The 563,640-nt window shown below is 40.1% G+C and overlaps 34 protein-coding genes and 1 long non-coding RNA gene across 75 annotated transcripts in view; 12 read left to right on the top strand and 23 right to left on the bottom strand.

Moving 5' to 3' along the window:
* LOC147320461 (uncharacterized) overlaps positions 1 to 27,103 on the bottom strand; it is a 39,114-nt gene extending 12,011 nt beyond the window's left edge. Inside the window, exons 1-3 of the long non-coding RNA XR_015131267.1 lie at positions 26,896 to 27,103; positions 17,277 to 17,424; positions 17,143 to 17,190 (exon numbers count right to left, since the gene is read on the bottom strand). This is a non-coding gene — a long non-coding RNA (uncharacterized LOC147320461). The remainder of the gene's footprint in view (positions 1 to 17,142; positions 17,191 to 17,276; positions 17,425 to 26,895) is intronic.
* Positions 27,104 to 37,922: 10,819 nt separating this feature from the next.
* Positions 37,923 to 93,482, top strand: LOC147320458 (carotenoid-cleaving dioxygenase, mitochondrial-like). Of its 2 annotated transcripts, none has more exons than XM_086308467.1 (14): positions 37,923 to 37,986; positions 51,776 to 51,998; positions 83,363 to 83,507; positions 84,947 to 85,130; positions 85,217 to 85,428; positions 85,774 to 85,889; positions 85,987 to 86,089; positions 86,607 to 86,735; positions 86,837 to 86,997; positions 88,722 to 88,889; positions 90,140 to 90,277; positions 90,919 to 91,101; positions 91,934 to 92,044; positions 92,808 to 93,482. In XM_086308467.1, exons 3-14 carry the CDS (start codon positions 83,480 to 83,482, stop codon positions 92,922 to 92,924), a joined length of 1,650 nt encoding a protein of 549 aa, XP_086164593.1. In that variant the 5' UTR covers positions 37,923 to 37,986; positions 51,776 to 51,998; positions 83,363 to 83,479; the 3' UTR covers positions 92,925 to 93,482. The 2 variants fall into 2 exon arrangements, with proteins under 2 accessions (XP_086164593.1, XP_086164592.1); XM_086308466.1 differs by lacking the exon at positions 37,923 to 37,986 and adding an exon at positions 46,216 to 46,345.
* On the bottom strand, positions 69,469 to 81,994 carry snx19a (sorting nexin 19a). 3 transcript variants are annotated; one of them, XM_086308463.1, is made up of 12 exons: positions 81,592 to 81,983; positions 78,397 to 79,890; positions 78,169 to 78,304; positions 77,981 to 78,081; positions 77,782 to 77,901; positions 77,360 to 77,478; positions 77,102 to 77,198; positions 76,854 to 76,995; positions 76,252 to 76,375; positions 72,209 to 72,393; positions 72,025 to 72,115; positions 69,469 to 71,816 (listed from the first exon to the last, which is right to left on the bottom strand). In XM_086308463.1, the coding sequence occupies exons 2-12, from the start codon at positions 79,864 to 79,866 to the stop codon at positions 71,705 to 71,707; spliced, it is 2,697 nt and encodes an 898-aa protein (XP_086164589.1). In that variant the 5' UTR covers positions 79,867 to 79,890; positions 81,592 to 81,983; the 3' UTR covers positions 69,469 to 71,704. The 3 variants fall into 3 exon arrangements, with proteins under 3 accessions (XP_086164589.1, XP_086164590.1, XP_086164591.1); XM_086308464.1 differs by having other exon boundaries at positions 69,471 to 71,816; positions 72,025 to 72,112; positions 81,592 to 81,982; XM_086308465.1 differs by lacking the exons at positions 69,469 to 71,816; positions 72,025 to 72,115 and having other exon boundaries at positions 72,255 to 72,393; positions 76,252 to 76,325; positions 81,592 to 81,994.
* Positions 74,706 to 76,142, bottom strand: LOC147320460 (homeodomain-interacting protein kinase 1-like; the record flags this gene model as incomplete). The annotated part of the gene is made up of 1 exon (XM_086307582.1): positions 74,706 to 76,142. A coding segment is annotated over one exon (1,128 nt), but the record flags the coding sequence as incomplete, so codon positions are not given.
* Positions 93,483 to 113,473: 19,991 nt separating the features above from the next.
* Positions 113,474 to 168,315, bottom strand: LOC147320457 (uncharacterized). 2 transcript variants are annotated; one of them, XM_086308461.1, is made up of 5 exons: positions 168,138 to 168,315; positions 164,892 to 165,053; positions 151,151 to 151,208; positions 121,773 to 121,832; positions 113,474 to 116,171 (listed from the first exon to the last, which is right to left on the bottom strand). In XM_086308461.1, the coding sequence occupies exons 2-5, from the start codon at positions 164,908 to 164,910 to the stop codon at positions 115,697 to 115,699; spliced, it is 612 nt and encodes a 203-aa protein (XP_086164587.1). In that variant the 5' UTR covers positions 164,911 to 165,053; positions 168,138 to 168,315; the 3' UTR covers positions 113,474 to 115,696. The 2 variants fall into 2 exon arrangements, 1 of the variants encoding a protein (XP_086164587.1); XR_015131265.1 differs by lacking the exons at positions 151,151 to 151,208; positions 164,892 to 165,053; positions 168,138 to 168,315 and adding an exon at positions 123,252 to 125,497.
* Positions 168,316 to 173,807: 5,492 nt separating this feature from the next.
* Positions 173,808 to 193,047, bottom strand: ubash3ba (ubiquitin associated and SH3 domain containing Ba). The gene is made up of 14 exons (XM_086308460.1): positions 192,197 to 193,047; positions 179,713 to 179,766; positions 179,278 to 179,464; positions 178,231 to 178,429; positions 177,359 to 177,528; positions 177,035 to 177,243; positions 176,801 to 176,945; positions 176,494 to 176,614; positions 176,274 to 176,396; positions 176,033 to 176,125; positions 175,585 to 175,729; positions 175,385 to 175,491; positions 175,005 to 175,114; positions 173,808 to 174,896 (listed from the first exon to the last, which is right to left on the bottom strand). The coding sequence occupies exons 1-14, from the start codon at positions 192,322 to 192,324 to the stop codon at positions 174,759 to 174,761; spliced, it is 1,929 nt and encodes a 642-aa protein (XP_086164586.1). The 5' UTR covers positions 192,325 to 193,047; the 3' UTR covers positions 173,808 to 174,758.
* A 3,279-nt stretch (positions 193,048 to 196,326) lies between these two features.
* f11r.1 (F11 receptor, tandem duplicate 1) lies at positions 196,327 to 202,873 on the bottom strand. Its single transcript, XM_086308458.1, has 10 exons — positions 202,575 to 202,873; positions 199,113 to 199,172; positions 198,652 to 198,768; positions 197,938 to 198,087; positions 197,642 to 197,844; positions 197,449 to 197,551; positions 197,223 to 197,330; positions 197,048 to 197,060; positions 196,862 to 196,916; positions 196,327 to 196,497 (listed from the first exon to the last, which is right to left on the bottom strand). Exons 1-10 carry the CDS (start codon positions 202,624 to 202,626, stop codon positions 196,462 to 196,464), a joined length of 897 nt encoding a protein of 298 aa, XP_086164584.1. The 5' UTR covers positions 202,627 to 202,873; the 3' UTR covers positions 196,327 to 196,461.
* A 747-nt stretch (positions 202,874 to 203,620) lies between these two features.
* On the bottom strand, positions 203,621 to 207,352 carry thy1 (Thy-1 cell surface antigen). Of its 2 annotated transcripts, none has more exons than XM_086307454.1 (4): positions 207,295 to 207,352; positions 206,765 to 206,808; positions 206,356 to 206,679; positions 203,621 to 206,219 (listed from the first exon to the last, which is right to left on the bottom strand). In XM_086307454.1, exons 1-4 carry the CDS (start codon positions 207,306 to 207,308, stop codon positions 206,113 to 206,115), a joined length of 489 nt encoding a protein of 162 aa, XP_086163580.1. In that variant the 5' UTR covers positions 207,309 to 207,352; the 3' UTR covers positions 203,621 to 206,112. The 2 variants fall into 2 exon arrangements, with proteins under 2 accessions (XP_086163580.1, XP_086163581.1); XM_086307455.1 differs by having other exon boundaries at positions 206,356 to 206,631; positions 207,295 to 207,303.
* Positions 207,353 to 210,216: 2,864 nt separating this feature from the next.
* Positions 210,217 to 214,723, top strand: LOC147320453 (uncharacterized). The gene is made up of 4 exons (XM_086308459.1): positions 210,217 to 210,399; positions 210,525 to 210,650; positions 212,196 to 212,543; positions 212,619 to 214,723. The coding sequence occupies exons 2-4, from the start codon at positions 210,578 to 210,580 to the stop codon at positions 212,723 to 212,725; spliced, it is 528 nt and encodes a 175-aa protein (XP_086164585.1). The 5' UTR covers positions 210,217 to 210,399; positions 210,525 to 210,577; the 3' UTR covers positions 212,726 to 214,723.
* Positions 214,724 to 222,683: 7,960 nt separating this feature from the next.
* On the bottom strand, positions 222,684 to 241,477 carry LOC147320452 (forkhead box protein O1-A-like). The gene is made up of 4 exons (XM_086308457.1): positions 240,668 to 241,477; positions 228,327 to 228,518; positions 227,043 to 228,212; positions 222,684 to 226,916 (listed from the first exon to the last, which is right to left on the bottom strand). Exons 1-3 carry the CDS (start codon positions 241,265 to 241,267, stop codon positions 227,055 to 227,057), a joined length of 1,950 nt encoding a protein of 649 aa, XP_086164583.1. The 5' UTR covers positions 241,268 to 241,477; the 3' UTR covers positions 222,684 to 226,916; positions 227,043 to 227,054.
* Positions 241,478 to 243,039: 1,562 nt separating this feature from the next.
* On the bottom strand, positions 243,040 to 246,557 carry mrps31 (mitochondrial ribosomal protein S31). Its single transcript, XM_086308456.1, has 7 exons — positions 246,203 to 246,557; positions 245,162 to 245,596; positions 244,369 to 244,521; positions 244,109 to 244,252; positions 243,937 to 244,013; positions 243,386 to 243,526; positions 243,040 to 243,293 (listed from the first exon to the last, which is right to left on the bottom strand). The coding sequence occupies exons 1-7, from the start codon at positions 246,304 to 246,306 to the stop codon at positions 243,058 to 243,060; spliced, it is 1,290 nt and encodes a 429-aa protein (XP_086164582.1). The 5' UTR covers positions 246,307 to 246,557; the 3' UTR covers positions 243,040 to 243,057.
* Positions 246,558 to 246,597: 40 nt separating this feature from the next.
* On the top strand, positions 246,598 to 256,431 carry taf6 (TAF6 RNA polymerase II, TATA box binding protein (TBP)-associated factor). The gene is made up of 15 exons (XM_086308455.1): positions 246,598 to 246,817; positions 248,770 to 248,927; positions 249,060 to 249,146; positions 249,259 to 249,412; positions 249,498 to 249,554; positions 249,650 to 249,769; positions 249,888 to 250,009; positions 252,347 to 252,424; positions 252,530 to 252,631; positions 252,744 to 252,926; positions 253,940 to 254,014; positions 254,100 to 254,225; positions 254,348 to 254,521; positions 255,428 to 255,619; positions 255,868 to 256,431. Exons 2-15 carry the CDS (start codon positions 248,772 to 248,774, stop codon positions 256,156 to 256,158), a joined length of 1,917 nt encoding a protein of 638 aa, XP_086164581.1. The 5' UTR covers positions 246,598 to 246,817; positions 248,770 to 248,771; the 3' UTR covers positions 256,159 to 256,431.
* A 1,903-nt stretch (positions 256,432 to 258,334) lies between these two features.
* LOC147320449 (thialysine N-epsilon-acetyltransferase-like) lies at positions 258,335 to 263,892 on the top strand. Its single transcript, XM_086308454.1, has 6 exons — positions 258,335 to 258,485; positions 258,644 to 258,695; positions 260,892 to 260,975; positions 261,453 to 261,554; positions 263,413 to 263,453; positions 263,621 to 263,892. Exons 1-6 carry the CDS (start codon positions 258,423 to 258,425, stop codon positions 263,798 to 263,800), a joined length of 522 nt encoding a protein of 173 aa, XP_086164580.1. The 5' UTR covers positions 258,335 to 258,422; the 3' UTR covers positions 263,801 to 263,892.
* Positions 259,214 to 269,183, bottom strand: LOC147320448 (claudin-15-like). 2 transcript variants are annotated; one of them, XM_086308453.1, is made up of 6 exons: positions 268,897 to 269,183; positions 266,460 to 266,624; positions 265,679 to 265,760; positions 265,454 to 265,564; positions 265,242 to 265,358; positions 259,214 to 259,856 (listed from the first exon to the last, which is right to left on the bottom strand). In XM_086308453.1, exons 1-5 carry the CDS (start codon positions 269,111 to 269,113, stop codon positions 265,265 to 265,267), a joined length of 669 nt encoding a protein of 222 aa, XP_086164579.1. In that variant the 5' UTR covers positions 269,114 to 269,183; the 3' UTR covers positions 259,214 to 259,856; positions 265,242 to 265,264. The 2 variants fall into 2 exon arrangements, with proteins under 2 accessions (XP_086164579.1, XP_086164578.1); XM_086308452.1 differs by lacking the exon at positions 259,214 to 259,856 and having other exon boundaries at positions 264,824 to 265,358.
* Positions 269,184 to 273,048: 3,865 nt separating this feature from the next.
* On the bottom strand, positions 273,049 to 279,963 carry grk1b (G protein-coupled receptor kinase 1 b). The gene is made up of 9 exons (XM_086308450.1): positions 279,749 to 279,963; positions 279,548 to 279,608; positions 275,886 to 276,598; positions 275,290 to 275,417; positions 274,957 to 275,114; positions 274,621 to 274,704; positions 274,196 to 274,320; positions 273,906 to 274,107; positions 273,049 to 273,795 (listed from the first exon to the last, which is right to left on the bottom strand). The coding sequence occupies exons 3-9, from the start codon at positions 276,582 to 276,584 to the stop codon at positions 273,512 to 273,514; spliced, it is 1,680 nt and encodes a 559-aa protein (XP_086164576.1). The 5' UTR covers positions 276,585 to 276,598; positions 279,548 to 279,608; positions 279,749 to 279,963; the 3' UTR covers positions 273,049 to 273,511.
* Positions 279,964 to 286,271: 6,308 nt separating this feature from the next.
* Positions 286,272 to 294,952, top strand: slc25a35 (solute carrier family 25 member 35). Of its 2 annotated transcripts, XM_086308449.1 has the most exons (6): positions 286,272 to 286,795; positions 286,911 to 286,976; positions 287,056 to 287,208; positions 288,949 to 289,083; positions 289,316 to 289,514; positions 290,874 to 294,952. In XM_086308449.1, the coding sequence occupies exons 1-5, from the start codon at positions 286,424 to 286,426 to the stop codon at positions 289,484 to 289,486; spliced, it is 897 nt and encodes a 298-aa protein (XP_086164575.1). In that variant the 5' UTR covers positions 286,272 to 286,423; the 3' UTR covers positions 289,487 to 289,514; positions 290,874 to 294,952. The 2 variants fall into 2 exon arrangements, with proteins under 2 accessions (XP_086164575.1, XP_086164574.1); XM_086308448.1 differs by having other exon boundaries at positions 289,316 to 294,952.
* Positions 294,953 to 296,002: 1,050 nt separating this feature from the next.
* LOC147320445 (mannose-P-dolichol utilization defect 1 protein-like) lies at positions 296,003 to 300,299 on the bottom strand. The gene is made up of 7 exons (XM_086308446.1): positions 299,879 to 300,299; positions 299,581 to 299,646; positions 297,811 to 297,943; positions 297,495 to 297,580; positions 296,739 to 296,854; positions 296,509 to 296,619; positions 296,003 to 296,418 (listed from the first exon to the last, which is right to left on the bottom strand). The coding sequence occupies exons 1-7, from the start codon at positions 299,967 to 299,969 to the stop codon at positions 296,296 to 296,298; spliced, it is 726 nt and encodes a 241-aa protein (XP_086164572.1). The 5' UTR covers positions 299,970 to 300,299; the 3' UTR covers positions 296,003 to 296,295.
* A 1,262-nt stretch (positions 300,300 to 301,561) lies between these two features.
* LOC147320444 (transmembrane 4 L6 family member 1-like) lies at positions 301,562 to 305,468 on the top strand. The gene is made up of 5 exons (XM_086308447.1): positions 301,562 to 303,249; positions 303,692 to 303,757; positions 304,711 to 304,847; positions 304,934 to 305,120; positions 305,214 to 305,468. Exons 1-5 carry the CDS (start codon positions 303,073 to 303,075, stop codon positions 305,220 to 305,222), a joined length of 576 nt encoding a protein of 191 aa, XP_086164573.1. The 5' UTR covers positions 301,562 to 303,072; the 3' UTR covers positions 305,223 to 305,468.
* A 2,747-nt stretch (positions 305,469 to 308,215) lies between these two features.
* On the top strand, positions 308,216 to 310,686 carry LOC147320443 (transmembrane 4 L6 family member 5-like). The gene is made up of 5 exons (XM_086307453.1): positions 308,216 to 308,499; positions 308,715 to 308,780; positions 309,634 to 309,773; positions 309,864 to 310,084; positions 310,189 to 310,686. Exons 1-4 carry the CDS (start codon positions 308,323 to 308,325, stop codon positions 310,054 to 310,056), a joined length of 576 nt encoding a protein of 191 aa, XP_086163579.1. The 5' UTR covers positions 308,216 to 308,322; the 3' UTR covers positions 310,057 to 310,084; positions 310,189 to 310,686.
* Positions 310,687 to 313,927: 3,241 nt separating this feature from the next.
* On the top strand, positions 313,928 to 320,846 carry LOC147320442 (transmembrane 4 L6 family member 4-like). Of its 2 annotated transcripts, XM_086308444.1 has the most exons (4): positions 313,928 to 314,222; positions 314,588 to 314,653; positions 319,652 to 319,791; positions 319,876 to 320,846. In XM_086308444.1, the coding sequence occupies exons 1-4, from the start codon at positions 314,046 to 314,048 to the stop codon at positions 320,072 to 320,074; spliced, it is 582 nt and encodes a 193-aa protein (XP_086164570.1). In that variant the 5' UTR covers positions 313,928 to 314,045; the 3' UTR covers positions 320,075 to 320,846. The 2 variants fall into 2 exon arrangements, with proteins under 2 accessions (XP_086164570.1, XP_086164571.1); XM_086308445.1 differs by lacking the exon at positions 314,588 to 314,653.
* slc25a15b (solute carrier family 25 member 15b) lies at positions 320,536 to 327,470 on the bottom strand. 3 transcript variants are annotated; one of them, XM_086308442.1, is made up of 7 exons: positions 327,145 to 327,470; positions 324,551 to 324,641; positions 323,953 to 324,211; positions 323,726 to 323,863; positions 323,409 to 323,584; positions 322,413 to 322,571; positions 320,536 to 322,285 (listed from the first exon to the last, which is right to left on the bottom strand). In XM_086308442.1, the coding sequence occupies exons 2-7, from the start codon at positions 324,603 to 324,605 to the stop codon at positions 322,164 to 322,166; spliced, it is 909 nt and encodes a 302-aa protein (XP_086164568.1). In that variant the 5' UTR covers positions 324,606 to 324,641; positions 327,145 to 327,470; the 3' UTR covers positions 320,536 to 322,163. The 3 variants fall into 3 exon arrangements, with proteins under 3 accessions (XP_086164568.1, XP_086164566.1, XP_086164567.1); XM_086308440.1 differs by lacking the exon at positions 327,145 to 327,470 and adding an exon at positions 325,965 to 326,298; XM_086308441.1 differs by lacking the exon at positions 327,145 to 327,470 and adding an exon at positions 325,546 to 325,746.
* A 4,296-nt stretch (positions 327,471 to 331,766) lies between these two features.
* LOC147320440 (insulin receptor substrate 1-B) lies at positions 331,767 to 345,125 on the bottom strand. The gene is made up of 3 exons (XM_086308439.1): positions 344,421 to 345,125; positions 339,748 to 342,888; positions 331,767 to 337,727 (listed from the first exon to the last, which is right to left on the bottom strand). Exons 1-3 carry the CDS (start codon positions 344,767 to 344,769, stop codon positions 337,720 to 337,722), a joined length of 3,498 nt encoding a protein of 1,165 aa, XP_086164565.1. The 5' UTR covers positions 344,770 to 345,125; the 3' UTR covers positions 331,767 to 337,719.
* Positions 345,126 to 347,644: 2,519 nt separating this feature from the next.
* gucy2d (guanylate cyclase 2D, retinal) lies at positions 347,645 to 360,529 on the bottom strand. Of its 4 annotated transcripts, none has more exons than XM_086308437.1 (20): positions 360,089 to 360,529; positions 357,498 to 358,498; positions 356,978 to 357,279; positions 356,480 to 356,852; positions 356,298 to 356,382; positions 356,113 to 356,236; positions 355,846 to 355,965; positions 355,656 to 355,736; positions 355,338 to 355,514; positions 355,101 to 355,254; positions 354,847 to 354,996; positions 354,563 to 354,711; positions 354,318 to 354,481; positions 353,617 to 353,809; positions 352,058 to 352,232; positions 351,132 to 351,230; positions 350,406 to 350,500; positions 350,228 to 350,310; positions 349,952 to 350,067; positions 347,645 to 348,509 (listed from the first exon to the last, which is right to left on the bottom strand). In XM_086308437.1, the coding sequence occupies exons 2-19, from the start codon at positions 358,360 to 358,362 to the stop codon at positions 349,983 to 349,985; spliced, it is 3,474 nt and encodes a 1,157-aa protein (XP_086164563.1). In that variant the 5' UTR covers positions 358,363 to 358,498; positions 360,089 to 360,529; the 3' UTR covers positions 347,645 to 348,509; positions 349,952 to 349,982. The 4 variants fall into 4 exon arrangements, with proteins under 4 accessions (XP_086164563.1, XP_086164562.1, XP_086164561.1 ...); XM_086308436.1 differs by adding an exon at positions 359,988 to 360,037 and having other exon boundaries at positions 347,645 to 350,067; positions 360,200 to 360,529; XM_086308435.1 differs by having other exon boundaries at positions 347,645 to 350,067.
* Positions 360,530 to 371,150: 10,621 nt separating this feature from the next.
* hsd20b2 (hydroxysteroid (20-beta) dehydrogenase 2) lies at positions 371,151 to 376,082 on the top strand. Of its 2 annotated transcripts, XM_086308433.1 has the most exons (11): positions 371,151 to 371,418; positions 372,815 to 372,861; positions 373,319 to 373,394; positions 373,471 to 373,581; positions 373,673 to 373,740; positions 373,844 to 373,888; positions 373,989 to 374,023; positions 374,115 to 374,196; positions 374,333 to 374,398; positions 374,493 to 374,642; positions 374,727 to 376,082. In XM_086308433.1, the coding sequence occupies exons 1-11, from the start codon at positions 371,151 to 371,153 to the stop codon at positions 374,838 to 374,840; spliced, it is 1,062 nt and encodes a 353-aa protein (XP_086164559.1). In that variant the 3' UTR covers positions 374,841 to 376,082. The 2 variants fall into 2 exon arrangements, with proteins under 2 accessions (XP_086164559.1, XP_086164558.1); XM_086308432.1 differs by having other exon boundaries at positions 374,493 to 376,082.
* A 3,129-nt stretch (positions 376,083 to 379,211) lies between these two features.
* slc12a9 (solute carrier family 12 member 9) lies at positions 379,212 to 390,155 on the bottom strand. 2 transcript variants are annotated; one of them, XM_086308430.1, is made up of 14 exons: positions 389,898 to 390,155; positions 387,915 to 388,152; positions 387,669 to 387,803; positions 387,430 to 387,567; positions 387,018 to 387,320; positions 386,809 to 386,916; positions 384,588 to 384,699; positions 384,354 to 384,511; positions 384,188 to 384,270; positions 383,984 to 384,108; positions 382,695 to 382,887; positions 382,421 to 382,595; positions 381,295 to 381,441; positions 379,212 to 381,199 (listed from the first exon to the last, which is right to left on the bottom strand). In XM_086308430.1, exons 2-14 carry the CDS (start codon positions 388,117 to 388,119, stop codon positions 380,373 to 380,375), a joined length of 2,709 nt encoding a protein of 902 aa, XP_086164556.1. In that variant the 5' UTR covers positions 388,120 to 388,152; positions 389,898 to 390,155; the 3' UTR covers positions 379,212 to 380,372. The 2 variants fall into 2 exon arrangements, with proteins under 2 accessions (XP_086164556.1, XP_086164557.1); XM_086308431.1 differs by lacking the exon at positions 389,898 to 390,155 and adding an exon at positions 389,297 to 389,463.
* A 7,495-nt stretch (positions 390,156 to 397,650) lies between these two features.
* Positions 397,651 to 410,673, top strand: gnb2 (guanine nucleotide binding protein (G protein), beta polypeptide 2). Of its 2 annotated transcripts, none has more exons than XM_086308429.1 (10): positions 397,651 to 398,529; positions 400,226 to 400,305; positions 400,422 to 400,460; positions 400,964 to 401,070; positions 402,090 to 402,153; positions 402,391 to 402,553; positions 406,348 to 406,414; positions 406,530 to 406,731; positions 407,662 to 407,878; positions 409,612 to 410,673. In XM_086308429.1, exons 2-10 carry the CDS (start codon positions 400,249 to 400,251, stop codon positions 409,716 to 409,718), a joined length of 1,023 nt encoding a protein of 340 aa, XP_086164555.1. In that variant the 5' UTR covers positions 397,651 to 398,529; positions 400,226 to 400,248; the 3' UTR covers positions 409,719 to 410,673. The 2 variants fall into 2 exon arrangements, with proteins under 2 accessions (XP_086164555.1, XP_086164554.1); XM_086308428.1 differs by having other exon boundaries at positions 400,223 to 400,305.
* Positions 410,674 to 411,732: 1,059 nt separating this feature from the next.
* On the bottom strand, positions 411,733 to 448,081 carry mink1 (misshapen-like kinase 1). Of its 6 annotated transcripts, none has more exons than XM_086308422.1 (32): positions 446,676 to 448,081; positions 441,833 to 441,898; positions 441,227 to 441,409; positions 441,028 to 441,138; positions 440,267 to 440,357; positions 440,043 to 440,173; positions 439,902 to 439,956; positions 436,332 to 436,410; positions 434,927 to 435,102; positions 434,764 to 434,833; positions 434,469 to 434,679; positions 429,990 to 430,097; positions 429,302 to 429,388; positions 426,582 to 426,758; positions 426,324 to 426,494; positions 425,785 to 426,051; positions 425,401 to 425,480; positions 425,180 to 425,283; positions 424,988 to 425,079; positions 424,674 to 424,697; positions 423,728 to 423,879; positions 423,502 to 423,619; positions 419,842 to 419,958; positions 419,466 to 419,577; positions 419,113 to 419,262; positions 418,849 to 418,992; positions 418,245 to 418,379; positions 418,009 to 418,109; positions 417,733 to 417,882; positions 417,497 to 417,656; positions 417,276 to 417,415; positions 411,733 to 416,954 (listed from the first exon to the last, which is right to left on the bottom strand). In XM_086308422.1, the coding sequence occupies exons 1-32, from the start codon at positions 446,730 to 446,732 to the stop codon at positions 416,871 to 416,873; spliced, it is 3,903 nt and encodes a 1,300-aa protein (XP_086164548.1). In that variant the 5' UTR covers positions 446,733 to 448,081; the 3' UTR covers positions 411,733 to 416,870. The 6 variants fall into 6 exon arrangements, with proteins under 6 accessions (XP_086164548.1, XP_086164551.1, XP_086164549.1 ...); XM_086308425.1 differs by having other exon boundaries at positions 425,785 to 425,943; XM_086308423.1 differs by having other exon boundaries at positions 429,990 to 430,091.
* A 704-nt stretch (positions 448,082 to 448,785) lies between these two features.
* pld2 (phospholipase D2) lies at positions 448,786 to 469,498 on the bottom strand. 5 transcript variants are annotated; one of them, XM_086308417.1, is made up of 25 exons: positions 469,430 to 469,498; positions 464,938 to 465,098; positions 464,723 to 464,850; positions 463,882 to 463,896; positions 463,026 to 463,168; positions 462,787 to 462,880; positions 462,616 to 462,681; positions 461,702 to 461,760; positions 461,361 to 461,606; positions 461,113 to 461,256; positions 460,944 to 461,027; positions 460,708 to 460,786; positions 460,472 to 460,582; positions 460,178 to 460,354; positions 459,935 to 460,091; positions 459,691 to 459,809; positions 459,152 to 459,265; positions 456,109 to 456,213; positions 455,671 to 455,759; positions 454,661 to 454,774; positions 454,099 to 454,145; positions 453,784 to 453,918; positions 451,906 to 452,059; positions 451,561 to 451,678; positions 448,786 to 451,446 (listed from the first exon to the last, which is right to left on the bottom strand). In XM_086308417.1, the coding sequence occupies exons 2-25, from the start codon at positions 465,068 to 465,070 to the stop codon at positions 451,222 to 451,224; spliced, it is 2,856 nt and encodes a 951-aa protein (XP_086164543.1). In that variant the 5' UTR covers positions 465,071 to 465,098; positions 469,430 to 469,498; the 3' UTR covers positions 448,786 to 451,221. The 5 variants fall into 5 exon arrangements, with proteins under 5 accessions (XP_086164543.1, XP_086164544.1, XP_086164542.1 ...); XM_086308418.1 differs by lacking the exon at positions 469,430 to 469,498 and adding an exon at positions 469,097 to 469,275; XM_086308416.1 differs by lacking the exon at positions 469,430 to 469,498 and adding an exon at positions 468,250 to 468,405.
* Positions 469,499 to 469,889: 391 nt separating this feature from the next.
* On the bottom strand, positions 469,890 to 481,313 carry chrne (cholinergic receptor, nicotinic, epsilon). 2 transcript variants are annotated; one of them, XM_086308407.1, is made up of 12 exons: positions 477,419 to 481,313; positions 473,726 to 473,859; positions 473,479 to 473,523; positions 473,243 to 473,352; positions 472,992 to 473,147; positions 472,789 to 472,889; positions 472,464 to 472,664; positions 471,929 to 472,043; positions 471,709 to 471,823; positions 471,411 to 471,618; positions 471,118 to 471,251; positions 469,890 to 470,957 (listed from the first exon to the last, which is right to left on the bottom strand). In XM_086308407.1, exons 1-12 carry the CDS (start codon positions 477,486 to 477,488, stop codon positions 470,790 to 470,792), a joined length of 1,557 nt encoding a protein of 518 aa, XP_086164533.1. In that variant the 5' UTR covers positions 477,489 to 481,313; the 3' UTR covers positions 469,890 to 470,789. The 2 variants fall into 2 exon arrangements, with proteins under 2 accessions (XP_086164533.1, XP_086164534.1); XM_086308408.1 differs by having other exon boundaries at positions 477,968 to 481,313.
* Positions 481,314 to 482,158: 845 nt separating this feature from the next.
* Positions 482,159 to 485,559, top strand: gltpd2b (glycolipid transfer protein domain containing 2b). The gene is made up of 4 exons (XM_086308411.1): positions 482,159 to 482,371; positions 483,851 to 483,909; positions 484,065 to 484,237; positions 484,353 to 485,559. Exons 1-4 carry the CDS (start codon positions 482,302 to 482,304, stop codon positions 484,966 to 484,968), a joined length of 918 nt encoding a protein of 305 aa, XP_086164537.1. The 5' UTR covers positions 482,159 to 482,301; the 3' UTR covers positions 484,969 to 485,559.
* A 968-nt stretch (positions 485,560 to 486,527) lies between these two features.
* On the bottom strand, positions 486,528 to 497,670 carry atp1b2b (ATPase Na+/K+ transporting subunit beta 2b). 4 transcript variants are annotated; one of them, XM_086308414.1, is made up of 9 exons: positions 497,154 to 497,670; positions 496,500 to 496,531; positions 492,160 to 492,288; positions 491,960 to 492,067; positions 491,602 to 491,807; positions 491,336 to 491,395; positions 491,086 to 491,112; positions 490,369 to 490,464; positions 486,528 to 490,209 (listed from the first exon to the last, which is right to left on the bottom strand). In XM_086308414.1, the coding sequence occupies exons 3-9, from the start codon at positions 492,239 to 492,241 to the stop codon at positions 490,042 to 490,044; spliced, it is 747 nt and encodes a 248-aa protein (XP_086164540.1). In that variant the 5' UTR covers positions 492,242 to 492,288; positions 496,500 to 496,531; positions 497,154 to 497,670; the 3' UTR covers positions 486,528 to 490,041. The 4 variants fall into 4 exon arrangements, with proteins under 4 accessions (XP_086164540.1, XP_086164538.1, XP_086164541.1 ...); XM_086308412.1 differs by lacking the exon at positions 496,500 to 496,531 and having other exon boundaries at positions 497,154 to 497,667; XM_086308415.1 differs by lacking the exons at positions 496,500 to 496,531; positions 497,154 to 497,670 and adding an exon at positions 495,334 to 495,736.
* A 3,818-nt stretch (positions 497,671 to 501,488) lies between these two features.
* On the bottom strand, positions 501,489 to 528,230 carry nyap1 (neuronal tyrosine phosphorylated phosphoinositide-3-kinase adaptor 1). 6 transcript variants are annotated; one of them, XM_086308402.1, is made up of 8 exons: positions 527,213 to 527,948; positions 515,937 to 516,062; positions 513,326 to 515,720; positions 506,382 to 506,752; positions 504,495 to 506,294; positions 504,159 to 504,401; positions 503,587 to 503,693; positions 501,489 to 502,975 (listed from the first exon to the last, which is right to left on the bottom strand). In XM_086308402.1, the coding sequence occupies exons 3-8, from the start codon at positions 513,511 to 513,513 to the stop codon at positions 502,532 to 502,534; spliced, it is 3,153 nt and encodes a 1,050-aa protein (XP_086164528.1). In that variant the 5' UTR covers positions 513,514 to 515,720; positions 515,937 to 516,062; positions 527,213 to 527,948; the 3' UTR covers positions 501,489 to 502,531. The 6 variants fall into 6 exon arrangements, 5 of the variants coding, with proteins under 5 accessions (XP_086164528.1, XP_086164532.1, XP_086164529.1 ...); XM_086308406.1 differs by lacking the exons at positions 515,937 to 516,062; positions 527,213 to 527,948 and adding an exon at positions 528,202 to 528,230 and having other exon boundaries at positions 513,326 to 513,563; XM_086308403.1 differs by lacking the exon at positions 515,937 to 516,062 and having other exon boundaries at positions 513,326 to 513,563.
* A 1,698-nt stretch (positions 528,231 to 529,928) lies between these two features.
* mogat3b (monoacylglycerol O-acyltransferase 3b) lies at positions 529,929 to 534,251 on the top strand. Its single transcript, XM_086308401.1, has 8 exons — positions 529,929 to 530,001; positions 530,441 to 530,531; positions 530,681 to 530,788; positions 531,120 to 531,190; positions 531,580 to 531,784; positions 532,085 to 532,259; positions 532,334 to 532,518; positions 532,602 to 534,251. Exons 2-8 carry the CDS (start codon positions 530,450 to 530,452, stop codon positions 532,754 to 532,756), a joined length of 981 nt encoding a protein of 326 aa, XP_086164527.1. The 5' UTR covers positions 529,929 to 530,001; positions 530,441 to 530,449; the 3' UTR covers positions 532,757 to 534,251.
* Positions 533,232 to 541,016, bottom strand: srrt (serrate RNA effector molecule homolog (Arabidopsis)). 2 transcript variants are annotated; one of them, XM_086308399.1, is made up of 20 exons: positions 540,870 to 541,016; positions 539,899 to 540,017; positions 539,552 to 539,680; positions 539,324 to 539,470; positions 538,988 to 539,176; positions 537,134 to 537,303; positions 536,782 to 536,963; positions 536,602 to 536,709; positions 536,355 to 536,511; positions 536,094 to 536,242; positions 535,928 to 535,989; positions 535,747 to 535,825; positions 535,433 to 535,624; positions 535,173 to 535,343; positions 534,890 to 535,043; positions 534,404 to 534,597; positions 534,061 to 534,217; positions 533,862 to 533,954; positions 533,648 to 533,761; positions 533,232 to 533,531 (listed from the first exon to the last, which is right to left on the bottom strand). In XM_086308399.1, exons 1-19 carry the CDS (start codon positions 540,972 to 540,974, stop codon positions 533,655 to 533,657), a joined length of 2,664 nt encoding a protein of 887 aa, XP_086164525.1. In that variant the 5' UTR covers positions 540,975 to 541,016; the 3' UTR covers positions 533,232 to 533,531; positions 533,648 to 533,654. The 2 variants fall into 2 exon arrangements, with proteins under 2 accessions (XP_086164525.1, XP_086164524.1); XM_086308398.1 differs by having other exon boundaries at positions 533,235 to 533,531; positions 533,659 to 533,761.
* Positions 541,017 to 546,280: 5,264 nt separating this feature from the next.
* Positions 546,281 to 554,234, bottom strand: rnf167 (ring finger protein 167). Of its 6 annotated transcripts, none has more exons than XM_086308393.1 (10): positions 554,159 to 554,234; positions 551,393 to 551,523; positions 551,197 to 551,274; positions 550,967 to 551,104; positions 550,807 to 550,894; positions 550,594 to 550,684; positions 550,006 to 550,111; positions 549,352 to 549,445; positions 549,095 to 549,175; positions 546,281 to 548,910 (listed from the first exon to the last, which is right to left on the bottom strand). In XM_086308393.1, the coding sequence occupies exons 2-10, from the start codon at positions 551,495 to 551,497 to the stop codon at positions 548,498 to 548,500; spliced, it is 1,194 nt and encodes a 397-aa protein (XP_086164519.1). In that variant the 5' UTR covers positions 551,498 to 551,523; positions 554,159 to 554,234; the 3' UTR covers positions 546,281 to 548,497. The 6 variants fall into 6 exon arrangements, with proteins under 6 accessions (XP_086164519.1, XP_086164522.1, XP_086164523.1 ...); XM_086308396.1 differs by having other exon boundaries at positions 554,138 to 554,198; XM_086308397.1 differs by having other exon boundaries at positions 554,164 to 554,198.
* Between the last annotated feature and the right edge of the window lie 9,406 nt (positions 554,235 to 563,640).

The raw sequence follows: 563,640 nt of genomic DNA, 5'->3' as shown, positions 1-563,640 counted from the left end.
AAATATAATATTTGTATACCAAGTAATAGCAACATCAGAGAAAAGGAACACAAAAAGCTTGAGAAATACTAAGGGCAGAGAGAGGAGCTCGACATGTGGAGGGTGAAGGCAACAGTGGTCCCGATACTTTTTGAGAACTTGAAACAGTGATCCCTAAACTGGGCACGTGACTCCAGCAGATTCCAGGAAGAAGATCTCTGTAGAGGACCTGAACTTGAAGGGTGAAGACGGCACACATGGGTGAGTGGGAATTTAGAGATGGATGGATGGATGGATGGATGGATAGATAGATAGTAGGGGTGCAACAATACTCGTATCGATATTGAACTGTTCGATACAGTGCTTTCGGTTCGGTACGCATATGTATCGAACAATACAAAATTTTTGATTTATTTTATCAACTTTCCTTCTGACGATGCTGTCTGTGTTGAGCGCTCAGTGGATCTGCGCTCGATAGTGCAGCCTAGGCAGAGTAGTCGAACGCAGACTCACTGAGCGCAGGGCAAGCTAGCAGACAGAAGTTAAGCTCTCCTTGCAACATGGCAAATTGAACCTCCCCCACCCTCATTCAGATCTGGCGTTTGGAACTATTTTGGTTTTCATGTGAGGTATGACCCTGAAGGTAAGCACGTCATGGACTAAAGTAAAACAGTATGTTGGATGTGCCACGCAATGGTCAATTACATGGGTGGGAACTAGTGTGTTAGCGCAGTTAGCTCGTTAATGTGTTGGCCGTCTAGCCCCACGCACGGGGGGATCAGGGGTAGCTCGTTAACGGAGATTTGCCGTGTTGTGGCGTTAACGTCATTTCAACGAGATTAACGCTGACAGCACTAGTGGGAACACAACGAATATGACTGCACATTTACGCCGACATCATCCTAGTGCAAAGACAAGTGGAAGCAGACAAAAATAACAAGAATGCATGCTACAAACTTTACCCGAGTCATTTAGACAGCCGTTAGCACATGATTCTCCTTATGGGGACCTGATATGTTTAATATTGTGGCGAGCTCAGACAAGGAGGAGACGGAGGTGTCGTTTGGTCTTGCTTCCCGCGAGCTAGCCAGGGAGTACAGCCGTTTATTGACATCTGCAGAAGAACACTGCCGCTAGCTAACTGCTCACAGCGCGGCAACCGCACAGCAACAACAACAACAACACACAGGGCACCCTCTGACCCTGGAAGGACACACCGTCGCAGCCAGAGGGCGTCACCCGTCACTATGGCAAACATAAACAAAACATAACCGTACAAACAGAACCCCGAACAGCCCTGACCCGCTACATAGCCCCCACCTAAGGGGTCAGTCGTCCCCGACGACCCCATTACCCCACACAAAGTCCTGCAAATGTCCAGGCGCCTTCTTTTGGCGCACCGGCCGGTCACGACCGGCGGGGGAAAAGTCACTCGGGTCAGAACATGGGGTGCCACCATCATCCCACTTCTGACACCAATGTGGCGAGCTCAGACAAGGAGGAGACGGAGGTGTCGTTTGGTCTTGCTTCCCGTGAGCTAGCCAGGGAGCACAGCCGTTTATTGACATCTGCAGAAGAACACTGCCGCTAGCTAACTGCTCACAGCGCGGCAACCGCACAGCAACAACAACAACACACAGGGCGCCCATGTGGAAATGTACATACAATCAATATCAGACTCCACCAACAAAAAGGCTCTCAAAACAATATATGTATGTGAATTTTTGCGTGTATTCCTATAATTGTTACCTTTTTCTTTTACCCTTGGCTTTTTGTGTTCATGTTCTGTTGTTTTGTATACTTCATCTGTATGTTGTATACTCATTGTTTGTTAAATAAAGTAAAAAAAAACAAAAAAACACAGGGCGCCCTCTGACCCCGGAAGGACACACCGTCGCAGCGAGAGGGCGTCACCCGTCACTATGGCAACATAAACAAAACATAACTGTACAAACAGAACCCCGAACAGCCCTGACCCGCTACAATATGCTGCTAAGAATATAGCCCAGAAGAAGTGTATAGTATTGCTTTTATTTTGGAAAGAGCCATTTCTCTGTAATAAACTCTCTTTTCCAAAGATGAGTGATTCCTCAATCAGATACAGGGCTTGCAAAATCGCTAGCCCGACGTCCCGGGGCTAGCGATTTTTCCAGTCGGGCTACCAAAATCTATCTCTTCCCTGCCCGTCGGGCTGTTGTAGGAAGGAAAAATATATGTCAATGCTTTTGCATTCTTTCGGAAATGTAGCTGGGTAATTATGTCATTGGCATCGGTGAGCCACTGTCAATATGTGACATATTGAAATCGCGTTTGAATTTGCGCTTGTTTTTTGCTTTCACTTTGCAATCGCGCGAACTGTGTATAGAGAGCGACAGCACTGATTGGTGAGTGATGATAATTTGCGCACCAATTCCTCTGACATCGTCTTATCAATCGTTAGCTTACTATGCAAACATGACAAGTGAAATCTCCCGCAGCAAGCTTAAACATGTGAGAGGTTGATCGCGCAGAGAATCGCTGACCGTTATGTGTGTGTGTGTGTGCGTGTGTGTGTGTATGTAAAAGCAGCAGGATATATATTTTAGTTCTGCTGAGCCAAATAAGACAGGTCAGGGTGAAGAAGTGACAGCCAAAGAAAAGCTTACCACAAAACGGAAAAGTTATGACAAATCAGACTATAAGGCAAAAAGAAAGTGCAGCTTTATGGTTTCATGGACAAAAGAATTTCTGTGGCTGCAATATGACGAGCTATATAACCAGGGGTGCACATAAGTGGTCCGCAGGTGCGCATTCGCTGTCAAAATTTAAAAAAAAAAAGCGCACAAGATATGAAGTTGCAACGCGTTTGCATACATACGATTTTCTGGAGGAGGACAGACATTTGTTTAGAACTCTTAAAGATGTCGAAGAAGCTCCTTAAGCAATTACTTTGGTGTTCCTCCACCTGCAAACAAATGTCAGAAGGAGTCCGAACCACAAAAGAAGCACGTATTCTCGGAAAAGTGGTTGCAGGAGGTGAGCTGGCTTCAAACAAATGATGAACGCACAGAGATGTGGTGCGGAATGTGCCGTGAAAATCCCACTCTAGCGGACAAAAACGCGCGTTGCAACTTCTTATCTGGTGCGTGTCTTTTATTTTGACAGCGAATGCGCACATGCAGACCACTTATGTGCACCGGTGTAAATAACATAATGTTCTGCCGGGTGTGTTGTTGGTTTTCCCTCGATTTCTGAGTCGACAAGCGCCTTTGTTACTGGGACCAGTCATTTTAAGAAAGGCCCCCATTAGAAATGCAAGAAATGCATTATTGCTCAGTCTGCAATATCTTTCCCAGAACAAACACCAATTGCAAATAACATACTAAAAATAAACCTGAAAAATCTGTTTAGAACAGCGTACTATGTTGCAAAGAGTGAACTACCACTGGCACAATTTAGCAGTCTTTGCAAACTTCAAAAAGCAAATGGCCTAGATCTTGGTTCCACTTGCCTCTTACCTGTGACTTCAGTGGAAATTTCAAATTCAGGATCTGACACAGACTGATTCATGTCCTACACAGTTCTTACAAGTTCATAGAAATTTCTGTTCAATTAGAACCAAGTATTTGAGTTGATGATTGTAATTTTTATACAATGTTGTAATTTGTTTTTCAACAACTTTTTGATTAATGTTTTGTTTCCTTTACAATATTATACTTTAATGTATAATATTGTAAAGGAAACAAAACATCAATCAAAAAATTGCTCTCTTTTTTATTCGGGCTACTTACATTTATTTTGGGCTACCAAAAACTGAAGAGTCCCTGCCCGAAGGGCTACCAGGGATTTTGAAATTTTGAGAGCCCTGAGATATATTAATTTTTTAAATTACTTTTGTTTCAGCAACATTAAATTTAAAAACTGTACTTTTGAGTTAAAATATATATTTATAAGTTTAATAAATGACAAATTAAAAAGGCATGAACATTTTTTTTGTATCGAAAAAATATCGAACCGTGACACCAAAGTATCGAACCGAACCGAACCGTGAATTTTGTGTATCGTTGCACCCCTAATAGATATATATATATATATATATATATATATATATATATATATACAAAAGGCTAGGCTAGGCTAGGCTGATAGCCTAATAGCAGGCTATCAGCCTAGCCTAGCCCTTAAAGCTTGCCCTGAATGTTACCTGAATGATAACTTTATTCCATAACAGAATCTAAATAAGTGACTTATAAAGCAACCTGAATACAGTTGTTAGCTAGAAAAGACTAAAACTATTATTTGTACCAAAGTGTAAATGTTTTTATATCTGTGGTAAATCTGAGCACAAAATGTGAGTCTATGAGCACTGACTCTCTTTTGGTTTCATTCCCTTTTTTTTTTATACCCTTGAGGTTTTCACTTGCTGTTCAAAGTATTTTTATAGATGACTTTTCTTAAACCTGCCATGATATTTACAATGCACACATTGTAAAAAATCTATCAATGCTTTAATCACTGGCACTTAGATTGTCAAATGAAAATTACTGGCTGTAATTAGTTCCTCACAGCAATGTCAGTGTGAATGAATGGAGACAAAACTTAGAGTGGTAAACATATTTTGAGGTCAGCATTCAAAGAGACTGAGGAGAAGAAGCAGCTGGAGTGTGGCCTAGAAAAAATGAACAATAGCCTACATTTATTCTCATCTTCCTTTTTGCTCAAATCTCTCATTAAAGCCATTCACTTATGTGTGCAGCTGCAGTAATTGTAAAGATGAGGTATTTGCGGCCATGTAGCATTTCAGTGTAGTCTATAAACCACTTTGTCATGCATTTGTTTTGCATTTACCATTTCAGACATGCAACTATGAATACTTTCCACTGATCGTGCACTGATGTGAACCTGTTCACATTCTCTGTGACTGGTTCAAGAATGCAGCTGTGTTGCGAGGTGGAAATTTTGAATTGTGTGATTTTGGCAAGATGACTTATGCATGGCTAGCTGTCTGACTAGTCTAGAAAAAGGTCTGTGGGCGGTGTTGATTCAGATGTTTTTTCCCCCCTCTTTCCTTTTTTTTGACTTACTGAGAAAGAAGTGATAAGTCAAAGAAAAAAAGTAGAGAAGTCTGACCTACATATGAACAGATAGAGGAATGGCTGCCGGAGAGCCAATGGAAATATTTATTTCTCTCCCCAGCTGCCTCTTGCCTGGGTTTATAGTAATATCTAGTTGGAGTTTTCATGACTTTAATTGATTCAGACTCCTTATCAAACGGCTGTTTGGTTGGAAAAGTTTCTACCAAATTAAGCTTTTTATTTGGAAAAATCTATCTTAGAATTTGTGAGGCCTGTGTTATATTACAATTTAACACCGTGGATTAATGGACTCAGTCTTTAAAGCAGTTTATATGGTACAAACTCCGTGATGTTCACTTTTATGGAAGAACAGAAACTTCCACAACAGGAATTCTGAGGTGATTAGATGAAGGGCATATTGTCACATGACTTACATTCACAAGTTGCGTCCAAACCACTGCTCCTTACACGACCACTTGCTTTTGTTTTGGCTCTCATCCCTAGTTAACATAGTGCAACTTAGTTGTGGGTTAGTTGCCGTTATATGTTATAGTATAAGGTCAGATCTAAAAGAGAAAACAAAAGTAACAGTGTATACATACAGTTTTCTTGTATTTGAGTAAGCTGATAGATAGACCTCTACAAGAGATAAATCAGGAAATTTGGAAAGAACAACATTTTTGGAAAGACGTGGAAAGACATGGGCTACACTTCAAAATAAGGCAGTTAAGTTACTTTACCTTTATTGTGTTAATTGCTTTACATTAAAGTAAATGTTACCATAGACTTTCAAAACTATAAATTTTTTTAAACACCTATTCGATTTGGGATTGTGGGAGGGCAAGGACCTCCCACTTCTTTGCAAGAAGCCGAGTACACCTGAACAGGTGCCAGACCATCACATTGAGACAACCATACACTGAGGCCAGTTTAGAATCAAGAGTTTAGAATAACAATTATGTCTTTGGATAGATGGAGTATAGATAAAAGCCACACAGGCACAGGGAAAACATACAAATTGGACATGCAGGGGCACCAGCAAACCTAGGGGATTAGACCAGGAACCATGTTGCTATCTATCTATCTATCTATCTATCTATTAGGGGTGCAACGATACACAAAATTCACGGTTCGGTTCGGTTCGATACTTTGGTGTCACGGTGTTTTTCGATACAAAAAAAATGTTCATGCCTTTTTAATTTGTCATTTATTAAAATTATAAATATCAGGGCTCGCAAAATTTCAAAATCCCTGGTAGCCCTTTGGGCAGGGACTCTTCAGTTTTTTGTAGCCCAAAATAAGTTTAAGTAGCCCGAATAAAAAAGAGAGCAATTTTTTGATTGATGTTTTGTTTCCCGTTTTGTTTCCTTTACAATATTATACATTAATGTATAATATTGTAACGGAAACAAAACATTAATCAAAAAATTGTTGAAACACAAATTACAACATTGTATAAAAATTACAATCATCAACTCAAATACTTGGTTCTAATTGAACAGAAATTTCTATGAACTTGTAAGAACTGTGTAGGACATGAATCAGTCTGTGTCAGATCCTGAATTTGAAATTTCCACTGAAGTCACGAGTAATTTGCATTTGCTTTTTGAAGTTTGCAAAGACTGCTAAATTTTGCCAGTGGTAGTTCACTCTTTGCAACATAGTACGCTGTTCTAAACAGATTTCTCAGGTTTATTTTTAGTATGTTATTTGCAATTGGTGTTTGTTCTGGGAAAGATATTGCAGACTGAGCAATAATGCATTTCTTGCATTTCTCATGGGTTCTAATGGTGGCGCCAGTGTTTGGCAGCCTCGCCTCTGTCAGTGCGCCCCAGGGTGGCTGTGGCTACAATGTAGCTTGCCATCACCAGTGTGTGAATGTGTGCGTGAATGGGTGGATGACTGGATATGTAAAGCGCTTTGGGGTCCTTAGGGACTAGTAAAGCGCTAATGGGGGCCTTTCTTAAAATGACTGGTCCCAGTAACAAAGGCGCTTGTCGACTCAGAAATCGAGGGAAAACCAACAACACACCCGGCAGAACATTATGTTATTTACACCGGTGCACATAAGTGGTCCGCATGTGCGCATTTGCTGTCAAAATAAAAGAGCGCACCAGATAAGAAGTTGCAATGCGCGTTTGCGTCCATATAAAAAGCACTGTTTTTGTCCGCTAGAGTGGGATTTTCACGGCACATTCCGCACCACATCTCTGTGCGTTCATCATTTGTTTGAAGCCAGCTCACCTCCTGCAACCACTTTTCTGAGAATACGCGCTTCTTTTGTGGTTCGGACTCCTGACATTTCTTTGGAGGTGGAGGAACATCACAGTATTGCTTAAAGGAGCTTCTTCGACATCTTTAAGAGTTCTAAACAAATGTCTGTCCTCCTCCAGAAAATCTTATGTATGCAAACACGCGTTGCAACTTCTTATCTTGTGCACGTTTTTTATTTTGACAGCAAATGCGCACCTGCGGACCACTTACGTGCAGTCCTGGTTATCTAGCTTGTCGTATTGCAGCCACAGAAATTCTTTTGTCCATAAAACCATAAAGCTGCACTTTCTTTTTGCTTTATAGTCTGATTTGTCATAACTTTTCCGTTTTGTGGTAAGCTTTTCTTTGGCTGTCACTTCTTCACCCTGACCTGTCTTATTTGGCTCAGCAGAACTAAAATATATATCCTGCTGCTTTTACACACGCACTCACATAACACTCAGCGATTCTCTGCTCGATCAACCTCTCACATGTTTAAGCTGCAGGAGATTTCACTTGTCATGTTTGCATAGTAAGCTAACGATTGATAAGATGATGTCAGATGAATTGGTGCGCAAATTATCATCACTCACCAATCAGTGCTGTCGCTCTCTATATACAGTTCACAGTTGCAAAGTGAAAGCAAAAAACAAGCACAAATTCAAACGCGATTTCAATATGTCACATATTGACAGGGGCTCACCGATGCCAATGACATAATTACCCAGCTACATTTCCGAAAGAATGCAAAAGCATTGACATATATTTTTCCTTCCTACAATAGCCCGACGGGCAGGGCAGAGATAGATTTTGGTAGCCCGACTGGAGCCCTGCGAGCCCTGTATCTGATTGAGGAATCACCCATCTTTGGAAAAGAGAGTTTATTACAGAGAAATGGCTCTTTCCAAACTAAAAGCTTCAGGGAGTGCAGAATTATTAGGCAAATGAGTATTTTGTCCACATTATCCTCTTCATGCATGTTGTCTTACTCCAAGCTGTATAGGCTCGAAAGCCTACTACCAATTAAGCATATTAGGTGATGTGCATCTCTGTAATGAGAAGGGGTGTGGTCTAATGACATCAACACCCTATATCAGGTGTGCATAATTATTAGGCAACGTCCTTTCCTTTGGCAAAATGGGTCAAAAGAAGGACTTGACGGGCTCAGAAAAGTCAAAAATAGTGAGATATCTTGCAGAGGGATGCAGCAGTCTCAAAATTGCAAAGCTTCTGAAGCGTGATCATCGAACAATCAAGCGTTTCATTCAAAATAGTCAACAAGGTCGCAAGAAGCGTGTGGAAAAACCAAGGTGCAAAATAACTGCCCATGAACTGAGAAAAGTCAAGCGTGCAGCTGCCAAGATGCCCCTTGCCACCAGTTCGGCCATATTTCAGAGCTGCAACATCACTGGAGTGCCCAAAAGCACAAGGTGTGCAATACTCAGAGATCTTCTTCCTGGAATCTGCTGGAGTCATGTGCCCAGTTTAGGGATCACTGTTTCAAGTTCTCAAAAAGTATCGGGACCACTGTTGCCTTCACCCTCCACATGTCGAGCTCCTCTCTCTGCCCTTAGTATTTCTCAAGCTTTTTGTGTTCCTTTTCTCTGATGTTGCTATTACTTGGTATACAAATATTATATTTGCCAAGTTTACCAGTTCCTGCTAATATACTTTGTTTTATTTCTGCAAACAATTATTTCTGCTTCAGTGGCCACTGCTGCAAGACCTTGATGCTGAGCCACTAACTTTACTAGCTGTTACTTTATGTTCCTTTGTTTTCTTTTTGTAATTCACCAAAGAAGGGTTAACCCACGATCTGTGAAAAAAATGTAAACTGGTAAAGGGCTCAGTGTCTCTGTAAGTAATTAGGGTGAAGAGCCCATTGGCTTTTTTTATGTGGCGTCTTTTGTCTGATCAGCAGCATATTTTTTTTGTTTTTGCGGCAAGTGCTGAGTCAGATGGATAGCACACCACAAGCATTTTTAAAGAAGCCTCAGAGAAGTGCTTTGTACACAATCTGAATGTACACATTGAATGTGAATGGGTACAAGGAAAGGCCCAACGAGCCTCATTAATGCTCATCTCTGAGGAGGTCTGCTGACTGCAGCAGAAAGCGGATCAGTGTGCAAACAATAGTGATGACAGAGCCACAGCTGACCTCTGCTCATGGAAAACTATTCGAATGATTCAGCTAAGTGTGGCTGAGGTAAACTGCATGCCACGTTTGTGACAGTCATGTTGATGATGTGGGTGCAGCATCATTAGCCAAAACTCACTGTCAAAGTAGTTATGTGAAAATATCATTCAATCTTTGCTGCCCCGCTGAACTAAATCTGAACTACACACCCACCAAAAAGTTAAAGCTAGCTTTCTGAAATGCAGTTATTGAACCACATTTTACTTCCTTGTCTGTGGTACAATGGACCACGCTAGCAAAACTGCCAGAAATATCCCCTCTGCATGTGCTTTGTAGAAAAGGGTTCTTGTCCATGCGTGATGGCAGACAGGATCAGTGGGCTCACAGGTGGATCGAGGACGTGTTTGCAGTGATTTGGATACCCTAAAACTCTGCCGTGGTGAAGATTTAGGTGAGTGTAGAGAACCCACACAGGTACAGGAAATGCAATGTTCACACAGGAAAAACCCCAACTGGGCTGCAGGTTCAAACCTTGTTGCTGTGAAGTGACAGCACTAACCAATGAGCCACCGTGCCTCATTTAAAAAGAATACCATCGGGTTACCTCTATAGGGTCCCAGTGGTTGGAAACCAGTACTTGCAGTGAAGATATGTCATATTCTTTGAGAGCCTTCAGGAAAGAGCTGGAGGAAGTGTCTGTGAATCAGCACACCTAGGCTACTTTGCATAAAAGTTCCAGATAATAGACAAAAGCTGTGTCCCAAAACGTAGGCTGCATCCTTCGAAGGACCCGGCCTTCACGGTCTACGTGGGCCGGGTCCTTCGAAGACTGGGAAGGCCAGAAGTGCGAGGATGTGAAATGGGACAGTCTAGCCTTCAGATTTGCGTCACCGCTGTCTCGGTGGAGTTTAATAAACTCAGCCGTCTGCTCCTTGCTATCTAAAATATAACAGGACAGTGGCGTAAATTCTCGACCGTCTCACACTTCTGTTTAATCAGTTTTCTGTTTGATGTTTATTCAGCTGTGTGAAAATCCCCGAGGAACCCACCCGATGGATTAATAAAGTTTTATTTAATCTAATATAATCTAATAACTTCAATCTCAGCCAAACCGATTTACTCCGGAACAAATAAAACAGACTTACTTAGACTTAGTTCCTCCTACGCCGGGCGGCGCATCAGGCAGCTAGTGATCTCCATCGATGTCGGTCAGCAGCGACTGCTTCAGCTTCGTCCCAGGCAATGTCGACAGTTCTCAGATCGTCCATAAATGTTCGACGCCATGTGGTCTTTGGTCGGCCTTGCTTTCGCTTGCCAGTGCGTGGACGCCATGTCATGGCAATCTTAGCTGGGCGATGAGGGGGTAGGCGTAAAATATGGCCCGCAAAGCGGAAGCGCCTTTCTGCAACAACATCGGCTAATGGGCGGGTGCCTGCTCTTCGTAGGACCTCCTCATTTGTTATTCGGTCCCGGTAGGAAATTCTCAGGATTCGCCGCAGGCCACGTTGTTGAAGCACGTTCAGGTGTTGAATAATTGCACTTGTTGAGCGCCAGGTTTCACTACCGTAAAGTGCAGTAGGGAAGACGATAGAGTTCAGTAGTCTGATCTTGACCCTTACATTCAGGGAGGTCGAGTTCCAAATAGGTTGGAGACGTCGCAGGACACCAACTGCCTTCCCTACTCTGGCGTCGACATCCCGATCAGAGACCCCGTCATTCGAGATGATGCTGCCAAGGTATGTAAAATTCTCCACCTCTTCAGCACGTTGTTGGTTGATCATGACAGGAATGCGGGCACGTGCATAGCCAACTCGGAGTACCTTGGTTTTTTTGGCGCTGATTCTTAATCCAACTTTCGTCGCCTCCCTCTGCAGGGCCGCGGTCAACTTTTGGAGGTCTTCCTGAGTCGAGCCCAGCAGGGCAATGTCATCTGCGAAGTCCAAGTCAGTGAGATTACGCGCTTCGTGCCAGGGCACACCGATGCCAGCTTGGTCAACTGATCGTCGCATGATGAAGTCAATTACCAACAGGAAGAGGAAAGGGGATAGCACACATCCTTGTCGGACGCCAGTATTGATCTTGAAGAAATCTGTGCAGCCGTCATCCGTCCGGATGCAGCAACGGGAGTTGGAGTAGAGACAACGAAAGGCATCTACAAACTGCTGAGGGACTCCATAGTGGCGTAGGATAGCCCATAGAGTCGGCCGGTGGACGCTGTCAAAAGCCTTCTCAAAGTCAATGAAATTAATAGAAATCTTCCTTTGGTATTCCAATGTTTGTTCAATGATCATGCGGAGGGTGAAGATTTGCTCGACGCATGACCGGCCACTCCGAAACCCAGCCTGCTCTTCTCGCAATCGTTCGTTCACAGCGTGTCGTAGCCGATTCAAAAGAGCGAGGCAAAACACTTTCCCGGGTACCGACAGCAACGTGATGCCCCGCCAGTTGTTACAGTCACCCAAATCACCTTTTTTTGGAAGTTTGATGATGGTGCCTTTTGTCCAATCATCGGGTACATGTGATGTTGACCAGCAGGCGTTTAGGAGTCTTGTAAGGGCGGCTTCAAGATGGGGTCCGCCATGCTTCAGCATTTCGGCGAGGATTTCGTCCAGGCCTGCGGCCTTTCCACTCTTGAGGAGTCGGATCGCTGTCTTGACTTCAGTGATGCTGATTTGTCCGATATCGACAGGAAGAAGATCCATGGAAGGTGCCGGGTCTTCGGCCTCGAACCGTTGGGGTGGCTCAGGTTGGTTCAGAGTATCGCGGAAGTGTTCGACCCATCGTTGGTCTTGTTCAGTTGCAGTAAGGAGGACACGTCCATTTTTGTCTCGGATTGGAACACCGCGGCCACCACGAGCCCCAGTTAGATCTCGTACAATGCAATATAACTCCCCGCGTCATGATTTGCTGATCGTGGGCGGAGATTTCAACGCGCAAATAAGCAGTAACCGGGACGGCCTGGAATCGACTATCGGCCCGTTTGGAATCGCAGCAATGACAAATAAAACAGAAAAAAGCCAAAAATTACATTTTAAGTTATTTGAGTGACTTATATATCATGTTTACCCTGAGTAGCGAAAGACAGTGGGTGTCTGAAAACGATGAAGCCGGGAGTCTGCTGCTCTCGCCGGTTCGAGTGACCATTGAACCCCCCCGAGCGGGTGGGTAACAGACATCTCCAAAAACGTCGGAGCACTTTGGCAAATATGCAATGTCTTGATAAACCAAGCAGATATTTGAAGTTTACACGGCTACTTTCTCGCCTGAAAATATGTTAAAAGTTTATTTTGTGACCCAGAAAGATTAATAAGAGTAATATTAAAACTTAGCAGCAGTCGCCATTGTTGGAAACTGGAATTGGCTGGGCCACGCTATGAATTCTGGGATATGGTGGGCCACGAAGACCACACCCGACCCATCCTTCAAATTCGGGGAAATGCATTTGGCGGCCGCATTTGAAGGAGTCGACAAATTGGGACAGCCTTCGTCGCCTGGCTGTGACGTAATCGGCCTTCAAATGCGGCCTCCGGAGGATGTAGCCTAGGTTTTGGGACACAGCTAAATAGTCAAATATTGACCCAGATGTGAAAGCATATTTTCCTTCCATGTTTTTTTCAATTCTTTAACCATACCATAGGATAAATGCTCTAGCTGGAGATCAGTTAGTTGGATGCCTTGTAGCTAACGGTATAATTTGTGTTCTCAAACTTGTAGAGACATTTCCGGAAGGTTTTGTGCACAACACGAGCTTACTCTGATAATCCACTGTTATTGCAACACTGCTGTTGAGCTCCTTGCCTTACAAGGATGTTTTGGTCACCTGCTGCTATATGTTTACCTTTGACCTTGCTTGAGGGGAAACACGCACGCTGATAAATAGGAAAGGTAAGAAGGTAACATACACGGGAGTATTCTGGAGATCTGTAAGGAGTAAAACCCGTGACCTCAGTGTGACCTTGTTAGCTCGGCACGCCTATGTGTGAACGGCTCTTTGAGGACATTTCTTTGGCCAGAACCTAATGTTTACTAAAATCTCAACACACTGAAGAAGAATAATGATCACTTTATGATCTCGACATTTAGGGTCAGTTTACACAATTCACACATTTTATACCAAATGTGATAAATGTTCACAGGATTTGTCCAGTAAAAATATAGAAATCATACACCAAAATATGTTTGAGATAAAAATAAATGGAAGCTTCTTCTTTAATATTATTAATAAGACAGTAAGCAGTTTTTTTGTTTGCCACAAGTTATGGAATCTACCAGGAAAATTTGTCTAAAGCACACAATAAAAAACAGGAAGAGTATAATTATTAGGAGTGTTATTATCATATTTTATTAGTATTTCACAATTAAAATCATTCCAGAGGGAACAATTTAGTCCATGCACGCAAAGACTTTTATTATGAAAGAGCTGAAAGCCTGTTTGGAGACCTGATAATGGTGGGATATAATGCCAAGGCAAAACTACCACACTTGTTTATACTGCATTAAAATTTAGCCAGCGGCTCTCAGAATGAGCTCCTTATTGGAACTTAAGCTATTCAAAAATATACTGTGAGCCAGTAACATTTTGCATTTTAGCTTCGCTGGGAAGCATTGCTCTGAATGGATTCAGTTTATTTTTATCTGATCAAGCAGTGGATGGAATCGAGTTATTTGTGTGATTAAAAATGTTGGATTTTCAATGAGCGAAAAATGTTTTGAAGCCAGTTCGAATACAACTGTGTGATAAATTATTTAACATTTCATTCGGATTGCTCTTCAAAAGGCACACCATCAAACATATTCCATTTACTCTAATCAAGAGGCTTTTAAGGTCCCAGAATGAAGAGAGAGATTAAGTAGAACCATGTGTGTGTTTATGAGAGGGGGTATGGTAAAGCACCCCAGAGTTGGAGGCTTGTTTTAGAGTTCTGGCATTTATCCCTCACACTGTAATTTTGATTACAAAGACAAACCCAGGTAAATTAAAAATGTGGCATCAATCAAGAGTCTCTACACAACAGCGAAGGCGCAGAACATAAACTGGCTGCTTTGGCCAACTATACTGTTACTCATGACTGTTTTGGGTGGTCTGGCTGTGTTGGGTCCTTTGTTTAACTCAAGCTCAAAGCAAGCTTGACTTTGTTATAAAGTGGCCAGGAATTGTCCAGTGGGTAGCTGGCCAGATAATGACAATAACTCACGTTTTTGCAAATTCGTTCAATATGGGGCTCAGTATACGTCAGGTGAATGTTTCACTTCCAGCAACGTGGAGAAAACCATTTCTGCTTCTCTACAGCACCCCTGTATGTTTCTAGTTGGTTCTGCCTTCTGGTTTCAATAGGGAATTCTAATCACGTTAGAAAGCCATTTTAGGGAAACAAAACGGCAACCTTCCCCTCTAATGTGACAAGTTCCTGGCAGAGACGAATAATCTGCTGAATTTGAAAACATCAAGTATGCCTTTAACCTTGGCTCGTAGGAGAATTAAAGTCTTGCCGCCTGTGGTTAGTATGCATTTGGATTTTGGCCACATCTGTCTGGCGCTGTAAGTCCCTAAAGACTGAGCTCAGTGCACATTGGTTGAGCCTCTTGAGTGGAGAAGCAAGGGCATGAAGTCATACGGTGATGCTGTAAACCTGTAAAACTGACTATTTAACGCGAGTAAGGCCACTTTAGTCCACTGGATCTTCAGTCAATTAAAATATTAGACAACAGTGTGAAAAAGCCTACGTGGCATTGTAAAAAATTATTTGCCCAACCTCAAGTTTCTAATTCCCCAAAAAGCAGTCGAGGGCTCTAATTAGAAAATCTGATTTATGAACAAGAGGAATTAGGGCCAAGAGTGCACTAATTGAGGCCTGCTGTTGGCAAACACCCTAAAATGTGCCTGGATAATGCATCGGCTCTGCTCAGGAGACACACAGTAAAGTCAAATGTAGAAAGAATAATACTCATGTAAGTGGATGCATACGCAAAGTCATGTTCTGGTTAGTGAGACCATATGCTGGAAGGGATTCATGTTTGCTTAAAACTGATACACCTCAAATATTTCATTTAGGCTAACGCCAAACTACAAAAACATGAGGTTCAGGTCAAGATGGCACGCAGATGCGTGAGTGGATGTTTTATCGTCAAACATATCTTAAAGCCTGTGAATACAGAAAAAAAAGACATGAAGAAGCACAGAGAAAAAAAAACTGGGAGACTTTCCAGAAGTTATCTTTTTCATGTCAGCATGGGGGTCACCTGGAATGCGTATCAGAAAAGCTGTGCAAATGACTCATTAATCATGGCAAAGGGAAATGTCACTGCCGGTCTATCGTTTTGCCAAGATGTGTGGCAAATTTTATGGTGTTTCTAATCGTATTCCTTCATTTCTGTCTTAAATTAGCTCCAGATATTCAGGAAAGAATTAAAGCTTTCAAGGACTCCTAGTGTGAGTTGAAGAAGGGGGGGTTATGAAGGAATGAAAAGTATATTTGAAAAGATTTTCCAGCTGAAATGTGCAAAGACTTTTCAAAGAGTGCAAAGCAGGTCCCGAGTTTGATGAATTATTCTCAGGTGCACCTTTTTTCATGCCTCAGTCTGTGCTTCTGCTTCAGATATAATGACCAGCCACACATCATCATCCTGCAGCTGTGAAACTCAGAGATCGACATGAGCAATGACGGAGATTATCATAATGAATGTCTTCTTTTCTTTCTAAGAATCCCCCTGAACTCATGAAGACCAGCAACTGTGCCGTGACTGTGTGCCAGAATGCTCAGAGGCAGGTTGAAAATGACCTGTAAATGTTCATTTCCAGTGGGACCGAGAGTAAATTAGGAGAAATTAAGACAATTATTTTCAGTGCCTGTAGGATACTTTTGAAGAAAATGGGGTTTTCCAGGGTCAGCAAAATGCAAATTCGTATAGGCTATTTGCCCGTGAATGAAAGTTTTTCAACATACGTCTTAGGAAAGCCTTGTAATATGACTTAAAAATAGCATAACAGTGCCAATTATCCCAGAGAAACACCGAGTAATGTGGTCAAGTGCCAAAATTATGTAGATCGCTGATCTTTTCTTTTTGAAATGGATAGGTTTGAACCAATCATTTTTATATAAACATTTCTACCATGATGCTAGATCGTGAAAGGCTTTACTTTGGGACGGGACTCTTCATCTAGTCATCTACTCAAACTTGAAATGATTTTAGATTTTGCATTGCTGTTTGATCTTGCGTTTGTATTTTTCAGTAAGTTCCATGTAATTCTCCCCAAGTATTTACATACCCTTATATACTTAGTTTGTATTTTGTCTCGTCTCCCCACGCTCTCGTGCTTTCCTCTTTCCCTTCCCACCCGAGCAGATGGCTGCCCCTCCCTGGGCCTGGTTCTGCTGGAGATTTCTTCCTATAAATTTTGATTAAGGGACTTTTTCCTCTCCGTGGGCTTGCTCATATGGGGCCGCTTGACTGTTGGGGTTTTCTCCTGAATCCTTAAGGGTCTTTAACTTACAGCAAGTGCATTGAGATGGCTGCTGTTGTGATTTTGAGCTATATAAATAAAACTGAATTGAATTCATTTGAAAATGTGCTCTGAGTAAGTTCCTGTTGTCACATTTGCTGGCACTGGACTCTGAACTGTGCAATCAAACAAGTGGGTTTATTTATAACGACCACTATGTACAGTCCAAATCCAGATTCCACACCATCCACTCCAACAATGTGCTCACTTTCACTCACGCTCAACTGGGAAGGGTCCAGGGAAGACAGGTCCGGGTCCAGGAAGGTCTATAAAAGGGAGATGGAGAAAGACGTCAGAGAAACACTCAGGAACACAGGGAGCTCAACAAGAGACTAAGCTGGGCTACACTAACCCTAGTGAGTACAACGCTCCAGCGAGGAACACCACTCCAACCAGGCCTTAAGTATGGTGATGAGGCACATGTGCGTGTGCGTGAAGATCAGTTGACCACTGCAAGGCAGGCACCGCACCCCAGGACAGCCACTTGTGGATCATGAAACCTGTGGTATGTATTGCACACTAATGCATACTTGGCAAATATGTATTTTCAGTACACACTGCTGAAAACTTTGTGTGTCTGGTTTATGTGTCGTTTTGGAAATGACAAAAAGACAAAAGCACAGGTTGACTGAACACACAACGCTCAATAGGAAAGAGATGACTTACACATCAGTCACTTGTAAATGAGTACAAAAACTGTAGATTATAAGATAATTGTTAAATTTCATGTGAATCCTGAAATTCTGAGGGAATCTGACAATTTGTGTCTTGGCAGATCACAACCAACTTTGCACTTATTTCCTTTAGATGTTGTTCTGATGTTTTGTTCAAATACTGATTAAGAAATTTCTTGGCAAGGAGAAAACAGACAGTTCCTTCCTTTGGAGATCGATGGACTCTGTGGTCTCTTTTAAAAGCCAGTTAAAACATATCTTTTTAAAGATATGTCATGTCTTTGGCACCTCTGTAGCCAAAAAGCTTTGGAGTTTAGACAAGAGACTGCTGATGAAAAAAGTAGGTGGACTTATGCACTAGATATAGATGTAGGATTGGTGTTACTGTGACATATCACAGATGACGCACTTCCATCTACATCAGGGGTCTCAAACTCGTGGCCCGGGGGCCACTTGCGGCCCACGTCACCCTTACTTGTAGCCCGTATATTGACATGAATGGCAATTTGGCCCTTGAAGCTATTTTTTTTGTTAGGGAGGATGTAACAATGGTCACATTTTGATAATCTTTCTATTATTTTGTTATTTTCTGGCCAAATGATCACAGACTGTTCGTTTGTCAGTCACAACCACATTGATTACACCATGCTGAATGTTGCCAACTGAACATGGGCCCAAATATTATATTGCACTTTATGAACCTATTGATCAAAGAGGGAATAATCGCTGGAGCACAGAAGAATCCGATTGCATTCCTCGTGCTTTACATCTGTTGCGTGCTCAGAATTAAAATTGAGAAACCTGAAGTGATTTTGTAGTTTGGGAAATAACAGTGAATCTTTAAGCTGATGTATGTTGCTCTGATTATTAGTACAGTATATAACAGGGTTGTTTTTTTGGTGAATGTTGTTTTATGGGGTCTTATGTTTTGAAGCAAGAAATTCCTATAAACTAGACAAAGTATGATATAGAAGTTTGAATCATTGCAGCAGGAGAGATTTGGTTTATTCACACTGAGCACAGACATGGAAAACAATACAGAATAATGCAAGCAAACAGAACTCAGCAGCCTAACTGCTAACGTTGATGCCATATATTGAACACAATGAAGCCAAGTGTCAGTTGGCAGGGCTGAGGTTGTGAGTCAGAGCTCCCTGGACCTCAGGGGGACCATCCAGAGGCTAAAGAGATGCTATTCATTTGTTATAAAGTCTTCAGAGGTCTTCTGGCATTATGGGTCTCCTAATGGCAGCCGTTCCTTTGAGGCTCTCGTCTGCTTTCTGTTACTAAACAAGGACCAGCTTGCACAGAGTCATGAACTGCATGTAAGGCAAGCAGCAGCTTTGTGCAAAAAGATGGCACTCATTAAATCAGCTATGGTAATGGCTGCGTGAGGCTGTACAGGCTAGTTACAATCAGTGGTTTCCAAATTTTTTTGTGCCCATTTCAAGGCACACCTCCATTTATATCTACATAAGAAAGCCTCAGTGTCATCTGACCAGAGTTTTGAACGCTGGACCTACTGTGATACCTGCAAATACATCTCTACTTCAGCAGCATAGAACGTCTCAACATCACTTCATGGAGTGATGGAAAAACGCCAAGTTTTCCTTAGACAATAATTTGCTTTCTGAGGGGTTTGCAGTATTAGCATTAGCCATAATATATTAAACGTTTTGGCTGCAGGCTGTTGACTTAAAATAGGGAGCATTTGTGACAGCAGCTTTTCTCTTTTCTTTATATAGTGTATTGTCTGCACTGGTGGCCAACTGTCTTGCTCCACCACAATAAACACATTAACTTCCTCACTGTCAGTTAGGGTCTCTCTTAAGGTCCTTTATACAGAAACATTTTAACAGATTCTTTTAGGGGAAGCGAGTGCAAACTACTGATAAAGAAATCATTAAAAAGGTTTTTGTTCATAAGTCACTGCACCTTGTGGAAACCACTGGGCATAGCTCAGTTAACAATGTCAACAAGCACAGATAACAGCACAGAGACTTCCAGTGTTGACAATGTTTGTGCCAAATTATGGGCAGAAATTCTGAACCTATTTAGTAGAGATTGAATACAGAAGTTCAGGAACTGCTCGTCCCATAAATATTATATTTTTCTTTCAGCTAGAAAATAGTAACTCTAACAGATCCAAAGACGTTCGTCTTAGTTTACACAGTGCTTTTGTGTGACCTTATTTTCTGTCTCCCTGGGGCTCCATAGTGAGGTCTTGACTGACGAATAATTTTTTCATGTTTGCCGGAAACTAAATCCCCCTGCTGACACAAATCATCTTTGGTGACTCAGCTGGGAAAGAACTAGTCTTTAAACATTTGTTTAAAAAAAATGCTGAACTGGTGAAATCAAAAAGTCAGTATTTGGGGCAAGGGGTATGTACTTTTCCATTTAGCCAGTACTAATTTATGACTATGATTTGAGGATCCCGACATTACTAAAATCTGCCTGACCGAGAAAAGCCCTTTTGTGATTCCTGCTCAGAAAGGTGAGGGTAGCTTGGTTTAGAAATTGTTTTGGTGGTTGAAAGTTACGCTTAAATAACTTCTGATTTGATTCAAGAGTGCCAGCCAGCTGTCATTTCCTAATATTTCAATATTTCCATCTCTTTAAGTTAACTAGAGTAATGTTTCATGTATTTTATTAATAAAACACAGTAAAGAAATTATTACAGTGCACTTAAACTGCATTCCTCAGACTATACGGTTTGCTCACTACTGATGCAGATGACACAGAGCAGAGCTCAGCTGTGTCTATTTTGGGTGGATACCGATAAAGATAAAGCTCTATGAGAAAGTGCAAAGACTATTGCACTGACAGTATTTTTTTAACCTCAATCCCAAAGCCAATTTTAAGGCAGTGTAGCCAAGCTATTACTGTTGGACATAAATATCAAACATATGCTCTGTTTAGTGTCGAGAAATCTCCTGACCTGTGCTTGTCTTAATGCGAGTCTTGCCTAAAGTAGAGGAGTAACAACATGGTCCAAACCTTGCCTTGTTTAATCTTACGAGTCAGAAAGATTTATGTTAATTATTGTGTGTCATTCCAATCGACGATTGAAAACATCACAGACAGATCTTCTCAGTCTTCTAATCTTATCTAAATTGCAAGTAATAAAACCTCTATTACCCCTGGATAATTAAATTTAAAGTCACATGATGCGTCTAAACATGAAATATAGATTAAGGTTTGATATTTATTACTAAAGCAATATTGTATGTGAGTGTTGGTGGGAACTTTTCAGCCACATGAAAAAATAATTAGGCTATATTGTGGTTTGGAGCTTTGCCCTGGTTGGCAAGTGTCCCATTTCTCTCTGATAAATGTCCCTGGAGAGGTAGGTGGTCCAGTGGTTGGAAAACCCACAACTTTAGCCAGAGTTCCTTCAACCCATGACGCGGTTTTTTTTCTTAAATAAATTATGATTGATGTGCTTTAGCTGGGAACCTGGGAATAGTCCCTGGAGTCAAGGTCATGACTTGGTGCACTGGGAAACAGTTTTGGGAAATTAATTTACGTGAAGACTTTGAATTCCAATAAACTGCATTCCAGCTACATGGTGTGGCTTGCCACAAAGACCAGCAGGCACACCAGTAAGTGAACAAAAGTTTAAAGACTCTATCAAAAAGAGAGTTTCTAAACCTTAAACTTTTAAACAAACTTCAAAATTGGGAATTGTGTTTACAGTCGTGGAAATTTTACTTCTAAATTTTTTCTAAAGAATTTCATTTCACTCATTTATTATAAAGCACTTTTTGGCTGACCGATTTTATAGCCAGTTGCCTTTCCAAAGAAATCACCTCCCGTCAGCATGATTTCTGTTTAGAATTTATTCATCACAGACAGGATTTGCTGCCAATGACAACAATGAGTTTTGTTTCCTTTCGAAACAACCCAGCCTCCTCATTGTGGAGACGACACATCTGTTTTAAAAGAATTTGAAAATGTCTAGGGGTGGGTGAACAGTTCACATTCAACCCTGATACCACAAAAAAGATCGAAAGCTGGAATTCACAGAATTATAACTTTTTAATTTATGTTGTTATGTCAGTGCACACTAGGGCTGCCACAAACGATTATTTTGATAGTCGACTAGTCACCGATTATTTTTGCGATTAGTCGACTAATCAGATCATCATCCATTGGATGTAAAAGTACAGCTTATTGCACCAGCAGCATCTGCTCTAATATAACTATCATTAGCTTACAGCTTTAAGTGTTTAAGGTCTGTGCTAACTAAAAATAAAGACAAGATGATAGTTTATTAAATTTTAATGAAATTTGCAGATTGTTTCGGTGAAGTTTAATAAACTCCTTGCTATCTAAATATAACAGGACACTGGAGTAAATTCTGGAGCATCTCACACTTCTGATAATAAGTTGTCTGCTTGATGTTTATTCAGCTGTGTAAAAACTATAACTTTAATCTCAGCCAAACCGATTTACTCAGGAACAAATAAAATACTAAAAAAAAGCCAAACAATAACATTGTTAAGTTATCTAAGTGACTTATATATCATGTTTAACCTGAGTAGCGAAAGACAGCGGTGGGTTTGAAAACGATTTGCCGGGAGTCCGGTGTTCTCACGGCTCTAGTGAGCCTAGCCCCCGGCTAGCTATCGAGCTAGTGGGTAACAGACGTCTCTGAAAACGTCGGAGCGCTTTTGAAAATATGTGGTGTCCTGATAAACTGAGCAGATATTTGAGGTTTACACAGCTACATTCTCGCCTGAAAATATGTTAAACGTTTATTTTGTGACCCAGAAAGAATAATAAGAGTAATATTAAAACTAACTAGCTGCCGCCATTGTTGGAAACTGAGCTGGGCTGCGCTATGAATTCTGGGACACAGCTTCTTCTTCTTCTGGGTTTAACGGCAGCTGGCATCCTTGTACATGCAGTGCTGCCATCTTCTGTTTCAGTCCGTTATTACACTCTTAAATCCTACTACTTATTCCTGCGTCTTTTGGGATCTTACAAAGCTTCAAACGACGCGTCGACTATTAAATTAGTCGTCGACGATTTTGATAGTCGACGTAATCGTGACTAGTCAACTAATCGTGGCAGCCCTAGTGCACACTAGTCATTTATTTGTTTCATGCAGCTTGCTGGGCTTTGATTTGTTTCAATTGCACGTGTTCTATTTGAGAGAGGTTGTGGCTTGAGAATATTGTTTAACTTTATGAGCTATGGGAGTTTTTCCATAGTACAATTACGGTTTTATTGACATGAGAGAACAAAATAAAACCATTCAATAATATTTTGATGTTAAAGACATTATGTACAGAAACAAAGCGCGAGGACTATATAGTATATACGTCAGCAAGACAAGAAGTAAAAACCGAAACAAAACACATTAGAAAAACCAACAGTCGATGTAACACTACTTTCAGCTGCTCCTTTACTCACAAGGGGCCACTAAAACAGGTACATAATATTTCTGAAGGTTTTACTCACCCATCCAAATCACTGAATTCATCAGTTCCAATAAATTCTATGACCACAAGTGTATAAAACCAAGCACCTAGGCATGGCGACTGCTTTAACTAGCTATTGTGTAGGAATGGGTCGCTCTCAGGAGCTCAGTGAAGTCCAGTGCAGGACCGTGATAGGATGCCACCTATACCACCGTGATGGGATGCTTCTTCGTGATCCAGCATGACCTCATACCAGTGCACAAGGTCCATAAAGATATGGATGAATGAGTTTGGTGTGGAAGAACTTGACTGGCCTGCACAGAGTCCTGACCTCAGCCCGACAGAAGATCTTTGGGAGGAATTAGAGTGGAGACTGCGAGTGAGGCCTTCTCGTCCAACATCAGTGTATGACCTCAGAAATGTACTTATGGAAGAATGGTCAAACATTCCCATAAACCCACTCCTAAACATTGGAAAGAAAAATGAAAGCTATTATAGCTGAAAAGGGTGGGCCGAGATCGTGTTAAACCCCATGGATTAAGAATGCGATGTCGCTCAAGTTCATGTGCGTGTGAAGGCAGACGAGCGAACATTTTTGGCAATACCGTGTAGCTCTGCATGTTTGATTTGGCTGACGTTTTTACACAGGATGTTCTTCCTGACACAACCCTAAAGGGATTTGTGTTTCCGCTTGTTCTAAAACCCAGAGCTTTTCACCTGTTAGGCAAATATGTAAATCACCACACTACTCAAAGCCAAATATTAGGAAAACAGGAAATAACCAACAACAAATACTAAACAGAGACATTAAACTAATAACAGAAAGAGGGGGAATGGACACTAAGAGATGATATAGACTGGGACATACTGGAAAGAATAATATAACAACAGAACTCATGACAAAGAGGTAAAAACGAGAAACCAGAACGGAAAGATATCTGAAGCTTAACATGACTGGAATAAAAACACAAAACTTAGAACAAAAAATCTAAATCAGGCAAAACAGTGGGACATATACTTTCTGTTGTTCAGGCTTTCTGTTGAGAATTTTAATGAATTGTTATTATGTATTTATTAGTAAATTACCTGTTTTCATCTATCTGTCTTTTTATTGTCTCTTATGGCATCTAATTTTCTTATTTACTTTACTTGTTTGTGTAATGAATACACTTTGCTTACTTACAAGATAATTTTAGTAACTGCTAAAATTTTGTAGCATCTGCCTGATAAAGCTTGAATAGACGTGTTTATTGAGCCTGGAAAAAAATTTATGATTTTTTTTAATGTAATACTGATTTTGTCAATTTTCCTAAATCTTCCCTGTGACATATGCCCTCCAGAGGCAGAGCCAAAGGGTGGTAAACTTAACAGCTTAACTTAACATATTTAGTCGCCTTTCTGGGGCGATCGTGGCTCAAGAGTTGGAAGTTCGCCTTGTAAATCGGAAGGTTGCCGGTTCAAGCCCCGGCTTGGACAGTCTCGGTCCTTGGGCACCTGTTGTTGCCTACCGGCAGCCTCGCCTCTGTCAGTGGGCCCCAGGGTGGCTGTGGCTACAATGTAGCTTGCCATCACCAGTGTGTTAATGGGTGGATGACAGTTTGTGTAAAGCGCTTTGGGGTCCTTAGGGACTAGAAATGCACTACACAAATACAGGCCATTTACCCGGTATCAGCAGTGGTCTTACACATGCTCATATAAGAAAATACAACAATTGTTGCCTGCAGTGATTTTCCACACGAGACTTTCTGTCCTACCCTAATGTAAGTAATGGTATCAGACAGGATATTAAATCAAATCAAATCAAATCACTTTTTATTGTCACATCACATGTGCAGGCACACTGGCACAGCACATGCGAGTGAAATTCTTGTGTGCAAGCCCCACAAGCAACAGAGATGTGCAAACACAACAACACAAACGAGCAAAATACAAGAATGGCCAACCTGAAACTAATAAATATATGTACAATATATAATAGTGTATGCATTTCTGGATGTGTATACTAAATATTTTCCTACGTGTGTGTGTGTGTGTGTGTGTGTGTGTGTGTGTGTGTGTGTGTGTATACACATTTTTACAAATTAAATAGTAAAAAAATAAAATAAAATAATAATAATAATAATAATAAAATATATAAAATATACAGAGTTGAATATGTGCAAAACAAGTGGCATTTATATACAGTGTGGAGTGCATAATGTTGAACTATTAATATGAAAGCAAACTGCTGTAAAAAAAAAAAATGTGGCTCCTCAACTGAACCCCACAGGAACATGTAACAGACAACAAAACGTTTCATTGTAGCTACCCTGTTAAACCTTTCTACACAAATACAGTGTGCTGAAAAGCCACTTCTGTCATATACCAGTGGGGAGAAAAAGGAGAACTAAGAAATGAAATGAAGCATTGTAAGGTAGGACTGAATCCGGGAGGGAGCTTTGGCTCTGTCTTTTATCAATGCCAGGACGCCCGATTCACAATGATTAATGTCTTTTTGCTCATGAAGCCATGCAAAAATAAAACTTGGATACTATGAGTTGCTGCTCAAATGGTCAAAAAAGCTTTATGTTCTTCATTAGTTTTTATGACATTAACCGACCATTTAAAGGAAAACAAGTGTTTAATTATTTTATTAAAAGTGTAGAAGCAGATGAATACTTGCATACTGAGTAAATTACAGACGAGGGCAAACGTATCTGCAGGATATTCCTCTCCATTGTGTCCTTCACTCAACACCACTGCAGTGCCTACACCCACAGGCTCTGTTTGGCTAGCTGCCAGAGGTGTCAGTCACAGAGACTCAAGTTCATCCAGAACGGATGTGGATGTCTTCATTATGGCTGTCACAGCAGCTCAGGGACCTTTCAGCACACAGACATTTTTGTCTTCATGCAGGTGTGATTTTCACTCTGGTGCTGTGTGCCAGATAAGGGGATGACATCAGTGCATGAGTTCATGTCAACACAGGAAACAGCAGCGAGTCTCCATCTATAGTGACGTCGTATGACTTATTTCCTCTGATGGGATTCCTCTGAGAGCCTGATATTCTTTGATCTAAGCTCTGTTTTCTTCTTTTAACGATATATGTAGACTAGGTATAGGTCAGGTTTTTAAAAGTAGAATAAATAAATACCACATATATATGTTTGAACATATTTTTCAGACCATAAGGCGCACCGGATTATAAGGCGCACTGTTGAAGAACGGGTCTGTTTTCAGATATGCGCACTAAGCGAAACAAAACAGTCAGATAAATCAAACTTAACTCAACTCATTCTTCTTGCTTCCTCCACTTCCGTACCATTGATTCTTTAATGTTGAATTCTCTCGCAGCTGCTCTATTGTGTTGTTGCAGTATATTAATGACCAACCTCCTATTGTGGTTAAATTATCTCAGTTCATCTACTGACTGAAGTCAGTAGCATCCTGCCATGCATTGCATTTGCCCCCTAACCATCTGCAACCCTCACCTTAAATTTTATTTTGTGGAAAAAAGTTAGCGTTGATCCTCCAGCTTCACTGTGTTTGTTATGCTAACATAGCTGTGTTGCTAGCGATCACATAGCACATCATTATATACCAGCTAACCCAACTTCAGTAACCCTACAAACGTCACTGCTGTTTAGTTTTCTGTCTTCATTTATGTTGGAAGTGATAACAGAGCTGTACGTTTAAATCTCTAAGAAAATCTCTAAGTCAGAACGTGCTATATCATGTTTAGGTGGAAACTAGCTTGCTAACTTCCTGCTAACTTCTAACTTCGTTAAATTTAAGAAATTCTGTTTTCATGGATGCCTGGATGTTAAACTTAATTGTTACACCTGTTAAACAGGCAACTTAAAGATGAAAGAATTTAGACAGTTTTTACCTTTCAGTGATGCTGCAGTGATCATTTGACTTTGGGACCTGAAGAAAGACGGAGTTTTGGACCCAGATTACTCCCGAGTCCGCGAGGCTCCTGTAGTGTAATGCTTCAACAATCCTTCAACAAGCGGTGCGGCTTCGTAGCTTACCGAAATCGTACAAAAAAACTTTTTTAAAAGAGTTTTGAGCGCTGCGTACCACATAAAATCGGTTCGAGGTCAGTCAGCACAACCAGAATTCATACATAAGGCGCACCGGATTATAAGGTACGGAGCCCCGCAGGGGACATGGGAGAAAAAAAATTAAGACGGACTTTTGCGAGATCTCGCAAAACTAACTCGGGATCTTGCAAAACAAACTCGGGATCTCGCAAAACTTTTGCGAGATCACGCAAAACAAACTCGGGATCTCGCAAAACTTTTGCGAGATCTCCCGTTAGCTCAAAGCTAGCTCAAAAAGTTAGCTTTGAGCTAACGGGAGGTCGAGACCTACTACAGCCGGGAGGAACACCACTTTCCCGGCACATCGTGCCTCGACCTCCCGGTCGGCTTCGAGCCGGCGTCCGAAGAATGCGGCTAAAACTTTTGCGAGATCCCGAGTTTGTTTTGCGAGATCTCGCAAAAGTCCGTCTTAATTTTTATTTCTCCCATGTCCACTGCGGGGCTCCATAATAAGGCACGCTGTTGATTTTTGAGAAAATTAAAGGATTTTAAGTGCTCCTTATAGTGTGGAAAATACAGTAATAAGTACATTTAATGTCTTCTAAATAATTTCAAATATATGAAGACTTACAAAACTGTGCAAAACTATCACCCATCTCTCTCTTTATATTTTGCCTCCAATGAGCCAAACTGTCTTTTAAATTTTTTTAAGTGGCCTTGAGCCTTCTTTTGAAACTGGCTGCTTTTCATTCTAGTCCATGTACCTGACCAATTTTAGAGGAATGTTTGCTTTTGGTTGGTTTTTAAGCCACAAACCAATGAGTCATTCAAACATATAAAAGACACCAAACTCAAGGACTGAACCCGTGTTGTGTCTACACATAATAGCCAACTTGGAATCATAATAGGATGAGATCCTGATCCGCTTCAGTCATGGAGAAGAGAAGAATTTTTCTGACTAGAAATATTTTCATGCATAGATTCATTCTGGACTCTGCCTCCTATTGTAATTGAACGGAAAGAAAAAGGCTACCATGATCTCCTGACCTTAGCAGCATGGGTAGCAGTGTAACATAAACATCAGTTCCAGTGATACTGGCAAAGTCAAATTAAATATGTAACCATATGGACCTGCAAGTACAGTGGGTAACAGAGTTATGGAAGACTTTCCTTTTAATGCAACACATGGAACATATTTGTACTTTTTGCTCATGTTTTCATATTGAATAATAATTTAGAGCAGCGTACAAATTACAAAAGCAACTTTTCACCTGATTAAGTAGTTAAGAACATGGATTTACAATAATTTGCATGAGTGTGGAGGTTGTCTGTCTCTCCGTGTTAGCCCGGCAATAGATTGGTGGCCTGTCTAAGGTGCACCCGGCCTCTTAACCCATGACCGCTGGGATATTCAGCTGAACAGCAACCATAAAATGGAAAAGAAAAAACAATTGAATATCAGTTATACATTAATTCATTTTAGCATAAATGTAAGTTATTTTTGTGTGAAACAAATCCACACGTGGTAGTGTTGAAGATGCTACATTTGTGCAAAGTGGAGTATGGTTAAGTAGAAAACCAGATACATTTTAACAGCAGGTCCTCGGATGCACATTTCGAAAAACTGTGCTGACAGTTGTTTGCTTTTCTCTGTTAAATATATATTTTAGTAAATTAGTTATAAGAGGGGTAAAAAGAAAAGTTTAAGCACTGAGATAAAGAAGAAAAAGGTCAATGCAGACTACTGCTGGAGTTACAGGAATTAGGAAAGAGAGTAGCAGTGGAATTTAAGAGCAACTGTGAGACAGAGATTACGGTGTCATCAGACTTCCTGTCAAAGTTGACACGAGGATTTGGGCAAAATGAGCAGAGGAAAGCGGTTAAAGTGGTTAGAGGCTGAAAACCAGTTTCTTGTGGGTAGAAACAAAATGTTCCTGGTTGTTTTACAAAGTTCACACCACACTCAAAAAAGAAGTGGGTCAGTTGAGAAGTGACTCATAGGCTGGAGTTGCTGTATAGGACTTCAAAATGAAATATCCATTCAAGCTCTCAATAGGATAAAAAAGTGGATATTGTAACTATTTTGTTTTGGCAGTGTCTCTATGCCTACAGCATGCAGTTATATCCTGGAGGATATCCTGCTTTTGCTGTCTTCCTTTTATTCACCAGTAGCTTGAAAAGTGGCACAGACAAATGAACAAAGCATTTAGTGCTACCAGTATGTGGTGCTTGGATGTGTTTGAAATTGCTCAGCGGTTTGCTTTTATGCCATCAGTCATTTCTGGATTAGCTGATTTCAACATAACTATAATAGCTGCAGAAAAAGAAAAGATTTCAACGTCACCGCATTACTCCACAAGAGGTTTATGAAATGCAGCTGTCTTAATGACCTGTTTCCACTGATTTGATTTCTCTACTGCTGAAATGTGGGGCAGCTAATGTTGCTGTAAAAGGTTGCTTCATATTTTCAGTGAAAGTGACAGGTGTGTATCAGCCAGGGCGACATCTGTAAAACTGGCTATGATTCTCCAGAAAATGACCAGGTAGTTTTATTTTTTAAATTGTCAACATCATCAGTATTTGTGTTTTAAAATAAAATCTGTGCAACTAAACAAGTAAAGTTTTGCAGTTACCTTACACTTACACACACCACACACACACGATGATTTATTCTGGAACTTCCTAACACATCAACCATCTGGTCGACCATTTCTTAGCCAGCTGACTTCAAGCAACAGCTGGATATGAATTTCATTCAAATAGAGGAAAAATTGTAGCAGAATAGAAAAATGCTTTCTTTGATCACTTCAAGGTGGAGTTAAAATGAGCTTTTGGAATGAATATGTTTTATATTGACAGAGAAAAAAGTATGGATGACAATAGTGTAGAGTTAACAGCTTGGCTTTGTGTGCTTCTTGTGATGATGTAGTTCCACAGAGTTTAACCTTTTTATATACAGCATGTCATGGTAACTGGGTCTGTACACGGGGTTTTGAGTGTTGGGAATGTTTAGTTTTCTAGTTTGTTATCCTTATATTTTAGTTTTTGTATTTATTGTTATTCAGGATTTTCTTTTTACGTGGTTAAGTGAGTGGTCGTCATCCTCTAGTGTCTGGTTTTCTGTGTTAGTTATTTGTCTGTCTGTGAGGTCAGTCGTGTCTCGTGTTAATTTGTCTGTTTCCCAACTCTTGTCTGGTTCTTCTGTTCTCTCTCGCCCTCCTTCTGTGTCTTCCTAGTCTTGTCTCCTCCCTCCATTCCCTGTGTTTACTCAGTCTGAGTCTCTGTGTGTGTTTCCCATGTTTTCCTGCAGCTGGCCTCTGTCTGTTTCCTGTTTTATTCTGATAGTCATTTGTCCTGTGTGCGTCATGTTCAGTTTTGCTTCCCCTGTCTCGTCAGTTAGATTATGTCCAGTCTTGTTCCACGGGTGTTACCTCTTTGCACTGATACATTGTGTATATAAATAGTCTGCATTTCCCTCTGTTCCTTGTCGCAATCTCCTGCATCCTCTGCTTTTGTGTTCTGTCTGCTTAGTCTATCTCGGTTTAAGTTCCTTGTGACATCATTGGTTAATGTATTCGGTAATTCAGCAATGAAGCTGCATTTAAGTTTAGTTTTGCATGTGAGTCCTGCACCTTTAGGTCTATTCCTGCTTGCCTTACACTGCACCATGTCACAACAAAATATCCAGTAATGAGTAACTGTATGAATAGTAATACTTGGGTGCAAGAGCTCAGGCTTAAGACTGTTTTAAGCACTTACCTTCAAAAAAAAAAAGTTTTCTTCTTATCTCTGCATGTCAAAGAGAGAGGGGAAGCAAGGCTAATGGTGCTTGCCCAGTAAACCTAAAAATGGGCATTGTCTCTCAGTTATATTTCTATTACCACATGCCACTAATCCGCAGTATGCTATTATCAAGCAGACAGTTCTAGCAGTGAGCTCAGAAGCCCCACCCACCTGTTGTTCAAACCTTTCGTTCATGAGGAGGAACCAATCAAAAGAAACATGTCTTAAAACAAAGGGTGTCTCAGTCTTGGTAACAGTAGATGAAAAGAGTGGCTACATAAAGGCTCATTATGAGATAAATAAGGATTACTGTAAAATATAAACTATGCAGCGCTAGTTAAGTAGCGTCCAAGACTAAATATATGGACCAGAAATAAGCACAAAAAGTCAGATACAGATTATATGAAAAGAAGGACATAAGTGAATTTGCTAAGCTTACCACTTTTATTGGACTTTTACTCACATTTTTACTCAACACGTGTCAGTTGCTTGATGCACCAAGATGAAAAACCAAACTCTTACATCCTCATTTGCAAAAGTCTGAGCTCACAGTGAGGCGTGACCCTGGACTGAGGACAACAGTCCACTCAGCAAACACAAGAAATAAGCAAAGGAAAGTTTATTTGAATTCTTTGAGAGTGTGTATTAAGTTGCCCCGCATGCACGTTTTATTGTGTATTTATGCTCAGAACAACAGCATAGGTCCAGAAGGCCCTACTGATCTTCGTGGTGTCCCGGTATCCCCACCCTCCACCCCCAACAAACAGACATACACACTCTCTCTCTTTTTCTCTTGCATGCTCTTGCTCTCTCTCAGCTATGAAGACTAGGCGGACATCACCCCACCCTTCACCCAGTGACTCACTCACAGAATATTCCATTTTCCTCTTCTTATTTCTTTTTTCTCTCCCCAAGGCTGAAGCTAGCCCTTATTTTATTTTTTGCAATTGGTTTCAAACAGCTGTGGTGTAACCCATTTCTATTCTGCAGAAAAATTACATCAGCAGTTCTGAAAATACAGCATGTAACACACTGTACATTATATTCCCACTGTATTCAGCTTTGTCTCCTTCACATTTCTAACAGAATTCAGTGAAAAGTAATCCAGTTTGGATTGAAATGAAAACATCACACCACACATTTAAGTTACGCTTCAATTGCTGCTTCAATTTAGAGATCACTCGATAATAAAAAAAACATAATCAAAGGTAAACATGTAACCTAATACATTTGTGCCCTCAGTAACAATGTAGGCAACAGTAACCTAGCCTTGTCAAACTGCAGTATCTGCTCTCTGTTTCCAACTACAGTGTAGCACGCAACAACTTCAGCCACCTGTGAAACTCATTAGCTAGCAGCAAATTGGTTCCACATGTAGAGATGCACTCCCACAAATGGTGTGTAACATAAAATGGAAATCTTGGCATGAAATCATGTAAAGGAAAAAAACATCTACAAACTTTGTGAGAAACACAGTTGGACAGCAGCTCATGAAAGAAGCGAGCTTGGATTTTGTTCCTTCTCTAAGAAGATTTCCTGAAAGTGATAGAAAACAGGGTAACATAATCTACACCAGTCCTCTGCACTAAATGTCATTCATATCATCAACATCAGTGGATAAACAACCTGCAGACAGTAAAAAACAGCTTAATGTTTCTCCTTTTTTTGCACACAGTGCAGGTGCACAAGCTACAGTGTGTTATACTTAAAGCAGCTGTCCTCTAATTTTTTTTTTTTTTAGAGAAACCCTCAATTAAGCCACCGAAGAAATCTATAGGCCTTTCTTAAACCTTTCATCTTTGCTCTATGGGGGAGGTTTATCTTATTCAAGATCAAAGCCTTCATTATAGTGACACACTTCCAAGCTGCTGACAGACACTGGATCTAGGGAAAGTTTCACCTCCACTATCTTTTTATCTGCAGGTGTGAAACTGCCATCAGGTCCTACAAGTCCTGCATTTAAAATAATGCCCCACATTTGAGTTATCAGCAAGCGTAGCCTCAAGCTGCAGCTGGAGCGAGCAGCAGAAGTCTGCTACAAACAATCAGACGTTGGTGAGTAAAATCACAGTTCCACACTAAACTATCCTAAGTTTGTGTTCTTCTTCTGCAGCGCAAGTATTGAGTCATGTTCCTCTCCTCCTCTTTGTTAGGACATATTGTATTATTTTCCACCCTGACACTTGTTCAGCCCACAGTAACTGTTGACATGCAGCAATATTTACTCTCCAGCTAATGAACGTTTGGCAGAACTCTGCCTCCACAGTTGACGTTAGTAAGATTACGGTACGGTCTACGGTAACTGCTCTTAGTCAGCACAGATAAATAACGAAATAATTTTGGGTCGGAAAGAAAACTTTATTCCAACAGCTGCAGTGGATTCCCCACTTTATGCAAGGATGAACAGTTCAAATGACTCAGATTAATAAAACAGATTAATAAAAATATGAGTAGATCATGGTGTGTTTTTGATGTGTTTATTTCATGTTCTTGTAAAATTTGAGGAAATTGCAGTTTTTTCACCTCCATTTGCATCAGATGTGCAAGCAAGCATTATGTATTTGAGATGTCCAAAATATCTCTTGAAGCGTCTTGAATGAGACCTTTAAACTTAAAAATTCAACTGTCAAGGTCATAGGTCATCAAATATGCCATAGTGGAAGGTTTTTATTCAGTGACTGGGGTCAGGTGTTCGAAATGCATTTTCAGTGATAACTCTCACACCTAACTCCACAGTTTCACACAACTGGCTGATTAGATGAAATGAAGAGGTCCGATTTTACATCCAGAAGGTCAAAGGTCAAGTTCACTATTACATCATGCTCTTGAAAAATGGTTTTCTGGTTGTTATTCAGCATCAAAACTCAGGAACAGAACCATTCATGCTTACATTCACACCTACGGCCAACATAGGATCACAAATCAACCTAACATGCTTGTCTTTGGACTGTGGGAGGATGCTGGGGTACCTGGACAGCACAGGGAGAACATGCAAGGCTTCACACAGACAGGGCCCAGCTAGCCACTGAAGTTTAACCCAGGAGCTTTTCGCTGAGGCTCTAGGGCTAACCATTGCACTGCTGTTCTCCCTGAATTATTCACATTTGCTTATGTCAATCGTGTTTAGTCGTGTCTACTGTTTTAATTGTACTTAATCTACATAATCTGCATTTTATGGCTACGACTTCAGTGGTAGCTGTGCAATTACTGTAAATAACCTGTGAAAATGTGGTTTATAAATAAAGTTTTGGTTGCTTTTGTGGATTTTTCGATTATCTTTTAGTGAGAAGATACTTTATGTCTCCTGACTCACACTGTATTATGTAAGTTTGTTTGGGGAGGGGGCAGTAAGTTTAAATTTTATGGAAATGACTGTTAGCAGCAGGGAAGACTCTACTAAATGTAACACAGTGGGGCTTTAAAAGATTTAAATTACAGTGAGTTTGGTGGAAAAAGCCCATTCAACACCTCTTGAAATCTGTTAATGTTGGGAGTTAACACTTTTATTTTGCTGCAAGGTTTCCATGCATAAACGGAAAGCATTTGATTTTTAAATATTACCATCCCTAATTTAATTCAGTTTTGGCTTTGTCCCACAATGCTGCACTCAGAACACGTAGGATCTACTTTTTTCCTGCCAGATACTGCAGTATAAAAAAGCTGTAGTAAACATACACATGGCTGAATTCGGACAGATAAAAAAACGCACCATCATCTCTAGAAGGATGACAGCAATATTGGATTCACTCTCATTTCCATTAATCCATTAATAACTACATTAAGAAAAAAAGAGTTGACAGTTAGCTGGCAGCCGGTGCTTCTCCCTTGAAGGAAACGTCTTCATTTCTCTTACTTTGTGGTTCCATACAGATCAGAGCTGAGATGATAATTGAACTCCTTCCCATTGCTCTCAACTTCCACATCTGAATGCGACTCGATGGTGGTGACACTGACCACAGCTGTAATGAGAACAGCTGTGCCGAACAGACCTCTTTCTCACAGAAATTCTTTCACCGAAGTAAAACCATATGGATGCTCTGGATATGAGAAACATGGTAATGTCAGATGCAAAGGAGGCCTGAAATCATTGCCGTCATCGGTAATCAGTCAGCGTTAAAGGGGAATGGTCTTCTGGTTGCTTTGCTGGAAAACAGCATACAGATGGCGATGACTTCTTCTGCCATAATGTATGATTAAAACCTTATGATGTGCAAATGTACACAAAATGTCCAGGGTTTCTATTCTGCTGCTCTGCAGTTCAGCAGATTTCTTTGAGCACTTTTTCTTGCTTTATCAGTCTATAATGCAGTCTTACACTCCCTGCAAGCAGCACAATCTGGAGGGCTGGCAGAAAATAATGGATGTGGAGCTCTTCCAAGAATTTCTGCTCTGATATATCCCAGAGTAATGGTTAAACCAGGGAGCGGGTTTTACAATATGAAGCATAGCTGCAAGGCACGATGAAGGAAGCAACAATATATACTAAATCCAAGACCATGAAGTGAGGCAGGAAACAGTCAATGTAAGATATACTGGTGCTGGGATAGACTTATGCTGCTTTCATACATTTATTACAAACAACATTTTGATGAGCTTAACGTAAATCCATCAACTTACTAATAAGCATGTACCCTGTTTGTGCTTATGTAGGGCTATATATAGCAAAAAACCCCTCTAAATGTAATATGTAAAATGTAGTAATTATAGTTGCACATCATGTTCTATCCACATTGTTCCCCTCCGGCTCATAACCTTCACATACTTTGTCATTTCCGAATTATGTGTAGGAAGCTAGTATATATATTCCCTTAGTTATAGGTGTAGGCTGCTGGGGGATTCCCATGATGCATTGAGTTCTTCTTCTTCAGTCACCTTTCTCACTCTCTATGTGTTAATACACCTCCCTGCATTGAATCATACTTGTTATTAATCTCTGGCTCTCTTCCACAGCATGTCTTTTGTCTTGTCTTCCTTCTCTCGCCCCAACTGGTCGCAGCAGATGGCCCCGCCCCTCCCTCAGCCTGGCTCTGCTGGAGGCTTCTTCCTGTAAATAGGGAGTTTTTCCTTCCCACTATCTCCAAAGTGCTTATTCATAGGGGGTCATATAAGTGTCGGGTTTTTCTCTGCATATATTATTGTAGGTTTTACCTTACAATATAAAGCGCTTTGAGGCAACTTTTGTTGTGATTTCGTGCTATATAAATAAAATAAAATTGAATTCAAATGTTTCAAAAGTTCCCCATTTGTCCCTTCAGTCTACAGAATATTTTCCCAGATGTCTGAGGGAATCATCAAGATGTTTTTTCGGCAAATATGAGACGAGTCTTTGTGATCTTTTTGGTCAGCAGTGGTTTTCTCTCATGGATGCCATTGTTGCCCAATCTCTGTGTTATTGTTGAATCACGAATTCTGACACATGTGAAGCCTGCGGTTCTTTAATGTTGTTCTGGGATCTTTTGTGACCTCCTGAATGGGTCGTCGATATGCTAATTTTGGTAGGCTGCTCACTCCTTGGAAGTTTCACCACTGTTCCAAGTTTTCTCCATCTGTGTATAATGGCTCTCACCGCGGTTCACAGGAGTCTCTTAGAAGCCTTAGAAATGGCTTTGTGAGCCTTTCCAGAAAGACGTCAATGACTTTGATGTAGCTTGGTGTTTCTTTAGATTGTGGTACGATGTTGCTTTTTGTGATCTTTTAGCCTGTTTCACCTTGACAAACAGGTTTTTGTCTAAGTGATTTCTTGATGTAACAGGTCTGACAGTAATCAGGCCTGAGTGTGTTTAGTGAAACTAAACTCAGCTTTCCAAAAACTGTGGTTAATCACAGTTTTATGATTTAACCCTTTAGAGCCGATCAGAGCGGGAACGCTCTGTTATGCGTAACTATTTTTAAATCCGGTAGCACTGCAACCACGTAAGCTAGCGCAAAAATTTTTTTTGCATATGAAACCGGAGGAGTTGTACTTACATCTGATGCCATCAGCTTGTCCTAGGTCACGGTTTCCTTCCACATAAAGCTTTGCAAAAACTGCATAAAAAGCGCTTGCAGGAACAAAAACATAATATTCCAGAAACACGCTTTGCCGGTCCGATCAGCTGTTCAAAACACTTCCTACGTTGGAATAGACGTCAGCGCGAACTTTTGCATTTCCGCCATTACCTGGCCGAAACCGGAAGTGACGTCATTTTCGCGGAAATGTAGTCTTTTTTGCGATCAGGGCCTCAGGGCCTATACTGCTCTTTTTAAAAGTTATCTTTGACTTTATGACTTTCTGTGTTGTTTCTGGGATGCTTAGGACTCATATTGCACTGCTGGAAATAGTTTATTTTGATGCATATGCTGCTTTTTTGCAAATTTGCAGTATAATATTTATTTTCGTTTTTCCTGCAGTGTATAAAAATTGGTGTATTTCAAAAATAAAACTATGAAGACACTCAAAATAAATTTCCTGTGGTGGGAAACTATTTTGTGCAACTTTTTTGTATTTACAGTTTTGAGGGATAAGCCTCTTAAATTTCTCTAACTACAAATATATGTTAAAAAATCAAAAACGATTTTCAATTTTTTTGTAGTTTATTGCACTTTTTTGCAATTTATGTAATTACTATGCACTTAATGAATACATATTATTAAAATCTGGGCTATAATGGTTGTATTGATGTACATCAACTTGAAATGCTCCCAAAAATGGCTCCACAGCATGTAAAAATATAATATAAGCTCTGGCGGACTTGGTTCTATGGTAGGTCTTAAAGGGTTAACAAGAAGTTAAAGAATTAATAATAAAATGAGAAAAAAAACTCTGTTAGTCTCTTATTGTTGTAACGAGTATGGTATAAAAGCAATATTTTCTGGCATTTTAATCTCTTAGTTAACCACATTTACTTCCTGCTTATTTACCACATCTGTGAATACAAAACACAAGAGAGTTTCGCTCTGCATCTAAACTATGTTGTGATTTTGTCTGGGGATACTTTTATGGTTATGTTTACAGAAAACTGGCTTTGTAATTAAATCACAATAACAATTATGGTAAATTTGTATATATATATTTCCTTGGCAGATGCGGTTTCCGTATGACCCCGTGGTACCAAAGAAGTGGGAGGATTTACAGATCGGAAGTCTTTGTGTCAAAAACAGCTGGTTTTAGGGTAAATATTCACACAGAGACAAACAACAGACTCCATGCCTCGAGGTCAGTGGCTCCACGATGCATGAAATAGCCAAGTTACAGTAGAGATAGTGAAGCTGAAACTTTTGTAGGCATACAAACAAAGATAAAACTGATGGACATGAGTGCTGCTTGGCTCAACAACATCTGTAAGGAGCAGCATTTGGTGCTTGAACTATTTGGGCTCACAGATAGAAACACTGCTGTAAAAGTTTCCTTATAAAAAGTTGTTTTTATTTATTAATTTTTTATATATATATATAAATAGCTGAAGATGTGGTCCAAAAGAGATGTACTGCCCCAATCAGGCTAATGAAACCTGACACAGAGAAGTCTGATTACTAGCATCATGGAAAGCACATCTGAGCCAATAGAGAGCACTAAAACTACCCCTGAGCTCTGGAACAATAAAACGTCCTTAAGCTGTGGAAATAAAAATATGCTTGGACAAAAAGCACAGAAATATCTGAGGTTACTTTTCAGAATAAGCCTGGAGTTAAGTCACGTCACATGGTCCCTGCCAAGACTTCCCAAAGACCTTCTCGAGGTCTTCGTCTCACTTCTGAGGGACTCGTTTTTTTTTTTTTTTCAGTTTTAATTTTCTCTGGAATATTAAGTCATGAGGCCATAAAGCTGACTTCATGTGCTCTAGGTGTCAATAAAACTGCACATATCACGATTAATGTTAGTCATTTAACTCATCTCATTCTACGCTTTAAAAAACTGATAAAAAGACAAGTCGTGTCTGCTTCTGTAGAGTTTTGGCAAGACATTTTTTGTTTTTGTTTTTATAGAACATTTGTACAGAAACACAAGATTCTTCATCTTGGCTCATAAACACAATGCAATGAATCACATATCCCTCATATTTATAGAGGATTAGATTTGGCAGCAGCACCCCTGACAGGACCATGAATCTTCGCTCTCCTCTGCATACTTCTGACACAAGGGATTAGGAATAATAATCAACAGCAATACATGTGTGACAGACAACAAAAAGTAGGGGATTAGAGACACAGGGCTACTTCCCGCTTTGCATCACAAGCTGAAGGTTAACGTGATGGACATGCTTAGCAGTATTTGATTATTTGTCCAGTTCATCATGGTTTGTGTCTGCTGAAAAACTCAGTACCGCAAAGACAGAAGAAGCAACCTTGTTGTTTGAAACATGCATTTTTTTATTAGATCCTTTAAAGGAGAATGTGTTCTTTTCCAATTCTGAGAAATACGATCTGGTATCAAGATGCTGTTTCAAAACAACGTGGAACACAGATAAGAACACTTTGTCTCGTGGAGCACTTTGGCGAAGCAGAGGAACAATTTAGGGCTCTTGTTTTTGGAAAATTGGGTAATAGGCCTTTAAGGGAGAGAGATTATTTTTATCTTAATTATGTGTTGATGTGTGGATAGGAAAGAGATAAAACTCTGCAACTCTAAGGAGTGAAATTCCATTCACCTCTGTGACAAACTGAGAAGCTTGCCAAGGAATAGCGACCACCGGCATGCTGTAAGTGGAAACACCTGATGTTATTTGCTCAGATTAAATTAAGAGGGATGGGGGATTGTTTAAAGAGGAAGCGATGTAGAGGTGTAAACAAACAGACACTATCACCTAAGTGTCTTAGGTCACCACATATTTGCGCAATAACCCTGTGTGATGCAGTGTGGCAACGCTTAGTCATATACCAGCCGTAGCCTGTAAATATGAAAAGACAGTGTGCAAACATGTATTGTTTTCCTGTCAATGCTTTTGATTTATTCCAGACCGATTATTCATGCTACTGTAAACCTATAACCTTTTCATTTAAAGCATATAAAGATATTAAGCCGTCAGTGATTTCAAAAGTCCAAAGAAGCTTTGACATAAATGTCCGTCCTGAGGGGAGAGTGTGGCTTTAATTAGAGCCAAAAGGCTTGAAAGCTGCCAGTGTTGTAAAGCTCTGGCTTGCCAAACCATGGCGCCTGTCAGCTCAGCACAGCCTGCAATTTGTATTTCATGTGCGCCATCAGAGCGAAATGAAAAACATTAGTTCAGGCATGTCACATGAATAAAATCTAGAAGTTGGCTAGCAAGAAAAGGCTGTACTTGAAAGCATCAAAATGTTGCTGTAATGATGAAACCGAGCTACAAAGTACATTAAGTAGAGTAAAAAGCATGCAATTAATCTAGCAAATGAAGCACAGATCTTTTTTCTGGACATAATGCAAATGCACGAGGACCGTGCCCTTAGCAGCAATAGCATGTTAAACACAAAATGATGAGGAAACTGATCAAAGAGCTGCATGCGCAAGAGCCATGGGACTTGTAAAGGTTTATAGCAGCGAGCGAGTAAAACAAATGCTATATATGGTTGCTGATGACTTATATTCCAAAACCTGACAAATGAATGTATTCATATTCACACTAACAAACAAGCTCCTCACGCTGATCTGGATAATAGTGTGTAAATCAAATAAAATCAACAGCAGAATGAAGGTTATGATACAATACAGACAGAACACAGGCATTAGCATGTCTTTATTGGCAAATAACCATGTTTTCACAGGGGACTTCTTCCTGAATAAATCATGAAACTAGCAGGTTATTTCAGAACTTTAGACAGATGCACGAGTGCTGCTCTGAACTTCACTTGTTGTTGTAAACCCTGACAGACATGCAAAATATTCTACATGATGATATAAGAGGTCGACCTGAGAAACGTGCATCTATGCAATCTTCAGCATGTTCTGCAGGCGCTGACCCACCAGCCTGTGTGCTGCTTCTTGCTCTGTAAAGGGCAGCCCCACACATGTCTGAGTCGGGTTTACTATTTACTTATTATTTGACAGGAAACCCTTCAGGTGATGCTCTGTGGGTGACCTGAAGAAGCCAGTGGAAATTTACAGCTCTGTGTTGATGTGCAGACTTGTTGCTGACTGTTAGCCCTGTTTGTTTGTTTTTTTAAATTAATGATGGATATGCTAAGCAGGATTCTTTACTCTTAAAAAGAGTCTTTTTTTGGTCACTGGAACATACAGAGAAATACAAAAACAGGCTATGCTTCTTGTGACTAATCTTCGAGTTAGTTAAAGACAAAAAAGACAAAAGAAAAGGACAAATTATACAGCGTGATTCTACGAATAAATTAAAGTTTTGGTTATAAATGTTTTTGTTACAGTAATCTTATATTCAAATGAACTGATATCTGTAACACAGATTGTGTGTTATATGCTGTTATGCTCTTATGCTTTATGACGTGTTATTTAACAAGGGGCTTAACTTAAAAGCTGAGAAATGTTAAACCTGAACTAACGTTATGTTCATGTTGTACACTATGTATTGCCCTGTTTTTACAGGGCATGATTATTATTCTATTAAAATAGTGTAAGGCTTTCTTTTAGGGTTAAAGAACAAAGACAAAGCAAAAATCAGCCCAAAAAGCACTTCACAGCAGTTCACAAGGTAGAAATGAAGGCTACAAGGCTGTAAGGATTTTTACATGTTTTTTGATTTTATCTAATCTACATAGGGTCAAAAGCATAAATGCAGGCTCAAATATATACATATACTCAGTTATATTTGTTTATATGTCCATTAGCAAATTGCACCTTGACCAGGACACTTTTGGTAGTCATCAAGAACTTTCTGGTATAATTGTGGGTGAATATTTGACTGCTTTTCTTTGCAATATTGGTAGGGTTCATTTAAATTCGTTGCTTTCCTGGCACAGACTCCACTTTTAAGTGTAGTACACAGTTGTTCAATAGGGTTGAGGACAGGGCTTCGGGAAGGCCATTCAGTCAGCTTAATGTTAGCTTCCATTATCCATGCCAAACCCAGTTTTGAAGTGTGTTGATTGTTCAGGTGTCTGTTAATTTGAAGGGAAGTTGAAGACCTTGCAGTTAGTCTTTATTTGTCATTATTCCATCCACTTTGTTGCAATAAAGTAGATGCAAGATGTTGCCGTCACCACGTTTGACAGCTGGTACAGTGCTCTGAGGTTTTAAAGCCTCACCTTTACTTCTCCAAACATACCTCCTGTCATTCTGTCCAAATAGCTAAATTTGCATGTCTTCTCACCATAAAACTTTTCTCCGGAAAACATTCAGCTTGTCCATGCGAGCAGCTGCAGATTATAGGCAAGCTTGACCGTTTCCTTTTTTTGAGCAGCAGTTTCTTTCTTGGTCGGTACGGTTTCAGTCCATGAATAAAATTCACTTCACTGTGGACGGTGACAATGCTGTTCCCGCAGTTTCCAGTTGTAGCCTTGGTGGTTCCTGGGTTGTTCCTGAACATCCTAAACATTTTCCTCACATCTGACAATGACCGTTTGGGTCTTCCTCTAGACCTTGGCAAAGTGGTGACACATCAGAAAAACGTCTTCTTCTGTACTCTTGTTTGAACTGATCACAGGTTTTAACAATCTGCAGCTGTTTAGAAATGGCTCCAACAGAGCTTCTTCTCAGTTCTTCTTCTTAGATCTTCAACGAGTTCAATGTACGCTCCTCTTGTTCCGAGTACTGGTCAATCCATTGGGTGCTGTCAAGAAGTCCTTTTCACGATGGCATAAAGAAACTACCAGCTGTAGTCAATTATTAACAAGAGGACCTAACAATGCCTTGGCCTTGTCAAGTTACAAGATATTGTAACCCAATATATTTGAGCATGCACTGTATATAATACTTCTTACATTGTGTGGATTAGAGAAAATCCAAAATAAATTCAAACCTATGCATCCAATTCTTGTTCTTTAAAGTCATAAAAGATGTAGACGTAGAATCATTCCACCCTGGAAAAAAGATCCAGTTAAAAATAAATCATACAAAGCCCCAAATTACCATGACATTCATGATGGGTGCATATAAATTTCTCACCACAACTGTATGTTTTATGTGAATCTTGCCACAGTGAGAAGTGATAAATGCTTAAATCCCAAGTATGTTTCCAAACAAACAACAAAGCTGCACTCTGACATCTAACAGTAATACGTAAGTGTAGAGCACCAGGAAAAAGCCCAAACCCTGCACAGTAGTACTGCTGCCAGTTTTAATCCCAAAGACAGCCACCACCCTGCAGGCCATTTCCTGAATTACCGTGGTAACTGTGTTGAGTGTGTAAAATCTATTGCCAAACTCAGGCACTTACTGATCTCTTACAGTCAGCAAGAAGCAAAACCCTGCAAGTCATCTGCAAGGCCCTACATGCTCAGAAACCAGCACTGCCACTACTTCACATCAACATCTAGGTCACTTCATGACACAGTTTAGAATTCCTCTTAACAGCCATCAAACTGGGAATGAATACAGCTCATGTCTTTTTGGCTGCAGTTCATTCATTTACAGGTATAACTTGAGCAATGGAAAACATACATGCCTGCATGACCCACATCCTTTTCCTCCTACACGTCCTGTGAGAAAAAGAGAGCGAGCAGCCGGACTCAGCTGCGGGAGGAAAGTGAATACTCTCACAGGTGTTGACAGAACTTTATGTGGGGATAATATGACACAGAAAAAACAAAGCGCTCCTTACTTCAAATCCTCTACATTGCAAAGTTAGCCGTGTTTTAGTTAATGAAAGAAGAGTAAACAGTGCTTGAGCTCTCATATTTATGTGATGCTAAGAGGATCTAAGTTTTAAGGTTTCGTATTTGTGACGAGATAGCCAAGGATGAGAGGAGAGTTATTTCATTATTGGCGTCAAGGGTGTTGTGGAGGTTACTGAGCCCAGAAATTACAAGAGCAGGAAATGGGAGGCCTAACAAAAGATGAGGGTAAAAAAGATAAAGAGGATGGAAGGTGTGAGCATAATACTAGAATCCTCAATGGACATCCTCCTTAGGATCAGGGTGTAGGCCAAAATAGTGGCTCCCAATCCTACTCTAACCCAGTTTTCAGTGTCTAAACAACATAAATGGCATTGGGAGAGAATTACAAAGGACAAAAGAACCCCCCCTCACCATTATTGTCTGTAAGGAAATGCCTATAAAAGTCCATCAATTTTAAATCAATGACTATCACACCCTTGTATACAGGATGTCCACATCCCAGATAATGGATATCCTGTTTAAGACTTCCTCTTACATCTCCCACTCATTGTTAGGAATGTAGATACATTTAAAAAAGCTAATGAAAACCTTTAAAATTGTTGTGGGCTGATAGCTTAGAGCTTGTAGTTTTCCACTGCAGTGTTTTGCCTGTACACAAACTAAAGCCTGCTCAGACATGATTGTTCATCAGACGCTGGAGTATAAACGGATTATAAATGGACCGTAAACCATAAATCCGTGTCCTTTTCCAGCGGATTTATCTATAATTATATGCAGATATCTGTTGATCCTTTTCATAGCGTTTAAATACTTCCCTGACTCCCTGGGTGTTTTTCAGTGTGCTTCTTTTTCTAGTTAGTTTTCTGTTTTATTTTAAAGGATTTCTTCCATTTTACTGCTTTCCTTAAGTAAAACAAGTGCTTTTTTCCTGCTGTGGAGAGAGGCAGTTGAAGTGTACATCTCTGGTCCACTGAAAAATTTTGGTTTGGACCTCTTCAGAATGACAAGTCAATTTATAACACACATTTTGCCATGCTTTCAAATGGCCCCCAGCCCCTGCTGCAGCACCCGCTGAAGCATATTGATTTCTTTCACAACACATGATTATATATGAATTCAAACAATCATTCAGTGTCACCACAATTGTCTGGTTACTGCCCTTTAGTCTCACACTACACTTCAAACATTTCCCCTTTTGTTTGTCAAACAACATCTGACCAGCATCAAGCACCTATAGTGACTCACGCAGTGTAACAAGTGGATGACTTTAGTCTGATGGTCACAATGCGATTGAAAAAAGTAACTTAAATTGAACAAATAGGCTTTGAGAACAAAGAAGAAATTCAATCTGAAAATAACATCCAGTGTTTCCCTGTAGTTCATGCACTCAAAAAAACTGTTGTTGGATGAACACAATTTAATCATGGCACCCTTTTTCCACGCAATTTAACCACGTACAATAAACCATTTTCGATCATGTCAAACCAACACATTTGGCATTTGGTGGTTTAATGTAATCAGATTACGTTGGATCAACATAGTATACTTACATTGATTTGAAGTGATTTATTTAAGTATGTAGAGTGAAATTTGTTTTAATTCATTCTACACAAGTTAAAAACTTTAGGACAACACAATTAAATCTTGTTGTTTGAACAACTACTTTGTTAATCAAGGCAATTACTGCAAGTCTTGCTTAATAAACCAATATGGGGGCTGATGATTTCACTCATTTCAATCGAATTATTTCAATTAGATTTGTTTTCATTTGTTACACATTTAGAAACCCACTACTTTACCTTGAGGCGCCTTGAGGCGACTTATGTTGTGATTTGGCGCTATATAAATAAAATTGAATTGAATTGAATTGAAATTGAATACTTTACAAAAAAAAGTCACAATCAGATTATGATAACATTAACTTTATTAACTGGATTTAGTGGACAATATAAAAGCTTACCATTTTTGTACACCTGCAAGCATTATGCCACTTCAAAAGGAAAAACGATAGAATACTTATTTACATAGGTAATATGTTGGAACCAAAGCTTCCACAACTAAAAACAGATGCAAAATTTGCTCAATATATCAAAAAAATGTTGCGTGACCCATGGGTCAACATTTTTCCTCCAAGTGGCGTGAAACAGTGTAATCGGCTTTGAGATGTGTTTTCTCACCTTTAGTGGTGTGTCAGAGGTATCACAGTGTCAGGGGTGATGCGTATATATAAAATTCAAATAAGAACACATGCAGTGTTGGGGAGTAACGGAATACATGTACCGCCGTTACGTATTTAAAATACAAAATATGAGTAACTGTATTCCGTTACAGTTACCGTTTAAACAGGTGGTATTCAGAATACAGTTACTTTGTTGAAATAAATGGATTACACTGCGGTACTTTCCTGTTTCATTTTGTCGCGGGTCAGGACTGTTTGGGTTTTGTTTGACAGCTACGTTCTGTTGTTCCAGGCGGCAGCGTTACGGTTGCCATGGTTACAGGGCAACGCTCTCTCTCTCTCTGCGACTGCGTGTTTCCTGGGTGAGAGAGCGCCTTTTCGTTGTTGTTGTTGTTGTGCTAAGCTAACAGGCAGAATGCTACAAGCATAGCTCTAAAGAATGTAGCATCATGGGCAGTGTAGTCCGTGTTGCAGGGAGAATGGACTGCCATACACGTTATGGGTCTGTGAGCGCGAGGAAGGAGAAAAAGGGGAGCGGAAAGGTACGAGTTGTCATCGAGGAAAAACGGGAGCTGGAAGCATGTAAATATAATAATAACCACTTCAGCCAAGAAGAGAGCCTGACGAGCCCAGTTGTAAGTAAGCTATTAAGACTCGACTGTACACCGTGTTCGTGTTTTCCTCTGAAAACAATAAGTTCTGTTGGAGCAGCCTTTCAACGCCTCTCTCTGTCTCTCGCAAGAAAAGTTGACCCACACAACAAAGTAAAGCTATTTTTCGGCTACGAGCTGACAGGGACCCCGCCGTATTAGTCAGAAGTCCCTTTACTACAGTTCGGAGTCGCGGACCTTCAGTAATAGTAATAAATCACACAGCAATAGTACATTCACGTTGTTGTAAAAAGAATGATAATATATTAAGTAATCCAAAGTATTCAGAATACGTTACTGTCATTGAGTAACGTAACGGAATACGTTACAGAATACATTTTGGGGCATGTATTCTGTATTCTGTAATGGAATACATTTTAAAAGTAACCTTCCCAACACTGAACACATGTCATTATTTATATAACCCAAATTAAACCAAAATGAAGAAGCATTGTGTGCAAAACTAATAACAGCCTGTGATCCAATAACTTGTAGAACCACCTTTAGCAGCAATAACTTGAAGCAATAGTTTTCTGTATGACTTTATTAGTGTTTCACATCATTGTGGAGGAATTTTGGCCCACTCTTCTTCACAGCATTGCTTCAGTCCACTCCTGAGGTCCCACCACAGCGTTTCAGCCAGTTGCGTTCTGGACTTTGAGTCATTGCAACACCTTCTGTTGCAGATTTTCTGCTTTGCTTGGGATAATTTTACTATTGCATGACCCAGTTTTAAATAAATAACGACGCTATAAAACATGCTGTAATATGTCACGTCTTGTTGTATTTCAGCTAAGGACAAGATGATCGTTTATTATGTTTTGATTAGAGATGGCACGATACCACTTTTTTATGTCCGATACCGATACCGATATCATAAATTTGGATATCTGCCGATACCGATATGAATCCGATATAGTGTTTTTTAATCAACAAAACTGTTTTTTAAATATCTTGCTGCATTTTGTATAAGTTCATACTCAAGTTTAAAACAACAACTACACTAAAGCTATTCTGTTATACCTGTATGCAAAAAAAATGTTTCATAGTTCAGCAATACTGATCAATCTAATAAACTTAAACCTACACCATCCTCCCTATTCTGGTATTTTAAAGAGTACTTAGCATAAATATTAAGCAACCTAACTAATAGGGTTCCAACTCCCAGCAACAACAAAAATAAATAAATAAAAAATAGGGAACCACCCCTCACGCTCCACCTCATGATGCTTAATCGACGTAATCAACCTTAATTTGATGCAGTGTGAAAAAAATGCACAGAAATCAATTATTTTTCAAGAAATATTAAATAGATTCAACATCTTTCTTCAACAAAATTGCAGACTGCACTGATGGTACCTTCCCAAAGGAAAAAGTACTATAGCTTACTAGGGTATATATATTAGACTTAATAGTTACTATATACAGTAATGGACTTCTATTCATTTTGCATCAAATTAAAACTTTGGGTGTCAGATAATTATTTATTAAAAGCTAGACATTTTAAATGAGAATAAGAAAGAAAAGTATGTCTTTGTGCCCCCTTTTCCCTGTTAATGCCCTATCGGCCCCCCTGGCTAAACTTTGCTAGATCCGCCCCTGCACAGTTACCAGCGTCAGCTACGTAGAAAAAGATCCTTGAGTAGAAAGTAATATTAAATACATTCTAACAACAGCTGATCAAGCTTAAACGTGCTTCTGTTGTTCAGCCGCTGGTTTCCTCTTTCTGGTGCAAAGTGGGCCAAAAGCAAACTAGAGACACGGACTCACGACAGAAAAGCCGATCAGCTGATCGTTAAGCAGTTTCATGATTGAAGTAGCAGCAAGAAGAGGCAGTCGCTCCATATATCGTTTGTTAAGCTTAACGCAGGAATGCTTTACAAACATTCAGAGATGGACTTACACACTTGCTTTACTTCTCTCGGGGATAACTTTGTCGGAGATGAAATGCCGGGTTGCTAGCGAAGCTCCAAATGCTATCCAGAGCACCAACAGGTCCCGCATGCCACAGCCGCTCTATCACGTGAGGCATACTGCTCCGACGTGCTAACGTTCTGAGGTGAGTTACGGTGTGTTGCAAGTTTTGTGAGGTGCTTTCGTGATATTTAATGGATCGGATTACATTTTTTATTTTTCTCCGATATCCGATCCAGTAATTTAGGTCAGTATCGGACCGATACCGATACGTAATATCAGATCGGTCCATCTCTAGTTTTGATATGGCAACCATTAATTAATTAAAAGAGGATCTACTTTCTTTTTTTACTTTTTACATGATTGTATAAGACTATTTCTGCACAACTGCACTTTACTCTGACCTAATCAGCCACCCTTGGGATTCCTTGTCTGGGTGCAGTATGTTCTGTTCTTGTACCTGGAAGCTTGACATGATTTTATTGGAGGATTTCATGTTTCATGTAATATATCTGAGTTGGTTTTCCCCTCAGTTTGCTCACTCTCACGCTTCACGTTAAGTCTTTCTCTCCATGTTTCTATCACAGAGAATCACAGTGGGTTGAAAGTCATTCTGAATGAAACTGCCCCACAAAAAGGGAACAGGTCACTTCACAGAGGAATTTTAGAAACATCACTTTGTAATGATTCATTTTGGGTACTGCTCATCTCCTCATGAAAGTACCACCACTGACACAAAAACTCCAATTTAAAAACATATTTGTGTGCGATTCATTTCCCTGCAGAGTTCTCACACGAGGCTAATGGAAACATCTGTTTGCCTCAGTGCTATTTGCCGATGATGTCGTCCTTTGGGCCACATCTGCAATCTCTGGTGTACACTTAAGAAGTTTACTGCTGTGTGTGAAGTCAGAATCACATTCACATAATCCGCTGTAACTATTATTGCCACAGTGAGGTAAAGAATAAACAAAGGCGGCAGCTGTGACCTGTTTGTTATTAGTTTGCGGCAGGAGTTCATCATCTTCAGTTTGACATGTGGCTTTCCTCTGGCTGTCTTGGCTAACAACAGATCTTTAAAGTATTTTATGTAAAATCATAAACTGTTGGAGCTTATTGGCTCTTACATTTTAGCACTGGTGTGTCAGGCCAAGTAAAGGGGTTCAGGGGCTCCGCTTAGCCCTGACATAAAGCTGAAGCAAAATGCCCCGTCATGTTTCTGAGGTGCAGCACGTTTGGCAGCTGATCCACAGTGTGCACTGGCTTTCTAATTCAGCACTTGTTTTGTAGACGTATCAGTGCAATCACGCAGTCGACTGAGAAAAAAGCCATTTGGAGTTTCACATTTTTTAGGACTCATTGTGATTGAAGCGTATGTATTTAGAGCGCTATGTGTACTCACATCAAACCGGTATATTTAAAAATAACCACAAAAACAAATCTCGATGTTGAGGTTTTTCAATCTGTGGAAAATTACAGAGATATTTATGTCCATGTAATGAGAATGTTTTGTTTAGCCATCGTTTGAGTCACTGAATCATTCCCTAATCTACTTTTTTTTTATTTCAAGCACTTACAGTTATTACAAGTGATTAAACTGTTTATTAGCTGTAATCTGCCACTTCGAAACCTGTTCGACAGATGGGCTTTTTAGGAGCAAGCATCTATAAATCTCCGTCACATAAACGTGATGGTTTTGTCTTAGAAAGGATTTGTTTTCATTTGTTTATGAGAGAAGTAAACCAAATTTCTAATGCCAATCTTATAAAGTCTGCGGTCGGGTAGTGTTTCATTATTTTTTCCTCTTTCAGCTCAGACTGTGAGGCAGGCACTGAGAAAAAATATTTATCTGAGTAGGCTCTAAGATAAAGTTTGATTTGCCAATTAAACAAATAAGCCAGGACCTATAAATTCTGAATACTGCTGATGAAAAATCCATTTTACTTTGCTATTCTGGCAGAAAATAATGAGTTTGATGGCAGCCTTTAAGCTCTGCAGAGAACCATGTAAGGATATTTCAGTCTGAGAGGAACTGATTGGAAGCACCTGGTGGTAAGTGTGTCAGACAGGCAGGTTGTCAGACTGTTCTGTTCTCATGGATGGACATGCCTTTTCTGAATAAATGCAACATGTGTATGTTATTCAATGAAAGTATAGGAGCTCCAGCTTGGGTCTCATTTCTAATGTCTCTGGACAAAGCCTCAGTCACACAGGCCCAGAGAAAGGAGGTCCCCAGTCATTAGAGAACAACATGTATTTCCCATCCGACTGGCGAGTGGTTGCTCGCTATCACTCGGTGAAATCAGCAATAATTAGGGTGCTACATCAACTGCAATTAAATTTATATAGCACATTTCATTACATGTAAACTCAATGTGCTTACCACAGATGATAAAAACATAACAACCTGCGTAGGTTACCTTACTGCTTTATGGCAGTGAACAGCACTGGTTAGCAGTTGTTGCTGTTTCAAAGAACAGGACCGCAATAACTGAAAGCACACTCACAACACTTAGATCTATTTCTGGGAACATTTAAAAGATCTGCGCCTGATGACCTGAGAGGTTTAACTGGTTGTAGATAATGAGTGAGAGATGTACTCGTGAACATTCAACACTCGCCATTTGCAGCGGAACTTGAAAAAGTGCAACACAAACTGGAAACAGAGAATGTTTGCCTTCAAAATAAAAGTTTTTCCCTTAACGATAACAACTTTTAACAGTCTGTGTTTTTGGTTTGTGCCCTACTTTTCACAATTTCACACAGTTTGCAGTCAAGTCGGTGTCTTCTATGCAAACTGCCAGGGATTACAACAATTTACGATTGAGCAACCGAAGCAGTTGCAAGGAGGTTTTCGGTGTAGCACTGTATACCTCTTTGCAACCAATTTCAAAATAATGATTCCAGCAACCATTCTCCAACTAGTTGCAGATTATGCAACGTTTCTTAGATGCCAGCGGTTGCCAGCAGGTCTCCAGGACATCCAGTCCTGGAGACCTGCTTTGGAGGCAATTTCTATCCTTTAAACTGGATAGAAATTGCCTGCCTACTGCTTTAAAAACACATGCATATATGATTATTGTTTACAACAATGGAAACTGCATTCAAGTTGTTTTACTGTCTAGAGAATCTAAGCATTTAGATCAAATTGTAATGAGCAATTAAACCATCCTAACGTAAGTTTACATGCTTAACATCATGGCAAACTGGCAATAATAACACCGATTGCTTGCTGCCACTGAGAGCTGAACGTTTAAAAACTTTTACAGTATAAAGTTTAGCATCAGTATTATTTCATAAGCAATTTGTCTAATGAATAAAACCTGAAACAAAAGCTGATACAACTGCATAAAAATGGTAGGACGTTGTAGAAAATGTGAATAAAATCAGGAAGCAATCATCTGCAAATCACTAAGACACTAAGTGTGTGTGTGTGTGTGTGTGTGTGTGTGTGTGTGTGTGTGTGTGTGTGTGTGTGTGTGTGTGTGTGCGTGCTTTAAGGTGCTGATTCCTGGAAGACACCACAGACAAGATGACCAGAGAGCCTTCACTTCAAAGCAGGGGATGAAGTGTTTTACATACGAACTAGCAGAGGACTCATAAAACCACAGCACCCTGCAGTGCGTTACTCAGACTGCTCTGCTCGTTTACTTCATAAAGCAGAGCTGCCTGACTGCATATGTTGATTAATGCCCCACGACGACTCTGCGAGCACATCAAAAAGGTCAGCTTTGTTTAAAATACTTTATGTGAACCCTTTCAGCGTAATCCATCATTGAAATGGTATGATGGTATATTGGGACCACTGTATATTCTGAGAGAAAAACTTCTTCATTTCCAAAGTAAGGCTGTAAATTATTTAAAAACAAAAAAGCCTCTGTGTATTTTCATCACCGAATGAATATAAAAGGTAGCAACAGTATCCTCACCTGTTGCCTTTTGAATTCCTGTTTTCAAGCCAGTCTTTCTGAATTTGTCCATTGCCATGTTGCTATTGCTCGGTTCCATAGACAGTATGGCAACAATACACAGAGATACATGCGAAATCGTGCTATATAACATATAAACAAAACACTACAATTTCACTCACTTCACTGTCACATCTACAGTCAAGAGACTCCAGTAGAGGTAAGGCCCAGCAGATAGCTGTATGTTGGGCCTACGAGTGACCACACCCTTGTCAATCAAATCTCAAAAAGTTGATTCAGTTCATCTGGATGTAGCATTTTCAGTGGGAGAAAAGTTTCATCACTCATAGAAGTGCTGAATAAGTCTCAGAGACTTAAAACATTATGTTCAGATGAAGAGAATCAACTTTTTGGGATTTCTTTATCTGGATGATTGCACATGCATCAAGACTTGTCAAAGTTGCTGCAACCTTTACTTTTAGGTTTGACACTGACTAGATGATCAGTGTACTGTATTTGTAGTCTAGGCATATATATATGTGTGCCCTCTCCTCAACGGGTAGGCTGATCTGAAGGAAACTGCAAGAACATTGTGACACATCATTAACCTATATGTTTAAAAAAAACATTTTTGTATATATCATCGTACCCCTGCCTATGTGTTTGTTTCACGTCTCACTTTCATCATGCACCGCTTGTACATAACTTACATTTTTTTTTATCCGCGATAGAATTTTGTTCGAATCACCACTAAATAGAAAATGAAAAACTTAAAAATTAAGGATTTAAGTATCACAGACATATTGCTTAAATGTACTAAATCAAATTCAAATTCAAATTCAAATTTTATTTGTCACGTACACAGTCATACACAGTACGATATGCAGTGAAATGCTTAGACAACTGCTTGTGACCTAAAGAAAAAAAACGAAAAGGCTATGAATAAGATAGGAAATAAATATGAAAATTAAAAAGGGTAAATTTAACTAGGAAGGAATAAAATAAAATATAAATATATATATACAATAACAGCAGCTGTACAAGTATTAACTGGAAATGAAGAATATAATGACCAGTGTTGTGCAATCCACATTATTTAGTGTCTTGTGCAGTGCAAATATGCTTAAAGTGATTAAGTGATGAAGTGAAAACAATGTCCAGAATGTCCAGTGTGTGTGTAAGAACTATATGTGTGGGTCAGTACTGTGTGGTGGTGTGATTGAGAGACCGTATCGCCTGCGGGAAGAAGCTCCTCCTCAGTCTCTCTGTGTTGGTCTTCAGGGAGCGGAATCGCTTTCCTGACCTCAACAGAGAGAACAGTCTGTTGTTGGGATGGCTATGTCCTTTTATTAGGCCTTTAAATGTGTCTTTTTAAATGACAGGTTATAGATTAGGTTTTTACCAGTGGTAATAAAAAGAAAACCATTGTTTCACACAGATCTTTTTTTTTTTATTGCTTGCTTTGGGAGACAGCCTGAAGTGCCCTTTGAAGGAACAGTTTTCAGCATGTCCATGTTAACTTAATCTTTCATTCCTTTCTCACAAATGTATGACTTCTCAGATAGCAAATGAGTGATAGGAGATTTTTTTTTCTTTGTAAATTTCTCATTTTAAGCTATGTGTTTTTCTCAGGTTTTTGCTCCATCCTTCAGGGCTCTACAGGAATTCTTTTAAACTACAATGACAAACTACAATGACCCTGATATGCAGCCCTATAAAAGTCTTCATTAGACCACAAACAGGCACTTACTAGTGTTTGTCAGTTGGATGACCTGGTTCCATAAACACCTGAAGAACATGTTTTAATTCATTTACAGTGAGCACACATCTTTATGTTGTAGTATGATTAGTACAGTTAGCTTTTCCCCCCATTTAATATGTAAGTCCTGATTCCTTTAACACCATCACATAGACTAAGAAAAAATAATATAAAAAAAACCAAGCTGACGTGTAGAGACAAAGGAAAGCAATGACGACATCCATGTTCCATATTGCTGTTAACTTATTCCAGTATGTGTAGACTCGCATCGCTCAACATTTCCACTGCTATCTCCCAGGAGAAAAGCTGTTGTGTTACTCAGCCATCAGCGTGCTGTTGTCATGGACTGACTGGCCCAACGCTTCAACAACAGCCTTTCTGGAGGTTTACTCAGATTGTAAAGGAGTCAGCAATCCAGCCCAGCCCCACCCTACTGGAGCCCACCATGTCTTTGATGGCAGAAAAACAGCCATCAAAGCAGAAAAACCACATTATCTTTCTCAGGCTTCCCTTCCAAGCTAGCGAGAGAGAGAGAGACTGTCTGAAAAGGGGGGAAAAGGGCTGGGTTGTTACTGAAAGCAGAAATTAAAGAAGATACTGGAGGTAAGGTATCAGTGCTAGGACAGCCATCTATTTTTTTTTTGTTGTATTTTTGGGTTTTTTAAAATTTGGTTTGTTGTGGAAACAGTAATCCAGATAGCTGTACCCCATGTAACATTTTAGCTTGTTAATGAAAAACAGCTTTTTTGTCCTGTTGGGAATGGAGAGTTGATGTCACCTGGGTTTATCTGCTTTCAGCGGACAGTCTGGGTCTTACCTTTAGTTTGATTCAGAAACTGTTGTTGTTGAAAAGTACCTTCGGTGAAGTTTTGCTGAGTAACTAGAGCACAGTTATGGACAATATGAGTATTTATTCATATTGTTGAGCAATTAGCAATAATGTCACTCTTACTATGTGTGGTTATTGACAGTTTACACCAATGAAAATGTCAGAAAATCACGCGAGCAGTTCCTCTGACTCTTATAATTCTTCTTTGTTAAACTCATGAAAGTGTAAAAGTGGCGCATTATTGTGCTAAGCTAAGCTACTTGGAAAGCACGCTTTTCTCATCGGGTTTCTCTGTCACTGATTCCAGCTTTGTGGGATATTTTCGTAGGTGATTATATCAAGTTGTGGTCGCAACTAATGAAACACTCATGATAAAAGTGAAGTAACTGCAAATGTTCTTGCCTCAACACTCACATGTCTTTGAAAAAGTGAAATGATTCATTGACGTGTCTATAGATCAAGGACCACATATTCAGATTCATGAAGTTATGTTTTCCAGACTTTCGGTGAGGAAAAAAAATCGTAACACAAATGCAAACCCCTGTTGAAGACTTTTTTTTAATTTTACAGTATTATGCAAAAGTTTTAAAGTGGTCTTGAGAGATAGTCTCCAGATCTTTCAGTGTTTGTTGGGTTTTTTTGGACATTGGTTGCTTTATCACATATCCCAAATTTTTAGCCCAGCTCATTACCTGATCATTTTCAGAAGAACATTGTTTGTTAAGTAACTTAAAACTGACCTATGAATGCTTCAAGCACTACAAAAAGGCATTTAACTCGAACAGTATTGCATTAACTTTTTTAGGTACTTTGTTAGCCTGTTCCATGAAGACATATTGCTAACATTTCTTTAACTGAATCTGCAAAAGTTTGACGAATATAAAATAGTATAGTGTGAACTTTTGACAGTGTACCATCTATTCTTATATAAATGGTAAGTTCAGAACGACAGTCTGATGGAAATCACATTAATACCAGTCTGAAATCTCCCTAATATTGCCTCTCAAATCCCTTTCACGCACTTTCAATCCAAAGATTTTCCAATTCAAATTTAGTTGGGGCTAAAACATAGAGTCTTTGCCCAGCTGCACAATATTTTGCAAAATGGTGCATGCACAAATTGAGAAAATGTGTTCTTTAAATTATCTGTGAAAATAAACTGAGTGCACTCAGGAGCAATTTGTGAGTTTGTAACATTGGTGGAGAAGTCCACCAATATTTGCGGTTCCTACTTTGGCTCCATTTAAGGAGAAATTTGAAAGAAGTAGCACAGAGTAAAACAAAATGCGTGACAAATGTGGCTCCGCACAAGAAAACACTTTACATATTTCTAATGAAAGACGATCTGCATTTGATCAGTGTTAAGACTTGATAGTCAGATATATCACAAACACATGCTACTCTAGAAGGCATATGTTCACTTCAATATATGCAAAGAGCTTCAGCTTGACATCCCTCACTGAGCGATCAGAGCAGTTTGTTAACTTTAATAAAAGCCTTGGAAAATACAGAGCAGAGAGACATCAGGGGTGTTGGCTCTACATAGTTCAGAGTTTTCTCATTTGAAGTTAAGCTGAACTTTGTTCTCTAACTTTATGACTAAACTGGAGTATTTATCTTCATTAACACCAACTACATTTTAATTAGGGACCTCATCTAATATTTATTCTGTAATAATCATTAATTAATATTTAGATCCATCAGTTAGATGTCTTAAAACTACTTGTCAGTCTGTTTTTTTCCACACTAGATGCAAATGGTGTATGGCGTGTATCTGTGTGCAAGAGAATCACAGGGCCTGATGCATTCATTTATCGGATACTATTCAGAGGAAAAGAGCAAGCTCACGGACACATGCACACTCTATTCCTGACAACGAAGCTAGTTAATAATACAATTTGGAACGTGTGCTGTTTCATTAAGATGCTTGCTGTTGTCACCAATAACCACAAGTAAATCAACCAACAAAGAAAGCAAAATAAAGCTGTAACTGTAAACAGTTACAGTGTTCATGTTAAACATGGTGAAAGTATGTGAAAGATCACTGTGAGGGAAAACCTCAGGCTTCATATTGCCCTAAAAGCTTGACTTCCATTGTTTTTTTCTACTCTCGAGCCAAGTTAACATCAGGCCGCCACAGATGAACTTATATGGTATTATCAAATTCCTTTTTGCAGGAACAAGCCATGGGCCAGCAAATCAGAATAAAACAGGCGTTTGGGGTGGGGTAAACACAAGCTAGAGGGAGAGAAGAAACCGAGGGGCTGCAAAAAGGGCTGTTAAAGATAAAGATACTCAAGTTGAGCCCAGGAATTAAAAAAATACAGAGTTGGAGCATACTAGGGTACTTTTAAACTTTACCTGCTAATGGTGTAGGATTCACTAGATCTGAACAGATCCTCTCAACTGTGAATATGTCATATGGTAACTGTGCTTTAACCCAAACACACATTTTTCTTACCTCCCAGCTCCCAAAAGTCTGAATCCACTATAGATCATTCAAACATAATCTTTCATTAAATACAAACCCACAGACACAGAAGACATTTCTGTATACCAGCACAACACTTGGCTTTGATAAAAAATTTAAGGCAAGAACCAGAAAGAGCACAATTGTCAAAAAAATGTTTGACCGTGTATATGAACATCTGTATGAGAAGGAAGGCTGACGTCCATTTTCATGTGTACACATGGGCACCTTGACCCCGACTGTCAGTGAACATGCTCCTAGTATTGTTTTATGACTGGAGCACCACAAGCTCAACACCTGTACAATAAATCACTAACTTAATTGCGTAGGTATCACATAACCCAGCAGGACTTTACTGACATCCACAGAATTACCCATGGTGGAGGGCCTGACATGGGTGGCAGGAGTTGACTCACATGCTTGTCATAGATGGTGCTTCTCAGGTAAGGAAAACATCCATCCATTGTCTGTCGTCTATATAGGCTCGAGACAAAGGGCCCTGAACCCTCTTCTTGGCAACTTCCTCAGACGACCAAGGAATTCGCCAAACTAGCTAAACAAGAGACATAATGTCTCCAACATGTCCTGCATCTGGCCCAGGGCTTCTTCCCAGTAGGTCATGCCTGAAGAAGCTCACCTATAACTCACCTTGGGGCGACTGTGGCTCAGGGGGTTGGGAAGCGTATCTGTAACCGGAAGGTCGCTGGTTCAATCCCCGGGCTCTCTGTCCTGGTCGTTGTGTCCTTGGGCAAGACACTTTACCCTACCGCCTACTGGTGTTGGCCAGAGGGGCTGATGGCGCGATATGGCAGCCTCGCTTCTGTCAGTCTGCCCCAGGGCAGCTGTGGCTACAACCGTAGCTTGCCTCCACCAGTGTGTGAATGTGAGAGTGAATGAATAGTGGCATTGTAAAGCGCTTTGGGTGCCTTGAAAAGCGCTATATAAATCCAATCCATTATTATTATTATAAGCAGTTAAAGAGGCATCTTAGGGAGATACCCGAACCGTCGCTACTTACTCTCATTTTAAGTAAGTAAAGTAAGTTTATTTATATAGCAGCAGTCTGTTTAATAAGAGGTTAAAGTATATATTTTCGAGCTTGCCAATTTAGCGCTCTGTATGTTAATATAAAAATTTTAAAACAAATTCTAATATCAAATGGGAGCCAATTTAAAATGGAGTGGTGTGAGCCTGCTTGCTACAGTGCATTACGCCACTTGCTCTAGCATTTGGTGTGAAAGGGGTGATTTATATTAGCTAGTCAATAGGGATGGGTACCGGTATCGGTTCTGACATAAACGGTAGTAACCAGACCGAAAAGCAGCGCACATTTCGGTGCTTTTTTTTCCTGAGCTGTGATACACTTTAGATTCTAGCCAATCATTTTACGTTTCCGAGGATAGTAGGCGGGTCCAGGTACGCACGTTCTTTTACGCAGAGCTACAGATTAAAAATGCCCAAGGCGAAGCGGTCAAAAGTCTGGCTGTACTTCACAGCAAAATATGCAAACTCAGCAGCCTGCAACAAGTGTTTTAAGCTGATACTGATACTGATACTGTTAAGGAGGTAACACCTCAAATCTGATGAAACACCTGGCGATGCATAGCGGTTTTTTTAAAAGCCGAGAAATGCGGCGTATTTGATAGCTTGCCTCGAGACCTCACACCATGCACATCTACTGCGGGTGTGGTGCCTGTTATCGGACCCGGAGTTAGCAACATCCCCCAAAAACCCGAAGAGTAGAGTCCTGGCCCCTAGCCCTGCCAATGTAGCAGAAATGATGAGGACGATGATGGCAGCAGCAGCCGTTCTTCTCTGCGTGAGTAGCTTAATGTTGTTCGTGTGTAATTTACGTTGAGTAGGCTAACCACGTTATTACATTAATGCATGTAAGGTGAACTAGCAAACATCATCATAGCTACATGCGGCTGTCTTCTTGTTTGATGGCAGATACTCCCTTCACCCTGGCCAAAAAGGCTAAAATGACCAAAGAAAAAGTGGAAAACAGCTAAACATGAGAGGTTTTTGGACAAAGTTTGTGTTTTTTCCATTGTTTAAGCACTGCTTCCAGCCAAGAGTGATACCATATATGCCCCATAGCTGCAGAAAAGGCTAACATTGTTATCTTTTTACAAAAAAACAGCTGAACATGAGAGGTTTTTGGACCAATTTTGTGTTCTCCATTCTTTAAGCACCGGTTTGAGCACTGTTTAAGCACCGGCACCGTTTCAAAAGTACCGGTTTGGCACCGGTATCGGATAAAACCTAAACGATACCCATCCCTACTAGTAAATAAGGTATTACATTTACGTATGTGATAAATGATATGCATGTGCAGTGCTTTTTTTTTTCCTTTTCTTTTTTTTTTAAAGGTAATTATTGGAGCGCTAGTCACTAATCCAGGATAAACAGTCAGCTATGGTGGAAAGGCTATCCAGCTGGTGAGACTTAAAAAACATATAGGAGAATATCATCGGCAAAGAAATTATAAGAAATGCCGGAAAATGATTGAATGACACAGGCTAAAGGAATGACGTAGAAGAGAAATAATTACGGATCAAAGACTAAACTTTGTGGAACTCCACATCAATAATATGTCTTTGTCAGGTTTATTGCTTCTGCTCAAATAAACCTATGGTATAATAACATTTCCCCCTTTCCAAAATAATGTTTTAAAGTAAGTTTAAAATCATGCTGATAATGTTTATTTAAAAAAAGGATAATTTTGCCTTTACGTTCATAAATGATTACCCCTGTCATAGTTAGTATTTACAATGGTTAACCACAGCAAATAGATCCACATATTTGATTTAGCACATATTTTTACACCAGACACCATTTGTGACACGACCTTCCCAGAACCTTTTTTGGCCCCAGTCTTAAAAGACTCCACTGAAGCCTGTTTCATTGTTACTAAACCTTCAAAACTTCATTCAACAGCTGTAAATAATTACCACCTGACCTCTTTACAAACATATTTGGTTTCTTCTATTTCACTAGCTGAGCTAATTTGCTTTGTTGTTATTTTAAACCAGCTTGTAGTGTCTCCGTAGTGTAGTGGTTTACACATTTGTCTAACACATGAAAGATTCCTGCTTCAAGATATGAAGCAGACAGAATTGCCTGGAAGGTTTGCAAACTATATCAACTCAGTTACAGACCAAAGATCTTTTTAAATTATAGCTCTGTAGCTTTGTATACTGTGGCCCTGAGAGGCCAAACGGACTGCAACTTAAGAAAACACCAGCAATAAGATAAACGCTGCAAAAGCACACAAAACACAACGGAAATAGGAAAAACGAAAACAGAAATAGGAATAGGAAAAAAAAAGATTTCCAAAACAACAAGGGAAGTGTTTCTGGGGAGACAATAACCCGACGGACCAGTTGCAGGAACCCAAAACATGTTAAAATGCCAAGTTTTACTGTAGAAATGACGACTTCATGATAACAGCATCGTATGGGAATGTTTTGATAATTCACCCATTATTAAGGATGTATTAAGGAAAAAGTATTGCATGACTAGGGGTGTGGTCACTTGAAATTAAAGGTCGGTGCTGTTTGTCATGACTTTGCTCTTAGGCTGTTTTTCACTTTGTGGACTGTCTCCACTGAGCAAAAGGTGGCGTCACAATGGCTTTATCCATTTAATTTGCTGATAAAGGTTAGTAAGAAAAACACCGTATTGTTGTAGTTACTTAATAAAAGATGCTGTTTCTGGCCAAATGGAAATGACAGAAAAAGAAACCTGTGAGTTTGATTCTGATTGCACAGAGTGGAGGTACACCAGTTCTTGTTTCCATACAGACAGTAGAAAGCATCCAGAAAAAAAATTATGTGAACACTTAAATAAATCAGACCAAAGTAGAGGGTGATATGAGATCATGAAGTTTTATCTCAGCAATCACAGTCCAATCAGTACCATGGGAGTGGGTCAAAGACACTTAAGGAGTGAAGACCAGCTAAAGCCTGCACGATAACATGAGGGGGAACACTGCATCCACTGCACTCATGTTTCTGGCTGTTTTTGCAGACCCCATCCCTTCAGCTCAGAGTGTTCTGAATCGTGGCATGGAGCAACCTTCCAAAAAACAGGAGAAACATTTCAGAAAGTCCCTCTGTTTGGAGCCAAGTGTTAATGCAAACCCTTTGACTCTACAGGAGGCAGTGAGGAGGAGGAGGTGAAACCAACCCAAGCTGAAGAGCAGCACAGGCGAATGATATCACTTCTCTCTTCATTAGTCCAGCTTGCATCTGATCTCACCCTATATTCACAGAGATTGAATATCCACTTTGCATTAAGTCCGAGCACAACACATAATGTCAAAAGTTACTCTTTTAGAAGAAGCTGTTTATATACTCAAGTCTAAAGTGTAAAGAAATTAGCAGAAAAGAGAATCGTTTTTCATCTAAAGTTTCACCCTAACCAAGAAAATTTTGATTTTAAATATATTTTCTATTGTAACAGAAGAGCTAAAGGTTATTCCAAACAATTTGGACAACTTTGGCGTTTCATCTGCTGCCAGAGTTTTCCAGTCAAAATACTGGTAGCACCCACAAAGAGCTTTCTTAGTTTGGTCATGTCAGTATAGACCATATCTGTGAATTGAAGACTTACAGAGAAAAGGGGGACTTCATCGCTGTAACAAGCCACCCACTCCCACTCCCCTCCACTAGTGTGGTTGTTCTTTTTCATGTCAGCTTAATGTTTTGCATTCAACAGCTCTTGGCTGCTGCATTTAAAGCTAGAAAGATCACATGCACTGTCATTTTCAGTAATAGATTTTGCCACTTTATTAAACACACACATCACTATGTTTATCATTACAAAAGAACAGATTTGAATCATTGAAGTGTCCCACAAAGACTTGTGATTAAAATGTAATTGCTTTTTGCAAAATTAGACAAAACTTTTAACTTTATTCAAACTGCAGTTGCCATTTTTTTTGTAGTTGATTATGTCATCTGCAGCTTTTTGGGGGTTTATTTCTTGTTCAGTGGGGAAAATCTACTCTGTTTTGTCTTAGAACAGGTCAATTAAAGTCAGGTTCAATATCTGAAGTGGAAATGCAACAGCAGACGTGATCATCACTGACCAGTAGAAGTTTGATTGTGTTAAACTTCATAATTGAAAAACTGTTTCTTCACAAAGTCCCTTTCATTGAGTGTATTGCTGCCAGCTCCTCTGTAATCAAAAACTCTAGATGAGTAACTGGGCTCTGGTGCATACATCACAACTCTGGTCCAGAGCCAAGGAGAAAAAGTCAAAATTGCCCACTTCATTTCTCGATTGAAGCTCCAGATTTCCTGCAATGTCCTCGATCCATTTTGTTACAGACTTACTGGAGTTTCTGGAGAAGGGCACATTTCCAAATGTTTCTTTTTTCAGTGTATATTAGCATAACAGAGTCCACCAAACACTTTATGATAAACTCCTCGCGAAAAAAGTGGCTTATGTTTTACAGTAATTTTGTGAGAAATGATGAAGTTGGTCTTGACTGCACCGCTACAGCTTGGTAAAAAGCGCTAGTTGCTTTTGCGGATTTCCTTTTTTTTTAAGTTTCAGATGTCAATCTCCATTGTACAACAGTCACGTTGTTGTGTTTCTCTGCATGTTTAGGTTCATAAAGGCAATTCAAGATGTAATCTCTAAACACAGCAATCTGCTCTCCACAAACTAAGGTCATGGCTTTAGCTCTGACTTCACCACATAAATATTGCGAAGTCCATGTTTCATTAAAAACTCTACATACTCATGCTTTTTATTATTTATTGCATGTGTGTGAATTGCAGCGTTAGCAAACTCGCATCTCTCATAAATGTGTTGGCACTGACATCACAAACATCAGACCCAAAACATTCATTGGTAAAACTGTGTTCACTTGCACACATCTACATCCATAAATTTAAAAAAGCAACAACAAAAAAACAGCAGTCATCTTAAAAATAAAAGAAACAAAGTAGTATTGTGATTTACGACAAATTGAGAAAAAAAAACAGGAAGTCATTCTCTTTTGGGGAGTTTATCAAAGAGTGTTCTGTGGTTGAAATGGGACAAACATGATCTATAATATTACTATCCATTTATGTTTATATCCTAATTATCCGGTCGTTAAGTCTGACGTCACTAGCCGTGTCTGGGCCTAAACTCCGCTGCAGGTCCATATATCAAACGATCACTATGGCATTACTGAGAGTTGAAAAACTGTCTAAAGTCTTTCATCTTTAATAAAATGATCAGCGTTCTGCTCTACCAGGTGTAACAATTGAGTTTAACATCCAGGCATCCATGAAAATGGAATTTATGACATTTAACGGAGTTAGAAGTTAGCAGGAAGTTAGCTCGCTAGCTTCTATCTAAATACAATATAGCATGTCCTGACTGCAGGGTTTTGGAAACAAATTAAAACGTACAGCTCTGTTATCACTTCCAACATAAATGAAGACAGAAAACTAAACAGCAGTGACGTTTGTAGGGTTACTGAAGTTTGGCTAGCTGGTATATAATGATGTGCTACGTGACCGCTAGCGACACAGCTATGTTAGCATAATATAAACAAGCTAACTTTTTTTCCACTCGATAAAAGTTAACGTGAGTGTTCTCGGTGGTCAGGAACAAATGTAATCGCATGGCAGGATGCTGTAAAAGAACCAAACTTCAGCCAGGAGAACAACTGAGATAATCCATCCACAATACGAGGTTAGTCATTCATATACTGCTGCATGGGCTGGGCTGTAGTTACATCCTAAGGTTTTAAAAACTGAGCTTAATGAATGATTAGCGGTAATAAAAGCCGAGGGAGGTCAACAGTGATCACTGACTGTTTTAGGAGCTTTTTGAGATTAAATAGAAGAAAATAGAAAACATTAAACATGTTAACAACACAAAAGCCATATTAAACGCAGACTATTTTAGGCCTGGAAGTAGGATTCGTCACGTCATCACTTAACAACCGGATACATTGACCTCAGGCAGGTCGGTCAGAGAGAAACAACTGACTGAATGTGACCCGACTGAATGTACAATGGCCACTTGAATACAATACAGTCAATACAGCTTAGCTTAATGGCTTCTCCATATATCCTAAGAAATGCTATACAGCCATAGCAAAAGTATACGTGAAAAACTAGTGATCAGATATACAAATAAGAGTGATAAATGCCATTCATTTCAAGACAGAAAACTTGGCCAAAAAATTAATAAATAAAATGAAATAAAATTCAATTAAATATACAGACTGTGTGAGTCAATCATATTTGCAGAAAAGTTAAGAAAAAGCAGGATCTGAACATAATTGTTTGCAGCCTTGTTCCAGGTATTTCTTAGTGTTTTCCTCACACCTCAGGAGAGCAGTCACAGCCTAAATCCAATTATAACCATTTTCCAGAAGTCTCAAAGCCCCCATTAAGCTATCAGACCTCATTTGACCCAGGTCACTTAACAAACAGAAGTGTCAGGAGCTGACTGCTTGACTTCCACTTAGGTATTGATAACGATATGATCTCGGCCATTTCTTGGGGTTACTGTAGATGGGTGAAGGGGTGGGCGTCAGGAATAGTCCTTTAATTAATGTTTAAACAGATTAAACAGGCGTCTACAGCCACTTTTCAGATCACAGTGAAATTTTTGAAATGTAAATGAGTTTTAATGACAGCCATACAGAATTTGTAAGGCTTTTGTCTTTTTTTTTCTTGATTGATATGAAACTGACTGTCACCATTTAACAAGATTACCTCATTTCTGCTGTGCAGTGTCGTGCTGAGCTGCCTGGGGGAAGGCTCAGGTAACAACTCCAAGGAAGTACCTGGGGAGCAATGCAGTCAAGCGCCAAATCCAAGCCCAAAAGGGGGGGTGTCTGTTTTGTAGCTGTCTTATCTGACTGATGACATTAAATGAAACTCCTAGATGTACTATTGCAGATATATTTTCACCGCATAAGAAGAAGAGTAATGCACAAAAGTTTTGGAGTTTCTGTGCTGCAGCTGAACAAGAGAATTATTTCATGATCAACTTATCTAAACCTCTTCTAGCCCCTTGTAACACTTTCTCAGGACATCTTACTCTGCACCACATTTTTGTTCTTCTAAACTAGCTGACTCCAATCTCCCATAATGTTAGCCCTAATCCCCCATACATTGATTTACACACTGTCCACACAGCTGCTCTCTGTCTGCACAGAGATCAGAATAATGACTTGTTGTGATTCCTGGATGCAGGTCAAATATTACTGCCTTTCCTGGGGCTGATATAGTGTCTGCCGTTTCAACACTCCTCATTGACCTCATACATGGCAGAAAAATAACAGGATTTCTTCTCTGTGCAGTACATGTGAATTCTGATAAAGTGCAGAGTATTTTCTGAAGTGGCAACTGCAAGCATGCATAAAATTATAGAGCATTTTAACATAGCTCACCTACTGAGAATTTTCAGTAATATTTGAAAATATTATCTTATTGAACTTCTATCTTTTCTTTTATATGGTCTAATGAGGCATGAAGAACTCAAACTCAGGCCTCAGTGACACCCTTCCCACTGTGTTATATCTGTTTAAACAGAGAAGACCACAACTATAAGCCTGGTTTTCGCCCAGGGCTTAAAAAAGCTACTTATTAAAATGACAGGTTTTATACTTCCTTTGAGCTACAGGCTGTATACTCTAAGGTAAAGAAAGTGTACTGTGGTATGGTAAAAAGAAAAAAACTTTACGAGCATGTTTCATAATGTTCCGTTTTCAGGGGGCACCTTTTTCCCCCGTCAACCATTTACAGATGAAAAAGAGAATTCACACTCACATGTTTCATTTCATCGCCATGAGACCGTTGCAGTCTTGAATCTGCAATGTAATCTCCACATGAAAGCTGCAGTTTTTCTCTTTAATCTCTTATCAGCAGTTAAGACCATAATGTACAGATGTATAATTTTATGGCTATAGATGTATAGCTATGAAAACTATACGTCTATCTCTGTGTCAAGCACAAAAGAGCAGATGCGACCTTATATGGGCGACTGATGTTATGCACCAAAATACTGGAATACCAAAAACAGCACATTCTTTCACTGAGATTCAGAGAAATGGCTCTAGTGATCATTACCTTTTCAACTTGAAAAATGATAAGCATTTCCATTTCGACTGGGGAGCGCAATGACCTCTTAAGAAGAGCTATTCAACTGATTAGCACAAACAAAGAATGGCATAAAGACCCTTGTTTGGCATGTGCTCCATACCCATAATTTCAAATCTCTTTCAAATAAAGATGATTGATCTTAGTAAGCTCTAAGTAAAAGAGCTTAGATTCAGGACTCAAAGAAAGAAAAAGTCAATATAGGAAGCAAAGGGAAGTAGCAGAAAAGCACGCAGCTCATTAGAAAATGTTAACTTTAACAGGGGGGCAGGCTGACACTGACTGAATATAAGGGGTAGCAATTATTTTAAAATGGGCTGAACCACTATTGCTATACAGGCTGGACAGAAGGAATCATGGATACAAAAGCACCTCTCAAAAGCTTTAACCTAGCCCTGGATGGATGGATGGATGGATGGACGGACGGACGGACGGACGGATGGATGGACGGATGGATGGGGTTGGTGTATAATCTTTTTGGCAAATATAAACCTGCTCCTGATGAACTTCCAGATTAAACTTTATACAGTTAAAGTCAACAGTTGTTACAGTTTCCAGAAGTCAGTGATAAATGCTTTGACTCACACAGTTGTTTTGAAGTTGGGGTCACTATGAGGTCAACATCACCCTTCACTTTTCCCTTATCCATCGTATCATATTTCTCCTTTTTAGCCTGTTTTAAGTTTATAGTCTCAGAAATGCATTCACAGCATTGTTGCCTACCACTATGCCCACTTCCATGCAACGTCTTTCCTTCTACTGGTCAAATAATCAAATAAACTAGAAAAGGGGTGGAGTACAGGCAGTAGAATTGCTACTGGATAAAGTCATATAGCAAATGCAATTCTTTTTGAGAACACAGGTTTTTTTTTTCTAAGTAGATGGAAGTAGGGCAGGGTGTGGGGTGTAAGAGTTCCTTAAAGGCTACACTGCACATCTGCACTGTGCAGCAGAGGACACACCACTAACAGGAACCAGATTGGCTTTATTGCAAGGTCACGTACTACAATCAGCAGTTAGGCTTGCTCACGCCAAAAGATTAAATTCTGTGTCATACAAGACGTATTCGTACGTCATTGGATGTACGGGAAAATGGCAAAAGGAGTGGTGTACAAAGATTTCACAAGAATGCTGATTTTAATTACAGATTGAGTTTGAAAACAAAGTATTAGCTTAAAGGTCAGGAAACACATTTGTTAGCTGGTCGTATTCACCTGCTGTGAATAATCACTACATGTGGAATGTTTGCACAAATGTCCATGAGACTGTACATTAATCATTACAACACTGACATTCCACTGTAAAACTGAGACAGTTCATGATGCTTCAGCAGCTGCTGGGCTTTTCTGACACTTTCTTAGCTGTGGTTGGTCATGCCTCATGTCACAACTATTGCAAACTCATAAAGAACATCTGCTGTTTGGGACCATGGTGAATTATAATGAAACTAGTTTAATACTATTGTCATTATCATCGTGTTACTGATATGAAACTCACGGCTTCTTTCTTAGGTACACCTTGCTGGTACCAGCTTCTACCTCCTTTTGCCTTCAGAACTGTTAATTTTTCGTGGCATAGATTCAACAAGGTCCTTGAAACATTCCTTTTGGTCCATATTGACAAGATACTATCACACTGCTGCACGTGCATGGTGTTAATCATCTGCTCCACCACTACCTAACGGTGCTCTATTGGATTGAGATCTGGTGACTGTGGACGCAACTCGAGTACAGTGAACTCAATGTCATGTTCAAGAAACTATTTTGAGATTATTTGAAATTTGTGACATTGACCACAGTGGTTTATAGGGATGGACATGGTCAGCAACAATACTCAGGTAGGCTGTGGTATTCAAGTTGTACTCAGTTGGTTCTAATGAGCCTAAATTGTGCCAAAACAGACGTCCTACACAACATTTACGATCAAACACTGATCATGACATTATGACCACGTGCCTAATATTGTGGCAGTCCCTCTTTTGCTATCAAAACAAGCCTAAAACATTGAAGCATGGACTTCACTAGACCCTGAACATGTGCTGTGGTATCTGGCACTAAGAAATTAGCAACAGATCCTGTAAGTCCTGTAAGTTGTGGGGCCTCCATGAATTGGACTTGATTGTTCACCACATTGCCCAGATATTTGATTGGATTGAGAGCTGTGGAATTTGGTCAACACTTCAGGTTGTTGTGCTTCTTTTGTCTTTGTGACAGGGCATATTCATCCTGCTGGAAGAGGCTACAGCTGTCAGGGAATTCAGCTTCCATGAAAGGATGCACATGGTCTCTAACAACGTTTAGGTAGATGGTATGTGTCAAAGTAACATCCAGGTGAATGGCAGGACCCAAGCTTTTCCAGTAGGACAACTTCCATTTCTCTGTGGTCCAGATCCAGAGGGGCAGTGATAGCTCAGTAGGTAGCGGTTGCCCCATGATCGGAAGGTCAGGGGTTCGAATCCCCTGAACAGCTACCCTGAGGTACCCCTGAGCAAGGTACCATCCCCACACGCTGCTCCCCGGGCGCTGCACTAGTGGCTGCCCACTGCTTCACTGAGTGAATGGGTTAAATGCAGAGAAGAATTTCCCCACGGGGATCAATAAAAGTGTACATTATTATCCCTATGCAACCTCATACCCAACAAAGTGCAGTGTGTATTCTGATAATGTCTACCACAACCAGAATGAACTTTTTCAGCAATTTGTGTAACAGTAGCTCATCTGTTGGATCAGAGCATACTGGCCTTCACTCGCCATGTTCCTCACAGTTTCATTAACCAAAGCATTGGACACATTGACCTGAGGAACATCTAATGAAGATTTTACCAGTCACCCCAAGGAAGCCTACAACTGTGCACAACAAATTTCACTGTTTTCACTAAAAATTAAAAAACTCTAAGGGTGGGGGGATGATTTTTATCAGATAAAATCACAATATTTTACAATATACTTTAAATGAATAATAATGCTTATTTGGAATGATTCAGCAATTCCTGTAATGGATCTAAGTTGTGAACTTCCGTGGGTATTTGTTGCACTAAGCAATTTGTGGTTAAAATACAGCTGTTCCCACTCATATGTGGCCACCAGCAGTGCAGTTTAAGCATTTAATCCCCCCTGGTTTCCAGTCACAAACAAGTCCCAAAGCATGAGACAGGAGGTGGGGCCCCACCAGTATCAGACCATGATCTCATAAGAAAGGAAGTGAGATGTGCTAAATGTTCCTAATATTAACTTTATGAAGTCCTGCTGACCAGCAAGTGGAAACAATAGGAGTGGATTTACACCCCGACGACTGACAGTTTATATGTGAGCATATGTGAACAACTCCCCTGTTGTTGGATCTGTGCGCATCCAATATACAACTTTTGCTCACACTGTGGTCTTAAAGCTTTATAAACCTTGTGTGTGTTACAGGATTATTCTGCTGGAAACACACTAAATTGATAGAAAAGTGTTTTACATTGGAAGAGATAATTGCAGAGCAGGGAAGAGTGCGCATTTTTGAGACTTTGTCAATCACCATGACAGAACTGCCAGATTTTTTTTTCTTTTTACAGACAAACACCCTCTTTGAACTGATTGTAATTATTTCAGTGTTTCAGAGATTCTTTGCAATAGGCTGCCATACTGAATATTTAAGGATGCTTGACAGTTGTCTGAGTACCAGCCACCAGTGACCCTGTTACCCTGTCGTGCTTAACACGGATAATAAATCTTTCAGTTCAAGTACAGAGTGCATGCAGATACCAAGTGATGCAGATTTTTTTTCCCCTCAATGAAATAAAGATACTCACAAACACACACTATATTAGCCATCCATATTTAATAAAATTATGTTGCCATATGGAAGCACTCTATAAAAAGAGTGCTTTTCCTTACTTTTTTTCAATTTACCATTCAAGCAAAACATAAAGCGGTTTTGTAAATCATGCAGTTAATTTATCCCTCATCACGGAATTTGGCTGTGAAGAAATTGGTATTTTTTTAACTGCTCTCCGGATCAAAAGATCATGGGAAGACTAAAACACAATACTTATACACACTTATTTATGAAATCAGTCGATTTTTAACTCCTTTCACACAAATAGTGTTTGTACAGTGAAAGAATGTGTGAGAAGAGCTGGATTATATGAATAAGTTACCTGACACAGAGGAGTAATCAAAGAAAACTAGCACAAAATCCTCTTTGTGACGGCTAAAGTTCACTCTTTGTGTTGAAGACAGGGGGATTCCCCAACAGTGCTCTCAACTTCAAACATTTATTGACTCAGTCAGTACACCTGTCTGAAGTTCAGCCCCAGCTTTCATCTGAGCAAATCCTTCACACTGCTGATTTCACTCACAGATGTCAGAGGGCTCAGCTGAAGGCACTAATTGCACTGAGAAGCACAGTGAGACCTCTAGCAGTCATTAGATAAAGGGCGACAAAAGACAGAATAAAACTTTATATAAAATCCTGGAAGAGCCTCCTTCATTTCCTTTCAAGCCCCGGCGATCTGTCGAGTTCTACATCTGAAGATCATACTTCAGGTAGATATCATGAACATATGCACTCATGCCAGCTGTGAACTTACCAGGCTCCAAAGTAGGAATGTGCACGATTTACAACCACATCAGAATAAATGAATGCATCAAGATAAAAGAGCCCAAGAGCCAAAAAAATGAGTTTAACTGGGTGACATGTTAACCAGACGTCAGTTTGCGTGATGATATAAATATGAAGCCAGGATCAGTCTTTTTTCTCATTAATCTGCGTGATTGATGCCGCTTTGTTGTGCCATTACCCTGTGGACTCCATTGACTACAGGCTTTTATGAATACGTCACATCCTGCACAAGTATAAGACAAGCTGCATCTCCATGAACTGCTTCCACCAACGATGCATCACCTAATCATCTTATCACTCCCCAAAAGACTAAAAATGGGGCAAAAGAGTAGGTATGTTTGGGATAATGTGGGACACTGTCTGAAACGTTAACAGATTTAACTTGAAAAGTAAAGAAATGGAGGAGGAGGACAAATACAGTACATGGTATTTTACTTGGATGCAAACTTTTTATAAGCTGAAATGGAAGCTCAAGCTTGTTTTATGATAATGGGATAAGTGATAAGTCTATCACACATATGGGAAGTTGAAATGATCATGAAATAATGATAGGAATTATATAAGTACACTGAGCTCGCCACAACTGAATGACAGATATTTGTTTACCTGTGTATTCCATTTATCTATCAGACAAGCTGCTGAGAGTCGTGACTGTTATTCAGACCCGAGTCTGTCTGGTGATCAGTTCTGGGCTTCAGCAGGCAGATTTTTGTAAACTAATGACGATCATTGTTGTCTCAATATGTGTCTTTGGTCAAGCTCTGTAGCAGAGAATGCTGGAAGTTCTCATCACACGACTCGGGGATCAGAAATTCCAGCAGCAGGTCACAGATGCAGTAAAGCAGATGCCTGCAGAAAAACACAGATGTAGGAAAAAGACATCAGGGAAATGACATTCTTAGATTGATGATATAATAGTATAAATATGAAAGGTAAGAGGAGTTTGCAGTTCTATCTGAAACATTAACATTGTGGTTGTACTGTTTAGTGATAATCAGAGACCAGCACTGATACAGTTTCTGTTTCTTGTTAGCTTGCTGTTTGGTTGCTGACTCACTTGTTTATCTGGTGGTCCTGCAAAGACTCCAGCATAGTCTCCAAACTCAGTCTGTACTTCTCATTACCCAGCATGTCAGTGATGAGCTCTGCTCAGACACAAACAGTGAAACATACTGTCAGAAGCTATGAAAATCAGGGCAGCATTTAACAGCAGTAATCTGATTTGAACAGCTGTTATTCACCTGGGAGCAGCTGCATCAGGCAGTCCAAACATTGCTCCTTTGTTTTCTCCTTTTGTGCAGCACTTCGCTCAGGCTGTGGTTGAGCAGGCAGAGTGCCACCGGGCCATACAGCTTCCTGCAGCACTTGTAGGTAAATCACCCAGCAAGGAGCACTGGTAAGGTGGGCGACACCTACATCCAACCATCTGATACAGAAATCAGTTCAATACTTTAGTGAGTGCGTCCATGTTCAGGACATGTGCCAGTGTGTCAAACAGACAGATGGGGAATTAAATGCAAGCTCATGAAAAAGCGGGCTTTAAGCAATTACAGGAGAATGCAAAACATGAACCTTAAGCCAGAAGTGAGGTCCCAGAGGCAGATATCAAGCCAAAAGTTGTGACCAGTATGACCATTTAATGATAGCATAACATTAGGGGTAGGAAAAGCCCATTTCCCACACACCATGTGGTAAAGTGGGTCCAGTAGTTATTTAGTTTAGCAAGTAAAGCACAAAAACCCATAACATTTATGTGTGTGTGCTAAAAAACTCCTGAAAGACAATCGGAGAGAAGATCGTGCACCATTAAAATCCAACTAACCACCACTAACCTGTCCTTGTGCCCTCTAGATCTGGCTGAATGAAGGAAAAATAAATGACTGTAAATATGTCACCTGCTCACAAGATAGACCCCATAGCCAACTGTTGAGGCCTTGCTGTGATTTATTGTAATGAATAAAAATTCAATATTTTTTCCTGGAATGTAAATAACAGAATGACAGTACAAAGACTGCGAACAACCAAAAGGACATCACACAAACTATGGCAGAGAGTAGACAAACACCAGAAAAGTCCTCTAGCAGAGTCACCTGAGGTATAAGTTTTATCAAGTTGAAGTTTCGTGTTCCAGGTAGAGAGAGTGTCAGTCTCCTGATCCCTAACTGGGAGCTGGTTCCACAGGAGAAGAGCCTGATAGTCGAAGGCTCAGCCTCCCATTCTACTTTAAGAAACTCTACCCATACAGTATGATGATCATTCAGGACTTTCTATTCAAAGAGAAGAATTTTGAATTAAGTTGTGGTTTTAACAGGCAGCAAATCAAGAGAAGCTGATATGTTAGCACTCTCACTGTGGCCTTTGAACTGAAGGTTTTTCAGGGAGATTTTACCTGTTTACAGTAACCCACTCTAGAAGTAACAATCTCAAAGTCATTTTTTTGTCTCACTCTCACAGGATGTTTCTAAATTTGACAATATTGCTCAGATGAAGTGAAACAGTCCTAGAGATTTGTTTAATGTGTGAGTTGAGTGACATATCCTGTTCAGAAATGGCTCCAAGATTCGTCACAGTGTTACTCGAGGCCAAGGTAATGCCATCAAGATTAAGTATTTGATTATACTGCTAACATTCTGTCCACATTTGATAACCTGCTTACGATGTGAAATCATCATCAATGTGTGTGGGCAAAACAGAAGCAACTTTGGATTTCTAACTACAAATCCATTCTCTCTTGTTTCTTTTTGTCTTTATCCCACTCTAAAAGTTGGATGTAACAGTGAGACCAAATTCACAACCCAATAGAAACAGATCCAGGTACATTTACTGCAATATTCAAACTGAATACAGGCTGCTGGCCATTGACATGTAGTATCCTTTTGACTTGAAGTCACCTGGAACTGTAGCTGTGCTGTAAACAAATAATGAAGCACAGTTTGACCAGAATAAGAACTAGAATCTTTAACACACTAAGACAATAAAATATTAATGACAAACCAGTGGTAGAAGCATCATAACATCAAGAAAACTGTACAGTTAAAGGATTTTTCTTTTTACATTAAAAAAGAAAAAAATGTTTGATGATCTGAAATGTTTAAGTGTGACAAACATACAAATAAATAGGAAAACGCTTTTTCACACCATTGTCATATAAAAGACTTACTTCCTTCATTCTGTTCATTGACCCCATTGTGGACCACTAAAATGTTGTATACTATGTAGTATATACCTTATTTACTTTATTTACTAAATTTTGGGTTTGTTTTGTTTTTTTGCACTACATTAGACAACATCAAAATAGCGTTGTCAAAAATGACAATAGCGTTGGCATTTTTGTTATTTGTGTTCTGTAATCTTTATAAAAACCTAGAAAAAAACCCCCTCTTAATCTTTGGTATATGGCGAGGCGCTGTGGACATCCAAGTTTGTGATTGTGTAGATTTTTCAAATCAATACCATGGTTGCATCTACTGAAAATCTCTGTGAAGCTTAAATCTCAGTGACCTTGACTTCAAGGTCAGAGGTAAACTTTTCTGAAAATCGGAGGAGTTTCACATTTATAACACAGGTATGTCTACTAGGAGGCTGAAGGGTAGCACTATATATTTATAAACAATCAAAAACAACAATTTATTTCCAATTTGTATGGAACTTATTTCTGTAAACATGGTGTTTTAGGTCGGATTAAAGGACTGATGTGATGGTAAGGTGTCCGCTGCTCTGCTTTGAATATTGGTAGGCTTTTTTAAATTTTCACAAGAATTGCTACTTCCCCTAGAGTTTTGGCCACACCAGCAATCAGAAGATTCCCTATGAGCAAGCATTTAGCGACAGTGGGAAGGAAAAACTCACTTTAAAAAGGAAGAAACCTTCGACAGAACCAGGCTCAGGAAGGGACAGTCATCTGCCGCGACTGGTTGGGGTGGGGGGAGTGAAAATAAAAAAATAAATAAAAAAAAAGCCAAAGTGATAATTATTGGAGCAGCTTAATTAATATTTCCAGTGTAATTTGCTGTTAATATCCTTTTCCAACCCCAGTTTGTGTTTTTATCACTTTTGTCCAGGGTGGAAGATGCCATGCTGGAGATTGACTCTGTATGGTTTTTCAGTGTTGATACTTGGGAACCTGTTGGAGAGGCCAGGGTTGAAAAAGGGATGCCGGAGAACCTGAGAGGGTGTTATCCGCTGGTGTGCATCCAAGGCCAACATCTCTTTAGTTAGGCTGACAAATAAGCGTTGGCCATCTTCTGGTCCTCGTCTAAACAGCATTATTTGTTCGAGGTCATCCAGACGTGTCAGTTTTATGTATCTTGTCTCCAAAGATTCATATCCTGTCTCGTATTTAAATTGTTGAGCGGTCTTAAATGTCCAGCGTTGTTGGTTGTAGTTGTCTTTTGTGAAATAGTCTTCAGTGTACACGCCAGGATCGAGAACATGATCTGGCGGCTGACCCTGAGTTTCTATGATGAATTTCAAAACATCATAATATTTTTTTCCAGGGTAGAGTGGCACCCCTGTACCAAGCTCCACAGCCACCAGCCCCAGAGACCACATGTCACTTGCTTCATTGTAAGGAAGGCCAAGCATAACCTCAGGTGCACTATAACCAACTGTCCCCACACGGTCACCAGGCATCACTGCAGACGCAGGACATGCGAGGCCAAAGTCTATAAGTCTGACTTTGACTGGAGACTCATAGCGATTTACAACCATGATGTTTCCAGGTTTGAGGTCAGCGTGCACTATTCCCACAGAACCCAGGTGGGACAGAGGATTTGTGAGTTGACCTAAAATTGGCCTGACTTCGCTTATAGGGAGACGCCGATTATTCGGGTCCTGTATGTAGTCCCACAGGCATTGGTCTAGGAGTTCAAATTTCAGGCAAACCCGCTCTCCGTCGTGGAAAAAGCCGTTCCATTGAACAATGTTGGCGGCATCTGGATCCAACCTTCTCAGCTGCTCCAGAATTAAAATTTCCAGTTTTGCCTGTTGCAGAATATCAGGGTTGTTCTTGTTCACCTTAATAGCCACAGCTCGGTTGGTTTTGGTATCACGGCATTTGGCTACAATACCAAAGCCCCCTTCTCCAAGGAAAGCCTCTACCTTGTAGTGGTTTCCCAAAATGCTCCCTTTAACTATTCCAAGCTCATTTGAGCGGAAGGATGGGTTAGCAATGACTTATGGCATAAGTCATTGTTGATTTTGTCTTCACTCCTGATTTACTTACAGTGTAAGTAAATCAGGAACAACAGTTCACAAACAGCTGCAGATGCGGAGGAACTCTTACCTCTCGATGAAAGTCCCGAAGAGCAGTCTGATGGCCTTCTGGATGTTCTCAGTGCACAGCCAACTCCACTGATCCTTCATCAGCAAACACAAGATGTTCAAAGCGACATCTGCCACAGCTGTGTCTGCAGCACGCACACGCACATGCACACGCACGCGCGCGCGCGCACACACACACACACACACAAACCCCCATTAATTATACATTAATTATACATTTATTTCAGCACAAGGATGGGAATCTTCACAAATGAATTAAAAAAATATTTGACTACTTGTAAAGGCAGAACACACCATTAGTGGTAGTGGGCAAAAACATGGAGTTACCTTTGTGTTGTTAATAAACAATCAACCAAAATTTTTTTAATGAGAAATATCTATTAATAGATGCTGAGGTCAAGATTTTCCACTGCAAGTAAAAAAAAACATTCTTACTAAATGTGGATTCAAAAAGTCTCCAAAATGTGTTTGTGCCCTATTGCTGCAAATCGTCTACTGCTCAGCTAAAGCCACCACAGACATTGGGTTTTGCTGCACCCATGTGGTAAAACTGTGTCAGTGCATCTTGCCAATGTGGATAAATCTACTTCAGACAAACTCAACCTGTGCCGTGAGTTTTCCCTGAAGTCTTCTTCACATCTTGCTCACACCTCTGCTTGTTCTCTTTCCCATTCAGTCCACATAACAGTGTTTCCTGCTCACCAACAAAATTCTCGAGGTGGGACAGTGACATGCCATTGAGGACCTAGAAAATCAGAATAAGCAAATGATTTCTGAAGAAAATGTCAACGCTCTCCCACATTAGTCTGAAACATGTTTGTGTTGATAGTTCATGAGGAATAATAACTTACAGTGCTGCCTTCACTGAAGCAGTATGTCACTTTAGGATGTAGATCAGGAATGTTGGGTATATTGAAGGCTGGGGAGATTTTGCTTGGGAAAAGCCTCCTGAAGCACAGAACACAAAACAGGAATCCCCGTGTTACAAAAATAAGTGAATTAAATCCAACATGAAAGAAGCTGAGAATTAACTCACCGAATTGATAATAAGGAAGCAAAGTAGATTTGAATGTGTGTGAAGACTGGTATCAGGCAGATAGAGCTCTTACCTGTATTTTCTGTTGTCCATTGTTCTTCCATCAGGATCTCCATCAATGTCCTCTGTTGGGCTGAGGGGTTCTGGATGTGGGAAAGCTGTCTTCAAAGTGTCCAAAGCATTTTCCATCATCTTTCAATCAATCAAACATATGTGAGATAATTAAATTCAAGTTGTAGAAAAAAGAAAGAAAAAGCATCCAGTTTTTGTCTCATTCTGAACATGATTAGCTTCTTGAGTATTTATTCTTCTCTATTTTGTGCGTTCTTGAGTATTACAATGTGGAATTTCTTTACACATTTTCACAAAAGGTCCAACTCCATGCTCAAGAACAAGGCATAAAACTTCTTACTTAACTCTCGCAGGGGAGTAATGGAGTAAATTTCACAAAATGCAACTACTTATTGGTTTAATTTTCTGTTAGCTTGTTCCTACCTTATCAATTCTTGACTTGGCAAAAGGTTTTCTTCCAAAATATGTACAGACACCTGAATTGAGAGCTAGGAACTCCTGCATGTCTTCGTTGTTGGCTATCTCAGGAATGCTGCTTAATTGCTAGAAAACAATAAAAATTATACCACAAGAACAAACGTCAGAACCCTGCAAATGCAAAAGTTATAATCCCAATGCTTACTTTTAGGAAGGCATCCAGCTGGCTTTTACGCACTTCAACCTTCTCACCGTCTGGACTGCTGAATGAGAGATCAGGGAAAATCCTCTTTGGGCCCTTGACATCTGAAATGCAATAAATAAATAAACGTGGCATCTCTTCTTGGACTACTAGGGTTTGGTGATGTCTTAAAGCAGAGGACGATGTCTTACTCTTGATTAATTTCTTCATTTCAGGCTTCTCCTCTAATCGTGTCTGCAAGTTGAGGAACTCGCTGTATCTGCGATTGACAGCGTGACAGGCCGCATGCTGTGGAGTGGCGCTGCCATCACTGGTCGCTGTCTGAAACTGTTAAACAGAAAGAGGGGTGCAGTATGCAATCATCAATAATCCAATTTCATAAGACAGCTTCATTGTACCAGGCTGTGACATGACTGTACCTTTACAGTGTAAAGAATATAGGGATGTATGCCGGTGCCACGCTGGTCTTTTGCGGTGACGGTGCCACCAATTCTGACATTCTGGATGTTCACAGGTGCCACTGCATTGCTGGGGGAATCCAAGTTATAAGAGGGTAAACAAAGCTTTCTTCTAGGGCAACCTGGAGATTTCTCTTCAGCTATGCCTGCTGGCCACTGGGAGTCCACCGGCACCACCACCTTCTGTCCTAGATTTCTCAGTGGACCGAAGCATCCATAGGCTTCAACATCTTTAGAAGTGAGCATGCTGCAGAAGTTGTTTGAAGGACCACACTCGCAAAAGCCTCCTTTCAGATCATCATCCGAGTCAGACTGAGTTAGCGAGTCCAGTGAAATTATTTTGGACTCTGACGAGTTGGAGTGATGGGCAGATGTAAGCGGACAGCAGTTCACTTTGTATGATGTGAGCAGACCTGGGCGGCAGCTTTGAAATTTCCCAGCTGACGCCAAGCTAACCATGCTGCTCAGTGAGGACTCAGTCTGCTCCGTCGTGCTCCGGCTCTCATTCAGGTCATCAAGGTCAGAGGCGCTTTTGCTGGCGAGACCAGCTTGATCGGAAGAAGACAGTGACATGCAGGTGGCCCAGGACTCCTGGTCGATCTGACATTTGTATAGGGGATCTACTGGGAGGTCATCCACGTTGATTTCCTGGTGTGGTTCTCTGCATCTGGTAAGTATGTCTACAATGGTCTGGTTGAGCCAGTCAGGATCGGATATCCTGGTTATGAGCGGTAGCAGCACGTTGCAGGTAATAAGTTCTGTAACCATGTAACCTCCTGTCCTGGTTTCCATCTGTGGGTATGGAACCAGCACGTGTAGTACAAGGTGAACTAGAGCTCTGGAGTAGCTGAGCTCAGCAGCTTTGCTGCTCACAGCTGGATGAGGGGTGTCTACTTCACTGTAGAGCTGCCAGAGGCTCATGCTTCCCTTTTGTGTTGACTGTATCTGTCTTACTGTCATGTAGTTCTGCAGGTGACCCCCGTACACCTCCAGCAACCGCTGAACCATGACCTTTCTGTCCACTCGCCGGGCACGCTCCTTCAGTTCCATCACTGACTCCAGCATCGAATTACGCACCGCACGCTCAAACTCGCCCTCCACCTCGGGCAGCAGAGTGCGATACCACGAGGACACAAAGTCACGCACTGCTTTGTGGACAGCGCTGTGGATCTCATGGTTCAATCTCCACTCGTGCTCAGGTGAATACTGAGGTGGGTTAATGTTGCCAAGAGGCAAGAAGTGCTCCAGGTGGAGAACGCTGTTGGCATCCAGCAGAGCCCGTGACCCAAGCCAACCTCCGAGAACTACCAGGAGACTGGTGAAGACGCAAAGGAGCCAAACATTAACAAGAAGGTGGAAGAGGACGAGCCACACCAGCAGAACTCCGACCCCCAACAGCTTCCCCTGCCCAAGAAAATCCAATAAAGACATTATGATCGGCAGTGGGGATTTGTCCTGTTGAAAAAAAAAATGCATATACTGTTAAATAACAAGCAATAAGAACATTATAGTAATGACTAAATTTCAGTATACCGGTAACTGTTTAATGCAGGGGCGGGGGAACTCCAGGCGTTAAGGGCCGAAGTCCTGCAGGTTTTAGATGTGTCCTCGATCCAACACAGCTGATTTAAATGGCTAAATTACTTCCTCAACATGTCTTTAAATTCTCCAGAGGGTTGCCAATGAACTAATCGTGGGCGATCGTGGCTCAAGAGTTGGCAGTTCGCCTTGTAATCGGAAGGTTGCCGGTTCGGGCCCCGGCTTGGACAGTCTTGGTCGTTGTGTCCTTGGGCAAGACACTTCACCCGTTGCCTACTGGTGGTGGTCAGAGGGCCCAGTGGCGCTAATGTTTGGCAGCCTCGCCTCTGTCAGTGCGCCCCAGGGTGGCTGTGGCTACAATGTAGCTGCCATCACCAGTGTGTGAATGTGTGCGTGAATGGGTGGATGACTGGATATGTAAAGCGCTTTGGGGTCCTTAGGGACTAGTAAAGCGCTATACAAATACAGGCCATTTACCATTTAATCATTTGATTCAGGTGTGTTGACCCAGGGTGAGATCTAAAACCTGCAGGACACCAGCATTTAAGGCCTGGAGTTCCCCATCCCTGGTTTAATGGCTTCAATTCTCACATGATAAAGCCAGCCAGCTACAACTCTCACTCAGATCTATGTTTACACAGTGTTTGTGTCTATGATGGGGCTTTTGCATATCCCTTTATAGGCCTTCCATTAACAAATATATGCATTATAATGTAATCTATTTCCCTCAAGTTTTATTTTACAAATTTCCTTTTTTCATTTGAGACTTTTTTTGTAAATTAAAATCCAAAAAGAGAAAAAAGAAAAGAACTAGGAAGCCTCCACAGAGATAAGCATCTAAATCCTCATAATTAAAACGGTAAAACCGGAATATGCAGGGAATTAGAACAATAATTTAGCATTTTTTTAAGGTGATGTTTTTCTTTGTGTTTTTATAGAAAATTAATAAAACACCACACCTGATATGACATAGGCAGAAGTTGTGTTGCGTTTACTGTAAATGGCCCACAGAATTTGGAGGACGTGTGATTTAATTCAACTGACCATTATACATGTTAAAATTTAGATGGCTTGCAGTGCTGTACTGGATTCAAAACACTGACCCAACAAAATTACAGTTCCAGCAAAATCCCTTCTACTGAGAGACTGTTTTATATTTACTGCCTTCATGAGAATAATAAAAAATGATCAGATAACGTCCGAAGTCATTTGGAAGCAAAAGGTCCATATGACAGCTATAAACCTATTATGTTGTTTGTATGGAGTATAATGTTCTACTCCATTAACTGCCCCGTGACAATGTAATTACGCTTGAATGCACCATCTGTTACAGTATCATGTCAGAGGACTTTCTTCCATGTCAACAGTAAATTGATATAAACTTTAATGGACAGCGAGTATTGCCTGTTGTTGAACTTTTTTCTGCTTTCTATATTTCGCATAACAGTCAAACCTCGAGAGAAATCCAGAGCGTGTTTACAAAAGTACTGTGGGCTAGCAGCAGCTGAGGTCAGAGCAGAGGTCAGTGAAGCTCACCTATTATATGCAGCTAGCCCGTAGCCTACTGACAGTGGATTTCTATTAGTTTAGGCTATGAAGCAGAAAAACACACATTACCTGAAAGGTTAAAGGACTCTCTTTGGACAAATGCAGGTCGTGTTGAATGTCTTCCTGCTCCGGTCTTAATCCTCCAACAAAGATTATCTGGATAGACGCACAGAGCCCATATGGACAGCTCTCTGGCTGCTGGTTGTCTACTTGAGACAGTTAAAGAGCAATACAGTCATCTATGTGCAGCTGAAAACAAATGCTAGCGATAAGTATGCAGATTTTAGAGAATAAAACTATGTGACCATAAATAAATGAACAGACACAAAACAAGCATACAAATGATACACATTTAAGCGCTAGTAGCTGAATTAGCATAAGTTAAATTCCTTTACTCCATTTTTACAGTTCTGCACACTTAAATATTTTAAATTTATTATCTCTACATTTTCTTGATTTAATTGCGTACTTCTGTGTTTTCACCAGTGTTTTCTGCAGAGTAATGAGAGTGATCTGTTTTACAAGTTGACCAAAAACTATATATATAATGTTATAGATACACATAAATGTAGGAATAAAGTGATCGGCAACCCATAACTGTAAAGTAAAGTTTTGGAGTCCTGATTCATATATTCTATATTGTTCTTATTGGTGTATATTAAAGCAATATATTAGTCATGGGAGACATTGGGGGGGGGGGTGTGATGCAGTAAGCACTTTCTTTGTCTGAGCTCCTTAAAACAGAATTTTTATGTAATAAAAACATCAAGGCTTTAGTCCTTAGCCCTTGACCTTCAGGGGGAGTTGCGCTCTCTGAGTGGTCTTGTTTTATGTTTATTATCCTCAATTGCCAACGATATTCTATTACACCTACACTATGTTTTGAATGAGTAGAGGCAAACCTTAACTTGGAGAACAGTTAAGATAAATTGCATTAGCATAGATGCTACTGCCATAGTTTGTCAGTTGCTTGCTGCTAAAAACATTTGGAGGTAAATAAGTTGTCTAAAGTGCTCCTAAAAAGTACTAAGACATTTATCTCTCTTCTACTCATATCTTGGTTGTGCAATATTTAGTGATTTCCCTTCCTGTTTCCTTTAACTCTTTCCCATGTGTCGTCCTTTAGTGTCTCCCTGTAAAGTCAGTCATGTCTGTTTGTTTACTTTTCTTTATGTCAGCTTTGTCTTTGTCTCTGCCTCTTGTTTTATTTTAGTAGCTCCTGTCTTTTGTGCACTATGTTCAGTTTTGCTTCCCCCTCTCTTACTCTTGATTTGTCCCCGCTGTGTCCTCAGCTGTCTCCACTTTCCTAATCACCTTCCTGTGTATTTGATTCTCAGACTTTCCTTGCCTTTGTTCTGCTTCTAGTGGCCTTAGAAACACATTTATAGAGTGGGAGTGGGAGAAGAGGGTTGCATTGACAATCCAACACAATGGGCAGCACATTGAACACTGTGGTCAGTGGTCAGAAACTTGTAAATAACTCATGAAAGAATAAAGTTACGTTGAAACCAAGCACACCATTGTTTTTCTTGTGACATTACCAATAAGTTTGATGTGTCACATGGCCCCTAAGCAAAGATGTTAGACATACAAAATAGAAACCTGGAAAATCACCTGTTAGCACACCACGTGGTTTAAAGCAGGTGTAGCTTATGATTGTATAGGCCTGTATGTAGCTGCTGTTGTAAATGTTTATTCTTTTTTTTCTGCCTACCTTATTTCATAACCTCTGTTTTGTTAGCACCGTGTGTGACTGCAAGCCCAGGCAGGCACAAGTGACTCTCTCCCTCTCTCTTTCACTCTCCCTCTCTCTTTCACTCTCTCTCTCTCTCTCTTATAGCTTACATAACGCAGTTTATCGCTGCAGGCGGCTGTCGCAGCTCCACGCACACTAGTGGGTTTCTGTGGTCTAGCAGGACACGGATATAGAAATCAGGAACTGCATCCACCAGCTGTCATGTCATCTGTGAAGCTCGAGCGTGCAGGTAAGCTTCCTCCTTGTTGTGAATACTGTACAGTAATACAGTTCAGATTGCACAGAACGATGCGCTGCTGGTTTCATAACTTACAGGAAGCTGCACGTTTTACAAGCCACGAGCATTTGAAGCGCACTTGATGAAATCGCATTTATCATATTTGCATCTCTATAAATCAGCTGGACTGTTGAGCGCGGTGATGGGCGGTTGTGACTGTATGTAGAGTAATATCAGTACAGAGTGTTCTTTAAGCCTCACGTTGGCATGTGTGGATTTAATTTCACAGGCCGGTGGATATGAAAAACTCGGCAGGCATTGCACTACCAGAAAACAGAGTAGAACTGAGGCTGTAATCGGAGACTTGGATATCTGCTGCTTAGCTGTTTACAGCACAACCGCCACGTTTATGGGGATTTTGTAACAGCCCGTCTGCTGTAGGCCAAATATAATTAGCCATAACTTATAGCAGAAAATTTCCCTCCACATCAAACTAATCGTTTCAACACCGATTTATTCAAGGTTTTTCTTTAATTTGTCACCCAGTAGTACAGCACTGGGTGTATTTGGATAAACAAGCTTAAAGCGACATGTTTGTCATTGTCTCAAACTCCAGAAATGAAACTTTTGTACATTGTAATTTCTCTGAGTGGATCTCCAGAATATACTGTTGTTTAAACAATCATGTGCTTTTGCTTTTGTAAAAATGAAGCCCTTCCCTGTCAGTAGTGGCAGGGGTGGATGGTAACAGTACAGCTGACTGTTGTGAATAATTTAAGTCATGCGTCTTTAACACTGGAGTCAGAGAAGCAGTTGGTGACTTTTTCACTGAGGATCTGAAGCGGTGGTTAAACGGGGTTCTCCCTAAAGATCTCAGCAGGGCACTGAGCTGTTTATTGTAGCTTTTCTGAAACAAAGGACCACCCTAAACTAGAACAGCAGATTTCAATGTCACTGTTATTTTATACTTTATATTTTATGTTTTAGTAGCTGTGACACTTAAATGAACGACCTTTTAAAGACAAGTAAATGCACACTTGAAAAAGTAATGGCAGGTTTTAAATGTTTCTTAATCAAGGTGAAAGTTGGGGAGTCGTTTATTTTATTTTTATTTTTTTATATCCCCGAGATGCTGACAGAAGGACAAACAGTGTTACGTAAAACTTACCAAGCCAAATGTGTTTAAACTCTGCTCAGAAGCAAAGCTTGGGCAACTAAAGAGCTCTAATGTGGCACAGACCCTGAGTGCTTGTTTTCATTCCTTATTTTTTCTTAATTTATTGAGCTGCATGCAGAACTGCCAGTAAAGTAAAGTTTATACTTGGGTTGCCAGAAATGTTGTTTACAGCAGTTACTAAGTAAAAGGGAAATATTGTCCAACTGTAAGAAGTGTAAAGCAAAAGTTGCACTAAAGAAAGGTAATTTCTGTCCATTCTTTCATTTGGGTTCAGATCAGGCAAAAAATGCCCACAATGGCAAGGTACTGAAGGGGCTGGAGACAATTGCTGCCCTGGTCCGCTCTGTTGAAGAGACCCCTGAGCCAGTAGCTACCAAATTAGAGGGAACCATTCCCTCCTGGATCAATGGCAAACTCCTCCGCAATGGCCCTGGGAAGTTTGAGTTTGGAGAAACACAGTGAGTTATAAAGACCTGCTGCAAAGCACAAAATGAACATTTCTATAACAATGGAGTCGAGCCTTAACATCTGTGTTTCATGACAGCTACAACCATTGGTTTGATGGGATGGCCATGCTGCACCAGTTCAAGATTGAGAGAGGTGAGGTGACGTACATGAGTCGGTTCCTGCAGAGCGATACCTTCAAAAAGAACAGCGAGCGGGACCGGATCATAATGTCTGAGTTTGGCACGCTTGCCATGCCCGACCCCTGTAAAAACTTCTTCCAGCGATTCCTTTCTCGCTTTGAGAAGTTTGGTGAGTAAATAAGACAGTGGGATCAAGTATATGTGTATAATGGATCAAAAAGCAGGTTTTCTGCTGCAGTTAATTTAAAAAAGCAGAAGAGCCACGACAGCTAGAGATAAAATCAAGTTTATAACTTTGCTTTGCTAAATCCTCCTGGGATGGAGCTTCTTAAGTGTTCTGTATATACCCAAGTTTACAGTGGGGAACCAGGGGGAGCATAAAATGTTTTACATTCCCACTGGACCCTCCAGTATAACTACAAACTGTAAATCGTATAGCAGACCAATTTCTTTAAAAGGAGAAAAGCTTTCAGTCCTAAAAAAACATGCCATCCTTTATTTGTCTTTGCTACAGAACCCACAGACAATGCAAGTGTGAGCTTTGTGAAATACAAAGGGGACTACTATGTCAGCACAGAGACAAACTTCATGCACAGAGTGAACCCAGAGACCCTAGAAACTTTAGAGAAGGTAATGTCATTTGTTATGTGCAGTAAACGCATTTCTTTGTCATTGTGTAGTCTGGTATAAACATAGTATACATCCTTATCATTCTGTTGTTTTGCAGGTGGACTGGAGTAAGTTCATTGCAGTAAATGGAGCCACTGCTCACCCCCACTATGATCCAGATGGTACCACCTACAACATGGGCAACTCCTATGGAAGAAGAGGTTTGTTCCTTGAGTCAAGTATCCACACTAAAGTCTGCACAGTTACATGGCTTTTTAAAATTTATTTTTTTATTTTTATTTTTTATCTTGATTTAGAAAAAAAGAAATGAACTGTACTTTGTTGGAAGAAAGGAGGTGCAGCAGTTAGCAGTGTCAAATCACAGCAAGTGTCTGGATTCAAATCCACTGGCCGACTTAGGTCTTTCTGTGGAAAGTGCGTCATCTCTGCCTCTCCAGGCATTCCAGCTTCCTCCCAGAGTCCACAGACATGCACATTAGATTAACTGGGTTGGGTTAATTAGGTTGATTCTAAATTGGCCATAGACATCACTAGTTGTCTGTCTCTGTTATCCTTGCAACAGACTGGCAAACGGTACAGGGCGTACCCTGCCTCTCACACATGACAGTTGGGATAGGCTCCAGCTCCCCCTTCCTCAGCAACTCTGAATTAGATAAGCTGAAGAGGATGGATGGAAAATGGATGGAACAATTTTTTGTAAAACACTTCTCCTTCCAGGAGTCCTCTACAATATCATCAGAGTACCTCCTGAGAAGACGGAAAGCGAAGACACTCTGCAAGGAGCCAAAATCCTCTGTTCTATTGTGCCTGCAAACAAGTCCCATCCCTCCTACTACCACAGCTTTGGTAAGGCAGCACACCAGGGTACCACTCATTATGCTTGTTTTTTTTTTCCATTTGCTACCCTCATCTGCAAAGCTTGGTAATCTTTTTCTTCCTGCTTCCAGCCATGTCTGAGAACTACGTGGTGTTCATCGAGCAGCCAGTCAAGATGGACCTGCTGAAGATAGTCACATGTAAATTAAGAGGGAAGGCTCTGAGTGATGGAATCTACTGGGATCCCAAACAGGAGACAGTCTTCCACCTCGTGAACAAGCACACAGGCGAGGTGAGATGCGATCAGTAGCGGTTTTAGATACAGGCGACACGGGCGGTTGCCCGGGGCGGCATCATGGTGGGGGGCGGCATCACGGGCATCGGCAAAAAAAAAAAAAGAAAATGCTCGTACTCATGCTGCCCCGACGTCAGCAAGCGCATATTGGGTGCGCCTGCTCGCTGCTGAAGTCAAAGTAAACTTTATTGTCATCTCCGCATACAGTCCAGAGACGAGACGACGAGGCTCCAGTTACAGCAGTGCAAGTAAACAAACAATATATATAAGAAGAGTAAGAAAATAAACATACCCTTTAGGACCAGGGATAAAGGGATCAATAACAATTTAAAATTTACAGTTTGATGATTTAAAGTCTCACACACAACCCATTGAAAGGGGAGGGGGGCCAAATAGAGCACATTTCATTCATAATGTTGTAAATCCAAGTCCATTATGTATTCTTGATTTGAATCCTGGGTTGTCTCAGAAATCTCAGAAATGCACCCTAGACAAAGTGAATCTGTGAACTAAGGTGTAGGTGTGTTAGATCATGTTGTGGTGATCCTTGGGTTGAGGGATAGGTGTTCATACTGGAGTGCAAAATTAAAACCACTGGAAGATGGAAAAGAAAAGTTCAAAGCCATCAGGTCCTCAGTTTAGAAAAAAGAGAAAAGAAGAGGAGGAGAAACGAGCAAAAGATACAGGTAAGCAGATGTGTCATTGGATAATGGCAGGTCATCCTGAAACAATCAGAATCAGAATACTTTATTATGTGGGTGATCGTGGCTCAAGAGTTTGGAGTTCGCCTTGTAATCGGTTGCTGGTTCGAGCCCCGGCTTGGACAGTCTTGGTCGTTGTGTCCTTGGGCAAGACACTTCACCTGTTGTCTACTGGTGGTGGTCAGACCACCACCAGTAGGTGGGCCTCTGTCAGTGCGCCCCAGGGCAGCTGTGGCTACAATGTAGCTTGCCATCACCAGTGCATGAATGGGTTGATGCCTGAATGTGTAAAGCGCTTTGGGGTCCTTAGGGACTAGTAAAGCACTATACAAATACAGGCCATTTATTAATCCCTAATCCCCGTTACAGTTGCTCCAAGAAGAAATGGTAAAAGTAGGAACAGTAACAGACTAAAACAATACCTTATGTTACAGAGGGAGTGTTCGCCCAGGGCACCAAACAGGCTAGGACCGCCACTGGATGCGACTGTTAATATATTTTTTTAACTGCACTTCAATATTATATTTATATACAATAACAACTGATGTTCCTGTTGATTGATTATGCAAGAACTAGCAAGCCTGCATGTAATGTAAATGTAAAAAGAGGCAAAGACAGAATCCGTTTAAATTGGGTGTGGATTTGAAACATTGGTTGAATTCCACTCCAGGCCATTAGGGGGCCACCTAGGCTGAAAATGTTCATCTCTGCTTAGCGCCACAAATTTGCAATGACATTGCAGTAGGAAAACTCCCTAGAGTGGCCCCATTTAAAGGGCTACACAGAGAAAACTAGGTGATTCAGAATGTAATGTAACAGATGTAATAAGCATGTTGTGTGTACATATTAAGCTTTTATTACTCCATGTTGATTTTATTTTAAAGTTTTTAACATAATTTGTCTTCTGAATAAGTGATGGTGATGTTGAGGAGTACTGTCCTTAAAGGAGAGTGTCCTTGTAGTTTACAGCGAAATGAAGTACTTGACAGAAATTCTGTAACTGTATACGCTGTACCGCAGGTCAGCTCAGTGAAGTACCACACCAAAGCCTTCTCCACCTTCCATCAAATCAACGCCTTTGAGGAGGATGGATTCTTGATGCTCGATATGTGTTGCTCCGACGACGGCCAAGCCATCAACAACTACCTCATCCAGAACTTGCGTAAATCAGGAGACGCGCTGGATGAGGTCAGTATAATTGCATGAACACATTGTTACAAAATAAATGTAGCAAGAAAAACAGATTTTTTTTTTTTTTTCACTGTACTTAAGTTTTGGCATAATAAATATTTATAACCGGGGAAGACAATATTGGCTTTAAGATAAGATAAGATAACCTTTATTAGTCCCACACGTGGGAAATTTGTTTTGTCACAGCAGGAAGTGGACAGTGCAAAAGTTATGAGGCAAAAATTAGAATACAATAAGAATAAATACAGTACACAACTGTACAGAATAGAATAAAATAAAATACTATATACAGTAGAATAAAATAAAATAAATATACAATAAGATAAAAATAGAATACAAATACAAATACTATATACAACTGAGTAAAAATACAACGATGACAGAAAGGATTATTGCACTTGGTATTATTGCATATGTATGGATGTGTGTGCTTGATCAGTTAAAGTCTTTATTATGGAGTCTGACAGCAGTGGGGAGGAAAGACCTGCGAAATCTCTCCGTCCCACACCGTGGGTGCCGCAGTCTCCCACTGAAGGAGCTGCTCAGTGCTGTCACAGTCTGCTGCATGGGGTGGGAGATGTTGTCCAACAGGGATGACAGCTTAGCCGCCGTTCTCCTGTCACTCACCACCTCCACTGGGTCCAGAGGGCATCCTAGAACAGAGCTGGCCCTTCGGATCACCCTGTTCAGTCTCTTCCTGTCCCCAGCAGAGATGCTGCCGCCCCAGCAGACCACACCATAGAAGATAGCAGAAGCCACAACAGAGTCATAGAAGGTCTTCAGGAGTGGGCACTCCACTCCAAACGACCTGAGTCTCCGCAGCAGGTACAGCCTGCTCTGCCCTTTCCTGTAGAGGGCGTCTGAGTTATGACTCCAGTCCAGTCTATTGTTCAGATGAACACCAAGGTACCTGTAGCTGTCCACAGCCTCAATGTCCATACCTTGGATGTTCAGTGGTTGCAGTGGAGAATGCTTGTGCCTGCGGAAGTCTACCACCAGTTCCTTGGTTTTACTGGCGTTGATCTGGAGGTAGTTCAGCTGGCACCAGTCCACAAAGTCTTGGGTCAGACCTCTGTACTCCTTGTCGTCCCCATCAGTGATGAGGCCGACTATTGCAGAGTCATCGGCTTTGCTAATTTACTAAATAATTTAGTGAGAAAGCTATTCAGTGTTAGCTTTATGGATTTCAGTCTGTTCAGATTTGAATTAACCAAATATCTAAAATGTGCAAATATTGTTCCTCTCAGGTGTACAACACCTTGTGCAGGGTTTTCCCTCGGCGTTTTGTTCTGCCACTGCATGTGACCAATGAAACCCCAAAAGACCAGAACCTGAACACTCGACCCTGCAGCAATGCATCGTGTGTCAAAATCGGTGACGACAAGGTGAGTTGACTTCTTGCTCATGCCTTCATTTACAGTTCACCTGTAGCACACATGCTGGAGGCAGTAACCAGAAATGAGTTGTCTTGACAACTCATACAGTGTTGTACAAGTCAACAAGCAGGCAGTGAAAATATTAAGCTTCTTATTTTGAAATTAATCTAAGTGGCAGAAGTAAAGCGTTCCCTTGAGTAGAAATGTTAACGCCACACTACGGTATGAACAGATGCAGAAAATTAAGTTAACAAAATGAGTACTAGGTTTTTGGGAGGGGGTTGAAACGCATAAAAAAGGCTTTTCATAAAATTAGAAAAGCCTGCTTAAAAGTAACCGCTACATTTGTAAAACTACTGATTAGTGAATTTGGGATATTTAGACTGATGGGTAACATCAGCACAAAATCTATTCTGTTATCTTAAGAGATGTTTCTGTAGTGATTTTTATCATTTTTGCAGTTTGTGTAGTTTTTGACCTGTGTGTATGGAAGTTTACATAATTTCTAGTATGTTAGAACAAATGTATGGCAATCAGAGTTCACATAACTAGGTTGCAGAAACATGAGTCCAGTTAAAGGTGAAGCTCATGGTTACAGAGCTCGCACGCTCGACTGACCTTAGGTGGTAGTTCATCCTCTTTTTCAATAGGTGTTCTGCCAGCACGAGGATCTCCACGGAGAAGACCTCCATGAGTACGGTGGCCTGGAGTTCCCGCAGATCAACTACGCCAGATGTAACACACATCCGTACCGTTATTTCTACGGCTGTGGCTTCAGACATCTGGTGGGAGACTCTCTGCTCAAGATGGACCTGAAGGACAAGACATTCAAGGTCTGTATGATACTGTGCAAAGGGCTCCACCTCATTTAAACATGAGAGACGATGAGAGAGCGTTAGTGAATTTGATCACATTCACTGCTGTTATACTGTGTAAATTATTAGTTAACATAATTTAAATGGTATATTGGTTTATTGCTAGCCCTTAGTTTAGTGTTAGCCCTGCGACAGACTGGCGACCTGTCCAGGGTGTACCCTGCCTCTCGCCCTATGACAGCTGGGATAGGCTCCAGCGCCCCCCGCGACCCTGAAAAGGATAAGCGGAAGCGAATGGATGGATGGATGGTTTATTGCAGCTTCTTTCTGGTTAATATCAACTGTCTTCCTACACTGCTGCAGACAGTTGTCTATACATTCAACTACATCTGGGCTGTCACAGTAAAAGCTCATGATCTTTCAGAGTTAAAGTTTTATGTATTGTTACTTAGTAAAAAATATTTAAAACTAGGCAAAACGATGCCTCAGATGAACTACACGTGAAATATTAAACCATTACTCTTGTTAAACGTAACTTGGCCAAAAATGTAGAAGTAACATTGGGAAAAATTAACTACATCCTGACTGCTTCCATAGCAACTGTGATTATCAGTGTGAGCAATTTGCTGCTCTGGGAGCATTCAGGTGTGTGTGTGTGTGTGTGTGTGTGTGTGTGTGTGTGTGTGTGCGCGCGTGCGCGTGTGTGTGCGCGTGTGCGCGTGCGCGTGCGCGCCAGACTGGAACTGAGCCAGTAGTTGAAGAAGCAAAATTAAGATGCGAACAAGAGCAACTTTAAAATGTGGAGTTAAATTGAAAAAACACTGACACTTGTGAAAATGATCATCCACAGGTCTGGTACCAGAAGGGTTTCTACCCCTCAGAGCCTGTGTTTGTGCCGTCACCTGATGCTGTGGAGGAAGATGATGGTGTCATCCTCTCGGTGGTTCTCACCCCGTCACAGGTAAGAGTCTCGGCTGCACAGACGTAGCAAATACATCTACCTAATGTGCTGAACCTTGTTGTGTCTCATGACGTTATCAGAGGTTTATGGTTTCCTGAATTTGAGGTACCAGCATGTCTGCAAGTCCGCCTAAGCTTGATTCCTTTCCGCTTCAAATTCTTTAATCAGCTGGACACGATCTATCATAAATATTCATGTGGGTGACGAGCAGAGTCATAAATATTCATTGCTGAATTTACGCGAGTGAATTTTTGGAATTTAAAAACAGAACTTTCTAAAGCCTTCAAGATTAATGGCAGAAAGTGCACTTGCTGGCTACATTAATGGTGTCAGTAAAAGATTTTCTGAGTAACGTAAGATTTTTTTTTTCTTTCCCAAAAATGGTGTTCTACTACATCCCAGTGTCCGTCTTCCTGACAGCACATTGGGCAGCCTGAATCAAAACTGAGCATTATGCTATTGTGTCCATCTCCCCTATAGCAAATGTCAATTGTTCATTTGCCCGTCTGTTTATTTTAAAATCCTAATCAGTTTTAATTACCCCTGAAACACTGGATGAGGACCCTTTTATTATTCTTTTGTACACACAATGCGTTCTGGTCCTTGAATTTAAGCAAAGCTGCTATTCTAAAGACATGCACACCTCTCAAGCATACCTCCACCTGGTGTACTGAACCTAAGTGAAGTCTTTCACTATGTGGTGGTGTGTAGAGAAGTGTGATTTGTTTTGTGTGTGTTAACGCCATCAATCGTTTCTCTCCAGGATAAAGGGACCTTCCTCCTGATTTTGGATGCCAAGACTTTTGAAGAGCTAGGAAGAGCCTATGTGCCTATTAACATGGCTTATGGCTTCCACGGTACCTTCAGTGCCGCTGCATAAACTTCTTGTTTTTTAGACTCCCCATGATTCATGGGCCATGAATACAACGCATCAATAAGCATTAGCCAGTTATATATCAGATGGTACTGAGTTGCTGCTGCTTTTTATGCTTAACATATATACTGTCTACAGATATTCACTACAGGTGAGGATCACCAGACATTATGTTATCACCATATTTCACTGACAATACAAGCAGTGTGCTGAGTATTACAATAACCGGATTTATCATATCCAGTAAGATTATGTTATCTCTCTTTAGTAGTTTGCTGCAAATAGACGTTGGAGGTTGCTGTCCCATTTTTACTCTAATGACTGAGCTGTTAGCTTGTTCTGAATTAGGAGGTAGGTAGCTTTGTCAAGTGAAGTGTGATCAGTGTTGGATGGATTTTCGACTGGTAGGACTTGTAGGGTACAGTTGAAAGTAAATCTGTGGTCACCCAAGTGCCAAAATGTTTTTTTTAAAAGAAATTTATTCCAAAAATTTTTACAAATCTGACTTTTGTACTGTTTTTTTTTAAATATAATTTTTTAATTAAAGTTTCAACATTAACACTTTTCAGAGGTGAAGTGTCTGGATTCTTTTCACACACTGAATCAGTCAAAACACATGGTTGAGAATAATGTACATAAGTACGATTCCTCACATCAAATATTCTTTTACAGTCTTTTACTGGCAAGTGGTACATTTAAGGCCCCAGGTTTTATAAAGTCAACATGTGTTGCTAATTATAACAATTTGTATAGCAATCAAATTTGCATCCTTGACATTAATATAGATATTAATCGTTAATTTGTTATTACCTTTGTTCAGATTACTTGTTTCACAGTATACATTAAGCCCATAAATAGACTAAGTGTCACACAAATCACTTAAACTAAACAGACCCTATTTTACATAACAATGGGGTCTTTTTAATTGAGAATTGAAAATTGTATTAAAACTAAGTGGCATTTCTTTACCATACAGTTTTTAATTCTGTTAACTTCTGCTCCACTGTAGGGAAAAACATAACTCTTAATCCACAATTTGACAGCTTTTAATTTCCAAATTACTCTTTTGTGTTACAATAAAACATGCTACATGTTTAAACATTTAAAAGACACATCGAGGTCTCCAGCTCCTCAAAAGTAAGGATTGTCTTTAAATAAATGAATAAAACACAATTCCATTAGTGATGGTATAAACCTAAATTTTTTTTTACAAGGGCTCAACTAGAAGGCTAAAAAAAAAAAATTGGTGCTAATAAAATAATTTTAGGCTAGGCTAGGAAATGGTTTTACTGTGTAGAGAATTTATTAGAGGTCCTCTCTAAACTATGACTCAATAGAGGCTATTTTTCAAAAACCGATTAAACTCTCTGCACTTACACTAGAAGATGAATTTGAAAACCCATGAATGAAAAAGCTCTACACAGTTGTAACTGAGGTGTGGCTTTTTGGAGGGTTTTTTTGGTTTCTTTGCTGTTTATAAGAGATCCACACATCATCCACTAGAGGTCAGCATGTGATGACATTTACCTTCCTTCAGTCACGTTCTGGATCTGCAGAGTTGGAACAACGACTCAGTACCTGACCAGGATTTATTTAAATTAATTTATAAATTAAGAAAAAAGTTGTATACCACTTTGTGTCGTGTGTGTTTTGTAACCATGTTCGCTTTCTGTATTGTAAACCTTGTGAACTGCAAGGCTGTTTTCAGCTTTGCGATTGTGAATCGTAACGGACCCATTTTCTGTCTCATACAACAGTCTGAACAAAGGGGTGAGGCAGGGGCAACGTCTCTGGAGGAGGTGGGCTCAACATGGCCACACGGGCTATAAGAGGGATCAAACCTGTGACCCTGTGACAGTGGGACAATCTGTAACTGCCAGCCCACCCTGCCACTTCAAAAACACACTGCAAACAGTGGAGGAGCCCGGCATTGAACTTCACAGGGGTTATTTCCAAATCTGTGACCTTAACAACTGTATTTATAGGACACTTGGAAAAGAGTGCCTCTTTGAGGGGAAAAAAAAAGATAAGATAAAAAAAAAAAAAAAAGGGTAGAACTTTTTTTTAAGGAGGGGAAAAAAGGGATTTCAAACAGACTATTATCGAAACTGTGGATTAAAGCAGAGTAACTCAAGCTTCACTTTTCAGTCTGCGTGTGTGGCCAGAGAACAGATGCGCATTTTCATAGAGGATTGTACAAAGGGGAAAAGGAGAAAAGGAAAAGAAAAAAACTGTTCCCAACAGCCGGTTAAAGCAACAGGACCCAAAACTACACCTCCAAATGTAGAAGTTTGGGGGGCGGGGTTCTCTAACTAGCTTTTAAAGTTTTGGGATGCTTTTGTAGGACAGAACATGCATTTTTAATATCTGCAGGAGGGCTGCAGATGGCACTTTGTTACAACAATGGTGATTCAAAAAAAACTTTAACAACAACGCTGCGGCTGATCAAACCTTCAATCAGTGCTCATCACTGGTGTGTTGTTTTGGTATTGTTTTATCTAAATAGAAAAGTTAGTGACTAGAATAACGACGGCACTAAATAAATTAGAATTATGTGATTTATTTTTACATCCACCCTGTTTAGTCAGAACAGCTCAGGGATCAACTGTTTCAGATTTCTTTTCTGCAGGAAAAACGTGCTGGCAGATACAGCTGCTGTCTTTCCTGTAGCAAATCCTCATATTAATCAGTTCAGTTAATCAACTTTCTCCTCAAAGTATCCTGCTGTCTTTTCAACACACAGCAGACACTCGCAATAGAAATGTATACCTAAAGATTCTCGCTGAACTCATCTCAGTCTTTTACAGCACAAACATTAAGCAGACAGCAAGTAACATGAACGACTGTGCTCATATGCACTACCCACTGTTTGATTTGCTGCTACAAAGCAGCGGGTTCTGTGGAAGCAGAATAATGTCTATTGAAGCAGCCGGTAGAGTCTCGGGTCACGAATTGTGATTTTCCTGGCAGGAAAGCGGTTTGTGATCAGTCGTGGCATAAAAAGCACAACATTTATTTTTAGCTTGTTTTTTGATGGTGATATGAATAACTCTAAAAAGCTGCTGCCTTTTGTATAAAATCACAAATGTGTGAAGCCAGACACCCCTGAGAACAGTGCTGCTGCAGTCTTCTCAGGAGGGTTACTATGTTATAGAGAAGCTGGATTTTAGTCTGGATATTGTTGTATTATATACAGCAGACTACAGAATGACTACAGAGTGTAATAATGTAAATATAGTTTAACTGCATGTATTACCATTTTGTTTTTTGGGCTTTAAAAAAAATTACTTTGACTAGAAGATGAGCCCTTAATGTGCATTATTGCAATACATTGGTTGTGATAAATTTTGCAGGTTATGCAGGCAACATGAGTTTCTAGTTTAAGCTCCACCTGACCAACAAAGTCCAATATTCTTTTTTTTTTTAATCTTTGGTCTACTCTTCACGTCTTTGTGTTTCTATCATTTAGTCTTCAGTAAGTACTCGTGCTTTGCGGTGAGTTTTTTGTCCATCAATGGCTAAAAGCAGCATCTGGAATCAATGCAGAAAGCAGTGAGGTTGAACTGAAAGAGCAAAGTTGCCATTTGGGAAACCAAAACAATGTGCTGAAAGAGACTAAAAATCCCAGAGTTCAGGAGAACTGACAGACATCACACCAACAATCCTCATTGATCTTTAAGCTGTTAAATACATAGAAAGTCACTATGCAGGATCGTTGTAACTGTTTGCTTTGTACCAACCACAAACTCACTCACAAAATACATATATATAAATATGCTGTGATTTACCATAAATATTTCACTCATAAAAATTAACCATGGCAACATCATAGAGAAAAAGAGCGTCTCCCAGTGTGTTTTGATACGTTTTCCCTACACATGAAAATTCAAATTTGGCACTTTCGCCCAACCACACGATTGTTTTCATGTGTTTTGATGGAGCTCGGCCCAGTCGGACATTGGGTAAAGATGGATGCTACATTAGCTCAACAAACACGCCCAGCAAACATTTTGATAGTGAATGTCACTGTTCTCTTAGTCGAAATATAGAAATGAAAGTGGTAAATGGGCTGTTTTGTTATAAAATGCTTTTCTACTCTATGGGAGCCCTCGGAGAGCCTCATTCATACAAAAACATATGTACAAATATTTCTCTACACCTGAGTGCTTTCAATCTTCCATTTACACACATTCATACTCTGATGAATGCATCAGAAAGCAACCTGGGGTTCAGTATCTTGCCCAAGGATACTCTGGCATGCAGACTGGAGCAGGAAGGGATTGAACCACCAAACGTCCTTAGGGGATGACTGACTCTACCCCCTGAGCTTAAGCCATCCTTGAGCTTAATGGACTTTCAATCAAGTTTACAAGAATTGTAATTGTTTCATCAAATGTGAAAAGATAAAATTCTCACTTGAGCAAAGAGCAAATGTGTGCAAAGCAAAACCATCGCGATGGAGATTTAAACCGATGACCTCTCACTTCTTAGTCAACTTAGCGAGCCAACGCACACCACACCACAGATTTATAATGTTGACGTGGAGCAGAGAGATTGCTCAAGCAGCCAATGAAACAGAATGTCCATGTAAATATATGTAAATGCAAAAACACATGAGGGTCTGACTGGGATGTTACTGTACATGAAAACAACATCAGCGTCTGTCAGTCTGTTTACGCGCAATAAATAAAACTAAGGAGGGATGTCAGTGAAGCGGTGGGGACACGCCCACACAGCTCTGAGCAGGGGTCTAATCAGTGAAAGTGAAAACGCCTGTGTAACTGTACCGTGTTCGCGCTTTTAAATCTACATAAACCTGCAATGATCTAAAGGGGACTAATTTCTGGTGTGCAAAAGGAGGCTGCAGGAGGCTATTTAACAGAAGGAGTAGGAACTACATGTGATGCTTAAAAAAAACAGACTACAATTACTGCTTTGTGGTTGCGCACCTTTGTAAACCCATCAAGCTGCAGACTCATAATATCGTAGGAGTCTGAAAGGTGGGCACAAAGATTACTGTAACCAATTTAATATCTAAAATATGGCCCCAATCTGCCTTTTTATGTCGATATCACATCGTATCAATCGCATCGTTTGTGTGACTTTTTTTCTTTTCTTTTCTTTTGAGTTATGAGACCACAGTGACCTCGGAGCACAATTCTAATAAGTTCATTCTTGAGTCAAAGCGAGAGTTTGTGCCAAATGTGAAAAAAATTCCCTTAAGCTGTTAAAGACAAGCTATGTTCAGGAGACCGGGTCAGACGTAAGGACACAGAAAACGCACAAAACATAATAAATATGGCGTTACTTGTGCGTTGTTTAGCTTACACAAAAAAACAAAAGGAAATTTGATTTAAAAAAATGACGCCATTATGTTTATGTATGTCTGCCTGTGCAGGTGTAGCTCATGAGAATCTTCAGCTCCAGGAAGGCTGAGTAAGAATTTAGTAGTAAATGGTCATTTTCATTGGATTATTATGACAGCGTTTCATACAAATGTCTAACAGAATAACATATTGAAATGATAACTCAAGGTCAACTTTGCTGTTACATCATATTTTTCTGCAAATAATACACTTTCCCTGGCGTTCAGCTCCATAACTCAGCAGCAGAAGGATACATAAAGTACGTATTTCACATTTTGCAGGTTACTGAGTTAACTCGGAGGCTGAATGAAATTTCCAACAGCTGCGGTATCTTTAATATGTCTTTATGAAGGATAAATAGGGTGTGAATAATAAAAGTAATAGTATCTGAGTTTCTATGAAGCTGCTTTGATTTCAGGATGCCGGTATATGAAAAGTTATTTATCATTTATTTAGCATTTCAGTTACTACAAAATGTAAGTAAGACAGTATTTATTTCACTTTGAAAAAGCTGTTGTTGTGTTAAGGTTAAGCAAGTCTTGGAGATAAATGTGCCTACCATGGAAAAAAAGTTTCAAGAATTTATTTGAAAAAGTACAGAGAATTCGAACTTACTGACCCTGTCATTGAAAAGAAAAAAGTATTTTTTTCCACCTGTCACGTTAAAAGAAACCCCCCACACACAAGATATTTCCCGACAGATTTGTTTTGAGATGCACGTCATATTAACAACTGTACAGTGTGTTCCCAATTCGTAACAACCGTCTTTTGAGGAGCATCTGACTGCTGAAACAGAGTTAAGTTTTTCACTTCTGCTCCTCCTTTGTGCTGCATTCTCATGATAATCACGCACAGGTGAGGAACCCTATTTCCAGTCTAGTCTGTTTTCAGTTCATTAGTACAGTGAGTGTGCTGTGTATGTGTGCCTGTGAACACTACTCAGAATCAAGAGCATCCTTTGACCTCAGAGCACTGTGTATGATTTGTCAGCCTGGCAGTTCCCTGGCATGCGTGTTCTGTGGACTTGCACACAAAAAGCAAATACCCGTACACTAAACCCCTGCTGCAGTGTTTTCAATACATCCAGCCTGATTCACGTTAACCCATAAAACATGTCTGACATATTAATCAGGTCTGCATGTGGGGGTAGCTCTACTATTGCGCTGCTGCTCAGGGCAGGGCTCTCATTGGGCCATCTTACGCATCCTAGCGGCCAATAAGAGAAGGCTGATTCTCTCCTCTCCTAGCAACAAGACTCCTTCTCTGCGAGCGAAGCAACCAGCAAACTGACACCTATAATTTTACAATATGAATAATTGTAACTTTACAGTGTTGCAGAAGAAGCAGAGGAGCACGAGTCTGTCCCTTTCCACATCGAGGGAACATCTTTGTTTTCTTCCTTCCTGCCTTTTCCTCCCTCTCCCTCCTCTTCTCCATCTTGGCTGCAGCCATGCCTCTGAGTGAATTCAGGCAGCTCCCATCTTACCATCTTAAAGGAACAGCCCTGAATATTTTTTCTTTTTCTTTTTTGTTTTTTTCTTTCTCTTCAAGGGCATTGTGGGTAATGGTCTGTACTTGTTGACCTCACAGCGCTGAATGGCGGGGCCTCTCTCAGGAGGGAAGGAATACCTTGGCACAGAGCTATCTTTTCCCTGAGACACTACCAACCTCTCAGCTATGAGCTTCTCTTTCTGTGCAGATGTTCCAGCTACAGCTCGGCTCGTTTAAAGAGTTTCAACAGAAAACAGAATAATAAAGGCAGCTGAATATGTTCATGCAGTATTACTACAGAACAGATAAAAGACAGGAGCAAATTCTGTCATGTCAGATGAAAACGAAGAAAATGTTTGGCCTAATTGAAGGATTGCTGTACTCTTTAATGACTTGGCTGCGGTTCTTGCACAGCACCTGTTGCCAGGCTACAGCAGTGCACGTGTCCGACCCCTGACCCCAAATGCATTCCTGTCCTTGCCCCTCTGGGAGTTAGGGAGAGCAGAGCACATGTTACATGTCTGCACAGCAGCCTGAAACAACCAGAAATGACTTGAATTTTTCAGCTATCGTATGACTTGTTATGGGCTGCAGTTTGCTGTGCTAGAGAGAAAAAGCTGTCTTTTTCCCCCCATGCATGCTAACTCAGTCTTTGTGTATTCAAATTAGGCTCGAAAGCTGCAGGGCTGAATACCTGAAGAGAAATGCCCGCACTCAAAAGTGTCATGGCTGTGTGAAATTTGACATGTGGCAATTATAGCAACAGTCCGACCTTACACTTGCTAGACTTCTCAAATTTAGCAGAACAATATCTCATGGTCATTATAGGTCAATTGGGGTGGGATGCGGAAAGTGTCTGGCGTGTTGAGATGAAGATGATTAAGTACCCATTTGACCTCGTGTCCTTTTCAGCATCTTCGGTCGAGTATCTAAATTGTCAAACAGCAGGGAAAAAATCCCCCACGGAGCTCGTTTCCCCCAGTTTCAATGAAGACGGACAAGAAGAAAGCACTCGCTCTTTGAAGTGCGTTCCCTCCGTCTTGCTTCTGCCCCACCTTCTGTCCAGTGGAGCAAACCGTTGGAGTAGGAGTTGCTCTAACAGACAACCAGAGTTTAACCTTAGGTGACCCTTGCTCTCATCAGGCCCGCCCTCTTCTGGAGGAATGCTGCTGATGGGAGTTTTTAATATTCCCCGGCCCTGTGTGTCCTCAAATGTGGCGGTGCGGCATTAACACAAGCTGACACCACAGATTAGCCACAGACATCAGGAATGCTGCGGCCTTTTTGTGCCACGTGGATTTTGGCCAAAAGAGCCTTTGGTTGCAATGGCCACAAAGACCTGCGAAAAACAAGTCCATGACAGAAACACGGAGACTCCTCAGTGAGGCTGTCTCGCGATTCGCTAGCCATCAAGGTACAAACCTGCGGTCGGTTTCTGTGCAAAGGTAAGACTGCACAAGCGCCAAATCGAACGTGCACTTCTGACAGTCAAGATCACAGTGGGTTTACATGTAGTTTGGCTAATTTTGGTTCACTTGAAATGACTTGCTTCTGTTTCTATTTAGACGTAGACATCGGAAGCTTCTGAACATCTGGATACAATGTGGAATCCATTCATCACCTGTAATTTCTGTACGCATAAACTGCTATTACTTTAATTCATATTGCTCATGCTGGTATCCCACCTTTCCTCTCAGCAGTCTTACCCTCTGCACGGATAATTCCTTTATCCTCATCCTCAGCAGGGGATTGGATTATTTGATGCTTAGAGATAGTATTTCATAACGGAGGTATTTTACTGCACGCGGGTCGTGTTTCGAAAGTTCTTGAAGGATCACATTTATACTTTTTCATCTTCACATACCATTTGAGCTAAGTTCTGCGTGACATGGGGCCATAAAACCTTTCTCCCTGTTATTGTAGGATCCTTACTTTACAATATAAATCATCTTCAGACAACTGTTGGTGTGATTTGACACTATATAAATAAAACTGTGTCGAACTAAAAAATAACAGAGTTTAGGTCAAACGAACGACCAGACTCATTGTCTCACTAACTGTTTGCTTGTTGAGCTGTTGTAAAAGCATGTGTGATAAAATGTCTTTAGCAAAGGTTTTAGCAATTTGGAAAAATTTCCTCAGGTGGTAGCGCGCATCTTACTTGCCATCCAGAGACTGTGTGTCACAGCTGTGAAGCACGTGACACCAACACAACAGTTAAGCAGGCCACAGAGAAAGCTCCTAAAGTCTGACTAGCTACTCCGACACAGAGTCAGAGCAATGGGTAATCTGTTTGTATTGCTATAAATCTGACCTGGCTGTATGAACAATATTACAACCAATATCCTGAAAAATCATAAAAATTATTTGAGAAATATACACCAAACCCCTGATATCCGAGCCTTCTGTAAATAAAACAACACTTTAAAGGTTACACTGCTTCTGTGTTAATCTCTAGTCCCCTCGCGCTGTGCTTGCATCTTCTCTATTGTAAATGCTAGATGAATGAAAGACGCCTGTTGGAGTGAAAGTTTGTTCTGTGCGACATTCACCAACGCACTTCTTTTAATTTCAGATTGCACACAACTAAATTCCTTGATTTTATTCAGTGGCCTGCAAATAAAAGCAGACTGAGTTAAAAAAAAAATAGGTTACATTATCAAAATGATGAACCAGGTTTTTATCCAGGCAGATATTTCAACCTTGGTTACGTTTGAATTGGATGCTTATATCAGGCTCCCATTCTGCTCAGCGAGACCTTTTTAAAGAGAGAAACAGATATATTGTGTGAGGGAGAGGCGAGTTGTTTTCAGACACCTTACTTTATCATAGCATTTATTTTACACGTTTATATGGCAACGTTGAGGTTGTAGTCATGCACACAGCTTTCTCTTTTCTGCTGTTTTTAACTAGGACTGTATACGCAAGATGGATGTAGCCACAGTGGCATCACTGCTAACTAGCAGCTTCGTTAATTTGCTTAGGTTTTAGTGCAAAACACAGATGCAGATATCTAATGATTGAATCAAATACAAATAAAAAAAAGGAGAAATACACTCACCAAACCTCATGCACAAATTTCTTCAATTGCTGCACTGCACAGCAAACTGCATTAACTGTCATAATTCTGTTAAAAAAAATCCATAGGTAATAACAACACATGTTTATTTATCTTATAAGCGAGGGACTGTATATCTCTACTCTCATATTTTCAGTGCAAACAGCCATTCCTCTAATTTTCAGCTAACAATCCTGAAGTGGGAGTTGTAAAAATAAATAAATAAATAAAAATAAAATAACTGTACAGTGATTATGAAGGGGAAAATTAGCTACAGTGAAAGCATTTTGTATCATCTTTTAAGTTGGGCCGATTAGTTTTTGGTACTTTTAGCTTGCTTTGAATGTCTTGGCAGCAGATATTTCAATATGTTGCTTTCTACTATAATTAACAACAAGTTTTTGCAATTGTTTTTTAAAAATTGATATCAAGGTGTTCAGTAGGGTTAAAAATTAAATTAAAGAACCCTGTTTAGGGGCGTTTTGAAAGAAAAATGAGAAAACTAAATTTTGAGACCACATCTGTGGGTTTTGTTTGGCTATTTTCAGTTTTCTGTTGAGATTTTTTGGTTTATTTTAAAGTTTCCTTTATTTCTGTAATTATAGTAAGGATTTTTTTAAATGGTCGTGCTTATTGTCTCTAGTTTCTGCTTAATCTCTCGACTCCATTTAGTTTTTAGTTCTTGTTTCTTTTGTAAGTGTTAGTTTGGTCTAGCCTCCATGGTGTCATCCTGCGCCTTGTTGTCAAGTCTTTCTCTGTATTGCATGCTTCACCTTTTAGTTAGCTCCTGATTTATTCTGTTAGTCCTCCGTCTCTTGTGCCTCGCCATTAATCTTTCATCACTTGTTGTTGTCTTAATTAGTTTCAGGTGTGTCTCATTACTGTGGTGTTTCCAATCTCGTGATTACCTACTTTATCTATTTAAAGCCTCGGTTTTCGTGAGTTCTTTGATGAGTCATACGATGTTCTTCTCTGCTGTCTCTTGTTTGTGTGCTGAGGAATTTGTTCTTTATTTGATTTTTTTGCTGCCTTTTGGATTACCTGCATCACCTCAATAAAGCTTTCTTTTTGTTTATAAAGTCTGCTTCAGAAGCTTGAATTTGGGTCTACAACCTACAACCCTTGATGCCAGTGGTTACCAGTAAAACTAACGTTTACTCAGTGAGTAAACAGAATTTGTGGCTGCAGAGAGGACATTTCACCATGGAATGAGACAACTGCAGTAGCTAAATGGTTTACTTTTTCCCATTTTGTTTGTATTTGAATAAAATAAATGTTTGCATAGCTCACTAAATGGCTTTTAGAACAGCTAGACTAGTACTGAACAAGCAAAAAGAAATGAAAAATGAAAAAGGCGCTGGCAGCACACCAAACATTAAACGTACCGTTGGAAAGACTGCAGGGCAGAGGGGAGTAAAGGGGAATGTGAACCAGTTAGAACCAATATCCACTTGAGATTGTTTTTCCCCTGTCAACATTAAATATGAAGGTGTGAAAGGAGAATAATTCACTAGCTGAAACAAACAGGCAGCAGATTTGACTGTCATGATTTCATTGTTTAAACTCTTTGAGGTTGACGAAGGTAAAAGCAGAAACATTTACAATTACAGTGGGGCAAAAAAGTATTTAGTCAGCCACCGATTGTGCAAGTTCCCCCACTTAAAATGATGACAGAGGTCAGTAATTTGCACCAGAGGTACACTTCAACTGTGAGAGACAGAATGTGAAAAAAAAATCCATGAATTCACATGGTAGGATTTGTAAAGAATTTATTCGTAAATCAGGGTGGAAAATAAGTATTTGGTCACCTCAAACAAGGAAAATCTCTGGCTCTCACAGACCTGTAACGTCTGCTGTAAGAAGCTTTTCTGTCCCCCACTCGTTACCTGTATGAATGGCACCTGTTTGAACTCATCATCTGTATAAAAGACACCTGTCCACAGCCTCAAACAGTCAGACTCCAAACTCCGCCATGGCCAAGACCAAAGAGCTTTCGAAGGACACCAGGAAAAGTATTGTAGACCTGCACCAGACTGGGAAGAGTGAATCTACAATAGGCAAGCAGCTTGGTGTGAAAAAATCAACTGTGGGAGCAATCATCAGAAAATGGAAGACATACAAGACCACTGATAATCTCCCTCGATCTGGGGCTCCATGCAAGATCTCATCCCGTGGGGTCAAAATGATCATGAGAACGGTGAGCAAAGATCCCAGAACCACACGGGGGGACCTGGTGAATGACCTGCAGAGAGCTGGGACCAAAGTAACAAAGGTCACCATCAGTAACACACTACAACGGCAGGGAATCAAATCCCGCAGTGCCAGACGTGTTCCGCTGCTGAAGCCAGTGCATGTCCAGGCCCGTCTGAAGTTTGCCAGAGAGCACATGGATGATACAGCAGAGGATTGGGAGAATGTCATGTGGTCAGATGAAACCAAAGTAGAACTTTTTGGTATAAACTCAACTCGTCGTGTTTGGAGGAAGAAGAATACTGAGTTGCATCCCAAGAACACCATACCTACTGTGAAGCATGGGGGTGGAAACATCATGCTATGGGGCTGTTTTTCTGCCAAGGGGACAGGACGACTGATCCGTGTTAAGGACAGAATGAATGGGGCCATGTATCGTGAGATTTTGAGCCAAAACCTCCTTCCATCAGTGAGAACTTTGAAGATGAAACGCGGCTGGGTCTTCCAACATGACAATGATCCAAAACACACCGCCCGGGCAACAAAGGAGTGGCTCCGTAAGAAGCATTTGAAAGTCCTGGAGTGGCCTAGCCAGTCTCCAGACCTCAACCCCATAGAAAATCTGTGGCGGGAGTTGAAAGTCCGTGTTGCTCGGCGACAGCCCCAAAACATCACTGCTCTCGAGAAGATCTGCATGGAGGAATGGGCCAAAATACCAGCTACTGTGTGTGCAAACCTGGTAAAGACCTATAGTAAACGTTTGACCTCTGTTATTGCCAACAAAGGTTATGTTACAAAGTATTGAGTTGTATTTTTGTTATTGACCAAATACTTATTTTCCACCCTGATTTACGAATAAATTCTTTACAAATCCTACCATGTGGATTCATGGATTTTTTTTCACATTCTGTCTCTCACAGTTGAAGTGTACCTCTGGTGCAAATTACTGACCTCTGTCATCATTTTAGGTGGGGGAACTTGCACAATCGGTGGCTGACTAAATACTTTTTTGCCCCACTGTAAGTGTTGACCAGTGTTTATTAATATTATAAATTATTATGAACTAATCTTTATGTATAATCTACTTTTGGTTTTATAAAAAAACAAAACCACACACTGTTGCCGCACAGTAAGAAGGTGGGTTCTCTCCCATTACTCCGGCTTCCTCCCACCGTCCAAAGACGTGCAGCTTGTGGGGATAGGTTAATTGGTTAATCCAAATTGCCCATAGGTGTGAATGCAGGAGTGAATGTGAGTGCGACTGGTTGTCTGTCCCTGTGTGTTAGCCCTACGACAGACTGGCGACCTGTCCAGGGTGTACCCCGCCTCTCGCCCTATGACAGCTGGGATAGGCTCCAGCGCCCCCCGCGACCCTGAAAAAAAAAGGATAAGCGGAAGCGAATGGATGGTTTTATAAAGTATTGGAGATATATTTTCATTTGTTTGTGTAACTGATATTAAATGATGCTTATAAATGTGTCTGAAGCGGATGTTTTCTTAACTTAGAAATAAATCATCTGTTTTTTTGCCAGGTCCTAAAATTCAGTAAATAACATCTCAGACCCAAAAAATAAATGAATAAAAATGCAAAAGGAGTGAAAACAACTAAGCAGACCTAATGAGTCAGCCTAACAACCTTTAGCAGTAATAATTTGAAGTAATCATTTTCTATGAGTTTCTCTCTCTCACACTCTCCTTTACAGCATTACTTCAGTTCACTGAGGATTGTGGCCAGTTCATTTATGCACAGCACTCTCAAGGGCTCGCCACACCATTTCAATTTGGTTGACATCTGGACTTTGACTGAGCTGCAACACCTGATTCTTTTCTGTTTCAGCCTTTCTTTTGCAGATTTGCTGGTGTTGGGATCTGTATGCATCTGTATGGGACTGGGATCATTGTCTTGTTGCATGACCCAGTTTTGGCCAAGCTGTAGCTGTCGGACAGATGGCCTCACGTTTGAGTTTAACGGTTGAGAGTCGATATGAGGTCTTTGCTGCGTTTGGTTTTCACCAAACATGGCACTGTGCATTATGCCCAAACATCTCCACTTCGGAGAAATACACTGTTGCAAATTAAAGCTGTACTGCAATGTTCTTTTCAAAGAGAAGTCTTTCTTCTGACAACATTTCCAAACAAGCCATACTTTTCAGTCTTTATCTGATTGTAATGTCATGAACTTTAACATTTAATATGTTAACTAAGGCTTGGAGAGTCTGAGATGTAGCTCTGAAGGTTTTTTGCAATTTCTCAGAGCACTGCACAATCTGACCTTTGGCTAAATTTGCATGCACATCCACTTCTTTGCTGTTATTTTTTTCAAAGTTTGCTTTTTCTTGTATTCACATTATATGTATCCATAATCATATTGGGCCTAGCGAATAGTGTGTGTATAGAAATGTTCTTAACCTGTCCAAGAAATAACTGTACAAGCGAAATTATCACTGGATTTATAAAATGTGTACACTGGTAAAGTTTGTTCTTACCACCATGCTTATGTTGGTCAGTCAGAATCAATCTAAATCAACAGGTAATCTAAGGAGCTTGGAAAGAAAAGCGACTGGACTTCTCTAAGTTTATTGAAGACGTTTTACCTCTCATCCAAGAAGCTTCTTCAATTCTAGGACCGAATGGTGGACAGTCCCAGGTATTTAAGCCCTAGTTGTTCCTTAAGAGAGTCGTTTACCCACTATTGATCATGTTCCTCATCACATGAGCCAAGATGTGAAAAAGGGTGTGGGTCATTATCAGCAGAGGTTTCATGTGAAACCATTGTGAGGCCTTGTCTCATCATATCATGTGACCTACAGAGATCAACTGACACAAGGTGTGAGTGGGCGTTACAGCATCAGGGAAGGGGTCTCAAAACTGGACTGTAGGTGGCTGACAGTTGGTGTCTTAACCCACCGTCTCTGTTCAAAGATGGCCGTTCACAGTGGACATAAGCTGTGTCCCAAAACGTCGGCTGCATCCTTCGGAGGACCCGGCCTTTGCGGGGGTCTGAAAACGATGAAGCCGGGAGTCCGCTGCTCTCGCCGGCTCGAGTGACCATTGAACCCCTGGCTTGCTATCGAGCTGGTGGGTAACAGACATCTCCGAAAACGTTGGCGCACTTTGGCAAATATGCGATGTCTTGATAAACCAAGCAGATATTTGTAATTTACACGGCTACTTTCTGGCCTGAAAATATGTTAAAAGTTTATTTTGTGACGCAGAAAGATTAATAAGACTAATTTTAAAACTTAGTAGCGGCCGCCATTGTTGGCAGCTGAAACTTGGCTGGGCTGCGCTATGAATTCTGGGATATGGTGGGCCACGAAGGACACACCCGACACATCCTTCAAATTCGGGGAAATGAAGGACGCATTTGTCGGCCGCATTCGAAGGAGTCGACGAATTGGGACAGCCTTCGTCGCCTGGCCGTGACGTAATCAGCCTTCAAATGCGGCCTCCGGAGGATGCAGCCGACGTTTTGGGACACAGCTATAGATGGCTTCTTTCCATTTGTCTTCTCAGTCCAAAATGTAGACACTGGCATCCTCAAAAGAGTGACCTTTGACCTTTAGATGCAAATGTACAGCTGTAGTGTTGTCCTGTCGAGGTGGCTCTTCTGTGTTGTGCCATGCGTTTATCAAGTGGCTGTTTGGTTTCTCCAATGTCTGAGCACTCCTCGCTACACAAACCTGCTAAATAAGGAATGACAATGTTGTTGTGTTTGTCCTTCTGTTTCTCCCCAGCTGGTGTCTGACCTTCTTTGCTGATTTGATGAAAGCCCAATTAGGATAACCACATGTTTTAAGAGCTTTCTTTGCATTTGTGCGTTCCCTCTTTTTCTTTTCTGGCTTAGAGGGAACATTTTCTGCCCGGTGTTGTAGGGTCCTGATTACTCCAGGATTTTGTTCCAGAAGGTGGTGGGAGTCAAAGAGTAGGTACTGGCCCATGTGTGGGGGGCTTCAGGTAAACTTCACACTGCACAGTCCAGAAATGACAAACTCTTATCCTTTGTATCTTCCCTGGTGAACTTTATGTTTCTATCCACAAAGTTGATGTGAACAGTGAAGGCTTCCACTTCTTGGGTTTTGATTTTGACCCAAGTGTCATCCACATATCTGTACCAGTGACTTTGAAGAAGCATAAATGAGTCCAGTTGCTTTTCTTTCCAAGCTCATTTGATTACCATGACCTGTATGACTGAGAACCTACACAGACTAAATCAACAGGCTTGTGACAATCTGGATAATTTCCATTCGTCTATATAATGAAACATGTTTACTTAAGTGGAAAAAACCATAAAGTTGTTGTATGAGCAGGAAATAGGAGAAAGTCTGGCTAAAGAGAAAAAAACAATAGTGTCTGAGAACAAAGCCAGAAAAATCACATCGCAGCTAATGACAGTGAGACCAGACTCATTTTGAAGTTGCATTGCCACAGATCAGCTTCATTTATGTGGGATAAAACTATCCAGGCTGTTTAAGGTGCAAGCAATGAGTGAAAAACACTGTTGGATCCTGAAGGAATGTGTTCTGTCGCTTGTATCAATTACATTAACTTAACAAATCAGATCAGATAGGCCCAGCAGCCCAAAGGAGGTAAAATGTCAAGCTGACTGTAAAGATGGGCTTAGGAAGAGTTTACCTCAGAGTCCTCAGTCCTTACTCCAAAATAAGAAGAAAAAGGGAAGGGAGGGGCGGGGGGATCACATGCAGGCCCCAGTCTCATTTCTATGGCAACCTGAATGCTATTATAGCACCTTGCCATTCATTATGAAAGGGCTTCAGTTGGTGAGCAAGATGGGGTGGGGAGCGGGACAGATAGTGCAATGCTGCATTTTCCTTGCTCACAGCCAGAAAACAGGAGGAAAAGTAATAAACCTGTAAAAGCAAAAACTGCAACACGCAGCATAGAGCTGAAAAGTTTACCATTAACGACAAAAACATGACTATTAATGCAAAATGGCCAGTGACTGAATGGGTGCTAAAAATTCCACCATGACTTGAATTGATATCTGGGTTGCAAATTGGGTTTAAAACCAGTAACTAAATAGTCTGAAAAGAAGCATCTCAAACCTAAAATAGGTCATAACAGCAAAGACAGTAATTATCATGGAGGATGCTGTTAGCGGCTTCAGGTGGAAATGTTCTCCATTTTGCCAGCCTCGTTGTCTTTTCATCTTTTTTTCTTCCGCTTTCAGAAGGGTCTACAGCATGTTGAAATGTGAAAAATGCTTTAACATATTAAAATGATCTTATTTATGTATATTTTAACCAAAATTACAATGTCAGTGATTTGGCTTGAAACTTTACTTTTTGATAAAACTTACAGTTAAGGCTGGTGTAGGTGACCCGGAATCCTCCCGTAACAAATAAGTAAACATGAAAGCAAACCACAAGTGAAAGTTGTCTCAGATGAGAGTCAAACTCTGCTTTCCTGGTCAAAGGTGAGGTGGATTTGTTTTTAGCACTACTCCTATATGTTGTTTCAGGGTTGTGTCAGATTTTAAAAAGAGCCGATATAATCGGTTTGACAGAGGACTTGTTGAGTAGTCAAGACCCTAGGAAGCAAACTGTGCTTTTCTAAAGCGCTGACGCATGTTGATGCACGTCGACACCTGAAAGCAAGGCAGCAATGTCAATGATCCACAGTCTGCTCACTGCGTGAGACAGCTCGAAAAGTAGTGAGTAACAGGATCTTGATCATAGTTTAGATTTTTAAAGTACTAAACCAGCATTATCAAAGGAAAACACTGCTCACAAAATAAAATGTCTTATATAATATATTTAATCCATGATAATACATAGTTTATATAGTAATACCTTAAATATCCTTTGACTATTACTGCATGCAACTGTGATCCACAGGCTCAGCACATGGACACAATGACCACAGCCAATATACAACATGAAGTAAATGTTATTAATTTATTTTTCATTTTTAATGCTCTTAAATAGCAAAAATAGTTTTATTTTATTCATGACATAAATGAAAACATAGTTACTCCTCACACCAGTTTGGTAAGTGGGGAACATTTTCCTTCCACTCAGGTGACCACAGTTCGAATAGCAGGATTTCACTGAACCACAAGCAAAAATACATCCTTTAGCCAAAGTTAGCAAAAACGATACCGAGCCCAAACTCTTTAAAGATAATTTGACTTGTTTAAACTCTACATGTAACTGAATACCGTGTGCTTGTGTAGGTCGTTAGTATAATCCATTAAGCCTACCTCAGTGTGGGGGAGCAAACTGCCCCTAATGAGTCCACATAAATAAAGTGCTAATGAAAGTGAAATAAGTCTAACTGCACTCAACAAATAGCCCACCTGCCATATCTCTGTTTGCAGGCACAGAAAGGTGGGCAAAGTTGTGTACTGTATTTATTCTTATTGTATTCTAATTTTTGCCTCATAACTTTTGCACTGTCCACTTCCTGCTGTGACAAAACAAATTTCCCACGTGTGGGACTAATAAAGGTTATCTTATCTTATCTTATCTTAAATGAGGCAGTTATTTGTGAAAGGACAATCTAAAGTAAGTCTTTACGATTCAGTAGGTTGCGAGTTTAGTTAAATACATTTCAGTTCTGGGAGCAGCGCTGCTGTTGCTAACTGTGAGAATATTTAGCGGGGTTAGTGTGACAGTGCATTAGCAGCCCGAGTCCATTCTCTGCGTCCCCAGAGAGACCAGAGCGGGCATATTAACATTCTCCTCAGAGGGCCACAGGATCTGCCTTCAATGCCGTCTGACTCCAAACAAAAGACGGTGCGTGTGTGTGCGTGTGTGTGCGTGTTTGAGTGTGAGACGCAGACAGGCTGGGAGTGTGCATGTGTAACTGTGTGCAAGACGAGACAAAAAGGAGGGAGAAAGAACAAGAGAAAACCGTCTATAGGAGGAGGAGGTAAGTTTCAGTATATATTTACCATTGCTGGGTGTCTATAGTTTAATAATGTAACCACACTGCGTGCTGCAAATCAATGTGCAAGGAATATTTTCTGGTAAACAAGTCCTCTTTTGAACTTGTTTCTTTTCTCCAAGTTTAAAAAGATTAATTTCCGTAACATCTACAAATGAAGGACAAAATTGAAGATATCGATATAATGACCTCGCTTATATTTATGTTTTATTTATTTTTGACCAATCATTAAATCCACAACATTCACAACAACCTCTCAGACTCTTAAGCTTTTCTTTATTTTTTATTTTTGAGCAAAACTTTATATATATATATATAAAAAAACTAGAATTAGTTGCTATGCAAACTGTAACCAGGTGAATCATAAGCAACACCTCTTACTCATATACCGTTTCTATTTTTATTTAGGCACTTGTGTTTATGTAATGTTTTTTGATGTCTGTTTTTTTCAAACCTGGAACATGTATTGCTTTTATATACAAGCTGTAATATGTGAGTGGGCTTCCTTAAATTTAATTACATGGTATATGCCGGCGATGGTTTCTGGCATCATCGCTTCATACAGTACCAACTGTAGGCCACTGACTTCCTATGCATAACTCAACCATCTGGCCTTCATCACTCAGTGCCTGAAATCTTTCTGCATTCCATGTGCAAACTGCACCATGTCATGCAATCTATGTCTACTCTGCTGCTGTGAAGATAATTCACTGCAGTCTACCAGGAAAGACTAGTCTCTTCTCTTATTCATGACTGCAATATGTAAGTAATGCAGCAAATCACTAGCTTTGCAGTTGTTTAATCGCAAGCCAAAATACTGGAACACAGGACACTTTTTAAAAAAATGCAGACAGGTACACTGAAGGATATGAATATCGGCACAAACTTTAATGGAAATCCATCCAGTATTTGGTGACTTATGAATTTTAAAACCACATACACCTGTACATCATTGTGCTGGTAGCACTAGAGGAGAAAGTTAGGGATTGCCTGCAGATGCATCTTCTGGGAGAACAATGAATGTCAAAACCTTTTGGTTTTTGGTTGGTTCCTCACTGAAAATGAGGAAACATTGTATTCTGGGAGAAACAAAGTCTCAAGTATGGGTCCTCTGGGTAAGGAAATGGCACTTGTTAGCAGATTATCCTGTTTTCCAAAGATTTTGCATTTATTTCTGAAGGAGCAATTAAATGTGAACACCTGACAAAGGACGTTTGTGATTTCTACTTTATTTACTTTTGACAGCTGTCCATTATATATATGTAACAAGAAGGTGGGCCCAGATACACCTGTAACTCTTTTTAAGAAGTCATGCTTTGACAGAAATAGAAGAAGAATGAATAGTTCATGTCACGTGCACAAACCTTGGGATTCTACACCCATTCCCAGCTGGGATTTACATACTTTTTGGACTGCAATTCTGGGAAATGGTGTAACGGATTCCAGGACAGTTGATATGGAATAATAAAGAATGCAACATCTTTGCATTCGACACTCAGTAAGTATGCTCCACAAACTCTCCACTGAAGGCTACAAATGGGGAAAAAAAGAACAAATGAGGCGCTCATTGTTGACCCTGAATGATCAACGTCCTCCGCTCTTGTCCAAAAAGAAATTCTTCCAATCGTTAACTGCTTACGTCATTACTCAAGCCGGAGAGTTGAGGGCTTTATTTCTGTTAACTGGATCATAAAAACATAGCAGGACAACTCCCAGGCTGATGAAGGCTCACTTTGGATTATAATGAATTATTTCATTGGACAGGCTCTCTGAACTTGTATTGTGATGTTCCAGTATGGAGCTTACCTTCCAGTAAGAAATTCATATTTGCTCTTATGTGCTTTCTGCATAAATTGGACTTTTTGACAGTGAATAATTCCTCTAAATGGGATTTAATCATGCAGCCATTCTTAGCTGATGGACTGCAAGTGTTCTGTATTAGCCACGTGATAGACTGGTAATGAGTCCACAGTATATCCTGCATTTTGCCTAAAGATGACTTGGACGGACGGATTTAAAATGCAGCAATATTGCTTCGGTATTGTTTCAGCGATCTGCTCTGAAGTCTCTGAAACTCCAACTGAATTTGAAATTTTAAACTAGATTAATAACATTCATGAAAACTATCAGTTGACTATTGTTTGCTTTTAATCATCAATTCAAAGTTAACTCTGCGTGAGACCTAGTAGCTCGATAAACTACGAATTCTTTGCTCTCTACGTAATACGCTGTTACTTGGTGTTTCTAATGATTCCGTCCTTACACAATGAGGACAACAAGCAATGTCAGCATTGATTATAGTCAACCATGATGCAGACGATTTAACTTTCTCGGCCAATCTCAGTCTGACTGAGTATGAATTTCACTCCCTGATAACAAGACGCGTAAACAAACAACTGCAGAAACGCAGAAGCATTAATATCCGAAGGTTTCAGAAATCAGACTGCCCGCAAATGATTCCTGACAAAGTATTAAAAGTACAAATTTTAGACGATCGGCATTTATAGGCCACACGTGTTCAGACAGCTCATCTGCCATCGAGAGCAACTAGGGGTTCAGTGTCCTGCCCAAACCTGCTCCACCACCTGCTCCACCACCTGAGCTCTCTGAATAGGCCAGAACTGCTGGTTCTGTAACTGTAACCGCCCCCAACTTATAACGAGCGTTCGTTCGACTGCATTTAAGCACCTAAAGATGGCGGACTGTGTATAAAAGTGGCCAAAATTATTCAACGTCATATTTCTGTCCAATATTTAAAGTATGAACGTTAATTGCATCTTGATCATTTCTATCTCATTCTAATTGTACCCTGTATTTCATAGGAATATCAGCAGTGATTTAAACTCTTCTTCTTTTTTACATTTTCTTCCTTGTTATACATAATAAATATTACTGTGATTTGCATACCTCTTGTAACCCGCTGTCCCACTCAGCTGGTGGGGCAAAGGGTGATCTTCACTGACCTGATGAAGGTAATCATAAGATAAAGGCTGAGAGCATTTTAACCCTGAAGCAAAGCAGCCTTTGACCTTATAAATACAGTATCACTGCAAAGCTACAGTACATGCATACCCAGAAGCAAGTAAAGTAAAACTGGCAACCTCCGATGCATGGATGTATTCTCCAGGGACAGCTTGTTTTCTTCACCGTCTTTATGATTTCATTAGCATGGTGTCTTCTTGGCATATAGTCTTAGAGGATTGAAGACCTTCTGAACTCACTGCTGTATCACTGTGGCCTCCACCTACACACTTCCACTTGTTTTGCACCAAAGCACAGTTAAATGCAGGAATAAGATTTCCATAAGCTGGAATATACTTGCTGTGTTTGTATCCCGCTCTCCTTCTAATGCCCATGTTTTAACCTCATACTGTGAGTACAACAAAAATAATTCAAGGTAGAGTGCACACTTTTTAAATTATTTATGACTTCACTGTAACTTATTTATATTTGCTGGAAAATTATCTATTAGTTAATCTAATTGCGTTGAGACATGTGAAAGTCGTGTCCTCTGAGTCATTCTGAGCATGTGCAAAGCCTGCTCTCTGCACATATGGTTAAACAGCACAGTTTCTGCCAAACAGAATTAGGAAGACTTTCTTACCGACGCTTGATTCCTCTCTTTCTCTCTCACTCCCCTCCTTTCTCTTTCCCACCCTCTCTTTACAGCACACAAGCTCACAAAGATAGCATATACAGTATATGTGCTCAGGCATATGGGCTCTGGAGAGAAATATATACACAGAATAAGGGACAGATTGTGGTTATTGATTTTCTTCGACGGGAGCAATTTTCTTAAATCCTGCGAAGAAGACATGCCACTTTGAATCATTTGTAAATTTGTAAAATAACATTTCACTTATTTTTACTTGTTTTAATGGTGTACGGCATGTCAAGTCCTTAGCTAAATCTACATCGGGCATAGTGTGTGTTACAATGGTACAGATCTTACTGATGGTTTGAGAGATGCTGACAACACCGTCTGCAGCATCCAATCTGTGGCAGCTATTAAAGAAACACCCAGATAAAAGTTCCAGGTGCTTCTGTGCAGCAACGACATGCGTCCGGTAGCTGGTGCGCAGCACTGCGTTGTGACAAAGCTGCGCACAAACAGGAGTGGCATGGAAACAACCGCAGGCTGAGTTTGATGATTTGGTTTGAGTGCAGCAAAGGCAGGCAGACCAGTAGCACAGGCAGTAACAAGATGGCGGCGGTGTGCAGCAGCGAGTGTAGCAAGCTCTGTCCAGGGAGAGAAGAGACAGAAAGACATAAGCGTAACCTACTCAGGGCACGTAAGTGAAAAGTATAACAGTGATTTGGAGCCAGCCTGTTCCACAGGGTGGGGTGGGGCGGGCAGAGCGGCACCAGCACCTACAGGAGCACTCATAGGTAGAGGGGGGTGCGAGAACAATGGAATGGCTGCCTCCCAGACAGAGCTGCCGTACTGCAGTGATGAAGGAACAGGAAGAGGGGGGGGGGAGAGGAATGGCACAGGAGGTAGACACACCTGCTCCTGCTGCTGTTGGAGCAGCTAGTGTAACAACCAGCAGACAAAGAGTAAGCTGAATTCAAGTCCTGCCTCTCATCTAGCGATCAGAGGGCATCTGAGGACTCAGAGTGCAGCAGTGAGGTCACAGCGTAAGGGGTGAGAGCAGGAAATGGCTGGTGAAGAAAGATATAGAGCTGATACATCTGCAGTTCCCAACATATACTAATAACTCACATTAGACACGTTTATTCACATATTTAGAGATTTAAAAAAAAGTTTTTAAAAAAACTCTAAATTGATGAGATTTAAAGAGTTTTACAGTACAGTAAGTGCACAGTGTATGGTTTTGTAACTTACAGTATCAGCTCTTTATTCAGCACCTTTAAATCCACATAAACCTCAGGGAACTGTTACCTGCTGCTTCACTAAATCACTATCGATCCAAATATCAATAGTATTGATACCAGTATCGATGCTATTGCGCTGGTATTGGTATTGATCTGATACCAATACCAGCGCAATAGCATCGATACTCGTCTCTATCCTCTACGTTCTCTACGTAGCCCGCTAAATTGTGTTAAAGAAATAATTTCTTTAGAAATATATACCTCAAACATGCACTATGAAAAATGTGGGAACCTTTTTTGTTGACTGTCATATCTATTTTATTTAGAGCCTAAAGCACATTTAAACAACAGAAGTTGACGCTTCAGGGTCGTCAAAAATTTCAGAATGCATGAAAAGCTGAAAAGGTGTGTTTTACTGCGTTGGATAATTATCGTGGAAAGTAAAAATCAGAGTTATTTAGTGGTCATTAAAATGCATTCAGAATTATCACATTCTTCTCATAAATGATGACACACTGCTCTCCCCTCCACAATCTGCCTTCATAGATTAAAAGTATTGGTACTGTTACCGGCAGTATGCGGCCTGTATTTATTTGGCGTTGGATCAGTACCAACATTTTCAGTATCGCACAGCACTACTGCTTTGATTAAATTATAATCATGCATAGAGGACTGGTTAAAAAACATGGTGTGCCTACAACTGTGGGTGAATGACACCAATCAGATACAGTGCATACAGTATATAAATAAATATATATATGTATATATATATATATATATATATATGGCAGAAAACAATCAAACACTCTACAACTAGTCATCTTTCTTCCTTCCTTCTCGCCGCCTGTCTAAACTAATCTTCCTTTCCATGTTTGTGCTGAACAAGGTGAACACTGACACCATAACCTACTGCTGCAAATGCACTGCTCCATGCAGGAACCCCCACTAAACTGAGAAAAAAAAATCACATTACCACATTTACATTTAAAAAACAAAACCTGAAGAATAAACAGACTCCCAGGAAAAACACTTAAAAAGTTCATGTTTGCAGGGTTCTAAGAAACATCGAGATGTGATTGAAAAGTCAAAGGTGAAAGGTAACCAACCTTAAGACACATCCCTTTGAAAATTTGATCCTATTTCAGACTAGGAATTGATCTCCAAAGACTGGGACTGATAGACAAATAAACCCAACCGCATCAAAAGACTTGAGCTCACCAGCAGAGTTGAGCAGAAACAAGTGTCAATATGTAGCACGCACACCTGAAATCTACTGAATGTGCTAAAATAGTTTGCTGATTGCAGAGCTACAGTCAAGGATGTAGCACCCAGCATTATTATATAACATATTTTCACCAAAGCACCGTTAAATGTGGATTCACAGTGGAAAAAAAGGGAGCCATTTAGTAACTGGTTTAAAGGTGAACCACATTTAGCTTCTACATGCTATGCAGGCATATACATAACATTTCCAGGTTGCTATAGCCCAAAATAGCGGTCACAGCACACCTAGGACATGTATGTATGTGTATCTTATTGCAACTATACAATCTAGTCATCTACAGCACTTTCACTATTCAACTAGATTTTAAATGATGAAATCCTAAATAGCTGTGTACTATTTAAATGTCTTTTAGACTTGTAAAGAACAGAAAATTACTCAGTAGTTTTATATGCATAGAAATATCTTTTCAATGCCCTGAAAAGACATCTTTTCATCATTCTCTTTTCAACTAAGTTTGAATGTGAAGGAACGCTTTTCTAAGTGTCTTTTCTTTCCCTCTGACCTAAAGAAGCTACTCTTACCTTTCATGTTTTAAAGTTGTTGAGACGTCTGTCAAAGTTGTTTTTTCTGCCCCTTTTCAATCAGTTCGTGCTGGGTGAGGTGTGATCATATTTGTACAGTTATATTTAGTCCAATGGACGCCCATCTAGGAATTAATTTGGATCAAATAGATGGACTAGATGCTCAAGCCTGATTTTCATTGATTGTTTTGGGGCTAAATGAAGGCCATGAGTGGCTGACCAGATGAGCTCAGAAAACAACGTCCATGTGCATCCAGTGTGTGGCGGGCATATTCTGTAGACACATGGGAAATCACAGTGTTGGGATAATACTGAGAATAAAAAGTGTTTTCTTATTCTAAACAAACTATTACAGCGAAAACGTCCTCAATATATGGAGCTGTCTGCAGCAGTGGATTCAAGTTAACAAAAGATAAAACATCTTCAAGAAATCAGCAAGTCAGATTTTACTCTACAGGGTAGTTAATTATTTATCAGCATGCTCTGCTTCTTTACCCTCATACAAACTTGGCTAACTTGCATCACATGCTGCTTGCATCCTTACTTCCAGCTTCATCCTCACACAGTAAACTGAAACCAGGCAGAGGACAAAAGCGCTCAATAAGATATGAAGTGCGTGACAATGCAAATGAGTTGCACATTTACAGAAGTCATTGCTCATTAAGAGTGTTTGACCGCATAGTAAAAATGCCCGATTTAATGAATCTCAAAATTCCTCAAGGATGCTGTATGGACCAAAAAAAAGAAAAAAAAAGGCTGCTGCTAGAGTTAGAAATGGTGAAACACAGCTTCAAATTAAGGTTCAGAAAAAGAATCGGAGCTCAAAGCTACCTGTCCTTCAAGCACATAATCACATCCCATCCACGCTAATGAAAGAATGAGGACAAAACATCAAACAGTATCCCGGTTCAAATGCTGCTGAAGCTCCCTGGAAAAGTTGCAGCAACTTCACAGCGGGTGAGGAGGAGGAAGGCGATATGCAAAAGGGGGACATCCAAGTATGAATAAAAGGAGAGGAAGAACGAAGCCGTTACTGCGTTCGCCGATCGACTACGCAAACAGACGCACGTTTGTGCATATTTTGACACAAAGGATGTTAGTTATAGAAAACATAAACATAAGAGGACTGTACGTTAGTCCTCAGCAGTTTGACACCTGAAGTTGTCACGCATGCGTCAAAGCAGGAAGCAGTTCTGCCACACTCATCCTACTCTCCAATGATGCCCATTGAAACACAGAACAAACTATATAAAAGCCTTTTAATGCACCTGAGAGCCGCTACAATTGTGCTTTCATCCATAGCTGATGAGGGGGTCACCTTATGACATGCACGCCAAGGTGTCTTACAATTCCCACTCGACTGTGTAATTCTGTTTTGCACCATTATCTTCACACTCGCTTGTAACAAGAAGAGAAAAAAAAACAGCGGGCCGAATGCAGGTAAGGGTAGGTATCGATGATATAATAGAAAAAGGAAGACGATTATTTTCATGAGGTCAAACACAAGTGTACTGAGCTTTCAGAGTCACGCTCTCACTAGTACTTTGTGCTGCTCTCAAGATAAGGCATGAAGAGCCTGCGGATTGAGTAGTGGAAATAAAATACCCTAAAGCACTGACTTTCATTTTGCACTTTGCTGTGTGTTCAAGTTATGCTGTTTATATTATAATGTTCCTCCCCGCTGCGTATAAATTACATTTATTTTGTCAACATCATGTTTCTTTAAATGTATGACTATACGGTTTATGACGCAGGGTTAAACAGCGAGGTGCGGTTCTTGTGTGGTTTGTCTATGCTAGCATGTGCAACATTAGTCACTGAGGGTGTAACCTAACTCACAAATTCCTCATTCATTCATTGTACCAAGGATTTTGTAAATGTGGGTGTTTTCACCATGTCACCCCACCTCATCTGGACGTCCCTCCATCTCAGTCACATGCCCCTTATACCCACATTTCTCTATCTATCCCACTCCCCCGCCCTCTCCCCCACCCAGTGCCCTGCACACTGTGCCTGCCTCTGGCTCTCAGACTCTCAATATCCTGAAAGAAACCCAATGTTCGTACTTTTCATTCCCTTCGCGCTTTATTTTTGCACTATTCGTGGATTAAATGAACCTTATGTCACCGTGTCTAGTTTTTATTAAAAATAAATAAATAAATAAATGAAAAGGCGAAACTGTTCCTTCTTCATCGTGCTTTGTGTCTTTCCGCCATGTTAAGCCTTTTCCTTTTTTTGTTCTGAGTTAGAGATGTGTGAGTGCCCCTCGCAGCTCCCAAGAACCCAACCCGTGCACATCACAGCAAAACGTCACAAGTTAGGGTCTCAGGGAATGAGAGAGGTACAGCTTGCTCTTTTTTTTTGGTCTGGCCTTTTCTGTGCAACGTACAGCAGATCATCTGCTGCACGAGCACTGTGGCTGAGACTGAAACAGCTCCCTCTATCCCTCGATTTGTGCGGTGCTCTACCTTAAGTCTCAGTTTTGCCCCTTAAGTCGAGTCTGGTCTCGGTAAAATGCACAACCCCACCATGCGTTAGCATTTAGCTCATCCATGATCACATTTACAAACAAAATCGTTATATATGAGTCAAAAGATCGATATGCATCAGTAAGCACACGCTGAAAATGTAATATAAAACCTAACCATATATAATCTTATGATAACTGAACAGACTCATGCTGTGCACACTGTACTCTAGCCATACACACCCAATCAGAAGCACTTTACCATCACTAATCATAAGGATAGCTCTGCCTCCCTGTCACAACCTGACCAAACCTAGAATAATAATCTGTGTAAAACATCTTTGATATTTTTCCAAACCCCGCACTGAGAACGCATACAGCAGCAGCAGCAGCAGCCAGATGACTACAGCAGCAGAGACTACAAATTGACGCCAGTGTCTCACGCTGATAAAAATACACCCTTAATACTAAAAAAGTCCAAGCTCCTTACCACTTACTCCCTCTATGCCAGTGAGATCTCGTGACATGCCAGGCTTGTCAGTCCTCTGAGACCGCACCTGTCAATCATGCCGCCTTGACTTTATGGAGGGAAAGCTCATTTGTCAGGTCGCAGAATAAAATCTGACTACCCACAAGATGAAGAGGAGGAGGAGGAGGAGGAATAAGAGGCTGGGAGGAGCGGTAAGATGAGATGCAAGGAAGGAGAAAAGAAAAAAGAAGATAAAACTCACCCAGCTGACCGAGGTGGCGGAGGCTGCCGCAGTCTTCTCTGTACGCCTGTGCCGGTCAGCCTAGCAAAGGGAGAGAGGATGTAGCAGGGCACAAATCGGAGAGAGAGAGGGGAGAAAAAAATGAATGCTGGAGAGAAGAATAGAGGAAGATTTTAGTGCTGCTAGCTCAGGCTTTGTTGAATGGATAATTCGGGCTAGCACATGAGCCTGCTCTAGCAGATTGCTGCCGTCTAGCCGTCTGCTGCTCAGACATGCAAGACTGTACCATGTGCAGCCAGAGAGAGAGAAAGAGAAGGAGACAGAGACATGAAGGGAGAGATGGCAGGGAGGGCAGATGTTGGGTTAACGATTTAATGTAGGTGAACATGGGGGGAAAAAGAGAATAGAATAGAAAAGCAGTGAGGGTGACTGAGACAACAATACATTTAGTATTACAGGGGAAGGAAAAATGCACAATAATAAATCAAAAACAATCCATGAAAAAGAAACCAGCATAAGAATTGAAAAAATATTCTGTTTAGCTTGGGTCCAACAGTAAAAATCACAAAAATAAACAGCAAAACCACAGCCCAGTAATGTTACACGTATGCTGACTAATACAAGAGAATAAGAGCAAATGACAGGAAGCCATCCAGAAAGAGAAAAACAGGATTTTAGAGAGTGATAAAGTAATATTTTAACCCCCCAGACGTCTGATTTTTAACTAAAAAGAGCTCTACTGCACTAAAGCGCATATTCATCGCCCCGCACATTCAATAATGTACAATCTCAGCTTTCCCCAAAGCTTCCCCCATATGAGTCACAGCTTTACATGAGAAATCAAAAACAAGAAGGATTTTCAGGTTACCGTCAGAATTTGGCAGATCTGGTTAGTAGCTGTGAAAAAAAAAAAGACTGAGACACAGTGTGCCAAAACAGCGACAGGAGTGAATAATAGGAAAAAATGTGTAACGCCTGTTGCTGTAGTCCCTCTGCCTACTGCTGCTCAGCCCTTTCTCCATGTGACACTACTACCCATCTTTTTCTTCCTCTGTCTGTCTGTCTGTTCGTCTCTTGGCTTCATCTGTCTCATATTTTCTTTCTGCACTTGATTGGTGCTTTAGTCTCGCTGTATCACACCTCTCGGCCTGTGTCTGTGCCTCTGTATTTTCTTTCCCTCCTCTGCCTTCCATGCTTCATAGATTGCAGGCTCAAGTCCCCAAGGCTGAAAAACCGAAGAGCCTCTGCTTGCCCCTTTTTTTTCTGTTTGTTACATATAGAATCAAAACGGCAGTAGCAGTGTGGGAAAGGAACTAAATATCACCCATTCATTTCCCTCCCCACAGCTGAAATTACACAGACAAAAGGCCTAGTATATGGAGAAAGAGAGATAAGGGAAGGTAGAGAAATGAGGGAGAGAGACGTGAAGAGAACAAAAGCATACAGTAGCACAACGAGAAGGCAAAGACAGTCAAATAGGAAGTCACAGTTTTATCTTACAATGTCTCTTTCAAGCTCCTTTTTCATTTAAGGCAAACAAAAAGAAAAATCCTGCTCCAGTAGCATGTCCAGTATTCTGTTCCTGTGTCTCTCGCCCTCTGTGTCTGTGAGTGACTGGGTATTACAGCGTGCGTTTCATGGAGAAAAGGAGGGTGGGAACAAGAGAAAAGGAGGGAGCAAGAGAGAGTGAACGCACCAGTTCAGGGAGCTTCAAAGGAAATGTAACTGGAAGCATTGTGGTGTGTGTGGTGGTCTTATATTTTATCAGTATTAGTCACTGTAAAGCAGTGGAAAAGGCTTGTAAAAAAAAGAGGGGGGGAAGACACGAGACAAGATGGTAGGAAAGCGAGACAAATGGGGAGCAGAGGGAATTACCAGGGTTCTTCTGACGGACAGCGCACAATAGGCTGAGATCAGTGACAGCAGAAAAATGGCCTGTGTGGTCTCAACACTATCGCCCCCCAACCCTTTCCCCCTGCTGGTTTAAATAGGTCATTCTTTTATTTTGAAGTCAATTTAAAAATAATAAATCAGGCAGACAGTTCTCACTTCTTCAGCTCTCATTTACATTTTGCTGTATTTCTCTCTGTATCATTAGAGCCTCATTCTTTTCTTTCTTCTTCTTCGTTTTTTTGAATCGAAAATTCACTTTTAAGGCATCTCTCCTTGCTCGCGGACATCACATGTCACGATGTCTGAAAGGCATCACGTGCGCTTCAGTGCGGCAAAGGGTCCCTTCATTTATGCTCAGTTTTACTTCCACCTTGTCTTCGCACACTAACACGACAAGAGTCAACCGGGACTATTTATAGAAATTTCCAAAGAAGACAAAAAACCTGCACAGATTCCACAGCGAGGGTGGGCCGTGTGTGCTGGGTGGGGGGTCAGTCAGGGAGAGCTCCTTTATGCCTCCTGCTGTATAATGTAATGCACTACCACATGGCAACAACAAACCACCGAGCACAGAAAGAAGTGTGAATACGCTTTTCTAGAAGAAGGGCGAGGGGGAGAAAAAAGTAAGCAAGGATAATTAGGCACAGTGAAAAACCCAACAGTCGATTCACGTTGTATCTACTGTAACTGAATGCTTGCGCTCTTGCAAAAGCTGCCCCGTACCAAGGGCCCCTTCTTCATTCTGGCCCAAAGAGCTCCTTACCCCACCTCTTTCGAACCCGGTGGCCTTAGGACAGAGAGCATAGAGTTTAAGTGGAAACAGTCTTTCATCATCATGACACTCCCCGCACTACACATCTGTACACAGCAGCATACCGCACTACAGGAGTAGGATACCATCTCTAAACTAGCGGCGCTACATCCAGTGTCTAATGTATATTTACAGTTCAGGCTTAACAGATTACGTGCACGTTAAATACTTTCATGGCAGGACAACTAAAAACTGCTTTTTACTCATAAAGATCCATATTTCCCCAAACAGTTAAAACAAATTAAATAACAACACTTTCATTAATTTCTTGTGTATGCATAGCTGGCAGCGTCTATGCCAACACCTTAAAGTGGGAGTTTAAAAAAATGTAGTATCCAACAGAGATCAAAAGTATGCAATGAAAATATGCCCGAAGAGCAGATATAGGTCACACGGTCTGAGACGAAGCCCGAGAAACTGAACACAGCCAAAATTAAGAAGTAATTCAGCGCATTTCTAAATTGCAGTCAGGAACCTAGATAATTTCAGGGGCCTGTGGTTTTCTTGGTTTGAAGCAGTGAAAGTTGTTACTGGCTGTTTTGATCACAGCAGTGTCTTTACCACATAGCTGCGCAGAGGAAGTATATCGTTTTGGTTAAGTGAAAGTGAACTTTGTGCATAATTGGCCGCCAAGACCTTGTTCTTCCCCTGCGGCTGTATGGTGTGTTTCCCTTCAGTGACATCTCCTTCATTAGAGCGTCCCGCAAACATCACTGCAGCAGCATGCTAGTGCTTTTCCTCATATTTTGAAATGATTTCTCTTTGCCCCCCCCTCCCTAATCTGTGCTGTCATTGTTTCAACTTTGTTTTCCAAGTGTCAAACGAGATGCAGTGTTTGCCATGTTCATGCAAGTCTTTAGCAAAATATCTTTATCTCTTCCCATATCTGCTTAAAGGAGAAAACGAAAAACCCCAAAACAACACTTTGAATTAAACAGAAGAAATTTCAGTGTATTAAGAAACAGACACAAAACCACCTGACAGAGAAGCTGTGTTTACAACCAGGCGATAAAACTCTCATACACAAATATTGCACAGATGTCGGCATTTATGAAATAATCCATCAGTGTACAGATTGTGTGGTGTTTCCTCAGGGAAAGCTAGGAGGCTGTACAGTTATCTCCTGTGGTGTCACTCTGAACTATACAACCTACTACCTCAACCTGCGGAACACTGGAGGAAGCTGCAGCATGGCTGCCCTGTAGGGCCGGGCGAGCAGTTCAAAACTACCACAAGCAATGTAATTTTATTTTACCAGAAACTGAAGAAAAATTTCACCAATAAGTCGTCCTCCTTACTTAACTGCAACACTGACGTAGAGGCCAAAGATAGTCTGTCATGTACAATGTTGTGACACATCGTCATTTAGCCCAACCCACAAATTTGGGTGGGGTCACTGCATCGAGGCGGCACACGTGGGATAAGTTTGGTAGAGAATATCCTGCATCCTAGGATACAGGGTCACGCAGGGTCAGTGCTGTTTAATTGTGGGAATCAAGGATTAAGAAATGCCACTCTTTATGGTTATCCAGTCAAAACCTGCTTCCAAAATAATTCCAGTGATCTAGTCGCCTTTCTTAAAAGCACTGGGCAGATGCTGTTTTTACCAGGAAGACACATACCTATAGATACGAGCTTGTGCAGCCAGTCACCACAAGTTCGGATCTACGGGTTCGTGGCAGCTGGCATTAACACTTTGAGAGCGGATAAGAAGCAGAGAAATCAACAAACATTTAAGCAGACAACTCATTCTACTGTCTGAAGCTTTCAGCTCCACTGATTCATCATAGCACTCCTCTTACTGGGTGTTCAAACCACAATGGACAACACTGTAACTCTGATAAGGCTCAACATGGCACAGCTTTCATTGCATGTAGGTCTTTCTGCAACTAAAATATGCATCAACATTAAAAAGTTTAGTCTATTTCACCGATATTTAAAGAATAAATCCACGCGTTGAGTATCAATCCTTTCATGTATTTTTCACTTCTTGTACTTCTTAAGATTGCTTCAGTGTGGGGATATACAATGTGTCCTTTTTAAGCATCTAATAGAGATGAGCGTGGAAATTAGGCCATGGTACACAGGACAGGCCGGGGCACATGACTGTAATAGATGCGGTGTTTGTGTGTTTACCCCACTGATCACATTCTTTTGAGGTATAATTTTGAAACGCACATCGCTAGGAAATATTTTACTAAAGAAAATGAATTTGCACTGAATAAAAAGGCATATTTGCGCTGCACGAATTTTATGAAATATCACACTATGATTAAAATAAAAACAAGTACCACGTCTCCAACAGAGCAGCAAAAGCAAATGCTACAACACATCCAGCACATGCAGTTATATATTCTTAAATAAGACAAAATAAAGACAAAATACAAAGCACATTTAATCGCTCCGCTGCCAAATACAAAGTATTTTTTTTATTATAAAAATAAAAGTGATTCTTATTTGCAATGACCTAATAAATTAAATTCAATAATGCAATTCTCTGGACCTTAGAAAATTTTCTGGAGAGAAAACATAAAGCGAACACCATCGAAAAATAAGCAAAGTTTAAAAAAATCAAATAAAAATCACGCACGCGTCACATTGTGTGGGTTAGACCCTATTTTGAACCGCTTCCACAAAAAGAAAACTGTAAGTTTCGTAAATCGCCAACATACCAGTAAGGCATAAGCTGGACCTGGTGGTCAAACGTCCTCTACACTCAGATGAAGTCAGGCTCGAAGAGAAGTGTAGGCCAACGCTTTAGGAGAAATCAAGAAACCTAAAATAAAAATGTAAAAAAACCCCAAAACAAAACAACAACAAAAAAAGCAGAATGTAAATCATCAGAAACTGATTGGGAACAGAGCAGCAAGTCTAACATTCACAGGGAGTATACACCCGTTCACACACATTCCCAAAACCACACAAACACGTGGTGATCCAAGCACACCCTTAAAAACACAAACGACTAAAAACTATAAGAAGCACAACAATAATAACACTAATAGCAGGAAAAAAAAAAACGCTAAATCACAACCGAAAGTAAGAAGAAAACATCCCCTTGTTCTCTCCTAGTTACGCACTCATAACCCGTTGTCCAGTCCCCATTTTCCGGGGTACAAAAACCTCAAATCGGCTTTAAAAAAAAAGGTACGGCAAGAGAGAAATGGCAAAAGGTTGAATGCGGTAAGATGTGGATGAGGAGGAGTGGCAGCGCAGGGCTGGCTACAGAGAAAGTGGAATTTCTGACCAAGCAAAGGAAAGGGTGGTGTTTTCTTTTTTTTTTTTTTGGTGCTTCATTCTGCTTGGCTTTTTTGGATCCCAGCAGGATCCTTGGCTGCTGCTCTGTCTCTTCTTAGCGCTGCCAAAATATGGACATATCCCTTTGTCTTGAACTCTGTTACATAAAAAAAAAACTCAAATTGAGAGATGAGAAAACATGACTTTAAAAAAGAAAAGAGGGATTGGACCGGCCACCAAAACTACAGCGCAAGTTATTAAAGAAAAGGAAACAGCATGAGTGAAAAGTGCACAGCAAGGAGGAGAGAGGCTTAGCAGCTGAATTCAAGGGAAACGAAAAAAAAAAGGAAAAATTCATTAAAAAATAAAAAGTCGAGATGGAAGGGTTTTGTTTTCGCGTCAGAATTTTTTCTCTGCAAACATAATATCTCCCAAAGTGCAAGCTGCAAAGTGTGTCTTCTCTGCTGCTACAAACACAGCAGCCGAAACCTTTCTAAAGCTATGCCACGTAGTGAGAGAGGGAGAGAGAAAGCAGCCACTTTTTGCTCTCTCCAAAATGGCTGAGGGCCGGGAGAAAGCGGCTATGAGCAGAGAGGAAGAGAGGTGCTCCCCGTCCTGCACAGGGGTGGGCTGGGCGATTCAGCGAGCATCTCTCCCTCGTTTCCCTCTCCTCACTCGTGCCCTTTGTCCCGTTAGCCGTCTTTCACACCGGACGAATGGCGTACAGCTGTGTTGTCGGTCCATTGGAAACTCTTTTCGGGCCACCGTGGGGAGGGGAAAGCTACAACTGTAAATGAGTGAGGTTCATGTGGTTTACTGTTCGTCGTGCACATGCTCGAATCCTGATGCTCTGCAAGTTGTTGCTGTTTTTTTGTTGTTGCTGTTTTTAAGAAAATGCTCTCAGATGCCTCACAGGACAGGTGACTTTTGCTCAACCACTATATAATTTCTATTTTAAAAATATGTGCATATCAATAATGGATATTTTATTATATTACATAAATTCAGTGTTTTTAAAAACAAAATGTAATCTTGTGCTATATTCTCACTTTTATCGTCTTGAATCCCAAATTTCAAATAAAAACATCACTGATTATGTTGAACAGTCTCCTCTCGTGACTATTTGAACTCAGCACCACTCTTGACGTCACAACAGTACAGTAGTTAAACAGCATGGCTGCTGCAGTCGGTAGTACTACATTTACATTTGGGTATTTCTAGTGGAGTATCTGAAGACTGTTTACTGGCTGCTTGCAGTCACGATGCATAAAAAGCACTACCTATCTGATATAAAGCCAAAATTCTACTAGAAACATTCAAAAGGGCAAGGGATTTTATTTTCCAAACATCATATTTAATAACCAAATTAGTAAAGATGCTGCAGTTATTTTAGCGAAGCCATCTGAAATTTTTCCGGGTTAAATCTATACAATTGTTTTTATCACTCACAGCAATAAGGTTTTTCTCTCATGCGTCTCAGCAGATGCGCGTCTACATTTGTTTTACACAAATCACTAATCATACACATAATATACCCAACATAAATCTGAGGGACTGACCTCCCAGTGAGGTCATCTTCACCAGCACTGGAAGAACCATTTCAGATTTTAAAATGGCTGCCTCACATTCTTGCTGACTGGAAGCGTGTTCAGTGAAGCTCATACCAATAAGCAACCACCCAACCAAAGTTTCCTTTAGCAAGAGATTAGAAAAACAGCAAGATGCTGCTGTATCTGACCCTGACCTCTGCAGAATAAGCTAATTTAAAAGCAAAATTTAATCTGGTAAAAACTGCACAGAAAGCCTGAGTATGCGGCATTCTTAAAAAAAACAACAACTAACACACACACACACACACACACACACACGGATCCCCTCCATGCATATCAGCTTGTTAGTGTTATGAAAAAGGACAAATGTTGGGTTCAGGATATTAACTGCCCTGGATACTAGTTTTGCCACAGCATGCCAATGGGCTGCTGTCTGCTCCATGGTCACCACTTGAATCTAAATGAACAGATTTGACTTTCAGGATATTGCCAAGAACCCTGTCACGGTGCCGACACAGAGAAGGGCCTCTCCAAAAACAGAAGGTTGGAGAAAACAGAGCGACCGACATGGGCATAACCCCAAACCTCTAACAAGGTAACCCCTTAAAGCCACTCTCAGAGCCTGGGAAAGTGGGGAAGAGAAAGAGGGCTGCCAACAATAGGCAAAAAATCATTACCAACATTTTTCATATGGTAACATTATGTCAGTGAATGCAGTGACAAGTGCGCTGCATAATCCAGGTCTTAGACACATAGATTAAAACTGGATTTCATTGTTTTAATTAGATTTTGTGACCTTTTAACTGACTCCTTACAATACGTGCCCTTATTATTGTCCTGCTGCACCGGTCTGTCGGTAGCCTCTTTGGATGCTGTACATCCAACCAACTTGCATTTTCCACCCCAGGAGTGAGGCTTTTATTAATACATAATGACCTTTTTTAACACTTTACTATAATGACATGCTAGCTATAGCTCTTGATATCCACTGGGCTTAAAACACCATTCAGCATTATAATTGGGGTGTTACTACTGAACCTGTAGGATTGTTGAATCAAAACTTCACACTGGTTTTCTTTTCTGTACTTTTACTGCATTGTGCATTTTTTAAGACAGGCCCTTAACAGGCTGCTGGAGTTTAATCTCATTATGAGCTTAAAGTATGTAAAATACCTTAAAATGCATGAATATTTACACATCACAGGGGGTATTTATTACTCAGATCACTCAGGATCATGATGCACTGTTTAAACTGTTATTTCATCCATGTTGTAAAGCCACAGCATTTTTAAGATAAGCTGTAATATTTTTATTTGGAAAGAATGTGCTGATAAGAACACTGAGACATGAACAATACCACTGCTGTCACGGTCTGCGGAGACACAAACGAGGATGCAGGAGTGGATTCCAACAAAACGAGCCTTTTATTATGGCTGATGAAAAGAACAAAAACAGAATGAGGGCAGCATACGTGTAGTACTCAACAGAAAACCTAAACTGGACAAAACTAAGGAAAGACTATGGCTGGAGGTACAGAACACAGGAGGTGGTAACACAGACGACGCGAGACAGACTGTATGAAACACAGAGACTAAATACACATGAGGGATGATCAGGGGAAGTGGCCACACATGGGAACACAGCTGACACACATGAACTTAACGACAGGACAGAAGGAGTGAAACTGAATACACTGACCGTGAATACAGACTTTCAAAGTAAAACAGGAAACATGGAGATTAGACAAGACACATGAACCGGGGAGACGTAGTACAGGGGAGATGACATAACCGACAGCATGGACTTGACAATATAAGACACGCAGACATAAACACACGAAGGGCAAGGGAGACTTAATACACGGGTAATATGTACAAATGGCTGGACTGCCTTAGTGACCCTAAACAAAGAATAAACATCAAAATAGGCTAAAACACAAAACACTGGGTCGCACGACCCAGGACCATGACAACTGCTTCCTTTGAATTCATTACATCAGTAGACTGAAATGTAAACATGAAACTATTCTGGGCTTAATACATTATTTATAATATGTTTAACCCATTCAAATGTTTAGAGGGACAGAATTATATACTGTGTATTTTGCAAATATTGATATGTGGAAGATTACAGGAAAGGCAACATCAATAGTTCACTCTCACTTGTTTTATTACTTCATTGGTAAATGTCTAATCATGTTAAGGCTATGATTCACAGTTGAGTCATAGCTGCGTCTGTGATAAAGAAGTTTCTACAAGAACCTATATATCACCCTAAGTTACTCCTGTTACTGGCACTAAGTGACTTCTTGGCAGCTAGTGCTTCCCACAGTAAAAGGATGGTCCAGTGATGTCAGCCATGATTCTTGTCTTGTCTAATAGCATTATACATAATAATGATCCTTTCATGAGTACCTAAAAATAAAAAAGTATAATGGGTGATTTTAATTTTTTGGGTATAGCAGTCAAAATATAAAATAACCGCCCACTCCAAATGTATTTTCTCATGAACTTCCACAAACGTGCAGTAACACCTGTGAAATCCACCAGAGTTTAGGGTTCAGGCTGAGATTTTAGGTCAAATCTATATATAAAAGTGAAATAAAAACAATGTTGTGTAGGATTTATAATTTGGTTTGGTATAATTGTTAAATAATGTTACAGAACATACTAAGCTTACTCAAGTACATACATTCATGCAAATATCATGTTTGAAGCTCCCCAAATGTTGTCTTTTTTGGAAAATTATTGCTGGTTGAGTCAAATAAAAGCAGATAAGGGCATTAGATACACAAGAGGAAGTTAATAAAAGTTAATAAAATAGCTTAATGATTAAAGATGTGCAGTCGATTAAAGAATTTGTCATAATTTTCATAATTAAAGTGTTTTATATGACAGTTTTTTCGACATTTGCTTTACTTAGTACCCACAAAAATTAACTGTTCGTTCTCTGCTTTTGTGCCTGTATTTTCAGGTGTCCGTGAGGACGGCCTTCATGGCGAATTCATCCCCATAATCAACCCAGTGCAGCAGGATGAATGTGGAAAAGACGCACTCATGCAGGAGAGAGCAGGATAAAGAACCAGTGGGATACATGAGACAGCAGCAACATATATTTTTTTTCCTATATTTTTTCATTCACACTCCTACATCTTTGCTTCTGAATGTTGCAGTCCAATTTTTATATCTTTTCCCCCTTTCATCTCACCCATTTCTTTCAATTGCTTGTCCCTCACTGTTCCCTCCTCTCGCTTCTCCCATCAAATATTCTGCTCACGCACAACTGCGGCACCCTTTCTCCAGTCCTCCCCATTAATCCACACCACAGACATCTTGGCCCACTGTCTCGTCTCTCTGTCAATGTGCACTCAAAAGTCTCAAAGTCTGGGCCATTTCAGCAGAGAGTGCCTGGCCGTTTTTCACAGGCTATGAGGCCTACTGTTGAGCATGCTTTTCTACTGTACAGGGTGTACCGTGCAGACAGGACATCAAGCACTCCCCCTCTCTAAATATGCTAGAAAATGAAGACGACATCCCAGTGAAAGCGCAGGTCATATCAGGACAGGTGGCAACATAAATATAGCATCTATTTACTTTCATCACCACATAAAAACTAGTGGCTTGTTGCAGAAATGTTGGTGATATGTGGCTTGCTCTGCCCTGTTTCAGCCAGTTTCTAACACACTGAAGACATAAGCTTTAGTGCAGAAAACTCAATTGCTGTCACTGGAAATAAGTTTATACAGAGTTTCGGATTTGTGATGGACTGTGCAAAAAAATGTTCCTTCATTTGTTTGACTTTACTGCCTTCATAGTGCGAATCATTCAAAAACAAAAACAAAAAATTGTTTAATTTGCACTTTGGTTTTCACTTAACACATTTAAATCAATGCAGATTATAAACTAAGAGCCTTTGAAATGTGACATTTTCACATTCAGTGTTATTATTATTTTAATAAAGGTTTTGACAGATCTTCAGTTGGTGTAATCATGGTTGTACACCAGTGTTTCACCATTGTATACGTCAGCCAAAGCAGAACTGAAAAACTACCCAATGTGGCTTCTTGAAGATGATGTGCAGGAAGAGATACAAAAAAAGAGCAAGCACAATGACATAGCAGGGGTAAAGGCTGTAGGAAGAAGAAAAAGATGTAATTACTCTATTAATTACTTAATTTCTATTCATCTGAAGGATCCACTGACTTGAACTAATCACTTTAAGAAAGCAGCCAAATGCTCAATATTAACACATCTTCTGTGACAGGAAGAAGAGTGTGGGGCCTGTGAGGGGGGTTGAAGAAATGCAAAGATTTGCAGGGAAATTAAAGAAAGAAATTGAGACCCGCAAAAGGAAGGAAGCAGCTCAACGTGGACGACATCAAGGATAAAAACTCATGGAGTCTGATTTCTTTTTTTGCTACGTAAAGTGCACTTGTTCCTCCCTTTAAAGTCTACTTTTAACTGGCAGCGCACTGAAGCAAAATGAAGACGGATAGAAACAGCATTTTGAGATATTCCAGAGTATAAAAAACCCTGGCTGGATATTGAGTTTACCCCCTCCATTCTCCTCTTTTTCAGAAATAAGGGCTCAAGTTAGATTTTACAGCGGAGCTTAGAAATAGTACACAGCCCCTCATCAGCCACCCTCCTCTTTTGCCGTTTCTTTCTTTCTCTCACCCTCCACTCCTGCCGTTTCAGACCCTCATTTCCCTGCCCTCCTTCCCCTTCTTCCCCCCCCTCCTCTCTCTCTCTCATTCATTCAGTTTAATTTTGAACTCTGCACTGGGAGACAGGCAAAGAGGGTAGCTCCATGGTTACCTGGCACCAGGCCATCTCATTACACTGCCAATTGATTCTGGCCTGCCGCCATGTCCGCTGCCTACCTCCCCCACGCCCCGCACCATTTCTGCACCCCAGACTGTCTGCAGCAAAAGGAGATTTCTGAACACACAGGACAGAACGAGACAAACAGCTTCACTTACGCACATCAAACTTAACTCGCATGCATGCACCACCACATGTATGTACGCACAAATGCATACCTGCTCACAAACACACACAGCAAACTAAAAATGGGAAAATACATGTGCGTATATTTAAATATTCATATACCGTTGGCCTCCACACAGTGTACAATCAGAGTGGCTATGAGAAAAAAAATAAAGTCATAATCTCATTACTATCATTTTTAAATCCATGTGACTAAAAACTAAACATGAATCTTTATTTAATCATAGACAGAATCCTCTTTCTAAATTCTGGTGTTCGCAGATAGAAAGACTTGAACTGTGAGGAGTAAAATCTAAATTCACAATACATTTAACTGTCAGGAGTGATACTGCAATTTATAACAATAAATAATCGCAACTTTGGAAAAACAAATTAGTGCAGCACAGATGTTAAAAACCAAAGAACTAATTTAGGAAAATAAAGTCTTCAAACCTGGTTGACTGGACAAAGTGTTGTCTGACACACTGGGGTGGTTGAATTCACCCTGACTTGCAATGACTTGGAAGTATTTAGTGACATTTCTGTGTTCAGTGCAGTCAATGGAAAGCCAGAGTAAACCTCTTCTTAAAAAGCAAGGATTTTTATTTAGGTTTATACCGTAACTATAGCAGAATCCAATGAGTAACATTAACATTTTATACAGCTAAAGAAGTGTATCTGTTTAAATCTTGTCAGTCAGACATTTGATTTGTTTGTCTCTGCTATTTCAAATTTTATAGATGATCGTTAGTGTTGCTACATCTCATGTCTCACTGGATATTCATTTGTATCTTTGAATTTGAAGAATTTTTTCAGGAACGATGTTTCCTGCTTAATGTGATACTAGTTTCCCCAATCCCGACCAATCCAACAAGTTAGACACATATATTTTAAAAACATGAGCATGGGAATCCAATAAAAAGTCCTGTATGGGTGTGTAAAAGCCTTCGTTTGGGTTTAGTAATCGCCACAAATCTTTTGTATTTGTACGACTTTAAACCGCACCTTTTAAATGCTTGTTGCTAAATTTGAGTGTGATGCTTGTTTGCTTGGTTACTTCCATCTGAGACATATGCAGTATCAACTTAAACACTGCTGCTAAAAAGAAAGTCTTCCACAAAGATTGCATCTGAAATCAGCTGCACCTCTGCAACACATACCAGCAGGAGCACAGAGTGACTGACCAGGCGTTCTCTCAGGCATCTCTAAGTACTTTGTTCATCTGAAGGACAGAATTTCAACACGAGTTTAAGGTTTAACACAACTATTGCTGTCTTTTAAATAGTATCCCTTTTTAGGACACACTCAAAAAATACTGTAAAATATCACTGATGAACGTCTCAGACGACCACATTTTACAGCAGTTTTAGACCAAACAGAAACCTTATAGGGTGATCCAAATATGTAAAGCAGCTGCTTCGCATAATTTAGTGTAGTTTGGAGCCAAAGAAGTCAGGATCGATGTTTAACGATTCATCTTGCCCTGTGAGAGTTTCAGTAGCAGAGAGCTTGCTGGCAGTTTCACTGCTGAGACTGTCATACGCAGCATCTGTCTAGGTGTGACTCAGTCATAGCTTCCTGCTTCTTCTGCTACTGCTGGCAGATGCCAGGGTCATGGCTTCTAGCTCATCAGGGATTTGAGGGGATCAGGAGTCACTGGGATCGTAGAGCCATATGACAGTGTGTCTACTGTGCCTTCAGTATACTCATATTTAATAGCCATCCATTCATGCCCTAGTTTATAATGTAAAAGAGTGATTGTGCCTGTTTTGTATTGTAGAACAGTTGCCCAACATTGTTGGATAGGTGATTTGTAACTGTGGTTTCTGGCTTTCCTGGTTTTACAGTTAAACCCAATATAAATAGCTACATCTCTAAACACGGGGTGTAGCTATAGCAGTTTAAGACAGCTCAGGCAGACAGCATCCTGCACCACTTACTGCATCACCCCCTTTCTCAAATGCTCCACCCCCGCTTTAGCTGCCCAACTTAGGATTTTACAAGGCATACCTACACCCAACATCCACCTGTAGGTTCGGTATACACAGAAACTGAAGTCACATCATGTATGCTTCATCTACAGATTTTAGAAGTTATCAAAGCACCATCCATAACAGGAAGATAAAATATCATTAAATGAATTGAGTTAATTATACCTTCCAATATAACTAGGTATATTTTTAGTCGTCTTTATGCATCTTTATAGCTACTGTGAGTTGTACTGCCATATCCTGATTAATTTATCACCTATTATTACTATTACTAAAGTGTAATCAAATCAGTCGACCCTAAAACATCTGCACAAATCGAACGGTGCTCCATTCATTATAATAGGTTTATGCATTTAGTTGTCAACAGAATCATTCAAAAAACAGCTTACTGTTAATGCCAGCACATTCATTTAACCAGCTTGTAATCAAACTTTTAAGATGTGCATATTGCAAATCTTATTTTTGTGCCAGTGCTGTGACCTTGGTGATTTTTTTTTGGATTTTTTTTATTCCAGTTTTCAGCAGTTTGGTGAATTCATGGCTTAGAGACAATTCTTGTCTCAGTAAGGAATTCTAATGGCGAGGAATTCTAACAAACCAGATGCTCTGTCCAACACACGGGAAAATATTTTAACAAGGTCTAATGGGAAGTATCCTTGTTACTTTATGCTTTCACAGCCGTAACTGGAAAAATCTTATCTTCCACGTTACTACAACGTCCCCACAAATTCTTAACTGATGACAAACTGAGCAATATACTTTTGTAAACAATACATTTCAGGAAAGCCTCAAAAAATACACATTTTTAATTCATAATCAACAGCTTTTGTTGGATATCAGTGGACTCATGATTAATTTAACTTCAAATATCGAATATCATCTGTCTTCTGGCCATTTCTTGGCTGCTGTGCACTTAGAATTTGTGTGACTATGCACCTTCAGGACAGGGCCATCAATTTCAATTTCATGGTAGCAGGTGCCACCCACCCATCCATTTTAACACTGATAAGGGCTCCACGTTTGCAAGAAGGAGGAGAGCTACAGCTCAATATGAGATAAATGTATTTAAGAAATACGTAATGTATCTCAAAGAAAATTGCACCTGATTTCTTTAAAAATGCAAATTCGATTCAAAAGTCATGATGCACGAGAGCCCTTCGATTGAGATTTTCATGGGGAACGTAAAAGTTGTTATAAAGCATCACAAACGCCTTGTGAATACTGCACTGTAGGGGTCTTTCTTAAACTGTCCAAAAGGGAAAACAAAAAAATATTTGTATGTTCCAGATATTAACATGAAAAGATGCTGTGGAAGAAAAACATCTCTCTTCAGGATGTATATTTTTGTATCTTTTCTAAATGATTCCTATCAGTTGCAGAGTACATGCTAAGCAGTCGTCGTACGCACTGTATTATATTGTTTTACCACATCTGTTCTACCAGATAACACTGTTATTGATGACTGTGGTAATTAGACTGTGTGATGACTGTAGCCAGAAATAAATAAAGAGAAGCCAGTATAAAGACTTTCCAGTGCGAGTCTGTCTCTTCGAAAAGTAAGGATTAGAGATGGGCCTCCCTACTTCGGGGCCCCTTTCCTGTACATGCACACGGGTTGTTTAAGGACACAGTGAACCAGGCTACCCGATCTAGGGAAGGGGCCAGGGCAGGGGGAGCAGTGACGGGACGGCCAAGTGGAATAAACTTTCATGGAATCCAAAGAGCTCAAGCTGCTGGCTTAATGCTAGTGGGAGTAGAGGGGACTGGGAGAGGGAGAGGATTGGCTGATGTAAAAAGAAAGGGAGGAGCCACTTCCTCAGAAGGGAGAGAGAGATTTATGGAGTCCGACGGCAGCAGGGAGAGAAAAAAAAGGACAAAGGTGCCGATGAATACGGGGTTAGCAAGTGGTTTCCAGTGTAACAGTTATTTAAAGTAAAGGTACAGTAAAGATGAGAGGCACTACAAAGCATCTCGGGTTTAACCCTTAGGAAATCTGAAACACAATATTCAAAAAAGACAGGCATCCATTTAGATTTTTCCCAAACAAAACTCCAGGCTGTAGCTCAGAGCAGAAAATATTTGGGTTGGTCCACTTATAGATGGTAACCGATCACACCTGCATTCCTGGGAGAAGGGAGCTGCCAACAGACATTCTCCTGTTGCCCCCCTCGCACCCCTTCTCCAATTTTCTCTCCCCTTGTTACCTTGTCTCCCTCTTCTGCGTTCCTCTCCTTCTGTTGCTCCCCTTTCTATATGAGTGTGTGTGGGTCCGGCTGGAGAGGCTTTGTCTGTGAACATTGGAGCCCTGACTGGCCCACGGGGGCCCGATCCATGAATACCCACACTGTGAGAGCCACTCTTTCACTTCACACCACTTTCTCTACTGGAATGCCTGAGCAGTGAGGTAAGAAACACACACACACACACACACACACACACACACACACACACACACACACACACACACACACACGGAAACAGTACAAGCACACATACACATTTTCTCACTTTCTCTCTCCCCCCACCCCCTACATGCGCACACATACGCACATGCACTATACTTTACACACAAACTGAGTGAGTCATGCAGTGATGAAAAGCCACTGTTTTGTGTGCGAACCCTCTCACCCTGGACTAACATCCTGAGAGCCTTTCTCCTTCATCGGTCCCTGCCAAGCTCTCCCTCTAATTAAACACTATTGGGTCCAATAGCATTGGCCCAGTTTCCCCAGGACCATGCCCCTTCCACAGCTCATAGATGTCCTCAGCCGTGTAGAGTCTATATGGAATCTGAATGACTGTGGCGATTAACAACTTCTCAGGATTTATAATTCCCCACTTAATGATGGGATGGCCACAAGTCTCTTGCCAGCTTTACAGAAGGACCGGCCTAATAGATCTCCATCTGACATGTAATATTGTGCGAAAGGATTTCAGGAGACGATTAAGTTGTTTGGTGCATTTTCTTTTAAATTACAGTTTTTCTCAGTCGCTTTGGTGCGTTTCTCAGAACACCATTAACATTTGCACAGCAGTTAGTGCATTTCCCAAAACAATTAGTGCAAACTGCAAAACCTAGTGGATAGCCTGCTAAAGCACGTCACATGCACAGAATTGATTATCCATACCTCAAAAGCAAGTATCCATGTCAATGAAACTGTCAGTGCCATCAAAATGAAAAGTCTTGACACCATCTTTATGAACAAGATAGTCAAATGGCATTGTCATGTTTCCACTATGACAGTTTATAATTTCAGTGTTTCCCATTGCAAAAACAATTGGTGACACCTGAAAATGCTGACGACAGCACTATGGCCTACCTGTACAGCCATCTGAAATGTGCAGTAAAGTCACTGTAGATGTTATGGGAGTCTTGGGAGTAACTGAGACACTGAATACGTACGTCTCACATTTCCATTGTGTAGAAGTGTTTGTAATCCTACAGAATTGTGCAAAAGAAAAATATGCTACAGTCACTTGTTCACTGTAGAATACATGTAAACATAAAATCACCAATTTGGTAGAGCCTCCTCATGAGTGACAGCTGTAATTCACCTGAGATCAATTGTTCAATTTCGGAGACATTTCCAGGAAAAATGATACAGAAAGGTATAGGATTTGCTTGACAGATGGCCAATATTTGGCATGTGATAACTAGTTCAACAATTTTGTGTGTGATGACTTAAGCAATGGATGTATGACTATTAGTTTTATTGGGAACGACTATTCAGCATCCATAGGTATGATTACTTTTGACTGACATGACATAAGCAAATGGAAATGTCAGAAAGCAGCAGGGAAATGTATGGAAGCAACTGATTCATGTCCAAAATCATTTGCAGTTTGTTCAGAGAGAGGAGAAATTGCTACTATGATGTGCACAAATGACTGAGTGTTGTGGAGGTTGAACTAATAGTTATGAGAATTTCAATTCTGATCTGAGAAACGCACCAAAGCGACTGAGAAAAACTGTAACAGCATTACTGCTTAGAATGATCCCATTTTATCCACGGAAAACAGAGCAAACATTTTAAAATCTGCTAAAGTAGTCTGATTTTACATTTTCACCTTATAACATTGAAAGACACGACTATGCAATTTATATTTTGGTATGGTCCCACAGTGAATATTAAAACAAACAATCGAATGTCAGCTTTAATTTAAGGGATTTAACAAAGATATCACCTGTGTTTAAGAAGTAAGCCATATTTATACACCGTCCCCTATTTTCAGATAAAGTAACTGGAAAGTTGACAAGCTGTTGCATGGCCAGGTGAGGCCTGGTCCCTTGTTATCCCAAGACAGATTAAGGATATAAAAGATATGGAGCTGATTCCAAGTGTTGATCTTGCATTTGGTAGTAGTCACTGGAACTCTCAATATGAGATCCAAAGATATACAGGTGTGACAGAAGGAGGCCGGATTAGGCTAAAAAACCAACATAAACTTATCAGAGAGGTAGCGGAAAGTTCAGGAGTGGCCTTATCGTCAATCTCATATATGCAGTGGCCAGCTCAGCAAAATGCAAAAGCATGAAAGACCACAGAAAATAACTTTAGTGCTTGATATAGAATTATATCAGGAAAAACAACTTCACGACTGAGTCGAGAACACTCTCAAGGAGGTAAGTGTATCACTGCCAAGAAGAAACAGCCATTGGGTACAATCAAGAAAAAGAAGGTCAGATTAGACTTTGTCAGAAAATATTTGAAAAGACACTGCACAGCTCAGGAAAATATAATTTGGAGAGTTGAAACCGATATTAATTTGTACCACAATGATGGAAAGAGAAAAATTTGGAGAAGGAGAGCAGCTCGTGATCCGAAACACACCGCATCATCTGTCAAACATGTCAAACATGCTATGGCATGGGCATGCATGGCTGTGACTGGAACCACACCAATAGTGTTTATTGATGATGTGACTGCAGATAGAAGAAGCATCAGGGTAAATTATAAAGTGTACAGAGCAATGCTCTCTGCTCAGATTTCGCCAAATGCTGCAAAACCGATCAAACAGAGCTTCACAGTGCAAACAGATAATGATCTAAAGTTTAGAGCAAAAGAAACCCAAGAGTTTCTTAAAGTAAAGAAAGATAATATTCTCCAACATTCAAGTCAGTCACCTGACTGAGGTCAGTGAGACGCACAGACAAACAGAAACCCTTTACTACAGAGGCGGCTGTAGTCAAGGTCTGGAGCATCTCAAAGGAGAAAACTATATTTGGTTTCTAGGGTTCAGGCAATCAGTCAAGGCAGTAAAGGATTTGTAAATTTGCTCTATGACCTAAAAGCATTACATATTAAAATTGTGTATTTTATTATCTTTACAGAATTGGCTGAAATCTTTGGCTTTTCTAAACTGTAAAACTGTAAATGTTAACATATATTTATGCAGTGTGTGATTTTGCGAAACTTTATGGTGTCATTGTGATGTCACAGGGCATTACATCGAAAAAATAAAAAGTGTATCGTACCGCTCTCTTCATGCCCTCTCATATGATATATTACTCGATTTGGTTTCTTGACTTTTTTTCCAAGGTCCATGGGCGCTAACAATGTTAGATCAAGGTTAAATGCTTAGTCGTCCGAAGTATTCACGTCCTGCAGGTTCTAGTATAGTGTTGTGAAGTTTGAAGAGGATCCATAAATGATTGACCCGATTTTTGCCAAAATGAAATCAGCCTAAGATAGGGCTGTGCGATATGACCAAAATCTCATATCCTGATATAAGAATTCTATCGTCCCGATAACGATATAAATCACAAAAATGTAACACTTTCTGTAAATTATGTGAATCTCGGGCAGCTCGTCTTGCGGGAAGTGTTCCCAGCTGCGCGTCATGTAGCTGGAGTCGAGTGTTTTAACCGATGCATGAAACTATACATTTTTAGACATAAGTTGTAAAGGCCGCCGTTTTCTTTGTGAGTATTTATTACACGGCGTGCTGCGAGTTGCCTGTTCTAACGTTTGAGTCTAAGGTTTATTTTTTAGCACCTGACGGCTCTTTTTTACTTCTCATCCATAAATAATCTGCTCTTTCACATGATTCAGTTTATTTTGAAAAGTCTCAACTAGAGATGGCACGATACCACTTTTTTATGTCCGATACCGATATCATAAATTTGGATATCTGCCGATACCGATATGAATCCGATATAGTGTTTTTTAATCAACAAAACTGTTTTTTAAATATCTTGCTGCATTTTGTATAAGTTCATACTCAAGTTTAAAACAACAACTACACTAAAGCTATTCTGTTATACCTGTATGCAAAAAAAAATATTTCATAGTTCAGCAATACTGATCAATCTAATAAACTTAAACCTACACCATCCTCCCTATTCTGGTATTTTAAAGAGTACTTAGCATAAATATTAAGCAACCTAACTAACAGGGTTCCAACTCCCAGCAACAACAAAAATAAATAAATAAAAAATAGGGAACCACCCCTCACGCTCCACCTCATGATGCTTAATCGACGTAATCAACCTTAATTTGATGCAGTGTGAAAAAAAATGCACGGAAATCAATTCTTTTTCAAGAAATATTAAATAGATTCAACATCTTTCTTCAACAAAATTGCAGACTGCACAGATGGTACCTTCCCAAAGGAAAAAGTACTATAGCTTACTAGGGTATATTAGACTTAATAGTTACTATATACAGTAATGGACTTCTATACATTTTACATCAGATTAAAACTTTGGGTGTAAGATTCAGATAAATATTAAATAATTAAAAGCGAGACATCTTAAATGAGAATAAGAAAGAAAAGTATGTCTTTGTGCCCCCTTTTCCCAGTTAATGCCCTATCGGCCCCCCTGGCTAAACTTTGCTAGATGCGCCCCTGCACAGTTACAGCCGTCAGCTACGTAGAAAAAGATCCTCGAGTAGAAAGTAATATTAAATACATTCTAACAACAGCTGATCAAGCTTAAACGTGCTGCTGTTGTTCAGCCGCTGGTTTCCTCTTTCTGGTGCAAAGTGGGCCAAAAACAAACAAGAGACACGGACTCGCGACAGAAAAGCCGATCAGCTGATCGTTAAGCAGTTTCACGATTGAAGTAGCAGCCGGAGAGCGAGAGGCAGTCGCTCGTTAAGCTTAACGCAGGAATGCTTTACAAACATTCAGAGATGGACTTACACACTTGCTTTACTTCTCTCGGGGATAACTTTGTCGGAGATGAAATGCCGGGTTGCTAGCGAAGCTCCAAATGCTATCCAGACCACCGACAGGTCCGGCATGCCACAGCCGCTCTATCACGTGATGCATACTGCTCCGACGTGCTAACGTTCTGAGGTGAGTTACGGCGTGTTGCAAGTTTTGTGAGGTGCTTTCGTGATGTTTAATGGATCGGATTACATTTTTTATTTTTCTCTGATATCCGATCCAGTAATTTAGGTCAGTATCGGACCGATACCGATACGTAATATCGGATCGGTCCATCTCTAGTCTCAACAGGATCTTGAGCTTTATTGTGAAAGGCCCAAGGAGCTTGCAAAGAAAAGCGTCTGGACTTCTTTAAGTTGCTTGAAGACGTTTCACCTCTCATCCGAGAAGCTTCTTCAGTTCTAAGGTCAAATGGTGGAGAGTCCCAGATATAAACCTAGTGGGAGTGACCCCCCACAGAGGGACAAAAGGACCCCCTGATGATCCTCTAATCGCCTGAGCCAAGGTGGGAAACTGGGCGTGGGTCCCAATCAGCCAGAGTTTCGGGTGTGTTCATTGTGAAACCTGGCCCCACCTTATCATGCGAATTCCTGAGGTCAGATGGCCCAGGATGTGAAAGGTTTACGTGGAACATAAACAAGCGGACATGCGATGGTGTTACCGTCGTTGTTGCTAACGACAACGCATAAAACATGCGCTTGTCCATCTGTAGTGTGGTTATATTAAATATAAGAGAAAGAGAGAAAGAAGAAATTAATATAGCCACTACAGTGACCATCAGAACGACGAAAAAATATTGCTGTAAACAGTTTATTTTGCGACACCACAAAACAAACGATAGCGTAAAATGAAATGATAGACGTCTTTATATCGTCATCCGATATATATCGTTATATCAAACAGCCCTAGCCTAAGATGTTGTTATCTACCATCACACAACATTTGAACACTATATAATGAAAACTGTGGATGCCATACAAACAGACAGACAAACAAATGGAACCGACTGCACACCCTCCCTTTTAGGGGGAGAAAACGATTCTTGTATTTAAATTTTGGTTCGTTTGTCCAATTAATTTCGACCTTCTGAAAATGTGGAAGTGTAAACCTTTCATTTAAAACTTTGGTAAAACCTCTTGAATTAAACGTGAATTGACCTGCACTTGAATCTCATCTTGATTATTTGACTTAAAATCCACTGTGGTTGCAAACAGAGGCAAAATTACAGAAAAAGTGTCACTATCCAGAAACCTTGAGGACCCAGCTACTTTATAGATATGAATAAGCACTAGAACTACTCATTAAATTATTCTTGGTAATTTAAAACACTGTGCACTTTACACCAAGTTTCACCAAGTAATTATTACCACAGGACCTCAGCAACCAATGAGCCAAGCACATGACGGAGAGATCAATCTATCTGTGTGTAAAGTATGCTTCAGCTGTGACTGGATCTAAATTGCTCTGTTCAAGTATTATTTTGGGAGTCATATTTGTGCCACAACTTAATTTGCACCAAATGTCTCAGTGAATCATCAAGAGAGTTTGTGCAACTGTGCACACAATTATGCTATTTGGGCAGCTGCTAAAGATCATATCAAAAAAGTGGAAAAAGTCAAAGATCACAAACATTGAGCACAATAACAGTGCGTTCCTATTAAAATTCTACCCACTGTTACACGACAGAAACAAATCACACCATTAGTGTGAAAAGGATAAAATGATCACATGACACTAAATGAGGATTAAAGGTGAAGGGCTTGAAGTACTGAAGTCAGACACGCATCAAGGTGAGGATTTTCAGGGAAAACGTGAGCGACTAACCAGACAGTCCTGCACACTCAGTCTAAATCATCCAAGAACAACAACAGAACTTCACATCTACTACTTCGTATTAGCAGAGACATTACAAAGAAGACATTTTGCCATAATTTCTTCTTTGGTAATTGCCTCGCTAGTGCTCATTAGAATAGCATTTGTTCAGATATTGGGAAACATGATAGTGTCAACACATTAGACTGAGCCATTCATAAAGCCATAACCTATAAATTTGCACATGCATAGCACAATTGTAACTTGCTTTGTAAACTTTACTTTGGGTAAATTTTCCAGCCTTCAATTTAAAAATAAAAACAAACAAAAAGAAACCCTGTTAATTCTAAACATGCAGTCTTTTAATCTCAGTGACCAAATTCTATTTAATTTATGGAATTTAAAATATCTGCCCATAAAAGGCTGCTGTTAGGTGTTACCATACTGGTTGCCTATTAGCAAAGATTTCATTTTGTGACTTTTATTACAGAAAACAATACATCTTACTATAAAGATTGTAGCACATCTCCTCCATAATGGGTGTGCCAATCGGACATATAGCACTTATTAACATCTATGGGGGTGTAAAAAAAACATTTATTTGAAGTCCCAGTTGTTTTGATTTTCCTGTGTATTATGTTCACTTCATCATCCCACCTATTTGCGTTTGTTTCGCGTGTCACGTTCAACATGCGTCACCTGCACGTAATTTAACAGTCACCAAAATTCGAATCTAAATATTTAAGAATCTGAAAAAGCACAGCAGGTCTGGCAAATTCTTAAAACAGAGAGGTTTACCCTCTTAACAAAATGAATTTTGCTTAATTTTGATAAATGTTTCTGTAAGATTCAGGACAGGTGACAGACTCTCAAAGACCAATAGGCTCCTAAATCTAGAGCATCTTTCTAGTGTCTTTGTTGACAGGCAGGCGTCTCAGCCTCTCACAGTCAGTCATTATTGCATATCCTTCCATGCACCTCCTCTTTGCCTAAATTTGGGCTGGCTAACCCAGATCCTGGCATGAAAACCTCCCTTCACAAACCTGTGGGTGATGTCATAGACACTGCATCTTTGTAGCGTCTACAGCGTGTGGTCACGCCTTTCACCTCAAACAAGTTGCTCTTTTTTATTTTGGACATCACTCTCTGGAAGCTGAGTCATTTTAATAAACACCAAGCGGATCACCCTAGTTTGGAAAATGCCAAATATTACACAGACATTACCAGACTGTTACACATGTCTGCTGTGGAGGAGGGAAAGGAGAGCCAATAATCTGAACCTCTCAGATGACAGCAATTGGTCAGGAAGAATGAAAGCCAGATTAAGACAGCAAACAAGAAAAAATTAACATTTGCATGCAGGATTCCCCAGACAGCGGTACACTGACCGCAAGCTACATTCAAGGAGAATCATGATAATTATCAGTAGCAGACTCTAAGTCATCCCTCGCTATTTTTATCCAACAAATAGGAACAGCCCTTTAATTCTAATTTTAAATCATTCACATATCGCTTTAAGACATATAGGTATAGTTGATGCCCCTATGCCTTAAAAGATATAATATAGAGTAAAAATGGTCTGTAAACTGTCAGGAAAATCTCATTTCTTTTTATATGTTGTATTGTTTTGAATAGGAAGTTCTTGAGATTAATTTATTTCCTACAGGGAACTAATCTTTGAAAGCTATTCTTCTGCATGAGACATGTTCAGAGTAACATGTAAAGTTACATCTGTGTAGCTGACATATTCTCCCTCTCCCCTGTAGGACTTTTGCATTTAGTCTAATCATTTTGAAACGCCGCATTTTGGAAATGACAGCAGTAGTTCTCGGCAACCTCACAAATTTTCCTCTCTGTTTCACCTGACTTTTAATAGACTGTCTAATTCCTAAAATATAAATCACTATTCACCATGTGAGCCAGTACAGTACCATTTTTTTCTTCTTCTACTTCATTTCTCTTCGATACATATTCATCCACAGTTAACACTAAAAAAGCACAATTGCTGTCTTTTTCAAATGTCGGTGAGTAATTCGCCTGAAAGATTCAACACCGCACATCTCTCTGTAAAACAAATCCTTTTGTTTCCAAAGCAATAAATCAGACCACTTGTTGGGTGTGTCTTTCCAAACACGTGAGACATGACTCTGAACAGTGGAAAGCCATAATGAGCAAGCAAAATTCTTCAAATTTAGCAATCAAGTAACCCAACTGTGTGCTTACGGCACTAGGGTGTGTAGGCACCACTGTGGTTTCCTGTTCTATTGTGTCTCTATTTGATGACTCAGTCGCACTTTCACTTCTTGAGGCCACATGAAAAACATTGGTCATTCAACCACATTAACACCGCCCAAAGAACATTGAATCATATCCTCGATCACTAAAGTACATAGATTTTCTAATCTGGAATAATCCGGTATGTCTGTTTTTTGTACTCCTGTGCAGCGTTGAGAGTCCATGCAGGACTGTGTCCTCTATAGCCTTTTCCAGTATACTCAGACGCTCAGGCACACAAATAAAACAGAAAACACACACACAGAGTACCTTGTGAGTCATGAACTGTAGCTGTAAGGCTTGGAAGGATGGAGGCAGGAAAAAGATACACACAGTGAGTAGAGCTACTACAGTCTGCAGGCTCTCACAATGCAATTTTAAAAGAGCTGATCATCAACGTGAATACTGATGCGGTCACGGGATAAAATCAAAAACCATGTTAATTTTTGATCGGTACCTGAATACTGAAGTCGCACAGATATGCAGAAATCATTAAATATCAACACGTTCTGAATGAGAGAGTGCACTGTATATACAGACTGTCCTGTGATTGTTTTACCTGTAAAATATAACAATGTTGCTATGAAGCAATTCAAGAAATGTATTTTCTAGATGAAAAAAAGAACTCAAATTGTAATTTTGTAGCCCTTCATTTTGAACGGATTATTTACAGTCTGTAAATGAGTCATGTAAACATGCAGAACAGTGCAGAGTAATGAATTCATGCTGGTCTGCAGAAACAGTAGCTTATGACAAGCTCCCTTAATGACAATTTAAGTAAGAGACTAGGAGGTGTTTTTGATCTTTTAATCTAACATTTTAACTTTTTAAATACAAATATTTTTCAAACTCTGTTTTCAATACACCCAGCACTAGATCCAGTTGTGAATAAGCCTGTAAGTGCTTTGCCATTAAAACCGTAGCAGAAAGAAACTGGTTTGGCTGAAGCAAACTGAACATGGATCTAATAAGCAACTTTTTTAGAAGCTTTTTTCTTTCTTTTTTTAAATCAGTGCTTTACCTTTCATATAGACAGAGAAAACAACACGCAGACAAATAAACTTATCCTGTGGCCCAGGTATCACATGACCTTTTTTCGACGTAAGTGTTCAAACACAAAAGGAATATAAACATGGTTGTTCGGAAGATGATGATATGTCACTTAAAAGTAGATTTTATAGGTTCTGAACCAAAGGATTATTGGACCGGCTGTTGTGACTTTCGTCCCGAGAACTGAAACTTTGTTTTTTTTTTATAGACTAAAAAAAAACGGACATATCGTGACTTTAAAGTAAACCCTACAAGGCTCATGGAAGGAACATTTTTCCAAAAAGTCAGGATAACAAAACAAAGAATTCCGAAACACTGATAATCTTTGTCAAAATAACCCAATCACACTCATGCTCAGGAAGCAAAAGCAAAATGCTTCTTTTTAAAAATTTTGTCATATCTCAGTGTTTAAAAATTCATTAAAAATAATCCTTGACCTGCATCCTGATCCAGACTCACAACACAAACTAATTACTTGTTTGTTTTTTTAACCACACAGCTGAACTTTCCAAAAAAGTTTGTTGAAATTTCATTTAACATGTTACATTAATAATCAGCTAAAAACTAATAACAAAAAATATCCTTTTCAAAGGTGATAAAGGCAGCGACTACACGGGATCACCTCTCAATAAAGCGCGCATGCTCACGCTGTTAATATATTACATATTTCTGAGTAATAAAAAGCAGCGTTGATTATTTATTACTTTTTAAAAATATTGTACTTAAATGTAAACCGACAGATGCCAACTAGACCACACCCTACTTACATAACACACATCACGTTGGTGAAAAATAAACGTGTATCCATCTGGTTAAAATGCAAAAATCATTCGAACACAATCGCCAACCAGCACTGCAAGATAAAAACTCAAGACAACCACCTCTCATCTAAGCTCCCAGGGAATACTGACCGATAAGGGGACTGTAACATGTGCAGTTAGGGGCACACTAATAGAGAGGTCCTCTGCCGGCTGGACACTGATATGTGGCATGTGTCTGCAGCCGTTAAGACGGCACTGCCACGCTGTGTCAGACAAGGTAATAGACCTTTTACTGCGGTAACTGACTTTACAGACTCTAAAGATAACAACCTGTATCCTGGGTTGATTCTTTAGGACGGCATTCCATATTTCTGAGGTGGTGAATATACCTAAAGGCCCCACAGATGAAAGCTTTTCTTTCCTTTATATGCATCATCATTGCTGGAAGACGGTCTCTTTTTAGATCCAGATAAGCCGAGAGTGAATCCAAGCTATGAGTGAGTGAATGATAACCAACAAAAATCAAAACCAACCTTTTCAAATGTCTCAAAAGTGAAAAGCAAACCATGGTGCTTTAGCCACTGCAGTCAAGAGTAACAGTGTGACAGGGATGTGTTGCTCATAAAAGCCTATTAATAGCTGCAGTGATTACTTTTAAACAATGTAGCATAAAACCGACATTTTGCTATCAACTACAGGCCTTATATTCAAAGACAGTATTGATTATGAATAATCCCATCTAGTAGTGCCGTGTTGAGGTTTTACGTGCTAGTTAATAACCGCACAACTTGGTTTGATTTCAGTTTTGCAATTTAGCTGTGACTTGCAAAACCTGTGAAAGCACAGGACACCGAAGACACCCCCCTTTTTTTAACGGCTCCTTCTTCCTTTGCTGCAGTGTTCTCTGATTGGCTGAATACATGTGTCAAGTCACTTCAGTGCTGTCAGAATGAGGACTGTTATTGGCTGGTAGTCCAATCCCCACTCCGAGCCAAGGCGTAGATCAGTAGGCAAACAGTTAAGTGCGTCAGGTGGGGCTGCAGCCGCTGCACTCCTGAAGAGGAGAAGGAGGCACTCGGGGCCACGCCAGGTAACAGAACAACAGCATGGAGGCAGATGAACGGCCCAATGATTTTCAATAAACTTCATTCACAAGTGGACCGAGTGTAAAGGTGCAGTGGAGGACTGAGGCACCTCTACTAAGATTTTTCGAGGGCTGTAAATTCATCCACAAAGAATTATTGAAATGGTAAAACTAGGTCATGTGAGGATAATATATATCTTTAGGGAAAAGTTGGATCTGTACTAAGGGGTTACCTCCCCTACGATGATCCCTGACTAGCAGTCTAACAAGAGACACATTTATTTTAATCTATAAAGCGCTTTTTCACACAAGTCAAAGTCACGGCCTCTCTCGAGTCTCATTCAGCCATCTCTCTGACTCTACAGTTTCACTGACATGTTCCACACTCACTTCAGGGCAGCACATCAAAGCCCAACAGTGTGAGCAAAGCTGGCTGGCTTCACACAAAGACAACACAATGACACTGCAGTAAAGAAAAAAAAGATTTAGGTCATGTCAGTGCTGTGAGTCACTTCTTGTGGTCTTCTGCCATACGCTGCTGACATAAATAGCATCAGCACCACACAGACACACAGACTATCACTCTGCTGTACTACTGATATGAAGTGGCCACAAACAATGATTATCACATCACACAGACTTGATAGATAGGAAAAGTAAATGGGAGTGGAGTCTTTTTCCAACAGGGATGTTGTTTGTGGCGTACATAGCCGTGGGTGTGACTTCCACCTGCAGGCCAGCCCAGGAAGTGAGACTCGATAAGGGCTAAACTTACCGGGTGGGGGGTAACGCAGTTGGTGCTCTCCATCCATTCCAGAAGTTCTTAGAGCCACCTACAGAAGGGGAAAAAACAATAACAATGGTCATTAGCTCATATGCAGAGTAGGTAGTACCAAACCAGCAAACTTTGGCTATTAACAGTCCTGTGACGTCTTGACTATTTTTTTGTTGCTGTGCTCCACATACGTCAGTGCTCATAAGGAATCTAACATTCTGATCAGTGCAAGAGTGACTGTTTTGCAGATTGAGGTCAGGATTTGGCTCGGAGTGTTATGTAACCTGGTATATGGGCCAGAATAATAGTATTACATATGAGCGCAGTTCAAACGGGAGCCACGGCGGTGAAAGGGAGGCTGATGCAGACTGCGGCAGTGTCTGTGTTTTTAGGCAATGGCTCAGTGCTCACAACAGACAGACGTGCCCCAGAGAGTAGTCTGAGCATTTTTTGTCTTGCCTTGTTTCATTTCTCTCCTTCCACATCAGTGTGCGCTCACCTTTCTCACCCACGCGTGGCTATTCTGTTCCTTACATTTTGTTTCCTAAAATTTCTTGATGTTGCCGTAGCTGCGGTTTAACGTTTTCTACTTTTCCCATTCGGTCTGTGATAAACCGAATGGGACCACAAGACAGACAGTAGCTAGATGAGACAAACAGACAGATAAATAGATAGATAATCTCTGTAGCAGGGATCTCATTAGGGCCTTGTCAATCTCTCATTGCCACTTTTGTTTTTTTGTTGGGGTTTTTTTTCTGTCTTGCTCTAGAAGGGTGGGATATCCGCATTGGTTGCTATGGCACCAGACAGCTCCTCATTTCCTCAGACAACGGCTAACTGTGATTGTGTGCGTGTGAGTGTGTGTGTGTCTGCATGTGTGTGTGCCTCTGTGTATGTGTGCATCCACATGTCTAACTGTGTGCACAAGTAACGCATACATGTGTTAGGCCTCTTGTGTTTAATGTGACGAGTTCCAGCAAAGCGATAATCATCACTCTGCTTCTGCAATCAATTACAAAATCCACTTAAGATTCATAAACCATGACATATAAGCAGCTGCAGCTCAGCTTCATGCTACGTTTTAACTAGGTCTTCCCTCTGACTGACTTGATTTATTCAAGGGATCTTAGCGGGGTTACAACTCGTGTGTGACTGAGAAACAGAGTGAATTTCTGTTAGATGTGGCTCTCAGTGTCTGTCTTGCTTTTCCTCTGCTGCTCAGCACTTTGTCAGATGTAAGTCTGTTTGACTTTACAAACCAGCATCTTAGAGCCTTCATCCTTGCTGACCTGCTCTTTCACCTCAATTTGCACTCCAGCAGATGGCAGTGTCTGCTTGACACTGTAGTATACGCCTCCCAAACCACATTTCACTGAATGTTTATTTAAAGCGGGGAAAGAGTTTAATCAGAAAAACAAGCTTTTTACAAAAGTAATTTTTTTAAAAAATTCATTCGGTTCTATTTTCTAACAAAAATTGAGGTCAGTGTTATCAGTTAGCGAATTTGAAATACTGACTGGTAAGAGGAAAGAATGCCTTAGAGCTCCTCAGTGTCAGGGACAGGCTAATTTTACAATTAAATTCCCAAAAAAGAAACAACTAAGCCTGAAAATATAGGACTGAACAGTATACCCATGATTTTTTTTTTTAACTCTACAGGAACGAAGGAATAAAAGGAGGACCAAGTACGTTTAACCAAAGAACAAGGCAGCCTGAAACCGGAGCTTGATGTCCTGATGGCTGGGATGGCAAAGAAAAGGGCCACTTGTCTTTCTGTGTGTGTCTGTTCATGTACGTGTATATGTATATGTGAACAGGCTGCGGTGTTGGGTGAAAGAGGTGTGTTTTTTCCACCCTGAGGGGCCTCAGACTAGGGCGGGCGAGGCGGAGCTCTGGGGAGGCGCAGCGTGGGGAGGGTTGTTTTAACTGAACTCAGTGCACTGTAACAGCAGTCGGGGCGGGAGGTCACAGAGTCCAGCATTCCTCTAGAGCGTTGTCTGTTTACATGACCGCCACTGCCTGGGGGAGGTGGCAGCTCTGCATAACTATAACATCATATAACTCTCATCGCTTGCCTATATGTCCATCATCTAGCAGAGAGATAAGAATGCTTTATTCAGTGTTCCTAATGTTGAAATCTGTTCAAGCTTGAGACTTCAGTCAGCCACTTCATTCTGAGTGTACAAAAAGGTCTCCAGTCACAATGGCTTCAAAGCACACTCAAACCTTTGTTTGTGCAGTAATGGAGGCACAGTAATATGCTTTCTTCTCTCTATTTTGCATTACAGGCAGAGATACTTCAACAAGCGACATTGCTGCATGTAGTTAGAATGACCTGTGAGTTAGACACGACATGCAGTACCTGCACTGCACGCCAGCGACTTATAGAGCTGAACAATTGTTAATGCTGCAATGCCTTGTGGATACTTGAGAATCCAGAGCATGAAACACATTTGAGCTTAGCCATCTGCATTTTATTAAAATTTGACTGACTTGTGTTTCTTCAGGCAATTGCTCAATCCCTGCAGTCTTTGCTAACCGGGAGTGATTTTAATTGTAGTTCATTGCTTAAAAAAGACTATAATTCACATTTTTGCCATGCTGAGAAAGCAAATTCTGTATATTGTCTGTATAGGATTATTACACTGTGGTTAGTGTGTATGTAAAAAAAATGTGTGTGAAAATGTGAAAAACATTGCAGAGCAGGATTAAGGGGCAAAAGATGATATTATGTCAGGTGGGTCAAAGGACCAGCTCAGGCTACTCTCAAGTGGCTGAACTTATCAGGTTAATTACGTGGAACAACTTCAACTTGGTTGGCTTGAGTTGCTGCTGGCCTCTCTGAAGAGCTAATGCGGGCTAAACTTTGACTGTAGCTCCTCTGTGCTGCTGCTTTTCACATCCCAGAGCCTAGAAGCCAGCTGGTCAGCTCCAGGGGAGCACAACAGAGATGGGGAGTGACATCCAAGCCCTAGAGAGACAGTGCTCTGACTGTACTGTGGACTAGGGAGGGGGAGCACGGCTGTCAAAGGCACCATTGTTTGACAGGCCTGCATGGTTTCACGTGCAGCACATGATTCTCACTGAGGGTCTGAACTATAGCCCAGTTCGATCTAAACTGTCCGGGAGGATGTAGTTGTGGCCTCCCGGGCAGGTTAAAGTGTAACTGTGTCCGTGTTTTCTCAGGAAAGTGTGTTTACCTAGAGGACCAACATGGAGGCCCTTTTGTTTAACTAAGTAGCGAGGCTCGCCCTAAAAGTAAAGCTCTGTGAAATACACAGGAACCAGGAGGCCCTTCGGTGCTCCACTAACTGGTTGGTAGGAAGTATTTTCTTGACTGTGTGTACTCAAATGTTTGTTTGCACGTATGGGGGAAAAAATGAAGTCACATGCACAGACAATTACATGTCAAACAAATCTATCAAGTATACAAAGGAGTACAAGCTGAGATTTTTTCATCCAGATAAATCCAAACAGCCCACAGTGAAAGGGTACACAATTCAGAGGTACCAGTCTCATTTAGAGACCAGAACAGCTGCAGCCAATTAAATGCAAATAATCAGGCAGGTTTAGAAAGAGGAAATTCGGGCATTTTAAACATTTGGCCTCATTCTTAATAACTTGTCGCCACTCAAATATTGGGTCCAAACAACTTTGCACTTGATACCAAACTAATCAAACCACTTGGGTAGGCTGTGGGATAATGCTGACTTAGCAGGAGATGGAGAAAAAAACATAGTTAGATGAGACATGAAAGTGAAAAAAATGTGATAAATACCTCTAAATGACCAGTCTTTTAATCTGAGAGCTTCAAACAAGAAATTCAAGCAAAAAAAATAAATTAAATTAAAAAAACCAACCCCAACATCATCAATTGAGTAAATTCCTCGCAAGACATAGTATACAGCTGACACAGATGAAGTTGTACTGCATGGGTTCAATCAGTAGCAACTCAACAGTTTTGCGTACATAAAATATTTTATCAAATGAGACCATTTATCGCACTTAGATCATAATTTCAGGGAAATAACTGGTGAAAATACTACTTATACTTATGCAAGCCAAAACAGCACACCCTCCAACGGACCAGGTAAGCTGTGCAGTATGCGTTGCCATGTCTTTAAGCTCCACGTAGCTCACTGACTCATTAACCTCACTTCACAGTACACCCCTCTGATTTAATGTTTACCATGTTCACACTGCAGCTGAAAGTAACGGGGAGATCATCGGTTAGCAGACGTTTTGAGTAACATGTATTAAAACTGATCCACGTAGCAAAATTTATGACAAACCAAGTATTTCATGAGATATTTAGCTGCATATTCAGGGGATCACCAAGCCATTAGTGATGACCTCTGGGCCAATACATGTACAAATTTTCATATTAATCCATCCAACAGATGTCAAGAGGGTGGACCAACTCTGTAACCTCATTTACAAATGTTTATTTTGTAACCTTTAAGTGGTCCGACTGTTTTTTAGTCATCGATCCAGCTGTTAACAATAAAACTGCTAACACAGCACATCAATGTCTCGACAGGTATGTCCGAGCACAAGTATGTTTACTTTGTTTCTCTCTGCCCCTACCAGAGATCAGCATGCCGACTGCTGTCAAACACAAACAACAAGCCACTCCAATGATGGAGGAGGGAAAAAAAAATCTCATATATCCTTGAAATACTTTTCTTCCTTTCAACAAAATAATAAAGTGCGAAAAGTGGATAAGTGGTGGTGTGAAAACATGCTTTTTGGTGAGTGGGACGTAAAAAAAAATTGGTTTTAACTTATTCAGTATAAATTATTATCCTGTCCCTGAAACTGTAGAAAACATTTGCCGTGAAGTTATTAAAGATTCTTTTTGGCCACCAGAATAAAAAGGACAAAGAGCTTTAATTTTAGAAGAAGTAGGCATGATTTATTTTGAATTAAAAAATAAATAAATTGATAACACTTAGAGGAAATACAAAAGGTAATAATACCTGTTTTGCCTTTGTAGTTTTCAATTTTAGTTTCTGAAATAATGTTAAGTTACTTCAAAGTACTATTATTATCTCTTTAATGAAACTAAAGGCAGTGTCTCCGGCTCCGTTTAAAATAATATTCCACCAATCAGTCGATGCATCTTAATCTAACTAAAAGCTTTTTAATGCTGCACAAACCACCCTTTGGTTGTCAAGCAAAAATGTGGTCTTCACTTTGCTAGGCCATCGTAACACTGAGACTGGTGCTGACTGCACAACTAAAACCTTTGTGGCTTTTTTAAAACCTTATGCACCAATATAAAAAACAAAAAAGGAATCTCAAAGCAAATTCTTCAGACTGGCTTTGTAATTTCGTCACTTTCGAACCAAGTGTGCAAACTGAAAATGTGTGTGCCATAGGTCTCATAAGGTCAACAAACCTGACCATGATTTGTTACATTGCAGCCATTATTTCATATACAGGGACATTAAATTGCTTTCATATAATGTTCTGATCACAGAGTGGATAAATCACTGTCTGTCTCTGTGCTATCAACTATCCAATAAAAGCAAAACTGACTAAAAAATAAATATAAAGATCATGCTCCTAGTATATTTTGTCTTTTTTAAGTAAACTCCGGGAGAGTATTGCGTTCAAAAATGTTCAGTTTGACTGAAAACAATATCAACTCTAAATTCCCACATCTGCTACTCCACATGTAGATATTAGTGCTGCTTTTAATCTTTTAAATCATGGTCTAATTAAACAATCTGCATATGGATTGAAATCATCAGCTGGTACATGAATGAAAGTTAGTAATCCAAGAGATTTACAATCAAACATTAAAATTATGACAATGTAAAGTTGATCAGGGCGGCTATTTAGGACATCTGCTATAACTTACGCATTGCCATTTATGCAGATGACAGTACCATTTTTGTATCTGTTGATAATTAGAAAGAATTTCAGAAAAATGATTTGCTCCAGACCAAGAGCCTGCAGCAAACTGCTATTTATAACACACTTTATATGCATGTGTAATGTTGAGACTGACCTCACGGATACTGGGTGAACAATCTTCAATATGTATGTTTATGTTTATCTAGCCACATATTTTCTTCCACTTATTTAATTTTCACATTTTGTTTTGTGCTTGATTTTAGCAAAAATGAAATTACACAGATACAGTTTTCAAAGTATATATAGTATCCACAGGTTCTTCAGAGTAAGGATAATCTTTGGAAATGTACACTTTTGTGTTTTTTCTCCAGATAGCTTGCACACTCAGCAAGGGCATCCTGCAGGCAGATATAATGCCTCTTCTCTGGCCCAAGGGTCTATATTTCCACTCAAGATGCTGATTCAGCCAACAACACAGAGGCTTACTTTGAGAAATAGACAGTAAAGGAAAAAGAAGAAAGTTTAATTTCATAACCTAGAGCAGTAAAATAAGAAGATTGTGGCAAATTGATTAACTCCTCTACTGAACTTATTATTACTGAGAATACACAGATGATTAATAGCTGCTTTATCTAACGCTAAGCTTGTAAAATTAGCAGTAAACACCCTGGTAGCTCACATATTTAAAAAACAGACTATTGTGTTAGTTCATTAGGTCATGTGACTGCATTTCCTTTGGATTAAGATTGGGACTCTGATTTTTCCTATGGTTTCCTTTCAACCATCTTGCTTATTATCCTGCACTGCTTCCTCAGCATCCTGTAAATTTTATTGATATAATTTAAAATGAACTGCTTCCTAACTGATGCAAGATGTCCAGGCTCTGAGATATCAAGGCAGTTGAAAAACTGTGCTGCTCCCAGCAACATGGCTTAGATGTGCGAGCAGGATTTTATGTGGTGCCTTTTGCATTCATATCATAGCTTTGTGGATTTTTGACAAAAAAAAGCTCTTCTTCAACTTATCATCCGTCCACAGAAAATTTGTGGAACATTCTGTCTGTCTTTTACAAACTCGAGATATGCCAAAATACCTTTTGGTTTAAGGTACCAGTGTTTTCTTTCTCTTAAGGTAGAATTTCATCCTTACAGTTTTTCTTGTAGTGGTTAAATGAGCAAATGATTAATGAAGTTGTAAAGAATTCTGCAGGTGTTTTGATGTTTTTTTTAATAAGACCTGCACATTGTGTCTTTGTGTTGATGTTGTCCTTGTAGCCATTTTGACCCCAGGCTTTGACAGCTTTTTCAGCTTTTTTCCAGCTCCTTAATACTTTCTCTAAAGAACTGTAAAAGTTTTCGTAATCAAATTCCATCTTAGGAACAGAATTTGTTTGTAACTACTTGTTGTCACAAAGACATAAAAAAACAATTAGTTGTGAAGCAATCTAATCATATAGTGCTGTGTCTTGGGGATCAATGATGGTCCAGATAATCACCAATCGCTTGTCAATCATGGCAACTTTTAAGCTTGTTATTCCATTATTGTATTAACCCTTCCATGCATGAATTATGACAACCTCAATCAGGATTTTTAGTTTTTAATCAAGTATTTTTATTCATCTTTAGACATGAAAAGATGATTAAAAATACTTAAGAAAAAAATCCTGACAGGGTTAAATAACAATGATTGCAATGACACACCTCATACATCTATAGTAACATTAAACGACCAGTGGGTGGCAGGGTATGGAGTGACACATCAGTGTCCAATGTAGTGGTTTATGTGCAAGTATACCATCAACACTGACACAAATACAAGAAAAAAGCCTTTGATGACTGTCCACTGTAGTGACCGCTATGTGTGAAAGGGTTAATTTAACAGATTCATATTAAATGTGGCACATGTATATCAAATGAGAAGAAAATAAGAGAAAACATAAGGTATGTGTTGTTTTTAGTTTGGTGTGGTGTAGCCACACCTCTTCTCAACTTTTTGTTTCACTGCATATTTACCAGTAGAAGACAGAGAGCAGGAGAGCCGATTTAATTATAATAGACAGTTACTCCTAGTGCCCTATACCACTTTAGGTAATATGAAAATAAAAAACTTTAAACTAGTAAAGTTAAGTCACTAAAAGTTATGTACAAGTCACAAAACAGAACCAAAGAAAGACTTAAATTAAGTTGACTTAATTATTAAATGTTGTTTCAATATACAAAGTAGTTTACAATTAATATGCATAGAGATTTTATGCAAAGATGAACAATAGCCTCTTTAAAACGAAGGGGTTTATGCACTGCATTCCTACCATAAAATCCTTCTCTACATAAGTGTCAGTGAAATTACTTTTTTGCTGACTAGACTAATAATTTCCTTGAATCAGTCACCTGAGAAAAACATGCTCTTCTGTGTTTCTTCCATGTGGCACTAATGCATGAGCATCATTGTCATCACTTTAGTCAACATTCCTGTTTAAACACTAGACAGCTGAGCAGTTAATGAAGCTCCTGCTGCCCACGCTCCAATTATTAAACCCTATCTCAGAGTTACCTAGTACTTTTCCTATTGCCATCCTATACAAAAATCAATCATGCTGAGATTGACCTCTGTATAATTGAAAGTAGCATAGTTCCTGTTATGAACAATAAAAAAACAATATTTTTTGAAAGACTGTAAGACTGTGAAAAAAAAAGCACCAGTAGAAGTAGAAGCCACTCCAACAACATAGAAAACCCCGATCACTGAAAAAATATATATGTGTAAATACAAATTAGTCCAACTACCTGATCATAATTATGATTTGTGAGCACCAGAACTCAATTCTAGACCCTCCTGCATCATAGCTCCATATGTGGAAAAAAAATGCTAGACAAACTGAAAAGTGCTTCAGACGTTGCAGAGGAGTTACTAATGTTCCTGTAACCGCTCAGGCAGTCTGAGGACGTTGAATAATGTCAACCTATACACTGCAGACACAAACAAAAACCTTGCAGGTTTGGTCTTTGCTACAGAATATGAAGAGACATCTGATAGACATTAGGAGAACATTCTATGGTCAGATGCAGATGAAACCAAGATAAATTTGTTCAGTTCAAATGGGCTTCAGCATGTTTGAGGTGGGAAAAAAACAACCACAGTGAGCGCTCAGGGAGAGCACTATCCCACAACTCAAACACAGAGGTGGTAGTGTGACTTTATGTGGCTTCACGAATGCAACCAGAATGTCTGTGGATACACCAAAATGCTAGCTTACAAGATTGTTTCCTTCCACCGGAAGCATATGTCCTGAATCACACAAGAGACTGTAAAGAATGGAGAACATTTTTCTTTTAAGTAAAAGCTGTCATCCTGATGAGAATGTTGCCCAACTTGAAAAACAACTGGAATCTCTGTAACACCAGTAGTTTCCATAGCAAGGAGGCTGATGTATTAAGAGCAATGTGCAATAACCTTTACATGGCTTCACTCTGTTATACATTTATCCCTGGTTCAAATTTGCTCTCTGTGTAAATGATTTCTCTAAGTTATAATAAATGGGCTGGTTCTCATATAGTGCTTTTCTAGTCTGAGCACTCAAATCTCTTTACACACATTGCTTCATTCACCCATTCACACCCATTTATACAAGCACTTTTTCTTTGTTTTTTCTCACACATTCATACTTCAATGTGTCAAATGCATACAACTTGGGGTTAGTATCTTGCCCAAGGATATTTAGCAATCAGACTGGGAGCAGCCAGGGATCAAACCACCAACCTTCCGATTAATGGATGACCTTCTCTACCTCCTGAAGTACAGAAGTCTAACGCCTTATAAATGCTTAATTAAGAGGAACTCTCAGATATATGTTTCTTCAATGAAACATATTTTTGAACATGTAATTTTCATATATTGGCTACTAAGTTATACAATGACAAATCTGTCTCTCGTTTTCTTTCATGTGGAAGGCTGGAGGATATCCCATATGTAGCTCTGAAAGAGTGTTTTAGAATTATGAAGAAGACTCACTAATTCTTCACTTATACCTAATCTTCGCCAATCAAAACACAGGTGCACTCAGTTCATTTCAAGGTGAAGTGCAATCAATAAAATACTGATACAATTAGCAGGAAAGTCTGTGTTGCAAACATTAGTAAATTATCTGTTGGTTGAAACATTGCTCTCCATATATTTTGTGCATTGAGAAAAAAAAGTCTCAGAAAAAAATGTGCTGGTCGGAAAATCAGTTCAGAAAATTCTCCGAGTTCCCACCTCTTACACAGAATCTCGTCACATCACTCTCTCTGTAAAATCAACAGTACTTTTCTTTTTATGTTCGTTTTTCTTTTCTTTTTTACACCAAAACAAATTTTTGCTTTTTGCTGTATTAAGAAGCTAACCTTAGAGTAACTTCAAAGATTAATATACTGAAAAATCATGACCTCTCTCTTTTTTCTCTCTAACTGGCTCAACATCTGATCAGCAGGACACACAGAGCCAACTCCATACTGCATGATAGTCACATCAGCTGGAGTCTAGGACAGCAAAAATCTTAAGTGTTCACACCTGAGGGGTGCTCTGCATGAACTGCTCTAGCTCCTCTACACACCACCCCACTGCCACTTGTGTTACCTGAGGAGGATCAGGAAGACAACATCTGGATATGTTCTGGGGGCTGTAATTTTAGAAGCTCTTAAACAACCTTAATCCCCTCACAGTGTGCTATTTATTTTGGTCATGTTCTTTCGTCAATAGCCAGATTTTCTAAGAAGCAGGCAGCATTTCAAAGGGAATGACATACTGAGCCTAATATATGCAACAGATTGGAAACAATAAAAGCAGTCATTTTTTCCAGCTAAAGATTACTAATCTATAGGTACATTTTGTCTGCTTCATCCAACATTGCAAACAGATTTATCTTTTCCAAGAAACTCAGCTGAGTTCAGTATATCACAGCGTACTCGTTTTTCCAGTAATCACCAAGAAATTCAATTAAAAAGGAAAAACTTCAATATTACAGAGAAATGTAATTAAATCCCACTCTACAAACTTTTCCTAGCTTAAATACGCATTAACCCAAAACAAAAAGTTCTTTCTCAGAAGCAGAGCACAAGTCAGAAAGATCCATAAAAATGATTTCATTGCAATTCATCCCGCAAGCTGCCATAATGACTAAATTTACCACTTAATTATGCTTTAATTGGGGGATTTTCAGCTTCATTACATAAAGGGGGGCTATAACTTGAAAGGAGCAGGGAGTAAAAAGTCTCATCTGTGTGTTACCAGGTTTTTAGAATAAATTCAAAAGTGCACTAAAGCATTGGGCCACACTTCTTAATCTTTGAATGCAGGTGTTTTGAGCCTTGTCGCCACAGGTATTGTTAAATCAAGCACCTAGCCTTGCAGTCAGCCTTCACAAACATTTGTGGATGAATGGGTCGTCTAAAGATCTCACTGAGTTTGAGCGTGGTACCGTAACAGGGTTTAACGGTTACAACAAGTCAGTTTGTGAAATGTCTTCCCTCCTAGATATTCTGAGATCAGCTGTAAGTGGTGTTACTGCAAATTAGAAGAGTTTCAGAACCACAGTAACTCAGCCCCAAAGTGGTAGACCACATAAAGTTACAGAGTGAGGTCACCGAGTGCTGAGGCACACAGTGCGTAAAAGTTGCCAACACTGCTGACTAAATAGCTGCAGAGCTCCAAACCTCCTCTGGCATTAACATCAGCACAAAAACTTTGCACATTCATCACTGCATGGGTTTCCATGGCTGAGCAGCTCCCGTAGGTGTAATGAGTAGGCAGCCTGGTACTTTTGTCCATATGGCGTATATTATTAGAGACATTGCAGCAAGGATACAGTGATGTATTACTTACTCCATATCAAGTCATCATTTAATTTTGCCATTGTTTTAAGAATTCAACTAAAATTTTCATTAAACTCTTTGTTTAAATAAATACACAGCTTTCCCATTTGGCATTAAAAAGGGTGAAGTAGAACAGAGGTTAGTTTACAGCAACGACCACGTGGTGAAATGGGACAAAAGGCGAGACAAAACAGCCAGACAACATATTTGTGAAGAAACCAGATAGAAGTCAAACAGGAAGAGAGAGAAAAGGAAGAGAAAACAGAACATAAAGAGACAGAGAAAAAGACGAGCTCGTCAAACGAGCGAGGTGAAGAGTGAAAAAGGAATGTAAAACGGTCATATTTTACCACTGATAGCAGGCGTGCGGTGTGGCAGGCACATAAGGAGTTCGTTTATTAGCGTTATTCCTTTTAAGAGGGGTTGTCCTAAAGAAAAAAGAGCCGGTTCAGACCACTGATCTCAGCCCACTGTCTTTAAAAGCATGATACTTTTATTTGACTCAATCCATAGATCTGCATGTAAAAAAAAAATCACTGCATAAATAACACCTAAAGAACAAGCAATCAGCAGGAGTGTGTCTGTGTTCATATAGTCAAATTAAACCTATAAAGCCGGAATGGGATTTTAGCATTTCTTGTGTCGATTACTCAAGCTTTAACATCCAAACAACAAGCTGTTCAATTTTATAAAATTCATGGCTAACAGCTTTACATGAGCAAGACCTAATCTTACTCTTTGTAAGTGACTGCACACACTTCTATGCTAGGCTGTGATATGAACATAACAATTAAAACTTGACAAGTCTGACAGCAGCACAATTTGGATTAAATTAGTTTTGTTCATCTTAATGAGATGAAATGACAGTCATTGCAATCACTTTGTTTAATGTAAAGAGAAGCCAAAAAAAAAGGATATGACATGTTGCATCACTGCACTAATTTACGAAACATTACCTCAGCAGACACAAGGAGCAGGGAAAGTAAGAAAAGTAGATGAAAGGTTATGGAGGATTACAGCTTGCACAATGCCGACAAATAATAATTCATACAAAGTGTTACCCTTCAAATTTGTCCTCTCTAGTGTCATTCTGATGTGGAGGAAACTCTGATGATGCTACAGATGTTTTGTGTTTAGTTTCCCGAATACATACATCAAATCAACCACATTAAAAAATATACAGGAAATCTTTTAGGGAAGATTTAGGTAGAACATCGAAGCTATTTGTCCAAAAACCCCAGGATTATACTTAAAGAGATATATGTCCCACATTTGCAACCAGCCAAGCAGAGGTTTTAACAGACACTAATGCGTTGGTTGGCCTTTGGTTTGTTTAGGGATTACTCTAAACCGTTTAGTGAAATGGTGTGTGATCACTGCCTGATACTGTCTTTTCAGACCTAAGCCTCTTGCTGATTACCGCAGGAAAAAAAGGTGCTCTGTCACATTCTTTCACCTTCACCTAAACTTTAGTCTGTGACGGTGCTTTCAGTTTTTACATTTTCTAGGGGAAAAAAATATGTCCAGATATCCTTGGAGCCCTAAAATAATATGACCTCAGGCAAACACTTGTGATGGGTACTTCATACATTCTATGAAATTGCTTAACTACTGTAGATCTATAAGAAATAGTCCTGTCTCATCGACCACACAGTGTACTGAGCAGACACCTTTAGTACTTGACAGTTTCACAACAACAAAATCATTCCAAATAACTTAAGTAATCTCTAACTGTAATATCCCGCTATAATTAGATAATTAGAGAAGACAAGTGCACTTTATAACTTTATAAACATCCAATTTGTAGCCAGTAACGAGGCTGACTCCACCACTGGCTGTGGTGGTGTGACCTTCAAGTACGGCTGTTATTATTTTCCACAGAGATCAGCAGCTAAGAATGTGAAGCATGCAGAGCCTGAAAGATCCCTTTCTCTTCCCAACAACCCCCAACACTGTTTTCTACATTTTCTTTTCTACTATACCTATACAGTACCTTCATTTCTGTTTGAAACCAAGCACATTTTGAAGCATACCTTGAGGTAACTCCACCATCCTATATGTCCTCTGCTTTTTCTTCCTGTCCTACACTGTCAGCTGCCTCAGGTTTGTAGCACACCCTATTGTGAGCACTAAATAGGATGTCATGGTGACGCTGGTCAGTATTTTGAAGAACAGTAGCAAATCATTGGAGAGACCTGAGAAAAAAATAGGAGAGCTATTTTAATCTGTTTCCCTGCAGGATATCCTTGGACAGCATGTCAAACAGAATCACACACAACAGACATTAACTTGAGTCGAGCCATGCTGAGTGCATTCAAGCTCGTGGCATTCACAATCTTAAATTATGCATCTCAGCACTGCATGTACACAGAACCTAGAATTCATTGCTTTTAATCATCCTTAACATGACTACTTCTTCTTGTTTTTGTTCTGTAAAGCACTCTAATGTAGAGGTTACTGGTAAGTGTACAAATATAATGTAGAAAATCTCAATGAATCCCCACAAAATTTCAATGAAGATAAACTGAGTGGATGCTTCACACACTGATCCCGCCCAGAAGCTGATTTCAGCACCACCAAGTTCTGGTTCTTCCCTCATAAACACAGACATTGTGTAGAGAGTACCAGAAGAATATTTTAACATTATATGGACGGTACCTTGCTCATTAGCTTAGCTACAAACATTCAGTCCTCTCTTTGGTCGCTCTGAACAATCCAAAAGACTCACCAGTTTTTAAATGTCACTATGTTGTTGATGGGTTTTTTATTTTATTTCCCATACCAAAGAAGCATCAATTTACATGGCATTTAAATTTAAGATTAAGATTATTATGTGTGGGGTGTGCTTGAGGAAAAGATGTGCATGTAAGTAAGAAAGTAAGGTAAGCAAGAAATGGGTTTGGCTGTTTAGCATCATAATAAAATAAATAAATAAAACTACCAACTGTCTTTCTCTGAATCTGAAAGTTATATGGAAGAACAATGTGAAGACTTTTGGGAGAAAGGGCAAATTGAGTAGCATTGAATAGTCCTCTATTACAATGCTGAGTCAGACTAGGCTCATACAGCAAAACTTCCCTGACTTTTAAGCAAATGTTCATCACCACATATTCTCTGAAATGCATGGTTGTGTAAAATATCTGCATTGAAAATGAAAATAAAAATGATTAAATCTATTACAGTGATACCTTAATATGTCTCAACTTTTTCCCACGTAAACACAACATTTGACAACCTCCCCAGTACCCATAATGATGAGTTTTGACACCTCAGTCTATATCATTATGACCATTAAAATAGTTTCTGGGTTTTTCTAAGGGTAGTTAGGCAGAGACTACCCTCACTATAACTTCTGATTTAAACCCAGTCATTTTGTTCAATAAGAAGCCCTCAAATATGACAGAAATCACTGGGTTCAGAAAAGAGCTTCAAGGATGACTTCAAGTAGCCTTTCAAGGGATAAAAAAAATAAACATTTAAGGTCAACACACCAGGAAAATGTCTATAGAAAGAAAATGTGCCAAACCACGATAATTCATTGTGTAGTCATAATTAACAAACAGTTACTGTAGGAGCGTTGGAAAAAATACCCCACCTTGTAATGGAACGATCTTCAGAGAAGATAGCAAGTGAGAGCTAAATTAGCTGTTAGCCACCTTTAGCATCCACAGTTCCTTTGCAAATTGGGGTACATTTCTGGACACATTCCTCACAATGGTTTGCTTCATGGTGGGCAAGAGGAAACGGTGCATCTGCTAGCAGGTGTCACACCAGGAAGGGGGGGAGACAGTTCTGGAGAAGAGACTTAATATTCTTGAGGTACCAAAAGCGTATCTACAATCGAATGGCTAGCTAGCTATCTCATTCTAAAAGCGCCAAATGAGTCAACATAGTCTTCACTCCATGTCCTGGGTACTGGTCTTTCAAGTCATGCCCTATAACTTTACAATAGAAACCTAATTTAGCATTTTCCAGGTACTTCAGAAATTCACAGTCTTGCCTTTTCTAAAGTTTCCCAGTATATTTATTTGCCATTTCCCAATTCCATGACCAAAAGCTTTCTATGACCATATGAACCCAGCCTAGGGGTGAAAAAATATCAGTGAGGCAATATCAACTTCCTTTGCTTCGCCATTAGCTTCCTCCTGCAAAAAGTTATCAGTATACTGTCAACAAACAGCATCAATATTTTAAACACTCAGGCGGTCTAACCCATTACCCCAACAGTTTTACTTAGTCACTACTTCATGACTCCTCGTGATGGAGCTTATCAAATTAATGAATTCACAGGGGAAAATGATGGGGACAGTGTGGACACCGAGGAGAGATCAAACTCACACGTTATCAAAACAAAATGCACAAACACACCGAACTGTAAAGAACGAATCCTTAATTCCTAATTTTTCCCTCTTTTGGTACACAGATATGCAAATCCATCATATATGATTGTTTTGGTAAGTATCAAGTATTACATAATTAAGGGCAACATATTAAATAACTGTGCATAGTTAATTCAAAAACATGATGCTGACCCATGAGTTAACTGTCATTTGGTGCCACCTTCTTTAGTCATTGCCAGGTTGATCAATTCTGCCCTTGTCTGCTGGCATCCATTTAAGCTACCAATAAGTAAAATGTTTTACACTACAGTCCTTAAAGCAGCAACATCATTGGAAAAGTTAGCAGAACAGTTCTCTCTGATCCACTCCTGCTGCGATATCTTGTCATTTGTGCTCGGACTGGCCCTATGTTGAAATCTCCAAATGCAGATAATCTAGCAACAACACTTTTTTTTCCACTTTAAACATGTGAGCATCATTTCAGTAAGGGCTAATGGATTAAGGGTTTTCTAGTGAACTGCCTTAATTTAAGCCAGCAGGGGTAAATGCTGTCTGCTCTCGAGTGAAGCCGTCACATTGTCCTGTGTGCAGTTCTTTTTATTTATTTATTTATTTTTTAACCTCTGGACATGTGAGATGTCGCAACAAATGAAAAGCAAAAGAAGACACATCCTGAAAGAAGCAGAGCAGCTAAGATTAACCACAAACTAGACAACAGAAAATTCAACACACACCCACAAACGTGTTGGCACACACATATACACAAAGAGCACAAACAGAAGCTCAAATCCAAGAAAAGTGTACCACTGCCACAGTCCTGTACAGTTTACTGAGGTTTGTGACAGAATTTGGAACAAAATAAACAAGGTGAAAACTTTCACAGTGATCCTGGCTCAAACCAAACAACCTGAAGTAACTTTAGCTGTTTGTGAAACTTACCCTTTTCCCCACAAGTCTGCTTGTTGTCAGTCTTTCATTCCAGCTAGGCAAGTTTGTTCCTCAGATTTCTTTCGTCTCAAGATGGAGGCAGAAACTCTCCAAACACCGTTCCTTTGCTCTGAGTTTTTGTTATTAGCAGGTCCGGTTCTGCTTCTCTCCTACTGACTGCTGCATGAGCTGCTAACATGACAACACTGATAAACAACCAACTGGAATGACAGACACCAGTGCTCAAACACACAGGTGCACGCAGACCCCCAGTGAACACAAACAGAGAAGGCATAGACAGCTTAGAGAAGCACAGTATAAAACAGCTCCTTTGCCAGCAGTTCGCCCCTTGTGTGGAACTCCAACCTTACTCCACCTACCTCCTCCTCCTCCTCCCCCTCCACGCACCTCCCCTCCCTCTCTCCTAAACAGCTCCAAGACACAAAGAGAAAGGGGCTCAGAAGTTTCTTTTTCTTCAACTTTTTCCTGTTAACGGTTCAACGCACAATGCAGAACTGTCGTCTTTTCCTGGTTACAAAAAAACCAAAAAAACACCGAACTGCTTCTGTACGACAAAGCAGAGCAAAACAGTGTGAAATGTTTGTTTTTATCCACACTTGTTTAAAAGTACGATCCTCTTTATTGACATAAAAATCAGAAACAGTCAAACTGAATTTTCACGAGCGTTTTAAATCCTTAAAAAAAAAGCTCAAACCTTTTGCTTGCTTCTGTCTTTTCAGTGGTGCGGAGAAAAAAAGATACACACTTTATATGCACAGTAATCCTTTAGCTGCTCTACTTTAAATAGCCCAGATTTCATGATCCTTTGACACAATTTCAGGTGACTCGTCACAGAGATACATGAATGAAAAATATCTGTATAATCAAAGACCTATAAGCATGGCCATATGTCATATATTTCACATGCTGCATTAATCCTGGCAAACAGCTAGAAATCTCTCACATTAACTGACCTTTCTTACGAATTTTCAGTACGACTGACTAGTTAGTTAGACTATAGTATAGTTATACTATAGTAACGGCTTGCATTGTGTGCTCAGTAGAGCAGATGCGAATGCTCGCCATGATGATGGTGAAACCTGTTTTAATAAATCAGTAAAGGTGAAGGCTCCTGGAAAAGTTTTTGTTCGGGGGGATGCTGCTTTCAAATAGCTTCTGCTAGCTCTCAAAAATGTTTGTTCATTTGCTACCACTATGATTGATGATGTTTGCGCTTAAGTCCATCCACATATCCAAAGTCGATTAATAACTGTACCCCACACTGAGAAGCACTAACACTAAGACATCCGTCAATCTGTAACAGTACAGTATATCCATGTTTTTCTGTTCTTGTACTCTGCAGGCACTTCAGCTCATCGTGATGATGTGTTATGGCCTCACTTAACTCGTGACAGCTGTGTCCAACCTTATCGCTGGTCAGAATGACTAGCTCTGCAGGAACTGGTTGCCTAATCCTAAGCTTGTGCTTCTGTGAAAAATTGACATTTTCATGTTTATTTGCTAGAGCTGCTTTGCTCGAGTGACAAGCCAATGACTTCACATTTGATGTCATGCTGTCAAGCATGACTGAAATAAAAATGACTGAAATAAAAATGTTTTTTTTATAATTCTTGGTTTTGTCATAAACTAGCCAGGGCGCTACACAGAGCAAGAATTTTGACTCTTTTCCAAACTGACTTAGCTATATGTCAGGACCCCCAGTAATCTGGTTCATGTTATTGCCAACACGAAGGCCCAAGGACTTATGACAGCCACTTGCAAACTGCCAATGCTGTTCTGCAATGTGTCTGAAGACCTTCAAAGTTGCCAAGAGACACCTCTCACAATGACTCTGAATTCCAAAAAGTTTAGACGGAGGACACAAATAAAAAAAGACCAGCAATGTAATTGTGGCACATGTAACCCAGAGTAAAATCTACATTATAATCAAATAAAAATATTCATCAACGACAATCTTCTTCTATTATTTACAGATCACCTTAATATTGGACTGTGAAAGTCTTCATAGCACTTATCTCTAATGGAAGAAGTCACAAACCTCTGTTTTTAACTTCGTTTTAGCATTTTTCAGCTTACCGTTTGGGTTTTAAAGCTGGCAGCTCCACAGTTTTGATTCACTGCTCCCACCCAAAAACCCTTTTTTTAGTCAAAAAGCTCTGGAAAACACTTTAAGTGGTCTGCTCAAACAGCACACAGTCAAAGCAGGAAAACAGCTTGTGAACACAGTGGAGCATTTAGCAACTGAAGAGCAGGATATCTCACACAAGAGTGAGTTGAGTTTAATTTGACACAACTGCAAAATGAAAGCCAGACAGATGTGCAAACAGGTAACTGTTTCACATTATAATCACCGTAACGACTAAATTAATATTCCAGTTTCTACACTGCAATCCATGCCCAAAGTTCCCCCCAAAAACCCAAAACTTTAATGCGCTTTCACAGGAAAGAAGGACAGACTTAAAAATTCGATGTATAAAAACAGCTCATATAGTTAAGAGATTATCTAAGTAGTAATAACACAATAAGTTTTAAAAAATCATACTGATGTTTCAAGACTCATTTGATAGAAAATACATGCATAAAGGAAGAAATCCTTTTTAAAAATACCAATTCATTGTTCAGCATTAAAAATTAAGGTCTTCCAAACCCTAACCCCAATTAGTTAGTTATTCAATCTTAAGTGTAGCACAGCGGCTGCATAACTCGACGAAGGAGAATGCATACTGGGCCAAGGCCTAATCGCGCACCTCTGAACAAAAATATCTGCTCAGTTTCTGCATGGTTTCTTTCTTTGCCTGTGCTTGACCTCTGCACCAACGGAGAGGATAGAACTGTGTTTACAGACTTTTGTTAAAGCATTTCTTTGTGCTGAATTGAACATTAATTTGTCTAAATTAATTAACTAATAGACTGAGATTATTTCCATGTGTGATCAAGTTATGAACACCTGCAGAATACTTAAAGGGATGTTGGTCAAGATTGCGACTACCCTCAGCGCCTTACCAAAGAATGTATACATGAAATGTAAACCATCATAACCGAACCAGTAAGCCCTAAAAAATATCTACTGTGCTGTTTTTGTGTAGATGTTTTCTTTATGATGTGTTGATCAGCTATCATTAAACATTAGTCTTTTACACTACTTCGTAATGTATTAATAATAACAATCAAAAGCAATTGTTAAGTAATCGCTGCTAAGTAAAACAATCCATGTTTTTCCGATTCCCAATTTAAAAAAATAAAAATTTTCACTGTCAAAAAACTACATTTGACAATTTTAGATAAAGTCCTATTTTTCTTCTTAGATTTTAGTGCAGGGAACCTACAACTGAATTAGTTTAAATGCCACTCAGGCCCAACACACAGCTCTCTGAGGCAAAACAAATCAAACACCAGGATCAGTGTTAATCTACATGTTACCCGGGGCAGAATTTAGAAATTGCTGGCGCATAGTGTTCGTGAGCCTGTGAGTAACTGACTACGCGGGACTCTGAGATTGGTTTAACAGCGCCATCTAGCGTGAGTGCTAGAAGGCGCTGTGTTGCATGCCAAGAGTTTAAGTGTGAGTGAAATGCGAGCAACGCAGACAAAGATTTTAGAAGCACTCAATTTACTCCTAGTGATAATTTATATTTAAAATTCTGTAATAATTCCGTTTTTTATACAGTTTAGAACAAGATGCATATCCTTAGATAATCCCTACAGTTGTCAAAAAAGCCAGTAATAACAAAAAAAGGTTTGAGGCTACATATTTACAGCAAGAATTGAAACTAAAGGCACTTCATATGACAGTATCTAAAACACTGTAAGGCGGATTGAGCTATGTTGCTTCAATCTGACATATTTCTTTATATACATTTTATAATGTGCTAAATAACTCATGTAAAGTGCACTTTATACTGCTCAGCTTCACACAATTACAACCCTCTTGAATACGTTTTACATAGACATGCGCACAGCCTGTAAATAGCGTAGACATAAACATATGTGTATATATGTGTGTGTATACACACACTTTCTACTTTTTACTACATGTCAGTAAATTGTGTTTAATTATTGTATTTCTATTTATACTATGTCAGTATGTTTATGTTAAGTCTCTTTTTTTGCGCCACCTGTAGCAACTGACTCTTGAATCTTCAATCCTCTTAACATACTACAAGATATACTGTTAATGTAATATTTGCTATACACTATATCGGCTTTAACTACTCTGACAACTAGACTATGCAATGAGCAGTAGGCCATAAATCAAACGTACCTTATATCCTCCTCAGCTTCTCATATCACGTGGAAGAGCCTGTATTAGCTAGAAAGTTTCATTTGTGGGGCTACCATGCTAATACAGTAGTTATTCATGTCCCAGGTGCTTTTCACCTGTGCGCTTTAACCTGTAGTGAGTTTAAGATATTGTTAGTGGTCCCACGGATTTAAAATAAAATGTAGTTTTTAAAGTTTCGTCACTATTAAAAGTGCATTATACTAAGCGCCTCGAACAATTAGGAGGAAATTCAGGTGAACAGGTTAGCGCAATTACTTTTAGCTAGCATAGAAGAATTATATAAACTCACAAATAATACTATGTCCTAAATTAATATTTCAGATTCATAAAATGTTGATAAATTTCACACATTAAGCAAGAAATCCTCTTTGCAGGCAGTGCAAGGTTCATAGTAGGCAATTGAAAGAAACGGAAGTCTGAAATGTTATAAACCACAACTGGCAGCATGATGTCTGAAAATAAAATGTGTGAATGGTCTAAGTAGCTGCAAAAAACTAGTTCCTTTTCGTTTATGACTTGCACAAGTGTTTTTAATCAGAGATGTATGCCACTGGGTTTAAAAAAAAATAGGGTGGCACAGGGGGCTCCAGGAAATCCAGATATTTAATCAGAAATAAAGTTATCATAGAAAAGAATTCTTTTCAGATTCATGCGCAGGGGTTCTGCACAAGACTTTAAATATAACTCTGCGGTGGACAGTTGTTTTAAAGTGGAAAAAAGCATTCAGACTTTTTACTTTAGTAAAAATTACAACCTTACTTGGTAGCCTAACAGTACTCAGTTTGTATAATCAAACATTAAAATACCTGAAGTACATATATAGTACAGGTACCTCAAATAGTACCTGTACTAATTATGTAGAATGGCAATTTTCAGACTCATACATATTATTATTATACATATTGTCATAATTATACATTCATGTGTATGTCTCTTTAATCATTTTAATTACTTATATGTTGCTGAATAGCTTGCTCTAATAAAATGCAATTTATCTGCAACACAAGAAAAACCTAAAGCCTTCAAATAAATGGTGTTGAGTACATTGTATCCAAAATATAGTGGTGCAAAAGCACCACACATACATAACATAAAATACAAATACATTAAACCTGTGCTCAGAGATTTAATATCAAAGTGTAAAATGAGTTTGATGTCCCTGTATTCATTACTGTTTTAAAAACAAATCAGATGTTGCAACTGGTACAGAATAAACCCTAAAGCAACTAAACTTATTTCATATGCATTTGTGCAGACAGTTTACAGTAAGGGGATATTGGCAGCACTGCTCTACTGCACTGCAGTGTCCACTTATGCTCGTTTTCTTGCTGCACGAGAAGAGGGAGTAAGGTCTTTACAGAAGACATGGAGGGCTGATATATGCTGGCCTTCGTAGCTCCACAACCTTGTTTTATTAATTTTTAGAGTATCGGTGGATTTTCAGATTCATGCAGCAAATAACTGATATCTTATGTAATCCAGAAAAAGTAAAATTCATCACGTTGTCGAAAAAGTACTGTCGTGGTCAGAGAAAGCAAGCAGAAGGTTCAGTCGATAAAAAACAACAACACAGCAACATTCTGTATATTATCATATAAATTTTCTTGGTCATATTGACTTGGTTGTCTCCAGACAAATCCCATAGGCCATGGCTTACAGCAAGATTAAATGAGTCATGTGGCCATGTAAATGTCAACACAGAAGAAAATGATATGACATTTTACAGGAATCAAACCTATAACAAGCTACCCACCTGAGCACCAAAAAACGATGAAGATCAGTTCCTCCCTGTCTGATTGTCAACATTTCTTTTGTGCTTTTTGTGTTTGTTTTTTTTCACCAGAGGGTCACAGCTACAAGTTAAATAGTTATTTTTGACCCACGGCAATATAGTTTTTCTGATACACAAGTCTTTCTCAACTAATTCTGGTCACAGTGTGTGAGAAGGCAGCAGAACACAAAGTCGTCACCCACTCCCCTCTCTGCCAAAGAGGGGCCCGCAGACACAGTTTAATGAGGCACCCTCTCGTGACATAAAACCATCAACAAATCAAACAGCCATCTGCATTCCTCGCAGCACCTCTACATTTTGGGTTAACAAGTATATCGCTGAGGATAATGCAGCAAAGTCCCGCCCAAACTGTAACACATTTTTCTGTAATCTCCACACAAACTGTACATTCCCGTTCCTGAGCAGTGTGTTTGAATACATTTGCCTTCATTTATGCGCTTCTTTTTTGTTTTTTGTTTTTGTTTTTTGCATGATGTCTTTTGATGGAAGCCACTTTTTGTTCAGCAGTTCAAGATAAGAGAGCCAAAGAGCAAATCCTTCAATCTTGCATTAGCATTTCCCTCCAGTTGAAACTGTGATTGGGCCCGTGTGTCAGAGGCAGAATCGGTGGGTCGACCAGCTGCCACACCCCAGTCTCTCCCATTTCTTCGCAACTGCAAAATCCCAAGTAAGGAATCTGGACAAAAGAAGACACAGATGTGCATGTTGTCCAAAAAAAGCATTGGGAAAGGGAGAAGTTACAAAGGAAATCAAAGAAGCGCCGAAACTGAAACGCTACACTGACCTTTCGAACAACTTGGACAAAGTCCTTGGAGTTTTGGGGGATGAGGCCTTGTATCTGGCGAGTGCAGGCCTCCAGGGAGGAAGCATGGGCCACAAACAGGACCGTGTTTCCTGTGTGAAAGAGGTAGAGAACATAGAGTCACATTCCTCAGATACCATAAGCTTTCTGTCCCAAACTAAGCCATTGATGATGTTTAGTTTCTTGGATACGCGTGTTTTACGAGCTAAAAAGTCTAGCTAAGAAGTTTAAAAGTACAACACTGAAAACTACAGTTTTATCTACATAAAGTGGCTGTTTTAACCTGTGAATGTTGGCAACATTTAATGCTTACTAAGCAATTACTTAAAAATCCTGGATACATGTTAATTATTATACTTTACCCAAGTTTTTGCACTCAGTCAGGATCTCTCGGGTCACCTGGAAGCTCCTGCTGATGTAGGTGTCATAGGACTCTGAAACTGTCAATTTACTTATGGGAATATGAGGTCTAGGAGAAAAACGAAATAGATACTAGGGGTGAAGTAGATTGTAGAATCAGAGAAAACAGCACAACCTCCATAGTGTTAGTGTTGCTGTGTACCTATATGTTGTGTCCACACTCAGATTAGCAGCAGCCAGCTCAGCTGGAGGGATCCAGGAAGGTAAACATGTACCTGAAACCCACTTGGTCCATTCAAACAATCCTGGCTCCACACGGATTTTTGTCTTTCCGTCCTGCTGGAGACCTGGCAGAGAGTTGAACTGAGACTTACTCTTTTTGGAGTAAAATGTAAAGGAAATGTATAAATATGTGCAAACGAGGTAACCTTTAAAAAGGATTTGCCTTTTTAAAGCAGACATATTGATGTGTCTAAATACTACGAAGGTCCCGTTACACTTTATAAAATGGACCTAGAAAAGCCTCACTGTGATAAGACCTGAACTAAAGATTTATGACTCAAAGCTAACATTGAAAATATCACACAGTAGAAAGAAGCTGAGTAGGTGCTGGTGTCAGTACACTGACGCCTGTGAAGATGAGGTCCTACCTTGAAGAATGTGCTGAGTAGTCTGAATGCATCGAAGAGAAGGAGAGCAGTAAACAAAGTCTATTGTTGTATGGCTTTCTAACAGGGCTTCCCCTGAGATAGGACAAAATACAGTGTGATTCCACAGGCAAGAATGTCATGTAGTATGGGAAATAAAACATTTCAGTCTTAAAAAGCTCAATTCTTCAGAATCTCAGATAGCTTTACACTGGTAAATGATATAAAAGTAAAATATACCAACCAACAAGACGGGCCTGTGTGGCGCCAAAGACAGTAATTGGGCAATCCTTATCAAAGTCCCGGTGCCCACCACTTCGAGCTGGGAGACTGGTTGGCATGTTGAGATTAGAGCGAATGTATCTGCCTGCACAACACAAATAAAATATAATAAATCAAGTTAAACGTATTTAATGCCATACTGATGTGTAAAAAACATGGTCATCCCCCTATTAAACCCTTACCTTTGGAGTCAAAGCACTGAGTGACCCAGTGTTTGCCAAACACCACATCCATCCTCTCTCCATGGCGACACACAAACAGCCTCATCTTGGACAGGGACGGCTGACTAGCTGGTCTTGACACCTACGATTAGAATTGTTTGAAACTGTGAGTCATTAAAGACAACATGCACTAATCTGGAGCCTCTGCTAGGAGCCCACGCAGTAATTATTGTCATTAACAAACTCTTTACTGGGATTGTTACAGGACAACAGTGAGGTTTGTGGTGTTTTTTTGTTTTTGTTTTTTTTACTTTAACACGGGCTGTACCTGCATAGGAAGACAGAGGCCTGGAAGGCTGGGAGGATCCACAAGACTGTCAAGTAAACTGTCATTTTGCTGTCCATCAAAAAATAGCCCACCAACAGTGCTGCTAGAGTTCGATGGAGAGGCACAGTTAAGAAAGGAGAAAGACCTAGAGAATGAAACAAAAAACAAAACACAAATGATTTAAATTGTTAATAGTTTTAAAAAGGGCACAGCAACCCTGTTTCCCTTCCTTACCCATGGACGACCCATGTATCAGACTCATCGGCACGGTTGACGTAGTTCTCAGGCAGGAGGCCGGACAGCCCTGTACTCAGCGAACTGCCAAACACCCAGCCTTCGCTAGCGGTGCTCTGCTCCATCGGAGACATGAAAATAAAGTCTCCTTGCAACAGCTCCAGCTCGTCATCGTTCTGAGGCATGTACGGGTACATGACTTGCAGTGTCTGCGGGGGGCCAGATGATTAAGAGCCATTAAGACGGCAGCAATTTCAAGTGCCCGAGCTACAACTGAGGAGCGGAAACATGCTTGTTAAGAGATGGCACTAAATGAGAGTGTACCTCGTGATTAGCAAACCGAATATCCCTGGAGAAGAGCACGGCCAGCCAGTCACACCCTGCAGACACGTCAACATTTTTGGCTAGCTTCTCCAAAGCCGGAAGGCTACTGGCTTGAAAGTGGTAAGCCAACGTGACATGAAGCTGTTTCTTATGGGGCTCAACATGAACATCTGGATTAAGGATAAAAAAGAACAGCATATACACACCAGTTATCCACAATAATAAAAGCACTGGCAGGTAAAGTAATTAACACTACAGATCGTGTCACAGTGGTATATTTATGTGGGAAAACCTGGATCCTGGCCTTCAGCATCTTTCCAAAGCCTACAAGTACCCCCAATTCAGCCCAACCATATTAAGCCTAACTCTAATATGTGCCTTTTCCATGCAAAAGTTAAGGGTTTCTTGGGATGCACCAGTTGAAAATATAGAAAATACTAGTACCACTTCTGACCTTTAACCTTGACGATAGCATACAGCCTATCTCTCATGTTACTATTAGCTAGCCTGGCTCTGTACCATGATACAGTTCCATGGTTGTAGTTTTTCGTCAATGGCTACATGATGGACTCTCTTAACCAGGCAAAGGAACTTCCAGGATATGGTATCAACTAGCGAACCAAGCCCCAAATAATAATACATTAAGCAGTTCTGCCCAAATAATTCTAATACATGGGATAAGCAAGAGAGAATTGTATTGATCCTTTCATAAAACTCTTAGTCAGAAAGCAATTAGGCATGCAAATGTCTGTCTACTCCTTTGAACTAAATCATTGCTGCAGAGAGCCTGGGAGCATTAGTATCCAACACTGCGTCTGCAAGACAGCGTTCATGTATAACCTCTTAACCAAAGGGAAAAAGAGGACTTGAACCTGCTTTTGATGCGGCTTCAGTGGCAAAGTCAGCAGCAAAACTCTTCAGAACTTCTGCCATCTGTTCCTCCACGAAGAGACCAATGAAGGTTGAGGAGACATAGAGCTCCAGGGGGAGGGGCATAGGTATGCGACCCTTCCACTTGGCCATGGTGGTCTGGAGAGCATCGGACAGAGCCTCCACCTTCGCATCAGTACACTGAGTGTAAAGGAGATAACAACACAGGAAACTCAGTGATATACTGAACACTCTGTCATTGCTAGTGATCTCAGAAACAATCTGTACATGGGCAAATATAGAGTTTAGTGCAAACATACTTACATACATACTTATTTATTTCCACTGAATATATTTTCTGTAAGTTTAATCAACTTTTTAATATAAGCTTCTACTGTTATCCTGATGACATCCAGCTCTACCTGTCTACCAAACCTAACACCACTCTCCCACTTGTGACACCTCCAGGAAATCTGCTTTGCTTGCAACTCTGACTTTCTCCTGACTGGCCCCAAAGGTCTTCTTCTCACAGTCCCTTTGACTACCATGATGTTTACAGTAGAGTTTTCAGTTGCTCAGCTCCGCACCTTGACATCTGTGACACTCACCACTTTCAAATCCTGTCTCACAATGCACGTCTATGCATGCAAGGCTTTGAACTGGGAGAAATTGGGCTGAAATTCTACACATAGACGTAATGCTTTAACAAAGAGGAACTTGGGTCATAAGTTAGCTAACAACTGAGGGACAGATTTTAAATTTGAAGACCACAAAGAGGTTACAGGAGGTTAACCAATCCAGCAAACTCAAATCTAACATGTTGTATTTGCAAGCACTTCTTTCAGTTCTAAACTGTTCACTGCGTTCTCTGCAGCAAGCTTCACGCGGAAATGTGACAGCATACATTAAATGTTTACTGTACATTTGCAGAAACTGAAAACAACTTCCTCTGGGTGAGCACAAATAATTTAAATACACACACACACACACACACACACACACACACACACACACACACACACACACACACACAGGAAGTTGAGACTGACCATGAAGAACTGGCAGAGGGTAATGTGGGGAAAGATGTTGTGTGCCTTGTTCTTGCCACAAGACAGGCGGGACTGCTTCCAGAAGTGCGTGAGCTGCTGGAGCAGTGGCCCACTTGGTCGCAGATATAACACATACTCTCTGGGTAGAGGGTCATCCAGGAAGGGGTCATCGACATGGGAAAAGAGCCTGGAGTGACCAAGATCACGTCAAGTGGAAAGAGGGAGAAAAAAAAGCTGTGATAATGGAAGATAAAAAGGAAGGAGCAGCTAATGTCCAGCAGAGGGCAGCGATGGTTGTAAATGCAATCTGATGTGTCAATAAAATGTTACATTAGGTCAGTATATTTTTGCCATGTCAAGAATATCCATTTGATTTCCTGTTAAGCAATAACAACAGGGAGCGTAAATATGAGTGTGCGCATGTGTTGCTCTCACCAGTCACAAGCCGCCTGGACGTTTTTCCCTCCTGTCGAAACCAGAGCTTTTAGGCTGCAAAACAGGAAGAGAAAGCAAGAGGGGGAGATCAAAGCACAGCCACACAAATCAATACTTTCTCTTCCGGACTGTATTTATTAGGAAGAGACTGCTGCGTCTCCGTGTGACTGTGAACAAAGAACAAACATCCAGAGAGACCAGTAAAAAGACAGAAAGCACACAATGATTCTTTCATTATTCATACCAGAGGTTCATGAAACACTCTGACTTGAAGCAGCTAGCTTCTTTGCTAAGAACTAAGAATGCACTAGGACAGTCTGGTTCTATCATCAGTTAGGTGTGGCCACCTACAGGGAGATGCATCTCCCTGTGTTAGTGTTAACTGAGGTCGAACTTGAAGCCGAGCACACTCGAGTACGGTAACAACACATTCAAATCACTCGTCTCATTGCTTAAAAATGTAGGCCAACAAAACCCCTGTGTCACGATACAAAGATCTGCTATAAATGACAGATAAAATAACGCCTTTGGTTCTAAAATGATATAAAATGAACGGTTCCTACCACAAGATTTATCTGTGTCATTTTATACTCTAATTTCTTTCTTTTTTTCCTGAAACAGAGAGCTGATTGAATGATTACTCTCGAGTGTTCAAAATCTAATTAGCATCTTTTTATAAAAGCTCTGTTATCGCAGGCTGCCTCTGAAGGGATTTGCTGATTCAAGGAGGTTTCTTCAGCTCTTAGAGGACTAACACAGATTATATCTGCAAGAGACGGTAATTTAGAAGGTTCAGAGCATACACGCACTGCAAATCTTTGGTGCACTGTAGCATAAACTTTGCTGTTTTGTCGAATATATCTTATGCTTGGTATTACAGCCTGTAAGAGCTGGATTCCTGATAAACGAGTAAAGAAAGGAAGTAGACAGTTTCATGTTTAAACAACAGGGAATTCATGTTAAGTAACTGCACGTTGCTTTGTAGCATTTAAGCTTTAAAGCTCAGCTACAAGCCACCCAACTCCATCTCCTTTGAGCTTTGTAGGGTGCTTGAAAATAAAGCAGAACTCTGAGTCTGTTTAGCTCTCATTCATTGCAACAGATAACCCTAAAAGCAAAACCTTCAAAATAATGTCACATTTTTCTAAATGATATCTCTATTCTCACATAAGAGAGCTTTGCTTGTTGGTACTCTTAATGGCAGTTCTAATGAGCCATAAAACTGAACAAGGGGTCGTATTCTGCATCATTGTATGGTCACCATTTGACTGAATTTATAGCGTGATGCGGACAGAGTTCATTGTGCCGCCCTGATGTTCGAACTCAATGAGCTATTTTTAAATTTGTCCCAGTGAGAGGGTCCTAGATACGGCGAAATCCCCCAACCCTGGGGCAGTGCGCACTGAAAGAGCACAGCGTGCACGCTGAGAGCGTCAAGCCTACAGGATCCTAACAGATGGCTCACACAGATCTACATAAAGACTTGAGTTATATATCAGCTACAGTGAGAGTCAAAAAATTTGGTTAGTCTATGGTTAATCTATTATTTATGCTATTTTAGCACTACACCACCACTGTAAGGAGGAGGTTTTAAGAAAGAGAGTCAGTTGTCCTTTTCAAAAGATTCCACCTGGTTCTGTGTGGAGGAGGAAAAGAAGGGGATTTTCTCTCAGAAGGCATGATGGGATTACATGCAGATGTGACTGAGACGTCACAAAATCCAATCCAGGCTGGAACATTGGATTCTTGCTTCTTATCTCCTTGGTATTTTATGAGAGTGAACCCTTGCGATATTAAATAATAGTAATGCTCTTAGTGCGGAGTCACAGAGCAAACTGATGCAATGGCACTTGAATTTAATCTTGCTTTTTTTTAAAGCTTTTCAAAGGAGAAGAACCCCCGATCCATGTATAAACAATAACACAACATCAAGCAGGATGGTGTTGCCGTTTTTTATTCATCTGTGTGGCACAGATTTTTAAAAAGGGCAATGTTTTAAACAAAAGATTTTTTTGTATGTGTGTATTTTGAAAATGTAACGCACAAGATTGGAGTTTAAGCTTAAGCTTTTCGTGGATCAGTCCACGTGAAAAGGACATCATTACCGACTCTGGCAACACTTCAAAGTAAAAACATCGATGCTGACACGTTTGATCAAATCATACGTTTCAGCTAACAGCCGATTCAGAAATATGTCTGCCTGAAACTTGTCGATTTTTCCTCCTTTATTAAATCCATAAATAAAATTCTTGAGATTTCCGAATGTCTTTTGTGAGAGTGTCCTCGACTGAAGTAGGTAACAGTAACCGAGCAGGTTTTTTCATGCCTGGAGAAACAGAGGAGCCTCTTCCTGTGAGGAAGCCGTGCTAAATACCACCAGGCTTGCTTCGTTGCAGCATGTTTCACTGTGGTTTGTGCTGTGTTTTTTTTTTTTTTGCTACCATTTTTCTTCATGATTGTGCTTGATGGCTCACTTTGGAATCGTTATACAGGTGGCCAGAGTATTCACACTCAAACCTCTAGTGTGACTCCTCTGGTGGAACTTGTAAGTGTAATGTTCTCACGATGAGCTCTTCCATGCATAGTTCCCTTAGAAAAGAATATCTTTATATTAAGATACTGATTAAGCAAGAAATCACATGCATGTGATGTATTCCTTCGCCAGAAGTTTAATAAAGAAGGTAATCTTTCCACAATTTTTAACGCTCATATTGGAATATTATAATCAACTGCTCCACATTTTGAAAATGAAATATCCTCATACTAAATTATAAATGTAGCAATACTTTTTTCAAAACCCCACTTTCAAATTTGGTGCCTTCTTTATTAAACTTTCCCACATTTCTAATAGTTTTGGAAAAAGAAATGAGCTGATTTAAGTATGCGTTGTTCTTGGTATTTCTTGCAATCATTTCCAAGCTGTGGTGAGGCCGTTTTCAGAAATATCTTTAACTTTTTTAAAGCCTTACTTTCATGGTCTGATTTTGACTGACATGCGGGACCACAAGGAAGTCTTGGTAAAAAGAGAGTACATTTCGAAGGTTTTCTAATAAGGACAAACACCTCATACTGGTTGTCAAGCACAGTGGTGTAGGTGTGATGATTTCAGCTTGTTTTTCAGTAAAAGGACCTTAGCACCTCGCAGCCGTTGAGTCGACCACGAAGTCGTCTGTATGGCAAAATGTTACAGTGTCAGCTGAACTAAAGCGACGCTGGAAAGAAGAGTGGGTCAAACATCCTCCACAACAATGTGAGAGACTGAGACAGTCATACAGTTATCCGGTCGTTAAGTGATGACATGATGAATCCTATTTCCCGGCCTAAAATAGCTGTGTCGCTAGCGGTCACGTAGCACATCATTATATACCAGCTAGCCAAACTTCAGTAACCCTACAAACGTCACTGCTGTTTAGTTTTCTGTCTTCATTTATGTTGGAAGTGATAATTTTAATTTGTTTCCAAAACCCGGTAGTCAGGACATGCTATATTGTATTTAGATAGCAGGGAGTTAGCTCGCTAGCTTCTAACTTCTAACTCCGTTGAATGTCATTAATTCCGTTTTCATGGATGCCTAGATGTTAAACTCACCTGGGAGAGCAGAACGCTGATCATTTTATTAAAGATGAAAGACTTTAGACAGTTTTTCAACTCTCAGTAATGCCATAGTGATCGTTTGATATATGGACCTGCAGCGGAGTTTAGGCCCAGACACGGCTAGTGACGTCAGACTTAACGACTGGATTGGTGCTAAAGGCGAATCTATAAGTTAAATAAATAATATAATGGTTACATTTAACTAATTTTAAGACCAAGTGAGGACAAGATGTAGAGTCTTGACAGACAGAATATTGTCTATTTTTTTCATTAAAAATAAATATACGCACCTTAACCACTTTAGAGTAGAATGATAAATAAAGACAACACTGCCATAAGTACAGAAAACAAAATAGTTGAACCAGTTATTCCAGCCTTCACTTACTAAAAATGTTAAATGCCAAAAAAGGCAAAGACTTTTTGACTATAGTGGTCGATGCGTTTTCTTTTACCATGAATTAATTCCATGTTTCAAATGGTTTTTCTATGTCGTTCCAGTATATATATTTGTTAGTGAACGCACTCTGGATTAGTAATAGTTTCTGTCACGCCGAAGTATAAGAGAAAGTGACTATTATTGAATGGAGCTTTAACTTAATTTGCACATGCACCACGGCTGCACGCAACACAGAAAACAGCTTTTCATGGCAGCCACACATGGCAACTGTGTTTAGTTCCTGTTTCCACATTTAAGCCCACTTCAGATAAAGTGTTGTGTTGCATGTTAAAACAGCAGTGTTTCTGGTTTTTCACACGTGTAAACATACAGCGGACTATTTATTACAGCTGAACTGGATATTTTTCCATGCAGGTTAGCTACATAAATTTCCAAAGAAGTAGCAAACCACAAATGAAGAACAGAAGTTAAAAAAAGAAGCATATCAACACATCTTAGGACACACACAAATGTGTTAAATGCTCCCAGGGGCCCCCTCCTGACTTCACTCAATAGGCAAATGAACATTTCCTGTTTACAAGCCACACAGTTTTTGCCACTTATTACAGCCACAGGGCTGAGAGGACTGATGCTGCTAAAACCAGACTGCAGCCTGAGGAAAGCCCCCATCAGGAGAGGAAAGGGGCTCCCCTTCGGCCAATCTAGCAGACTATGCAAATGGGTGGTAAGCCCACGCCAGACATGAGGCCGGAACAGCTGATTCATCATTATAGTTCACGATACATTGCCTACAAGTATCCTTATACACAACAAGGCTGATGCATTCATGCCAACAAAGCAATAATGCTCACCGACTTAACATTTCCATTATGTAGGTTTATTGTATATGTTGAAAGAGATGCTTTATGGCATTTTGTTTCCTTAGAGTTAGTGACACTAAGCCAGCTATCTGTGGTAGGATTATAAAAAGGTCCTTGCAAAATTTTCTATCAAGAGATCCATCTCTGACCCTGAAAAGTTTGAAAATCCCACTATTAAACTAGCCACATCTTTGAGGTCAATTTGCTTTGCACAAAAAGTGGAAGCAGCGCAAAGTTGTAAGCACACTAATGTTTAGACATTTGCCTGCTAACACCTCTACAGCTAATTTGTTTTATCTTGTCTGTTTAATCTACTAGTAGATGCCCGTGCATCAGTGTTGTTTGGCCTGTTTGTTCTGTTGAAATGGCTTGAAATGAAAACAATATGATGCTTTTATAAGGTGCTGTAGGTGCATAACCGCAACAAATAAATATTTTAAGCCATTGCTAGGCAGTTGTTAGGCAACATGATGACATTATAACATGACATAAAGATATATTGGTAGCTAACTGGTTCTCAACATAATATATTGTGTAGAAGCCAGGTTATATATGACAAATGATATTTCAAGTTCTAATGACACTTTCTTTAGTTTTACGGCATCTCAGCTTGTGAGTGTTTGTAGTGTTTGTGTTTGCAAACTAGAGGTGACCGCAGCAATCTGCTAGGAACCGCTAGTGTGAATGTATCTGACCATACAATCAGAAACAGACTTCATGAGGGTGGCCCGAGGACTCAGCGTCCTCTAGCGGGCCCTGTCCTCACTGCCCAGCACCGTGGAGTCCAACTGGCGTTTGTCATGAAATGCCAGGATTGGCAGGTCCACTTGCACCCTGTGCTTTTCAAAGATGAGAGCAGGTTCACCCTGAGCACATGTACAGGATCTGGAAAAGCCATGTAGAAAATTATACTGCCTCTAACATCACATGACTGGTTTGGTGGTGGGTCACAGACCTCTACAGGCTAGGCAACGGCACCGTGGCAGCCATTAGGTTTTGAATTGCAGCAATTACATTTCAGCAAAATAATAATAATAATAATAGATTGCATTTATACAGCGCTTTTCGAGACCCTCAAAGCGCTTTACAATTCCACTATTCATTCACTCTCACATTCACACACTGGTGGAGGCAAGCTACAGTTGTAGCCACAGCTGCCCTGGGACAGACTGACAGAAGCGAGGCTGCCATATCGCGCCATCGGCCCCTCTGGCCAACACCAGTAGGTGGCAGGTGAAGGGTCTTGCCCAAGGACACAACGACCAAGACAGAGAGAGCTGGTGATTGAACCGGTTACAAGATGAGCTTCCCAACCCCCTGAACCACGGTCGCCCCTAACCCGCCTAACCTCACTTTTTTTTCAGGGCGTCTTTGAATTCAGTCCTCTCTAAGTTGATCATTTTCGTTTCCATCAAACGTGTTCCTAAAACATTACGTAGTTCATATCAGTATAGATATCCAGCATGATCACTTTCCCACTGAGATCTGATGATTTTTTTGAGCAGTTTATTAAAATACCAATTCGGATTTTCCTAAATCTTGCCCCTTACAAATACTCTCAATATTTAAGTAATTAAAAAGACAAACACAAAAACTAAAAATATTGAAAACTAAACAAAAACTAGCTTTTTCAAATAATAAAAACTGAAGTGCAATAAGGAAACTAAGTGAAACTAAACTGAATTAAAACAAAAACTCAATACTGAAAAAAATTAAGAAATAAATTTAGAGAATACATAAATATATATACTTTGATCTCTTGGTGTTGTACATTCAGAGCTTTCTTTAGAGCTATCAAAGCAACATTTCAGTATCACCCCTCTAACCGTACACTGCTTGCCGTACAAAGCAAGCAGTGTACGGCCCGTGACATGGGCCTCTACTCTTCATTATTTCCACACAATCGACACATCAAATCCACAAGATCTGACGGAGAAAGTCAGAGATTGACACCAGTTAATGAACTGTGAGCCGTTTGTGTTACTAAAGTTAATGTTTAGTCGCTCGCCGAGCTTTGCCGTTTGAGCAATTGATCAGAAATGCTTCTAAAACAACTAAAACAAAGTGTGCTGTTTTAGCATGCTATTTTTAGTGCCCCGTGACGTCAGTGAAATGAGTGCACAGGGCAAATGTTTCACTAAGAATATGTGAGGCTCGGTGCCAAAATTGTGACGCATAGCACAGCATTCATCAAAAGTCCGCGGATGTGTCATGCAAAGCAAAGCAAAACAGCAAATGTTCAAGAGTTGCAGTTGGCACGCACATGGATGCTTTCTGAAAGCTAAAATCAGGATCTTTATTCTAGTTTGGGGGTTTTTTGGGGTTAAATTACACCTGAAAATTTTGTTTCCAGGTCTCAAAGGTCAGATTAAAATTGGCCTGTCGACAGGTTAACAAATACAAGCTTAATCTAAATAGAGTTTTTAACTGTTTACATTTCCTAAAGTTTTGCATTTGTCTACTGAGAAAAAAAGTACAGCAACTCAAGAGGTATAAAAGGCTTTTACAATGCAGAAGAGACGTGCGAATCCCCTGCGTCAGCCACCCTTCAACCCTCAAACGAGCACACTCTAAAGGTCACAAGCCACTTCCGGAAATGGGCGACTTCCTCTTGGCCGTCTGCAATGCAAGCTCAGAGTTTGTTACTGCAAGCAGCCACTAACACGTCTGATGTACTCGTGAGCTACACTGAGTGACTGCTGTAAGATTTCCTCAGTTAAACTTAAACGGTTCCTCATTGATGCCTTTGGTGCGTGTTACACGGGAGTAAAGTTAATGCATGTAGCTGCTATGGTTGAGGCGGGAGTTATGAAACCGATGCAGGCAAGAGAACATTGTCCCACACCGACTTCCTCTTAAACAAACAAAAGCCTTTACAGACAGAAAGAACAGAAACAAAGACAGAAACGACAAATTTACCACATATTATGCTATCTGAGCATAGATACGTTAGAGCGCAGCAACCGCAGTGCCATCGCCCTCTTCACTTTAGACACACTGTCGGAAACCAACAGACATGGCAGTGCCTGAAGATAATTGCACGTGTTAAGGAATACAAAACAGAGGCTTTTGGTCAGCATTTGTCAGGGTTTATACTGGAGCTCAGAAGGGCTGCATTCTATTTCACAATCAACACCAGATTTAGGCCAAATAAACAAATGAAGGGCACATTTATGGCATTTATTATGCTAAACTGCCAGATATTAGACAGACCCAGCCTTTCAAAAGCAGCAATTTTCTTAGAACTTGTGTTTAGTTATGATGTTATATTTTCTAATACGCCACTTATTAAAACCTGATCACCTGATTACCCCATAACATATATTTTTATTTCAGATTTTGGATTCTGTGTGACAATCCTGGATGCACGAGAGTTTATGTGACTTTTGGGATGAAGCACAGACCTTCTGACTGAGAAGTGGTCATGCTGCATAATTCATTACAAAAGCCTTCACCGCTTCTAGTTTGTCTACATCCTGTTAGCATGAAAGTAAAAGTGAGCAAAAGGGTGTCTAAATATTTTATTTACTCTTTTAATTCCCCGCTTTGCTCTTTGTTCCTGCGGTTCTTGTTCTGCTGCATTGTGGTCATCAGCTTCACGCTTCAGTTGCTCCAAACTGCCACAATAAACACTGAGGTAAGGCATTTTAACGAATTAGTATGCTGGCTCATATCCTAATTTGTTTCTATTTCAGTCACATTTTTTTTCTTACAGCTGCTTCAAGGCAGGTCTGTGCTTCATGCATGGCTGACATGAAGAAGCCGCAGACACGCTGTCTGTTTCTCGTAGTTTCTCTTAACATAGTTCATCATTTGTTTAAATCAAGAGCTTAATTCCTCTCTTGACTTTCTCACGAGCTGTAAAACTGCGCCTAAATCTGCCATCGGCACAGGTACCTACAGTCAGCCGATACCATAGTTATGTCAAATTTAGCCTCAGGTAATACACTGCTCTGACGTTACACACTTATTGATAATTGGAGGTCAGAGAAAAGTCAGGATCCAAGTCAGGACAGAGGAAGGAAGACAGAGCAACTGCCTTACTGATAAAGTATAGCAGGCCGGAGAATACTGGGGATATAAACTCATGGCAAAAGTTAATATTTAACTACGGTGGCAGTAATGCAAGCAAATGTTTTATCAAGGAATTTCCCAGAACATATTGTTTACAAAATATCTGTAATTATACAGACCATATCTGGAAGTGGCCAGAAGCTTGGATATAACATCACAACAAAAGATCACCAAAAGTCCAGAAGATGGCTCGGTGTAGCTTCAAAAACAAAACGGTAGTTCTAGCCCGATACTCACAGTTGCTCCATATTTTTGGACACAAATTTCTGTTTCATGTGCAGAATTTGTTTACCCTTAAGGTGTTGACGTGGTAAACAAAGATATTGCATTTACAGCTATTTTTGCACGCACTTCCTCCCCCCACACTATAATGTAAAAAGACTCAGTTTAAGATCTTGTTGAGGATCCTTTGCACGATGTCTGGAGTCTGTGGACCTCACCAAAGATTCTTTCTTTGTCATGCTTTGCAGGCCTTTGCTGCAGCTGTGTGTAGCTGTTCTTTATTTGTACTTCTGCCTTCATTTTTGCATTCAGTACGTGGAATGCATGCTCGACTGGCCAAGTCAGTCAAGTGATCGGCTTGGCCATTTTCGGCTCTGTAATGACCTTTCTGTTCTTGAGGCTGATGAGTGTTTTGCGCCTTGAAATCTCTACGTTTTTCTCTCTTGAAGTCTTCTCTTTGCAGAGGGATTAGTTAATGATGAGCCTACATAATGGAGAGTTTCAGCACTTTTCTTTACCATAGAAAAGATGCTGTGATCATACACCAGTTGTCTTCAGTAGAGGTCCAGCCCCTTTACATTGCTCACTATGGCATAGATTTTATTTAAAATAAAATTATATTTGCCATTTTTATTTTCTAGAAAAGAAAAAGTATCCAAATAAAAGGAGCTTAACTCTATATCATGTCCTCGGTCTTTTATTATGGCAAGTCTGTGTTGTAAGGCTCAGTTTTCCAACCGTCTTCCAACCATCTGACACCATTATCGCAGAGAAAGAGAGACCACTATCCGTCCATGTCCTATCTGATTACACAAGCCAGTTCCTGGATGACTCAGCAGACCCCTCGCTGCCCAATTAAAACAGAAAGCCCAATTCTCCGTGTTCGTGTATGCGTGTGTGTACATGATTCATGCTCCCTACTCCCTGAAAAAAAAAAAGAACTCTAGCACAATGAAGCTGCTGTTCGCTTGAGCCATGACTGATAACTGATTTTCCTATTAGTACCTCTCCCTCTCACAATACCAACTGGGAGAGAAGCTGACAACAAAACCTAATAAGCAGATGTTTATTTTTGATATTTTACAGCAACGTGTCTGGCGTGGTCGTCAGAGTAGATTCTGACCGTTTGAAACACATCTGCAGAACACAGATAACTTTTAAGTGAATCGAACTACAGCCCCCAAATGTCTTAATCGTGGATTTCTCCGTTTCTGACACGAGTATTTCATTTAGAGAGGGTTACTGCAAAGCTGTCTGTGGTACAGAGACAACACTGGGACGTATTGCATTATCGCTTGATAAAGCAGACGTGACAAGCGTGTCCGAAAGCAGTTGCCTGTTTACACATCGATCAGATACAGAGCGACATTATCGCCTCATCTTTTACGTCTTTAATGTTCCACTTAGAGAAAAAAACAAATAGCTTTGTGTGCAGTTATTTCAAGACCAGAAAATGGTTAGTAAAACCTGTGCATATTTGATTCCCTAAAAATAAAATGGGATAAAGAACCGCAAGCAGTCACACATGTAATTAGGCTCCAAAAATATAAAAATGTCATGTTATATTTTGGTATCACTAGTCATATAAGTAAAAAAGGAGCCTCACACTTCATGAGGCTTTCTAGGGGGAGTGTGCACAAAACACCTTTTATGTTTGTTTTCTAATATCATAAATAGGCCAGAGAGGCCAGACAGCCTTGAAGGCAGTGGCTCCTAATAATCCTGCTCCATTATGAATGTAATAGCCTCAATCAAATCAAAGTGTATCAGTCTGTCATCAATAATAGAAGCGAGCCCTGGCAAACAGGTTGCTCTGTCTGCATCGGTTCTTTGTGCAGAACGAGTGAGAGCTTCAGCCTGGAGCGATCAAAGCCGGGATGACCTCAGCCAGTTTTGCAGACGATAAAAAGGCTTAATTTTGGAGACGCTGCATCTTAAACAAAAGCAAAAGACTGTTCAACACTTTCGGCCTACTTGCAAAACTCTGCCAACTGTCACTGCTAAATTCTGACTCCTTGTTCTAAATGGTCAGACAGTTTTCTATCTGTACGATGCAGACGGCAAAACAAGCATCAGAGCTCGACGTTAATCGCGGCGCTCTCAGGTAATTCACTTTTGTCTGCTGTGGCAGTAATTTCAGCTTTCTTTTGATACCTGGGGAGAGGCTGAACATACAGAAAGGCTTTTGTGTGAGAAGATGAGGCTGCTGAAATATATGTAATGTGGGAGTCAACGGCAGAGCGAGCAATGAGAGACACTATGATTGCAGATTATGTGATTATGTGGAGTTTGCGCAGCGAGAGGAGGCTGAGATGTAAAAACCGAGCTCTGTGCAGAACTTCAAATTTGACACCTCTTCAGTATGTCGGGTTACACAAACCACATCATGTTTGATAAAACGCTCCTTTGCCCACAGGCTCGAGTGAAATAAAAGGCTCAGCGACAGAAATGTTCATAACTTTACTCACTAACAAAGCTGCGCATCCATTTTTAAAACTTCTCTTCTTTCCTGGTTTCAATAAACACATCCTTCTGTTGATTAACCCTCATTTTTTTATAAGAAAATGTGTTATTTATATGATTTTTTTTTGAGGGGGGGAGGGCGGGGGTGCAATAGTAGTAAGCAGATCACACATTGTCATTTTCCAGTATAATTACATAATCCACAGACTACAATCACAAGCCAGTACTGCTTGTTTCCTGGCAACTTCTTTGCTCAGGGATGAATGAAAAGAAGTATTGAGAGGCACATCCAGGAGAGGCCCAGGGGGTCAGCTTCTCATTGAAAAAAAAACAAAAGCAAAAAAAAAGACTGCCTCAGACAGCACTAAACATCTCCTGTCATTTTTTTATTACCCTAGCAGTGGGAAGAAGACCAAACAACACACGGACAGGTGCGTGCACAGCAGCACTGAGGTACTTTGGTTTGCTGGGGAGGCAACACTTGAGCTTAAGTCATTGTTGCTGTCTTTTTTAGCTGAGATTGAGTAGCTTGCGTTCATATTGTTGGACTAAATACTTTCTGCAGCACCGCAGAAAGAAAAGAAAAAAAGTAACGCATGGCACAATAGATAAGCCGAAATCCTACTGTGTAAAGCTGCTGTAGCATTTTTCTTTACGGGAGTCATCTGAGAAGACCCCACGGGCGATAATATGTATCAATAAACACGCACAGCTGAGCAGACTCGCTGCCTCTCCTTCCAGCTGCAGAGATGCTGCTGATCAGCTGCTGATGTTGACGCCGAAAGGCAGATAAAGGAAAACTTTGACAGGCTGCTGATGGTCAGCTCTACAGTGTTTAATGGTGTGAGCAGTGTGTGAAGCTGCGTATACTCACGCCCTGGTCTTGGGGAAGCCCATGGACAGCAGTACGTCCAGAGTGGACCCATGTTTGATGGTGTTCGGCCGGTTCTGGCGCTGTCTCCGCGGGGTCACTTTGGCATACAGTTCCTCTTTAGCTGCCATAACTCACTGCTCCATCGGTACGTCAGGTCCACCCCTCCTCCGATGTACTGTCATTTGTTGGAAGTAATAGATGTGTATAGATATAGATAGACCGATGGGTGTAGAGAGTAAACCAGAAGAAGAAAGGAAGAGGCGAGCTATTTAAAGCAGGCTGCCCCGGCTGAAGAGGAAGCGCGTAGAAATCACGAAACAGTGCGGGGAAGCGAGCATGGTGAGACTTGGTCTAAACGCACTTAGCTTGTCAAGCTGCCTCCTGACGGACTCGCACATGAACTCAACAGCAGGGGGCTCAGCCATGGAAAGTCACTTCTGCGCTGTCAGCCGTGCCCCCGATCCACATTCGCCGAGCGCGGAGGCGAAAGTGTCTGACTCCCGCTCGCTGTTCGCATCCGGTGCTCTCGAGTGAGAAAGTCAGCCTTTCCACGCCGAAACGATGTCTTATTTATGAATGAATCCCGGAGCGAGGGGAAGGCTCAGCCTGTAAACAGTCGCAGGTCTGACTGCGCGGCCCCTCTTTCTCAGTTAAAGGGGCATACGCTTGTTTGTGAGAGGACAGGAAAGCTGTTATAAACGGAACCAGGGTGAAACTAAAAGTAAAGCCCACTCCTCTGCTTATATACGTGTGCGATGAAAGTAATGAGATTACTTGAGAAAGGGTGATGTAAAGAGCCGAGGTACGGCTGGATGGTGGAAAAAGTTGGTCACACTTCCTGTCTGCGAAAGTCTGTGTCGACACTACTCCGCATGCGCAGTGCACTGCAACGGGGATCCGAGCACCATCAGTTGCCACAGTAACCCGCTCAATTTGCCCTACATTACTACGTGAAATATAGGTACTTCTAACTCTTACGGATCGCGGTGATGTGTGAATTCCTCCTGCAGTTAAGTGAATGATTTTTGTCATTTTAAAATGTATCTGTGTAGAGAATAGCACAACTTTTTTTAATGGTAGCTTTATTTTCTTTCATATTGACAGCTGTAGCGTTTCAGCTTGTGTGTGAGATACACTTTTAAAGGAGAAAATAGAGCAAAGAACTGCAATAAAAATAGATAATCATGATAATAAGTAGCACCCCATCGTGTTTGAAACGAAGCATTAATTTTTAAACTCATCTGCATGACTATGATTATATATTTGTGCACGTGTGGCCATGTATTGAAAATGAAGGGCGACATGTCTCATACAGCTCAATGGACAAAAATGTTTACTTCTTATTCAGTCCACTGCCCATCGTGTCCATCACACATACTTAGCAGTAGACATATTTTTCCATACATCCCAATAGTTATAAATTGAAACAACAGTTAAAACTTCAGAATTATAACAAAAATGTTTTACGATGACCTGGATTCCTCGCTCCATACTCAAAGCTGACGGGCAGCATTTGCTTTGGATTGTTGCTTGGTGGATGGACGCTACTCAAAAACCAAAAGGAACACTTTTTAATCAAAGTGTTGGATTAAATTAGTTAAACATACTGTATGTGGTCAGGGAAATAACAGAGAGGGTTCTTAGTTAGTCCTATGTCCTCTAGGTGGCCCTGTGCTCACTGCTGAGCCCCTTGGAGCCTGATTGGCATTTGCCATAGAATACCAGAAATTGAAAGTACAACACTTTTGCCTTGTGCTTTTCACACATGGGAAGAGGTGACAGACATGAAAGGGTCTGGACAAGCTGTGGAAAATGCTATGCTGCCTGCACCATCGCTCAGCACGACCGGTTTTGTGGTAGGTCAGTGATGGTCTTGAGAGGAATGTCCATGGATGGAAGCAAAGGCCGCTACAGATTAGGCAACGGCACCCTGATTACCAGTAAGTATCGGGTTGAAATCTGTGGACCCACTGTAAGACCCTACGTTGGTTCAGTTGTTCCTGGGTTCCTCCTGAGTCCACAACAATGCTGGGCCTTATGTGGTGAGAGTATGCAGGCAGTTGCTGGAGGATGAAAGAATTAATACATTGACAGGTCCCATGTTCACCTGATCTAAATCCAGCTGAACTCCTCTGGGACATTACGTTTCTGTCTATCTAATGCCACCAGGTTGCACCTTAGACTGTCCAGTCTAACTCCTGAGTACAATTCTAAGTTGCTACAGTGAAATTTTAGTAAAATGTACTTTTAATTTTAAGAGTATCTTTGAATCCAGCCCTCTGTAGGTTGATCCTTTCGTTCCTAACACATTACCCAATCTATATTAAAATAGAAATCCAGCATGATTTTCCCCCACACATATGATATAAAGTGTTCCTTTATTTATTTTTTGAGAAGGGTATAATGAACTTTCCCCAGTTTCAAAAATAAAAGTGCTGTTCCACTGTCATTTTAGTCTATACATGGCAGACAAAAAAAATCTAACATGCGGCAATAGGCTTATAAGGAATTGATGTACATGTGCTTTAACTTTATTGGATCAGCATGTATTTGCAAGTACAACTAATTTTTATAAAAAGAGCAGTATTTATAGGGTCAGTGAGGGTTGGCTAGTCAAACAGTCAGTCTGTAGATGACACAAAAGCTAAATATTACCCTTCCGAGACAAATGTAGACCTATTTTAAAAGAGTTTATTATAAATAAGCACACAGAAAAATTATACACTTATACAAAAAGGACAAAACAACATCCACTTAAATATCGAATGCCATCAATATATACTTGGATCTCATCACACCACTATCTAAATGTTAGCGTCCAGAGGTATACAGCATTTCATTAAGATATGTTGTGTGAAAATTGAATGTGTCAGAAGCAAGTAGATCCAAGGCATTGACTTCATACAACCTTCTCCATGAATCCTATTCACAAAGTAAACTTTTACCCCTTTTCCACTAACAGGAAACCGGTTCAGTACTGGCTGTACACCTAATCTTGAAGCCTTCAGAGCATTCTAGCCAAAAATAAACTGGTTGGGACCTGACAGTCGGTCCCTTGTTGGAATAAAATGGATGTTAAGTTTTTCCAGTGTGAATCATGGTGAAATCGGTGGGTGTGCTAGCTTACTGCTAATACTGCTTCAGGGTTGCGCACTCTCAGCATTAAGTCTCACCCTTCCTAAACAGGCTCTCTGCCAAATAAGTGGAAGCCTTTTTACTAAGCAGGAAAGGCATATTCTCTCACACTCACACTCACACGCACACACACACACACACAAACATCACACGGAATGTAGCAGTTCATGACTTTAGTTGCCAAAGGCGCACAGACGCAGACACATACCCTCTAAAATAAACTGAAGTCATTATGTGAATTTGGAAACAGTATTGAACCATTTTCCTGCAGTGAAAGGGGTATAAGAGTGACCATTTAATCCCAAGAAGCTATCCAAATTTTAAAATTAGTTTTATTTACAAAGAAAGAGAAAAAAAATTATCATGTACATTACATCAGATCTGTGGTTGGAAAAAGAAGAAATTAAAAAAACAAAAAAAAACAAAAGCAGGAAAAACAAAAAAATGAAACACCTTTAAAAACGTGGCCGTGATATTGAGGCTCTGTTAACATTTCAGCTAACCCACAAAGACCGATAAGAGAGTTGTGCTAGCGGAAATGAATGTGATGGGACAGCAAATATAATAAATGCAGCAATATACATCTGTCCTCAATGTAAAGATAACAAATAAATATATTTATTCATTTACTGCTGCTGGTAGTGGTGTAGGGGTACTCTAATTAACCTTGTTTTCACAAGTAAGCGCATATCTTTAAAATCTTGTTCTTCATAAGACAGAAGATAAAAAGCACACAGAAAAGCACACATCGGTGAGGAGCAGAAAATTGGTCTCTGCTGAAAATAGGTCACTAGTGGCCACAGTTCATTTCAGTAAAGATAGATACAGTACAAGGTTCATTAGTTATCTATTTCCTTATTTCCTGTAGGGTGTTGCTGCATGAACCTCACGTGTTGATGCATTTGACAGACTACTGTAGCTGGCTCAGGTTAAAAAAAAAAAAAAAAAAAATATATATATATATATATATATATATATATATATATATATATATATATATATATATATATATATATATATTGCAATGGTCTATAAAAACTGCATTGTACAAACTTTCAAACTCCTGGAAAACCACACACTTAAGAGACATCTCGCTCAGAGCGCTTGCTGTCGCCACTGCTGCTCGTACACTATACCACAAATGATGACTTCTGTGTGAAATCCGCCTGAGAAACAAGCATATCAAACAACACAATCAAAATAAAGCTCTGCTTCATCCATTTTTGCACAGATACCATGTTTTAGCCCTGTATGCAAAGTGTATCACATGTGACACATGAGTTAGTTTATGCCGACTAGTTGCACAAAAAAAAAAAAAAATACCAGATGTAAAATTTAACCTTCGATAAAGCAAACTGATATTTAGTTTAGCTTAGAAGGTTCAAGTAACACTCCAATTTTTAAAAAAATTCAATTTTCTGGCAATTTCAAAGTTCAAATATACCAAGCACACTTCATTATAACGAGAGCTAGAAGTACTTATTATAACAATGAATCCGCTAGTGGAATAAAAGGCAACGTTGTACTTACATCATCACCACCACCACTAGGTGCTGCTTGGTAAGACTGGTTCATCTTTGAACTGCTGCAAGAAAAATGAGGGGGGGAAAAACCCAGTATTGACATCACCAAATATAGATCGCTATCATTTTTACATTATTAAACCAAAGGCACTAATGTTAAGTAACATTTAAATGCATAGAAATATGCACTTACCTTTCTTTCTTTGCTGTAATAGGAAGAAAGGAAACAACATCAGCACAGAGTACTTCTTACAGATACACTTTTTAGACCTCTGCCTGCCTGAATCAACAAACTAACTTTTCGCTGATCATCGTCAGAACAATGAGGACGGTAAAAGTCTGATTTGAATATAATGTGGAAAACTAACCAGGCAGATATCCTTTCTTTTTGGCAAACCAAACGGCAAATATCAGTAGGGCCACAAGCAGCAGAGCCACTATTACACCAGCGACAATTCCTCCGGTGTTTAGGTCGCCTTGAAGAAAACACAGGGAAACATAATAAGGTGAACCAGCACACTTTCTTTGTGAGGTAAGGAAGAAATGGCTCAGGCGAAAGCATTTTGTGGAGTTTAAAGTGTGAAAGGAACTTACGAACTTCCATCTTCATAGCTCTACATTTCTGAGCAGGGCCAGCATCATTGACAGACTCACAGTAGTAGTCAGCTGTATCAGTCTTGGCTGCAGCAGGAAATTTCTGTGGCCACACAGGTATATTTTAAACTTAAAGGCCAACACACCATATCAGTCATAGTAAAGGTTACACATGTAACTAGCTAAAGCTTACCAGTTCGCCACTGGTTGAATTCAACTTGTAGGTGGCGTTTTTGAAGCCAGCAACGTTACTAGGGTTATCAGGCAGAAGAACGTTGTTTTTGTACCACTTGAATGTGGGGCGCGGTGAAGCACTTTCATCAGTGCAATACAGGATGGCTGTGCTGCCCGTTGTTACCGATGAGGGGACTTTACAAAATGGCACAGATGGAGGCACTGTAGGACAAAATGTTTAGTTTTTATCTGGACCACTTATAAATGGCAACATACGTCTTCATTACAGCAAGTAAATGTGATATATAGTCTTACCCAGAACAGTCAGAGTCACCTCTGTTTCCCCAACTTGGGTTTTGTCAGCGCTGGTTATCTCACAGGTGTACACTCCAGTATCTTTACGAGTGACTTTGGAGAATCTCAGATTGCTACCACCATACACATTCAAACGGTCAGCATACGGCGCTGTGGAAGAAACGCAGCATTACGTAACCAGCATGGAAGTATTCAGACACCACATTCAGCAGATGGGTTTCAGGACAGGTTATTTGGTTGGTCACAGAAAAAGGTTTTTTCTAGTGTTGTCAGTGTTAATCTAATTAAAATGACGTTAACGCCATAACTGCATTAACTCGGCGAGCGCCGTTAGCTCATCAACGTGTTAGTGCAGTTAGCTCGTTAACGCCGTGCAGCCCCACGCATGGGGCGATCCGCGGTAACTCGCTAACAGAGATTTTCCGCGTTAATGCAGTTTTGGCGTTAACGTCATTTTAACGAGATTAATGCTGACAGAACTAGTTTTTTCTTTTAATCTAAATCTGGATCTGTCAAATAAAACGGACCATGACAGGCACCAATGTGATCACCGTGACTGATATTGATGATATTACATTCACCGAATTTTGTCAACAGTGACATCAAAATAGAATTTTTGGAAAATTGTGGTTTTATTTCACATGCATCATGTGTTTTTGTTTTTTAGTTAAACTAATTAAAGTGTCAGTTAAAAGAAAGAAACGTCAAACTTACCTGTTGGTTTCCCATCGTGAACCACAAACACCTGAGAGCCTTTTCGGTCCTTAAACTTCCATCTAAGTAAAATGTTTGAACCAAAGTCTCCTGAAAATGAGCATGTCAAATCCACATCTGGAAAGAGAGAGGGAAATTTGTGTGGTGACACCATTAACCTGCATAATTCTGCAGTCTATTATTTAAATGCAGTTTTGTCTTATTATATGACTTCATCTTGAAAACCTCTGAATCTGTGATTTTAGCAGACACATCATAGACAGTTTGCAATTTTCCTGGGTAATCATTCACAATCCCATTTTTTGTTTTGTTTTTTTAAATTCTCTATTTTTAACATGTTTGATTTCATTTTCTGTTTATGCTATTTTTTACATGAACAGCACTTTGTGAACCCTGGTTTATTTTAAAGTGCTTTATAAATAAAGGTGGTATGGTATTCAAAATTTTGTTTTAAAACTCACCTGTGTTCTCTTCCGCTCGTACATTTGCATTTGAAGTAGTGACCGAATATCCACTTACACCTAGACACACAGATTAAAATAAAACAAGTAAATAAATAGAACACTCAGCATCAAGTGTCAAGTCCAAAATACTCACTTCCTTTAAGCGAACCGGCTTGTAGCCTAAAGGAATATAATGCAAGTGAATGCACGGTCATGATAGAGCTACCATTCTTTGTCTCTGAAATAAACTACAAAACAGGGAAAGCATAACTTGTGTAATGGAAGGTTTGATATGAGTGATCGGTACAAGTGTTGAAGTGGACATGTAGCGATACATGACTAATTTACTTCATGGAGCCCTGTTCATAAAAGCTGACATGGATGCAACTCTGTCTGTGAAGCTTATTTAAGAAAGAAGTGGTTAAAGTAAAATTTTTAAAAACATGTTTAGCGTCATCTTCTGTCAGCACGGAACATTTCATCATCAGGTTGGTTGGTCGGTCGCAGCCAATAGTTAACTAACATAAACTAATGTTACTAACTCGTAACAGAAACAATAACTTGGGGGCCTAAGGATGATAGTCATCAAATCTTGTTTGGTTTTCATATTTTTAGTGATATCAACTTATTTTCTTTCTTTTTTTTTGCTATATTTTCCAGGTAACCTATATTTGACCAAAGCATAATAAAACCGGAAATTCTGTTTTTTGTTGTGTCACCCGAATATTTTTAGTGGCCCCCGTATGGCCACGCCTATGAAAACATTCTGGAGGTGCCCCTGGTTCCATGATCAGCTGTAAGTGCTATTATTACTGTGTGGAAGCAGTTACTGAGTCACCAGCGATCCAAACCACCTCTAGCATTAATATCAGCACACACAAAAAAAAAAAAAAAAAAAGTGCACCAGGAGCTTTACAGCATAGGTTTCCACAACTAAGCAGCTCTTGTATGCGTAATATACAGGTGGCTCTATACTTTTGTCTATATGCTGCTTGTGTGTATGGCTGCATACGGGCCAAGCACTCTTGAAACGCAAATGTAATTTATACACGTTTCATTACATGTGCACTGTCAGTGTAAATAAAAAAAATACATATATACATGACCAAAAGAGACAACAACATAATATTAAAATAAGCCAGTGTATAAAATACAATAAGCTTACTGAATAAACCTATAAGCAATATCCTTACCATTTACTTGGACACACACAGACCCCATAATGGTTTATAAAAGAAAAATTAAAAAAAGCTTATTGATAACACACACTAACAATAGGCCCTGCAGGATAGGAACCTTTTGGGTTTAAAAATACTCATTGTGTACTCAATGTACTCTGTGTAATCTAACCCAGCGGTCCCCAAACTTTTTTGCACCACGGACCGGTTTATGCCCGACAATATTTTCACGGACCGGCCTTTAAGGTGTTGCGGATAAACACAACACAATAAAACTAGTACTGGTACCGAAAAAAAGAAGATTTATTTATAACACACGTGAAAAGACCCAGGAAAACCGAGTAAACGATAAAAACGATAACAAAATAACGCTGAAAACCGATAAAAACCCTGAAAACCATACATTTCACACCTGATCGTCAACTCTCGGCCCGGTACCAAATGACTCATGGACCGATACCGGTCCGAGGCCTGGGGGTTGGGGACCGCTGGTCTAACCTGTCTGAAAAGTGAAGCATGGCGTGAGTAGGAAGTTTGTGCCAACCATTTGCTGAACACAAAAAGCAGATTAAAAAAAGAAAAGAAAAAAAACCCTACACACATGCACAGATAGTGCTCTGCTTAAGCTGCTTTGAAAATTGGGTTTTAATAAACCCAGTTTTAACACTCCACAAACATGGCATGCAGGAATAGGTGAAGAGACGCCAGGAGGAGATTTTATTACTCAGGCTTCAAAAGGTAACATCATTTCAAAGTTAATTTTTTTTTGTACTTTGTTTAACAAAAGAGACCTAATGGTGTCTAAAAATCAATCGAAGGTTTTCATTCATTTAAATAAACTAAAATAATCATTCTAGGCTGACGGCCACGATCAGAAAACCCAAGTCCTCCCTCTGTATTACCAGGAAAATTATAAGGTATTCCCAGTAGACCACAATCTTCCATTATGTAAATAATCAGGCATACAGCACTGAGGATTGAAAAACACACCCTTTGCCTAAACACTTGGAGCATGCTCAGAAGCTTTCAGGGAGTGGTCAAGCAAAACATCAAAACAAAAGTGGCTCATTCCTGTCTGCTGAACCAGGAAGCTTCCGGTGAAACTATCAGCTCTCTGGGTGAAACTGGGTCTTTTCAGGCACGTCAGCGGAGCTTCGGGGACACTAAATCATTAATGCAGCCAGTAAAAAGCTTCTCTGTCACACCACATGTCCATCTGTTGCCCCACTCCACATTACACTGCACAGCTGCCATTACTTTAGAGTTACATGATTAACCACTGCCCTGTCTGCTAAGCTTAGGTAGCACAGAGAAGCTTCAACTACAGCAGAAGGCAGATAATTATTAACTCAGTGCAAATTCATTCTGTGAGCATTCATCACGTTTTTTTTCAAGGTGCTGATAAAAATAAAGCTAAACTTCAGATTAACATTGATACAAATACACTGCTGGCATGTGTTTTCATAGCAGACCAACCTAAAGCCTGTGTGCATTTCTTACAGGCAATCTCAACCGAGATAAGTTTGATGGAAAGGTAGGATGGATGAGGTAGGAGTGCAAACTGAAAGAACACACCATGACTTCCTTGTTTGCATACTTTTAGAGTTTCAGTGTACATACATACTGAGAAGTCCTGACAGCAAATGTACCTGAGAAGTGGAACAAGTTTTAAAGGAACTCGTCTGACACTCCCTGATGATCCTCTAATCACCTGAGCCAAGGTGATTACTTTTACACAAATGTAAAGATGTTTAGCGAGGCCATATTCAATCAAATGTAATTCATCAAAGAGCTGCTATTTACTCCTCTAATCACCTTGGCTCGGGTGATTAGAGGATCATCAGGGGGTCCTTTTGTCCCTCTGTGGGGGGTCACTCCCACTAGGTTTATATCTGGGACTCTCCACCATTTGACCTTAGAACTGAAGAAGCTTCTCGGATGAGAGGTGAAACGTCTTCAAGCAACTTAAAGAAGTCCAGACGCTTTTCTTTGCAAGCTCCTTTGACTACGATGACTGAGAACCTTCACAGACATCCAGTCATGTAATAATTCAAAATGGCCTTTCATGGGCGTTGTAACTGAACCTGCCCATATTTTTAAAGAACCGTTAAGCTTATAATTACGGTTTAGCAAAACTACTGCAAAACAAGATTACTATCTTCTTTAAAAGTGAAAAAAAAAACAAAAAAAAAAACACGGAGCTTCAACTGTTGAATGCCTACAAAGACTAAAAGAACAGCACATAAATAAACATTTAAAAAAAATTAATAGATAACTAAAAAGAAATCCCAAGTTTTCTCACCTATTGCTGCGCCAGAGAACAAAAGCAGCCAAAGGACTCCTCTCACAGTCATGTCGGGTTTCTTGTTTATTATTCGACGGCGTTCTCCTTTAAAAATTCTCGAGTAAAACAAGCCGAAAGTACGCAAAAATCTTCTTTGTGTCGAATAAAGAACGAATGGTCTCCGTTTCACCGACTCCTATTTCTCTTATTTCGACGTTTCCAGCTCGAGTAAACACCTCTTGTTACCTACAGAATCAGCGCAGGTGACTACAAACACCTAACTTCCGGTAATAAGATCCTGTCAGGTGCCGCCCAGAGGCTGATGGAGAAAAACAGGTTTGACTAGAACACGCCCAATAGAAACTACATCTCCCCGATAGGAAAGCATGTGCAATGGCTAGTTTGTCAATACTATAGACATTTCCAGTCTTTTAACCCTCACACATTCTCAGCTGTGTGGGTTCTGCGTGAAACTGATGTGCGTGTTTGTAGGCCATGCAAGCGCTTGCAGTTAGGTCCTGCCGTGGTGTTTTCCAGCTGAGTCAGAAGTGAGGAACAGAGTAGACTTTCGATGGCACTGTTTGAATAGATTCGTACAGATTCTTATATTTTTTTTACCTTGTTTTAATGTTTGTGTGTGCTTCTTGGCCCCTTTTTTCTTAATGCATTTATGTGAAGTACGTTTTAACTTTGTTAAGAAAAGTCCTGCATAAATAAAGTTTATTATTAGCACCATTACATTTCATTTTAATCGGGATATAGCTTAACATTATAATCGCAAGCTTTGCTGTCATTATACTAAAGGTACAGCCGAGCTGTATGCAGCACAATTCAGTCCTAAGAGAGCAATCTGTCTTATTAAACATATGTACAGAGATTAAAAAGAGAATTGCTAATAAACACACCAATATAAAAAATACATATTTAAGCATGTGTGTTTAAATGCATGTTTATTTTAGGTACATTAACTAATGAATCCTTATTGAAACAGAAACAGAACAAAGTGGATAAATGTGAACCAAACAAACAATGAAACCACCTCCAGTAAGCCTGGTTTTACTGCTTTTGCAATCTGGACAAACAATGAGAGTCAAACTGCTGCCTGACTTTCTGTCTGCCATCTGTTTTCACCTTTCAAAATCTATGAATCAGATTGTATTTTTAGCTTGTGTGTCTCTTATTTCCTCTCATTTTAAAGGCAAGTTCCCCTGCATGAGTAATTGTATTGGAATTTATGTTTAATCAATTAGTAATATTTAATTCATGATTTAAATATAGCCCACATCTGGCTGATATGGACTGTTTCTTGCATCATAATATTCAAAACTTTGTCATATTATCACTTGTTATTTGTAAGATAAAGTTCACAAGAAGTGCTGGAAAGTAAAACTGTGCAAATGATTCATCAGTACATGATTCGGTACTTTGGACCCCGAGATGACACCGTGCTTTGTTACGCAACGCCAGCATGTTACTGAGTAATTGTTCAAATAATGCTCACAGGCACACGGGATTGGGCAACACGATGACAGGAGTTACTCGGTTCGTTTGGCACTTCAGTGGAAATGTTGCTGTTTAACCGCATGCCGATAACATATTATCAGATCTTCTGCTCAATCGTAGGAAGACGCATTTTTAAAATTGCCTGTCGGTGTACAATGACATCATGCAGCCAAAGGTATGTGGGCATACAGACACCACATACTTGTGATCATGAAATGTATATGTGCATTTTAACAACGTTATTTCTATTTAAAAGAGAGTTTAATGATACAACTTTATAAAAAAATGTATTTTATAAAAGAAAATCCATATTATTTCTTTATTCTGTATACAGGGTACCAGTACTATAGACTAATCATCTTCCTGTTTTGGCAGAATACAAACAATCAGTAAAATAATTTTTTTCAAATGGTAGTTGGACTGTATTTCTTGTTTACAAGGACTACTTTCCAGAAGCTGAACTCAAGTGTGAATTTTATTCATTCATTTTATTATTCATTCATTTTCAGTTAAAGGATGCAATTTCAAAACAGATCCTGTCAGTCACAGATTTTTATAGAAACGAGATATTCTTTTCCTTCTCTTTCACTGTTGCTTTTCAACACCTTCAAATACAATTTGACTCACTTGGCTCAGCCAAAGGATATGCGCCTTTAGTATAGTATGAAATACCAGACACTGTATACACTCACTGGCTACTTAATTAGATACACCTTTCTACTACTTGACTGGACCCCCTTTTGTTTCCAGAATCGCTTCAGTTCTTAATGTCACAGATTCAACAAGGTGCTGGAAACGTTCCTCTGAGATTTTGGTCCGTATTGGCACAAACTGCTGGCTGAACATCCATGATGCAACTCTCTTGCTCCACCACATCCCACAGCTGCCGATGACACTGAGATCTGATGACTGTGGAGGTCATTTGAATCCTGTAAACTCATTGTCATGTTAAAGGAGCCAGACTGAGATGATCTGAGCTTTGTGACATGGTGCGTTATCCTGCTGGAAACAGCCATCAGAACAGGCTGACCTCAGGAGAAAACACTGCACCAGTGAAAGAATTTTTAATGTAAATTCATAAATTCATAAAGACTGAGTATCTGACTTAGCTTATAGTTTCAAACATGTACTAAATAAGCCTCAGCCAAACATGGCTTATGTGTTTTAGGCACACGTGAAAGGCAAAATTTAAAAAAAACTGTGTTTGGGTGTCTTTGCAACTGTAGTTGAGGGACTTGATACAGACTATTGATCCTCTCCTCAGAATAGAATAGAACACGATAGAATAGAGAAACTTGATTGCATGCAATAGTAAGTCAAAACATCATTTGAAGCTTACATTAAAACCCTGTCAGCTATCTTCATTGCTCCATCCAATTTCTATTGACAAATACACAGCACGGTCTCCCGTTAGTGGGCCTGTGCAGCACAAGGTCACTGCCATCTGCTGTCATTTTTTGACAGCCAGGAGGAGACACTAGGGACAGATTTCAGTCAGGCAAAATAGATTGCTTACCTTAACGAGCGACGTGACTCAGCAATAATTCACATTGGAGAGTGCAGCGTTGCACTTTAGAGCTGTGAAGATTTCACTCATTAGATGGAACAGCAAAACTAGTTTCCATCCCTTCTTAAAAACCCTCTAAATCAGACAGTTTTTGTCTTATTAAAGAAGCAATCTGTCAATATCTTTGACTACATCTGCTACAATGATAGAATCTAGATAGTGAGCACTGCAGAATCTAGGATTTCAATTTTAAATCATGCTTTTTTTCTCATTAACCCTACTGAAAGTCTGCCAGATACAACAGGTAACTTATAGCTTAGAGCTAATATTAGTTTAGAGTATAGTGTATATGCAGCAGTATGTGTGCTTAGTATTGAGTGCATAATGCCAAGTGTGCAAGTGTGTGACATACCAAATATATACTGTGAGTACATTCAGTTTAACTTATTGCACTTTGTGCATACACGCAACTTCGGGGGAGTACAGCATCAGTGACCAGATGGTTATGGTTGCAGTGTTAAGATATGCAGCAGTTTGGCGCCTTCTTCACAGCCAGTGAATTTCCAGCAGCATGGGAAAGGTCATCAAGGTCAACAGTAGGCCACTGCAGCTTTGTAATAGGACACTCCATGCAGAACAGGGGAGGAGGAGCTCTGCGATAAGAAAAAAGCAACACAGGTTCACAAGGACGCGCGTTTTGTTTGTCAAGCTCACATGTTCTATTCTTATTTGTAAAAATAACAGGAAGTGCACATATGGGTCAAACGAGCATGAGGATAAGCATCTTACTCTTCTCGACTACCGAAGTTTTGGTCACAGGGGCCGAGTCGCCCACTTTGATGTTGCAGGTGAAGGTGGACTTGCCGTTGGGCAGGTTCTTATACAGCAGGCGACAGATGTTGCCTGGGAAGATGCGGGCTTTGGCACGTTTCTTGAAGGGGGCGTGCTGCTCCTCCGATGGGTCAGTGGTGTCGAAGAGGCGTTCACCGTGCGTGTACTTGCAAAAGACTTCTGATGACTCAGAAGGAAGTGAGTATTTGCAGTCCATCCTGAGGTGGTCCTCGTCTATAGAGCAGTAGGACAACTGAATCACCTTCTGAGCAGATGCAAAGCCTATAATGAAGCAGGAAGAGATGATCCGAATTAAGAACACAAACGTATACATTTGGGGTTGCTCACGTGAGGATGCGTGTCTTACCAAAGAGTAATATGGTGGTAAACAAAGACATTCTCCCGAGGTTCCTAAAAAACAAAACAAAAAAGAGGAAGTTAAGAGTTTTTTATTGTGTTTGTCTCGACATTAGCTGGATTCCAAATAAATCTGAGTCAGCTGTAAAGAGTGGAGTCAAGTCACTTCGGAGACATGAACATCACACTTCTGCTGCTCTGTGCTAAACCACAGAAAAGTCGCTGTACCCTTAACGCTACACAATCGATCACAATCCAGCCTCACGGTTCACAATGCAAAGAATCGAAGTACAAACTTTACTGACACATTTCCGTGCTTAACCTCTTTAGAGGATACCAGCTAATTATTCACGTCCTCGATATGTAGAAAGAATAGACTAAGCACTTCATTTTATTTGCTTGATGCAAACCAACCCTTTCCTGCATTCAAACATTTGCTTTGGAGCAGCTGGACCATATACTTCATCCACAATAACCGAATGACAGAAATGCATTCAGATTAAACAGCATGCACAAACATAGCGCATGAATCCCTCTCACCTTCTCTGATGCATTTTTGAGTCTTCCTCAGTGCTCTGCAGTGTGATGCTGGGGGTAGATACAGTAGAGGTCGGCTTATAGAAGAAGCAGGGGAGAGAGGGAGGGCGCGAGGAAGGGAGTGGAGGGGGGGACACAGAGAGGGGAGGGGGAGAAAATGCTGCTCCGGTGGACTTTGGGGACATTTCTTAGGACTGTGTACGGTTTTCTATTGATTTTCAGGCTGTTTTACCAGAGGACGGAGGATCACGTGTCAGTACACAAACCTCTGGTTTCATTCTGAAAAGAATGAAGGAGGCAGATGAATGAGAAGGGATACGTGGTGACGAGGATTTGATTAGCTGGCACACCTCCGCAGCTGATCTACTCAATATGTGCAAGCGCTATGTGTGTCAGCAGTTTCTCTGCTACTTTCACCAACATGAATTTTAAACACAGAGATGTGGAGATTCGTTTACGAAGAAAAGGAGACAGAAACCACGAGATCACGAGGCTGATGACAGGATCATATAGTAGCTTTCTGCTGATACTTTATCAGCAGTCATTTAATTAACCTGATAGCGAATCATGTGGGAGGATAAATCTGCAAACATTATTGGAAGTGGAAAGAAGAAGCTTTTAAAAACCAAACAAGAGACCACAGCTTCCACTCCTACAACCGCACTGTGGACTAAGTTAAATCTGGTAAAGACCCATATCATGTAAAGCTGAATTGCTGCCATAAATATGATACTACACACCTACTTTTTCAAAACACTTTTAATGGTAACACTTTAATCAGGTGGGGGGTTGTAAAAATTGTATCTAACGTCCAACATCATCTTATACTGTCTAAAATCCTCAACACCGTCCAGATTTTGTTAAAGTTCCCTGCATCCTCATCACACTGCTTATCCACTTCATCAAGATCCTTCCTGAACAGCTGCCATGCTGAAGCAGTCTCCCTGACAGAAGTGTTGCAGAGGTCTCTGAAAGGCACAACCCTCAGCAGTCTCTGATAGCAGAGGATGCCTGCTACTCTCCTCCCTTTTAATATTCTGATGCTATGTTTTCTTGCATTTTCTTATTGTCTTCTCCTTTTCGAATATAAATAGCTGAGAGTGCAGGCTGTGATGATCCCCGCATGCCAAAAGTATTCATTAGAGACTCTGTAGCTGTGAACCCTGCTGGTCCTCTGCTGCTAATACACTGCAGATGAAAGACGAGCCCTCGCCTGTTCTTTTCCAATAAGTATTTTCCTCCTTTACTGTTGCCATACCATATAGCTAGTATTATATTATCATCAAGAAATTGTTACTAAATAACAGTTTTATGTTATGCAGAATATGATACATGCTTCTGGTATCTCTCTTCCACTTTAGGAAACTTAGCATTATTGTTCTTGGTGTACAGAGGTATGCCTCCTGGGTCAAATGTGTATTGTGTGTTATCCTTTCCAAGGAAAGAAAGGAAGAAACTAAAATGGTAAATGAACTGGCTCTTATATAGAACTCAAAGGACTTTATACAACATGCCTAATTCACCCATTCACACTTATTCATACAAACACTTTCTATGCTTAAGTGCTTTCTATTCAGCCTTACAAATAGTGGATAACCTGCTCTGCCTCCTGAGCTACAGCGACCCCAAAGTAAACTTTGAATGCAGGTGTGTGACAGTGGATAGGCTACATACATCTGTCTCTGTTAAATGTCACATTTATATCTAAAAATGTAATGTCCATATATGAAAAACTACCTCGTTTTCCTTTTTTATTTTTAAATGTTTTGTATATGCTCACCAGTCACTTCATTAGGTACACCTGTTCTAATTCTTGTTAACACAAACATCTAATCAGCCAATCAAATGGCAGATGCTCAGTGCATTTAATATATGCAGACATTGTCAGGATGCCCTGCTGAAGTTCAAACTGAGCATCAGAATGGGGGGAAAAAAGCTGATTTTAGTGACTTTCAACATGCCATGCTCCTTGGTGATAGACAGGTTGCTGATCTACTGGGATTTTCTCAGAGAACCAGCTCACAGACTGGGGGGGGGGGGGGGGGGGGGGGGGAGCCCCAGTGTGATTAACTCTTGATGGTGTCAGAGGTCAGAATGGCTAGACTACTGATAGGAAGGCAACAAAAACTCCTTTCAGCCAAGGTATGCAGAATGCCATCTCTGAAGCAGCAGAAGAACACACCAGATGCCACTGCTGTCAGCTAAGAACACTGCTCAAGGGACACTTTGGGTCCTTCACTACCAACTGAGCACCGTTTAAACACTACAGTCCATCTTGACAACATGGACCAAAATCTCTGAGGAATGTTTGCTGAATTTATGACTTTAAGATTTAAGACAGCTCTGAAGGTATAAGAAGGTCCAGCCCAGTATTACAAGATGTGCCTATAATAAAGGTTATTGTTTATATATATTTGTCATATGTATGTCTTAAAGTTTAATAAAATATAGCTCTATATCAGCGTCTTCAGTTGCTAGAATGTCTTTCTCTTTAGTTTAGGTGTTTTATATAGTTTTACCAACAAACACTGATCACACCAGACTAGAGCATGAAGGGATATTAATACTATAGGTACTCTATTTTACTGAAATGCCAAACTCATTTTACTTGTCCTAAGAATTTAAAGGCTTCTTCTGCCACTTATTAGGGTTCACTGCCTGATTTGACATTTAGTCCTTAAAAATATAAGGAAGTCAGTATTTAGGGGAAGCAAATATATACAGTACAGTGCAATAACAAACACCACCTCTACACATTTACTTGTCCGTGGGTAAAATGTTTTTTAAGACTACTGAAGTGAAATGATGTCAGCTATCAGTATGCTTAAAGCTCCCCTGAGTTTGGATTCAGCATGCTTCCCCGCGTGTACTTGCAGAGAAGTGACTGCTGTATTTCTCGGTTGTGCTTCTACTTTTTGACCTGCAGGGGGAACTCTTGTTTTGCGGCAAGAATTCAGTTTTACCCGCCTGAAACGTGGACCGCTCAGCAGTCTGCTGCAGTGCACGGACACCGCAGGGGCGTAGTCCTACCGGCATTCGGGCTGCAGACAGAGTCCCACATCCAGGCCTGTTAGAATTACGCTATTAGAGGCTACAGGAGGCTAATAGGTGCGATTTGAAGGTTATCCCACCTTTAGGTTGCATGCTCGTATATGTGTTTGTCTGACATATCTTGTGGTGGCATTCTGCGGCAGCGTAACTTTAACGTTTTGTCCCATGATGAACTTTGCCAGGCTCCGGCTGGTGTGAAGGTTGATCTGATCCGACAGATAGCCTGTCTATCGCCATGGAGCTGCACCTGTCCGTCATAGGCTGTCTCCTCTTTGGCAACATAATGATAACGCATCAGACGACTCACAGTATGTCTCTTTAATTACTCTTTTTGTTACCATCCATTGGCATCCAGCCCCGTTTTAAGTGGAATTTATTACTAGGACGAGAATGCTGATAACACGAAAGATATTATATATATATATATATATATATATATATATATATATATATAACCGTTACTGAAATTTAAGCTCCACAGTCCTTGTGATCGAGTCAAAAATCTTTCTGTGTTACTGCAGTGAAGATGTTGTTGCTCAGTTTCACCACAGAGATCAGTAAAGATTCATATAGATTATGTAATATACAAGGAAAGAGTCTTTTATCACAAATTATTTGTTATAACTTTTGACCTGAGTGGACAGGAGAACACACAGGCACACATGAATAGATATAGTTAGATATATACAGAGAGAAAGAGAGAGCAATGTTCAAAATAAAAACGGCACTTAATAAAATAATCATTTAAAAACTCTATTTTGTATTTATTTGTTGTCTTTGTCTAATATTATAATTAGTTAATGAATAGGCTGTACATAAACTATATTTTTCAAGCAAAGCTGTAATAAATTTGGCTTTATTTCCCAATGACACTTTTGCTGTCCCTGCCATTTCTCTTTTCAACCAGTCAAGAAGCCCGCAGCTCTCTTAAGTTAGTGTGAACAGCAAAGCTATTTCTTCAAAATAAACTAATACAAAATAAAGAATGTAAATTATCAAATAATTACAATTACTTTGGCCCAACAACAATACACATGCCAGCTAGCTTGTTGAATATCTTGGCACATGAGCACATAGCAGCTGACATTCATTTATTATTCAGAGTTACAGATATTTGAGGGTTACTTTTAATCTCTTCATCTGAGAAAGACGCACAACACTGTTGTGTGAATGAACTGGAATGTGAATAAAAACATTTGCGGGGTCATATTTTATGTTTACATGCTAAATTAGCTTGTTAGCTAGCTCAGTGAGTAGCCTTGTGAATGATGGCCTCTGTATCTTGAAGTGAAAAACATTCTACTTCAGTTGTAATGTTATAACACTAAGGGTAATGAAATTCTATTTCATAATAATTTGTTAATAACAGCTTGAACTCACTGATTTAATGATCAAGATCACACCAAATGTGAAAACCGGTAAAAACTTTGTATTCATGGATCGTCTTCAAACTTCACCGCAATATATTAGCGCCTGAGATCAAAGGTGACCTTGAAAAAAAGAAGAAACCATAAGGTTAAACAAATTAAGAAAAAGCTTTTATTTCCGTTAGACTATCTCCAAATTTTAAAAGTAATATTGGGGGAGATAAGCACATTCTTTGTCTGAGCACTAATTATTATTTTTTCAATACAACATTATATAACTTCACAATGACACCAAAAGATTAATATACTACGCTCGGTCCGTATTACCACTGCTGACCTTAGCATAAAATATCAAAGTTTTAGTATAACCTTTGACTTTCAGGGTAATTGCGCTCTCTGTGTGTTCTTGTCTTAAATTTGAAATCTTATCGTCTTATCTTAAAAATTTCCATCACAGAGCAAACATCCTGGCTGCTTCTGTTTCAGTGAACCCGGTGACTACATTCCTGTTTGCTCCACGTGGGCCCCAGATGTTTCCATGTCTCACCTACCTGGAGCGAAATGTCAGGGTGGACTGTGAGTTCCCGGAGACCTACGAGGTCCCCGGCCCCTACTGCGAGTATCGGCAGGACAGCCGGCTGGTGGGGACCACCTTCCCCAACCAGGTCATCTACGTGTCCATAGACGACCGTAGAAGGAGCAACGTAAGCCTGGTCCACCCTAATCTGTGCCGCCTCACCTGGGCGCCGATGGCCGATGAGAAGCCGTACACCTACACCTGCAGGGTTTATCAGGGGAGCACTTGGAAGGAGAACAGCATGGCCGTTCATCACAGTGAGTAGCGTTTACTCATTATCTGTTTCCCACAAACACCGGTGGAAACTAAACTTAAGCTTTTCTCCTTTACAGGGCTTCTTCCAATCTGCTCTGCAATCAGTGTTATGTTCAAATCAGCACCTTGGCTTTTATCGCTGGTGTTTTCACTTCCTGTGGCTGTGGGTCTTCTGAGTCCTTGATCTCTTGCTTTCACAGGATAGCAACTCAGTGGGCCTTTTTTAGTACACGATTTATTTCTCTCTCTGGCATGATGGTTGTGCATTAAATCAAGTTATAGGCAGAGAGTAGAAGCTCTCTAAATGAAGACTGAATAAAAAATTTTAAATAACCTCTCCCTTAGCATTGGACTACTCTTCAAAAATGTACCGCTGATGTGTAAGAGATTGTATGTATTAGACCTCACTGTCACCTCAGTACCTTGATCACCTTTGTTTCACAAGGGAAAAGAATTCATGACAAGTGGAAATGGCAAACACGGCAAATGAATGGAGCGCTAAAGGGTGTTCGTTCTCTTTTATGATAAAAGATTTCTTCCCTAACAAATCTTTTATGATTTGTTTTAAATCAGATTTTTTTTCCTCACCCCAAATGGTGGGAGTACGTAATCGGTTCCGTTTGTTTGTCTGTCTTTATTAGGTCTCTCTTGTAAATAAGTTTTGGGATATACAAATATTTTGTTAATGAAATTTATTACAAATACGTTTTATCATATTAGAGAAGCTGACAGAAGAAGTCTATATATGCCTATATTAAGAGTGGAGGTCATCTCTGAGGGCTTTTGTTCTTCTATCATAGAGACATATCTATAAAAGAATAGAGAGTGCGCAAGAGCTCATACGGTCTGTAAACCTAAAGATGTATTCATGTGGCCGCTATGACATTTGAATGACAGTAATACATAACTGCACTAACACTGCCTTTCCTGCTAGCACTGGACCTCTTTGACCTTTAGCTCATTTAAATTAAACCTGGACACTGGATCTGCACAGACGGCCCACCTGATAATAAGAAAATCACTCAAATAAAACCTTTTTTTGGAGAGCAATAACATAGCTGGGACGATCGCTCCTTCCCTCGAAGATCTCGGAGAAGATCTTGCAGTCACTCCACCGCGTTTCAGTCTTTACTTTAAAGGATTTCTCATGTTATTATCATCATCATTCCACCCCAAAGCTCAAAAAGACACGGAGTTGGTGTAGCTGTTTCGACTTTTGCAGCTTTGCATTGATTAAATAAAAACTTAAATAGCAGCAGTCCAGCAGAAACACATCTCCAAGATATGAAACATAAGCAATAGATATTGGAAGTGTAACTTTTTGCATTTCAAGTAATCGCTGCAGCACACCTTGGGTGTTTAAACGAGCTATTGCTTAAAACATTAATGTGCATAGTATTGGCAAAATATGAAAGTAATATTAGAGTGTTTCAATTTTATTATGTTATCTTTAAAATGTACTCACCTTCCATACTATCCAACACCAACGTTTGGGGCCCTGCTAGGCTGTATTTATGCATTTCTTAGTTTTAATGATCACAGTGTACGAATAATTGTGTCTGCAGTTTTTCTCCATTTAACTATTTTCAAGGCACCTTTTTTCAGTATTATTTAGAAAATGATTCTTGGAAGACGGCCTGATATTTTTCTTCTAGTCATCATTTTTGATTGTTTTACTGTAACACTAAAGGTGTACTAAGGTTTGCTAAACTATATTGAAAAATAAAGATAATGAATTATGAACGTTACCTGCATTTTCTCTGCACAAGTCACTATTTTGAAAGAATGTGTTTTTTAATTTATTGTGTTATGGTTTGTTTTTATTGCTTGGCCCTGTGCCGACTCATTTCACAGAAATGAAATGTATGAAACAAATTAAAATATAGTTGGAGGACAAGAGGTGAGTCTTATCTCGCACTCGTTTCAGGTTAGGATAGAAGAACACGTGTACACATGTCTAAACACTACCAAAACAAGTTAGCCATATTGATTCTGATTCTTTTTGGTTTTGCTACCTTACTATTTCTGTCCAGTAGAGAGAGCACTTTTGCAATATATAGAAAGCCATTATATGTGTAGTATAGTATCCATAAAGACCTATACATAAAATGCCTTTTATGACTTAATGTATTTAAAGCACATTCATTGTCTTGGTATTGAAAGGTGCTGTAAAAATAAACTTGTCTCATATTGTATTGCCTGTGGGTCTTTGTCACCGGCACTACACACGGCTATATTACAGGAAATCTCAGGTGTAATTATTAATATTATCAACATTAGTTTTTGTTTTTTGGGGGCCCAGATCTTTTGTGTCATGCATCCTGATTATAATTAGTGTGATTACGAGTTGGTGGAACATAATAGATTTACATAGATTTACATAATAGATCATTAATACAATAATTATAGTTCTACAACTGTTTATAACTTGTATAGTTCATATATATCAATATATTTCATATTTCTGTATAGTTTTCATATTTATATCCTCTTCATAGCCTGTACATAACTTGTACACTCACTACAGCCTGTACATACTTATAGTTATAGCATATTCATAACATACCTTCATACCGTGTACATTGTAACATACCTATAATAGACCCATATTTGTAATATAGCTATATATCTATATTATTGGTAATATATATTTTGTAATATGTCTATATTATTGCTAATCACTTTCTGGATGGATGCAAACTGCATTTCGTTGCCGTGTACTAGTGACATGTGCAATGACAATAAAGTTGAATTCTATTTTATTCTATTTAGTCAGAGTCATATGCATGATTTTTTTTCTTGGCTGTCACAGTGAGACCCCATTTTAAAGTGGTAATGTTATGATTCAACTAATATGTTCACATCTGCCGTGTTATTTTTGGAGCCAGAAGTGCCCATAATTAGATGAGAGAAATACTGCATCCACTGATTGTGCCTCACCCAGAAACAGATACCTACTATAATTAGTGATAACACACAAATAACACACTAAAAAAGGAGAACTTTACTTGCTAAAACTGGAGCAGAGCATTCTTGGACAGTCTGTTCATTAACAGGACAGCAAGCCATGTTATTTCTTAGTGAGACACCAACAGAGCTTTGACTGGCAGCTGGCTAAAGGCCTCGATAGAGTTCAAAAGGGCCAGTTGGGTATTTTAGATATAAAGACCAAAGACATTTTTTGTAACACGCTATAAGTTGGTATATTCACATGTGAGCATATTGGGATTGACTCATTTTTGGAGCCACCCTAAAGTGGCCGCTCAGGAAACTGCAGGTTTGGGCACAGCCCTAGCTGTGCAAAAAGGCAATTCAGCTGTGCAGCACTGAGTCTTTCGTCATTTTTTCCATTAGACACCTCCAAATCAACTGAAAGTGTGGTTGACGATAGGTGGTTATCTGATGTTTCAGCATTCAAAAAGGTCATAATTGAGTAATCTTCTCGTTGTGATTGTTCACACAGGCCTAAAGCTAAGCCCTTTGCAAAGCCTCAAAACTTTGGTGCAGACGCACTAATAGTAAAGAATGACGGTAAAGGTGATGTCACTTCCTGTAATAATAAACATAGATCAGAAAAACCAGAGGAAATGTCTTCTGTCTAGAAAGGGCATGGGTTCTTAGTGTAGTGGAAGAAAGACTTCCAATTTACAGTGAGAACCTGTCAGGGTCCTGGGTCTCCTGACCCAGCGTTTTAGTTCTTTGTGATTTTTGTATTATTGTACTTGGTGTGAGTTTCTAGTTTCGATCCCTTGCCCTTCATGTTTCTCTATGTCCCCTCTGTTCTGTGTAAGTCTGTGTCTGCATGTTTGATTTCCCCTCTGTGTCTCTCGGTTCTTAGAGTCCTCTGCCTTATGGTTTATGTCTCTGTGTTTCTTAGTTGCTGTCTCCACTGTGTCAAGTTCGCGTCTCTGTGTGATCCTTCCTGTTTTACTTTGAAGGTCCGTGTCTTATGTGAATGTGTCCTGCTTTGCTTGTCTCGTCAGTTCTAATTTCCCCCAGCTGTGCTCTCCTTCTGTGTCTCATTCTCCTCGTTACTTCCCAGTGTATTTAGTCCCTGTGTTTCTCTGAGTCAGTCTTGCGTCGTACCCTCAACAAGCTGTGTGTGTTTTGCCTCCGTGTTGCCAGTGTTTTGTTTCCAGTTCAGTGTTTTGTGCTTCAGTGTTTTAGTCCACCAGCGTTTTTGTTTGTCTTTTGGTGAGTTTAGTTAGTAAGAGGTTTTCCAGCATTAAAGCTGCGCTTTAAGTTGAATTTCTGTGTCTGAGTCCTGCATTTTGGATCCACCACTTCTGCTTGCCCGCCTGCCACACAGCCAACCATGACAGAACCAACATTGACAACACTTTTAAAGACAAACTGTTAGCTCCTCTTTTAAACTTTGCACAAAAAGTAAGAAGATTTGTGTTTGGTTTATTTCTTTGTTGTAACAATGCTAGTGGAAATTGTTATACTGTTGGACAGCTTGTTTATTTACCTTTCAATGGAGCCACATTTTAAGGAAAATGCATTTGTGGGTTGAGCAGCAGAGTTGAGTCTGAGGGTTACAACCATGAAAAACTTGCCATATCTTCCTTGCAAATGCCAAACAGCTGATTCTGCTATTAACTGTTTGGTGTAGTTTATTGAATGGGGTGAAGTTTTAGGAAACTTTGTTTATATTGCACCAAATCACAACAAAATTTGCCATCAGGCCGTTATATTGTAAAATAAAGACCCTACAATAATACGGAGGAGAAACAAGACCTATTGGCAATTTAACAATTTATTCATTGACAAACAGGGGCCTGAGCAGCATGTGGAGGAGCCATACACAGCCACAACAGTCTAGCAGCTCCTCCTCATGTTGATCAGCAGCCTGGTCACACTCTGCTGTGGGGTGGCTTCCCATTTCTTCAACCAGCATTTCAGTCAGTGTGGTTGTGTTTGTTATACATTAGCGGTTTGGCATTGGCTCAGACGATTTGTCAAGTTTTTCATGGGCATGACCCACAGACTCAACTCTGCTGCTCAACCCAAAAATGCAATTTTTCTTACAAATGTGGTTCCATTTAAGAGGAAATAAAAAGGCTTTGCAACAGTATAATATTTATTATCAAGTAGCTTTTTTGCAACAAATAATCAGCCCAACACAAATCTGACTTTTTCTGGTAGGTTTAGTTTGTAGATTTGTTGAGCGTAATGTTAAAACATATGAAGCTACATACCGGTTTACACATATTACACATACCAGTTTCTCAAGGCAATGTAATATGCTGGGCTATTTCAACAGACTATTATCCAAAGTGAGGAATATCCAAAGGGAAATTTTAACTAGTATCTCCAGCATAGCTCCTAGGCCTTTTGTTGTATAATATCATGTTTAACATGACGTCATATAGTTATGTTTAAAATGAAGGACAGGTTTGTAGATCTCACTGACACTGAGTACTCATGGGTTAAATAAGATAAGTATACACATAATGAATTCCCAGCCACCACCCTCATCCTGCAGTACAGGACTCTTAGTCAGTGAGAAGCCTAAATACAAACCTTTGTAAAGGCTGCAGCACAACACATCACAAACCAGATTTATCTCATGACACAGATGTGTTCCACTACCCCCGACTTCTCCCGGTTGAGGTTGGTAATTGCCTCATTGAAAAAGCAGTACAACTTCTATTAATATCTGCACCGAGTGGAAGATGAATGTTTATATAATGTACCTCAGAGCTGATAGAGTTTATTCCTCCCTTGCCTGTAAAAATAAGATGGACCTTTGGTGATAGTTTCTCTCAAAGGGGGGAGTGGGTGGCATGGAGGGGCGACACAGGGGGCTGGGGCTTGGCTAATTTATCTGTGCAGTGCAGGCACAAAGCCAGGAAATTAGGTGGTTTGGGATTTGGGACTTCGGCTAATATAAAACACAATATGCACACGCACACCCAGCGTCAGAGACGCAGCGCATGTCGAGATCTCTCGGGAGGAGGCCAAAATAAATATTAATTCATGATGAGATTAACCTGGTAGCTGCCTGCTGATCAGTCCCATCACATAACGTTTAAAGAGGGCACAATGGAAATCAGTTGGATCACATAAGTGTAAAGCACGCCTGTGGTTACCTGTACCTCAGGGCTCAATCTTCAGCCAGGATGACATTCTTATGGGCGCCTGCAATGTTCCAGTAAGATGTAGCGAACAAGCTACAGTTTTGTCTGTGATTTCAGCCACAAACATAGAAGACTTGAAAGTTATGTGGCATACATCTTCTCCGTCAAAGGTATACAGGCACACAGTAACTTTGTTGTAACAAATTGTCATTTGAGTTATTGTGCCTTCCTATCAGCTCAAAGCATTCTGGCATTGTTACCTAGAGAATTCCCACTTACTGGATATGTTGTTTTTCCAGACTATTCTCTTAACTAAAAAATGCTTGTGTGGGAAAATCCCAGCAGATGGCCAGTTTCTGAAATACTCAGACCAGTCTGTACGGCACAAAAAACCCAATGCCACATTCAGTCAACCAAATCACCTTTCTTCCTCATTTATTCTCCATCTGTTTGAATTTCAACAAGTCATCATGACCATGTCTGCATGCCTAAGTGCACTGAGTTGCTGCAATGTGATTGGCTAATAAGATGTTTGCATTAACAAGCGATTGAACAGGCGTACCTAACAAAGTGGCCGGTGAATATATGTGCATTTGTGAGAAATAAACAAAACAGCTTCATTACTGATTTTTAGTGACTCTGCTACATTTAAACAGATCATTCAAGCTGGAGACGCCAGCAAACAGCACCTCTCACAGGCCACTTTGCTTTGGAGAAAATGGAAAAGTCAAAGTGAAAATATTTGTATATCAGTATTTGCCAAACTCATATGAAACTATAGATATTTTTATAAGAAACTTTTAACTGGGCCTGGATATATATATGGTCTCTCTTATCAGTTTCCAGGCAGAAATGCCCTGTTAGGTGTATTCTATACATACACAAAGTAATGTATAACAATGTAAACACCTCTGGTGTCTACATACATCTCTTTTCAGAACTATTTAGCTTCTATATTTATAGTTCCCTCTTGTTCTTAAAGCTGGCAAAATGTTTGCCATTCCAGTCACTCATCACACAGTGCGAGCTGTAAAGCCAACCAAACACAGTTCCCACAGAGAGTGAGAGGACTGTAAAAGCCTCGGTATGAGTCAGAGGAAGTACCTGCCTGGTCAGCACTGGATATGGGGAGCTACAGTCAACAACTTTCTGAAACCGACAGTCTAGTAGTCATTACTACTATGTGTGTGGAAGTGAGAAAGAGTGCCAGTTTGAAACTTTATCAGTTTTCACATAACAGCTTCTACAACACTGTGAGTGCCTTCACAGAAAGCTTGTCCACAGATCTTGGATATTATAAACTGTTGTATGAGACTCCATGTTGTACAGAGTGCATTTGTGGCATGCTGAGGCCTTGGGGGAGTTTCGGTTTGTACAAACTAATGATATCTGGGAAATTTTTAGTTACCTACTTATATTCCCTGATTGTGATCAAAAGTTTTGGAAAAACCAAAGATCTTTAAAGTGAAGCCATGCCCCGAGTTTGTCACCTTGAAACTATTTTGCTTACACTATGCTTTTGTTAGCTAGTATGACGAGAGCAACAATACCATTTATTGCACTTTCCATGAGTAAATACTCAACATCTTTTCTGAGTACATGACTCAAAGGTCTGCTGGTGTTACAGGAAGATATATGGACATACACACTTTTTAAAGTAATAAAAGTGAAATATTACTCACTAGTTCAAAGAATCAAAACAATCATCAGCTCCAAATTAGCTTTTCTTTGTCAGAAGTGACATATGGCTGTAAGTGTACTTAATTTCCTGCGAGACAAACTACTTCTCAGAGGCCACTGACTTTTTCCATTTTCTCAAAAGCAAAGTGAAAATATTTATAAATCAGTATGCTTTCCATCTTATTCTATGTGGCATACTCATATAAAACCATAGATATCTTTATCACCCCACACCATCTTTTCTGAGTACACGACTCAAAGGTTTGCTGGTATTACAGGAAGATATGTGGACTCGCACACTTTAAGTAATAAAAGTCAAATATTACTCACTACTTCAAAGAATCAAAATAATTATCAGCCCCAAATTAGCTTTTCTTTGGCAGAAGTGAAGTATGGTTAAAACTAAGTGTATTTAATTTCCTGAGAGACAAACTAATTGTATGACTCATAGATACCTCACTTCTTTCTAAAGACTTTTTAAGGTAGTAAAGTTACAGTTTGATTTTCTGAATAAACTACAAAGGTTTCATACCACAGTAAGAGCCGTCTATAGACAGCAGCATAAACTAAGATTAAAAATGAATGTGAAGAAAGCTATCACAGAAAATGAGAGCATTAAAGGTCCCATTTTGTACCAGTTTAGCACATGTTCATATTGGTCTTACATGTCCCCCAGACAGTATATTTTGGGTTTCAGCCCCAAATACCACACAGTTCATTTTTTTGTTTCATGTCGATATTCTCCTGGTTTGCAGCTCAGTATCGAATGAGCTATTTCATTTTCTGTAGCTTTAAATTGAAAAGGAAGAACAGTTGCCCATACTTTACACTTTGAGTTTGTTTACTGAAGTTTAAACTGAGCATCCACTGGGAAAGAAAGTGTGACTTAAGTGGGTTTGCTTTTAACGTGGCATGGTTGCTGGTTCCAGAAAGACTGGTCTGAATATTTCAGCACCTCTGAATGCACAACGCACAACCTTGAAGCAGATGGGCTACAGCCGCAGAAGACCACACCAGGTACCATTGCTTTAAGCTAAGAACAGCAAACTGAGGCTACAAATGACACAGGCTCACAAAAACTAGACAAAAGACTAAACACAAGACTAAACTAGACTAGAGGAGGAAAATGTTGCATGTTCTTATGAATCTTGATGAAAACAACAGGAACCTCATCATCTGGCACCAATAAACATAGATCTACTAGATGTACACACAGCTATGACTATACATTATACGCCAATTCAACAAAAGGCTTACCTGCTTCAAACATAAAACCATAACCAATCAATGGTCTCAACCTGATCTCAATTTCCTGTAGATTTCGGTGCCACTGGTTTACTTTGAGCAACTCCCAGCATCATATACTAACAAGAGAAACCTAAGTTTACCTACCTTGTCTTCGGTGACATGCTAGGCTCGAGGCAACTTTAAACGCAAACTCGAGAGCGGGCAGCAGACAAGAGATGTGGGGCAGCACAGCCACCCTGCTGAAACGTACTAAAGAGAGTTAACTCAATCAGAGTAAACACCTTAACCATCACTCACCCACTAAAAAAACCCTCTGATGTTTAGTCTCCACAAAAATATCCAAAATAGAGTCCAAAATATCCCGGACGAGCCCCCATTTATTTTATGACCCGCCTCAAAAGCCAAACAGTTGGTACCATGAAGATCATAAAACCAAAACTGGTGTGCCTCCACAGCCTGCCTCAAGCATGCCTTTATCCACATGCCATGTGTGGTCAATTGGCAATTGAAGACTCAATTGACAACTCTTTGCACTGCCACTGCAAAGAGAATAGAGGTTGCAGAGGGGCGTAACAATGGCAGGAGTGATAATAATAATAATAAGTGAAATAATCTAATACATCTATGAAATGACAAATCTTACTCTTTTGGCTGCTCTTTTTAAGGGGACACCTCAGCAGATCATCTATCTCTCACTGTCATCATCTTGCCCTGTCTCTAGCATCCTGGTCTGTCACACAAACACTCTGCAACACTCTGTCTCAAAACTGCCCAACCTGAGCTGTCCCTCTGATTTACTTATTTTTTTTCTGTCCATTTTGGTCCGTCCCAGTGAAGATCTTAGCATCTTTACTTGTGTGAACTCCAGCTCCTCCTCCTGTCTTTTTGTCTTTTACTCTTGCTGCTGTCATTCTGTCACAAGCCACCTGGGCACTCATTTCCATCCACTGCACTCTCTTCTTCACCTCTTTTGCATGCTGCCCATTCCTTTGGATGGTTGACCCCATTAAATCTACTCATTGGATGTATAAAATAACAAACATTCACACTTAAGAATCAAGTGACGCACTAAAGCAAAAAAAAAAAAAGACACATCATTTCAGTCCTGCCTTTGGCGATGTATGCATTTAATGGATTACATAGAAAAAAACAGCATTCTTTGAAAAATATCTGGACATGAATACCAAAGATATCCATATATGTTTATATTTCTATAAGATATTTCTATTTACATGTTTGAACTAACACAACAACTAAATCAATCAATGAAAAAATAATGCTGCATTTTATTTATCCTCAAAAAAACACATTTGCACAGAAATGTGCACATTAATTTGTGTTACACATAAAAAGAAATAATACCCTTTTTCTAATTAAATATAGCAGGCTCAAAACATTTCTACAAAAAATCTTCATAAGGTAATGTTAAACTATTTAAACTATGTTAAACTAGTCCTGGGACATACTTATTTTGATATGACAGAAAAATGATAAGAGACCTCTTAATCAACAACATAATTAAATTAATGTGATAGAATACTTTTCAGCGAGTTTTGTCAATGATAAATCTTTCAAATGACTTAGGTTTAATTAATCCTGATGTTATATAGAGAGATCCGTAAAGAGGTCCCCATTTATATAACTTGTTGCAGAAATAATGAAATATGAAAAAATATGTACAAAATCAAAACTTTGAGATGAAGACAAATCAAATACACAATACTCAGTGAAGAAAATTGGAAGGAAATGTTCCTTCAACACTTCAGAGGTAAAATTTTGAGGTATGAGTGTTCATATAGCCACTGATATTGTTTGCACTGTGATATGTAAACAACCTTGTCTAACACAATCATACATGCTGTATAAGGGTTCAGTACTACAACAATTAAGAGGTCAAAATACAAAAAAAAAAAAGTAATACTAAATAAAATATGTACAACAGAAGTTTGCGAGATGATGTTAACACAATAAATTGGCACTTTTTTTTACAATGTGTCTTTGGTGACATATGAAGCTGCCTGGAAGTAAGCAGCAAACACTTGCCTATGTTGGTTAAGTTTCATCAACCATTACATATTTCCAGCTATTTTAGGATTTCACTACTACCGGCCTTTTAATCGACCTCACATTCCCAAAAATATCCTTTTGATCTGAGAAAGTCATGAAAAACACATTTCACTCTTTAAATTATCCAGTACAGTTTTTACAGAAATGTTTAACGCATGGTAGAATTTACAGTGTCCATGTAATCCTGTAAAAAAACTGAATATATGTTGCAGTGATTGTTACACTGATAACCTTTCCCCCCAAGACGCCAAATAAACTTAAGAAGCATTAGTATTTAGAGGTATTTCCAAACACTAAAATTCTCTAGAATTGTTTTAATGCTGTTAAAAACTGCTTTAAAACAACATTAACATAAAATAGAACATTTGCATTGGTGGAGATCTATATATGAGCCTTCTCTTAGATTTAGATTAAGAAACTGCAGCCATCTCAATACAATACATACAGGATATTATACAAAACATATGATTCACAAAGTTCAAAATCGAGAATTAACAGATTACAATAAAGAGCAAAACATGCAGTATATAAATTTCCTATTTATAGTTTCAGGTGGGGCTACAACGATGACATAATCGATATCATCGACTTTAAAAATTCGTCGACGGTCATATTCTAGAACCACGTAAATATGTTTTTGCAACTGCAATACACTATAGGAAGCTATGGGGGCAGTGTCGCCTATATGGGCTGCCAATACGGCATTTAGTACTAACGAAGAAGAACGTAGCGCGAAAAGTAAAACAGCTGGCGTGGGGAAGAGGGGAGAAAATGCAAAAAAATGTGAAAGTTAATTGCAGACTGTGCAAAACCTTTCACGACAGCACTACTGCAGCACAAGAGCATGTCCGTCAGCACCCTGGTGCGGTGACGTTAACTCTGAACGGGTCAGTTTTAGAGAGTTACGTTAGTGCGTCGCGTTGATACCTCGTTTATGTTTATGTTAATGTTTGTGTTAGCTTGCCTGTCGGAAATTTCTCATGGAAGATGCTTGCTAGGCAAACACCATTTCAGTTGTGTTAGCTAATGAGTGAAATACGATGGTAAAAACATTAAACTGGAGTAGCAACACTCTCCCTTTTTTCTTTAACATTAATATTAGCGTTTATTTCGAATAGTAAACCTCTTCTAGATGTTATTTTGGACTGGAAAATAAAATCTTTTTGATTTAATTTGAAGCTTTATTTGAACTTACGGAGAGACGTTTTTAGTTTGCGCATTGTTTTTGTTTGTTTGTTTGTTTAAATACTACTAGCACTTTAATTTGTATTGCTTTATTTTTATTTACTTCATTTTTATTCTGTCCTACTGAGTAATGTTAAAAATAAATTGGATTATTATCATATTCATATGTTTTCTGTGTCATTACTTTCATTTTCTTTGGGTAGAGGCAACAGGGTGGGCAGACTTGAAGTGAAGTTGAGAGTTATTGAAATAATTGCTGACTAATCAAAAAAAATAAAATTTGCAGATTCGTCAACTACTAAAATGTAGGTCTGCAACAATTTTGGTGTAGCTCATGTTTCAAGGTCTAATCACATCTGATAGTGAGAACATAGCTGATACTGTTTTGACAGAAGTGTATCACAACATCATTTGATTCATAAACTTGTATGTGGTGATTATGCAGAGGTATATTTTTGTGGATATACACTTTTTTCCAATACACAGCTTTTCCTCTATAATGTAATTGGTATTACTGATCAGACGATACACTACTTTATCTATTGATTATCAGTTAACTGTAATGATTTCTCCTGGTTGACAGTGTAATTGTTTTGCTGTTGATGGCTGGTTCCTAAAACACATTTCTAAATATAATCCCTAAAAGCTGAAATACTTTACTAATTTGGGTCATAATCATATACTATACTGATTACATGCTATCAAGTCCTCTTTTGAAGAATCTGGTGCTAATTTTCCAAATTGTTCTTCTAATTTCAAAAAATTGATCAAATGCCACTACTTGATAATGTAACTTATTTTCAATGTGGAAAGATTCATCTTGGTGAAGATGCCTCTTTGTCTGTCTTGCCTTCATAGTTACCCTACATGATGCTGTCTCCTTGCACCACAGGGTAGCAAGTGAAGAACTATTTTTAAATCATCTTTCAAGATCTACAAAGTAATGTGTGTTGGAAAATAGAATTATTGTGTTCCCAGTGTACCTTTTAACAAAATGCCTCTAAACAGCTTTTACACTAATCATGCTAGAGTAAAAATAAGACTGCAACCTCATTGCAACTAGAAAGGAATGGTAATTACCTGGTGATCACACAGATTTTTTTTTTACTGTTGAAAACCAATTGCAAGTACTTGTGGTAACTAAGTGGCTGCTCAGAGGTTCAGCACTCAACCTCTCGGTGCTTGCAGTTTGCCTGGTGGGAGGAAATCTGTCACCAAACAACCATTGTCGGACTCTAACTGCTATTACTCTCACGGATTGCAGAAGGTTTGCAAATAATTGTTATCTGATTTATAAATGCAGACACACTGACAACATATCATAATCAGTTTGAGTCAGTCTGCACTGATGAGACACAAATCAGTTTCTTTGCAAAAGAGGACTAAACCCAACTGGTTCTAGTCTTGTTATGTTCCTATATAACAGCAAGGTTGACAAGCACCTATGTCATTTCGCAATTAAATTGCAGCAGCTACATCACAATTTCTGTTTCAAATCTACGAGCTTCTGGCTTGACTCTGAATGTAAGTAGTTTGTGTAAAAATCTGTTTAATGTAGACAGCAACAGATTTATCACAGTTAATTACCATATTCTCGCAGACAAATTGCATGTAATTGCCAGCTTGACCTCCTCCAACCTGATAGCAAACTGACTCCATCTTATTGCCATTTACGGCTATTGGCTGCAAGTGGTTGCAGACCTGGTGCCTGTCTCTGAAGCAACAAATTCAAACTTGAACTTATTCACGCATTCGTTGTACACAGTTGCAGTAATCTTGGTCATTCTGCATTCTGCAGTCATTGTTTCCCCGTGTGTGATTGTAGCACAAAGACAAATTCGTGTTACGCTGGTTCCTTCTTATGTATTATAACATACATACTTTTGAACATACATACAGTTTTTGATAGGTAGCTGAGAGCAAGTTCACAAGTAGTTCACTTATGCAGGCTTGTCTCTCTGTTTTATATTCACTGCAGTGATGGTTGCGTCTTATTTCTGCGTCAGGACATGACTGATAAACCTCTTCTGATCTGTGGATAATGATGGTGAAAGCTTCTTTGGATTCCACTCTCTGAATGAAGGTGAGCAGTAGAGTGATGTGGAGAAAAACCTGCGGGGGTGAATGAAATGGAAAATGTTCAGGGATGACAAACACTCTGAGGGTGTTTATGTTTGTTATCTGTAATAAAATGTAATATGTATAAGAAATTAAGGGCAGACTAATGATCAGTCTCACCTCTCTGCGATGCTACCCTGACACCCAGTTGTGTGTGGTCGTCTTCACCCTCTGGGAAAACCCATGAGGCCCAGCTGCTGGATCAAAATTAAAGTCCAGCCCCCCACCATCCATGAGTGTGTCATGGAGGACGGACTCCAAGTCACATTCAAACCTTTCAGTAGGCACACTGTCCAGATCACTGGGTAGGTGCTCTTGATGATGATGACTGTGTGGGTGTACAGAGTTGAGTTCTCTGTAGCTGTTGCTGCTGCCGTAGGTCACTGAGGCATCATTAGTGTGTGGAGGGAGTCCGAGGGGGAGCTGCATGCACGTCCTTGGACCAGCCATTCGAAGAGAGGGCCCTGAATGGCTAGTCAGGCGTATCATGTTACAGCTATTCAAGTCTTGTGAGGCAGCTGGACCCTGGCTATGCAGAGTATGTGGATTTACACGAGGAAGTGGGTGACTCTGAGAGGGATTCATCATTTTTACTCCATTATGACCACCCACATGGCTTTGGCTGCTATAAGTAGGTATTGGACAACTTGCCCTCCCAACTTCAGAGTGCATCATGTCCCTTCTGGTGTCTGGTTCTCCTGTCAGCAGCCCAGAAGGGAAGATATACTGGTTCTCGTAAGCCCCAAAGCTGGGCTTAGTCTCTGGAAGTGTCTGCATAGGAGCAGGGGACAGGGAGTGCATTCTCACCTGACTATACAAGCACTTCTGGTAGTCTTGCTGCTGGTGTGGGGTCAGTCCAGTGGAGTTATAGGGGCTACTCTGAAGCATGCCGGCGTTTGAGGAGCGCGGGGAGTGTGAGGAGTCAGAGCTGAGCTGGGAGGGTTTAGGAGACAGCAAGTTAAGGTTATCCAGCAGATCCATGACCTTTTCTGAGCGATGCTGGCCCATGGATCCAGACACCTCAGACAGGCTGGGCAGGGTAGAGGTTATCTTAGCACCAGCAACTCCAGGATACATTATGTGGCCATCGGACTCGCCCACATCATCCTGTTCAGAAGGGAAAGGTGAACGGCGACCACTCAGAGTACTGGCATCAGAGCTGGTACGCGTCCTAAAGGTTTTCCAGTTGTCAAAATCTTCGTTGCTGTGGGAGTTTGGACTTCCAAGCCAGGTAGAGTACTGGGAACTGGGGCTGCCTGCTCCTCCTTCAAGCCCTTCCTGTAGAGCCATCTAGAGATAGTAGAACACAAGAACACTGAGTACATGTAATCTAGATTCAACAGAATTTAAAAAAACAAACATTTGGCTGAAATATCTATGAAGGTTCAGTTCAGGAGCAGAGACCTTTTTCTTTGCGGCTCTTCCTCTACTCTTGACAAACTTATTGCTGTTGTCCATGGAGGTAGCTCTGCGTCGAGGTGACTTTCCATTCTTTCCTCCCTCTGGGTTCAGCATCCACCAGGAGCTTTTTCCTGTTCCCTCGTTCTGTATGCGCACAAAGCGACTGTGCAGGGACAGGTTGTGTCTGATGGAGTTCTGAATGGGAGAAAAGTGATTCATTTGTAAGTTTTCCCTCACACAAATATCATGGTCAGTTTAATAAATCAGTGCCTGTCACTGAATATGATACTGAACAAAATAAAGTATCGTCAGCAACATAACTTAAGAGACTCTTTTCTCCAGAAATACAGGACCTATTCAATGAAAGAGGGAAGCGGTGATAAATGTTGGACACAAGTGTGACAAAGATAGATGACAATTCATATTACACTATAGTATAATAGTGCAAAATTTGACCAAAGAAACATTTCTCGTTAGTTTCTTCACTCGGTCTGCTTTTTTTTTTTTTCCTTACATTTTTCCTGTTTTCTGAATACATTCTGACTTTTACGTTGTATTCATCAGTTTTTCTCATGCTTTAACTGCTTGTATTGTTTTGAAGGCCCACGAGAGAGCTTACTAGGGTGTCCATCTTTCCTCACTGCGGACTATAATCATGTTTCCTGTGATTTCCACTGACTTTAATCAGCGCAGCCCAGCAGCAGCAACAACAACACCGTTCGCTTTGGATCCAAAGTGAAAAACAACAGTGAAAAAACAAGGAGAAAAACAACAACAAAAAACAGGGTAATTTGGAAGACACATTACAGAAAAAAAACCATCACTGCTTAATCTTGCCTGTGCCCATCATCGAAAATTACACCTCTGAAAGAGCTCATTGAGATCACTGAGCTGCTCTCTTTTTTTGTATGTGGTCAAATTTGTCCTCGTCCAAATATGCACACACCTAAAGCCTTATTCAGTAGATTTTTAATGCCATGTTATGTATCCCAAAAAGGATGCAGTAGACTCCTCCTGTGGTAATGCTCTCAGGAAGAAAACCAGTGTCGGTCGGGAGGTCATGAAGACAGTTAGACATGGCACAGACACACTGTACAGACTGGTCTTTCTGTGACACTAATATGCAACTTGCTGAGCTTGATGGGGGGGACAATGAAAGACTAAAGTGTAACACAATACGTGCAAGTATGGAATTTCCCCCTAAACACCCATGTGAATAAGAAAGCAGCTCCCTGCAGTTAGTAAACCCAGATGTTCCCAACCGCAGGATTCAGCAGGGATATACAAAGCACTGAGATAAAGATGTTCTCATCCAAAACAATAGATGGATTGTCTCAGTGTGTCTCTGACATTTTGGGGTTAAAGTTAAGCTTCTGGCAGGAATATGACTTCTAATCTATAAAACTACTCTCAGTGAAAGTATTATTTCAAAGTGGAAATTATCAAAGTAGATTCAAGGAATAAAACCAGAAAAAACTGCAAAATTGGAACAACTTTGACGCTTTTCAAGTATTATTTTTTGTGCCGTCGTCATAAGAAGGTGCTGAAAGATGAGTTCAACCTCAAACTGTAAACTGACAGAGTGAAAACAGAGAGCGGTACACAAGTTAGATTTTGTTTTGTTTTGTTAAACAGAAACTAAGAGGAGGTCACAGAGTTTGAAGCTAAGTTGGGGAGGGCGACACTGTAGGATGTTATTGCCGGCAGAGCCGGGGTCAATGAGTTCACTGTGTGCTAAACACGAGCTGCTCATACGAGCTGACGGGGACATGCAAACAGGTTGGATGGCAAAGGAAGAGCGAGGAGGAGAATCATCAGATGTGACACGCTGGGTAAGACCCGCTTCGTGAGACTCACCAAAACAGCTTCTTTGGACTGCACCCCACCACCAAAACCAGACTCCTCCCTTCTCCTCCAGTGACTTTTAAATGAGGCTTCCTGTGTCAGAGGACATCCTGCACATGTAGACTGAAGAGACCTGAGGTTGTATGGTTTCAAAATGCAATTCAATCATTGCATTTTATGCTCATTTGATTTACGACCCTTTTCTCCCCATTTTCCTTTTTTTAAATGATCTCCTGTAACTAAAGACAGGACCGGACATCTTAGCAGTGTGCTGCACAGACTCAAGCCTGCAAACCAACATTTATTTCACTAACCAAATGTGAAGTCTCGCTCACGCATGGCAGAGATCACTGTTGATATGCAAATCTCTACAGCCTTTGATTAGCACCTACTACAGATCGTGCACTGCAAGGCAGTGCTGTGGAAAGGGAAATTTTCTTCTCTGCCTTATCTTTGACAAACCTCAACTCAACTCAAAGACAACAAAAATTCCCCTTCCTTTTTAGTTCAGGAGGTGCCCCACTCAATCATTATTTCTTTGAAAGAGCCGCCTAAGGTCCAGTCTTTTTTTTTTCTGTTGTGTTACGGCATATTTTGTAGTAGTAAAATGTGTGCTTTTGTGGTTGCAAAACATTTCATGAGAAATCTATTTTTTCCTCCGCTGACCTGCTTTGGCAACCAGGGTAGTGACGAGGTCCAGATTAAAGAGAAACTTAAGTGACATAAATGTTTAAGAGCAAAGATCCTCTTAGAGAAGTGATGCCACACAAGTCTGCAGAAGAGTATTACAAAGAAATCTGCAACATTTTCTGCTCTACACTTGAGGACATTTAGTAGTGCTGCCCCTGAAACAAACCGGTGCAGCACGGAAGAGACATTAGACAGCTTATGCAAGAAATCCTGAAATCAGGAAAGACTGAGTTGGGACAAAATCTACTTTCAGTTCGTCCTCAGAAATGGGTCATTAGGCTTCCCACATGAAAGGAGAAAACAGCACCTGCCACAACTCAGGTGAGATACCCGGTAGAACACCTGAGCTGGAGTAAGGAGAGTCATCCATCACCATCATCCATAATGCAGCATGAAATGACTCCTCCTACTGGACTTCAAAACAATCTAATTGACGCAGCTGCTGTTTCTTGTGTAGTGAAGCATGAGGCTTGCAGTAACGGTCGCAGGGTAAGTAAACAAACAGGGCTCGGTTGCAAGAACAGGTGCGGCCTCAGTGAAAGTGGCCTCAGTTGCAATTGGTCTATGCATTTTACATACAGCGCCAGCTACAACCACAGACAGGACAGAGGATCTCCCAGGAGGCTGACTGCTGGAGACCAGCTGCTTCTCAAATCAGTAACTTGGTTTTTATCTCAATGATGAAAGCTTACATGTAGTTAGTGATGGGGAGGGGGGAAGGGAGAATGACCTTGTCTTCCCATCAGTAAATTTCCCAGGCAGGAGAACGTGAGAAAATATAAATATAATTTTTTTCTTTGAAGGCTTTAAAAGTTAAAGTGTACTGTGACTTTTGATGCTAAATGTTAGCTTAGGTTTTCAACCTTTAGATATTGCAACCCTGTAGATAAGCATTTGTGTTTGTATTTGTGCCACTGCTATATTTTTTCATTATCTTTTACACAGTTAGCAGCAAAACCTATAAATGGAAAATAGTGCAGTTTTTTGCTCATCGCTGACAGTTATTCAGTCCTTCTCATTGGATTGCTTGATTTCCCAGTAAGAGAGCCAAGAGGTACTGTCCTAATCTTTGCTAACATTCGCTAACGCTAGCCACGATAAGCTGCAAAAATGCCCGGGTAAATAATGGTGCAATTTGTTGCTCACAAATTCAACTGTTTTTATATATTCAACCAAATATAAATGCTGTTAGTCACACCTGTTCAACTGCTCATTAATGCGACTGACTAAGCAGCTAATCAAATGGCCACAACTCAATGCATTTAGTGATGTCGATATGGTCAAGATGACCAGCTGAGTCTAAACTGAGCATGGGGAAGAAAGCTGATTTAAGTGATTTAGTAAAATTGTATGGCTGTTTGTACGAGACAGGCTGGTCGAAGTGATTTATAAAATGCTGCTCTGCTGGGATTTTCCCACACAACCATTTCTTGGGTTTACAGAGAATGGTCAGAGAAAGAGAAAATATTCACTGAGCAGCAGAAAAAAGGCCAGCTTGCTTTGATCTGATCGAAAGGGAATAGTAGCTCCAATGATTTTTCGCTACAATCAAGGTATGCAGAACAGCATCTCTAAATGGACAACAGTGAACCTTGAAGAAGACAGGCTATAGCAGCAGAAGACCACATCAGAAACCACTCCTTTCAGCTAAGAACAGGAGTCTGAAGCTATAGTTGTTATAGAGTAGTTATAGAGGTTGAGCAAAATTGAACAACAGAAGATTGAAAAAACATTGCCTGGTCTGATGTGTCTCAGTTTTTGGATGATTTGGTCAGAATTTAAGATAAACAACATTAAAACTTTTAAAATTTTGTATGATGGATTATGTAGAAAAAGTAGAATTGGGCTGAAAGATCTATCGCTTTATCACCTATTCAGGTTGTAAATCGTGTTTTTAAAAAACACGTAACTAAGTAATTAATTACTTTTGAAAATAAGTAATCAGTAAAGTAACTGGATTACTTTTTGGGGGAAGTAATCAGTAGGACTAGAAAGAGAGAGCATATTTCTCCTGTTTTGGCTTCCCTTCATTGGCTTCCTGTTAAATCCAGAATTGAATTCAAAATCCTGCTCCTCACATACAAGGTCTTAAATAATCAGGCCCCATCTTATCTTAAGGACCTTGTAGTACCATATCACCCTATTAGAGCACTTCGCTCTCACACTGCAGGCCTACTTGTTGTTCCTAGAGTATTTAAAAGTAGAATGGGAGGCAGAGCCTTCAGTTTTCAGGCCCCTCTTCTGTGGAACCAGCTTCCAGTTTGGATTCGGGAGACAGACACTATCTCTACTTTTAAGATTAGGCTTAAAACTTTCCTTTTTGCTAAAGCATATAGTTAGGGCTGGACCAGGTGACCCTGAATCCTCCCTTAGTTATGCTGCAATAGACATAGGCTGCCGGGGATTCCCATGATGCATTGAGTTTTTCCTTTCCAGTCACCTTTCTCACTCACTATGTATTAATAGACCTCTCTGCATTGAATCATATCTGTTATTAACCTCTGTCTCTCTTCCACAGCATGTCTTTTATCCTGTCTTCCTTCTCTCACCCCAACCGGTCGCAGCAGATGGCCGCCCCTCCCTGAGCCTGGTTCTGCCGGAGGTTTCTTCCTGTTAAAAGGGAGTTTTTCCTTCCCACTGTTGCCAAAGTGCTGCTCATAGGGGGTCATATGATTGTTGGGTTTTTTTTCTCTGTATCTATGAAGCGCCTTGAGGCGACTTATGTTGTGATTTGGCGCTATATAAATAAAATTGAATTGAATTGAATTAATTAGTTACTGATTACTTTTTTCAAGTAACTTGACCAACACTGGTTATACCAGCAGAAGCTCAGCTGTTCTCAGATAACCTACACAGTCACAAGACAGCAATCCACTGGAGCACCTTTGAATTGTGGTAAGATGGGAGTGTCGCATTATGGATGTGCAGCAATTGTGTGATGCTGACATGTCAATATGAACCAAAATCTCTAAAGAAATGTTTTCAACAGCTTGTTAAATCTATTCTATAAAAAGCTTGAAGGCAAAAGGGAGGGGATCAGCATAAGGTGTACCTCGTGTTTTTGTCTTTTTAAGGCATACATTTCAACATTTTACTGACCTCAGTGATAGATTCCGCTGCACTCAAACAAAGTGCTTGTGCTGTGTCTGCCAAAAGGTTTTCAAACAAAGTTGTAGAGAATGAGGAAACTGGAAGAACAATTGTCTATTAATCAAGATCACATTAGCAGGGAAATTAGGAAGTGTGCTAATCTATGTAGCTGCCAGTGACTACAAAGAGCTCAGCAAAGCCATTTTACTGCTGTCAAACTTAATTTCAAAGCAGGATTTTAGGTAATACAGGCTAAAAGGTTAAGTTACTGGAAAATGTATTTGATACTGCTTGACTTCATGAGCATGGCCAACACCCTGCTTCTTTAATTTACATTAAAATCCAGACTTGACTAAATCGGAGTGATTTTCTGCTAACATGTAACTACCACTACAAAGCAGTTATCTGGTAGAAATAAGAGAATAGGAAAAACGAGCACTTGCAGAGATTACGGTCTTCCTGTGCTGCCTTCCTGTGCACCCCTCCCCCTTTCTCTTATGACCTATGATGCACAAAGCTGTGAGCATAGGGCCTGGGTTTGCTTTAACAAGGCGGCAAAAAGGTGAGAAAGCCTGCAGAAGAAGAAGAGCATGCGAGCCTGGTGCAGAGAGTGCAACTCTTTACAGCTCCACATACAGTATGCAGACTACTTAATTAACAGTGAGCATCAAAGGAAGTGACCTGTTTCTGCAATGGCATCATGAAGACGAATGGAGAGATCTGCAATTCAATAATTTAAGCACAAACACTGCACTTCAATCATATTTGAATATTCAGAAATAACAAGACTATCTCAGCCAATTATTGTGAATGAACCGCATTCTTTGCACACTTCATCGGGTGAAAAGGTCACCTTTTTAAAAAAATGTATTTCTGTCATCCTCTGACCCCGTCTTTTGTATTTTGCATAATGGATTAGAGGCCAAGTACATTTTGTGAACATAATATATTTGGAGCTGATTATTATCCTGCACAAGCTGGAGGACAATGCAAAGATCCACATGCCACAGATTCCAGCGGCTCACACATGTAGACAGCAGACAGTACACAGGCCTCAGCCCCCAGCAAACCAGTCAGCTGATTGCTCCCCTCCTTCCCTTAAGCTATGGTAAATGGTAAATGGCCTGTATTTATATAGCGCTTTACTAGTCCCTAAGGACCCCAAAGCGCTTTACATATCCAGTCATCCACCCATTCACACACACATTCACACACTGGTGATGGTAAGCTACATTGTAGCCACAGCCACCCTGGGGCGCACTGACAGAGGCGAGGCTGCCGGACACTGGCGCCACCGGGCCCTCTGACCACCACCAGTAGGCAACGGGTGAAGTGTCTTGCCCAAGGACACAACGACCGAGACTGTCCAAGCCGGGGCTCGAACCGGCAACCTTCCGATTACAAGGCGAACTCCCAACTCTTGAGCCACGATCACCCAAGCTATGGCCGTTCCTCTTTGAAAGCCCCTGCCTCAAGCCTCCTTTTCTTCATGGGGTTACTTGAAGCTTTTAGTGGGCCTCTTAAGTTTGAGGCAGACATCCCTTTTTAACCTTGTGATCCCGAGACAAATAGCTGGCAGTTACTCTTTTTTTCTCTCTCTTGCTTCTTTTAATAGTTGCTACCAGTTTTCAGGTCAGTGTCTTTAACAAAGTTCACAAGGCAACAATGAAACAAAGGTTGATTAATAAATTAGATGATCCATTAGCATCTAATGCAGTGAATGCTCCTTGTTGTGATTGTGTTTGTTTTCGTGCAGCCCACATAGAGTCATGTGAAAAAGAAAGTAAAACTAAGTACACCCCACAAACATTAGTAGATTGTGGAACCAGCTCTGGCAGCAATAACTGGAAGTAAAAATTTCTGTATGACTTTGTCAGTCTTCTCACCTCACTGTGGAGAATTTCTGGCTCACTCTTCTTTACAGTGTTGCTTCAGTTCTTTCAGGTTTGCGGTCATTTGTTTATGCACAGCACTATTAATATCTCACCACAGAATGTTAGTCAGGTTGAGGTCTGGACTTTAACTGGGACATTACAACATCTTGATTCTTACCTTTTTTTCTTTAGTCACTCTATTGTAGATTTGCCGCTGTGCTTGGGATCATAGTACTGTTTCAGAACCCACTGTCAGACAGACACCCTCACGTTTGACCTCAGAATACTTGGTATACAGAGAACTTTGTGGTCAACTTCATGACTACAATGTGCCTAGGCACCGTGGCTGCAAAACTAGTCCAAATCATCACCCCTCCACCACCATGCTTGACAGTTCGTATGAGGTGTTTGTGCTGGTATGCTGTGTTTGGTTTTTGCCACATGTGGTACTGCATTATGGCCAAACATGTCCACTTTGGTCTCCTCTGTCCTAAGGACTTTATTCCAAAAGTCTTGTGGTTTAATCAGATGCAACTTTGCAAAACTAAGGTATGTTGCTATTTTCATTTTACAGAGAAGAGGCTTTTTCTGTCGAGAGTTTTAACATTTAACATTCTAACTGAGGCCTGTAGAGTCTGAGATGTAGCTCTGGGTTTTGAGCAATTTCTCTGAGCATTGCACAGTCTGATCTTGGTGTGAATTTGCTGGGACGTCCACTCCTGACATGCTATAAACACCTGAATGCAAATAGCAAACTGTCAGAGCAACTGCTTTTACAGAAGTGCTCACAGTTGCTGATGCTCAGTTAGTCAAATTCACTGATTATCAGAACCTGGCTGCTACTTTTCCTCCTGATTCCTATGAAAGCAGTATTGGGTTGTTTTAAGCAGCAGGTGAAAGTTTCTACTCAGTTTCACTTACAAAGGATGTTGTTTGCAGTTCCAGGTTTCATATCTCAGTGTTTAGCAACATTTTAATCTTTAATGTTTGTATATGAAGAAATAATATTTGGGGCCATCAGGGATGTTTTTTCTTAACTGCAGAACTGTGAATGCCCGCTGACCACAGCATTTCCATCCAATAGTTCAATAAACATTTCATTCAAAACCACAAATGTAAACCTCCTGTTATCACTCACAGAGTCAAATCTCTCATAGCAACCCATCCAGTAGATTCTGTCGTGGACAAAACCAACCAGTGTTTGTTCTGGATGAAAATTTCCATTTCTTTTTGTTTTAATCTCTACAATAAATGTAAAAAGGTTTTACTACACAGACATTTTTGTGGCCTTACTATGTGATCCACTAATGGAGAATATTACAAACTTGGTTAAAAACTGAAGCCAGTGGGGAAGAGATTTAAATTTATAATGTCTAAAAAAATGTCTTAAATTAACGTGGCTCTAGCTTTTCATTCAGGACAGTTCTAGTCACAGAAGCTGGAAAAAGGAGATTCACTACTCAAACTGGGAAACAAATCGAACAAATCTTGTTATAGCACTCAAGCAAGTGTATGGGTCACCGCAAAACCTGCCAAGAACTTTGGTTTGGGTTTTGCCATCACTCCAGTCCCGCTATTGGCTCTTATCGGCTGTAAGTTGAGGGACGATGACCTTTACCACTGTGCCATTTGGCTCATCCTGAAACCTTCAGTCTTGTTTGTCACTGGTTTCCAGAATGGTCATATGCATACATCAGGCGTGAGACAGGCAAATCAACACATTGCAGATCTGTAGGCTTGGTGACCTTTTGACCCCCGCGCTAGATAACATAGTGCGATAAACCTCTTCACAGGAGACAGTCACTAGACTCAACTCTGCAGGCTATCACCAAAGCAACCCAACGAAATATTCTTTCATTTGCAGGGCAATGTTTTCAAAAACTTCAAAAAACGGAGGGGGGGAAACGCTTTTTTGTAATCAACATGTTTTTGGGTGACACCTCGGAACTTCAGCGGCAGTTAAACTCAAGAGCGTCACTTCCTGTTCCATTATCTAATGTCACAGTTCATTGAGAAAAACAGTGGCACTGCCAGTAAAACGCTAAAAGTACGTTGCAAGCTGTTCACTGCTACTCACAGACCCACCAGTATCCCAGGGGAAACCAGTCCTCCCCGAGTTAACGGAGGGGCCCTCTGTTGTCCCAAAGGCATCATGATCACTGAGCTGCCACACAATATTTAGAGGGGAAACCAAAAGAATCTCCATGACATACAGTAGACAGAAAGCTGCTGAGGCAGTGCCTTTCCCTGCGCTCCACCTATCTATACTTTTTTAGGTGTACTGCTACAATCAAGCGCAATGCCCTCCACCCACTATTAGATCCCTGGCTTATCTTTGTGCATCACTACAGCAAGAGACGAAACTGCTTTGTTAATAAAAATGTCAAAAAGCACAATCATAACAAGTAGACCAGCAATTACGTTTTTAAGTGGCACAAATGTTGAAATGATATAAAAGTGATTTTGCATAGACTTGGATTCACACAAATGCTGTGTATATGATCTCTTATTGATTCATCCTCTTTTTTCCCCCCTGCCCTGACCCTCATGTTTTGCAGGGTGGGGATGTTAACACATGGCACTGTTTTCCATCCACCGGGCAGGAAATGCATCATAGTTCATTGTGGGGGAACCGCCGTGTTTTTTTAACAGGAAAGTGTAAAAATAACTATAAGCCGGCAGTTCCAAGGCCTGGTGGGCATGCCAGCATTCAGGAATGGCGAGGCTGAAGCAAAGATGTGTTGATTATACGTAAAATATGTGAATGATCATGAGCTTTTGCTCTTGATAGAGAACTGAGAAGCGTTCGCTGCCTCGCTGAAGGGTAACAGAACCTTTCTCTTTGTTCTTTCTCTTTATCTCTATGACTAAGGAAGGGAAAGACATTCTTCATAAAGCCAAAGTGCACCAATACAATTATTTATCTCCCGAATTTGTGTCTTAAAGACCCCCCCCCAAACAAAAAAAGCAAAGGCCTTTAGTAAAAGAAATCTCAAGGTCCTATTGAACAAGCACAAACCCTGTGAGCAGAAACCCAAAGAGAGAGAGAGAGAGCAGAAGAAAGAGATAGGATGAAGAGCAGCGATCCCTTTCTCCAGGCCGTAGCATCCGCTAAGGAAACTCTAGAAGACAGGGACACAAAGATATGAGCACACAACTCAGGAATGGAGGATGTTTGACGTAGTTCCCAGCATCCCCTTCTGCCAGTCCCTTCCCCTCAAAAACACTCCCCAGCACTGATTGAGCTGTTTATGTAGCTTCCAGTTATTTCAAACAAAAACAGGCCGATTCGTCAGTGCCTGTACATTCAAGAGTGTGCAGATTTTTAAAAGAAGTAGGTTTAACAAAGTCTGTATATATAATAATCTGTGACAAAGCTTTTCAAGTAGGGTGGTGGTGGGGGGTTAAAACAATGGGAGCTATATATGACTGAGGTTTCCCAAAGGCATTTCCTGACAACTTTCAAATCACCTCTCAAGAGAATGCAGGGGGTTACAGAAAAGGCTGCCACACTGAAAACTCAAGCAGAGTACGTTTTGTTGGGCATGTGCGGGCTTTAATTGGCGTCTTCTGTTGGTCCACCTTTGGCTTTGTCTGCGGGCTTCTGTCCATCACGAGTGGAGTGACATCCTCACTGGCCGGATCAGCATGTTTGTGCAGGCATTAGGCAAATGTTTTCACAGCTCGTCCCCTGTACTTAATATTTCCAGGTCTGCACATTCAAATTGCAGTTTTCAGGGAGGTAGCAGGGTTTCCATGACTGTGGAAATGCTGCGCAAGTCAATGTGTTTTGTGATAATACAGGTTGGCTCCCACATAGGTGTGTTTGCGGGTGGGGGTGGGGGAATCCACAGAGCATACCTACACATCTTTATCCTCAGTCAAAACCCAATTTCACATCGCTCAGTCAGGTGTTTTTCTCAAACAAACCTGAAGTTTGTTTCTGCTTTTTATAGAGAAAAGCAGTCTTGGTGGCATCTATGGGATGTTTACAGTCAGACCAGCTGGTTTGTCCTCTGCTGCTTTAGAGCTGCATGTGTCCTCAGTGACAAAGCAGAGAGGCATGTGCTACCACTGACAGAGGAAACCACTCCAAAACTTCAAAGGTTACTCAGAAGCCAGAAGTCAGCAGCCCCTCTAAAAGCTAACCACCATCGGACAGGTTTGAAATCCCACCATGGTGTTAAAAGAGAAAAGGAATGGGTTACTCCTGTTATTACTTAACTGCTAATAAATCCTGAATTAAAAGTTATAATCATATTTAAAAAATGTGATGGGTTGCTTTGCATAGCACAAATGTGAGTGCTGAGTGAATATACTAAACCAAATGCGTTGCACTATGTGCACACAGTGAAAGTGAATACTGTCACTTTCCTGAAGCAAACCAAGTTTTCTAGATAAAATAAAATCACAGGTTTAAGAATTTAAGGTGTAAATATCCTGCCACGACGTCTCTAAATGCGAGTGAAACAGGGCTGGGTTTTTTTTTTTTTTAACTACAAAGGCAATTAATTGCACATCAAACCTTTGCATTTCCTGCTCAGCAGATTGTGCAAAACGCCTTACAGTGGCAATCGGTGCAATAAGACGCTAATGAGGATGTGGCCTTGATATGTTTTGTGCAAGTTTCCACTGTCTGCATATAAAGTCTAGCACGTTCAAATGTCACTCCCTAACTTTTCTTGGTATCATGATTTTGTCCAGCTTTGCTGCTGGCGGCTCTTTTTTCATTGGTGCTGCTTGCTGTGCTGTGGTGGTAAAGATGGTTACAGCGCATATATGCATCTCAGCTCACGCGCACACATCCTACTGACAGCGAATGTTCACGTGCACGCACACACTCACCTTCCAGCCCGCGGAGCTGGTGCTGTCTCCTTTGTCTTTGAAGTAAGGCACGCTCTTAACCATCCAGTCGTAAATCTGAGAAAGGGTCAGCCGCTTCTCAGGTGAGCTGTCTATGGCTTTGGTGATCAGGTCTGCGTAGGACATGTTCCCCCAGGCGTTTCGCCGGGACGAGCTGCTCTTCCTTTGCCCGGGTCCACCCAAAGGTGGGACCCCAGGATTTGGCACCTGTTGCTGGGACGACAGCTGTGGACCCGGGACCTGGTGCTGCTGTTGGAGCTGATGATGATGGTGTTGATGATGATGTTGGTGGGGGTAATGATGCACACAGTTGCTATCCCGGCACTGAAAAGCATTGCAAAGCGGCTTCTGCTCTGAGTATTCTTTATAGTCCTCCTCCACCAGGTCGAGGTTTCTGATGAACTCGGCGTTTGCTGCTGGCTCCTGCTGCACAGACGGTGCTGGGGAGGATGTGTTGGAGCTGGCCGGGTCGATGAGCTCCGGCCGGGGCAGCGGCCAGGTGCAGGACCGCGGGCGAGAGAGAGGCTCGAAGTCCGGGTCTATATCGCCCGGCTGCGGCTGTTGTGGCAGTAACTCAGCCATGTCAGGGTAACACCGATCCTCTGTCACATAGATGTTCACTTAAAAAGAATTCGCCAAATTGTTAGTAAAAAATATAAAACGGTGACATAAACATCGAGAGGCTAATAATGAGTCATCAAGACCGAAAACAAACCCTAAAAGAGAAAGAGTCGTTTGTAATGTAAAATAAAGAGATATCTAAAACTGAAGTTCACACCATACTGTGTCAGTTAGCAGCAACTCTCAAGTCTGCCGCTCTAACAAGTGGTAGACAGTACCACACTCCGGTGCTGCCTTCACGGCTTACTCACAGGCTCCATCCTTCGAGCTTTGCAACTTGAAGGTGCGTTCAAGTGCTGTCCTGTTGACAAATCACGCCAAATGGACCCTCAAATTTGCAAATCCACATCAAGGGTGATTTAACTGCCTATTTGATGCTACAGTTAATAGTTTGGGCACACTTTCTCATAGCATCGTATCTATGTATTTGTTGGTGCACTTGAGTTTAAAATCTTATTCCACGATTTTCTGTGCTTGGTGCTATGAGTGACAGTCATCTCGACAAAAATAAAAAGTTGTCGTTACTCAATACCAGTTTTAAAAATATGTAGTGAAAGGGTTGGTTAGTCAGCTATCTCTTTCAGTTCGCTTGTCATTCAAACACATTTTGGCGGGACTTGAATGCACCATACAAGCTGAGAGGGCATGTTTTTAGTTTCAAAACGTTCTGAGGGGGGGCTCAGCTGATTCAAAACACTGCCCTAAGCTTAAAAAAAGAAATATATTAGGGCCATTTGTACAGGTTTTTTTTATTACTTCCATACAAATATAGCAAAAAATGTTAATGTACTCCTAAACTTTTTTAGTTGAAGTATCTGGATGCCATCTTTAAAACTGTGGGGAATCCTAATGTAATGCACAACCACAACGTTCAGTAGCGCCATCTAGTGGCCAAGCCTTAACAACTCTACATGAGTGTCTCTCCCCCCTACTGCACTGTATGGCCCAGACAAACAGAAACCAGGAAGTGTTGCCAACATCTTATCATGCCAATCACTCTGTTTAAGGAAAAGTGAACAAAATGTGGAAGTGGGGCACTTTGAAACATCAACCTGTCAGTTTCCACTTTCTCAGACAATAGATCGAGCAGGGTGTTTTTAGACCAGAAAGGATCCGTGTGGCACGTTGTTAAACAGGTTGTTTAACTTTAAAAGCACTTCCTCTGAGAAGGGGTACAGGGTTCACGGTCTGATTGTGTTTTCTACTGTAAACTTGATCTCAGATCCTCAATACCGCTCACAGGTTATAGTTCTTGCAACCGGTCTGGGAAAACACAATCACTCATGACTGCAAGGTGTTTGTATGACCTGTGACACTTAAAGAATACAAAAATATTTTCATCTGCACATTTTCTTTGTCACACAAAGGTCATTAACAATCCATTCAGCTAAAGTGTTACTTGTTTTTAAAGTAAGTTACTCTAATGACCTTTTATAACAATATTTCAGTGTAACAAGAATAAATCAACACAACCATTTTATTTACATCACTTAATACCACTTGTGAATCACAAAAATATTGCATTGACTATGTGTGCAGCAACATTTCACTTCCTTTCAGGGCATTTTTCTCAATAGCATGACATCCAATATCTCCACTAAGTTCTCTCCTACAAGAGTCAAGAAACCAGGAAGGTTTTGACTGCCGCATAAACTGTATGAGTAATGATCACGGTGGCAAAGTCTCGCTTTAAAGTGTTGGTTTTATGTGACCACAAAGAGCAAATGCAGACATATTAAACCGTGTTAAGTTTATTCAAGGTAAACATCAGCCTCCTTAAGCACTTCCTCTTTTTGATGGAAGTAGTCCCTGAACCAGGATATATGCTCCTTCTTCTGCTGCACAGTCAGATAGGGGTTTCTGGACAGGCCGGTCACTACTAGCTCCATGAAGTGACGCACTGGCCCCTCACGAGGGAAGCCCTCCTCCAAGTGCTTCTCTAAGAAGATGTGCTCATGGAATGGGACCTTGGCTTCCTCTTCGAGGCCTAACACAGCAAGAATGAACAGTCAGTTTCTCTCTCAGAAAAATGTATTTTCCCCTCTTTTAAAAATAATGAAGTCAACCTTCGTTACTCACCAGCTTCATTGTTTACTGGGTACTGCCATAGTTTCCCTTCTTTGGTCCACTGGATCATTTCCTCAAACCCATTTCGAAGCATCTGATTGGTCGATAGAGACAACTGATTTGCAAAGTCCATGTCCCACAGAGTCGGCTTAGCTGAAAATATGATACAATGACGTTAAAAGCAAAAGATTTTGCAATGTGACATGAAATATGTTTACGGAGTGACAGGCATTAAAAGCATCACAGTCTTGACAAGCATTATTAAAGCACCATGCTTAACATGTTTGATACTGTGTCATGTTTCATCAGTTTAAGCTTGAAAAATCAACTGTCACTCATGACTTGCTTACTAGAAGTCTTCATGAGGAAGACCACTGTTAAGTCAGTGATCTTCTGGTGTGGTGCATACATTTTGAAGACAAACTTTAAAAATGTTTATTTTTAGGCGTTAACAATGAGACAAGTAACACCAAAAAGTGGCCTCTGTGAGCAAACATATGAAATGAACAGTAAGCTTCAAATTGAAAAAAAAGAAAGAAAAGAAAATCTAAATCCATCAATACCTGCTGCTGGTTCAATTCCATCTTCATCAGCAGAGGAGGTGAAGATGTTAAGTCTTTTCCCTAGCAACAAGTTCCTCCTTAAAAAAAGAAAGACATTAGACACAAGATCCATTAAAAACAACAACAAAAAAAACACAACAAAATTAGTGTGAAGAGCTGATAAAAATATTACCGTTTCCGAACACTGGACAGCTCGGAAGTGATTCCTCTGTAATGTGTATATCCTCGCCCGTCGTCATCAAACCGGATCTGATCGGCTGGCCAGGCATTCTGCCGGTTAGGATTCTTGCCTACTTTCATTTCAGCGATAATCACTCTGAGAAAATATTGTTTGATTATTTTTTGTTAAATAAGCTTTTCAGAAAAGAAAAACGGGGGGGGGGGGGGGGTAGAGAGTAACAATCTCATTAACTACAGTTATTGGGGACATACCCGAGGTTGTTAATGTCGCCTTTCTTCTGAGCCTCAGCGATTGCCTCGTGCTGCCTCAGCTGCCTGAGCAGCTCAGATTCAGCCTGGCTGTGGTTAGGCAGAGTGGAGGCAGCAGAAGATGCTGCAGCAACCAGATCAGGATCCAAAGTCTCACTAAAAACACAACCCAGGGGGGCACAAAATGAGTGAATGAAATGTGACAAAAGTATAGCTCCTAAGGTTTGGTTTTTAATTGTATGGACATAAGTATTGGGCTACTCTGAATTCAGGTGTTTTCATCTCCAATCAACCACTGATCCATGCAGTATACCTTTACAAACATTTGTGAATGAATGAGTCATTCTAAGGAGTTCATTGAAATCAAGTAGCTGTAATAATATGCAACAAGTCACATTAGTGGAGTTTCTTCCCTTCTAGAGATTCCACACTCAGCTATATGTGGTATTGTTGCAAGGGAGAAACATTTTGGAACTACAGCAACTTAGCCATGAGCTGAGTCACCAAGTACTGAGGCGCACAGTGCATAGCACAGACTAAACCATTACAATCAGCACAAAAACTGTGTGCTGGGTGCTGGATGGCATAGGTTTCCATAGTTGAGCAGCTTGTGTAGGTCTAACATCTAGGTAGCCCAGTACTTTCCATGTGATGTAAGTAACTATAGATGAAATAAACTTGAAAGAGAATCATGTGGAGTGACTGCTGTTGTCATCTTACAACTTTATTGGCCAATGGTGTGAATAACACAAAAAACTTCAATAAGGCAATACAACCCTTCTCCAACTTCTCTCACCTCTGTGATGAATCATCCCCTGTAGCCTTCTGATACATACTGATGGTGCTCTCCATAGGTGCCGCCTTCGGCTTATATTGTGTAACAGACTCATAACTTTGCTTTGCCTTCAGGTTTTTGAGCTTCCTTTTGTTGGTGACTTCTACTTTCATGGCTCCAAGAAGATTCAGGAGACTCTCCTTCCCACTCTTAGCTGCATCATTCTTCGTTTTCGCTGGCTGCTTTGATGCAACCTGTTCAGTTTTAACATCTGTCTGCTGCTGTGTGGCGTCTCCATCATCTGCCTTTAACACCGCTGGCTCCTCCTTCAATTCGACCACCTCCGCTTGGTCACCCTCTTTAACTGCCTGTGTTTTCTGGTCTTGGTTATTCTTCTTTTCACAGAGCGAGCTTGAACTTGTGCTGAAGGTTTTTACCCCACATTTATTTGTAACCCTGTGTCGAGAGATAAACAGATTTGTGCATCAGAAGGAGCCAAATCTGAAAAGGTCACGATTCAGACTTTTGATAATTATTACATTAACACAATATCATCAATATTGAACGTAATAAATGCAAAGGAGGGGGCAACAGTGTCTGGAAAAAATAACATTATTATACATTATAGATTTGTATGCAATTCCATGCAGTTTTAATCTACACCATTTACAAGCATACCGCTTAAAGACAACATGACAACTTGTGATGCTTTGCATATATCTTATATAATATACATATTAGTCTGTGCATCTATACGTGAATCAAACTTTTTTTTTTCAGGTCCGTGCGATTAACTTCACATACACATTACCATGGAAACAACCGCCTGAAGAGCTGTCAGTCAAGACGTCCATCCCCCTCTTTAGGCTAGAATAAGCTAGTTGCTAGCCACATGCTACTCTTGTTTAACGAAACAAGCAAAACTCAGCATATTTCGTTTGTACTGTGGCAACCTGTTCTTTGACATTAAGAAGCTCGGCAGCTGAGTCTCACGGTCATTAGTTACTCTGTTTCACAGTGTGGCCCGTTCAATCACAGCTAACAGTCACATGGTTACCTCACCTGAAAACCGTCTTGTCACATTTAGCTGCTAAAACACACGAGTCGTAGACATTGACTGAAGAACTTCGAGGCGCCAACAAAGTCCGAAATATAATTCTGTACATTGTGGCTTGTTGTGATGTCCTTCCACGCTCCTGTCGTTTACATCCGTTGTTACCACATAAGGTCACCCCTGTAAACTTTAAGAGAATGACAGTTCCGTTCCAGGATGTGCAAAGACTCGATGTTTGCTCTTCAACGTAAGAGTGCCGAGTTTTAATTTAGTCTGGATTTATTTGTAACATTGGCAATCTCAATATTAAAGTAAATTTAATTAATTTCTTTAACATTTTAGTTGATTTGATTTTTAAATAAACTTTAGGCGGTTACTGTCAGTAGTATAGTCTCGCGAGACCGCAACCGGAACGTGAGTCAAAATGGCGACGAAACACAACCGCTCATTCACGAACTGAGGTCTCAGCTGCAGTCCGCGAATTAGTTTCTTATTTGCATCAAGAGATGGATATTCAGAGAGAAGAAATAGCTTCGCAAAATCAGCATTTTTGTAAACATTGATTGTTTTTATTCGCATAAGTTCCTGCTTATATTCAGAGAGGAGAAAGCAACTTCACACAGGTAAAACGTCAACGGAAGCTAAGTTATTAGCATGCAAGCTAACATGCTTAAAAATTAGCTTACCGCAAGTTAGTGTGAAATAAGTATATATTTATTCAGAAGCGTAAAGTTACCATAATTTCTTTATTTTTCACTGATCTTAGGTTCCAGTGAATATATATATAAAGTGTGGCTTGTGTGTTACATGTTGTAGTTCGCTGTTGTTCCGTCAGTGTGAACAAACCCGCTCCTTGGAGCTCAGTGTGTTTGTTTACCTACAAAGTATTTGGAAAAGAGGAACTTGGACAATCTTTAAATCACTTAACATTATATTAAATGTGTAGTCTTCGCCTCCACATTAAGTTTCACAGTCTTTTTTTTTAAGATTTTAGATTTTATTTGATGGGTGTAATTACAACGCGCTAGCTTTGCAATACCTCCAGTCCTGTGAAATACCGTGGACTTGTTTTCATGATAACGTTGTATATCATCTTAAGAACAAGCTCCAAAGACGTAATTGGTGTAGTTTTAAAACACGACTTCTCTCCTGTTGAGGTTTTGTTCGGTCTGTTATCGTTGCATTTACGTTAACAAATACATGCGAAACTTAGAGAATGTGTCTGACAGCAAATATGCTGTTGCTACCACAGGATCTATTATGAATAAGTTTTGTTGTGCTTTAACATTTGTTGCTGACCAGAAAGTTACTGTTGTTTCAGCAAACCTCCAAATAGTTTTTCATGTATTTGAGATTCTCTTATAACCCCTGCCAATCACCAGACGAGATTTTAGATCAGTGTTTGGGTCATTGTTGCACATCTCTACTATATAATAAGCCGTTATTGTATGCAGTGTCTTGAAGGGGTTCCTTTTGTGTGATTATCCACCTTAATGGTTTTGTCGTAGGGACTGCCCATCATTAATGAAAAGGGTTTTGGATGAGGGTCTCCTTGGAGATGTGTAGCTGTGAGGGTTTTTTTATGGTGAAACGCAATGGGACAATCTGTGTAGTTATTGCATTGAGTCTCGGAAACTAAAAGCACTACAAAAATGATCTACAAAAGGAAATATCTATAGTAAGTGAATTTAGCCTAAATGTCCTGGTTTGGTGGGTATGTAAACAAAGAGGAAAGAACATTGTACTTAGATCTGTGCAGGTATTCTGAGGAATATTCACTAAGCACCTCTAACATTCCCAATATACTTCAGGCCCAACAATAGCCACAGTAATCACACATAAAACCAATGTAAGGGAGCTGGGTTATCAGAACAAGACTCAGCTGTACACCTGCACTTAAAGGAAAAAGTACACTCTTTTGAAGATACTAATGTTCACATTTTGGATAGAGAAGCCACAAAGTTTGAAATATGAGTAAAGGATGCTTCCTATGTGCACCTATAGCAACTGAGGTGGTGGACTATATAACAGTCAGCTATAATGCATTCTTGAGATCAATTCGCACTCACACCTTGACCCATGTCATCTTAATGGCTCACATGATGGGCAGGCTTAGCTGACATGTTACAGAGAATTCACAGCATGGCATGTGACCTTAGTGTGTCACACCCTGAAACTTGTGACCCTGATGACACGAAGACAGAGTGGGTCAGTGACATTCAGGACCACCTTCAAGGTGGCAACACATTAGAAGTTAAATACCTGGGAATCCTCATCAGCCTTTAGAACTGAAGAAGCCTTTTCAATGAGAGCTGAAATGTCTCCCAAGACCCTACAAGAACAAGTCCACTTGCCTTCAAAGGAAGCTTTTAAGACTTGATTATAAGCTATTTATAATCAGAACTCTGTCAACAACATAGTATCACACTGTGATTGTTACTTTAAGTCCATTTGAGTATCTACAATTGGCTATGAACTATTAGAATTTTGTGTTTTAGTTCTAAGTGTGATCTTGACTTTGTGTGTGTGTCTACGAGAGGTTATATTTACAGACCTGTGTGCTTTCTTATGTCAGCCATGGCGGAAGAACGTCGGCAGAAGCACTGTTCGGTCGTCCTGCCTACAGAGTCAATGAAGGCCATGGCAGAGTCTGTGGGAGTGGGGCAGTTACAGGAGGACAGCTGTGTAGCTCTAAGTGAAGAGGTCAGCTACAGAATAAAAGAAATTGCACAGGTAAAGTATGAATTATCAGAGAAAATATTGCCTTTTATTTATGTGGAAGAAAAATGCTCAAAAAACAGTTACTGGAAAATCCAGATTTATATTTAAATCCTCTTTGGTGGTTTTTTTTCTCCTTTTACATAGGATGCTTTGAAATTTATGCACCATGGGAAGAGACGTAAATTAACCACCAGCGATATAGACAATGCTCTCAAATTAAAAAATGTGGAAGTAAGTGAGAACTTGTGTGTTTTTAAATTAAGTACTTTTTGCTGGCTTATTAAGTGATTTGATGGATGCAGTTGGAAGGCAAGCAAGTCTCAATTAATTCCTTTCGGTACAGCCCCTGTATGGCTTCCAGTCGCAAGAGTTTATCCCTTTTCGTTTTGCGAGTGGCGGTGGAAGAGAGCTTCATTTCTACGAGGAAAAGGAAGTTGACCTCAGTGACATTATAAACACGCCTCTTCCCAGAGTCCCACTAGATGTGTCTCTTAAAGGTATTCAGAGAGTCAATTTTTTTTTGTATATTTTTGTCCAGTAGTATATTTAACTTGTACTCTGTGCTTGTTTGTTCATCACCAGCTCACTGGTTAAGTATTGAGGGGATGCAACCAGCTATTCCAGAAAATCCACCACCAGGTTAGCTCTGACCAGATTTTTTTCTATTAAAGTACAAAGTTAAATATCTGGAGAAGAAACGTAGACACATTAGATATATTTTGTTTCCTTTTTAGCAACAAAAGAGCAACAGAAAGTTGAATCTACAGAGCCTCTCAAAGTAGTCAAACCTGGTCAGGAGGAGGAAGGTACGATTCAAGGCAAGGGTCAGGGCACAACAACTCCTGACGGTAAAGGTCAGTGTCTTGTTTTCTATTTAACTTTTTTTTCTCTTACATTTCCCTGCTTTAGTTCATTTCAGTTTTGCCTTCACAATGCTTGTTGATAATGTTTATCTGTATCCGTCTTGTTCAGGAAAGGAAAAGGGTCTAATAAGGTTGAAACCACGCAGCACTCATGAGCTTTCTGTTGAACAGCAGCTCTACTACAAGGAAATCACAGAAGCATGTGTTGGATCCTGTGAAGCTAAGAGAGCTGTAAGTTCTGCCTCTACTTTATATTAGTATTTTGTATTATTGAACATTTTAGTAATGGTTTTGTTTTATTAATGAAAACTACAAATGTATTATACAATAAATATATATATAAAAATATAATATAACTTAAACTTGTGCATAAAACAAAATGCCCTTCACTGTTTTTTCTTGGAAGGCCAAAAAAAAAGAGTTCTGTCTGAGTTTAAGTGAGTTTAAATGAGTATCTGGCGATTGCAAAGAAGAAAAGCGAACATATCCACATTCTCTGCTGTCAGCTTTCAGCAAACTGCCTAATTCTTCATGCCAGACTAAGTTAACAGGTCATCTGCACACATTCGAGTTTATTTACAATTCGCTGTCCAAAACTGACAGCGGTGGATGGAGCAGCTACAGAGTAGAGCAGGGCGATATGGCCAAAAATATTTATCACGATATATATTTGAAAATTTGCGATAACGATATAACTGACGATATAATTGATGCGAGACAAAATACAACTCCACAACATTACTAGCGCAAAAAGACAACCTTCCATTTATTTTCACGTAAACAAGAAGCTGGTTTTTATGTACATTAAAGCTTTATAAAAATGTAACAGTGCAAATGCAAATTCCTTGCTGAAAGTTTAACCCAAAGGCATTTCCAGTAGAAATGGGCTGACATATCCTGAGCATAACCATGTATAATATCCACTGAAGTTAAAAAGAGGTGCTTTGCAACATTAAACTGCAGTGTGCAGTACGCATTTTTCGGACCATAAGGTGCACGGGATTATAAGGCACATTAAGCGAAACAAAGCAGTCAGATAAATCAAACTTTATTAAACTCATTCTTCTTGCTTCCTCCACTTCTGTACCATTGATTCATTAATGTTGAATTCTCTGGCAGCTGCTCTATTCCCATGTTGTTGCAGTATATTAATGACTAACCTCGTATTGTGGATGGATTATCTCAGTTGTTCTCCTGACTGAAGTTTGGTCCGTTTACAGCATCCGGACATGCGATTGCATTTGTCTCTAACCATGAGGAACCTTCACGTTAACTTTTATAAGTGGAAAAGTGTTAGTGTTCGTCCTCCAGCTTCACTGTTTATGTTATGCTAACATAGCTGTGTCGCTAGCGATCACGTAGCACATCATTATATACCAGCTAGCCCAACTTCAGTAACCCTACAAACGTCACTGCTGTTTAGTTTCCTGTCTTCATTTATGTTGGAAGTGATAGCAGAGCTGCACGTTTGATTTTTTTCAGAAATCTCTCAGTCAGAACATGCTATATCATGCTTAGGTAACTAGCGAAACTAGCGAGCTAACTTCCGCTAGCTTCCTGCTAACTTCTAACTCCGTTAAATGTAATAACTTTTGTTTTCATGGATGCCTGGAAGTTAAACTTCATAGTTACACCTGGTAAAGCAGCAATGCTGATCGTTTTATTAAAGATGAAATAATTTAGACAGTTTTCAACTCTCAGTGATGCTGCAGTGTTGTTTGACCTGAAGTCAAATATACGGAGTTTGGGACCCAGATTACTCCCAGATTTAAGAGCATCTTAGTCCGACAAATACGACAATAACAACGGCCGCTTGCATGTTCTGCAAAAAAATGTGCTTTGTTGTGTATCTGACGGACAAACACCAAACCAGTTCCACATCATGGAAGTTGCACCATTTTTACAAACCAATTCTGGTTCCTCAACAATCGGCCATGTGCGTATGAAAACAAAGGCACTGCGCATGCGCGTTTTACTCCCATTCTATCGCGATATTTCATTTTCCTATCGTTGCCTAACATTATACCGGTATTACCGTGAACGGTATAATATGGCCCAGCCCTACTACAGAGCTCTCTTTTCTTCATGTTGGAGCTTGTTGATCAGGTGGTTTGATGAAGGACTAAAGCTAACTTTTCCCAGTGAAGCTTTTAATGGTAAGCACAGAAACATGTGCTGCTGTTTTGGATGCCTAGAAAATCTAATGGCGCAGCCTCTGTGTGTGTGTGTGTGTGTGTGTGTGTGTGTGTGTGTGTGTGTGTGTGTGTGTGTGTGTGTGTGTGTGTGTGTGTGTGTGTGTGCAGACTGTGGCCCCACATTAAACTACTAACATGGTGATAGTTGAGTCCTACAGAGTCATGGATTTCTAAAAGCATTAAAAAAAAATGTCATCTGGGATTTTTTATTTTTTTATTTAGTTGTTTGTGTTACTTATTCTAAAACGGGTTGTTGTTGTTATAAAGTAAAATAGTAGTGCAGTCTAATTCTGTCATACTATCAAAAAGTTATTTCAGGCCAGTTTGTCACCTGACTTCTCTTTTTAAAAATGTTTGTATATATTTCGCACAGGAAGCCTTACAGAGTATTGCTACCGATCCTGGACTTTATCAGATGCTTCCAAGATTCAGCACATTTATTTCTGAGGGCGTAAGCACATTTCCAACATCTTGTCTTCTCAACCATTTCTTTACCTCACAAAAAAGCCCTGAGCATATTTGTGTTCAAAGTGCTGACCTTAGGCTCTCTTCAAAGGTGCGTGTAAACGTGGTGCAAAACAACTTGGCTCTCCTGATTTATCTGATGCGGATGGTCAAAGCTCTGATGGACAACCCCACCCTGTATCTGGAAAAATACGTAAGTGATGGAAACAAATACAATGTTGTATTATTTTATGAAGCTTGTAACCCAAAACATACTTTCAATGTGATATTCAATTTTTTTTTTCTCTTTTTCTCTCCATCTACAGCTCCATGAGCTCATCCCGGCTGTGGTAACCTGTATTGTGAGTAAGCAGCTGTGTTTGCGACCGGATGTTGACAACCACTGGGCTTTACGGGACTTTGCTGCTCGTCTTATGGCCCAAAGTTGTAAAACCTTCAGTACAACAACCAACAACATTCAGTCTCGTATTACCAAGACTTTTACCAAGGTGAAGTTTTTCTTTGGTAATAAATATGTTGTTCCCATATTGAAGATGTTTTGATATTTTATATATATAGTGAAATGCACAGAGCAGTTAGGGTTAGGGTGATTGGCAGTAATAAATTGGCTATAGGTGTGAATGGGTGTCTGTTGCTCTCTTATCCTTACGAGAGATTTGCAACCTGTCCAGAATGAGCACCAACTTGTATCTTATGATGGCTGGAATAGACTTCATAAGAGACTAAATTGGATATGTGGAAAAGGGGGGATGGAGGGAATCATGCAGAGTATAAATTTGTTTAACTCTCTATCAAGTATTAAACAGGCTCTCTGGATGTATTTCATAATTTTGGCTGTAATACTTTTAAAATGACAAAATAATTCTCTTCTTTCAGCAACCATTCCATTTATCTCTGTTCTTTTTCTCTTTCATTTTCCCAAATAGTACTGTGAAGTGCACATGGTGTAGTGTAGGCGGTGTTAATTTGTCTGTCAGAAGTTAAACTAAATAGCTTCACAGTTTCTCAAAATCTAATTGATGACAGTGTAAAAATGCAGGTATGCATCAAGCTGTGTTGTGCAAGTATGTCTTAAAATTATTAATAATAATAATCAGTAACCAAATATGTCATTGCCAATTTGTAAAAAAACAAACAAATTCTAGTTGTATTTTAATGTTGTTTAAGAGTGTATCTACCCTTTTGCTCTTTAGTCTGATGGAATCTTACTGGCCCTGTTTTGTGAGCGTTGTTTAAGCAGGTGTGAACTTGGTAATCTCCTGTTGCGACTGAAGCGCTCTGAAGCTTTTCTTTGTGCTTTGCATTCTTACGTAGTAACAGTTCGATAATAAACCTTTACCTCACAAATGTATCCTCTAGTCCAGGACACAACAGTTGAAAATTCTCATGTGATTCACAGGGAGGCTTTGTAGCTTTTTTGGACTGATTCAGAACAGGCAGTCAAACACCAAGTAGGAAAACACAGCAAAACACATGAATCCACTTTTTTTTCTTCTTCCAGAGTTGGCTGGATGATAAAACGCAGTGGACGACACGGTACGGCTGCATCGCTGGACTTTCAGAACTGGGACCAGATGTGAGTGGGGTTTTGTTTCCTCTTCTTCTTGTTCTGTCTGTTGCAGTGAAACCAACCTGCTGTTTTTATCTTTTATCCTCTGTAGGTGATAAAGACATTGATAATTCCTCGGCTTGCTGTAGAAGGTGCTCGGATCAAAGCAGTGATGGAAGGACCTGTGATCTCTAATATCGATAAGATAGGAGCTGAACATGTTCAAAGCCTCCTACTGGTAATATATGAACTTTTCTGAGTCTCATACATTAGTTTGTAAACTAGAGCAGTCCAAACAGATTACATAAACCCTGAGATTGTTATTAAAGTGTTTTGTTTTCCCTTCTCCTTTTTACAAAGAAACATTGTGCCAGTGTTATTGCCAAATTGCGATCTCCGCCTGACAACGTGGAGCAGTATCGCACAGAATATGGTTATCTCGGACCCATGCTTTGCTCCCATGTAATGAAGGCCAGGACTCAAGCAGCACTGCAAGCTCAGCAAGTCAACAGAACGACATTAACAATCACTCAGGTATAACTTACACCCAGTTATCACCAAAGTATCCTATACCATACCATCATTTATTTATATAGCAATTTAAAAACAACACACGGCCGACCAAAGTGCTGTACAGCAGAAATACTAAAAGTATATAAGTAAAACTATATGAATAATTATTATTATTTTTAATTTACAATTAACAACAAAATAACAGTGTCAGTTACCCGCTAATTCAAAAGTGAGGGAATGAAAATAAGTTTTGATTCTGGATTTAAAGACCACCACTGAAGAAGATTGCCTGATGTGAAGAGGAAGATGATTCCAAAGCTTCGGGGCAACAATAGAGAATGCTCAGTCTCCTCTAAGTTTCAGCCAAGACTGAGAGCAACAGCTGCTCAGGCTAACCGGCGTGAACGAGGGGGGACATAGGGCTTCGGCAGGTCGGACACATATACGGGCGCCAGACCATTTAAGGCTTAAAAAAAACAGTAAAAGGGTTTTAAAATGGATTCTAAATTCAATTGGAAGCCAGTGTAAGGAGGCCAGAACTGGAGTAAAATGCTCAAATTTTCTTTCACCAGTTAAAATCCGTGCGGCAGCATTTTGCACCAGTTGCACCAGAGTTCCCTGGCTAACCTTTATTAAAAGGGAGTTAGAGTAAACCAAGGGTGAGGTTATAAAAGCATGATGGCAGTTTCCAAGTCATGCCTGGGGAAAAAAAGGCTTAAGCTTTGACAGACGTCTGAGGTAATAGAATGAAGATTTTCACCACTCCATTTACGTGGCTGTTAAAATGTAAATGAATGTATATTTAAAAATACTTATCTGTAATAAGAGAATTCAAAATTAAAATGGCATATTAAGATTATTACAAGTGCTATTGGTAACTAGTACGTTTGCCTTCGTTTAATAATGAACAATGACACTTTCTTTCAGCCGCGTCCCACCCTTTCAGTCTCACAAAGCGGGCTAAGTGGGTCATCAGGTCCTCGCACTCCCAGCATCATTAAGGTCCCAAGCTCCCTCACACTGATGTCGCCACGACCTGGTACCCCATCACAGCCATCTCCTCCAGCTACTAAGTACATTGTTATGGCAACCAGTGCAGGAGCTGCCTCAACTCAGCAGGTGATTTTAGTTTTTTACCACCACTACAGGAAATCTTTATAAACTGTTTTTCCATAAAGGCACAAAGCCTTTCTCATATACTTGACCTTCATATTGGCATGATAATGTGCCAGATTTGACATTTTATAAATGCTTAGTGTTACAAAATGGAAACGCAGTGACAAAACTTACTGAATAAAGATTGCTGTTGATGATTGTGACTTCTAATAAAATCTACAACTGCTTGCATGTTTTTTGTCTATCGTCAGGTCATAACTCTCAGCTCTTCACAGTCAGCTTCACCAGTAACTAGTACTGTTCCCAGTGCTACATCTACCTTGCAGCCTTTGGTAAAACTGGAGCCTGGCAGTGGCCCTGGACTGACAGCTTCACGACCTCTGCAGAAGTACATAGTCGTGTCTCTTCCCTCGTCTGCCTCGTCGTCTTTGGAGACTAAGAGCTCTGTGCTACCCACCTCAATCTCCTCAAGTTCACTAGATGGAGGGATGAAGCTGGAACGGTCCGAGTCTCCTGGAGCAAGCACACAGTCGCCACACTGAGACTTGTATGAGTAGTGGAGATTCCTATCAAGTTGGAGCACCTGAGCACACAAGGAGATTTGTTTGGGCTGAACTTAATGGGGCAACCTCTGAGGTGATATGAGGGGGCAATATCTGAACTCTTGACTGATTGAGAGAAAATGTGACCAGAGGTAAATATGTTGATGCCCGATGAAAACCGACCAATCTGTGACATCTTCACTGTTTCAGCTTATATTCAAATTGATTTCATGTTTCTTTTTTACCCTAAAATAAATGATTTTTTATGAAATCTTTCAACTGTATGTGATTTTTACATTTCTGTTGTCATTTTAAGTGATTCTTTGGTATTGTCATTTTTGGTATGGATGGCTCTCAGAGTTTGTAAATTGCTGCCAACATCCAATATCTGAGCTTGCAAAACAATCCACATGGGCACCAAGTCAGTGCAATAAATGAAAAAGGTGCAGTACAGTGAGGACAAACAACAGAAATGCTACAGTAGAGGGATTCTGCTCTAGTCACATAAAAACTTGGCTATTTTAATTACAGCTTGCCAATTTTTTTGTACTCTTTATATTTTCAGATGAAATTTAAATATATAACTCCAAACTTGCATTAAATTTGAGGAAAATATGTATGAATTTGTATAAATCAAGTTTGCTGCTACATTGTTGTGTGTAAATGGGTCTAATGTGTAATGAAAGGCAGCTTTAAGCCCAAAGGTTATAAGATAACCTGCAAAAAAAGACTCAGCCTCAACAAAACTTAGTTTGAATTCAAAGTACCCATAAAAAAGTTTTAAAAAAAAGATTCAATCCTGCATTTGAAATGTTGAGCGAAAGGTCACTGAATGCAGAATGATTTCTGTCAGCAAGTGAAAACTGCAGAATAATGCCTTTTGTTTTATATACTGCAATATTTATAGAGATGACATATAGTGTTACTTTGTGGTAAATATGAATTTTAAAGGCTTTTCTTTGCTTAAGTCAATAAAGAAAAATAGAGGCCACAACTGCGTTGTTTTACTTTTATTAGACCTTTGAAAGTAAAAACGGTGAAAGAAGTACAATTCTTTTGCAGCTGTTAAAGTTTTCAAATACAGTGAAAATGAAACGTTGAGGCAGTTCACCCCCAAAGTAAAAGCTGCACCTATTGGAATTCTTTCAGTAAATTTTAAGAGCTGAACCACATACACAAGCAAATACAGTAGTTTAAATACTGGACACTTTTCATATCTTTCTATTACTTTCACACAGCTAGTCTCCTGTGTTGTGTGATGAGGGTTGTGATTCACGTGTACATATACATAATCTTTTTTTTAATGTTTTTGGGGTTGTTTTTTTTTAATGTTTTTGACTGAGCTCACTTGTCACTTCGGGTGACTATTATCACAATAGGAGAAAAAATTTCAATATTTAAATTTCTTGAAGCTTTTAACTGTACCATAAATAAAATAAGAACATTAACATTTGTTGTTTTAGTTGGAAAGCCATGTATGGCTGAATGGTTGTAATTGTCCATGGGTTATCCATAACCTTTTTGTTGAGCCTTTAAAGGGGGCTCAGTGTATATAGAAAAAATAGTGGGAGCTCACTCCCATTAGCTGTTTTCACAAACTTTTAATTTCAGGGTTTTTTTTTGTTTGTTTGTTTTTTTAGGGCCCCATAAAGCCTGTTGTGTTCTGACGTGTCATATAAGTTGACAGGTTAAAAATCCAATATCTGTCAACTAAAGAACAAGAAAAACCAGTAGTTTAACTTTTTAAAAATGATATTCAAGAAAAATGACTAAGCACCCTAAAAACAAACAAACAAAAGTATAAGTACGAACTTATGAAATTTGTTCATATTTAAGCAATTTGCTCATTTATGTGGTTCAACACTTACTGCAACTTTGGAGGTTTACTTTTTACTGTCTTTGTGTGCGGTTTGTTTGAAAAGGAGCAGGCGGATATTTTTGTACTTGTACTATTTTAAATGCACGTAAGTGCTCCTAATTGTGCGAAATTTTGTTGTTGGTAGTTGTAAAATGGGGCTCATATAAAGACTTATTGCCTTATCCAAATCGAAAGGCATACAAAACGGTAATAATAATAAAAATCAATCAATCAATCAATAAATAAATAATAAATTTTTTAAAGTTCCAAAATTATTTTGACCTTTATTTTGAAGGCGGAAGTATCAAGGCGTGTACAGACTTTTTTTTTTTTTTTTTTACCGCGTAGCTTTTTTAGAGCTGAAAACTGGCAAAAAAACCCCTGAAACTCTGCAATTACTGTAGACATGAATTTCAAAATACGGCGTGCTGCGAAGGAAGACTGCAAAGACATATCGAGGATGATAATGGTGAATTATAGTTAACTTATCTCTGTTTTTCCCACTTCGCAGTACTTTGATAGGGCTCTGTTAAACGTTAGCTCAATATCTGAAATGTTAGATTTTGTTTCCTAATAATTCTCCAGTGTGTTTCTCAGTTGACATAACGGTAAAACGGCATTTTTCAGGATTTGGCGATTTATGAAAAGATGCCTGACCAAGTGAAGATTTCGCATGAAGGTAATTCTCCCATTAGTTAAATGTTACGGAAAGTAAAGATTTATTTGTCTAAAAGCATACCGTTTTTTTCTGTATAACTTTTAATGATGACTTTTTAAACCGACTGCAAAAGCATATGTATAATATGATGAACCATTGTTATATAATTTTGTTATATAATGACTGGCAGTCAGACCACAGTCCTTAAATCGAGTGCAGCCATGTTTACACTTAATAAGTAACTAGCAAGGGTTAAACTCCCAACAATCAGATTGTCATACTCAATCATCATTATAAACCCCACTATTAAAAAGTAAGCACTTTAAAATCATTAAACATAAATATCAAAGTTGTGTATTTATTCTTTTTATAATTATATAGTCAGTGGTAACTTCATTGCCCCCAATGGGAAATCGATTTGCAGTATGTCCACACATCAAACAACACAAATAACAAAAAGAGAGAGAACAGTTAAATTGTTTATGGCAGAATATGAAAGAAGGTTTTCTGAGATTGTTGTAGAGAAAACTTTTATTTTCATTTGTTGCCTCAACAGTTTAGGGACACACAACAATAATGCAAATGACAGTAACTGTCACAAGTCATGTTTATGTCATATGAAAGAAATGGAATAAGGTATAAACATTCCCAGCTCCAAACAGACCTTTCCAGCACAAATAACTTGGGTGAATTTAATTATTTTCACAGTGTCTGTGTCCCATTTTACTTTTCTCATGAAGCCAGAGAGATTAATGACATAGAACCTGGCAGAATTTAATGTTTTAAAGGTACAGCTAACCACTAGATGTCAATAGATAGCAGACTTCATCAGTTGAGTTGTTTTCATATGCTGCTCAGTTCAAGTGAAAAATCCTAGCTATGGTGGTCGCTGTAGGACAAACAACTCTTGCTGTAGTTCTGCTGTAGTTCATCTCTGTTGTTACCTCAACTGTCAATATGTTTCCACATTTATTTATGCTGGAGAAGGTTGTAGAACTTGGTGAAAGGAGTTTAAGATGAGTCAATGAGTGAGTGAAACATTTGTCCGATGACAGTGAGAGTTGAGTTGTAGAGCAGTTGATGCTGCTGTAGTGGTGTCTCTTTCCTTTCTCTGATGAAAAAACTATAGGTATGATCCATCATATCTTGATTTTGAAACTTGCCTCCACAGCAGGTGAACATCTAAAAACAAACAAACAAACAAAAAAAACTAACATTATACCAGCTAAAGTTAGGTTAGAGTGTCCTAAAAAGAACACTTTCCCTCTGATAAACAGAGGCTGGCCTCAAAGAATTTCCTGGCCAGTCACTGTATTCAAGATGGCCGGGCAGCATGGTGGCTTCACCAAACCTGATGCCTGTTCTGATGTATTTTTAGCTGATGAATTCCAGGTTTAGAATTGAACTTGGAATTAATCTTCCAGAAAACATTAGTTCGTTAGAAGATGTAATAACACACTAAACAGTATTTATTCATGGGTACAACATTCTTTTTTTTCTTCTTTTTTTGCTGTTAAATAATGTAAAAAAAAATAAAGAAATGAGCTTCTTTACCTTTAGTTAAGTTGGTATTTAAAATGTGCTGCCTTGAAGGATGAATTTATATATAACTATAAAATTCATATATTAGATGCAGTTATTAGCTGAAACAATAACTGCAGCTCAGTGAGAACGAGTGGTAATTAGTCCAACAATGATTAACTGAATAAGATTAGGATTAGGTCCCTTAGATATAGGTGTATACGGTCAACTGCAATTCTTCGTGTACTTTTCCCTATCAACTGTCATGCAGCTTCTTTTGAAATACATCCAATCTCTCTTTTATTATAAGATAAAGATAGCTGGATTACTAAGTGTCTTTAAAAAACAAATACAACCAGATTGTTTTGATATCTTGTGTTTTTCTATTGTGCTCAGAAGTTGACGACACACTGTGATCCCAAGCTTGACACAAAAGCATCCTTTTAAGTAAAAGCCTTTGGAAAAATTTACAGTAGAGGACTGTCATTCACAACTGGCTTAATAGAGACCCTGATGCTTCTCCTACTCAGAAAATGTTATTGTCACTACTTACTATTAATGAAGAGACAATTTTAAAGAGAATTCAGTTTCTCAAATGTATGTTTTTGATGTTTCTTCTTGTTTGAGAGCTTTTTATTGCTGTTAAAATAGAGATTAAACATGTCTATATGAATAACTTTTTCTTGTGCAATTTAGAGTTAGAGCGCGATGGTTTCTGCCAGAACCCCCTCTTTGAATGCCTCGTTGCAGAAGTACCAGAAGAGCATAAGTCTAATGAGGGTAAATGTTCAATCATGGCCTTTTGTTTTTATTGTAGTCTTCCTTGTCTGCCACACTTGATCTTATCAGTATAATAAAAGGCTTCTGGCCTTGCTGTTTAGATATACATGTCTGACAAATTGTGACTGAACAAGTGTTACCTCATAAATCAACAGTGGCACATGAGGCTATTCTTCCTAAAATTAAGATAAGCATTGTTCTTTCACGTGTTAGAAACAAACATAAACCTTGCTCAGACAAAGCAATGCTGCTAAGTAATTAGGAACTTCCCAGCTCACGTCACCACAGCTGCACAGTCAGCATTAGATTATTTTAGTTTAAATTTAATATCTTTAGTCCTTATTAGCAATAGCGGTCTTTTACATTAGCAGTCCACATAAAAGTGTAGTTTAGTATAAGGAAGAGAGAGGTTTTTCCATGATATTTGTCGTAATGTTTACTTCCCTTTGAAATATTTGCCTCTTTTTGTTCATATAGGATTCACAGTTATCGGGTACGCCCTTTACTTTTACACTTACAGTACATGGAAGGGACGGGCAGTATATTTGGAGGACCTGTATGTGATGCCAAAATTCAGAGGTACAATATTTTTTGTGTGTGTGTATATATATATATATATATATATATATATATATATATTAGGGGTGCAACGATACAAAATTCACGGTTCGGTTCGATACTTTGGTGTCACGGTTCGATATTTTTTCGATACAAAATAAAATGTTCATGCCTTTTTAATTTGTCATTTATTAAAATTATAAATATATATTTTAACTCAAAAGTACAGTTTTTAAATTTAACCCTAACCCTTGTGCGTGTTTTTTATTTTGACAGCGAATGCGCACCTGCGGACCACTTATGTGCAGCCCCGGTTATATAGCTCATCATATTGCATCCACAGAAATTCTTTTGTCCATGAAACCATAAAGCTGCACTTTCTTTTTGCCTTATAGTCTGATTTGTCATAACTTTTCCGTTTTGTGGTAAGCTTTTCTTTGGCTGTCACTTCTTCACCCTGACCCGTCTTACAGTATTTGGCTCAGCAGAACTAAAATATATATCCTGCTGCTTTTACACACTCACTCACATAAGCTCAGCGATTCTCTGCGCGATCAACCTCTCACATGTGTAAGCTTGCTGCGGGAGATTTCACTTGTCATGTTTGCATAGTAAGCTAACGATTGATAAGACGATGTCAGAGGAATTGGTGCACAAATTATCATCACTCACAGATCAGTGCTGTCGCTCTCTATACACAGTTCACGCGATTGCAAAGTGAAAGCAAAAAAACGAGCGCAAATTCAAACACGACTTCAATATGTCACATATTGACAGTGGCTCACCGATGCCAATGACATAATTACCCAGCTACATTTCCGAAAGAATGCAAAAGCATTGACATATATTTTTCCTTCCTACAATAGCCCGACGGGCAGGGCAGAGATAGATTTTGGTAGCCCGACTGGAAAAATCGCTAGCCCCGGGACGTCGGGCTAGCGATATTGCGAGCCCTGTATCTGATTGAGGAATCACTCATCTTTGGAAAAGAGTTTATTACAGAGAAATGTCTCTTTCCAAAATAAAAGCTATACTATCCGCTTCTTCTGGGCTATATTCTCAGCAGCATATTAAACATATCAGGTCCCCATAAGGAGAATCATGTGCCAACGGCTGTCTAAATGACTCGGGTAAAGTTTGTAGCATGCATGCTTGTTGTTTTAGTCTTTGCACTAGGATGATGTCGGCGTAAATGTGCAGTCATATTCGTTGTGTTCCCACTAGTGCTTTCAGGTTAACCTCGTTAAAATGACCTTAACGCCACAACACAGCAAATCTCCGTTAACGAGCTACCCCTGATAGCCCCGTGCATGGGGCTAGATGGCCAACACGTTAACGAGCTAACTGTGCTAACACACTAGCTCCCACCAATGTAATTAAGCATTGCGTGGCACATCCAACATACTGTTTTACTTTAGTCCATGACTCGCTTACCTTCAGGGTCATACGTCACATGAAAACCAAAATAATTCCAAACGCCAGATCTGAATGAGGGTGGGAGAGGTTCAGTTTGCCATGTTGCAAGGAGAGCTTAACTTCTGTCTCACTAGCTTGCCCTGCGCTCTTCCTTCTGACGATGCTGTCTGTGTGGAGCGATCAGTGGATCTGCGCTCGACAGTGCAGCCTAGGCAGAGTAGTCGAACGCAGATTCACTGAGCGCTCCACACAGACAGCATCGTCAGAAGGAAAGTTGATAAAATAAATTACAAATGTTGTATTGTTCGATACATATGCGTACCGAACCGAAAGCACTGTATCGAACGGTTCAATATCGATACGAATATCGTTGCACCCCTAATATAAATATATATATATATATATATATATCAATCTAGATGTATTTGTTACTTTATCATGTTTATAATGGTTTCCCCTGTAGGAAATGGCATTGGTACAGCCTTATTGAGCAAAGTTGCAGAGGTAAGACTGTTTTTGTTGTTGTATGGAAAACCTATTTTTTTAATTTGATTTGTTGCATTTGGACGCTTTTGATTTTTTTCTTCTGTTTTGGTTAATATCAGCTGTTTTGTGTTATAGCGAGGTAATAGTGCATGATTAAGAGCAGGACAATTTTTTTATTTGTTCAGATTGGGAAAAAGAAGCAGTGTGTGCGGCTGCAGTTGTCTGTGCTAAATTGGAACACTCCCTCTCGAGACTTTTATGCTGCTAAAGGAGCTCAGGACCTCACTGTCACTGAAGGCTGGCACGCTATCCGCTTTGATGGACAGAACCTGGACAATTTAGCAAATGAAGCACCTAAAGATTGACAAGAAAACTATGTTCTTTACCCTTCTGTGCAAAATGGTGCTTGTTTTAAAACGTTTTTGGTATTTTTCTCCATAAAACAGCCTTAATTATATCTTGTGTGTGTCCTTGATTTAACAAATTAATTTACAGGGGGCGAAGGATGTGAAATACATATGAATTTAGTATTTTTGATGTGATACGGCTATCCCTTTTGATTTCTTCTTCTATAGACTTGAAATAGTATCGCTCAAAGTCCCATAAACACAGACCCCTGCTAAATAAAACACTGAGTAGCATAAATCAGTGGTTCGGTACATTTTTATGTTTTCATGTACGTTTCTGAGGAACTGAAAACCCAGTGTATTACTTTCACTCTTACAGTGATGCAGCTACTGTGACCAATTAAGTAATGAAAAGGAAGAGATATTAAAACAACCTGTTAAGAATGAGGCTTTTAAGAATGTTAAGAATGCGAATTTTTAAAGTGCTGTACATGACTTTATGCTTTAAATGTTATATTTTAAACTCTTCCTTACATTTAAATTATTTATCACCAATCAGCAAAATGTTTCTTGACTCTCATTGGGTAAACCAAATCCCAGATGTGACATCACAGCTTTCCAGCAGGTTGCAACTGTGAGATACTCCAAAGGTGATTTTTTGTTCCTGGAAGATGGCATTTTTAAAGTGTTGAATCTGTATTATGTGAGAATGTAAAACACAATGTGTCACCAAACTAAAATGGGCATTAAAGAATAAAGTGGGCCCTGAGAAAGTACTGTTGTTAAGTGGGTTATATGACAAGATTTGAGCTCTGAGCTTTTTTTTTTGTTGTTGTTGTTGATTTAAACATTCAAATGAAAAGCTGCTGTGCAAGCAAGTTCTGTGAATGTCCTTTTTTATTTGACTGTGCAAAGTAGTTAATAATGACAACAACAATGTCACCTGTGCTAAACACCGCTGAGCATCACTAGCAGAAATCATAAACGTGTTAACATTCTCATAATTTAGGGCATTCGATTACTGTGAAATGGTAAATAACTGGTAAATATATAGTAAAAAACCATGCAAAAATCTTGAGAAATGTATAAAATCAACAAAGTGACATGTAAATATACTCTGTGCTTATGATTGTTTCATTCTTTTTACTCAAGTGGCTCCTGCAGAAAAAATAAAAAACCCAAAACAAACAAAAACCGCACTGGCTGAAACCACACGTGTCCTGTTATTGTGATAAATTATGTATGGGACCATTAGAAAACAAAATATACCAACTGTGTGCTTAGTTGGAAGTGTGACTTTTGCATCAAAATTTACTTACTGTAACAGATTTTGTCCTGGAACCTATGACCGTAATTGATATTATACTGTCACAGTTTTCATTATGTCCCCTATAAATGATACCAGATTTATTTTTTTTACTCATTGTCTCTTTCAGAAAGATTCTGAAAAGATTCTTACTTTTCCGTCTACACATTAACTTCTTAGACATATGCGTTTCTGTCATAGTTGACAGACTGAGAGGGTGCCACAGTTGATCGCACGTGTCCTCTGGAGGATGGTTGGAGTGGATACGGTCTAAAATACAAAAGGCACGTTTAATTTTATTATATTAATTATACACCTGTTATATGTATAATATCTGGCGAATTAAACTTTTCAGCAACAGTTACATTTTTTCACTGTCAGTCATAATTCCGCAGGAACACAGCAGGCACGAGCCTCCACAAATGGCAAGCGTGCCTGAAGCCCAGCCAATATAAAGCGCCTCTCCAAGCTCATACCTGCAAGACAATAAGATTTATTTATATGACATTTTGATTGTGATATTTATTTAATATTAACAATTTTTAATCTATGTTATGTGCTCTCAGCTGATGCAGATTATATTGACTTACTTTGTCCCTTGGTAAAGAATGTCAAAGAACTGCTGGGTGATGTTTGCTGCGTACCAAGACACGGCAATCATGGTGCAAAGCCCTACAAAATGCAAAAACAAGTTAAATTCACAGAGTAGTGCACATATCTTTATTTAAAAAAAGTCAAGTTTAAAAACATTAGGCCAGTTGTGCAACAAAAATGCTATCTAAATGTTGCATAAGATTTTTTATATTCCTTTTTAAAAACTTTACAAGTTGTAGTTCAGTAAATCATATTAATTATGTAAATTAAAAATATGTTGTTAAATGAAAAATGTATATATCAAATATAGCTTTTTCAAATACAGGGGAAAATACTTTTTGGTCAATGAGATGATCCTATAACTGGGTTCACACACTGTTTTTTTAAATGGGGTAACCAATAGTGCTGTTGAAATACATAAACTCTTATTAATGACGGTCCTATATCAGCAGGTTTGTTAGCGTAAGGATAACCTTTTGAACTAGTAAACCATTATATAATGGTGATATGATAGCATGTCTTGTGAAAAGTAGAAATCGAACCAGGCATGCTTATATTTAACCAGGTGTTCTGTGCAAACATTCATTTGGGAGTGTGAACTGTCTTAAATCTGTCACATGACTTTATGGAGGCTAGGTTGCATTTCTCAAATTGTAAGTCTGGTTCAAATAATCAGGCAAAAATTTCACATGTAAACACTAAAATGCTTGTTTTAAATGAAAGTTTTTTTTTCATTCCTTTTTTTCATAGATCTTTCATCCACCCCCAAGTCTTTACCTTGCAGTAAAAAAAACACTCCTCCAACTGCAGCAATCTTCCCCTTTAGAACATAGTTTTCTCCACCTATTTTCGAGCACTTCATTCCTACAAGCGTAGCCACCAGGCCAAACGACCCAAACACAATTGAAGCAATCATCAGTGCTCGAGAGGCCTGAATGTAGCCTGTGTGCAAATAAAAGACAGAATAACATATTGATTTATACGTTTGTGTACCGTATGGTTATATCTAAATAAGTAACAAAGATTTAAGCAGTAAGTTGGTAAGAACTTTAGAAAAAGCTTTTTTTGTTTGTTTCTATTAAGCTTCATATAAAAAATTCTTGCCCTCAGATTTTCATTTGTTTCACATTTCAGTGAGAGGCTCCACCTTGAATCTCACAGGACAGACACAATGATATGAGTTGATTAAGTTCAGGCAGACCACAAATATTTTCAAATTATTCCACATTTCACAACTGATAAAATAGTCAGCAAATTGTAAAAGTATCTGTTGTTTCAGAGAACAGGAAATGTTTATCCTTTCAGGTCTAGGCAGATCTTGTGACCGGGCTGTACAGCCCATCTTGGGTCTTTTTTTAGTACCAATCAACCAGAATACATAGTATAGAAATGTGTGCCTCAGGATTGTAGGCAAGACTGATAACTGTTTGAGTACTACAAAACTCTTTCTCTTTGGATCACTTTGATATGGTGAATATTTATATGTCACTTCGCATAACTTGATTCTTAAACAGTAACTTAAGAAATACAAACCAAAGTAGATGCTAATTGCTAAATGGGCATTGATTAATTATAATTCAGTCAAAGTTTTTATTGCATTTGTTTTTTTCTGGATTTTCTATTGCAGTTACTCTGTTCACCAGTACTTAGTACAGTAGAAATTTCCAGACAAGTAAACAACCGACACACCCTGAACAAGTAAAATGTTGATGAAAACATTCATAAAAAGGATCAACCTTTTTTACCGTTGTAAAGACTGTTTAATTATTTGTTATTAAGGATTTTTTTAAAGTCCTCTGTTATAAGAGCTGATTTTTACAACATAGTTTAAGATGGTTTCAGATAAAATCTTACTTGGAAAGTCTTGGGCTTGAGTAGCTAAGCCAGATGAATCCTTAATTGATTAATTAATAAGTACTTAACTTAATAAAACTAAAAAACAAAACAAGAACATTTATGTGTTGACCACATACCAAGCAAAGATGGGAAATCACGGCAATAATTAACTCCTGTAGAGTCAGTTGCGCAGGACATCCAGAGGTTTTCATTGTTGATGGGGTGAGATAACATTACCATCAACTGTAAATTCCTTCCAGTATCGATTTGGAAGGGCGACCCTGATCATTATCCAACTGTGAAAGCCCAGAAATGAAGCAAAAGCTTCCACTATTGGGTTTATAACGAAAAATAGACGTAAACGTTCATCTCCAAACTATGTTCCCACACAATCTTGAAGTTGTTAGCCACTGAGCCTCAATGTGTCAGAAAATTTTCCTGCTAAGATACTACAAAAAGTACAAATTAATAATTAATTCCAGCTCACCCACTCAACATTCCCTTTATTCTGAGTTCTATTCAAACTTTTCAAAGACTCAAAATGTTACCCAACTTACGGGGCCACAGAGAGGTGCTTACCAATGTCTATAGATTTAAAGCTACATGTCACCTTTTGCCATTTGCTTTAAGTCCTGTGCCAATGTTATTAACTATTTATTGATGGGATTCAAGCCATGCTTTGGCTCCTCATTTCACTCTCTCTACAAGGGATGATGGTAACAGCTGTGGTAATAGGTGATGAGGATGCATAGTTGCATTATGACCCTAAGTCGAGTCTGCTTGCCTGTCTGCAAATCAGACAGATTCATTATTAGTCTTTTAGGATCCCAGCATTTGGTAATGAATAAAAGAAGCATTTAACTTCAAAATGTACTCTCTTCCAAACAGTTTTAAACTAAATTGCCTAAAATGAACATGTTATCTCTGAGCATTGCTAAAAACAAGTTTTACTCGTTCTGTAATGGAGTGAAGTACCACCAACCCTAAAATGGTTTTGAACATTGCGTTTACACACATGACAAAAATAGACTTACATGAGAAATTTGGCAAAAGGTTTGTTTAGATTGAACAGATGCTGTTTATTTTTTCTGTCACCCCTTCAGATTACAGCCTGTGGCAGATATTGTATTTATTTATTTATTTTTGGCTTTTATGAAGATTATTTGATTATTATTTCATATTAAGTTTAAAGCATTTCTTTCAGTATGACTGTAAAATTTGCTAAATCATCAAGAGAATAAAAATACATATATGAGAATATGCAAGCTATGCATATAATCCCAAGTACTTTTATATTAGTTACCTAATTAAATTATTGTAAACGGCGTATTTTGGAAGATGAAAAAAATATTATGTAAAAAATTAAAACTTTACTTACCTGGAAGAGCAAAAAGGGATGGAAAGTCACGACAGTTATAGTTCCCCGTTGAATCACTTGCACAAGACATCCATAGGTTCTCATAGAGATTAGAAGTTAATATAACACTGCCGTCTTGACTGGATTCCCTCCAGTGCTGATCTTCTAGTGTTATAAGAGTCAATATCCAACTAACAAAACCTAGAAAAAGTGCTACGACTTCAATGAGCGTGTTCATCTTGGCAGTAATTTTTATTAATATTTAGTAGAAGTAATAATAATTGGAGGAGCTCTAGCTGCGACTTCAGTATCTGATACACATTTTGGGAATGTGAGAACTGACTCAGGATTTTTTTTCCTCATGCACTAGTACCTGGACTAATATCCGCATTGCTTTATAGCCTGTAGCTACAATATAAGTGTGCTAATCCCGCCCAAAATACATGACATTACACATGGTAGGCAAGTTGCCATAGAAATGTGAGTAAACAAGGAGCATGTTCATAAAACATTAACTGTTTGTATTATTAAGAATGTTTTGCAGCAGTTCCAGTTTTTTGTTAATCTCTGAATCTTGTCTTTCTGTCTGTGTCCTGTTTCTGAGGAGTTGGTAACTTTCAATTTTAATGAGGCTATTTCAAGTTCCATGGGCAAATACTTAGGGGGGAAATGCTGAATTAACAGTAAAGCAAACACTTGAAGCTGCTTAGGTGATTTATAAAGGACAGAAAAGTATCTTTTTGCGGCACTAGTTAAACATGAACAATTTTGCAGCAGGAAAAAAGACCTGTTTAAATTCCTAACATTTGTAAATACTTTTTTTAAGTGATACAGCATATCGATCCAACAATGTCTGTTCTGTTGAAAGATTAGCTTGAAAAAGTGCAGAGCTGTCACCTAAAAGAATCTGCACAAAGGCCTGACTGCTACAACTCAACCTTGTAATTCATTAGTGTCTACACATGAGAAAAAATGTATGGAAATGTAAAAAAGTCCAGAATTTATCTATACTGTACAATATATATGAAATGTATGTTTGTTTTAAATTAATTTTTTGCACGTGCAAATCTCCCCGACTGTCCCTCAGAATGAATGGTGATGTGTTTACCATCTTTGACTCAAGCAATTCTTAGTTTCTAAGAAACTTCAAATCACCCCTTAAAGTCTGTATCTTATCAAATGGGAATTCTCTTTTAATGCCAGCAATCAAAAGCATAGTTCAAAGTACTGTCATATACTTACAGTACTGAAGAGGAATTACACTTTTAATGTTTTGTTAATCTTTTATCTCCCTGCCCTCCTCTCTATAAATTTAAATACTGATTTACTTGTGTCCGCACTGACCTCTTTGCTTAAACGGAAAATTGAACTGAATTAGACAAGTAGCCGGACTTGATGTTTAAAATCAACCCTAACTCTAATCCCTTCATTTTCTTATTCAAGACAAAATAATTCAAGATACAATTTTATTTTTATTATTTCAACGATTTTAAGTGAAGGTGTTAAATTTCACCTAGTTATAGCAAGTTAATTTACTGCAAGCGTTGCATATCCCTTTCACGTTTCAGCTGTAATTACTGGATATGTGCCACGCTTTTGTACCCCTGGCTTTCAACTCTGCTCCAAATGTTGTTTCACTGTCAATGTTTTTAAATCCAAGTTAGCTTCTAGGCAGGGTTCCTATTCCACACCGTTCCTAGAAGAGATCTATAAATGTCATAAAGAAGTAGTCAATGAGGAGCAGCACAACCATTCAGTTAATGACAAAACTACTGATAAGGTGTAAACGAGACATTCCTTAACTTTATTTCTGGATGATTATTTTACATCTAAATATAGCCAAAATCAAAGCATAGTCATTGTTTCTGACTTGTGTATGGGTGTGTGGTGATTTATATCTGGTACATAGTGGTTATCTAATGATTAATTGACCTGTAATTAATAAGCTGCATTGCACAGATTGTTCCATGCTTCTCCATAGCTAGCCGCGCCAGCCACCATCTACTATTAGTAATATACTGACATATGGATGAATCTGCTCTGAAACGGTTTGCTTTGCTTCAAGTAAACTAGTAGGTAAGGAAGTAAATTCATTTATAAAGAAATTTTGCATAGAAGATGTGACTGTAACAGTAGCTTCTGCACAAAATTCGCTTGAGACTATCTGATTTTCTTTGATTGTCTATTTAAATGACTTTCATAATTGAAAATATTACTTAACTGAAGAAAACTTTTGAAAATATCCCCTGTTTCAGTTTTAGAGGATGATTCATATGTGGTTTGGTAATGTAGTAAATTCAGCAAAAGCCATTTAACAATGCAGCATATTTAAACCTCGGTCAGGTTTTGTGTGCTGAAGGTAGCAGAAATTTGATGAAGTAACTGCGTCAGTACTGGTTTTACTAGTACGGTACTCGACATTTCCCCATCCCTCTCTTTCTCTTTCTCTCTCGCACATTATTTTTCTTTTCCACAGGCAATCACCATAACCAGACAGCATGTGTGTCTGCGTGTGGGTGCACTTGTTTGTTGATTAATTGCTAAACTTATGACAGCACAAAACTTCCAACATAGTGGTAGGTTCATCGTCCTGTCAAGCAACATTTGCTATGTAAAATTAAAGTTACAGAGTGATTGATTTTAAATTTCTTTCTCTGTACAAGGTTAAATTGCCTCTGAAATACGTATATTCCAAAACTTATAGCAAAAATTGTGGAAAATTTGCATGTTAAGGTAACACGCAATCCATTTCAGGAGCATTACATTGCAAGATAGAACAACAATTAATAATACATGAATTTCCAATTATCTTGTAAAATATCACATAGTTGAAGTAATCAAAAGCAGAACATACCTGTTTGTTTGTTTGTTTGTTTTTGTTTTTTAATGAAACAAGAACTTTTCACGAGGCTTAATTAGAAAGGAAAGTTATGGCAGCGGTTTTTAAAATATACCTTCTCAATACCATAGTTTTTAATTTTGTACAAAAGAATAGAATGTTCCAGTTGTGAAATTTTAAAGTAACATAGTTAAATAGTTTATAAAGAACAAAGAAAAACTGAGATACAAATACAGTACTATTGCCTTAAAAGTACTGCCCAGACAATGAGCGGCTCTAGTGGAGATCTGCACTCTCTGAGTACTTCTGGTCTTTCTCTTTTATATTGAATTGTTCACAAACAATTGTTTTGTTTTTTTTTACATTTTTGATAGTTACTTGTCCTCAATAAATGGTAAGCTGCATTAACTGTTAGCTTTTGCATGTTCTCTCTCTGTTTTGTGTTTTGTTTTTTTTCTTCTTCATCTTCATCGGTGTCCTCTTGACCGAAAACATGCAAGTTTGGTTAATTGGATGGATAAGCATGGATTTTCATTAGAAGGAAAATCAATTATTCGTATCCTGCGTTAATCAAGGTAAATGCAACAGGAAAAAAGCATTTGAGTTTCAGAAATGTAGATAAAATAATTGATAATCTGTTGCTGTAGGGTTTGATTAAAACATCAAAAAGAAAACAGATTTATTGCAGGTTTGTTCGGGGAACACGTCATCATGTCATGATTTTCATCATTATCAGATGGTTAATAATTTATTTCAATAATTACGCAGAATGGTGTAATTAAGGTCAGTATCAGTAAGAAACGTGTTCAACTCGAGACAAACAAGATAAATGTCCTTCAATAACATACTGTTCTGACCAACACTTTTTTCAACTATTCTAGAAAATCCTTGTCTTTCTTTTCTCAGTAAGAACAAGCCGCCTCTTTGTAGAAGTGAATAAATAATCAGTGAAATGTCAACACAGTTTTGCTGCAGCTGGTAAACGTGCAATGAAATTTAATCTGCTGATTTGGTCTCGTCAGTACTGTTGTGTTGGTTAACAATGTAACCTTAGAGGAGGAAGGTCCTGGGTTTGATTGCAGGCTGGGGCCTTTCTATGTGGAGTTTGCACCTTCTACCTCTGACTAGATGGGTTCACTCTGGATGCTCTGGCTTCCCTCCCACAGTCCAAAGACACACTGATGGATAGAAGATTTGGTGTTGCATTCACATTGGCAAACAAAGTAATTTTTTTGGCTCTTCCACATTTTGTCATAAGCACAAGCTGGACATTTGCTATATATTTTATCACCATGTATATTCATATAAATTCAAATGCAGGCCAGAAAGTTACAAATGAAAAGAACCAACTCTTGCCCTTCCGAAGGTTTTATTGATTGCTTTTAACTCTTCTATCTAAAATGTTTCCTGTAATAATTACTTAAATCCTGTTTCTTAATAATAAATACATAAAGAATAAAAACATATTACTACAGTGTCAATACAGATTACATTGCATGTGATTTCTATACAGTTAGCTTTTCTATAATTACTGAATAAAAATCTTACCAATGCAATTAGTGCAACATATGTTTTGACAACTTTATATTTCAGCTATGTGTTATTTCACCATGCTGTACTTTTCTATATATTCTATAAATACTATAGATATTACATCATAAGTAGATAAAATATTTGCATGCAAATTCTACATAAATAATAACAATATAATATAAATTAAATACATCAACAACAGATTGTTGTACAAATGACTGATCTTAAAAATTAGAAGTATATCTGTTTTGCATCCATCTAAATTCAAAGCATTACACATCCCCCCCCTTTGGCTTCCACATAATTAGGGTCAAGGTCATTGGGCAACTTCCCCTTCTCTCCCCAGATATTCAGCTCTCCAAACACACCAGTCTCAATCATTTCCTCCTGCCAGGGTATTGGGACGTTGCCGGACGCAAAGTCATTGTAGAACTCAGCGTCCTTGTCATCCAGGACCACACCTTTGATTGTGCTGAAGGCACCCACATCATCAATATCTTTGGCATAGACCATTTTAGGATCGGGGACAAATGGTGGAGGTAGCATTCCTTTAGATGAAACACAAGAGATAAACAAATGAGCATCTTTTTGTTGCATCGTTTTCAATAGACATGTAATTAGGAAATACGTGCGCTTGTCGATGATATTTTTTCATCACCTGCTTCTAGACGTCCCCAGTTAATGTCTTTGAAAAATGGTTGATTCTTGAGCTCTGCGCACTCGTTATTTTTGAAGCCCAGTCGTTTAGTCGGGTCCTTCTCCATCAGGCCCTCGCAGATGTCTTTGCATTCTTTGCTGAATTTTGGTGTGTAAGAAACTGGATCATTTAGAATTCTGCGAGCTACCTCTTCATTCTCGACCTGAAGAAACAACATTATATACATTTTATTAGGCACAGAGAACCGTCAAGAAGGACAAGCAGGAGAAGAGAGGATGTATGTAAAGCACCTTTTCTCCTCGTACTCTAAAAGGTCCTTTGGCAGCAATCATCTCATACACCGTGACTCCCAGAGTAAAGTAGTCCACAGAGTAATCATACTGCTTCTTCTGAAGCAGCTCTGGTGCCATGAAACCTGTATTAACATGTAACACAGTTTCACACACAATAGTCCAGAAATGCAATCTACGTGTTGGTAAAGAGGTTTGAGCTGGCAGCATTAACCTGAAGGCTACACGTTTTTCTCCAATATGATAGTTTTTACCCCTCAGCCCTGAAAGGCTTATGTGGGCAGATGGGCATTCACCAAAGTTTGTGAATGCACAAACCCGAGAACAAGGGAACATAAGATTTTAAAATTGATATCAAAGGTTTATCTAAGGAGGCTGATAAGTGCAACTTTATCTTCAGGTATAACAGGAGTTAAATGACTTACCTGGAGTCCCAGCATATCCAGAAGTTGTATCTTTTCCTGGTGGAAGTTCAACAGCCAGACCCAAATCTGACAGGCGGACATGTCCTAAGTAAAAAGGCTTTGATTACAGCAGTAGCATATGGACACAAGTTTGGACATCATTTACCTACTGGTCATTTAGGGCTTTGTGATTGGGCGCTACCTGCATGTGATTTCTCTTTAGGGTTGTTTTTTTTGTTGTTTTGTTTTTTAATCTCAGGACAGGTTTGGACAGAGACTAAAAGATTTTGGCAGTGAACTGACAATATAAACAGACAAATGGAAAACAGATTAAGTGTTACAGTCTTAATTCCTTACCTGCATCATCAAGAAGTACATTTTCTGGCTTCAGATCTCTGTATACGATTCTGTGCTGATGAAGGTGTTCCAGCCCACAGATGATCTGAGCTGTATAGAAACATGCTCTCTTCTCATCAAAACCAGGATTTTTTTCATCGACGTTGTACATGTGAAACCTGCAAGAAAGGAAATAATATTGACTTTTTTTTTTTACAAACTTATTTGTCGAGATGAGGGGAGTGGATCCTTCACCCGTGTTAACTACAGGAACTAGCACGTCATAGTCTAGCAAGTCATAGTGTTTAGGTTGATGTGTGCATATTTTTGCTGTAACTGATTTTGATCTAGCACCTTAAATCACCACCATTCATGATGGTCATAACCAGGCAAAGGTCTGTCTTGGTCTGGAAGGCATAAGCCAGCGTCACAATGAACCGACTGTGAACTTTTGCAAGGATGCGCTTCTCCACAATTGCTCCCTAAAGAGAAATTAAACATTAGCAAACATGATTAACGCAACAAAACCAAGAATGTGCAATGTCAGGAGGCCCTACATCTAATGTCAAGCCAAACAGATAATTTGTATTATTTTACTTCTATAAATTAATAATAGGTTGTTATACACAGGTCCATGTAAGCCAGAGAGATTCATTGCCCTTTTTTCTCCGTATATGACATTCTGTCTTACTACTGCAGGAAACCTAAGAAGCAACAAATACTATTCATAATGGCTTTTGTACACTTCAAAGGACGCTTTGAAGGTTAACTTTCGGATTCTGATTTCTTGACACATTGCAGGTAAAGTACATAAAGCTATGTGCATGTGCAGCCTGTGCTGAGAGCAAATCAACCATTGCTGAAAACAACTGTTTAGCTGTATATGTTCATTACAACTCTGAATGCTTTCTTGAAATAATGAGCCGCTTTGTGAAGTCTTAGCATTTTACCTCATAGCCTTTGCGTTTCTTCAGCCTCTTTTTGTCTAGCTTCTTGTTCGCATACATTTTGCCTGTTGCCTTTGCCTGACAAGCAAACACTTCGCCAAAACCTCCTTTACCCAGTACCCGGAAGTCCATGAACCACTCTTCATCAAACGGCTGGCTCTCCATCCATTTTAATTGAGCAAAACGCAGGAAGTACATGCTGTTCTTAAAGCCATCCACGGCCGCTTTTTCCAAGTGCTTGAGCAGCTGTTGTTCACTCTCCTTAAATAAGTCACCACGGACATTCTTGAGGTCTTCTTTAACTCGAATGATGGCCTTTTCCTCTAGGAAAGTGCAAAAATTATTTGAAGCTGATTGATAGTATTTATTGACTATCAATTGAGCCTTCTGCAGTCTGTCCTTCTCTTGGCACACGACATATTCTTCAATGTCTTTCCACAGCTCTCCAGCATTTTTATGGGTTGCATCACTCTCCAGATATTGCTGGAAGAGACGCTTGCCGATGGGTTGCTTGACACACATGCTGTCAAAGGTGGTGTCTAGTGTTGCTTTCATGTGTTCACAATTTCTGATATGTGGGAGTTTCAGTCTGGCACGCATCTTTTTGTCACGCAGCGCAGCTGCTGAAGCTCCATCCATGCTGCCACGGGCTGACACATAGGCAGAGTTTGCCACTACAGTCTCCAAGCCACCGATGTCCATGGCTACACCTTTGTCTGGCAAATGAAACCAAAAATGTCATTAAAAGTGCTGATAATAAGATTTTACTACATTAAAGGGGTAGCTAATGAAGATCAGTCTCTTTTGTAACACTGTCTTGAAAACTCTCATATCATTCACTAGACTATATTACAATTCTGCACAATTTTAAATAAATATTCTAACAAAAAATAGAACCCATATTGCAAGTTGCAACAATGTTTAAAATACAAATAAAACAATGCAATGATTTTCATACATTCATAAACCAATATGCATTCACAATAGACCAAATAAAACATCAAATGTTTAAACTGAGAAAATGTACAGTTTAAGAAAAAAAAACTGAGGCAGATATAGATTTGATGGCACACCTCTATTGTAACGCTGTAATAGATGCAGTATGCAGTTTAGGACTGTCCTACTGAAATATGCAAGACCTTCCCCTGAAAGGACACCGTTTGGATGGAAGCATTTGTGGTGCCTTTCCACATTTTCAAGCTGTTAATTCCATAAGCACTAATGCACCCCAGACCATCAGAAGTGCTCGCCTTTAAACTGAGAGCTGAATACAAGCTGGATGGTGCCTCCCCTGTTCACTCCAGAGAATGTGACATCCATGTTTTCCAAAAGATCATTTCAAATTTAAATTTCTCTGACCACAGAACAGTTTTGCATTTTCCTTGGTCCATTTTAAATGAGCATTGGCTCAGAGAAGAAGGTTACTTTTCTGGATCATGTTCACGAATGGCTTCTTTTTTGAGTGATGGAGCTTTAACTTGAAGTGTGTTCACAGACAGTGATTTCTGAAAGTGTTTCTGAACCCAGTCAGTGGTAATGCCTTTTTTTAATGCTATGCTGCTATGGGCCTGCAGATCACAGTAATCCAATATTTGTTTTTGGCCTTGTTCCTGGCATACAGACATATCTCTAGATTTTGAATCTTCACAATTTTTCATTGAGGAACATTATTCTGAAATTGATACACAATCTGTAGTCTCTTGCAAATCTTGGAACCTATGCCCATATTTACTTCTGAAAAACTCTGCCTAAGATGTACTTTTTATATCCAATCAAGTTACTGACCTGTTGCCAGTTAACCTAATTAGTTTTTCAGTGTGCTGGAGCCTATCCCAGCAGTCATAGGGCGAGAGGCGGGGTACACCCTGGACAGGTCGCCAGTCTGTCGCAGGGCCTTTCTTCCTTTATTATTTTTTATTTAACGGCTATCATAAATGCTGATAACAGTACATCGGCGGCAGATAACTAACATCAATCAGTAATATCAGCTTGTTAATAAATTGAGCTCTAAATGCATTAGATGTATTTACTCTACAGCAGTGGCGGAGCGGGGGGGGGGGGGCTTACTGGGCTTAAGCCCGGGTTGCTTTTTCAGAAGCCCGGGGTCTTTTGGGGTGTAATTTTTTCATAGTTAGATGCCTGGCTGACAACTGTATAAAACAAAAGTTTGACCAGGTACCAAAGAAAATCATTCGTACTGTACAAATAATGTAAATATGACGGTGCATCACAAAAGATTGATATCAAACTGATCACTTGACCCATATTACGTTACTTGCTCTTCAAGTGAATCAACAAATGGCGAAATGAAAAGCCGAACAACAACAATGCTGTTTCTTTAGAAAGTCTTAGCTTACATGTGTGTTTATTTCATATTTTCAGTTGTTACCCTCCACGGCTAAATAAATCGGTTTCAGTAATGCACTGATATACAAGAATGGACATGAGGTGCTTCTTTCAAATAAATAACTCTGGTAGATGTTATTTTATATATTATGCTTTGTATGTTGTTCAGTATATTCCTATGCAAAACAAGAGAAATTTCAATATACAGCAGTATATTCACAGTTTAAACCAGATACTTACATACACTTTATGGAAAACAAAAAACATTTTTTTTACTGTACAACATCAAAAGAGAGAAACAGAGAGAGGAGAATGAGGACAGAACTGAGTGGGAACAAGAGCAGGTGAGACACACATGTTAGTCAAATGGTTGTTTACCAAAAGTATCACCGTATCATAGGTCCTCATGTATCTCGTACCAAGTGTTTCTTTTTAGGTTTGTTATTTTTCAAATTCTATATTTATTAAGTTTTGCAGGCTTGTTTGCACAACAAGGCTAAATAATTATATAAACTTTTCTCAATCTAAATAGTGGACTTTGGTAGAATTAAACAATAAGTGTAGTGCAGGTCTATGATGATTTTTAGTGCTACTATCATCTAGTTCTGTTTCTGATTCTGTCTTGGTTAAGTCCTAAGTAGTCCTGATTTTGAACTGTTGTAGTCCTGTTTTAATTCCGGATCAGTTCTGGGTCTGGTTGAATTGGTGTGTAGTCCTCGTGTCTTGATACAGCCCTGACCTTGTTCTGCCTTGCTGCTTAATTAAAAAACTACGTAGTTTAAGGTGTCCTGCACATGTGATATATATTTTCCCCTATTGAACAAAACTCAAAACAGAGCCTATTAATCTTTGTCATTTCTAACCCCCCCCCCCAATCCCAATCCCACATACATACTACCCTTTAGGGCTAAGCCCCGGGTGTATCAGATGTCTGCCTCCTTAATCTTGGTTGTTGATACAGGGGATTTACTTATGCATGACCTCCTTGCTCTTAAACAGTTCTGTTAAGTAAATGTATGTAGCTATGCATATGAGGAAGAAACCCCGATGGTGCCAATACAAACTTTTATCTGATGATTCTGTACAGCCACTGAATAATATTTCTGGCCCATTTAATTTTGAATGTAGCTCTTTCAGTGCTATTTATAATTACTTTTCAGGTTTTAATTATTTTTATGCTTCAGTGTCACCAGCACTGACTTTTTAATGTACTGCAAAAAATGTATTAACACGATAACTCAGAGACGGGAGAGGAAGTCATGACAGTATTTCAAATTTGGTCAAAAGTTGAATTGATGTTACAAATATTTGGTGCTTACCTGGTAAATTTCTTGAAACGACACAGATGTACGCCGCAACTTAGCTTGTAGAAGAAAAAAACTGGAAGAAAGTAATTTTAATGTATCATGTGACAGTTGAACAAATCTCATTAGGCTATTGTCACAATCAAAAAATGCACAATGGTTAATTAAAAAAAAGATTTTACTTTATACCTAGGTACATGATGAACTCCAACTTACCTTGTTTTAAAGCAGCAAATTAAATCAGAGCTTGAGGCCAACAAATTAAATCCAATTGAACGCCATCCAACTTATATTTTCCTACTATTTTACCTGTTTGCCTTCTATTAATTAGAATATAAGCACTAATGTACAGCTCTGGCCTGTCGGTGTCTTGAATAAACCTGCTCTCTCCTCCTCTCGTCACTGTGTGATGTGTTGGACAGGTCAGTGTTTCAGGTTAAGGTTTACTTTGCACCTGAAATCCTCCTTCCTGGTGAGGATTACACCCTGACATTATTGGAGTGAGCAACTTGGCAGAAGCCACTGGTGAGTATTGGGGTGAGCATTTCAGACTATATTGTTATTTATAACTGTCCTGTTTTCCTTGTCCAAGGTACATTTTCATATGTGAATCATACCAATGAGAATTAGTGAATAGCATCATTACAAATTTCACAACAACAACACGGTGTATTGGCAGAAGAAGCAGGCTGGAGAGAAATAAAATGGATTATCTCCTCGGGGTGTATGCGAGAGCAAAACACCGCAGCATTTGTTAATACAAACTTTGAGGAATGTTATTTCTGTATGACCTTAGCTTCATCAGTAAGCGGGATTTATACTCATTATGTATGTGAATTCAGATCTTTGCAGAAGCATTTTAATGCGCTCGAACAGGTGAGAAAGAGATTATGTGGGCACATGGCAGGTGATAGGATTTGGCAGGTTGTTGAGGAAATGGAAAAGAAGGATTTAGATCATCTACCTAAAGAGGACAGAATAAATAAATGAGTTGCTTGCACAGTGTAGCTGTTGGGAATATCGCCTTTGATTGAGCAGAAAAGTTAGTGTGTTGTAATACTATTCTTGTAATGTTGACTTAACTACACATTCACTACATTATGGGACTGCAAGCAGTTGCATTTCTTTTATTACAAAAGTATTTAATATCAATATAAAAACTGTTATCCTATTGATCTTTGTGCCAAGAACAAATAAATGCATTCAGCCTTCCAAAAGCTTAATTTTTTAATTGTTAATTTTTTGCATTATATGGGAATGGCCCTTTATCCCTTTATTTGATGAGATAAGCAGAGAGGAATTTTTACAGTTCACGATCTGATGTGGTGGCATAGTGCAGCCACCACAGCACTAGTTCTGTACGACTATATAGTGGCTCGATAAAGAAATAACAGTAATAACAGAAATTCTGGGCCTGTTTGGCTGTTTTAAGTCTCACTGTGTGCATCAAAACGCCCTCGGCACAAATCCTATTTAAAAGGGTTTGAGGTGAAACCGTTTTTACTGTCACGTCTAATCCAGCTCTGTGATGAAAAACAAACAAACCCACCGACCCAGACGGGGAGGTTAATCAAATTAGTCCAAAGACCGTGACAGTCTAGAGGATCTGACCACTATGTTTTCATCTGTGAAATCAAAGTTGATGTCACAGAAATGATAATCGTCTGGAAAAACATCCGTCTTATCCGGGTTTTATGCTCAATCTTCCATTGTCCTGTCACGAGACAATTTGATCAACTACTATATATTCAATATTCAATACTACACTAAGACCATTTAATTAATTTTGTGTTAAGATCTCATTATATTTGCAGTGCACACACTTTGGAGCTGTTAGAATATTCGTGATCCTCACGCAGCTGAGCAGTAAGTGTTCTTCATCTGATTAAACAGAGATGTGATTAAAAACAGCAGTGGAAGTCACTGTTCTATCTCACGCAGTAATCTCTAATTGAGCTCAGCGGAGCTGCCCTGGTTACCTGGTGTCTCTAACTTTAACTCAATGACACACATTTTACAGTGAGGTCAGTGTCCTTAACAGAAAGGTAAATCTGTGTTTGCTGCAAAAATTCTAAAATGTAAACATATAAGTCAAAAGAGGATTTACATCCTTTAATGTCATTAAATATGTTGCCTAAAGTGTTCACTCAGCCATCCAAATCATTGAATTCAGGAGTTCCAATCCCTTCCATCAGTCACGTAGGCGTGCAGACTGCTCCTGAAAGCATTTGTTAAAAAAAATGGGTCACTCTCAGGACCTCAGTGAATTCCAGCGGGGATACCATGACAGGATGCCACATGTCCAACAAGTCCAGTTGTAAAATTTCCTCACTACTAAATATTCCACAGTCAACTGTTAGTGGTATAACAAAGTGGATGTGATCGGCATAAACATCAACTCAGCCACAAAGTGGTAGGCCATGTAAAATCACAGTGCAGGATCAGTGAATGCTGAGGTGCATACTGTGTAGAAGTCACTAACTATCTGAAGAGTCAATCACTACAGACCTTCAAACTTTATGTAACCTTCAGATGAGCTCAAGAACAGTGCATAGAGAGCTTCATGGAGTCTGTTTCCATTAGTACCGTATTTATTTATTTATATAGCACATTTAATTACAACAGGAACGTTGACCAAAGTGCTGTACAAGAATAAAAAATACCTAGTAAAATAACCTATAATATTGATACCAAACATCAAATATGAATTAACAAATAACTCCGATGCTGTATTAAAAGCCAGTAAATACAAATTAAGATAAGATTTAAAAAGATTGACAGTAGGAGCCTGTCTGACGTGTAGGGGTAAACTATTGCACAGCTTAGGTGCTACAACTGCAAATGCTCGATCGCCCCTATGAACCAGCCTCGACCTTGGTATGGCTAAAAGCAAAAGATCTCTTGATCTAAGACATAGGTGTCAAACTCTGGCCCGCGGGCCAAATTTGGCCCGCAGCCTAATTACATTTGGCCCGCAAAGCCATAACAAATTACTATTAGAGCTGGCCTACTGGTATTATACAGCTAATATATATATATATTGTTTAGTATTAAGCTTTGCTTGTTCCATATTCACATTTTCAGCAAAACTTGTTTGAGTCCATAAGAAAAGATTCATTCTCATATCTGGAGGAATAAATATATTTCAATAAATATTAACGTTAGCCCGCGACTTTGTTCCAGTTTTGAATTTTGGCCCAATGTGTGTTTGAGTTTGACACCCCTGATCTAAGAGATCTGGTGATATAGTGAAGCAGCTATATCACCAAGCACAATGCAACGTTTCAGATGCAGTGGTGTAAAGCATGCCGCCAAAGGCCTCTAGAGCAGTGGAGATGTGTTCTCTGGAGTGATTAATCATGCTTCTTCGTCTAGCAATCTGATGGATAGGTCTGTGTTTAGCGTTTGCAATAAGAACGGTACTTGTCAGAATGCATTATGCCGAGTGTAAAGTTTGGTGGAGGGGAGATTATGGTGTAGGATTGTTTTTCAGGAGTTGGGCTCAGCCCCTTAGTTTTAGTGAAAGGAACTCTTTCACAAGACATTTTGGATAATTTCATGCTCCCAGAAAAATTCCCATAAACACACTCCTAAACCTTGTGAAAGAAAGACTTGAAGCTGTTATGCCTGCAAAGAGTGGGGCACATCTTATTAAACCCTATAGAACCTATAGATTAACAATGGGATGCCACTCAAGTTTATATGCATGTGAAGGCAGACAAGCAAGTACTTTTGGAAATATAGAGTACATTTAGAATGGATGGAAACCTTTCTTGTAGTTGTTGTTTTTTTATACTTTATTGATCCCCGTGGGGAAATTCCTCTCTGCATTTAACCTATTCACTCAGTGAAGCAGTGGGCAGCCACTGGGCGCCCAGGGAGCAGTGTGTAGGGACGGTACCTTGCTCAGGGGTACCTCAGGGTAGCTGTTCAGGGAAACAGCTTTCAGTTTGGTGTATCTGACATACTATAGTATGATAAACCTTCTGAGTTCTGAAGACATGGATATTAACCAGAGCAATGACCTTAGTTATAGACACTATTTGAAGAAGCATTAGGATAAAGTCAAAAAAGTTGGCCTGAAGTTCTTACAGATTTATTGCCAATAATATAACACATACACAAGTGTTCACAGCCTTTGCCATGATACTTAGATGTATCCTGTTTATACGGATCATCTGACAATTATTTCTACAAGCTAACTGGAGTCCACTTGTGGTAAATTCAGTTGGTTGAACATTAGTTGGTAAATGCACATACCTGTCTATATGGGGTCCTATCATTGACAGTGTATGTTAGAGCACCAACCAAGCCATGACGTCCAAGGAATTGCCTGTAGACCTCAGAGACAAGATTGTATAGAGGCCTTAATCTGGGGAACTGTATAAAAAAAAAACTGCAGCACCGAAAGTCCAAATGAGCACAGTAGCCTCTATCATCCACAAATGAAAGAAATTTGGAACCACTAGGTCTTTTTCTAGAACTGGCCTCCCAGCCAAACTGAGCAATTGAGGTAGATTGCTCTGAGATTGATTTCTGTTGTTTTAGTGTAAGACTGGGGGCTGTGGGAGCACTGCAGTTTCAAATTCCTGTGTATGACCTGAACAAATGGTTTTTAACAGTAAAGCTGACTTTGACTTTAGGAAGGACCTGTATTGGGGAGGCAACTAAGAACCTCATGGTCACTCTCACAGAGCTCCAGCATTGCTCTGTGGAGAACCTTGCAAGGCAACTGATGGACTCTCAGACCACAATAAACAAAATCTGGTCGGACGAAACAAGGATCAAATTCTTTTTCCTGGCCAATATCATCCCAGCACCACATCTCCATCTACAATGATGGTAGCATCATTCTGTGGGTATGTTTTTGTTTTTTAGCCACAGGAACTGTGAGAAAAATATCAAGGTTGGAAAAAGGAAGGGAAAAGACCACAGACTGGGTCAAAGTTAATCTTCAAACCACCTTAAACACAGAAATAATAACAAAGGAGTGACTTTGCAACCAGAGCCAAGATTTGAACCCGACTGAACATCTTTGGAGAGATCTCAAAATAGCTGTGGAACAACACTCCCCATCAAACATGATGGAGCTTGAGAGGTGTTGCACACTTGAATTAAAACGAATTGAAACCAGTGTGGCTTTGTGAGTTCGCCTTTACTGCATCTGCAAATATATACATGGACATAGCACAGCGTTACACACTTTTGCAGTCTCACATAACGCATATAGGCGCACTGCCTTATGGGTAGTGGCTGGCTTCTTTACTCCCGCTAGAGCTGCTCATTTTAGGGGATACTCCCTCTTGTGGTGTAACGGAGGAATAACTACGCTTCCTGCACTATGTCATTTTTGGAGACTGGGGCACACATTATTTTACCACAATCAAAGAAAATACAGATTTGAACAATCAGACCATTTAACTAACTACAATATTGTCACTAAAGATTATGGGGGGTGTCTTGTTTTGTCCACAATGTCTTTCTTGTCCTTACAGAGGTTCTGCAAAGAAGAATGGGAGAAACTGGCAAGCTTGTAGCATCATACTATTTAAAAAAAAAAGTAATTGATGCTTCAACAACATATTGAACAAAAAAATCTGAAATTAACTGTTAACTGTGTATTAGGTCAGTGTTTCCCAACCACCTTTCCGCGAAATGATCAGATGTGCCGTGGAAGATTATCAGGTTCCACCTTAGTACTGTAAGCAATCGGCGTGAATAATGGGCAGAACAATTACATTCTCTTCCACTAGAGGGCAGTGTAACTACCTTCTCTAATTAAATGGGTTGGCAACTTGCAGCAAAACAGAAGAAAACGAAGAATTAAAAAGTCATTCTGTGAGATGACGCAGTGCATAATAGCAATAGATAAAGTAGGAAAAAGTAGTCCGTCTGACCTGGGTCCTGGAGAAAATTCCGACCCAGATGAAGGCCCTTGCATGAGTAGTGTTCAGAAGAAAGCATAAAGGTATACTGTGGGGACAAACCGAGCCAGTTCCACTATACCTCGTGTGCGGGAAAAAATTATTACATGCTTTTTGTGACATTTTTGTTTGGTGGTGTGCCGTGTGATTGATTTTTCTAATGTGAAATATGTTGAGAAACACTGTCTTAGGTAATAGTTCTTATTTTTTCCTTTTAATTGTGGCTGGATGCAAGTAGCTCTGGTCACCTGGTCGATCCAATCTAGCGCCAGCAATCGTTGATCCAATCACGTCTGTCTATTGTGACTGTTGTTAACCGAGCACAAAGATTAAGGACCAAATTCAGTGGCTGAGCAGAGACGCGTTACATGAACTACGTAGCACGCACCAGTAGAATCTCTAACGTGAGATGTTTAGGGGCCAGAAAAAGTGTACGATGAAATTTCAAGGCAACAACATGCAACTGATGGATAGATATTTAACAAGTATGGTGGTAACTAATATGGTATTTAACAGCATTCTGTTTATATTTTTTAATGTCCATTTATTTTATTTTAATTTCACTGCGCATTTATAAATCTCCAAATGGTTGTTGTTGTGTATAAAAAAAGAATTGGTAGCACGGGTGAATATGATTTCACGGAACAGAGAAATAAAATGAAATCACGCATAAGTTGAAATTCTCTAAATACCGCAATTGGATATGTCTGCTTTGTTGCTGCCTTCAGCAGATGAGCGATTTTTCTTATTTCGTGTATCGAAATTTTGAGATTACGAGGCGCATTGAAGTACTCTTATGTCTTCTTTGTATTGTACTCAGCTGTCGTGGTTTGTACGGATAGACAGTATGTGGGAGGGGGTAGCTGCTTAGCAAAAGTCCAGTGATGTGAAGAACAAGACAGACTGGAGGCCGGTCTCAAGCGTACATCTGTCGGCCCGTCGGTGGTCACTCGGTCGGTCTGTCGCGATGGATTTCGTGCTGAGCGGAGTGGCGGCATGCGGCGCTTGTGTGTTCACCAACCCGCTGGAGGTCGTCAAAACTCGCATGCAACTTCAGGGAGAGCTAAAGAGCCGCGGATCCTACCATGTGTATTATCGCAACGTCTTCCACGCTTTTTATACTATCGGCAAAGTGGAAGGACTAGTGGGATTACAGAAAGGATTAGTACCCGGGCTATGCTATCAGTTTTTTATGAATGGAGTCAGGCTCGGGTCGTACGCCATCATAGAGTCCTCGGGTTACATCCACACCAATGGAAGGGTCAACGCTGTCAAAACCACAGTAGCAGGGGCTATGGCTGGAGTGGTGGGAGCTGTGATGGGCAGCCCCATATACTTGGTCAGTAGCTGGCTTTGCCCACTTGCCTTGTGAAAAGTTATTCAGGCGTGACCTTAAAGTGAACTGTGACTTTCACCTGTGGTCAATGATAAACTTAAATTGTCTCCACTGACAGGTGAAGACTCACCTGCAGAGTCAGGCCACCTCCTCTATCGCTGTTGGTCATCAGTACAAGCACCAGGTAACCTGAGAAAGTGAATGTGCGAATATGAGTGGGAGGCATCAACAGTGTCCTAAAATGCTGCTCGTCTTCACCACAGGGGATGACCCACGCCCTGGTTGCCATCTACAGAAATCATGGCATTCTGGGACTGTGGAGGGGCTCTAGCGCTGCAGTGCCGAGGGTCAGCGTGGGGTCGGCCGCTCAGCTGTCCACCTTCTCCTCCTCCAAGGAGCTCGTCATTGACCTGCAGGTTGGTGTGTGGCTCATTTGCTTTTGACATGAAAATGAGGTAGAAGGCGGCTCACAGAGGGAGTTTTGTTTCTTCACTACTCCACCATGTGTGCATATTTTCCATATGTCCACACTGTTTAAAATAAACATGACTGTTTTTTAGAGTCTGCTTGTATAGTGAGTGTCGGTTGGGTAACACATCTGAACACTCCTTATTTACATTCTTGTCTAATTACAAGACCAAAACAGTACTAGAGGCTTGAGAAGGTGATTTACAGTCAGTAGCTGTTTACAGGCTCCTAAAGCGCCCGCTGTAACACTGACAAAGCGCTCTGTATTCCACTCCCCTGGAATGGAAATTCGACACCTTTTATTGGCCCCCTGTTGAAAACACAAGGCTTGCGTAACTAGAGCATCAGTCTGCATGATGTAAATCAGTGACCCAGCTCTAGTTTTAAAAAAAAGAGTTCCTTAATAAGAAATTCCCAAAAATTTTTATTAGCAAAAATCCTTACATTTGTGTATACTTTTAATTTACTACTTCCTTGATTTGGCTGACTTACTTTACGCTGTCCCAACTGGTTGGTTGTGTGAGTAAGAATGGAGGTGGACTTGAACATACCTCCCATCATCTCAGCCATTACCTCATGCATAATTAGCTTTATTAAACCAAAGAAGAAGAACTTTGTATTTAGAATAGAAAAGAATAAAATTGCCCTTTGTTGTCATTGTACGTGTACAGCAAAATTGTGGGTGGTCCACACTAACTGTGCCAGAATAAAATAACTAAAAATGGAAAAAATTGGTAAAAAGTATAAAATCAAGAGCGATAGCTGAACTTCTATGACAGTCCGGACTATGACTAATTTGGGTGTTATTGTGGTCATTGGGCAATATATTGTCTTTCTTTCCTGTCCTCGTCAGTGAGTCGTGCTTTCCGTCTTTCACAGTGTGCTTCATAAGGATGGACAAATTGGCTAATGATTTCAAACAGATGGTGGGAACTGAAGCGGTGCATGCGGTTTTGGATTTGTCAAAAAATAGAAGAGACAAAATTATTGCCGTAGAGTTAAAAAAAAAAATGCTGACATGCTAGATTTTGAGTCAGGACATTGCAAGGTGTTGTGCAAAGCTCCCTCCATCATATGGGTTGTGCTACAGCCGGGCTGACACTATGCATTGACAGCTCTCTCTTCCATCATCATCAAATACCAAATAAGGGGATATCTTTGGGGAGTCCAGAAATTTCAGCTTGAAACATCAAATAGTTTCTAGATATTTGTTTAAAGGGTGTGCTTAAATATGGGACTGTAATAGCTTTATTATATTGGATGGTAAGAAAGACAAGTGAAAATGTCAGGCTTTTGTCTTTAACTGTTTTTGAGAAACTCGTGTTAAAGATTGCCTCGGATTTCAAAGTGTGACAAAACTTTGAAATGTATCGACGGATGATTTTTAAATAACAATATGTGTTAAACAAATAAAATTTCATATATCCAAACGTTGGGCTGTATTAGCAGGTGAATCGGAAGGTGCACGGTAACTTGAGATGGAATGACCTCGATAATAATAGAGCCTCCTTCCTCTGGTTCGCTGCACGTAACCGTGCAATTATGAGGAGTTAAAATTAGAAGTGGCTGCACACATGCTGCTATCTTGATAATGACTTATTCCTCTACTTCTACTGCAACCGCAGGCCCACGTGTGCACGCTCTCTAAACCTGTCCATCCTGTAATATTATTTTCTTCTGTTGCCAAGGTGTTTCCAGCGAACAGCTGGCTGGTGGCCCTCAGCGCCGGCATGATCAGTAGTGTGGTGGTGGTGCTGGCTATGACTCCTTTTGATGTGGTGAGCACGCGGCTCTACAACCAGCCCGTGGATCATTTGGGCAAGGTGAGCACAGGGGCCAGACTGGGGAAGTATGAAGTGAAGGGAAGATCCTAGCTCACGGCGTGGTTGATATGTTTTCATTGTATTCATCCTCTGTGAATCCCTCATTGTGTCATCTCCCATTTGTGTGGGAGAAATTGTTGGTCACTTGGCTCCAGATTTAGACAAGAAAGATTGCTTGAACAAAAATACAAGGTGGGTGTAGAACAAGAACAATCACTCTCTTGTTTTTTAGGGTCAGCTCTATAAAGGATTTACTGACTGCTTTTCCAAAACCCTGAAGAAGGAGGGATTGACGGGGCTTTACAAAGGCCTGGGAGCGTCTTATTTCCGACTCGGTCCACACACCATTCTTTCGTTGTTTTTCTGGGATGAACTGCGCAAATTCTACCAGCCGTTCAGATAACACCCGGGACAAAGACACTGGAAAATGGGTAACTCATTATGTTCTTAGTGCAGAAGGTTAAATGAATCGTCGTTTAATGAGTTTATGATTATCCGGTGGATGGAAACACCTGAAGGTGTTCTAGAGCAAAGGTAATGTTTTACACTCCAGTTAAAAAAACACTTTAGAGTCAAATGTGTCAAGAATGAAGGTGAAAATGTTAAATTATTGAGCTGCTGAAGGATATATTAACTGCACTTGTCACATAGAACCATACAGTATGCTGTATGTCCTCCAGAGGAAATTCAACACTGTACCTTTTCTCTAGCTCTTAAACTCCTGCGTACTGAGGATACGAGGTCAATGTCCTATTTTTATTCTGTGTGTCTGGGAATTAGGAAAATCTGATCGTGATACAAATTCCCTGCAGCAGCATTGTGCTTAATCATTTTGGCCTTTAGCAATTTCCGTCAAGCAACTTTGCCTTTGACTCATTAAAGCCAATGAGAACCAGTTGAAAACCAGCTGACTCACCAGTGTAGTCAGCTGGTTGCAAAACCAAAACTTCTTTAAACTTTTTTTAGGTCTATGTGGAGTTTCCTAAACTTTCTAAAGACTGCAAACATGCCAGGCTCAAGTTTTGTGAACTGTATATAATTGAGCTTTGAGTTTGAGTAGGTCAAATGCATCCTAAAATATAGTTACTGTCAAACAGTATGTGGAGAAAAATGTTTCCCAGCCTTACAAAAGGATAAATATGTAACTTGGTTAAAGGCAACTCTAGGACAAAGGCTTTGTTTCAAAATGACTTCTGCAGTAGACAGATTTCCTCTTTAGGTGAAGAAAGAAAACTCCACTAACATGAAATATTTTAGGCCTCATAAACCAAAGCGAGTATCCAGTGGATCTGCCAAAAAAAAGGATGTGAAAGCCAATGCTCTCCCTAAGCATGTGGTACTGTATAATAGCAGGAGCCGTTACTCTTAATATACACATCAAAGCGGCTCCCTCCATTAAATTAGACAAACAACAATAACAACAAAAAAAACTGCACATTTTTCATTGCCATACATGACACATTTCATAAAAAGTATTGTGTTTAAACACTGATGGAGACTGGCCCCTTTTTTCTAAATGTAAATGGATTTATTGGAGTTTTATTCTATAACTGCACTGGTACATTTGTTGAGTGTGCAAGCGCGGGTTAAAGTATTTCACTGTCATATTAATTTATTTGTGACGTTGACAAAACATTCAATTAATTATTGCCCATGAGTTAGAAACCTTACTGCTGCTCTGCTAAAATGTCTTGGTTAATAAGCAAAAATCTGTTGGTGAAGCTAGTTGGTGAATAGTGTGCCTTAATAAACCTTTAGGAATAAAAGCGGTCTATTTTAATATGTTACAGACGTGACGTTTATCAGCTCGTCCACTGACTCCATCTGCTTGAGTTTTGGTTCTATGAAGTGTTCATAATTGAGCCCAACAGTCAGATTGCCATGAAATGGAAACTGTTGGTAACATTTTGAAGTTCCACAAAACTTTGTGGATTTTGATGCTTTCTTAATAAGTGTAGGATGCCCATGATTTTATTTATATGAGCATTATTAGTTATTCCCGACCACCTTTGAATGCAACAGCACAATGTGACATGTAACAAATGTACTGTAGCTCTACGAATAGAGTTCCCTGAAGTTTGTGACAGAAGGCAGGAAACTGTTATTTAAGTTTATTAAATATTATGAAGTTTTGAACTTCAAAAGAATTGAGTTTTGGCAATTTTTCTGTTTTTAAATGTGTTTTTCTTGATATAATTATGCTCATTTGTTCTTTGTATATGGTTCCTTATGGAGTTTTTTTTTTTTTTTTTTTTTTTTTTTTTTGTAAGGGAACATGATTTTTTTAATTTTTATTTTAATTGTTAAGGTGGTATTGATAGTAGAGATGGACCGATCCGATATTACGTATCGGTATCGGTCCGATACTGACCTAAATTACTGGATCGGATATCGGAGAAAAATAAAAAATGTAATCCGATCCATTAAATATCACGAAAGCACCTCACAAAACTTGCAACACGCCGTAACTCACCTCAGAACGTTAGCACGTCTGAGCAGTATGCCTCACGTGATAGAGCGGCTGTGGCATGCGGGACCTGTCGGTGGTCTGGATAGCATTTGGAGCTTCGCTAGCAACCCGGCATTTCATCTCCGACAAAGTTATCCCCGAGAGAAGTAAAGCAAGTGTGTAAGTCCATCTCTGAATGTTTGTAAAGCATTCCTGCGTTAAGCTTAACAAACGATATATGGAGCGACTGCCTCTTCTTGCTGCTACTTCAATCATGAAACTGCTTAACGATCAGCTGATCAGCTTTTCTGTCGTGAGTCCGTGTCTCTAGTTTGTTTTTGGCCCACTTTGCACCAGAAAGAGGAAACCAGCGGCTGAACAACAGAAGCACGTTTAAGCTTGATCAGCTGTTGTTAGAATGTATTTAATATTACTTTCTACTCAAGGATCTTTTTCTACTTAGCTGACGCTGGTAACTGTGCAGGGGCGGATCTAGCAAAGTTTAGCCAGGGGGGCCGATAGGGCATTAACAGGGAAAAGGGGGCACAAAGACATACTTTTCTTTCTTATTCTCATTTAAAATGTCAAGCTTTTAATAAATAATTATCTGACACCCAAAGTTTTAATTTGATGTAAAATGTATAGAAGTCCATTACTGTATATAGTGACTATTAAGTCTAATATATATACCCTAGTAAGCTATAGTACTTTTTCCTTTGGGAAGGTACCATCTGTGCAGTCTGCAATTTTGTTGAAGAAAGATGTTGAATCTATTTAATATTTCTTGAAAAATAATTGATTTCTGTGCATTTTTTTTTTCACACTGCATCAAATTAAGGTTGATTACGTCGATTAAGCATCATGAGGTGGAGCGTGAGGGGTGGTTCCCTATTTTTTATTTATTTATGTTTGTTGTTGCTGGGAGTTGGAACCCTATTAGTTAGGTTGCTTAATATTTATGCTAAGTACTCTTTAAAATACCAGAATAGGGAGGATGGTGTAGGTTTAAGTTTATTAGATTGATCAGTATTGCTGAACTATGAAACATTTTTTTTGCATACAGGTATAACAGAATAGCTTTAGTGTAGTTGTTGTTTTAAACTTGAGTATGAACTTATACAAAATGCAGCAAGATATTTAAAAAACAGTTTTGTTGATTAAAAAACACTATATCGGATTCATATCGGTATCGGCAGATATCCAAATTTATGATATCGGTATCGGTATTGGACATAAAAAAGTGGTATCGTGCCATCTCTAATTGATAGGTGTACTAGGCAGCAGTGCGGCATATCCAAATACTGATGGAACAATTTTAGGGTGGATCAAAATATAATGGTGCTGTGGTCTTTGCATGGAGCCCAAAGGGAACATGGATTCTTCCACATCTGTCACTTCAGTGGTTTCATGAGACTTCTGTCAAACAAAAGTTGTGCCAAAAGTTGTGCCAAAAGTTGTGTCATTAACAATTACCAATCCAGCTCGATTTTATTACACCGCAGTTCAATACCTTAGCTTTTAGTTATGATAAAGTCAGATTACAGCAAACTGAGCTGTTTGAATGCAAACCTGTATTTGGACTTTTCTCTACAGTCTCAGTAAATAGAAAGATTAGTTGATAGTTTTAGGAAAAAAAACTTTAGAATTGATACAGAGGCCTTGGAAAGGGAGCGATTTGATGCTCAAACACTATAAATGCAAAAAAAACGTATATGTATCAACACTTTTGTTTGGAAATCTTTCAGCTCATTTCTCTGTGTCTCTATTATACGATATTTGCCAAAGTTTAAACCTCATGACAGTTCTAAAAGTTATGTGTTATCGGTCATTTCATGGAGCAGCTTGGTTCAATTTCATGAATGTTAGAAAATAATTTTCCAACATGGTTTTTTGATATGTGGAATGGAAGTGAAGAGCAAATAAACTCAGACTTTTATTGTCCAACAGTGTGGTGGTTACTTACTTTGTTCAACAGTGTTGAAAATGTAAAATTTCCTGTGTGTTATTCTCAAACTTTACTGCATATGTCTTGTAGTACATTTATGTCATTTTCAAGATTTCCCACCATTGAGCAGCAGCAGCAGCTAGCTGGAGTTTCTTTTCCTTAAAAGAGATTAACTCACCGCTACATTGAAGAACTGGTAAAGTGATGAAGTTTCCCATCAGCTGGTAGAGAACAGAAAGTGCTGGACAAAATTTCTTAAATGACAATATCGCTCTGCTTGGCAGGTGACTTAAGAGGACTTATGAAGAAGTATGCTAACGTTTTCTAATTGGTAATGTTACAGTAGTTATTACTGGATATTTTTTTCTGCGTGACTTTCTTTGTGCATGACTGGATGTTAGTTGCACCTCCAACTGGAAGTTAAGGTTAACCTTTCTGTGAATGCCTGATATCATAGTTATGAAAATCACCTGTGTCAACCTGCAACGTGACTCCTACTGCAGGAAGTAGAGATAATTATGTGTACACATATGAAAAGGGCCTTTGGCATAAGGATGACTGAAGGTGGCGTGTCTTTAATACTGTACACTTTTACAAAAAATGACTGAGAAAAACAGTTGACCAATATTTCACAGTTACACAATACTGTGCAAAAGTTCATGACAACCCTTATTTCTTCATATTTTGCTAGTGAAAATCAGGAACTCGCATGAAAATCCAGTGTAAAAAGCAAAAATAGAGTTAGTACAATTCTAACCTCGTCCATACATATTGATGATCTGAACTAAATAGAATATCGAATTTGATTTCATCTCTTCATAAGACCTGCTGCCACTGATTTTTAGTCCAGTCCTTGTGTAGTTTCGGATACTTATCACATGCAGAACTGAAAATGTAATCTACATGATACAGTGCCTATGCAATAAAATGAATATAGCAGAAACATCCTGCCCTCTGAAAGATCGAATTAATGAACACAGATGTTCGATCAAAAGGCTTGATCTAACCAGCCCTGTTGCAAGACACTTCAATGATAAACATCCAAATTCACCATTATTGTTTCTATGCATTGAAGCCATTAAACTAAACCAAAGAGGTGGTAATATTAACTTTAGCCAGAAAAAAAGCATTTTGGATATTCCGCTTTAAGAGTCTGCACCCCAGAGGTATGAATGAGGATTTTTCTATCAATGAGTTTTTGTGAACTGAACCTTTTTTGTTTTTATTCTAATTTTATCGGTTAAATTATTCTCGCATGGGTAATGTTTATTTAATTAATTTTATTTATTTTTTCAGCCAAAGGAGGAGCATTCTAGACATCTCATCTTAACTCTACATTTTAGAGATTTTACATTTTAGAGACATAAACTAGGACCTTTTAACAAATGTGTTCCTATGGGATGATGTCCTCTTGTTTTTTAATTCAACTGCTAGATGAACCTCTTTTTATTATTAAATACTGCCTTGTCCCTTTTTTTTGTGTATTCATAGTATTCTTCTTATGTATTTCACACATGTGTTATTTTGAGACAGGTGGGGATTATGTCTCCTCCCCTCCTCATCATTAATGATCTAGTCCAGTATTTACTTTTGCGTGACTTAACCAATTAATCATTACCTACCTGTTATATGTCATCTGATCTATCTATGAAGTTTTGATTGGTTAATTTTAATTTTTTTCTTTTTCCTATCTTGTATTTAAGCAATTTTCTACAATGTTTTACTATGACCCTGATGAAGGCCACAAGCCGAAACGCGTTGGTCAGTTATTAAAGTTGTTCATCTTCCCTTAAGTCTTGCTGGAGTTCCTGCATTGTGAATTCTTTCATCCTCTCCATGCACCTTGGAAGTAGGTGAAGTTGTGCCAGAAATTTTTGCTGTAGTTTCAGATACCTCAGCCAAACGAAAGTCTTCCTATAAAAAAGGGATGAGTGGCTCATGTGTTCAATTTGCACTACATTTAAATCCATACTGAAATAAGGAACCTCATAAATTATAGTTATTAAATTGTTTATATAATAGGTTTTTGTGTTCTGTTGTAAAATAGTAAAGTTAGGAAATAACTACCTGAACAAAAACAAACACTGGTGGCTAAAAATACCTGAAGATCAAGTTAGATTACTGAACACTGTAAATATCCTGCAGATATGAACTTAAGCACTCTGACTGTGAGCTTACTGTGCGAGTGCCTCGGGTAAAGGGTACAAATTTTTGGAGACGCTCAAATTACAACACAAAATAATGAAAATATGATCAATATGTGATACCAACAGGAAGAGCAAAATCTATCACAAAAGTAATGTTTTTCTATTTTGTAAAACATAAAAGTAAAAAAATAAAAGTATGACCATATGAATATTCCTGTAATCTCAAAGTAGGGACTAATAAGTGATATTCCAGCAAAAGCTTCTGTATTTGTTCTCTTCAGCCCACTTTGAAATGGTTTGCGGTTTACTCAGCGAGTTTAATCTGGTAAACTTTAGTTTGATGTTGATGCAAATTTGAAATGGCTCAACAGAAAGACACAGAGCTGCCAGATTACTTAAAAATATTTTGTCATAGCCGCAGACAGTGAAAATTGTTTCTGTGAGAATAAAGTCATTTTATTTGAATCCCTGGTGGTCAACAAAGTATTTTTTCTATCCCCTTAGGTCACAATAACCTAAAACAGACATAATATTTCACACAAAACACGTGACAGTGGCATTTGGACATATTAAAAAGGAAAAATCTGTAAACATTTACTGCTACTTTGGCTCCGTACTTGACAGGCCAACCTCAGGCACAATATAATAACAGGCAGCATCATCACTGTGCTCTACACTGTCTTCTTTGTAGTGCTGACAGCGCCGGCCTTGTAGCAGAGGATCTGAGCCAGAAGGACACAGCTGAGACAGGCTGACAGTATGTGTGACAAACTCACAGGAGAGTTTCCATTTTCCTATAAAAAAAGTTTCAAGTTGTTCCAGTTAGTATAACCACAACTATGCGGTTGTGCACATATGTCTGCTAGTAATTCTTAACTGCATACCTGTAAAGAAACAAAGGCCACACCCAGACAGCCTGCAAATGAAAGCAACACTGACAGAGTGGATAGTTGACCCGTGTGGCCGTTGTGATAGTTTGTTGTAGCCTGGAGAACCTGTAAATAACAAATCCACTAAATGTGTTCACCGTGCACTTAAAAAAGAAAAATTACAGTTCAGTGATCACATTTATCATAGAACAGCTCATAAATGAGGCAAGTTGATAAGTTGCTACCTTGCTTGCAATGAAAGCCGCCAAACTGGAGGCCTGTATCACTGAGATGACTGCTGCTGCTGCATAGGAGCGCAGGAGGAGCATTACACCACAGAGAGCAAAGAGGAGCAGAACTCCTGCAACAGAAACAGAAACCACAATTATATATGAAGAATACAGCAACACCACAAGGTGGCGCTATTTGAAAGCACAGCCACCCTGTCCTTGAGGGACTTTGTTCAAACCCTACAATCACTACATCACTGTGTTGTTTTTTCCATGTTCAGATATAACAGCTCCAAATATAACACTTGGAGAATCTGGCTGATTCTGCATGACCACAAAAAACACAGAGGTTCTTTAATGCAATTCAGACCCTGCATGACCGCAGCTGATTCCTTAAAGTGTCACTCAAAGTTCATTTCTGTGAAGAAGCAGCCAAGTGCTGGAGATTTCCAATAGTTTCACATTCAAGTCATAAATATCATGCCTTAACCCGCTGATTAACTCCTGGAGTCAATCCAGATCCGGGCATTGTTTTAATTAATCCTTTACCCCTGAGAAATAGGGCCAAAAAAAAGCAACTGTGTGTTAAATCTCCAAAAATCAGTATCAAATTGAAAACATAAAAACTGGGGGACACTGTCTTAACTGTCACTGTCACCGCTTAATTATTTGTATTAGTGTGGAGGGACCTGCCTGCCTCGGTGAAAGTATGTCATGTTGTACTGCTCTTTGTACTCTGCCTCTGCAAAATCTGCAGATGCATGTGCTCACCTCGGACCGTATCACCGCGATAATGGAGGATGAGGAAGACGATCGCCACTGTCTGGGCAAGCATGAAGAGCCTATCAGCCCAGGCACTGTTGAACAGTTCAAGTGAAATACATTTAAGGTAGCACAGAAAGAAAAGGTAAAAAAATTAAGTCACCCACTGTGTTTAAGTTGAGAGGATTTGGGGTGTGCCTATGCAGGGCTTGAGCAAGTGAGTCATGCATGATGAACAGACTGAGAATTTGAACTTGAGTGGTGTAAAGCATGGCATGAATGGGAAATCCTACGAACGGTGTGATCTGCGCATCAGCTTACTTACAAGAGTGGGAAGTTGTTGGCCATAGCGTACACAACAGGACACGAGAAAGCATAAAGCTGCAAGAAGAAGGCGCTAAGACTCAGACCCTCTGCACTTCCTCCCCATAACATCTTTATCAACTGAGGCAGTTGTGCTGCATGGAAACAACAGGGAATCAGGTGACATTTGGTCATTAGAGGAGAAATTAATGGTCCATATCTGGACCAACATGAAAAAGACAGAAAGCACTCATTGCAAGTCAAACATCTGAGTCAGTCAGCGTCATTCTAAAATTGGGCCAAAATGCAGACGCAGAGAGGTAAACTGAAATAAAGAAAAAAACGAGCCGCTTATCAACTGTTTGCAGGTCGTCATAAAAGCAAAACACGAAGTCAAAATGGGGAAACTCAAAACGATACACTAGTGAATCATAAAGCTTGAACACACACACTGGGGGGAAGTGAACAGAAACTCTGATAAAGGACAATCACCTCTCTGTGTGTGATTGAGGCAGAGAGGAGACACGTGGGGGGGACACAACTAATCCAGATCACACAGGAGGAGACAAGGAAGGCAAAACTAAAAACAAAACATAAGGAACAACTAACTAGGTGAGATAACTAATCGAGGGGAAGAGTTTTTAGACTAAATGTGCTAAAAACACACAAACCAAACATGAACATTAAACAAACTAGGAATCAAAGAGAATATTAAAACCTGAAAGTCTAAAATCTTAAAAATCCCCAGGACCACACAAGTGGAATGACCTGTGAAAGTCAAGGATAAATGTAGTTCTATAAATAAAGGAGGGAAACTGAAAATATTTTGTCTTTTTTGGTAATATGAGTAACAGGGTTGTATTGGTCAAAAGGACACACTCAGTGTGGTCACAAAAGACTAGAAAAATACTGGCACTGAAATTTGGTGTACCCATGGTGTTTGTACGTGGGCTTGATCATGTCTATTTATACTCTTCATTTCCCAGACTAAAGAGGTTACAGTAAGCAGGTTGCGCATGCATTCTGGGACACAATTATTATTATATTAACTAAAATGGACCTATGTCAACAAAATCAAAACAAAAAACAAGCAAGCAAAGAAAAAAGTGGATTTACTCAACTTATTTTGGCTTATATTAAACATGTGAATTAGTTTTAAAAAGTTGGGAGAGTAGATAAAGATGCAATTTTGGTTTGCAAGAGGCATATGCATTTTAAATAGCATACTGGAACCATTTGTTCAGCTAGATTTACATTTTGCATCAGAGCAGTGTTTTATGCTTAAGAATTTTGTGCATGGATTATTTCTAAATTCATGGGTGGGACTGAAAATGTCCTGCAATTCTGATTGGCTCACCTGTACTGAGAGCTGCCTGTGACAAATTTAGAATTTTTGGAACCGTCCCCCTAAAAAAAGCCACATGGTAATAACCACATAAATACGCAAATATTCATGTGCATTGTGCTGTGGCATGAATCCGTTTCCCGCCGTCATTTGTTTCTGCATTTTGCATGAAGACGACATGCTAATGCGGTGGCTTAACCGCTTGGCCAGATGTTATCTGCACCAGCAATGAGGGAGTCTTACAAAATGTTATGTTGATTTGATTATTATCCATCATGATTATCGTGTAAAGGGAGGTTAGAGGGAGGAAAAATGCGATTGCGTTAGTATGTCTTTTCTTGTTTTGTTTCTTAAATGTGAAACTGCCCTATTAATGAACCTCGTTTGTCACTGATACAGTATGCTGTGATCTGCTTTGAAACACATGATTAAATCACAGCGTCTTACCCAGGAATGTGTCCAGTATGATCCAGAATCCGGCAGTTTTGTTTAGTACGAACTTTAGGCATGGCACTGTAACACAAAAGAAAACTCTCAGACAATGAAGATGTACCTCAACGTCAGATCTCCAAATAAGTTTGCACTGTAGGTGGCAAAAGGCAAAAAAAAACCAAAAAACCAACATCTTTACTTTCCCTCGTCCCCACGCACCCTCCGCCCAGCCCCCGCTATCACTCATCTGCATCTGGAAAAATTAAGTTTCCATTTCACCCGGTCGGTTGAAAGTGTCAGCCGGAAGCCTCACCGTGAAAGTGAAAGTTCAGGAAGAGCTCGTAGTAGCATTTTTCTGGCATTAAATAAGTTACAAGAAACTCTTTGATGGTTGACGTGGCCATAGTGGCTCAGCCGTAGCCGGGAATGATCATCAGCAACAGGGGGAGTGGTCCAAAGGTTTCCCAGTGTTTACAGTGGAGTCCAAAGAGGATAAAGAGCCAGACGTTTGACCTCTGAGATAAAACCACAGTTTCCAAGAGAAAAAAAATGTTATCCAGCTTTTGTAGTCTTTGTTGTAATGGCAAAGAGGTTACTATAATTATGGGATGTTTCTGGAGAACTGCACAGTTTGAACATAACTGAATTCAGTTGTGTGCAAAGTACTTAACTGACATCTACTTCTCATGCTCTGCTAAAAGCTCTGAAACAAATTTCACATTTTTTATTTCATAGCTGAGCTACAGTGTCTATTATTATTATTATTATTATTATTATTATCATTATTATCATCATCATCATCATCATTATTATTATTATTATTATTACATCTAATAAATGGTCTGATAGATGGTGTAAACTATAAAATATATTGTAAAACCTCAATTTGAACAGACTATAAATGGTTTTACAGACTAGTTTACTCCAAGTACAGATTTTGTGCGTTGGTTAAAAGAAAAAAACAAAACAAAAACAAACAACAACCAACGACCTGGAATTTGTTTAATCTAGAAGCTCTTCAAATCTTACTGAAAATTTGGTGCTATTTAAAGGCTTAGTGGCTGAACTTAACTTAGTGCTGTTGAACTGGTTTCTTGTTGATGATGCATGCAGAGTAGTTTAACTCTGTGTGTACCACCACAGGTTTTCATGTCAGCACTTTCCATTCACTTGACTGGAGAGCACGGGTGCTGCGCAAATCGCTTAGGGGTGAGTAACTTTGAACACATTTCTGGTGACAGGTACGTCTCAGTAACTGGCAGTGTTGGGAAGGTTACTTTTAAAATGTATTCCATTACAGAATACAGAATACATGCCCCAAAATGTATTCTGTAACGTATTCCGTTACGTTACTCAATGACAGTAACCTATTCTGAATACTTTGGATTACTTAATATATTATCATGCTTTTTACAACAACGTGAATGTACTATTGCTGTGTGATTTATTACCATTACTGAAGGTCCGCGGCTCCGAACCTTAGTAAAGGGACCTCTGACTAATACGGCGGGGTCCGTGTTGGGCTTTTAGCCGAAAAATAGCTTTACTTTGTTGTGTGGGTCAACTTTTCTTGCGAGAGACAGAGAAAGGCGTTGAAAGACTGCTCCAACGGAACTTATTGTTTTCGGAGGAGAACACGGTGTACAGTCGAGTCTTAATAGCTTACTTACAACTGGGCTCCTCAGGCACTCTTCTTGGCTGCAGTGGTTATTATTATATTTACATGCTTCCAGCTCCCGTTTTTTCTCGATGACTGCTCGTACCTTTCCATTATCCTTTTTTCTCCCTCCTCTTGCTCACAGACACATAACGGGTATGGCAGTCCATTCTCCCTGCAACACGGACTATACTGCCCATGAGGCTACATTCTTTCGAGCTATTCTTGTAGCATTCTGCCTGTTAGCTTAGCACAACAACAACAACAACAACAACAACAACAACAACAAAAAGGCGCTCTCTCACCCAGGAAACACACAGCCGTGCGAGAGATAGAGCGTCGCCCTGTAACCATGGCAACCGTAACGCTGCCGCCTGGAACAACAGAACGTAGCTGTCAAACAAAACCCAAACAGTCCTGACCCGCGACAATATGAAACAGGAAAGTACCGCAGTGTAATCCATTTATTTCAACAAAGTAACTGTATTCTAAATACCACCTTTTTAAACGGTAACTGTAACGGAATACAGTTACTCATATTTTGTATTTTAAATACGTAACGGCGGTACATGTATTCCGTTACTCCCCAACACTAGTAACTGGTAAAGGAATTGTAGTTAAATGACTACTTGCAAGATCAGGAAGAACTGCCAAAGTCTCTATATAAAGGATAAAAAGTGTCCTGTATTCACAAAACCTTAAAGGCCTTTAAGCAAAAACTGCAACAAACAAAACAACAACAACAGGGGACAGTTTTCAAGTACACATGGGGGCGCTATCAACATCATCGCGTTCGAAGAAAAATGATTGTACTACTTGGATTGTAACACTTGGATACTTGGAATTCAAAATTATCTGGAGGTGATAGCATCATGTGGTGCGACTGCTTTGCTATTATGGGATGTTTCTGGAGAACTGCACAGTTTGAACATAACTGAATTCAGTTGTGTGCAAAGTACTTAACTGACATCTACTTCTCATGCTCTGCTAAAAGCTCTGAAACAAATTTCACATTTTTTATTTCATAGCTGAGCTACAACAGTGTCTTCGTAGGAGAGGGCATTATCTGCGGGTGTACTGGAGGGTTGACCAAAACATGTGACGTACTAATCCTGCTTGTAGCCTCCCACACATCTGGAATTCCGATTACAAGAAAGCACAGAAAATCTCCCCAAGTATGAAAAAACAGACTACAATCATATCTGGTTTTCATCCCAGGGTGTTCTCGCTTAAGAGTAGCCCATTTTTGGTGGGGGAGAAAATCAGATAGAAAACAGTCCTAAATGAGGAGGTGCTGAGACTTCGGAGTAGTAGTTTTTATTATTGCTCTTTGTTGAGTCTTTGTAGCAATTTATTTTGGTATCAAAAGTAGGAAACCTCCCGCTGGTGAAAATTTGATAACTAAATCAACAAAATGTGAGTTTAACAGATCAGTGAAACAGATAAAGGCTGTAGATTTTATATAAATGATCACAAATTTGTAGAGGTTTTATGCCCAGGTGTAATTAGTTAGGCCTTTTGTTTTCCCTACAGCGGATACTTTGAGCGACCCTACCACTGAACCATCATCATTATGACACCACCATTAAGAAACCTGCGATTTTCACAGGGGATGGATGTTCGATAAAGACGTTCAGTTTTGGCTCAAAACTACTCTACCAGCTCCCTATTTTTAATAAAATGAAGCCACCAATGCAAATACGCTTCAAACTTCTTTTTTTTTCATGTAGGACGTCTTTCCTCTCAAAAAAAAGAAGACCAAAAAAACCCAAAAAACAGGAAGGATGTGCACTAAAACGTGATGAACAGAAAGTCTTTAATCACAGTTGGTTAGTTTTCTCTGTGACAACATGTGTACTGGAAAATGCTCGCGTATCATTGCCTATACTCTGTACCCGATGGTGCTTCTGTCCATCATCTGCAACATCGTGCTGTTCTTCCCCGACCTCAGCACAGAGTATGTGAAAAAACAGCACATCACTGGAGAGGTCATGTACATGGGGGGACTCATTGGAGGAGGTTTATTGGTGAGTTTTCACTTCTCTTATGTGCTGGATTGTAAGGGTGGGAGCCAAGTCTTTATTTTTATTATTATTATTATTATTATTATTATTATTATTATTATTATTATTATTATTATTACTATTATTATTATTACATCTAATAGATGGTCTGATAGATGGTGTAAACTATAAAATATATTGTAAAACCTCAATTTGAACAGACTATAAATGGTTTTACAGAATAGTTTACTCCAAGTACAGATTTTGTGCGTTGGTTAAAAGAAAAAAACAAAACAAAAACAAACAACAACCTGGAATTTGTTTAATCTAGAAGCTCTTCAAATCTTACTGAAAATTTGGTGCTATTTAAAGGCTTAGAGTGGCTGAACTTAACTTAAGTGCTGTTGAACTGGTTTCTTGTTGATGATGCATGCAGAGTAGTTTAACTCTGTGTGTACCACCACAGGTTTTCATGTCAGCACTTTCCATTCACTTGACTGGAGAGCACGGGTGCTGCGCAAATCGCTTAGGGGTGAGTAACTTTGAACACATTTCTGGTGACAGGTACGTCTCAGTAACTGGTAAAGGAATTGTAGTTAAATGACTACTTGCAAGATCAGGAAGAACTGCCAAAGTCTCTATATAAAGGATAAAAAGTGTCCTGTATTCACAAAACCTTAAAGGCCTTTAAGCAAAAACTGCAACAAACAAAACAACAACAACAGGGGACAGTTTTCAAGTACACATGGGGGCGCTATCAACATCATCGCGTTCGAAGAAAAATGATTGTACTACTTGGATTGTAACACTTGGATACTTGGAATTCAAAATTATCTGGAGGTGATAGCATCATGTGGTGCGACTGCTTTGCTATAAGATATACTGGTAGGATGGCAGTATGAGGAAGGACATTAAAGCAGATATATTCAGTTCACACGTAAGTGTTTACGGGTGTGCGACCAAGCGGAGAGACACTTCCAAAAAGAAGAAATATGTTTGGTGTTGTATCATTATTACGCAATATTTAAGTCCATGTGAGATAAGACAGCAAATTACCACAAATACTAACTCAATTCATTTCTTCTTCTTTTTTGCCAAACAATTTGCCAAATTAAACAATAAGCTTAACGAAAGATTTGCATCGAGAATAGAACAATGCAATGACAGTTAAGCAAAACAAAACACCATTATGACATGCACATGCATGCACAACTGTGAGTCTTGACTAGAAACTATTATCTTGTTTTAATAATAGAGGTATGTTGGGACGTCAGTCTGTAGTTCGTGATAGGATAGGAGCTAGAAAGGACATTGGACAGTTATTTGGCTTTTCTTTCTTAAACTTATAAATAATAGTTTCACACAAATCTTAGAAGAACAGAGGTGAAATATTAAAAGCTGCTCAGAATTCACTGTTAATACCAAATATCTTAATCTGCAATAGAAATGTTTTTATGACCTGTCATTGTCATTTAACTCTGGCAGATGTTCCTATCTATTCTGTTTGCTGCACTGGGTGCGGCGGGTGCCGTTTACAGCTTCATCGCAGCATTTCTTGGCTTAACAAATGGCCCCCTCTGCAAATCTGAAACCGGTGATTGGCAGAGACCTTTCCAAAGCAGGTGACAAGCAGAAGCAGTTTTCCAAAGACACTTGTTAAAATCCTCAATAAGTTCTGGTTGCTCATAAACCTCTTTTCTTCACGCAGCAATATGACCTACCTGACTGACTATAAGTCGTGGGCGAAGTGCAGTGAGCCAAAGAATGTGGTGCTGTTCAATACTGCGCTGTTTATGACTCTGCTCATAGCCAGCTGCCTGCAGGGGTTGCTCTGTGCCATGCAGATAATCAATGGCCTTGCCGGCACTCTGTTTGGAACCTGTGACAAAAAAGAGGTGAGGTAAAAAGACCACACATTGATGTTTCACATAAGTTACACTCACCAGCGGCTCCCTCGTTTTATTGATGTTTGTTCTTTCAAATTACAGCATGCATAGGTTTCTGATCAGGAGGCTTTTGACTGTTTGCATTTACGCCACATCTGAAGAGGAGTCTAAAAGAAGTGTTCCTGCCTTCAGTACATCTGTAGTGTATGCTTGCTCTAAAAGTATTGTTGGGGTATTTTAATATGCTTGAGGCTGCTGTTACATACACACATTAGCGTCCGCTGTGAAACGAGTACAGTATTGCAAATAATTCACGCTAATCATAGAGTCAGATATTAATAAACTGCTTGAAAATAAATGCTTCTGGTCCACAGCTACACATTTGTCTTGTGTTTTGTCATTACAGTCACTAAAAAATATACTAATACAACTGCAGTGATATTTGAGAGTGCACCTCTTTGTTTCACTCCACACAAACTTTATTCTGTCTATCTATCCTGTATAAATGCGATTTCATATTCCAGATGCATTAACAAACTTCACGGTTTTTCTAAAAAGAATAATCAATCAAAATACAATCCACAGCACTCAAAACATTGCTGTGTGTGAGGAAGGTGAGGAAGGGAACTTCAGATCTCATGATAACCTTTATGGCAGCTGAGTAATCTTGCCTCACCCTAAGTGTTGCCCAGACACCAAACATGTTTTGTTCAGCATGAGTTTCTCTCTCGTTGTCAGTACAGTGCCTAGATAATATACTAATGTACTGATATATACTAATACATATGCCTTCGATTTGCTTGATGCCCAATATAACTGCAGAGACATTTAAGCCTAGAAATTACAAAAGTATACACACACACACACACACACACACACACACACACACACACATATATATATATACATGTGTAAGATAACAATGTCATACATCGACACTGTTATTGCATGCTCAACACACAGCTTTATATATATATATTATCGGTACACAGCGGCAAAACAAAGCTGTGTGTTGAGCATGCAATAACAGTGTCGATGTATGACATTGTTATCTTACACTGCTTTTTGAACATGTCTCTCACACTAAGAAGTGGTGGCTGTTATACATTCCAACAACAAAAGAAACTCACTCGTTTTGAATATGTGTAATTGACAAGAAAAGATAGATCACACATAGACTTTGGGGGCTCTTAAATAAATAAAAAAGTACAATAAAGAAAATAAAAAGACATGTCTGAATGCACCATCACACTGTTAGCAATCAAAGCTGAATCCATTGCTGAGGAAGGAGAATCTACAGAGCTTGACATACACAGAGATAAAGCGAAGACATTATATGGTTTCGACACGTTTAACAATTCGTAAAGTTGGTCTTGAGTAGCAATCAGACAATTCTATTCTGACGCTTGCCGCACTTTAGGATATGACCCTGCAAATTTCATCAGATCCAGGGGTTGGTGTCCTGGTCACCCTTTTACCCACTTGAGACTTCTCAGAGTTCTGGTCACACAAATGTTTCATCTTGACCTGCGGCTTTTTTAGGTTCTGTTTTGTCAACTGACCTGCCGCAAACCATTAACACGGTCTATCAATTTCACAGGTGAGTCATCTGATAACCACTTATCCCACTGCTAAAGGTCCTCATACCTTTTGTCTGAAGATCATAAAAGTCATTAGGGCTTAACCCTGTATTCTCTAACAGACTTCTACACCCATCTGTCATTCAGAATAGCAGACTTAATGGGTAACCAATTTTCAGCCAAGACCCAATTTCCAGCCAAATCATTTCCCCAAATCACCTCTATGCCATGGATAGGTAAAGCAGACTGAACCCCAGTGAACCCCAACGTGGATATCATCCACAAGGCCACACAACAGCCTGGCTTTATTCAGTGGTGGGTTTTTTCTGTTAATAATAAAGACAATAAAAACAACTTACAATGGACAGAAGAATAAAAGAAAAAAACACCACTCATAGCAAAGAAACACAGACAAGTGGTCTAGTTATATTCAACACTCTGAGAATATTAAGCCATCTCTAAAAACCATTACTAAGCAAATATAGTTCAAAGAATAGGATCTCATCACAAATGACCAAACCTGAGACTAATGAAATCACAGACTTCCTCCAAAGGCAAGTCCAAAGAGACAACTAGCCAAATTTTTCTATGCAAGTGGAAGATGCAGAGCACTAAGTGAAACCTTACGAAGTGATACAAACAAGCGTTTACATAACTTACTTCAAAAATCTTACAAGGTCAAGATTACTCTGCAGACGAGCCCCATTTGCCCTGCGTCTATCTTTTTCATGTAACTGGTGGTTAGAGCTGTCCCAAACTTAGAAGCAGAACACCTGAGCAGTTCAGACTCAGGTACACTGTAAAAAGCCCTGCCAGAATATCCCTTTTTCTGCTTCTCTCTTCTTTATGGATGCTCGTTGACTGACATTTATTTATTTATTTATTTTTTTGGCACATTCTCACTCTTTTTTTTTTTTTTTTACCTGATTTTTGTTTCTAAGAAAAATGAGAGCCACATATGAGGACATTCATTTAAAATTTCAATAGAATAGTAGCAGTATAACGTCCTCATAAGTGGATCTCAGGCCATGTAGAGCAAAATTGAGTATTTTGGTCTAAATAACCCAAAATGTGATGTGCACACACCAGGTCCTGGGAGGATAAGCCATTTTTGGTATCGTTAGCCTAAGTCTATGTGTGGGCTCCATATTTCTTGTCGCATACTCTGAGCTGGGTTCTGACATATAAACATGTGTCTCACACTAATCTAGTTGTGCATTCAAGCAATGTACAAGAAACTTGCTTGTATTTAATCCCAATAAGCATTTTGGAACTCTGATCATGCAGCTTATTTCTCAGCAGTGACATGCTCGGCACCAACATGTGTCAATAAGGGGACCAGTGTGTAGTTATAAAGTTGACCAAACAACGTCGTTATCTAATCATGCCAGCGAGTGAACAACACAAGGCTTGTGTCTCTATAATTCCACAGGGTGAGTCACACATCCTTCCGCAGCCTATCCCATATCTTTTCTGTCACTGGTTTTCACTACACCTCCCACATCCTAACCTCCCTCCCACTGGCTGCTTTTTCTTCCCCAGTCACATTTAAGTGGAGCCTCTTTCGATAAGCAAGAATCATCTGAGCTCAAACTTTGCTACCAAGTTAGTAACTTTCTCCATCTGCAGACATGTGCACTGGAAAATGTTCCCGTTTTATTGCTGTTGCTCTGTACCCACTAGTAGTCATATCTATCATCTGTAACATCGTGCTGTTCTTCCCTGATGGGGACGTCACTTATGCCAAAGACGGACATATTACCGAGGAGGTGAAATACATGGGGGGACTCATTGGAGGGGGTGTAATGGTGAGTGGTCTTTTTTTTATTTTTCAGTCTGTTGCAGAAATTAAACATTTTTATTCTGTATATTTGCAAGGTTGAAAAGTCAGAATGCACTTGGTGCGCACTGCTTCTCAAAACATGAATGAAGGCTCATGTTTGCATGTTTACAGAGTCTTTTAAATATTCCACTAATATCCGACTGAATATTATGTCCTATCACCTCCTTTGTCCTTCTACAGGTGTTGCTACCAGCATTGTACATTCATTTAACTGGTAAACAGGGTTGCTGTGGAAATCGCTGTGGGGTGAGTCAGACATGAGTACAATAAGATGTTGCAAGTGGTCGATTAGGGAGGCTTGATTAAGTTTAATGATTAATGCATCATATGCAATCTTCACTGAAAGGAGATTTGAACTCTGCAAATTGTCAGTAAATAGTTAAAAATAACATCAGTAAGATCAGTGGAAATACAAATAGCTATTGACCTGAAATGTTAAAGTATATGCCACAAGGTCACTCCAATGTGTGTCATACAAACTGGCCCAAAGTGATGATTATTTTATAAAAATTCCTTGTATAGTTCAATCTTTATTTTCTCCACTTTTGTACTGAGGCTAAATTCAAGTGAAGCCAAAAAAAAGAAGCCAAATTCGCTGCAATTTGCAAGCCACAACAGCATGTCTTTTTAGGTTCCTAATTTACTTAGATGTCATCCTAATTTAATTAGACATCATGTTGTTTGCAGAGTCTCCTTTCTTGATCTCGAGAGAATGTTTAAAGGTTGAAGACACAGGAAAAGGCTCACTGAAATGTTTTTGGACTTAGTGGTACAGAAATGCATTTTAATAAAAAACAAAACTTCAAACGTACAGCAATCCAGCGAAGGCCTTTTTGTTGATAGAGTTAAGCTATGATTACATTGTAAAAATTAAGCCTGCAACAGAAATTGAAAAAGTGACTTAACACAGTACCAGCAAACCTGTTTTTGTTATGTTTGGTTTAGCCTGTACTTAATTTTAAGGAGATCTGTAGTCTATGGGAAAACTAAACAGAGTGCTTGTCCCTCCCTAAATGTTTCATTTATCAACAGGGGGGGAGTTGTGTCTTTAAACTGTATCATGATTGCATTTGACCTTTATCATTTACTCTCTCTGCAGATGTTCTTATCAATTGCATTTGCTGCAGTGGGTGTTGCTGGAGGCCTGTACAGTTTAATTGTTGCAGCACTTGGTTTGCAGAATGGGCCTCTCTGCAAAACTGTACTGATCTGGACAACGCCTTTTAAAGAACTCACAGGGTAAAAAAAAAGCACAGGAGTGACTTCCTCAGGACACGTTTGATATGTTTCTTAATTCTTAGTCATTTATAAATCTCCTGTCTTGCACAGTGACAACAACTACCTGAAGAACGATAAATTGTGGAGCTTATGCACAGAGCCCAAGAACATTGTGCAGTTTAACCTTGGACTGTTCGGCACTCTGCTGGCCACAAGCTGCCTGCAGGTGATCCTCTGTGCCATACAGATGATCAACGGGCTCTTCGGCTGTCTGTGTGGAACCTGCAACAAAGAAGTGCTTTGAAACTGAGTTCGCCTTAAAAGAATAATAGGTGAAAATAATTACATCTCAAATGATTTGCTTCTCAGATTTATATAGAGAGACTTAACTTCTCTTATCTGTATACTTATTATTTATTCATTCCTTAATCTACAGACACTGAGAGTTCCTGACAATTGATGGGCGCCCCCTGCTGGATGAATGAGGATAAACCTCTTGTCTACATCTGCATAAAACATTCTCTTTGATTTTTTACTATTTAAAAAAAAAGAAGAACTTTTTTGTATTTCATGCTTCACATATTGCAGAAAATTTTAATTTACTGTTGTGCAATCTTTTTTTAGTAATAATAAATCCACGACATTAGAAATGAGTTATGCTAATTAGATGGCCAGTTTTATATAATCTGGCTTGAAACATTGCAGCTAAAGTTTTACTATGTTTTTTTTTTTTAAAATCTAAAAAGTATATCTTTTGAATAATTGTGTTTTACACCATTGATAGGTTTTAGTGGCTATTACTAATATTACATTAGTAGTGTACTATATTACTAATATCTTACTATAATTAATGTAATAACCTTCAGAGCAAAATTAAATACATGACAAATGTCTTTTTACTATTATAATAAATACCAGCCTTGATATACAAATATTTCAGTGTTATCTCAAATTGTTAGCCAGTCCTAGATAAAATGACACATAATCAGGCAGTTTTGGTTTCACTGACGTACATGAATAAATAAATAAAAAGGTTACACAAGAATTGAAAAAGATTAATGTTGGGGACTGGAGAATCACAGCAGAGAGTGGACACATAGCTGCCAATGATTCCATAATGAAAATATTAATTTAGTTGCTACACCAGGTTTTATGTAAGTTAAAATTAAATAGCATATGCCACTTTACTATTTTTACATAGTCTTTAACCTCCTAAGACCCGAACTCTTCCACGACATGCATTTTTAATTTCTCTTTGATATTTGGACTGATTGGGACCTGATGAATGTAAAAACAAAGAATTGCCAGATTTTTATTTTATTTATTTATTTTTTACCTATTTTTTGTTCCTAAGAAAAATGAGGATATTCGTTTAAAATTTCGATAGAACAGTAGCAGCATAATGTCCTCGTAAGTGGATATCAGGTCCTTGTAGAGCAAAATCGAGTATTTTGATCTAAATAACCCAAAATGTGATGTCCACATATGTGGACGCCAGGTCATAGGAGGTTAAGCAATGACCTACAAGTGGCGCATGTGAAGTGGATTGTTATGATTTTCAAACACCACCAGAGGGCGCTTTCATAAGAATTCTCCTCTCGAGGAGGGTAAGTAGACTAACATTTGAATTGCATTCATTTCAATTCAATTTTATTTATATAGCCCCAAATCATAACAACAGTCCCCTAATGGTTGTCATGACCACTAATCAACAACCATGACAAACTACACATTAATGATCAAGGAACTGATCTCACAGCCCATTGTTCTTTTAGTTAGCTAGTTTCAGTCATTGTACAAATGTACTGTTTATAAGATTGGGGAAACCTGCAGTCAGCTGAGACTGAAGAAGTCACTTGGATGAGCGACGAAACGTTTCTCCCACTGAACACGCTACATCCAGATGAACAGATTCAAATTTTGGAAGAAACTCCCACCAGAACCAGGTTCAGGGAAGGGCGGCCATCTGCTGTGACTGTCTGGGGTTGAGAAGAGGGAGAAAGGACAAAAGAAAGAGAAAGTCTATTTTCTCTATAAAGAATGTACAGTGTGGTTTATAATTGTAATGTGGACATGTTTAACCATAATGCACAGCCCCACATTGGATGAAAATCAAACACAACTCCCCTCCATGAATCGCCACCTTATCAAGGAGAGGTTTGTGCCCCCCAGTGATCCCAGGAGCGATGTTGTTCAGGGCAGTTTCCCCCTATTAGGGTTTCCCATGGGAGATTACCTGGCCCCTCACCTATGATCAAAGAGAAAATTGAATTAGAGAAAAATTAGCACCTCCAAGTCCGAGACCGTGGTTCTCAGCCAGAAGAGAGTGGAGTGCCCACTCTGGGTCAGGGACCAGCTACTGGCCCAAGTGGAGGAGTTAGGAATCCCAGGGTGTTGTTCACAAGTGAACACAAGAATGACAGATGGATCGGGGCGGCGTTTACAGTGAGGAGAATGCTGTACTGATCTGTGTCCCCTGGTTGAGAGGAGGTGGCTGTGGTGAGGGACGCCTGGACTTCTCTGCTGAAACTGCTGCCCCAGAGACCAAAACCCATATAAGTGACAGAAAATGGATGGATGACAAACACAACGCATCCACACAAATACCTCTGCCAACTGTCACTAACAGTGGAGGAGGGGTGATGATTTTTTTTTTGCTGCCACATGGACTTTGGCACCTTGCGATCATCAAGTCGGCCATTAACTAATAATGGATTGGATTTATATAGCACTTTTCAAGGCACCCAAAGCGCTTTACAATGCCACTATTCATTCACTCACTGGTGGAGGCAAGCTATGGTTGCGAGGTTCAGGGAACGCCATCGGCCCCTATCAGTAGGCGGTAGGATAAAGTGTCTTGCCCAAGGACACAATGACCAGGACAGTGAGCCCAGGGATCGAACCGGCAACCTTCCGGTTACAGATGCGCTTCCCAACCCCCTGAGCCACGGTCGTCCTCTGTATACCAAAGTATTCTAGAGTCAAACGTGAGGCCATCTGTCTGCCGGCTGAAACAGAGTCATGCAACAGGGCTATTATTCCAAGCATGCCAGCAAAAAAGAAAAAGAATTGAGGTGTTGGAAAAGTTATTAGCCTTAAAAAAGAGTTGTGCATAAATAAATGCCTGTACACATCAATAAGCTAAAGAAGAGTGGCTCCTCTTTACAATAATATTGTGAGAGACTGATAAAGTCATTTGGAAAATAACAGTTTTTCAGATTCCTGTAAAAAACTAGGGAATGCTTAGTTTTCTTAGCAGGTATGCAGTGTACCTGGTGTACTAATTGAAATTTACTGACAGAAACATCCAAACCGAGACACATCTATAGTTTGATGACATTGTAAAGCAGTGTAGTCGTTGTCTTCATTAGTTTTTTTATGATAAGTCATCAAAAGTAACACAGGGAGAAATCCTGTTTGCAGATGGGGACTTCATCACTTCACATACCAATAGATTGTGCATTAATATGATTTTATGTATTTCTGATGCTTCTCTTCTGCTTTTAAAAAGAATAATCAGTCAAAATACAATCTAGGACACACAAACATTACTGTTCTTCAGGTGAGGGAGGTACTCCTGGGCTTATAATTACAACTTTTACAAGGGTTAAGTAGCCTGATTCACTCTATGTGTTGTTTGGAGGATTCTTTTTGGGCAGGAGGCGCTCTGCTTATTCTCTTTCATTTTAAATTTCAGCTCGCCAGAATGTTTGATGAGTGTTTAACCAAGCACAAAGTGACCGTGCCAGTGACATATTGATCTTTCTTCCACTTTGTGTGTTGCTATAGCAGCAGCAAAGCAAAGTCCAGCTGTGCTTTGATCATACAATACAGCATATCCCCAGGATGTCTTACACTGGTTTTAAATTTCTCTCTGACACTAATAATCTTGGCTGTTTTACATTCCAACAACATACAAGAAACACAGTTGTATTTAATCCTAAAACAGTCTTGGAGTCTCGTTAGTTGTGGCATCATTAGTACCACCATGTGTCACTAAGGTGACCAACAGAAATTAACAGAAATTTGGGGTTATCTTATCATGCCGACTCCAACTGTCGAACAGAGCAAGCATGAGTCAGACACACTTCCGCAGCCTGTCCCAGACCCTTTTTTCCTTTGCTATTGCCCTGTCACCACACCCCCCACACCCTAACCTCCCTCCCACTTATGAATTTATCTTCCCAGTATGAATCCCCAGTCACATTGGAGTGGAGCCTCTTTCTATAAAGGGCGATTAGCATCCGAGCTCAAACTTTGCTACCAAGTTAGTAACTTTCTCCATCTGCAGACATGTGCACTGGAAAATGTTCCCGCTGCATTGCTATTACTCTGTACCCACTAGTAGTCATATCTATCATCTGTAACATCGTGCTGTTCTTCCCTGATGGGAACGTCACCTATGACAAAGACGGACATATTACCGAGGAGGTGAAATACATGGGGGGACTCATTGGAGGGGGCGTACTGGTGAGTGGTCCTCTGTTTTTCAGTGTTTTACTAAAGGATAGAGCTGATTTCTTTTATGAAAATTTGGAGTCTCAGAAAAAAATACACACTTACATATACAGTCTAAAACTGTGTGCATATCTAAATTGAATCCATGTGTTTTCTGAGAATTAGTTTAGTGTTTAAAGATTTGTTTCAGTGTGTTTGACACTCGCATGAGAATCATCTAAACTGGGCGTGAGCAGGGTGCAAAAGTCAGAATTCACTGGTGCGAACTGTTTCTTAAAACATGAATGAAGGCTCATGTTTACATGTTTACAGAGTCTTTTATTCCACTAACGACAGACTGAATATTATGTCCTATCACCTCCTTTGTCCTTCTACAGGTGTTGCTACCAGCACTGTACATTCATTTAACTGGTAAAGAGGGTTGCTATGGAAATCGCTGTGGGGTGAGTCAGACATGAGCACAGTAAGATGCTTCAGGTTAGACAGGCTTGATTAAGTTTAATGATTAACACATTAAATGTAAAGCATCAATATGCATATACACACACATCTCGACTGAAAGGAGATTTGAATCCTGTAAATGTCAGAAAAAGTGTTTGGACTCCCAGTCTTACTGCAACTTATGAGGATCATTCCTGGGATTTGGTACTGTTTGAGTCATTGCGACTAAAATAATGTATTTTGTATAAAAATGAGTCGATGCTACGGCTGCACCAACTCATTTGTAATGAGCAATTTGAATAACTCGATCATAAAAACATGTTTCTAGCATCCAAAACAGGAGCGCTTTTTTTTTTAATCGCCATAAAACCTCTACTGGGTCAATACAACTTTGTGGCACTGATGTAGGGCTGTTAGGTTGGATATTTAATTATTATTAACATTAATTATTAACATCTACACCATCATAACATCTTGTTTTAAACCACAGGGCAAACTTCACAATGCTGACATGCTCACTTTTGTTCAGAACAACCACCACACGCTCCTTTAAAGGCGTACAGACACAAACTCACTCATTCACTTAAACATTCAGATTTAAAAAAAGGAAAGGCACAAAAATAAATACACATGAACATACACACACAAAATCTACTTCATCAGGCGATACAACACTGTCAGACCTTTTTTTGCCAACTATTAATGTAAGAAAGCCTTTCAAGAAGACACATTATAGGTCATTTTACTTTATGGCCTAGTTTAAATTGTAAGTATACTTTACTATACTTGAGATCATTTATTTATTTTTGCATTAAGAAATGTTTTTCTTTACAAATTTCTTTAAAAAATTACATGTGAATACTATGGGAATGTTTAATTTTGTGAAATTGTATTTATTTAAATTATTAAAAATGTTGCAATTTCTAAAATGAGCAGTTCATTTTAAGATGCCTCTGTTTTCTCTTTTGAATATTTATTATTGCTCATTAATAAGACAAAAGTATTTCTTATCCAATTACAAAATTGATGGAATTATAGATAAAATATTCAATTGCTAAAATAACTGATAGCTGCAGCCCTTCTCAATACATATGTCTTAAAGCTTCTCTTACATTATTCACCCCCCTCTACCGCATAATACAATTATATGAATTTTTTTTACAATGATCACTGATGATTTTATTACAAGTATTCTAAAAAAGCCATGACCCGAATCATCTCTGTTCAAGTTCCGTTACCCATGAAAGTTAGAAAAGTCTTAAATAAGTTGACATTTTTCATTTCTGTTGCTTTGCCTTACTTATAATAATCTACACCCAATGTTGTTTTTTTCTTATTATAAATTATATTTTATCATTTTATATTTGTAATGCTGAAAATCTTAACAAGTTGTGTCTCTGAATTCCCTGCAGCCTCCCTTATGCATATGCAGATAATTACTTAACATAATATGTTTATTTCATTTAAAGATTGTTATATGTACACTTTTGGTACCAAACCCAGTAGTAATTGTCCATATACAACCTGTTTAAATGGAAAATAGCTGAAGTGAAAAGATACAATTTCACTTCATGAAAGTAAAAATGTTCTTTATTTTTGTCATTGCTAAGACTGTGCAAACAAATTAAAACTGCAAGTTCTCACTGGTTTGGTACAGGATATGTTACCTGTGTTTTTTTGTTTGTTTTTCAAAATTAACTAAATGAAATAAAACAATATTACAATTATTTCAATGGATTGTTAAATGGAGTAAATAGACAAAAAGGAAAAATCAGAACACTGGACCAAATTTATTTTTATTATAAAAGATATTGATAGAAAGTACATCATATTTCAAAATACATAATGCCTTTTCTTTGATAATACTTTGTGTTAATAAACACACTCTTTAAATATATTTTCAGAGTAAAGTCATAGACATTTAAGCTCTCAGAAAATGTAAATATGACAGTGATTGTACATTTAAAACACTTATAGAGATGTGATATTTGACGCACATCGCGTGTGGAGAATTTAGACAAAATTGTTATATCATAATATCCTGAGGCTGACCAGTTTTTTTTTTTTTTTTCTTTTGGCCTGTCCCGTTTGGCTCTTTTGCCATCAGAATTGTTGTCTAAAGGCAAAGAAAGATGCCCAACGGATTTACTTTACCAAACTGACCATCCCAGCCTTGCCGTAATGGTCCATTTGATTCACCTTTTATTGTTTATTTTATTTTCATTTACTGAATACGGGACAGACTTGACTGGGGGAAAGAAGGGGAGAAAGAAAGAGGGAAAGAGAAACAGCTGAGAAGAGGGACGGGGGAGAAGGGCAAAAGACAAAAACCAACAGAACGGGCAGAGAAAAAAAAATGCATATATCAATCACCTGGATCACCTGCTGAGAAAGAAAAAAGAAAACAAGCAGAAGAGAACAAGAGTAATAGAATAAACAACATCACAATGATATATGGGAATATGACAGTAAATACTAAATATTAAACATTATTGTGCAGCACATAAGATCAACAGAACACAGTGTGCTTTGAGGTAGGAGCCAAAAAGGGTGTAGTTTGTGGGTGTGATCACCCGTGTGTACACCTGTGAGCATGGACGCGCTTGTTTTTTGTTTTTTTAAAAGGTTCCTTCATGTAATAATCTGCTAGAGGGTGTGGGGGGGCCACAGCCCCGTCCTCCAGGGCGTGAAGCATGTGTGGAGGAGATCAAAACTCCAGACATCCAGAGGCCCCCAGAACACAAGAGACCAAGGAAGACCAACAGAGGGGCAGCTGCGCCACTGTCCCGGAAAGAGCTGAGGAGAGTCCCAGATGAGGGCTCACTCAGCAGCCGCGGAGCAGAAGCCAGGGGGAGTTGCAGTGACGCGCCCGTGAGCTCCGCCGGCCGCCAGCTGTGCCTGAGTGACCGAGCCCCAGGCCGAGAGGCCGGGGGCACCCCACCCCCGAAGGGGCCCGAGCGAGCCCCAGGCTCCAGGCCCCGATAAGCGGCCGCCAAGGAGTGAGCCGGTGTGTACCTGGACGCCCATCCCCGGACACAAAGAACCACCAACGCACCGATGTCTGAGGGGGTCCGCCACTGGCAGGGGAAGTGGTGGTAGGGGGAGATAGGCCTCCAAACCTTGGAGGGCCTGAGATGTCCCCAGAGAGGTGGCGCCTGACACCCAACCTGACATATAGACACAGACATACAGGCACACACAGATACAAACATCCATTCCCACCCTCATGCTCTCATATGCACTTACTCCACACTCAACCAACGTGGAGACAGACATAAAGAGACGTTGTACACACGATCACACTCCCCAAGCGTACTCTACAAACCGGGTCTAGGTGCCCTTGCCCCTGGAGGGGGGAACTGCACCCAGACCCAGGTGGTGTTACCCTTTTCCCTACGGTGGGGGGAGGCAGACCGCCCCGACTCCGCAGCAGCAGGAAGGCTCCACACTCCAGACCGCAGTCGGACGGCCAACTCCTCCTCCTAGTCCTAGCCCCCCTGCTCCAGCAGGTCGCAGAGAACGGGGGTGAGAGAAGACTCCGAACCTCCCTCCACCCGCTCATTGTAGTGTTGATGCATGTGTGTTCTAAGGTGCATTTAAAACCCAGGAGGGCTTGGAGCTACCTGCCAGAGAGCAGCAGGTAAGCGCATGGTCCCTCCTGCTGGCCCTCAATGTCTACGTGTATTTAACGGCTGACCAGTTTTCTAATATTTGAACAAGTCCAGTTTCAGCTGAGCTACTTTTTAGATGATCTTACTGTGTTGACACTGAATGGACTGATCCATGTAATTCAATTCAGTTTTATTTATATAGCACCAAATCACAACAACAGTCGCCTCAAGGCGTTTTATATTGTAAGACAGACCCTACAACAACACACACACAGAAAAACCCAACAGGGAAAAACTCCCTTTTAACAGGAAGAAACCTCTGGCAGAGCCAGGCTCAGGGAGGAGTGGCCATCTTCTGCGACTAGTTGAGAGATTTTAATATTATAATAAAGTAACAGATTTTATTAATAGATTTGAATAAAATCAAAACTTAAAGTAGTCCTGTTAATGAACCGTTGTTTCTAAAGTTAAGCTACGATTACACTGTGAAATGTGAGTCTGCTACAGAAATTAAAAAGGTGACCTAACACAGCACCAACCAGTAGCACCTGAGTTAGCTTGCTCTCTGGGTAATATTTACATTTAAGGGAAACAGTATTGTATTTTCTATATATTCATTTTGTTTTCTTTGCACATTAAAAACAAGTGAAAAGTGCAAGCATTTGTCATCTGCCTTGTTACAAGCTCTTTTTTTTAGGTAATTTTGACTATATTGTTTTTAATCTGGATAGATTACAAGTGTAGCATTCATTTCATTAAAATTTTTAGCAATAAATATTAATTGAAAACGTTTTTGATCACTAGTTTTGTTCCGTTCACGAACATGGACATGTATTCAACTTGTTATGTATTTATATGATTACTATCACTGTGACCTGTGACCTGAAGGAGAGGTCAGAGGTCAAACATGAAATATTTTAAATCTTTATACTGTATTTTCTATATGCTGACAATACACAGCACAATTGTAAGAATTGTGGTTTCTAAATTATAAAGCTTTCCCCCAATTTTCCGCCAATAAAACATCAATTCGACCTTGAAGACCTTAAAGCCAAATTTTAATGGATTGCTAACATGACCTGACGCTAGGTTTTATCAGAATTCATTTCGAACCTTTTAAGGTATCATGCTTACATACAGAGTGAAATAAACACTAGCAAAACAAACTCTGTGGAGGGAGTAACAGACCTGTTTTAGTATGTTTAGTTTGTAGTTAATCTTGATGAATCTACAGTTTATGGGAAAAGCAAACACTGAAAGAAAAATGTCACCAGATGCTTAGTGAGCACCTACAACTACCCGTTTTATTTATCAACAGGATGGAAAAAAAATGTGTCTTTAAACTGTATCATGATTGCATTTGACCTTTATCATTTACTCTCTCTGCAGATGTTCTTATCAATTGCATTTGCTGCAGTGGGTGTTGCTGGAGGCCTGTACAGTATAATTGTTGCAGTACTTGGTTTGCAGAATGGGCCTCTCTGCAAAACCGGACTGGTCTGGACAACGCCTTTTAAAGAACTCACAGAGTAAAGCACAGGAGTGACTTCCTCGTGACACATTTCATACGTTTCTCAACTTTTAGTCATTTATAATTCTCCTCTCTTGCACAGTGACAGCCACTACCTGATGGACAAGACATTATGGAGCTTATGCACAGAGCCTAAGAACATTGTGGAGTTCAACCTTGGACTGTTCGGCACTCTGCTGGCCACAAGCTGCCTGCAGGTGATCCTCTGTGCCACACAGATGATCAACGGGCTCTTCGGCTGTCTGTGTGGAACCTGCAATAAGGAAGCTCAGATCGCCTAAAAAATTTATAAATTAAAAAAATAAAAAAGGTAAAAATGATTTACTTCTCAGATTTATGTAGAGACAATTCAGACTTCACCTCTTCTCTCTGGATTATTATGTGGTTATTTTTTTATGTATTCATTAATTCACATAATCTGAGAGTTTCTGACAGTTGATGGGCGCCCCCTGCTGGATGAATGACGATAAACTTCATGTCTGCATAAAACATTCTCTTTGAAGTTGCACCCTTTAATAAAATAACTTTTTATGTATTTAATGCTTCATATATTAACAGAAAACTTAAATATTAAAATGCACAACAATAATTTTAACAGTAGAAATGATTTACACCAATTAGATGGCCAGTTTTAGATAATCTGGTTTAAAACGCTGCAGCTACAGTTATCATACTGCATTTTGTTGTGACGTTTGAATAATTGTGCTTTACAGTCAAAGTAATACAGTAATTACAGTCAAAGGAAAATAAAACAAATCTTACTTTTAATGTAAGCTGCATTAGTACAATAAATATCAGGTTTGATGTACAAACAGTTCTCCATCTTTTGTTAGCATTTCCAGGATAAAATATCTACACTTCTGAATAAAACTGAAGAGAACAGGATTGAGAATTCTGAACTGCAAACTCAGCATTGAAAGGGGAAAAACATGGGAAATGGCACATAAGCCGGCAAAGGTTACACAAGGAAAAAAAAATTAATGCTGGTTCTCAACATACTGAAGAATCACAGCACGGAGTGGAGTACGGTATGGCAACCATGACAAAGAAAAATCAGCCTATGATTTAAAACATATCGATGTTCCTTTTGAAAGCAGCAGAATTTATGAGCAGAACTACCCATACAGACAAACCCAGGTGAGATCCCAAATTAAGGTGTCCACATAGATGCCGATGATTCTATAATGAGTTAATAAAATTTAAAAATAGTTAATAAAATTTAATGAAATGGCATATGCCACTTTACTATCTTTAACACAGTCATATTAAGTTTTGCCCTAAATATAAACTCAAAACCTAAAGAAGCTGTTTATTCATGTCTCTGCACAACTTGAAGAGACAGGAATGTATTTGTGCCTTCAAGTAGTGCATGTGGAGTGGATAAGAGCCCCGAGCGTTGCTTGTATGACCACAGGGGGCTTTCACAACAACTCTCCTGTTTAACTGGGTAACCGATCCCATGTGAAAGAATCGTTACATGTGACGATGACCTTGTTGAGGTAGAGGTAAAATAATAAACGGAAGAGAAAACTGGCAGTTCCTTGTAAAGAGGTTGTTTGCTCAATACTGTGCTATACTTAGACATTTTATTAGGTACACCTTGCTAGTTCCTGCTAGTAAAATCCCAGCAGACCAGCAGTTTCTGAAATACTCCAACAACCCCACCGTGTTCACACTTACCAAAATCATGCGTCTTCTGATGCGCAGTTTGAACAATGAATGTGATTCGCTGGGCACGATCTGATATCGTCGTGTTTGTGTTGTTCCCAGATCATCGTACTAAATGTTGTTCCAGGATCAACATTGCAAGTGACCAATCAGAATGTTGTGACAGCTGTGACTTTTGCGACTTCGGGAAAAAAACCCGCCGTAAAACAAAAAACTACTTAAACTGCGAGAAACCGCCTCTGTCCTCCGATCAACGGACCCTGACCCTGACCCTTTAATAAACGGTAAGCAGAACTGATAGTCCTTGCAACATTGGAATTTCATGAATGCACAAATGGCTTGGCGCGCAAAACAATAACGTCACAACAATGTGATTGGTCACTTGCAATGTTGAACCTGGAACAACATTTTCATGATGATCTGGGAACAACGCCAACACGACGACATCAGATCATCCGATTGGCTGGTTAATGAGCAGCAGAACAGGTGTACCTAACAAAGTGGCCGAAGCATTAAAAAACTAAAACTAAAAATTCTTCTATGTAAGAACCAGAGTAATACTGCGATGCAAACGCTGCGTCAAAAGCGAGTTGCTTCAGTCTCACAGGAGATGGAGTGTGGCAGTTTTCAGAGCCCATGTATAAGGTCATATGGCTATAATATTTCGCCGTTTCTTCATTTGTGTTAAGGATGTGGACCGTTTTAGCTGTCAAACTGCCTCATCATGAGCTTCCGGCTGGCCTCGTAACCCAGAAACAGAGCTCCATTAGCAGGGAAGGTGCGGATCATGGTGGGGGTAAGACCAGAGTAGAGCGCCCTCACACCTAAACACAAGAAACAGCTGAGCTTACAGTGTGAAAACTGAAACTGCTGAAAGCTTTAGTCTTTTACACCAAGACTGCTTTTCTAAACATGTTATGGAAAATACTATAAAACCCTTCATGTGCTTACCTTCAGTGCGAGTGATGGTCATGAAGGTCTTGAAAAAGCCCGCCTGTTTTCCCGTCATAGACATGACTTGAATACGAGATTTGACGCAATCCATAGGGTAGACCACCAACCACAGACACGCCCCTCCAAAACCGCCGCTGAACACAATGGGAGCCACACCTCCAAAATACACAGCATGTTAAATATTAAAGTTCCTGACAGTACAATAAAAAAAACAGAATGCTTGCTTTGAAGGGCTGCCAGGAGAAAACGTGCTCAATCTAAAAAGATCATAGGTTATCAAAAATGCATCTGAATGAACTACGTCTGGACCAATAACCTGAGGAGACCAAAGTCGACCAACGTCATAACAACTGTCAAGCACGGTGGAGGAGGGGTGATGATTTGGGCTTAATATACCGCCACATGACCTAGGTAGGTTGCAGTCATTAAGTCAACCATTAACTCCTCTGTATATGAAAATATTACAGATTCAAATGTGAAGCAATCGAAACCGAGTCATGTAACAGGACCGTTTTTCCAAGCATGCCAGCAAATGTACAATAGAAAGCTGAAGAAGAAAAGGTTATTCCAGCAGCCACAGTCAAATGCATGCAGCCTACTCTGTTTGACTTGCAACACCTTTAACATGCATGCACCAAGCAAGTATGCAGTTTACATGGTGTACTAATGGAAATGTACTGACAGAAATATCCTAACAGAGACATATTTGTAGTTTGATGACATTGAAAGTAGGGTAGTAGTTAGCTTCATCACTTCCGTCAATATATCGAAGGTGACATAGGCAGAAATCCCGTTCACAGATGTGGACTGTATTAAAATTTTCTTCACTTCACAAGTCAAATATAAGCACATTATATTATAAGAAGTAACATTTAATAACATATGTAAGTTAATAAAGTATATCATTTGTGTCTACTCTTTTTTCACTTTATTTAACATCCACATTTGACCAGAACACCTTTTAATAACATAGGGAAACATTTACAGCAGTACCTATGTCATCCTTGCCACATTTCATGTAGTCTGCAAAAGTTGTGCGGCAGAGTTCGTAGGCACCGAAGAAGCAGAAGTAACCGGGGACCTCTCTGGCTATAGTGGTGGTCAGACCCTGGAAGAAGCCCAGTGGTCCCTCATTCCTTATGATGAATCTCACCACCGACCACACAGTGCTTCAGACAGAGCAGAGGGAACGGTTGCTCAGTACACGAGACACTAAAATAGCGTTTTAGTAGATGAATATTTAAAAACAACTGCTCATTAACAAACTGCGCTTGAGAAACACCCGCCCTACTGTTAGGCTATTTACTTACTTCTGGCTACTGGCAATCTTGCCTGATGATGCCATTTCATGCATGGCTTGTAGTCGGCACTTGACAAGCTCAGTGGGGCAGAGCACTAGCGATGAGAAGATGGACGCTACTGAGCCAGCACAGGCTTTCTGCACGTCACTAACAAAGACAGAAAGACCAGCAGGCGGTTAGAGATCAGACACACACAAACCCAGGGCAGGCTTTGTGCTAACATAAAGAACAGCTACCTCAGCACAGCCTTGCTGTGCAGGCCGGCTGTGAAGCGGATGACCTGCTGACAGAAGCCGTAACTCATGAAGAGCACAGCGTTCTCAGCGATATTGGCCATCAGCGCCGGACTAGTGCCCTGGTAGAGCCCACGCAGGCCCACTTGTTTGTAGGTAGACATGAAGCAGTGGATGAAACCGCGGTACAGCTTAGGAAAGGTCTGCATTTTGACCTTTACTGTGTCTAGAGGCTGCCCGCTGAAGACGCACGCAGCTCCCCCTGGGGAGGACGAAAGTACAAAAACAGTAAATAACAGATGTGAACCGGCACATACAGAGAGTTGCTACAGGAAAGGCAAACTTTTCACAAAAGCCAACCAATATGTGCCGTGAAGAGATTAGTATCATAGCGGGCTCGGGCGAGAAACAGAAACACTGAAACAAATGAGCCAGAAAAACATAGGAGTCATCAAAACATCCTTCAGTCTGACATAGGTGGTGAGGTTTTGTCAGCACTAAAAAGCAACAGGATTACTTCATAGACATTAAAGAGTGCATGTGCACATGTTTATGTTGGCTACTGTAGAAAGAGTTTTAAGTGACAGGCTACTGCATTTACCTGTGGCTCCTGCAGAGAGATCAATGATGGCCTGGACTACTGGATGTGGAGCCATGGTAGTTCAGAAAAGGTCTCCCCTCCTCTCAGCTACCTGGGAAAAAACAGAAACCTATAAATGGTGTGTTTTAGTAAAAAATATAATCAGTTCATTGTTCATTGTTCCCCTCACACTGTAATTATGTGTGGATTAGATCCCCCAGAGAGAAAGAGCAGCTGGGTTCATTACTACTACACTAAATTAGTTGCAATTTCAACCAGAACTGCTCAAAATGTGAAAATAAATAAAATGTGAAGACGCTGGTAGATCTTTCTATGAGCTTGCATGTTAAAAATAGGGCACACATGATCCGATTTTGCACTTTGGGGTGTAAAATAAAACTTACATCTGAAAGTTTTATCTACACCTGGGACATAAAACAATGCAAAGTGAAAGAAATATTCAGTTTGTCTGTAGACTGTTAGACGATATCAAGCAGTAAAATAAAGCCCATAATTGCACAACTGTAAACTTCAGTGCTACATAGGCATTCCTTTTCTAAATTCCAAATGATCTTCTTCTCCACGCTGTGTGCATGTACTTTATCCCTCCTTCACTACGTCCACGAGTTTCCTCTAAGGTCTTCTTTCCTTCCCGCTTGGTTACTCTATATTCAACATCCTTCAGCTGGCATGTCCTTGGAACACATCCAAATCATTTCAACCTTGTCCTACTAACTTTATTTAATTTCCTTCTATAATTTGATGACTAGAAGTATTATCCACGAAGGAAATTGTTGACCACTAGAATCAATGACCAGAAAAGTCAAGGTTAGATTAGCTTGGTTGGTTTGCCACGGTTCACTGGCACCAAAAGTGTCCTGCTTGGGTTGCAGCTCTCTTACAGCACTGCCATCCCTTGTGCATTTGAGTTGTGTGCTTGTTCAACAAAACCATTACGTTTGAATTAAGAAAAGCGCAAAAAAGTGGATCCTGTGGAGAGGAAAAGCAGACTTTACCTGCGGTTTACCAAAAGCAAGTTCAGTCCTGTCTTTTAAGCCTTGTGTGGTCTTGATGCGTGCCAATCTAAAACCTCAGAGCGCATTTATAACTAAACGGGTGGTTCACAGCTGCCCTCTCTGCTACTAAACTATTCCCACTTGTAAGGACACGGTGGTGACCCTTCCCCAGCTGATGAAACATGGCTCCAACGTTACTGTCATTGGCCTTTCTCAGCTCACACGTCACCAGCAGAGGCTGGTAAATGTTATTTTTGTGGCATAAATTAAACATCTGTTTTCCCCGCTTCTTTAAAACAAAATGACACATGTATGCTGTATGCCACGGGTAGAGCCAAAAGTCCAACAGGTATGAGAGATAACTTAGGTTGTTAACATCAATAAAATCCAACACGCTGAAATTATCAAAAGAAACTTACTGCTTTGATGTTCTTACAGCGTGGGTTCACTCTGAGAGCTGAACAGATAGACGGAATACGGTAATTTCAGAATACAAACATTACTGGAGAGCTTCGAGGTAAACTTTGTAGGAGAGGTTAACTTGGGAGTCTATGTGTCAGACATACGCTAATTCAGGGAGCTGCTAACCAAAGCTAACATCATGCTAATTTACTCCAACAGGCCGCCGTTCAACGTTGATCTTATTGCTATCTCATTTGCAGCGCCTGTCCTCACTGTCTGCACTATGATCAATGCATTGCCCATCAACGATCCTGGGAGGTGATGAGGAGAGTACAGAGGTTGCGTCATTGGAGGAGAAAATGAAAAGTTGAGAGCGCCCTCTCTGCTCTAAATTCCAGGGACGAAACTTGCCGTCACCCAACGACTCTGCTCAGAAAATTAGCAGTCTTACTAAGCAGAATTTGCAAATGCTGTAATGTAATTGGACTTTTTTTAAAATTACATTGTAGATTTACATGGTTATTATATAGTCGTAAATGTTAAATAGATGTCAAGATGCAGAAGCCGTCAGCGACACTTAGTGGTCCTCTTAGTTTTCTCGGGATCTTTGACACGGAGCCGCATGGCACAAGAAGAACCGGTAAAGCTTCCGGTTCACATGCTTTCGTGTTTTTCAAAATAAACTTAAACACCCCATCGAGTTGCTGAGTATTAAAGAAATAGTTTTTTGGTTTTATTTCTGTATATGATGAAATCATTTTTGTATTATTATTTTTGTATACGAAAATATTAAAACATCCATCATTTCTCCGTATTTTTCTTCCAGTGAGCCAGAGTTTCTTGTATTTTTGGAATGGTTCTTGAGCAACACTTCACCAGGCTTTCTCAAGGTCTGTCAAAGTTTTGTTTTCAAGCAAGCAAAAGCAATAAGGGATAAACCAGTGTTGTGTAACAGCCAACTTAGGAAAGAACTGATTTTAATTTGTTTCTTTAGGTACTTGCAGACTGTCATTGAAACTTATCATTTGTTCTCCTTTCATTCAAGTTGTGTGCATTTTATAGATAGATAGATAGATAGATAGATAGATAGACTGAAAATCTGTGACAACATGTCCAATGGAGTGATTAATTAAAATTTCAATATGAAGGAGGTCATGAGAGGAGTACAACAGTACTACCATCTGGGAAATGTCTCACCGGCAACAGCTTGATTCTCCAGCTTAATAATGACTCCAAACACAATGCCAATGAAGGAAAAGTATACCTGGATAGAAAAATACAATAACACAAAATCAGTCACTATCGGTCAGTCAGCCATACCAAATATTGACTTGCAAGCTTGATAGAATTGTGCAAACTCTCATACTGCATTTCCACGTGTTTCAATGTGTCAATAAGTCGCTGGTAACTATTGTACCTATTGTAACGCTGCCCCATTTTCCTAGCAAAATATAAAGAAATGAATGGTGTACTTTTATACACAGAATTTTATATTTGTGGGGAAAAAAATCTTTAAAATCAGCACGACTGATTATTATTCCATGGACTCTGCTACAAGTGGTGGTTTTTCCATTCTCATCAAACAACACATTTGCAGCCTTGTGTCCTTCCTTAGCCACTGGCAGTCAGATCTTGAAATCGAGTTAATACAAAGTCCTCAGACAAGATATCATTTACTTTAACACTGGCTTTAACAGCCTATGAGTAACAAGCATGCAGATGAAGTAGGTAAGTTACCTCCTCTCACTGTGCACACCAGATCCCAAATGGTCACAGCATCCTTTAAATGAAGTTACATAACCCAAGATAGCTGTGTATCAAAGTAACAACCAGAAGAGAGAATTTGTTTTATTTCACGATGAATAGGCTAACTTTTGCACTTTTGCTTGTTACTCAGCCTTCCAAACTCCAACTAGAAGTCACTGTACACTTTTGTTTTGCAAGTGAGAAATAAATCTCCCACACCATGTTAGAGATTCAGAAAACCATCTAGCAGAGAAAAACACTTTTGGCTACAAAAGAATCGTACAGAAAATCAGAACAAAGAATGTCTCAGAACACTGTGTTCTCAATCACAGCTGCTCTCGCAGATCTGGGCTCTTAACTCTATAATTGCCTTATGCCTGTTGTATCATTAGAGGAGTCCCATCCCTTCCCCAAGCATAACATTACAAAGTCTCCATTAAACACAAGCTTGCAATGAATTGTATTGTTTAAACCTCATCTATAGCTCAGGGGTTGAAGTGGGCCGGCACACCTTCAATTGATGAGCATTGAAGTCTGATAAGCAGATTAATGCTGATGAAGTATTACTAACGAATTAGCTCATTTGTCGTATGCTGCAGCCTGGCGTTGTTTTCTTTCTTTTTTTCAAACAGCTGGACAAACAGGACGAGTATGGACTAATATGTATATTTAGCTCTCAGCAACACTGTGTGACAAACATTTGTGATAAAATGCGTCTGCTAGCTAAATGTCTGCAGGTGTATTTGCCAGGGAGAGAAAAGGAAACGTTGATGTACGACACTGAGAGATGGAGGATGATCTAAGAAAGAGCACAGGAGAGGAAGATGAGAGATTATTTTCAAAGCTAAGAACTGCTCAGTAAGTGCAATTTGATAAACTGGAAACTTTTTAAATCCCACATTTGATTTGTACATGATGATGCTGAATTACATTTTTGGCTATTTAAAGGTTCCTATGTATATAATTATATAATGTAATGTGTTTTCCTAGTCTTACTGACCACTCAAAGCATTTTAAACTATAAGTCACACATTTTAACCATACATTCTCACACAGCACTTGATGCTATTAACCTCACATCCATGGCCATTTTCAATTCACAAATTAGCCTAACATGTATGTTTTGGGGCTGTAAAAAGAAGTCCACACATGTACAAGGAGAACATGCAAACTCCACACAGAAGGCCTGTAAGCTGTAAGGTGGCAGCACTATGTTGACCACAAAACAGCACAAAAATACTGGCAACCGTCAGTGCTATCCCTCAGCCTACCAGCATACACAGCTATAGCATCAGTTTCAAAATCCTGCTTTGCCTTGTTCTGAAGTTATTGCAGTTATTGCACAAGATTTTGGAAATCCTGTGTGACTTCCTTTTTGAGTTATGTGTTCAAAGATTTTCAGAGAACTTGACCTTTGACCTTGAGGTTGAGGTCACTGAGATTCAAACTCATCCTAGATTGTTAGAAGATGTACCCTTGGTATCACATAGCTTTCACAAACTTAGGTGTCCACGCTGCGTGACGACAATACCCCATCTGCCTTTTACGGCTGTTGGGTAAAAAAAACAGCAGGCCAATTCAAGTTCTTATCATCATGCGCCCTCTACTGGCTGTTTCATGCTTCTACATCAAACATTAACAACCTGTGGAGCTCTGACAGAAACTGCAACAAACGATTATTTGCTTTAAGTGTGATTTCCTGTATAAATTAAAAATATGAAATCAACATTTTCTTTATCTCTGTTGTATTTTTTCATAAAGGCAAAGGCTCCATGGAGGAACTTTGAACTGATATTTAAGATTTTTGAGATATTTAGCTGTTAATGTGCATTAGCAGTTCCATCAGTCATTTCCCCCTCTTCTTCTTCTTAGAGAAGTAAAATAACAGAAAGCACTGCAGTTTCGTTATTTACCTATATGAACTTATTTGGTGCCAAAATGCCATCTGTTTAAACTGAGTCACCCAGGATTAAATACACACACCCTCTGTCCACTGTCTTATCCTTTAAAACTCAGTCTAGACTCAGTTGACCACAACAGCCCGTCAGATTTTGATATTTAACTTCAGACACACAGTCAATAAAAGACACATTTTTCAGATTTTTTTTCCCATATATCTTTGTTTTTTATCAAAAAAACAAAAAACATTGACGTTGTCTACATCACAGACAAGAATCATCAATATTCTGTTTTAAACAATTTCGCCATGAACAGAATGAACCCCATGCCCATCCCACCCCTGGAGCAAACTCCTCTATACACAGTATACTTTACATACCTATAGTTCCTGTTCAGCCTTTGTACATTTTACATCATTATCAAAGTAGTATCAATAGATTTAAAATACATACAATACTTTTCCATTGTAATTATAATCGCTATCCTGATTGTACATACAGCATCATTTCCCACACTTAGAGTTCTGTTGAGCAATTTCTGTGCCTCCTTTTCATCAGCATGTTCTTATAAAATATCCAGAAGACACAACACGAGTCTCCGTAATTCACCAAAACAGAATACTTGGCAGATTTTAGATGATTGGCAGATGAGAAACATTTCGTAACTACCGCTGTGTGTCATGAGAGAGGAATAGTTACCGCTGACTGCTGCTGACGTAGTTTTGAATACACAAATATTTACCGCAATCTACAGCTTTTATTTACGTGTTCCTCAGGAACCATTCTCAGACTCTCCGAGGGGCTTTGCCACCAACTGTTGCGTCTGCTCGGACATGAGATTATGAGGTACAGTCAGAGAATCTCTAATCCCTAATTAGATGAGCTGTGGTGAAGGAATAACAAAGAGATTATAAAAGATCACCACAACCAAAAGAGTAACACAAGTTATAAAAGTGGAACAAGTCAAAAGTATTTGTATGGATTTGTTAAAGTTCTCGGTATTGGCCAAAAACACTAGAAGTAGTGGGCAGTGCTGAATCGATATATAAATATTTTTACCACTCAGGATTAAAAACAGACTGATTTGTAAAAAAAAAAAACTGATTCAACCTTTGTGTTACCTTGGTGACAGAGGTCCTTAACCGTGCGGGTGAAGCTCACCATTCACACATAAAACTTTGGCACCACAGACAAGTCTGTTACAAAAAAAAAAAAGGTCGCACACCTCGAACTAAATATGAAAAAAATGTGAGGAAGACTTTAATTGTTTTTTCTACGCACTGACAATGACAACTGATTAACGGCCAAACACGAGTATTCACAGCCAGGCACTTGTGTCCTTTCAGATGTGAGTCGAGGGCTGGGTCAGTCGGTGAGGAACATCTGGAGGGAGGGCGGTAAACTATGTGGAAGTTTTTACCTACAGGATTAAAACACACGCATTTGTCTTCGCGTCTAACAGCGCGCACGTAGCAGTGTCACAATTATACGCTTAGTGACAAATCAAAGTTTCTAAATGTGGGAAAATCTACCAGTGTCAAAAATACTACATCAAGAAAGCCATCTTTGTTTGTACCCTGTAAACGCAAGCCAGAGCCCCGGAGAGTGTAGTTACTGCGGGCGGGCGGCATTGCAACACAACATAGAGTTGACCCTTTCTTTTTATATCCGCTAACAACACATCCTTATTCAATATTCAGTATCACCACAAAGGCTCTACTTGCCAGTATGGTACTGGATACAGTATGCAAGCAGTCATTAACTATAAATCACACAACCTTCAGAAAAAACTTGCTTATCACAAACTTTGACTGAATTTTAACAACTATTTTCGGGTTTTTTTCTTCTTCTTTTTTTCGCCCAATGGCTGATGAAGAAAAGCGATTTATCTTAAGTCACATCTATGAGTTTTTTTTAAGACCTTTTTGGCAATTGCTCTGACAGCAGCAGATTACAAATGGAATAAATGAGAAAGTCATGTGTAGGAGCAGGAATGGCACTGTTTCATAGTTTAGATCTCAAGTTTGAGAGAGAAAATAAAGCGTGACAGAGAAGTAGTACTATTCACACCTTCTGGGATCTGAATCCACATCCCCAAAAAATATCTGAACAATACACACGTGTGTTAATACTGTTTTATCTCGTGATTTCTTTTTTCTTTTTTTTGGGGGGGGGGGGGGGGGGGGGTTCAAACCAAGCAGCTGCATTAATTTCTTCCCAGTGTAGAGACAGGGGAAGTTAAATTATAAAAGAGATTAAGTATGAGTTTACATTAAAGTCTCCAGCATGAATAAGTGGCTGGTTGGTGGAGGGCAAGGGTAAAAAGAAAAGGAGAGTTGGGGCACAAGTGGACACATCCCAATGTGTGAATATGCTAAGATGAAAAAGTGGGCTTTTCCTTTCATTTTTTTTTTAACTTTTTGGTTTTTCTTTTCTTTCTTTTCTTTTTTCTTTTTTGGCCAAACCACAGCTTGATAAAGCTAAACACACGAGCGAGGGTGTGTGCTTACATTGTGGCTGAAGTGTTAGGCACTGCAAAAAAGAGCATGAGATTGTTTTACATGTTTCTGATTCTAAACACAGTAAGGCAATTTGATTATGGTTGAATGACAGCAATGTAAGTCCCCAGTCTTTTCTCTCATGATCAACAAATGCTCAATTTAGACTCAGGCAAGAAATAACACTTGGGTTTTTTTGTTGTTCTTGTTGTTTTTTCCCCATTTTCACAACCCTTCATAAGATTACCTGTGTAAAAACAGCTACAATCAAAAATGAGGCACTTTATAAAATACTATATATATATATATATATATATATATATATATAAGCAGCTGGATAGCGTAGTGGTTAGACTACATGCCTTTGGAACAGAGGATCGCAAGTTCGATTCCTGCCTGGGGCGTCTGTAATCCAGTAAGGGTCCTAAGGCTAGACCCCCTATGCTAAGCAAGCCTACCGCAGACATGAGCGAGACAGATAAATATGAAGGCATGCCGGCTCGGACGTCGCCCGGATCAACAAGGTCCGCGTCAGGTGTTGAGGAACCAGGGCACCCTGACGAAAAGTGGGCTACTGGAACAAGAAGGCATCGGTGGGCAAGGGACGAAAACAGGGCATTGTTGGAATGCTACTACGCAAGTAACCCCTGCGGAAGGGGCTACATGAATAGGATGAGGGACCTATGGATTCTTCGATACCCAACATCCACAGTGTCGGCGAAACAACTAGTAGCTCAGTGTTCCAACATTCGAAAGAAGGGACTGCTCTCACAGCTAGAGATTGACGAGGTACAACACAAATGCTACGGCAAGGAGGAGTCAGGACGCCAGGTCAGATTGGGTACATAGCCCCAAGTGCGATAGGAGAAGGATCGTTGAGTGCGAGAGGAACTGACCTGAAAAATAGGATCATGGCCAAGCTTGAAACCTGGATCCCCCGTAGCCGGTTACCAAGATTACATGAAGTACCCTCAGAAGGTCTGCTAGATGATGTTAATGCAGCACTACGGGCAATACCTACAACCACGATTACCGACACTAACAAGCTGATCTACAATACGGGATCAGTGAGATGCTTGGCTACAAGTTGAACAGCGACAAGGGGCAGTACCCTCCATGGAGAAGGAGGCTAGAGGGCAAGATCAAAGTAGCACGGAGGGAGGTTAGCCAACTAATGGAGTTGCAGAAAGGTGCGACAAATAAGGTGCCTAAGAAATACAGCAAGCTGTCCATACCTGAGGCCTTGGAAACTGCCAAGCAAAGACTCACAGCCTTGGCCAGCCGCTTGAGGAGGTACACAAGAGAGAATAAACCAGCTGTTCTCCACAGAACCAGCAAAGGTGTACTCTCAGTGGCAAGGGAACAATAAGAGAACAGCACCACCAAGGCTGGAGACGGAGCAATACTGGAAGAGCATATGGGAGAAGGACGCAACCCATAACGGCAATGCTCAGTGGCTAGAGGATCTGAGGGCAGACCACAGCGACCTCCCTGAACAGGGTCCAGTAACCATCACAGTGGCAGATATCCAAGAAAGGGTCTCCAGTATGAAGAGTTGGACAGCACCAGGGCCCGACATGGTTCACGCCTACTGGCTGAAGAAGCTGACTGCACTCCACGAGCGTCTGGCAGCACAAATGAACCAGCTGCTAGTTAACGAGAGACACCCGGAATGGCTAACTGAAGGCCGGACGGTCCTGATCCCCAAGGACCCCAAGAAGGGACCGGTCCCCTCCAACTACCGACCAATAACCTGCTTCAGTACTACATGGAAGCTCCTGTCAGGCATCATTTCGGCTAAGATGAACAGGCACATGGGTCAATACATGAGCGGGACACAGAAAGGAATTGGCAAGAATACCAGAGGCGCAAAACACCAGCTACTGGTAGACAGAACAATCAGCCGAGACTGCAAGACCAGACTGACCAACCTGTGCACTGCCTGGATTGATTACAAGAAGGCCTATGACTCAATGCCCCACAGCTGGACACTGGAATGCCTAGAGTTGTACAAGATCAATGGGACCCTAAGAGCCTTCATCAGGAACTCAATGGGGATGTGGCGTACAACACTAGAGGCCAACTCCAAGCCCATAGCACAAGTCACCATCAAGTGCGGGATCTACCAAGGAGATGCTCTGTCCCCACTGCTGTTCTGCATAGGCCTGAACCCCCTCAGTGAGATCATTAACAAGACTGGCTACGGATACCGACTACGGAACGGAGCAGTTGTCAGCCACCTCCTGTACATGGATGACATCAAGCTGTATGCCAAGAGTGAACGAGACATCGATTCACTGATCCACACTACCAGGCTATACAGCAATGACATTGGAATGTCGTTCGGACTGGAGAAGTGTAGTCGGATGGTAACAAAGAGAGGGAAGGTAGTCAGAACTGAGGGGATTGAACTACCAGAAGGCAACATTGCAGACATAGAGGACAGTTACAAGTACTTGGGGATCCCGCAGGCAAATGGGAACCATGAAGAGGCCGCTAGAAAGGCTGCAACCACCAAGTACCTGCAGAGGGTCAGGCAAGTCCTGAGGAGTCAGCTGAATGGTAAGAACAAGATCCGGGCCATCAACACCTACGCCCTGCCCGTGATCAGGTACCCTGCTGGGGTAATAGGCTGGCCAAAGGAGGAGATAGAAGCCACTGACATAAAGACAAGAAAGCTCCTTACCATGCATGGAGGGTTTCACCCCAAGTCCAGCACCCTGAGGCTGTACGCTAAACGGAAGGAAGGGGGCCGGGGACTGGTGAGTGTCAGCACCACAGTCCAGGATGAGACAACGAACATCCAAGAATACATTGGGAAGATGGCCCCAACTGACCGAGTGCTCAGTGAATACCTCAGGCAGCAGAAACCCAAGAAAGAGGAGGGAGACGAGGAACCATCATGGAAGGACAGGCCCCTGCACGGTATGTACCACCGGCAGATAGAGGAGGTGGCTGATATCCAGAAATCCTACCAGTGGCTGGACAAAGCTGGACTGAAAGACAGCACAGAGGCACTAATCATGGCAGCACAAGAACAAGCTCTGAGCACAAGATCCATAGAGGCTGGGGTCTATCACACCAGGCACCAGGCAATATATATATATATATATATATACATATACATATATATATATATATATATATATATACATACATATATATACATATATATATCTAGGCTAAATAGTATTAATCAATATATGTATACTGTATATTTTGTATACCATTGTAATGTGTTACTTTATATAAGAATTGTGTTAACTGTTATGCAAATGAGAAAAAGTACAGCACGTACTATAGTTTCTGTTATTCTATACTATAGTATACACTATAGTATAATATACAGTTATAACAGCTCAGTTGCAAAAAGTGTTTACACTTTGATGTTTCCAATGATTTTGTGCTACACAATTGTTCAAAATGCATAATGTAAATAAAAATAGGATTCAACAAATTGTAAAGCTCATAAACCCAAATTTTATTCACAGTAAGGCTTAGAAAATATATCAGATTTTTTACTATTTCATGAAAAACATTAGCTCATTTGGAAATGAGCTGCTATTTTAATTAAAATTGTACCTTTTCTCCATTTGAACACTTGATATTTGTTTTCCTATATTCTAATGTGAGTTAAAATTTGGGTTTATGAGAATTGCAAATCATTGCATTCTTTGTTTTTTTATTCACACAGCCTTGTAATATTGTGTATGATCTGTCCTCATAAAAACATGAAGGGACTGTTAGGGACTCCAAAATTGATTCTTTTCCTAAGATATTTACTGATTTTGTTTTCTTTTATACACTAATTACAAAGATGGCTTACATTTTGATTTAACTTACTATTTTCAACTGGCTGTGTGGCATTGGAATCGTGTAATTTGACAGTCATGTGTCAGTCTCAGCCAATGTACGGTTATCAAGTGGAATTGGGGGATAACTTGAGTGCTCAGATTCATTAGAAAGCTGTCGCGTGTGCTCAGTTCATGTGTAATAACTGCTTACGTAGCGATTCTTCTCAGTCAAACATAAAGAAGAGCTAGAATGGACTATTCATAATTTGGACAAAATTTGGTATATCTGTTGTTTTTAAATTAAGTCTGCCATTTTTTCTTCTATGCCAAAGCAGACAAGCAAGAATATTAGGTCAATCTGGTCATTTTAATCAAGTGTTTCGCTCATTCATGGTTAATGAATTGATTTTTGAGCATCTATGTAAGTTTTTTTCTGTATAATTGTGACATCAATCACTTTCATAAAATGCCTGTATGACAGCGAAGGCTTTCATGTGACTTCTTCTGCTGGATTTATGCTGTAAAACAAATACAGCATATATGAGTCTAGTGAAATTACTTTTCTTATGCCAGCTGCAGCTACTGAAGGTTATTAAACTGTCACTTAGGTTTGGGAATAACGATGAAGGGGATCATGAGTTTCCTATCAAACCCTGAACACCACATAGTGTATAAGTAAATCCATTAAATATCCCAAAATACCACAGAGGAGCTTTCACTAGGCTTTAACAATGGCTACATTTTGAAAACGAACCACATGGCATGATGGGACATGTTAAGTTTATGCGGCTACATAAACATATATCCTGTGTGAGTGCACATGTGGAGCTTTGGGGATAAAGCTGAATTCTGTGTGAAAAAACACAGACTTTACACTCTAATGCATTTCACAAAGATTGCATAAGCTATGTGGGATTTTCACACAACCACTTCCCTATTGTCTGCAAAAAACTGACAGGAAACTGTGTTTTCATCTCTATAGCGCAAATCCGTTGCCAATTCCATCCACCACCCCAGAAAGAAGCACATTTTGAAGTCCTTCGGTAGCACAAAACCAGCGATCAATAAGTGTAAAGTCTTTTTTTTTGCAACTGCGTATGATAAATCAAATACATTTACAGTGGCAGGGTGTGTACGTGTATGAGCCCTCTGCCAAACTGCGTTTTCCTTCTCAGTTTGATGATCCTTTAACTTACATGGACAAAGGATGGTGTAGCATAAATAGTAATACAAAGGCAAAAACCACAGGATCCAATAATTAACACTCATTAAAACTCAGCTGAGATTGCTTCATTATAGCAGCTGCCACTTGAAATCTTGAGACACAAGATTCCAATAGACTGGCTCAAACATCAATTAAAAGCAAATAAGGACATTTTTTGAGATTCCCTGAAAGTGTTTTTGAAATACGAGCGTTAGTAACATGATAATATAGATCAAGTAGGCAAAAAGAAGAACAGGCTGTCCATGAATGTCATAATGGCCACCTGTGAGCTCACACCATTACACACCTAACTGTCATCCTTTATCTATATGAAGTTAAATGATAATCAGATGTTCGTTTTTTTATTATTAAAAACAAGGTTAAAAAAAAAAGAAACTTTTTCTTTACCCTGTGACTGTGTGTTGTGTATATGTGTGTGTGTATGTGTGTGTCTGTGTGTGTGGTGTGTTTGGCACACGTTTGGTTGACAGAAAACAGCAGACGGGATGGGGATGAGTTTTCCAGGGTTTCAGTGTTCAGACTCCAGTGTACAGTTCTGTTGTGGCAACAGATCGGGCTGCCACCCGTCCCCTGATGGACTGTCACTCTGAGATCCAAGACGAAGATGGAGATCAACAGTCTGGGAGGAAAGAATCAAAGATAGGCGTGAGCTTCAATCGTATACCACAGCTTTTTTTTTATTGCTCCTTATTGTGCTTTATTTTTAAAGTATATATACTCACCACAATTTACGGAATAATCAAAGTAAATTAGATTTAAGTCTCCACACAGAAAATGTTAGAGAAAGAAAGGCAGCTCATGCTAGGTGATCTATTCACCAAAGCATATTGCTTTTGTTTAATCTAGAGCTCCTGATGGCTGGTTGGGTAAATATCACATGACCCTAGATATCTTTCTAAAAGGATTTTCTGATTGGTTTCATGCACGCTGTTGCAGATGTCAATATTATGTGTCTCTGTGTCAAGCTTTATCAGCTCCAGGCATTTTCATATGTTTCTTCCCTTTATGATCCACCTGAGCAACAAGAAGTCACTGCCCTGACTCTGATCCTGTCAGGAAAATGAAGTCAGCGGCACCGACAAGCAAACATCTTGGGTTTATCGCTTGTGACCTACAGAAAAGGATCCCGTGAAATAAATTCATTAAAGAATAATCTCGCGGCGCAGCCGCAAATACTTAATCAAGATAAGCTCGGAAAGGAGCGCAAATAAATGAAAGTGCGGTTTGAAAAGCTATGAGTCAGTCTAACCACTTGCCCCGTGCATCATTAGTGTCAAATGTCTGTCTGCCGCCTCAACACTCTGGCCGTCTCTACCCAGGTATGCTTGCAGCTTTGTGCACTAGATTTCTGTTTCACCATTCAGCTGATGAAGACCAGCTTTTGCTTAATTTCTTAAAATCTTTAGGTGAATACAGTGTATTATATAGACCGTGTGCGCTTGCCATACTATAGCTTTCATACAGTTAGGATTAGAGCCCATGTGTTTTAATTATTACTCAATATTGTTTTAACTGATGGTTAATTGAGGTTTAATTTCCTTACATGCCTTTAAATGGAAAACCAAACTGGCTGCCAGTTTATAACGATCACATGCTACATGTTCAGACATTTTCATAGCATTGGATAAATGCTCTTTATCTGAATAAATAAAATGCGCGCATGTGATTGTTCCTCTCACAAATATTAATATTAACCTTTTTATTTATTTTTTATTTTTCACATGCAGTCTTTAACGGTTTAGTTCTTGACATGCGCATGCAAAAATCATATTCAGTCACTAAGCGTTTAATAACTGTCATCTGAGCAATGTGAGGGAAACCTCAAAGCTGCCATGTGAAATGCAACAGCCAACAGGACACCCACACATAAATATAAACACCTTGCTTGCGTTCTGTCCCCTCTACCTCCATTTATGTGAAATGGCTCATTACCAGCAGACAAATCAATTGGCTCTGCTCTCTGAACACCCACTTGCGATAATAAGAGACTACAGACAACCCACAGACTGGAAATATGGCGCTGCCCACCAGCTTGAAGCCAAGGTACACATCAGTAAAAGATGAAAGGAGAAAGAGTGACTAAGACCCAGACATGAGCTCTGTCTGTGGATTATGCACTCACATGAAAAAGTTTTCGCTAGACAAATATGATCAAGAATCATATTTTAACTTGTGTTTTTGCCTATTTAAAAACAATAACATATTCTTCTTGCTCTCATTAAACATCAAAGATTAGGGCTGATCTAATCTTTTCATAAATGGATTATATTATTCTGATGTTACGATATTTATTGTCTTAATAGAGATACAGTTTTGGCCTTTTTTGCTTAAATGATCGGGATTGTTTTTAACTATTTGATTGACAGTAAGTAGATATTTTCAGAAATCACATCAAAAATCATTTCCAGATTTGAATTATTCTCTAAATTGAAGGAAACAACTGCAGTGTCAAACACACGTAGTCGTTTAGCCTTGAGGCCAAAACTGACAAAACAGAAATCTCCAGCCATGATATAAAAAGAATTATAAATGTATCTGCAGAATATATATTTAATTTTCTTAACACTAAAGATCTAATCATAACTTATCACTCTACAAGTAGTAAATAATTCAACATGAACTGGCTTTGTAGTACTTACCTTGACCATCTTTTCTACTGTTCTGGTGTGCTCTCAATTCTTCTGATTTATAGAAATCAATACTTGCGTAACTGTTGAGGCTGGAGCCAGCACTGCTACCCATAGCGCTTCCTCCCATGTTGTAGGCAGAAGCGGTGTGCTCCACTCCAGCTTGAGGGCTCTCCTTAATGGCCAAGTCAAGGTCAATATAATTAAGGCCTTGTTCTCCAGATGAGGTGGAGGCTTGAGGTGGAGGTGTGGCAGACATACTAGCAGCCTGCCCGCTCTCCCACAGTGAGCAGTCCAAACCATGCCGATGGCCCACTGCCTGGCTGCCCTCTGGGAAGAGGGAGGTAGAAGAGGATGCGTGGCGTGGTAGTGAGGGAGGTGAATTAAATGTCTCTGGGCAGTGGCTTAGGCGTCCCTGCTGGTCACCTCGGACCAGTCTGCTGCTCCGCTCCGGAGACTGGAAGGACTTGACTGGGGAAAAGCCCAAACCTGTCTCCTGCTCCACAGGTAAGGGTTGACCAGAGTGGATGGCAGGTCGTGCTGAAGTGCTGGGATCTGAGGCTTTGCTCTCCGTAAATGGAGGCGGGACTTCTGTCAGCGCTGCTGCTGTCTTTATTTTTGTTCTGTAGCCCACGTTGCCCTCTGCGGCCAGAGGAGAGGACGTGCCGTGCTCGTGTCGGGCCTTGGGGGAAACAGCTGGTGGGCCCTGTTGGGTGCTGAATGTGGATCTAACATGAGTCACTGGTGTTGAGGATTTCCCTAAATCCATGCTGACGTACTCAGCAGAGGTGGACAATGGTGCAGAGAAGCTGCGGGGAAGGTTAGCAGGATTATCATGGCAGAGGAGCGGTTGATTGACGGGTCGGAGCGTTCCATGGATCACAGGACGTTCGGAACCTGCACATCGTCCTTCGCCATATTTACTGTCTTCCTTGAAGACAATACTGACATACTCACCAACATTCTGAGACACTGATGGCGGTAGATTCTCTTTAACCCTGGGCAGCGTGTTTGCTTTAGTAATGTCTGAAGACACGCTGAGGGGACGACCCCTCCTTTGTTGCTTTGGACTCTTACTGCTCGATGCACGTTTTTGGTGGTGACGCCCATCTTTCGTGCTTGTTCCTGCACTCTTGTATTCTGCTCCGGTTCTTAATAAACTTAACCCTCTCCCCGCTGATATGGACTTGTCTTCGAGGCTTTCACTACTGGCAGAGCTAGAGGAGAAAGAAGAGGAAGACATGGAAAGTTGGCAGCTTCCAGCAGCGCCCATTGCAATTTTGTTTCTCTTGCTATATCCAACTCCTCCTCCCCGTCCAGCACTATCGTGCCCACTGCCATCTTTTTTTCCTTCTCCTTTGTTCAAGTCATCCTCAAAGCGAGTATAGAGAGTGTGTTGATAAGCTCGTGGCAGTGAGAAGTAGGAGTTGAACATTTTTGGTTGAAGTTGGTGCTGTTCAGGATGGGAAGGCGGTGTGCTGCAAGCAGAGCGGCTGCTGACAGGTGAGATGTTCATGTAGTCACTGGCAGCCCGGCTCTCCATGTTGCCCCTGCTATCCCACATGCCTAGTCCATGCAGGTCTGTGGAGCTGCTGCTATTGGGAGACATGACCATGTAGCCCTCTGAACTGGGCTGGCGGATATGCTGAGGGGGGGACACGCTGTTGTTGGGGGTCATGGCCATGTATTCGTCATCTGCCCCGGGTTTAGTACCGGAGTCAGAAATACCTATTGAGAGAGAAAGTGAAACAGGAGGAGATGTCACTCCAGGCAACATTGACATATAGCCACTATCCACAGCTGGGCCTCTATCCACTTCTTCCCCGCTTTTGTCAGACCTCTTCCTATTCTCCCCTACAAGTTGCCCACCCCCAACTCTCAGTCTGCCTGAATCATGGTGCAAATCAGCTCGCTGTGTGTTAGCGCTCTGCGACATGATGGCGTATTCTTTGTCGTCCTCATCATCTTCATCTTTTCTATGTGGAGTCAGCCGCTCGTGGGACGCCACAGGCAGGGAAGCCCTCTTACTGAGCAGTCTGCGTTCTGCCTCTGATTCACGACTGGATGAACGCCGCAGTATCCGTCTGCCTTTGGAGCGATGATGGGAACCAAGCAGACTCTCTCGCTGTCCCATGACGATATAGCTAGAGGAGCCTTCTCCATGTACGTGATGTCCTGACAGGCTTGGTAGGAGCAGAGAGTGCTCGCCGGGACTGGAGCCGTACTCATCTGAGGATCCATAGTCGCTCGGTGAACCTGAAACAGAAACTCTTTGTGATACACGAGGGTAGGAGCAGATCGTCATGCCTCCCACCGCTGCCCCCACTAGTCCACACTCTGAGCCATGACCAGAGCTGGAGGACAGACTCGGCGCAGGGGAAGGAGCAGGGTTAGGTGTGTAACGTGCAAGGCTGAGGGTAATCTTAGCAGGGGTTGGGGCCCGGGTGGGCTTGGGTCTCAGAGTTGGGGTAGTTGAGCAGGATCCATTGAGACTTGGGCTGGAGCTGGCCCACGTCCCTTTGGCACTTGCTCCACTCTCCTCCGACCTGGCTCCGATGCTGGCTGTTCGCGCCCTTGGAAACCCGTGGCGCGATGTAGGTGATGTGCTCGTGCTGCTTCCTCCTGTTCCGGGGGTCTCCGTGCGTGCCCGTCTCGAGAAGCCCACCTGGCTCGGTGGCAGATTTGGGTGATGACGACGGCTCGGGACACTGATGGGATTTGAAGCAGTACCACCTCCACATGATGTTCCCACAGACTGAGATTTACTGCGCTGACGGAACTCCTCACTAAGGGCCTTCATGGCCTCCAGCAGGGTCTCGTGCATGTTCTGAGCCACCACGGAGTCATCCACCTGCATCCAAAACTCTCCGGGGCCAGTAATAGCTGAGCGCCCCACCTCAATGAAGAAAAAATTCTCTGAATGACCACATCTTCGGACATTCATCAGCTGCAACACTACAGAGGCCACATCAGAGTTGAGCTTGACAAAGTTGACTGTCTTGTCAGTTAGGCACAGCCGGTAGATGCCTACTAAATTCCTGGCATGTCCAAGACCTTTAGGCCAAACCTTGACCTGCCACACTTCCTTGAAGGTTGGAACAGGAGATGGAGAGCTACACTCTCCACTGCTTCCATAGTCTTCAGGGGTTTTACCTAGAAAAATAGTAAAGAATAAATAAAACAATTAGGGGATTTAATGATTACACACATACATACAAGAAAAAAAGAGGGCTTTAATTCAAACATAGCCTGCTGAAATACTAACGAAAGCCAAAATGACAGTAATAAGTAATGCTTTGTTACTCTATCGTAAGTAAATTGCCATATGCAAGAATACTGCCAAACAGCTGTGCTGCAGCCAATTCATCACCATCACTTTTAAGCTACAGCTCATAATTAATTAAGCCTTAAAAGCTATAGAAAGCATCCACTAAAAAGCATCATGCTCAACTGTGATACAAGACATTGTAATTCTGCTCAGTGCCAATCAAGTAACAAATTGCAGAATCCCCCCTCCCGCCCCAGCCCCCCTCTCACAATCAGTGTTATTTTCAGTAAACAACAAACAGTCTGCTGGTTTGCTACAATCCACCAGAGAAAGAGAAAATATTAGCAATGAACTCCACAGAAATTATTATAAGACATAATATATTAATGTGCTTCAATCTATCTCTCTCTGTTTTTTGTTTGTTTGTTTTTTTTGCAAGACTCTCGCCTAATTACGATCAGCTGCACATTAAAATTAAAATAAACAGACATTGTTTTATTGTGACTGTGCCTGAGCCATACTCTGAACAAAATGGGGGTCTTCTGTGCTCTAATGTGTGTCTGTTAAGGGTTCCACAACCACATATTAGAGCTGGGCAAGCCCATCAGTCTCAAATAACTGAAATGCAAAGGGAGAACAGGCAGGGTGGGTGGTGGTGGTGGTGGTGCTCAGCTCCGGCATAAGGATAACAACGTAAACACGAGGATAACCAACAGAAACACAATTTCCAGCGCAGAGCGCACTAACGATGCCATCTCCTCCCTACCAGCAGCAGCACCGCGCAACGCAAATGTAGGTTAGGCGAATAGCAGTCGGAGCTGTGCAGAAAAACAAAAACACGGGCTCCAGCGGAGTGCACCGCGATAGGCTGCTACTATATGATGCATCCCTTGGATGGTTGCTATATGCCCACTGCGCCATGCAGAAGCACACCGTCGTATGAAAACGGACTGCATTTTGGTCACAAGAAGCGATCATCTCGTGTTCTTACAGGCGGATGCTGTTTAACGCATCAAATTATGTTTTTGCTGACGGATAATAATCCGCAGGTTGTGACTGTATTAAAGCACTGCTTATTGAGATTGTGCTGCACAAACACACAGCACATGCCGCCCATAGCGTGTCGGTCTAACTCGTTCAATAGGATCCACCTGCCTCTTGGTTAAAATACATCACCCTCCAAACTGCATTGCTCATACTATATGGGTACAATTAAAACACAAAAACCTACAAACCTAAAAAAAAAAAAAAAAAAAAAAAATCAAAGAAAATATTCAAATAATTCGAGCCGGTGATATGCAGAGAGACACCCGGATGGCCGAGCCAAAATAGTGTATGGAGAACAAATAGCCTACGGCAGGATAGGCCTGATGCAGAAACAGACAGAAGAAATCACATCACACTTTTCATATCTTACAGTTGCCCTGGAGGTCCAGCATTGCTTGGTACCACTCATTTTGGACCTCCTCGCTGTCTGCAGCGATGGCAAAGCTCTCGCTGCGGGTATAAAGCACTATCATGTGCTTGTTCTTGGAATCTGCCCGCTTGTTTATGTTGAAGCAAGTCTCCAGGTTCAGGACTTTTTTGGGCACAGGTGATTTACTGCGGAATTTCTTCTCGTTCTCGTAGTACTCAAGTCGAGCGGGACCATGCTCCGAGGCCGCCCTCAGCACGAAAAATCGCCGGTGCATTGATTTATGCTTGCGGAGATACCCGCTTTTCTGTACATCTTCATAGTTCTGCGGCTCGGCTGCTTGGTTCTCCATTGCCAAAACAGGCGAGCGATGGTTATTATAAACAATTATTCTCAGGGGGAAAAATAATGTCCATGCGTATTCCTCATTTATCCATCGCAACTACTATCCCTCGTCCTCCCCGCGTTCACGTTTAAGTGTCCAGCATGTGTGAGGAGGCGCAGGATGGGGAGAATCAGCCAAGCCAACGCATGTTTTGGGTTTGGTATCATATTGTGAATCCAGCAGCCGCAGGAGGATCCGCGCACCGAGCGTGCACAGCGTCCACCGCCGCTCGTCCCGCAGCCCAGCCCAGTCCCCAAGTCCAACCACGGTGCGGTTCAGCTGCTTAAGGACGTCTCCTCCACCTGTCTGAGGTTGCCCATATCACTCTGTATTCGCCACTGTCAGATTAGGCAGGATAATAACGACATCCCCGGTAAAGACTTTCGAAATAAAAGCCTTAGGAATTGAAGGGAGGCTACAACCGAAGCCGCTTATCCATTCGCGCATTTTTATCACTTCTCTTGAAATGATATGGTAAAACGATATGTGTGGCCAGCATTTTTAGTAAGTCTTGGGTTTGTACACTGTTTCCAAATGTTGAACATTAGAGCTGTGTTGCCTCATCCAGCATCACATTTAGTGATTTTCAGTAACTTTGCTGTGCATTACAATTGGTCTAACCTTTACTCCCCCACAGTTTTGGTGGTAATACAGTAACACAGTGAAATGTAACACATCACTGTTACATTTCTCTGTAAGAAACTAATGTAGCTTTGCTGATTTTAAATTCAGATTCACTTTTGTTCAATTGGTTAAATTTAAGAGAGAAGAGCCTACTCCCAGTGCCTTGCTAAGATTATTATTTTTTCCTCTCTGGGCTGCTTTTACACAAACTGTGCCGTTGGCTTTGCAGTAGTACCATAATAAAGATGGTAAGGATCTTATGATCTAATATGACCCTTGTAAGCAAAGGGATTTGTGCTGATATGTGGGCATATATAAGTTTTTATTGTTAATCAAGTGGCATGTGCTTGTCGTATTAACATAAACGTAAAGTTAATTAAATCAGTGAAGTTCAATATGCATTTAAACATTACAGATTTTAAAATTTCAAAAGCTGAATTTCAGTTTCTTTTTCTAAATAATGACCTCAACACAGCTCACCAATGATCGTTTGAGAAAGAGTAACGGGAAGTTACAGGAGCAGTCAACACTGCAGTAGATTCACAGCTGCGTTATATGGATTTTAATATCCTGCTGGTTCAAGAAGACAGAGTATTGTGACAAATGTATCGACTGCACTAATGTGAGTTGTATTGTGAAAGACAACCTGCTCTGTTTCCGCTCTCCCCCGCCTCTCTGTGGCTGACTTGACTTGCATCCGTTAGACTGACACCTCCAAGCCGGTGCCAGTCAAATGCCAGGGGTGCTTCGGGGCTGCTGAGGTGCACAGACCAGGAACGCGGCGTTCAGACCACGAACACTTGGTGCGTGGCGCTGTGTGGACGGTCGGCCAGCTTATATCGTTTCCAGCAGATTTTACCCAGTTGGCTGTACAAAGACACGAGGAAAACAACTGCAGAACGTGCCGCTTGAGAGGTCGAGGATACGCAGCCATAGGCCAAATACATTTTGGGGGTAGTCGAATGTCAAGCAGCCATTAAATTCATATGTGCGTATTTTATGCAGAGTCCGCTGTAGAGTCCACGGAATCTGCTGGCAAAATGCAATTTTTATAACAATAGCTAGAAAATCGTGACTCTTTTTCACGTTTAGAAAACCCAGTTAACCCAATTAATTCGTTCTTTTCAATTCCAGTTATTTTTAATAACAAAAACGCGTAAGAAAAAAAGGGGAAACAAACAAATTATTAATAATAATCACATATTTCTGGAACTACTGATAAAATGGGTTGCCTTGGCGATCAGTTGCGAAATGTTGTGGTTGAATTTGAAGATAATAAACACAAGTCAGATACACTCATCTGCAGGCTACATCATACTGCCCTATTGTTGTTTAACAGTCTTATCTGCTGGGAGCAACAAACACACTTAAACAGAACCGGGATTTCACACAATAGGGTTGTGATAAGCTTGTGAATGTGGATTTAAGGTAGTTTTTTTTAATATAATTATTATTATGATGCATAAATACGGAGATAATGCAGAAATACTAATGTATAAAGCATAAACTGATTTCTATCCAAGCAGTAAATCAACTATAATAAATAGCAGTTCAGAAAGATTCTGTCTCATGCTGTAGATGATAGTCTGTAGTTAAATCTGAGGGGTGTGATTGCACCAAAAAGTGCCAAAAAAGGTTTGGCACAGCAACCTGTCAACATGTTCTCATAGCAGCCCTTGTTAGTGGCAGTAGAAAGAATTGCTTTTGAGCTGTCATTGTCCTCGGGGACAATTCCTGGTAGCGGCGCAGACACAGTCTGTTCTTAAATTTGTTTACAATGTGCAGGGTATTGCATAGAAGTTGCATTATGTAAAGCCTTCCTTACATTTTCATTTGATTGTTCCACTACAGAATAAAGCAGAGTCACACCAGCCCAAGTAAGGTCAAAGCTTGTTAGCATCACTGGCTCAGCAAAGTGGGGAGTTTCACGACTCACACTGAGCTGCTGCATTTTCTTAAATAAGCGTAGTTTTAATGTAGCTCGTGGTTTAATGCTCCATCAGCACTGCTTCAAACCTTATACCCTTAAAACATGCATGAACAGATTTCACAGCTTCAACCCACCTGTGATTTATATTGTGATTTACTGTTTTTTTACTGAATTTTATTGGCTCATTTCAAAAGCATATTGCAGTGTAGCGTCAGGGCATCATCTGGGAAAATATCCGCGACACACTCAGCAGTAGGCAGACAAACATAAGAAGACACAATCTTCACTAAAACACATTTTATTTACAGAAACACAGTGATATCACTTTGAAAATGAACAATACAGTGCATTCAGTATTGATGAGATCTATGTGTTTGGCAAATTGTTTAAAAAAAAGGAGTAGGTCTTACCTATAGGCCTACCACAGAATTAAATGAAAGAAAGAAATATTCAGACCACTTTCCCCATGTTTGTCCTCTTGATTCGGGACCTTCCAGGTTGTCTTCATCTGGGGTTTAATCACGCCTGGAAAGGGTGCTAAACACTTAATGGTGTGAAAGACTACACCACAAGCAACCTGATAATCAAGTCATCAGACCTCTGTTTTTTTGTCCATATGCTGAGCTGCTGCGACAAACTGCTGTAGGTTAAAAGTGGCCAGCAGCCAGCTGCCTGCAGCCTGAAAACTGCTTTTAGAGGAAAATCACATCCTCACATTGTCTGCCTATTGTTGCTTCAATATCAGTTCCGTGGCAGACAATTAGCAAGGCGACACAGAGTGAGAGAACAATGTGGCTGCTGGCTTTTTGAATACACCGTGATAAAACCCTCATGTTTTGTTGATATCTCCTGTTGTGTCAGGGGTTTAGGGAACTCGAGCAGGAAACATTTCAAAAATCCCCTAAACCTGCAGGACACAAAGAAAAAATAACTATGTACACATGTACAGTATATACATCCCCAAGCCAAAGACAAGTGACTCAGAGGACTCCACCCTCCTGTTCTCCTATTTTCCTCTTCACATGCATCTGCGATATGTTCTGTAAAACAGGATTCCCTAGGGATGGGCATCGGAGGTGGACGTGCAATCTCAGAGGAACTTTAGATACTGCCGCAGTTTGGAGAGTTCCCAAACAAAAATTCAGACATTTTCCTGCAGAAGATGGCGATACACATGAAAAATCCAAGTCTGTTGAAGCATGTTATTAGAGATCATTTCAGTCAATTGATTCAAACGTTCTGTGCATCAGTGCAGAACACACATACTGTATTAAATAAGGTCTTCCTATTACTGTCTTGTTAAGACCCCGTTGAACACGCAGCACGTTCAGTCATGCATGCAGCGTGTTTCAGTAATAGGCTGCATGCAGTGTTAGTGCACTGTTAGTGACAAATGGTTTGGGCCTTACATCCTTTATGTTTTGATAGAAAATGTCAACATAGTGTAAAGCAGTTCACATTTAATTAGAAAGAACACACAGCTAATGTAGAAAAGAGAGTATTACAGCGAGAGAAGCATAACGCCGATGCGCATGATAAAGAAGAATAGAATAAAGAAGTATTTGTTATTAAGTGGTGTGTTTGATGAATTTTTAAATTTACTGTTTTCAAAACTTAAAAAAGCAAACACAAAAAATATTAATTTTTTTGATTTATATTGCGAATTACAGTCATTTACTTACATTCACAAACAGAAAAGAATAATTTAAGTGGTCGAATCATTTCAGTTCAGATCAGAATTTTTTTGTTTTAAATGAGTTTTTGTCAGATTTCTAAAAATATTTATGCTTACTTGCATAAATAAATTTGTTAAGCACTGCATATTGTTGATATCCAGCTAGAAACAAACAGGCCACAGATGTAAATCAAATTTTTAAAGACCAAGTGGCCAAAGAGGAATTGTGTTTATTTTTTAGATATATTTTAATAAAACTATAAAATATTAAATCCACCATGTTTTAATGTATATATAGATTTTGATCACTTTTGGGTGGCATGGCTTCTTCCATCATCTGTAAACAACACTGCCGCTACAAAAGCAAAATCAGAGCTACCCTCGACCTGAGCTCCAAATGTGCTATCCAGGTTTGCAGCTGAAATTGCTATAAAAATGTATTAATGTTTTCATTCTGTGCTGTTGTGACAGGGTTAATGCCTCTAAAGTGAGTCCAGTGTAGACACCATCATAGCTGAGATGAATAATCAGGCAGTAATAGCTTCCACCATTAAGGTGTTTATGACAGCATCCCTCCAGAATCTCTATAAAGCACGTGGTTCAGTACAAATACATACAGTACAGTACACCAGCATTACACTTAATACTGTAATCATATTTGTAGACACCTTCGTCGTTACGCCTTTCTGTTAGGCAAAATGTGCTGTTCTATAAACCTACACTTTTTGGATATGCAGTGTCACTTTTGTCTATTTTTGGTATAAAACATCCAATAAACATATAAAGCATAGACAGTTTCACCTACTTTTTTCATACAAGAGCAAAGGATTGATTGATGTGATTAATATAGAAATTTTCTTTAGTCTTGTGTGTAGTTGCTGTCAGATATTGCATGTTCAACTTTTCAGTCAATGATCTACCTCTGATCACTTTCCAATGATAAACCACGGGCTAGTTTGTCTTCTTCTGTCGATCCAGGAATTTTTGTCTTCTGTCGGCGGGTATCTCTTCTAAACTGATCACATGAGTGCATCCCCTGTAATAGGAAACACACCTTTTTATGCACCGTAAATTGGAACAAAGAAAACAACAAGCAACTTTGATTGCAGTAACTTTTTCTTTAAAATGATCAAAACGGATTCAGTCGGACAAATTGCATCTATTAACATGTGTAAATGACAGAACCATTCTCTTACCCTGGAAGGTCTCGAGGATCAGGCAGAGGTTTGGTGAAATCCTCTTTACCCACCAACCAATAAGTGGTCTCAATACCTTTTCCCTACAAATAAACAATCATCAGCAATCAGTTGCTAAGAGCACATATCTAATGCTTCAGCAGGTGTAGAGGTTAGCCTCCCTTTTCATTTTATTTACCTTTAACTCTGTCAGACCTCTGACATCAATTTTATATCCGAGGTTCAAGCTCTTCAGGACATCAACTGTGCTTTGGTTGACATGGATTCTGTAAGCTGTGCAAATACAGGTGAAACCTTAGCTTTGGTACAGGTACACAGTTTAATATAAAATCTTGGGCTTGGAGCATTCCTGGGTTTAAAATGACTAAGTCTACAAGACTGGGCAGAAAACAGACTGTTCTTCTGAGGTTAAGCCACTTGGTGGCAGCATATTACCCATCAGTATAATCATGTAGCACATAACTGTTACTTTAGATTAAGTTTGACTGAAACTACCACTGATAAGTTGAATGTGAATGTTTTTCAATACAAATTTTTAATTACAATTATTTACTGAGAACATTATTAAATGAGAGGGTTTTTTTTTTTCTAAATTTCCTTTTCTTTTTTCCTTTTTTAAATTACAGGGCATTTACTAAATGTGTGCACCTTGTAGAAGGTTGCCAAGAAAAACTTGGTCATTGACGGCATTTATTCCAAAACTTTAAATTGGCCTCTAATTCTGCTGATAGCCTTAAAGGATTAGGAAGGACTCCTCACTCAAAGCCCTATTTAGCTTCAAGCAGCATGCACACAAATTGAAAGACACCTGACCTCCCTCCCACTATTCCAGCATTAGAAAAAAAGAAAAAGAGAGCGAAAGAAAGAAACATGTGGTTCATACAATCATGCACAAGACACTCACGCAATGCCGTGGACTGCATTCGAGATGCTGTGTTGACAGTGTCTCCAAACAGACAGTACCGAGGCATCGTAAGGCCGACTACTCCTGCTACAACTGGGCCTACAAACAACAGTACATATAGGTTACAAAGACTTCCTCCATAACAATACCTTAAATATTCTTTATACTGGTATGCTTTTAAGCCTTTTTCTCTACAGTTTCAACCCAATATATAAAAATATAGCTCCTGTGCACATAAAGAAAGTCACAGTATAGAATCACAAATCCAGAGTATGCAGTGTGTTAATTGGATGACAGCACTCTAAGTGGATAGTGTTTTACTCTTCCAGGAATAAGCTTCAGACACAGATAAAGGAGGTAAAAATGCCTCCTCGTCATTGCAGCTTTAGTCCCTGTGGTTCTATTTCTCTGAATTCCCTTTGGATTTAATTTGCACGGTTTTACTTTTTACGCATGTATTTGGCTTTTATAAACAGGTGTGTGGATAGATCATTATTGACCTTTTTCTTCAGATTAAATTCTAAACCCAGAATTTTTTTTATAATTATTTATAATAATAATAATTTTTTCTTTCATCCTGTCTCTCTCTTCCCAACCGGTCATGGTAGATGGCCGCCCCTCGCTGAGCCTGGTTCTGCTGGAGGTTTCTTCCTGTCAAAAGAGAGTTTTTCCTTCCCACTGTTGCCAAAGTGCTTGCTCATAGGGGGTCATTTGATTGTTGGATTTTCTCTGTAAGTATTATTGTAGGGTCTACCTTAAAAATATAAAGCGCCTTGAGGCATCTGTTGTTGTGATTTGGAGTTGTATAAATAACATTGAATTGAATTTCACAGCACGCCCAGTAAGGAATCTTCGTGAGAAGCTTAAAGCTTAAATCACACATTCAGGGTTTGTCACATCACAGAAAGGATGAACACATTATTTACCACTGTGCAGGCCAACACGTATTCTGATTTTGAGATCAGGCATGTGCCTCGCCTTGAAGGTTCCAATGCAGTGGAGGATGTCAAGAGACATGTTGGCCATTTCAGCTGCATGGCGATTGCCGTTCCTGTTGGGGACCCCTGATGCTACCATGTAGGCATCTCCAATAGTTTCCACCTAGAAGAGAAAAAGAGGAGAGTTGAACACAAACTGATACCATATAAGTCAAAAGTTTGGACACACCCTCTCATTCAGTGTTTTTTCTTTATTTTTACTACTTTCTACATTGTAGACACATCAAATATATGAAGCAAGATATATGGAATTATGTAGCAAAGACAAAATGATAAATAACTCTAAATGTGTCTTATATTTTAGATTCCTCAAAGTAGCCACTCTTTGCTTTGTCAACAGCGCTGCAAACCCTCGGCCTTCTCTCAATAAGCTTCATGATGTAGTCACCTAAAACGGTTTTCACTTCACAGGTGCGCCTTGTCAGGGTTCATTTGTGGAGATTTCTTGCCTTGGGACCATCAGTTGTGTTGTGCAGAAGTACACAGCTGACAACTGTTGGAATTCATATTAAGGTAAGAACCAACCAGCTAAGTAAAGCAAAACGACAGTCCATTATTTTAAGAACTAAAGGTCAGTCAGTTCAGAGCAGTCACAAAAACCATCAAGCACTACGACAAAACTGCCTCTAATGAAGACCGTCCCAGAAAAGGAAGACCAAGAGTCACCTCTGCTGTTGAGGATAAATACATCCGAGTCACCAGCACCTCAGATTAGAGCCCAGATCAATGCCGCACAGAGTTCAAGTAGCGGGCTCATCTCTACATCAACTGCTCAGAGGAGACTGCACGAATCAGGCCTTTATGGTCAAATAGCCGCCAGTCGCCCTAAACCCAATCAAGATGGTTTGGGATGAGATGGACTGCAGAGTAACAGCATGAGGGCCAACAAGTGTTCAGCATCTCTGGGAACAGTAAGCAAAGTAAGCAAAGCATGTCTATTTTGAAGAATCCAAAATATAAAACATGTTTTAACTTATTTCACACTTTTCTTTTCTTCACTACATAATTCATATGTGCTCATTCATAGTTTTGATGCCTTCAGTCAGAATCTACAATGTAAATAGTCATCTAAATAAAGAAAAAACATTAAATGGGAAGGTGTGTCTTTGATGATGATGATTACATATCTCTGGGTAGCTCCTAATTTTTTCCCAAAAGGATGACAATAAAGGAATAACAAAGGAGCTACAGGAAAGAAATGACATGGCTACAATAACACATCAGTTATCAGTTAAATCTATGTCGTTTCTAGTAAACTTTGATTGGTCATTACATAAATATATTCTATATAATACTGTAATATAATATAAAATACTATATATATATATATATTACATTTTGTTTTCCAGGACAGATGAAGGAAGCAGCAATGGAGCATAATGGCATGTAACATGGGGAAACGAACCATGGGAGGTGGAGCAAAGGCTCAGCCTGAGTGCAGCTACCTGGGTGACATTTATGTCATGTGTTGGTATTTCAACATTCACCTTGTAGACATCATGCAGCAGAATGATAGCATCAAAAAGTGAGTAGAGGTCATTGAGTAGGTTGACCACCTCAATGGGTTCGCTAAGAGATGAAATGGTGGAGAAGCCCACAATGTCACTGAAGTACAGCGTGATCTGATTGAAATGCTCTGGTTTGACAGGCTTGCCTGTCTTCAGTGCCTGGGCCACAGACCTAAAGGAGAAATGGATAAGTGGAAAATGAAATGTTCAGGACATACAGACGATTACAGACATTCAGCTTTAGTCCTTATTTCTAAAAACATGTGCAAGAACTACGTATCAATATGGAGTCAACAGTTTAATACAGATCTGTTTCTATATGTTCTTTTATGACTATATGACTAAAATAAATTCAGCTTTTTGTTTAATGAGACAACTGAAAAAAATCTCATCTCATAGTTTCTGAGCATTGCTTAATGGTACATTTATTAATGTTTCAACAAATCAGAGAATAACTGGAATACACCTGAGATATTTCTGTATAACTCCACAAATTTGTCTCAAATAATTTCTACAGTGTGCAGCAAGCCTCTGAACCAAGAACTGATCCAGCAACAGCTTGAGGTGTTGACTGATCTGCAAACCCCAGAAGGTAATCATGTTTAAAACTCAATACTTATGGCTATGGAGTCAATACTGTCATGTCTTTCATGTGCTAATGAAAGCTGATGGAAACTCACTTGGGCAACATCTGAGCCACCAGATTGTCAGTCTTCTGCCTCTCCACCTCCAGCTCCTCCGTCCTCTCTCTGATCAGATCCTCTAAGTTGGAGGAGTACTGTTCCAACATGCGCAGCATGGAGTCAATGATGTTGGTTTTCTTTCCCTTGGTGATGCTCTTGAACTGTCACATGGAGAGAAAAACTCAGCTGTGTCCACCTAGCTACAGACTAACATGTGAAAACATACAAACATGTGTTTATACCTGTTTGAAGATATCATCAAAGGTCGGCCTCCGCTCTGGTTCTTCGCTCCAGGCCTGTTTCATGACCTGTATCACGTCCACCGGGGCCTCCTCCACTGATATGACAGGCCGACACAAAGGCGGAGGCTCCTTGACCTTGTTGATAATCTCTGTCATCATACACATAAACAAAAAACCCGCCCAGGCAGAAACATTAGTGCAAGATTTAGTTTACCCAGTCTTGTCAGCTAACTGTGATTTAAACTGTTAATGAAAAGTACTAAAAGTAGTAGCATATTACTTACCTTTGGGAGGCATGTCCAACATGCAGAAAGGTGCAGAGCGGGAGATGACCTCCTGGCAAACAATGGAGAAACTGTAGACATCACCTGCAAAAGTGCCCCTCCTCCTCTCACTAGAACGTCGCAGCAGCTCAGGAGCCGTCCAAAGTAGATCTTTTTTTTTTTTTTTATCAAGTGCACAGTTAGTAAAAAATGATACATGCAAACAAAACTTACAATAATAATTATTACGTGGATGTGCATGCGCATGCACTCACCCTCTGGCTTTTCATCTGTGTCAATATTTTGGACAATCCAAATCTCATTGAACCCGTAATCTGTCACCTTCAGCACAAAACGCCCATCTACCACACAGTTACGGGATTTGAGTCGACCGTGGATGATATCGCGATGGTGCAGGTACTTCATACCCTGATGCCAGTTTGTAGAAATGTGTGACAAACATGGTAAAATAAGAAATGAAACACTGACAGATCACCTCATAGATCTCTTACCCGGATCAGATCCGATAACAAGGAAGACTTGAACATCCAGTCGAGACGCACTTCTTCATTGCTGAGCAAATCCTCCAAGCTGCCCCTGGTGCAGTGCTCGATCACAACACCAAAGATCCCAGAGTCGAAGAACAGCCCCAGTAACAGATTGAGGTTCTCGTGCCTCATTTCTCTGAGCTGAGAAGCAAACAGTGGCAATATTAGATATAGTTCACTGTAGCTTTTGTGATCAGGGTGTTAAGGCAAATTCAGATGACCAAATGGTTTCTGGCTACAGTTAAGATTCAGTTATCCATTAAATAACATATTTTCATTTACCTTGACAAAGACATTCTCAGTGCTGTTATAGACGTTTGATACTGATCCAGCAGGGCATTTCTTCAGCCAAACCCAGTCACCCTGGCATTTAAACAAACAACAAAGTCATCGTGACACCAAAAACATCAAAAAGACTTCAGCTTCTAAACATTGTACTGAAGTTTACTGAATGTGAACATCTGACTCTCACCTCAAAAACAGCAATATTCGAGCTGTCTGGCGTGGAGGCCAAGTAGCTACGGCCGGACACTGAGTGGTGAGGCGTCTTCATATCCCCCTGGCTTTTTGCTATACTGTCATCATTTAGCTTCTGCTCACACACAGGGTTCAAAGAGGATGTGTAAACTCAGAGTAAACAATGTGCAGCTTTCATACAGTCCATACTACTGTAGGTATGTAGTGCGTGCATTTCAGAGAGAAGCCAAAGACAGCAGTATTGATTCAGCACAGAACTCACCCGCTTGCTGACTTGGGTATTGATGAAGACCAGGTCATCAAGGGTCAGGACCACCTTGGTCGATCCGCTACTGTGGCCACCACCTCCAAAGCTGAACCCAACTTTGCCATCTCTCCTGAAAAGACTGAAAACAATCATTACATATTTTCCAAGCTACACAAGCCTGAACAAAGTCAGATACATACCTGTAGCGAAGAAAGATGTTTACTAAAAATCCAATCAACGAAATGAACATCAGGAAAAGCAAGAAGACAGAAGCCGAATTTATGCCTTGGGAGAGAACCACAAAGATAGTTTGAATGCACTAAAGTCAGCATTGGCTTATTTTTAAATTTGTTTTTAGCAATGGCACTACAAGCACAATCACCTCCAGTACAGGCAAAGTATGGGCTAAACCAGCAGGTTGAGTCTTTGTAGGGAGTGCTCCCTGCAAAATGGATTGAACGGCCGAGATATTTCAAGCCCCCGCTCTTGCTGTCCATGTGAGAAGCATGAAGCGAATGAGTGGAGTACAGGGTGTTGCCAATGCCGCTGTAGTCCAGGACCACATATTGAGCTTGCATGCCTTCACCGTTCCTGCCAGCCCTCAGGGGCTGATTGAATCCTTCAAACTCAAAGCCACCCTCGCCATCGGCCAGGATCCGACCAGTTACCCAGTGGCCTTCTCTATCGCGGGCCTGCTCAACAGCCATAGCTGTGTAGTACATCATATTGTAGATGGTGCCAAAGAATGGAGAAACCTTAAAGAAGGGACAGCACAGTAGCCATTTAAACTTCAGATTTGTGTCTTTTTCCTATCCTTCGAGATTTGTCTTTTACTTTCTGTCATTTCTTAATGAAGTAGATTCTTATTAGATGTTCTCACCTGCTCTGGGGGAGTGCTGGTACGTATTTCATAGCTGTCCTGTGCTTGTTTGAAGGCCTCGTAGAAATTGCGTTCACCAGAGTCCATGGTGATAGTTAAAACTCCATCAAAGGCTTTCCGGAGCTTGGTGTCATTGCCCAGCATATAGTAGGGTGCATCATTGTAGGGTAGTGAGTAGAGAAGGGTGTCGTAGGGAATGAACACATAGCCACGATCAATCATGCGCATAGCCGAGGCTGTTGTCAGAAGTTGGTACTGGGCTTGGCCACCAATCAGGACTGAGGGCATGCACATGATGACCACTAGAAAAGTAAAGTTTAAAGACAGTTTATAATCCCAATTCATGTGAAATATAGCATGTGCAGGCTTTGTAACTCTATGAGGTCTGATTAGCTTAGTTACTCTACCCTAACCTGAACCCCAACCCTATGTTTTGGAAATTAAAGGAAAAAAAAGAATATTCAGATATCACATCACAGTCGTTTTGTTCAAGTTGAACTGTGTTTTTTTAGCAACTCACCTCTGACCCGGTCTGTCTCCCGCACTTTTGTCAAAGCTGCCCGAGGCCCTTCTTTGTTGTTCTCCATTGTGACCACTGGTTTAACAGGCAGGCCAAGGGCCCTAAGTGAAGAGGCCAGCTCATGCCCTGTGGCTTCCCACAAGTCTGACTCCTCTGAGATTATGGCCACGTGGGCCCACCGAAAAAATCGCAACACTGTAAAAATTACATGAGAGGAGAGTGGCAGTGGCCTCATGAAACTAGAATACATATGTCCTTTATTCATATTGGGTTTGAGGCAGGCCCAGGAAAGATGCCCAAGATCCCACTCTTTGGCGTACAAAGCAGCTGAGGAGCAGTAGCCTGGGTTGGCTGGGCCCAAGTAAGCAGCTGCATAACCTTTCAGCCCAGCAAAGCGAGCCAGGGCACGGGATGACTGGCAGTCCTCATTGATCAGCTTGTAGTCATACCAGTAGCCTTTACTGAGGTAGGTGTTCTTGTTTATGCGGTTGATGGCAAGGCTGGCAGCCAAGTCAGGGAGGGCTTTTGAGTATAGTACGTCACATGTCCAGGGTCCAACTAGAGCCATTGTGAAAGTGGTTGCAGAGGCTTGATGGGGGAAAAATGAGACTATGAGGAAGGGCAAAAGAAGCCAGTTCCTCCACCAGCTCCTGGTGTGTTGCAGGGCAGATGATAGCAGCTGCGGTCTGGATGATAATGACCTTTTTGACAATGATGACGATGCTGAAAAAGATTCAAATCGACTACATCCGCTGAAAGTGTCTGTCCATATATGTTTTTTTCTCCTCCCTTTTATGAAGTTGTGCTGCCATCGCGGGTGGTAGGAGAGGTTGTGCAGACAGCAGGGGTCTATGTGTTGTGCCATTTTCTCACACAGCTGTTTAGATGCTTCACACACAGAAGGCTAGTGGTGGCTGTTTAGCGTGAGAGTTTCTCTGTAAATGGGAATGTCTCCCTCTAGTCCAAAGCTGGACAGGTGACAGCACGACTCCAAGCCATCACTGCCAACGAAAAAAAAGGTGGAAAGCATGAGAAATGTTGTAGAACGACATTTAATCTGATCTGTGTTTGGGTCCTCTGGTTTTAAAATGCATCTATCAACACATAAGCTAGCCTCACATCCCACTGCGATGTTTTATTTAACAGAACATAATGTTGAATCTAATTAGTTATCCATCTGCTTCGGTGATGAAATGGTGCCCAGTGTCCCTGTCCTGTTCCTCTGAGAATTAATGGCATGTGAGTAACAAGCTGATTAGCTCTGCCCAGGCCATGCAGTTCAAATGGCAGATAACACAGAGCTAAATCTGGCCATCTCTTTATTTAGTCTAACTTCCTTTACCCTTCCAAAGTCTTTCATTTCTTGTTTTCTCTGAAATCCAACTTCTTCAAATCAGCTTCTAGAAAAATCTAAAAAAAAAAAAAAAAAACTAAAAGAAAAAGAAAAACAACAACAAAAAATTTTAAAGTGCAAAGCTTAGCTTAGCAGGCCGTACATAGGTGATTCGGGTTCACCTTTAAGAGACACATAAGCTATTTTCTAATTTTTAACTGGAATTTCTGGCCAATACAAACTGAATTTATTGAAATAAATGTAAAGTATCCTATATAAGTGTTAACACAACTGGAAATTCAATATATATTGCAATTTGATAATTCACATTTTTAGTGGTATTAAGTATGAGCACTGACAGCAGAGCAAAAGGCCTCAGTAGCTTGCTTCTGGTGGTGTTAGAAAACAGTTTGGAAATGTTCCCATACATATTTTTATATACATAAATAAAATATGTATTGGAACATAAATATAAAAGATTTAGTCATCATCTTAACCCTGTAATGTCAAGTGTATCATATTTTATACATGAGTTTTTGAGACCTTTACAGCGTGATTTTAACCCTCACCCATTTATATGTTAAGCAATAAATTCCACAATAAAGGATGAATGTAGAAAAAAATCTTCAAATTAAAGCTCAGACATGCATGCAAAATATTTTTATTTTATTTTTTTATGTGTTGTCTGTTTTTGTCAGAAGATTTAAGAAACACTCCAGCTTCAAACACATATTTTTTTGGGGAATTATTTCATGCTTTAAGCTTTAAATGCTAAAAGTGTCAGATTACTTTTAAAAAAAAATAAATAAATAAAAATAAAGGTAAATCACAGAGAAGTTAAAACTCTTCTAAATTAGATTTCTTGATAAACAAATGTTAAACTACAAATTTCAGTGTTCTTAGCCTGTCCTAAAGCTAAGTTAAAGCACATGAGTAGCAACCATCAAGGCTCCTGAAAGTGGCTAATGCTGACTTTGGCTTATCAGTTGCTAATATCTTAAGAGGAGCAGGGACTAGAATGTACTAAGCTTGTTCTGATATGCCACTGAAAATTGCATCATTTTATTGAGTTAAATACCCCAAAAGTCTATTTCAAATTCAAAGACAGATCTAGTTTACAAGAGAAAAGTCAGTGCTTGAAATTTCCGTGGCCTCACCTATACAGAAGCGGCTGATGAACACATTCCTTTCATTAATAGTGACCGACCTATGGAAGAGAATTCAATAAAATAAATGTTACAAGAAAATAAATTCTGACCTGGAGCAGTTTTTCTACAAAGGAGCCATGTCAGGGTTGCAGTTTGTCCTTCAGCACCATCCGAGCTCCAGGTGGATTAAGAATACTAAAGCACCCAGCAGGAGCAGTTACCTGTGGTCCTTTGTTGAAAAAAACTACCATATGTAATCCAAAAGTCACGTGAAGTAAAAAGTAAACAAATAAATAAATAAAATCAGCTATCTCCACTTGTACCTAAAGTTCCCAAAGACAATACTGAAAATGACACATATCCACATTTCCAGTAGCTTAGCCTCGCTTTCGTTCTTCCTGTCCCTGGCTTGGATTGGGACCAGTCTGAAAGCACTGAGTAATGGGATGGTGCGTGAGAAGAAGCGCAGCTCTGATCCAGAGTTTGGATTGGCTAAAAATAGACTGGCAGACAGCTGGGGACAGTAACAAGTAAATGGAAGAAAGAAATGGAAGAGTGAGAAGGACTGACAAGCTTTGACTTCTTAACCTTCCTTAGCTTTTAATCCACGGTGTGGAAAGAGAGTGTGTGGGGGGCGGGAGTAGAAGCACATCCACTGTCTTTTGCACTGTGTGCTAACTGAGGTGCTGATGTAATCTAGAAATTATCACATTCACAAATTAGTTGTAAAACAACCTAAGCCATCCATCAGTCCTTAAGTATTTTAAAGACTGATGGACAGTCGGACCAATCAGAGCCGGGATGAACTGGTGAGAAAATAGTGCTTCACAATGAGCATGACCAAGAGATGCTCAGATTATATAAGTATATTAAATCAGTCTTAGGTATTAGGAAAGCATAAAGACAAGAGAAGGTATAATATCCCGTGCAGTACTCCTCATACAGTGGGGCAAAAAAGTATTTAGTCAGCCACCGATTGTGCAAGTTCCCCCACCTAAAATGATGACAGAGGTCAGTAATTTGCACCAGAGGTACACTTCAACTGTGAGAGACAGAATGTGAAAAAAAAAAAATCCATGAATCCACATGGTAGGATTTGTAAAGAATTAATTCGTAAATCAGGGTGGAAAATAAGTATTTGGTCAATAACAAAAATACAACTCAATACTTTGTAACATAACCTTTGTTGGCAATAACAGAGGTCAAACGTTTACTATAGGTCTTTACCAGGTTTGCACACACAGTAGCTGGTATTTTGGCCCATTCCTCCATGCAGATCTTCTCGAGAGCAGTGATGTTTTGGGGCTGTCGCCGAGCAACACGGACTTTCAACTCCCGCCACAGATTTTCTATGGGGTTGAGGTCTGGAGACTGGCTAGGCCACTCCAGGACTTTCAAATGCTTCTTACGGAGCCACTCCTTTGTTGCCCGGGCGGTGTGTTTTGGATCATTGTCATGTTGGAAGACCCAGCCTCGTTTCATCTTCAAAGTTCTCACTGATGGAAGGAGGTTTTGGCTCAAAATCTCACGATACATGGCCCCATTCATTCTGTCCTTAACACGGATCAGTCGTCCTGTCCCCTTGGCAGAAAAACAGCCCCATAGCATGATGTTTCCACCCCCATGCTTCACAGTAGGTATGGTGTTCTTGGGATGCAACTCAGTATTCTTCTTCCTCCAAACACGACGAGTTGAGTTTATACCAAAAAGTTCTACTTTGGTTTCATCTGACCACATGACATTCTCCCAATCCTCTGCTGTATCATCCATGTGCTCTCTGGCAAACTTCAGACGGGCCTGGACATGCACTGGCTTCAGCAGCGGAACACGTCTGGCACTGCGGGATTTGATTCCCTGCCGTTGTAGTGTGTTACTGATGGTGACCTTTGTTACTTTGGTCCCAGCTCTCTGCAGGTCATTCACCAGGTCCCCCCGTGTGGTTCTGGGATCTTTGCTCACCGTTCTCATGATCATTTTGACCCCACGGGATGAGATCTTGCGTGGAGCCCCAGATCGTGGGAGATTATCAGTGGTCTTGTATGTCTTCCATTTTCTGATGATTGCTCCCACAGTTGATTTTTTCACACCAAGCTGCTTGCCTATTGTAGATTCACTCTTCCCAGTCTGGTGCAGGTCTACAATACTTTTCCTGGTGTCCTTCGAAAGCTCTTTGGTCTTGGCCATGGCGGAGTTTGGAGTCTGACTGTTTGAGGCTGTGGACAGGTGTCTTTTATACAGATGATGAGTTCAAACAGGTGCCATTCATACAGGTAACGAGTGGGGGACAGAAAAGCTTCTTACAGAAGACGTTACAGGTCTGTGAGAGCCAGAGATTTTCCTTGTTTGAGGTGACCAAATACTTATTTTCCACCCTGATTTACGAATAAATTCTTTACAAATCCTACCATGTGAATTCATGGATTTTTTTTTCACATTCTGTCTCTCACAGTTGAAGTGTACCTCTGGTGCAAATTACTGACCTCTGTCATCATTTTAAGTGGGGGAACTTGCACAATCGGTGGCTGACTAAATACTTTTTTGCCCCACTGTACAGGAGACATTTTGTTACCAGAACAGCAACGTGTCACTCACTCAAATATACACATAAAATCTGTGCTGGGGTGAAACCTTCACTTTCAGACAGAGAGTTGTTTTCAATCTTTGCTCATCATGCACACCTTAGCATGACCTTGGTGAGAAACTTTGGCTCTAATGCAGCTGGCTGTTTTATCATTGATGCCCACTTTAAATTATAGAAATGCTACTGACCTCTTGGGTCTCGAGTCTAACAAAGGCAACTGTGTCTGTAGCTCCATATAACCCTGCTGCTTTGCATTACCCCCTTCTTAGTTAGCGTATTGTCTGTCTTGTCTTAATGTTGGTTTAAAATGGAGCACTGTAACAAAAAAAATAATTTCCCCCAGGGATCAATAAAGTATTCTGATTCTGATTCTGATGATTACATTCAGTTCAGCTCTGTTTTATTTATACCACACCACTTGGATACATATGATATTACAATAATGTCAAAGGAAATATGACAATTACCTTTGTGCATTTCACAAACTCTCACCAAGTTAAATGTTGGTGGCAAGCTTCTTCTACCCTTAAAGTGGAGTGGAAAACCCATCACAGTGGTGCTGTACAGCCATCAAACTCATATCAGGAACATGCAGCTCCTGATCAAGATGTACTTGCAGATGGACAGGGAGGAAAGAGACAAGACAGACAGAGAGAAAGAGGACAAAACACAAACCACAAACTTAAGCCTCGAAAACATTAAGTTACGTTAACTTAAGAGGGGTGAACTACACTAACTTGTTTATTTTGAGTTTGCAGTGCTCGAGTAGGATAAGTCATTTGAAGTTAATATGGTACATCCAAGCAAAAGTTAATTACACTTCATACAAATCCTCTGTTAAGCAGATATTACAGTAGCACACACTGAAAGCAACATTATGCAGCCACAAGAGGTCTAAACACAACACAGCTGAAATAATAATCATGAGCCCCGTGAGTTTTTGCATTTGCTATTGCAGAAGTATTACATAATTCGTAAAAACAAGCACAAATTCAGTAAATTAAATGAAACAAGTTTGCACAACTGCACTGCTCTGTAGGCAGGTGAAATGTGCAGATAACTCAGTGTAAGCAACTAAACCTTTCAATTAGCATGGAATAAGTGAAATGCAATCAATTGAATCATGGAAATACTTTAAATGTCCTTCTTTGGATCAAGTGAGTGCACACCCATTAGCACAGTGGCATTTATAGTGTATGCCACGAGTGCATGTTTATAACATGAAATAGCTACATTTATATGGAGTGAGCCATCGGATGGTTCAGCGTTCAGGGAGCTGGTTACATGCTGATCAGATAGCTGAGCTCTGCTTCCCATTCTACTTTTGGAAATTGTAAGACCAAGAAGTGCTCTGTTAGGATAATATGGGTATGTGAGGTCTTGAAGAACCTGGTCATTCGGGGTTTTAAATTTGAGGAGAAGGATTTTACACCAGTTTTTTCAATTTTTGGAAGTGTGCTCAGCAATTTCACTATGGCACTGCTGACCAGTCAGAGCATCTCAGAGTTATATAGGAGCAGGTTGATGGTAAAGAATTACAAAAGAATTAACAATGCACGGACTCTGGCATCACTCTGAGACAGGGTTCTTAAATTAGATATTATTGCACAGATGAAAGAAGGTGGCCCCAAAGAGTTGTTTTATGTTATCAAGGACTCCAAACTTCTGCTATCACCAAACACATGAACCTTTGGACTACTGACTCATCATCTACTCAAACAAACTGTCAATAAGACAGAAAGCAGCATAGTGTGCTTCCTATAAACCCAATGGTACTTTCCAGTTTCAGTAATAAATCGTTGAGATCACTGGCATTAAATAAAATGATTCTCTTGTCCATCAGTCTTTAAGAAGATTGTAAACTTTCACCAGTTCTGTTTAAACTGTTTCTCTGACAGAAACAATTCACGACCATTTGCAACCATTTTTTAAAGGATTTCAGCTATACTATATTTAGGTCGATAAGTGGCTGAAACGCTTGGATTGAATGAAGCCTTTATTAAGTAGAGGTTTAATTACATCGGCTTTACAGCCTGTGAAACCTAGTTTGTTGATAATGCTAAAACGTACCTGTAATTTTTAAAAAATATTATCATTAAGCCAATTACACCTGAGATTTTTCTTAAATAACTAGAACCTCACCTGTTAAAACAGCAAATGACTCGAGCAAACACTACTTTCTGTTTGACTGAGGCACTTTTTTCATGCAGTTTTGCATCATATTGTCCATGCAAGCCACTGCAAAATTTGGAATATATGCCTGACATAGTAGTTAAGAGTCAAAAGATCAACATGAGCGCAATACATGTTTAAACAGGGAGATGTCCTGGGTGAACTGGTGCACAAAGCTTAAAACATCTGAATGTTATCTGTGGTAAGCCACTCACAATCTGCAGTGGCTCTTAAGCGCATGCAGCATGTTCAGTTCACTGCAGCCCTGCAGCTGGATTTTTAAACTAATAAGGAGGAAGGAAAACGTCACATTTTAAACATAGTATCAACAAAACAAAGACGCCCAAAAGTGATGCTCAAACACATCACCCTCTGCTGAGGCCGAGTACTGTGTCGGTGGTCTCTCCCATATGCAAGTGTGAGGATACGTTTGTTCTGTAATTAGATTAGTCAGGTGAGGCTGTGCTAAACTGGCTCCCTGCAAGCCTCTTAGTGACATGGCCAACAGCACTGACAGAAATCACTTCAAAGGAAGGTCAGACACACGGTCAGCCCAGTTGAGCGAAGAACCTGTTTGGCCTACAACAGGAGATGCAACGCTGCACAGTGCTAACAGAAGGGCATCAGCACTTCTGATCAGTAACTTCCTGACTAATTTTAGTCCTAACGCTCTTTTTGTTTGGAGCCTAACACACAATTTTACCCATGTTGAGAGGGTATAAAAGGTCAACAGGACACATTTGGAAATGACTCAGTATTTTTTAGTCTTAAGCAAACATGTAGGTCTTAAGCTGACAGTATGAAACTGGCACATTCGCGGTCACGTGGTTCGCAAAGCTGTGTGTTTCTCGGAATTACTTTCTCTCATGAAGCAGTTTGTCACAGTAAATTATTCATACTCTGGGAGGGCCTGTGGGAGGAGCAGTAGAAAAGCTTAGACATTTGCCTCTTATGTGACCTCACTTAATTGCTGAATTCATTTGGGAGCCTCTGCAAGTGACATCACTTAGTATTTTCAGGGTCAGAGGATTTGAGCTATGAGGCAGGGAATGCTTGAACAGCATTTGAGAACGTCACGTAAAATGTGGGTTAGGTAACAGGAAACCTCCTGTGACTGTCTGAATACACTGTCCTCAGTGAGCTGCTTCTGATCAGAGAAATGCATGTAGAAGATGGACACACACAGTGATATAAATACAAAAGTCTGTTATTATTGTTGTTGTTAACATGTGATTTTTATTTTTTTTAATTTTGTTTTTTAAGTTTTAACATTTACTCTTGGTTCAAGTATAAATTGTTCAAAATGTAAGTCATATATTAAATAGAAGTATATTGACATCAAGTAGTCCCAGCAGCTCTCTAAGTTAAATTACTGTATCTGTCAAAAGCAGCAATGACCTGTAAAGATACTGCAGCGCCCTCTGCTGGTTACTTGTAGTTTTTTCAAAGCGACACAACAGAATTAGTTGCATATCGACAGAGGTGGGTAGTAACGAGTTACATTTACTCCGTTACATTTACTTGAGTAGGTTTTTGAAAAAAATGTACTTTTAAAGTACCTTTTTTGCACGATACTTTTTACTTTTGAGTGCATTTGTGAAGAAGAAACTGTACTTTTACTCTGCTACATTTGCAAAATTCGACTTGTTACTTTTTAAAAAATAATTAGTTTAACACATTAGATAACATGCCGTCAGTGGAGTTTCCGGTAACTTTTTTACCAATCAGATGTGGCCATGCAGTCACATGATCAGTTTGAAACTGTGGCAGACAGAGCAGCCCAGGAGTTTCAAAGTAGCAGCAGAGGTGGGTCGAGTATCCAAAAATTGTACTCAAGTAAGAGTAGCATTACTTTAAAATATTATTACTCAAGTAAAAGTGAAAAGTAGTCTTCAAAAAAGTTACTCGAGTAAGAGTAAAAAAGTACTTGGCAAAAAGACTACTCAAGTAGCGAGTAACTGTTTGAAATGTCCGATTTATTTTATAAATAAATGCTATCAGACAAACAAAATAAATAAATACACAAATTTTAGTATTTTCAAAAGGAATATATGTAAAAAGATCAACAAAATAAGGCACAACAATTCTAATTTCAAGATTTTCACAACAAGCTTTTTTCACCAATACCTACAGTAAATAATATAAATATATAAACAGTGCAAACAGAGTATGCTTGGGGAGTGTGATCGTGTGTACAGCGTCTCTTTATGTCTGTCTCCACGTTGGTTGAGTGTGGAGTAAGTGCATATGAGAGCATGAGGGTGGGAATGGATGTTTGTATATGTGTGTGCCTGTATGTCTGTGTCTATATGTCAGGTTGGGTGTCAGGCGCCACCTCTCTGGGGACATCTCAGGCCCTCCAAGGTTTGGAGGCCTATCTCCCCCTACCACCACTTCCCCTGCCAGTGGCGGACTCCCTCAGACATCGGTGCGTTGGTGGTTCTTTGTGTCCGGGGATGGGCGTCCAGGTACACACCGGCTCACTCCTTGGCGGCCGCTTATCGGGGCCTGGAGCCTGGGGCTTGCTCGGGCCACTTCGGAGGTGGGGTGCCCCCGGCCTCTCGGCCTGGGGCTCGGTCACTCAGGCACGGCTGGCTGCCGGTGGAGCTCACGGGCGCGTCACTGCAACTCCCCCTGGCTTCTGCTCCGCGGCTGCTGAGTGAGCCCTCATCTGGGACTCTCCTCAGCTCTTTCTGGGACAGTGGCGCGGCTGCCCCTCTGTTGGTCTTCCTTGGTCTCTTGTGTTCTGGGGGCCTCTGGATGTCTGAAGTTTTGATCTCCTCCATACCTGCTTCATGCCCTGGAGGACGGGGCTGTGGCCCCCCCCCCCCACACCCTCTAGCAGATCATTACATGAAGGAACCTTTTAAAAAAAAAAACAAAAAAAAACAAGCGCGTCCATGCTCACAGGTGTACACACGGGTGATCACACCCACAAACTACACCCTTTTTGGCTCCTACCTCAAAGCACACTGTGTTCTGTTGATCTTATGTGCTGCACAATAATGTTTAATATTTAGTATTTACTGTCATATTCCCATATATCATTGTGATGTTGTTTATTCTAGTACTCTTGTTCTCTTCTGCTTGTTTTCTTTTTTCTTTCTCAGCAGGTGATCCAGGTGATCGATATATGCTTTTTTTTTTTCTGCTCATTCTGTTGGTTTTTGTTTTTTGCCCTTCTCCCCCGTCCCTCTTCTCAGCTGTTTCTCTTTCTTTCTCCCCTTCTTTCCCCCAGTCAAGTCTGTCCCGTATTCAGTAAGTGAAAATAAAATAAACAATAAAAGGTGAATCAAATGGACCATTACGGCAAGGCTGGGATGGTCAATTTGGTAAAGTAAATCCGTTGGGCATCTTTCTTTGCCTTTAGACAACAATTCTGATGGCAAAAGAGCCAAACAGGACAGGCCAAAAAAATAAAAAAAAAATAAAAAAAAAAAACCCCAAAAAAACCAGTGCAAACAATTTCCAGTGACAAGATATGCTGTAAACTATATATTCATTTTTGCTCCAAATGGCAGCAGCCTCAGAGAAAACATTAGAACGAGGCAACTTCAACATATGTACATACAAGGCAGCTCAGTTTACCATAAATTGTATGGGTGTGCATCTATTTCTGCAGATTTAGCAAAAATGTGCCATTTCTTAACTCAGTGAGATGATGGTTAAGCTTCAGCAGCAGTTTGCTCTCAAGGTTCTTTCTGTGAAGCTCTAACTGTTTAGCAGTGAACAGGAGTCCTGCATGACTGAGATGTCCTTCACAAGCTCCAGATGCAGGAAGAGCTGTATTGATTTTGCTCAACAGCTTCTTGCTGTGAGGAACGCCATGCAATAGATCCACACCTACAGTGAATGGACATGAAAAGAGATTACATGTTGCTTTTTTATATACAGTACAGATGTATAATTATGATTAATTTGCAGTTCTTGTTGGTGAGACATGTGATTTTATTTTATGTTACTTCAGAATCAGAATAATTTACTAATACTCAAGGAAATTATGTGGGTTACAGTTGCTCCAAGACAGTAACAGACTAAACTAATTATGTAATACAATAGGTTGCAGAATTTGAAATTTTAAAAACAGGACTAATATAACAAATTGCTCAATCATAAATATCAAGAAGACTGACAAGAATATTACAGAGGTGAGAATATATATGACTGACATTTGACTCTAAACTGTGAACTTTGGCATTTGCTATTTTACTGTAGAGCATGTGCAAAAGGGTGTAACTATTGAAGTGTTTACAGTGTATTAGATGGAGGAGTTGTACAGGGAGATGGCCACGGGCAGGAATGATTCCTGTGGTGCTTTCTGGTAATCTCAGTCTCTCGCTGAACGTGCTCCTGTGACTAGCCGGCACGTCATGGAGTGGGTGGGAGGTATTATCCACCTTTGTCCTCATCTGGGACAACATCCGCCTCTCAGACACCACCTTAAGGGAGTCCAGCTCCGTCCCCACAACATTACTGGCCTTGCAGATCAGTATATTTAGTGTGTTGGCATCAGCAAACCTCAACCTTCTGCCCCAGCATGCAACAGCATAGAGGATAGCACTGGCCACAACAGACTCATAGAAAATCCTTAGCATTGTCCGACATAACTTTTGGTCAATCTGAAATACCCTTTGGGTATTATAGTACAAATGAACTTTAACCATCCCTCAGTTTTGCTACTATACTTCCAGATTGCTGTTAGAACTATTAACAAGTATCTCACATTTACCTCTATAAATGTGACCTCTATAAAAACTGAAGTTTTGAGAATTCACCCCAAGATCAGATTGTGAAATGCTCAGGTAAATTCAAAAACACATCTCAGATAGCATGTTAAATGTTAAAGTTCATGACAGTACAGTTAGAAAAACATTGAACAAGCAGGGCTTGTTTGTGTTGCAAGGAGAAAGCCTCTTCTCTCAAAAAAAAGAGCATGGCAGCACAGCTTAGGTTTCCAAAGTTTCATCTGAACAACCACAAGAATTCTGGAACAATGTCCTCAAGACCAGTGTGGAGATGTTTGGCCACATTTGGAGAAAACCAAACACAGCATATCAGTCAAAACACGTCACACCGACTGTCAAACATGGTGGTGGAGGCGTGATGATTTTAGCTTGTTTCGCAAATCCCAACCTAACTGAAATGTTGCAGCGGCACCTTAAGAGAGCTGCCCATAAATGAATCCCCACAAACCTAAACAAACTGAAGCAACAAAGCAAACAAAATGAATCCACACTGATGTAAGACACTAATAAAGTCACACATAAAACGTTGATTTAAACTTGATGTTGCTAAGTGGTTCTACACAATACTGAATCATCTGTAGCGTGTGTGTTGTTTATATGGGGCTAAACTTTAGCTCCATATAAACAACACACAAATGGAGTTTAATTGAATTTTTCACATGTTGGTAACTGAACCTGAACAAACCTGATCGGGGACACAGTAGTTTATGCTATTTCTGCTAAAACTTAGTGTGAAAGTGGGAAAATAAGTAATCTTGAATGCATATAGTATTTTTTTTATGGTAGAGAGGGGTTAGTAATGTAAGACACACTTGTAGAAATATGAATTGACCCATTTTTACACAAAACACACTTTATTTTGCCACGGGGAGTCATTATGGCTCTGAACACTGCAAGTGACCCAGTTCAATTTTTTATCATTTTAATGATAGCAGCTTGATCACAGCTCTAAATATGCTTGTGTAGCATTTATGGGCTATCACATGTATTGTTGCTCAGACAATTATCGAGAGCATTTTGAGTTTATCAGTGTACAGACGTTGGTTGTTGCATGAATGGATGGGACTGTTTCTACTGACAATAAAAGGTGACAGATTGTAACTGCAGCTGAGATTTATCAGCTGTCAGTAGCTGTCACAACTACGTTATTGCTTTTATCTGCACTGACACCATTTGATGAGTCGTACTTCCAGGCTTTTGACGATTAGATTCACATGTGATTGCTGTTAGAACCTGCTGCATCCTGCAGCGCGTTAAAGGGAAATCCTGACATTTATACGTACCATACAGGACTCGGGTTACAGAAAGAGCTGTATATTGGAGAAAGTAAGCTTGGGCTTGAAGACAAAAATAAAAAACAGAAACACTACAACTGCAGCATGTTTGAAAGACATCTTAACAAAAAACTTTGCATTTTGTGCCATCGGACATGACAGTTACAACTAAGAGCTTTCCCTTGTCGTTTAGCATGCTTACGATCAACTGCAACTTGATGTTTTTATGTTAAGTGAACAAACTCTTAATAATATCATTATGAAATTATAGTGTACAACTCTGTAAAGACTCAAAAGCTTAGGTGTGCTTCCAAAAAGTGGTCTGTAATGGAGGTTTAGGGCCATATGTGTCCAGCAGGGTCACCTTTCATGACAGCAGCATTCAATCAGGGGTGGGGTAATGTGGAGGAGGAGGGGCGTTACAGATAAACAGTTTTCACTGCCCAAAGTTTGGCAGTTGAGCCACTTTTTTGGCATTTTGTACTCTGAGCTAGAAGCAAAGGAGCTCTGCAACAAGATGTTGTTTGCTGACCTACTGGCCATCATTGGAGGAATGACTGTGACTTTCTACCTTCTGAAAATCACTTGGAGATGTTGGTGTGGATTTAGAGAGTTTGTTTTATCATCAAAATGGCAAGTGGACTTGAGAACATACGGACAATGGGCAGGTAAGGTTAAAGAAGAGGAATTACAGCGTACTCTTCAAATGTAACAGTGCCAGCTGTGGCGGTTTTAGGGTCAGGACTGCAAAGCCCTGGACATGGTACCTCTTTTCTTAACATTTTTATCATGCCAACTCTCAGATCATCACAGTGTCTTCGGTTTACATAGAACTGACTGGTTTGCAGTCAAAATACATGTGTTATCTCCCGTAGAATGATATTATTGAAATGGAAAGAGCCACTTCCACCTGTATATGGGCAATGGGTTAAGGATGTCATGTACTATACTCAGCTGGAAAAGATCCGCTACACTGTAAAAGGTTCGGTTCGGGGGTTCTATGACACATGGCAACCTTTTCTTACTTACTTTGAAAGATTAAGTCCGGATACTATTGCTTAATGTGCGTGTGAGTGGGTTTTTTTTTTTTTTTTTTTTTCTCTTGCTGTTGTTCATTTATTTTATTATTCACTTTGTATCTGTAACTTTATTTTATTTTATGTTATTTTGTCTCTCCTTTCCTCTCTGGCTGGGTTTTAGTTACACTGTTCTGGGGGGGTGGGGGCACAACTGTCTGTTAATTTTGCCATAATTGTTGTTGGAAGCAATTCTTTGTTCAATAAAAAGACCTTGATAAAAAAAAATAAAATACATGTGTTATCTGCTGCTATGTTGGCCGCCACACAAATCTCTAAGCTTATCTGGGACAGGTCTATCTATCCCCAGAGCACAAACTAAACAAGTAGAAGAAGCGTTTAATTTTAATGCTCCACGTATCTGAAGCAAACTCTCAGAGAACTAGAGGCCTGCTGCAGCACTCCGTTCATTTAAATCAAGGCTGAATACTCTGAAATCACATTCTTACATTCCACTTGCAACTTTTACTCTTGTGTTGGTTACATTTCCTCCTAAATGCTTCTAAAATTACATTGTTACTTTGGAATGACTCGTTGAGATGAGGCATGCAAATAAAGTTGCATTTGAGGTATATGTTTATCTGCACTAAATACAAAATAGTCTAATTCTACACGTGAATCTGTAACTGGATCTTTTTTATTAATAGATACAATTTTGCCCTTTTTTTTGACTGCTATTATTCCAGTAAACCTATCAGATGATACTGATTTTTATTATTCTGCTTTTTGATATCCTCTGTCAACTAGCAATCTTACTAGTTGGTTATCACTACATTCACAGTAATGCTGGTTGTGCCGTACTGCTGATCAGAAATAATGGAAGTTTCTGCTTTGAATCCACATTTAAAAATGTATTTTTGTATAAGGAAAGCAAAACACATTATCTTTGTCCACAACAAATCCATGTTTAAAACTCCTGCTGGGTTTGACAGGAGTGTTGAAAGAAATAAAACTGATCTGACGTTTTTCTGCTTTCTCCTCTGTGCAGTTGTCACCGGTGCCACATCTGGTATTGGTAAAGCTTATGCCACTGAGGTGAGTCATCAGCTCCCCTTAACAATCGCTCTCTCTCCCACACACACACACACACACACACACACACACAGCTATTTTGTAGCCGAGACTTTCTTTTGTTACTTTTGTCACTTCTTTTCACGGAAAACAGAAAGTTGTGAATTTCAGTATCTTATAATGTAGCTGCGTTATTACGATGGAGTTTTAGGTAGTGTGTAGTCATGCAGCAATTAATATCGCCTCATGATGTACTGTTGATGTGATAATCATTCTTGCAAATATATTTTTGTTCACGCAGTGTGAAAAATTATCAATTTTACAGCTAGCTTATAAATAAGTTTTCACAGTTAATAAAATTGTTGATAGTAAACTCCAAGACCAAGACATGTGTTTTTTAAGTTCAGAATTATAAAACAATTTGACTGACTTTGTCTCCTTGTTGTGTGACAGCCACAAACTCTCTCTTTTTCTCTTCCAGCTGGCACGAAGAGGCCTGGATATTGTTTTAATAAGCAGATGTGATAACAAGCTTCAAACTGTTGCCAGAGAAATCGGTGAGTTCAAGGAAAATACTACTTTCTGCGGCTATTGAGACAAAATAATCAAAAATATATTGTTTGTTTTCGTCAGAGGGTGTGTATGGAAGAAAGACTCAGACCATCCCAGTGGACTTCACACATGGCTACAGTATCTACACTGCCATAGCCAAGGAACTACAAGGCCTGCAGATTGGAATTCTGGGTAATACATACCCACCTACTTTCCAACTTGCCTTTTTCTTACATACTTACTTACTGAAGCTGCTAATTTTGCATGTCCTTATGCCACATAGTTAACAATGTGGGAATGACCAGTACTGACTGTTTTGCCTATTTCCTGGAAATACCGGATGCTGAACAGGTAAGCGTTGTCGTGTTTTAATGTTATTAAACAGTTAATGAACTGTTTAATATATTTCTTCTGATAACAATCCTTTTTTCATTTTCTGTGTTTTTCTGACCAGAAAATCACTCAAGTGATCAACTGTAACATACTGTCAGTCCCTCAGGTGAGAGGTCTTTGTGGGTATTTCTGAGTAATTTTCACAGCTTTCTCCAATAAATAACCACTGATTGATACCTAAATGAGTTTATGTTGTCTCAATTCAGATGACCAGACTGGTTCTCCCAGACATGGTTAAAAGGTAAAGACAGAAACATTCAAATTTAAAGTGATTATTAGGTAGCAAGGTATGGGATGATGTAATGGATGTCTGCCTTCCATCTTTGACCCAGAGGAAAGGGGCTGATCATCAACATCTCGTCTATGACAGGTGTCCATCCACAGCCTTTGTTGACGCTTTACTCTGCCTCCAAGGTGCTGTTTCAGTATGACGTACTTGCACTCATTGTTTCAGATATACGCTGACCCCGTCACACTGTAATGTTTTCTCACTGGCACACGGTTTGATGATGCTCACTTGTTGGTTTGTCTGTTTTCTTCTTTATTCCAGACTTTCGTAACATACTTCTCTCAGTGTCTCCATGCAGAGTACAAGTCAAAGGGAATTACTGTCCAGGTAAAGTGTGCAACTCTGGTCAAATTTCAAAATTTCATTTTTTTTTTTTTCAGTTAAAAGCCAAATAACTCTGGCTCCCTTAATCTCTCCTCAGTGTGTGGCTCCCTTCCTGGTGTCCACCAACATGACAAAAAATGTGAAAGTGAACAGCTTCATGAAGAGCGCTACAGCGTTTGCTCGTGAGGCTTTGAACACCGTGGGTCACTCCAGCTGCACCACTGGCTGTCTATCACACGCAGTCCAGGTCAGTTATAAAGTGCTAAACTGTTATAGCTTAGAAATGATCCCCTCCAATACGTTAACATGTCACTTTTCCAACAACTTACAGAATGCGCTTCTTACAATGCTCTTGCCGGACTGTCTTCGGATGTCGACATTCCTCATTAGGAAACTACGAAGCTCATGCAAGAAAAACGATTTGACCGGTGAAAACAGGGAGTAGTCATGTGACTCCATCTGCACTGATATTGAGGTTGTTTTTTTTCTGCAGGAGAAAATTATCACTCAAATATTACTGAATTACTTCAACTCTATGGTGAATAAAACCCATTCACGACTGTTTTAACTCTTAGACAACAAACTGGTTTCACCGTTTTACCTTAGGCATGTTGACATGGTCAAGATGACCTGATGACGTTCAGAATAGGGATGAAAGGTGATCTGTGTGACTTTGTATGTGGCTTGGTTTGCTTTCAATCAAAGGGTTATTTCATACCCCTGAGAGAGTTTGATTGCTCTTTCATACAAATATGAAAAAGTAGTAAACTGATTACAGTAGGGGTTGGCAACCCTAGGCATGCGTGCCACAGTTGGCACGCAAAGGGTTAACTGATGCCACGCCCATAGCTGGACTGGCCGTCAGGCATACCGGGCATTTGCTCGGTGGCCCGGTGACTTTTTTTTTTTCTTTGTAACTGTATAAACAATGAAAGGTGGTGGATTGGCCAGATGCTGGTCGGTGTGTAAAAATAACTCAGTTGTTTGGTGGTGGCTGTCAGGGCAGAGACGTTTAAAGGGGCGGGTGCTTAAAGCTAAAAAGGGGCACATTGAACCAGGCTGAATAACAACAACACACATTCATCAAGAATCTAATATGGGTAACAAGGCAAAGCAAACGTAGCCTATGTTTTACCTGATGGGTACAATGTTGCTGTTAAGGTGTTGCTGCTGCTCCTGCTGCTGATAGTGCTGGAGGGCAGGGCTGTGCTGATCTGAGACTGTAGACATTAAAAACTCCATAGGAGAGATGGTAGCTGATTAAACAAGTGTCATGAGATAATAACAAAATGCAAAGATTGGTGACAGCGCTTGGAACCATAAGGCAACAAAAAACTGAGAAATAAACTAGACTGTGATTCACTCTTTGCTTCTCTTCTTCCTTCCATCCCATCATTTCATATATCACTCTCCACTTGCTGTCCATCTGAGAACAAGGCACAACTTGCTATTGCAATAAACTATTATTTAATTATCCACACTTAACAACTCTTACACTTAATCTATAATAAAATGATGACAGAAAAATGTTATAGAAGCAAAACATTTCAGTTGTGCTTATTATTTTTGTTTATACTGGAATATCTCTCCAACAACTGGTACATGTGTTAATGTTACCTGTGCTCTTTGTAATCCAGCTGCTGAGGGATCCATTACCTTTAGTAGCCTCATACAGCTCCTACTGTTTCCTCCTCATGTCCTTACCAGGCATGTCTGGACAATGTTATATCATGAGTAATAATTTAAAAATCCATATACATAAAACACACACATGCACACACAGTGACATTTTAGACCTTCTTCAGAATACTGTATATACTGTGGGCACAAGTTTCCATCATGGTGCTGATCCAGAATCCTTCCCTTATTATTTATTACTAGAGCTACAATAATAAAGCAATGAGGGGAAAAAAGTAATAAATATGAAATAATGTATTTATGATGATTCCATTTGTTTCACTATCCACTCTGTGCAGGGAGAAAGCTTATTACATTTTTAAACTGTAGAGATACAATAATTTTGCTGCTGTAAAATCAGCATTTTGTCTTATTTAAAATATAAATCGAATATAATCTGTTTCTTAATGTACGTTCTTTAAAATACAGCGTGTGTTTTTTAAATATTATAATTATAATCATTATTATGTGGACATGCATATTAGATCGTTTTTTAGTGAAATATAATCCCCCCAGAAAGGCAGGAAATGCTCTGTAACTTACTTTAAAACTAAATATGTTCCCTAAAACGGTGACAGAGCTACAGACCCATGACAGCCTTACCCAGTGAGCTAGCAGCTATGACCAGCACTACTTGTGCAGTTAGGACAGGTAATGTTTGTCGCGCTGTTGCACACACAGCACGCTCGTTTGTTTCAGTTCGTCAGTTGCCACAAGACAGCTTACCAACGTGTACGTAATAAGCTAATACTCCTGTGTGCTACACACTACAGTGTACGCTGTACACCTACTTACTGGTTTTGTCGCATCAGTCTGTGTCTCTGAGTTAACTTGTGTTTCTCCTACAGCTCCGGACCGCAAAAAATGCGCGTGCTCTTTGTGAGCTCGTTCCCGGCTCGTAACCAGCGCGTTCTGCGATCATTGGTTAAATGTGATCATGTGACTAATACAAGCCAGATCCTTTTATTTAGCAAAACTGTGATTAATAGTTAAATATTATTGTTGAGGGGCACAGACAGGACTCCGCACGCACACACACATATAAAAAGAAATAATTTCAAAAAAACAAAAAAACAATTGCCTCAACAAAAGGGCACTTTGGGCACCCATCAGGAAAGGGGCGGGTGCTCAAGCCCCTTCCGCCCCCCCCTCTGCACGTGCCTGGTGGCTGTGGTGGTGCTTCCTCAGATTCAGTAACATTAGCAAGTGGTGGAGGCCAGCAGGTGGATGAGAGAAAGGGGAGGCAGGAGGAGAGACCCAGGCGGCCGCCGGTCTGAGTGTCAGGTGAACTGAACTTCAGGTAAGAAGTTATGACCTGCAGTCCATCTGGGTCAGATATAAACCAAGTTTAGGTGGAGTTTATTTTCGTTTTGCTGACTTTTTACAGTCAGTTACAATAACTCTTACTGCGTACTAGCTAGCATGACGGAGTTTCTATACAGCTGGGTGGGTGCTTTGATGGTACTAATAGTGAACTTTATTTTATTCATAAGGTTAGTTAGTAGAGTTGCCAACCGTCCTGTAAAAAGACTGAATCGTCCCGTATTCAGAGAAAATATTATGCGTTTCGTATTGAGGTGAAAAGGAACAGTTTGTCCCGGACTTCAGCTAGAATAAAAAAAGACACAAAGCTGGAGTTATTCTGTCATTACGCTGCACAGTTGCCTCTTCTTCTCTCATTCTCTCCCCCTCTCTCACCTGTTGCTACTTCAATCATGAAACGATCAATGATCCGCTGATCGTTTGTTTATCACCAACTTTGCACCAGAAAGAGGAAACCGCCGGATGTCGCGTTAAACAACAGCAGCACGTTTAAGCTTGATCAGCTGTTGTTAGAATGTATTTAGTATTACTTTCTAGTAGCTGATGTTTGCTGGAGCCACAGCTGTAAAAGCTGCTGGCCATGATATCGGTTTGTATATCTGGTGAGAGGGAAACATGCAGATGAAACCAGAAGATGTCCTTACTGAATCATCAGAGCTAAACAGGTGATGGAGAAACAGGTTTACCTTTTAGGTGACATGAATGAGTTGAAGGGAAGTTATGAACTGTTTCTGAGAGACAAATAACACCAGGATCCTTTTTTTTAATGTAGCTGACAGCTGGTAACTGTGCAGGGGCGGGTCTAGCAAAGTTTTGCCAGCGGGGCCAGGTAGGGCATTAACAGGGAAAGGGGGACACAAAGAAATACCTTCTTATTCTCATTTAAAATGTCTAGCTTTTAATAAATAATTATCTGAAGCTTACAACCAAAGTTTCCATCTGGTGTAAAATGTATAGAAATCATATATATAACATCGAAGCAGCTGGAATCCACAGCTGTGTGTGTTCATGGAGCTTGCATTTTCACCTGCTGGACATCACTACCTGACAAGTTTAACTGTCTTCAGAACATTGCAGAGGCCTTATTGACAGTATTTGGTTCTACATATCTGTGTAAGCAGATTTTCTCACATGAGTGTCCTCAGGTAGCCGTCTGAATGCTGGACAGTCGGAGACCTATGTCTCTGAGTGGGAGACCAGAGATCACATTAACATGTGTGTCTCTGTATTAACAAACATGCCATATTGGCCCAGTTTATTTTTCTTATCATTGTTGTGAGGAGACCATAAATAACATTTGTATTTTCTGTTGTATAGTTCATTTGCTGTTATGGAGTTCTTGTTATGGATAAAAAGTGTCTTTTTTTTTTTTGGTTTCATCTGTGAACAAATATAATTCTATAAAGTGGTTCTATATAGTGTGTAACCGTTAATATAGAGCGTTATTAAATTTATTGCTAATGCAATCATATGGCACACTGACTTCTGAGGAAATTTTAAATGGCACTCGTCATCAGAAAGGTTGCCTACCCCTGGATTACAGTAAAAACACTAATGCAGTAATCAGGAAAGTGAGCAATCAAGAGTGCAAACTGTGTTTTAATGAGATTAAGATGAAAAGTGCATCAACACAACAACTTCTATCTTTAGCTGTGAAGTATGTGGAAAAACTACAGCACTGTATAAAAACAATGAGAAAAGTTAACGTGGGCGGAGTAAATTATTCTGCAGTAAGAGTAGTGAGAATGACTTTTCTGATGTGAGAATTGCACTGAAGGCAAAGAAAAAAAGAATCGTAATACAACTGGCAGATATGTAGATTTGATCTGTTTTTATTACATTCTGTGGTTTGAACACATAAGTGGTTACAACAAAAATATTAATTTACGTAACAGCTCCAGGGATGACAACAGACAGTGCCTGTGGCAGTAATTTCAGTAATATTAGAGTGCAAGAGTCCAAAAGTGTTCTCATCAAGCACAAACAAGAACACGCTGATGCTTTTTCAGCAGTGACAACAAACTCGGTGTGTTGTGACATCTCATGTTGTAAATATGGTTACTTGAATATTTTGTAAAAATGTGATGAAAACTTGTTTGTCTTTACTGGTCTGAAATGTCATCCTCACCATGAAAGACTGAAATATGATTATATGAAATATATTTGTTCAGCGTTATTGTTATCATTATTTATCACCTCCAACGTAACTGAATAACCCTTTCTGAAGTACTTTTAGAGTCTGCTCTGCTAGCACCAAGTCCAATCCACTTTTTTTTTTTTTTTTTTAAATAAACACAAATAATAGCAACAAATGTATCATTCTAATGTCAAAACTGTAACAATTCCTTTTATATCACTGGGGAAAAAATTCATAAATTGGCATGAGGACATGAAAAACAACAACAAAAACAAATAAATACAAATCTGAATGAAACAGGGTCCCAAACAAAAGACGTCTGTGGATCTCTTGGTCCAGCAACCAGCAGAAACATGAGAGCGAAGGAACGAAAGTAGGCAGCAAAAAAAAGTACAAACAAAAAGAACACAATGCCATTTAGAAACTGAACTAGAGGAATTCATTCTGCACTCGTTTTTGTTAATCCAAAGCTCAGCATTTCAGCACTGAAATTATAGACAGATATATTCTATATGTAATGCCCTGGGCAACCCGCGCAGCTTAAAACAACGTGCTCGTTTGTTACGAAGAGCCTTTGGCCTGATTTTGTTTAGACAGGTCTGAAGATAATGCAAGAAGAAGGTTGTATCAACAAAAGCAAAGTATTCTCCCGGTTCCTGGTTCAGTTGAAGCCAGTTCAATAGTTCAAGTATATAAAAATAAGGAAATATCATATTTAAATGAAAGACCTCAAGTGCTACTTGACCATCGTTGCTACCCGCATTTAAGTGAACAATGAGATAAGACACTATTTCAATGACAAATCGTACTGCGATGACAAAAAGTCATCACCGCACATGCTCAGAGGTCAGTGTACGTGACTGGGGTGACGCCGTGAATTAGAAGCGTTGGACCCAATTCATTGGTCACTGCTTCCAGCTGAGCTAGAAACACCTGTGACTGGCTGCGTTGTGAAGGAGGTTGAGGTAAATACAGGAAGCGAACGGTAGCTTGCGAGCTGTGCTCCATCAACATGTGGTTCACTGCTGACAAGAAGCTCTTGGACGGAGCTTGTGCTGGCTCTGCGGTGGGAGTGTGGTGCTGCACCACAGAGTCCCATGGCACGATCTTTATCGACGCCCTGATCCTCAGCTTCCTCAGCAGCTCTCGAAAGGCCTCTTCGTTGACCATCCATCCCTGGTCGCTGGAAGCGGTTCCCACGTTGAGGAAAATTCTCATTTTTGCATGCCGCCATTTGTTGGACATGTTGAGTACGCAGGCCATCTGCAGCAGAAAGAGGCTGCACACGTCCTCGTAGTCACGGCTGCCCGGCTGGAGCAGGTTGAGCGGCCACACGTCTATAATCCGCTCCGAGCCGTCAACCTTGCTGTCTTTATCTTCTCCCTCTAACTGGAAGAAATACCGACCCAGGCACACGCTCTTGTTCATTTTAATGGCGTCAGAAATTATCCCAACGTATTCCTCTGGTGCGAGCCACCGCGGGCTTTCTGCATCCCGGACGGGGGGGAAATGAGCCTGCAGTGAAGGCAGGTCAACCCCAAAATTAAATTCATCCTCGCCGCCTCGTTCCACTGCTGTGTCGCAGAAGGCAGAGTCCTGCAGGAGGAAGTCCTCAGGAGTGCAGCTGTCATAGAACCCCAAAATCAGCATGTTGGGCTTCATGCCACCTTTTAGAGGAATGTAGGAGTCAGCACATAAAGTAACGTCACACTCTGGACTGAATGCAATCACCAGAAAAGCGAGGAGACAAAAATGAGCTTACCTAGGCCTGTGATGCGAAGCAGATGCTGAGTTCCCTGTCTGACAGTAGGAGAGAGTGTCAGGTCAACAAAGGCCTTCACCCCAAGTTTATCAACTAGGCTCATCCAAAAGTTGTACTGCTGCTGGACTGGATCTGAAGGCAAGGTGTCTAAAACACAGAGTAGACAGAAAAATACATTCACCAAAACTAAGCTGAGAGCTTCATTTAATAGATGCAATTTCATCAAGGAAATGGTGAGTGGTAAATGGACTGGTTCTTATACAGCACTGTCCTGCTCAAGCACTTAAAGTGCTTTATGCAACATGTTTCATTCACCCATTCATAAAAGCATGTTTTTCTATGTCTAAGTGCTTTCTATCTGATATTCACACACATCCACACTCAAATAAACATCTGGAGCAACTCAGCTGGAGCCTCTCCAAGATGCCACAGAATGAGTCGAACCCTGGTCAGGTCCCCAGGCTATCGCAGGGCTAGCACATAGAGACAGACAACCATTCACACTCACATTTGCACCTATGGGCAATTTAGAATAATCATTTTAGCTAACCTAACCCACACAAACATCAGAACATGCAGACTCCACGCAGAAAGGCCCCAGCAGGATAGTGGATTGTGGCAGTATGGATTAAGGATTGAATAAAAAGAAATGTAGTTCCGCAAGGCCAAATCAATAAGGAGCTAATTATCTATCTGAACCCTCAGTTTGAAGCTACTGTGCCACAGGAAAAAAGTCAAGTGCAAAAGCTCCTGCACATTAAGTCCCCACAAGGAAACTTTTCATGATGGTATGTGTGATCAGGCCTGTCAGAGCTCATATGAATCCTACAACTTACAGATGACTGCAAGTTGATTCATAGCGTCAGGCTTTCCAGGCACAGGACATCAAAAGGTAGGTTTTAGCTATAAATACACAATGTTTCAGCACTACAGGTAACAAAATGCTTTGGTACGAATTAGTCACAGAACCCAAACAGTGCAAAACTGATACTGAATGTGAGTATCTGAGGCCTTCAAACAACAGCAGCAGCAACTTCAGTTAAGTCATAAGCAAAACCACAACGATAAGAGTAATTTAATACTGTTAGCTGCAGACGGCCATAACACGCCACCTAATGAGCATTACCCAGATCTCCCAGCTGCACATGACCCAGCACATACAGTCCTCCCTTCTTCAGCTGATTTACAAACAGGATGAGCTGGCTGGAAGAGCGGGGGTTGGCCACCATCAACAACACCTGCGGCCTCCAGAACTTCACGTGGTCTTTCCTCACATCCAGCATCAGCAGATACTTGCGCACCTAAAAACCAGAGCGGATAAAGGGAAGCGAAACTATTGAGAAACTGTAGTGCATGCTGGACTTTGTGTGTATGAGTGCGAGTGACTGTGTCCAGATAACCTGGTGGAAAATGAGAGCCTGGCTGATGTAGCCCCAGCTGCTAGTGGGCGATCTGTAGTGGAGGAAAAGCAGCAGCAGTAGGAGGAGCACGATGCTGCCCGAGGAGTACACGGGATTGATGACGAACATCATGGCCAAACAGCTCACAATCCCCAGCAGGCAGGTGTGCCAGGAAAAGAGCTGGAAGGTTGGTCTGTTAAACACACACACAGACAAGACATGAACAGCACGAGCGGATGGATATCACTTTTATGGCAATATATGTTTAGCTTTTGTAGTGTCACAGAACAAGTGTTTTCTTATGTCCTTCCAGAATTGATTAATTGATTACACTTTCATGGTACCATAGCACAATGTTAAATGTAGGCACAGAAGGACTAAAATGCTCTCGGGCTGTGATATTTACAGTCCTGTTACTAAGTGCTTTCAACTGCTTTGCGGTCACAATCAAATCTATTAACCATTTGTTCTCTGAAAATGTCAGACGTTTTTTGAAAAATTACCATCACATCTTTCTTGTCAACACAGACTCCTAACAATTAAACAATAACCTCACGATAATACAGAAAAGCAACAAGTTCTCACATTTGCAAACCTAAAATGTTTTTCACTTTTGCTGGAAACCATTCAGATTATAACCAAAATCAGCTAATGCAGTGACACATTATTGCTGCAGCTTCACTGCAACTTATCCTCCTGCTGAATTCATGCTAATATGATGAAGCTTGCTGTTGTCTGTTAATGTAACGACATTGTAGGTTCCACAATGTCAACAATGAGTTGCCACTGACAGAGGTCAGCAGACACCACACAAGTTTTTATTGTTCTTTCACTACTGGTTGATCAGTATTTATTACGACTCTACTTAAGACATTTTGCAGAATTTAAAACCTTAAGCATGAGTTAAGCATTTTAGTCATTAACATGTGCATATTTTGAAACTAGACATCACAAGCAAGCTGTGGCTCTGAATCAAAAAGCACTGGGCACAGCATGATAGTGTGGTAGCAACTTTTTACACATATAGTGCTTTATCAGCTGTTTTACACTAAACAGGGCTACATTTTATAACATGAACACTATGCTAACTTGCACATTAAGTCAAAAGTTTAAGTGTTTAAAAGTGTTTAATGAGGTGATTAATCATGCAAGTAGTAAGGTTTTGGGTCCATACGAGTTAACCTTTAAAAAAAAAAAAAAATCCTAGTTTAAAGCATTCGTCCATTGGCTCCATTTTTTTTAACCCAGAGGCTACAGCCATCTTTTAATATACAGTCTGTGCTCATTACCTGAAATTTGGAGCTGATGCCCACTCAAGCGCCAAACAGGCCAAGTCAACTGCAGCGTAGGCAAGTAAGTAGAAAACAGTCACCAAACCTGCTATCACATTGAGCTCCCCTGCAAACACCACGCACTGCAACAAGCCACAAACTACAGGTTAGTCAACCAGTTCCAATTTCAAAAACAGGGACCTGCGGGCTGCAGGAACTCACCTGTGTCAGGCCCCAGGTGAACAGCACCGCCACCCAAGGATTTCCTGAAGCTGATGTGATGGCAGCTGGGGCTAATGGCAAGCCTTTGAGGAAAACCATTAAAGTTTCATAATTAATCCCATAAGAAGTATAAAAAAATATTTAAAAAAAAAAGGATGAGCCTTACCAAAGAGGTGATCCAGAGCAAGAGCATGCAGGATACGGGACGCTCCTATCATGGCACACATCGCTGCTGACAGTGAGGCGCAGTATATCCCAATAGTGACAAACGGTGGCCATAAGTTGATCCGTTGCAAAAAGCCATAATCTTGAATCAACAGGGTCCTAAAGAAATATGTTTGTTATCATAACTCAAACGTCCTATTTTTATGTCATTTATATTTGATAAGCCATTTCCGACCTGTCACAGGTAGCGCTGATCATGAGGAAGAGCAGGACGTAGACGATGAAAGTGTAACTGACGGCTATGATGGTGCCTTTAGGGATTGCAACACTCGGATTCTTCAGCTCCCCTGCAGAGATGAGTGGAGTAAGAGCTGCTGTCATGAAGTGCATGTTTATGTACGTGAGACCAATTTTTGCATGTTCATACAGTATTGTGCAAAGGTCTTGAGCCACCACCGATTCTTTATACTTCTCTGATAAGGAGCCAGACTATTATGTTTCAAGGAATAGTTCTCCAGGCTTTCAAAAGAGCTTTTGAATTGGCCGCTTCTTCACTCATTTACACTCCAGTAATTGCACCTGACCATCTCCAGAAGAATGTCTTTCATAAGCCACTTCACACTGACACCCAAAAGACACCTAACTCAAGGGATGAACCAGTGTTGCGTTTACACAAAACAGACAACTTAGCGCAGAACCAATTTTAAATTGTACCTTTAGGCACTTTGTTACCAGCAACGTGTTGCAAAAACACATCATTTGTTGCCGTCTAAGGAGCTTGGAAAGAAAAGCGTCTGGACTTCTTTAAGTTGCTAGAAGACGTTTCACCTCTCATCCGAGAAGCGTCTTCAGTTCTAAGGGTCAAATGGTGGAGAGTCCCAGTGGTTTGCGACACGAACTGTCCGCCATCTATAATCCAGTTTTGAGATCCCTTCCCAGACGCCTTAACGCCCACTCACACCCTGGGCCATCTGACCTCAGGAAATCACATGATAGGGTGGGGCTAGGTTTCACAATGAGCTCACCCGAAACCCTGGCTGATTGGGACCCACACCCAGTTTCACACCTCGGCTCATGTGATTAGGTAGAGGATCATCAGGGGGTCCTTTTGTCCCTCTTTGGGGGGATAATACTGCCACTGGGTTTAAATCTGGGACTCCCCACCATTTGACCTTAGAACTGAAGAAGCTTCTCGGATGAGAGGTGAAACATCTTCAAGCAACTTAAAGAAGTCCAGACGCTTTTCCTTCCAAGCTCCTTAGACTACGATGACCTGGATGACTGAGAACCTTCACAGACATCATTTGTTGCCATTTCTTAAGAAAAGATAACAAAGTTTGATAGATACAAAAAAGTATTTTTTAAATATTTACATGATTCCCAAAGAGCTATCAGCTGAAAACTTGACACATGTCAGCTTAGTGTGCAGCGTGTCCTTAAAAACTATTTGGAACCTGGACAAGTGGAGAACAAACGTCTACTTGTCCACTTGTTTCCAGGTCTTAAAAAATATCCACAATATTATCTGAAAGTCATGCCCTTAAGAAACGAGAAAAGGTCCAGCTAAGGCCTGACAGAGAACTGAGAAATAAATCTCGTCCACCAGTTGATCCATAAACTGTTCGCTGAAGCTTTATCAGAAACAATCTCTGTGAAAGGATGGCTATCAAGGAATTCTTAAGAGAAAAGGAAATATGTACAGAGGAGGTCAAGGATATTTACAGCCATCTGTGAAACACAGTGGAGACTCTGTCAAGGTTCTGCACTCCATTTCAGTCAGTGGTGTCAGAGACCTTGCTAAAATTGATGAAATTATGAATGTCATCAGTTTGCAAACATACTACCAATGCAGAAAAAAACCTACCTGGACAGAAAAACCACACAGTGGAGCACGATCAGCATCGAAGCATTGTGACAGAAAATGGAACAAAAAGCAGCCAACATCCAAAGACGAGCTTTGAATGTCTTTCAAGAGGCCTGGAGAACTATTAGTGAAGACTACTTAAAGACATGACAGGGTGCATTAAAGAATAAAGTTGAACACACCAAATATTGACTTTCAAGCTTGTTAGACTCTGTTTTTGTCTTTTCCTCTCATGTTTTCATGTATCTTTGCACTTTTCAATAAATTACTCCATGCATTTAAATTCTTTCCTCACAAAATATAAAGAAATGAGGGATGACTCAAGACCTCTGCGCAGTGCATAATGCACCATGAGGAGACCTTGAGAAAACAGTCAGAGATCTTTTGGGTATTGCGGTAACGCAAGATAATATAAGAAACGATAACAGGAAGTGAAAGTCCTGCTTTTAAATCTACCACTAGATTTTGGTAGAAACTGCAATATCTGCCTCTGAAATGTCGTTCAAATAATCAAAAAGACGTAAACGTTCAAGAAAAAGGAAAGTATTTAAAAATATCGCTAGTAGCACTGTCACCCCCAACAAATTTTCACCTGACATGTTGGCTCCAGCCATGATTCCTGTGCAGCTGGTGAACATGACCGCAAACACGGTGGCAAAAGACATGACAGAGTTGGTGCTGTAGTCCAACGAGTAACCAGCTAGAGAGAAAGGGGGGAAAAAAGAGGAACCTCAGCAAGACCTTAAATAGATGCTTCCCTGTCCTTACAAGCATTAACACTTGTGGCCCATCTATACTTACGGCCCAGGTTGTTCTTCAGTGTGGTGGCGCTGAAACCAGTGTAGCTGGCGTTGTAATGGAGGGTCTGGTTGCTAGGTCTGTGGTGGGTAATGATGAATTCTTGAGGTTTGACTGCTACAGAACTGATGAAGACAGACAGCAGCGATACAGTGACCACCAGAAGGATGACGAAGGCAGTGCGGGAGTAGATGTGGGCGCCCACCAGACACACAAGCAGACACAGCAGAAGGATTACTGCAGAATACAACACTGTGCACCAGTAACCCTGGGGAAGCACCCGCACGCCCGTGGACACAGGGGAGTCTAAAAAGAAAAAAATCAGGCAGAAAACTTGTGGGATAAAGTAAATGAAGTAGATCATTTAATGGAAAAAAGATATATATAGTGAAACAAAATACGAGTAGGACCTTACCGGGATCTGCTCCAAATACATCAAGTATGGCTTCTACGAGACCTAGAACATAGCCTCCACATGCAAAGATTTTTGCTAGAAAGAACATTAAACCAATACTTCCTCCAAACTCGGGTCCCAGAGACCGGCTTATCATGTCTGATTGTGTTTTTGTTAAGGCTTATGGTTCATCTGAAACTGTGGCAAAGGATGATTTAAAAAAAAAAAGAAGTTTGAAACAGTTTGGTCTGTAAGGATACAATACGCTCCACCGCCCTGTATCGCACCATTGGTGGAAATAGCACAGATGGACAGTATCGTAAGAGATATGATGGTGTAGGCTACAACCACCATCAAAAGAGCCTGCAACAGGCCCGCATGACCAACCACAAACCCTGCAAAGAAGGAGATCACACCACGTGAGTCACTACAGCACAATGACGTGAGCCATTAAAAACATGCCAAGCATGGCTTTTTTAAAATCTGTTCAAACATGCGCCTCTCACCTGTTCTCAGAAATAGCACAATGCTGAACATTGAGAGGACAGTTGGCACCATAACACCGAAAAACGTGTTCAATTTTCGAGGATTCTGATTTGGCGTCCCGGAGCTGGATTCTTGGGTGGGGTCCGCATCCGTGCCACATACCGCTGCAGTCACATTCAGACCGCACACCCCTGAGGTGATCAGGGGCGTGTGTTCGTTTGACATGGCTGCAGAGAAGAGGTTCTGCTTAGTCTACTCCTGTGGAAAAAAAGAAACCAATAGAGACCGTTTTAAAACCATTTTGAAGCAGTTCTACGGAGTTTAATCTGCTTCAGGCAGGCAGCATCTGAACTTGGAGTTGATGGCCTGAGTCACTTCTACCTTGTCTGTCTGCTTTGTGCACAACACAGATTGCTGTCATTTGTTAAGCCCAATTTATCTCTCACTTATCTCCCATTCTCCTTTTGTTGACTTGGACATATGAAAGCCTGCAGGCTAAAGGGCGTGGCACGGTCAATAGGAACTCCATTTTCACACAGTTTTGAAATCACGCTGAGAATTTGCCTCCTCGCCCCTTTCAGTGCCTCCTAAAAACAAGTGATCATCATGTGAAACAACAGCAAATGCCCTAGAACGTCTTATAAATACTTACAAGCCCTGATCAAGTAGTTACTCTTCACCAGCTGAGAATTAGCTGGTTTAAAAGTAAGTACTTTTGTTTTTTCTTTATCATCACGATCAAACGCTCACATGCTGCAGAAAGAATCTGCAGGCCAAGTTTATAGCAGACTTCATTATGAAGTTCCTGCTCACACTTCAGGTCGGTATTTGTAGTCACCTGATTCACAGCTGCTTGTCTGTTTTGACATACAGGAGAGAGGAAAAAAAAACAGCAGCCACCTCAGCTGAGCAGCAACCAGGTGGCCTTGCGTGTTTTGTTCCTCTCAGCATTCGCTTTGTAATTGTTCCTCAAGGAGATATTTTTCATCACTGAACCAGCAGAGCAGCTTTCTGAAAGCTATTAGCTCAGCTACAGAAATCACATGATAGGAAACCCAGACTGCCACCTAAGTCATACACAACAGAGCTTGACTGAACACGCCAGGTACATTTTCTCCAAATTATTATAGAGGGTTCTAGCTAGCAACTGATTTATGTCAATGATACTATCTGTTAAATATCGGATTAGTTATTAGACAGTTAATTTAGATCTATTTCTCAAGGATAACAACAAAAAAGGGCAAACACTTATTGGTGTCACCTGCTCACATGAGGTTTTCCTTTGTCTCATTTGAGACATAAACTAAAGAAAGCGTCAGAAAGGCACTTGAATTCACAGAGCTTCTCAGCTGTTATTTGTTTTGTGTTAGTTGCAAGTCTTTCGTAAATTACATAGGCTTACCCCCATCATGACAAACGACTTCTTGGTGGTTATAAAAGGGAAGTTAAGCATTCAGAGATAGCCACATGCATCAGTTTGTGAGTTCCTGTATTCTAGTTGATGCTGAAACGGGCATTATGGCGCATGCTCTGCAAGATGCTGTCAGTGACGCACTGTGCTGATGTTTACGATGATAAATGATGATGATGACGAAAACCACGATTCAGTCTATCGGGAATTATAGGCCCTCCTGGGTCCCCGGACCCTATTTTTATAAACATGTAGGTAGGTAAAATAAATCACCGCTTCCGTCACATGTACGTTGGATGAGGGTGGAGCAACTGGAGCATAAAAACTTTACATCTCCAGAGAAGGGTAAATCGGGGCAAAAGCTTAACTATGCGTGTGCTGGTGCATTTTGGGTAAATTTCTCCCCAAGCCCGACGGTCAGGAAGTTCGGGCCGGCTGATCCCGCCATAATGTAAACAACACAGCTGATCTAAATGCTCCTGAACTGTCATTCAATCGGCAAAATCAAACATGTTTGCCACGAAACGCGCCCCGTGATGTGATGTGCCTTCCCCCCGCCCCCAGCTAAAACACCGAGCAGAGTCAACCTTACCTCTCGGCACACTTTCAACCACTTCCTGCTTGTGAACTCCTTTTGTTGGTTTGGAAGCTGGGTGTTTGGTTGAGCCTGTGTCAGTTGTGTGGAGAAGTCTCTCGCGTCAGATGCGCAGTAGACTCACAAATGTGGAAGCAATGGGCTGGCTGACCGAGATTAGCTTCCCCTAGAGTTGGATGCTGCGAAAGATGTGCTGCCCAATAATAATACAACTACCGCGGCACGCCTCGTTCCCTCTGTTATTTGTTAAAAAGTGTCACGGGAGAGCTGACACTGCTCATGTGACTGCCTACAGGGGAGGGCAAAACATTACAAATATGAGGAAAGGTACTGCTTGTCAGAGAAAACCACGCCCCCAACTGGTGGCCTCGCCAGGGCTTTATAAGTCACTTTAAATAAGTGTAGAAGAGTGCAGGTGATGACTCTGGATCGCAGTCTGTTCTGAGCAGCCTGTACTGAGTACTGTATGAACACCGGCTCATTTAGCACACAGTATAGGTCGATCTGTATCCTGGAGTGCAATGCCATTTCTTCCCTCCAGGGGTCACCAAATATCAAAGAGGACTTACTGGTCAAACATGGGCACCGACTAAACCTGTCAAATAATGGCGTTTTTCTTGATTAAAAACAAAAATAAAACCCAAAGAAAATCAATCTGTTCATCTCCATCCATTCAACTCCAGGAAATCAAACCACTTCTCGATGTAATCGAGAACGTTTGTGCGGGAGTTGCATAATGTCGGTGGGTGCATAGCCTGCAGACTGAAATGTCATGCAGCATGTGCCCTCGGAAGCACTACTGCAGTATCAACATCTGATCAGATGTTTGCAGAAGGCTCTAGTGCACGAAGTGCTGTGCAAAAGTCTCGAGCTGTCCCTCATTTCTTTCGTTTTTGCTTCCAAGTCTTGTAATTTATTTATTTTTTTTAAAGGTATTGATTGGTTCTCCAGGTTTTTTGAAGGCCTTTTAAAGATTTTTTTTCTTTTTGGACACTGGCTGCTTTTCCCCTTATTTTCAGTTGTTTATTAAGCCACTTAACATTGACCTTTGAATCATTCAAGCTCAAGAGATGAGCCAGTGTTGTGTTTACTCAAAACAGAACACTTAGCACTGAAATCTGTACTTCACAATTTCCACCGTAATGTGAAGTGTGCTACCAGAGGAGATAGAACGTTGGACCAGGTGTACACCAACATGGCGAATGCGTACAGAGCCCAGGCTTATCCCCACCTGGGTCTGTCAGACCATCTCTCCCTTCTGCTACACCCAATATACACACAAAAGATCAAGAGCACTGGGATTACAACCAAAACCGTGAGAACATGGCCGCAGGATGCTATTCCGATGCTTCAGGACTGTTTCCACTGCACAGACTGGGATGTATTCAAGGTGCAGGACACTGACAATCGTGTCGCATTGGACAGTTACACCTCCACTGTCTTGGACTACATCTGTTTCTGTGTGGACAATGTAACAACTTGGAAACGATTCCGTGTGTTCCCTAATAATCCACCCTGGATGACACACGGAGTTCAACAACTTATTCGAACAAGGAACAACGCTTTCAAATCCGGGGACCAGGAGGCATACAGTGCTGCCAGGGCCAACCTGAGAAGAGGCATCAAGACTGCCAAGCAGCAGCACAGGAGGCGTATCGAGGCCAGGTTTGAGAACAACACAAACCCAAGGCAGGTCTGGGAGGGCATCAGGGCTATCACGGACTACAAAAGAAGAACACCATCACCCTCAGCCGACAGTTCTACTCTGGCTGAGGATCTAAATCTCTTTTATGCCCGTTTTGACAGGGAGAACACCGACCCTGTCCTGTCCCCTCTCCCCTCAACCGACCCTGCTCCGGTCCTGAGCACTCATGAGCTGAGGCGTGTGTTCCGGAGCATTAACACCAGGAAGGCGGCCGGGCCGGATGGAGTGCTGGGCCGGGTGCTAAAAGACTGTGCTGCGGACCTGGCGGACGTCTTCACCTCTATATATAACACCTCGTTGTCCTGTTCACTGGTACCATCCTGTTTCAAAGCAGCAACCATCGTTCCCATCCCAAAACAGTCAAATGTCACATGTCTGAACGATTTCAGACCTGTGGCACTCACCCCCATTCCCGCCAAATGCCTGGAGAGACTGGTCATTAAACACATCAGAGCTGCTTTTCCACCATCCCTGGACTCGCACCAGTTTGCATACAGGGAGAACCGGTCAACCGAGGATGCGATCGCCACAGTGCTGCACACATTACTGAAGCACTTGGAACACAGGAACACCTATGCACGGCTCCTCTTTGTAGACTACAGCTCGGCTTTTAATACCATCCGGCCATACAAACTCCGTCCCAAACTCCACCAACTGGGACTTAACTCCTCTCTGTGCAACTGGATTGTGGACTTCCTCACTAACCGTAGACAGAGTGTCAGAGTGGGTAAGAACACCTCTTCCACCCTTGTGGTCAACACCGGTGCCCCTCAGGGGTGTGTTCTGAGCCCTCTGCTATACACTCTCTTCACCCATGACTGTATTTCCTCCTGCGCGTCCAATCTCATTGTTAAGTTTGCAGATGACACTACAGTGCTCGGACTTATATCCAACAATGATGAGACAAACTATAGGACAGAGGTGCAACAACTAGAGTCATGGTGCCACGACAATAACTTGGTCTTAAACACCAAAAAGACCAAGGAGATCATTGTAGATTTCCGGAAGAGGGGCCATAACAACCATCTGCCTCTCTTCATTGGCAGTGAGGCGGTGGAGAGGGTGAGCAGTTTTAAATTCTTGGGGGTAACTGTGACCGAGGACCTGTCCTGGGGCAACCATATCACCTCAGTTGTACGGAAGGCCCAACAGTGCCTCTACTACCTGAGGAGACTGCGGAGCGCACACATTCCCAGATCTCTGATGTTGAACTTCTACAACTGTGCCATCAGCAGCGTTCTGACGTATGGATTTCTAGTGTGGTTCCCCAGCTGCACCAAGGCCGATCAGCAAGCACTCCAGCGGGTGGTGAAAGAAGCTGGCAGAATTATTGGAACAAGTCTGCCAGAGATCAGTAATATCTTCCCCACTCGCTGTCTGAGGAGGGTGCACAGTATCCTGCGGGACCAACATCACCCTGCGCGCCACCTTTTCCATCTGCTGCCCTCAGGGAGAAGGTACAGGTCTATACAGGCCAGAACATCCAGACTGGCCAACAGCCTGTATCCACAGGCTGTGAGGCTCCTGAACTCTCTGCCCCCCTCTCACGGACAATAACCATATCCAACTTCTTAATAGCAATGAACTGGTCTGCATTGGTGCATCATATCTTTATTCTCTTCCCCCTCCTGCCCCCCCCCCCCTCTTTCTTAAATAGATAACTATCATATCTGATATCATATCTCACAGTACAATAATATTGAATGGGTTGCATTGTTGTATTTTGTCATGTTTCTCAGGTCTTTGTCTGAATTTCTACGAACATTATTGCTAAGGATTGTCTTATTGCATCGGAGTCACACTGGGTTAAATATGTACACTTGGGTTTTAAGGGGTATTTATTATTTTCTTCTTTTTTTGGGGTTGTATGGAAGCCCCAAACGCAATTTCATTGTTCTTGACAATGACAATAAATAAATAAATAATAATACTTAGCAAAGAACCTATTTTGAATATCTTTTGGGACTTTGTTACTATCAGCCTTGTGCAAAAGCACACAGTTTATTCAAGCTTCTTCAGCTGAATCTATTTTTTTATGCCAAAGATAATGGAGTTTGATAGGCATAAAATAGTATTTGCACCAACCAATGTGATTCTCAAAAAACTATTAGTCAAAAGCTTTGTATATCTTGGCATGGGGTACAATGTGTTCTCACTAAAATCTGAGAAAATTGAACAGGTAGAAGACAAAAGACAGACCTAAGACAGCCTCACCAGGTGAAAAGTATCTAAAAGATCATCAGAAGGGTGAGTGACAGTGGCTGTCAAGAAGCCATTCTTAAGGAAGGAAAACACAGAGAAAAGCTCAGGTATGCTAAATTATTCAAATCAAATCAAATCAAATCACTTTTATTGTCACATCACATGTGCAGGCACACTGGCACAGCACATGCGAGTGAAATTCTTGTGTGCGAGCCCCACAAGCAACAGAGATGTGCAAACACAACAACACAAACGAGCAAAATACAAGTATGGCCAACCTGAAACTAATAAATATATGTACAATATATAATAGTGTATGCATTTCTGGATGTGTATACTAAATATTTTCCTACGTGTGTGTGTGTGTGTGTGTGTGTGTGTGTGTGTGTGTGTGTGTATACACATTTTTACAAATTAAATAGTAAAAAAAAAAAAAAAAAAAAAAAAAAATAATAATAATAATAATAATAATAATAATAAAATATATAAAATATACAGAGTTGAATATGTGCAAAACAAGTGGCATTTATATACAGTGTGGAGTGCATAATGTTGAAGTTCCAGTAGTGAAGCTGAGGTGTCTATGACGTGTTCAGCAGTCTGATGGCCTGATGGAAAAAGCTGTCTCTCAGTCTGCTGGTACGGGACCGGATGCTGCAGAACCTCCTTCCTGATGGAAGCAGTCTGAACAGTTTATGGCTGGGGTGACTGGAGTCCTTGATGATCCTCCCCGCTTTCCTCAGGCAGCGCTTCCTGTAGATGTCTTGGAGGGAGGGAAGCTCACCTCCAATTATCCGTTCAGAGCACCGCACTACTCGCTGGAGAGCTTTGCAGTTGTAGGCGGTGCTGTTGCCATACCAGGTGGTGATGCATCCAGTGAGGATGCTCTCAATGGCACAGTGATAGAAGGTCCTGAGGATGCGGGGGCTCATGCCGAATCTTTTCAGTCTCCTGAGAAAGAAGAGGCGCTGCTGCGCCTTCTTCACTGTTTTGTTTGTGTGTACTGACCACGTAAGATCCTCAGCCAGATGTACTCCAAGGAACCGGAAGCTGCTCACTCTCTCCACAGCAGCGCCGTTGATGGTGATGGGGGTGTGTACTTCTCTGCACCTCCGGAAGTCCACTATCAACTCCTTTGTCTTTGCGACGTTGAGGGTGAGATGGTTGTCTTGACACCAGTGGGTCAGGGCGCTGACCTCCTCCCTGTAAGCCGTCTCATCACCGTTGGTGATAAGACCCACCACTGTAGTGTCGTCCGCAAACTTCACAATGATGTTGGAGCTGTTAGTGGCTGTGCAGTCGTAGGTGTAGAGTGAGTACAGGAGAGGGCTCAGTACACACCCCTGTGGAGCACCAGTGTTCAGTGTGATGGGGGATGAGGTGATGCTGCCTAGTCTGACCACCTGGCGTCTGTCAGACAGGAAGCTAAGGATCCAGCTGCAGAGGGAGCTGCTCAGTCCTAGATCCTGCAGTTTCTAGGACTGCAGTTTCTATTCAAGAGCTGGACTGAAAAATCAGTGGCAACAGTTTTCATGGGGTGATGAATCCTAATCTGAAACTTTTGGCTTCAGGTTATCATCTGTATGTACGACAAGGACAGGAGAGAAGTGCAACAGTAAGCATGCACAGCCATCTCTAAAACATGGTGGAGGCTCTCTCATGGTTCGGGGCTGCATTTCAGCCAGCGGTGTTGGGAATCTTGTTGAATTTGATGGGAATATGAACTCTGATTTACAAAGTAACTACTTTTATTAAAGCGCAGGGTAAAAACCATTCACACTCACATTTACACCTATGGGCAATTTAGAAGCAGTCACCACTTAACCTAACCCCACTGACCTGGAGAGAACAATGCTAACGCGTTGCCCTATCAGAACAATCTAAATAAATACTCAAACCTCTTTTAAAATTGTCAATTCTGGAAGGTATGAGCATGATTTTCAGCTTTAATGCACTCTATATTAGAGTTAGTCTCTTGCTCATCTATAAACTACCCCATATTACTGCAGGGTTGACAGTCTTGCACTGGCTCACTGTGTATTAAAGAATTAAAAAGTAGTGCTGTTTGTATTTAAAGTCTTAAATGGTCTTGCAGCTGCATATGTGATAAATTTTGTGTCCATACATAAACAGAAATGCATCAGCTGTGGTTGTCTTTAAATCAGAGCGGATGAAATACAGCTTTGGAAACAGCTGAAATGGAACTGTTGCTGGAGGACAGGTTGCTGTTGTGTTGTTTTATCTAATAATTCAGTTTAATTTCAATTCATTTTTATTTATATGGCACAAATTCAAACCAACAGTTGCCTCAGGGGACTTTATATTTAAGGTAATGACCCTACAGTATTAGAGAGAAACCCCAATAATGACACAGTCCCCTGTGAAGAAGCACTTTGTGACAGTGGGAAGCAAAAACTCCAGCAGAACCAGGCTCAGAGAGGGGCAGCTAACTGGATGAGTATGATGGGAAAAATAATGTGAACATCTTGACCATGAATTTTAAGGAACCCATTTATTTATTTTTATGTTACTTTTTTCTTGTAAAGTACTTTGGTTTTGGTGATATATAAATAAACTTTACTTGCTTACCTACTTTATTTTTCAGCATCACAATGATCCCAAACACACACCAATGCAGTAAATGCACACCTAGAAAGAAAAACACACACTGCCACATATAAGTCATGGACTGGCCTCCCCAGAGTCCAGACCGTAACTCTTCCTGAAGACTATTTAGAGAAATTACAAGCTGCCTAGCACAGTTCAGGCTGTGTTGAAGAATAAAGGTGGTCCTATCGAATATTGACTTTTAAGCTCGTTAGAATTGTTAAACTCTGTTTCTGCCTGATATATTGTATTTCCATGTGTGTTTTAACATGCTTCAATAAATCTCTGCACCATTTTCCCATAGCTAAATATAATGAAAGTGTGGATGTCTGAAGATTTTTATACAGAACCATATGTATTCTTGTTTATAATGGTTTGGCCCTTCATGACATAATATTGCATTAATATTAGTATTGTGTTATTTTAAGTTTAATATTTTCAACATTTGCTTAAGATCTTAAATATTCCAGAAGTAAATTCGAAGTAATGCGATTACTTTAACTAAGAAAATCCACACTTAAGCGCTAAAAGCTTTTTGTTACTTCTCTGCAACCTGCATTTCATTCATTTTATCATTTCTCTGCAAAAAAATAAAAAATAAAAATACTCTCAAAGAGTTTTCTCCACAAAAAGTTCCCTTGTGAGGGTTGACTGATTACAGTCATTCTTGATCCCACTAAGTTGTAATATCATAGATTCATGTTTGTGCATTCATCAGGGGACAAAGGTGGGAAAACTCTGCACACACATCATCCTGCACGGTGAAGGTCAAACACCCAGCTGAGGCAGAAATGCTCGTCAGGAAACAGCACGATAAACAGGACATGTTTATCAGAGGAGAGGGGCTTTACGGACACATCCTCAGTTTGGTGCACTCATAGATTTATGGGATAGATCCGAGTACTAGTCAAGCTCCCACGTGATTCAGTGATTGTTTAAACCTACTAAATCTTCTTTCTTTTTTTCAAACATGCATTGCAACATCTTCATCTCACTGAAATCGTCTCAATGTCACGTGAAATTAGACATATAATTCATATTTTCTGTAAAACGCCTGAAAATCCATCAATCATATGCTGTAGATTTTTATAAATGTAATCGACCTGTGTCTGGTGAGACAATAACTGTCCATGTGAGCACAGGATCCCCCGAGTAGTGGTCTGCACAGGAAGGAGGAGGCGGGGGGCATTGGATTTACGTGTATTTAAAAGATGGGTGTGGTTGACTTCTTCATGCCCGGATTTGAGGATCCTGCAAGCGCTCACCGCGTGATCCGGCACCCTGTTACTAAATGATTATATTCAGCAAAGAAAAGAAAAAAGAAAAAAAAAAAACAGGAACCGTGTGGATACTGCCCAAGCGGTAAGGGCCGCCTCTGGTTACTGTCTGCAAGAGGAAAACACAAAATCTTGCGTGAAGGCTGGAATTCTAAACGCTTCTTCGTCCTTTTTAAAATTTAAATTAATCAATTTATTGATAATTTATATTTGTTGCACTTTCCGGATTTTACTCTGTAATTCACTGCCGACTTGGAGGCGTCTATCCTGATGAAGTATCGGCAGAGGGAGGAGGAAACCAAAGAGAGGAAGGAAACGAGGATAACGTCACGAAGACTCGGAGTAAAACGGACTGAGAATAGTGTTTAATGGACGATCCCTGATGCGGGCCGGGGAAAGAGCTGGGGCCAATTCCGTCTGTTTACGCCGTATTGGACGAAGATGTTTTTGTTAGGTTGCCGTGTGTGAAAAGTGGAAACGATCCGTAGAGGAAACAGCAGCTCGGCAGCAGCAGATATCATCTTGTGTGTGTGTTTTTTCCTCAGGAGCTCCGCTAAAGCAGAGAAATGGAAATGTGTGCAGCCCTCCTCCGGTTGCCTGTTTACTGAAGGGTTTGGAAACAGGCTGATCGTGACACACGGAACTTTTAAAGTGGATCTCCTGTGAACTTGATTTTTAATGACTGAAAAAGACTTGTAGTTAAATCCTCCGCGGGATTTGTCTTTTTTTCCTCTTTTTTTTTGAGGGGGGGACGTTGCTTTCAGTTTCTTTCTTTTTTTATTTTTCTTTGCAGCAGGGGGAGGAAAAAGGGCAGGAAAATCATCGGGAGAATTAACAGGTAGCCACCCATTATCCAAACGCTGTGACAGCAGATAGGTCAGCCTGTGTGTGTGGCTGGGTGATGGTGTGCGTATGGCATCATTTTGACCAAATACGATTAGCTACATCCGCAATTTTAGGAGCTCGATGTCTAAAATGAGACGTGATGAAGGCCTTTATGACTGTGCTGATCAATATGTGAGGTGATGTAGCTAGGGTAGGGCCTTTTTTGAATTATGTAAATCTCTAAATCTAGACAGTGAAATAAAAATCTCTCTCGAGTGCATCCTTTGAGACTGGCCTGTACCCTCGTTCTCCTCAGTGCTGACTGTATTTCATTGGGGAGGCTCTTAGGCCATGCGTTCACATCCTCTGCCATCAAACATCCACTCATGCCCGGCATGCAGTGGTTGGAGGCAGATTTTAGCCATGCCATGTTAGAGCACCTCCACATCAGATGTGCAATCAAAGGGGTGGGGCCAGGCACTCCTGGCATCTTTGCGTTTTTGTTCTACCACATGCTCTCGGAGGTTGGTGGAGTGCCAGAAGTGCTGGGGACACCGAGGACCTGCCATATTAACCTTTTATAAAGAGCATGGCCTAGCAGCAAGGGTCGTGTCGCTGCTAGGCCATGCATCATCAGTGCGGCAGTGTGATATGCGTGTCCTCACTCTCTGCTACTCTTTACCCACTGACTTCAGCACAAATCTGCGTGTCCGCCAGTTGATGCTCAGAAGCAGCAAAAACATGCATCTGAGCATCTGGCAGGACCCATGGCCTGATATATGATCCCCCTCCCCACACCCCCTTCTCTACCTCCCTCCTCCTCATCCTCCTCTCCTGCAGCATCTATTCTCCTGATTGGCTAAATGAGCAGCTGTGCCAGGAGACTGAGACCCACGATGCACCCCTTTTGGCTTCCATTAGTGCTGTGTGATCCATCTGGTCGCAGGTCCCTCCAGGGAACAGTGGTCTACTGTAGCTAATTGCTCTTCCTTGCACAGTGTAGGCTACTGTATGCATGCTATCTGGGGTTTTTATCTTGAATTTGAATAGCTTCACATATGCAAATCTATAGGCCACCTGTTTGGGAGAATATTTGAATGTGCAACTGTTTTCCCATGAGGAACAGGAAATACTGTAGTGCACGCCGCTGGAAAGCGCAACATAGAGATGAACAGTTTTCGTGTACCTGTGTAATTTAAGAAATTAGGGACTCCCCTGTTCTTCAGCGTGAAGTGTTTGTTTAAACACAGTCAGCGGCTCAAATGAAGGATTGCTCCGTCCTGCATTAGTGCAAAGTTGGACTTGTATGAGCATTGCTACCAGGCACCAGATAGTGAGCATTCACTCACTATCTGGTGCCTGGTAGCAATGCTGGCTTTTTGATAGCAGCTTAGTCATTGCAGATTATTCTCCTCAGTTAAACCAGGATGGGTGGTTGTACAGCCATAAACAGATTACAAGTTGTATTTTTTTCCCTCACTGTGGGTTCAGTAAACCTCAGAGATTAAAATTGGGATTTTATTTGATTATTTTATTTCCCCAAATGCAAGTAGCGTTCAATTATTGATGAAAGTAGACCTCTGGATTAGTAGGTTAGGAAGTATAAAAATATGATAATCCCAAAAAAACTTAATATGCACTGATATTCATTTCATTTAGATTTATTTGATAATAGAGTGTGATATTTAAAGTCGTGCCCCATCCAGCAGGTGACAGCTCGGACAGTTTCAAAATGAGTGAGCTGGAACAGCTTCGTCAGGAGGCCGAGCAGCTTCGGAACCAGATACGAGTGAGTGATGTGTGTCTGCTGTGAACAGTTTTACCATTGAATAAAATACTGGAAAATTTGTTATTTACTAGCGGTGTCCTCTTTTTTTTCCTTCCCTGTGACTTCATAACCATTAGGACGCCAGGAAAGCATGTGGAGATTCAACCCTGACACAGGTGAGAGCAACTGAATGTGTAAGATGTATGTCAGTCACCTGGGGATGGGTTAACCTGGCGTCAATATGGACCTATATACTTAATAACATGATATTGGGCACAGTGGAGAAAGCAGGAAAGCTATTTTTTTATTGTTTTTGATCAAATGTTACTCTATAGGACAAAAAATCCATCCCTGCTACTCTCAACATGTCTCCAGGTTTCACCTGCACAGAGGAGTGACCTTTTCTTTTTGTAGCACAATTTAGAAATAATAGATGACGGCCATTTGTTGAACCAGCAGTAGTATAAATCATCAATAATTTCTGAATTTATTTTTACAGGTGCATTATTCATATTGTCATATTTGACATGTGATATTAGTTATTTCTGTCCCGGTCTTGCCTTCGGTGTCTGATAGCCACTGTACTGTTACTCTTTAGCAAAACTTTTCTGCCAAACCTTTTATCACACACCCAGTGAATGATCAAAACAGTGCTAACTTGCTAACTTTACTAACTTAGATAACTGCTGGTCTGGATCCTGTGGGGCGGATCCAGATGCGGACAAGACGCACCCTCCGTGGCCATCTGGCCAAGATCTATGCCATGCACTGGGGTACAGACTCTAGGTGAGTCCATACTATTTCTAATGCTTTTGACTGCTTCTTGGTTTAATTTTTCTTTGTATACTATAGATTAAAGTTCCACCTAAAATGGTTGAGTGTAATCGGCCATCAAAGCCACTTCAGGTAGCCACTTCCTATCTATATTAGCTAGAATAGAAAAAGGCGGATACAAATAAATGTTTGACCTAAATTTGGCCCACTTCTGCATTTTTCTGGGCATTTAGCCTTTACTGATGGAGCTGACTCAATGTGAGTCTCCTCACCTCAGTTGAGCCACAGATCCACCTCATATGGATCACATCTGACCCACAGAAAATTTGCAAGTGGTGTAAATAGGCTTTAGGCCACCTGTGTCCATCCTGGGAATTAATTTCAGTTCATTGGCTGTTTGATGGAGCTTTTAGACTACTGCATTACCCAGTTTTCCAAAGGAGAAAAAGATATAAGTCCTATAATAAATAATTCCTGTCTGTAATGCAGTGAAAATATGCTCCACTCTTTGTCTTCATGATTCAACAAATGCCTCGACAGCTATTTAGTGGATTGTAATGACACATGGGACATACCTGCTCGAGATTAACTGTAGCACGTTTGGTGAAGATGTAATGCTTGATTTTCCACTCACACATGCAAATTGCCAGCGCTAATTAGTAAATGCTGAATGAACAAGCCAAACAGTCATAGTGGGCTTGTTAGCAGGCTCGCGTTAGCATTTAGCTCAAAGCGGCACGATACAAAAGCACAAGCATGACAAGCATTGCAAGCATTTTAATTTTAGTTCTGTGAAATCATTTGCTGACTTCAGGCATTAACCATGAACATTTCTGGCTGAGGCAAACATTAAAACAACTGATTCTTCACCTTGAACTCACAGAATCATCTCAGGCTGCAGTGTTTTGACAGGAAAAGCATGTTTCAACAGGTTTGGAGCGCAGTGTGATAACAGGACTCAAATGCCAAAATTAAAGAGATCCTGTATTATTCAAAACTTTTTTGTTTTTTTTCCCCTTTTGTGTCTGCAGGCTTCTGGTTAGTGCCTCTCAAGATGGAAAACTGATTGTCTGGGACAGCTACACAACTAACAAGGTAAAATCACCAAAAAGACAAAAAACACGGCACGTCTCCAGCTGGAAGACTTGTCTGAACTTGAAATGAAAGTGGACTAACATCTTCCTCTTGTAGAAGTGCTGCTGACTTTCCATAATGGCTTCTTTCTCAGTGTTACTGTGACTGATTGTAAGAGTCACAGTGGCATCATCGTGTGTGTTTTCAGTGTTAATATCTGCCCATTTTATGCTCTTTAAACTACCTCTCTTTTCTTAGATACATGCCATCCCCCTGCGCTCCTCCTGGGTAATGACCTGTGCGTACGCTCCCTCGGGGAACTACGTGGCCTGCGGAGGCCTCGACAACATTTGCTCCATCTACTGCTTGAAGACACGCGAGGGCAATGTCAGGGTCAGCAGGGAACTACCTGGCCATACAGGTGAGAGAACATGGCGCCCTAAGCTAACTATGTTAAAATCTTCTCATGAGTAAAACTGATGAGATGTTTCAGATGAGCGTACGCCCCCGTGGGAAAGCTCCACTCCCAAACCCCTAAACAATGACTTCATTTACATGGTTAATTAATTGCAGTCTTAATGAGCTGAGATATTAACTCCTGTCTGTGTGACTCTGATTTGTGACACTATAACTTCTGTATGTATTTTATTTTTGATTTTATATTTTCAAGAAAAACGTGAAGTAGATGATTTATTGAAATGTGCAAACATACATGTAAATACAGTATGTTAGCAAAAACTAGGTTTGCACAATTGTAACGAGCTTGAAAGTCCAAATTTGGTATGACTGCCTTTATTCTTTAGCATATTCTGAACTCTCTTAGGCAGTTTGATTGTATTTTCTTCAAGAAGTCGTCAGGAATAGTAGCTTCTTGAAGAACTTTGCAATGCTCTTCTTTGAATGTTTCTGCCTTTTGTTCCATTTTCTGTCACAATGATCCTTCACTGCTTCAATAATGTTGAGGTCCAGGCTCTGGGGAGGCCGATCCGTGACTGACAGCGATCTAAAGATGTGTTTGTTCTACCCAGTTCTACCCATTGTCAATGCATTGACTATGTGTTTAGGGCCACTGTCATGCTGAAAAAGGAAGCATTTGCTAATTGGATAATCAGATGCTTGTCAGAAGGTATTGCATGGTGGATCAAAATCTGGTGGTACTTTTCCCACTGGCTGAAATGTCATCCCAAACCATCACAGCCTCCACCATGCTTTACAGATGGTCGTAGGTACTCACTGATGTACCTCTCTCTTGAACTCCTTGGAATGTATTGAACCAAAAGATTTCAAATTTGGATCCATCACTTCATAAGATGTGTTGCCACTGCTTTTCAGTCCACTTCTTGTGTAAAGACCTGTTTAAGATAAGATAAGATAACCTTTATTAGTCCCACACGTGGGAAATTTGTTTTGTCACAGCAGGAAGTGGACAGTGCAAAAGTTATGACGCAAAAATTAGAATACAATAAGAATAAATACAGTACACAGCTGTACAGAATAGAATAAAATAATATACTATATACAGTAGAATAAAATAGAATAAAAATATACAATAAGATAAAAATAGAATACGAATGCTATATACAACTGAGTAAAAATACAACGATGCCAGAAAGGATTATTGCACTTAGTGTTATTGCACATGTGTGGATGTGTGTGTTTGTTCAGTTAAAGTCTTTGTTGTGGAGTCTGACAGCAGTGGGGAGGAAAGACCTGCGAAATCTCTCCGTCCCACACCGTGGGTGCCGCAGTCTCCCACTGAAGGAGCTGCTCAGTGCTGTCACAGTCTGCTGCATGGGGTGGGAGACGTTGTCCAACAGGGATGACAGCTTAGCCGCCATTCTCCTGTCACTCACCACCTCCACTGGGTCCAGAGGGCATCCTAGAACAGAGCTGGCCCTTCGGATCACCCTGTTCAGTCTCTTCCTGTCCCCAGCAGAGATGCTGCCGCCCCAGCAGACCACACCATAAAAGATAGCAGAAGCCACCACAGGGATGCCTCTTCTTGGCAGCCACCCTTCCACTGAGACCATTCAGACAAGGCCTCAGTGAACAGTAGAGGGATTAATGTTATGTGTTGACACAACACTGGTTCATCCCTTGAGTTAGATGCCTTTTTCTTCTTTGAATGATTCATAGGCCAGTGTTACAGGGCAAATAAAAACATTCCTCTGAAAGTGGTCAGGTACAGGGACTGGACTGAAAATGAGTAAAAAAAGCAACCAATCTCTAAAAAAAACCCTCCACATTTTTACTCCTTCTAGAGCAGCTTTGCACAATTTACAGTTCAAAATAAGCCCCATTTATCCTGGCACTTCTCAGCTCATCCACTGTCTGAAGCCAAGAATTTTAGCAGCCTTCTTCCTGCTTTAAAGCCAGCTGTCTTCTGATTGGCTGCCTCTTCAGTTTGAACAGCAGGTGGGTGGGGCTGCTGTGCTTAAAGCCAGAACTTTTTCCCTCTTCACTGACATCTAACAGAAGACGAGAATAGAAAAAAGTGTCTGGAACAGGGCATTGAGGGGGTTTTTTTTTGTTTGTTTGTTTTTCTGTTCGTCTTTAATATGAAATGATATAACAAAGGAACAGTGAAAAGCATAATAAGTCACATTTAAAGAATAGATAACAGAGTCTGATTGGCTTAAAGAAGTCAGGTAAGAAGGTTACAAGAATTAGCCTGATAATGATGGAAATAATGATGAGAAGAGTTCGACAGTGTGGGAAATCAGAAGTAATAAAAAGAAGACAACAGCAGGACTGGCACAGACACGCAGACATACAGGCACCACATGTAAACAGATCTTTCCTCTTGAACCTATGGAAAAGCTTCTTTTTATTGCAGTCGTGGATAGATTATTATGACCACAGATGCAGGATGCAAACATGCCACATGCCCACATGTTTGCTCATGGAAAGAGTACACTCTGACGTGCGTTTCATGAGCACACCCAGCTTGCTCACACACTAATAAAAGGCATCTTAGAACTACATTACATACACAACTTTAAACTTACGGTTTCTTGCACTCGTGGACATGAAGTTTCGAGATTTTCATGAGTTCATTGAACTGTTCTTTTACCAGGTTGGAATCTTTTTTTAATTTATTTTTTTACAGCAGACATTTTTAATGACTTAAAAATAAGAATTGAGTGCAAAACTTTGATTTTATTTTGGTGTTTCTATAATCCAGTATACACAACACCACCTGCTAATATTTGGTTAAATGTCTTTTAGCAAGTTACAACTCGGCCAGACGCTTTTTGTAGCCACCAACAAGCTTCTGGCATAATTCTGCCCGGATATTTTAGCACTCTCCTTGGCAGAATTGGTAAAGTTCATTTAAACTGGAGGTTTTTCCTTCGCTCTTAAATGATCTGTTATTGCGTATTTTTCAAATGTTTGTGCAGGATATTGTATTTGTTTTGAATGTCTTGTACTTATGTGATACAGGTCTCTATTGAAAATTACATTTTTTTTAATCTCAATTAGATTTTTACCTGGATAAATAAAGGACTAATTTGAAAGAAAAAAAAAAACATAGTCCAGAAAGGTTTAGATCGAGGTTTTGGGAAGGCCAATACTCCATCCATCCATCCATGCATTCGCATTCGCTTCCGCTTATCCTTTTCAGGGTCGCGGGGGGTGCTGGAGCCTATCCCAGCTGTCATAGGGCGAAAGGCAGGGTACACCCTGGACAGGTCGCCAGTCTGTCGCAGGGCTAACACATAGGGACAGACAACCATTCACACCTAGTGGCAATTTGGATTATCCAATTAACCTATCCCCACAAGCTGCATGTCTTTGGACTCCAATACTCCAATATTTTAAAAATAATAATTAATACCTATACTATAAGTAAGGTCAAAGGTCTCCAATGGCTCCAAAATCCTGGTCATCTGCAAACTTTGCTGATGTGTCAATGCATCTATCATTGCAGCTTCAAAGAAATTAAAAAAATGATCCCAAAAAGACGCTTGAAAAAGAAGGCTTTAAAGTAGTAATCATGTAAAATATGTCAACAAAATATATCATAAAATATCTAAACGAATGAGTAGTTTTAGTGGCGCAGAGACAACATGTAGCTCTATATGTACACTCACAATAAATTTATAGTCATATTTACGTTTTACATTCTTCTCCTATACAGTAGTCATTTAATGTAAAATGCGTCATCAAGTGTCACTGACATCATCCGCGTGTTTGTGCGTTCCGTTCTCTCAGGTTACCTGTCATGTTGCCGTTTCATTGATGACAATCAAATCATCACGAGCTCAGGAGACACCACATGGTGAGTCACACAGATCAACACACACATGTGCAGCCTAAGCATCGTTTTCCTGCTTTCCAATCACTAACCCTGTGCTTTTTTTGTTGTTGTTGTTGTCGTTGCTTTTTTTGCCCAGTGCACTGTGGGATATCGAGACGAGCCAGCAGACCACAGTTTTCTCGGGCCACACCGGTGATGTCATGAGTCTGTCCCTTTCGCCCGACCAGCACACCTTCGTGTCGGGAGCCTGCGACGCTTCAATCAAACTGTGGGACATCAGGGACAGCATGTGCCGGCAGACCTTCACGGGCCACGAATCGGACATCAACGCTGTCTGTGTGAGTGTCCTCAGGGACCGGGTGCCCTTGTAGGCCCAACTGCTTTTATTCTTCTTAAAATCGCGGATTATATATTTTACAAGTGCAGTTTAGAGCTCTTGTTTCAGAAGAGTGCTCTGGCCGTGGAGTTTTATGAAGCTGCATCACTGATGTGACAGGCAGAGGAGACCTAATGAAAGATGCTTTTGAGTTGCATTGTGGGAAATGTAGTATTGGAAGGTCGCTCAAAAGCAGCATCTTAAAATGCAGTTTAGAGTTTTAAAAGACAACAGGACTTTTATTCCAATTTACTACATTCAAAATCAGGGTTTAAGGTGTGAGGATGAGAAACCCCCACAACACACACAAGGTCAGCAGGAGCATAACGTAGGTTTTTTTTTAGCTTGACCCACATCATAGATTAAAGAAACTGGATGGAGTTGGTATGCTTGAGACACCATTTTAGACATTTATTCTCAGACACATCATGAGTTTCTGAATTCCTGGCACTGTTATAAGCTAATCTGTGGCCTTAAGTGGCACTCTGGCGCTCCTGAGTACTGTCTAACACGTCATCAGCAGCATCAGCTCCAGGATTTGTCTTGGTGACGTCACACACTGTCTCCAGCCACCAGCTTTGGGAGGGATTTAAATGGGAAGCGCGCTGCAGGATTAACAAGATTATCAATTAACACCATATCTGAACATCCTGATCATCTCAGGAGACGATCTCCGGTTGGGAGTCTGGGTTGATGGCACAGGCCATCTGACAGTGTGGCAGGTGGACAGATTCGGTGTTAAAGCACTGATCCCATTCAGTTTTCTGTCTTATTAAGGGATTTAAGAAAGGCAGGAACTCTCTATAGCAGCTTATGCTGTAACTATATTTATTTATAATTAAAAATATAAATAAATAATAAATAAGAGTCATCCTCACTTTCTCCTCCCCAGTTCTTTCCCAATGGCAGCGCCTTTGCCACAGGCTCTGACGATGCCACCTGCAGGCTGTTTGACCTCCGCGCAGACCAGGAGCTAGGCCTCTACTGCCATGACAACATCATCTGTGGCATCACCTCTGTGGCTTTCTCCCGCTCCGGGCGCTTGCTGCTGGCTGGTTATGACGACTTCAACTGCAACATATGGGATGCCATGAAAGGAGACAGAGCAGGTGGGTGGAGCAAGCGAGAGAACAGAGAAAAGGGAAGGTTCATCTTCAAGCTAAGGTGAAGATGAAGTGATTATCTATCAATTACACCACACGTGTTTTTGTAGTATTCCTTCTTTTGATTTTTCAGTGCTAAAATAAAAGCTTAGTTTAGTGATTCATTTTTGCACTGCAGAGGGATGATTGTATGTAGGTGTGCAGTTTTCTGATGCCTGAAACAACAAATAGGTTTATACAATGTTCAGTTTAAATGAGAGGGGAGCTTGGTATACAAGTACTGCTGATAACAATGATTTAAAGTACAGAAATAACAAATTGGTTGTAATTTTTATTTTTTCTGGTTAGAGCCTCTTTCCACCAAACTCCTATCTGAGCTTCAGCTGTAAGAGTTCAATCAAAAACATAGAAAACACAATCTGAATAAAAAAAATAGTGCGACTAAAACTGCTTCTAAACGGAGTTGTCGTTGCAAAAAATGTAATTCTTTATTTGTGTTTTGGGGTTTGTTTGTTTGTTTTTGAGGAAATTAAGCTGCTTGCCATGTATCAAGATCAAGGTTATTATAGCTAAATTATAGCTAACTAAAATTCAACTAAAACTAAAACTACATGTAAAAAACATTACTGGTTTTACCTCTGACATATGTCCTCCCTACAAGAGTAATTAAAAGTCTAAAATTTAACACTGTTTAGGACCCTAAAACAAAAAGAACTAAACTAAAACGAAACATTTTCAAACAATAAAACCAAACACAAAAATCCCCCCATGAAACTAACAAACTAAACTGAATAAAAAAACAAAAACTCAAAATGAAATAACAATAAAAACGAATTCTAAAATGCTAAACTGTAATAACTCTGGTCACGACTTTTTATTTTTGCATGCGTCTGTGGAAACAATCACTATTTTACTTCTCATTTTTCTCTGTTGCCAGGTCAGCAACTAAAGCATTTTATACAAGATGTGTCATGTGTACTACTGTGTACTGCTAATCAAAACACATTTAAGAAGATCAAAAGCAGAGAATAACCTTAAATCGTTTAAATAAGTGAAAATTATGCCTTTTTCACAGATTCAGAAATGGCTAAACTTATAACTTAAGTTCAGCTTTGAAAATTAATAGAAACAAGTCCTTCATAGGCCCTTTTATCTGTATTACTACAAGGTCAAGGCATTATTAGGACAGTACTGTACAACAGGAAGTATAATTATTTACTTCAGAAAGTAGCGATATATATTGCAGGAAGCAGATCTAGAGTGTATACTGCACACGATCTGATATCAGATCATCCGTATGGCGCACACATGCTGGTGAGTCAGAAGTTCATCCTACCACAAAAAAAAAAGATATGAAAGCATAAAAAGAATTGACAGTAAGTTCAGTGATGGAAGAGCAGCACAGTCTGCCTTAAGCACAGTCATTACAGTAGCAGGAATTTTAGTACAAGTGTTGGGACAAACTTTCCAAACAATGATTCGTTTCCATTGTAGAAAGAACATCGTGAGTCTGTTTTGCCGCTGATTGCATCAAAAATAAATAGATAAAAATGAGGTCACATTTAGATTTTAAAGATTCCTTTTGAAAAACAAAATCTTTGTCTGCACACTTAAGAAACAGGGGGATACAAACCGTAGCATCGATCTTAAGTTAACAGTATGCTCACTGTTTGATTTTTGAAGAAGTGCATTGCACAATGACAAGTTGACTTTTGGGGGTTTTTTCGGCCCTCCTGCAGGAGTCCTGGCAGGCCATGACAATCGCGTGAGCTGTCTGGGCGTGACGGATGACGGCATGGCGGTGTGCACCGGGTCCTGGGACAGCTTCCTCAAGATCTGGAACTGAGCCATGCACATAAACAGCGAACCACACACGTCCAACAGACACCGCTCTTATCTTGGGACACAGTTTGCACCCTGTACTCTCACTGTATGTAAGATTCCACAGACGAACCGCAACATTATACTGTACATAATATATATGACTTAGATATGAGCTTACACACACACACACACACACACACACACACACACACACACACACGTATTGTATGCAGGATAAGATAACAAGACCTAAACACATGCTCACACTACCTACCGCCGATGAAAGTGCACAGCAGCAAGGCCACAGTGCAACACACACATGCACATAACAGGTCAAAATATGACCAAATACAGCCGAATATTCAGCTGTTCGGCCGAAAACACAAATCCCATCAACACTATCTGACGCACTCATTCTCACACATGCTTATCATGAGACATACTGCTTCTCGTGTTAAGCAGTGGAGCGAATGTTACCCGATATTTTCGTCTTATGACTTTGCTCGAAATACACCTCAGACTCATTTTTCTTTGTTGTTTCGGTCTCTTTACCACACGTATCTCAGCAGTGGTGACGTGAAGGCGGAACCACCTGAGTGCATTTACATAAAGAAAGTAAGAAAGAAGGAAAAACATTCACCGATGAACAGATGATTGAGCTCAATGAAGATATCAACTGATTTTCATCTGTTTCAGAACGTCACACAGTCACTGTCTTCACCCAGTTTTTTTTTTTTCCCCCCCCAATTCTACACACTTATTTTATTCCTGTTCTTCCTGTGTGCCTCAAATACACTTATTAACAGAGGATACTGAGACAGTTACATGAATCCAAAACAACCTGAGATTAAGAGAAGTTGAGAAGTAAAAGCACGTCTTATTGAGTAGGAGCCAATAATCAAACTTTGACTTTGTCACTGTATTATCTGGACATTACTATAATTGTACATATTATTAATAAATAACTGCCTCTCCTGCCTTTTATTGTGTTTTCCTTTTAAAATTGTTTCTAAAACTGACACGTTTAACTGAGTATTAAGTGCATATTGTCAGGTATTCTCATTATACAACCTCAGGTTTTTACTTAAACCTGAGATTTGAAAGTAGCACTGATATAGACATACATGGGTTATTGGAATATACAGTCCCCTGCCTCTTTATTAGATATATTAGGTAAAACAAATATCTAATCAGCCAATCACATGGCAGGAACTCATTTAGGCATGGTCAAGATTCGAAAAAAGTCCCCTGGCGTGATGAGTCTTGATTTCTGCTGCGACATTCAGATAGTCAGGCCAGAATTTAGTCCTGTCAAATAACGAAACCATGGATACATACTTTCAGGCTGCTGCATGTCAATATGAACCAAATTCTCCGTTTCCTGCATCTTGTGGAATCTGCCAAGAAGTAAAGCAGTTTTGAAGGCAAAAAGGGGTCAAGACCCTTAATAGTGAGGTGTGGCCAGTAAATGTAGTGTTAAAACTCAAAGCTGGCACACAGCAAACTTGGTTATCTGCTTAATTAGACATATGTGGCAGCAACCTGAACCTTCAGTCTCCAAAGAAATTTTATGTTGAATGCCGATGCATGTCATAGCTTTTCCACTAACTCATTGTTAACAGACTTTAGGTACATGGAAATGTCTGGCGGATGCTTTTGTCTTTAGACACCGGGGGGTGCTGCAGCTCATTCTGCATCTCTGACTCAGAAAATGAGGACTGTGAACCAAAAACAAATCTTGAAGAAAATTTGTTAAATCTATTTACAAGTTAGGCTATGAAGACTGAGTAGTGCCTTTTGTTAAGTGGACCCTACACAGTTGCTTCGTAGTAACAAAGGAGGAGTGACAGGAACATGAAGTCCAGGCAGACTTTTAGCACCATGATGTGGCTGAACACTGAAGTACATCTCACTCCGTTCACTGCTGTTGTGTGATACGAAACCGATGTCAACTGCAGCCCTCGCTGCAATAATACTATAATTCCCTACTGGGCATTTGTTGCAGTGCAAAGAAAAACAATTCAAACAGACTCAAATGCGATCAAGGTATTTTATTTTTCAAACAATCTGTATTAAGACATGAATTCATTCAACACAATCTTGAAAGTTTAAAGTTTAGTCTATGAAATACAATCTGGAGTTAATCTCTCACAAGGAACACAGACGCGCGCGCACACTAAAACATTGCAAAGATGTCTTTCTAAAAAACGAACCAAAAAGTTATTGAAAAAGAACAGGAGATATTGTGTTTCTGTCCAAAGAGCCACGTCGATGTAGAGCTCCCCATGTTTTGATCTGCCTCACTCCCCGACTACAGCTGCTAATCCTGTCACACGGGATTGATTAGAAATATAAGTTAGAAGAGAAGAGTGCCTCATGAGACGATTATCTATCAGCCATTTATCGATACTTAAGAGTTCACAAAGGCAGTTTTTGGATTACATCAAGCGTCCCAGCATGTGATTGTGTTAAACCGACATTTTTTTTTGTGTATGTGTGATTACAAACAAAAGTGAGAGCACAGAATGATTTTTGTAACACACAAACTAGCCTATGTTAAGTCTGCCGAAGGCCACTGGAGAATCACGACCTGCAAGTCACACTCGCATGGACAATTTTGAAACTCTTCAAACGCTTGTATTGCTTTAAATTAAAAAAAAAGGAAGAAAGAAAGACGAACAATCCTCCAAACCTACAACTCAAGAGTCAAATCACACAAATTCAGCGGTCAAGTCTGTCCAAGCTTACGGCCAGACTGACGCAAATCTTCCCAGAAAACTAATGAGCTGTGAGGTTCAGGTCTTTTAATGGTCGTTGGCACAAAATGAAATAGCACTTTCACAGCTTAAGGTGCATTTAGGGAAATCGTCAACCATAACCACTCGTCCGTCTTCCAGACCGCAACACCATTAGAAGATTTTCTGCTGCACGAAATGAGGCAACAAGCTGAGTGTTTGGGAGTGACGCTCTCGGTCGGGTTGGCGACAAACGTTTGTCAAAAGGCTTTCATGGTTAACGTTAATAATTTAGCTGCAGTGCTCTCCAGAAAACCTGCCAGCACAAACCATGCAGTTAAAATGACAAGAGTTAAGTGATGCTATGGCTTTTTGATTTTGTTTACATGGAAGTGATTATTTTTTTGTGTATGCAGGATATTTCACGCAACTGCGAATGGAGTACATTATGGAAGTTATGTGTTTAAAAGAGGGGAAAACGCACTGATTTTACACATCAAAGCTTTGCATACACTCAAGCTTGAGCTCTCCTACAATTTGGATGATTTTCATTTTTTCATAAGCCGTCCATCATGCTATATGTGTGAAGTAGCCAGATTCATGTTTAACACTTCAGAATCAGATCTTTTTATTTCCAGGCATGCATCCACTATCCTGTACACTGAAGCTCCCACAATCACACACTGCAATTTCAGTTAAAGATTCAGGTGTGCAAAAATGTAGTCTCAAGCAAGAATTTTTGTCGGCCTTCAGCCCCGAGCAGCGCGACCCGACATCACACGAAGCACCTACTGACACCAAAAACAGACTCTGACGTGTAAAATCAGTGGAATTACTTTCTATACTTCATGAAAACTAAAGATTATTGGCTCGTTTGTGGCGTGTGAAGAGCCGATGACCCCACACCACAGACTATTGGGCTCCTAACATCAGCGTACTTCTGTCTTCATGATCATTGCGATCATCTCCTGAGAATATTATCAGCCTGTCACACCTCTGTAGGCCATTTACACCAGAGGGCAGATCCAACCTCAAGTGTCTGAATCCCAGCCACATCTGACTCCTCCGCTAACAACAGACATGTATGTTTCTGTCTGGATAGATTTTTAAGACTGTCCACATATACACACACAGTTGTCTCCTGCTTAGCTATAACAACTCCTAATTACACCCGGACTAGTTTAATGAATGACAGAATGAAAGGGGAATATTTGGTGGAGGGGGGCAAATAAAATATCCCATCTCTCCGTTAGACTCGGGTATAGCTTTGATCTCTCAGCCTTAAAATACATTGTGCTTAGATTAATAGAGCGGTACACACTTTCATATAAATACAAATCTGTCGTATAGATGTACATTCACTTTTTATTTCTCAATATAGACTCATTTACATATTTTATAAAATAGGCTTCTCAGGATAAGTCACGCTACTCTCCCCACTACAACATTACACAATCAACATGTTAAAGAAGCGCTTAGATCACCTGTGCAGAATGAACCTACATTTTTAGGAGCAGACATCACTCACACACAAACACACACATACACACACAGTTTAACTTGATGTGTGCACATTAACTTTTGTTTTTTCCTCTACATATTCATGGCTTTACTCTATGCTGGCTCCTGCTGTGAGTACATCCTCAACACGTTACACTGGATTAACTGGACATATATTAACTTATCTGTTATTGCAATTCTCTCAATAGATTCTTGTCTGCTGATTATTTGAAGTTAGAATATATGTTGCCCAAAAAATAAAACAGAAAGAAAGAAAGAACAAAGAAAAAGCATTTAAAGTCCATTTAAGAGATAATATGGATTTTACTTAAGTGCACTTAACTGGCACAGGACATTAATCTTGACGAGGGAGCAAATATAATTGTGCCTCTTCTTCGTGTGATTTCAGTAAAGAGATTTTTGGGGGTGGGAGCGAGGGGGTGGGCATATAGGGGTGGGGAGTGGGCTCACAACCCTTCCAAAAAAAGCATCTCACCTTCCCGAGTCCAAGGCACTGCTTTAACTGTAAACATGGCAGATTGATAAAAAATAAGGATTTGATCATAGAAAGCACAAGTGCCAGAGCTCTGGGACGATTGTAGTTGTAGACGTTTGAAAAGTAGGTCATGGCACATAAAAGATACTTAGGAATAAAAACACATTCGCTTAAGGGGAAAACAACTTTGATACAGTACTATATAATCTATTTCAATGGCTTACATGCACACCAAAGTATCTGTGTGAGATATACTTGTAAATGTATGTTTGCTGAAGGTGCTTTCCATGCCCATTTATCGCATACTCTCAGAAAATTAACCACCTATTTATAGAACTTTCGATTAAACGCTCTGTCCTGAATTTACACTGCAGTCTTGATAGCCTTCTTCGTTTTTTAATGAATAAAATATATCTCCTTAGCTTAAAGAGCAGGCTTTAACAAACCTTCCTACAGATCACTGGCTAAGATTCAGTTTATAATTCTTATAATATTTACATAATAGTTCTTGATGTACAAGTTGGTGAACAAACAGCACATTTTCCCAGCAACCACGCTAAACATCCACCTCTGGCAGTGCAGTGAACCAAGTGACTCACTGAACAAAAAGCTCCATTCATCAAGCCTCTTCCTGATAAGGCTGCCTCATGCTTGTACCGTAGTGTTTGGTGTAGAGGAACAACCAATCTCTCGCTTAAGCAGCTTCCTGAAGTCTAATTCCCCTTAAAAAAATTAACAAAATCTAATCTATGCAAAAGAAACACAGAATCATACCATAACACCACTAACTCACATTTTGGATTGGTATATTGAAAGCAAAATATTGGTTAGTGATCTGTAGGAATAGTTTCTTGGTCAGCATCCATAAGCTCCTCTTTCCCTTTGGCCTTGCTTCAAACCTCTGCTGCAAAATATATACGGTGAACTTTGGCAGAATGTACAGATATAAAATATATTAAGTCTCGTGAGTTTCAGCTGTGCTCTCCAAAGTGCCTGATGAGATGGAGCCCTCTGCGGTACAGCAGAGTCCCCATTAATCGAATCTTTCTACTGGCCCAGGACAAATATGACTTCTATCACACACAGAGGGCTGTTCTACCGCAAATGCCTGGACAAACACTTCTCACGAAAAAAATCCACACTAACAAAATAGTCTAAGAACTAAAATATAATACAGTAGAGTAGATCAGAGTGGTAGGAAGGTAGCAAACCCTCCTCCCGTGTCTCACTAACATCCTCCTCCTCCTGACAAATCTCCCGTCCCCTCTCTCCCCTTCAGAGTTGCCGTCATACTCCAACACTGCTAGCCAAATATATGAACTCCCCTGCTCAAAACACTCCACGAGAATAGTATATATTGCAATATAATGGCAACGTAATTACAGTAAAATTAAAAATACCAGTAGGCTAATACCAATACAGAATCACTACATATAAATATCAAATTTGTGTAGTTTTGAAAATCTATGGAAACAAAAAAGTTTAGATACAAGCCTGATGAGACATACAACTGATCGTTTCGCCTAAACTACAAAAAGGCAAAGCAGGAAGTTTTCACCGTACTCATTCTGAGTACCGTATAGTATGGAGACTTCTGATTGATCGTTCAAAGTGAATTTATTCTGTTATTGAAGGATTTTAGGCTTATTTGCCAGTGATTAAGAACTGAATCATATTTTGGTTTGGTCAGAGAAACAAAGTAAGAGTTCCTTTAACTGTCTACTGTAGATTTAAAAAAAAAAAAAGAAGAAGAAGAAGAAAAAAAAATTTAAACAAGCTACTTCGCCGGACTTTGTCCGTTTGTAATATGTTTGTAATAATTCTTTGAGCCTCCCTGAATCTGTAGAAGCCTCAAAATAACCAGGGGCCACGAGCCGTTGCAGGTGTTTATCGTCTCACGTCGGCTATGCAAGAGGCCTGCAAATGATTCGGATCCAAGTCTAAGGTGCTATCTATTTACAGCTTCATTTTGATATATACCATTAGTAAATAATGCCTTCCTCAAAAGTACTGGAGAACCATCAAGGAATGTTAACATACTTCACAATTAGGAACTAAATATTTACGACTGAACACGGGTCCACAAAGAAAAGGAAATCAAGACAAGAATATATACAGTACAAATGAAATAGATGGTATCAACATATGAAGCTCATCGGCTGTTTTTCACGGTATCCTCGAGGGAGAATGTTTTCACGGGGTCACGGTTGAAACTGCGTCTTAAGGAGTGTAAGTTGGAATGGATTTTTAAGATTGTTTTTGTATGTATCTGTGTGTGTTGTGTGTGCTATGTGTGTGTGTGTGTGTGTGCGTGTCTCTTTGGACTATGAGTGCTTGAGTGTGAGCTTGCTGGAGAGAAAAGAGAGAGTGATGTTCACGTTTGGTGCATGCGTTAGCGCAAATTTCGGATGCACTTCTTGCTTCGATCCCTGCTGGGGTCCTTTCACCAGTTCATGATGCAGTTTCTGTTCAACGTCATGAAGTAAACCTGGCTGCTGCCTCCGGACCGCACTGATGCGAAAAACACCTGAGGATAGACACAATCGAGATGCATGTTATTCCTTTTTAAAGATGTTACCAACAAGCTGCATCCAGGAGCTGATCAACGCTGTTAAAAGGTGTTAATGGCTGGGACGGTGTGCTGGAAAGGCACTCGAGGTAATCACCGATTCACATATAAATAACTCTTTGTGTATCTCATGAGCTTCGGGGTTCTGGTGACAAGATTACTTTCTTTCAGGGTAGCTGCACACCTCTGCAATCAGTGGCTAAGCTAAGCTAATCAGCTGCAGGCTCTGTGTTCATACTAAAAGCAGAGTTAACCTTCTACAAGTGTTTCTATGTTTACCTTATCATTTCTCTCGCAGAGGAACTTCAGCCGCTGAGCTCTTTTGTGCATAAAAACACCGTCCAAGTGGCCAGTCTCCACAGAGCGGATCTCAATGGCCTTTTCTCCCCAACCCATGATCTGGTTTGAGCAGATATGAGCTGCAGAGCACAGTGTAAGGTTAGGACCGGATTAACCAGTTACAGTCTTTACAATTCAATGCTGCTTGGTGTGACCCGTACCAACAGATGTAGGCATCTCGCCCCACTGCAGGACAACGTCCTTTATTATGCGCCCATATGTGTTGACGTAGACGCCCTCGTCCTCATAGCACAGCAGCATCTCCATGCCGTCTGAGCTGGGCAGGAACACGATTGCGTGTGGTGTCACTTGGCTCTGGATCTGTTTGAGATAGAAACCCGGAGGGATGAGCTACTGTCTGCTTTATATTTTACAAATCGTTGCCGTAAAAACTTACGTGAACGGGAATATAAATATCATAGTTGTTTCCAGAATCCACATCAATGGCGTGGAAGCCAGCGCAAGATCCATAGATGACCTTCAACCTCTGGCCTTCCTCCACTGTCAAGTCGACCAAGACAGGCCTGTGTGGCAAATCTGAAAAAGACTGGTTTAAAGGGGTGGAGGGTGATAGGATGCAGAAAGGGAGAATGAGAAGATAATCAACTTGAACCCGCTTCTGGTTGACTGCCCTTGCATAACTAATCCAGCTCATACGAAAGGGGAGACTTACCTTGAAGGCCATGAATTTGTGATAAGGTTTGGGCGCCCAAGCATAAACTTCCACCGCATTCTTCAAAGCAATCACCAGGAACTTTATCCTCTCGTATTTCACTAGACAGAACAAGCACAAGGCCATCTGACATCAGACACTTGTAATTAATAATTTACTGTGCCGAATGCATTCATCACCAATTTCTCAGGAGTTTAATAAAGACCACGGATAAAAAGCCATCATCTGTCACTCACCCACTTTGTAGTGTACACAGCCCTCCATCTCTCCCACTGTGGTCCAACCCTGCTTCTTTTCTACCTCAGGATCATTGTGGAGGATTTTATTCCTCAGCCATGCCAGGTAGTAGACACGCACTTTGTTTTTCTTGCCTTAATAGATGCACAGAGAGAAAGATCAATTATAAATCTGACTACATTATAGTAATTATTTAAGTGCATTTATATAATGTGGTTACATTTTTTTTTTTTATCCTGCAATTAAAGGTCGGGAAATTACAAAATGCCACTAATGGCACAATTAAAAATGCACGTTTTTCAGCCACAGCAACACAGTCTTCTCTCAGTCTACTTGCCTTTTTAGACTTTGGCCTCACAGAAAGGAAATTAAAGTTGAAGGGTCATTGTTTTTGACATAGCAGAGGAGACTCACAACATATGACACAGCTGTCAGTACAGTGAGTGAATAAAAAAAGCAGTGAGAGACAGCTTTGTAGGGGATAACAGCCAACTTTTGTTAGTATTTTCAAATGTAGAAAAAAGAAGCTTGTTTATCATCTCATGACCAAAGGACAGACAAACTTAACCAGCTGCAGCAACAGCAGTGGGCAGCAGTTGTGACCTGATATGGTGATGAGCAGGTTGAGGCCCTCCAGGACGTCCATCTGCTGGAACCTGCGAGAGTTGATGAGGGGGTACACCTTGCCCTGACCACTACGATCCAGTAGCTTCAAACCATTCTCCGTGCCTACCAAAAGGTTCACACCTAAAGACACACACACACACACACACACACACACACACACACACACACACACACTTCGGTAAGAGTGTTTGCATTTTGCATTGATATTTTTTCATTAATAAATACTGAACCGGGTCTTACCCCAAAGTGCAGCGCACAGGATCTCAGAGTTAAACCTCTTCTTATACTTGCGGATCTCTGGTGTGTCATTAGGAGGGCGTGTGTTGGTGGGATTGACATTCACCATGGATCCTTTCCTCACTTCCATCTTCAGCTGATCAAACCTGGAGCCTACACATAGAAGCAGCAATGGGAATGGCTTATTTGAAGAGGGAAAACACAAATCAGTACAAAATACATATATACTAATGTTTCAATAATCCTATTTTAAATCAACATTACATCCATTATCAAGTCATCAGACTTATTTTTGTAAATAAAGGAAAAGTATTCTGATGCAAAAACAAGGTTAAGGTAGTGAATATTTCGCTCACCACTGACAGATATGTTATCGCCTGTACCTCCTGGTGACTGGTACATCCCCAGATCCACAAAGGTAGTGAAAGAGGATTTGCCAGATGCCTTAACCAAACCTCTGGACTGATACTGGGAGAACAGGATGTGTGTGTTAGTTGTATATTCTTGTTTAAGTCTACATTTCTTCTGAAAATGTATTTTTCTTCCATCTCCAAGTGTTTTAAGTGCTTGTGTGACATCAAAACAGCTTTAAGAGCTGCACTACTGATATTTGTAAATGCATTCAGTTATGGGTGAACTTCGTGACTGATCTGATGGTAAATGTGGAACACATCGGGAGGGAGGGGGGAGGAGGAATTTAGGGCTGATATACTTAGCATCAGTAACACTTACATCGTAAACAGAGTCCTTCCCAGGAGAGGAGTGAGTGGCTGAGTCAGTGGGGGAGTGAGAGGGCTGCACCACATCTGGCAAGTTAGTGTATCCGTTATGGCTGCGCTTCTCTGGGGTCTTTCAGATGAAATAAACACAAAACAAACAAACAGAATTATTAAGTATTACATAATGATATGACAGACTCAGATTAGGATAATCTGCTGCACCAGTTACTCAGAAACATTTAGCACATAAACAGTGACTCTGACTTTGAAAAGTTACTTTAAATGTTCAATACTGTAACAATCAGTAATGGACATCGTGCAGTTTTCTGTCTCCATTATGTGAACGACCCCAAAATCATTATCTGAGTTGTAAAGGTTCTGTCATGCACAACCACTGGATGCTTTCCCAGTCGAATTTCTTTCAGGAAAAACTGAACATGCATGAGCTGTTTTAAAGCCACATTAAGGAAAATGAGTAACAAAGAAAATAAAAGTCTAAACTGACAGGAACCTACATGCACAGCCATAAAAGCTATTCATTAAATACAAATTTATCATAAACTTTTTCACAAGTTTATGATAAATTACACCCTATATGTCCTCAAAACGGTATCTTACACATACTCGGGAATGAATGAATGAAGAATCTCATCTGCACGCTGCTATAAAATGTGATCCTGTCAAGATAATATTTGACGTGCCCCGCCAGGCTGGAGGACTGTCACTGTTCTAATGTGTCGCAGAGGGATGTGGTGCTGTCACTGGAAATGGTTTTAGGATTTGCATTAAAAACTGAAAGCATTCAACATAAAAGTAATCAACATTCTTCCTCTGTGTGCTCAGTGTGTTGTGTATGTCATTTTAGCACCAATGGCAGACTATTTAATAGCACCATATATTTCCCTGGTGATCATTAGTATCCCTCAGATGGTATAAAACATGGACGCAGCTTCCAGGTCAGAAAAATGAAGCCAGTGCAGAAGTTTCTTAACCCTGAAGGCTACCAGATGGTGATAATTGTGGTTGCAAAAAGACATTCTGTCCTACAGAAGCATATGTGAAATCAGCATTATCTGGACCGCTGTAAACCTTCCTCATGAGTTAACGATGAGCTGTTTTGGGTCATACTGAATAAAAAATTAAGTCTAGTTTGTAAATCTTTGTCCCACTATGTCTCAAAAAGGAGAATTATCTTGGATAGACTCATTTCATCCCTCCCTTCCTCCCCATCACATCCCTTTTTTTTTTCTTTTAACTGAAATGGAGACTATAGAAACGCTATTCTCGAGGCTTCAAAACACAACATTAGAAACCAATCGATGGCATCATGGCAGAGGTGTGGACTCGAGTCACATGACTTGGACTCGAGTCAGACTCGAGTCATTAATTTTATGACTTTAGACTTGACTTGAAAAAATGTTCTAAGACTTGTGACTTGACTTGGACTTTTACACCAATGACTTGGGACTTGAATTGGACTTGAACCGGTTTACTTGAAAAGACTTGATATTTTACCCCAAATATAAAATTTAACATGCATATTATATAGAGATTGAAAATGTGACGTCATTCACGGGTAGAACCGCAAAGGATTCTGGGAACTCGTGGCAAGAGGTACTAGCGCATGCAGGCTTTCAATTAAAATCAGTTATACAGCGATAAAAAGAAACACAAAAATGTCAAGAAGCCGTTGTATTATTAACTGCAATAGCCGGTCGCATGACAGCCACGGGAAGCCGACGGGTAAAGAGATCGGTTGTTATCGGATTACGTCGTTGAAGAGAAATTGTTCGAGCCATGTTTCCGAAGTAACAAAGAGGCGACTGGATTGCAGCCATTCAAAGATAAAATATAACGTCCCAGAACACTCCAGCTCACAGGTTAGTCTGCTCCAAGCATTTACACAAAGGTCAGTGTTTTTTAGTAGTTAATACGTCATTTTTCTTAACATAATTGGTGATATAGGTTACAAGCAAGTCTGGCGCTGAACAGAAATTGTCGTGCTATGCTCCTGTGTTTATTGTGCATAAATAATGAATTGTCCTGACACAATATTGCGTTTCGCTTCTGTTATTATGGTACATTGACAAAAACATATACTTTTATTCACAGGATAAAACAGGTTTTTTGTATCACTAATTGCCCAGTACGATTACAGCATACAGTATTATTGTCACTGCTACATTTCTGTGATGCTACCAGAAATTATTTCCACTACTAATTAATTACCGTTGAGCTCAAAGGTCCTATTAATAAACGGTTAACGAATGTGTATTTATGACGACAATTTGTGAGACTGGTAAACTTATGATACGTACGATGGTCTTTCGTTCTACACGGTGCATTTCAAGGTCCTGTACCCATCCGTCGGTAAACTGTACCTGGGCTTGTTGCAGTGACCTGAAGTTACTAAACTTCATGAGTGTGTGCACTCACTCCAAGAACCGTGTAATTATAAATATGCATATAAATATGCTACGATGAGATAGCTGACTTCATCTAACTAGCAAATATTGTCCAGGCTACGTTGGTGATACAGTTTTTTTAATGTGTATGATATTTTTGTCATGCGATTTTAAAGCTGGTCCTACAACCGCATCCAAGAATAACATGCAGCTTATCACAGAACTGTCGGTGAAAATTATTCTTGGAGCTAGGTTTAATTGAGCTGCATTTTAAAGAGGTGCAATTTCACAATTTGTGTATATTTTCTAAGTTCACTATTTTGTCATGTGTTGAGAAAAACACAGATTTTAAAATTACATGGTCTAATATTTACATTTAGCATAACTGCAACATGCTTTTTTTTTTTTTTTTTTAAAGACTCGAAAGGACTTGAAATTCAAAGTTTCAGACTTGAGACTTGACTCGGACTTTTACACCAGTGACTTGAGACTCGACTCTGACTTGCCTGACATTACTTGAGACTTGACTTGAGGATAAAGACTTGAGACTTACTTGAGACTTGCAAAACAATGACTTGGTCCCACCTCTGCATCATGGTAAAAATGTCCTCCTTTTATATAACTGTGGCCTGTCACAAATATACATTTTGTGCACTTTCAAACTCACACACATATGCACAAAACTACTGCACTTCGTTAAAAGTGACAACTCATTATGAGCCATCTGGAAGACACATGCTGTCATGGCTGTCTCTCAAAAAAAAAAAAAAATCAAAAGACATTTGACAATCTAACTCGGGCTGGCTAAAGGCTGTCTTCAGGCAACATAGACACTAAAATAAAAGGAGTTAAAAGAAAAGAATAATTAAAGTTACTAACAACAGCTGTGCAATACAGAAGCTGTGGTTTCACAACCTCGCAGTCCACTGTTACGCGACACAGTGTTGTACGTGTTCCGGTTTCTGATTCACTTGCGAGTGCTTGTTAAGCACTGGTGCAAAATGTGGAATCTTCTTTGCTTTCAGTGCATTGATGAAATCTGAAAGCTGCCCACATATTTATTTGTGCATGTACAATGACTCCACATTACATAATGTCTTCTTTATTTGGCCATTTGTATACACTGTATATGTAAAAAAGTATAACACCGTTGACGTGGACCAGAGGCTCTTGTCTTCCTGCTTTACAATATTCTGTGACACAAACTGTGTTGATTTCTCCGTGAACTCAATTCATTTTAAGCATCATTACATATACAGATGACTCACCCTCTGTACCAGCATGGTCTGATCCCCATAGCCTCCAGCTTGCTCTCCTTCTCCTGCCTCGCCCTCATCTTCATGAACCACCATGGTGTTGACTGAATCAGTGTCTGCATCTCTGTGGCTGAAATCAAAAAGGATGTAGGATGCTGATTTTACACAAGCAGGTTACTCTTCATTTAAAAGCAAAGCTCACACTGATCCCTGAATTGTAAGTATTAGTTGGTGTTACCGATCTGTGGGGCTTTCTTCCTCCTCTGCTCCCTCGCCGCTTTCGCTTTCTTCGCTACTCTCGCTGCTTTCCGAAGAGGACGAGTAATCGTTGGCTTTGACTGGAGGTCTTGGCGGCTCCTCGGCACGCTCCTTGGCAAAGAGGCCGTGGTCCTGCCAGACAGGATTGCACATAATCTCAGCTATCAAAGAAAATAGCAGCTAACACGACAGCATTACACAGTATGCAAGTGTTTCCCATATACTGCCTTTATTTGGTATATTGTTTTTTCCTAGTGGCACACAGACCAGGTCGCTGTCGCAGTGGCGTTTGCCCAGTCAGACCTGGACTTCACCATGTTGGACTGTAGCTGGTGAGATCCAGTGTGAGCTGGATCTCAAGAGCGAAGCATGTGAGTGAGGGTCACTCGACGAGCCTACAGAGCTGTCGAAGCTGCGGCCTGAGATGGTCCCATCGAAATCAGATCTTACACAGCAACACTAGCCTAATAAACAATAATATTTAATAATAAACCTTGAAACGCGTGTGTGCTTCGTTTTGTGTGCTCAACACAAGCACACCTTCCCAAAGCGAAAACTGCTGCTGCCACACATAAATCTAATTCTATGGGAAACACTTCATGTACTACTGATAAACAATCCAATCCAAAGACAGCTGGTAAGGCAGGCATCGGGATGATGAGCTGAAAAACAGCAGCGATGCAAATGACTCATAATGGATGCAGGTGTTTAGTGAAAGGTGTTCAAACTGCAACAGAATACATGCAAAGTCCTTAGAAAGGATTTTACAGAAGGAAGTTCATTTTATTCCAAGAATAAAATGAGATTTACGTGATGAAAGCAGGCAGTGTAGGGCATGCCTTAAATTCTGTACAAACACTGACAGTAAATGCAAATACCAAGTCATGCAGGAGCATCACAAGCACAGAAGAGACATTGATACTAACCTCCCCTATAGCTCTCTTGTAACTCTGCACATTTAAGGTAAAGTTAAAAAATAGGGATTTAAAAAAAGAAAGAAAGAAAAGGAGCAGCATATATCAGTACTGGCTCAGGAGTAAAGTTGAAGTGAAGAGAAAACCTCGAGTTAGTTTTCTATTAATTCATTTACAGAACAGGTGCATTTAATTTAAAACTAAGCGTAAGCACAGCGCGTTAGTGTGTTTTTTTATTTTACAGATGCTTGTCTGTGGCGAGCACCCCTTTGAGTTCTGTTAAAGCTGGCTATACAAGTAGGCACAGTGAGGAAACAGCCACTCACAGCAGGACGCCCAGGCCGGGAGGAGGTTCGAGATTCTCCTGGCTTGTGACGAGGATCGTGGGAGAGAATGGGCGAATCCATTTTGGAGGAACCTGAAAATAACAACGTCACAGAGAGTAGTTATGCTTCTGAAAATACGCTTACTGCAAAGACAGTCTGCTGAGAAATGGCACTGGGGAGATGGGAACTCACTGAGGATGCGATGCCTCTCTAAACTGCCCGTCTGGGGAAGATTGGATATGATGCTCATGCTGTCTCCTCTCTCCCAGCGATCATTGCGACTGAGATCTGGATTGCTGCCATGAGGTTAGAGTGAGGATAAAAATCAATTAAATCAAGTTGTCATAGATATTTATCCTATTAAAAAGCCACCAAAATTAAAGAAATCTCAGATCAAAGCATGTCTTCAGTACCTGGCTCTTACTGGGTGCCTTATACCAGAGGTTAGGTTGGTGTTGAGAGCTGTGGCGATAGACGCAGTCCTCTGTGGAATCTAAGAAAAACAATGGCAAAGTCTTACATTTTCCAGGCAGCAACAACTTTCATGAAGACTGTGTCTTGTAGACCAACCACTCGAAGATGCACAACAGCTTTTATCATGCAAATTTATTCCTAGTTGGTCGAGTCTTCCCTAGATGTAAGCAAATGAGCTCAACGTACTACCAGCAGCTTCTCTATGAGGTACGCATTTAATGTCTCATTAATAGCTGCAGCTCAGTGAACAGTTGAGGTAACAAAAAAGTTCAAACTTAGGTTGGACGCCGACTACAGAGTCCAAAGCAGCTGCTGAATCTTACCTTGGGTGGAAGTTCTACATCTGGCAGGCGGATCCATGGGCCACGATCCTCTCTGATTTGGTGTGCCTGTGGTGCCTGGGTTTCAGAAGTGGGGTCTGAATTCTGACGCACCAGCTCTCTGGAGTGGATGGGGCGGGGTGTGGGGGTCAGGGAAGGATCCTGGGTAGGGAAGGCGGACATGGTCTTAGTGGGCTGGTCACAGAGTGACTGAGAGCGAGGGACAGGGGCAGCATAAGGCTTCAGAGGAACCAAGTGAGCCATCTGGAACTGCAGGGGACAGGAGCAGCAGCAGCACACCGGGAGGGAAGCGCAGCAGTGGAAAGAAGAGCGAAAAAGGAAGGCAGGCGCAGCGAGGGTGAATGGTCGCATTTGTAGTTCAAGGTGATTTTGAGAGGGAAAAGAAGAAAAAGAAGGCATAAATAAGGTAAGAAAAAATTAAGTTGAAGGCAGCAGAGGAATAAGAAATAGGAAGGTATAAAGCAATTGTATCTGCTCCAATTAAGGGCAGATTATTATTTCAAACTCTCAGAAACACCCACCTTGCCCTGCCCTCCTTGGGGTTCAACAGGCCTTTGCATCGGTGGGGTCTGCGCAGACTGGACCGCTCCTGACTGGCTGATTGAGTCAGAGCGTGACTGGATGGCAGTGTCGGAGACAGTAGTGCAGATTTTGGGTGAGCCCTGTCTGTTGAGCTTACTTCTCTCCTCCACCTGAAATAAGGCGTGCGAGAGGAGAATTTACTCTGTAGTGTTCGCTGCTTTTACTGTCTAATGATTAAAATGCCGGAATGCTGGTACCTCACGGGCCCAAGTCGGTTTGTTGTTGGGCTCCAGGTTTTTGTTGTAGTGGTAAAGCTGAGGTTTCTTGTCTTGCTGCTGTTGTTGCAGAGACACCAGGTAGGCATGTTCCTGTTGCAGCTGTCTCTGCAGCCGCTCAGACTGACGCTGTTCCTCGAGCTGCTTGCGTTTATATTCCTGAGCAGAGAGAAACACTGCACTTAAGACATTGCTTGCCTCAGACTGGACACAAAAGCACAAGTCAAATCTGCAGATTACAGCAGATGCAATGATAATACACCGGACCTGATTTCAACCAGAGACAACACATGTTTAGGGCTTTAACATATCCAAGTGCTCCTATTTCAGTCAATTACCAGCCCACATGAAAATAATATTGATCAGGTCTGTAGCTAAATGCTTTTGTGCCGTATGTTAGACAGTGCAAAAATGAGTCATCTGACTTATTGGTTTTTTATTGAGTTGTAGGCATGGGTCTCTAACCCTTTTGATGGCCAGTGCATTCAGAAGAAAACATGAAATAACAGAGAAAAAGCTTTGGAGGTTAAAATGAGACTTTCTACCATGAATCACCACAACATAGGCTAAACTTCACAGTTTTCTTTCAACCGAGAGTGAGTAACGGAGTCCTTACAGGCAACTGAGCACTAGATTTACAGGCCAGCTGATGCTGCATTGAGTGAGAGCAGTTTTAACCATAATTTTCTTTCATCAAGCGAATTTGCACGGAGAAATATTATAACAATCCTGTTATAATAAAAAAAAAATACTGTCTATATGAACTATTTGTTCAGGAGTTTATCACATAACAAGATAAGGAACCAAAACATCAGAATAAAGGAATTAAACATTCGCAAACTGACAACGTTTTCAGAATCAGCTTGTTTTGGATGACGTGGACAGCAGGAGGTTTCTCTGATTATGTATAGTTGGTAGTGTCATATTTCTCTACATTGATTACTCAAACTGTACTGATCTTCATCTAGGAGATGATTATAGGAAAACGGAGAAAGAACAGAATTTTGTGTTTTTGGCAGTGAAGTTGCAGAGCGCCCTCTGGAGGTCAAATTATGCACATCAACAGTTACAACCACGCTGAACGGTGTTTCTTTCATCTCTTCTTTGCTTTGTTTCATTTTCATTTATTAGCTCTTCTGAATGCCACTTTTTGACAAAAACGCACAAGTCTGTATTTGTGAGAAAAGGCCAAAACCAAAACCTCATCCCACCTGCGAGGCATCATTTGAATGTTTGAAAATAATAAATTTCTTTAAAAGTCCTGATCTTAATCCCGCGGAGGTATTTGGGGCATGTTGAATAAGCTTTTTTTTAAACATATTGATGAAACAAAAATTGCTTTGTAGGAGGTTTGATCCCAAGTTCATTTTCTTGACTGGTTAAATCTAAAGCAGCAACAGAAACAATCTGATGGAGGCTGCTGTCGCTAAAAGAGCCTCTGCCATTCGCTGAGTTCACTTCTTCCTTCCTGATCACTCAGCGCTTTCATGAAAACTTGTACAATTGTGACCGTTTGTGCATTATCACTTTAGTCAGAATATGTTCGTCAATAATTGTATCAACGATCAGACCACATTTTGAATCAACTTTGAAATGTCAAATTCAAAAGGATTCAGTGTTGTTCACATCCGTGTAGCTGTCGATGTGAATACCTTCTTACAATGTAATTTGGCTGACTGGAAACATCCTGCAACTGTCACAGATTTCAAGAAGTTGGGGTTATGACCTTGTGACTAATGGTTTTGGTTAATAGACAGTTTTTTACAACTTTTTTTTAAGGCACTACAGAAACATTCCTACTGGGTTAATGTTCCACCTAGACTTAATTTAAAATAGCAAGAGAGGAATGCTGCTCGCTATTTGACGATGTACTCCAATTGTGAGCTGGAGGTAGGCTTACAGTTACTGAACAAACTGGATGTATTAGAAGTAAATACTGTGATCCACAGAAATTTGGCCTACAAGGCCCATACACCTGAATATTTTGTCTCACTGCACTGTAGGGCAATTACGTGCAGCACACACATAAACGCCCCTTTTATGCCAAACCCAGAGGAAGGATAGCGCACTTGTTTTCAGCCTTGTGCTCTGGTTCCCTGTGAAGACCTACATACCCACAGGAGCTCTGTGCAAGACATGAGAAAGCATTTGAAATTCCCTGACGCCTAAAGTAAATAGGATAGGATTATTTTTCCCACTCTACAAAACAGAAACAAAGGCTTCAGTCTTGATGACAGCAACTCCTACGCTCCACAGGTGCACGCAGAAACAAAGATGCCACGAGTGCAGCGATTCTACCCTTCAGTGTGCGCAAGATATCATTATACAATGAAAACTGCCCCCAAAATCTAGGTCACCGCATGTCTTTTAAATAACACGGAATACTGTGGGAGCTACATCCATATTCTGGAAAATGAACCGCTTATTTACATCAAGGTGCTCCACATGTAGAATCTTACAAACTCAAGCTGAGTTTTTATAGTCTGATTGAGAAAGAAAAAAAACAAAAACATCTCATCTCTGACTTTTATTCCATTTAAAAAGCATCTAAACCCAAACACAAGCAGGCTTGCAACACTGCAGTGTTTGGTTTGGAAAAAAGCTGCCCTCCTTTTCAGACAATATATTATAACCAGGAGATGAATGTGCAAGTCTCTGCAGTTTGAAGAGGAAATGATTAAGGAGTAATAAGGACTAGTTACCATTAACAGCGCTTGCTCCTGAAGCAACTGCTGTTGGAGGATTTCTAACTGCCGCTGCTCCTCTTCTAACTTATGCCTGATAAACTCCTGAGGAAAGGTAACAAGGGAGGAATGATAAACATTGAGGTGATGAAGGAGGAATGAGAGCATGATTGGGGGAGGGGAAAGACCATAGAAGCAGAGTTATGTAATATCAATCCAGTAACAGAAACCATGTGTTGCATGGATTAAAATCAACAATTTTAGTCTCAAAACAGTCACCACCCATGTTAAGAAGCTGCAACAGAGACTAATCATATGACCATTAAAACATACTGTCAGAGACCGTGAGAAGTGTCTAGATTTAAAATGAATGGCAGTAAATGTAAATATTTATCACGACACTGTGACTGATCTAAGGGACCAGACTGATATTTTAAAAAGGGGCTATTTGGCACTAAAAGGTGACTGTGCCATGATGCCAGACTCTTGTTCTACTGGGTAGACTGGAAACAGCATAAGAGGTGCAGAGAGCTCACCCACAGAAAACTCATCTCTGAGTAAATACACTAATTTAGACCCTTGCTGCTATGGCAACCTACTCCTGGAATTTCACCACCAGAGCAACCTGCACAGTGTTGCCGCTGGACACGCCTACACTTCGCTCCGATTGGCCGACTGCAATCCCACTCCTCCTGTGGTTGGTTACCTGCTCCCTCTCTGCCAGCCTCCTATCTTCCTCCCGTCTCATATCGTCAAGTCTCCGATGGGGACCCTTTTCTTGCTGCCTCACCATCTCTCCCTGTTTTCTCTGTTGCTGGGAGAGAAGGGTGACAGGAAAAAGAGTAATGAGCACAGAGGATGTGGCTGCACAGAGAAATTAGCCTACTGTTAAGAAAATTCTCCCCTGCAAAGATATGAGGAGGGTGGGGGTGAGAGCTGCAGAAGTACAGGGCAGAGAAAGGAAGCTGTGAGTCATTCTCACAAACACACACCTAATGCATCCTAATCATCTTTTCAGTGTACTGCTTTGATTCAAACTTGAAGTGACAGTTTTTCCACTTGTGACTGGGGGCGCTTTTTATCTGCCTTTTTCTAAACAGAGACTGAAACACAAAGATTTGTTCTTTGTGGGGAAACGAGAGCCCCCGCGACTTGGCAGTGGCACTAAAACGCACTCGTACACTCAGTCATCGCTGACACTTTATCGGTAAACAAAAGAGGTAAATAAGATAGACAAGGAGGTGAAGAACGCACCCTCGCTGTAGTTATAACCCTGTACCAATGTTGCACAACGATTACAGCAACAACAGCAGTGTAGGTGCGCTAACATGTGCATCAAATCCTACTGAACTCCCCAGAGATTTCACAGATTTCCCCCCCACCCCATCTCTAATTCACTGGGTTATGCAGGCATGTCTTTCAAAGTATTTAGCAACATGCTCAGCCTTTTCATTAATAATGTCTAACATAACATCCTGTCAAATCCTGACTGTGTGTCAGCTTCAAAGGAAGTTCAGATGCCGTGCAACAAAGACAACATTTTCATACAATTTATTGTCTGTAAGCTTTGAAGGGGTGGATATATCAACACTATGTCAGCTACTGTTAGAAGTACAATGCTGTACTTCTAAAAATATACAGTGAAAGACTGTTCAGGGCCGAAACATTGTGAATGAAGGTACTGAAAGAAAATAAAAAGCATAAGAATATTTCATTTCCAGTGATTCAGATCTGGAAATGTGTGGTCATTAATATTTTTTTGCTCTACTGCAAAAACTCCATTCATTCATCCTCTTCCACTCATCACACATAAATGGTTTTCTTACATTATTAAATAACACAAGCGGCCCTCAGTGCTGAGGTAAGGTTAGTGTAGAGCACTCGATCTTGGGTCACTATCACTAATGTAATTGAGCAATCATCGATTCTCAAATTGAGAAGAAAAAAGCATAATGACAATACATTTTGTAAACTCCATCACTTCAGAATACTTTGTTCTAGTCTACAAGGTGACCTGAGCTTAGTTCAGTACTTATAACTAGTTATTTAGTCACGTAGGTTGTGAAATCGAGACAGACAGGTGAGTGTACTGATGTGTCTGTCTCACTGGCCAATTTCAACATCTAAAGTATTTAAACATTGTTACTCTTACATGTGCTTTTGTAAGTCATGCCAGTTACACGGCATGCGCAGACAGCGTGAGGAAGTAAATCTAAAATGCCACTGCCGAAAGCAAACAAACATACTGAAATCAAACTCAAAGCAAGAAAAGGACCAACCAGAGACAGTTATGTGGCTAAAAGAGAAGGACAAGTACGGACAGACAATGAACTACATAGCTTCACTGCTTGAATTAAGATGTGCTGTCATATTGCATAATGTTTTTGTATCATGAGCTGGTAGTAAAACGTGCACATTTCTAATGATCGAAGATCAAGAGTGGAGGCAACTCAAAGTAACATGCTCTTGTTCCATCTCGAACAAAACATGTGTTTGCATTTCATAAATATTATCACCATAATTAATCAAAACTAACAACTCAAATCTGATGATAAGCAGCAAAGCGGTTGTGCAAATGTGGAGTAAACACAATATTAATATCTCAGAAAAGAACGAGCACTTGTAAAAAACACAGGCCTCCTTATCAGTCTTTCCTCGTTCTTATTTAAGGTGGAATCCATTTCAAAGTTCAATTCTCAATCACAGGAAATGATTCTTGTCTCAATTCCCACGACAAGCTGCAGTAAATATTTTACATCATGACTATTTTAAAATTACTGCTTTATTCGCTTTAGATTGTTTCGCTTTAGAAGGCCGTCTTCCTAAAAGAGTGGCGTGCACGAATAAATAAGCTACGAAAAGATAAACATTAATCAAGCTGTGCTATGCAGGAATTCCTGTTATTCCGACTAGTTTTAGTCGTAGTAAAACAGTGAACCCAGATCCAGCAGCCCCCAGTGACAGCTGGGCGAAAATGCCCACCTGCTCTTTTGCTGTAAGACTCATGTTTGTGGGATAAGCATGAAGCTTAAGCTACTAATTAACCAGATTAGCATAATGACTGGCAAATGCTCAAAAACACACCTACCAGGGATTCTGAATGTGCTGTAGCATCTCCTTTTTCTAATCTATACAAAACCTAAAGTGTAGAAGTGACACCAAGCAGTTTCTTTGACTTCATTGGGGTATTTCATTTGATCGTGTTTGTATTTTTTTCTTCAAGTTTTGTTATAGGTTATATTTAATTATTCTTAATGATTTGGCAGCTATGACACAATAATTTCCCAACTTCTGGAACAGATAAAGTCTCAGCTTATTTTAGGGGCAGGTCTGAGCTGTAACTAACCCTCTACAGTCACACGGAGGAACAAGAGCAAATGTTTCACTGTGTACAGATCTTTTTGTTTTTTTAGAGAGGTCAGGCTTTCTGTCCATATGCTAAGTTATGCCAACCTTCCTGTTTTGACACCCAGATTAGCACAGAGATGAGATGGGTATCATTCCAATTCCCACCAACGAAACGAATGAGCATACAGTGGGGCAAAAAAGTATTTAGTCAGCCACCGATTGTGCAAGTTCCACCACCTAAAATGATGACAGAGGTCAGTAATTTGCACCAGAGGTACACTTCAACTGTGAGAGACAGAATGTGAAAAAAAAAATCCATGAATCCACATGGTAGGATTTGTAAAGAATTTATTCGTAAATCAGGGTGGAAAATAAGTATTTGGTCAATAACAAAAATACAACTCAATACTTTGTAACATAACCTTTGTTGGCAATAACAGAGGTCAAACGTTTACTATAGGTCTTTACCAGGTTTGCACACACAGTAGCTGGTATTTTGGCCCATTCCTCCATGCAGATCTTCTCGAGAGCAGTGATGTTTTGGGGCTGTCGCCGAGCAACACGGACTTTCAACTCCCGCCACAGATTTTCTATGGGGTTGAGGTCTGGAGACTGGCTAGGCCACTCCAGGACTTTCAAATGCTTCTTACGGAGCCACTCCTTTGTTGCCCGGGCGGTGTGTTTTGGATCATTGTCATGTTGGAAGACCCAGCCTCGTTTCATCTTCAAAGTTCTCACTGATGGAAGGAGGTTTTGGCTCAAAATCTCACGATACATGGCCCCATTCATTCTGTCCTTAACACGGATCAGTCGTCCTGTCCCCTTGGCAGAAAAACAGCCCCATAGCATGATGTTTCCACCCCCATGCTTCACAGTAGGTATGGTGTTCTTGGGATGCAACTCAGTATTCTTCTTCCTCCAAACACGACGAGTTGAGTTTATACCAAAAAGTTCTACTTTGGTTTCATCTGACCACATGACATTCTCCCAATCCTCTGCTGTATCATCCATGTGCTCTCTGGCAAACTTCAGACGGGCCTGGACATGCACTGGCTTCAGCAGCGGAACACGTCTGGCACTGCGGGATTTGATTCCCTGCCGTTGTAGTGTGTTACTGATGGTGACCTTTGTTACTTTGGTCCCAGCTCTCTGCAGGTCATTCACCAGGTCCCCCCGTGTGGTTCTGGGATCTTTGCTCACCGTTCTCATGATCATTGTGACCCCACGGGATGAGATCTTGCGTGGAGCCCCAGATCGAGGGAGATTATCAGTGGTCTTGTATGTCTTCCATTTTCTGATGATTGCTCCCACAGTTGATTTTTTCACACCAAGCTGCTTGCCTATTGTAGATTCACTCTTCCCAGTCTGGTGCAGGTCTACAATACTTTTCCTGGTGTCCTTCGAAAGCTCTTTGGTCTTGGCCATGGCGGAGTTTGGAGTCTGACTGTTTGAGGCTGTGGACAGGTGTCTTTTATACAGATGATGAGTTCAAACAGGTGCCATTCATACAGGTAACGAGTGGGGGACAGAAAAGCGTCTTACAGAAGACGTTACAGGTCTGTGAGAGCCAGAGATTTTCCTTGTTTGAGGTGACCAAATACTTATTTTCCACCCTGATTTACGAATAAATTCTTTACAAATCCTACCATGTGAATTCATGGATTTTTTTTTCACATTCTGTCTCTCACAGTTGAAGTGTACCTCTGGTGCAAATTACTGACCTCTGTCATCATTTTAAGTGGGGGAACTTGCACAATCGGTGGCTGACTAAATACTTTTTTGCCCCACTGTATATCTCTTAATGTTAGAGTCTTCCTTTCAAAAGGTTGAATTTTACCTCTTCAAGTCTGCGACGCTGTTCCTTCTGTTCTTCGATGCGTTTCTGTCGGTCATGCAACAGTTGCCTCTTGTGCTCCTCGGGGTCCCGGCGCTGAGCTGCCAGTTGGGCCTGCTGCCTCTTGTGAGCCTCTGAGCGCTCTTTGTTCTCCTGCTGCAGACGCTGGAAGTCCCGCCGCAAGGTGGACTCACCCGGCACATTGAGGATTGAACTGAAGACCAAAAATCAAGATATGAGTGAAAAGAGAAACTCAAACAAGTCAATAAGTATCCTTTGACAGAAATGCTAAAATTACCTTGACTCTCTGTCATCTCCACGATTGTCCTCCTCTTCATCACTACCACTGTACTCGTACTCTGTTTCTTCTGTAAGGAAAAATAAATTCAAGTCACTCTAATGTGAATTTTTTTGCTGACTGTCTGTGAACACTCTACAAAGCTGGTGCTACACTTGCTTACCCTTCTCTCCTCTTTTTTTGCGTGTACGGTCAATATGGTCTTTGAGTTGAATTCGGACCTGGCGTTCAGTGGGCTGATCCCTGATGAAGGAATGCTTGAGCAGCTGCTCCGTGGATGGCCGGCTGGGATATGTCTTTACAAGGCAGCTCTCTATAAAGTCAATAAATTTCTTGGACCTGGCAGGATGAGGAAGGTTAGAAGATAAGAAAACTTGAGCAGGAGGCAAGCTGATAGTTGGACAAGTACTGCACAGAATACAGATTCAACAACAATGAGACATTGAAGAGGATCTTTTCACATATAGCGGGGTAGGAATAATCTTTATCAGTATTTGAGAAATAAAAGACCTTTTTAGAAATGTTCCTCTGTTAGTCAAATGTGAACTAAGTTGTTAAGTTTTGCGGTTAATGCTAGCACCATTGTGTGACTATTGCCTTTTCAAAAATTACTTTCACTGATGGGGGGGCTAGTCGCTGTGATTAACCAGTTAAAAAAAGAAAAAGAAAAAAAGGACATAAACAAACAATGTGATTAACGATTGTTTGTTTCATTAAAATAGGACCATAAACCACATGATCACTGTTGAATAATGCAATGCAGCACAGTATAGTAACTGTGTAATTACTGGTATGTGCATCAGGTCATTAATGTCCATTGTATTCAACTGATCATGCACCTGGCTCCGTCCCCTACTTTTTTTTTTTTTTTTTTTTTTTAAACACTCATGTATTGGTAGAACATTGGCAGCAGCTTTATTTTTTCCATGACAATTATAAAAACTGTGGAAGAAACATTGCATTTTTAATCCTGCGTGAGCAAAAGTAGATCCACTACTAAGTGGGTCCATTAACGACTAGCAGGAAAAGTAGCGGGTAGGAGAAAACATGACAAATTAGTTTAAATGCTTGCAAGCAATCAAATCTGGCTCATAAGGAGAACAAGTGCGCGACCTTTAATGCTTTGAAATGTGAGGGAGATTCAGCTATTGCAAATGCACCCAATTTATCTTGATGCACAAGATTTTGGAAACTAGACACCGTCCTTCAATTTCTTGTACCATCCACACGTTTCCATTCACATACAGCAGTAACCTGATACGCCAAGTGACTACACTACTACATCAGATGTAAACCGTGCCCTCCTGCACTGACCTACTTCTTTGCCATCACAATAGACTACGCTTATTTGTTGACTGTAGTTCATAAGTTATTGAATTATTATTTCAATTTAATGCAAAGTGATAACAATTACAAAGCCTGCAGTGAGGCAGTATGTTACCAGTTTATTACACAGAGGGAAATATGCTAGAACATTGTTTACTGAATGCACAATCCAACACACGCTAAGAAAAAAAGAGGCTTTTCAAACACTTTGATATAAGGCACTGGTAAGGCTGATAACTCACCACTTCTTCGATTTAAGTTTTGGAGGGGGGTTCCTGGGGATCAGGAAGAGGGCTCTCATTGGGTGCATGTCACACAAGGCTAAAGAAATAAAGGAGATTACTGGGGTTAAATCTTTCCGTCCATGCTGTGAGTCGATTTACAAAACAAAGAGCACATCAGAATGAGGGTAATGTTAGAGTATCATCCACTTCCACATGTGGCAGTTTGTGAATAACACATGCCACCATTATACATGTTTTCTGCATCCTCAAACATGGTTACAGCTGCTGTTATCCAATCGTTCCCAGTGCCTCAGGCTTATTGTTACACTGAATGTAAGAACAAGGACTGTGAGTCATTGTGTTCCCAGCGTAGGTAGGTAGCTAAACCTGACTGGTTAGCTTTAGACTTTCACAGTAAATAGGCTTTTGTAACACAGTCTTTAGGACATATCCAACGTGACTGAGGCAGGAAAGAGGAAATTTTCATTTCAGCATTTTAAAGTATGCACGAACCACAGGAATCACAGTGAGAACATGCTCCATATAACATGCACTAAAGAAATGGCTCACCCACTGACACGATGTTGGCACTTTTCTAAAAATTCCCGGGAGTAGAAATTATTTTGTGCAAACGGTTACCTGCCGCTGTCCCTTTCAGTGTTTTACTACAGACAGTCCAAAAGCTCAACACTCAAACAATTACCTTTAGGAGGTAAAAAAAAAAAAAAGCTAAAGATGAGCAAGGAGTGAGCATACTGTGCAACCAATGCTTTGATTCACCCTGCAAGGATCGTGAGCACATTACTAGAACCAGCACAATAAAGCTATCCCAGTGAAACTGTGACAAATATCATACAGAATCCTCGCCAACCCTGCTGATGATGGATGAATTCCCAGTAAATTTAGGTCATGTGATCAGTACAGAAATAAAAATACCAAGTGCAGATATTTAACTACTACTGTGACTATTTAACCTAATTAAGAATAATGTTTACTTGGAAGAATATTGATTACGGTAATAAAGAGCAAATTCAACATTCAGAACTAATAACTGACTATAATGCCCATCATGTTGTTATAGAATATAACAAAGAGAGCCAAGGCCAGTGTGGGCTTTAGCATAGTTATTATGCTTTTATTACACTTTTAAGCAGGTGTTAACAGATTCATAAAACCTGTCTTGCATTTAGGATTGGCAATATTATATTTAAAAAAAAACATATATATTAAATTGACACCAATTATACTAATCAATACTCAAAATTACTATTACATACTCATTTGTATTGCTATAAATAGTGCCATCGTTGCCTCCTCCAGTCGACACAAAACTTCACACAGCACTGCTGCAGACAGGCAGGCACACAGCCCCTCCTCTCACTAACAGCTAAAGTAGCTGACGCTCACAGCACCAAACAACATTTCAGGAGGAATATCGAGCGGTCGGGAAAGGTCCCGTTTCAACAACACTGAAGTTTTAAACAGTTATAATTGTTAACCTACTTAATCTCTATTTGATATACAACACACACGCACAGTTATGTTGTTCCTGTATTTTTTTTTTTACACTATAGCAGACAACTTAATCAGTGTTATTGATCTTATCATTTGCATTGTTTTAACCTCCATTAAAAGAAATGCTTCTTCTATCTGTATGCATTTTTCTGGGTATCAGTACTGAGTTTGAAATTCTAATATTTTGACAATATACGCCAACTATACAAACTATACTTTATAATATAAATAAAAATCAACTGACAAATGGTTTCAGCATTACTATCAAAAGCAACCATTTTTAAAAATAGAGGCTAGCTGATCGCTTTATTAGTGGCAACCAAACTTCAGTTATCACCCTGATACAGTCAGTACATGCTAGGGCTGGGCGATATGACCCAAAATTCATATCTCGATATTTTTTAGCTGGATGGCGATATAAGATATATATCTCGATTTTTTTTTTTTTAAGCCATAAGTTAAGAACAAAAAGAGAGTTCTTAGTCACACTGTGTCCCAGATGTCACACGGGCACTTTTATTTACATACAGCGTAGATATTACTCAAAAATAAATTATCAGCATATATTAAATAATCATGGTCCATAAATAAAAGAAAACAATGTTGTTTTTGTGCATAACAAAAAGCTCACAATTGTGCAGTCAAAATGTAAACTAATAGACGCTGAGCATAATAACAAAGAGACAGATTTCACAGCTGCACCACGTCTCTGAACAGGTGCCATTTGTGGTCCTTATACACACACACAGTACGTATCACTCCGCGAGGCTCCTCCTCTGTAGCCGTAATTCTCCGACAATCCATCAAGCGGTGCAGCTCCGTAGCTTAGCAAAGTCATATTAAAACATTTTTTGACAGATTGCTGAGCGCTGTGTACCACATAAAATCGGTTCGCGGTCAGTAAGCACAACCAGAATTCATACATAAGGCGCACTGTCGATTTTTGAGAAAAGGAAAGGATTTTAGGCCGTGCAGCCCCTCTGGGCTGCATGTCGTTAGCGCGGTTAGCTCGCTAACACGTTGACGCCATCCAGCCCCACGCACGGTAACTCGCTAACGGAGATTTTCCGCTTTCATCTTGTCATTGCCTGCAGGTGAAGCTATGGGGGAGTTGTGTTCAGTGCAGGAGAGGCGAGGCCGAGTAACGTTGCGTAGAGACAAAAGTGGACGAAAGAGAGGCAAACCTGCGGCTCCACAAGTATAATTATAACGTAACATAGACTATATCGATATAAACGATATTGTCACATCTTATATCTCGTATGAAAATATATCGATATTTTTTAAAAACTCGATATATCGCCCAGCCCTAGTACATGCTGCATAATTTATCACGGTACAACACTATCTTGACAGTTGGTCTGTGTGCCGCGTGTCATTCACAGCAGCAACATCATGATCTGCAGGAGCTTTCTGAACTTTCAGAATGGTCTAAAGGGACAGCAGTGGCTCTACTCTGAAAATAGAAATTTTGTTCATCTCAAAGAAGGAACTACTGCACTCGTGATGTCAACGTTTCACTAAAGGGTTCAAGTTTACACACCAGTTTTCTGTAGACTTCATACTGAATGGTGTCACAAAACCACACCAGCCAGTGAATGACTCGAGTCTTCTACTCTAAAACTCTGCACATATATCAGTTTAAAAACAACCACCCACTTATCAAATGTAGGAGCGCACTAGGCACTACAAGCTACTCGTGTTGAGCTACTGTTCGACACCTTCTTTACCAAACTTTTTAGCTGCTACTCTTCAGTGAGATTTTTTCTTTGATTCTTTGCATTTAACACCAAATTTCCATGCAGACAAACCTCCCTGCTAAGCAGACCGGAGAGATCTGTACAAGCAGCCTCCACAAGCCAACTGGCAGCTCACCATTTCACTACCTTGATTACAGTGAGTCAGCCGTCCATCTGAAGATACAGACAACAGGGCTGCATATGCAAGACAGGCTCATTCATGACGTCTTGCAGAAAGGGCTTTGAAATTATGAGTTATCTGTTGCTATGTTAATATGCACTATTTAGCAAAAACTGGTTCAAAAAAGTGTGCAAAGGTTACAAAGACACTTACGAGGAGCTCCTTCGGCCATCTCAATAGCTGTGATTCCCAAGGACCAAATATCACTCTGCAAAATACACAGGGGCCCAGGGTCAGCCTTGCACTTTGTTCATACAACATACTGCACATAAACAAAACTGTGGCTGGTGTTACCCTGTAGTCATAGGTGGAGTCAGGATTCTCATCGCAGGCAATGACCTCAGGTGCCATCCAGTACGGTGTGCCAATAAAGGTATTTCTTCGCCCAACTGTCCTGTCCAACTGGGCGCTGACCCCAAAATCGACTGAAAGTGACATAAAGAAACGAGAAATAAGAGACAGAAAAGGGTCCGAGACTGGGTCTGCTTTAGTAATGCACACTATCAAAACTAACATACCCAGTTTGACCTCTGCATTCTCTGTTAGCAGAACGTTCTGGCCCTTGATGTCTCTGTGGATAACTTTATGGGCATGGAGGTGAGACAGACCCTGTTCATATAAAAACAAGACAAAAAAAAAGATCAGTATGTAACAAGCTCTGCTGCACACACGTTAGTGGCAAAACAGCAAGTGTGTGTGTGTGTGTGTGTGTGTGTGTGTGTGTGTGTGTGTGTGTGTGTGTGTGTGTGTGTGTGTCTCAGCCTGGCAAAATGTGGCCTTGTAGATACCTGCTCTGACAAGCACTAACACAATAGCAGCGTTGAGCAGTTTAATCGGCTTTCTGCGTTATCCACACATCTTTGGGCTGCTCTTAAAAACATGATAGCATCACAAATGTGCAAAATTACAGTCACACATGAGGCTTAACAGTTGGATTTGAGGTTGTGAAATGGTGTAGTACAACCCTGCGTACTGTATAAAAGCTGTAATTAGTAGCATTCACCTGCCCTGCTACCACAGCTGGCTTTGTTTTCACCTTGACTTTGCCTACGTGTGTGCCTTATCTTGACAAAAAAATCTGGTCAGGGAGGAATGTACTTCTGTGGGAACCAGCGCATAGGTGACTTTCCCAAGTGTTTATTGGTCCATCTGTCTCTGGACAGACTTTGACACTACAAAGTGACAACTGTGCACATGACAAAACTTCACTAGTATGTGGAGGAATGTGGTCTGTCAACCCTTTGGCATTGTGGCTAAACATGGCTTCTTGATTTCTCACCCTTAGGATCTCTCTGCAGATGTAAGCAATCCAGTCCTCCTTTAGAGAGCTGCCCTTAGTGTTTTTCACCAGGTCGGTCACTGACCCCGCCCCACAAAACTCCATCACCAGCTATGAGGAAACAAACACATCTCACTTAGAACAATTAATGAGGCTTGCAACCATTAAACCATCAGCCCAGACACAGTGGCAGACAGACCCAAAGCTGGTCGTCGTGTCCCGGCGGACTCTTCTTGACAAAGGCACCGTAGTATGTGGCTATGTTGCGGTGATGGCTGTATTTTTTCAGCATGTTTATTTCAGCTTTGATCTCCTCTTCTTCCTCCTCTGTAACATCCATCACCTTGATGGCAGCCAGCTGGCCCGTCTTCACGTGACGTCCCTGAACAAAAAGCAAGTTGAATCATTCTAACACTAATCAGTAATATTTAAAGTGAATCTTAGATTCTATCTCTCTGGAACTCTTTGAATTTGGTCCATTAAGTGTGGCTAATTGCTTCTTCACATCATTTTCCTGTTCTTAATTTACATTTCCTTTTACTAGAGTGCCTTATCTTCCCGTCACTGCCACTTGAAATTTAACAGCCTGATAGCTGAAATTTTCACTGACATGACAGTGGACTAAATCTGCTTTAATCTAAGAAGTTAATGTACAGAACGTTTAAAGAACAGACACTGAAGGAGGCTGTGCAGCAACAATCCAAAATGCTCACTCAATGCACAAGTGATAATTCAGGCACTGAATTTTTTATTCTCCATTAGAATTCGTGCATTACTCATATGTCACAAGGGCATCATGGCTCACCTTGTATACCTGTCCATATGTGCCATTGCCAACGACCTCGACCAGCTCGAAGATTCCTGCTGGATCCTAGTAAAGAGAGCAGCAGTTTAAAATGACTTACAGTAGACAGGCAGAGCAATTAAGATACATCATTTAATCCACATCAGCTTGACATACTAAAGACAAACAAAGCATTTCAACAAAAACAAACCTAATTCACTTTTCTTTTTCAACATTTGGGAAAAGGCAAAATTAAAATGACTGCACTCAAAGCTCACCACATTTATTTTTGTTTTTAAGTGGGTGATACTTGCTTTGTTCTTCTTTGAATCCTCCACATTTACACTTCAATGCTGACCCCAAGTGCAGGTTGTATTTCATGTTGCTGCACTCATATTTCTTGGGTAAAGACTAACCCTTAAATACTAGCACCCTGCTAAACCTCACCTGTTCTTGAAACAGCTGCAATCAACCAGCGGTTATATTAGCACAAAGGCTAAATTAGCACGAGACTGAAAACAAAACAATGCTGAGGCCCCGCTGAAGACAAAGAAAGATCTGTGTAGTTTTTTTTTATGACTGCAATTTCAGAAGTTGTGTACTATCATTAGATGTAAGCGTAGCTACAGATCTATACCCCTTAAGAACAGTGTCATAAAACCACATAAAGCACATGGGCTTGTGCAGAACAGAGACCACAGACAAAAACAAATAACAGCAATCCCAGTGGCTTCTACTGTGTACACCAGAGACAATATCACAATTACATATTTCCATACAAATGATCTAAACTCAGTGTTCTCTGCCACCCACAAAACTTTACACGGAGGAAGCAGACACTCAGAGACACTAAATATTGATACTAGATTAGATATACAAAGACAGATTCTGACAATACTGACATAAAACTTTTGCCTTTTTTCTTCATCTGTTCATTCTGTGTTTCAGTACCACGAACACATATTTCACTGACACTAATAATGAGTAGGTTGCTTTGACTCAATTATGCAACCCCCTCCCCCCCAAGAGACAAGGGAAATGACAAGCAGTTCCACTTTCATGCAATTTCAATATGGCTTTAAGAAGATGTGTGGGTGGTGAGACTGCTGCTTTGGGTTTAGATTGTACACCATGACCTATCCTGCTTTCATCCATTTCCAATGATGGGGTTTTTACGCCTTCAACAGGGAGGAGAAGATTTTCCTTTAGGACAAGGAATTACGATAAAGAACAGCATGATTGGGAAAACTTGGCAGTATATCGGGGAAGTGACCAAAGATTCAATACACATGGTTATATGATGAGATAAACATGTTAAGTATAGAGGACAGAAAAGTGGGGAAATGGTAACGCAAAACAGGAGGGGAGGCAACAATGTAACGATAGAGTGGGTGGCGAGGCAGAGACGGCATCTTCGCCCACGTAAGCACAGAGTGGGATGAGAGGAAAGATATGATGGAAGGGGAAGGATACAGTGATGTTCAAAGAGTAGCACCACCAGCAAAAAGTCAATTAAAGTGTCAGCAGTGAACGCCAAACAAGCAAGGTGTCAGTAAAACTAGGCTAGAAGGGGGAGGTTGTAACCATGTGGCTGTACCCATGTACAAGGAGGGGAACCTCAGTGACTAACGCACATAATTGAGCCAAATAGTCAAGATGGTAAGCTAGGTTTAACAGTATGCACTGTAAAATATAGTGGTGATGGTTAAAGAGGAAGGAAAACCCATTTCCTGCAATGTCAACACCGCTAAGAGGGGATGTCTTTTAAGAAAAGAAAAAGATGTGGTTACAGACCTGCAGCAATCATCAAAATCAAAACTCATCGCGTGCCTTCAGCGATTAGAATCAGGGAACAATTTTATTGTGTTATTACAATTTAATAACACATCAAATGTGTGTAAAATAAGAATAACAAAAATTACAGGAAATGGCTATAGATTTGTTTTAACCTTTTCAGAAAGTGCAAATCAAGCATTCCAGAGCTTTCATTAATATTACAGCTATTTTCCTCCTTTGCATTTTCACCTAACTGACAATTGAGTATTGCATGGCTTATTTTAATTTAGTCTATTGTTGTATTGTTATTGTTCTAAAGTCTATTCTTCATTTTTGGGAAGCACACTGTAACATTGGGTTCGATAAATCCTATACAAATAAACTTTATTATTGTCATTGTTGTTGGTGGCTAAGGTGATTGACTTTTTGACTGTAGCAATGTAACAAAATACCTCAATTTCATTTGCAATTTCTACATATTGGCTAGTGGCTGCTGCTCAGGAGGCTGAGCAGGTCATCTACTAAGAGGAAGGTTGGTGGTTTGATTCTTGGCTGCTCCAGTCCGCATGCCAAATCGGGGTTAGCATCTTGGCTAAGGCACAAGTTCCGCTCCAATGCATCCAGCAGAGTGTGAGTGTTGGATAGAAAACACTTAAAAAACATAGAATAAAGTGTTTGTATGAATTTGTGTGAATGTTGGCAAGCGGTATAAATTGCTTTGAGTGCTCAGGCAGAGTAGAAAAGCCCTACATAAGAACCAGTCCATTGGCAATGTAAGTGTTTCTGCATAAATAATTTGTTGATGCCTGTTTGCAGTGAACTGTTGTTATGTAATGCTGGGCCTCTTCTGTACTGTGTAGCAAATTTCTGGAAAAATGCTGTGATTGAGCCACTGATTTTTTTTTAAAGCCCATTTAATAATTTCAAACGCTTTTTTTTTTTAATCTAAGAGTGAGGTCCCCTTTTGTTTGCGCAGATGTGGATGACGCAGTTCACTGTCCTGCCAACAGTTATCACGTTTTTCAAGGAGTGATGGTAAAACCAGAGATATGCTGTAATGCGAGGCAGGTAACAAGGAGAATGCTAGCCAGTAAAAAACTGACGCAAAAATATTGAATTAAACATACCCTGAAAAACCTTTATTGGGGAGGAAAACACGACTGTTAAAGCTCAAGAATAAATAAACATGCTGTCATAATCTGACGCATACGTCTATGTTTTTGTGATTGTATGCATCTACTTTTGTTTTTTGTTGTGAGTTTTATACAATAAGTGGTACTTAATGTCTGTTCAGTATGTTACATGGCTCTGTTAATGTTGATCAGTGCTATCAACCTGCCATGGATTGCAGAGGAAAATTAGCTTATACAGCTAAATCTGGCATATTTACATTAAATGGCTCTCACGCTCATGTTTACAATAGTGCAATGTCCCTTTTGGATAAATTTAAATATATGAGTGATGGTGAGTTACAGTGACAGTAAACAAAATATCTGTTTACAATAAAATTTTAAACTGTCATTTGAGAAAACTACAAAAACAATTCGACACTTATTTATTCTGGTGGCTTATCATGTAGATTTTGGTGGTGAAACTTCTAAGATGTGAAAAACAATTAGGTAAATTAATATTATTTTCCCTGTTTAAACACACCAGTAACTTAACCTTAGCAAAATAAATGACTAGTCATTGACCTGCTTAATCACTATTATCTAGTGCAGCATTAAGTATAAATTCTCTAAGACGCATCTTTACTGGTTCTGTTTCACTCATTAATCAATAGTAGCAGAGCTGTCATGTAACAATTTGGGGTCAGTGTATTGCCCAAGGAAACGTAGCACGGGATCAAACAACCTACCCTGCATTTAATGGACAACCTGCTCTATCACCTGAGCCACAGCCATCACACGGTCAGTTTTCTTCAGTGGAATACCCAGCCATAGATAGAATCACAAACAAACTACTATTTATTTCCACATCTCAGCTGTGGTGGGCAACAAATCCTGGGTCATTTTTTGCACCTACCCAACTGTTCTTATAAGCAAACTGCTACTTAAATTACTAGATCCACCATTTAAATACACAATAAATTATTACTAAATGAAGTGCAAGATTAAATAATTACTACAATTTTTAGAAACTAGGTCACATCTGCCTGTGTTGTTAGTGAAGGCTTAGGTGAAATTTCCAGGTGAAACCTCAGAAGAAGGTCAGGGAAACAGGACAAACCTGCCCAAACAATCAGTATTTGGGTAAAATATCCTGATCTGTTTAGCCCCAATACCATGTGAGAGCTACACTGAAATACTAGAAATTCTTCATCTTTTTCAGAGGGAATCCTATGAAACTATGAATCTTACTTTGTCAAGAAAATGATGGTATTACTTTAAACATAGTTTGAATTGGAGTTATTGGGTAGCCTTTTGATCACTTTAACTGTAGATGGGGATTCAACAGTCAGTCAAACATTATCAAAATGTTAAAAGGGATGTGACAGATTTCTTGACTCTCGAAGAGTTTCTAATGTTGCAGAAGTTAGGATTTTCAAACTGGGGACTTTAATGGGACACCAGTTAAAATACAAAAGGAACAAACACCAGGTCTAATTTCTTCACGAACAGTCTGATATGTTACATTATATCAACAATATTACAATATTAGAATGTTATCAGAACGACACAGATGTGCCTTTTTCTTATGGAGTCATAAACCTCCATAAAAAAAATACCACCAGAAGACAAAATGTTCTCTAAATAAACCAGCCTTCCCATTACATGATGTAATCACACAGTGGCCCAGTGTTTATAGATACTGGTGCTTATTTTCCTCCCAAACCAACAAATTAACATTGTCAGGGCAGGGTAAGGTGGTCCTTTAAGGGAGAAATCCCAACATATACTTGGAGGATTTGTGTACAGACTGTACTGCTATAACGCAGGCCGATTGATGTTTATCCCACCTTAACTTTTTCGCGTGGGTGTTCAATGGTCGTGCTTGTGTCTGAGGCGAACTGGCATATGACATAATATCTAATGAGTCCGTCTGCCATCATTTTACAATTCACTTATCTGGTAATAACAATACTCACCCTCAGAGCTGCGAGGTCTATGTCATCCAGGCTTCTTGTGGGGGCGTTTTCAGACATAGCTGGCGAAACTTATCACGCTGGCTAATAAGTTAGCCACTAATTTGACAAGAAGTGCTTAAGGGGGATTTAAGCGGCCGATCACGCGAGGTTATAACGGCCTAAACCCAGGGGAAATACAGCAAAGTGGCGGTCCAACACGCAGGAGCTGTAGCACTTAGATTAGCAAATGCATCGCAGAGAGCGGACAGACGCACCCAGCTGGCTAGCTCACGTCAACTCTGACCGAAAGCTGTAAATGTTATTCGCACTTGTTTTACATTAATGCCGCCTGCGGCAGCTAATCAAATCGCATGCAACTTAAAAAGTAGGATTTTTTTTAGACAGGCTGTCAACGTTGCTGTTAGCCGCCCATTTGATATCGATCTAACAACTGGCAGGTTTCAAATGCAGAGCACCTCCGCTGTTGATGAACACCATGCTGCGTTCATTTTGACAAGACGCCGCTTCTCCCCTGCTCTCCAACATCCCAGCTAATCTCACATATGATACACCGATGCGTGTCACCGAGGGGGGAGAAGAAGAAGAAAAACAACTACCAGACAGGTGTTGTGTGCTACTGAAACATTCCTACTTACACTGATAAAGTATGCTATTTTTTTTTATTATTATTTACGGTTTAGCAGCGCAGTGATTGTTTTACTAAGAACGCAACGTCTGATGTGATGGCGTCCCCGGGTCCGTCCGCACCGCACCAGAACCGACCGTCAGGCTCTCACTGCTGGCCTTAAACCTCCCGGGATTTTGTCACAGATTAGGAGCGTGGGGAGGAAAAAATGGAAAAAAGGGCCTCGTTTCAAATGCGATTCCCTGCGGCTGCAGTTGTCAAACTTGTTAACGCGAGTTAAATTCGCACCCCCGGGTTTCGTCCAGAGCGCACAAATAATCCGAATACCGAGTCAGGTGTGTGCGGTTAATCTAACGTTTAACTGGCCGGCTGGCTAACGCAGCTAGGCTAGCGAGCTAAATTGTCTTTTCCAGAATAAACTTTCCCTTTCCTTCTTCATCCATTTTCTGTGTTGACAGTCGCGCCTAGCACTGCCAACCTTCCGGGGGAAAACACGGGCAGACGAGCAGGCACTGTGTTATCGGCAGCCACCGTAATACTTGTAAGCCTGAGCACTCGACGCTTCAAAGTTGAGCGCTGCCGTCGATCTCCGGCGTCCAGATTTTATGAACTTGCAGTCATAGTCCGCCACTGCTAGAATCGGTGCAGTTTCTAACTGCGGTATAGCCGCCAAACTTGTTATTTCGCCATGTTTTGCTTCCCAAGTCCACTCCTCCCTTCCACTCGCAGCCTAGATGTAGTCTTGTTGGGTTTGTACTGACGATTGGCTGCACGCAACACTCCTGAAGTGTTTTCTCTTCTCGACTGGCTACGGTGCTTCATCAGGGACAAATTACCCGAAATTACAGTGGACTTCAGCCTACGCAGCTGCCTCTGTCTTGTTTGAGCTGCACAGCTAAGATCATCCCTAGGCATACCTGTCCTGCTCTGGCCTTCTGGGTCACTGGATACACGTTTAAGGCTAAAATACTGCTGAATAAACAATGCAGATTTTGGTAATAAGTGCCACATCTAACAAATATTCTCCTCGTCTTGGTTTTATGTGTGCGTCATCCAGCAGATTGGAGATTGTTATAGTCAGTTTTCCATTAGAGCAAGCTCACCTTTATAGTGCTTGTCAATACTGCATGAATCAGTTCCAAAGCTTTTCCAGATAAGCACCTGACTGTTATTAAAAGAAGAAGAAGAAAAAAAACAGACTGTATGGCAATAACCTGAACAATGCATTAGTCATTTAGTGAACATTAAGCTTTCATGCCACGAATACCAGTTTCCTGTGTAAAGCACATGCTCTCTCTTAGAGTAACTATTTGCTTAAAGGATATCCAGCTAACAAAGGATATTGCTTCCATGGTGACAAAAGTAGTTTAGATATAAACAATTAACATTTCCCCTTTTCTGTTTCTCTTGCCATGTGATAGACACGTCTAGACAGTCATTTTAGTTGCGTTAAGATTTTATACAGAATAGAAATGCATGCTGATACACATTTGAAAGTTTTATTTTTTAAATATATTAAATCCAGTTTGAATGCAGTCTTTTCTTTTTAAAAAGAAAGCACTAATGTTTACAAAAGTAATACAAGAGAAGGCTGAAAAAAGTAAATTTTTCAAACAGAGTAGATATTCGGATATAAAAAACAAGTTCATGTTAAAAAAAAACAGAATAAAATACAAGTTGCTCATAATTGCACTAACAAGACTAAGAATATTGGTCATCGCTCTCTACCCCTGAGTGTTAGTAACCCTATACATTAGTAATTATAAGGTAATGACATTGATCTACAGAGACAAGGTTTCACACAGTGACTCTCAGGAATGAATACAAACACATTTCAATGAGTAATAAATTCATAAAAGTGGTTTGGGAATGCTGATTATTGGTCTATTAAAAATAAAATTCATGAGAGAAACCGTATAAGGTCACTTTTCGGTATATTACAGGCATTTCTGCAGAACTTAAAAGGAACACCAGTTAAGACAACCACTTTGGGCTGCAAGAAAGAGGGTAGAAAATATATATATGGAAGGGCTTATAGTGTCTTTTAATATCTTACATAGGTAAGCATCCATATTTCTAAACACAGATGCTTTAACTGAACAACAATCCTGTGAGACACTTCATGTAGACTTGGTCGCATGGGGCACCTGTCCCATTCACAGACAGCTTTGCAATGGAACCGCCAAGGTAATGTTTTTCACTCATAGGTGTGTGTCAGAAGCTCATACAACAGTCTGGATTATTCACTTAACTGTGATTTACTGTCATTGCATTGTTCTGGGTCATCTTTTATCTGGTCTCTTTAAAAGAAACATGTGCAAAGGCTCAACCCCCTTCCAGAACACACACACACACACACACACACACACAGTAGTCATAACACTAGCACAAGGCTAGGAATATAAAACAGAGTCCCATTTACAAGTTTTACAGACTGGCCTTTATCCTCTTCTGCTGTTTGTTGCTGTAAAAAACTTGTGATGAAAGTGCATGTAATAAAACCTGGCCTAGTGCTTCAGATATTGAAAAATGAGTTACAGTTTTGCCCGAATGCACAATCTACAGTTGCAGAAAAATGTACATTCCCCCTCGCTTTGATTTTCCATCAACCCTTAGAATCCAATTCCTGTTTTTCTAAGGCACATACTGTACCTTACCCGCTGTATTATTACATGATATCTCAGTCAATGCAATGACACAAAAGAGGTAAAGGTTTCCTGTCTATTTTCACCAGCAATGCTACAAATGTATCCAGTAGAAGACATTTAAAGACTTCCCAACAGCAGTCACGGCTTGGTCACAGCTCAAGGGAATGACATTTCAAAAAAAACAGCCCCGTGATGCCCCAAAATGGCAATCAGTGAGAACGTGAAAACGACATCACGTCACAACTCAAGTCAGCGTTATGGCTAAAAATAGTGGACCTAAACAAACGGCTATGTCTGTGAGCAAATGTAACATACGGTACACATGAAAGATGCTGGACCCAACATAAAAATAGCTGAGATATTCAGTGGTCTCAAGTGGGCAGTGGAATGTTCTGTTCTGGACTGTCGACAGTATGGTGGGAAAAATTCACTAAGGTGTCATGGAGACTTAAAAAAATGCAACAATTAGCAGGAAATCAACCTAACACCCTTTAATTATCTTGTTCTGCTTTTCTTTCCGCTCTCACAGTTTCCCCACCTGATCATATATCCAGAAATGGTCAGCAGCCCTAGCAGAATATTAGCTTCCTTTTTCCCAGTGCACCATCCTGATTTAGTAAGTTGTACCTCTTATCAGCACTCTCCCTATTCTGCCCTATCCAGTCTTTATTTCAGCTACAATCCAGTCATCTCTTTATATCCGTCACCATAACAACCACAAATGTTCTGACAGATTTTCTGGCACTGCAGTGAGAGGTGAAGCCTCAGAGTGAGAGAGTGAGAGAAAAGAGACAGAGAGAGAGAGTCACCCACCCACCCAAAAATCGTGCACCAATAAATGTACACTATGTTCCCAGATCATGTGAGATGCTTGATTTCTAATACAACCTTGCAATCCTCTCCTGACTCATACATTCATTTATCTGTGCTCTGCACCGCCGCCAGACATGCAGATCAGATCACACTGAAGCTATTATAAAGCAGACATCACAAACAAATTGGTCAGCACAACCTAATATAGACAGGACATTGTAAAATTTGCATGTCAGTAGCTAACATCAGTCACATTAGCCCATTGTCAATCAAAAAGACAAAGTAATCATAAGTGGATCATTAATAAATTTGATAAGGGTAACACCTCTCTCCGCCTCTCACCATTCAAGTGCTGGTGCTGTAACTCCTTCTGTTTACTGTGCTGACAACAGGAAAGATGGTTGCAGTACAGCAGCAGTTGCATTGTCATGTAGTGGTCTGAACATGGCTGAGCTGCTGCTTATGTCCACAGCCCTACAGGAGCCATGCCTTCTTTAGTGTTCCGTGGAGGCAGCAAGTTTTCCTTACACAGGAACTTTAAGGGGAAATGGACCAGCACTCCTCGGATAGCCTTTAGTTCCTCTTTGGCCTGCTCGGGGTCTGTGTCACAGAGGCGAGCCACATTTAAATAGTCCCTCAGGGCTTGCATGCTATGGACACTGTTGCAGGGCAGGCACTTGAACACCTGTGATACAGTAGGGCCACAGAGCCAAGAAGAACAAAGAGCGGTGAGAGAAGTGAAAATACATATTGATACAATTAGATATATATATAAAAAGGTTTTTGGGTCAATTCACACCTTGTCATAAATGTTAACATTCGTTTTAGCAGTGTCATTCCAAACCAAGAAGAAGAACTCATCACTGATTGGATCGTCAATATTTATACTGGGGTCTGAAGCAGCTCCAACAAGAACCCTGGTATAGCAAAGAAAAGGCCAAAAATATTCAAATAACAGAAAAAAATATGGTTAAGTAATGACAAAACTGCACAGGTTTCCCATGCAGGATCAAATATTTTTGCTTGTCTGTGTGTAAAAAGAAGCCCATATACTTAGAGGTCTCACTCTCACATTTGTATCTTGTAGCAAAACTACATTAGACTATAAGTTGCTAATAAGTCATCAAGAGGCTTTTGCCCTGACCTGAAGCACTCTTTGCGTAGAGCAAGTGTCAGTGGTCCTGCCTGGTATTCCTCCCCTCCCATGATGGATGGGACCCTCTCTTCATCTTCCACAAATACTGCCAACTCACTGTCTCGGGAGCCCAGCATGCTACGGTCATTAATGTTGGCTGATCCTGGAGCAAAAACGGACAGTACAAGCATTTACAGTGTGTCCATTCAGAAGCATGATTCATGTAAAAAAATAAATAAATAAATTAATAATAATAATAAAAAAAAAAATATATATATATATATATATATATATATATATATATATATATATATATATATATATATATATATATATATATATATATATATATTTATATTTTAGCCTTATTTAAAATGAGTGCTGCTTTTTTTTTTCTCTAGTTCTGCTTTATCTAATAGGTCCATGGACTGTTTAGAACATTTTGTTTATCTTTCTTCATGTATTAAGTGCAAAAGAAAAAAATACATAGAACCTATAGCCGACAACCTATAAGGTGTACAGAATATAGTGAGAAATCTCCAATGCATTCACGTCTATTTACTCTGGAGGAGGCTGTAAAATTTTGGAAATGGAGTTCAATATGTCAGCATGAGTCTCTAAAGCTCAAATCTGTCTAATGACAGAGATTCGGAGGTGATTTGTTGACAACATCCTGATTTTTTTTTTAATTTTTTTTTGCCGCTGTTAGCCTCTGTTAGTGAAACTTTCTTTGAAGTGGTTCTAACATTTTTGACCTCGGATATTTTCATACAGTGTGAAAATGTATTCAGACTCTTTATCAGAGTGATCTTTAGGACACTCTAGTCTAACATTAGCTAGCACAATGTTAGCATAACCAGCTGTTGTTGCCATTTAGTTGGCTAATTATCAGCTCTCCAGATATTGGAGGATCACATGTCTGATCTGCTGACAGTAAGTAACTGCAGCAGTATCGACATTAAATACGATTGTTTAAGCGTGTTTTTTTGTTAGAGCACTGACTTCAGTTCAGGAGATAAAACAAACGCATGACCCTTCATACCTTCTTGAGTCTAAAGGTGCAGACATAAATTACATTTGTCTCCACACCTATGAGTTCACTTCTCCTCCACCTTTGGCGTACTGTGTATGTAGCTGTCTCTACCCACATACATAAAACATGATTAAGCGGGACGGCGATGTTCATCTGAATCACTGTATTCAAGAGGGTGGGGTAACATGGTTAACTTCCATCGATTAGTGCCCGCTTCTATGTATTTTTAATGGATTACGTTTATGAGAATGCATCAGTTTGTTGGAAAACGTACTTACACACTAATCAATATTTATAAGTATGTTGTTGAGTATAATATTCTGTTTTTCTGTTCAACAAACTCAAAAAACAACTTCACTGTACCTTTAAGAATTCAGATAAATCTTTTTAAAAGGTAATACAAAGCTAACTGTCATCAATAGCTAGTGGGTTCCAGAGCACATTTAAGCAAATGCAATCCCTCTGTTCCTCCCACAAAGACTTGCATGTGAATCTGCATATTCATATGGAGTAAGCCTAAAATCTTAAAGAGTGTAAGGCTAAACAATGAAAGAAAGAAAGAAAAAAGAATTCAAAAGTCATTGCACTCATCCATTTTTTAAGTCGTCCTATTTTTTTTTATCTTTTTATATATAAATGACTGTATTCGTTCATATCCGTATTCTACAGTTATAGGTGCTACTAAACTACATATAAAATGTATCGATTCAGTTTTATTGTTACACTGAAAGCCAAAAACACAAAAAAAAATCATATCAGCTGCAGGCAGCATTATGTCATCATCATTTTGTCATGAACCTCTGTGATGACTCAAGGTCAGAATTATAATCCTTGAATGCCCAGCGGTGACTCACCAATGATATAGCAGCGGTCATCAGCAATGAGGGTCTTGCTGTGAACATAGATGAGCTCTGTGACAGGTGACTCGGAGAGCTGGGCATGCGTCCTCAATCCGCACAGTGTGATGTACTCTGTCCACTGATCCTTCACTGCAGGCCAGAGCAGAATCACATTATTTACATGAGATGATGTGAAGTGAAGACCAGTAGAGTCAATTTAAAGGAACAACTCAAGGGGAAGGAAAGATGCATGTTAGCCAGGCAGCAAAGGCTGATGTCAGGCTGATTTCCGAGGTCTAACAAAGCAGGTAAGTGACAAAAAAAACTTACATTCGCTTAGTCTTGACAGGATGGAGAACTCCCCTCGGCACATGGTCCTAGGATGACAGAATAAAACCTTACATTAAGAAAGCCAGCCAGCATAAGGGGAAATAATTTAGGAATCTCACAAAAAAAAACCCCAAAAATATCTAGAGCATATACAGAGAGTACACTTCTGGGCATAACATCAAAGGCAGATTTGGAAATGTGATGGATGATAGTGAAACCATAACATGGCCATGCTGCATTCTGGCAATAACAACATGCTGACAAAGCTGATTAAGCAACATCACTCAATGTAATATGTAATATGACTCGATATGCTCTATTCCAGTTGGACCAGTTGATTGATAGAAACCTTACATGCATGGTAGCTACCCCAACTTCCATTACCAGTTTTATTGACATGTCTTATGCATTTTCTATCAGTGACATTTCTGCTCAATCAGAAATATGTCTTTAAACCAGACGAAGCTGAGAAGTCTTGTTTTTACTGTGGCTTTCATAAGTTGTAGTGCTTGCTGATGTGTGGGCTGAGTGCAGAGTGCTAATGGGCGGAAAAGGCTCTCACCTGTAAGTGAAGTGCAGAATAGCTTGAATGGCATTTCCACCTCCTGTACTGATGTCTCCTTCAAATCCAGGAAGCAGAGGCACCACCACATACACCCTGTACTTCTTCTTTTCTCTGAAAAAACACAACATCAACACTGTACATTGTACTCTGCAGATAAAAGATGAGGTCTAATGTATATTTCTATTTGGTTTTGTTATTTCTTTGAACTAAACATTTTGTTTCAAATGTGTACCCCCAGTTTACCAGCTCAGTGATATTTGCATTTGTTCTTACATGTCTTGTCTTAACTTCTTTCACAAACTGCTGTTTTAAAGCCACAGCTTTTCTAAACATTTCAATGCAACATGGAAAAAAAACACAAGATAAATCTGATGGCATGCAAGGACCTGAGCGAGTTTCTGCTGAATTACAAAGTATGGAGCTAAATCATGGTCAAAAGTTTTACTCATTTCAAAAAGGTGATTTGAAGTTGAAATTCTTTTTGATATAAAAATAATTTGAATAAATAATTTGTTTTCATGGAAATGACTTTTTTTTTTAGTTTCATTTTTTTCAGCTTCAAATTTTATTTTCTGTTACAAATTAATTTGTTTTTTCAGTTTCGGGCCTTTTTCCCCTGCTTTTTTTCATTTGTCAAACTTTTGACCCTGATTTTGTGTTGTGGGCATGTGTCAAGTGGGCGAGGCATGGGCAGGGCATACACTAATGATTGACAGCCGCTGTCACACATCGTTACAAGTTAAAAATGAGCATCTTAGCTGAAGATGGCCACTGCTCCTTCATGGGATGCTGCTGGCCAACAAGTAAGAAACACTTGTAACCGTTGTATGTGTGTCTGAGCTGATAGAATTCAGCTACTTCTGCTTCTTAAATTGCCCAGGGACTGCAGATGGAAATTAGCTAGTAGCTAAATCTGGTACAAAACATATTTAATGAATGCATTTTGTACACAGCCCTTCCGAAAGACAATAGACAAATATTAGAAAACCAACACACTCAAATCATACCTGTAGGCACGCAGAATTCGATTCACGATTGCATCACCAATGCCATTATGGACAGTCTTCTGGTCGGAACAGCTGATGAAGAACTGGTTCTAAGGGCAGAGGCAAGGCAGATGGTGGCTCAGTATGAGGTGAGGGCCAAAGCTAGCAGGTAGCTGGCAATGAAGGAAGTGGGCTTTGGATATACTCAGATTCAGGAAAAGTCATTACAGTAGGCATGCTGGTAAACAGATTTGTTTTTTCCAAATCAGAGCCTATTCTTGGGCAACATATTTGCGATTACGGTGACAATTTTGTCCCAATGGGAGCCCTGACTGTATCACTGCTGTCTAAACCATATTAAGGCACAGCGAGCCTTAATATGGTTTAGACAGGATGACACACTGCCTGCTTAAAGATGTACATTTATCTGTAAAGTGCTACAATGTTAATCTTAATTACCTCGATGTAGATGTAGTGTTCACTCTTGTTGATGGTGTCGATGTAGGCGTTATGGATTGAGCTCTCACAGGTTCCAGTTGACCAACGATCAGCAGAGCGCAGCACCTGAGAAAACCCCAAAAATTCAACTTAGCACTGGATATACTTATAAATCATGCATATATTTTATCTCTTTTCAATGGTGTCATTTTACTATTACTGTGGATATTCACCATTGCAATCACACTTACATATCATATTACCATGGACATGTAAATTCGCCCATTTCTATGAATTTTAATAGGATACTTAACAGAAGAAATGGAGCAGATGCACAAAAAGGGAGGGCACCTCTTAAAGTTTGAAGACAGATTGTGTAATCTGAGGCAATGAGCCTGAAACCTGAATAAAGCAGCTACAGAACCTGATAGGAAAGCTACAACATAATGGGGAGCAAGGGTTATGGTTACAGGCCACCATCCACAATAGAAGTATCTGTTACTGGACACTCACTGATTGAGCGGTTTTAACTGCAGCATGTAACACTGGCTAAAAATACTGATTAAATACAGTTCTAACATATTGTCATCTTGTTTTTGAATTATTCTAACAAAACAAGCATCTTCACAAAGTTGCTAACGCACCATCTTTAGCAATATATTATTATTTTATTATTCTGTTAAGGGGATATCTGCTAGTTGTGCTGCTTATGCTGGTGTCTCTCTGGACCATAGATCCTATGAAGCCTGTTGCAAATGAGATACTGCCACTTGTAATCCCACTCTGTCCTTGGCATTGCATTTGTTTTCTCTGGCTTTACTAAACAGGATAAATATGTTGGAAGTAGTTTTGTTCTACAGGCTTTACTTTTGTTCCACCATCTGCCATAGCACAAAAAAAAAAAACCCAGCAAATACTGAATAGCTGCATTTCCAACACTAGAACAGTGTCTCTTTGTTGTAGCACAGAAATACCCATCTGATTTCCTCTGTAAGATCTGACCTGGCAGCACAAAAGAATAAATTCATGTAAAAGTCAGTAGAGGTCTTTCATTCTTGGCTTGTTTACAGCAATTAAGGTCTTAAATAATTATTCAATAAGAATACAGTATACATATGACCAACAGCAACGTTTCATTAATGTGCACTCTACATGTTTTCAATTCTTCTTGCTGTCTTAACAGTGATGTTGAAAGCTCTCTTTACACCATGTCATTATAGCTTGGAGCTGTGTGACACAAAAAGTCTTTCATATGAGCACTGGCAGCTAGAGGCAAAGTCTTTGTGTTTTCCCGTATCCAAGGTTGACCTTCTGTGTAGGAGAACCCAGTTTCTATCAAGCTCTAGTGTGAAGCCTACAGTCCTGTGCAAATGAAAGTACAGACTCTTTTAGTTCTAAGGTTTTACATATCAGACAGAATAAAAAAAATTATCTGGTTCAAGCTAGCCTGCCCAAATAATCACCGCACCACCACCATGCATGACAGTGAGGTGTGACAGTATGAGGTGTGTGGTCTGATCTGCCGTGTCTGGTTTATGCTAAATCTGTAGAGTCTGCACACTCGGACACTGGAGGGAATTTGCTGGGACATCCACTCCTGGGAAGATTGGGGGCTATCTTTAATATTTTCCACTTGTGAATAATCTTTGTCACTGTACAAACATGGACTTCAGATTGTAAGGAAATGACCTTAAAAACCTTCCCAGATTGATAGGCAGCAACAACTTGCTTCTCTACTGGAGGTGCTCACACTTACTGATGATTAGTTAATGAAGTGCACTTGATTAGCAGCACCTGGCTGCTACTTACCCTCGTAATTCCTATGGAAGCAGTAAGATTGTACTAACTTTTTCACACACTGCTTTTCATTTTGGCTTCATTTTTGTTCACTAAATAATGACAGGGTAATAAGTCATGTTTTGAAGTTCATCTGAGATTGCATTTAAATAACTGTGCAATGATGAGGTTTCTCTTGTTACATAAAACATTAGAAATGAAAGGGGTTACACTTTCTTTTGCACATGACTGAACTGCTGAAACAGAACTGTGGAAAGTTTTACAACCAGCTACAGTTCTGCAGCAAATATGTAAGCAGTGATGAATAAAACTATTATATAATAATATAATAATAAATACTTATATAATGTATCTAGCATGCTAATGTCACATCATATGCACGAAGGCTCACATCTTAACCTGTCAGTGTTTTGACGACAATGTATGAAAGGGCTAAAAAGGTGCTCTTTGGACTGCAGGAAAGATCTGAAAAACCTATGTAAACATAAGCAGAGTCATTGAAGAAGGATTTTAACACTGCCCGTGTAAACAACACATTCCTCTCAAATGGAAAAGTCTAGGCTTTATTAAGTGATTATAATCAATTAAATTTGGATTACAACAAAGTTAAAGGACCACAACAACCAAAGTGGTTCCAGTATGTTTTCCTGCGTGCTATCCTTGGCAATAGATGAGAATATGCTGGGCACTAATGATTGATTGATTTGTTCATGCTTTTGGAAACTATACTCAGCAGCTGTGGGAGGCACAGTGAAAGAGTTAGAGCCACTAACCTGTTTAAGATTACTTGCTCCTTGTATAATTGACAGCATATAAAGAAAATGGTCATGTTGACCAAAATGATATGTTGTTTTACTTTAAAGCCCACAAAATTCACAATTTAATTTGCATAATATGAATTTGCACATCTGTGCTGTTGTCAGCAACCTGGAACACACAACAAGCAAACAGCTCCAGATACAGAGTCCACCAGCATGTTGCTGTTGTTGTGGCTCTGCAAATTACCAGCTGGCTAACGCATCACATTAGCGTTACTACTGGTGATTTAAGCAAATTGGAAAAAAATATAGTTCTCAGAGGGCCATGGAAGTGGGTAGTTACCCACAGGGAATTCCTGGAACTGTTTAATCTTAAAGCACCTAAAACATACCCTGACCACAGTAGCACATATGTGGGCCTATCTGTGAGCAAAAAGACTAGAACTTTAAAAATTTTATATTTACACAGATGTTGACGTCATCTTGAGTCTGTGTGTGAATATACATACCTGCACTTTGGCTTTCTTGGACCCAGGCACAGTGAATGGCAGAGAGTCAGCAGTGGAATGAGACTTGGGGAGTAGGTAAGGGTAGAAGTCGTCTTTGTACTTGATTTTGAAGATCTGAAGAGGACAGAAAAAATGAATCAATTTCAGTTTTGTCACTTTCCTGTTACTCATGTTTCCAAAGCATTGCTTAAAGGTTTTTAAGCAATACTTCTAATGGAAACATGAGGGTTGGGGATGTTTTTGTTTTTTTTAGGACTTACTGTATGAGTCATATTACCACACAGGATACAAGGTCCAAGTCAGTAATACAGGAGTCTGATTATTTTAAGCTCTGTTTTAGTAAAGATCACCTATTTTCAATCCAATGTTTCAGTTTCACAACTTTGGATATTTATAGTATAAATGTTAAACCAACCTGTAGCTTGTACACCTATAGACTCATTTGTAAAGCAAAAGTGATGTTTACAATATACATATAGATATTTAAAGATCAATGTTAAAACTATTGCTGTTTAACACAGCTTTCTTTTGTGTCTGACCTTGGTAAAATTCCAGCGCTGGATGAAGTGGCGGGCTACATCCCTGGCAGCTTTGCCATGAAAAGCTGCAGACAGGTCACGCCACGGCATGCGAGGAACTGTAGTACGATCAATGTTATCTGACAAGATAAAAGAGGGGGGAAAGGAAGCAAAAAAAACCCAAAACAAGTCTTTCATCTCTCTGTTCAGGCATTGTCAGTGTATGTGTGTGCATGAGCTGCTGAAAGAAATTTAGATAGAGTACCTTCAAATGGTCTATCCAGCTGGACCCAGTCTCTCTTGATAAAGTTATTGTAATCTTTGCCAAGCCACAGTTTAGTGTTACCAGTCAAATCATGTGGGTCCTGCTCTCCTTGCTTATCTGGCTCAGATGTTTTAGAGCCACCAGCCATACCATTGCCCTGGATAACAGAGTCATCCATTACAGTCTGTACGGTTCACAGTACATTCTTACATCTACATCGTTCCTCGTTTCGCCTTCAGTTACCCCGTCGGTCGTCTCTGTCAAACCAAGGTCAGTTAGGTGATGCTGGCTGTCATCCCATCTCCCAAAAGCCAGGTCAAGCCCCCCTACAAAGGCTACTGTTTGGTCAATGGCCACCATCTTCTCATGGTGAGCCCACAGAAACACCACAGAAGACACGTGGTCAGGATGCCGCATCACCTGACGGATCAGTGGGTAAAACTGGTGTTAAAATGTGCATTCAGGGCTCTTTTGACAGTTATTTGTGTCCCTCCTCTCCTACTACTCTACAAGACATTGTGCAGAGAAGTGAAAGACCTTGATGTTTGGGTGCATATTCATTAGAGTCCTCTTGCTGTGCTCACTATTGATGCCAAGTGCCATCTCTACCTCTTTGTACAGCAGTACACACACTTTGACTCCCATTTCCTGCAGAAACAGGTTCATTTAAAGTAATGTTATTTAAAAAAAACTCTACAAATTATATACATTTTGAAAAAGAAGAAGAAAAAAAAACAAGATGGCAACAAAAACAAGACAGAGAGACTCCCTACTGCTTTGCGTTTGAGGATCTCATCGAGCCGCCAGTAGTAGTTAGTTGCTGGTCTCTTTAGGAAGACTTCAGGACTGAGCCTGTGAAAAAAGCCCCAAAAAAAAAACAAAAAAAAAACAAAAAAAAAAAAAACGCGCACACACACACAGAATACGTTTCCAGGTTTAACTAAAATATTGAAAAATTATAGTTACATAAAGATTTTGATCAGCAAATCCAGACATTTTTGACACCTACCACCAATCTGTGATGAAAATCTCCTCCTTGGCTTGTTCGAGAGCATCAGCCAGGTCAGCGAAGTAACCACTTCCATTCACATACCTTCAAATAATGAAAGGTAAATTGAGGACAAATCCTAAAAGATTATTGGAATTATTACAAATATGAGCCAGACTACATAACTGACCATTTAGTGAGCGTGTTCTCCCGCGGTGGAGCGAATCCTTCGAAGCGTTGCGTTTTGAGAAAGTCACATGTTTCTGCCAGATGCTTGATTTCAGAATTCCACCATTGACTTTGCCTATAGCCGTTGCACTTGATAATCAAATTCCTGATTAAAAGGATTAAAAGCACAAAGGCAATACGTGCATCACAAACACAGCAAAAACACGCAAAACTCAGTACATATAATACACAAAGACAAAGCTGACCTACCGATTAAAGTTCTCAAAGCACACTCCATATTTGGTGCCTGTGTCAGCACGACCCACTTTTGTTTTGAACTCTGGATCAAACAGCAGCACAAAGTCGATGCTGCCACTATCTCGTTTCATGTACAACAGGAAAGAGTCTTTCACCACCAGCCAGCGGCGTGACCAGCGGAAGCAGATCTGATGATGGCCTATACAGTTCAGGCCTAGGATTCGGTGACCCCCTGACCTCTTCAAGATATATCCCTCCCTGAGTCAAGATCAGACATATTATGCAATGAACACCTGCCATACCCTTATTCACTCCCAACCCACTAAAATACATGAGCTCAGTGTTTTGCTTACAAGCCCTTGGGTCCAAGATCAGAGACAAAGGAGAGGGGACTGATGGAGAGGAACTCCAGCTGCAAAACAAAATATAACTCAAAATGCAGTCATTTTACTTGAGATTTACTTTGTATGTCGAGATGGTACAATGAAAAGTCTTGAGCCACTTCCCTTTTCTTTGTATTTTGCTAGAAACATTAGAAATAGGTGCAACAATTTATTTAAAAATGTCCAAACATACATGGGAGTACAGTATAAAAATCAAGAAAATCAGGTACTGTACAATTCTAACAAGCTTCAAAGTCAATATTTGGTCATATTTTGTCCAACTCATGACTGAGAGTGTTCCACTGTGGGTTTTTCTATCCACGTATCCTTTGCTGCATTGGCATAAACCTGTTGCCAATTAGAGGCTTTCTAGATGGGTATTGTATGGTGAATCAAAATGTGAAAGAATTTTTCTGTGTTCGTGCCAAGTTTTAGACTAATAGCTTTGTGGGAATCATTTTGTTGTTGCAAAAACATCATTTCATTCTTGTAAGACTATGTTATCTTTTGCATTTTTGGTAGATTCATTTTATGAAAGTGGGTTAAATTATGTGTTTTTATGACAGGCTGCCTGACACAATTTAAAACCGATTCTTTGTTAAGTTGTCTGTTAAGTGTAGACAACACTGGTTCATTCCTTGGGTTAGGTGCATCTTTTGTACTTGAATGATGTACTTGAATGATGAATAGGTATGCGTTAAGTGTCTTAACAAACAAAAAGACATTTCTCTAAAAATAGTCAGGTACTAGGACTGAAAATGTATGAAAAATCAGCCATTTTTAAAGAATATCTTGAAAAGGTCTGGGTCCTTGGAAGCAAAATATACAGAGGGCTGATTTAAAACTTTTGCAATGTAGTGTATATATTATTCACCCATGCTTACCATGCTGCTATCATTTTTACAGAATGTGTTCTCCAGTAGACAATTCAGGTACTCCTCAAGGTATTTCTGCATTAGAAGAGCACATATTTACAATTTACTTACCAGCTGCTACTTGTAAAATTATGTGATGCTTCAAAATATGTTCAGTGTGTGGAAGACTGATTTATATACCACTTTGCTGGAGGTTCTTCTGGCCCACTCAGTCCCATGTAGGCTGGGCATTTCCTCCGACATATTTCTCAGCTGCTGCCTCTCCTTTGCAAATCTTTGAGGAAAATTTGAATATTCAAAAACATTCTGCGCTTGAGAGAACTGCCATAAAAAAAGCTCAAAACAAACAATTACTCAGATTTCAACTGCATTAAGAGAGAAAGGACAAGTTGCACAGTTAAATCGATCAGCACACCAACCTTCCAATAGGCAGTAAATGAAGCATCATCTTGTGCTTGTAAAGGTCGCGATGCACCTCCTGAAAGTTCTTGTACTTCCTCTTTATAGTCCAGTGGAACTGGCCATGTGTTAGATGCAATGTATACAGGGTCCCAATACTAACCTGGAGGGACATCATTGATATCATACAAAAACACAAGTGTGGTGGTGAAAAAGGGGAACCACCAAATGGCAAAAATTTGAGTGATTTGAATGGAATAGAATTTTTCTTATTAGCTCTTGTTTTCATAGCAACTGGACTGTGTTTTGCCAGCCACAGCTTTAACGTAGTTCCCAGTAAGAAAGAAAGCCACAATTTGAATAGACAGATGAATTTATCTCTAAATCACTTACTTGGAAGATAAGAGTTAAGACACCCAAAGTCCTTTTTTAATTGCCATTTTGTAAGTGCTGCAGATCAAAGATGAACCAGGAAGTAGCGTAAATGTTTTTTTTGTTTCATATCCTCCTGAGAACCTATGTCCTCATATGGAGAAATTACATTTAGGCTTTTACGCACGTTCTACTTCATTCTACTCAATAAAGTGTTTTACACTTTGTAAAAATAAAAAAGAATGACCCCAAAAAGTTGATTCTGTTCATCTGGACAGTGAAGAAGTCACTTTCTCCCACTGAAAATACTTTACTGTGTTGTAAAATAAACCCACTGTTTCCACATGCAGACAGTTTTTATAATCAGCTAATCCCAAATAGCTAAGATTAAAAATGCATTAAAAAAAAAGTTTGGGTTTCCGGAGGATATAAGCAAATCAGGCAAGACATTTAGCATGTGGATTGGATTAAAACACGTAGAAACAAGTTTCTAATTCTACTTACATTCACCGTTCTGGACTGTGGGAGAAAGAAAATCAGAGAATGTGGATACCAGAATATGGAAAGTATATGCAAACTGACTGAGCCATCCAACTAAAACTCAGGAGTTAACTTACAAATAAAGTGACATGAAGATCAGTACTTGTTAAGATACCCATGAACTTCTGCTTTTTAATATAAATGACTATGTAGAAATAAATGTGACTGACTGTTTCATGGTCATATGGTTGGTTTCAGATCACTTAAATATTATCTTTAGGACTCATTCAACAACAGTCATAATAAAATTCACCACAAATGAAATTCTGCTGTTAATCATTTTGAATGCGAAAGAAATTTGATTTAAATGACTTTGAACGTGGCATGGTTGTTGTCTCTGGTGCCTTGCATCCATGGTTCAGGCTGCTGGTGGTAGTGGTGTAATGGAATGGGGGGGTATTTTCTTGTCACACTTTGAGCCCCGTACTACCAAGTGAGCATCATTTAAGCACCACTGAGCATTGCTGCTGGCCATGTTGATCCCTTTATGGCCAAAGTGACAGCACACTGTAAAACCCTGAAACAGCCTGCTCAGTAGCAATAAAGTTTTCTTTTGTAATTTTATCGCTCCTTTCGCTTCACTATGACTTAACGTCATGGCAAAGTAGTCAAATTTATCCCTGGCATGTCCTGAGTCAAAATCGAAAATGGGATTGTCTGTTGTTACACAGTTGTAAAGAGTTACTTATTAAGCATAAGTGTGTGTGTTTTCACTTTGGGCCCATCAAGAGCTTTCTATAAAGATTCATTAGTATCCCAAAAAGAAAAAAATGTAAAGGGTATTTTTGTAAGTTTATGGAGGTACCCTTGAGCGTGTAGTGTGCTTCTCTGTGTTGTCCAGTCTGCATTTAACAGGAACATCAGGGATGAAATAAGGTATACCCTTATCTTCTATTTCGGAAAGACGATGCACCACGATGAAAGGACGTCCTTCTGCGATTTGAAAAATTGAAGCAATCAAGAAAAATGGTTTTCTGGGAGCTTCTATCTTAAACTAAATTCATTTTCGTCGTTTCTCACCACTGCGCGACATGAGGCCATCTAGCTCGTCTTTAGTCAAATCGTGGCAGTCGTGTGAGAAGCGTCGTCTATTAAGGCTTTGGGCAGCTGCGCTCTCTGCCAACGGCTCGATCACGTCCTCTGGACTGGCCATAGCTCTGTTGCACAAATGATCAAATGCCCTGGTGAGAAGACAAAAGAAAACAGTCCAGAGATCAAAGACATGTGAAACTGTGGCCTTTCTCGTGATATAGATCATAGCAAAATCGGATTTTAAAGCAAGAGTATCTGACTTCAGATTTTCTGTAGGAAAAGTAGTAATAAAGGCAATAATACAGACCTGTAACCACAAACATGTCAGCTTTAAAACAGACCGAGAGATGCAGTTTAAGTGTTTGATGCTTAGCAAAATCCGTCAGTGTGATCATGACCTTGAAGTGAATCTAATGCTCAATAATGATGACATATCATGATTGCTCAACAGGGGGAATTCAAGGACAACCACCATTATCACTTCTGTAAAAACAGACTGCTTTAGATATCACTTGCATGAAAATAGAAAGTAAACTGGAAATGTTTGTCAGCAGCGACCTGCTAGGCAAGTCGTTTATGTCAAAACATATGAGAAGTTTAGGACAAGGTTACTGGTGAAAAAAAAGGGTGTGTGAAACCCTTTGTGTTGCATGTTGGTAAATGTAGAATAGCTGAATGTTTCCTGGAAAACGAGGCTTAAGAAAAAAGAGGGAGGGAGCCTGTCTCTGTTAAGGAGAGAGAGTTTGAAACAAGGGTAAGAAAGAAAGAAGCATGATCTGCGTCTGCATTCTTTTTATCAGAAACGTGACTTTCCACTTCCACTACAAGCTACACAGGATCATGTGTAGCAAAAACAGGTTCAGGAAGAATAATAATTGAAGATCCCGTCACAATTACTGTGTCGGGCGTAAACTAGCATCTACTAATAAGGAGACTAAGAGTGAAAACAAAAGGAAATGTGACAGATGAGCTTAATAATCAGCACTTTGTGGCCAAGATTTCTTTCCACTTTTTGCTCATGTAATGAATCAAAAGCACTGCTGTTGAAGAGATCTGCACATTTGCACAGTGTATTCATCCCAAATGTGTCATCTGTACAGCCAGGTTTTTTTAAATATAGATCACCACTGCGTATATGTTGTATTCGTATAAGCTTTTTTGTCTTGACAACAATCTGGTTTAGATATTAATCCCATTAGGATGGATCTTCCCCACCTTTGCTTCCCAAGAAATCACAAGTGACATTTTAATTGCTGTGGAAAAAAATCTCCACACTAAGGCCATACTCAATTTCGGCTATTTCAATTTATACTTTTGACTTTTTTTGGTTATTTCCACTTATGGAGCTGGATCTTTTTAAGACACTCACATGTGAGATCTTTGGTGTTTCCACACACTTTTAGGTGTTATACTTTCGTATGAAAGACTTGCTCACACTTGTCCCTAAGCAAGCAAGACGCACAATACAGAGGTAAACATGATAAAAACTAAACCAAAACAGATATTTCTCATTAAGTACCAAACCCAACTAGCTGCTGTTATCTGTTTACATTTTGAAGGACTAAAGTGTTAAGTGTTGACTTAACGTGATTTCCCTGCATTTTGCATGTCTGAGTCAAACTTTACCTACACTGTTTGCTCAGGTTACTTTCACGGTAAATACTACACTATACCCACACTGTGTTTTATAAAACATGAGACTAATCAAATTGGAATGCTGTGACTGGCTGAGAAGTAAGCTATTAGCAAGAGTCCAATGATCGCAATCCTTTAAACACACACGCTATGTGTCAAGAACAATGTGGCTTTGTTTGTGTGTATGTGTGGGGTGCAATGGATGACTTTTATCTCTCAGCAGTACCGACTCTGGAGCAATTACAAATACTATCAAACACACTGATAGCAGTGCTGTGTTGAATTCAAAACATATTTTGTGTTTGTTTGGATAATGAAAAGGCAGGAGGTGAGTTCAAATCCACCATCTAGTTGGAGCCTTTCTGTGTGGAGTTTGTATGTTCTCCATGGGTACTCCAGCTTCATCGCGCAGCCCAAAGGCATGCAGTCACTGCGGTTATGTGTGAATTTCTCTATGAATGGCTGTCTGTCTCTCTGTGTCGGCCCTGTGACAGACTGACTACCTGCACCCTGCCTTTTGCCCTGTGACAGCTGAAATAGGCTCCAGCTTCCAGAAATTGAATGGATAAGTGGAAGAAAATCTATGGATAAAGGGATAAATAAGGAGATTCCTGACTTTGCTGACTCCCAGTGGTTATCTCAAACAATGACACCTGGCAAGGGAAGGGAAATGTTAGGAGACGATCAGCAAAACAATCACACTTCACATAGCAGCTTAATTCCATGCAGTTTTCACTGATGGCCTCAACTAGATAAGGATGGCACACCCTGCAATGATGATGTACAATCTGACATCACAGCTGGGTGCGTGTACAGGTGCAGCAGTGTACCTCTGACAATCCTTCACCTGCAACCTTCCCCCTCCGTTTTTTAAGCTGTTTGCATACCCATCATATTTTCTTTTTCTTTTAAACATCATTCATCAGCTCTTCAGCCTGAACATCAGCTGACCTATTTAAAAAATGGTCTTCCCTTGATTAAGGGGAAGTTGTGCTTTGCATACGTGATTTTTAAAATGAATTTGTATGGGAAATCTACGGACCGACTCTAAAACGTGCAACCAAGTGACAGAAGACAATTGTTAGTCATCAACTTGATGACTGAAACAACAGCGCTGAGTCAACACTTGCTTACCATCAGCATTTTCCCCCAAAACTGTGCTGTGGCTAAGAATAGTCCGCCTGATCACGTTTTTAAAGCGTTAGGGCAAAAAGTCAGTGTTTAAAAAAACGTCTTAAAGAAAGACAAAGAGAGAAATAAAACAAACATCTGATGGAGTTTTCTTAAGCACACACCCTAATCTACACTAACGAAAATCACTTTTTAATTTTTTCGCCAAAGACAAAGCATCTATAAGCAGCAAAGTCTACTTAAGACTCCAGGCTGGAAAAGCTGAAGGCTAAGTTTTGGCGTCTCCACCCTTTCCCTGTTTCCCTACTACAGCCACAATCCACAAAGAGACTCGGTGTAGTTTTTTAAAAAAAAACTTCCCATATAAAGACATCTGTTGGAAACAAAACATAGATTTAAGCGCGGCACTAATAGGATCGCCGTATTCCTTATCTCTACCTGCGAGTTTGCAGCTGGACAATCCGCACTCGTCAGTACTGCGACAACACAGCGGGTGGAAATAGAAGTCCGACATAGGCCTGAAAAAATACTTACTGTCAGCTAAGTTCGAGCCACGGATCGGCTCACGGCGGCTCCACACTCAGGGCGAAGAGCTTAAAGAGTCATTCAAAGTAACAAAAATGTTTCATTGTAGCCCAACCGGAGTATCAGAGAAGAGTTCATCAGTGTTAACCGTGGGTGATGCACGCTTTAGTCCCACCCACATTATTACTGGCTGTCCGATGGGACAGCGTGAGGGAAAAGATAACGTGGAAATGGTTTCTGCTGCTTTGCCACTGTTATTAGGTAAATCATACTATGTCCCTTTTTATTCTTATATGGAAAAGAGCCCGGTGATGTTCGGAATTTTGACACAAAACAAACAATGACTTCCTCCCCCTCCGGTACCTGCGGCTGTGTACATAGCAGGCGCATTCATGGACTTAGTTCACGTTACTGACGTGTGGACTGCCACAATTATCAAACACGAACACAAGTCCCGATTTCATACTTGTCAGGAAACATATATGCAGGAATTCAGATACACGAGAAGGGAGTAGGCGGCACGTATGCCATTTTCATGAGAATCACGTAAGGTATCAGGAGACTTCCGATTATATATATATATTTTATTTTATCCGACGAGATGCCAAAATTTACATCTAAAACGCGTTTTTAGGACAAACCAACAATGTGTTTTGTACAGTTTTATTTAGAATAAAAAACTGTACAAACTTTAACGTTGAAGTGGGACACCGGAAGTACATGTTACGTGAGCATCAACTAAAATCAACCAGATTTAACTTTCATTCTAGTTTTATCTGTATTCCTATTTTCGAAGATAAACCGTGCATTATTAGATTAAACGAACAGAGGTATGGCATTTTCATATTGCTAGTACCTAAAAAAAGAGTTGATGACTCACGCCCATGCAAAGTGAGCGAAATCTGGAGAGTTGTTTGCATGTTAACCATAAACCAGCTTCCTCAGCCACAGCCCCGCCTGACAGGTTGGAGAAATAATTGAAATGACTAAAAAGACTTTCCGGACTGGTTTTCGAAACAGGTACAGGTTTTAGATGACAGCACACATGCCTAGCCTGTAGCTGAAGTTGCACACGCTGAGAGAAAACAGTAACAATGTAACAGCTGAACTTTAGACTTGCTGTATCTAAAGCAAACATACTTCTAGGACTTGATATTAAAAACACAGGCGTGAAAGGTTTGGTTTTTACCTTTTGAGTTTGATTTTTTCTTTTCTTTTTTTACAATCTTGGTTTAAACAGTGATGTGACAGGTTGATGTTTTCGGGAAAATCAAAGACAACTCCAAAAACTGGTGTGAGGTGGCGCTATTAACAAAGTATCCCTAGTGCAACTTTCCACCACATGGAGGCGTTCAACCACAAGTCTGACTGGACTTTTAAACAGCAGTCTATCAGTCACACAACAGTCAAACCTTTCTATGTGGTTTAATCTCACATTTTATTCCACTTTATTAAATATTATTATACACATTATAAAATTAATACAACCCGATGGCAGATCCAAACTTATTCGATGTGAGCTTTCCTTTGTTTTTGCCATAAACACACTATATTATAGAATATCTTCCCTAAATACACAACTGTGTAACTTTAAACACAGCTGGACACGAACAGAAAAACAAACATAGACCATTCAAGTCTTCAGTGTGTGAAATTTCAACAGTGTTTAGACTTGTTTTTATTTGCTAGCCCATTTCTGTCACATTTATTGAATCAGCTGAGTAACACCACTCAAAATAACTGTAAAAAATATGATCACAGTTTTAGGTTTTAGCCACACTTTGCAGATTCACACTGTCTGATGTATAAACATATAAAACACCTACTTAGACATTCAGTTCAAGATTAAAACACACACTTTGTAATAAACTAAAGAATTTGTTTTTTTTTAAAAAGAAGTTCTGGTACAGTTAACGCCAAACAGTGTCCCACTGAGCCATCTACTGTAAGCAATACATTCCAAATAATAAGTCATAGTAAGAAGAATAAGGCTTTGATTTAGAGTTGGTTGGCTCATGTTACATATATAGATAATGACCATAAGACATAATATGTGTGCAGGGATATGTTTTCTGAGTGTTTTGTAGATGGTCATGCAAGTAAAATGGGTTCTTTAGTTAAAGCATACAGTGCCTGTAGCTTCATGTTATGCAAAACAAAGTCATAAAAGTCATTTTCTGCAATAGAATTAAATCCCTTTGCACAGTGGTGCAGTGCCGTTAACATTTTTTCTTCAAAATGCATCTATAAGCTGTAAGTCTGGGCTTGCATACATTCTCATACCCCAAAACTAACAAAATAATTGTGATTTAATATAGAAATGCTGACAACTTAGTTTAGAAGTTAAGAAACGTTGAATGTTGATGCTCAGGTGTTTGACAAGCATGGAAACAGAAAGTTTTGATGTTATCAAACACAGACTTAACTCAGCCCTGAATCTTAACCATGGGATCAGTGAACAACATTGCGTTCATCATCATAAACAGCACGAGGCAAAATATACCTCGAAAACATTAAACAGAGACAAATTTCTTTTTTTCTCTCCTTTTTTAAGTTGGGACATATTTTTTACTCTCTCCTGGAAATGGTAATTCTGGGGCACGGTTGAAGTGTCCTGTTAGGAAGATCCACACTGTGCCGATGATGAATAGAGACATAGCAGCCCAGAAACACACTTTGTCGACCATTTTCCCAATCAAGACCCAGCTTTCAATTTCCTTGAGTTGGAAAGAAAGTGAACAAAAGCTTAAGTTCAAGTGAGGATATGGAAATGAAATGAAAGGAAATGAAAATTGACTGCAAAATATTACTCATCTAAAACGTCACTGAAGTTGAGTTAAAACAAACAAACAAACAAACAAACAAACAAACACTCACAGAGCCAATGGTATTTTGTTGCCTTGTACTGTCAGCAATGAAGTTGCAGGCATCCACACATTGCTTAATCTCAGGTGCAGCTTGGGCCAAACTCTTATATAGGTTAGCTGTGCTGCTGACATCTATACTGTCCACTAGAGGGAGGGAGACACTGCGTTAGATGACAATTTGCAGTGATCAGCACTAATTAAACCAGATACATTTTCTACTTTGATTTTCAAATATTTAAGTATTTGAGCTGAAATGTGAGCTAAAGACTGTGCTGAGTGTTGCTCTGTAATCAACGGTCTTACCAATGGATCGCGTGAGACCATGCCTCTCTCTTTGCTTGTCAAACATCATTTCACTGCGAGGCTGCTTGAGCACATATTCCTCTGCTCTCTGCATGAGGCCAAAGGAGCTGCGCCGCCGCTCCCTCACCCCATTTACCTCTGTTGTCACCTCACTATCGTCCACCAGCGGAGACATGCCCAAGAAGCGGGGAACCATTTTCAAGAACAGCTGCAGCAGGCAATAGAAGTTAACAACAGTCACTTTACTGAAATAACTCTTTAAAAAACAAGTTTACTCATCTCCGTGGAGGGCACTTACATGTTTGAGGGTTTGGGACATACTGTGAGTGCTGGGGCTGCGCAGTGAGAAGTTCAGCACTACAATTTGATTTGTAGCAATGAGAGTAGTGACACACATCACGAAGATCAGGTACCTGGGGAAGACATTAGAGAGATCTTTGTTGGAGGGCAGGCTCAAACTGTTTGGATTGAAGCAAAACAAACCAGCAGGGGTCAGCAGAGAGGACATGCTGACTCACTTTCCAATTAGAGGGACAGACAGAGAGGTCTCGGGGATCTTCTGAGCAATAAGAAAAAGGAAGACAGTCTGAGCCAGCAAAACAGAGATGGACACGGTCAGCTTCTGTCCTCCAGCTGTGAGGGAGCAGCAGAGAGTTAGACCGGTTGGACCAAAAAAAAAAAGGACATTCTTCTCTTTCATCTACTTCAGGCATCAAGGAATGCTTTGTAATATTTCATGATTTAAGACTTAAAAGTCAGCTGTATTACAGTAACATCAGTCTTAGAGCTTTAGCTGAATGCTTTCCACATCAAACCTTTAGGCTCTGTAGTTCAGTTACTTTGAATTAGCAGTTAGTGATTATTTTTTATTAATTAGTGACAAACACAATAAAAAGGCTAAGTCCAAATTATTTTAAAATTATTATGGAGAGCAAATCAAGTTCATTATTGTTTTGTTTTACATCTGAATACAGAAAATTATGAGACAAATGTGTTCATCTGGCATGTTTCAAACTTTAGTAGTGAAACAGGAAAAGCATTGACCTTACTGACCTTGTGCAGGTAGGAAGTAGGCCAGTACGACCAGAGATGAGATAAGGGAACAGGGCAGGATAACATTGATGATGTAGAACAGCGGCTTCCTTTGGATGACCAGATTGAACAAGATCTCCTGATACTCCAGGTCATCTGGGGAATACCGACTGTTGATCATCTTCCTGGCTGGACGATGGACAATGGCCCACTCACCATTCTCTAAAGGGTGTAAATGCAAAAACCTGAAGGACTTTCAAAACTTGAATATTATGATTGTTAATGTGGACTGAGGCATGGATTGATGTGTGGATGGATGGATGGATGGATGGTGTATTTACAGTACCTGTGAAAGCCTCAGGGTCGATGTCCACCCATTCAATAATCTCCCCCGTTTCTCCAACAGCCAAGGTAAGATCCACTTCATTGGCACTGTAAGTCTGGGATCTACGGTTGTGGCAATCAAGCCAAAGTTTAATAGAAGCAAATGCATAAAGAAAGACTTACATATAATATAAACGTAGATTTCAAATGATTAATAAATCCCACCTGAATGCAAGTGTGCAGTTTTGATAATCAAACGGAAAGTAGGTGATCTCAATGGCACATGTGCTGCGATAGATAGCAGGAGGCAGCCAGTAAATCCTACCATCACTGCTGATCAACACATTGGCATAGTAGGCCACATCAAATTTGCCATCAATGCTGTGGACAAAGACCAGAACCGGTTAACAAACAAACTGTCCAGAACGCAAAAAACAAAAGAGACAGAATTGCGCTCCTTTTTGTTACTGCCTTACTTGTTTTCAAGAACTATATCGGGAAGCCAGACAGTTTTGCACGGGACACGAATAACCTCAATGCCATAATACTGAGATGCATTCCAGGCAAGGCGGTAATCATTCCATTGCTGTGGTTTGAGAAAAAGATCAGCAGTGAGATTAAAAGCTGGACAAAGACGAGGGAGAAATGCCTTCTACCAAAACTCTCAAACAAAGAAAGGAAAATGACAACCACGAAGAGAGATACAACTCACAATCTCAATCCACACATTGGTTGTAAGAGTCTCCTCCTTTTCATTCTGTAGGAATGAGAGAAGAGATTGATTGAGCTGTGTAGCTCATGTGATAGTGGCTGTGGTAAATGCACACCAGAGAGATTATTATTAATCGCATTTTTTAACCGTAATGCTTTTGAATATGTTTCCACCCTTAAGTAATGCTCATACATTCTTAATGTGCGGAAAAGATGTATTGCAAAAAGTAGCAAAATGAAGCTTTTACCAGGGAAATAAGATTAGTGAGGGTCAGCTTGATCTGAACCCCCACTTTGTCTTCAGGATGTAATACTGGACGTATATTCTTGTTGTAGTTTTTGAACAAGTCCCCGATCAGCTCTGTCTCCTGATTACATTGCACTGCATGAAGAAAAGCATCAAAATTACATAGGAATATATCTGGTTATTATTACACAAGATGCTGTTGTGCAAAAGGTTTCGTACTTTATAATATTTCTGTTTGTTTGTGTGTTTGAGATATATATATATATATATATATATATATATATATATATATATATATATATGACTCCCAAGCTAGGCGAGTGGCTCCAGCAGATCCCGGGAACAACATCGGAGATCTCTGTCCAGAAGAGCGCAGTCCTGGGAACAGCTAAGATACTGCGCAGGACCCTCAAGCTCCCAGGCCTCTGGTAGAGGACCCGAGCTTGAAGGATAAACCGCCCGCAGGGGCGTGCTGGGTGTTTATATATATATATATTTGATTACTTCATGATTTATGATGATGGCAGAGAAGGTCAGTAAGAAGCTAAGTAAACATTACAGTATCCCTGTTTAAGATTTTGCTGAATGCTAACACACTACTTTTTCAAAACTGTGCCAGTTTTATTATTTTATTATTATTTTCATTTTATATAGCACATTTCATTCCACATAAACACAATGTGCTTACTGATTAAAAAAAAAAAGCTAAAAATGTAGGTAGATTTGCAACGTTTTGAGGTAATAAAACCAAAACTTTACAAGATATAGAATACAAATTAACACTCAAACACTGTAAGTATGTGAGAATAAAAAGGTTTTAATGTTCATTTTTAAATGTAGACATAGTTGGTGCTGGTAGTTTTGTTCCAAAGAACAGGACCACAGCAAGTAAAAACACCGTCAGCATACTTGGATCTTATTCTATCTTATTCTGGAAAAAGATCTGCAGCTGATGACCTGGGAGGTCTAGTTGGGTTATAGACACTGAGCAAGTCAGAGATGTTGATGAGAGTCAAACCACTAAGTGCTTTTTGAACTGGCAGATGTATTTTAAAAGTAATGCTTTGCTGAGTGATATAACAAAGCCATAGTATATGCAAGAGCCCGCAAACAGTTTCAAACAATACTTTAGGGCCATAATGATCCAAACTGTAAGCTGACCAGAATTCTCACATGTAAACAAAAAGCCATCAAATTATAGTGAAACCAGTAAGAATCACCACATCCCAAATAATGAGAGCGATGCATCCTAACCTGGAATATCCTGATAGAAATCTGAGAGCTGATGAGATCAAGCATGCAGAGCAAAATAAAATACGGAGAGGGCGATAAAGAAGACTGCAGTGACAATTTCTGTCTGATCTGATTTGTGCAACACACAAATACAATACAAGGAATGAATGCAGGGAAGACGGACATTGTGTAGCAATTGATGAGTTAATACACATTAGCATGCTGCCTGAGCTCTAAGGGGAGTATAAAAGAAAGTATGTAGGGGCAGTCATGGTATCTTTTTTATCTCGGGGAATGTTTGTTTCTATCAGGCAGCTTTGATTTCTGCCTCATTCAGTGACTGCCTCACACGCTTTTTTGGCCTACATATTTCCCCTTCTTTGGATATTTTCTCAGTGCGGCGTAGGGAGGTTTATTATGGAAAATCCCTACACATGAGAAAACCTGCTGATTTTCATTCAGGAAGCGAGTGGGGATGTGTTGATAGCAGCCAGGCTTCATTAGCCATACCAGGCTATAGTTCCTGTGCTGCCTGGCCAAGGAAAACATCATCTGAGATTCAGATTTTATTTTGTGGCCGAGGACAGACAATGGCTCATTAATCCTGTGGCTATATAAAAAGGTCCACATGGTTTTCTGAAATTAAGGGTGAGAAAGCTCCTTCATTATTCATACAGTAAAACAGTACAAGGAATTTTAGTCACTATACTGTTCTTAATGTCTCTTGATAGTGTCTTCCTGTCCTATGAGCAACAAAATTAAAAATTCTGTATACTGTCAAAATGTAATTAATTTTTTTAGACACAAAAAATGACATTTTGACAGTAATTCGTCATGTGCATGTGTGTTATCTTTTAATGTGATTTAGAAAAGAAGAGAAACAAGAAGAAGTGTCTGGTACCTTCCTAAGAGGATTCCAGCGCATCGTGTTCTGAAGACAAACACTAACACCCGAGGTGGAGCAGAGATTCCTGATATCACACTTGGATTACATTTGACCTCATACCAAGATCACAAGTTCATCTGTTTATCTGCTATCAAATCGTAACAACAGTGTCAGTTTAATCTCAAAATTCCTATAGTCCTCTATTGAAGTGCAAGGCATGAAGAGATTCTATCATTATTCTGTGATGTTCCACAGTCACGAGTCATATTTCCAGCATTTTAATCTTTGATTTCTATTCCTTCTATTCCTCCTATCAATACAAAAACTGAGAGTCCAGATTTCAGCTTGACACTTACACATACCTGTACTTGGTCTGAGAGGAATTTGGTAATGAATGTGATATCCACCAAATAGCTGGATTCAAGAAACCTTTCCCCCCTCAAATACAAGAACAAACCACCATAACTTTAGATCCTGAATTTACAAATGGATTCACAAGTATTTGTTTTTCAATTTTCCATCATCTCCTGGCTTTCATTGCAGCTTTATGACATCCTCTTACCTCATATTGTCATGTCATTTTATTTATATAGCAGATTTTAAACAACAGTAGTTGGCCTAAAGTGCTTTCCAGGTTAATGCATTTACATCACAGGCCTACAAAAACCTAACTGCAAAACATACAGCAACATGATAAAATGAAAATCAACCAACTAGTTAAAAAAAAGTGTAAAAACCCTGGGGTAAAGTTGTGCTGTGGGATAAGAATGATCTGGACCATTAAGAACAGCTTACACACTCTCATACTGTTGCTGTCATGAAAAATCATAGAGGAAGTTACGCTTTCCTTCTGATTTGTTAACTGACTGTGTTTTTATCTAATTGTATCAATTATACTTAATGGTTATGGAATAGACGGTCATACTTTGTATGTTGTTAACCTTTTATACCAGCGGTCCCCAGCCTTTTTTGCGCCACGGACCGGTTTATGCCCGACAATATTTTCACAGAAAATAAAACTAGTACTGGTATCGAAAAAAGATTTATTCATAACACAAGTGAAACGACCCAGAAAAACCGAGTAAACGACAAAAACAATAACAAAATAACGCTAAAAATCGATAAAAACCCTGAAAACCATACATTTCACACCCGAACCTCAACTCTTGCAGCCCAGTACCAAATGACTCACGGACCGGTACTGGTCCGTGGCCCGGGGCTTGGGGACCGCTGTTTTATACCATGCACAAAAACATAGTGCAACAGTATAAAGGAAGCAAATATTCTAATTCACTAGTGTGCACCAAAAAAAAAAGCCAAATTAGACAGTCTACAAAATCCTTGTTAGAGAAGTTGCAGATATGATATCAACAGAAGAAAAATTACTGCTTCCAGTTTAAAACAATATATGCAAGTTTACAGCTGTGTTAGTTTGCCTCTACAACTTTTTACATGTTTTCATGAGGTCTAAAGTACAGCAAGTTTTCTGTACCCTGCCAGTCACCACAAGAAGAGTTGGCTATCTCTGTGCCAGTCAGCGAGGATGTGCCAAAAGTTTGCAAGTGCGTCACTTACCCAGTCCCGCTAAAGTCCCAAGAATAGTTACAACTCCGAAAGCTATCCAAAGACTGCGCACTGCCATCATATTCCAAGACCTCTCTGCTGCTCTGCACTGTACTGTGCTGTGCTGCACTATATTGAAATATAAAGTGAGATACAGAAAGACAGTGAGACTGAAGGCAGATGAAGAGCTCTAAATCCCCCTACCAAACGTCCTGACTGTCACCCACCACAGCTGTCACTATCCGGGGTTCAGATTACACACCAGCTGAAAGCACTAAACCAGGACTTCCAGTCACTCTCCAGGCACCCACAATAATAATCATCATCATCATTAGATAGCAACTCCAACATTAGACAAAAACTAGGAGTGTCCAGGATATTCCAGATATTTCTGAAGGTAGCAATGAGACCTGTAAGCGAGACCTTATACAGCAGGAGTACTCGCATCATCAGGATAGAAAATTTCAGTTGTCAGATCGATGTATGGTCAGTGCACAGCACGAGGGCCAGTGTCACTGACAGGATTAGTGGTTGGTGTTTCCTCTTTAATCTGTCACTCACCTTTGTATCCACTAGACATGCGTAGAACTTTAAAATTTTGGTGTCAGTGTTAAAGATCGATGCAGGAAATGGCTAAATCCCACAGGTTACAGCAGGGTGAACAGGTGACTGGTGGTGCACACCTATGCGTGTCCAGAGTATTGATTCTTACAGTAAACCTTGCAGGACCTCAGCGGTGAGATAGTGTCTGCAGAATAATGGGGTTAGAGGGTGTCATGAATCGCTGTGTGGCAGGCAAGCAGGAGTGGTGGACCCAAAATGCAGAACTCAGACACGGAAGTGAAACTTAAGGCGCAGCTTTATTGCTGGGAAAAACCTCGTACAAACTAAACTCACCAAAAGAAAACCAAAAGTCAGAACAGAGGAACCAAGGACTGAAACACTGGAAAGAAACACTAAACTGGAGCAGGAGACCAAACACTAGGAACATAGAAGCAGAACACACAGCTAGTTGAGGGTACGACACGACACTGACACAGAGAAACACAGGGCTTAAATACACAGACGGCAGAAATCAAGGGATGAGAGACAGGAGGGGAACACACCTGGGAGAAATCACAGCTGACGAGACAGGGGAAACGTAAACTGAGCACACTCACATATGACACAAACCTTCACAATAAAACAGGAAACTCAGACACATGGAACCAGACAAGACATTGAACTAACCAGACAGATTCACAAACAGATGGGGTGACACCATAGACAGAGACAGACTCAAAGGCAGACCAAATATAACACACAGAACTCAAACAATAATAATCATCATCATCATCATCATAAACTAGAAAATGATAACTAAAAGCGCTGGGTCACCGACCCAGGACCATGACAGAGGGCTGCACATAAACCCCATGAAACCAGGGAGCCCAAGAGTCTGACCTGTCAGGTTGTTTTAGCAATTCATTTAAAATGCAGAGACTAGATTTGTTGTCATAATAAAGGCTGTGATTAATCTAAGGAGTGTCTCTTTGCAGTGGCAAGGGCAACAGACTGATTTTTGGAATGTGCCATGTGAGTTGCACAGTATGTGATGTACTTCTAAATATACAATTGGGGAAACAGAGTTGAGCTTCTTTAAGGTAACTGGAGCCTCCAGAAGGCAGATTGTGTGTCTCGCACTCAGAGCTCAGAAGCAGAAAGGCTCGAGCTGTGGGCCTTCAAATTCCAGAGAGCAGAGCTGTTTTATATCCAAACAGGTGTCAAATTAAAGGGAAAAAAACATTAAACCTTTGAACCCTACTAGCGGTTCTGTTATACTGTGTGGGAGTCAACTCATCCTGTCAAAGGGAAGGGTCACAGCAAATCAATACAAAGTTCAGAGTGATCTTTCTGTCCTGATGGGAGCTTTCTGTTCGAGGGGAGGCCTGTCCAGAGGACATCAGGGCTCAGTGAGTGACTTGATGATGATGAATTATATGCTATGACCCCCGTATTATGTAAAATCTATGCCATAGAGCACTTAAGGTGTCCTAACTAAGATTACTTATGGTGGGTTTCCTGCATTTTTTCCACCTGTCTATATATATGCATTATACATTAATAACAAAACTCTGTTATTTTCCCTCATTATAATAAAGCTTCTGCTTTTATACTCGACATGCCTCATTCACCCATTCACACAAGCACCTTTCTTTCTAAGTGCTTTCTATCTAACATATAAACACATTCACACTGACATGAGCAACTTTGGGATCAGTACTTTGACCAAGGATACTTTGTCATGCAGACTGGAGTAGGCAGGAATCAAACCACTAATTTTCACATTAGTAGATGGTCTGCTTTATCTTCTCAGCTACAGCCTTCCAAAACATGTTCTGTTTAGGTTAATGTTTCCACATTACAACCACTCTGAGCAATGTGCTGTGTTTATATTTGTTACCCTCTTCTCTACTGCTAAAGTACAGCATTATACTCTCAAGCCCACCCGATTAGCATCAGAAAATAACTCACATGGAGGCTAGTTAGTGCGACATGTGAGACACGTGTGTGTAACTGTTTTTATAGCTACAGCCAACAACTACAACTAGCGTTTCAAATATAGCTACTACAAGGGAAGCTGGGGGGATCAAAATATTGTTGGGTTAATCTGAATATGAAATGACACAGGCAGTGCCTTGTTTTGGAATTCAAATAAAACTCTGAAACCTTGTTGCAGAGAAGACAATAGAGAAGTCTGAAACTTCAGCCTACAAGTCATTAGGGGTCAATCCTCCAATTATCAATAAATAAAACGTTTTATGCTTTTAAATGACTACACTGCTGTTATTATATTTTCTCACCCAGCTCGGGATCTTTTTGCTCTGTTGAAATGGGAAATTTGTTTGGGAACGATTTCAACAAACACCAAACTTGATAGCATGAGTAATCCCAGCACTGTGGTTAAATGTTTTGATTATCCAGATGGGGTTTTCAGTAGTGCAGTAATGCTGTGCAGCAACTTTACTGGAAAATCCAGTGTGGTTTTATCTTTGCCCCCCCGTGTAACCTTTGAGTATAAAAAACAGTGTGAGAAACACAGCTTGAATCTGAATCGCTTCATGTTCACATCACCAGCTGGCTATATGCTTTTGTAATGTCTGTTATTGCATCTCAGTGTTTAATAGGAAATACAAGCTGTTTTTTTTTTTTTTCATTTAATACCATATAATATCATATTGGATCCATCTCACACCTGGACACCACCGCGCCATAACAGAGATTACAAAAAAAATAATTTAAAAAAGGGGCAAATAGACTGAAAAGACTTTTTATCCCAGAGCTGCATAATGCAGCAATTTCCACATGAATGTGCTCTGTGTGATAAAGTGTTTCGCAATCTGGGAGATTGAAGAAAGGTTGCTTTTGTCTGTTTTTAAAACAATCTGTTATATAGTTTGATATAGTTTATGGTTTTTGCATACTTTTTTATGACTGCTGTGAGTGATCTTTGCACTGTTGAGACTGCACTTAATTTTATTGTACACCCAACATGCTACAGTGACAATAAAGGTATTCTCTGTTTTCTGTTCTGTGTGGTATCAAATGGTTTCTGAATGTGTCCCAAGGTTTCCCAGGGATTTAGCCTCCCCTTCTCAGTTGCTGCCTATCTTGGACAAGATCAGCCATTGGTTGCGGAGAATAAAAGCTCTGTGACCAGCCCCCGCCCCAAACTGGGAATGAATGCCCCTGCTTTCACTTTTTCCCCGCTCATCCGCAGAAGAAATACCATTGTTGAGTCCCTCTTTAGGAGCACAGACGGCCAGGCTTGAGTGTGGCGTTCAATGTCTGTACCTCCTCGTGTGATAGCAGGACCAACCTCTGAGCTTCCAACAATTATCATTATCAGAGGCAATAAGGATGAGAACACCTTTTATGAGTCACATCAGTCCGCAATGTTTTACTAATATGACTCAGACGTCACTTTTTTAAACAAAAAGTTTGATAATTTGCATGTAGTAGTTCAAAATAATATTTGTATGAATTAGGTTTTGTGCAAAATATGATGACAGGAAAGAGGAAATAGCTTCTTTAATAAAAACAAAAGATTCACTTCCCTTTTGAGTCACATCTTTCTACAAATAGAGTTTCATGTGTGGAAATCTTTGTTCCTTTTGGCATCTCGACCAGTGCAAGTTTGGATTATTATTTATTAACATGTCTGTCTGTGTAGCCACCAAAATTAAATACAAACCCTTGGTCATCGTGACTTTAACACACTGCCTAATGATTGATATACTGTCATGGAGTGTATGAATTAGTGATAGAGAGAGCGAAAGGAGAGAAGAGGGAGGAGGGAAAGTGGTGGTCATGGGAGGAGAGACAAGGGAGCAAGTGTTTCCTCAAGCTGACCAGGAATATAGTGCACATATAGCGGGAGGTTACAGGAGGACACCCTGTGTTGGCTCTGCTTTATCAGCTACTGGCCACACTCAGCTGATCTCTGGACCCTGGGGTTGAGCAACGCGAGAGACAGGCAGCTCTGAAATCACAAAGGCAGCACGGGAAGCCACACAGATTTTAAACAAAGTCGCAGAAAAAGCTGGATAGAAACCGCAACCTCGGCCTTGAGGAGGTGACGAGGGAAAAGGGCAGTTTCAAAATAGAGCAAGAATAGAGTTAAAGATTAATAGGGGCCATAGTGGTGGACAGGAGGTTTTGTTTGAGGTTTTGGGGAGGAGTATGAAGGATTGGAGAGGAGGGTGGGGGGGTCAGAGGCAGTGGTCTGGGAGAAAGTAATTTCAGTGACAGCCAGTGCCAGGGGACCAGAACTCATGTGAAACAGAGGAATTAAAAGATAAAGGAAAGAAAAAGGGACAAGAGGCAGACTGGACGGCCCCACACTGGACTTCAGTATGGGTGTAAAGAGCAAGGCTGCTGCAGCTATCCTTATCCTGCTGCTGTTCCTTGGCTCGCTGTGGCTACGTGAGTTTCTCTCTGTGTGGGTGCGAGCGTGTGTCTTTGATTCTCATGCTGTACTACTTAGTCTAAACAATCAGTGTGTTGTTTGTTCCGGATCAACAATGTCACATGATACCAAGCAGCCTTGATGTACAAAATACATTTAATATTACACATTTATTTATGGTAATGAAATAGTTACCCTTATTTTTCAAATAAGCTACTTCACAAATAATCTTTTACTGGTAAAGATTCTTGAAGGGTTATGTAAGTAACCCTCCAAGAATAATCTGTAAGCCTTAAAAATGTCACTGCGTTTTGCCTCATTAAAAAGAAGTAAAAGTGATTCATTGTCAAAGGAAATCAGTAAGTGGCTCCACTGTGACCTTTTAAAGGGCTAAGGAGCCACTTACTGATCTTTCTAAAAAATGTTCAAACTCAGTCCATGTGATCTGTCTTTGTCTAGTTTGTATTTATAATTCAGAATATTGGCCCCGGTTTTTAGTTGAAAGCATGAAATGTCACTTCTGCGTTTTTATAGTCAGGATGGAGACCATTTACAATAATTCATAGTCGAGTTATTTCTGCTGTTGCAGGTAAATCTGTGCTGTGTTTAATCTGAACTCATTTGCTTGTTTGCTAGTTTTCAGTATTTTGACCAGAAGCTCGATAACCTGAATGTTTATGGGTCAGTTTGGAGGATGAACCTGTGAATGTTTCTGCTGCTGATTCTGTGATTTGCAGTAACCTCACAGCTCCCTTAAAAAACACCAAACACTCCGCAGCACTCAGCATGCTCAACACAGCTGTTGCCACTGTCACTGGCAACAATGTGTCTGTAAGGGTCTTGTTGTAAATAAACTGAACAGTGCCAAACTTTCATTAGCAACTTGCACATCAGTTAAGATGATAGGCAGGTAGATAAGTTGGTCTTTACATACAGAGATATACAATATGACGTAATACAGGATACAAGGACACCTTCTTACAATCATTTCCATGAGATAACAAAACTGTTAGATAACGGTGCTTCATGAATGTTACATTTCAGCCAGCTATAATCAAAATATCAATAACAATAGAAAATATTTTAAACAGTGACAGCGTGAGAAGGATTGTTTAATGAACCTACATAATACCACTACCTGCACCAGCAGCTCCTCTTACAGCTGCGAAGTGGGTTTCAGCTCATTGGTTTATCCTTTTAGTTCACTCTCACAACTTTGCTTCTTCTTCTTTCTTTTTTTTTTAAAAGAAAGCACTGAAAGCTCGACCATATTGTAGTAGCTCACCATGAAACTGCAGACAAACACTAGCTGAAAATAGCATGAGCCATTAAGAGACAGTTATTTAGTTCACGGGTTTGTCGACACGCAAAGATAAACCAAGCTAAAGCTGTGTGACTATCTGAAAGATTAAATGATAACAATATCAATATTGCTCTGTGAACCAAAACTAACTGTAACCCTTGGTCTTTTTTCTCTTTTCAATGGTCCACTTCAGAGGGGGGGTTGGATTACCACTGGGATTCTTGTGTAAAAGGTTATAATCAGTTAAATAAGGTAAGAGTACCTCCTGAATCTGATATTAGATTGCTTGCAGACTATGAAGTGGATTTCTTTGTTTTTTTTTAAAATAAATGTCGTGCTTTCTTTCTTCCTTTGTCCCCTGCCGATTGCACCCACATTCATGCACTGCCCATCCCCCCCACCATTAGCTTCACCAGCTGTCCAACAGCAGTGTGGGCGATGGAGCTGAGAGCCAGCTTGAGCTGTGCCCCGGTCAGACCTTCCAGGTGTCACTTCTGCTCTCCCACCTGCTGGATGCCCCAACTCACAACTCTGATGTGCTGCTGCAGCCATATCTGTCCAGCTGGGACGAGCTTGTCAAGTAGGATTTTCAGATAAAGATTTGTTTACGGCCATCAGGAAGAAAAGTTATTTGTTGTTTGCTGATTATCTGAAATCTGTAAGCTGCTTTATCCTGTTCTGTGTTACTCTTCTAGGTTCATGGACTCTCTGGGGCCAATGGTGGGACTGATATCTAAAGAGATAGAAAGTAAGACTTCTATAATTCGCCAGCTGGCCCTGACGGCAGACGGGAACCCTGAAGCAGAGGTAGGCCCGGATCTACATTCCATAAACTCTGTAAACTCACAGGGTGGTGGGACAAAGAATAAGGCGTCGGTGCACACCAGTGCTTATCACTCTGTGCGCTCTATGATCTTGGTGGAGCTGAATCAAGGCCTGGTGAGTTTCCACCACCAGACAGACTCTGGATGCCGGACTCTACTGCGCCTGCATCGCGCTCTGCTTTGGCTGAAGCTCTTCCTGGAGAAGCTGGCTGAGACACCAGTGGAGGGACGGCTCAGGAGTCCCTCTGACCTGTGTCGTGAGGCCTACAAGAGCACCCTCGCTCAACACCATACATGGTACGTCCGCAAGGCCGCCGAGCTGGCCTTCATTGCCCTGCCAGAGCGGGGTTTCTTTTTCAGGCTGGTGTGCGTGCAGAACCAGGAGGAGATGAGCAAAGTGCTGCACAGGGTGTCTCGGGCCATCGGAGAGGTTTATGACCGGACACAGAAAGCTCTGGAGGAACATGGCATGCTGGACTTGCCATAAAAAATGAGATAATCAGACTGGACACAGGGGCACTGCTGCTGTTTTACCCGTCTTTGGGTTGTGCTTCTGCTCTGTATCCTTGGCGTCATATATTGGATTTAGATACAAATAAGATGCAAGCTTTTCTACGATGCAAGAATTGACTTGTTTTTCACCCAGAACTCCGCTTTTTTTTTTTCTTCTACGGACCAAAGTGCTGAGTCAACAATCAACATGTGACATTCAGCTTTACTTTGATGTTTCTCATCAGATTTTATGGGGTACTATCTCAAACTTTGTTGCTGATGATTATGGTTTAGACTGTGCATTATTTACAAAAGTATAATTGATTTTTTTAAATAGCGCATGTGTAACTAAAATTGACAATTGGTAATTGCTATATTAAAAAGAACTGCTCTTTTACAGTGTTATTCCTCTGGTAAATTACCTCGTAACTATCGTGTTGGTCTGAAATCTCCACGCGACCAAATGGATTAGAAAGTTACTGCTTCACAGTGATGCTGTGTGTAGAGTATGGCTTTGTTATTTTTACATCTATGTCATTTTTTTGTATCATGTTAATGATTAATTAAAAAAAAAAAGAGAAGACAATCCATTTGATTATTTCTACTCATCGTGTGATCCAGCAATGGAAAAACATTTAACTGGCAATAAAATGTTCTTTATGTTGTGCACCAACCAACCAGCAGAGGTTCCAGTGCCCTGCTAGAAGTCACATCACAGTGAATATAATCTGGTCTATGTGGCACTCTTACCTATACACACTCTGCACTTTTTGTCTGAATCCAAATGCAAAGGCTTTTCCTGTCCGAATACGTTTGGTATTACTGTTATAATATCAAAGAATATTCCGTATTATATTACAGAGTACACGTGTAACAGAGAGAATAGCATGTGTATGACTCATCTGCACTGCTGGTGTTGATTAGACTGTTTTAAACCCAGCAGTACCTCCAACGCTGGCTCCATTTTTATGAAACGCTTTCTTTCTGAGTGGGCAACGGTGGAGAAAATGGGGTTAAAGTCACGGAGTGCAGAGGAGACAGGAGCTGGGTAAAGGTCAGGAAGCGGAAGTACACTTCACCTTTAATCCTGTCAACCACTTGGTGGCAGACTATTTAAAGCAACTGCCACAGGGGGGGGAAAGTACAACTTGTAAAGCATCCACATTTTTCTCCTGTCTACAGTCAAAGTGACCTGTGACATGGATGGCATAATCATTTTGTGAAAATCAAGTTTATTTTGTATATAATCATCATATATTATATATACCATATATTACTGTTTTAAACAGTAATATATGGTTACCTGTGAGGATTATGGAGAATGAGATTATATTAGTTTCATTAGTTACATTCATCCGAAAACTACTTTTAACACTAGCTGGCTTGTTTTATTGTCAACTGTGAAAGTGATGCTATATTTAACTACACGTTGGTCACTGCTATTCCACCTAGTTTCTAGAACATGCCTGATCATGAGTAATACATCAATCCCTCCGCCCATGAAACTGGCAAAGAGTAGCAGAAAGATGACTGAGAAGCAGGCACGAAAGGAAGTTTGAGTTCCCTTAAATAACATTTATTCATTTCTCTATCTTGGTTTGCAGTAAACATGAGCAAAAATATACATACAGTTAGAGCAGAAAACAAAGATCCAGAATATTTATCATCTGTTAGGGAGAGAGTGTTTGAACAAATTCACTGAATTTCCTTCTTGTTGGTTTATAATACCAGTCTTAAGCAGTAATACAGTTTAACATTAAGGGGCAATGAGATTGTTTTTTACTTATTCATGTAGTTATCTCTACTTAAAAGCCAACAGTTGGCTTTCTCCAACCTTTGCAGTGGATAAAGTGTTGTCAGAACTCTGACAGAAAGCTTTGATTATAGGTTTGTTTTAAAACAGTAAAACAAACTCAAATGACAAAAACATTCAAAGAAAAAAAAAACTCAAATCCATATCTATTCAAGTTTCCTTGAATACTATTCTGAAAATCTATCTAGTACGTCCTATCACATGATATATTCCAGGCTAATGCATTCTCTCATCTTTACAACAAAATACTCTTTTATAAACAAAACAATTCTTTTTTTTTAATGGTTCCATCATCATAATAACACACACTGGCATATATGCAGTCTTTCCCTTTTGTTCCTTACTGTTTCTGATGCACGTCGCTCTGATTGTGTTACAACCTTTCCTGTAAATATTCATATAGCCACACAAGAAATAAATATATTGCTTTTCAAAGACATTTCCAAATTATCACTGGAAAAAAAGCAGATAAATGGAGATAACAGGAAATAACATTCTGTGACACTGGGGGAGCAACACTGTCTGTCCACCAGGAGGCACTGTTATGTCGTGGTGAACCATGTTCCTTTGTGCGTATTATTATTATATAAGAGGAGGCCTTTTTATTATCACAGGGTATTTAGCCCTCCAGTTGGATCCTACAGTATCTCTGCATGGGATCCTTACTCAGATCTACTGCTGAGGATGTGTCAGACAAGTGGAAATTCAATTTTAACTGTCATGTAGATCTTTGGTTGAAGAAATCATCTTCACATGCGTGAGTGAAACAAGAGTGTCCGATTAGCCAGTGAAGCGGAACACTTTTATTTGTTGTGATGTGATTCAAACTAAACAAAGTGTAATGTGAATGTGGTGAGCAAAATGAGAAATGAATAAACCTTGAACCGGCCGCCTGACACGAGGAGGAGGAGCAACAGAGCGGGGTAAAGAAGTTCAGCGTGCCTGCTCTGGATTAGCTGACCAGATTAAGAGATTACATTGAAATTAAGTAAGTGTTGCAGCGGTGCAAGAGGAGAAATGCATGCAAACTGGGTGGCGGACTCATGAAAAATTACTGTTAGAGCTGATCATCCATTATAAATGACCTTTCAAATATAGATCAGATAATCACCTTGGATCTAATGGGCTTGCCTTCATTCTCTGTCAGATGATGCAGTCTTATTTAAACCACTGCAAGATATTTGCAGGCATACAGAGAAACACACAGCCTTCCAAAACAAATTAATAATCAGCCAGACCTTAATGTGAGCGAACAGATGCTCGTGTTCTATATTTGCTGCAGTGACATGGCAGGATCACAGTCTAACTGATCTAACAGTTTTGGAGCTGTGCAGAGGTAACGTGCCTGAGTTTAAAAGTGTGACTCCACAGATTTCTCAAGCCAATAATTTAAGGGATGCTTAGTAAACAGCTCAAGCACTAAACTCAGGAACATGTCTGACTTTTTTAGAGGCTGAAACTGATTGTCTTGTTATCAGTATGGGTTTTCCTTCAGTATGATTCATACAATACCGGGGAACACAACAACATCGAACCAAATTAACAAAAAAATATCTTTCTTCTGTGGTCAATGGAGTAAATCTTCATGTTGTTTTTAATTTGCTACAGCCCTACAAATCAAAACTGAACTAACATTCAAAATAATAAAGTAACGACTGTCTTTTAAAATAAGAGGTAAAGTGTACATTTTCGTATCTCAGATGCATCCTTTAGGTGACGAAAATGAGAATGAATGAGAAAAAAGAAAACTACCCAAAAAAACAAAACACAAAAAACAAACAACTTCCTTCAAAACTGGAAATGCATTAATAAACTCAAGTCAGCTTCACAAAAAAAGAAAAGAATAAAAGCGCACTTTCTGTGCAAAACAATACCATTTTTTTTTTACAATGGCATCTATTTCTGATACAAGTGAAATAGATGCAATACACTCAATAATACAGCTCCTCTAAACATCGATTGAATATTAATATTAAAAACTGAAACGCAAGAAATTCTAGGTTTGACTTTGGGAATAAAATGCGATATTGAATTTTGTCTGTGTGTGTTTGTGTGCTCGTGCAGAACAGAGGTCGATTTTGTCATTTTCACATGATATTCAGGTATCTTATTGGACTGCAGTCCAGGATCCACAAAGCTAGAGTTCAGTTTACCCCGTAACCGACTGAGAATTCAGGTGTTATATGACCCCCCCCATATATAAATATATATATATATCATCTGTTTCACAAGCTACTCATTCACAATGAGAGTGAATATCAAATGATCCAAAATGATTACTATTTAATAGAAGTCATCTGATGAATGGATACGGGCATTCATAATGCATGCCACTTAATGAATATTGCACATTGCATGCAACTTCCCGACCTACAGTATGAACTAAAACACACGATCTCCTGCACTCTTTACTCCTCTTTACCTGTAATGTGTACCTCATGTTCTTCTTTTTTTGGGGGCGGGGGGTCATCTTACTGTATCACATTTTTTTTTAAAAAACACAGGTTTAAAGATTACGGTGTGGTCCCTCCTGGTGGTCAGTCGCTGAACTTATTACAGATGTAAGCAGCCGAGAGGTGGGACACAGGAGCCTCCTGCCTTTGTAGCATACTAAGACAATACGCACATGCAAATGGCATCATCTCTGCATCAATCCTGTTTGTTGGAATATTCTTTTAAAGTGCAACAAAATAGACGCACTGATGTAAGATTACTATTATTATGCTGTATAAATACTGTAGATATACACGCTCGGTATTGTAATTTGTGGATCTTCATATCTAGAGGGATACTCTATGAGGAGGCAGCGGGTTGGCGGGGGGTGGGGAGCAGCAGTACAGTGGTAAAGTTGCTGATCCTTGCAAACTCTGCAAACACACGTCCACGTCCTTTATAGCCCCCTAGTTTGTCATGCAGTATAAATAGACATCACCTCAAACTAACTGATGGAAAATAACCTGTGTGTGAATGCTCACAGAAATAATGACAGGATTAGCACCCTTTTGGTTCTCACCTCGTCTCGCCACGTGACCTGACAAAGAATTTCCCACAAAAATCTGTGGAGAGGTGTGGGGTGGAGGGTGGGGGTGAGGTTGGAAAGGGTTGGGGGTGTAAACAAATCCTAAAAAGGGTGTGAATACTGTGATTTTTGTTTTCTGTGCATGTGCAGTGTTGCTGAGAATGAAGACAGTATGTTTTGGGGGATGAGGCTGGTGGGGGTGGGGGTTAGGGTGGGGTTGGAGGAGGGGGGTAAACCTAGTTTTTACTGTTGATCCTCAGCTTGAAAGACACTCGCCCAGCAAACTTGTCCCTTTCACCTCCAACGGGAATGTTTTCGGCGTTGATCTTGCACTCAATGTTCACGTCTTCATTGTGAGTAATGTTGAGGAACTTGACTGCAACCAAGGGCTGAGAGTAGTTCACCTGCAAAAACAGTCAACAAAGACGTCGTAAACCTGCGGACCCAGTAGGTTTAACTCTGTGGTCTGTGTGCGCAATTGTAAACAAACACACATTAATTATTAACAGTTACTGCTATCATGTTTACAGCACATTATATTTTAATTTAAACCACATTCTTACCTGCGCTTTCTTGCCGTAGTAAGGGAAGTACATAGGGTTGATTGTGCCATTTGGAGGAAAGTAAATCAACTCTCCAATTTTATCAGCGTCATCTTTCTGAGGGGGTGAAACGGCTTCATCAGTTATATAGCTAGAATCTCCACTTTATAAGGTGGAGGTGAGCTTTATTTGTCTACTTTTCTCTAAATTTCTTTCTCCTACATATCTACCATCTAGTTCTAAAATGCAAATACAAAACAACAATGTGATCGACTGCTACAGATATATCATATAGAAATATAATCTAAACCAGGGGAGTCAAACTCTGAGAAAGGTAACGCAGCGTCAAATTTTATAGTGACTAAGATAACCTGTTAAGTAGAATCCTATGTAAATAACATTTTTTTAAAGCCAATTTCAACAATATTTTTTTCTACATTCAGCAACTTTGTTATTACAAACACGCGCATCATAAATCGTACAAATTACTAAACTACTTTATGTCAGTGTGATATAGCAGACTAAGTCATATGAAGACAGATATGTCTCAAGATATAATCCTAAATATAGTAAAAAGTGCAAAAATACTAATCATACTCTCACAATTTTTACACACTTTGTAAAACCACCCAGTGGGTGAAACTGGGCCCTTTGGCAGACCTCTTCTTGCCCAAAGGCTTTTTGTTTGACACCTCTGATCTAAACTGTACCAAACATGGGTCCTGGACTTTTTCTTACCCATTGATCTTTGCCAACTCTGTATTTCTGCGAGTGAACAAATTAATGGAACACAATGGAGAAAAGAAAAGGGCAGCGATAAAAACAACTGGCTTGACTGACAAGACAGCCTGAAAAGAAATTCATGATAGCTAAGAAAGGAAGATGGAGGTAAACGACAGGTGGAATACTGCAGATGACGTGAGGCACAATAGCTATGAATAAAACTGTTGTGTCAAGCCTCTGATTGTGAAAGACAAAAAGGGATTACCTTTGCAGCACAGGTGACATACGGAGCCTGGTTATCCTTTCCTGGCAGCAAACCAATCACCTGATGAGAAAATAAAGAAAACCGTTTTTTGTTCATTTTTAGGCGATATAACATAAGTGAATGATGATAAATGCAAAAACCAATCAGTTTAATTATGATAGTGACTTTTTTCTTTTTATCATTTCCAACCAGTTTGGTTGTCTCAGTCACTCCATGTCTCCTAGCAACACCAGTCCCTTTCACTCCCCTCTCTTTTCCTTTCATACCCGATTCAGCTTGATGATGATGCATGGCTGGCCTTCTCGGTATCCATAGTAACGGTCATCGATTCCAGAGCAGCTCTGGAGGACTGTGCGGTTGAACTGACAGGATCGTTTCGGGTTGTTCTTCACCTCACCGCTGTCCTCCTGGATGAAGTACTTGTCTGGGGCGCACTCGTGATTTTTCTGGGCTTGGAGGGAATCATTGTAGGCTGCAGGGAAAATAGGAGAGTGTGTGTGGGGTGAAATTGTCTTTATAATCAACTAAGATCCCAGTACAAGACGATCTCCTGTCAGCTAACTATAAAGAGATTATCTGTGTATGTCATAACATTCTGTCTTAGAGGGCAAGAGCCAAACTTACGTTGAAGGAATTTGTCCAATGTCTGGGCATACAGGTCCCAGCTCTCAGTGTCCTCTTTAGTATAGACTATTTCAAAGGTGTCATCTGCCCGAGGTCTAATCACCAAGCCTGAGAGTGACAAGAGAGACAGCAGGGAGTACATGACACAGTGCACAGACCATGATCTGTGTTCATGCAGCTTGTATCTATAGTTTCTGCACCTGGTGTGGAGAGCCTGTCTTGCCAGGTTGGTCTGTGTTCGTCCAGGGTCTGCAGCATGACATACATGGTGAGAGCAAACATGCCAGCGAGGCAGGTGTAGAAAATTAAATAGAAGAGAAAAATAAGGCCTGCAGACAATGAGAAAATAGAGCCATATTAATATAAGCAATAGTAACAAAAATGGAATATTAAAATATTACAAAACAGCATCTTCCCCAACTGGAAAAATGTGTAAAAACTATTTCTTCATCATCAGATTTGGTCAGTTGATGTTGTAGAAAGATAATCTGATCATATGCCCCAAAATTGATATCACTGAGACATTTTCATCTATAAATGGCTACATATAAGATAATATAATTTGTGTTTATGTGTTTATTGCATGGAAAATGTATACACTGTGCAAAAAACCCCAATAACCTTTAATCCTTTTTTTTGTTGCTATGATTACATTATTTAGTCTGCTGTACACCACAGCACATCTATGAATTATGCATAAAGTCCATTAGACTAACATCTGCAAGTCAGCAAAGTCCATTTCATTATAATTGCAGCACACAAACCCTTAATGAGAACAAATAATCTCACATCTGAATTGATGAGTAGTTCATGTCTATTACGTCACTCTCTAACCAAACATGTCTACGGGATTTCAGTTAATCCTCGTTAAATTGCTTCACTGCATCTGCAACATCTGCCTCTGTTTCTCTCTCACTCACATGAAACAAATCATCCTTTAGATGCAATGCTTAAAATATCATCGTTTAAAGTTAAAATAACTGGAGGCAACACATTTTCACTGTAATGCAACTAATGCAAGTGGTCTGAGAGAGAACTAGAGTCTCCCCAGGGCTCTATTTTAAGGCTTTAGATCATCTAGACCACAATAGGAGATGGTGTCCAATCATGGGTCTTTTAAAAAGAATAACAGGGAAGCACTATAGGGTAGCATAAAAAGCACAAAGTGCATGTAGGATATAAGAAGCGGTGGTGCAATGTGTGAAGCAGAAGACATCCACCAGGGCGAGCAGGGTTTGAATCATATGTGAAGCCATAACTCAATACTGACTCATTTTAGCACACATGCCAGTGGCTGTACAGTGGAAGGTGCTTAGTACAGATCAGGCAGAGCTTTTCCTTCCATGTTTCTGCCCACTGCAGGTTTTTATGTTATTTTATCAACATAAACTCAAAACACAAGCTGCACATTAATCCTTAAATTCTTTGTGTTTTTGCATGGACTGAAAAATAAGTATGACACAAAGTGAACCTAACCACGCAAGAGTTCGTGGCTGACGACCAACTTCATTATAGAACTGTCCTGTCCACAGAAAGGAAGGAAGAATGACAGAAGGCAACACCAGGAGAGAGAAAATAAGGATGCCCCGGAGACTGAGCCACAGAGTCAGGGGACTAGGTTTATTAATAACTGTGTACGAGCAAATTGATAATGATAATTACATTTGATATAAAGAAGAGTTTGTTTTTAATGCTTTACTTTGTCATTGTTGTGACGAAAATACTGAGATTTCAGATGGAGATCCTAACTTGGCATCTTTTCATTGTTATTTTGTGAGATCAACAAATTCATAAACCATTTCTGAGGCGATCTTTCTAACTTGGAACCATCAGATACATTTGAAGCAGCTGTTTGCTTCCTATCCACATACAGAACATGTATGTGACGCATCCCACATTTCAAGCATCGACACCTGAGGCCATTGTTGGGAGGCAGCTGAGTGCCTTGACCCTGCACCTCTGCTGGATGGCCCCCAGCGTGGCGCTCACTCCCTCAGTCAGCAGGCTCAGCATCGCATTTGTCTCCCTGTGCTGCCAGACTGGCAAAATGTCAAGGGGAGATGGAGGGGGGGTGGCAATCGCAGGGGGGTATCTTGATGATTTACAGCTTGTGTGCACAGCTTGTGTGTGCATTTTTTGCCTGACTGTACCTGAAGTTTTAGAATCTAATAAAAACGAATCCCTTAGTGGGATGACAATGAGCATCCCATCTACACCACAGAAAAGACACAAGCTCAGTTATTAATTATACACAGACCATGAACTATGCTGGAGGCAACGCAGCAAGAGAGACGCTACGATCCAACAAAAGTGGCAAAGTGTTTGTCTCTGTCGTCAAGGGGGTGGGGGGATTTTTGTGCTAACCACAAATATGACACCACCCAGGGGGAGAATGAATGTGCGCACATCCAGACGGGATCAAGCGTGCAGGCAAGGTGGCTTCCCCCCCTGGCAAACAGGGTGTTGGGTTTACAGCCTGCCCTCTCAGTCATGCTGATGATGGACAGTGAGGCGTCTCTGTTTCACACTGGTTTTGTATGCAGACGGTGATTGAAAGAAAAGAACAAAAGGACAGGCTCGGATGGTCCACTACCCTGTTCTTTCTTCGGTAATAATGGCAGGAGGTGTCCCTTTTTTCTCTCACAATTAATTGGGAGGACATGCTGTTTAATCGCTTTGCAACTTGCTGATCAAACGCACCTCTGAAATAAAAATGAAAAGGTCTGGCGAGAGCGTGGATAGCTCTGAGCTGTGGCTCTTTCACCGGCAAACACTGCTAATTATCTCGTACACAATGTTAAAGTAACAAAGAGCACCGTGATTCTGGTCACCATGAGGCCCTTTGAGGTTCTTTTCCTGTGTTGCAGTGTGGACTTTGTTTCTGGAAGTGGGAGGTCCAGAACACTTCATTAGTCAAGCTAGTTGTCTGACCATGTTTCACTGTGTCAGCTTGTGGCATGTGTAACAACAAACCTGCAGCACTGCTCTCCTTTATCAAGGTTATTTCCATATCATTACAGCTCTTTACAGAAAGCAGAACACAAAAGGAAGTGTTTTGCGTCTCATCCTCAAAGAAGTCTTTGATCTAATGCTTTGAATGTGCATTGTGCTGCAGAAACACATTAATGCCTTAAAGAGACTGGAAACCTGCATTTAAACCCCTCTTCAGTGCAAGCCGTAAGAAACTGTATCACGAGTAGATTAGGCCGTGTTGCCAGCACATTGGAAGTAATGGTACAGTATGTACAGCATTAGGAGAATGAGAAAGTGCTACTCTGAAAAGCCAAGTTTAGCAGACCTACATGTAGTCTCTAACTCCAGAAATAGCCTAATTACTAAGTCTCAGAGAGCGCAGCTTAAAAAGGCCAACAGACCTTAAAGCACCTGGGGCACATTGGACTGGATTAAGTTGTACACTGTGGGAGGATTCCAGTTAAGGAAGCTACAGTCCATGAGTCCCAGCCCCACACTGAAAGAATAATATATGTGCACTGATGAAAAATAATCAGAAAATTCAAACTCAAAGTAAAGACTACGTTTAACACAGTTTCTGTCATGGTCCTGGGCCGTGTTGGCCCAGTATTCTTAGTTCTCTTGTATTTTTGTATTCAGTTCCCTGTTTAGGTTCTGTTTCCTGAGTTGCCCTGTTATGTGGTTCCCTGTGTGCTTTCCCTTTGTGACTCTCACCCCCTGTGTGCCCCTCTATGTATTCATGAGCCCTTGTCCCCTTTCGTGTTTTATTCCATGTTTTCCCCAGCCTGTTATGTCTGTGTTCTCCCCGTGCTCTCTCCTCCTGTCTGAACCTCTGTACTTCCTGTTTTACTTTGACAGTCTCTCGTCAGTATGCGTCACGTTGTGTTCACTCCTGCCCTGTCTCGTTATGATTATCTGTGTCAGCTGTGTTCCCCGTGTGCTCCCACTTCCCTCGTTAACCCTCTGTGTATTTATGTCTGCGTCTCCCTCAGTTCTGTGTCGTAGTCTCCCTCATGCTGCGTGGATTTCCCTGTGTCGCTCTCCAAGTATTAGTTTATTGTGCCCAGTTTAAGTTTTGTATTTTCCTGTCATCTTGTCAGCAATAAAGCTGCCTTTTGAGTTCATCCCTTGAGTCCGTGAGTTTTGCGATTGGGTCCTCATCCTGCCTGCCACACAGCCGACCATGACAGTTTCAGCCTCGAGTGCTAAACTCAAGTCTCTGAGCTCAGATCTTCAGTGAAAATGTGAAAATGAATCCAAGTTCCTAAAAATGTTTTACTTTGCCAGAGCACGCTGAATTTGATACCTTCCTCTCCAGCCAATGAACTCATTAGATTAGGATTAAATCCCTTACTGATTTACACACACTGGGAGGGGTCGAGTTGGAGGTGATACAAATAGCATTTAGCCCTCGGCTTTATCCAGATTAAACATGCTCCAATGTCATTAGAACAGAGCCATATGCGCCCTGTCATCTCATGAATCTTTGAACTAGTTGCAGGGTCTTTGTATAGCAGAAAATGTGTCAGTATATGGCAACACTACGGTGTTAAAAAGAGGATTTGACCTGATCGTCGCTCAGCATCTCAGGGGAAAAGCCTGGAAATAAATGACATCATGTTGCACACACACTTGATGAAGCCACGGGCATGCAAACAAATCTCTGTACAACTTCAGTAAGCCGCTTTCCTAGAAAAAGTCTTCTCTGCAGCAGAATGAAAGTCATAGTTATAACTAAATCACTCTTCAGAAGAGAAGAATCGATTACATGCACTTTACAAGAAAGTGGAGCCTTTTTATTTTCAGCAATGCTGCTGTAATCAGGTTTATCCAAATGTAAAATAAAACCAAATGCCTCATCCCTTATGCTGGGCGCAATGCGCAGGGAAAGCATTGTAGAAAAAATACATTAAATTAATAAAGTAGACAGGAGTTGGGGTGGGGTGGGGTGGGGGGGGGGGTGGAGGGGTTCGGCTGGCTTCCACAGGAGCGGTGCCGCAGTCAGATTTCAGCACCAACCTGTAGTGGACAGCGACATCCATCTCATCGCCTGAAGGAAATTACCGCCTAACTTCAAGCAGGGTCGAAATTCATGTCATGGTTACACACGCTCATTTCTCTCTTACAGCATCTTAGCGAACCTTTAGGGGGGGGAAACCACTGTGCCAGAGACCTGTTACAGAGCCTGTTTGCTGCATTGCCGTAGCTGGACAGCACTTACCCCAGCTGCTCGCCGTTCTGCCCAGAAACTCCCTCGTCCTCGGGTTCCATAGAAACTCCTTCCAATCGCTTTTTTCTCCATCCTTTGCCATTTTCTAACGAACTGCTCCAAAGCTCAACTAAAAGCGGCCTGATGACACTGAGCGCCGGGCTGAAGCACTTTGCCCTGACAGCAGAGAACAAGAGGGATGGAGAGAGAAGGAGAGAGAGAGCCCTGCCGTATCACTGCTCCTACAGGAAGAAGACCGGCATTAAAGAAGTCGACTTAAACACTCAACGAGCCCGCATGAAAATAAATAAAGTAAAAGCACTGCTGTAGCCTAGATTATATGAAGGACTGGTAGGCCAACAGAAGAGGTAGCAGTTTCACACTCAGAACAGACCTAGTGACTGCCCTCCCCCCCAGCTCTTGTCTGCATGCCGCAGAGTTTTGATGAGTGGTGCAGAAATGTAGTGATACTGCGGTAAAGCACTCCCTCCGCCTCCCTCTACAAGCGCCACACCGCTCTCCACACATACATCCTAACACGCACGCACCAGCGCAGGCCTTAACCCTCCTCCCGCATGCCGCGATCCACAGCAGCTCCCGCCTACTCCACCCGCCTGACCAATCACCTGCTCGGGATCCTCACTCCTGATGCACGAGAGACAAGCCTCAGAGCAAATCGCTTGGTGGCTTAGGGCATCCCTTTATTGGCTAAGTGGTTCTTGACGTCACGTATCCAAAGAAAAATCAACAGAATAATTTTAATAATCCCTCATGGACCGTAAAGTGTCTCTGTTGGTGAATTCACTGTCCGCTTGAGGTGACTAATTTATGTCCCATTCAGGCTTTTATTTATTTTTGAATCAAGTTATGTCAGGAAAGCCTTGGAGAATTTATTTTTTTTTCCCTTTTAAAAACAGCAGTAAATGAGAATGAGGCTTTTTGAAAGGATAACATAGAAATTACATTAAACCCTATATATACATTATTAACATCGTTTACACATCAAAAATATACAGTCACCCACTTTCAGTTCTAAATATTTCCGTATAACTTATTAGAATCTGGAGCTTACGAGGTTCTTAAATTAGCCAAATAGAACCACAGATTGAACAACATACATATTACGCATTGTCTTTAATTATTTAACAAAAATTAAGCAATATTGCAGAAGTATTGCATTTAAAACTAAGCAAAATTCACAATTCTATGGTTTATTATAAACACCTTTAGCAGCAATAACTTGAATTAACTGTTTTCTGTATGATTTTTATCAGTTATTTACATTCATGTGGACACCTTTGGACTGCTGTTCTTTACATTGCTTCAGTTCATTGAGGTTTGCGCGCTCTCTTAAAGTACCACCACAGCATTTTAGTCATCCTGATGTCTAGATTTGGGCCATTGCAACACTTTGGTTCTTTTCGTTTGCTTTAGATTCATTGCCGTGATTAGGACCATTGTCTTGTTATGAGATCCAGTTTGGGCCAACCTTTAGCTGTCAGATAGATGACCTCACATTTGACTCTAGAATACTTTGTTATAAAGATGAGTTGAGTCAATTCGACAACTGCAAGGTGCCCAGGTCCTGTAGCTGCCCAAATCATTACTTGTTCAGTGCCATGCTTGACAGTTGGTATGAGGTGTTTGTGCTGATTTGCTGTGTTTAGTTTTGCTAAGCACAGTGAAGTGCAAACCTATATGTCCACTTTGGAATGATGTCCTTGTCATGGTCCTGGGCCATGTGGGCCCAGTATTCTTAGTTTTCATGTATTTTTGTATTTTGTTCTTTATTTAGGCCATGCTTCCTGGGTTGATCTGTTACGTTGTTCCTTATGTGTTTTCCCTTCGTGACTCTTACCCCCTGTGTGCCCCTCTGTGTATTTATGAGCCCTCGTCTCTCTTTGTGTTTTATTCTATGTTCTCCCCGTGCTCTCTCTCCTCCTGTTTGAACCTCTGTGTACTTCCTGTTTTACTTTGCCCATCTCCCATCAGTGTTACGTTCACTCCTGCCGTGTCTTGTTATGATTATCAGTGTCACCTGTGTTCCCCGTGTGCATCCACTTCCCCTGATCATCCCTCATGTGTATTTAGTCTCTGTGTTTCATACAGTCTGTGTCGCGTCGTCTGTGTTATCTCCCCTACCCCTTGTCATAGTTTCCCAGCCTTAACTAGTCCTAGTTTGTACTTTGTTTAGCCATAGTTTTCCCAGTCTATGTTCAGGTTTTCCCTCAGTTGCTTTGCTGCCTTGTTCCTTAAGTTTTCGGCCCTAAATAAAGGCTCGCCTTCTGTTAAGTCCGGTTTTGTGTCCTCACCTCTGTTTGCTCTTGGGTCCTCCACTCACTCCACACGGTCTGCCCTGGCGGTCCGTGACAGTCCTCTGTCAAAGGACACAGAGCCTCTGTCATTCCAGAGGCCCTGTGGTTTAATGCTCCAAACTACCAAAACCTCTGCTTTTACAGAGGAGCTCACACTTGATCATGATCAGTTAATGAAGTGCATCCGATTAGCAGCAGCTGGCTGCTACTTATCTTCATAATCAGTATGAAAACAGTAAGGGAGTACTTAGTTTTTCACATACTCCCTTTGGATTGACATTTTAGCTTAATTTTGTTAAAAATGAAATAATAACACTGTGCAGTGTGGACACACTCAGTATGTCCACACTTTTTACATACTTGTAGAACTTTGTAAGGACCAGATGATTATTTAAATGTCCTGATACACCTTAGAACTGAAAGAGGGTGTGCTTTCATTTTCACATAGCTGAGGTTAAAATGTGAAATCCCTGTTAAATCCAAATGATAAAGGACACGTCAAGGGTTACTGAGTCAAATGGCTATTACGTGTATGCGTTATCTTAAAGAGCTGACTGGATTATCACATGCACGAAGACACAACAGAATGTGGTGTGAAAACATGAAAACAACATGTGTTTGTTGTGTAAAGTTCATTATATAAAATTTATTTTCAATGACAATATCAATGCAAATATAGCACTACAGTGATTTCCAAGGTACACCGTATCTTACCATATCAATATAGTATGGCACTCATATAATGGCCACTGTTTTTAGAAGACACACAAAACCAACAGCTTCTGTAAACTATTCTGGAAATGATACCGAGGGTTCCATATCAGTCCGTGAAAAGGAATCATAGTAAGGTGATTACTTGGTATCAGCAATCAAAATTGGGCACAATAGTAAGAATCATTGGAGCATTTCAGTGTAAGGAATCTCTGCATGCATTGCACTTGCCCATTTCCGTCAACCTGGCCTGTGTTTGCTTGAAAATGGACTCTGATCCTCAAACGCGAGCAGGTGGAGCTAAAAACAAAAAAGGCCAAGTAGTGACTCTCAAACACTTAGATAGGTCTTCTTTTCACTGGGTGTACTGTACTGTACAGTTTGGTGCTTACTATCATTAAAAACGACAACAACCAAGAGACATTCAAGCGCCTTAATACTATTACAGACGGGCTCACTCTTTAACGTACGAACTTCATTTCACGTGGCTTTCAGAAAGGAAAAACAAAAGAAAGAAAGAAAACCAAAATAATAAATAAAAATAAACCCAAAACAAATATCTCACAATAAGCACTATATTAATAATGTTTCTCATGGTAACACTGTATAGTTGAGTGAACAACACCAGTAGTTCAAGATAGCAGCAAGTATTCAAAAATGTCAAGACAACGGGCTGTGGAAATCTGTACACAAATAAAAATGGATGTAGAAAAAGGGCATAAATAAATCAATAACACAGCTTAAAGGGAGTCTTGCATAAATTGAAATAAACAACTGTTGGGCTGTGCCTTTCTTTAGAGGGCTTACTGTTTATTAGTAGAACTATAAGTAATGCATGGACTGGCTGCAGCAGATAAAGTACTTAATTCTTTTAGAAAAAACAAGTGAACAAAGTTATGTTTATACAATATATGCTACATAATATGTATTGATTACAAGTATGAAAATGGAAATAATTGCTACATTTTCAATAGAGTTGTACATATCTATTTACAGTACATTAGGGTTTAACTTGTCCTAAGCGTATACAATGTTTTGTGCAGATTGTTCCAGCATTCTGTTTGAGGTGATCAATACTCACAGTCTTATCAGTTGCACCATATTGCACAGTCTGTGTTGATGGGTGTTGAGTGCCTGTTTTTCGGTGTGGTGGAACAATCACTAATGTGCAACTGTGGATAAGCATGAGCGATGAAATTTTTTTTGTACCATTGATCTGTATCTATATTTGGCTGGACTGCACAGCATGTGCCATCTGTCACCTATTTATTTATTAATTTTTTTCCTAATGAGGACCCCCCCCCCCCCCCCCACTCCCCCCAAACAACATATTCAGCTTTTTATACAACCACACGTTATCATAGTGAAGATTTGCTGTATGTAAAAGTTTGCCAAGATCATCTCTACACTAATTTTTTTATTTTAGTTGGGATTTTTTTGTTTGTTTTTGTTGTTGTTTTTTTTACAATACTGTATGTCTATCGTGACATGCAGAGAATGACACAGTAAATATGACTTCTTCAAGTCTTAGATATGTATTGTAGGCTAGTTGACACAAGTTTTAATTATGTTGCTCCAGCGTCGGGAGGATATTGCTATAAAATTGCAGAAACGTTGAGAAAGTAAATAGATTTACATTACAAATATGCAAACAGATACAGTAGGTAGCTTTTACTCCTCGGTGATGATTATTTGCATCCACAATGACAATCTATTGATACCAAGACATCTCATATACATTCACAATTTCAAGAAACACTTCAGCAACTTATCTATGAGTCTTGCCTTTTCTCATCCACAGAGTAGTTTTTAAGCGTGTTGGACACCTGCTTGTTGGCAAAAATACACAATTTATGTATCAAGTAGTCAGGAAGAAATTTGGCAACACCGACTTCAGAAAACAACCCGCTAATTATTAGTTAGTTGGCGTCTTCCTTTTGTAGCAATAATACTGGTGTTTTGTGGCAAAAAACATTAGCAATTAGAACACATTTACATAGTGTACTACATAATACAGAGCAGATACAAATCCAATTTGTAAGAAATTCATGTAGTTTGATTGTAATACTTCTTATTCTTCACCTCTTAATCAGCATTTTTTTTTTGTTTGTTTTTTCCCCAGATGGGTTCAGAGTCTCCAGTACCCTTCATCAGTTACTGTTCACAGATCAGTTTATCGCACAATAAAAATGCTATCAAGGGTTTTCTTCTTGGTCCATAGTCTCCCATTCCCTGGTGGTAATTACATCACCAAAGCCATTTAAAGAATTTTCTAGTTTCTATATCCATTTTTACTCTCATTCATAATTCTGCCATCTTCAGCTCATCTCTTCTAGTGCTGTACTCGCTGGCCTGACTTCCACGTCAGATAGCCGTGTCCCACACAACGGCCTGTGGCCTCTGGCAGGGAGGTGTGCCAGTTTTACGAGGTTCAGGTGTCCGTCTCCAGCTAGGGAGGATGGGCATGCTGTCCTGCTTGCACAAGCTTTTGTCAGGACGCCTGTGTGCCTTGATTTCTTTGCACAGGCAGCGCTTACGCTCGATGACTTCCAGCAACTTGCCGTCTCTCTGGGTCTGCGATGTGGATGGGGTGGTGACCCCACTGACAACAGGTTGTCCCTGTGCCAACTGGGCGAGCTGTTGGAACTGCAGCTGCAGGTGGTGCTGTTGCTGAAGCTGCTGAAGCTGCTGCTTTAACTGCAGCTGCTGCTGGTGTAGCTGAAGCTGCTGCTGCTGCTGCCGTGACACACCGGGACCACTGGGACTGCTGGGACTGCAGGGTACTTGAGGCTGGGCCAAACTATGCAGCTGAACGCAAAAGGGTTAAAAGTCAAGTTAGTGCTTTCATCTAGTCATTTATCACATGATAATATTTTCATTTATAAACCTACATGATTACTGCAGTGGTGTTACCAGTAACAGCTGGTCCTCACACATGTAGGAAAAAAAGAACTGCAGTTCCTGCAGACAGCCACCAGGATGCAGTCCTGCTGCATCTATTACAGTTTGAGGGAGGGTCAACCAGACACATGCAGACAGTCTCTGCAGCACACTCAAACTGCGTCAGCACTTGCTATGGAGCCAGAAACCGGGTGAAATGTGCTGCTAGAAGACTGCAGTTCACCTCTCAAAACAGAGTACAGCATGTTCTCTAACCCGCAAAGGCCTCTGATTTACTGATTGAGTACTAACCTACGTCATATACCTTTCTCTTTTTTTTTTTTTTGAGGCAGGCCAGAACCTTATTCTGCTCAGTGGGCATATCTACCAGCTAAAAATAGATCTGCAGGAGCTGTGTCTCTAGCAGTAGGGGAAGTAATAATGAGAACAATATTAATGTTCACTCTCAAATCTACCTGGGATGACGGTAAAAGAAACTGTAGTTTTAAGGCTTGGTGAATATAATACAGTGCATTCACCTGATTCAAGGCTTCTCGTGCTGGTAGACTGCTCTGTCTCTGAACGTCTCCTCCACCCACCTGTCTCACTCCAGCAGCAGAGGAGGAGCGACCCAGCCGCCCCACTTCTGTAAGGAAACAAACATTACATTGTGTGCCTGGTAATGGGAGCAGATGGATAGAACTTCATTTCAGCACACAGAGCTATGTTATGTGGCTAGACTTTTGATCTGCGACACAAACTCATTGCTCATTATTTAAGGTACTAAACAGTTACTGTCTACTTACCAAAAATTAATTATTTTGGTGTTTATTCCTGATTCAGCAATTATTGTCTTTTCGAATGGTACCAAAATAAGATAAAAACAGGAGTATTTGTTCGCACATTCCAAGACAAAGTTACCGCAAAATGTCATAGAAAGGATGCAGTCGAATCCAGAAATGTGACAGGTCACAATTGTTAATATCCTTTTAATAAGGGGCTTACCTATTATATAAATTACAATATATTAAATGTTTAGACCTTATAACTAAATTCAATTAAAATATAAGCTTTTAAAAAAAACAAAAAACAACCCAGGGTGCCTCCCTACCTCCGTTGCGACAGGCAGGAAAGGTCTGGCAGGGAAGAGGCAGCCCTACCCTGGGCAGAGCTCTGAATCCTAGGCTGCTGTCAACACCGGCCAGTGACTCATTGTGTCCAAGAGCCCTGCTTGTGGACCCACTGAAGTGGACTGGGATGCCTGAATGGCCTCCCCGAGACCCTATTCCAAGCTCTTCCTTGTCCGTCCTTAACAGGGCATCAGCACTACCGTTCCATGCCCGGCCTTCATCCTCTGAAAGAGGGAAAGGAAAAGAATACAGGATTAATAGAACCTTATTTTTAATGGCATTTGCACTTTGTAATAAAAAAGCAACCTCTGACTTACTCTCTGTCTCTCTGCTGCCGTGACTGAAGGACAATTTCCTCTGCATAGGCCAGTAAGACCCGTCATCGGCGGATAAACTGGCACTGCTGTCCCAAGGCATGAAGCCAACTTTAGACTGAAGGGATGCAGACCCTCCATTGCTCTTGAACGCACCTTCACCAATACCAGTAAGACTCGAGGGCTGCTGCAGAGATGGTGTCTGAGAGCTGCCTCTCAAGCTCTCATAAGCCGGGGGCCTCCTGAAGCCACCGGAGGGGTAGGTCCATAGCAAGGGGCTGTCCGAGGAGGGCGGCTTGTACGCTGGAAGGCCGTGAGGCGTGTGAGAACGGAGGTGTGGGCGAGAGTGAGGACGCTGGGATGAGGATAATGGCGTGGGGGTTGAGCTGGTGCTGCTTTGAGGCGTTTGGCTGCTCGTGCTGGTAGTGATGTCCAACTGTAAAGAGTGTGGACCTCCATCCCTATCACGATCCCTTTCTCTGTCTCTGTCTCTTTCCCTGTCCTTTTCCTTATCCTTATCTCTATCCCTGTCTCTATCTCTGTCCTTGTCTCTCTCTCTTTCCTTGTCCCTGTCTCCTCTACCCCTATCCCTTTCTCTGTCTCGGTCCCTGTCTCTGTCCTTTTCCCTGTCCTTATCCTTCTCACCTTTGTCAGACTTCAGGAGGAAGCTAACTGACTTGCCCTCCTTGCCTGTACTTGAGGTTTGTGTCTGGACTGTGGCCTGGTTAGAAGCCTGGGAGCTGCTCTTGGTCGGCACAGGAGAATCTCCTCTTTCTGGCTTCCGATAGTGATGGTAGTGTGAGGGGCGATGGTGAGGGTGATGATGGTGATGGGAAAAGGGGGAGGTGGATTTAGAGGAAGGAGGCAGGGGCGTGGAATGACTCCTGGCTCTCAGTCCAGGAGCTGGGCCTAACTGGGCGTCTCTGCTGTGCTTGTCCTGCTGCGCTGCACTGCCTCCTGATGATTCCTTGGAGCCCGACAGGGATACAGGAATATTAGAAGAGGCCGAGGAAGAGGTGCTCGCTTGTGTTGTTGCGCTTGATGTCTGAGTTCCCATTTTAGTGGAAGCAGATGACTTGTTCTGCACCCCGACCCCACTGGAGGCTGCTGCAGGCTGAGGGAAGGCGAGCAGCGGGGGCCGGTGCTGTAGAAGATTGGGGAAAGGCGCCGGGATCTTTGTGTTTGATTCTTGCTCCGATTTATTCCCTTGCAGCAGATAGGGTGTAGGAGCTCGTGGCGTGTGGGGGCTGGCAGAGAGGACCTGGGGCACTGGGGTGGAGGATGCAGAGGCAGGCAGAGGAGATGAATGGGAGATTGATACAGTAGCTTTAGGTTTGGAATAGGAAGGGGAAGAAGAAGATGGGCGTGGCAGCGAAGAGGAGCTGCTGGCAGAAGAAGGTGTCACATGAAAGTGTTTAGAGGTTTTCAGTTTCTCGTGTTTGGGAGGGAGGTGTCTGTGGGACTCCCTGTCCTCCTGCATTGGATATTTCATCTCCTCATAGATTGCCTCACTCTGGTCTGAGTCAGAGTCCGGTGTTGTGGCCACAGGGGTTACAGGGTGGGGTGTGGCCGTCTGACTGTCTCTGGTGAACACTTGGCCCACCATTTCTATATAGACTGGCTCATCATCCCCATCTCCTGTCTGAATCTGAGAGTCTGATGCCTGAAAGGGCATTGATGTGGCAGAAGGAGGCACACGTGAAGGAAGAGGGTCAAAGGAAAGCTGGGTGCTGGGACTTCTCTTGGGCTTTAAAGGAGGCACCTTCTTTGTTCCAATCTCTCCAGAGTCAGACTTCTTCATGGCTGCAGGGAACAAAAAAAAAAGAAAGCAATTTCAAAAGAACACATAATTTTCTCTGTAAAATATGCACCTGAAAACACATTTCCTACCATTCTTTTTCTCTGAGTGTTTTGCCTGGGAGTGAGTGGGTGGAGGCGGAGGTGGTGTCTCAGAAGGAGGTCCTCTGCTGTCAGCAGACGAGGAGCTCAGGCGAGTACTGGGGTGGCGTTTGGGTTTGGCTGGAGGGCAGCGGCCGCCGTGTTGAGATTGGGTGTCTGAGTAATCTCCATTCTCTAGACTTGTATCTCCGGCTCCGACAGCGTGGCAGGACTGCGAGCGCGGCGCCATGGCAGAGGCACAGGAGTGAGGGGACAGGTCCTGGGAGGCAGGCATGGTCATGAAACCCATTCGGAAGTGCCGTCGGAAAGAAGCCAGGTCTCTGACTTTGCCAACAGTAGCTGAGGGGTCATTTTGCGTGGAGCTGGAATCAAGGAACCGGGTCAAGAAAGTGTTAATGGAGGAAAAATACTGTAGCATGAAGAAATCATAGAGAGGTGTAAAACAGTCATGTAGTACTCCTTATACTGACCTCCCCTTTTCCTCACTCTCTCTTTGGTCTACAGACATCGTCTTTACAATAAAGAAATGCCTGCAGGGCGTCTGCTGCTGAGAAAAACACCCTGGAGGCTCCTTTACCTTTCTGTATTCCTCAATGTGTGCTTACCCTTCAGACACATTCAATTAGAAACCAATTGCCTTGTCATAAGCAAGGTACTCGTGTGCACTCTGCTACTGGAATTCCCTTAATTTTTTTTTTCACTCATCTCTCTCTTTTTTTAAAATATGTTTATATATTCAACCTACATCTGTTTTCTGCTCTCAGGATCACTAGAAGCATTTCATCTGTTACCATGGGAACAGTTGTGATTTTCTGGTGTTTGATACTTGCTCTTTGAAATCATCAATGACACAAGCTACTGCAGCAAAAAAAATGAAACTGACAAAGAAAACAAAATCTGACAGAATACAGCAGCATTTCACTAAAGTGGGCAGTAGCTGGAATAGTATTTTTTTCTTTGGGGTAACTTACATATTTGCAGGGCATGTAAAAAAAAAACAAACACACACACAATATGTCTCTTATACAGTTAGCACAAAAGGATTCAAGTATTTTTCAGCAGTCTGTGATCGAGCCTGAAGAGCACATCTTCACACAAAACACTAGTTACATTGTAAAAAAGCAAAGCTGTCTCAGTCATCTTCTTCTTCTGAGAAACACGAGATAAGTCTTTGGCCAACTGAGATCGAAGTAAATTTATTTGCTTTAGTCAATAACATCATGAGCAAAACCACAGCACTGACACTAGGAAAAAACATTCACACGTGTGATAGAATTTTGTGTGTCTAATGTCACAGAAGAAAAACACACACACAAAAAAAAACAAGGAGCATATTTAGAAGGTTATATTCATATTTGGTCTAAATGTCTGATGTTGCACCTCTCATTCCTCCATATTTTGCTACGTAAAATGTAAATAGGCAAAAGCTTTCTTGACATTTCTTCAAGTAGTCTACGAGAATAGTTCTCCAGGCTTCTCGTAGGACATTCAAAGCTCTTTTTGGATGTTGGCTGCCCTTTGTTTTGATCCCACCAATTGTTCCCACACTGCTTCAATAGTGTAGAGGTCCAGCTCTGTGAAGGATAATCCAAGACTGATTGTGTGCCACTGTGTTTTTTTTTTCTTTCAGATGTGCTTTTATTGCACTGGCAATTTATTATTACTCTCATACCAAAAAATGAAGCTCCTCGTAATCAGATGCTTTCCAGAACGCATTGTATGGTGAATCTCAATCTGCAACAACATGGCTCTTTTGACTGCATCTCCAGCACCACTGGCAGCTCCAAACCAAGACAGTGCTTCCACTATGTTTTACAAATGACTGTAGACTCTCCTGACCAACTCTGTACATTTTAAAAATAATATGAACCAAAAATGACTAAATATGAATGCATATCCAATATGCAATATTTCAGTCACACAATTTCAGTCGTGTGTCCAATATCTCAGCCTTTTCTCCTTGTTTCCTGTTTCCTTTCCTTAAAAATTGCTTCTTGACAGCCACCATTCCACGGAGACCACTCCAGATTGTTTCAGTGAACAGTTTCAGTGAACAGTAGATGGATCCACTGAAGGGCCAGATGTACTGTATCTCTCAGGTGCTGTGTCAGGTCTTTGCTGGATTTGTTCTATTTTTTAGAGACATGACTTTCAAATACTGAGTGCCATAGAAGATTTTCAGGTCTGCCACTCTTCTTTTGTCATCCACTTGTCTAGTTTCCTCAAAAACATACCATGTTTTTTACCACACCATGCCAAGATGCGCCAGGCTTTCAGTGATTAACTCTTCGGGAAACAACTTGTGGTGCAAAAAATGCTATTTTAAGCCGAAATGTGTTATATTTGACATTTTTCACACATTCAGCTAAAGAAATGGGAACAAGCTATGTGTTTCTGCAACAGGCTGGTAGTAACAAAGTGCCTAAAGACCCAATTTAAAATAGGTTCATTCCACAGTTGTATGTCATGTGCAGACAAATCTTTGGTTTATGTCTTAGGTTAAGTAGCTTTTTATACTTGAATGATCCGCAGGTCCATGTTAAAGGACTTAACACAGACCTTAAAAAAGACAAATGGAAACATCCCTCTGAAAATGGTCAGGTACAAGGAATGGACAGAAAAACAGAGGGAGAAAATGTCCAAAAAACAACTTTGGAAGACCGTGAGAAAGTCAGGAGAACTATTGGTCAAGACCACTTAAAGAAATAACAAAATGACAAGAAATTCTGGCTCCTTGGAAGCAAAACATAAAGAACTGTGTGTGTGGGAGGGGGATGCACTTGAGACTTTTGCACAGTACTGTAAATTATTCAGCCTAGTAGTTAATTGTGACATATAACTATGGGCCTTGCAGCGCTTTCTTTTAGTTCAGTTGCAATCCCTGTGAAGCACAGGAGGCAAATGGGGCTTTCGATTTGCATTCAACATTTCAAGCAGCAGAAAATGCAATGAGGCTGCTCGTAGAGAAAAGAGAGGGTTCTGTTTTCCTTCTTCATGTGTGAGGCAGTGTGTGTTTATATAAGTGTGTTAGAGGAACAGAGTGCATTGTACATGTATCTTTGTATCCTTGAATGCCTGCGGAGACATGCTAGTGACTCTTCACAATCGACACAGATACAACAGGGCCAAATTAAGCCCAGAACAGAGGCTGAGCTGCTCTTTTTGACTGAAGTCTGTGTGTTTTTTCTTATTTCCATCTAAAGGAAGGAGCTTCCAACAGTTTCAAAATGAGACCAGACTCAGCGGTTCACAAAGTATCAGGACTCCCACTTCTATATTTGCTTTACCTTCCTTGCTGCTTTGCATTAAGCTCATAATCTGCGGGAGCTAAATGAGATCGATACCACCTTCATATCTGCATTTTAGAAATGAAGCTACAGCCAGCAGCTGGTTAGCTTATCTTACTATAAAGAGGGAGAAACTCTTAGCCCGGCTCTGTCTAAAGGTTACAAAATCTGCCTTTCATCACTTCTAAACCTCACTAAATGAAAATCTGTACTGGAGAATGAGATGAAGCTTGCCATTTCAGGACAATGAGCTCTTGTTAATTAAAGGCACAATATGATTCCTGTGCAAATGGGATTTTTTTTAATCATGAATACAAGACTAACAGAAATATTGGTCAAAACAATTTCCATAAACAATCTTTATGCTGTAATAACATCCTCTGTCTTGCTTTTTCTTAATGGTATGATTGCCAGCAGATAAATTTAATGTCTTGATCCCAGCAAGCACTAGAAAGAAGAAGAAGGTGATGTCATCTGCTTCACCCTTTGAACCACACCTTTAGTAGAACAGACTCTTGAATACTACCTCCATCTCCTTCTCAGAATGCAAGATATTCGTTCGCTGGAGAAATCCAGTTCATATCATCCTACCCCTGTAGCAGCATATAGTCCTGTTTCTAATTCACCTTTTCACTTGGAGGCAAGGTTTAAGAGCGGGTTATGTTTAAACACCTAAATCAGACCTGAAAGAATGTTATTTTTGAGAACATCAAATCTGATTCGAAGGCAAATCAGAGCAGTCAAGTCGTCTGTTGTTAAAGTCAGGGGTTAATGCTGAACTCTAAGCGTGTGTCTGTCCTCATTCTGTTGGACCTCAGTGACATATCTGACACAGTATGCGACACTTTAATTGATTGCCTTAAGTTATGGGTTGTCACCAGTGTGGTTTCAAAGTGATCCGATTCTTCTTCTGTCACCAGAAGAAAATGATACAAAAAGTGAAAGTGCCTTATGGTTTAACCAAAGCAATCAAAGGCAGTCGTTGTGTATTGATTCTCTTAATGATATTATTACAGGGCTGTTTACTAGCATGTGAGAGTTTTAAATGCCCCTAAAGGAACTAAAGGATAAAACATGCCTTCCTTCCGTGACATTAAATAACCACATAGTGAATAATGTCTTTGAATTTTCCACAAGATGACAACAGCTGTCTCTGTCTGTGCGTGTCACTGTAGACAGTCACCTCTTCTTTTATGTTTTTTAAGTTTTTCTACTATCATGAGGCCGTGCTGACAGACACAACAAAGTGGGGGGTTTTTTTGAGAGAAATGAATGAGTTGTCTATTCAGAGCAACCTTTAAATATCTTTAACCGACAACTGTCGACCTGTTCAGTGTACCCCACCTCTCGTCCTATGAGTTGCCAGGCTTTCCCTCTACCAGACCACTAACACTTCCAAATCAGCACAAGAATTTATTAAAACTATTTACAGTTGTCACGACTGGGAATTGTTCATGCCTTGTGCCATAAGGAACTGTCTCTATTTTTAAAACTCATATTAAAATTCACCTATTTACCATTTGCATCTCCACAGCCGCCTGCGCTTCGTGTGATTTCTCTACTGGGAGCCTCGGGATGTTAAACTGTCTGTCAGTGCACAGCTTCCTTTATCCCTCCACTCTTTCCGTCTCCTTCTCTCTCCAGCCAGGTCTGCAGTTGCTGTCCTCCCTTAAGTCCGTTCGGTTTTCACCCCTTTTGTCCCTGTGCAGTTTTATCCCTGACCCTGTCCTGTTCGTAATTATCACCGGTCATGTCCCGCTTCCACCTCTGCTCCTCTGGCCCCACTCGGCTCTGCTTTCATCACTCATCGTGTCCCGTTGTCCTACTTGCTGCCCTACACCTTCACTGGCTTGATGCTGCCATGGCGTTGATCTCTGCTGCCAACACGAGGGCCTCCAATTACCGCCGTGAGTCATAAAGCAATGGATGGCACATCTAAACAAACTTGAATTGTTGTCTTTGATGCTCTCAAATAGCCCGAACCCCATGCTGAATTCGGTTAGTTATAGGTGACTCACATTTGAACAGCACATCCTTCCTTCTGCCCCCAAACCACATGCTCAGATACACAAGATCACTCACTCACAGGCTTTTCAGCACAATGCTGTCACGTGAGTGTGATGACGTTAGGTCTGTTTTGACCCTTTTGAAGAGTGCTTGAATTAATTTGCTTGTTTGGGGGTTTGATTCTCTTCTTTCTTCCTGTATCTAAATACAAATCTGATCTTAATTCTGATAGTCCTGCAAAAATAAACAAATTATACTGGGCTGAAAAATCACAGAATTATGTGGGACTTTAAATATCATTGACATCGCACTTCTGTGCTGTGATTTACTATGATTGCTTTTCTGCTGGAAGATTGTTTTTAAAAAAAAGAAAGAGTCTGGAGGTGATGCATCAGCAGCTAACTGTGTTCTACTGGTGCACAAGTTATAGCCTTGAACACACACTGCACAGTGTTTAGCAGCAAGTCCTCAATGCTACAGTGAAATCAAGCAGCTGCAGAAGAAGTATTCAGTAACCTCATAGTGTGAAAATAAAAGATCTACCTATCCTGCACGTCTCAATCATGAAACCAACACAAAAGTGCCTTAACGCTTACCCGCCATAAAGACAACATTTGATGCCCTCACTAATGTCTGATTCATTTTGTTCTGTAAGCAGGCCTGAAATATGACAGAATCCTCTCCGTTCAGAAAAGAGCTTTAAGGGTTATTCCTAGCAGGATAAAGAGTTAAACTTGTATTCTTTCTTATAGTCAGCAGGCGTTCAGTGCTCTGTTTACAAAAGGAACTGTGACTGGGTTAAAGTCTATGGGAAGCAACACTATTTTGCGACGCTTTCAGCACTTTGCTTGTGAATTTGTGGTCTCAATAGTTGATTTGAAACCATATTTTAAATCAAACATTCAAAGAAAACATAGCCTACTCTATTCTATCTGTCAATTTTGTAACTCGTTTTTTAATTCACTGTAAAAAAAAGAGAAAAAAAAGCAAAAGTCCCAGTCAGTAACCAGCGTTACCTGAGGCTTCAGATTTAATTGGTGACATCACGGTGAATGTGTCCATCTTTGCCATGACGTCCATGTGCAGAATTATGTACTTAAGAAAAATCACTCATTTAAATTTATTAATTTTTTCTAAAATCTTTTTTCTTTATTCCTTGTTTACTCTTTTGCTTCTGAAAAGCTGCAGGCCTGCAGAATTTGAAGGGGGCGTGTGCGTGAAATGTACATTAGTCAACCTATAAATCCTCACACTTGCTTCTTAAAAAAACAGTGAAAGAGTGAATGGCCCAGATTTATATAACATGTTACTGCCAAAAACCATTTGATTTCATATCCATGTACTATAACACTGTAGTGTATGCATTCAGAAATTACGCAATAACTCAGTTTTCTCATTTCTATGTGTGCTTTTGGCCCGTTTTTGCCTTGTGCAATTCAGCTCTACTAATTTATCTCATCTAAAGACCGTATTAACTTCATCATGACCTGCCGCTATGCAAATCTATGAGATTCACTTCCAGGTGAACCCTTCTGACTTCACGAACAGTGGCTGGAATTAAGATTTTGAAAATTAAACTCGTTCACACTGGATAAGAGGCTTATATTTCCACTGAACTGAACCCTATTGTAATCCACTCACCTCTTTTTACTTCCCTCTTGGTCTCTCTGCCTCCAGTCCAACCGGCTCTTACGATACAGCAGGTTCATGTCGCTGTGGGATCGCTCCTCCTCGCAGCCTATCACAGCGCAGTGTAGCCGCTTGCTTCGCCTCTCTATGTCACGCAGGAAATGCTCGACTGCCACATCCTGGGCAGAGCCAGAGCTCATGGTATAGAAGAGGACTCAGGGGATGGCGATGTATGTCACAGGCAGCCCTCCTTTAGACAAGAGAAAACAGGAGCTCATTAATCATTAAAAAAAAAACAACCCAAAAAAAACAAGTTTAATAACTTTCCAGCCTGCATGCAGATGACAAGATTGACAGTGATTACTTTGTTCATGCGGCAACATAAATAATCAACTCCAAATTACTGGCAAAAGTTGTAAGGGAGTCATTGCTTATCACGCTCACTGTGTCATAGTGAACAATCCTTCCCATTACTCTACCTGGCAGCCGTCATAGCGAAGACACGGTGATGCATGATGATGATGATGATGGAGGTTGCAGCTTTGTTTACCCCTGCCTCTAGTGTATCACATGAAAACTATTTATACTTTCATTATCCAGTTATGAATATTTGAGTAAGCATGGTAAATCAGCTGCAGAGCATCTTTGGCTGCAGGCCCTGGGATGGCCTATCTAAGCCTGTCTACTAGCCAGAAAGTAATGCGGTTTGTCATATGTAGTGCATGCACAGCTTCCTACTCACGCTCCCTCCATGTGAAGTCAGGCTTGTTGTGGGGCAGATATCTGGGAGTCCAACAGTGTTTTCATGTTGGAGAACGTGAGTGTGCAGCGCAATTGGCTAAGAAAAGAGCAGATGTCAGCTGATGCACGATGCTAGTGTTTTTCCACCATAAATAGAAATTGAATGTGTTTTGATGGTGGACACTCAAGTGGTATCGTCGGTGCCCCTGGCATCAGCATGAGTTAAACAGCTTTGCTGGGGAACTAAATTGAATCAGCCACTTTACATGACATGCATTATTAAGCTAAGCTTGTTTGCAGTGTAGCTGGTGAGTAATTTTAATGGTCCGCATTATCAGATATTCTCACAAAGCATGAACGGGGGGAAACAAGCCATATGAATCAAATGTGGTGGAACACATGCGAATCCAGTTTAATGAGACCCGATTTACAATTAAGGTCCTATGATGCTTCACACAGCATGAAAATACATCAAAAAGTATATATTGACACTTTCCAGCTGTGCTGTTGTTTTCCTAATTCTGTAGATATTTTCGATAACTTAAGCAGTTTACCATCGTCTGCACACCATTTTCACTGCCAGTGCAGTAGCTCGGCTATGTCTTACTATAAAGAGAAAAAGCACACAGTGAGAGCAGCAGGCGCTGTCACCTGGGCCAGGTGGCATGTTGATCTGTGTACCTGTGTGTGATTCTTTTGTCACAGCCCAGTGTGTCATCCAGTGTGTCAGCGTGGCTACTGCTATTCTTGTACCCCACAGCTCTGACCACAACCTCGACCGCTGCTGCTGCCGTGTTTGCTGACTCAATGTTAATTAGGTTAGGGAGCTGTGACTGTAGGTTGGGCTTTTGTTAAATGGAGCTTTGATTTTGGTTTCTAGGATCTGGCAGCTGAGTAGGCAGCCCCACAATTGTCACATTACACCCTGTGGGTTGGTGTACAATTAGCCAAGCTAAAAGAACCGAGAGTCCAGCATCTTATATATCTACAGGCAGGTTTGTGTCATCAGACCAGGCTGCAAAATATTGTTTTTACAAGCATGCAATACGCTCATATAGGGTGCCTGTTATTAATCCCCAGAGTCACTTTCTAACCCAAATAAACTGAGAGCGTTTAGGAAGTTGTTTCAGGAGCATCTGTAGGGTCAGGAGTCGCTTGAATTCCTCATTAAAACCAGGAGGCAGATGGAGCCATGATTCACGTAACTCAATCTGCATGCAACGCTGCAAACTACTCATTCATGCACATAAGCAAACATCACACACACATACTCACACACACACATATTCAAGGCCCCCATAACACCCTTCAAACACCCTCTGTGTGTATAGCAGTAACTGAAAAAGCTCCGCCAATATGACTACTATAGAGAAGCGGGAATTTATCGAGGCACATCATAATCACCTATGTAAAATATGACAGTGTAAAACATTTACAGTGTGATTTATGAGCGTAACAAAAGTTATGAGTGAAACATTATGCAGTCAGGGGATTCACTCTGGGTGTACATTTTGTGGTATCTCATGTCGAAAACCTTTCCTTCTATAGCTGCTACTGGATTCACAGCACTGGAAGGCTTTGTGCTGCAGCCCTCTGCCCTCCAGTCTCCACCTCAGCAAGCGGTCCAGCAGTGTTGTTTTACCTCGCTGTGAGTGAGACAGCAGGACTGCAGAGTGGACAGACACATCATCACACTGGCGTGGCCTCGATAAAAGTGAAAAATTTCTACAAAACATGTATGTTTGCGTTTGCAGAGGCTGGATAGTTAACATGTTGCTAACACGTTGTAGCAAATAATTCAATAATCAATCTGTGACAATAGGTAAGGAAATCAGGGAGGGGGGGGGGTCAGGATTTTCTCAACACCATATTTTTGGCTCACTTTATCAGATATTTAGGAAACAGTGCACTATACATATCCTTCACTTTGTTTGGTTTCTCCTGAATACCAAAGCCATTCCAGCCCACATCTGTATGGTATCTCAGCACCTGAGCTGGACAGCAAAGCCTGAGAAACAAACAGAGGAGAGGAGGAGAAGAAGAGAGAGGCGGTGAGGAAGCAGTGCATGAGGATGGAGCAAAACGTTCAGTGGAAGAATGAGCAGCCTGAAACACACACAGCTAGGAGAGGAGGAGAGACAGAGGCAGCGGGAAATGGAGAGAGAGAGAGGAGGGGGCACGGTGAAAAATGGGGGAAACCAACAAAATAGAGAATCACTGATATAGCAACACGGGGAAGAAGATGAATATGATTAGGCGGGAAACGTACTGCCCAGACAGACTGACGGAGGGGAAGATAGAGACAGGGAGCATGGGAGCAGAGGGAATGTGCAAATGGAGGCAAGTGGAAGGGAGAGAGGATAGAAAAAAAAACAGTGAAAGGCAGCCAGACGACAAGAATGGGGGAGGGAGGTGAAATCAAGCCTCTCACACTAGTCGCTGTGTGTGGTCTCCTAGCAACACTGTCAGCATCTCTTCCTTAGCCGCTGAATATTCACAAAGCAGGACGTCAGCCTCATCATACAGGATGATCCCAGGGTTAAACTTCACTGCAGCTTCATTTGTACCTGACTCTCTCAGGATCAATAAATATCACATGTTTCTTAAATAGCACAGTATGTATCTTAGTAGTATCTGTACTGAGCTATACAGGGGCTAATATTAATCCAGGCAAATACACTCAAATGATAACGCTTAGTATTTTAAATCCTATCAAGCCAGATTTGAACCATTTTCTTTTTCAATGAGACAAAGATTAATAAAAAATACTTAAGGTGAGAATATACATACCAGCTGATATACTAAATACTGTAAAGAATTAAACACCAAAGTAGGAGGGATGTGAAATCCCACCTCCTTCTTCTCAAATAGCCATCACAAATGTTTTTACAGTTAAACGCCAACTTTCACATTGGCTGGATACACATTATTGGGTGAAACAGCTCATTACTTCTTTCAGCCCAAACCATATCAGCTGTTTTTATGTCTATGATTTGCTTCAGTCTGAAATACTTAACTCCAGGCACAGAAATCTATTCAGTTTCTTATTATGCAGGAAATCTAAATCTGATAGAGTCAAGGCTCATTTAATGTCAAATGTAAATGATGACTTGTGTTGAGCACTTTCCTTAACAAGGTAACATCTGGTGAAGAGATGCTTTTTAACAATCGAATGAAACACTCATTTATAGTAAACATATTACAGCATGATACGAGAGCTTCCGCATAGCACTAGGGCACTAAATACATTATTATGGGGGGGGGACTACTACATGATCATTTAAAGGTTATTATAAGTTTAAACAATTTTTATAAACTCCCTGCAAAGCAGAGGAAAAGGGATTTAACAAATTAATCCACCAAATCATATCACTGCACATATTTTTAGAGCACTATAAAATGCTTAGAGAGTGAGATCAGATACAAATCTAATGTCTGCAAGGTAAAGCCACAAGCCAGTTTACTTTGGTTATCGGAGCTCAAAAGACAGAAAGTGGGGGGAAAAGCAAACCTGAGCTGTGTCCAAAGATAACAAAATTCCCCAGCCACTTCCTCTGAAGATCACTAATTAACACACTATATCACATTTATTTATATAGTGTGTTTAGAGGTGCTGGCAGGCATTTTTTTTTTTTTAGCATAGTAAGGCTTGCTGTTTTCCCACTTCCAGTCTTTGTGCTAGTCTAATATAGCAAGGTTTTTTAGCAGGTTTTTGGATCTTCCCATGAAAGAACTCTCAAAATATTTTGTTAAATTTGGTTAATTTCAGCAGAAAAATATAAAAAGTTAACGCGACGCAGAGACGGCGCGTGGCAGAGCGACGAGCACTGGTCAGTTGTCGAAAAGTTGCCTTTTTGCAAGTACAAACATGCTTGCAAATATATTAATGGCCAGATTTTTCTCACGCTTTCTGTTTACAGAAACTGAACTTGCAGTGGGAAATGCTGTCCTAAACATTTGGTGAGTCAAATCCTTTAATAATTTATGACAAGCTGTCCACCTTTAACGCATCTGAACGCGGGAACAATGTCACATTCATAAATTCTGCTGTTTTGGGATCAGAAGGAGAAGATGTCCATTTGGAGCACTGATAAATGATCCATGATCAGCTCAAGAAATACTTTGCACGTGTTGTTTCTCCAGAATCGGGGTTAAACTTGTTTAATGTCAGGTTCAGTCAACCGCCCGCTGTGTAGGACCTGACTTCGGCTCTTAAACACTTAAAGATATTTCTGCCTTTAAAATCAAAGACCCTTTACACTCTGGCCAGCTAACCTGCAGGCCAGAAAACACTCCAATTGACACCTATTGCTTTGTGGGCCCGTGCACAAAAACAAATCAATGTAACCCTTCCTCAAACCAAAACAATCACTTAAAGTAAAACCTGTGAATGTGTGAGCCTGTGCATTGTGTGACTCACAAATTTACGTTTGTGTGCGGTGTGTGTGTGATGGGAAGAATTCTCTCAAACCACAGTCACTACTTTCATCTGAGGGTTACGGGGGTTCAAGCGTGCCTTCGGCTTCCCTTCGTGCATTGCTGTTGTGTGCTAAATTCTCTACAATATTGCATTGTGCAATGAGATGCCTGTGGATGATGAGAATGGACAGGAGGAGGAGGAGGTGGAGGAGGAGGAGGAGGAGGAGGAGGAGGAGGAGGAAGATGTATCATTTCAGGACAAGGATGGAAGGCTGGTGCATAAGAGATAGAGAAACGTTCGAGATGTCTTTCTCATGTTTTGGGCATGAAAGAACTGCAAAGCAGCTATCAGGAAAAACTGGGATGTAAAAAAATCAAAAAACCCTCCAAAACCCTTAATGACAAAGTCATTGCTTCAAAACATTAAACACACAGAAGACACATGTACACTCACTTAAAAGTATGTGAACGGGCACTTCGCACACTTTGGGTTCTCCTCCTCAGCGTTGTTCAAACTGAGTGACCACTAAATCTTTCATGGAGCGCTACCAAAAATATCCCACAAAAAGCACTTCCCTGATTCCTCAGGATACAGCCCTGAGCCACAACAAACGTTCAGAGATGCTCAATGTATGCACCTATTCGCCCAAGAAATAAATCCACTATTGTTAGAGCAAACAACACACGGATCGTGGATAGAAAACATGACCAGTCACAGCTGGTCAATAATAAAATAATTGCAAAAACAATGGAAATAATGTCACTGCAAACGATGTCTTTCTGGTCAAAAAGAGGCAGCGAGCCAATGACCTCCCAATCTCCAGCTCCCACCTCAGCTCGCCCTTGCCTTCATCATCTTCTGCTGGAATCTGCAGTAACCAAGGTGACCCACTGCACTTAGCATACATGAACACTTAACAGCTTGCACATTCGCAAGCATTTACACAACACTGGGCAGATTTTCCTTCGGTCTGCAGCTTGTTGTTCTATCACATGCATAAAGGGTTGTGGGAATATCAACTCATACCGCAGAGATAAGATTCAGAGCAGACTTTTCTCCGGCAGCGGCATGTGGACGCTGACGAGTGCCGCCACTAGATGTGCTACAATTTAAAAACCGAGCAGGGTCCCTTTAAGTTAGTCTGGCTTTCGAAGATTGCATTAACAAAAAAACGAGGGAATTCACATCATATAGAAAAATGTAGTCTCTGTTTTGTTTGTCTTTTCATCTGGCTGTTGAAACCCAGACTGTGAGATATAGCGCCGCAGGGACAAGAGTAAGAACTGTGGAAGAGGGAAGAAAAAAAACTCCTTAATGCTTCCACTTGTGCATGAGGGGAAGAGCTCCACTCCGCAGCTGCACACGCTTCACTGAGCCAGCATCCTTCTCTACCCAAGATCTGACTCATTTTCGGATGTGGATTACCCTGCAATATTGTCTTCCTGCTAGTTTCTTCAGCTTAAAGTCATATATTTAGATATCTAGTTTACAAAATTATCGTGAAAATATCCAAGTAGATAAAACTCAAGATGCTCAGTTTTGAGCATCTTGCCTTTCTCTGTTAGGTAGAAAGGCCTGTTTTTCAGTAAATTATATCCCTTTGCATGTTTTATGTATTTTATAACAGCCAAAACCAAAATAATCTGCAGCTCTGTGGGTGTCCCTTCCCCAAACATGACAAACCTTATAAACTATTCAGCAACAATTAAGCAAACTCAAATAGCCCAAAGCAAAAAAGGATCAGCTGAACATCACTAACATATGATTTGCCTCACAGCAGTTCATGGGCTTGACTCACATCTTCCCAGAGCTAACGCATTCAAACAAGCAAAAAAAAAAAAAAACAAAGAAAATTTTTTTGCCTCTGGCTAGAGAACAATGTCCAGAGATAGCTGCAGAAGAATAAAAAACAAGCATGAGGACTGAGGTGACCTCTATTCAAAAATCAAATCAAAACATCGCCACACACAAGAAAGCATCAGAACTCTCCCCCAGTTAGTCATACTGGAAAAACAAAAAACCTGCATGTCAGACCGGCCTTCGTTTGATTGACAGATGAAGCAACGGCAGCGTTGGTGTGATTAGCAAAGCCAGGTAGGCCACAAGTGGTCTTCCAACATTTGAATCAGCCTACTCTTCGTGCTCAACATCCCCCGATAAGCGAGTCATAGTGTAGGCTGTACAGGATAAGCACACACATGCCCACACACACACAGCTCTCCCACTCATCGATCTCATTACAAACAAATCATATCTCTTAGGGACCATGTTATGCACCCCATAGTGTTCAAGAGCAGGACAGTAACTCACGACAAGAGGGTTTTGTAACACATTAAGACATGACAAACTTTACATGATGTTAATAGCTGGTAAAAAAAAAAAAGAAAAGAAAGAAAAACACACACACTTAACTGCCAGCTCTTTTCTGTCTTTGTATAAGGTGAATAAAATCGCAACAGGGACTTTTTAAAGGTGTTGAATCAGGTCAAGTATGTCTGAGAGCTTTTCAAAGCCGTGCAAACTGAAATGAAAGAGAGGTGGTACAGGTGTGTCGTCCATACAGGTATGATTGGCAGGCTTTCAGCAGGGGGGTCTCACTTGAGCAATTCCTATTCTTGTCATTCCTGCTGCTCACTGTACTGACAGTGATGAAATGAAAAGGCCATAACTGGGGCAAATGGCAGGTGATGGCAGATTACACACTGCAGGGGGCCCGATGGAGGCAGTGCTTTCATACGCTGTACTCGCGTTGTGGTCGCGTTGGACACATGGCCAGAAAAGGCAGATGGAAAAAAAAAAGTCACTTATAACAAGATGATTGTGAGATACGTGTCCAAAAAACAGGAGTGTGATTAACATCCTCTGCGTCCGCTTTTGATGTACCTGCTGTACGTCTTGCTCTCTTGCGCAATAATGCTCAAAAGACTGCGAGAAAATGTGGCGAGCTGAAAAAGTGCCAGCTGGATTTTGAACTAAAATGCTCAAGCGTTTAAACGCGTTACAGGGTTTAAAATACTGACTTTTAAAAAATGAATTATTTCTCAAAAGAAAACGGCCCAGATTGGGGCAAAGATAAAATAACCTGCATGATTCAGAATCCCTTCCCCAATCCCAACAACTCATATTGCTTGTGGGACCCCCCAGCATATTTTTTGTGTGCAATTAGCTGGAGTTCCTTTTGCTGCCAAGTAGCTGAGCAGCAGCAGTCTTTTCTCTTTTTTTAACAGGACAAGGCAAAATTGCTCTGACATTTAAAAAGCATATTTAAGTTACACTACAATTAGAATTTACATTTCTGAATGTGCGATCGCCAATTTCCAACACTGCTGTGCTCTCAGTTTTTGCTGGTTTACGATGACCTTTGGCAATGTCACAGACAATAAATTATCACTGTGAGACACTCCTAAGACCATCATGTCTCCCCATCAGTTTGAGACCCACTCACTCACACAATACAGCGACATGTGGAGGAGCAATATTTGCGGAACATGATACGCTTTTGATTGTTTGCATCACACAACTGCCCCGATTAACACGTTTCTGCCTCCTAATCGTTTAGCAAACATTAATGAAGGTCTCTTGAAGGTCTTTAGCATAAATGTAAAACATTAATGAGACCGGGGACATTAATATAACACTATGGACCACTTTGGTCCATTTATGCATGCCTAAACATGTATAATTTCAACAACAAAAAAGAAAAGAAAAGCTGCATTGTGTCCCTCCTGTAATTTCAGATTTTGCCAATTACTGTTCCAACATAATGACCCTGAAATGACTTTGCTAACAGCTTCTTGCCAAATAATAATAATGATTAAAATAAAAAAATAAAAAAATTTGAATGGCTCATAAAAATGTGTAAATGTGTAAACTTATGTTTTGATGAAAACATCTGCATTTTGTTTGCATTTATTTATGATGCTGCAAAGACACAGATGCACACAGGCGGCTGGTGATTAACGTGGCTTGAGCCTGGCGCCAACAAGAGAGGAGTGACTGCTGGCTTCTAACTTTATTTATTTTGCATGGTACCATGCAAATGACTTTGAAAGGTTTAATGAGAAGAAAACAGAGGGGAAATGAACAAAGATGAGTTGCCTCAAGGAAATCATTACCACACATCATTACTCTTGACTACACACTGCAGTGAAAGTGGATGCTCTAAGATACTCACAATCCAGAAAAAAAGCATTTAAATGGGGCATTTAATTTAAATTTTCATTGGTTAATTTGCCCATATACATTCAGTCATCCTCCGGTCAGACAAGGGACAGACGTCTATGAGCTTTTAATGTGAAGAGTCACAAAGCAACAGCATCCAACAAAGTGGACGCAGAGGGACGTCCCAGATAAAGCACCGAGGAGTCATTTGTAGCGCAAAATAATAGCCCCACCTCGTCCCTCAGTGCGTGCAGGGTCTGCCTATTATTCTATTATATTTTGCTGTGTTTTTGTTTTGCTTTTCAGAACCTGTATTTAGAGCAACACAGAAAAGAAGAGTGGCCAGTATTTCAGTCTTCTCTACTGAGAAAAAAAAGGAAAGAATTTATAGTGGGGGATGAAGATGAAGAAGAAGAAGCTTAATGAGAATCAATTTAGGGTTCTTTTATTTCTGTGTAGTCTTGGAGTAAAAGGGGAGGAAAAGCAGAAGACAAAGGGGGGCAGTCATCGAACAATGTTCAGGTCTGGGTTTGTATCCAGGACATGGTTTGTAAATGGCATGCCCTTTAATCAAGAAGCCGCTAGAGACCTTTACCTTTAGCCCTATATGTACTCCTATACACTGTGTCTGCTTAAAATAGCTACATGAAAAAGTGGGTCTGATCTACAAGCAAAGGCTTTAGTGTTAAGGTTTGACGGGCACTGGTGATATACTGGTTTAAAACTGAACCAGGAAGCCTGGTAAATTTTTATTTTATTAAATTTTTATACAGCTTTAGATTAAAGTGGATCTGTTTTCTGTTTCCTTCTTTTCTATAAACATAGAAATCACCGGGGGAAATCACAATAAACATGGCCAAAGTTTGAAATAATGAGATCAGCATATGTCGGTGTTTGTTATCCCGGTGAGGCACAAGCTCGGGCTTGAGACAGCTCTACACACTTTCTATTCTACAAGAAGTCAGAGAGAGGGGATATCCCATCTAAGGCACACGGTTCTGGCTGTAAGCACCAAAGTCCCACTCCCTTCTGCTCTGAACTGTCTGTTTAAAAGGGGCAGCCAATCAGGACAAAGCTAGCTTAAAGGGAATCCAGATCTAAGAGTAGAAATATGGACCTGGAAATGAAAATGTTGCATTGACTTTGTGACTTTTTTCCAAGTTTAAACATTAACCTTCCTGTCTGAGTTTCGACAAACAAGGGGAATAAACCTTAGCAGAAAAATAAGGCCCAGACTGGTCCTTTTGTGGTGTCCTATGGGATGTGTAGACATTCTTATGAGGGCCTATCACAGGATATCCTCTGCTCTTTCAGCTGTGAACATTTTTTAATCAGTCTCTTAGAGTTCTCATTATTTAGCAAGGTCAGCGCGACATTATGGCCAGAATTACGCTACATTAACAACTGATAACTGTCGTATTATCAGTTATGTGACACAAAAACAGAATATCAGCCTCATCACGGGGTCATATGTTTATAAACCAGAATTTTTTCAATGTGACAAAAAAGAAATATGTCCTTAAAGATTCCTGATTTATAAGCATATAAAGCCTTAATGACTTTTCTTTTAAACCCACAGCTCTCCTCTAGCATATCCACAACACAAGACTCAAGAGAATATCACAAACTTTCCTCAAAGCATCTGAATCTCCCTTTGTTAAAGATTCCCATCAAATATAAACTGACACAGGAGTGCCAGTAAAAATACAAAGAGGATATGCTGTCATTTTAGAAAGGAGCATGGGCAGTAACAATTAATAACATGGATTTAAACTAATACAACACTGCAAAAATCTTAGTTTGACCAAAAGGTTTTTTAAAATGTGTGTAAACCATAATTTTACTGTTAGATTTTACAAACAGAAGCTGAAAATCTACCTGTTTGAGAAGCAGGAACACGTGAATGTGTAGCATTATTTCACTAGCTTACCTTAAAAAATGAGTTAAACATGGATCAACATCATATGTTGCTGCCGTTTGAGAAAAAAAATGATGTTCAGCTGTAGTATTCTTTTGGTTTTTCATCACTTTTGCAAGCATTACATTTGTTGAACATATACGGGGGGACGTGAAGATGAGCGACAGAGGTACAAATGTGGCCAGACTTCACCCGGGAAACCCACTGAAAAGATGTGAACTAAATATACACCAAATAAAGAGGAAGAGTTGATCAAAATGCACTTTTTTAACTGTCTGCAGTCACTCACATTGATCACAGTCTGTAACAGAGGAAATCGTGGTCATTTCTGATTCCATATGTCTCATGTTCTTCCTTAAAAATAGCACTGTATGCTAACATTGCCCACATTACACTATAGTATTACTTTTAACAGCATGCTAATATTCAAACTCTAGGGAAACAATCTGTTTTGGTGCTTCAGTTTAAAAAAAAAAACAACCATTAGTGCTCATGTAGACACGGGTATCTACTCCACCAGAGAAATGGGCTTAAAATGTCAGCATCTGCCAAGTCTGTCTCTCATCCATCAGTCCCCTCACTCTCTGTGTTTCTTTCCTATTAGTCCCCTCTCCTCTGTGGCCATGCATAGGCCATCCCTCATCCTCACTGGATCCAGTAATTTCTCATTCGTTTTTAAATCAGACATGATGCACACAGCGGGCTAGAGCAGCTGAGCATTTCCATCCTCTTGATGGAAAGAAGCTCAAATGCAGTCAGAATCTTTCTTTCCTCATCAAAAACACTTGGGACTTCCTTTTTTAAATTATTTCCGTTAGTAAATAACAACAATAACCTCCGCTCAATTTCATTTCTTCTTCAAGTCTTTTGCTATATTTCATGTATTTTTTAAAAGCTCTAAATATTAATTTAGTGGGATAAACCTCTCTGGGATTGAAGGGCATGAAATGAAACCCACTCTATTTAATTCCCACCACTTCCTGCTTTTAATACCACAATAAAATGACTGCGGCCCGCAACGCAGAGCTGCCACTTCCTGTTTTTAATCACATTTCGCTACAATCACATTTTGAGATCACTAGGTGAGCCCGGCAGTCAGTGACAGGTGGTCTGAGCACCGGTTTTCTTCTGCATGCAAAACACACTGCACAGCATGCGTAGCTCATAGCCTGCACTCAATGACCCCAAAGTCACAGCTGCTCTCACCCAACCCCGATCCACTCTGTAGCTAGGAGTGGTTAAGCCAAACTGCACAAGAGATGCTCACATAACTGACCCTGATTATGTGCATCTGTTAACCTAAGCTAGATTTAAATGAACGTATAGGAAGATTTTGGTCTTATTAAGCTCCAAGGTCAACTGGGACTGGCTAGTAAATAGTGTCAGTCTCAGTTTCAAGCAGTGAAGTATTCAGTCTTGCTGGTCCAGCATCTTTAAAGGCAAATGATTACATTAATTGCACATTCAAAGGGGAGGCCTTCATTATTCATGTTGGGACTGCTTTGTCCTTTTTAAATGCTTTTATTTGTTTTGTGGCAGGCAGTTAATACCTACAATAAACTGTATGGATATTCCATTTTCTTCCAACATAGCTTCCTATCTGTAATATTTTGAAGCAGTCTAATTACAAGTTGTTTTTTGGGGTTTTTTGTGTTTTCTTGCCTTTCTTCTTCTTTTTAGGGTGGACTGTGACGAAGAAATCTCTCAGCAGGAGTGCTGTTCAGAGGCTGTTTAGAGGCTGTCACGCCCGGAAGGCGGGTGGGGTATGGGTTGAGGGGGGGAGACATTGCTGACTAGCCTTAATTTTGCGTTCAATTCACAACTTCTCGACGCTTTTGAATCGTCTTATGGAGGATCTAATGAAGAACACTGCGGCAGTTGATCGAGTATTAATCACCAGATGGCTTTCCCTTTAGAAAAGAGAAAGAAATCTAGTGATGTGGCTCCCTCCATCCAGACGCCTGCCTCTCTCTCCCGCACCTCCAAGACGCGCCAACACATCCTCACCTGGACGCGCACAAACAAACGCACACATACACACACACGTCACCCCTATACTCACAATCAGAGTATTACCGCCCGTTCACACACGCACGCACGAACGCACACACAAAAACACACAACCGTGCTGCATTTATCCGTAAACATGCAGATGTTTTCCATCAGGGCCATGCAGATTAAGACGCCAAACACTGCCGCCCCTGTCACCGCTGTGCTGTAGATATTTTGATTAACAGCGCCGTGCATGCTTCAGCATCAATAGTCAGCTGATGCGGGCTTGTTTTCTGGTGAAATATTTATACGGGGATGTCACGACTGTACACGAGCTGTGGGTTGTTACTGCGTGGCGATGTGGCGATATCTGCACGGATCTTTTACGTTTGGGGCTAAAATACGGGCCTCGCATTGAATGACGCGAGCCGCGAGGCTTCAAGGTTGAACAATTTGGCTAGTGAACACACGGCGGCTCGCTGTCACCCGTGCACTCTGGTGAAATTTACGCGTAAAAATGCCCGACGTCCCTCCGCAATATAGCATGTTTTCATTTGCTAATAAGGCAGACCATAACCACCATAACCACGACAGCTCTCTACGTGGGCTAAACGATTTTGTGATTTATGCAGCAAAAACAAAACACAAATGAAGGTGTGATACCTACCTTGATAGCTGTAGAGTCTACGGCTGGCGCAGAGGTAGACTGTGCCGATCGCCTAAACCAGTTGCCCAAAAAAATCAGACAACAACAAAACCACGCCGGTTGTTGATGACACAGCTGTCTTGGTAAACAGAAGGGAAGGGAAATGAATCCTTTCCCAGATGTGTCAATTGACGTGGAAATAAAAAATTAGATATTCAGACGCCGATCACCGGACTGACGCCTTTTCTTGACGTGAAAGGTCTTCCATTTTTAGGGGGATAAACGGCGCACTGTACTACCGAGGATCGCTGTAGACTGGCCGGTGCGAGATCTTATTGAAAACCAATATGCAATTCAATGCGACGTTAAAATGCTCCCCAGCCGACATCATCCTTGTGTCTGTGTTTCTTTCAAAATCATCCGCAAAAGAAACACGCTCACAAATGCGGGGATGAACAGAAAGAAGAAGAAAAAAAAACGTCAAAACAAAAAATGCGCAGATGTCAGCGCGCTGTGCTGGTTCAAGCGCTGGGCATCCTCACTGAGCATTTGCATCCATATTAATATTCATACAGTACTTCCTGAGAGCAACCCAGTGGTTGTTTTGAGAAAACTGATTCCTGTTATCCTGCTATTTATCGCTCAGTGAAAGTGAAAGCCACAGAAACTGCTCATATTAACAGCACACTCATTAAATGTCCTTACTTTTTTTTTAAAGGCTTTTTATGCAAACAACAAAAAGCCCTTTTATTTCACCAGAGTGCTGTGATGTGCAAAAACAAAGTCAGCCTGCCATATAAAACATTGTAGGAGGATCGCGGTGATATAATGGAGGATAAAATACTATTAAGTATAAAATAAGCTCGCCAAAAAGCCCGCGCTGAGTACCACAAAGTAGGCTAAGCCGTCAGAGGAATATTAACATTTTGTATTAACTGCCTCCAGATGACCATGCAGTGAAAGCAAAAAATATTAGAGGACATCATAATATTAAATGTGAAAATACCCACTGTTTAGTGCAGATATATTTTCTTTCATATTTCCCGGTGATGTGATCAAACACTGGCATTTTCCTTTTTCTTTCTTTTTTTTTTAAAGGTCGTTGTCACATGACCAACTAGCCAACACATGGCCTGTGTGAGGCTGACACGCCCCCTAAAGTCAACGGGAGACTATATGGGTGACTGGGTTGGAGTTAAAAGTGAATCTTTCAGATATCTAGATTAGGAGTGCTCCCTCTTGAGAAACACGCTGTAATCATGTGTATCGGTGGAATCTTTGGACTGCCACAAGTGGAGCCGTGAATCCAAAGTCCAAGTTTAGGTTTGATTAAAACTTTTCTAAATATTGATCAGTCACTGTGTTGGATGTTTATGTCATATGCATCTATCGCTGTTGGAGCCTAAAGATGATCTGCTGGGATAAAATCTGGTGTTAGCCCATTTAGGATTAATCTAACTTAAAAGCACATGCATGCTGACCGTACACCTGCACCTGACACATTCCTTAAAAGTCATGTCCATAACTAACAGATTATTATCACTGTTATCAGTCAACAGTGATATTGCAACATTAGCAGCATAGGTTCAGAGGCCCAACCAGAAGAAAATCCAAGCCTTTAATGTGCAGTAGACAGGACATGAAACAAAATAATCAAATTTTTCTATGTTTAAACGGCATGGTGCTGAGCCTGGACTGGCCAGTACAGTAGCAGATGACAGAAACTTCTCCACTGCACAGGATATATAAAGTCAGTGAAATAGAGATGGACCCAGTGGGACTTTAGCTCTTTATATGATTAAGGATCAGAGCAGTTGAGTGGTGGTTAGTGTTATGAGAAGTGGTGTGGCAGTATATCTACAGTACTTCAAATGTCTGCTTTGTGTTTTGTATTCATGTTGTTGTTTTTTTCGTGGATGCTGATGGAGAAAACCGCCACTTGAGAAAGTCAGATTTTTAAAAATTGCTCCCCTTATTCAAATTTTTCAAAATAAAGTATAAGATTTTGCATTAAATCTTTGATTGACAGGAGCAAATGTGCAAGAGGAGGAGAGCAAGGTCTGTGCTGTGGTTTATTTCTGAATGTCTCATTTTTAATATCAGTTTGTCAAAAAAAACTAACTTGATCAGTCTGAATCTAAGCCTCACTCTTTCCTTATTTGATCCTATATGCCAAACTATTTCACTGTTGCTATACCAGTTCATTATTCCTCATTATTTTACAATAGAAATCTCTCAGTGCTGCATAGGGCACAATCACTTGACTTTCCTGAACCATGCAGGAAATGCTGAGCTTTCAGGGCAGAGCCTTATCACCAGGCAGGCATGTAGAAATGATCTCAGTAAATCAGTGAGCAAGAACAACATTTAGGAGAGAAACACATTCATGACATTTACAGTAGCAGGAAAATCAGCATCAGCTCATGAGAAGACTTATAGGGAAGTCTGCTTTATGTAATTTACAAGTGAAGTGGCTGTGAAGCTGCATGAGACGATTCCTAGAAATAACACCAGCTAAAGAGACTGACATGTAATCCTGATGATCACCACACCAAAGACAAAAAGGACAAAATCAAATTAAATCACTGTATGTAAAAGTACAAAGATTAAATAACTGCAGTATCTTATTAAATCCCATTAACGTTTGCTGTGTTTATCTCTGACATAAGTTACTTGTGTCACAAAGTATTGGGTGAGTGGAGTTGTTATCAGCAGCTGTACACGGTCTGGTCAAAGTGCATAGTGCTGATCTGCGGGGAAGCAACGAATCTGCATCCATTCAAATTAACTTTGGAATTAACTCTACTAAGGTAAAATACAACATTTTATGGAACTTTGCAGCATAAAAATTGCTTTTGGTTAGGGTTAGGTCTTGTTTTACGGCGTTACTAGGCTGGGCTGCTAATAGTTTAACTTTTAAGCAGGTTAAAAAAAAATCTAGCATGTAAGTTTGCCTGTGAGCTTGTTCATAAGCGAGTCATTTGATCAGGCTCCTGCATGTCTGCCAAGGTTTCAAGCCTCTTTCTTCCCTAAAGGAAGTTTAAGAGTACATGCTTATGTGCTGGTCATCAATGAAATCGGTTGTCTGTCATAAAGTCATCTATTTAAAATTTTATGATCTTGGATAAAGCCACTTTTGTCGTTTCAAAGGCCATACGCTATACTATTCATTACAGTCGTGACCTTTACTAAATGAGAGTCCGCATTAAAATGTTATTGATAGCTGAAAAATGATGGTTTGGCCTCCAGGTTGCAAGAATGACTCGAGAAAAAACTCAGCTGAAGGAGTTTTTAGAGTCAATAAGTGTTCTGCAGTGGGTGCTAAGCTTTCTCCTCTTGGGTAAGAAGTTGCCATACTATCCTTTTTTAATGATTTCCTAACAAACATCAGTGTATTAATTGCATTATTAATTAACTCATAAAATAAATCTCTTGCTCCTTCCCAACTCCAATGCTGGTCGACATGGCATGAAAAACATCCATCTCCAGGAGTGGCTTGTATCATACTGATGGTGTATCTTATGTTTACCTCTCTGTGGCCGCTGTCTGCTCTCTACTTTGTATGGTTGGTGATGGACTGGCATAAACCCGAAAGAGGTAAAGAAATTCAAGTATGCATGAAAATAATGACGATACAAAAAACAAAATATGCAGTTTATACACTAATAAAAGGCCTACCTTTTAAAGTGTGTAACAGCACACTCAAAAATTATGATTTACAGTATATGCATGTATACTGGCTACATTAAATGGGTTTGCTGCTTAAAAATAGCTTTATTTTAGTTTTACCATTGTTTTTATAACTCTTAGTATTTAGTATACAGTTTTTGCATACCAGTGATCACATCAGGATACTCTTTAGCTTTGCTAACGTGCACTGTGAAACTGGGACACTCAGTGTTTCTAAGGTTTTCAATGTCTCCATCAGGGGGCAGAAGAACGATGTCTGTGAGAAAGTGGAAGGTATGGGAGCACATGAGAGACTACTTTCCCGTTAAAGTAAGTTTTGGGTAAATATCTTTAGATCTGTTTATTTGCTTCTAACACACAGATGCTTACTGTGTACAGGACAGCTAATATTTTCAAAAATCTCAAACCCTATGAAATGTCCAACTGAATTCCATGTTGGGATGTTTTTGGGGTATGGAAAGATACATTTTTACTCCAGTGCACACTTGAAGCACTGGAAACCTAAAATCCTGTTATTAGTCTTTACAAAGAGCATATTATATTTGAGGCCCTCACGCAGGGCACGCAGTCAAAAGCCTGCAAGAACAAGTGTCTAATCTTTGCCTCAGTCAGATGAGTGAAAATGGGCATGGCTGTTTAACAGCAGCAACATCCGTGATCACCAACATTAACCCTCTTGTGTCAATGTTCTTTCTTAGCTGGTCAAGACAGCAGAGCTGAATCCAAACAAAAACTACATCCTAGGTTCTCACCCACATGGCATCATGTGTACTGGAGCCTTTACCTGCTTCAGCACGGAGAGCTGTGGCTTTGCTGAGGCATTTCCCGGCGTGCGAGCCAGCCTGGCGATGCTGGCGGGCCTGTTCAGGATACCATTCTTTAGGGAGTACATCATGAGCGCAGGTATTTATCGCATGTTTTAGCAAGGGGACTAAACTACTCCATTTCTTAGTCCGAGAAGCATTTTGCATTAGGCCGAAACAGCAGTTTATTGATCATACTACAGTATACAGTTCATGTTCTGCAGAAAAAAGTGATTTTACTTTGTGGAATGCAAATGGAAGAAAGAATACCTACATGTTACTGATGCTAACTGAATTTGAAAGCCTGTTGACAGTGTAGACCTGCATGTTACAGCTTAACAAAAAAGTCCCTGTTATGCTCCTGACCTGAACTACTTCTGTTCTTACTCTGTCTGATAAGGACTTTACCCAGTCAGCAAACCAAGCCTGGTCCACCTCCTTTCAAAAAGCGGCAAAGGGAATGCAGTGGTAATTGTGATAGGGGGCGCTGCCGAGTCTCTGGCATCCTCTCCCGGACTCAACACAGTGGTCATGAAGGAAAGAAAGGGATTTGTCAGACTGGCCCTTGAGTTGGGGTGAGAATTATACACTAAGAAAGAAAATATACAAATATGTAAAACACTGAAACCTGAACTCTGACCTTCCACAGTGTTGATCTGGTGCCCGTTTATTCATTCGGGGAGAATGAGCTCTACCAGCAGGTGATTTTCGCAGAGGGCAGTCTGTGTCGCAGGTTACAGGACTTGTTTAAAAAAATCATGGGCTTTGCACCGTGTCTCTTTGTCGGTGAGCGCTTTGTTCTCATGCCCTACAGGACTCCAATCACGACTGTTGGTGGGTATTTTATTATTCTTTAAATAGCCAATACCACTTTTATGTACTGAGCCCATTTTATTCTCACACTGTACTCTTTTCAGTGGGAAGTCCAATCTCAGTGCCAAAGCGTGTCACGCCCACAGACGAGGAAGTCGACCATTATCACAGACTTTACATGCAGGCCCTTTCCAAATTATTCCACGAACACAAGGTCAGCTGCGGACTTTCAGAAAATCACGAGCTTCGGATAATTTAGATATTTTGACATAAACTGTTTGCACCAAATACGACTTGGAGTCACTATGGATCTGACGTGATGGACCTATATTAACATTGAAGGTTTCCTGTGATCATCAGTCTATAAAAATGTGCCTGTATTTAAAACTGCTCATCACATGTTTTAAATAATTATGACGTGAAGCCTTTATGTGGCACTGCTGTTTGTATGGAAAACACTGGAGGATTATTAGTTTAATCATGTTTGGCAATAATTTTAACAACATATTGAAAAAAATATTCTCACGTGTTTCTGAAAGCTGTACATATTTGGAATGATTCAATTATTATCTCATAACATGACATACTTTTCCTTTTTTGTTTGCATTATTAAAACAATCCCACTAGTTTTCATGAACAAAAGAAAAAAATCTTACTGGATATTGTGTTGTTTTGAGCTGTACCCCCCCCCCCCAAAAAAAGCTGTGTATTATTTAAGATCCACTAAAAAATTATGATGCGCTTTGTCACAGATTACTTCTTTTTATATCAGATCGACTTCACAAGTAATTGAATACTTATTACTGTAATTTGATCACAACTTTATTAATGAATCTGTTTACAGCAGTTCTGGTTGCACAATAATTACAAAACAAGCCTTTTAAGAAAAGAAATAATCTCATTACTCCAAAAAGCAGGCAGAACACAACACTGGTAAAGAGCAAAAAATGTGAACCTTCTAAAAGAAGTCCATATCATCTGGTGCATCCAGGTCACGGTACTCAATGATGTTGCGTGGGTCACCTCGTGACATTCTGCAATGGATGGCAATGCAAACAGAAAAACAGTAGAAACGATCTTTTAAAGGGAGTTTCAAACTTCCACATTAGCAGAAAAAAGAAAATGTTTGTAGCAAAATAAAGACACGTACAGCGGTCTCACCTGATGTTGCGCGGCTTACCCAGGTATTCACCTTGTCCGCGGAAGTTGTCATAGTTGCCTCTGCCTCCACCATATTGGTTGGGTGGATAAGGAGGCCCACCAGCTTCAAAAAATGATTTTAATTTGAAAAAAGAAAAAGTGTTGCGACTTGACTGGAAAGCACATTCTCATTTTTAGTATAAAAGGGTAAATTCAGAACATACCACCGTAGCCCATCAGAGGAGGACGAGGCTGTGCAAAGCCCATTGGACCCTGAGGACCTTGGGGAGGAAACGGCATACTGGGACTGAGCAAACCTGCGAGATGAAACGGGCCCAGTGTATCTTTTTCTTACTATTCTGTTTATCTCTGTTGAAGAATATCTGTAGTTCTGGGTTTACTAGACAAAAATCTCAAACCGACCTTGGCTTGGGCCTGGAAGAGGAGGAAGTTTCATCTCTGGCAGGGATGGCCTCTTGGCATCCATCAGGAAATTGTTGAAGAAACTAACCTCCTTTTTCACTTCTTCAATTTTATCCCCATGTTTGTTGAGGATGTGCTTCCGTACAAACTCTGGACCCTTGAATTTGATTTGAAATAAAAAAAATAAAAAATATATACAGAAATAATTCTTGATTATTATTTTTTTAAAATTACAGCAGAACTTCTAACAAAAACTACTGGTATATCTCCTTTGTGTTTAATAAAATGCATTGACTGTGGTCATGCTGTACAGTCCTGAATACTATTCATTCCAAGTGCCAACCTTAAATTTCTTTCCACTTAGAGGGCAGAGCCATTTATCTTTTCCCAGTTCTTGTGTGTTGGCAGACACAAACTTCTCCACTTCTTCTTCAGGGTCCTTGCGGCCCATCTTCACCCCCTCTTCTTCAGACAAGACTTCTTTTAAACTAAACAAGGGGGCCAACTTCTCCTCCATCATTTTCTCCCACTGTTGCACTGTTGAATGAGGGGATGTCATCTTATTAAATTCTGAATCAACACTAAAACTTTAAAATCCTCACTTAAACTTTTTTTTGCAATCTGCATTGCCTACATTTGGCACTGTTTATGATAGGTGGCAAAATAGTCTAAGCACAGCAAATGTTTAGCTAGCAAACACAACAGTTAAAATTCACGTCAACTTCAGGATGTTGGAAGATTCATTTTCACTACAGCTGAGTCAACATTTACGTTTTCATCCCAGAGGTCTCTTTTGTGTCACGTAACATGAAAAGGGAAGAACACTGACCTTCTCCATGTGTGATGCGGTTGGGAGGAATGGGTCCACGTACATGAATCATGCCGCATCGGTTGGGCATTTCATCCTCACTGGGGTATTCACAGGTGTTGTAGTAGTCAACTGAGTGCACAACACGGAGGTACAAGACCAAACGATCCAAAACCTGAAACAACACATGGTAAAATTGACAGGCCTAGCACAGTGAAGATACAAATGGAGAAACCCACTTTTAAAAGAGAAGATCAGATGGATATTATATCTTAAACTGTTCTAAGTGTGGTAAAGGAATGACCTTGACAAGTTTGTCATCCCTCTCAACAGTCATCTCTGCAGGGTTTCCTTCCTTGATGCCCTCCTCAGAATCCATTCCACTCCCGGAGCCCAGAAGCTCCTCCTCCTCAGCACTGACCTCCTCTATCAGGTAATCGGTAATATTCTTCAGGATGGGGTTCTGCGCTGGCAACTGTGGAAATAAAAAAAACCCACAAATGATGATGATGGTCAAATAACTTGAGAAAAATCGGTTAAATTGCATGGGTACAGGTACTATACCTCACTGCTCTGCCCTTCTTCCTGGGACTTGTTGCTCCAAAGTTCCCCTTTCTCATCTAAGGCATGAATGAGCTTGGCAGCCAGCTTGATGTCATTGCGGAGAATCTGCTTGTGCTGAGTAATGCCATTAACATTACGCACCCTCCGAGCCAGGTCCCTGTTCACCCCCGGTGCCAGTTCACAGTCTCGCAGCTGTGAAGGGTAAAAACAGACTGGTAAAGGCCTCAGCTGAAATTTGAACGATCTCTGCATCTCTAAAGCCACCTGCAACACAAAGTTATAGCAGTGCCAACACTTATGACTGGTGCACTTACCCGAATGTTCTGAAGGTTCCAACAGACTTCTTTGATGTTGACGCTACGGTCAAATGTCACCCAGCAACGTCTGAAAAACCTGAGACGGTGCAGGTTTCATGTCAAAGTAATGAATGACTACACTAATCCAACCATTTACACTTTAGTGTAGCAAATAATGCCAAGTTTTCATTTTTCATACCTGCGCTCTGGATGGGGATCAGACAAGCAAACACGCAGAAACCCAGGGTAACGTCGACACAGCTGAGAAGAAAAAGAAACCACGCTCAGTTTAAACCAGGACACGTATCTGTTTAGTGCACTTAAAGATCTGGATCTGATAGGTATGCTTCTTTTATACAACTCACAGCAATAATCTCAGCCTTGGAGATGGTGGGAGCGATGCTTCTCATGAACAGAGAGCAAGTCCTGTGGAGAGGCCGTGGTCTAGGAGAGTCGTCTTTGGGCTTTTTCTCTTCCTTCTTGTCCTCCTCGGAGTTCTCCTTGGGTTTCTCCTCTGGATCATTAGACAGGAAAGGGAGATTTATTTGATGAGTGCTAAATTACAGAAAGATACATATTATACTCCTGAAAATGTATAACCAGACACTACAGGCATGATTTCTCACCTTCACCTTCCTCTTCCTCCTCATCCTTGTCTTCCTCTTCCTTCTTCACTGGTTTGTCAGAGCAGTTAGAGTTGGAGTCTGAATCTGAGTCCGAGTCACTCTCTGAGGCGCTGGCTTCATCATCGCTGTCCCCGCTGCGCTTCCTCTTTCTTCTTGGCTAAACAATCAAATTGAAAAACAATCAGGCCAGTTCAATTTATTTCTTTCTCTTGGTAAGAACTAATTCAGTATCAGAAGGAACACTTACTTTCTTAGGTTCAGGAATTTCTTTTGCTGGTTCTTTCTCTGCCTCCTCTTTCATATCCTCTCCTTCTGCTGTGGCAGCTTTCTCTGTGCTGGCTGAGTCACTACCCTCCTGTGCCACAGTTCATTGTCATCAACAGAGCCTCATGAAATGTCTACCGCCTGTCTAACAGAGCACACATACCTTCTCATTTCTGTCTTTCTCCACTGGTTTGCAGTCACTACCCAAAGCTTTGAGGTCTTCTCTCTTGGAAACTTCAGTGCCCCTGGAAATAGATGCTGACTTCTCTCTGTCTTCTTCCTCTTCAGATGGCAGATCCAAGATGCGAAGATCATGGTCTGTGCCCCCTTCCATTTTTATCACAGCTGAAATGCAGAAAGAACGTTATGGTTCAGCCATAGAAGTACTCTTCTAAGTACCATCCATGCAATTAGGTCAGATCATTTTTGCTTTTATTGTAAAAGCAGACTTAATTGTAGATACAAATGAAAACTCCACAGGTTAACAATGCTCTTTAAGTTGTTTGAGACCTCACCTGCATCCAAAACTTTGATGATGGCTGGGGTCTGTTCAATGTCCAGGGAGACATTATCAAACCAGCCGTTCTCCATTAGGAAAATGAACACATTCAGGCGGTTGTGCAGAGCCCTCTGGGCCTCTGCCTTAAGTCGTCTGGCCTCATCAGGGTGGTACTTGGATCGGAACCTGTGTCCAGAGTTGGGCGTCCACAACAGATTGGGGAGAGAATGATGGGGGTTGGGATGAGCGGGAAGCAAAAGTTAGAGAACAAATAAATATTACAAGCCTACGTTACATCTGTGTATTTTACACTTTTTTTTTTAAGTTTCTTCTAATCACATTTTTAACAGAACATTTATTCTGAATAGGGTTTTTTTATGTTAAACAACTCCAATTCAATAAGCAATCTAGCATATGACAAAATTTTAATTTGTCTTCAGTATATCCTAGTTATTATAATTTTCTGTAATTCTATGTTTTGACTGTGGTCTTCATAGCCAATTACTCAACAATGTTAGAAGATTTGAGATTAACTCACCAAAAAAGAAAGAAAAAAAAGGCAGGAAAAAAACAACAGAGATGATCAAATTAAACATTTACATATTCAAAATGTCACATTAAAAATGTTAGCATTAAGTGGACTACAGTTACCTTTTGTTCTGCCAGTTTAATAACAAATAAATACAGAGAGCGGGGTCTCTTCTGTGAAAGTGCGCTCCACTTCACCCCAATGGTGTGTCTGTATGCACACAAATTCGGTTTTGGGATTTGATCCGAATATAAAAAGAAAATTGTGTCGAAAAAGGATAAAACAAGAAAAAAAAAAATTTCCGTGTGCGGACGACTACATGGCTGTCTATCTAAAATCCCTGTTACTGTGTGTCTAAGAGCAACTGCATTGTGCGCAGTGCATGCCCTGTCTGTCTAAGACCGATTCTTGCGGATGAGCTCCACTTTTTCTCATCTTGAAAAAAATCGTCGTCAACGTAGTAGTTGAAATGAAGGGAAGAAAATGGGTTATGACAAAACAGAATAATTTTGCATGATACCTGTGAAACAAGTGTCAAAGCATTAACAGACAGCACACAATTACAAATCTTGTGTTACTCCAAATAAGACAATCAACCCAAGGAACAAAGACGTTTTGGTCAAAGCACCAAATGATGACTTTAAACAATTTCGTTACATGAGAGTGACAATAAACAATTAACACACATTACTTCCTAGATTTTTTTTTCTATACCCAATGTTTGACTAGTGATAATATTTGTATTCCTGCCTAAGGAGCTATGGATATTTATGGATAAAAAAAAATTAAACTCCTAAAATACATTTATAACAAATATAAACTAATGTTGAAATTGGGTTGATTTTCTTATTTTGTCAACAAGTACTATAGCAACAGTCATTAGTTATAAATTAACTGTGTGTGCCTGGTCCTCGTACTGGGTGAAACTGTCATACCAAACGCCTTTCCACTGCTTTTAATTTGTGTGCATTAACAGCACCAGAGTTTAACAAGAACATAACGGAGATGGCATATACATGCACCTTGTTTTAATGTACCAATTTCATTAGCCATCAATTACAAATAAAAACATCATCTGAATTTTTGAATAGAATTCTAAGATAAACCCACCAAAAGGACCAGGCTCAGCCTATTATATTTGCCTTTAAATAGCAATTAAACCTAAAATGATGAAAAGGCCAATAAAGAAATAAAGAGCCAATTATATTTGGTGAGGACAACAAAAAATAACAGCTTAAGTAATGCTAATGGATCTGTCGATGCAATAATTATATTATGACTATAATAAAAAAATTATATTCTTGATAAGGGCTTATGTAGTAAAGGCATCTGAGATCGTACCACTCTTCATCTTTATGAGCCAAAAAGAAGTCCTGCATCTGCTGTCGCCGGAAGTCGATCTTGTACTCATTGTAGCGTTTGACGGCCTCAGTCTCATCCACAGAATCATCTAAGGACAGCAGAAACTCCTTAAAGCTCTTCATTATTGGAGGAGGAGGACCTAAGTCCAAGTCGTGGATGTTACCAAGCCTAATGAAAGAAAGATATGTTGGATGGAGCTTTGACTATCCAAGAAGCTAGTTGGCAAAAAGACATATCTGAGGTAACAACATTAAAAATATCTTTAAAGATATGTAAAGTAACATTTAACTTCAAAACTGAACTTAAATTAATTACCTGGCCTGAATGGGGATGCCTTGATGAGGCTGCATGAGGTGCATGTCGGGATGGCCCCAATGTTGTGGTGGTCCATAGCTGGGCCCTCCTCCACCACCATAACCCAAGTCATACCCACCACGGTAGGGGTCTCCACCATGGTCATCCCTGCCAGGAACGGATAAGGGGCTTTAAGTAAAATAAAAGATGGTTACAGACATTGTGCAATAGTAACATTGCAAATCCTACCAGTCTCTTCTCATGCGTTTCTGCTGGGGACTCATGTCGTGTCTGGGTGGGGTAAATCTCTCCCTTCGACCTCTATCATAATCCCTGTACTCTCCACGACTTCGCCGCTCCCTGCCTCTATCCCACTCCCTGGACCAATGATCACAATCAGAGGAAGGAGAGAAAACATGAGGAAAGAAAAAAAAAGGTAAGAAACACACAAGTCTATCTTTAATATCCACTTTACTCAGTGTAAGAGCAGCAAAGAGCTACAATTTATTAGCATTTAGCTGTTCATCTGAATATGATTTGGCTGTATCAGGTTTCACTGAATCTGGCGTGTGCCCAATAGCATCTCTCTTTTTAACCTGTCATTCCAGTCATCTCTGCGCCGGTCCTCTCTCTCTCTTGAACGGTCATAGTCACTTCTCTCCCGTCTGAATTTGTCCCTTCTCCTGCGATCATGGTCATCATCACTGTCTCCCATCTGCACGAAGAAAGAAAATCCAGATCACGTGTAGTATCCATTGATTATTATTAAGATGGCTACAAGCAGAATCGTTTTAAGGAAGGTTTTACTTTTTATATTAAGACCTGATAAGTGCAAAGCGAAAGTTTATGATTTACATCTCAAAAGAAGAAACTGCTCTGATGTAACACAACTCAAAACACATGTGCATCTTCCTTTTAAGTGACAAGTCAGTAAACCATGTCAGCAAAATGCCCCCCATGAAGATTGTTCTCGTTGAATATTGTTCTCATTATAAGCCAGGGAAACTGTTTCCTTTATTTTGTCTTCAGTATGTGGGGTTGCCACATGGAGACCGGGACGGTGCTTATAACAAGTGACTATTAATATTTGACCTTCTAATTCAAAAGGATTTTGGTGACGGCAGTCATTCAAACAAGGGGGACCGTGAACAAGGAAATGCAGATAGTCTGTCACAGACGACGTGCGTAACTTGCCGTAAAGTAATTCCTTTGTCTTGCATAATAGCGATCATTGATATCATCAGACTGGGATTTACAAAATTTACAAAAAACAAAACAAAACAAACAAAAAGAAAGATCAAAATTAGTAGCTATCCGGAGATACAGGTTTGAGTCTTTCAGTCGAAACAAAACCTGTAAATTCGTGTTTTAGGGCGAGTTAGGACCCTCGATAATGCAGCCATGTATCGTTAGCCACTACGCTAGCTGTGTGTTAGCTGAAAATAAAATGAAAGAAATAAAATTAAATGAAATAAACTGAATTACGGTCTCATTCTACAGACCTGTCTTATTCTAAATAACAGACCAACTGATATAACTGAGGAAAAGTCAATAATTACGATAATACCTTAACAATTACTCGTTGGTATGGTGATCTCGTTCGTCTCCCTCTTTCTCCGTAGCCTTCACGTCTTCTTGTTCTTCGCTTGGAAATTGGTGAACAACTAAACATGGAATTAGCGCCACCACCTGGTTTGGAGTGTAAGCCACAATTTATCACCTCCGCCTAGGTAGCGTTTACGTGCGTGTCATTCTTTTTGGTTGTAAACACAACAACTCGAAACGTTTTGAATGACTTTTGATCGAACTTTTTAGGAGTGTATACTGGGGTCACATGACCAAACCATTCAAATCTGGCTTACATCCTCCAAGGTCTTCAAGGTCAAATTAATGATTTATTGGTCAAAAATAGACAAAAATCCTTATCACTTAGAAACTATGATTATTAAAAGTGCAGTGTGTGTTGTCAACATATAGAAAGATTTAAAATATCATGTCACATTTGACCTTATCTTCAAGGTCAATAGATTGATCTGAAGGTCAACGGGATAATAATGCTATATAGAGTTATTTAAAAATATGTTTCTTACTGCTATTCTTTCTACTGACCACATATAGGCATAAAGGGAATGATATATGGGGATTCTAAATATTACATTACTTTGGATTTTCTTTAAGGTCAAATAAAGTCAAACATTCATAAAATGTCTTTTATACTGCATTTGTTTGTACTGGTAACATTTAGGAAATGCTACTGGTATATGAGGATTTTAAACATCACATTATAGTTTGCATCACATTTTATATTTGAGCTCACTATTACGTTCCGTATCTGTCTTTCTTTCAAGTTGACCCTAAAATGTGTTATATCTTTAAAGAAAGTAATGTAAAAAGCTATTTAATAAGTTCAAGTTATTCATTTCCAGTTATTTACCTATTATTATACTTATTATCTATTACCTTTCCTAGATAATTTTTATGACCAGAGAGTGAACTGACTTGGTGGAGGTTTGCACCCCAGAACGCTTAGTTTTCCATCTTTCACACCGTTTAGAAAATCTTCTGTTTTGATAGTATGTTTACACATAATTTAAAGGGAAAGATTATTTCAGCCCACACCAGCCATGGTTTTCATAGACCCAAACCAAAAATACATATACAAGAGGAATAATCAAGAAAGGGAGATAAAAGTGAAAACCCAACACTGCAAATGCATTGGAAAATATGGATAATAAATGGAACGTAGGTCTTAAACATGTATATTTATCCCCTCACCTTTTTCAGATCAGAATTTTCATTCTCATTCTCTACGTATAACACACAAATTATAACACATCAGTACTTCTTCAATATTTTTTATAGTTTTCCCTCTCTATTCACTTCAGTTCAATTCAATTTAATGGATAGATATAAATATATCCCCTTAAATATAGGGGAGAAAGACCAGACAAAAGACACACAGTGGAAGAGAGCCAGAGATGAACAATAACAGCGAGTGAAAAGAAGTGAGTGAGGAAGAAACGCTCGGTGCATTACAGGAAGCCCCCAGCAGCCTAGACCTATTGCGGCATACTAAAGGGAGGATTCATGTCCACCTGATCCAGCCCTTTTTCTTTTATCAAAAAGGAAAGTTTTAAGCCTAATCTTAAAAGTAGAGAAATTGTCTTTGAAACCATGCAACCTGAAGGCAATGCCCCCCACTTTAGTGGTCTTCTATGGCCTTTCAGGTCTCTTTGGTGTTGCTGAGCTGACCAGAACTTCATCAGAATTCACCAGAATGTTGGTTTTGCAAAACAAGCTTTTGCTGTGTCTTCACCTGCATCAACCTCTTGAAAAGCTACCAAATGCCAAACACTTGGAAACAAGTGTTTATATTTAATCTGACAAATTTGCCACGACGTAATAAGGGAACAGGTCCAACTTGGCCATAAAACTGCTTTTAGATAATTGTCCACTTGCCTTTGAGCTCTGGAAACAGGAGACTGTGTATGAAGAAAACGACTGGATACTATTAGAAGAAATAAATTAAATCCAATACATTTTGCTGGATTTGCTGTCTTTAGGGTTCTATAACTCTTATCCAAGATGAGTCCATTGAAAAATGTATACAAGACATAATGTATGACTGTAAAATTGCTGTGGGATTACCTTATTTTCTATTGAACACTCATCAATACCATGTTCCTTGAAGTGTTTCTATAATTTAAAATTAATTGTTGAATCATATATCATCTACATTATTAATGTGCTTATTCCAGACATAAGCCGTACCCTACCTTTCAGTTTTATGGTTACTCATTAAGACTTGATTCATTAGGGCTTTATGCATACGATGAATTCAAGCCATTTAATCCTTGTTAATTTCAGTATTTCATGTCCCTTTAATGATGTCACCTGCTGTGTTAAAGAAAAGCCAATTTACATTTGAGCTGAATAAATCTTTTTATACCCCGGATACATGATAGCCATGCATAGGTTAGCATCATCACATTTAGAGTTCTCCTCTAAACCAGAAGAACCTTTACAAGACTCTTCGTCAGCAAAAAAAAGCTTGGATTTGCTGCAAAGAATCTCGAAAACTCTTAAAAACTCTGAACTTTCTCTGGAAAAGATGCCATCAAGCTGCTCTTTGCTGAGATCATCTTTCCTGTTAGTCTTAACTTTAATTATGCTTCTGGATTCCAGAAAGATCTCCCAGGACGACAGTGAGGTAAAGTACATTTTCTTGTGACTTTATTTGCTAACTTTCATCACAGAAATAAAAACCAGAGGTAATTTATTGACTGTACCAAGAGAACTTACACCCTAGTGTGATATGCATTTACTTTAATTTTCATTTCAGCAGAATTATTCCTTGGGCGAGTTTTAACTTCCCTCTAAAATAATTTAATCTGATATTATTTTACAAATTATGTTGATATGAAACAAACAAAGTGGTTTAAGGTTCAAAGGTTTTTTGAAATTATCAAAAAAATGCAAACAGCTTTTTTTTAACCTCAGATGAAAGTAAGTTATTAGATCTGGTTCTGGTTATATCCTAGATGCCCTGCACTCCTTCCATAAGCAGCTTTAATTAATTCTTTAATTGATAATATTATTATCAGTGTATTGTCAGGCAATGCTTTTATTATCCTAACAATAATCATAATAATATTGTAGAAATAAAAGAGAAAATAACAGTTTTTACTATTCACATGTTCACAGGCTTTTCTGGGGAGTCCTTATCACCTGCACATCATCTCCACTCCACTTGCTATCCTGGACTACATGAGGCACCAGTTAAGGTTCAAAGGACGAACAAAGAAAAGCACAAAGAAAGGATATATTTGGAGGTTCACTGTCTAGTGAAAGTAAAACGCAATAGTGTGAGATCAAAGGAGCTTGCAAAGAAAAGCGTCTGGACTTCTTTAAGTTACTTGAAGACGTTTCACCTCTCATCCGAGAAGCTTCTTCAGTTCTAAGGTCAAATGGTGGAGAGTCCCAGATATAAACCTAGTGGGAGTGACCCCCCACAGAGGGACAAAAGGACCCCCTGATGATCCTCTAATCGCCTGAGCCAAGGTGGGAAACTGGGCGTGGGTCCCAATCAGCCAGTTTTGGGTGTGTTCATTGTGAAACCTGGCCCCACCTTATCATGCGAATTCCTGAGGTCAGATGGCCCAGGATGTGAGTGGGCGTTAAGGCGTCTGGGAAGGGATCTCTAGGTTTATATCTGGGACTCTCCACCATTTGACCTTAGAACTGAAGAAGCTTCTCGGATGAGAGGTGAAACGTCTTCAAGCAACTTAAAGAAGTCCAGACGCTTTTCTTTGCAAGCTCCTTTGACTACGATGACCTGGATGACTGAGAACCTTCACAGACAATAGTGTGAGATCTAATAAACTACTTCTTAAATGTCATCGTTTTCTGTAAGTTTTTTTTCTACATCTGTTCTATAACATCTCTGATCTGTTGTTAAAACTATTTGGACTTTTTCAGATCTTAAATTCAATAAACCCAAACCAGCTGTAGATAATCAGCCGCATAAAACTGAAACTCGTCAGGCATTTCAGGCAATTTTATTTGAGGCAGTGTTTAGTCGAACCAGAATCATCTTTCCCAGTTGGAGCATAGACTTACAGCCATCATTTGTTGGATAATGACACACCTGTTTTATAGCCAGGTGAGGCCTGTTCCTTGTTATTTCGTGACAAACAAAACATATATAATATTTTAAATTGCTTCAAAGTGTTGAACTTGTATTTTAGCTTTTTTTTTTTTTTAGCATTATTTCCATAGTTTGAACAAAGAGATCGCAATATGTAACCAAGAAACAAAACAAAAAACATCTAAAGGAGATGAAATTCTAGTGAAATAATATAAATAAAATAATAGTAAAAAAACCTTTTGTTAGATTAAACGAGGATGATAGAAAGACAGAATTATGAGAAAGGAAGAAAGAAAGAGCTAATGAGCCACGGCTAACCACAACATCTGTCAAACATGATGGAGGCAGTGTTATGGCATGAGGTGCCAGAGGGACTATATAAATTGTGTGTGCTGATGATGGGACTGCTGATAGAAGGAGCAGGATGGACTGTGAAGTGTTCAGAGCTGTACCCTCTGCCCAGATTTAGCGAAATGCTGTAAAACTGATCAGACGATGCTACGCAGTGCAAATGGATAACAACACAAAGCAAACCACAAAAACAACAGTTTGCTAAAATGGGATATTCGTCAAAGGCCACATCAGTCACCCGACCTAAAGCCAATACAGCATGCTTATGCTTAACATTATGTTGCGTTGTCCAATTACGTTTGAGCCTCTGAAAACAGGGGACTGTGGGTGTTAATGAAGTAGTTTTGCAAAACCAGCAAAAAGTCTGCACTTGAATCACATCTTAACTGTTTAATCTGAAATGCATCGGGGTGGTTTTCAGTGTAATTATGCAAAAAACCCAGGGAAGTAACGTCAATTAAGGTTCTACTCCTCTCCATGCTCCAGTCAAAGAGCGCCTTTAAGAAATCAGCAGATGCATCTTCAGATGTAATTTGCACCAAGAAATGTCAGCTCTGCTGCTCTCTTGACTAAAGTTGCATCAGCTGACCATGAGCACAGACTCTGCAGGAGGACAAAAATGAGTAACTTTGGGAAAACATGGAGGAAAGGAAGCTGATTAATATTTACTATATAGGAAAAATATGTTTAATAATGCTGTTTTTTTCACTTAAATTCAACTTGGATCATTAGTAAAACATTATTTTTAATGATTAACTTTAAAAAACAAACAAACAGTGAGGTGGGGGTATATTTTCCCCCTTCTGGAGGACTAGAAGGAGACTGAGAACCAGAAGAGTAACTAACGAAAACGTCAGATGAGAACAGCTCAGCTGATAAAAGCATGGTTTAAATATTATTATAATACATTACTGACCTTACTATATTGCAAATATTTATAAAAGATAGCAGGTGTTCTAATAACAAAGTAACAAAGTCAAAACTTTTCAAGTGGCTTTATTAATAAAATGATCACATCAATAACCATTTGTAAGGAAGATCTACTTAAGTGTTCTCATTTAAACGAACAGTAACACAGTCCTACTTTAATATCATTAACCCTTCCACAAACAAGATCTTTATTGCAGCTTTTCACGGATAGTGTTTCAACATCTGAAAGATTCCCAATCCTGCTTTACACATGGAATTACACTTGACACTATACATTTATTATTTAAGTCTGATAACCTAGGCACAGTCTAAAAAACAAAGAACAAAGAATGAAAAAATGAGTGGGCATTATAATGTTTGAGTGTTTCGGTGAACAGTCTCTAAAACTGAGACATAAAGAGCAAAAAAAAAAAAAAAAAGTACAGTACAAAAGATAGTTTAAGTATTTTGTAAAAAGGAGGAGTTTCTATATTTTACAATACAGACTATTGCAAACAAGTCCCAAAGAGATCTTAGAAGTGTCGAGTCTTTTAGTCAGTAATGAAGGAATGTATTGATATGACAGCCCTATTCATTCAGAAACAGATTTAAAAGGTTTCCAGCTGTACGTCTCTTTGAAAAACATCAAGGGCAAAGACCTCACCAAGTTCATCTCAGAAAGTGGAGAATCAAACCACAGCTGCTCGGCTTTCAGGTGCAAATCAAGCATGACTATGCGAGCTTACGTTATCGTTACAGGAGCCAAACATGTGGAAAGCAATTTATTTTTGATTATTTAAAAAAAATGGCCTGTATTTATATAGCGCTTTACTAGTCCCTAAGGACCCCAAAGCGCTTTACATATCCAGTCATCCACCCATTCACACACTGGTGATGGCAAGCTACATTGTAGCCACAGCCACCCTGGGGCGCACTGACAGAGACGAGGCTGCCGGACACTGGCGCCACCGGGCCCTCTGACCACCACCAGTAGGCAACGGGTGAAGTGTCTTGCCCAAGGACACAACGACCGAGACTGTCCAAGCCGGGGCTCGAACCGGCAACCTTCCGATTACAAGGCGAACTCCCAACTCTTGAGCCACGATCGCCCAAGAAAAACACACCGACAGATGTTCACACTGATGAATAAGAGCAGTCTTAAAGACAGCTCGATAAGAGCAGTGTGGGTGGAGAGTCAATCAATCTTGTTCAATTTCCAGACATTTAACACAGACATGTAGATGAAGGCCAGTAGAAGGCAATGCTCTGCTTTTCCTAAAACCACCACCTGTGTCCCAGTTTCTCACATTATTGTTCTACAATTTTTTCTTTTCTATTTTGTTGTATAAAAAATAAAAACAAAAAAAAAATGAAAGAAGAAAAAACTTAATTACATACATTTAAACAGATTCGAGGAAAAACGCTAAAACACTTTACAAGACCACAACCCCATTACCTTATTCTTATCGCCACCAACAATTTATTGGAGTGTAAACCTGAGTTTGATCAACAAACTGTATAAAGCTAAAAAATAGTTTCCTTAAACTGTCCACAACCGCAGAGTATTAACAATGTAAAAGCAGCAGTAACGTTACATATCTCCTATATTTTACTGTGACTTAATTCAATATTAACTTCTCATATTTCAGAAAACTTGGATGCAAAGTTAAAATGTGTGAAAACAGAACTGGGGGTATTACAATATAAAAAGAAGACAAATATTACCCCATTATCCTTGTTAGAAAAAAAATTAAAGACAGGAATTATTAATTTTAAGACAACATAAATCCTTCATACTCTATACTAATCCTAAACAGAACCTTGCACAAGGTAAGATCCCATCCCATTTTTGCACAACTTTGGCCACGAAGACGTCATCTATGGACATTTCACTCTTGCCTAAAAGGGAATCGGTAAGTGATCTGGACATTTTGTACTGCACTAGTGATCCAGTTACAGCGGACATCATGCTTGAAAGCTAATGGACTACAGTAAATGTGTGGATTTCAGTGGTTTATGCTCAACATTGCACTTGGTAAAACTGACCAACCGCAGGTTCTGCATTTGTTATGACACTTGAAAGAACTCCACTGGTTATTGGGTGACAGATTTTTAACAATCAGCACTAAATCAGTGAACTAACTAACTGTCAAGCTTGCCACAAATCTGAAAACAATTTAATTTTTTTTTTCCCAATAACAATACGTATGAGGATAGAAACTTTTTTTGTCCTTCTGGTCAAACTAAATAATCTCATTGTAGCTAATTTCTGGCCATCAGATCTCCTCTCAGTCCCTACCAATGAGCTGAGCTGTGTCATCGTCAGAGTGGTGCCTGCCCTCTCCTGTGTCATCACATTCTGAGTCTGTGTCCTCCACCGGTGAGTAGCAACCTTCATAACCTAGGATGGGTGAGTTGCAGTGTGCAGGGGAGGTGAGGCACTGGGCGGTAGTTGTGGTGGTGGTGGCTGAGTAGGCCCCTGGGCTTCCTGTGGGTGACCCCGGGTTGGAGGGTCGAAGCAGAGGAGTGCGCTCCGAGTCTGCGTCACCTTCTGGTCCTTCTTCCTCTCCACGTCCTCCAGTTTCTGTCTCAGACTCAGACTCGGACTGCTCAGGGTTGTTGCGGGTAACGCGCTGTTTGCACACTGGACACGTCTTCTTGGTCTGTGTGAGCCACGGGTCTACGCATTTGCAGTGATAGGCTGAAAATCAAAAACATTTTGAGGAACTTATGAAAAACCTACCAGAGGATGACGATTAAAATACTAAACAAGAGTTTTTAAAAGATAAAAAATTCATATTTTAGAAAATAGGATGGGATTAGATGATTGAGCACTTAAAAAAAAAAGTTCAGTGCCTCATCAACACAGAATATCAGATATTTACCATGTGAACAAGGCAAAACACGCAACTTGTCCCCTTCTTCATACTCATCCAGACATATTGCACACACATCATAGTCATCCCCTGAAAGAGACTGAATGTTACCAGCTCACATCATTAGACATAAACAGGCATGTAACTCTCAACGCACGTAAAAGTCTTCCCAAATGATTAAAAAAATAAAACGCAGCCTTCAAATTTACCGTCACTTCTTAATATTTAAAAAAATTATTTATTATAATAACAGCAAAAATGGTTACCTTTACTGAACTTGTGTATTGGAATGCGTTTCAGCTGTTCCTTGGACAAACGATTTTTTCTCAGCCTTTTTCTGTATTGTACACATCGTGTAATCTGAAATATGGAAAAAAAAAAGCTCAGTTTTATCGATGGAAAAAAGATTTACAGTGGCGTCTCAACACTTCCCTTAACCCTCATGGCCTGCCTCCCTAAGAAATAACAAATAAATAAATGGGGGAGAACTGCTTAATGCTCATGTACTCATTATTACAAAAAGGGTCGTTTCTCTCCTCTGATGCGTTTGTGGCAGGCTCTATTCATGTGTGCTCTTCTTCATCTGCCCCTCACTTTGCCACACATTAAGCTAAGCTGAGCAGAGAGGCGAGACCGATAAAGTGAAGGTGACATTACCCAAGTGGAAAATAACCAGATTCATTTCTGTAAGTTTAATAAAAGCTGCCTAATAGACATCACTGGGTTTGTTCTTTGTGTTCATGTTTGACAACTATCATTAGATACTAAGAAGCTGGATTAGAATAAACACACAGAGATATGTTGAGCTACAGTTAGGTCACTCTTTTATAACACAAAAAGCCTCTACTACCTCTGGTCTACTTTCATCATGTGTTATTGTATAAACAACCCAGAAAAGATCAATTCATGCATATACTTACGAAAACAACAGACATCACAAGAATGATCAGGCACACTACTCCGGTGAAGGGAATAAGGTAGTAGGAAAGCGGAAAAGGAAAGTCTGGCTTGAGAATCACATACGCCCTACAAGTCAAGAAAAGAAAAAAGTAGAAATATGTTTGTTTCTGCAAACCTAATACATATAAACAGATCTGCCTACAGGTTATACATTTCCATATGTAAATTCTGTAGGCAAAGTGTCTGTACTGGAAACCTTCTGGTTTCCCTTTGCAATCTAAGGTCTGTGGACCAACAGTGTTTGAGGTTGCAGAGCAAAAGAGCGAAAACTTTGCAGAAATTCAATCTCAAAAGCATTTGACAATCACAGATGCAATTTGATTAACAGAATTCTCTTTCTTATTTACCTGCATTAGTCACGTGACATGATAACAGACAAAGATATAAGCTCGCTACAGTGGAAAGTCTGAAAACTGGCCTTTGCCTGAGAAGCTAAATCAGCAGCCAAGCCAAATGGTTTCCAGATTGGTACAAATCTAATGCTGACAATAAAAAGTTGGTTTAATCTACAGTTTATGTTTAATATTACTGGTATTGTTCTTCCTTACCCCTGTTCCGGAATTATGTAATTCCTAAGAATGTGCGAGGCATAGTAGCTGGCGAATACAGAGGGAATATTAATCTGTTCTGCAATAGTTTCTGAAAAAGAAAAAAAAATACAAAACAACAGGAATCAGACACACACAGTAGGACAGTACAATAGCAAATATTTATATTTGTAATATTTGTTTTCCCATGTTTATAATAGCACAAATAATTACCATTGCTGTAGTTCATATTGAGCAGAATTTCTGAATAAATGTTGTGAACGATTGCGGCATCGTATCCAGCTTGCTGTGCATTTAAAACCTGAAACAAGTTCCTTACATTAGAGCAGTGTGCTTCTCAGACAACAAATATTCAGTGTTAAACTCTGCTTACCTTTATATCAAAGTTACAGTCATAACGTTTGATGAGAACAACAAATTTGGTAGTTGTGGCATTAAAAGATGGGGGCAGTGGTGGGGGAGGGTCTATTGTTGTGCAAGCATTAGCTGGATGAGAGGCAACCAAAACTCCCTAAGATACAAAGAAAAAAAAAAAGCATCATTATAAAAGAAATCGACCTGCATTTTACCATCTGTACTCCTCCTTCAACACTCAGTTCTCACCATTATTCCATCCTTTGGAAGTGCAGATCCAAACAAAGCAATGCGGTCATCAAATGTTTTGGTAATATTGCTATAATGCTGTAAATACAATATACAAACACTATGAGAACAGGCAAAAGTTTCATAAGAGTCTGAGGCTCATCTTTCCAAACAAAGGTTACCAAATTATATGATTTAAAACTCCAATTCTACTTACAGCATATATATAGGCATCTGTAGGCAAGGGGAGCAGTATGCTGCAGAAAACCAGTATAAGCACACTCAGTCGAGTTCCCATGCACCGACAGCCAAGCTGCACCATCCTTGGTTACTTACAGTTGAACTAATCTATAAAAAAGAAGTAGTCATGTTGAACTAGAGATTTATGCTTCAGCAGGAAATCTACACCATAGCTATATTGTAACCACAATCCCTTCTGAAACCCAACAAAGTGACCTACCCCATCATCTGACGGGCACCTCCCTACAAATATTGTAGTTGGGTGTGCACAGCCTCCAGCTATTGTGATTGGCCTGTTCAGTACTGATGATTCCTCCTGTGCATTTCTGGCTACCTTTTCAACAGTTTTTATTTTATTTCAGAGAATAACAATCATGATCTAGATATGAGGACAAGTAGTTACAGCATTAATATAAGGACTGTGGCTCCCAACATCCTCTAGCAGATCATTACATGAAGGAACCTTTTAAATACAAGCGCACTCATGCTCACAGGTGTACACACGGGTGCTCACACACACAAACTACACCCTTTTTGGCTCCTACCTCAAAGCACACTGTGCGCTGTCGATCTTACGTGCTGCACAATAATGTTTAGTATTTACTGTGATATTCCCATAGATCATCGTGATGTTGTTTATTATGTTGCTCTTTTTTTTTCTTCTGCTTGTTTTCTCTTTTTTCTTTCTCAACAGGTGATCAATATATGTATTTTTTGTCTGCTTATTTTGTTTATTTTTTGCCCTTTGCCCTTTATCCCCGTCCCTCTTCCCTGCTGTTTTTCTTTCCCTCATTTTTTCTCCCCTTTCTTTTCCCCAGTCAAGTCTGTCCCGTATTTAGCAAGTGAAAATAAAATAAACAATAAAAGGTGAATCAAATAGACCAATACGGTAAGGCTGGGATGGTCCATTTGGTAAAGTAAATCCGTTGGGCATCTTTCTTCACCTTTAGACAATAATTCTCTCAAATGTCAGCAAATTCCACAAGGGAGATTGCTGACATTGTTGGGATGGGCGTGATAGAATGAGCAAAGTGGAAAAACTAGAGGAGCGAATATTTTTGCCCTGGAAAAAAAAACAAAAAGAAAAAAAAAAACTGACCAGAACAAAGAATGGAGAAAGAGGAGGGGAAAAAAGTGCCAGAATTTTATTTGTTTCTACTGGATGGCACCGCACATAAAATGTGATAATTAACACATGACGCACCACGCACAAGCATAAAAGCTGGCAGCCATCATGTAGGTTACGTCGCAGGCTCTGCAAAGATTCACCACAGAAATCTATGTGATGCCTTATTATGCAAATTCAAATAGTTCAATCTAAGTAAATCTGTAACCTGATTCATCAACAAAGAATGAAGTAACCCACCATCACGCATTTACACGAACTAGATTGTTATGGAGTAGCAAGACAAGTACTTTTGGAGGTTATTGCCATGTTGTTGTCCTCATTTGACTTCTTTTAACCCAAGCTAATTGGCATTTTCACAAGCAAAGGAGCATGTTTACATAAAACACTTAAGTTCACTGACTGTTTGCAGTTTCCAGAGGTTTGCTTTGTTGACACTCCACTTTTTATCACTTTAACACAGATAAGTAATCTAACCAGTTGTTTGGAAGCTTTGTGATTTACCACTCACATGCAAATCAGAAGAACCACGGATCTGAAGTAGACTACATCTACATATTCTCCACATATCACCCACAAATAAACACCCTTTTACATGGAAAAGTATGAATACGCACAGTATACATTCAAGGCCCTTATACTGGTACAGATGAAAACAAGCCAGTTGACTCAAAGTGTACTCAACAATGCGGAATCTGAATGCACGTACATGTATACGCATACCTTCAAGAAAAAGAGATTTTAAACGACAACACGCTCGCTAGGATGAGGTAAAACAAGTGAGATTCTTTTTAGCAAGATAGTAACATTCCCCAAAGGCCACATATGGTTTGTGTCACTAGTTAGCCATTTAACCCATATAGAATAGAATAGAATAGAATGATCCTTTAATTGTCCCACAAGGGGAAATTTGGGTGTAACAGCAGCAAGAAAGACACATAAACAAACAAACAGTACACAAGACACAGAAACATACACAATTTTTACATATTTACATCAATTATACTGTCTCCTGTCTTTCTAACAAAACAGGAATGTAGCAACTTTTTGTCGCTTTTGTTGTTTACAGGAAGTTAGCCTGGTATCTTTGCATAGGCTCTGTCGCAACAATAAAACTCATGACTTAACTATGCAGTTAGGTCAAAGGTCAAAGTAGACTGACTAGCTGAAATGCGATTAGCATACAGTTAAGGTCAGTTTCTCCTTAACTCTGACCAAAGCACAAGTAACATTATCTCATGTGTTTATAGTGTGGGAAGGACATACCTCAGTATTCCGCTAATAAGTGCAGTGGGAGGTTTGTGACCTCACCTGAGATTCTCACATATAACCGTGTTTTTTTAATATATAACACTTATTTTGCTTTTATACTCCCCAATTATCTCTAAAGAGTTAATATTTCCACGACAAAACGACAAACACAGCGAGGATTAACTAAACGTTAGTTGCCGTCTGGCTAGTATTAGCTGACGTTAGATAACAGCTACGATGTCTTCGTAACAGATACTCATATATCTATTGCGCAGCCCATTCACAACGTTTTATAGAGAACTAACAAAACAAAAACCGATGATACGTCGAATAAAGACAACATACACTTCCACCAAGTTGTGTTACCTTACAGCCGCTAGGTTTGTTTGTTATTGCTTCTTCTTCGGTGTCTTCCTCGCTCGTAGTCTAGGTTCTGTTGGTGGTTGGCAGACCAGCGTTCAGCTGCTGTACCGCCACCTATCGGACTGGAGTGTGAAACAGTAGACGGGAGTTTTGCAAGCTCTATTGAGTGTTTAAAACCTTTGGTTACAGTAAAATGAAAACAAAAATCAATTTCAAGTACAAATATAAGATTTCAACATAGAACGAGTGCATGAAACTAAATTCCTGAGTGTGATAATAAATGAAAAAAGTTGCTGGAAGTCAGAATCAGCTTTATTGGCCAAATATAGTAATCGGGCTAAGTTTTTATCTTTGCTCTCAGTGTAAATAGCATAGAAAAACAGACATTACAGACAATAGCAAAATGTATAGCATATATGTGCGATGTGCAAAGTGTAAATGTATTGGAATAAATTATTAAATAAATAATGGATTGCTAACTAGCTGGTTAAGATATCAATAGTATACACGGATCTCACAGTAATGATATTCAAAACAAACTGTGTTAAAGCATTTCAGTCTTGCCTAAAGTGAGGCATGTGAGACATCAAAAAACACTTTACATCCTTTACAATTCTTTGGTTTTAAATTGTTATGTTACTGTGTGGAGAAAATACTCATCAAAGGTCATTACAATCACCGTATGTATTGAAAAAACAACAACAAAAACAAAACAAAGATCCATGCGAATTGTTAGTAATGTAAAGTTTTATAAACAAATTGATCCAATTTTTTAACAGTAAAATTCTTTAATTCAAAACAGCATGAATGTAAGGAATAAATTGTTGCCAGAAACCATTCAGAAATTGTTCTGTGATAGAGATGAATGGCTACAACTTAAGGGGTACAACAAATTCTAAGATACAAAGAATTTGGACTACGAAAAGAACTTTTTCTATATCCACATGTGGCATAAAATCATGGAACAGTTTAATGAAGGAACAGTTTAACAGTGGAATTAATGGTCAAGCATTACTCAGTTTACAAACAAATATAAATAGATTATTTTAGAGGGAGGAATGTAGAGGGCTGATAATCACACAGTGATTATTCAATGTACAAAATGCATTTTTTTTTGTCTTTGTTGGTGAAGTATATAATGTTTTATGTGTGTATTGTGTGTAGACTATGTACAGTTATGTTGTACGAGGAAATAAGGTTTTAATTTATCCTGCTTAAGGAAGTCTGCTGCATGTGGATAGTACTTCAGTGCTGCCCTCAAGTGGTAGGATCTCTGTAGTATCACATGCAGTGTTTTTGCTGTTGTCAGTCTGATGCCAGGACCTTATCTTCAAGGGAAATCAGCTGTAGTACAAATAATAACTCCAAGCAAAATAAATAAATAAAGCTTGCATATATACTAGGAAAATGGACCCACTCTCTTTTGTGTAAAAATGCAGCTTTTCACCAGTAGTGTCAGGAGTATCAGAGCACAGCGGTTATAAAAGAATGACAAAGAATCTACATTTGGATGAGCTTTTGGACAAAAATCAGCAGCTGTATTAAACGTGTCCATACACTGTTAAATGTTAAATTTCTTTCCCTATTTTTACCCTGTTGCTTTCTACGATAATGATGCTGATAGCAGTGATTTTCTTGCTTAAAAACATAGAATCCGTGCATGCTAATAGCTTGCTTTTTGACACTAAGGAAACAAATGACACTGGGGATATGAAATTTTGCATCATGATGGCCCCAAGACTTAAATAAAGCTAAATAAAATAAAAAATAAAAATAAATAAAGAGGAAATTATGCTTAGTTTTAGTTTTATTTGTTAGTTTGGTTTAAAAAAAAAAACAAATATTACAACTTTCCTGATGAGGCTTTGATGGACGTGTTTATTGAGACTCTGAGTGAGTCAGCTGCTTTCAAAAGGTTGAGTTTTTATTTTAATATCTGGACTGTTTTTCCTGAATGGCTCTCAAATGTACGGCTCCATTAATAATAAAAATGAATAAAACTAACACTGAAACTAAAGATTTTCCCACAAGAAAAACTCAAATGAAAGAAGAAAATTCGCTGTGGAAACTAAGTGAGACTACACTAACTTAAAAACAAATAGTGAAAGGGAGATATAAAATGTTTATGAGTGAAGATGGTTGTCTGTCTCTCTGTGATGGACATCATGGTGGTGTCCATGGTGTACCTCGCCTCTCGCCCTACGACTGCTGTGAAAAACAGCCCCCATTCTTCACCACGACCAATATGCCGTGGTGAAGAATGGGAAGGATTTTTTTTTAAATTGATGAGATAAAATGAAAATCGCAGAAAGTGAACAAACACATGAAGGTTCATACATAAGGTATCGTAATGCACTTAAAGCTTTTTGCACTCTTTATGAGAAGATTGAAGGAACTGTTTTATGAATGTGTTTCTCTCCCTTTTGTTACAGCAACCTGTCTGTGCAGCTTTGTCAGCATACAGCAAAGTCTAAAAACATGATAAAGAAAGCCACACCTCCTAAACTTCTCTGCAGTAAGCTACTTACCTTTGGAGTTATAAGCCCATCACCTGAGATGCAGTCTGCTGTAACAATCCCAGTGGCTCAGGCTCTTAAAGCTCAGTTATGTGCACAGACCCTGACTCAAAGGGGATTAGACACTGACAGTAACTATCGGGTGAAAGCGTTTCTTGAAATTTTGCCATATTGTTTATTTGTTGCAGCCAGAAAACACTAATAATTTCATTTCATTTCATTTATTTATTTATTTCACACTTGGTACAACAGATCAAACAAACCAACCACACTTTCTATCAATAAAGCACTACAACCATGTGTGAAAAGGAGCAGGAAGAAGAAAATATTCTTATTAAACCCTGCCCCCTATCTACAATCCAACTTATATTACAAGTGGGCACCAAAAATCAGGGAACAAACTAATATTAACATTTCTCTCCGGTCCTAACCCAAACCAAACAACAAATTTTGTAAATCAGAATATACCACTCCACATAGTAACAAGGAGAAAAATAAAATTAAATAAATAAAACAAAAAATTATAAAGGATCCTTTTTCAATGAACTCCAATTTCATTCACATTCTTCATATTGAGTTATCGTTTTAAGCACATAACACTTTTTAAAACAATGTAAACTTATACAATTCTTTAAATTATAATGAAGAGAGTTCCACAGTCGTATACCCCTAACCGTTGTACTCATTAATCTTTGTGTTTTATAAATAATTTATTTGTATGTTCTCTATATTTAACATTATGAATCATTCGTATCACTTTCTTCTGTAATAAGTTTAGAGGTTTTATAGTATTCTCATATGTATTCCCCCAAACTTCAACACAGTAACTAAAATATGAGAAAAACAATGAAAAATATAAAATACACATTGTTTTATAATCTAATAAATCTCTTACATTTCCCAAAATATAAATGCTTTTAACCATCTTCTTTCTAATATACTCAATATGAGATTTCCACGTCAAATTTTCATCTACTACCCAAAAAACGAAATTCAGTAACTCTTTCAATCAATTCTCCATCAATGGACATAATGACTTCATCCTCCTTTACACGATTGCCAAATATCATGAATTTCGTGTTTGTCAGATTCAAAGATAATTTATTTACATCAAACCATTTTTTAAATCTTAACATCTCAGAAGTCATAATTTCAACCAAATCTTTCAAATTCTCTCCAGAGCAATAAAAATTTGTGTCATCTGCAAATAAAATAGAATTTAACCTTTTTGATACGTCACAGATATCATTGATATATAAATTAAAAAGTTTAGGTCCCAAAATAGAACCTTGAGGAACGCCACATACAATCTCCAATCTTTCAGAAGTATTGCTGAGATAATGTACATATTGCAACCTATTTTCTAAATAACTCCTTAACCAATTCAATGCCACTCCCCTCACACCATAGTTATACAATTTAGAAATCAAAATAGAATGTTGTAACGTATCAAAAGCTTTTTTTAAATCAACAAATACCCCCACTGTATATTTATTATTATGGGTTGCAGATGAAATATCGTCAATGAAAGTCAACAATGCTAATGCCGTTGATCTATTCTTACGAAATCCAAATTGATTTTCATTTATTAGTTGATATTTTTCAATAAAACTATCAAGTCTTTGCGCAAAGAGTTTTTCAAGCACTTTTGAAAACTGTGACAAAAGAGACACTGGCCTATAATTGTTAAAACTATGCTTATCTCCTGATTTATATAAGGGTATCACTTTTGCCACTTTCATTCGATCAGGAAATACTCCTGATTGTAGCGAAAGATTAAAAATATAGCAAAGAGGAATACTTATACAATCTAAAGTCTTTTTAATTATAACCATGTCTATACCATCACAGTCAGTAGATTTTTTATTTTTAAAATTTTCTACAATTGCTACTATTTCTTTTATGGTAATATAATATAGCAGATATCGCTGGATTTTGTGTTATAAACAATCTTCTGCCATAAAAAATATTTCAAACTGCAGGAAATCAAGTAGAAAATGAAATTTATAACCTGAGGTTTGTTACTGTGTCGTTATATATTACGGAGCAGTGTTGTGTGTACTGTAAATTGCACTTGTGGTAATAAACTGTCTGCCATGAGATGTAGCTTTGGCTATTAATGGCCTTGTGCTCCTATTTTACTGAAAGCATGCAACTTATTGAATTAGATCAGCCATATTATCACGGTTAAAAAGGTTCAGGTTGAAAAGGATTCCCATGGAGGTATCTTCAATTATTAAATGTGATATTTATGGGAAAGTAGTTCTTTTTTTTAATCCACATTCTGTGTTTTCAGGGGCCCCAAGTCCCCCTTTTGATTGGACTTAATGGATAATCAGAATCAGAATCAGAATACTTTATTGATCCCTGGGGGAAATTGTTTTTTGTTACAGTGCTCCATTTTAAACCATAAAAAGCCCATATGAGTTAAAATAAACCAAACCTGAACATGAGGCAGAGTATTAGAAGATTTCTTGTTTCAGACCAAATTTGAATCACATTCTTACTAATAATCCAAAGTTAGATTCAAAAAATACAATCAAGCTAAAATGTTTTTGTAAGAATTCACCCTTAATTTAGCTGCAAAAAAAAAGCCCAACAAGTTAACACAAGAAGTTAATTTAATATTACAAAGTCTGCCATGTTACATAGAGTTAGAATGCTAAATTCAACCCTCCACAACAGTGCTTTCTGTTTGCCTCATCCTCTGTCAGGCTTGGTAAGTCATCTGGTATCTCTGACTTCAGAAGTGCAGATACAGTCCAGACATGCTTTCCTCATAGAAAGTGAGACACGCAACACCTAAGAATAACATTGAAAAAGTGTGTATTAGCAACTATACATATACAGTGATGTACTCACATGCTGCACATGAACATTAACACTTACAGGAAGCCTTTCCCACAGCCCAGAGGTCCAAAGAACAACTCTGTTGGGAGGCAAACCTTTCTACATACTCCACTTAGACTGGGGCAAGACCACGGGAAGGATGCAGCCTCATTTAGAGCAACTGTAATTTAGAAAAAAAAGAAAGAAAGAAATTTACTGTAGTTTTAGGTAAAATCCTTTTGCTTTAAGCTTGAAAAACTTCAACCCCTCTTGGTCATAAACTGGGCAGAAAAAAAATCTGCAGAGATCTGCAGAAATACTTACCATTTAGCAGTAAGACAACCAAAAGTGCCAAAACAATCACACGGTAACAAAACATTCTCGCGTCTCTCAGTTTTGCACCAGAAATGACGGTTCGGTGTGGATCTGTCTGTTTCAGTCAGAACGGAGCAGAGGACACAATACGAAGCAGCACACTGGTCACTGGGTTTTATATTATGGAACTACAAGCACTGTTAGGAGTTCATGCTTTCCTCAATCACATTTAAGAAAATTAGATTACTGTGCCCACCTCGTGTCTAAAAGTCATGAGACAAGAATCTGACTTATAAATGTAATTGAAAGCATGCACAAGCCTTCACTGCTTGCTGGCATTAGCACACAGGCCGTCTCTTTCTATGTTAAATGACTGAGAATGCATTCTCCCATAACACATGTATTTCTGTATCTCATTTCAACATTTACTGAAGAGAGTAGCTTGTAAACAACAGTGATTTTTCCTTGCAAAGCACGAATGTTTTCCAGCATATTTGTTTAGGTTTTATTATTTTTGCACACAAGTTCAGTGGAAGTCGGGTGACATGAACATTTGTCAAACCAGTTTTAAAGAGAATGTTTAATCAAATGTAAATTGAATCATAGAAAGTGCAGTTGTCGCCATTAGATCACATTACAGTCTCTTATGCTGTGTGGTTGTGAATAGATCAGTGCTATGTAAAGCTTAAGGGAGCGTGGACTCTGGTCAGGTTAGGTGACAAGCCTAAAAAAATGAGAAGAACTGTGTGGGCGGTATTCTTTAGTGAAGCAGAAGCTTTCGAATTACGGACAAAGATTTAATTTTCCATTTCTCTTGGTTAGAGAGATGAGTTTGGAAGTTTGATCGTCCAAAGTGGTCTTAAAGAAATCAGTGCCTTGCTATGCTGGGCATTTTCTGACTGCCTATTCTCTAATGTGAGCACCTTAAACACAAGGTTCTGCCAACAGACTTTGAGATAAGCAATATCCCTGAGCTAGAACCAAATAGGTTCACGTGTCTCCATTTTTTCTTTTTCTCTTTTTGTGCTGCAGCATCCAATAGCAATCGATTTCTTTGTCTCATAAGCCAGATTACTTAGATGAAGTTTAGATTTTAGTCAAATTAGTTCACAGGCTCCTTTCACCCTGAATTATCTGCACCCTGTATATTCAGCCTCAAAAGAGCTGTAGTAACCCAAACATCTTCGCTTTAGCCAGCAGTTAAAGAGGGTTCACTTTGTTGACACAAAACTTAAAACAGTCTTATCTTAGGAAAAAGTCTCTTTTGAGAAGCCCAAAGCCCACAGACATACACAGTGGCTGATTGCTATTTAATTGGCAGTATTTATCTTTAAATGTCACTAGTAAAGCTGAAGGGGCATAAACCTGCATAGAAAGCTGATCACAGTTTAATTAAAGTTAATATTTTGAACTTTTTGAGCTTTCCCACCATGCTTAGAGTGGAACTAAAGTTTTTTATATATATATATATATATAAAATGAATAGCTAGAAATATAAAAGTTCTGCTGTCAGCGTCTTAAAAGTTATTGTTGTATTGCATTATCTCAAAGGTTATGACCCTTTGGACACAGTTTCATCAACGTTGCATCATTTTTTTTCCCAAAGGGATGTCATTACTACTGTTTTCCTCTCAGCCCTCGTCTCCATCCTCCAGGTGCTGTCCAAAGAGGTCTCACCTGTGGCAAAACAGTGGTATCTAATTGCTTTCTAGAGGAATAGAAATACAAAGTGGACTAATGACCTATGATGTGTTTACCTGTTAATGTGTAACTCTTCAGATTTAACTTTTTTTTAGTGGCATCATTGGCAGATGATACCTTGTGTACCCTTCAAAATACACCAAAAAATTATGTAAAAAAATGTAACTCGAATTTAAAGACATATATTTCTGTTTCAATCTTTAGTTTATGGAAACCGAGTTAATAAATCAGGTTTTAAATGAATGTTTTAAACACAAGCTGCTGATATTTAAGATTCTGCAAAGTAAGAATTTCATTGCTCTGCATAACCGTTTGTGTTTTGCTGGGTACATGACAATAAACTTCTTGAATCTTGAATTATGTTTAATAAATATATTCCAAATCGTCATTTTCAGAAACTCTTCAACAACACAGAGTCAGGCATGAATGTATGGAATTCCTTTTAAACGCTTCGCGTGGCCTTAACAAGTTATGATATGAGGGCCAAGTCAGGCTGGTTATTTTTATGGAGGCCTTGCCTAAAAGCTCAGTGGAAAGTGAACACAACATGAGTCCTCCTTTAGCTTCTATAGACTTGATTTTTAAAGGCAATCAGCAAAAGATTTCAGATTTGACTTCTCTTTCACAGAACGGACAGCCTCCTTACTTAAGGTTTGGCTGTTGCAAGACCAGCTTTGACACTGAGGCCTGTTTTGCTATTAGTTTTTGTCTGGTTCTTGGGCACTGGGGACCTTTACTAAACCTTAGAGCACAGAATGCTGGAATTAAAGGCAATGCAAAATTTAAGATGATGAGTGGCTCTGAGCTTCATATGCAGGAGCCAAACTTTTTATTTCTCTGTGTGTAAGGGGGAAATTTGATCTGGATCCTGGCACGACCCGGCGCTGGTGGAAAAATAATAGTGGGGTGATATGTGTTTGAACTAGTAAGTAGTCTAGCAGCAGCATTCTGCCAATTCTACCCAAGGGCTGACTTGGTAAGTAAAGAGAAATGTGAACTCCGATATTATAAGAAGAGCTCAAGGCATGCACGAACATTTCTCAAATTCTTTTGAATCTACACTTACTTTCATTGTGATTCTTTGATAGAAAGTGGTGAAGCTGCTTAATGTGTGCACCAGAGGACATGCACTGATCAAAACTAGAACGGGGATAATAGTGCTGCATGGTCACAGGGGCACCAGTCCAAAACTCCATCTACTAAGTGTTGACTTGTTGGAGATCTTTTTCTCTCTCCCTGTCCAGTCTCTTATAGCATTAAAGCTGTCTAGGAGCCTAGAAAATGTACAGACCCTATCAGCAAACACACAAACACACTCTTACCAAATTTGATTAACAGAAAAGCTTCAGTTTCCTGCTCTTAGCTGACAGGAGTGACACCTGGTGTGGTCTTCTGCTGCTGTAGCCCAGACATGTGGTGCATTCAGAGATGCTTTTCTGCATACCTTGCTTGTAAAGAGTGTTTATTTGAATTACTGTTGGCTTCCTATCAGCTCTAGGCAGTCTTCCCATTCTTCTCTGACCTTTGACATCAACTAGACATTTTCACCCAGCCCTTCTTTTTTCTGTCAACCCTGGAGATGGTTGTGTGGTAAAAGTAGTTCAGCAGCTTCTGAAATCCTCAGAACAGCTTGTCTACCAGCAACCACGTCACATTCAAAGTTACATAAATCACCTTTCTTCCCCATTCTGATGCTTGGTTTGAACTTTAGCAGTCTTGTCCTTGTGTACATGCATGAGCATAAGTGAGTGTATAATATCAGGCTATAGCAACCATACACACACAAACACACAAACACATGTGCGTTAGGTTGTCCACTGCTTATAGGTCAAATTTGGGAAATTAACAATACTTTTAACTGTCAAACTGCTTCATTTAATCAGGCCGACAAATGATTCATGGCGAATGATTGAGCAACGCAAGTAAGAATTAAGACTTCAGCAAGCTACGTTTATGTGTTTTCAAGAAAATGCAGCATAAATGTAAAATACAGCAGAATGGAAATAAATGTCAAGCACTAAAAGCTTTTAAATGAAATGTGCAGTCTCCACTGGATGTGTTGTTAATGTATCGATTAGTCATTTAATATCTATATCTATTTGCAAGACCTTTATGGTATTTATA

Source organism: Aulonocara sp. 'chitande type north' Nkhata Bay, linkage group LG10 (assembly GCF_057382095.1).
Source record: "Aulonocara sp. 'chitande type north' Nkhata Bay isolate Kocher_YH1m ecotype deep benthic linkage group LG10, A_spYH_male_GT1.1, whole genome shotgun sequence".
In the NCBI taxonomy this organism is placed as follows: Eukaryota; Metazoa; Chordata; class Actinopteri; order Cichliformes; family Cichlidae; genus Aulonocara; species Aulonocara sp. 'chitande type north' Nkhata Bay.
This window is presented reverse-complemented; position numbering and strand designations above follow the sequence as displayed.

Bases quoted from the DNA above. Each gene is read 5' to 3' on its own strand.
- snx19a (XM_086308463.1), bottom strand. From the start codon at position 79,866: ATGTCTTTATTGGATTTTCTTGGGCAGGGGAAGCTGTTGGGGGTCGGA. The intron at 77,902-77,980 runs GTAAGCATTGGG...ATTGTTTTCTAG, and splicing joins AGCTGGATGCCTTCCTAAAA to CAATTAAGCAGCATTCCTGA. The intron at 76,376-76,853 runs GTTGAGTTTGTC...TGCGTGCTGCAG, and splicing joins AGGGAAAACTCACGGCACAG to ACACAGCTGTGGCAGATGTC.
- LOC147320458 (XM_086308467.1), top strand. From the start codon at position 83,480: ATGTCATCTGTGAAGCTCGAGCGTGCAG. The intron at 85,890-85,986 runs GTAATGTCATTT...GTTGTTTTGCAG, and splicing joins CCCTAGAAACTTTAGAGAAG to GTGGACTGGAGTAAGTTCAT. The intron at 86,998-88,721 runs GTGAGATGCGAT...GCTGTACCGCAG, and splicing joins TGAACAAGCACACAGGCGAG to GTCAGCTCAGTGAAGTACCA.
- LOC147320457 (XM_086308461.1), bottom strand. The intron at 121,833-151,150 runs GTAAGTTTAGCC...TCCCTTTGCTAG, and splicing joins ACTGCGTTACCCCCCACCCG to GCTGACCGGCACAGGCGTAC. The intron at 116,172-121,772 runs GTGAGTTTTATC...CTCCCTGGACAG, and splicing joins CCGCCACCTCGGTCAGCTGG to AGCTTGCTACACTCGCTGCT.
- ubash3ba (XM_086308460.1), bottom strand. From the start codon at position 192,324: ATGGCAGCTAAAGAGGAACTGTATGCCAAAGTGACCCCGCGGAGACAG. The intron at 179,767-192,196 runs GTGAGTATACGC...CCTGTTTTGCAG, and splicing joins GGCTTCCCCAAGACCAGGGC to CCTAAAAGCTCTGGTTTCGA. The intron at 175,115-175,384 runs GTAAAGTATAAT...TCTTTCACACAG, and splicing joins GACTGAGTGCAAAAACTTGG to GAAACACGGTCCTGTTTGTG.
- f11r.1 (XM_086308458.1), bottom strand. From the start codon at position 202,626: ATGACTGTGAGAGGAGTCCTTTGGCTGCTTTTGTTCTCTGGCGCAGCA. The intron at 197,845-197,937 runs GTAAGACTATAT...TTTGTCCTACAG, and splicing joins GGTGACTCTGACTGTTCTGG to TGCCTCCATCTGTGCCATTT. The intron at 197,552-197,641 runs GTAAGCTTTAGC...GTGTGGCCACAG, and splicing joins ATTCAACCAGTGGCGAACTG to AAATTTCCTGCTGCAGCCAA.
- thy1 (XM_086307454.1), bottom strand. The intron at 206,680-206,764 runs GTAAGACACGCA...GCTTCATTATAG, and splicing joins TACCACCATATTACTCTTTG to GCTTTGCATCTGCTCAGAAG. The intron at 206,220-206,355 runs GTAAGATGCTTA...TTCTTATCGCAG, and splicing joins AACTTCGGTAGTCGAGAAGA to AGCTCCTCCTCCCCTGTTCT.
- LOC147320453 (XM_086308459.1), top strand. From the start codon at position 210,578: ATGGAGCTGCACCTGTCCGTCATAGGCTGTCTCCTCTTTGGCAACATA. The intron at 210,651-212,195 runs GTATGTCTCTTT...CTTCTGTTTCAG, and splicing joins AACGCATCAGACGACTCACA to TGAACCCGGTGACTACATTC. The intron at 212,544-212,618 runs GTGAGTAGCGTT...TCTCCTTTACAG, and splicing joins CAGCATGGCCGTTCATCACA to GGCTTCTTCCAATCTGCTCT.
- LOC147320452 (XM_086308457.1), bottom strand. From the start codon at position 241,267: ATGGCTGAGTTACTGCCACAACAGCCGCAGCCGGGCGATATAGACCCG. The intron at 228,519-240,667 runs GTGAGTGTGTGC...TCTCCCATTCAG, and splicing joins CCAGCTCCGCGGGCTGGAAG to AACTCCATCAGACACAACCT. The intron at 228,213-228,326 runs GTCTCTGCTCCT...TACTATCTCTAG, and splicing joins GAAGAGCCGCAAAGAAAAAG to ATGGCTCTACAGGAAGGGCT.
- mrps31 (XM_086308456.1), bottom strand. From the start codon at position 246,306: ATGTACAGAATTATATTTCGGACTTTGTTGGCGCCTCGAAGTTCTTCA. The intron at 244,522-245,161 runs GTGAGAGAAGTT...TTGTGTTTTTAG, and splicing joins GGGGATGATTCATCACAGAG to TGAGACTTTGGATCCTGATC. The intron at 243,527-243,936 runs GTATTGATGGAT...TCATATTTTCAG, and splicing joins TGGAATTGAACCAGCAGCAG to CTAAGCCGACTCTGTGGGAC.
- taf6 (XM_086308455.1), top strand. From the start codon at position 248,772: ATGGCGGAAGAACGTCGGCAGAAGCACTGTTCGGTCGTCCTGCCTACA. The intron at 249,555-249,649 runs GTTAGCTCTGAC...TTTCCTTTTTAG, and splicing joins TCCAGAAAATCCACCACCAG to CAACAAAAGAGCAACAGAAA. The intron at 252,425-252,529 runs GTAAGCACATTT...CTCTCTTCAAAG, and splicing joins GCACATTTATTTCTGAGGGC to GTGCGTGTAAACGTGGTGCA.
- LOC147320449 (XM_086308454.1), top strand. From the start codon at position 258,423: ATGAATTTCAAAATACGGCGTGCTGCGAAGGAAGACTGCAAAGACATA. The intron at 258,486-258,643 runs GTGAATTATAGT...GGCATTTTTCAG, and splicing joins ACATATCGAGGATGATAATG to GATTTGGCGATTTATGAAAA. The intron at 258,696-260,891 runs GTAATTCTCCCA...TGTGCAATTTAG, and splicing joins AGTGAAGATTTCGCATGAAG to AGTTAGAGCGCGATGGTTTC.
- LOC147320448 (XM_086308453.1), bottom strand. From the start codon at position 269,113: ATGAACACGCTCATTGAAGTCGTAGCACTTTTTCTAGGTTTTGTTAGT. The intron at 265,565-265,678 runs GTAAGTCAATAT...ATTGTCTTGCAG, and splicing joins ATTCTTTACCAAGGGACAAA to GTATGAGCTTGGAGAGGCGC. The intron at 265,359-265,453 runs GTAACTGTTGCT...TTTGTATTTTAG, and splicing joins ATGACTGACAGTGAAAAAAT to ACCGTATCCACTCCAACCAT.
- grk1b (XM_086308450.1), bottom strand. From the start codon at position 276,584: ATGGACATCGGTGGCTTGGAGACTGTAGTGGCAAACTCTGCCTATGTG. The intron at 274,108-274,195 runs GTGCTTTACATA...TTGTTTCTTCAG, and splicing joins TTAGAGTACGAGGAGAAAAG to GTCGAGAATGAAGAGGTAGC. The intron at 273,796-273,905 runs GTGATGAAAAAA...TTTCATCTAAAG, and splicing joins CTGGGGACGTCTAGAAGCAG to GAATGCTACCTCCACCATTT.
- slc25a35 (XM_086308449.1), top strand. From the start codon at position 286,424: ATGGATTTCGTGCTGAGCGGAGTGGCGGCATGCGGCGCTTGTGTGTTC. The intron at 286,796-286,910 runs GTCAGTAGCTGG...CTCCACTGACAG, and splicing joins TGGGCAGCCCCATATACTTG to GTGAAGACTCACCTGCAGAG. The intron at 286,977-287,055 runs GTAACCTGAGAA...TCTTCACCACAG, and splicing joins GTCATCAGTACAAGCACCAG to GGGATGACCCACGCCCTGGT.
- LOC147320445 (XM_086308446.1), bottom strand. From the start codon at position 299,969: ATGGCCACGTCAACCATCAAAGAGTTTCTTGTAACTTATTTAATGCCA. The intron at 297,581-297,810 runs GTAAGTAAGCTG...ACTGTTCAACAG, and splicing joins GCCAACAACTTCCCACTCTT to TGCCTGGGCTGATAGGCTCT. The intron at 296,855-297,494 runs GTGAGCACATGC...TTTCTGTTGCAG, and splicing joins TCGCGGTGATACGGTCCGAG to GAGTTCTGCTCCTCTTTGCT.
- LOC147320444 (XM_086308447.1), top strand. From the start codon at position 303,073: ATGTGTACTGGAAAATGCTCGCGTATCATTGCCTATACTCTGTACCCG. The intron at 303,250-303,691 runs GTGAGTTTTCAC...GTACCACCACAG, and splicing joins TCATTGGAGGAGGTTTATTG to GTTTTCATGTCAGCACTTTC. The intron at 304,848-304,933 runs GTGACAAGCAGA...TTCTTCACGCAG, and splicing joins CAGAGACCTTTCCAAAGCAG to CAATATGACCTACCTGACTG.
- LOC147320443 (XM_086307453.1), top strand. From the start codon at position 308,323: ATGTGCACTGGAAAATGTTCCCGTTTTATTGCTGTTGCTCTGTACCCA. The intron at 308,500-308,714 runs GTGAGTGGTCTT...GTCCTTCTACAG, and splicing joins TCATTGGAGGGGGTGTAATG to GTGTTGCTACCAGCATTGTA. The intron at 308,781-309,633 runs GTGAGTCAGACA...CTCTCTCTGCAG, and splicing joins GCTGTGGAAATCGCTGTGGG to ATGTTCTTATCAATTGCATT.
- LOC147320442 (XM_086308444.1), top strand. From the start codon at position 314,046: ATGTGCACTGGAAAATGTTCCCGCTGCATTGCTATTACTCTGTACCCA. The intron at 314,223-314,587 runs GTGAGTGGTCCT...GTCCTTCTACAG, and splicing joins TCATTGGAGGGGGCGTACTG to GTGTTGCTACCAGCACTGTA. The intron at 319,792-319,875 runs GTAAAGCACAGG...TCTCTTGCACAG, and splicing joins CCTTTTAAAGAACTCACAGA to TGACAGCCACTACCTGATGG.
- slc25a15b (XM_086308442.1), bottom strand. From the start codon at position 324,605: ATGGCTCCACATCCAGTAGTCCAGGCCATCATTGATCTCTCTGCAGGA. The intron at 324,212-324,550 runs GTAAATGCAGTA...CGTCCTCCCCAG, and splicing joins TCTCTCTGCAGGAGCCACAG to GGGGAGCTGCGTGCGTCTTC. The intron at 323,864-323,952 runs GTAGCTGTTCTT...TGTCTTTGTTAG, and splicing joins CACAGCAAGGCTGTGCTGAG to TGACGTGCAGAAAGCCTGTG.
- LOC147320440 (XM_086308439.1), bottom strand. From the start codon at position 344,769: ATGGAGAACCAAGCAGCCGAGCCGCAGAACTATGAAGATGTACAGAAA. The intron at 342,889-344,420 runs GTAAGATATGAA...CTATTTTTCTAG, and splicing joins GCTGGACCTCCAGGGCAACT to GTAAAACCCCTGAAGACTAT.
- gucy2d (XM_086308435.1), bottom strand. From the start codon at position 358,362: ATGGCACAACACATAGACCCCTGCTGTCTGCACAACCTCTCCTACCAC. The intron at 355,966-356,112 runs GTGAGTTCTGTG...GTGTGTGAGCAG, and splicing joins ATACCCAAGTCAGCAAGCGG to AAGCTAAATGATGACAGTAT. The intron at 355,737-355,845 runs GTGAGAGTCAGA...TTTAAATGCCAG, and splicing joins CGAATATTGCTGTTTTTGAG to GGTGACTGGGTTTGGCTGAA.
- hsd20b2 (XM_086308432.1), top strand. From the start codon at position 371,151: ATGTGGAGGAGGAGGGGCGTTACAGATAAACAGTTTTCACTGCCCAAA. The intron at 373,395-373,470 runs GTGAGTTCAAGG...TGTTTTCGTCAG, and splicing joins AACTGTTGCCAGAGAAATCG to AGGGTGTGTATGGAAGAAAG. The intron at 374,399-374,492 runs GTAAAGTGTGCA...ATCTCTCCTCAG, and splicing joins CAAAGGGAATTACTGTCCAG to TGTGTGGCTCCCTTCCTGGT.
- slc12a9 (XM_086308430.1), bottom strand. From the start codon at position 388,119: ATGTCAAACGAACACACGCCCCTGATCACCTCAGGGGTGTGCGGTCTG. The intron at 386,917-387,017 runs GTAAGTATAGAT...CTTTCTCTCTAG, and splicing joins ACTGAAGAACAACCTGGGCC to CTGGTTACTCGTTGGACTAC. The intron at 382,596-382,694 runs GTTATCTGGACA...TCTGGTTTTTAG, and splicing joins AGGCTCTCATTTTCCACCAG to GTGCGCAAGTATCTGCTGAT.
- gnb2 (XM_086308429.1), top strand. From the start codon at position 400,249: ATGAGTGAGCTGGAACAGCTTCGTCAGGAGGCCGAGCAGCTTCGGAAC. The intron at 406,415-406,529 runs GTGAGTCACACA...TTTTTTGCCCAG, and splicing joins AGCTCAGGAGACACCACATG to TGCACTGTGGGATATCGAGA. The intron at 407,879-409,611 runs GTGGGTGGAGCA...GCCCTCCTGCAG, and splicing joins CATGAAAGGAGACAGAGCAG to GAGTCCTGGCAGGCCATGAC.
- mink1 (XM_086308422.1), bottom strand. From the start codon at position 446,732: ATGTCTGAAAACGCCCCCACAAGAAGCCTGGATGACATAGACCTCGCA. The intron at 441,139-441,226 runs GTCTGTCTGCCA...GTTTCCTCATAG, and splicing joins GACACGACGACCAGCTTTGG to CTGGTGATGGAGTTTTGTGG. The intron at 440,174-440,266 runs GTATGTTAGTTT...TGTCACTTTCAG, and splicing joins GAATGCAGAGGTCAAACTGG to TCGATTTTGGGGTCAGCGCC.
- pld2 (XM_086308417.1), bottom strand. From the start codon at position 465,070: ATGGCCAGTCCAGAGGACGTGATCGAGCCGTTGGCAGAGAGCGCAGCT. The intron at 461,257-461,360 runs GTAGGTCAGCTT...CCTTTTAATCAG, and splicing joins TGCTTTGAGAACTTTAATCG to GAATTTGATTATCAAGTGCA. The intron at 454,775-455,670 runs GTATGATTTGAG...GTGTTTTTTCAG, and splicing joins CGAATTCTGCGTGCCTACAG to AGAAAAGAAGAAGTACAGGG.
- chrne (XM_086308407.1), bottom strand. From the start codon at position 477,488: ATGATGGCAGTGCGCAGTCTTTGGATAGCTTTCGGAGTTGTAACTATT. The intron at 473,524-473,725 runs GTAAAAGCTTCA...TCATTCCTACAG, and splicing joins TCACTAATCTTATTTCCCTG to AATGAAAAGGAGGAGACTCT. The intron at 472,665-472,788 runs GTACTGTAAATA...TACACCCTTTAG, and splicing joins CGACCCTGAGGCTTTCACAG to AGAATGGTGAGTGGGCCATT.
- gltpd2b (XM_086308411.1), top strand. From the start codon at position 482,302: ATGGGTGTAAAGAGCAAGGCTGCTGCAGCTATCCTTATCCTGCTGCTG. The intron at 482,372-483,850 runs GTGAGTTTCTCT...GGTCCACTTCAG, and splicing joins CCTTGGCTCGCTGTGGCTAC to AGGGGGGGTTGGATTACCAC. The intron at 484,238-484,352 runs GTAGGATTTTCA...TTACTCTTCTAG, and splicing joins AGCTGGGACGAGCTTGTCAA to GTTCATGGACTCTCTGGGGC.
- atp1b2b (XM_086308412.1), bottom strand. From the start codon at position 497,244: ATGGCAAAGGATGGAGAAAAAAGCGATTGGAAGGAGTTTCTATGGAAC. The intron at 491,808-491,959 runs GTAAGTTTGGCT...TTTTCCCTGCAG, and splicing joins ATTGGACAAATTCCTTCAAC to CCTACAATGATTCCCTCCAA. The intron at 490,210-490,368 runs GTAAGAATGTGG...CTGTTTTTGCAG, and splicing joins ACTACGGCAAGAAAGCGCAG to GTGAACTACTCTCAGCCCTT.
- nyap1 (XM_086308406.1), bottom strand. From the start codon at position 513,513: ATGAGCTCTGGCTCTGCCCAGGATGTGGCAGTCGAGCATTTCCTGCGT. The intron at 506,295-506,381 runs GTAGGAAATGTG...TGTTCCCTGCAG, and splicing joins ACACTCAGAGAAAAAGAATG to CCATGAAGAAGTCTGACTCT. The intron at 504,402-504,494 runs GTAAGTCAGAGG...TCCCTCTTTCAG, and splicing joins CGGCAGCAGAGAGACAGAGA to AGGATGAAGGCCGGGCATGG.
- mogat3b (XM_086308401.1), top strand. From the start codon at position 530,450: ATGACTCGAGAAAAAACTCAGCTGAAGGAGTTTTTAGAGTCAATAAGT. The intron at 530,789-531,119 runs GTAAAGAAATTC...TGTCTCCATCAG, and splicing joins CTGGCATAAACCCGAAAGAG to GGGGCAGAAGAACGATGTCT. The intron at 532,519-532,601 runs GTGGGTATTTTA...TACTCTTTTCAG, and splicing joins GACTCCAATCACGACTGTTG to TGGGAAGTCCAATCTCAGTG.
- srrt (XM_086308398.1), bottom strand. From the start codon at position 540,974: ATGTTTAGTTGTTCACCAATTTCCAAGCGAAGAACAAGAAGACGTGAA. The intron at 533,955-534,060 runs GTCGGTTTGAGA...TTCATCTCGCAG, and splicing joins TCTTCCAGGCCCAAGCCAAG to GTTTGCTCAGTCCCAGTATG. The intron at 533,532-533,658 runs GTGAGACCGCTG...CATCCATTGCAG, and splicing joins GGTAAGCCGCGCAACATCAG to AATGTCACGAGGTGACCCAC.
- rnf167 (XM_086308393.1), bottom strand. From the start codon at position 551,497: ATGGTGCAGCTTGGCTGTCGGTGCATGGGAACTCGACTGAGTGTGCTT. The intron at 550,685-550,806 runs GTAATTATTTGT...TTTCTTTTTCAG, and splicing joins CAATATGAACTACAGCAATG to AAACTATTGCAGAACAGATT. The intron at 550,112-550,593 runs GTAAGGAAGAAC...CTTGACTTGTAG, and splicing joins TACATAATTCCGGAACAGGG to GGCGTATGTGATTCTCAAGC.